General features: G+C 44.1%; 14 protein-coding genes, 3 non-coding genes and 6 pseudogenes across 36 annotated transcripts in view; 11 read left to right on the top strand and 12 right to left on the bottom strand.

Moving 5' to 3' along the window:
- The window catches only part of SLC34A1 (solute carrier family 34 member 1), a 12,284-nt gene extending 6,498 nt beyond the window's left edge, over window positions 1-5,786 (bottom strand). Inside the window, exons 1-9 of one of the 2 annotated variants that reach the window (XM_053567492.1) lie at window positions 5,665-5,708; window positions 5,385-5,510; window positions 4,478-4,601; window positions 4,216-4,365; window positions 4,001-4,129; window positions 3,786-3,929; window positions 2,740-2,851; window positions 2,424-2,619; window positions 2,205-2,324 (exon numbers count right to left, since the gene is read on the bottom strand). In XM_053567492.1, the coding sequence (XP_053423467.1) occupies window positions 2,205-2,324; window positions 2,424-2,619; window positions 2,740-2,851; window positions 3,786-3,929; window positions 4,001-4,129; window positions 4,216-4,365; window positions 4,478-4,601; window positions 5,385-5,462 (1,053 nt within the window). In that variant the 5' untranslated portion in view covers window positions 5,463-5,510; window positions 5,665-5,708. Of the gene's footprint in view, window positions 1-2,204; window positions 2,325-2,423; window positions 2,620-2,739; window positions 2,852-3,785; window positions 3,930-4,000; window positions 4,130-4,215; window positions 4,366-4,477; window positions 4,602-5,384; window positions 5,511-5,664 lie in introns of both variants that reach the window. The other variant, XM_053567493.1, reaches the window with a different exon arrangement.
- A 14,160-nt stretch (window positions 5,787-19,946) lies between these two features.
- RGS14 (regulator of G protein signaling 14) lies at window positions 19,947-34,860 on the bottom strand. Its single transcript, XM_053566751.1, has 15 exons — window positions 34,583-34,860; window positions 27,582-27,603; window positions 27,197-27,375; window positions 26,764-26,856; window positions 26,517-26,660; window positions 25,749-25,892; window positions 25,480-25,591; window positions 25,051-25,163; window positions 24,400-24,603; window positions 22,049-22,125; window positions 21,448-21,574; window positions 21,260-21,341; window positions 21,114-21,157; window positions 20,920-21,034; window positions 19,947-20,658 (listed from the first exon to the last, which is right to left on the bottom strand). Exons 1-15 carry the CDS (start codon window positions 34,625-34,627, stop codon window positions 20,456-20,458), a joined length of 1,704 nt encoding a protein of 567 aa, XP_053422726.1. The 5' UTR covers window positions 34,628-34,860; the 3' UTR covers window positions 19,947-20,455.
- Window positions 34,861-40,628: 5,768 nt separating this feature from the next.
- On the top strand, window positions 40,629-60,132 carry LMAN2 (lectin, mannose binding 2). The gene is made up of 8 exons (XM_053566404.1): window positions 40,629-41,029; window positions 41,191-41,309; window positions 54,492-54,609; window positions 55,852-55,931; window positions 56,108-56,269; window positions 56,375-56,489; window positions 58,825-58,944; window positions 59,837-60,132. Exons 1-8 carry the CDS (start codon window positions 40,834-40,836, stop codon window positions 59,995-59,997), a joined length of 1,071 nt encoding a protein of 356 aa, XP_053422379.1. The 5' UTR covers window positions 40,629-40,833; the 3' UTR covers window positions 59,998-60,132.
- Window positions 60,133-96,197: 36,065 nt separating this feature from the next.
- MXD3 (MAX dimerization protein 3) lies at window positions 96,198-103,364 on the top strand. The gene is made up of 6 exons (XM_053566397.1): window positions 96,198-96,722; window positions 96,985-97,090; window positions 98,450-98,479; window positions 98,608-98,722; window positions 102,015-102,198; window positions 102,272-103,364. Exons 1-6 carry the CDS (start codon window positions 96,653-96,655, stop codon window positions 102,385-102,387), a joined length of 621 nt encoding a protein of 206 aa, XP_053422372.1. The 5' UTR covers window positions 96,198-96,652; the 3' UTR covers window positions 102,388-103,364.
- PRELID1 (PRELI domain containing 1) lies at window positions 103,341-107,304 on the bottom strand. The gene is made up of 5 exons (XM_053566396.1): window positions 107,007-107,304; window positions 106,081-106,306; window positions 103,871-103,984; window positions 103,687-103,765; window positions 103,341-103,579 (listed from the first exon to the last, which is right to left on the bottom strand). The coding sequence occupies exons 1-5, from the start codon at window positions 107,096-107,098 to the stop codon at window positions 103,431-103,433; spliced, it is 660 nt and encodes a 219-aa protein (XP_053422371.1). The 5' UTR covers window positions 107,099-107,304; the 3' UTR covers window positions 103,341-103,430.
- A 423-nt stretch (window positions 107,305-107,727) lies between these two features.
- RAB24 (RAB24, member RAS oncogene family) lies at window positions 107,728-109,523 on the top strand. 2 transcript variants are annotated; one of them, XM_053566398.1, is made up of 8 exons: window positions 107,728-107,867; window positions 107,951-108,019; window positions 108,187-108,265; window positions 108,368-108,435; window positions 108,518-108,617; window positions 108,814-108,864; window positions 108,991-109,053; window positions 109,170-109,523. In XM_053566398.1, the coding sequence occupies exons 1-8, from the start codon at window positions 107,751-107,753 to the stop codon at window positions 109,232-109,234; spliced, it is 612 nt and encodes a 203-aa protein (XP_053422373.1). In that variant the 5' UTR covers window positions 107,728-107,750; the 3' UTR covers window positions 109,235-109,523. The 2 variants fall into 2 exon arrangements, with proteins under 2 accessions (XP_053422373.1, XP_053422374.1); XM_053566399.1 differs by lacking the exon at window positions 109,170-109,523 and having other exon boundaries at window positions 108,518-108,643; window positions 108,991-109,054.
- A 1,423-nt stretch (window positions 109,524-110,946) lies between these two features.
- Window positions 110,947-320,804, bottom strand: NSD1 (nuclear receptor binding SET domain protein 1). 8 transcript variants are annotated; one of them, XM_053566381.1, is made up of 24 exons: window positions 320,668-320,803; window positions 318,609-318,722; window positions 317,779-317,865; window positions 255,784-255,919; window positions 231,866-232,038; window positions 225,211-227,809; window positions 194,124-194,248; window positions 189,718-189,988; window positions 187,654-187,763; window positions 178,153-178,219; window positions 174,863-174,981; window positions 173,753-173,896; window positions 168,433-168,556; window positions 159,616-159,816; window positions 156,095-156,274; window positions 144,698-144,854; window positions 142,597-142,802; window positions 134,948-135,060; window positions 133,242-133,511; window positions 131,501-131,617; window positions 129,381-129,522; window positions 122,606-122,712; window positions 119,880-120,084; window positions 110,947-117,301 (listed from the first exon to the last, which is right to left on the bottom strand). In XM_053566381.1, the coding sequence occupies exons 2-24, from the start codon at window positions 318,636-318,638 to the stop codon at window positions 115,671-115,673; spliced, it is 7,314 nt and encodes a 2,437-aa protein (XP_053422356.1). In that variant the 5' UTR covers window positions 318,639-318,722; window positions 320,668-320,803; the 3' UTR covers window positions 110,947-115,670. The 8 variants fall into 8 exon arrangements, with proteins under 8 accessions (XP_053422356.1, XP_053422354.1, XP_053422355.1 ...); XM_053566379.1 differs by lacking the exon at window positions 320,668-320,803 and adding an exon at window positions 319,846-320,100 and having other exon boundaries at window positions 318,289-318,722; XM_053566380.1 differs by lacking the exon at window positions 320,668-320,803 and adding an exon at window positions 319,846-320,095.
- Window positions 148,048-149,137, top strand: LOC128568647 (deoxyribonuclease TATDN1-like; annotated as a pseudogene). The gene has a single exon (XR_008375187.1). The product of XR_008375187.1 is annotated as a deoxyribonuclease TATDN1-like (transcript).
- LOC128569461 (U4 spliceosomal RNA) lies at window positions 161,450-161,593 on the bottom strand. The gene has a single exon (XR_008375397.1). It is a non-coding gene; the product is annotated as a U4 spliceosomal RNA (small nuclear RNA).
- LOC128568655 (UPF0729 protein C18orf32 homolog) lies at window positions 169,651-170,223 on the top strand. Its single transcript, XM_053566402.1, has one exon. The coding sequence runs from the start codon at window positions 169,718-169,720 to the stop codon at window positions 169,946-169,948; it is 231 nt and encodes a 76-aa protein (XP_053422377.1). The 5' UTR covers window positions 169,651-169,717; the 3' UTR covers window positions 169,949-170,223.
- LOC128568654 (prefoldin subunit 1-like) lies at window positions 181,037-181,497 on the bottom strand (annotated as a pseudogene).
- LOC128569217 (protein S100-A10-like) lies at window positions 204,669-205,065 on the top strand. Its single transcript, XM_053567345.1, has one exon. The coding sequence runs from the start codon at window positions 204,688-204,690 to the stop codon at window positions 205,063-205,065; it is 378 nt and encodes a 125-aa protein (XP_053423320.1). The 5' UTR covers window positions 204,669-204,687.
- On the top strand, window positions 219,085-220,054 carry LOC128568651 (uncharacterized; annotated as a pseudogene).
- Window positions 233,335-234,675, bottom strand: LOC128568652 (acyl-protein thioesterase 1-like; annotated as a pseudogene).
- LOC128568653 (ubiquitin-conjugating enzyme E2 D3) lies at window positions 257,666-259,182 on the top strand. Its single transcript, XM_053566400.1, has one exon. It carries the CDS (start codon window positions 257,893-257,895, stop codon window positions 258,334-258,336), a length of 444 nt encoding a protein of 147 aa, XP_053422375.1. The 5' UTR covers window positions 257,666-257,892; the 3' UTR covers window positions 258,337-259,182.
- LOC128569448 (small nucleolar RNA U13) lies at window positions 291,819-291,922 on the top strand. Its single transcript, XR_008375390.1, has one exon. It is a non-coding gene; the product is annotated as a small nucleolar RNA U13 (small nucleolar RNA).
- Window positions 320,805-327,850: 7,046 nt separating the features above from the next.
- On the bottom strand, window positions 327,851-331,101 carry LOC128568578 (translocon-associated protein subunit delta-like; annotated as a pseudogene).
- An 11,342-nt stretch (window positions 331,102-342,443) lies between these two features.
- Window positions 342,444-342,619, top strand: LOC128568656 (60S ribosomal protein L39-like). The gene has a single exon (XM_053566403.1). It carries the CDS (start codon window positions 342,456-342,458, stop codon window positions 342,609-342,611), a length of 156 nt encoding a protein of 51 aa, XP_053422378.1. The 5' UTR covers window positions 342,444-342,455; the 3' UTR covers window positions 342,612-342,619.
- A 9,193-nt stretch (window positions 342,620-351,812) lies between these two features.
- Window positions 351,813-362,296, bottom strand: FGFR4 (fibroblast growth factor receptor 4). Of its 2 annotated transcripts, XM_053566384.1 has the most exons (18): window positions 361,884-362,293; window positions 359,874-360,017; window positions 358,938-359,201; window positions 358,776-358,844; window positions 358,481-358,647; window positions 357,678-357,801; window positions 357,030-357,220; window positions 356,769-356,907; window positions 356,232-356,425; window positions 356,014-356,159; window positions 355,788-355,909; window positions 354,362-354,472; window positions 354,088-354,278; window positions 353,493-353,615; window positions 353,325-353,395; window positions 352,914-353,051; window positions 352,591-352,696; window positions 351,813-352,491 (listed from the first exon to the last, which is right to left on the bottom strand). In XM_053566384.1, exons 1-18 carry the CDS (start codon window positions 362,071-362,073, stop codon window positions 352,345-352,347), a joined length of 2,637 nt encoding a protein of 878 aa, XP_053422359.1. In that variant the 5' UTR covers window positions 362,074-362,293; the 3' UTR covers window positions 351,813-352,344. The 2 variants fall into 2 exon arrangements, with proteins under 2 accessions (XP_053422359.1, XP_053422358.1); XM_053566383.1 differs by having other exon boundaries at window positions 356,014-356,425; window positions 361,884-362,296.
- Window positions 362,297-388,541: 26,245 nt separating this feature from the next.
- ZNF346 (zinc finger protein 346) lies at window positions 388,542-431,324 on the bottom strand. 6 transcript variants are annotated; one of them, XR_008375186.1, is made up of 8 exons: window positions 431,093-431,315; window positions 415,591-415,694; window positions 414,950-415,042; window positions 412,207-412,351; window positions 405,700-405,933; window positions 397,103-397,238; window positions 394,025-394,118; window positions 390,064-390,103 (listed from the first exon to the last, which is right to left on the bottom strand). XR_008375186.1 is itself a non-coding variant. In XM_053566390.1 (7 exons), the coding sequence occupies exons 1-7, from the start codon at window positions 431,271-431,273 to the stop codon at window positions 390,016-390,018; spliced, it is 939 nt and encodes a 312-aa protein (XP_053422365.1). In that variant the 5' UTR covers window positions 431,274-431,324; the 3' UTR covers window positions 388,542-390,015. The 6 variants fall into 6 exon arrangements, 5 of the variants coding, with proteins under 5 accessions (XP_053422365.1, XP_053422366.1, XP_053422367.1 ...); XM_053566390.1 differs by lacking the exon at window positions 397,103-397,238 and having other exon boundaries at window positions 388,542-390,103; window positions 431,093-431,324; XM_053566391.1 differs by lacking the exon at window positions 397,103-397,238 and having other exon boundaries at window positions 388,542-390,103; window positions 405,700-405,885; window positions 431,093-431,324.
- A 12,242-nt stretch (window positions 431,325-443,566) lies between these two features.
- Window positions 443,567-447,301, bottom strand: LOC128568645 (cell division cycle protein 123 homolog; annotated as a pseudogene).
- A 2,720-nt stretch (window positions 447,302-450,021) lies between these two features.
- On the top strand, window positions 450,022-572,877 carry UIMC1 (ubiquitin interaction motif containing 1). Of its 4 annotated transcripts, XM_053566389.1 has the most exons (15): window positions 450,022-450,182; window positions 457,238-457,392; window positions 477,377-477,461; window positions 497,709-497,833; window positions 499,100-499,205; window positions 499,507-500,240; window positions 510,304-510,368; window positions 512,391-512,467; window positions 519,894-519,997; window positions 525,913-526,066; window positions 566,569-566,647; window positions 568,917-569,088; window positions 570,556-570,619; window positions 571,876-571,912; window positions 572,448-572,877. In XM_053566389.1, exons 2-15 carry the CDS (start codon window positions 457,246-457,248, stop codon window positions 572,656-572,658), a joined length of 2,160 nt encoding a protein of 719 aa, XP_053422364.1. In that variant the 5' UTR covers window positions 450,022-450,182; window positions 457,238-457,245; the 3' UTR covers window positions 572,659-572,877. The 4 variants fall into 4 exon arrangements, with proteins under 4 accessions (XP_053422364.1, XP_053422362.1, XP_053422360.1 ...); XM_053566387.1 differs by lacking the exons at window positions 499,100-499,205; window positions 499,507-500,240 and having other exon boundaries at window positions 450,027-450,182; window positions 519,894-519,970; XM_053566385.1 differs by lacking the exons at window positions 499,100-499,205; window positions 499,507-500,240 and having other exon boundaries at window positions 450,027-450,182.
- LOC128569363 (U6 spliceosomal RNA) lies at window positions 462,166-462,273 on the bottom strand. The gene has a single exon (XR_008375326.1). It is a non-coding gene; the product is annotated as a U6 spliceosomal RNA (small nuclear RNA).
- Window positions 572,878-574,688: the final 1,811 nt, after the last annotated feature.

Raw genomic sequence — 574,688 nt, 5'->3', positions numbered from 1 at the left:
AAATTGCATCCTACCTCAATTACATGGACTCAGGGAATCCACTGCCCCTCTCTGGGGCTCAGTTTCCTTCCTCAGCTATAAAATGGGGATGGGATCAGTCCAGGTTGTAAGTCCTCAAAATATTCTTGTTTAAACCAAGCAGATATGGTTGAAAATCCACAGTGTGACCACATTAGAAGGTAATTCCCAGGACAGTATCAGGCCCCAGGAATGTCAAGAAATGTTTGAACACTTAAACTGCCTCTGGCTTTTCTTTCCCCATCTGGAGAGCCTCAGACTCTCATCCTCTCCTTGGTGGCATAGGTTCCCTGGAAGCTGGTCTGGAGAGGTGAGAAGCTGGAGACAATGAGAACTGGTTGGAAGGAAGCACAGGGAAACACCATGGCCAAAGGACAGACTCAAGTCTTCAGCGCAGGAGGACCCACATGTACTTCTCAAGACACAGTACATCCATTGCTGCATGAGTCATGTTCCCATGAGGGACAGTCCTAGGGAAAGGGTGGGAGCAGGGAGCTCAAATATCACCCCACAGCTACTTTTCAATGCAAAAAAATCCATCTCTGCCACTGCTATTAAAAGGTTTCCTGGTAGAGGGAGGAGAATCTGGTGCTTAGGCAATTGGCAGCTGCAGCCATGGAGAAAGGTGAACTTGGGTGGGTTTCAGTCTTCTGTAAAATGGGGTGCTTGTGTCCGCCTCGCCCACACTGCATGAGGATTATGTTAGGTGAGGAAGTGTATGCTGCAAGCTGAGACTAGCCTGAGGCTGCAGCAGATGGACAGCGGGGACCTCAGAGGAAGGGAATAACGGAGCTCTTATCCCGTGGCTTGTTTTTGTGAAGATCAGGTGTGTAATTTCTCTCTCTTCCATATTTTACTGTGAAGTAGAGAGGTTTATGGTGATTCAGAGAGCTCAGAGTGCCCAGAGAACTCATGAGAAGGTGGCTGATGTATTAGAGAGGTCACAAAGCCAGCATAAAAGCTGCCTGCAGGGGTGTTTTGATGTCAGGCTGCCTTGAACACTCAGAGGGCTGAGTTGGAGCCACTTCAGATGCAAAGGAGCATCATCTCTGGGAAAGTCAGAAAGTTGGTTGAGTGTTTCCTGTCCACACCAGGATCAAGGTCCAGTAGCATCAAGTAGCAAGTGAAGAGGATGGGGGAAGGGCTCCTGCTTGTGATGTGGGCTTTGGATTTCCTTATATCCTGTTCTAAATGGAGTTACACCTCATATGTAATAATTAAAGGGAAGCAAATATGGCAGATTATGGGTTTTGATGAAACATTTTACATTTTATGGCTGAATCAGAAAGTGTGCTAATTGCCCGCTTCTTCACCAGCCTGGCATAAAGGCTGTTCACGAGTGTCCAACCAATCCAAACAGATCTTCCAGGTATCAGAAGTAGCAGAAACAGTGCAGAAAGATGAGGGACTCCACCTGAGGCAGTCTCCAGGAAAAGGGACCCCAATGCCAGCATGGGTGGCTGTTGTGCCCCCGAGGAATTTTCCAATCAGCCCACCTGTCCCTTCCTGTTCATCCTGCCTTCCTGGGTATCCTTATAGTGCTCTTTTCCTGCCCCCTTTGCACATTATGTAGGCCCCAAAACATGCCAGAGCTATGTCACTACCCCCCCCACCCCAAGGGCACTCAGGCCCTGACAAGGAAGACAAGCTCTGGCAAGTTTCTCAGCTCCTCTGGGCCTGTGTCCCTACCTGTGAAACCAGAGGGTTGAGTTAGATCAGTGGTTCTCAAATCTGAGTGTGGAGCACACCTAGAGGCTTGTTGAAGTCTAATGGGTTCCCAGGAGGTACTGCTGCTGCTGGTGCAGACTGCACTTTGAGAACTGCTGGGTGGATCAATTATATGCCAGCTCTAATTGCCTGGTGATATCTGCCCAAAGCCACGTGGTTGGGAGGGACAAAAACGCACAGCAGTAAAAGTGCCACTCTGTATCTGCCCTCTCCTGGCTAAATGATCTTCAAGGTCTAACTCAGTGATTCTCAACCTTCCTAATGCCACGACCCTTTAATACAGTTCCTCATGTTGTGGTGACCCCTAACCATAAAATTATTTTCGTTGCTACTTGTAGCAACAACATGAGGAACTGTATTAAAAGGTCATGGCATTACGAAGATTGAGAACCACTCGTCTAACTGGAGCATTTTGAACAGACAACAAAACCCACAGTCTGAAGAGGGCATCTTCTTACCTGAGGCCAGGCCTGGGACTCAACCTCCATGGGGTCTGGGTGGCACCAGATCCGGATAAGACTGTGGTTCCTCAGGGACTCATCCCCAGTGGCAATGCTGGTGATCACAGACTTGTCCAGCTGTGGGGAAAATGTGGGTGGAGGGAGTGAGGGAGGGTGGAGGGTGGGGCCCTTACTACCCAGCCCCCACCACAGCCCTGCAGCCCCCCCTGCTGCCACCTGAATGATGAGCTTTGTGAAGGGCTCCGTGATGATTTTGAGCAAATCAGGGGCATCACGCCCACCACGGATGTTGAAGGAGGCCACCACGAATCCAGTGACATGGTACAGGTAGCCTGTAGTAGCCTCCAGGGGCAGCAGGACCAGAACAGACAGCCAGTTAAAGCAGTCATGCACGGTAGCTCCCGCGAAGGCCCTAGGCAGGGAAGCCACGTGATGGGGCAGGCCAGAGCCAGGGCGGGCTCACACTGGGGATGCTGGCACCTGGGACTGCCCTCCCTCAAACACCAGTCCCCACCCCCCTCGTCCATCTCACCGCCGGAAGTCAGTCCGATCCCCTGCCTGCATCAGGGCCACAATGGTGTTGGTGACAGAGGTTCCAATGTTGGAGCCCATGATGATGGGGATGGCAGAGCTCACCTCCAGCACTGGTAGAAGAGGGTGCCTCTTAACGAACTGGGTGGACACCACCAAGCTCCTGCCCTACAATAGATCCTTCCAGGCCCACTATCCACGTCCAGCCCCAGGTGGCCATTCCTGCTGTGCTGCTGACATTGCCTAGCCTAGGTGTCTCAGGTTCATGTGGGCATGTGCTGGGCATTTATGTGCTCACATTGTCCATGGTGCCAGTGTGTGAACAGGTGCATGTGTGGGTGCACATTATGAGGGCTCATGGCCTATATGCAAGTACAGATCTGTGCTGTGTGTGCACACATATACCCAGGTGTGAGAATTAGTTTTAGGTGTCAAGTTGGCTCTACTATAGTGATTCATATCTACAGTTGTTTAACTTTAAGGAGATTATCCTTGACAACCTGAGTGGGCCTCAGCCAATAGGATGAATCCTTACAAGCAGAATCGACACTTCTCTCTGTTTTGGTCAAAGGTAAATTAGAAGGAAAAAAAAGAAGAGCTGAGGCTTCCCTGAGGAAGAAGAAATTCTGCCTGTGGATGGCAGTGATGGCTCCTAACAGAGAGCTCCAGCCCGCCCTTCCAGATGGCCCAGCCTGTGGATTCCGGCCCTACCCAGCCAGCCCCACAATTGGGTACATCGGTTCCTCGCCCCTATCTATATCCTACAGGTTTGGCTTCTCTGGCTTGTTTCCCTGACTGATAGCGGTGTGACTGAGTGGCCATGTGGAGGAAAACTTTCCCTGGGCTATGCTGCTCGTTTGCCATCCTTTCCGCACTTGGGGAACCCTTCCTGCTCAGACTCTTGGCCATGCTTTAGGGCAGGGAGTGGAAAGACAGAGGCCTCCCCTTTGCCCTCAGCCCTTCTCTGCACTCCTACCTCTGATGCCACCAGTACTACCCAGCACCACCTGCCCAAGCTCTTTCCCCAGCCCTGGTGGGCCAACTCACAGCCAGACGATACCATGCTGACGATGATGGATGTAGAGGTGCTAGAGCTCTGCACTAGCACTGTCACCAGGATCCCCACCACCAGCCCAGCCACTGGGTTGGACAGAATGGCGTTGTCCTTGAAGATGTCACCAGCCACCTTCCCTGCGGAATATGAGCTAGTGTTGTCTGAGGTCCCTCAGGATCCCCTCCCTGGGGCCTCCATCTGGCCCTACCTCCAGCCAGCTGGAAGGCCGAGCTGAGCACATCCAGGGAGCAGACAAAGAGGTAGAGGAAGGCGAGCATCAGTGGCACCTTGAGCAGCGTGGTGCCAGCGTGGCGCAGCTTTGAGATTAGCCCGGGATCTGGAGGCAGGCCAGCCATAAGCAAAGTGGGCAGGAGCCCAGGGCAGCAATTGCCAGTAGTCCTGCTGTCCCCTGCCCAGGCCCACCTGGCTTCTGCTCCTCCTCCAGGCCTCGCTTGGCAGGCAGTGGGTCATGGAGCTCCAGGACCTCCCCATAGGAACAGCTGTGCTCTGTGAGGGCCACAGGGCCCAGGCTGGAGAAGGTGTAGGCAGAGCTTCCGGGGACCCTGTGCAGGACTTGGAAGGAAGACTATTCAGGAGGCCCAGATGCCGCAGGGACTGGGAGAAGGGTAGGCAGAGGGGATAGAAGTGCCACCCAGGCTGTGGGCAACCGTGGGCAAGCACTCACCCGGCGGACTGGGCACGTAGGCAAAGGCAGCCCCTCGTATCATGTGCCCCCTGTGGACTGGGAGCGGGGAGACAGCTGGACTCCCCAGCCTCTCTCCGTAGGCCATCATCTTGGGCTGTGAGGCCTGCAGGTCAGGGAGTCACGATAACATTGAATTACACCTGCGGCATCCAGTGCTTACACTCACGTGCTCGTGTGCACACCCCCCATGCTGTGTGATCCCACACACACCCAGCAAAGCACACCCTCTAACCTCATCACCGCCACACACACACCCCAAGGCGCACACACAGGTGCCCTGTACAGACTTGAGCATTTGTTCCTTGACTCATATGGCAAGCATTATTGAGCTTCTGCTCAATCCCAGGCTGGGAGCTAGAAGCAGACACAGCTGTTGCCCTTAGGAAGTTCAAGGTCTGATGGGGAGAATGGATAAAAATGAAATAATCCCTGAAATAGATGGAAAGCAGCAATGGAGGGAAGCTTACAATAACAGAGCACCTGGTGGCAGAGCATGGGCTGGCGGGGCAGGGAAGATAATCAGGCTGAGATGAACAGTGAGTAGGAGTTACCTCGGGGTGGGGGGGGAGTGTGCAAGGCCCTGTGGGGGATGGCGGTGGGGCGGGGTGGTGGGGAGGAAACATGTGAAAACAGCAGAGGCAGCAGAGGCTGTCCGTGAAGGGGGAGCTTTGCCTGCCAGAGAGCAGAGAGGGGCCATGGACACCTGCCTGTTCATGGGACAGACTAGGCACACACTGGTGGTGTTGGTGTTGGGGGGTTCTGTGGCCTGAACCCCAAATCCCTGTGAGCTTTCCCCATCTACTCCCTGGAGAGGCAATAAATAAACACTGACAGTCTTTCTACCGTGAAAGAGGCTCAGACCAGGACTGGCCTTGCTTTAACCCACCTGCACCACCACAAGAGTCCTGGACTGATGGAGCAAAGGTGCCCTGGTCTGCCTCAGCACCCTCCCCCCACACATCATCCCAAGGGTCCTTGGGGTGGAGGAGTGTGCAGAGCTGAATTCCAAGCTCTGGAAGAGCACAAGTTTTTCACTGTGGTGAGTGAGCTAGGTGGGGCAGAAAGCAGCGGGGAGCAGATAAGACACAGACTAGGGGGCTGGGGGGATGGGCTGTTTCCCACTCAGAGCTGGGGATAGGGTTGGAATGTGAGGACACTGGGCTCACCTTGGGGTTCTGCGTTTCAGCTCCTGCTCAGTGGCTCGGGGAAGTCTTCAGGGCCCTGAGGAGGAACTGGGACCCTTTTATGCCTTCGGGTCAAGGGCAAAGTCCCTAGAACCCTAGTTGCCCTCCCTCTATTCCCTGATTAACCTCACCCCCCAGATTCCTCCCTGTTAATTGCTAATCGTCAGCTCTGCAGGAGGAGTCTGTGGTCAGACTCCCACACAGACATTCAGCCTCAACTGTGACCTAGCAAGGGCACAGACACATTCCCTGCACCCCCCTCCCCACCGCCCCAGGGACCCTGAGGCTACTCAGACACTTTGTTTCCAGGGTCCTAGAAGAGAATTTGTGCTGTCCCCTTCCCCTCATTCCTGGCTTGACATTTGCCCTGGGGAGTGGCCTAAACAGCCTATGGCACTGCCCTGCATCTGGGTGTCTTGGGGTCTGTGTGGGTGTAGGAGCTCAGGAGAGAGGGAGTATGTGATAGAGAGAACACCAGAGAAAAATTTGGAGGGCTACAGAGTGTTGACTTGTTGGGGGGGGGTCACTAGCTAGCCCGGGAAGGGCCTGTTCTGCATTTTAGAATGGGCTCTGGGAGCAAGGTCAGGATGTGTCAAAGGGAGTGAATATGGAAGCAGAGAGGGCAGTTAAGAGGCAGAGGTAGCTCATACCTGTAATCCCAGCACTCTGGGAGGCTGAGGCACGTGGATTGCTCGAGCTCAGGAGTTTGAGACTAGCCTGAGCAAGAGTGAGACCTTGTCTCTACTAAAAGAATAGAAAAACTAGCCAGGTGTGGTGGGCGCCTGTAGTCCCAGCTACTTGGGAGGCTGAGGCAAGAGAATCACTTGAGATCAGGAGTTTGAGGTTGCTGTGACTACGATGCTATGGCACTCTACCCAGAGTGACAGAGTGTGAGTCTGTCTAAAAAAACAAAAAAAGAGGCAGAGGAAATGGTTTGGGGAGAGAGATGATGAGGTCTGAGCAAAGATGGGAACAGAAGGGATGGAGATGAGGAGATGCATCCCAGAGATACTCAGGCACTAGAACTGGTGATAGGGAGGGAGGAAAGGAGAGAGGGGAAATGTGACTATCACATCCCTAGATTGGGGAATGAATGATGGTATGTCTGTGCAAAATTCCTGAAACCCAGAGAGGGGGTCATAGAGAGCCTTAGAAAAGCTTGTTTTCTTTCATGGGACTATGGATCCTGAGTTGGGGCCCAGATTCACAGAGAGACGAGACGGGAGCTTTTGGAAGGGGTTGAAGATTTGATCAAATACAACGATGGTGGGTTGCATTCAAGATCTAGCTTGAGCAATTGTCTGAGTAATTTGCCCAACACTACCAGTTATCCATCTGGACCATCTATCCATCTGTCCAGTCACCCATCCATCCACCTAGCCATCTAGTCAGCCACATGTCTGCCCATCCATTCCTAAGTACTTTGGTTGAGTTCCTATTCTATGCTGGACCAAGATTGGCAAGGCCAGCTTCTCATCTGATCTAAGCAAAGGTGTAGGCAATCCCTGACTCAGCCTGGGGTTCTGAGGCAAGTCACCTCAGCTCCCAGGGCCCTGGTCTCTTCATAAAATGGCAATTAATTAGCAAGACTTTTTCAGTGAGTGGTAGAATTTAATGAGACAAATGACCTATCTCAGTACCTAGAACGGAGTCCCTCAGCATGTTGTTCTCTTCACACGCTCTACTCGCTCTCTAGGGAATAGCCCCAACCTCTGACCAGCTCTGTCTCTGGTTGACAGCTCCTCTGGGCTTACTAACTGTCCTTTGATTGGTCAGGGTCCCCCAAAGAAAACATCTGCACAGTTCCCTCTTTAATCTGACAAAGGTTAACTAATCAATACTTAGTTCCTAGCTTGAGACCAACAGTGGCCCACTGACTTTCTGTTGAAGTGGCTATGAGCAGAGAACAAGTCCAACCTGAACTGGAATCCCAGCTCCCCAAAACTGGCTATGTCAGTGTAGGCCCAGAACCTCCCACCAAGCCCATGGGGTGAGGAAGCAGAGGTGCTGCTGGATTGATTTTGGGAAGAGTCACAGTTTATTGGGCCATATCCTGGCTTATGACAATTGTCCCACAGTCCCTGTTCACTCTGAAAAGTGTCCTGGTTCAGACAATAAACCATATACAGTCGGCTCTTGAGCAATCCAGGTTTGAACTGCATAGGTCCACACAGAGTCTCACTTTATGGCCCTCGGTAGAGTGCCGTGGCCTCACACAGCTCACAGCAACCTCCAACTCCTGGGCTTAAGCAATTCTCTTGCCTCAGCCTCCAAAGTAGCTGGGACTACAGGCGCCCGCCACAACGCCCGGCTATTTTTTTGTTGCAGTTTGGCCGGGGCAGGGTTTGAACCCGCCACCCTCGGTATATGGGGCAGGTGCCTTACCGACTGAGCTACAGGCGCCGCCCTAAACAAGGACTTTCATTCACCTCTGCCACCTCTGAGATAGCAAAACCAAGCCCACCTCTTCCTCCTCTTCAGCCTACTCAGTGTAAAGACAATGAGGATGAAGACGTTTATGGTGATCCACGTCTACACAATGAATAGTAAATATCTTCCTTCCTTCCTCCTTCTCTCCCTCTTCTCCTTCTCTCTTTCTCTCTCTCCCCCCACCCCCTTCCTTCCTTTCTATGTTGAGATAGAGTCTTACTCTGTCACTCCAGCTAGAGTGCAGTGGCATCATCATAGCTCACTGCAACCTCAAACTTCAGGGGTCAAGCAATCCTCCTGCCTCAGCCTCCCAAATAGCTGGGACTATATGCATGGGCTACCACGCCAGGCTAATTTTTTTTGTTTTTAGTAAAGACAGGGTTTTGGTCTTGCTCAGGCTGGTGTCAAATTCTTCGGCTCAAGGAATCCTCTTGCTTTGGCCTCCCAGGGTGCTAGGATTACAGGCATGAGCCACTGTACCCAGCCCCTTATAATTTTTTCTTTTTTTTAATTAATTAATTAATTTATTTTTATTATTAAATCATAGCTGCGTACATTAATGCAATCATGGGGCACCATACACTGGTTTTATAGACCGTTTGACACATTTTCATCACACTGGTTAACATAGCCTTCCTGGCATTTTCTTTTTTTTTTTTTTTGGTTTTTGGCCAGGGCTGGGTTTGAACCCACCACCTCTGGCATATGGGACCAGCGCCCTACTCCTTGAGCCACAGGCGCCGCCCCTGGCATTTTCTTAGTTATTGTGTTAAGACATTTACATTCTACATTTACTAAGTTTCACATATACCCTTGTAAAATGCACCGCAGGTGTAATCCCACCATTTTTTTTTCTTTTCTTTTCTTTTTTTTTTTTTTAATGTAGAGACAAAGTTTCACTTTATCACCCAGGGTAGAGTGCTGTGACGTCACACAGCTCACAGAGCTCTCTTGCCTCAGCCTCCCGAGTAGCTGGGAGTGCAGGAGCCCGCCACAATGCCTGGCTATTTTTTGTTGCAGGTTGCTGGGGCTGGGTGTGAACCCGCCACCCTCGGTATATGGGGCCAGTGCCCTACCCACTGAGCCATAGGCGCTGCCCCCCTTATGATTTTCTTAATAACAATTTCTTTTCTCCAGCTTACTTTATTATAAGAATACAGTAATTACACATGCAATGTACAAAATATGTGTTAATTGACTGTTTATGTTATTGGCAAGGCTTCCAGTCAACAGTAGACTATTAGGAGAAAAATTTTTGGACAGTCAAAAGTTACACTCAGATTCTTGGCTACACGGAAGGTTGGTACTCCAACCTCGGTGTCGTTCAAGGGTCAATTATATTCAGCCTGTTCATGGGTGATCTGAGGAATTGCACTAGATTAGCCACCTCAGAGCGCTTACTAGAAAAGCCTCCTATTTACAGAATAGCAAAAAGGAAAATGAAAACAATTTTGGCTCTTAGAAACACAGCTGTAACACAGCTGTAATTTTGGAACATTGCTTTTCATCCTTTTGTCTTTGTGTCTTTTTATCCAGTTAGGATTTTATTGTCTATAAAGACTGCCTCTTGCTCTTTCTTCACCTACCATTATATCATAAGCCTTTCCCTGTGTCTTTACACCTGGCACATGTCTTGTTTTTAATGGGTGCATCACATCTGTCATGAACCCTAACTTACTTAGGGAGCCTTCAGGTGTCTGAGAACCTCTTCAACCTGGAGGGAGTGGTTTGTGTAAGGTTGGGGTTCATGCACAGGTGGGAGGAGTATTGCTGAGTCAGGAAAATGCAATTGTTCCTGAGCTCTTATCAGGATCTCTCATTCTTAGCTCAGAGGACCTGTGAAAGTCCCATCAGGGGTGGACTTCCAGGCTGTCTACACCAGAGCACACCCACCTACGAGCACCCTGACCCCCGACTCCAGCAGGCCCGTAGACCCTGGTCCACATGGCCTATTCTTTCCTTGCTTGGGTCAGACCCTAGACAGGAGCAACTGTATCCAATGTGCTCCTGATGAACTTCTCCTTCTTATTAGGGTTATGATTTTTTATTTCTTTTTCTTTTTTTAGAGACTGCATCTTGCTCTGTCATCTAGGCTGGAGTGCAGTGGCATCATTATAGCTTGAAACTCCTGGGCTTGAGTGATTCTCCTGCCTCAGCCTCCTGAGGAGCTGAGACTATAGGCGTGTGCCACCAGGCCTAACAAATTTTTAAACCTTTTATAGAGACAGAGTCTCACTGTGTTTACCAGGCTGTCCTGGGCTTAAGTAGTCCTCTTACCTAGGCCTCTCAAAGTGCTAGAATCACAGGTATGAGCCACTACACATGGCTACTTACTGACTTTTTTTGAGACAGACTCACACTCTGTCTCTCCAGGTAAAGTGCCATGGCATCATAGCTCACAGCACCCTCAAACTCTTGGGCTTAAGCGATTCTCTTGCTTCAGCCTCCCAAGTAGCTGAGACTACAGAAGTCTGCCACAATGCCCAGCTAGTTTTCCTATTTTTAGTAGAGATAGTCTCACTCTTGTTCAGGCTGGTCTTGAACTCCCAAGCTCAAGCAAACTATCTGACTCAGCCTTCCAAAGTACTGGGATTATGGGCATGAGCAACCTCACCTGGCTACTTCTTGACAGTTTTGAAGTCTACCTTCCCTTCTCTCATGGAGCTCCAGGTGAAGGAATTGGTCAGTTTTTGATCAAATCCAGAGCTGATGTCTGGATCCTCAAAAATGGCAGAGAAGCCAGCTCCATTCTGGCCACAAAGTATCTGTCTCATCCTTTCTGCTCATTTCAACCCCTCCCTAATCACTGCTTGCCTTCTCCCTGGTCCATGACAGATGCACCATCCAGTGCATCTGATGGTGACTTGTACCTTGTCTGTGCACCTGAGCTCTGACCATGGCCCTCCTCTGACCTCTAGGCCTGGAGCTTGGCGAGTTGGGGCTGTCTCACCTTGAGAAAAGGTACCGAGGAGGAGGAGCTATTTTGGAGGGAAGATGCCAAGATCCACTTGCACAGGCTGTGTCTGAGGGCCTCTGGCAGGAGCAGTTGGCTCTGTGAGTCTGAAGTACACAAGGTGCTCCTCCCCCCAGACCTGGGTCTCCTCCACCTTCCCCTTTTGGGGAGCAACACCCCATCCATTGGAACCAGATGCCCAGCAGGCATCCTTGCCGCTTCCTTCTCCTCCACCTCCATGTCTCCAACCCATTCTCCAATTTCCGCAGTTTTACTTTTTCAGGAGCTCCCTGATCCTTTCCCAGTCTGACATCTCCACAGCCACCTCCCTGGACTACGCCACTGTCATCTCCCCTGAGTCATTGCCATGGCCTCATCAATGCTCCACAGCCTCACCCAATGCTCCATGCACCATGTCTTTAGTGCCCCCATTCTATGCTCCAAAAAAGCTGCCAGCTGTCTTTTTAAAATGCCAAGCCAGGGCGGCGCCTATGGCTCAAGGAGTAGGCGCCAGTCCCATATGCCAGAAGTGGCAGGTTCAAACCCAGCCCTGGCCAATAACCAAAAAATAAAAATAAAATGCAAAGCCAATCATGTCACCTCTCTCTCTTTAAAAACCTGCCCCTGCTAACCACTTAGCATAAAGACCAGCACTCTACCTTGGCTGGGAAGGGCCAGTGGGACTTGGCTTCTTTCCCACCTTGCTGGCCTTAGCCCATGCCTGGGAAGAGATTGGACAGGGAGGAGAGAAGGGCCCCAGGCCAAGCCCAGAGGAGCACCCACATTTAAGGGAGGGGAGAGAATGAGAGGCCAGCCCAGGGGCCTGAAATGAGGAGGAATAGCAGAAAAGCCCAAGTCCCAGGAACGGGGTCCACTGTGTTTGGAGAGAGACACTCTGAGCAGCTAGGTTGAATCCTGCTGAGACATCAAATAATCTGGGAACAGAGCAGATTTAGCCACAAGGGGCCACCAGTGGCCTGGAAGGGCCATGTAGGGAGAAGGAATCAGCTTGCTGTGGCTGAGAAGGAGCAGGAGGTGAGGAAGTGGAGAGAGCAGGGCCAGCATGAACATGAGAGGCTGACAAATATTGTATTTCAATACCCCAGTGAAATCAGGAGTGGCACCACTGTTGAACGAGGGGACAATGATCCTAGGAACAAGTGTGCGTGTCCAGGAACTGAGCAAGCTGTAGGAGTTGGCACAGCCAGCTGTTTCTGCAATTCTTGTCATCTTGTCAAGAACCATTTGCTTCTTTTTTTTTTTTTTTTGAGATAGTCTCACTATGTTGCCCTCCTTAGAATGCTATAGCGTCACAGCTCACAGCAACCTCCACCTCTTGAGCTTAAGCGATTCTCTTGCCTCAGCCTCCCGAGTAGCTGGGACTACAGGCACCCACCACAATGCCCAGCTATTTTGAGGTTGCAGTTGTCATTGTTGTTTAGCAGGCCTGGGCTTGGGCTCGAACCCTCCAGCCTCAGCATATGTGGCTGGTGCCCTACTCACTGAGCTACGGGCACTGAGCCAAGAACCTTTTGCTTCTTAAATGCACAGTTTGCTGCATGTGGGTTTTCCTCCAAACATAAAGTATAAGGACAATCAGAGGAAGAAAAATCAACATGTAAGACCATTCTCTCTGGGTCCAATATGGCGGTGCTCAGTGGCAGTGTGAACTGTGAGGAGTTCGCCAAGTTCCAGTTGAAATGGTTGCAGTCAGAATTGAATGTTGAAGAAGTTGTAAATGACGGGAGCTGGAAGGTGTTTAATGAACGCTGCCAAATTCACTTCAAGCCACCAAAGAATGAGTAAAAAAAAGGAGAGATAATTTTTATTTAAAGGACCAGGTCATCTCATAAGAGCTAAGCATGACAGATATCAACAGGCAGGCTTCCTAGGATGATTTCTGAGCCAACAGTCCAAGACCTTTTGTTGATTTCAGCCTCGCTTAGCCAAGACCTCAAATATAAATAATTCTGATAATTATGGAGAAATCAACTGCTATTTTATACTGATTCTGTAAAAAAAAAAAACAAAACAGTTTTGTATCTGGCTTGGTGCCTGTAGCTCAAGTGGCTAAGACACCAGCCACATACACCAGAGCTGGCGGGTTTGAATCCAGCCCGGGCCTGCCAAACAACAATGACAACTACCACCAAAAAATAGCTGGGCATTGTGGCAGGCTCCTATAGTCCCAGCTCCTTTTGAGGCTGAGGCAAGAGAATCCTCTAAGCCCAGGAGTTGGATATTGCTGTGAGCTGTGATGCCATGGCACTCTACCCAGGGCAACAGCTTGAGGCTCTGTCTTAAAAAAAAAAAAAAAAAAAATCATTCTATCCATGAACTGGATTTTTTTTTTTTTTTTTTTTTTTTTTGTAGAGACAGAGTCTCACTGTACCGCCCTCGGGTATAGTGCCGTGGCGTCACACAGCTCACAGCAACCTCTTAACTCTTGGGCTTCAGCAATTCTCTTGCCTCAGCCTACAGGCGCCCGCCACAACGCCCGGCTATTTTTTGGTTGCAGTTTGGCCGGGGCTGGGTTTAGAACTCGCCACCCTCGGCATATGGGGCTGGCGCCCTACTCACTGAGCCACAGGCGCCGCCCTTTTTTTTTTTTTTTTTTTTAAGACAGAGTCTCACTCTGCTCTCCTGGCTAGAATGCTGTATCATCCTAGCTCACAGCAACCTCAAATTCCTGGGTTCAAATGATCCTCCTGCCTCTGCCTCCCAAGCAGCTGGGGACTACAGGTGCCTGCTATAACACCCAGCTAGTTTTTCTATTTTTAGTACAGATAGAGTTTTGCTCCTGCTCAGGCTAGTCTCAAACTCCAGGTGGGAAGGCTAAAAGGATCTTCCCACCTTGGCCTTCCAGACTGCTAGGATTACAGGCATGAGCCACCGTGCCCAGCTCATGAACTGGACTGTTGAAGGGCAAATTGGCTAACAACCTGTGTAAATCCTCAACAGGGTTTCTCATCAGCATAGTTTGAGAACTCCTGCCTCTTCTGACACGCATGTTATTTATTTAGTAAACATTGTCAGGCACGATGTCTAATGCATGTAGTCCCACAAGGTGGGCAGATCACTTGAGGCCAGATGTTTGAAACCATAGTGAGATCATGGGCAACATAGTGAGATCTCTATCTCTACAAAAAATAAAAAACTTAGCTGGGCATGGTATTGTGCAGTCCCAACTACTGGAGAGGCTGAAGAAGGAACACTTGAGCCCAAGAGTTTGAGGTTGCAGTGAGCTATGATGTCACCACTACACTCTAGCCAGGTTGACAGAGTGAGATTCTGTCTCAAAAACAAACATGTAAGCTCCACTGTAAATCAGCACGATGCTGTGGCCTAGGATTATGGCAGTGAACATTTCACCTGAGCATTCAGACCACGGTAGCTGCATGTGTGTACAGATGTGAGCATTGTACACACCACAGACACATCCCCTTTGTACCTGTGGTCAAGGAAGCTGTTCTCACCAGTGGGCTTCATGACAATATCAGGGGCCACCAGCCACCTCCCTTTGAGGAACAGAGCTATTTCCCTCATGACCCTCTTGACTTTCTGCTCTGCTGGAGAGGCTGGACTTCAATCTGAGGTGCCCAGACCCAGCATAGAGGGTCTCATCCAAGTTCCATTTTCCAGATTGGGAGCCCAAGGCTAAAGTAGATCCCGTGTGTCCAGGACAGAGGTTGCTGACCTGAGAATGCCTTGCTCCTGTTTGGGGGATAAGTGGCCTGTATAATCATTAATTCTGATGGCTCAGGCACTGGTCATTCATTTACTGATAAATCCAAAGTCTGTGGCCAAAAGAACTAAGGCTGCTTTGGGCTTTTCTCAGAAATCATCTTTTCCCCCTAGCTCCCATCTTCATGTGTCTCCAGCTTATGTAGCCCCCTTCCATCATGCTGGTCTCAAGGACCAGGCCTGAGAGGTCCCATGCTCATATTCTGGGCCTGGAGCTTATCTTCAGGTTCTGGGAGCCACACTTTAGGTCTATCTGCAACTGGGCACTCCAGGCCCTGCACTCTAAACTCAGGTCTAAGCTCTGGGTTCTGGACGCTAGCCTCAGACTTCTAGTCTCGTGGCTCTAGTTAATAGGCTTTGGATGTCAAGCTTGGGGTTCTGGTTCTAAGCACTGGACCCAGGTTTCTGGTTCTGCGCTCCAGTCTCCAATTCTAGATTCCTAACTCCAGATTCTGAGCCCTAGGCTTTTGGCTCCAAGTTCTGGTTTCTGGGCTCCTAACTCCAGTTCCAGGCTTTGGGCTTCAGGCTGCAAACTCCAGTTCCATAATCCAGGCTCCAGGTTATAGTCTGGGTTCCAAGTTCTTTCAGTCTCTTGGCAATGGGACAGGAACATGATGTCCTCCCCAGCTAGTGGAGTAATCCCCACCCATGTATCTTAGCTGTGCAGGACTTCTTCTGACAGCTAGCACCCTAGGCTGGCCTGAAGGTGGGATGCTGGTTCCATGGCAATCCTCACTTTGCTTTCTGTCTCTGATCTAGCCTCAATCCAGATCTCTGGAGATAGGTACAGTTTTCACAGTTAGATAGATGCATTCATGCTCCAAGCTCTTCCTGGGCCCCACTAGAACCATGGAGGGTAGGAATGATGCTCCCTGAAGTTGTGCAGCCTGTAGTCCTGTGCCTAGCCTGAGTCATCAGGCTCAATGTAACCAACTATGTGTGTTCCTCCCTACCTGGGCTTTTGTTTCCCTGTGGAAGCTGAAGTCCAGCCCCTATTCCCCCTCAGAAGCCTGGATCACCTGACTGCCAGGGCAGACCCCCCACAGGGCACGCCTTGTGCTCATCTAGGGGTAGGGGTTGCTTCCCCAGGGTGCACTGACCCACTGCTGCATCAGCACTTCTAGCAGGGGCTGTACGTGAGCAGCCAGCACCTCCACATGCCCCTACCCTGGCCAAGAATGGAGGTCACTGTGTGCTCTGTGCTCACCCAGAGCCCAGCTTGTATAATACCCCTCCCCAACCCCAAAACAGTTGGCAAGGGTGGGGAGCACAAGAGACAGGCAGGAAGATTGTCTCTCAGAGCCTGTGTCCTCTGTGAAATGTGCTGCGAGGACTCAGAGCAATCAACAAATAACTATGTTCTCTCCCTTTGTTCATGCTGTGTGCTGGGCGGACAGGGCCAGCCCGTCCTGGCTTCCCATCTTGTACAGCAGGAGCAGCTCTACCATCTACTGACCACCTAGGCATCAGCTCCAGGCAGTAGCTGTTAAACATAGCCCCATGGGCTGACCAGCTGATGTCCCTTTTCCCTTCCCCAGGTCTGAGGGGGAGGCTGTGAGCCTGAGCCTCTCTCCCTGCAGATGGGGCCTGGCGAGGCTGGGATGATGAGGGCCCAGCTCAGGGCCTTGAAGGATTCTGGGAACAGTAAAAGTGGGAGGAGGGAGCCCGGGGCTGCTTCAGCGGATGTGCTGGGGTGGGAGTTCCAGAGGAGATTAAAGCAGAGAGGCACAGCCAGCTAGCCAAAGGAAGGATTGGGATCTACCAAGGGATGGTGGGTCAGCAGGGACAAAGAAGGGTTCTTGAGGAGTTCTTTATATTATTATAATAATTTTATTTCATTGATTTTGTTTCAAAATATTAAGAGGGTACAAATGTTTTTGTTACATGGATACCTTGTATAATGCTTAAGTGGGGGCTTTTAGAGTGCCCCTCACCAGAATAGTGCTCCTTGTACCCAGTGGGTAAGGTTTTTCCCCTTTACTCCCTTCCTAACCTTCTCCCTTCTTGGTTTCTAATGTCCTATACTTCTTTTTGTGCCCACGTGTGCCCATCATTTAGGTCCCAATTATTAGTGAGTACATATGTGTTTGTATTATTATAATTATTTATTTCACTGTTTGCTTTTTATTATAATTATTTTAAATAGCATCCTTTAAAAAGAAATAAAGCTAAGGTGAAAGCCTCCTTTGACCACTACCCCCTATCCTGGTCCCCTCCTGTCTCCCTGTAAGTTTGGCATGTATCCTTCTAGAACATTCTGTCTCCTTTCTGTATGCTTTTAAATGACTGTGTGTTTGTGGTTTATATAAAGGTATCATGCCATATGTATCACTCTGCTTTATTTCACAGAATGATAACACATCTTAGAGAATTAGGACATGCTGTACTCAATTCTTTATCTGGTGTGTGATATTACAGAGCACGGACACACCACAGCGTGTTTTATTATCCCCATTCCCAGCCACATTTGGTGGATTTGCATTTTGGGGTCCCAGTAACCCTGCAGGGACAGGCCTCCTCTTGCCTGGAAGTAAGTGATTTTCTAGTGGCATTGCTGGTATCGCATGCTGTTTTTAATTTTTAGCAGAAACTCCCAAATTGCCCCTCAAAGTAGCCATTTCAAAGTACTCTCCCTGGAAAGGGCTGCAGCTCCCCATCAGGGGTTTCTACAGTATCCAGGCTCTCCTTACAGTATGTCCTCACATTAGGCAGCCTGAGTGGTGGAAATTCTCTGGCAAAAATTCCTTGCATGGGCTCGGTGCATGTGGCTCAAGCGGCTAAGGCGCCAGCCACATACACCTGAGCTGGCGGGTTCAAATCCAACCCAGGCCTGCCAAACAATGACGGCTGCAACCAAAAAATAGCTGGGCGTTGTGGCAGGTGTCTGTGGTCCCAACTACTTGGGAGTCAGAGGCAGGAGAATTGCTTGAGCCCAGGAGTTGGAGGTTGCTGTGAGCTGTGATGTCACAGCACTCTACCCAGGGCAACAGCTTGAGGCTCTGCCTCAAAAAAAAAAAAAAAAATTCCGGGCGGCGCCTGTGGCTCAAAGGAGTAGGGCAACGGCCCCATATGCTGGAGGTGATGAGTTCAAACCCAGCCCGGCCAAAAACTGCAAAAAAAAAAAAAAAAAAAAATTCCTTGCACGATCCTGGGCTAGTCACTTCCCCTCCTGCAGCTCAAGTTCATCTCTACCAAGTTGTCTTGTTGTGAAGGCAAAAATGACATAAAGGGTGGAGTATGTCTAACTTGGGGACCTCAGAAAATGTGAAGTACTTCCCCTGCAGGAGCTGATCTCCATAGGTGCTTTTCCACGTAACCCATGACCCTTTTCTCAGGGGCAATTCTGCTGTTCCCTAAGAGTAATTGGCATCACTGCTGGGTCTGCAGAGGTGCAGGATTGGGTGAAGTTTGGGCTTGGCCTGCAAGATCTGCCAACTTTGTGAAGATAGGTCATCTCTCATCTGGCACCCCTACCTTTGTATCCTGGGGGACAATGAAGTGGTCTCCTCCCACAAGGGAGAATCCCCAAGTCCCAAGAGGTTTCAAGGAAGTTCTGTGGCTAGTCAGGGAAGGGATATGGGTCTATCTTTCTACTCCCATCCCTGGCCCCACATGTGACATTGATCCTATGTAGTACCCTGTCGGGACCCCAAATGCCCTGCTGTCCCTGTATACTTTGCCGAGGTTGAGATGGTAGCATCATTTGTCAGCTCACTAGGCTAAGGAGCTAGAGCATTAAATAAGATGGACAAGGTTTTTACTCTCAGGGTACGAGTATAAATAAGTAAACAAAGTAATTGCAGAGTGTGGAAAGTGCCAAGAAGGAAGAAAACTGCCTAGAATGACAGAGAACAAAGTTGGGGAGCCCCTCACCAGTCATGTAGGGCGACAAGGGAAGGATCCTTTAAGGTGTTTAATTAAGGTGAGCTCTTCAATGAAGCACCCTATACAGAATTTATTGGATTGTAGGAGAAAGCCTAGGAGTGGTTAATTGCAGGTATGGCTGAATTTTGTCAGGAATCGCCTTCCATCTCTGTCTTGCTCCCATGCGTTGGCTGCATTCAAGTGCAGGTTCTCTTCCTACAGATCCTTTCTACAGATCCACAGCAGACAGTAGAAAATGCCAGGATTGGGATTCTCGTTGGAAGTGGTGTCTGAGGATCATTTCTGAACCTAACTCTGATTGACCAGGAGAATGAAGCTCTCTGATTAACCAGGGAAATGGAGTGCTCTGATTGGCCAAGCCTACCAGGGGCCAGGTTACCCTGATCAGATGAAGTGGAAGTTGCAGGCCGAGGTCCGAATCCCCTATAAGATGCCAGTGTGGGCTTGCAAACCCCAATGGTTTCTCCCACAGATTTCAAGGATGAGAAGCAGCCAGTTAAGTTAGAAGGAGGAGAGCAGGGAAAGTTCCCAGCAGATGGGAAAGCAAGCAAAAGACTGGAATGGGGAAGATAACTTGAACTGCTTGAGGCAGTCAAGAGATCCCCTCACCCCTCAGGTGGCTACTCTTGTACCCCTTGCTTCCTCTGTCAGCTGGGGCTGAGTCTGGCTTCTCTTCCCACAGGCTGAAGCCTCTTTCTGGGAGGTCCTTCTCCTTGTGGGGTCTGGACTTCCCTGGCTGCCTGGGTACAGGGAAGACCACACAGCCAAAGTAGGCAAGAACATGTCCCCACCACAACAATTTCCCCCCTACATAGGCCTTCAGTATACTGAAAGGACCTTCTTCTATCCGGTTATGTTTGCAGAGACAGTCCTGGATAGAAACAGACAACAACAACCAGACAGATGTACTCAGATCCACAGAGAGGGTGGAACAGCCCAATGATAGCAGAGGCACAGCTCCCCAGGGTTCTTCCTGGGGAAGAACTACACACACACACACACACACACACACACACACACACACACACACACACACACCTCTCCCTCCCTCCCTCTCTCTCCTACCTCCTCCCACATTCTGTGCAGTCAGGAAGAGAGGTTTGGAAAACAGGAAGTCAGAAGGCACATCCTGAGGTCCCTAAGAGCTTCCTGGCACTGATCTTGGTGACAGAGGCAGTAGTTTGGCGGGGGGCGGGGGGAGAGGAGGCCACAGGGCAGACTGGAACATGGCAGACAAGGAACACACCTCATGGCAGAATAATAATAATTATTATAATAACAGTATCATACATTCAGGACAAACCCAGCTGCCCCAAGCCAACTGCAAAATCCATATGTACAGTAGAGTCTATGTGGATGGAGGACAGGGCTCCCCACCTGCACCCCCAGGCCTTACTCAATGGCTCCCTAAGGAGGGGCCGGCCCCTCCTCCTGCCCGGAAACTTGGCATAGGCTAGGGAGGCTGGCACTGCCAACGCCACCCCTCCATGTTCGGCAAGCCTGCACCAAGGGTTAGGCTCACCTTCTCCCAGGTGCCTGGCTGTAAGGGATGGGTGGGTGAATCTGTGAGGGACCAGGTGGTGGCAGCTGTAGAGTGTGGCTCCTGAGTCCTGTTTTCACCCCTCCTGGCTCTTCCTGCGGGCCTGCCCATGGCAGGAAGAGCCAGGGACACTCATGGCATAGACAGGGCATGCAGAGTGGACCCATGGCATGCTTGGCCCTCCAGGCGCCATGCAGCCAGCCTGAACTGTAGGGCAGATGTCAGAGGGCTGGGTGGGCAGTGGAATTCGAGGCTCCCCCTGTGGGCTGGGTTGCTGATTCAGTCTGTGGTGGAGTCTCCTGAGAGCTGGGCCCTTGGGCAGGCAGCTGCAGAAATTCTGGAAGTACCAGGTCCTCTTTTCGTAGAAGGCCCCTCTGGTCATGGGCCCCACTGCTCTGCACCCGGTTCAGCAGCTCCACCAAGCCTGGGGGAAACCATAAAATCAGAGGGCCTATCCTGGCAGACCTGCCCATGCTAAGCCACCATAGTTCTGCTGTCTTATTGTGGCCACAGCCTCCTGACCCCAGCACCAATGGCCAGCCCTTGGCCACCTGTCTCAACCCCTCTGGTCCCCCAGCCCTAGGCCTCTGCCTCAGCTCAAGCTTCTCTGATGCCACCCTGAAGGGTCCCCAAGCCCACTGTCCTACTCCTTCTGATCTCCAACCTCCACCATGCCTCAGTGTACCTTCTATGTCACAGGTCTGCCGCTTTCCAGTGGCACTACTGGACACCTTCACCACCGAATTGGAGGGCACTGAAGGAGGATGAGTGGCCTTGTCCTGGGTTCTAGGCAGGCATCCCTGCAAGAATGTGGGGTCAGAGCCACAACCAGGAGGGAAGAAGCATCTAGTGGAAGAGGGTGCCCAGGCTCTCCCTCACCTGGCTGCGGCAGGGGGATATGTCACCAGCTTCGGAATTCGCACCTGCAGCAGAGAGCGAAATCGTTAGTGTTTGCCTCCTGCCTGGACCCCCTTCCTCGTGGGCAGGACCCCCAGAGACCAAGCCACTGGGCCAACATTCCCTACCTTGAAAAGTGTTCAAAACTAGTCTCTGGGCCGCCACCGAGCTCACTAGCTTCTCCAGATCCAGTGGCTGCTTCTCGCCTGGCTGCGGGAGAGGTCAGCAGCCCGCGGGACATGCAGCCGGCTCCCTGCCGCCGGGTCCCCATCCGGCCCCCGACCCCAGCCCCCAGCCCAGCAGCTCGGCAGCTCACCCGGTGCAGCGCCACCTGTTGGGGACTCAGACCGTGCTTCTCCAGGATGGGCTGCAGCGCCTCCTGCAGCCTCTTGGTGGGCTTAGCCGAGATGCGTACCACGCGCTCCAGCGCCGCCAGCTCGAGCCTGCACCGGACCCTCGGGATGTAGAAGGGAGGAGGGCCAACCCTTCTCCCGCTACCCAATGGACCAAGCTCGAGACGGGAAGGAGTTTTTTTTTTTTTTTGTAGAGACAGAGTCTCACTTTATGGTTCTCGGTAAAGTGCCGTGGCATCACAGCTCACAGCAACCTCTAACTCCTGGGCTTAAGCGATTCTCTTGCCTCAGCCTCCCGAGTAACTGGGACTACAGGCGCCCGCCACAACGCCCGGCTATTTTTTGGTTGCAGTTCAGCCGGGGCCGGGTTTGAACCCGCAACCCTCGGTATATGGGGCCGGCGCCTTACCGATTGAGCCACAGGCGCCGCCCGAGAGGGAGGAGTTTGAACTGGGGAATGGAGGCCTGGTTTGGGGCGGGGCTATCACGAGGGGCGTGATAGCCGGAACAGAGCCCGAAGCCTATACTGGCACCCAAGAACCAGCCTTGGGGGGGAACGCTTACTCGAAGGTGATCCTGTTCTCCAGCCGTACTTCCTGATCCGCCAGCACAGTACACTCCTGATCCAGGACCAGGGCCTTCTGCGGATGCCAGGCAGGGTCTAAGCATCCCTCCCCCAAACCTGAGCTATCCCTAGAGGTCTGAGAGAACACCTTCGCTTCCTCCATGGCCGCCACTGGGCCTTGCTAGAGGGAGGGAAGGTGGCTGGGAGAGCTATAGGGGAGCACCAGGGGTAAGGCACCAGGCTGGAGTCAGAGCCTGGTAAAGCCAAAGCCAGCGAGAAAAGCAGCAAGAATGCTGAACATTCTTGGAAAAGGACTGGAGTTATGGGAAATGGTAATGCCATGAAATGGTAATGGTGGCCTATACTTCCCAGTTTAGGACAGACTATGCCTACTGGATGGCTGCTCCCTTGTCCCTCAGGCATGTGAAACCCGGCCAGACAAGCTGTTTGCATTTCCTTCCTCACCACTCACCTTTGGTCAGCCACCCAGGCTTTATCCCATTTTTGACATTTGTCCACTTCTCTCAGTTCCCTCCTACTAAGGACATTTCTTGTCTCCTCACTGCAAAAATGTTCCCCAGCCCCTCCCAAAATTCTGTGAAGCCAGAGGATGTGAAGCATCTGGCACACAGTAGGCACATAAACAGTAAACATGATTACCACCTTCAGAAGCCCCACTGCCTGAGGCCCCAGGAGTGAGGATGGGGGCAGCCTTTCCCAAGCAGTAGGCCTATGCTGTGTGCAGGGACAGGTGGAGTGTGGGAGGTGGAGTTATATTTATCAGGCATGAAAGCCCATCTGGGCTGCTGGCAGCTGCTCCAGTGGCCTGAGAGGGGGAAGAGCACCCCCTACTACTGCCCTTGCACCCAGAGCTCCAAGCCCCTGGTCCCTGAGCATGGCCAGCAGGTACCCCTTCTAGGCCCTCACTTAAAACTCTGCCAGGCAATGGCACCTGTAGCTCAGCAGCTAGGGCGCCAGCCACATAAACTGGAGCTGACGGGTTCAAATACAGCCAGGGCCTGCCAAAAAATGACACTACAACCAAAAAATAGCCAGCTGTTGTGGCAGGCAACTGTGGTCCCAGCTACTTGGGGGGCTGAGGCAGGAGAGTCGCTTGAACCCAAGAGTTTGAGGTTGCTGTGAGCTGTGATACCATGGCACTCTACCAAGGGTGACAAAGTGAGACTCTCTCAAAACAAACAAACAAAAAATAAACTCTGCCAGGCAAACTCCTCCCCCTCCACATCAATTGCTGCTTCTTCCATAAAGTCTTCCAGACACCAGCTAGAAGTGCCTACTGTCCCCCAAGAGATGCTCACTGGAGGTTTCACTCCTCCTCCTTGACCATATCCTGCCTCGATCACCTCTTGCCTGTGGACCTGGATGACAGCCCCAGGTCAGAGGCCTTCCACCCACCCACTTAGCAGGACCTTAAAACTTGTCTGCTAGATGGATGAAATCCTGCTGGTCCCCTGGAATATAGCACTCTTCTTTTAGAACTCCCTTACTGAATGGTTAAGTTTAAAGTCAGTTTTCCTCTAGACTCTTATTTAATGTTTAATGCTAGCTGGGCATGGTGGCTCATGCCTGTAATCCTAGCACTATGGGAGGCTGATGCAGGTGGACTGCTTGAGCTCAGGACTTCTCTTGCATCACATCAGCCTGAGCAAGAGACGCCATCTCTATTAAATAAATAAATAAACAAACAAACAAATAAAAACTAGCTGGGCATTGTGGTGAGTGCCTGTAGTCCCAGCTGCTCAGGAGGCTGAGGCAAGAGGATCACTTGAACCCAAGCGTGCAAAGTTGCTGTGAGCTATGACAGCACAACACTCAAACTAAAACAAGGGCGACAGAATGAGACTCTGTCTCAAAACAAACAAACAAAAAAGTTTAATGCTAGTATGCCCCAAAAGGAAAGCATTTCATTGGTTAGCAGTTGGCTGCCCCTAGCAGCTAAGGAGGTAAGTGCTCCCCATAGATGAGCCTGTAAGGCTGGCAGTCTGAACTCGGGAGTGATGGGGAAATAGCCTAGCTCCAGAAGAGGCTCTCTCCTGTTTTACCTCCCTGAGTCCATCACAGTGGGATGATAGATGAAGCTGGAAACTGAGATGGGTATGAAGTGGGGGATTGGGTGGGTGTCTGAGTTTTGAGTGAGGGATTGATGCTAAAGGTGGCTTGGAGTTGGGTGTGGGGATGGGGAGCTGTTGTTAGGAAGACAGGGTTGGAATTAGGGTCTAGGAGATTAGGAATGGAGTTGGGGTTGGGGTCACGACTGAGCAGAGACAGAAACAAAGTTGAGGTCAGGATGAGGAAGGAAGTTGTAGGTGGGGTCAGGCCAGGTTCGCACCTGTTCGTTGCCCACCAGGTAGACCTTGATGTCAGGTAACGAGAGGCCTCGTTTCTCACAGATCCCTGCCAGCATGTCTCGGATGGTGAAGCCAGGTCGGGCCAGGGCTAAAGAAGCTGTGCCGTCCGGCAAATACACGCAGCAGTACTTCCCTGGCCGGCTTTCGCTGTCACCTTCTGCACTCCCAAGGCTTTTCCGGTGGCTCTGATTCAGGGCAGAAGTGGGGGGAGGTTATGTGTACACATGTAAGGGCATGTGCACAGATACACAGAGATAAGCAAGCTCGCTGGGACTCAAACATGCACTTACGTGCCCAAGGGCACCCCTGTAGGCGGGTAAAGGTACTTCCTCCTATAAGAATACACATATGTACACCAGGCACATGGGCACCTAGAGACAGTCTACCCACAGAACCACACACACACGTGCTGCACATGTCCACACCCCTGCTGACTGAGGATATGCACCCATGACACACATGGCGACCGAGGGGGTGAGGACAGGAAGAAAGGAAGGAGGCTGAAGGGTTGGCTGTGCAAAGCAAGCTGGGAGATAGCAGTGGGGCCTAAGACTGGGAATAATGGCAACTACCTAAAGGGGCCTGAGTAGTAGGCACACAAGGCACCTGGCCTCCTTGGGAAGTCGGCTCACCTCAGATTTGTTGCTGACAAAGGCAAGGAACCCAAGGTCCAGACTGGCAGAGGAGTTGAGGGAGCCCTGAGACTCTCGGCGCAAGGCCGAGTTTGCAGCCCCACCGGCCAGCTCTAGGGAAGAGGAAGCAAATGACAGTGAACAGCCCCTCCTCCTCTCACCCATCCCTCTGCTAAAGCCTCTGCCTCACCTGGCGGACCTTGTTTGGAGCATCCTGCAGGGGCCCAATATGGTTTGTCCCCGGGATCGTCACTACCGTAGGCACTTTCAAAACTTCGGGGGTCTAGCCACCCAAGGAAATGTGGTCACAAGGAACTTCTTTTTGATTTTCACAGACTTACATATTAGACTGACTGAGAAGTAAGTGGGAGTTTCCCAAATTTGCCCAAACTCTCGTACCCCATCTCTGTAGCCCGCTCTTGCCCTCACCCCTGCGGAAGGACTTGCGGAGCTGGCGGCCCCCAGGACCCTCAGCAGGCGGCAGCTGCCCCAACTCCTCTACGCCCAGCGGCAGCGACTTCCCGGGCTTCAGCTTCGGTTTCTGCGGGTACAGGGAAGGCGCTGGCACCTGGCTGGGCCACAGTCCACGTGCAGACCGTGGGCACACACCCGCGGATCTGCACCTGGAGACGTCCCCCTTTGCACATGGTGTGCGGAACCCCTTGCTTCCTACCGCCCACCCCCGCCCCCGTCCGCACCTTCCTGGTGGAGTCGGGGCTGCCTAGGTGTGAAGAGCCAGGTTCCCGCAGGGGGCGCCCCTCAGCCTCGGCGAGGAGGCACTCGCGGTACAGCGGGGACTTGACAAAGCGCGCATAGCTGTCGAACTTCATCAAGTTGAAGATCTGCGGGGCGATCGCGAGGACTATGAACCGGCTGGCGGCTAGGCGGGTGGAGTTCCAAGCCAGATCCTCCGGGTTGGATCAGCTCTCAGCCTAGGGTGGGGGAGTCCCGAGCCCCGGCCCCACCTCCAGAGTGGAGGCCGGGTCCCCACTCTAGGCTCAGGGAGGCTCCGCCCCAACCGATTTTCTTTCTTTCTTTTTTTTTTTTTGAGACTCACTTTGTTGCCCTGGGTAGAGTGCTGTAGCGTCACAGCTCACAGCAACCTCAAACTCTTGGGCTCAAGCGATTCTCTTGCCTCAGCCTCCCAAATAGCCGGGACTTACAGGCGCCCGCCACAACGCTATTTTTTGGTTGTCATTGTTGTTTGGCAGGCCCGGGCAGGGTTGGAATCCGCGAGCTTATGTGACTGGCGCCCTAGCTGCTGATCTACAGGCGCCGAGCCCCTAACCGATTTTTCACTGCAGCCTCTGAACCCTGCCCTGCCCCTGAGTTTGTCCCTGTCCCCACATCCATATTGTTCCCTCCCACCCCCAAGGAGCTCAGGATCTGACCCAGTCTCTGCCCCTTTTCTCTCCCATCCAAGGTCATGCCCTCTTATCACAGGCCGGGCCCCTGGGACCGCTTGCCTGAAGCTGCTGTGCCCGAAACATGTCGGGCCGGGGCTCCGCCAAGACCTCCTCCCCGAGCCAGGCCTGCCGGTCGATGTTCACTGGGCTCAGTGCCTGGCTGGACAGGAACTCCTGGTAGATGTTGCGGGCCTCCTGAGCTAGCTGAGGGAGCAGGGAGGGAGAAGAAGGTCGGGGACATGACCCAGGCCCCCAGGACCCAGGTCCTCACCTCTTCTTCTCTGCTCCAGCTCCCCCTTTCCCTCACCTGCTGGGTGTCACTGGCTGGGATCTGCTGGAAGCGCTCACAGGCCTTCCAGAAAGTCACGTTCTCCGCGCTGAACTCCTTCTTCAGGAACTCCTGGGAGGGGGAGGAAGGCGAATAGTCAGAAATTCAGAGATGAAATCTGGGGATGTGCTCGAAGAAATTGGGACCACAGATAATCTACCTGAGACAGAGCCAAGAGACCAAGCCAGACAGATAGGGCTAGACAGGCAGATGGAGCCAGTTCTGGAGGCACAGAGAAAATAAGCAGAGACAAGGACAGAGAGAAGCAAGAAGAGCTCCCAGCTGGGAGAAGAGGAAGAAGGTGCCAGAGGAAGGGCAGACAGGAGTGACGGAGGATCCCGCTCTGGCCAGCCTGAAGCTTCATCCACGCCCTCTCCTGTGCCTCCACCCCTCACCCTATCCCAGGGCTTACAGTGAAGTAAGCCAGGCCCAAAGGGTCCTGCAGCAGCCGCTCGAAAGACAGGGCCCAGCTGGCTACAGGCTGCTCCTCGGTAGGGAAGGGGCTGCTGGGGCCACTGGGAAGGCTGTGGATGCTGAGGGAGCTGCCTCGGCCCTGGCCCTGGCCTTGGGCCCCTGCGGTGTTGTTCAGCTCTGCAGGTGGATAGACAAGTGGGGGGTGAGCCTTGCTGGCTTTCCCAGCCCCTGGTCCATCCCCACCACCCCCAAGGTGGGCATCTGCTCTGCAAATAAGTTCCCTGGAAAGATAACAAGGGACAGGGATGTCCCAATCCATTTCCACCTCCCTCCTCCCATCCCCTCACAAGGCCTCCTCTTTGTGTAAAAAGCTGTTTACTTACCTCCATCTGAGACAGCCAGAACCTATGAGACCCAAAGTAGAAAGTCAGAGCTGGCCTGGTCCGGTGAGGATTCCCAAGGGACAGTTCTGGGCCCAGCACCTAGGAGCTACAACTGTTTTCCTCCACCTGGAGAGCCATGCTGGGCTCTCAAACTTTAATGTAGAGTAACTGGGAGGACCCCACATCTGGAAATTCAAAGCTCCAGCCAGTCTCTGTTTAGTCAGGGTTTTGCTCCCTTTCTGTCCTGTGCCAACCACTGTGTGTTGGGGCTTATGCCAGGTATGTTCTAGTTGCCCCTGATAGGTGAGCCCTGTGTGTATAGCATGGTAGGTAGGAACAGACTTTAGCCTGTCTCTGTTACTTACTAGCTATGTGACTTTGGGCAAGTTAGTTAACTTGTTTGCCTCTATTTGTAAATAGGAGATGATGCTGATATTAATTGAATCTTCCTTTCTGGGGGCTGTTGTGAGGATCAAATCAGTTTAATATAATTACAGTATCTAGAACAGTGGCCAGCATGTGGTAAGGTTATATCAATGTTTGCTGTTGTTTTTGAAGAAGGAGCAGTGTCCCTGTAGCCAATGAATGCCTTACTGCAACTGTTTCCTCTTGGGATCCAAGGTCTCTGACAGGTCCCACCCCAGCTTAGGCAAGGCACCTGATGCTATTTTGCAGTGTAGAGCAGTGGCTCTCAAACTTTAGCATAGAGTGACTGGGAGGACCCCACCTCTAGAGATTCAGGGTTAGAAGGTCTGGGATAGGGCCCAAGGCTCTCTGTTTCTAAGAAGCAGTAAGTAGCATCGCTGCAGAGGCCAACTCCAACTTCTCTGGGAATCCCAGTCATTAGTGAAACAGAAAAACCTTCCTCTCAGAATGACTCTTGCTGTGGTTTCCCCGGGCTTTCTGCTATCCCAGCAGCTCCTCCAGCTTCCTTATGACCTCCTACCCATGCAGTGTGGCCTCTGCCCCTCCCTAGCTGTCCCAGTCCCTTTGTCCCATCCACAGATCCCTAGCTACGAACACATAGCTAACTTCCTGCTAATATTTACCCCTAAATGTCCCACAAGTCCCTCAAACTCAGCCAGTCTCACCAAAACAGAGTACCCAGCCAGCTTCCCTATATCCCACCTTTCTTCCATCACCAGGGCTCCCCACACCAGGGCTTGAGTCATGCTCATTCCCCTACACCCCTTTTCACTATGCTCTGCCTCTTCCTTCCATCTCCCTTGGATACAGGCCTGCAAACATCTGCTCTGCAAGCAGCCCCTGCCCCTCTGGCTGCAATCTCCTTCTCTGCTTCCCACTGCTACCCTGGGAACACCCAGGTTACGGAGCAGCCATTTGAGGGCCAGAATGGCCTCCAGATATGCAAGATACTATTATCTTGACTCTCAGAACTCTTTTTAAGTTTAAAGAGGTTTCCCACATTTAAAGATCGAGAGATTTTACATAAAACTCCAGCTTTCTGTCTGCTCATTATGACTCTGATGCTCCAGCTTCTTCTTCCCAGTATGGTAAAGTAGGCTGGCACCGAGCAGCCACTGCTTTTCCTAGAAGAGGCTTACACTTTGCTGAGATGCCCTAGGGCCAGTTTGATGCATGTTTGTTACTTGAGGAGGCAGTGGGAGGCCGGTTCAAATTTGGGAGATCAAATTTGTGCTCTGTGACCTTGGGCAAGTCACTTAACTTTCTGTGCCTCAGTTTCTTCCACTAAAAATGGGGCACACAATGGTTCTGACTTCAAAGGAATGCTGAGATTAAGTGAGTTAAATATATGGAGAGAACTCATAACACTATGTGGGGCACAGTACACAGTCTAAGAACCTTGCGATTGTTCCTGGGGTGATTGTATTTGTGCTGGTGCTTGACCTGCTGGGCACTTGCCACCCCTGCTGTGGAGGAAAAAGCATAAATGTTGGGGGTCTATCATGCCTGGATTCAAATCCCACCCCTGCCTTCTTCTAGCTTTATAACCTTGGGTTCCTCCCTGAGTCACCTCCCCTCTGGTGTTCTGGGACACCAAGTTGCTGGGGAGAGAAAATGTGTGCAGAGCACGGCTGGGCGGGGAGCCGCTGGTACCTTGCTCTTTTCGCCTCCTGCTGGGGCTGCCCTCGGCCTCTGCCCTCCCCTCTGGGGGACCTCGTCATAAAAGTCATTTCCCCCAAAGAGAGGTGGTGCTTCCCAAGGCCACCAGAAAATGTTCTGACTCTGGGGTTGGCCGCGGGGTGAGAAGAGGGGCAGCTGAAGCCCTTCCTGGCCCGGTGGTGAGCAAGTCTTCTTTCCAGGCTACACCTGCCCTTCCTGGCCGCTGTTCTGCCAGACTGGGGATGCTGGCACCAGCCTTACCCCGTGCTCTGAGAATCATCAGGACTGGCATGCTCTGGTGTGGCTGCCTGACTCTGTCCTCCATAGGCACCTAGTGAGCCTCTGTCCTGCCCGCCAATCCCAATCAGCCTCTCACGTGCTCAGAGCCTTCCTGGCTCCAGGAGTCCCAAAGGTGGCCCCAGGTGCTATGGCTGGTGCCAGTCCACATTCTGATTTTGTTTGGGCCTCAGAGGTTTTATTTTCTCTATTCGATTTAATTGAATATTGTGTTATTAGGGGGTTGGTCCAGATCCTCCTCTTTGAGCCCCACCCATCATGATGGGCCCTGAGGGGCCCTGCCCCAGGAGGCACGTGGCAGTTGCCAGGTTACAGCTGAAATCTTACTTGGGGCTGACTAATGAACCCCTTCAGCCTCACCCATTTACCTCCCCCTCACCTCCACCCCACACTTGATCAAACTTTTCTATTTTCCTCACACTCCTGCACATTCCTGCTTCCGGCCTTGCCACTGTCTCTCCCTGGGTTTTTGCTCCCACTCCCCCAGAGAATGACTCCCTGGTCTCTACCCATTGACATTAGCCCCAAACCCCATCCCCTGAATCCCCTTCCCACCACATGCATGCCCACCCATGTCCAGACCCCTCTCCTTTGTCAGTCTAATTGTGCCTGGATGGCAGACCTGGTTGGTGAGGGGATGACATCTGAAAACCCTCCTCGACAAGCACCCTCTTTGCCCCAGTGGTCCCCAGCAGCCACGTGGGCCCTGCCCTAATGTCAGGGATGCTCAGCCTCTTAATGCCCCTCGTCTGTCGCCTGCAGTTCCCCATCTCAGCCTCTCTTTCAGGGTGAGAATCTAGAGATGGGAGGAAGTCCAATTTCAGCTCTGCTATTCGAGGACAAATAACTTCTCTGAGCCTCAGTTTCCCCCTGGGTAGCATGGGACTCAGCACTCTCAATCTCCGGAGGCTGCAGTGAAGGTCAAATACCTCCCCCTGGCTCAAAGCACCAGGCACAGAGTGGCAGAGATGCCCACTGCCCTACTGTGCTGACCTCCCCAGGCTGTGAGGCCGGGGGAAGTTATGATGAGCAGGGCAGGCCTTGCCCCACTTTAGCCTGTTTGAGCAGAAGTGGTGAGTGAATGGGGGAAAAGGGGAAGAAAGTGTGAGGAAGGGTGTGGTGGCCAGTGACACCCCCGACCCATGGTTGGACCTTAGCCGGCTATACTTTTTGCTCAGGAAGTAGTCCCTGGAGGAGTGGCTGGTACCTGAGAATACTAAGGTGAGGGTAAAGCCCTAAAGTTCTGTCTGTGTGACAGGTACCCTCTGGGAGCACACATCCAGGTTCTCACTCCATCCTTACATCTTTATCTTGTATGGCAGGTATTATTATCCCCATTTTACAGATGAGGAAACCAAAGCTCAAATCACATAGCTGGGAAGTGGCAGAGCTGAAATTAAAACTCAAGTTTGCTTGGCTCTGGAACTTGAGGTCTCCCTGTCGTCTAACAAAAGTGCCTCCCTTTGTGGGCCAGAGAAGCTTTAAAGAACCAGGCTCTCAGCCCTAGGGGCACAGGTGTACAAGACTAATTGGGTATGAAGAGTCTAGGGGCTCCTCTTGAACTGTGCCCTCTGGAACAGACTATGAAGGAAGGACCAAGTTACTGAGCACCTTCTGTGCTGGGTTCTCTGAACCATCATCTGATTTCACCTTAGCTTGAGGAAACTGAGGCTGAGACTATCTCTGAGGATGTCCACACAGAACCTGGGTGTCTGGTCCCTTCAACTTGGGCCACATGTGGAGCTGACCCCTAACCTTGGCCCCTCTGTAAGGCCACCTTGAACTTGAATGCCTGGCCCCAAGCTGGACACCAGGAACATGAGAGACATACATTGGCTTTGCCTTGCAGGTCTCCTTGCCAGGAGGAGAGGACTAACCAGGTTCCCTGATAGAGGTAGGATGGATAACTGCCCCTTTGCAGCCTCCCCTTGGGCTACTTCCCTGCACACACATCCTGTGTCTTCCCATATCCAGGTCTCCCTCGGCCGTGCTCTTCCCTCCCCCGGATTTGTGCATCCATTGAGGACTGTCTCCTGTGCCATGGTGTGTGGAGTTAGTCAAGAAGTTAATTCTCTCTTGCTGAGTCCCTGCCAAGCTTTCTCCATCTTTGACCTGCGTGGCTGTTACCTGACTCTGAATTTTATTCTGGTCTTTTCGCCTGTGTCCTTTGTGCTTTGCCAGACTGGGGGCTGCTCAAGGGCAGGGGTAAGGCTGATGGGCCTGGGTCTGCAGTGTCTAGGATAGGGGTAGCCCTATGCAGGCCCTAAGGAGGGGTTGTTGAATGAGTGAGTGAATGTGTGAGTGAACAAATGAAGTGGCAGTTGGGACTGTGTGAAGACATCCCTGGGAGGGAGCTGGGAGCTGTCTCTCAGTGACAGGTTTCACTGTAACTGCCTGACAAGCTGAGTGGCAGGAGTGAGGGTGACAACTGAAGCTGCCTTGGCAGGGAACGAGAGGGATGGGGGGCAGAGGCAAACAGGTCTGGGAGGTTCAGAAGCTGACCCCTCTACTCACTGGCTGAACTTGGCACATCATTTGTTCCTCTGAGTCTCTCTCGGCAGGTGACTCATGGAAGGACTGGACAGCTGGGCCCAGGTGCTCTCCATCCACACCCTGCCATGATGCCAGTGCCTGTCTACCCTTTCCACCCTGGCCAAGCATGGCTTCAGAGAGCTGCCTAGTGACCAGCAAGCAGCCAATGTGTGACCCTTGGAATTGCAAGAGTCACAGAGATGGCACAGAGAGTTTAGAATGAGCACAGGAAGGGTAAAAGTAAACCTGCATGTGGAAGGTCCAACAGGAGCTCGGGCATCCGTGGGCTTGATGTAACTGGGGACAGAGCTTGGTGGCACCCTTCCTACTCTGAGTGACTTTTGGTTGGAGAAGTCACGGACTGGCACAGGAGGGGCAGAAGCTGGGTTCCCCAGACCCCCTCAGCTGCCCTGCAGTTTTAGACACAGTTCCAGAAGTATCAGTCCAGCTGCCCTCCAGGGCTGCTCTTCCTCAGCTTCCTGGTCCAGACAGCCAGAGAGGGGCAATCGTAATGCCTCTGGGTGGAAGTGCAAGCCAGAGGGGTTCTTGAACTTTCACAGCTGGGCTAGTGATAGATACAGTCAGGTGGGGGCTGAATGGGCTTTGGAGGATTTGCCTCTCTCCCATCTTGACCCAGGCCATCAAGGAGAGATAGAAGCAGGTCTCGGGAATTAGGAGGCAGGAGTAGGGATGAGGGTTTCTCAGCTTCTTGGTGAGGCAGGAAATCCCTAAAGAGGGGCTGAAAATGTGGGGAGCGTCAGGCTGAAGTTTATGCAGACTCTACAATGGGTCAAGGGCCTCACATTAATTATTCCACTGGATCAGCATTGGCGCCTGTAGCTCAAGCGGCTAAGGCATCAGCCATATACACAAGAGCTGGCAGGTTCAAATCCAGCCCAGGCCTGCCAAACAATGACAACTACAACCGAAAAATAGCCAGGCATCATGGCAGGTGCCTGTAGTCCCACTTGGCAGGCTGAGGCAAAAGAATTGCTTAAGCTCAGGAGTTGGAGGTTGCTGTGAGCTGTGATGCCACAACACTCTACCCAGGGCGACAGCTTGAGGCTGTCTTAAAAAAAAAATTATTCCACTGGATCATCTCAACAAGCCTTTGAGTTCCATTCCAAGCTCCTTAGTTTACAGATGAGGAAACTGAGGGTCAGAAAGGACTTCTCCAGCAAGGGACAAGAGAGCCAGGACTGGAACCCTGGTCTCTCTGGATCCATTTGCTTTGTCCCACAGTACTAGGCTGGGACCTGGTAGGTAGGGGACAGGACACTTTCTGGCCTTTCTGAGGTTGTTAGGAGTGACTTTGCCAAGCCCGGGGGCAGACCCTAGAGAGAGAAGGGTGGCCCAGCATAGCTCACTCTACCTGCTGAATGAATGAGAAGAGCTGGACCCTCCAAGGGCAGCTCTAATTAGGGGTTAAGCAGCAAGGGAGAAGGTGTAGGGGGTGGGGCAGCTGCAGTGGGGGCATCCTGGTGCTCTGCCCTTCCTGGAAGCTCAGGAACTGCCAGGAGCTGCACCAAACTGATCTGACCCTGCTGACCTATCCCAGGCTGTCCAAAGAATGCTGGTTCTGGCAGGAAGCCTCCCAAGCAATTCTGGCTATAGGGCAGTGACCTAGCAAGGGCTGACACTAACCTGACCTTAGGCACCTGGGGCATGGGGCGAGGAGGGAAGGGTTGAGGCCAAGTGAGGTTTGGGAGCTTGGGCTGCTGTGGGGGTAGATGGGGGGAGGGTGAGAAAGGAGCACACCAGGTCTCCCTGCTACCACGGGATGCAGCTCCAGATCAGGCTCAGGCCGGTAGCAGGTGAGATAGCAGTGGGAGCTGGACCAGAAGCCTGGGTCCATTCTGCTCTGGTCTCATCCCCAGAGTTGCACCAGGCTCCCAGCAGGGCCATCTGGAAGTGGCCTGGGTAAGGGCACTAGGTCCTACTGCTTGCTGCCGGCTGTCTGTACCTAACTTCTCCCGCCTGCTGGCAGCCCGTGAGCTACTGCCCAGCCCTGCCAGTTGTGCCTCCTGGGCTCCACCCTGGGTGTGCCCACCCCCTCCTCATGGCCCTGGCCCAGAGCCCACACTCACCATGCGCCCGTTGGGGACGCCCAGGTGCTTGGGCTTCCCTGGCATGCCGCCTCCGATCACAGGTCCCCGTCACAGGGGCTGCCCACCATGGGGACTGTGGGCAGTGCTGGCCAGACCCTGCACAGTGGCAGGCAGGCGGTAGAGAGATCCCGGCTGAGCTTCTGTGGGCCCTCACATCCTGAAACACCAGCTCACTACCTCTTTTCTCTGCCACAGGAAGTGTCTCTATAGAAACCAAACCACAGAAAGAAGCAAGGTCTAAGAGAGCGAACGCCTCTTCCCACACACACACACATTTGTGCACACACACACGCACATTCGCGCTCGCACACACATGCTGCCAACACACCCTTGGCTGCATCCCACACAAGTAGCAACACACAGCAGAGGTCTCCATGTGCCCAGCCAGGAGCCAGCCCATTCTGGCCCAGCCCAGGGAGCTCTAAGGTCATGTCTGGGTACACAGGAGAGCATGTAAACTAAACATACCTAGGAACTTTTGTACACTGTGGCAATGTTCCTGGGAACACACATACACATCACCTGTGTCTCCACACATGGACTTTACTCAGCACATGCTTATACCTACTGTGTGCTGGGCACGTGCATGCTCAGTACCCCTCCTTCCAACAGTTGGGTGTGTGCAGAGTTACCAACCCTAACCGCAGACATCTAACAGGCTGTCTTCCCATGTATGTGCACAGGTGTGCAAACAGATGGACAAGTTGCATGCATGGCCAAGCACACACAAACCACTTGTGTGTGTCATAAACACACAGGCTTGTGGGGCATGGTGGCATGTGCCTGTATCCTAACTACTTGGGAGGCTGAGGAAGGAGGATGGCTTGAGCCCAGGAGTTCAAAGCTGCAGTGAGTTATGATCATACCACTGCACTCCAGCCTGGACAACACAGTGAGACCTTGTCTCCAGAATAAATAAATAGGCTAGGTGTGGTGGCTCAAGCCTGTAATTCTAGCACTCTGGGAGGCCAAGATGCATAGATTTTTTGAGCTCAGAAGTTCAAGACCAGCCTGAGCAGGAGCGAAATCCCATCCCTACTAAAAAATAGAAAAACTAGCTGGGCACTGTGGCTGGCACCTCTAGTCCCAGCTACATGGGAAGCTGAGGCAGGAGGATCACTTGCGCCCAAGAGTTTGAAGTTGCTGTGAGCTCTGATGCCACAGCACTCTACCCAAAGTAACAGAGTGAGACTCTGTCTCAAAAATAAATAAATAAAACCACCTGAGCTCTCCCTCATAAGGAGCACGTTGGTATATAGTTATATGCATGTGCCTGGAGAAGTGTGTGGGACAGGCACACCTGCACATAGACACATCTGTACTCAGACACTCCAGTGGCATGTGCAACCATGCACATGCTTACCTACCTGGGGAGAGAAACAGATCAGGTATGGCTATGCCCAAAGACATACATGCATTCACACTACTCAGAGTTCTGGAGGCTAGAAAGCCCAGATTCAAGGTGCCAGATGAATCTGGTATTTGGTGAAGCCCCTCTTGCTGGTTTGCAGAGGGCCCCCTCTATGCGGTGTCCTCACATGGTAGAGAGAGGGAGAAAGGAAGCCAGCTCTCTCCTGTCTCTTCTTAGAAGGACACCAATCCTATTGAAATGGGTTTCCTTCACGGCCAAAGGCCCCATCTCCAAATACTATCACATTGAGGTTTAATGTTTTAACACAATGAATTTTTTTTTGGAGACAGGGTCTTGCCATGTTACCCAGGCTAGAGTACAGTCATGTGATCATGGCTCACTGCCACCTTTAACTTCTGGGTTCAAGTGCTCATCCAGCCTCATCCTCATGAGTGGCTGAGACTACAGATGCATACCACCACACTCAGCTATTTTTCTTTTTTTTGTTTGAGGCAGAGTCTCACTGTCACCCAGGTAGAGTGCCACGGTGTCACAGCTCACAGCAACCTCTAACTCGTGGGCTTAAGCAATTCTCTTGCCTCAACCTTCCAAGTAGCTGGGACTACAGGTGTTCGCCACAATGTCTGGCTATTTTGTTGTCGTTGCAGTTGTCATTGTTGATTTTAGCTGGCTTGGGCTGGGTTCGAGCCTGCCAGCCTCGGCGTATGTGGCTGGTGCCCTACCCATTGAGCTACGGGCACCGCCAGCTAATTTTTTTTAATGTTTTATAGAGATGAAGAGGTAGGTGTGTGACCTCCACCCTCTCTCTTTCTCTTTCAGCTGGGCAGGTACAGAAGATGAGGAAGACTAGGGGACTGTGGAGCCATAAGAAGGAAGGTGCCAAGGTCTACGCATTAGTGCATGAAGGCAAGCCAGCCATCACCCCGGTCACCAGTTTGAGACAGTCATGTGAGTGAGAAATGAAATTCTTTGAGCCATGAAGCACATTAGGGACAACTACTTATGGAAGCTAGCATTGCCCTGGTTAATACAACTATTCCCAGACACCTTGCTTCAGGCTTCCCAGATGGAGAATTCAGTCAGACTTGGTGTACGTAAGAGGTCAAGTTAGGGGTTGCTTTGGGGCCTGGCCCATTGGCTGTGGTTGTCTTAATAAGGTGTGCAACTGTCAGTGTGCCTATGAAGGGATTGTAGGTGACATGACAAGAGACTGCCTATCCGCCGTGCCACAGATCCACAAAGTGCTTTACAGTTTGAAGGGTCTTCTCCCAACATGACTTAATTTGATTCTCACAACCACTTGTGAAATGTCATTATTCCCATTTTTACATATTTGGGAAACTAAGGCTCAGGGAGAAGTCAGTTGCCCCAGGTTACACAACCCGCTAAAGATCTACTAAGTTGGCTTGGCTCCTGTAGCACAGTGGTTACGGTGCCAGCCACATGCACTGATGGTTTAGGGTTCAAACCCAGCCCGGGCCAACTAAACAACAATGACAACTGCAACAAAAAAATTGCTGGGCATTGTGGTGGCCTGTAGTCCCAACTATTTGGGAGGCTGAGGCAAGACAATCTCTTGGGCCCAAGAGTTTGAGGTTGCTGTGATCTGTAGTGCCACAGCACTCTACTGAGGGTGACATAGTGGAACTCTGTCTCAAAAAAAAAAAAAAAAAAAAAGATCTACTAAGCTGTGAATGTGCCTGCGTCACCATCAGCTCAGGTGCTAGCAGCTCATCCCCTGCTAAAGGCCCAGTCACGGCCTCTGCCTGGGACTCCCTTCTAAGTTCGTCCTCCACTTCTGTCTGCCACGGAAGTTCCTATTCCTATCCCTAGCTCTGATCCCATCTTCACCCTGAGACTTATCTGGTTTTCTGCACTCCATCAGAGTGCTGCTGTGCCTCCAGTCCACACGACACTGTTCTCAACTTCTCTTGCCCTGGCTTCTCACAGGGCATGAGTTACTGATGTCTGGTCTCTGCCTGGTACTTCTTCTTTTTTTTTTTGTAGAGACAGAGTCTCACTGTACCGCCCTCGGGTAGAGTGCCGTGGCGTCACACGGCTCACAGCAACCTCTAAGTCTTGGGCTTACGCGATTCTCTTGCCTCAGCCTCCCGAGCAGCTGGGACTACAGGTGCTCGCCACAACGCCCGGCTATCTGCCTGGTACTTCTGACCCTCCCTCTCTGTGGAGCTCATCTTGGCTTAGGCCTTGCCCTTTCTCCCCTGGTCATAGTGAATTCAGTTTCTGTACCTGCAGCCCCTCTGATCTTGTCTCTTCAACATAGCTAGAGAAATCCACACTAGTCACACCCATGCTTAAAAAGTATGCTGCTTGGGAGGGGAGTGGCATAAGATTTTCCTATGCAGTCCTGGGAAAAGGCCATATTCCTAAGCTAGGAATTGAAGGCCCTTCAAGCTTGGCCTTAGCCACCTGCCAATCTTCTGCCTCTTGGATTTCTCAGCCATTCCAAACTGCTTGTATTCCTTGTGCTTTCAGGCATCCCTCCCTGGTCATGCATCTCTTGTTCTCCCTGCTGAGAATGGCTTTCCCTTTCCCAATAAACTCTTATTCATTCTTCATGACCCAATTCCAGGTTCTAAGATAACATTCATTCTTCCACCAATTACTTAGCAATCATCTCCTATGTGCCCAGCACTGTTCTAGATGCTGGGTATTCAGTAGCGACCATGGATGACAAAAATCCCACCCCTCATGGAGGTCTGGTGGAATTTAATAACTGAAAAAGCTAATTAAAAATATATAACCCTTGCAGGGAGAAGGGAGGGGGAATTGGTGTGCTACCACCCGATGGGCACAATGTAAGGGTATATGGCACAGCTCCTTACAGGCACCTCATCTAACAAATGCAAATATAACCTAATCATTTCTACCCTCATATTAATTTGAAATAAAAGAAAAATGACTCCCCCCCAAAAAATGACCCAGAAAAGATGTCTCAGTACCCAATCCTGAGTAAATTCATTCACTTCAGGGTAGCTTCTCAAAATAAAGGAGCAACCAAGCAACATCACACCCTGTGATCTATAACAGGAGTCATTAATTCCAACGTCAAGAGGGGCCAGGCAAGTATTGTGAATTAGTAGCTACATGGGGACTAACTTGGAAGACGCAGCCCTCTGTAGAGGGACTGTCCCATGCAGCTCCAACCCCTGGTTCTCCCGTGGAATGAGGGCCTAGATCTTCCCTTTTTTGAAAAAAAAAAGGAAGTTAAGATTTCTTTCTTTCTTTTTTTTTGCCTCTGCCTCCCAAGTAGCTGGGACCACAGGCACCCGCCACAACCCCTGCTATTTTTTGGTTGCAGCCATCATTGTTGTTTGGCGGGCCTGGGCTGGATTCGAACTCGCCAGCTCACTGGCGCCTTAGCCACTTGAGCCACAGGCGCCGAGCCAGATTTAGGATTTCTCTTTCTTTTTCGGGGTTGGGGGCCGGGCTTGAGCCCACCACCTCCGGTATATGAGGCCCGCGCAATACTCCTTGAGCCACAGGCGCTGCCCAGTGGCATGAGGTGGGATTCCCACCGTCTTCTTCTTTTTTTTTTTTTTTTGGAGACAGAGTCTCACTTCGTCGCCTTCGGTAGAGTGCCCTGGCGTCACACAGCTCACAGCAACCTCCAACTCCTGGGCTTAGTCCAGGGGTCCTCAAACTATGGCCCGCGGGCCACATGCGGCGGTGTGATTGTATTTGTTCCCGTTTTATTTTTTTACTTCAAAATAAGATATGTGCAGTGTGCATAGGAATTCGTTCATAGGTTTTTTTTTTTTTTTTTAAACTACAGTCCGGCCCTCCAACGGTGTGAGGGACAGTGAACTGGCTGTTTAAAAAGTTTGCGGGCCCCTGCAGCCTCCTGACTAGCTGGGACTACAGGCACCAGCCTCAATGCCCGGTTATTTTTTGTTGCAGTTTGGCCGGGGCCGGGTTCTAACCCACCAAGGGGCCGGCGCCCTACTCACTGAGCCACAGGCACCGCCCCGGAAGTTAGGATTTCTAATGTTAATCTAAGTATCCGATTTTATTTATATAGTATTAGCAGCTACTGTTGAGCTCTATTTAGCTGCAGACAACCAATTTTCAACCTCTAATTTACAGCCAGCTTTCCTGGACCTTTCCTGGACGCTTCTTGCTGCGTTTGCACGGCACTCATTTGATCCCAATGAGGACCCAGGCCAGGATCTGGGTTGCTCCTCTTGCTTCAACCTGAGGATGTGGGGGTAAAGGAGGTTCTCAAATAACTGGGAATTCTGAGCCTCCAGAGGCATGGAGGTGGGGCGGATGAAGCCCGAGACGGCTTCAAGGCTCGCTCGCGTTACTCTGTGAGTCCAAGACCGCGAGGAACTTGGAATCCAGACCTCCGCTTTCAATTTGACCTCCTTTTTCCCCAGACTAGGAACGGTTATTCCAGACACGCAACATGTGGCGAAAGGCCCACATTATTGTAGACTTCGGGCGTCCAGCTCACTTGGGCGGCCCACAAAAACTACAAGTTCCAGCATGCTTCCCTTCGCAACCACCCTCTCGCTGCTCGCTGCCTCAAACCATCTCTCTGCTCCTTATTGGCTCTCAAGCCTAACGTGCTGTTCTATGATTGGTTGTAGCTCTTGTGGCTCGTAAGAACTTGTGGCTGAGGCTAGACGACAGGTGCTTTGGAGCCATCCAGGAGATGGAAAGTTGCTTGACCAAGATGAGGTCAAGCAATAAAGCCGCCACCCTCTCACCTGCTACGCTTTACTTTTTAACTTCTTGGAGAAGCTAAGTTTGGAAGGCTTCCGGCCGGAGACCATTATATGGGACACCCGGAAGGCGGAAGTTGTGGGGCGGAAGTGGCCGAGAGGCGAGGAGAATGGCGGCGGAAGGCTGGTTTTGGCTCTGGGGCTGGGGCCGGCGGTGCCCGGGAAGTCCTGGGCTTCCCGGCCCCGGCCCTGGCCCCACTACACCTCTACTTCTTCTTCTGTTGCTGGGTTCTGTGGCTGCGGATATAACTGACGGCAACAGTGAACATCTCAAGCGGGAGCATTCACTCATCAAGCCCTACCAAGGTGAGGCCTTTGGGGAGGGAATAGGTGAAGAGTGAAGGCGAGGCTGGTCAGGCGTGCCCTTTTTCTAGAGCACAGAAGCTCTGGAGGTTTTCTGTCTGTGGCAGGACCAGTACTGTCAGGGTCTCTTACGCACTTGTCCATGCCCATTTCTCTGCCCACAGGGGTCGGTTCCAGCTCTATGCCTCTCTGGGACTTCCAAGGCAGCACTATGCTCACAAGCCAGTATGTACGTCTGACCCCTGACGAGCGCAGCAAAGAAGGCTCTATCTGGAACCACCAGGTGAGTGTTTCTGAAGAGCATACTGTCCAGTAAGACACTGCTCTTTGCCGCCCCAGTAGCCAGGACCTTGGTTTATAGGCTTGCCCCTTCCTCCTCAATACTCTCCCGATTTTGGTCGCACTAATAATAGCGAGTGAGGGATATTGTGTAGCTACTGTGTCAGGTGCCGTGCCTGGCACCTTACACCCTCACTTAATTTCTCAAAAAGCTGTGCGAGGTAAGTGATGGTATCGCCTCTGTTTTACTAAGCAGCTAAGGTTCAGAGTTCAAAATGCCTTACTCAAAGTCACATAGCCAGGAAGCAGTGGAACTGTGGGCTGAGTTGAAGTGAACCCTCTCGATAGTGGGAAGAATGGAACAAACTAGATCTTTTTGGAGTATTTTGCTGTGTATTAGGTAATGACCTTCCTGTGCCTTATATTGTATTCGATCTCAAACTGGCTGTTTGCTGTGTATTAGGTAATGGCCTTCCTGTGCCTTATATTGTATTCAATCTCAAACTAGCTGTTTTAAGTAGATGGCTTTCATGGTTTTATGTAGAGATAGCCAGCGAATGGCATAACCAGGGTTTAAACTCTGATCTATCTGATCTCCAAGCCCACAATTCACTTGATACACCTGACTCCTTTCTCTTGGACAATAGAGGAACCCCTTAGTGCATGTTTGAGGGTGTTGTCATCAGTGGTTTGAAGGGATTGGACTTGGGGACAGTTTTAATTTCTGTGGCCTTTGCCCCAGAGGGGCATATAGTGCATAAACAGAGGCCAATACCAACTGCTACCCAGATTGCACACTGAGGAAGTCTAGATGAGAAAAGGAGTGAAAGAGGGATGATTTGGGCTGGGTTACAGTTGGAACCTGCTTCTGCACTAGCCTGCCTAATCCCAACCCTTCCCACACTTAAGCTGTTGGCCAGTGCCCTTTAGTTTTCTCCACCATCCTGCTTTCTGGTCCCTTCTGGTTGACTTTCTCACTTAGTTTGGAACCCACGCTGTCCTTGTGTTGCCTCATCTGACTGTCTCCTCAGCTTCTCCTCTCCTTCCTGCCCTGTGCCCCCACACTGCTGTTACTGGCGTCTGAGATTATTTTCTTCAGCTTTCACTTTGAACATCAGAGCCTGGGGTCTCCTGTGAGGGCATAAGCATGCATTATGTCTACACCATCTGGTCCCTGTTTCCTGGTGTCTCCAGTCATTCTGTTAATTTTGTTCCAGCATCTCTGGCTGCCTTTTCACCTCAGGACCTTTGCACATGTTGTTCCTTCTGTCTGGGACACTGCCTCCTGGCTCTTCATGCCTGCCTGGTTCCTTCTTGTCTGTCAAGTCTCAGTTCATCTGCCACCTGCTCAGGGTATTTCATTAACCATCTTGTCTCCCTGAGTTGGAGTCTGTTACATTTTTCTGTCTTAGGACTTTGAGATTTATTTTACAGCCTTATTTTTTTATGGAAGTGAGTTCAGAGTAGTATTAATTTCTTTTTTTTTTTTTTTAAAGCAAGGTACAGATAGTGCTAGGATTCTTAGAAATGGGATTTAGGCACAAATAACAGACACATGTAGTACAGTGGTTTAAATTAAGGTTGTAGGTAGCTGGTGGTTGACATTATAAGTGCTTAGAGATGTCACAAGATTAAGAGGATTCTGTGCTTAACTTCATTGAATTTTCATAGTCAAAATGAAATATAAGCGTTTTGCCTGCCTTCCCCATTCAGCTCCAGGGACCGTCCTTTATGGCCCTGCTGGAGTGGTTCCTATAATTCTGAAAGAGATTACTTAGAGTTCTTAGAATATTGTCTCCAGTGCTTCCCAAGAACAACCTCTTCCGTCACTGAAGTGGAGAGATACTTTCTGAACTTTTCTCCTTTTTGTCTCCTTCACTCACTCTTTTATCGGGAGGAGGCTCGCCCTCAGACAGCTCCTGCTGTCTTCAGAGCAACTATAGTGTGGTTCAGATGAAGGAGAGTAGCTAAGAGGTAATTAGAACTCTAAGTGCCTGATAGCTGCAGCACAGGACATGGGAGGCTGAAGAGGCTGCTGAGACCCATCTTTTCAGACGTCTTATGTGGGAGCTGCAGCATTGGTCTTTTAAGCTATTTTTGCTGGTGTAGCAATCTGAAATTATATATCCTCTTGCATTTTTTAAAAGTTGATACAAAATTTGTCATAAGTTAATTGTCAGGCAATATTTGCTGGAAAAAACCCCAAATTGTTGTAAGTTTAAATATTTATGAACGATGTAGTTTATAGCATATTTTAATATTGATGTTTTAAATTAAAACTGCTCAGTACTCTTAACATTCAGTGAAATCTAGATATCATTGCAATTTGATACCCATTTCTTTTAAAAAATATTTCCCACATAGAATTTTATTTATTTAAGACAGAGTCGCACTTTCTTGCCCCCTGGTAGAGTGCCATGGTATCATAGCTTATAGAAACCTCAAACTCTTGGGCTCAAGCTATTCTCTTGCCTCAGCCTCCCAAGTAGCTGGGACTACAGGCATCCACCACAACACCTGGCTATTTGAGACAGGGTCTTGCTGTTGCTGAAGCTGGTCTCGAACTCGAGAACTCAAGCAGTCCACCCTCCTTGTCCTCCCAGAGTGCTGGGATTACAGTCATGAGCCACTGCACCCAGCCCCCACATAGAATTTTTTTTTTTTAGACAGAGCCTCAAGCTGTCACCCTGGGTAGAGTGCCATAGCATCACAGTTCACAGCAACCTCCAACTCCTGGGCTCAAGCGATTCTCCTGCCTCTGCCTCCTGAGTAGCTGGGACTACAGGCGTCTGTCACAGTGCTTGGCTATTTTTTTTTTTGCAGTCGTCATTGTTGTTTGGCAGGCCCAGGCTGGATTCGAACCCACCAGCTCAGGTGTATGTGGCTAGTGCCTTAGCCACTTGAGCCACAGGTGCCAAGCCAGAATTGTATAATCTTAATGCAGTATTTTTTTTTTTTTTTTTGTAGAGACAGAGTCTCACTGTACCGCCCTCGGGTAGAGTGCGGTGGCGTCACACGGCTCACAGCAACCTCTAACTCTTGGGCTTACGTGATTCTCTTGCCTCAGCCTCCCGAGCAGCTGGGACTACAGGCGCCCGCCACAACGCCCGGCTATTTTTAATGCAGTATTTTTAATGATTGAAAATCTCTTAGCTATTAGCCTGTGATATGTCCTCTATAAGTAAAATAAGTATAAGTTATTTAATAAGTTTTTTAACTTTTGAGATCTTGAAAGTAAGTTTTAAGATTTTCTTTTTTTTTTTTGTAGAGACAGAGTTTCACTTTATCGCCCTTGGTAGAGTGCCGTGGCCTCACACAGCTCACAGCAACCTCCAACTCCTGGGCTTAGGCGATTCTCCTGCCTCAGCCTCCCGCGTAGCTGGGACTACAGGCACCTGCCACAACGCCCAGCTATTTTTTTTTTTTTTTTTTTTGGCTGCAGTTCGGCAGGGGCTGGGCTTGAACCTACCACCCTCGGTATATGGGGCCGGCGCCCTGCTCACTGAGCCACAGGCGCTGCCCATGTTTTAAGATTTTCTTTGGCATTATAAGTATCTATACATAGTTGATCAAAATAAATGCATTATACCATTTTTGAATAATTATTATACAAAAGCAAAGAATTTTTAAAATGCATTTCAGTGGGATGTTAGCTTCATCCCTATCTGGATGGGCACTACTGTTAGAATAAGACCAGCTTCAGTACGAATTCTACTTTGCTTTTATATATGTGATTTCTCAGAAACTGTTTCTTCAAATAGGAGATGGAGTCAGAGGAAGTAGCTTTTAAGTTGCTTTCAACTTGTACCTCTCCTGCTTAAAATCCTTCAGAGGCTTTATATTGCCTGTATCGTAATATTTCTGTCTGTTAATCTGCAGTCTTAATCTGGGCACATGGAGGCTTTCTAAGGCCTGGATCTACTTGGAGGAGTCCGTTCCCAGGTACTCCTCCACTGTTGAGTTTGTGCCTTCCTGGAACTGGTTCCCTGCACACATGCTGAGATGAGGTGTAGGTTTTCGTTTCCTACTTGCTCTCACAGGTGCCCTTCTGCTCACAGTCACTCCTTGCACCAGCCTGCCTCTTTACTTCAGGGTGTTGTCCCCAGGTGCAGAAAAATTCAGGACACCAAAGAGACCATTTGAAATCTGGTTTCTGGGTGGACTTTCATGTATGCGAGATATTTTTTGAAGTTTGCAAATATATATGAAAGCTATTCTAGTTATATGTTTGTGTGTTTTTCTTACTGATATTTAATTGCATCATGGTCAGGGAGCATAATTTGTGATTTTGGTGGTCCTTGAAGGTCTGTGAAAATGTGGGAATGGTTAGGTTTTTTGGGAAATGTTCTGTGTGTGTTTGCGAAGAGTGTGGATTCTTTACTTGTTAACTGTAGAGTGCCATTGAGGTCCTTAGGTCATATTTGCTGATTGACTTCAAATCTGTATCCTGCCTCAAGTTTTTGCTCATTTTTATCAGTTACTAAGGAAGTGCATTAAAATTTTATATGTGGATTTGTCTCTGTCTTTGTAGTTTCATCACTTTCTGTTTTATATATTTTAAGGCCAAATTAGGTACATATAGAAACTTTCATATATATTCTATTGTTTTTAGAGTTTTTTGTTGTTGGTTGTTTGTTTTGAGACACAGTCTCACTCTGTTGCCCTCCGTTGAGTGCTGTGGTGTCATAGCTCACAGCAAACTTAAACTCTTTGGGCTCAAGTGATCCTCTTGCCTCAGCCTCCCTAGGAGTTGGGACTATAGACACCGGCCACCACAATGCCTAGCTAGTTTTTTATTTTTAGTAGAGACAGGGTCTAGCTCTTGCTCAGGCTGGTCTCAAACTCCTAAGCTCAAGCAATCCACCCATCTCGGTCACCCAGAGTGCTAGGATTACAGGCATGAGCCACCTTGTCCAGCCTACAAACTTGTATTTGTTATATCTCTGGGTAAATGGAATCTTTTTAAGAGTCCTCTTAGCTCCGTGCCCGTGGCTCAAGCGGCTAAGGCGCCAGCCACATACACCTGGTCTGGGGGGTTCAAATCCAGCCTGGGCCTGCCAAACAACAATGATGGCTATGACAAAAGATAGCCAGGTGTTGTGGCGGGCGCATGTAGTCCCAGCTACTTGGGAGGCGGAGGCAGGAGAATCGCTTGAGCCCAGGAGTTAGAGGTTGCTGTGAGCTGTGTGATGCCATGGCACATAACATAAAATTTACCACTTTAACCTCTAAATAAATTAATTTAATGTATAGAATATACACATTGGTATTAAAACAGTGGCATTAAGGCTGAGCACGGTGGCTCATGCCTGTAATTCTAGCACTCTGGGAGGCTGAGGTGGGAAGATCCCTTGAGCTCATGAATTCAAGACCAGCCCAAGCAAGAGTGAGATTCCATCTCTACTAAAAATAGAAAAATTAGCTGGGCATGGTGGCAAGTGCCTGTAGTTGTAGCTACTCAGGAGGCTGAGACAGGACAATCGTTTGAACCCAGGAGTTTGAGGTTGTTGAGGGCACCACACTGTAACTCAGGCAACAGAGAGAAGTTTTATCTCAAAAACAAAAAGAGGGAAACCATTGGTATTTAAAGAATGTGATTGCTATCTACAAAAAATCAGTTTTGACTTTTGTATTTACGTATCTGCACAGGCAAAGGAAAATTAAATTTCTCAAACATTTTTTATTGTGGTAAAATGTATATAACAAACGTTGCCATTTTGACCATTTTTTTCCAAACCCAGCTAATGACTGACTGAGCATTTTAGTGTGCGGTTCAGTGGCATTAAGTGCATTCATATTGGTGCAGCCGTGACCACCATCCATCCATCTCCAGAACTTTACCATCCAGCCCAAACCCTACACCCACTAGACAGTAACTCCACATCCCTTCAGTCCCTGGTAACCACCCTTCTACTTTCTGTCTGTAAATTTGACTGTTCTGAGTATCTCATATAAATGGAGCCATACAGTATCTGTTCTCTTGTGTCTGGCTTATTTTTACTTAGTATAGTATCTGCAAGATTCCTCTGTGTTGTGGCATGGGTCAGTATTGCCTGCCTTCTCTCTAGTCTTGACTTCTTTTGGGTTGATTTATTCTTTTTCATGTTGTAGTGTGTGTCACTAGTGCTTCCCTTTTTATGGCTGGATAATACTCCTCTGTGTTTGTGTGTGTGGAGACCACATTTTATTTATCCATACATTGCTTCGTAATTGACACTTGGATTGTTTCTTCCTTTTGGCTATTGTGAATAATGCCACTATGAACACTGGGGTGCAGCTCTTCGTTTGAGTCTCTGCTTTCAGTTCTTTTGGGTGTATACCTAAAATGTAGAATTGCTAGGTCATGCGATAACTCTGTTTTTGATGTTTTGAGAACCACAGAACTACTTTCCACAGTAACTGTAGCATTTTACATTCCTACCACCAATGCACAAGGATTCCAATTTCTTCTTTGCATCCTTGCCAATGCTTGTTATTTTCTGGTTTTGCTTTTTGTTAAATAGCCATCTTCATGGTTGTAAAGTGGTATCTCAATTGTGGTTTTGATTTGCATTACACTAATTATAAATATGTTGAGCATCTTGTCATGTACCCATTGACTGACTGTATGTCTTCTTTGGAGAGATGTCTATCAAATCCTTTGCCTGTTTTTTTTTTTCTTCGCCTGTTTTTGAATTGAATGTTTTTGTTGTTCAGTTTTAGGAGTTTTTTTTTTATATATTGTGGATATTAATTCCTTACCAAATACGTGATTTGTAAATATTTTCTCCCATTCTCTAGGTCTTGTGTTCACTCTCTTCTCTCTTTTTTTTTTTTCACTCTCTTGATAATTTTCTTTGATGCACAGAAGTTTTTAATTTTGGTGGTCTGATTTATCTTTTTGTTTTTTGAGACAGAGTCCCACTATGTCACCTTCAGTAGAGTGCTGTAGTGTCACAGCTTGCAGCAACCTCAAGCTCTTGGATTAAAGCTATTCTCTTGCCTCAGCCTCGGTAACCACATTACAATGTGGTTACCGTAACCATGGTGCTACGTTTCTGAGCCTTTTTCTCTTTTTTTATTGAGACAGAGTCTTACTTTGTGGCCCTTGGTAGAGTGCCATGGCATCATAGCTCACAGCAACCTCCAACTCTTGGACTCAAGCGATTCTCTTGCCTCAGCATCCCCAGTAGCTGGGACTACAAGCACTCGCCACAACACCCGGCTTTTTTTTCTTTGTAGAGACAAGGTCTCACTCTGGCTCAGGGTGGTCTTGAACTCTTGAGCTTAGGCCAGTCCACCAGACTAGGCCTCCCGGAGTGTTAGGATTATAGGTGTGAGCCACTGTGCCTGGCCTATCTTTTTTTTTTTTTTTTTTTTAGACAGAGCCTCAAGCTTTCTCCCTGGGTAGAGTGCTATGGCATCATAGCTCACAGCAACCTCTAACTCCTGGGTTCAAGCAATTTTCCTTGAACTATTTTTTGGTTGCAGCCGTCATTGTTGTTTGGCGGGCCCAGGTTGGATTCGAACCCGCCAGCTCAGGTGTATGTGGCTGGCACCTTAGCCGCTTGAGCCACAGGCACCGAACCTATCTTTTTTTTTTGGTTTGTGCTTTTGGTATTGTATCCAATCATTGTTAAATCCAGTGTCATGAAGGTTTTTCCCTGTTTTCTTTGAGGACTTTTATAGTTTTAGCTCTTAAGTTTAAGTCTTTGATCCTTTAATTACTTTTTAAATGAAGCGTTTTATTTTGAGATAATTGTAGATTCATATAAGTTTTTAGAAATAATATAGAGAGATCCTAGGTGCTGTTAGATATTTTTTATTTAGCATTTAGTTCATTTACATTTATTAAAATTATTAATACATTTGGGTTTAATCTACTGACTTATTATTTTTCTGCATGTATCACCTGCTCTTTATTCGTTTTAAAAAATATTTTCTGTTCTGGCTGGGCGCCTGTAAGCTCAGTGGCTAGGGCGCCAGCCAAATACTCAGGAGCTGATGGGTTCGAACTCAGCTCGGGCCTGTCAAACAACAATGACAACTACAACCAAAAAATAGCTGGGTATTGAGTCGGGCGCCTGTAGTCCCAGCTACTTGGGAGGCTGAGGCAAGAGAATCGTTTAAGCCCAAGAGTTTGAGGTTGCTGTGAGCTGTGATGCTATGGCACTCTACTGAGGACGACATAGACTCTGTCTCAAAAAAAAAATTTTCTGTTCTATCACACTAGGTTAATATTTGATTGTGAATAACATCATAGGTTAGAAATGATTTTTCATCAGGGTTTTTTTTTTTTTTTTTTGAGACGAAGTCTCAAGTCCCCTGGATAGAGGGCCATGGCGTCATCATAGCTCACAGCAACCTCCAACTCTTGGGCTTACATGATCCTCTTGCCTCAATTTTTCTATTTTTTATAGTAGAGAAGGGGTTTTTGCTCTTGCTCAGGCTGGTCTCGAACTCATGAACTCAAGCAGTCCACCTGCCTCGGCCTTCCAGAGTGCTGGGATTACAGGTGTGAGGCACTGTGCCTGGCCTCTCTATTCTTTTTTCTCTCTAGTCTTGACTTCTTCTGGGTTGATTTATTCTTATTATCCTATTTTTTTCTCACTTGTTGGCTTAAAAGTTATATGCTGTTCTCTCAACTTTTAAGTGGTTACCCTAGAATTTAAAATAATGCATGTGTGTTTTACCAAAGTCTAATGATAATGTGTAACTTCTGCCTTCTTTCTGGATAATGTAAGGATCTTAGAACATGTTAACTCCATTTATCCATTGTTGTCATTTATTATAATCCTTTCTGTTTTAAATTACACATTGTTGCTTTATGCAAAGATTTCAGTTTTTACCCTCATATTTAATGTATTCGTTGTTCTTCATTCCTTCCTGAATTTCTGACTTTACATCCGGATCTGGATAATTTTCCTTCTCCATGAAGAATTAAAGACAGTGTAAGTCTGCTGGTAATGAATTCTTTAAAAATTTTTTTATTGGAAAATGTTTTAATTTCATCTTCATTCTTAAAGGATGCATTTGCTAGATGTAAAATCCCATGTTGGCTGTTACCATCTTTCATCTCCAAACGTATCCGTCTGTTGTCTTCCTGCTCACAGTGTTTCTGTTCGGAAGTCAGATATCACATATCCTTTGAAGGTAATGTCTTTTTTCCCTCTGCTTGCCTTTAAGATTCTTTTTCCTACCCACCCACCCCCACCCCGGATAGAATCTTGCTTTCTTGCCCAGGATAGAGTGAAGTGGCATTTAGTTCATTGCAACCTCAAACTCCTGCACTCAAGCCATCCTCTTGCCTTAGCCTCCTGAGTAGCTGGGTCTGTAGGCAGATGCCACCACACCCAGCTAATTTTTATATTTTTTGTAGAGGCAGGGTCTTGCTATTTTGCTCTGGCTGGTCTCAAACTCGTTGCCTCAAGTGATCTTCCTGCCTTGGAAATCCAGAGTGTTAGGATTGCAGACATGAGCCACTATGTCCAATCTGTTTGTTTTTCTTTATTTCCTCCAATCCCTCCTTTCTTATTTTGTGGCTGAGTAGGGTTTCTTTTTATTTGTCTCCTTTGGTTTGCAGGACTTTTAAAATGTGGCATGATGTCTTTGATGCAGTTTTAGTAAATGCTTAGACATCTGTTTAAATATTCCTTTGCCCAATTTTCTCACATCTTCTTTTGGAATTCCTATTACATGTGTCTTAAACTATTTCTTCTGTGTCTAACCCACAATTCTATATCTATCATTCTTTTGTTCTCTCTGCTTCATTCTGGATATTTTTACCTGACTGGCATTGAGTTCACTAATTCTGTCATCAGCTGTTTTTTTTGTTGTTTTTATTTTTTTATAGATATTATATTGCTCTATTGCCCAGGCTGGAATGCAACCTCAATCTACTGGGCTCAAGTGATCCTTCCAGCCTGAGCTTCCTGAGTAACTGGGACTATAGACGTGTTTCACCATACCTAGCTAATTTTTTTATTTTTTGTAGAGATGGGATCTCCCTGTTTGTTCAGGCTGATCTCAAACTCCTAAGTTTAAGCTATCCTCCTGCCTTGACCTACCAGATTACTAGGATTATAGGCATGAGCTACCACACCCAGCCCTGCTTAGCTTTTGAGATCAGATGAGATCTGGAGCATTCAGGGTGACATGGCTGTAGACTGTTCAGTTATTTTTTTAATCTGTTGTTAAACCTGTCCATTACATTGTTAATTTCAGTTATTGTATTTTTTAGTTCTGGAATTTTTAGTACAATTTTAAAAAATTTCCTCTACCCAATTTTTTTTTTTAAGTGGAGACAGAGTCTCACTTTGTCACCCTGGGTAGAGTGCCATGGCATCATAGCTCATGCAACTTCAAACTCTTGGGCTCAAGTGATCCTCTTGCCTCAGCTTCCTGAGTAGCTGGGACTATAGGCACCTGGCTAGTTTTAGAGATGGGGGTCTTGCTCTTGCTCAGATTGGTCTCAAACTTGTAAGCCATCCACCTTGGCCTCCTAGAGCGCTAGGATTACAGATGTGAGCCATTACACCCAGCCTACCCAGATTCTTAATTTGGTCTTTTATCTCCTTGAATATAGTAAACTAGGATTTGAAAGTCTCATATCTAGTTCTTATTGGCTTTTTTTTTTTAATTTTTTGCTCTCATTCTTTCTGTCTCTTTCTAGGTTTTATTAACATTTTGTCTCTTTGTGTACCTGGTTATTTATGATTGTGTGCCAGATATAGCATTTGTATGATTGTTTGTAGAAAAATTTGGGGTCTGAGTGAGTCCCCTTAGTCTACTTTCAGGGATGGTGAAGACCTAAATTTGTACTGCAGTCCCTTGGAGAGTCTATCTAATTTACTCTTTTGGGTTGGCGGCTTTGTAGGCCAAAGCTAGGTTTTCCAGCACCTTCAGCAGGCCTCAGACTCAGATTCGTTTACCTTCTGTCCTTGGGTCCTTATCTCCTCTCAGTTGCCCTCCAGAATCTGCAAACGCTTCCTGCATCACATAGGCGCCACCTCCTGGGCAGAATCAGAGGCTGTGCTACACACTGCTGCGCGGGTGCTTGCTAGCTCTGCACTCTCAGGCCACGCTGGGTCTGTCATCTGGGCTCCTGGTGCCCAGGGCCACAGCAGTGAGTCTGAGGAGTCAGTGAATGCATGAGCCAGATTGCCTATGTTGGGATGTAATGTATTTTATTTTTGATTGAGTTTTTTCTGATTATAAAAGTAATACATACGTCTGTCAAACAGTATTCAAACATAGAAAGTAAATATTCCCTATAGTTTCCCCTCCAGAGTTCCCCATCATTAATTCTGGGTCATTCCTTTGCCAGTGGTTTGTGTTCCCATCTGGGTCATTCTAGGCTAGTGGTTCTCAACCTTCCTAATGCCAGGATGTATTTTCATTGTTACAAAGGGGTTGTGACCCACCGGTTGAGAACTGCTGTTCTAGGCGGTATACTGCATTTTTTTTCTTTTTCCAGAAATGGCAACATAGTACTGATACTGTTTTGAAACTTTTGTTCTCTTAGTAAGTGCTTGTGGGATCTGCCATGTTCTGTTAAAAAACTGCAACAACTTGGGCAGCGCCTGTGGTTCAGTTCGAACCCAGCCCAAGTTGGGCAGCACCTGTAGTTCAGTTTGAACCCAGCCCCGACCAAACTGCAACCAAACATAGCCAGGCGTTGTGGTGGGCTCCTGTAGTCCCAGCTACTTGGGAGGCTGAGGCAGGAGAATCGCCGAAGCTCAGGAGTTGGAGGTTGCTGTGAGCCGTGAATCTACCGAGGGCGAAAGTGCGACTCTTTCTCTTAAAAAAAAAAAAAAAAAAAGCTGCAACAACCCAATAACCCCAAGAAAATGGGACCATTTACAGTCCCATTGCTCATTTGAGAGGGTTTGTTTTTCTCCATCATCAGTAGTTTTGAGTGTTAATGATCTCTTTAATGGTTGACATTCTGATAGGTCAACAGCATCTTCTTGTACTTTGCCTTTCTGAGAGGTCTTTGGTGGCTTGTTTGTGTCCCCATCTGTAGACTTCTCCAAAGGGAATTCTTTTTTTTTTTTTTTTTGGTTTTTGGCCAGGGCTGGGTTTGAACCCGCCACCTCCGGCATATGGGACCGGCGCCCTACTCCTTGAGCCACAGGTGCCGCCCTCCAAAGGGAATTCTTGTCTAAGTCTGTGCTGATGCCTTACTCTTCCGCAGTGGCCTCCCGATGGGCAGGGCTGGCTCTTTCCCCTGGGAGGATGCGCCGAGTTCCACCTCAATTTTTGTAGCCCACTTTCTCCCCATCTGGGTGGTATGACCAGAGCATGACCCAGGTCAGCCCCATGCTTAGGCCAGGGTGGGGAGGGTACTGATAAAGAGTTGGGCTTTGGGGTGGTACCTGTGGCTCAGTGAGTAGGGCGCCGGTCCCATATACCAGAGGTAGTGGGTTCAAACCCAGCCCGGGCCAAAAACTGCAAAAAAAAAAAAAAAAAATCCACGTGGGCGGCGCCTGTGGCTCAAGGAGTAGGGCGCCGGCCCCATATGCCAGAGGTGGCGGGTTCATACCCAGCCCTGGCCAAAAAAAAATCCACGTAAGAGTTGGGCTTTAGAGTCAGCCAGACCTCAGTTTGAGTCTTAGCTGGTACTGACTTATCCTGATTTTCCTTGCTTTGGAAGGTTGGCGAGGAATGAGGGCAGTGGGTGTTGGAGGCCGAAACGGAGTTGGTGCCATTTATGTGCAAGGCCTAGAGGTGTGGGAAGTATGGGGGACAGAGAAGAGGTCTTAGAGTCAGGAAGACCTGGGTAGAAGTTAAAACAATCCAGTTACCTGTCGTGGACAAGTAATTTTGCCTCTGAATTTGTTTTCTGTAAAGCAAGTGACTCAAATAGGAATAATAGCCCCTGCACGAGACTCCATAGAGCAGTGGGAATGAAGGGGAAGCAGAGCTGATGGGTTTGGCTGGTGTGTAGGAGGGTGAGTTGAGTGAGAGCCCCAGCTCAGGAGTGCCTGGGGCCTGGGGGTGGAGTCTAGGCCTCAGGCAGCCTTGGAACACTGTGGGGCCTCCCTGCTTCACCTGGGGTCCATGGTTAGTGATGCCTTTGGTCTTGCCGGCTTTGTGCCAGGAAGTGTCCATCTTAGGCCTGTGGAGCAGGGACTGTGCTAGTGTCACTTCTAGCTTCCTTGAAAGCCCTAGGAGCTCTGAGCAACTCTCTCTACTCCCCTTCCAGCCTTGCTTTCTCAAGGACTGGGAGATGCACGTCCACTTCAAAGTCCATGGCACAGGGAAGAAGAACCTCCATGGAGACGGCATTGCCTTGTGGTATACCCGGGACCGCCTCGTGCCAGGTGGGCAGTTCTTGCTCAGGGCCTGGAGGGTGGGGACCTGGGTGAGATGGGTACGGGTGTGGCTGCTGGCTCACCAAGGAGGAGGGGCAGGCAGACAAGGGGTTGCCCTTGGCTTGTGTGCCCAAGGATCTTCCACTCTGCTCTCCTGGTAAGAAACTGCTGCTTGTCATGGACAAGGCTCTGCCCCTGGGAGGAGCTTGGCCCTGAGAGGGGGTCCTCTGAGGGAGAAGGAACGTCTAGGTTGTGCAGCTCAGCATATATATATAGATAGATAGATATAGATATATAGATAAATTTTTTTTTTTTTAGACAGAGTCTCAAGCTATCATCCTGGGTAGAGTGCTGTGGTGTCATAGCTCACAGCAGTCTCCAACTCAGACTCGAGTGATCCTCTTGCCTCAGTTTTTCTTTCTTTCTTTTTTTTTTTTTTGTAGAGACAGAGTCTCACTTTATGGCCCTCGGTGTGGCATCACACAGCTTATAGCAACCCCCAGTTCCTGGGCTTAGGTGATTCTCTTCCTTCAGCCTCCCAACTAGCTGGGACTACAGGTGCCTGCCACAACGCCCAGCTATATTTTTGTTGCAGTTCAGCCAGGGCCGGGTTTGAACCGTCACCCTCAGTATATGGGGCCAGCGCCCTACTCACTGAGCCACAGCCTGCCTCAGTTTTTCTATTTTTAGTAGAGACTAGGTCTTGCTTTTGCTCAGGTCGGTCTTGAACTTGGGAGCTCAAGCAATTCACCTACCTCTGCCTCCCAGAATGCTAGGATTACAATCCACCATGCCTGGCTAGGGTTATATTTTTTAAAAAGCAAGAACATGAAGACAGTGCAGCAGAGACCACATGCAGCCCACACAGCCCAAGATGTTTCCTCCTGGCCCTTGACAGAAAGTTTGCAGCCCTGGTCTGGAGGATAGAGCCTCCCTGTAGGGGTCCTTCCTGCAGCTCCACCTGATTTTCTTAGACTGGGTACCCCTTTGGCACCTGACACTCAACTCTGCACATGGCTAGGTGGCTGTCCCCTCATGATTTAGTTCTCAAACTTTTGGCCTCTCTGCCATGCCTCTAGACTGCCTTCCACCTTCACTTTCTCCTTCAGAGGCCCCTTCTCTCCTGGGTATGTGACCATTAGTCTGGGGGGCTTTCTTGTCCCCTTCCCACATGGGCATTACTTGCCTTTCAGGTATCTGCAGGACAACTCCCATTTCTCTCATTGTGAGAGCATCTCCTTATAATTCCAGGGCCTGTGTTTGGAAGCAAAGACAACTTCCATGGCTTAGCCATCTTCCTGGACACGTATCCCAACGATGAGACCACTGAGGTAGGTCCCTGCTGTCTCCTGCCAAGCAGGAAAGGAAGCACTGGGCTGTCAGAGGGTGGGGACCGAGACTTCCCCTTGCACCAGTGCAAAAGGAACTTGCTGGCGTTGGGGTGGTGGGCACCTTGCTCCCCTGACAGGCAGGGCTGTTTGTGGAGTAACCCATGTCTTGGTCCCAGCGCGTGTTCCCGTATATCTCGGTGATGGTGAACAATGGCTCCCTGTCCTACGACCATAGCAAGGATGGGCGCTGGACTGAGCTGGCCGGCTGCACGGCTGACTTCCGTAACCGGGATCATGACACCTTCCTGGCTGTGCGCTACTCCCGAGGCCGCCTGACAGTGAGCAGATGGGAGGGGCAGCTGGCAGATCTGTGCTGGGTCCACTGCAGGGGCTGGGAGGCAGGTGCCAGGCCTGTGGGGTGCTTGACGTGCTGGCATCCATAGGTGATGACTGACCTGGAGGACAAGAATGAGTGGAAGAACTGTATTGACATCACAGGAGTGCGGCTGCCCACCGGCTACTACTTTGGAGCCTCAGCCGGCACTGGCGACCTGTCTGGTGAGTTCAGGCTGAGCAGGGATTCCATTTTCAGCCTGCATCTTCCCAGATGTGTAGGGAGCTCACCTTCCTTCATTTAGTTTCCACACTTAGCTGGCTTTCTTCTTATCACCACCTGTACATGTTGGTGTGTCTGGGCCTTGGTCCTTGAGCAGTCTCTTGGCAGCCTTCCTTTTGCATTTACTCTCAGATTTCTCTTTCCAGACCCATGTTAGCTGTAGCCTGTGTGGCATCTCCACTCAGCCGTTCACCTCAGCCCTAGTATGCCACTGCTGAGGACCAAGATGTCAATGGCACCTCTGTTTGCTCAGGCCAGAAAGCCCTGGTATCATTCTGGGCTCTTGTTTTTCTCTCACATGTCACCTTTAAGCCATCAACAGGTGCAGCCGGCTTTCTCTTCACAGTTTGTCCCAGCATATCTTGCCCCTCCTGGAAGGTCCAAGCCACTATTGTCTCCCAGGTGGATGACACAGGAGCTTCCCAGGTGGTCCTCCTTCCATGCCAGCCCCTAACAGCCTCTTCACCACACAGCAACCTAATGATCCTGCTTAGCACACATGAATCCCCTCACTGTGTGGCTGCCACCTCCCAGCAGTGGTCTGCGGGGCTCTGTGTGCTGTCTCTCCTCACTCTGTTCATTCTTCCCCCAGCCCCGTCATCTCTGACTCCTTGCTCACTGCTGCCCCTGCTTTCCGTGGCCTCCAGCTAGCTGTTCCTCAGATGCAGGACACAGCTATGCCTTCCTGCTTAGGCCATTGGACTAGCTGTCTCACTCTTGTCTCCTAGAGTCTTGCCGAAATGTCACCTCAGTCGGGCCTTCCTCGATTCCCTTATTTAAAATTGTACCCCCTCCTCTAACCCTCCGCACATTCCCATTACCTTTCCTGGCTTCATTTCTCTTCATAACATTTACCATTTTTGAAACTATCATATAATTGATTTTATTGTCCCTATCCCCCCGTGGAGCTCTGTGAAGTCAGGGACCTGTCTTACTTGGTCCACAGTGGGTGCTCAGTGAAACTGGGGTCCTCTAGCCCACACAGGTGTTACTAGTCACTAGGCCTGGTGGCACCAAGTGGTGGCCCTTGGCACCAGGTCCAGCTCCTGTTGACCAGAACTGGCACACAGCATGGAGATCCTGACAGAAGGGTAGTTTATCCTCAGGATAAACCTTGTCGGGGCCTATAATCTTCCCAGTGTTTCTTCCCGGTGTTTCTGTCCTCACCACAGAAATGTTGGGGTCCACTTAGACCCCAGAATATCTATTGTTTGGAATTTTGTTTTAAATTTTTTTTTTTTTTTTTAGAGACAGAGTCTCACTTTATCGCCCTCTGCAGAGTGCTGCGGCGTCACAGCTTATAGCAACCTCCAACTCCTGGGCTTAGATGATTTTCTTGCCTCGGCCTCCTGAGTAGCTGGGACTATAGGCACCTGCCAGAGCGCCCGGCTATTTCTTGTTGCAGTTTGGCCAGGGTCGGTTTTGAACCTGCCACCCTTGGTATATGGGGCTGGTGCCCTACCTACTGAACCACAGGTGCCACCCTGTTTTAAAGTTTTTAATGTGGAAATTTCAATTGTGTGTCGCAAAGAGGAAAAGAACAGTTTAATAAGCCTCTGTGTTCTGTCACCCAGCGTCAGGAATTGCCCAGCTCATGCCTGGCCCGTCTGATTTCATCTGCGGATCCGCCATAACCCTTTCTCCCAAGGCTCTCCAGCCTACCTTGCATTTCATCTGACAGTATTTCAGCGTGGTCTTCCCATAGTAACAGAACCCACTCTGTGACAGGGGGAAGCTCTCAAAGGCTATTTGGAGAGCTCAGTGAAGAGTGGTGGAAATGGCTATGTGTGCTGTCTGACCACTCATGGGGGCGGGGGGCGTACTGTCACATGACATATTCTTCCTAGGCAGGTTTCTGTTTTTAAGTACATCCCCTGTCTGGCAAGAGATCTTCTGTTGCGTGTATGTTCTTATTTACCTGCCATGATAACCATGAGAGATAGATCGTCACTGCATTTTATAGATGAGGAAACTGGGCCTCACCAAGGGCAGCAGACCCAAGATTTAAACCCAGATGATTTTGCTTATAAAGCCCCTGCTCTTCTCTCTACTCTGGCTCCTCCCAGGTTTCTTGCTGCTGAGTTCCGGAAGTATTCTAACCCTGGGAATGCTGCCCACTCAGGGGCTGGGGGACTGGGAGGTTGGGTAGGAGCAGCTTTCTTCCTGATCCCAGCCAGTTTCTGTGGCTCCTGCAGCAGCTTCTCTTTCGGAAAGGCATTGGGCCACATGTCCTGAGGCTGGCTTCGGACTGTGACACGTTAATTCCTGGTCCAACAGACAACCACGACATCATCTCCATGAAGCTATTCCAGCTGATGGTCGAGCACACGCCCGATGAGGAGACCATCGACTGGACCAAGATTGAGCCCAGTGTCAACTTCCTCAAGTCTCCCAAAGGTGTGTGTATGACTGGCCTTCCCTGCCTGGGCCCAGCTGACCTGGCGTGTGGCTGGGCAAGGCTGGCCTCTGGGGTCCTTACTTGGTCCAGTTGTGGTTGTGGTCTGCGCTCTTGAGTAAGGTAGGCTCTAGTGAGTTCTCAAGCTAGTGAATGAAGCAGAAAAGATGTCTTCAAAGAGTCTTTCCATGGGGCTACCCCAGTTGCGTGATTTTTCTCGAAGACAGGACAACTAATCAAACATATAAGCACCTGCGGTCTGCTTCCTCCTGTATTGGTGCTGGGGAGAGCGGCCAGTAAAGCCAGGGTGCCAGGCACCCACATCTTCCCCCTGTGAGCCTGGAGGAAGGTCCTGCTGTTGGCCTGAGAATGGATCCCTCAGTTAGAAAGGAGAAGAGGCAGGATTTCAACTCGGATTTCTGCAAAACCCACAGCCTTAATTCTTCCCATGCACTAATTAGCCTCTGCTATATCCTCACAGAGTGGATGTTCTATGGGAGGAAGGTGGCACCTGTGAGTGGAGGCCCTGAACGCCTTGGTCCAGCCTCGGGGCCCCGTGCTAAATGTGGGGCCCAGCTCTTTCTGCCTTTTAGAAGCCAGAATCCAGTGTACTATGTGATGTCTCGCTTCTGTGAGAGTCAGGTTGTTTGTAAACCATCAAAGCGTTTCTGGCTGCTGAGTGCCTCCGAAGATGACTTGGCTGCACCCAGCATTCCCACATAGCTGTGGGCGGGGCACTGGAGACCTGAGCGCCAGACAGGATGTAGTGAGGCAGTCTTCTTGGTGCCAGGGCCGTGTCATCATGCAGTCCCATTAGATTCATGTCTTTGGAGCTCAGCCCAGGGTCGGCCTCGCCTGCTGCACCCTTTCAGCTCCCCCTTTCTCTTCCCTCAGACAATGTGGATGACCCCACGGGGAACTTCCGAAGCGGGCCCCTGACGGGGTGGCGGGTGTTTCTGCTGCTGCTATGCGCGCTCCTTGGCATCATCGTCTGCGCAGTGGTGGGGGCCGTGGTGTTCCAGAAGCGGCAGGAGCGGAACAAGCGCTTTTACTGAGTGGACGTGCCTGGCCAGGAAGGGCCTGACCTAGGGCCCAGGAACTAATGTGAACTTTTTTTACTGGGATTGTAAAAGAACAACAATATGACCTTATTTCTTAACTGTTTCAAAGAAATGATTAAAGTATTTTCATACATTTTGCTTCTTGCCCAACAGGGACAGATGGGCAGCAGGGCCAGGGCTATGGGTCTGGTGTCCCCACAGCTGGAGCAGAGGCTGTCTTGGGGCCAGCATCTCAGGATGGGGGCCCTGTGCCTGGATCTGGGCTGAAGCCCCCACAGGGAGCTGTTGAACACTGGAGGGCCCCTGGACCACATTGGGGTGGGCTCCTGAGAATTTGTTCTGTGGTGTGGGATGTGTGTGGCAGTGGATGGGGCCTGAGCTGGGGGACCTGGGCTTCCTACTCAGCCTGAGCTGCTTCCCAAGGCAAACACTCAAGTGAGGCTGGGGGAACAGTTTGGTGGGGCCCAGGATGTGACCATTTGCTAAATAAAGTGACATAACCAATCGTAGCTGTGTGACTGTCCTGAGGGACTTCCTGTTCTTTTTCTCCACATAACTTGCAGTCGGTGCTTCACAGCTCTCTAGCCTGCAGCAGAGGCCTGGGAGGAGGCCCTGGGCTCGCCCTGTTTCCCAGGTGGGGAAACGTACATCTCCCATGATGTGGCCTTTGGGTGAGAGGATTGGTGGGGGTACCATGCAGTGGGTGCTGTGGAAAGGAGCTCTGGAACGATGTGCAAAGGTTGGGTCAGGAAGATGGCTGGGGTCATGAGTGGCATTCCCTTTGGGGCATCTTGGGGGACAAAGATGGTGACAGGCAGTGGAGGAAAGGAGCAGTTGAAAGTGTGGCACTGCCCCTACATTTTCCATGCCACCTCCCAGGGGCTGTAGCCTGCTGCCGCTGCCCAGACCTCCTACCATGGAGAGCATGTGGCTGTCCAGCCCAGAGCCACATGTGTCTCCAGTCCTGGTCCAGGCCCTCCTTGGACTCCTTGCTGAGTCAAGGAGCTCTCTGTATCGTCCCCTTCCCACCCACACTTTGCTAACACTTAAAAGCAAAAGCAAACCTTACCTTCCTGCTGCAGGTAGGAAATCAAAAATCAAATAGATTTTTATTGCAAAAAATACAGAGAGAAGAGGACATGAAGTGAGAGAATTTACTTCTCCCTTGAGTCCTTAAATCTCACTCTCCAGAGCTCTTCACTGATCCACTAGTAACTGCCTCCATGGCCTTCTTGATGTTTCCTATGTCTGCAGAGAATCCCCTTTCAGCAGGTTAGATGTCAAGAGATTGTGCACAGCTACAGAGAGGGTCGAGCTTGTGTTTTCTTGCGGCTGTGGGAGCCTGTTGGTGAGCAGCCTTAAGAGTAACCATGATCCTTTTTTGAAATATTTTATTGGATACTTTTCCCAAAACAGTTTCTTTTCTTGAGAAAGTAGCAAACATTGAATGTTTACCATACTCTGTTCTTCTGAAAGGTAAATGCATATTACCTCCTTTCATTCCACAGCGCCCACGTGGTTGCTGAAATCTGTTAAGTCAGATGTGGGTATGTGTCCAGTCGACTCTAAGTTGATGTGCAGAGTTGAGCCCTGGAGTCTGAACTCTCCATGGCTGCTATAACCATGTTATCAGCTCACCACATACTTTTAAAAATATTTATATAAATGTATAGGGTACAACTGCAGTTTCAGTACATGTGTAGATTGCATAATGCTCAATACACCATACTTGCCCTTTAATTTTTGGCTTTAACTTGGCCTTCCTGAATTTTTTTTTTTTTTTTGGGACAGAGTCTCATTATGTCACCCTCAATAGAGTGCTGTGACATCACAGCTCACAGCAACCTCAAATTCTTGGGCTTAGGGTGGCGCCTGTGGCTCAACAGAGTAGGGCGCTGGCCCCATATGCTAGAGGTGGCGGGTTCAAACCCAGCCCTGGCCAAAAACTGCAAAAAAAAAAGTTCTTGGGCTTAAGCAATTCTCTTGCCTCAGCCTCCCAAGTAGCTGGGACTACAGGAGCCCGCCATAATGCCCGGTTATTTTGTTTTTGTTGTAGTTGTCGTTGTTTGGCAGGCCCAGGCCAAGTTCGAACCTGCCAGCCCTGGTGTATGTGGCCAGTGCCCTAGCTGCTGAGCTACGTACAGGCACCGAGCAATGAATTCTTGAATTATTAGATGAATAGGTATCCTGGACTGTGTCGTTCCCAGCCTTGACTACACTTTAGAGCAACGGTTCTCAACCTGTGGGTTGTGACCTTTGTAACAATGAAAATACATCCTGCATATCAGTTATTTACATTATGATTCATAACAGTAGCAAAATTACAGTTATGAAGTAGCAATGAAAATGATTTTATGGTGGGGGTCACCACAACATGAGGAACTGTATTAAAGGGTCACGGCATTAGGAAGGTAGAGAACCACTGCTTTAGAGCAGGCGTCCTCAAACTTTTTTTTTTTTTGTAGAGACAGAGTCTTACTATATGGCCCTCGGTACAGTGCCGTGGCATCACACAGCTCACAGCAACCTCCAACTCCTGGGCTTAAGCAATTCTCTTGCCTCAGCCTCCCGAGTAGCTGGGACTACAGGCGCCCGCCACAACGCCCGGCTATTTTTTGGTTGCAGTTTGGCCGGGGCCGGGTTTGAACCCGCCACCCTCGGCATATGGGGCTGGCGCCCTACCCGCTGAGCCACAGGCACCGCCCATCCTCAAACTTTTTAAACAGGGATCCAGTTCACTGTCCCTCACACCCTTGGAGGGCCGGACTATAGTTTAAAAAAAAAAACTATGAACAAATTCCTATGCACACTGCACATATCTTATTTTGAAGTAAAAAAACAAAACGGGAACAAATACAATCACACCGCCTCATGTGCCCACAGGCCGCAGTTTGAGGACTCCTCCGAGTAACCTGGAAGACTAAAAAACACCTGCTGCCTTCTCCATTCTGGTTTAGTGAGTCAGGTAGAGCCAGAGCAAGGGTAGTTTTCAAAGCTCCTGGTGGTTCTAATGGGTGTCCAGGCTCCAGCACCTGAAGGTGTCAAGACTCATGATTTGAGGCTGGGTGTGGTGGCTCACACCTGTAATCCCAAGCCTACACTTAAAATTTGTGCATTTTTTCCTATATGAGCTCCCAAGCAGGCTGTCAGTATAATTAATATTAAAATATGCATTTCAAAAGGCTGGGGGCGGTGGCTCATGCCTGTAATCCTAGCACTCTGGGAGGCTGAGGCAGGTGGATTGCCTGAGCTCAGGAGTTTGAGACCAGTCTGAGCAAGAGTAAGACTTCATCTCTAAAAATAGGCAGGTGTTGGGCAGACACCTGTAGTCCCAGCAACTCAGGAGACTGAGGCAAGAGGATTGCTTGAGCCCCAGAGTTTGAGGTTGCTGTGAGCTATAATGCTACAGCACTCAACTCCACAGTGACTGAGATTCTGTCTTAAAAAAAAAGAAAAAGAAGGGCGGCGCCTGTGGCTCAGTGAGTAGGGCGCCAGCCCCATATGCCGAGGGTGGCGGGTTCAAACCCAGCCCCGGCCAAACTGCAACCAAAAAATAGCCGGGCGTTGTGGCGGGCGCCTGTAGTCCCAGCGGCTCGGGAGGCTGAGGCAAGAGAATCGCGTAAGCCCAAGAGTTGGAGGTTGCTGTGAGCCGTGTGACGCCACAGCACTCTACCCGAGGGCGGTACAGTGAGACTCTGTCTCTACAAAAAAAAAAAAAAAAAAGAAAGAAAGAAAAAACTTCCATTATTCTCTCCCTAGGGAATCAAAACAAATTGTTTTTCCTGACTCTGCGCCCATAGCACAGTGATTATGGCACCAGCCACATATCGAGGCTGGCGGGTTTGAACCTAGCCAGGGCCAGCTAAACAACAAGGACAACCGCAACAAAAAATAGCTGGGCGTTGTGGTGGGCTCCTAGAGTCCCAGCTACTTGGGAGGCTGAGGCAAGGGAATCGCTTAAGCCCAAGAGTTTGAGGTTGCTATGAGCTGAGATGCCACGGTACTCTACTGAGGGCAATAATGGGACTCTGTCTCAAAAAAATTTTTTTTTGTTTTTTCAGCATTGGTGTATGATACTATATAGAGTCTTGCCCATCAGGAAAGCTAATCTGAGCTTCAGTGTTCAGTTTGGGGGTTCCATTCTGTAGGGATAATTAATTGGTTGGTTACCTCCATGGTTGATCCCAGTCTACAAGTTGACTGACAGCCTGTGACCCAAAGTTCCACCCTAAATTATATTGTTGGTCGTTCCAGTGTGGTTAGCCTCTAACCTGAATTGCACAGTTACTACCTAGCTAGCCCAAGGCTCCCAGATAAACAGGTACCTCCCCGTAGCTGGGGCCAAACGCCATGCCTCTTTGGGGACAAGGTGAAATTCTTGATGACACAGGCCACCCCCTGGTATTTGGCCAAGATTCTCTTACAGCATAATAATCATATATCTAGCAATTGGAGAGGCCAGTATGCAGGTAGGAATAGATTTAAAGAAATAGCTAATCCAGGCCAGGCACACCTCTAATGCTAACACTCTGGGAGGCTGAGGTGAGGTGATCCTTTGATCGGCGTGAGCAAGAGTGAGACCCCATCTCTACTAAATATAGAAAAATTAGCTGGGTGTCGTGTCAGGCGCCTGCAGTCCCAGCTACTGGGGAGGCTGAGGCAGAAGGGGCACTTGAATCCAGGAGTTTGAGGTTGCTGTGAGCTAAGCTGACACCACAGCACTCTAGCCAGAGTGACAGAGGGAGACCCTGTCTCAAAAAAAAAAAAAAGAGGGCGGTGCCTGTGGCTCAAAGGAGTAGGGCGCCAGCCTCATATGCTGGAGGTGGCAGGTTCAAATCCAACCCTGGCCAAAAACTGCAAAAAAACAAAAAGAAAGAAAGAAAGAAAGGAAAGGGGAAAGGAGAAAGAAAAGGGGAAAAGAGAAAGGAACAATTAATCCTTTCCATAAAGCCATCATACTTTCTCAATTTGTTACTAATTAAATTATCATTTCCCCACTTGAGCTACTATTTCTACCTTATGATAAACTTGTGCAGAAGGATGAAGCACAGAAATCAGCTGATGGTTAGGTAAATCCAGTTCATCCTCAAGCCAGTCATTTTCATATGTACTACATGTGAATACATACGTATTTTCTTTCTTCATTCTTTCTTTTTCTCTTTTTTGTAGAGACAGAGTCTTACTTTATCACCCTCAGTAGAGTGCGGTGGTGTCACAGCTCACAGCAACCTCCAACTCCTGGGCTTAGGCGATTCTCTTGCCTCAGCCTCCCAGGCAGCTGGAACTATAGGCGCCCGCCACAATCCTCAGCTATTTTTTTGTTGCAGTTTGGCTGGGGCCGGGTTTGAACCCGTCACCCTCGGGATATGGGGCCGGTGCCCTACCCACTGAGCCACAGGCGCCACCCTGAATACATATATATTTTCTTTTTTTTTTTTTTTTTTTGTGACTTTTGGCCGGGGCTGGGTTTGAACCCGCCAACTCCGGCATATGGGACCGGCGCCCTACTCCTTGAGCCACAGGCGCCGCCCATCTTTTTTTTTTTTTTTTTTTTTTGTAGAGACAGAGTCTCACTGTACCGCCCTCAGGTAGAGTGCCGTGGCGTCATACGGCTCACAGCAACCTCTTAACTCTTGGGCTTACGCGATTCTCTTGCCTCAGCCTCCCAAGCAGCTGGGACTACAGGCGCCCGCCACAACGCCCGGCTATTTTTTGGTTGCAGTTTGGCCGGGGCTGGCGCCCTCCCCACTGAGCCAGCATGGGGGGCCAGCGCCCTCCCCACTGAGCCACAGGCGCCACTCCCTATATGTATTTTCGTATGTATGACATCCTGAGGAGTAACTTGATTTCCCAATGTATTTGACCCTCAAAAACAGAATTATAACCTTACAACCCTATCACTCCTTACAGCACTAAAAAATAAGAATTGGGCGGTGCTCATAGCTCAGTCGGCAGGGTGCTGGCCACATACAGTGAGGGTGGTGGGCTCATACCCAGCCCGGGCCAGCTAAAACAATGATAATTGCAACAAAAAAAAATAGTTGGGCGTTGTGGTGGGCCCCTATAGTCCCAGCTACTTGGGAGACTGAGGCAAGAGAATCGCTTAAGCCCAAGAGTTTTAGGTTGATGTGAGCTATGATGCGACTGACCAAGAGTTTGAGGTTACTGTGAGCTGTGACACCATGGCACTCTACCCAGGGCGATAGCTTGAGACTTTGTCTCAAAAAAAAAGAAAAGAAAGAAAAATAAGAGTCAAAAAGTCCTGGCACATCACCAGGGACCCTTCAATCATTAACAATTAGTATAGTCCAACACTAGGTGCCGTGGCTCACACCTATAATCCTAGCCCTCTGGGACACCAAGGTGAGTAGATCACCTGAGCTCAGGAGCTCAAAACCAGCTTGAGCAAGAGTGAGACCTCATCTCTAAAAATAGCCGGGTGTTGGCTTGGTGCCTATAGCTCAGTGAGTAGGGCACCAGCCACATATACCGAGGTTGGTGGGTTCAAGCCCAGCCCGGGCCTGCTAAACAATGACAACTACAACTAAAAACTAGCCGGGCACTGTGATAGGTGCCTGTAGTCCCAGCTACTTGGGAGGCTGAGGCAAAAGAATCACTTAAGCCCAAGAGTTTTAGGTTGCTGTGAGCTGTGACGCGACCCGACACAGAGTTTGAGGTTACTGTGAGCTGTGACGCCACGGCATTCTACCCAGGGCGACAGCTTGAGACTGTCTCAAAAAAAAGAAAAACAGAAAAACTGAGGCAAGAGGATCGCTTGAGTTGGAGATTGCCCTGAGCTTTGACGCCATGGCACTCTACCAAGGCAACAACTTGAGACTCTGTCTCAAAAAAATAATAATAAAAAAGGAACATTAGGTTTGGCCACTGTGCTAGTCTACACTGCCAGCAGCAATCCTAGTCTGGCAAGTACTTCTCTCTAAACCCATTCATTACAGGGTAAGGTCACCGATGTACACAGCCAGTGGGCTGTCTCACCCAGTAGCAGTCCCTGGAGACCTCAATTTTGGCAAATGTGGTGAAGGCAATACCGACCCATCAGACCCTTAGGTCCGACCCTTGCACAGTTACTACCTAGCCAGCCCAAGGCTCCCAGATAAACAGGTACCTCCCCGTAGCTGGGGCCAAACGCCATGCCTCTTTGGGGACAAGGTGAAATTCTTGATGACACAGGCCACCCCCTGGTATTTGGCCTAGATTCTCTTACAGCAAAATGATCATATATCATGATTGGATACAGCAATTGGAGAGGCCAGTATGTAGGTAGGAATAGATTTAAAGAAACAATTAATCCAAGCCGGGCACGCTAACACTCTAAGGAGTCTGAGGTGAGGGGATCCCTTGATCAGCCTGAGCAAGAGCGAGGCCCCCAAATAGAAAAATTAGCTAGGTGTTGCAGTGAGTGCCTGCAATCCCAGCTACTAGGAAGGCTGAGGCAGGAGGAGCACTTGAACCCAGGAGTTTGAGGTTGTGAGCCAAGCTGACACCACAGCACCACAGCACTCTAGCCAGTGTGACAGAGAGAGACCCTGTCTCCAAAAAAAAAGAGAAAGGAAGGGAAGGGATAATTAATCCATTCTAAAAAGCCATTATACTTTCTCAATTTTTTACTAATTAAATTATCATTTCCCCACTTGATGTTCTATTTCTACCTTATGATAAACTTGTGCAGAAGGATGAAGCACAGAAATCAGCTGATGGTTAGGTAAATCCAGTTCATCCTCAAGCCAGCATTTTCATATGTACTACATATGAATACATACGTATTTTCTTTTTTTTTTTGTTTGTTTGTTTTTGTGGTTTTTGGCCGGGGCTAGGTTTGAACCCACCACCTCTGGCATATGAGACCAGCGCCCTACTCCTTGAGCCATAGGCACTGCCCCATATGTATTTTCATATGTATTACATCCTCAAGAAGCTTTGACTTGATTTCCCAATGTATGTGACCTTTAGAACCAGAATTATAACCTTACAGTGTCACCATCACTCCTTATAGCAGAATACCAGTAGATGTATCATAAAAAATAAGAGTCAAAAAGTTCTGGCACGGCTGGGTGCCTGTAGCTCAGTGGTTAGGATACCAGCCACATGCTCTAGGGCTGATGGGTTTGAACCCAGCCTGGGCCTGCTAAACAAACAAACAAAAATAGCTGGGCGTTGTGGCGGGCACCTGTAGTCCCAGCTACTATGGAGGTTGAGGCAAGAGAATTGCTTAAGCCCAAGAGTTTGAGCTTTCTGTGAGCTGTGACACCACAGCACTCTACTGAGGGTGACAAAGTGAGACTCTGTCTCAATAAAGGAAAAAAAAAGTTCTGGTACATTACCAGGGTCCCTTTAGTCATTAACAATTAGTACAATACAAGGCTGGGTGCAATCCCTCAGGCCTGTAATCCTAGCACTCTGGGAGACCGAGGTGGGTGGATTGCCTGAACTCAGGAGTCTGAGACCATCCTGAGCTAGAGCAAGACCTCGTGTCTAAAAATAGCTGGGTGTTGTGGGGAGCACCTAGTAGTTCCTGCTACTAGGGAGACTGAGACAACAGGATCACTTGAGCCCAAGAGTTTGAGGTTACTGTGAGCTATGATGCCATGGCATTCAGCCCTGAGGGTGACTGAGACTCTGTCTCAAAAAAAGAAAACAAAGTATGCCTTTCAAAAGGGCAGCTTTATTGTAAGACTCTCACGATGAGTATTTGGCATTTCTTGATTTTGTCAGCAATATTGAGAATGCGTATGTGCAGTAAGGCATTTCTCATGGTTTTATCATACTTAGATTTTCAATTTTTGTTTCACTGTGGACTAAATTCTAATTAGTTCTACAAATCTTCATTAATTGCCTATGAATTAGGCAGGCACTAAGCAAAGGATACACAGGTACAGTTCCTGGATCTGGCAGAGAAGACACGTTATGATTCAGGATCCAGTCTGGAAAACACGTGCCGTTCTAGTTATTTCAAACAGAGGGATTTAGTGTAGGGAAATGGTTGTACAGTGATGGTACCAGAACTCCAGAGCTTGAAGCAATGCCTTATGGTTGGTGCTCAGATCTTGAAGATGAAGGGGAACATGGCAGGTACTTGGACGTCTAAAGCAGGCATAATCCCAGCAATGCTTAGGTGACCAGGGCTGTGGCCCGGTGGAGAGGGAGCTGTACAGCAAGGGTTCAGCTGTCAAGGAGGCTCCTCTAAGGGACAAGGCAGGGTTTATGCTGCTGTCGGTTCTGAAGAAGCTGGAGCCAACGGGTTGCTGCCGGCCCTGGGAAGAAGGAAGTGAGGCCTTTCTCCCTCCCCTGCCCAGTCTGCATCTAGTACCTCCCGGCGGCAGAGCAAAGGAGCCCGGAGGTGCAGCTTGCAGTTTCAGGTGCATCCTGGAGTACAGGGAAGGGGCCTGAGGCTTCGAGACAATGCGTACGCCACCGGCAGGTAGGCAGGTAGCAAGCTACCCAGGACACAGCCCTCAGGGGTCCTCAAACTGCAGCCGGCGGGCCACATGCGGCGGTGTGATTATATCTGTTCCCGTTTTGTTTTTTTACTTCAAAATAAGATATGTGCAGTGTGCATAGGAATTTGTTCATAGATTTTTTTTTTTTTTGTAGAGACAGAGTCTCACTTTATGGCCCTCAGTAGACTGCCGTGGCCTCACACGGCTCACAGCAACCTCCAACTCCTGGGCTCAAGCGATTCTCTTGCCTCAGCCTCCCGAGTAGCTGGGACTACAGGCGCCTGCCACAGCGCCCGGCTGTTTTTTGGTTGCAGTTTGGCTGGGGCCAGGTTTGAACCCGCCACCCTCGGTATATGGGGCCGGCGCCTCACCCACTGAGCCACAGGCGCCGCCCCATAGATTTTTTTTTTTAAACTATAGTCCAGCCCTCCAACGGTGTGAGGGACAGTGAACTGGCCCCCTGTTTAAAAAGTTTGAGGACGCCTGAGAGGGTGGAGCACCAAGGTCCCCGGCCTATTGCTGTGGATGGCATTCACCTGGGAGGGATATTGACCACTGGTGTGCATTGTTTCAGGTTGGCTTTCACTCAGAGCTGAGCCTCATCCTAATCATACAAGGAGAAAATTGTGATCAGAAAATTGGTTGTGTAGAAGCATTACGTAGTTAAGTAAGTAAATTGAGGTTCGGCACCTGTAGCTCAAGCAGCTAAGGTGCCAGCCACATACGCCAGAGCTGGTGGGTTCGAAACAACAATGACAGCTACAACCAAAAAAATGGCTGGGCATTGTGGCAGGTGCCTGTAGTCCCAGCTACTTGGGAGGTCGAGGCAAGAGAATTGCTTAAGCCCAAGAGTTTGAGGTTGCTGTGAGCTGTGATGGCATGGCACTCTACCAAAGGCAACAGCTTGAGGCTCTGTCTCAAAAAAAAAAAAAGTAAATTGAAGAGAAACATGCCAAGCCAGTCACACTTATGAAGGGCCAGATCTTGTAGAGAGGGAAGGTGTTAGGAGAGAACTAGGCAAACCTGGGATCAACTTGCAGGAAGTCAGGTGGTGAGGATGACTGAATATAATAGATTGGGTGACTCTGGGTCACGTGGCAGGAAGTGGCACCTCCTCGTCGTCACAGCTTATCTCCTTGGCAGTACTGCTTGTCAGAAATCTCCAAAAATCTGGAATCCTGGACCTGGATCATGTATGTAATCCCAGCTACTTGGGAAGCTGGGGCAGGAGGATCACTTGAGGCCAGGAGTTTGAGACCAGCCTAGGTGAGACCCCATCTCTACAAAAACAAAATTGAAAAAAATCCACAACTTACAAAGTTAAAGAGATGACATCATTTCTTTTTTTTTTTTGGACACATTAAAATTTGCTTTAATACTTCTTTGGGGGGAAAAAAAACCACACTTGTAGTGAATGAACAAGAAACATTTTTATGCTATTATTTGTATCTTCCATGCCATGAATTCATAGGGGAAGAGGTTCCAGCAGCTCAGGGAGGTACCTTGCCATTTAATGTGACAAAGTGTTGATTGAGTTTTGAATTCGTGGGAAATAGGTCCCAGCACCTTGTATCACTGTTACATGGGGACTATTGGTTTCCTGTGTGCTATGCTGTACACATATTATGCCATGAGCTCATGGGGAATAAATAGGTTCTTGCGCCTAAAAACAAGGGTCCACTGGTACTCCTGTGTGCTATGTTATATGCTTATTATGCCATGAATTCATAGGGAATGGGTTCCAGGAGCTCAGGCTCCTTTCCGTTAGTTCTCACAAAGTGGGCTTCTCTGGGTGGCGCAGGCTGGCACTTCAGTTGAACCCAGGTCCCTTTCTCTTTGGCTTCCTTCTTTTTCTGATCATTTCCTTCACGTGTTTCAGGAAGCTATCTCAGCTCTTAGAGTGCTTAATATGCTCAATTCGAACATTAATCCTCTTCACGAGGATCTTGCCCTTAACTTGTTTGTTTACAGCAATGCCAATAGCATGCTGGGTAACACTGTAAACTTTTCCAGTTTTGCCATGGTGACATTTGTGTGGCATGCCTTTTTGAACAGTACCCATTCCCTTGATGTCTACAATATCACCTTTCTTGTAGATTCGCATATATGTGGCCAAAGGAACAACTCCATGTTTTCTAAAAGGCCTAGAGAACATGGATCGGGGGCCACTCCTCTTTCCCTTTGTGTTTGTCATTTTGGTGAATTACTGGAAGATGGCGTCTCCGGCCGAAAGGGGCTTCATTTCTTATAAAAGGTTAGAGTCTACAAGTTGGCCATTTTGAGAGTCTGGGAAATGTAGCCTTCAAAGGAAGGAGGGGTAAAACGAATTTAAGCTGAAAGTGTTGGCCAAGTGTATCTATTCAACAGATTACAGGAAGAGTGTGAATGTTCATGAGGGTAAAATGACACACATGTTCACTTTGGAGTGGAGACTTAACATTAAATATATTACAATTAGGCTCTTCCCATTGCTGTTGACAAGTCCTGGACACGTAGGTCACGGACACAAAGGCACTCAATGCCCATCCTCTGTAAACCAGCTAGAACTGGTCCATGATCACCTGGTCTCTTATCAAGAGAAAGTTACTGAAATTAGTGTCTTGTCCAGTCAAAACTGTAGTTGTGGCTGTGGAACACGGAGTCAGTCAATGTCTTACAGCTGGTGAGCTGAAGTTTCAGTATTGCTTATCTTGAGAGTAGTGCTTGTTTAGCTACTAGAAAAGAAGAAAAGCCTGTACAGCAGTTAGAACATAGTGTAGGGGTGTGTGACTTAACCTTTGCCTGGCATGACCTTAGGTTCTATTTATAATTTGGTATCTTATTGTCAGGAAGGATCTATTCTATAGGTCCTTTTTTTTTGAAACAGAATCTCACTCTGTTGCCCTGGGGTTGAATGCCATGGCATCACAGCTCACAGCAACCTCAAACTCTTGGGCTCAAGCCATCCTCTTGCCTCAGCTTCCCAGGTATCTGGGACTACAGGTGCCCACTACAATGTCCAGCTAATTTTCTATTTTTAGTAGTGAAGAGGTCTCACTTTTGCTCGGGCTGGTCTCAAACTCCTGAGCTTAAGTGATCCTCCCAGAGTGCTAGGATTACAGGCATGAGCCACTGCAACTTGCTCTTAGAATCAGTCTTATGATCTTTATTTTAAATTAATGCTGGTTTAGTTGCTGTGTCTAAAGCAAAAAAGGGAGGGGGTATAAGGCATGTCTAACCTCCCATCCCTGACCTCCTCTTATCATGGCCAGGATTGCAGAGTCTCAAGGCACTGCAGGACATCGCATGGTGCGAGCTGAGTTTTTAAGTGTTTTCTGGGGTCCCCTTGTTCAGAGACCTCTGGTTGGGGGATTTAGGATTTTATTTTTAGTTTACAGATAGAACAGGAAATCAACAGAAGTTATTTGGGGTTTTGGTTCCAAATTGCTTTTAATTTTTAAAAAATATACATTTACTTACACACTTTCCTGGCATCTTTACTCTCTAATTCTTGTACCTTATGCTTTCCTTTTGCATTTTTTGGTGTTGTGGTATATGTGATTTAGAAACTGTCTCAGAGGTTGCTGTGTGACTTGAATGTCCCCTCCAAAATTCATGTTGAAACCTTATCCTGCAAGTGGCAGCATTCAGTCTTTTGTATCTCTGCCCTCAGGGATTAATCCATTCACACACTGATGGATTAACGGGGTAATGGATTAATGGGTTGTCATGGGAGGAGGACTGGTAGCTTTGTAAGAAGAGGAAGAGAGGCCTGAGCACACTCGGCCCCCACCGTGGGATGTCCTGCACTGCCTCGGGACTCTGCAGAGTCCCCACCAGCAAGAAGACCCCGGCCAGATTCCACCCCTCGACTTCCCAGCCTCCAAAACTGTAAGAAATAAATCTTTTTTTTTTTTTTTGAGACAGAGTTTCACTTGCTCACTCTCAGTAGAGTGCCATGGCATCTTAGCTCACAGCAACCTCAAACTCTTGGGTTCAAGTGATCCTCTTGCCTCAGCCTCCCAAGTAGCTGGGATTATAGGTGCCTACTACAATGCCTGGCTATTTTTAGAGACGGGGTCTTGCTCTGGCTCAGGCTGGTCTCAAACCTGTGAGCTCAGGCAATCCACCCGCCTCTGCTGGGTGCTGGGATTGTGTAATCCCAAATACTGGGATTACAGGCGTGAGCCACCACACCCGGCCTGGAAATAAATCTTCATAAATTACCTAGTTCCTGGTATTCTGTCATAACCAATAGAAAACAGACTAAGTCAAGGGTAGTAATCATCTTGAACTCCTTTGTGTCTGAAAACATCTTGTACAGTTGACCTTGAACAACATACATTTGAACTGTGCAGGTGGATACATGGATTTTTATTTATTTTTTATATATTTATTTTTGAGGGGAGTGGAGGAGAGGGTCCAGATACATGGATTTTTAAAATAAATATTTTTTTGAGATTTGTGACAATTTGAAAAAACTCATAGATAAACCATGTATACCAGAAATATTGAAAAAAAATTAAGAAAATATTAGGCATGTGACAAATGCACAAATATATACAGATACTAGTTTATATCTGTCTTAACCAACTGCTTATGTTATTGGTAAGGCTTCCAGTCAACAGTAGGCTATTAGTAGTTTAGCTTTTGGGGAATCAAATGTTACACATGGATCTTCAACTGCATCTGGAGTCCAGTGCCCGTGTTCTTCAAGGGTCAAATGTAGTTGTGTTTCGTGTTGCCAACTAGAAGTCTGATACCATCTGATAGTTATTCCTTTGCAGGTGAATTCTTTTTCTTTCTAGAAAGGTTTTCCTGTTTTTTGTTTTTTTTTTTTTTTTGAGACAGAGTCTCACTCTGTCTCCCTTGGCAGAGTGCCGTGGCATCACACAGCTCACAACAACCTCAAACTCTTGGGCTCAAGCAATTCTCTTTTTTTTTTTTGTAGAGACAGAGTCTCACTTTATGGCCCTCAGTAGAGTGCCGTGGCCTCACACAGCTCACAGCAACCTCCAACTCCTGGGCTTAAGCGATTCTCTTGCCTCAGCCTCCCGAGTAGCTGGGACTACAGGCGCCCGCCACAACGCCCGGCTATCAAGCAATTCTCTTGCCTAAGCCTCCCTAGTAGCTGAGACTACAGGTGCCTGCCACAATGCCCAGCTTTTTTTAGAGATGAGGGTCTCGCTCTGGCTCAGGCTGGTCTCAAACCTGTGAGCTTAAGCACTCCACCCACCTTAGCCCCCCAGAGTGCTAGGATTACACGTGTGAGCCACCATGCCCGCCCTCTGTCTAGAAAGTTTTAAGAATTATCTTTGGAGGCTGGGCATGGTGGATCATGCCCATAATCCCAGTACTCTGGGAGGCCGAGATGGGTGGATTGCCTGAGCTCTGGAGTTCCAGACCAGCCTGAGCTAGAGTAAGACCCCGTCTCTACAAAAAGTAGAAAAACTAGCCGGGCATTGTGGTGGGCACCTACAGTCTCACTACTCAGGAGGCTGAGGCAAGAGGATCACTTAAGCCCAAGAATTTGAGGTTGCTGTGAATTATTATGCCATGGCACTCTACTGAGGGTGCCGAAATGAGACTCTGCCTCAAAAAAAAAAAAAAAAATCAAAGCATCTAACAAAGAAAATGAACAGGAACTTTATAGAAAAAAAGTATTTAAAATTTTAAACTTCTTTAAAAATTGAGGTTGGGCTCAGCACTTATAGCACAGTGGTTACGGCACTGGCCACATGCACCATTAAGAGGGTTTGAACCTGGCCCTGGCCAGCTAAATAACAATGACAACTGCAACAACAAAAAAAATCCAGGCGTTGCGGTGGGTGCCTATAGTCCAGCTACTTGGGAGGCTGAGGCAAGAGAATCATGTAAGCCTAAGAGTTAGAGATTGCTGGAACTGTGACGCTACTCTACTCAGAGCGACAGCTTGAGACTATGTCTCCAAAACAAACAAACAAAAACAAATAAAAATTGAGGTTGGAGAGTCCCATAATTAATATGCCTTTACACTGAGTTCAGAATAAATTGTGAGGTGCCACAGATATCAAACAAGTGGAGGTAAAAGTACAATGGCAGCCCCCCAAATTCTGCATCAGAAAGAGAGGGGTATCCCATCTCCAGTTGAATCTTCAGACCTTGATGCCAGTCAGATGCCTGCGGAAGGAGAGAAGGAGAATGAGGACTCAAGATTACCGATAACAGTGCTGTTACGGGAAAGGCCAGATTACAGTGCTACTCTCAGTCAAGAAAATAGGAAGGTGAGAGAGAAAACCCACAGTCTCCATTGCTGTCTCAGAACCAGGAGTGGTTCTCAATCTCCCCTCTGCCAGTGTCCATTCTAACTTCCCCTTGCCTTCAGCTCTCCCACTGCCAGGTCTTGGTGGCTACCTGGTGGTATGACCCAAACCTTCATTCCTGAGAGATCTGAACGCTTGATAATCACACCTTTCTCTGGGTGGGGCTGCCAAACTGTCAATGAATTGGACCACATCCTCGGGGGATTGGAGAGAGCTGGAGTCAGGTGTTCTTTTCCTTTACCCCCCCCCCTTTTTTCCCCCTTTACCTCTTTTCACTAAATATTGAGCCACTAGTCTTCAGAGGTGGAACCTCCTATATCCCACGAGTTCCGGGACAAATCATGACAGTAGTATGTGGACTAACAGCAGGGAAGGTAGAACCTGAGCAACATTTGCAGGGTGCCAGGATTCCTTTAAGATGATGCCTCACACTGACAGCTGAACAGTCTGTGTATGTGAGGAGGCATTCAGGCAGAGCCCTCTCCCACTGCTGCCTGCAACAGGCTGAAAGTTTTGACTCAGCAAAGCTCAGCAGGAAAAGGGGAGGTGGGGTTTTGAGCCCCTTGTCCTGGACCATCAACACCTCAGACACTAGGCACTTTTGTATAAATGACATGGTTGATCCCAGCACTTGCCTGATCAAAGGAATATACTTGTCTCATGGCACTAGACAATATAGTGTCTCATGAGTCAATCCTCGTCACCTTTAAATAAATCTTTTTTGAGGCCAGGTATGGTGGTTCACACCTGTAAACCTAGCACTCTGGGGGGCCGAGGCAGGTGGATTGCTTGAGCTCATGAGTTTAAGACCATCCTGAGCAAGAGTGAGACCCTGTCTCTAAAAAAATAGGTGGGTTGTGATGGGCACCTATAGTCCCAGCTTCTCGGGAGGCTGAGGCAAGAGAATCACCTGAGCCTAGGAGTTTGAAGTTGCTGTGAACTGTGATGCCACAGGAGTCTTATCAGGGGTGACAAAGTGAGACTCTGTTTCCAAAAAAAAAAAAAAATCTTTTTGAGAAACTGATGCAGTCAATTCCCGTGCACCCGCAGCTGCTCTGTCCTGGCCCCTGAGAGCACGACTGATATGGAGAAAGATGTTGAGCATCCCCAGGCCCTGGACGTTTCTAGTCTATGTGGCAGTTTAGGAAGGATTCGGCTTTCGGAGTGCTGCCCTTTAGGTTTGGAATCCATAGCAATACCCGACAACAAATAACACAATGTAGCAGCCATCGAGGGGCAGGCCGGATAACCAGCACTGCCTTCATAGGTAATGGGTCCAGTTACCCCAACCCTAACCATAACATGTCCATCTGTCATCAAACCACCCTGCTCGCTATGCCAGTTGCAAAGTTACAAGGATTTACTGTCATCAGGTATGATAAGACATTGAGACTCAGCAATGACTGTCATGTAGGAAGAAGTTTATAGTCCCAGCTTTCCCTAGAAACAGGAGGCAGCATGCACCAACAAGAGGCCACACAGGAAGCACTGGGTCACTTAGTGGCAGAGGGAAGGAAGATTGGGGCACTGGTGTTTACTTGGGAAGGATCTAGTGAGGCAGAGGGAACTGCCTAGTATGGATAATTTCTGTGGCTGTGAAGGGTAGGGTGTCCCTAGTTGTCTGGTCTCTGGCCCTGGAGAGATTAGGGCAGGAAAGTAGTGTCTCAGATAGTAAGATCCTCAGTAAAGGAGGTAGTTGGGGTACAGGATCTGGATTGGTTGGTTTGACTATGAAAGGCAAGCTTGCAGGTGAATCATTTACTGTCCTGGGAATTGGCCTAGAGGGTGGAGTATGATGGGCCTTTGATCCCTGGAGGGCCATGGTTTGCCATGGTGTGAAACTGCATCAATGCTGTGATCAGTTACTAGAGCAAAAAGTTAACAATGCATTTTAGTAATGATGGATCCAACTCCCAAGTAGTTCACTGGATACCTAAGGAAATGTAAAGTAACAAGAAACAAGCTAAATATACCATTCTAATGGTATCTGTGGTAGCAATGAAAGTACAACGGAGTGTTAGGGCAGATAGGAGCTTGGGCCAAGCTTGGATTATAGGTGCTCTGTCCTAAGCTACTAGTCTCAGGACCATTTCTGAAGGGAAAATGATGCTGAAACAAACAGTGAAGATGGTTAGAATGATTTAAAGAAGAATGGGGAAAAACAAAAGGGAAAGGTACAGAACTCATGCCAGCAATATAAAAATCTTCAAATGGTTATTAAGAAATGGGATGAATAGGGCGGCGCCTGTGGCTCAGTCGGTAGGGTGCTGGCCCCATATACTGAGGGTGGCGGGTTCAAACCCGGCCTCAGCTGAACTGCAACAACAACAACAAAAAAAAAAATAGCCGGGCGTTGTGGCGGGCACCTGTAGTCCCAGCTACTCGGGAGGCTGAGGCAAGAGACTCACTTAAGCCCAGGAGTTGGAGGTTGCTGTGAGCTGTGTGAGGCCACGGCACTCTACCAAGGGCCATAAAGTGAGACTCTGTCTCTACAAAAAAAAAAAAAAAAAGGGATGAATAAAGCAGACATTGATGGGGTCAAAACTAAGGTTATAATCCAACACTTTTGGAAGCTGGGTGGACTGTTGGGAGCCTCTACTGATCCCGCAGTATAGAAGGGTGCTAAACAAGTCTGCTTTATTTATCCTAGTTGGAGGAATTTAAAAATCCAAAAGGCAAAGATGGCAAGGAAAAAGCTGATCTGCAATCACTTGGGGCAGTGGTTCCATTATCTAATCAAGACAATGGCTAGCTCCCACTGGGAACCCAAAGCCATATGGGCATGAGTGGGTGTGAAAGAGGCTTCACTGGGACTCCTTGCTATGGACCCACTATGTAACTCCAAAACTTACTTGTGAAATCCTCATGGGAGAGAGACGATTTTGGTTTTGCTTTTTTTTTTTTTTGAGACAGAGCCTCAAGCTGTTACCCTGGGTAGAGTGCCATGGCGTCACAGCTCACAGCAACCTCTAACTCCTGGGCTCAAGCGATTCCTCTGCCCCTGCCTCCCAAGTAGCTGGGACTACAGGTGCCTGCCACAATACCCGGCTATTTTTTTGGTTGCAGCCATCATTTTTGTTTGGCAGGCCCAGGCTGGATTCGAACTCACCAGCTCAGGTGTATATGGCTGGCACCTTAGCTGCTTGAGCCACAGGTGCTGAGCCAGGTTTTGCTTTTTTGTTTGTTTGTTTTTTGAGACAGAGTCTCACTCTGTGGGAAGAGAGTACAGGGCTATGGCATCATAGGTCACAGCAACCTCAAACTCTTGGGCTCAAACGATCCTGCCTCAGTCTCCTGAGTAGCCAGGACTACAGGCACCTGCTATGATGCCCAGCTAGCTTTTCTATTTTTAGTAGAGACTGGGGTCTCACTCTTGCTAGGCTGGTCTCAAACCCCTGAGCGCAGGAAAGCCACCTATCTCAGCCTCTCAGAGAGCTAGGATTACAGGTGTGAGCCACTGTGCCCAGCTAGGAGGGAGAGTTAGATGGGGAGAATATAGGAATGCAATATTTGACGGGATGGAAATTGGAAGGTTTGAACAGGCTTTATGGAAAGTGGTTGCATCTCCTTTACCTGAATGTATTATGGTGGGTTGATACTGGATCTGAATGGAGAAAGCTTCCCTTACCTAACATGGTAAAACAGAGGCATATAAATCTGCCCAGCCACCAATATTTATTGGATGTGCTGTATGGGAACCAGTAAATTGTCCAAGTCCATGCAAGTTGTTAATTCCTTGTTCAGTGGGCAGCACCTGTGGCTCAATGCGTAGGGCACTGGCCCCATATACCAAGGGTGGCAGGTTCAAACCTGGCCCTGACCAAACTGCAACAAAAAATTAGCCAGGCATTGTGACGGGCGCCTGTAGTCCCAGCTACTCGGGAGGCTGAGGCAAGAGAATCGCTTAAGCCCAGGAGTTGGAGGTTGCTGTGAGCTGTGTGATGCCATGGCACTCTACCGAGGGCCATAAAGTGAGATTCTGTCTCTACCAAAAAAAAAAAACAAACAAAAAAACCCCACATATATATATAATTCCTTGTACAGGGCAGCGCCTGTGGCTCAAAGGGTTAGGGTGCCAGCCCCATATGCCGGAGGTGGCGGGTTCAAACCCAGTCCCGGCCAAAAACTGCAAACAAACAAAAACAACAATAATTCCTTGCACTGTATTCCTGGGAGAAAGCAGGCAAGAGCTTATGGCAAAAGCTTGTGAGTGCCACCTAGTGGCAACCACTGGAATTCGGGGCCAGAAAATTTCCCTTTGAGAGATAGTTACTAACTTGCTATTGGACTTTGAGATTGCCCCTGTGACCTAAGAACACAAAATTACCTTGAAACCCGAAATACCTATAATGTTTCAGGTGTGGAGAAATAGTCTGATGAGGAGAGAAGTGCCCAGAAGAGTCCATAATAAGATAGAATGGTTTATACAGAACATGCTACCATTCAGCTACCTCCTTTCTGCTAGGGCCAGCTTTGGAACCACATGGAGAGCTTTTGAAGCTTGTAGCCATTTGGGCCACTTAGGAAGTACCCTAAGAACAGCTGTTAGGAATGGAAGTTTCAAGGTGACAGGATAGCTTCCTGTTTGGAAGGCTGCCACTCTAGTCGAAGAAGGTAAGTCAAGTCAGCTCAGTGGGGTGAATTGTATGCTGTTTGCCCCTATGTTTGGGTTTTTACTGACACATGGGCAGGGGCTAGTGCAGTGGCCTTCCTGCATGGTCAGGAAGTGGAAAACTGACCTAGTCACCACATGCCTACATAGGGCATGGCCCTATGAATAGCACTGTGGGGACTTGAGGGGTACACACAGTAGACCATGTCGATGAAGAACCCTATTCCAGGATCAGAAGATGTTTAGAACCAGTGAGTGGATATTCTGGTATGTTCGCTTGAGGTAGCCACTTGGGACATGTGGAGCTGCAGCTAGAAGTTGACTCTCTTGCAAAAAGAGTGATGGAGACTGCAGGTGACTACAAGGCAGACTCTCCAGGGAAGGCCCGCACATGTCCAGTAGGACAGACTGATACTTGTAGCCCAGGGAGGCTACAGAGAGGTCCTGGAAAGAATAGACAGTCACCCTGAATTGGACTTAATTTCTCCCTGGTGGATGCAAATGCTCAGAGTTTAGTACAAGGATGGGAACAGAAGACACTGCACCCGTTTGGAAACTGCCAGGTCGCATTTCTTCAGACCAAGGAACACATTTTACAGCGCATAATGCCCAACAATGGGCTAAGAGGTGTCCTTGGAGTGATGGTTTGGTAAGGAATTGGAACAGGCAGTTGGAACGTTTGTTAACTAAAATCGGGAAAGGTAAATGCATGAAGGCTGGCTTACACATCTTCATGAGTGTGTGGTCACACTCAACATGAAGGATCCCAGGGGAGGGCCCTCTTGGTAGGGCCCTCTGGGGGATCTAGGGAAGAAGGGCTGGGAGGATGCTAGTATCATGGTACGTTTTTAAGTTTTCCCCACTTCACCTCAAATTCTTTTGTCCCATCTGATAAGTGGTCACAGGACCAGGGCTGCCATTGCAGTTGTCAGAAGCAGGATGACTCCTAACTAAGAAACTGTAACTACAACTTTGGACCTCTGTCAGAAATCCTAAGGGTCTGATGGGTCAGTATTGCCTTCACCACATTTGCCAAAATTGAGGTCTCCAGGGACTGCTACTAGGTGAGACAGCCCACTGGCTGTGTACATGGGTGACCTTACCCTGTAATGAATGGGTTTAGAGAGAAGTACTTGCCAGACTAGGATTGCTGCTGGCAATGTAGACTAGCACAGTGGCCAAACCTAATGTTCCTTTTTTTTTTATTTTTTTGAGACAGAGTCTCAAGTTGTTGCCTTGGTAGAGTGCCATGGCGTCAAAGCTCAGGGCAATCTCCAACTCAAGCGATCCTCTTGCCTCAGTTTTTCTATTTTTTTTTTTTTTTTTTGAGACAGTCTCAAGCTGTCGCCCTGGGTAGAATGCCGTGGCGTCACAGCTCACAGTAACCTCAAACTCTGGGTCGGGTCGCGTCACAGCTCACAGCAACCTAAAACTCTTGGGCTTAAGTGATTCTTTTGCCTCAGCCTCCCAAGTAGCTGGGACTACAGGCACCTACCACAATGCCCGACTAGTTTTTAGTTGTAGTTGTCATTGTTGTTTAGCAGGCCCGGGCTGGGCTTGAACCCACCAACCTCGGTATATGTGGCTGGTGCCTTACTCACTGAGCTACAGGCACCAAGCCAACACCCGGCTATTTTTAGAGATGAGGTCTCACTCTTGCTCAAGCTGGTTTTGAGCTCCTGAGCTCAGGTGATCTACTCACCTTGGTGTCCCAGAGGGCTAGGATTATAGGTGTGAGCCACGGCACCTGGTGTTGGACTATACTAATTGTTAATGATTGAAGGGTCCCTGGTGATGTGCCAGGACTTTTTGACTCTTATTTTTCTTTCTTTTCTTTTCTTTTCTTTTTTTTTTTTTTTGAAACAAAGTCTCAAGCTATCGCCCTGGGTAGAGTGCCATGGTGTCACAGCTCACAGTAACCTCAAACTCTTGGTCTGTCGCGTCACAGCTCGCAGCAACCTAAAACTCTTGGGCGTAAGTGATTCTCTTGCCTCAGCCTCCCAAGTAGCTGGGACTATAGGGGCCCACCACAACGCCCAACTATTTTTTTTGTTGTAATTATCATTGTTTTAGCTGGTCCGGGCTGGGTATGAGCCCACCACCCTCACTGTATGTGGCCAGCACCCTGCCGACTGAGCTATGGGCGCCACCCAATTCTTATTTTTTAGTGCTGTAAGGAGTGATAGGGTTGTAAGGTTATAATTCTGTTTTTGAGGGTCAAATACATTGGGAAATCAAGTTACTCCTCAGGATGTCATACATATGAAAATACATATGTATTCAGGGTGGCGCCTGTGGCTCAGTGGGTAGGGCACCGGCCCCATATCCCGAGGGTGACGGGTTCAAACCCGGCCCCAGCCAAACTGCAACAAAAAAATAGCTGAGGATTGTGGCGGGCGCCTATAGTTCTAGCTGCCTGGGAGGCTGAGGCAAGAGAATCGCCTAAGCCCAGGAGTTGGAGGTTGCTGTGAGCTGTGACACCACCGCACTCTACTGAGGGTGATAAAGTAAGACTCTGTCTCTACAAAAAAGAGAAAAAGAAAGAATGAAGAAAGAAAATACGTATGTATTCACATGTAGTACATATGAAAATGCTGGCTTGAGGATGAACTGGATTTACCTAACCATCAGCTGATTTCTGTGCTTCATCCTTCTGCACAAGTTTATCATAAGGTAGAAATAGTAGCTCAAGTGGGGAAATGATAATTTAATTAGTAACAAATTGAGAAAGTATGATGGCTTTATGGAAAGGATTAATTGTTCCTTTCTCTTTTCCCCTTTTCTTTCTCCTTTCCCCTTTCCTTTCTTTCTTTCTTTCTTTTTGTTTTTTTGCAGTTTTTGGCCAGGGTTGGATTTGAACCTGCCACCTCCAGCATATGAGGCTGGCGCCCTACTCCTTTGAGCCACAGGCACTGCCCTCTTTTTTTTTTTTTTTTTGAGACAGGGTCTCCCTCTGTCACTCTGGCTAGAGTGCTGTGGTGTCAGCTTAGCTCACAGCAACCTCAAACTCCTGGATTCAAGTGCCCCTTCTGCCTCAGCCTCCCCAGTAGCTGGGACTGCAGGCGCCTGACACGACACCCAGCTAATTTTTCTATATTTAGTAGAGATGGGGTCTCACTCTTGCTCACGCCGATCAAGGGATCACCTCACCTCAGCCTCCCAGAGTGTTAGCATTAGAGGTGTGCCTGGCCTGGATTAGCTATTTCTTTAAATCTATTCCTACCTGCATACTGGCCTCTCCAATTGCTAGATATATGATTATTATGCTGTAAGAGAATCTTGGCCAAATACCAGGGGGTGGCCTGTGTCATCAAGAATTTCACCTTGTCCCCAAAGAGGCATGGCGTTTGGCCCCAGCTATGGGGAGGTACCTGTTTATCTGGGAGCCTTGGGCTAGCTAGGTAGTAACTGTGCAATTCAGGTTAGAGGCTAACCACACTGGAACGACCAACAATATAATTTAGGGTGGAACTTTGGGTCACAGGCTGTCAGTCAACTTGTAGACTGGGATCAACCATGGAGGTAACCAACCAATTAATTATCCCTACAGAATGGAACCCCCAAACTGAACACTGTGGCTCAGACTAGCAAGACTTTGGACAGTATTATACACTGATGCTGAGAAAACAATTTGTTTTCCCTAAGGAGAGAACGATGGAAATTTTTCCCTCCCTCCCTCTCTTCCTTCCTCCCTCTCTTCCTTCCTTTCCCTTTCCTTTTTTTTTTGACACAGTGTCACTATTGCCCTGGGCTTGGGATCATAGCTCATAACAACCTCAAACTCTTGGGCTCAGTCGATTTACTCGCCTCAGCCACCCAGAGTGCTAGGCTTACAGGAGCGAGCCACCGTGCTCAGCCGCAATGGAAGTTCTGTGTTTTGTACTTTCCCAGACTCTCTATACGCTTTTTCCCTTGATTGATTTTTTTTTTTTTTTTTTTTTTGGTAGAGATGGAGTCTTGCTACGTTGCTCAGGCTGATCTCAAATTCCTGGCCTCAACCTCCCAAAGGGGGAGTTCTCATTGGGTTCTATGAGTCTTTCTAGTGAATTATCATCCCTGGGGGTGGTTTTGGGAGGCCCTGAATATGTAGTTGGTGTCAGAAGTGAGAGCCATCTTGTGTGGCCTCTATTCCCTCTAACTATACAGTTGGCTAAACTCTTCAGAGCTCAGCTTGACTCTAAGAGGAATCTTAATGATAAGCTCCTCACCCTAACTGCTGGACAGTTAAAGACTCGTACTCTAAGGAAAATGAACAAAACAAAATATATACTTTACTAAAATTATACTCGATTATATTTTCCTCACTTTTCTAGAATCAACAGAAAACTATTAAGACATGAGAAGAAACAGAAAAATGTGTCTAATAATCAAGAGAAAATGTATTCAATAGAAATCCCATAGTAAAACCTAGTTACTAGAATTAACAATAAAAGACATTAAACAACTATTATAAATATATAAAATAATGGGACGGCACCTGTACTCAGTGGGTAGCGCGCCAGCCCTATATACCGAGGGTGGCAGGTTCAAACCCGGCCCCGGCCAAACTGCGACAAAAAAATAGCCGGGCCTTGTGGCGGGCACCTGTAAAGTTCTAGCAACTTGGGAGGCTGAGGCAAGAGAATCACCTAAGTCCAAGAGCTGGAGGTTGCTGTGAGCTGTGACACCACAGCACTCTACTGAGGGTGACAAAGTAAGACTCTGTCTCAAAAAAAAAAAGAAATATATATATATATATGAAAGAAACAACAATTGGTATTAGGGAGGGAGGGGCATAATAAATTGAATAGTGTTCCTCAAAACTTCATGTTTGTCCAAAAACTCAGAATGTGCCATTATTTAAAATAGGATACTTGCAAATACAATTAGTAAAAATGAGGTCATATCAATTTGGATGGTTTCTAATCCAATGGCTGCAGTCCTTATAAGAAGAGATAAATTTATAGCCGGGCATTGTGGCAGGCGCCTGTAGTTCCAGCTACTCGGGAGGCTGAGGCAAGAGAATCGCCTAAGCCCAGGAGTTGGAGGTTGCTGTGACCCTCTACCGAGGGCCATAAAGTGAGACTCTGTCTCTACAAAAAAAATAAATAAATAAAAGAGATAAATTTGAACACAGAGAAACATGGGGTAGAATGCCATGTGAAGACAGAGGTAGAAACTGGAGTGATGTGTCTATAAGCTAAGGAATGCCAGTAGCAGAAGTAAGGAGAGGAGAGACATGGAATAGATTCTCCCCCAGAAATTCCAAAAGAAACTAGCCCTGCCGACACCAGATTTTAGACTCTTAGCCTCCAGAACTGTGAAAGAATAAATTTCTATTATTTTAAGCCACTTAGTTTATGGTACTTTGTTATGAGAGCCCTAGAAAACTAACATACAGGATAATGGGGGTATTCCAGGATATGGATATAAAACTTTAAAAACTGAACCAAATGGGGTGGCGCCTGTGGCTCAGTGAGTAAGGCGCCAGCCCCATATACCCAGGGTGGCAGGTTCAAACCCAGTCCCGGCCAAACTGCAACAACAAAAAAAAATAGCTGGGCGTTGTGGTGGGCGCCTGTAGTCCCAGCTGCTCGGTAGGCTGAGGCAGGAGAATTGCTGAAGCCCAAGAGCTAGAGGTTGCTGTGAGTCCTGTGACATCATGGCACTCTACTGAAGGCGGTAAAGTGAGACTCTGTCTCTACAAAAAAAAACAAAACTGAACCAAATGGAAATTTGAGATCTGAAAAAGATAATAGCTGGAATAAAAAACTACAACAGATGGGCTAAACACCAAATTAGATACTATGGAAGAAAGAATTAGTGAACTTGAAAACAAGTAAATTGTCCAAAGTGAAAATAGGAAATTACCCAAAGTGAAGCAGAGAGATTTTTGGAAAACAAAAATGGAAAAAAGTAACAGCATTAATTACCCTGAGAAGCAACATATAAGAAATTGGGTTCAGAGTAGGAGAGAAAGGAAAAAAGAGGCCAGGGGAAATAATTGAAGACATAAGAGCTTAAAATGTTTCTAGCCAGCCTTGGTGACTCATTCCTATAATCCTAGCACTTTTAAGAGGTCAAGGTGGGGGGGATTGTTTGAAGCCAGGAGTTTAAGACTAGTCTGAGCAACTTGGTGAGACCTCATCCCTATAAAAAGACAAGAAAAATTGGTTGGGCATGTAACACACACCTGTAGTCCCTGCTATTTGGGAGACTGAGGCAGAAGGATCACTTGAGCCCAGGAATTTGAGGTTGCAGTGAGCTAGGATGACACCACTGCACTCTAGCCCAAGAAAAAGAGTTAAGACCCTGTTTCACAAACCAAAACAAAACAAAACAACAACAACAAAAAATTCCAGGGGCTCAAAAACACTCCAAACGCTCAACAAGCACAAAGAAAACCATCCATACCCAGGTATATCATAGCCAATAGGGGGAAATCAAACAGAGAAAAATAATATATACATATTATTTGGGGATGGGTCTCACTGTGTCACCCAGGCTGACAGAGTGCAGTGGTGCCATCATAGCTCACAGCAATCTTTTTTTTTTTTTTGAGACAGAGCCTCAAGCTGTTGCCCTGGGTAGAGTGCCGTAGCATCACAGCTCACAGCAACCTCCAATTGCTGGGCTCAAGAGATTCTCCTGCCTCCGCCTCCCAAGTAGCTGGGACTACAGGTGCCTGCCACAATGCCCGGCTATTTTATTGTTGCAGTTTTGGGCGGGGCTGGGTTTGAACCCACCATCCTCGGTATATGGGGATGATATGAGCCGGGGCCCTGCTCACTGAGCCACAGGCGCCGCCCCCTCACAGCAATCTTAAACTCCTGGGCTCAAGAGACCCTCCTGCCTCAGCCTCCCAAGTAGCTGGGACTACAGGTGCCCACCATCATGCTCAGCTAATTTTTCTATTTTTAGTCGAGACAGAGTCTTGTTCAAACTCTCTTTTTTTTTTTTTTAGACAGTCTCATTTTATCACTCTCGGTAGAGTTCCATAGTGTCACAGCTCACAGCAACCTGTAACTCCTGGGCTTAGGCGATTCTCTTGCCTTAGCCTCCCAAGTATTTGGGACTACAGGCTCCCACCACAATGCCCAGCTATTTTTTGTTGCAGTTTGGCTGGGGCCAGGTTCGAACCCACTACCCTCAGTATATGGGGCCGGCGCCCTACCCACTGAGCCCCAGGCGCTGCCCTCTTGCTCAAACTCTTAATCTCAACTGATCCTCTGGCCTCAGCCTCCCAGAATACTAGGATTGTAGGCATGAGCCACTGTGCTCTGCCAAGAGACATTAAAAGCAGATAGACTAATGCAACCTAATGCCTGTTCCCCTTAACCGGTATGAGGGACAAGCAGAAGAGTGAATTGGAATGTCGAATGGAGTTGCCATCCCAATTATATGTTCATCTTGTACCTTTTGGGTGGAAAAAAATTGACTAATAAAATTTGACCATTTTTACGTCCAAAATAAAAAAAGCAGAGAGAGAAAAAAAGAGACATCACATACAGTGGGGAAGTGATAAAAATTTCAATGATTTAGACAAAAATATGCAAGTTAGAAGGCAAATGAGGAGAACTAAAGGACTGAAAGGCTGTCAACCTGGAATCTAAATCCAATGTAAATATGCTTCCAAAATGAAGGTGAAATAAATACATTTTTAGATAAGCAAAAGCTAGGAGAATTTGTTGTTGCAGGATCCGTGATCCTCAGATGAAACCCAGATCTACAAATAGAATGAAGAATGCTAGAAATGATACATACGTGGTGAAATAGAAAAGACTATTTATTTGTAATTTTTAAAAAGTCAATTGTTTAGGAGACGCCTGCATCTCAGTGGTTATGGTGCCAGCCACATATACTGGGACTGGCAGGTTCCAGAAAAACAATGACAACTACAATTAAAAAAAAAAAATAGCCAGGTGTTATGGTGGGCACCTGTAGTCTCAGTTACTTGGGAGGCTGGGCAAGAGAATCGCTTAAGCCTAAGAGTGTGAGGTTGCTGTGAGCTATGACATAACAGCACTCTACCGAGGGCATGACATAGTGAGACTCTCTCAAAAACAAACAAACAAAAAAACCCCAAAGCCAAAACAACAACAAAAGAAAGCTGTTTTGATTATATTACTATCAGACAACATAATTTTTTTCTTTTTGGAGACAGAGTGTCACTTCATCACCCTTGGTAGAATGCCGTGGTGTCACAGCTCACAGCAACCTCCAACTCCTGGGCATAGGTGATTCTCTTGCCTCAGCCTCCCGAGTAGCTGGGACTATAGGCACCTGCCACAATGCCTGGCTAGTTTTTTTGCAGTTTGGCAAGGGCTGGGCTCGATCCCACCACCCTTGGTATATGGGGCCAGCACCTAACATACTGAGCCACAGTCATCACCCCATACAACATAATCTTTTTTTTTTTTTTGCAGTGTTTGGCCGGGCCAGGTTTGAACCCACCACCTCTGATATATGGGGCCAGCGCCCTACTCCTTTGAGCCACAGGCACCATCCCATACAACATAATCTTTTTTTTTTTTTTTTTTGCAGGTTTTGGCTGGGGCTGGGTTTGAACCTGCCACCTCCAGCATATGGGGTCAGCGCCCTACCCCTTTGAGCCACAGGCGCTGCCCCAACATAATCTTAAAGAAAAGGAAATTGCCAAAGATACAGAGTGATTTTTTTTTTTTTTTTTTTGTAGAGACAGAGTCTCACTGTACCGCCCTCTGGTAGAGTGCCGTGGCGTCACATGGCTCACAGCAACCTCTAACTCTTGGGCTTACGCGATTCTCTTGCCTCAGCCTCCGGAGCAGCTGGGACTACAGGTGCCCGCCACAACACCCGGCTATTTTTTGGTTGCAGTTTGGCCGGGGCTGGGTTTGAACCCGCCACCCTCGGCATATGGGGCTGGTGCCCTACTCACTGAGCCACAGGCGCCGCCCCAGAGTGATATTTTATAAAATTAAAGAATAAAGCCATCAAGAAGATGCAGTAATCACAAATGTAGAGTCTCCTATAATACATAAAGTAAAATGTGATAGAACTCAAGAGATAAGTTGACAATTTCACAATTATAGTTGGAGACTGTAATACTTGCCTCCTAGTAATCGATACAACCAGTAGACAAAAAAAATCAGTCCGGACATAACTTCTTTTGCTAGAGGATGTATGCTATTTTCACATGTATATGGAACATTTGTCAAGATCGTAAAGGCCTTGATAAATTTCAGATGATCAAAATTATAAGAGCATATCCTCTGATCTCATTAGAATTAAATTACAAACCAATAACGAAAAGATAAATAGATAAGTTCCCAAATATGGGCTCAGCACCCGTAGCTCACTGGTTAGGGTGCCGGCCACATACACCAAGGTAGGTAGGTTCAACCCCGCCCAGGGCTGCTAAACAACAATGACAACTGCAACAAAAAAATAGCTGGGTGTTGTGACTGGCGCCTGTAGTCTTAGCTACTCGGGAGGCTGAGGCAAGAGAATCGCTTAAGTCTAAGAGTTTGAGGTTGCTGTGAGCTGTGATGCTATGGCACCCTACTGAGGGCAACAAAGTGAAACTCTGTCTCAAAAAAAAAAAAAAAAAAGAAAGTTCCCGGGGAGGCGCCTGTGGCTCAGTCGGTAAGGTGCTGGCCCCATATACCGAGGGTGGCGGGTTCAAACCCGGCCCCGGCTGAACTGCAACCAAAAAATAGCTGGGCATTGTGGCGGGCGCCTGTAGTCCCAGCTACTCGGGAGGCTGAGGCAAGAGAATCGCTGAAGCCCAGGAGTTGGAGGTTGCTGTGAGCTGTGTGATGCCACAGCACTCTACTGAGGGCCATAAAGTGAGACTCTGTCTCTACAAAAAAAAAAGTTAAAAAAAGAAAGTTCCCAAATATTTGGATATTAAAAAACAAACGGAGTTACTTATGGGTCATAGGTTAAAGAAAAAATTCTGAGAGGAATTTGAAAGGCTCTCTGAATCAGAACAAAGTCACATCAAGGTTTGTGTAATGCAGTAAAAGCAGTGCAGAGAAAAGAAGGGAATCATTCACATTTCTACCATACAAGGCTAGGAACAAAGGAGAAAATTAAACCCAAAGCTGGTTCTTTGAAAAGATTAATAAGTCTAGTCTGGTAGTCTGCCAGCAAGACTTACCAAGAGGAGAAAGAGAGAAACAGAAACAGAGAGAAGAGAGAATTAAAATGTGGACAGACGTGAGAGTGATCCTACGGAGATCTCTCTGCAATAGTCCCTCCCAGGATAAGTGGGACTGTCAGTTATCATAATCTCAGCCACTTCTGAGACTACATCTAGCCAGGCCTGGCCTCATGGCCTATTCACCTACAATGTCAAGTGAGGGACCAGATGGCCCCCTAACTCTATAATCATTATACTGTACTTCTCTAGCAGCTTGGGGGTGGCATTCCAGTGGTCTCTAAGTTGGGGTCTGCTGACTGCTCGCCTATCAGCATCTGGTGGCCATGGAAGCCCAGGCCCACCAAGGTCCTTTCCCACTCCTATCCCATGACTTGGACAAACCCTTTTTCCAGCACTGGTTTCCTCTGTCACTGAAGTCATAGTCTGATGGAGAAAGGGATACAGGACAACTGCTGTTTGGGGAGGATGCTCTGAAGGGGGAAGGCCTGGGAATTTCCTGGAGAAAGGGACATTTGCCATGAGCTGGCAGGGGCAGAGAGATGGGCAAGAGGATGCATGTCTCTTTCATGGCATGACATGGACATAGCTTATTCTGAATTTTGTCCCAAGGGCCATGGGGAGTTGGGTTAACATCATGACTAAGGAGTGCCACTCTGTGGGAAGATGGGAAATGAATGAAGTGGGAAAGGTTGGGAGCTGGGATCTCGGGGAGGAGGCTGGCAGGAATGCAGGGTCTGAGACAGGCCCCCAGCTTCTCCTTCCCCAGCTACTCTCTCACCTGCAGAGGAGAAGGTGAAAGGGTTCTGAGGATACAGCAGGGCCATCTCCTGCATCCTGTAGGGTGGGAGAAGATGGTGAGCCCAGGGCAGGCTGCCTTCTTCAAGGGGTCCTAATTGTAGCAAGGGAGTGGTAGGGCCCCCCTTCACCCCTGCTACCCCATGCACAAATCAGAGTCTATCTGTTGGAGCCCAGAAGATGCCAGTCCCCAGCAGAACCTGCACTGAAGTGCAGCCACAATGACTTGGATAGGCAAGACCCAAGGGAGGTCACAGGGTTGCACTATGGAGCCCCCAGAGGTAATGCAGGACCCCGGGAGGTCTAGGACAGAGGTTCTAAGACTGATCACTACTGAGGTAGCAGGGGCACTAGTGCTCCTTTTCCAGTCCTGGGTTCAGAGGGCACTAACACCTGCATTTTCTCAGAGGGGCATCTGAGGGCTTGAGGCAGGACCACTGCTTGTCCAAGCCTGAATCCTAGCCTCCTCTCAACAGCCCTGCTGCTCAGGAGGAACTGCCCCTGTCTGCCTCTGGTCAGTGACCCTGATCCATATTCATGGCAGGCCTGGGGTCAGGGTGACACCAGCCTGCTTGCTCTTTCCTAGCTTGAATCCCCTGCATAGCACCTTGGAATGGGTACCTCAGCCCCCATGCAGACCCTGCCTCACTTCCACAACCACCTCAAGTATGCCTGGCTCGCTCTTCCTACTGGGAACTACCTTCCTTCAGACTTCCTGCTTCTATCCTACACAGACTTGAAGGCCAGGCCACCTAGGTCCGACTAGAAGATTCATGTCTGCATTGTGTGGATGCTGACTTTATTTATTTATTTTTTTTGAGACAGTCTCATACGGTCGCCCTGGGTAGAGTGCCATGGCATCACTGCTCACAGCAACCTCAAAGTCTTGGGCTTAAGCGATTCTCTTGCCTCAGCCTCCCAAGTAGCTGGAACTACAGGTGCCTGCCAAAATGCCCGGCTATTTTTTGGTTATAGTTGTCATTGCTGTTTGGCAGGCCAGGGCTGGATTTGAACCCACCAGCTCCCGTGTATGTGGCTGGCACCCTAGCCGCCGAACTACAGGCACTGAGCTGGATGATGACTTGTAAAATAAAATTGGAATTTCATTCACAGGCCATATGACTCCTTTCTTCAGTCATAAACTGACTTTAGATGGGGGTTTGAGGGAGCCATCAACCTGGCTGAGCTCTGCCAGCCCCTCCACTGTCAGCCTACACCAGATTATTTGCTCTCAATGTTAGCCAAACTACATATTGACACATTCTTTTCAGCCTCAGGACCTTTGCACATGCTGTTCCTTTGCCTAGAATTTTCTTTTGTCCCTCTTATACATAAATAACACCTAATTGTCCATTTCCCCAGAAAAACCTTTGATTTGGTCATATGTTCTTTAGAATGTGTGCTCAGCATTGTGTCTTTTTTTTTTTTTTTTGTAGAGACAGAGTCTCACTGTACTGCCCTGGGGTAGAGTGCCATGGCGTCACACGGCTCACAGCAACCTCTAACTCTTGGGCTTACATGATTCTCTTGCCTCAGCCTCCCAAGCAGCTGGGACTACAGGCGCCCGCCACAACGCCCGGCTATTTTTTGTTGTTGTTGTTGTTGCAGTTTGGCTGGGGCTGTTTTTGAACCAGCCACCCTCGGCATATGGGGCCGGCGCCCTACTCACTGAGCCATAGGCACCGCTCTCAGCATTGTGTCTTTTCCTATGATGACCCATCAGAGCTGGAACTTTTTCCGTCACCCTGAATAGAGTGCATGGCATTGTAATTCACAGCAACCTCTGGTGCTCAAACAATTCTCTTGCCTCAGTCTCCTGAGTAGCTGGGCCTACAGGCACCGGCTACAACACCCAGCTAAGTTTTCTATTTTTAGTAGGGGTCTCACTTTTGCTCAGGCTGTTCTCCAACTCCTGAGCTCAGGTGATCCACATACCTTGGCCTCCCAGAGTGCTAGGATTATAGGCATGAGCCACTGTGCCTTGCCAGAGCTGGAACTCTTTGTGTGATTACTATATTGGTCTCTTTCCCTCAAGCCTGAGCTCTGCAAAGGCAGGGACCCTATCTATTTCTGTCCATTGTTGTACAGTGCAGCCTCCAGCACAATGTCTGGAGTCTCATAAGTGACAGGTGAATAGGTAGATGGATTGTCCTAGGCAGCAGTTCTTGCCTGAACATGTCAGTGAATCCACTGGGAGTGTCTCTTAGAGAAACTCCAGGGTTTTGTGCGAGGAACTGAGATCTACCTGACATGAGCCTGTGTTTACCAAAACTCTCTTTGCAAAGATTCTATCTTCTGCCTTCTCTCCCCTCTCTACTTCCTAGTCACTGGCACAGAAGGATAGTAGGGCCCCACCCTGCTTCAGCTGCTTTCACTTTCTTGTCCTGCAGGTGTGGGACATCTGCTGGTGCTGCATCACACCTAAGGAGGGTTTTTGTTTATTTGTTAAATGGGGGTAAAAGGAGCCCAGTGGGTGCGGTAGCTGACGCCAGCAATCCTACCACTCTGGGAGGCGGAGGCGGGTGGATCAGAAGTCAGGAGTTTGAGACCAGCCTGAGCAAGAGCGAAAACCCATCTCTATTAAAAATAGAAAAACTGGGGGACGGCACCTGTGGTTCAAGGAGTAGGGTGCCAGCCCCATATACCAGGGGTGGCGGGTTCAAGCCTGGCCTGGCCCAAACTGCAAAAAAAAAACAAAACTGGGGCGGCGCCTGTGGCTCAGTGGGAAGGGCTTCAGCCCCATACACCAAGGGTGGCGGGTTTGAACCCACCCTGGCCAAACTGCAACAAAAAATAGCCGGGCATGGTGGCAGGCACCTATAGTCCAGCTACTCGGGAGGCCGAGGCAAGAGAATCGCGTAAGCCCAGGAGTTGGAGGTTGCTGTGAGCTACGGAGGGTGACAAAATGAGACTCTATCTCAAAAAAAAAAAAACGAAAGAAAGAAAGAAAAAGAAAAAGGAAAAACTGGGCGTGGTGGCTCACTCCTGTAATCCCAGCACTTGAGAGGCCAATGTGGGTGGATTGCCTAAGCTCACAGGTTCCATACCAGCCTGAGCCAGAGTGAGGGTTCATCTCTAAAAATAGCTGGGCGTTGTGACCAGAGCCGGTAGTTCCAGCTACTTGGGAGGCTGAGGCAAGAGAATCGCTTAAGCCCAGGAATTTGAGGTTGCTATGAGCTATGATATCACAGCACTCTACCAAGAGTGACAAAGTTAGATTCTATGTCAAAAAAAAAAAAAAAAAAGAAAACTAGCCAGGCACCATGGCGGGCACCTGTAGTCCCAGCTACTCTGGAAGTGCTGTGAGCTATGATGATGCCATGGCACTTACCCAGGGCGACAGAGACACTGTCTCAAAAAAAATTTTTTTTTGCAGGCTCAGCGCCTGTGGCTCAAGTGGCTAAGGCGCAAGCCACATGCACCTGAGCTGGCGAGTTCGAATCCAGCCTGGGCCCGCCAAACAACAATGATGGCTGCAACCAAAAAATACCTGGGCGTTGTGGCAGGCGCCTATAGTTCCAGCTACTTGGGAGGAGAATCGCTTGAGCCTAGGAGTTAGAGGTTGCTGTGAACTGTGATGCCACAGCACTCTACCCAGGGCAATAGCTTGAGGCTCTGTCTCAAAAAAAATTTTTTTTTTGTAAAGGGCTGGGCACAGTGGCTCTCCTGTAATGCTAGCACTCTGGGAGGCTGAGGTGGGTGGATTGCCTGAGCTCACAAGTTCGAGACCAGTCTGAGCCAGAGCAACTAGCCCGGTGGTGGGCGCCTGTAGCTATTTGGGAAGCTGAAAGAAGAGGATCGCTTACGCCCAAGAGTTTGAGGTTGCTGTGAGCTGTGACCCCACGCATTCTGAGGGTGGCAAAGTGAAACTCTTGTCTCAAAAGAAAATAAAAACAATTTTTAGGGCGGCGCCTGTGGCTCAAAGGAGTGGGGGGTGGTGGGTTCAAACCCGGCCCCGGCCAAAAACTGAAAAAAAAAAAAAAAAAAAATTTTTTTTAAATAAGTTTCCTGGACTCTGAATAAAAACACCAGAGGATTGTCTGGGAGGCAAAAGCCTGAATCTGGCTACACCTGCCTTGGAGAAGGGCAGCTCTTTCCTGCTGGGCACTACATATTCATTGACTTTGCTCCTCCAACAACGCTTTTGCAGGGCTCCCCAGTTGCAGAGTAATATACAGTTGAGAACCGAACTCCGTTGACTCCAGAGCCTACTAAAAAGCCAGTTCGCCTGCTTCCAGGGGATGGCCTCGCTTGGAAGCTGGTACCCCACTGACGTTTTTTTTTTGTAGAGACAGAGTCTCACTTTATGGCCCTCGGTAGAGTGCCGTGGTCTCACACGGGTCTCAGCAACCTCCAACTCCTGGGCCCAAGCGATTCTCCTGCCTCAGCCTCCCGAGTAGCTGGGACTACAGGCGCCCGCCACAACGCCCGGCTATTTTTTGGTTGCAGTTTGGCCGGGGGCCGGGTTTGAACCCGCCACCCTCGGCACATGGGGCCGGCGTCTCACGGACTGAGCCACAGGCGCCGCCCCCCCCCACTGACGTTTTCAAAGCAACGGTAACTTCCCATTCCACACAATAGGATGCTGAGGCCCAGCGGGGAACCTTCGGGGCTCTGATGGCAGGCCTGGGTAGGGAGAGAATAGCAAGAGCCGGAGCCGAGGCTGTCGCCCCTCCGCCTGCGCCTGCGCATTGCGGCTCTGTTTCTGGTTCGACTCCGCCCCATCGTTCAGGTTTTCAAATTTGAAACCTGCTCCTTTTCCCGCCCGACCGTGTGGACTAGCGGCGGGAGAGGGCGGGGCCCCATGCAGCCAATGGCGCCTCAGGGTCTCCCTGGCCTCTCCCCGATGATGACGACAGTGAGTCCAGGCAAGCCATGGGCAAATGAACGAGCGGCAGCCGGCTGGCCCCGCCCCGTGGCGCCCACGTGCGGCGGCTGAGGCCAGGGCCTCTCAAGGACCACCTGGCTGCCAAAGCGCCACTCTGTGTGCTGGGCGCTTGTCACCAGAGCCGGGCTAGAAACTGAGGCCCGAAGACGCCAAGGAACCGGCGTGGGGTGGAGCGAAGCGGACAAGACGCAGCATCCCTCCAGCCCGGGCGTTCGCCCCACAGCCGGGCCTGGAGCGGGCGCCTGTACCTGTTTAGGAAGATCCTAGGCCACTCGGGGGCGAGGGGTGGGGCTCGCAGAGGGAGGACGGTGGTTCACCAGCGCATTCCGGAGGGGTGGGGCCAAAGGTTGGGCGTTCCCGCGGGCGGGGCGTCCCGGGGGCGGGGCCCGGGCCCTGTGTTTGTTGCACCGTGTCAGTTACATTGTAACAAAAGTGGTGCAGCCGCTGCTCCAGCCGGCATCCCAGACCAGCCTTCCGCCAGCTGTCGCCGATATGGAACCCGTGACCAGTAACATCCAGGTCCTGTTGCAGGCTGCCGAGTTCCTGGAGCGCCGTGAGAGAGGTGAGAAAGAACCCTTGGCTAGATTCCGGGTGGACACCTCGGTGACACGCGCCTGGACTGAACTTGGCTCCCAATTTGAAGGATGCACGTCCCTAGAGCAATAGTCCTGGGGCGCCTCCGCCCTCAACTTGAGAGGAGTCCGTGGGCAGTTGGGCTGGGAGGGATTGGGGAAATGTTCCTGACGCCAAAAGCCTTTCCTTGATGCTCCTGCTGGGATTGGGTCCAGCTGTACTCTGACACCGGCAGGGGCTCTCTCTGGCAGAGGCTGAGCATGGTTATGCGTCCCTGTGCCCACACCGCAGTCCGGGTCCAATCCACAGAAGGAAGAAGCGACCCCTCCAAACTCCTGATGCGCTGGACAGTGGGCGGTGAGGAAGCCCAGGGGCTGTGGGTACTGGAGGGAATGGACTCTGTACCGATTGGACCCTTACTCTGCCCATTACCTCCCTGTTGTTTGCACCTTTTGGGGTAGGTACCAGACATTCAGAGCACTCCCCCCATCTCTGCATTCCCTAAACACACCTTGCTGTTCACTCAAGGAGGACTGTTTTTTTTTTTTTTTTTGGAGACAGAGTCTCACTATGTTCCCCTCAGTAGAGTGCTGGAATGTCACAGTTCACAGCAACCTCAAACTGTTGGGCTTAAGCCATTCTCTTGCCTCAGCCTCCCAAGAAGCTGGGACTACAGGCACCCGGCACAATGCTCAGCAATTTTTTTTTTTTTTTGTAGAGACAGAGTCTCACCTTATCGCCCTCGGTAGAGTGTCGTGGTGTCACACAGCTCACAGCAACCTCCAAATCCTTGGGCTTAGGCGATTCTCTTGACTCAGCCTCCCAAGTAGCTGGGACTACAGGCACCTGCCACAACGCCCGGCTATTTTTTGTTGCAGTTTTGGCCGGGGCTGGGCTTGAACTCGCCACCCTCGGCATATGCGGCCAGCACCCTACCCGCTGAGCCACAGGCGCCGCCTCATGCCCAGCAATTTTTTGTTGTTGTTGCAGTTGTCGTTGTTTAGCTGGCCCGGGGTGGGTTCAAACCCACTAGACTCGGTGCATGTGGCTGGCGCCATAACCACTGTGCTACAGGCGCCGAGCCTTACTCAAGGACTCTTGAGCATCTCTGATGTGAGCAAGACAGTTGTGAGTCCTGCTCCCCCTCCCATTCTCCACACAGCAGACTCCTCACCCACCCACAGCCTTCCCACTCTGCTACCTTGCATACCCTATCCCCTCTACCTCCACCACCTGCTCTGGGAAACTTCTGTTTCTGCACTGAGCTGTCACCTCTGTCCACAAAGCTCTTCCTATTTGGCAGGGGGCTTTGTTTGGACCCCCAAAGCACTTAGGTGGGCCTTTCTTTCTTTCTTTATTTTTTTTTTTGTAGAGACAGAGTCTCACTTTATGGCCCTTGGTAGAGTGCCGTGGCCTCACACAGCTCACAGCAACCTCCAACTCCTGGGCTTAAGCGATTCTCTTGCCTCAGCCTCCCGAGTAGCTGGGACTACAGGCGCCCGCCACAACGCCCAGCTAAGGCGGGCCTTTCTTATCTTTTGGCTAAGCGTGGATCTCTGACTCCCCCCATCCCTGCCTAGGGGTGATGCTAACATGAGGTCCCCACAGTGGAATTTTGTGGGGTAGACAACTGTTGTGGATCCTGAGCCACTGAGGGCCCTGGGATTAGGGGGCTGCAGCTGGCCACCCTCACCCTCCCCTCTTTGGCATTGGCAGGTCTGTGCACAATGAGCTGGAGAAGCGCAGGTGAGTCCCAGCCCTGTCCTGACAGCATCAGACCCCATGGACCACCTCCCTCTGGCCTTCCCTCCCCTAACATCCCTCAGGCCAGCAAGGTGGGGGTAGCACTGCCCTCCAGACCCCTTCCCCTGCAGGAGGGCCCAGCTGAAACGATGCCTGGAGCGGCTGAAGCAGCAGATGCCCCTGGGGACTGACTGTGCCCGATATACCACACTGAGTCTGCTGCGCCGTGCCCGGATGCACATACAGGTATGGAGCCAGCTTGCCAGGATTTGTGGAGAGGTGTAACATGGAGGGGCTGGGTGGAACTGGAGAAAAAGACCTGGGATCATAATCTAACTGTATGACTTGGTACAATTTTCTGTGCTTTTAGTTCCCAAATCTATTAAATGGAAGAAAAACAGACAGTAACTCAGAGGGTTGTTCTGAGGCTTAAATGAGTTCAGCTTATTAATGTAATAATGGCTGTAATATTATTACACCCATTGTTACTTAGATCTCAGCTGTGAGACCTTCATTGAGTCACTCAGCCTGTCTGGACTCCTGTTTCCTCCTCTGTTTGGGGGAGAGGGGATGGCTGTGATAGGCTGTATGTGAGGGAGGGCTAGTCCTTACTCTTCAAGGCCTCCTGTGCAGGGGAGTCTGTCCTGATGCCGCCTTGGGAGCGTCAAAGACCAGGAAGGGAAAGGACCGAGAAGACAGAAGCCTTGGATACGACAGAACTTTTCCGGTCCTGGCCCTTTTGACAGAGGAAAGCTTAGCTGGGCTAAGGGGCAGGTCACACAGCTGATGGGAGACAGATTCAGGACCCAAGCCCAGGTCCCTCCACATGCATTATTTCCTCCAAGTACTTACTGAGTACCTGCTCTGTGGGCCCTATTCTGGAGTCCGTGGCAGAGACAGACCTATTTGCTATCGGCAAATAAGTCACAGTCCTTCAGGTACCTGTTCATACCATCACTGTGAATAACATTCTGGGTGGGTTATGGGCCCCCCTCATGTGGAGCTTGCCTGGCCAGGTTCTTGGGTGGATGCCTGTGCCCTTCATGAGCTGGGTGGCCTGGGGGCAAGACCAGGGGTTTCCATTCTTGAAGCTCCACCACCCCTGTTCTGGACTGATGTCCACCAGCCTCCTCGCTTCTGGTTTTGCCTCCACTAGGCTGTCTTCTAGTTTGCCTTAGAACAGCAATTGTCAACCTGTGGGCCATGACCCCTTTGTAACAATGAAAATGCATCGTGGCATTAGGAAGGTTGAGAATCGGGTGGCGCCTGTGGCTTAGTGAGCAGGGCGCCGGCCCCATATACCGAGGGTGGCGGGTTCAAACCCAGCCCCGGCCAAACTGCAACAAAAAAATAGCCGGGCGTTGTGGCGGGCGGCTGTAGTTCCAGCTACTCGGGAGGCTGAGGCAGGAGAATCGCCTAAGCCCAGGAGTTGGAGGTTGCTGTGAGCTGTGTGACGCCACGGCACTCTACTGAGGGCCATAAAGTGACACTCTGTCTCTACAAAAAAAAAAGGAAGGTTGAGCTGGTTTTTTTTTTTTGGAGAGTCTCACTATGTTGCCCTCAGTAGAGTTCTGTGGTATCACAGATTACAGCAACCTCAAACTTTTGGACTTAAGCGATTCTCTTGCTTCAGCTTCCCAAGTACCAAGTAGCTGGGTCTACAGGTGCCCACCACGATGCCCAACTATTTTTTGTTGTAGTTTCATTGTTCAGCTGACCTGGGCCGTGTTTGACCTCACCAGCCTCAGTTTATGTGGCTGGCGCTGTAACCACTGTGCTATCGGTGCCGAGCCAGAATGATCTTTGTAGTACACAGATCTGCCCAAGCCCACCTCCTGCTAAAAACCCTCTTAAGCAGGGCCACGCCTGTGACTCAAAGGAGTAGGGCGCTGGCCCCATATGCCGGAGGTGGCGAATTCAAACCCAGCCCTGGCCAAAAACTGCAAATGAAAAAACAAACAAACAAACAAAAAAACCTATTCTCCATAGAAGTAGCTGAACTCTCCCTGTTCCTCCCAGCCTCCCCTTGCCTTGCTGGTTTCTCCTCCATCTTTGCCCAGGCAGCTCCTACTCATCCTTCTATGCCCAGTCCAAATGTCCCCTCAGCCCAATTCTCACCCTACTCCCCCTTTTGAGACAGTCTCATTGTTACCCTGGGTAGAGTGCTGTGGCATCATATCTCACAGCAACCTCAAAACTCTTAAGTAATCCTCTTGCCTCAACCTCCCAAGTAGCTGGGACTACAGGTGCCGGCCACCACACCCGGCTAGTTTTTCTATTTTTAAGTAGAGATGGGGGTTTCCATCTTGCTCAGGCTAGTCTTGAACCCCTCAGCTCATGGAATCCACACACTTCAGGCTCCCAGAGTACTAGGATTATAGTCGTGAGCCACTGCACCTGGCCAATTCTCCCCTTCTTGTTGAATGACTGAATGTAGGTATCGGCCCACTGAGGGCTCTGCCTGGAAGAGCCTTGGCTTTCTAGTTCTTGGAGCTTCAGGTTAGCAGAGCTGGGGTAGGATGGTGTGGATGTGGATTAACATAGAAAACTGGTAGACTTTATCTGATCTGTCGTTTTCTAGACATTTAAGTTGGTTGGCGACACTTAGGACATTTGACATTAAAAAAATCTGACTTATAGCTGGGCGCGGTGGCTCACATCTGTAATCCTAGCACTGTGCAAGGCTGAGGTGGGTGGATTGCTTAAGCTCAGGAGTTCGAGACCAGACTACGCAAGAGTGAGGCCCCGTCTTTACTAAAAATAGAAAAATTAGCTGGGTGTTGTGGAGGGTGCCTGTAATCCCAGCTACTTGGGAGGCTGAGGCAGAAGACTTGCCTGAACCCTGGATTGTAAGGTTGTGAGCTAGGACACCATGGCACTCTAGCTTGGGCAACAATGTGAGAGTCTGCCTTACAAAAAAAATCTGACTTTTCAGGTTTTTCTTTTTTTTGTAGAGACAGTCTCACTTTATCGGCCTCAGTAGAGTACGTGGCATCACACAGCTCACAGCAACCTCCAGCTCCTGGGCTTAGGCAATTCTCTTGCTTCAGTCTCACTACAGGTGCCTGCCACAACGCCCGGCTATTTTTTTGCAGTTTGGCCAGGGCCAGGTTTGAACCCGCCAACCACGGCATATGGGGCCGGCACCCTACCCACTGAGCCACAGGTGCCGCCCTTTTCAGGTTTCTCTTAATGAAATGAGGAGACTGGCAGCACTGGGCCTGTTTCCATGTGGCAGCAACTGCAGCCTGAGCCAGAGTGTGTACTCACTGGTGTGCCGGTCTCCCAGTCCCTACTGCTTAATACCAGGGTTCACCATTCCTTCCTAGGCTAGGTCCCCTCCCTGCTCTAGACAGAGCTCTGACAGGCCATGTGTGAGTTAAGGGCAAGAGAGGCTGGCTTCCTGGAGGATGTGGGGACAACCTCTGGGGCCCAGATTAGTCAACACCCCTCCATCCCATCTGGCGCCCAGTGGTGCTAGGTTAAGGCCCAAGCCCACAGAAGTTGACCCAGACCCTTGCTCCTTCCGGATCCGCAGAAGCTAGAGGAGCAGGAGCAGCGGGCCCAGCAGCTCAAGGAGAAGCTGCGCGGCGAGCAGCAGAGCCTGCAGCAGCAGCTAGAGCAGCTCCAGGGGCCGGTGGGGGCGGGCGAGCGCGAGCGGCTGCGCACGGACAGCCTCGACTCCTCAGGCCTCTCCTCTGAGCGCTCCGACTCCGACCAAGGTGAGTAACCTGAGGCGGGGCCGCGTGGCCTTCTGGGCGGGCCACGTCTTCTGACTGGACCCTCCCTGTGCAGAGGAGCTGGAGGTGGACGTGGAGAGCCTGGTGTTTGGGGGTGAGGCCGAGCTGCTGCGGGGCTTCAGCACCGGCCAGGAGCACAGCTACTCGCACAGCACAGGCGCCTGGCTCTGATGTGCCACCCCAGGGCGGGCCTCTGCCATGACCACCCTCTGCTGGTGCCGGGCAGATTCTGCCAGGCAGGAGCCCTCTCCAGGCCTCAAGGGCTGCTCAAGTGTCACCTGTTGAAATGGACTGAAGGACCCTTGCGTGGGAACAGGTGCTTCTTTCATACTGTGCTGCTGCCAGGCAGTCCCTCCAGGGGCACTGGGGGTAAGACAGGCTTACCCCCCACCCCCAGCCCTGCTGGGTGAGCAGCTAGAGCCTAAGCCACCTTTATAGGCATTTTTTTTTTTTTTTTTTTTTTAGCACATGGCTCTTCTGCCCCCGTGGGGAGTGGGAAACCTCTTGATCCCTCTAGTCCCTTCCTGGACAAGATCCCCTGGCCTTTGCCCCACATAGACTTTTAAGTATTTTCATTAAAAGCCTCTTTCATAACTTCCCCGCCCATGGTCTTGCCTGATGAAAATAGGGGAACTTTCAACCACAAACTGAGAAAGAAGAAATAAGCCACTGACACCACTACCAGGCAGACAGTGCACATTCAGTCCCCACTTGGAGGCTGTCTCCACAGAAGGTGGAACCAGGGCTAAGTGATGTTGACTTGTCTGAGGTCCAAAGCCAGTTAACAGTGGAGTCTAGATTCAAACGAAGACCTTCTGACTCCAGAGCTGGGGCTGATTGAATTCAACAAATATTTATTGAGTGCCTATTATGTGCTAGATATTGTTCCAGGTACTTGGGACACATAAGAGAACAAAACAAAGAGCCCTGCTCTCATGGAGCTTACAGTCTAGCATTTATTGCCACTTCACCTGCATGTGGTCTGTGACCAGGGGTAAGTCACCATATCTCTGTCCTCAGCTGCCCAACAGGGGGTTAGTAGGCCTGGCTCAAGACATGGATAACATGCCTGGTGTACTACAGATGCCAAACTGGACACCCACCGCCCGGATAGAGAATAGGGCTGGAAGTTGATTTTTAATAACAGACTAATGGGAAGAGGGCAGAGACAGTTGAGCCCAGTAATCTGGTGTGCTGTGGTGGTTGTAGGCTGGCTACACAAATTGTTGCTGCTGCTGTTGCTTCTTGGTGGCTGCCTTGTTGGCTAGGTCCTTGGCCTTCTCTGTAGCTGCCAGTGCTGTCTCCTTTGCCTTCTCTTTGGCTTCCTTGGCTGTCTCAACAAGTGTTTTGGAAGGGGCCTCACCTGTAGCACAGGGCAGGGGGCTGGCTTTAGATGATGCCTGAAAGATGCACCTAATCACCCTTCCCCATGACATTAAGAGGCTCCCCAAACAGTATCCAAACTCTCACCCTGCAGCTTGGCCAAGATGTATTCGAAACCTTTCATAGTCTTGGTCACATTGCTTTTGAACCGGGCAAGACCAAATTCCTGGCAAAAGATGAAAAAAGGGAAGTATTCTGAGCTACTGACTGACCCCATGCCAGCCTCAGTGCCAAAAACTGTAAGCCCCAGAGCCCCCACAATAATCCTCACCTGGACAGCCCTGGAGACACCAAATAAGCTAGAGGAGACCCAGGCTTCTCGACGGATTTCAGTCCAGCCACTGTTGTCAGAGTTCACATAGTAAACACATCGTTCCTCCACCACCTGTGCAGGGAGTCAGGCCAGCAACAATCACAGTGGAGTCCTTCACTTTGCCTACTTGCAGATAAATTTGACCCCATTTCCTCATGAGGGGAAGTAATACAACATAAATCTGTTCTTTCCCTATTGCCAAAGTGGCATTCACAGATGGAGAGCAGGAATGCCATAAAAAACATCATTTTGCTCTCTGAGACCTCACTTCGGACCCTTAAACTAGAAGGCACATGATCTCTTAAGATCAGTAGAGGGCATTCCAGCCTGTCCTGGCCCTAGATTTTGTTTTGTACTTTTATAACTAGACATGTACAATGTTTTTAGCCTGCCATTTATCTACTGCAGCTCTTCCTGACAGTCCAAATAAAAATGAATGTTTGATAATCATCAGTTTCCATTATCACATGAGAAGATGTGGACTACATTTCCAGGAGAAACACCTAACAGGCACTTCTCACAGCTGATCAGAGGTAATACCATCAGGTTACTATCTGAGATGACTTTAGAAAGCTTGAGGCAGGGCGGCGCCTGTGGCTCAGTGAGCAGGGCGCCGGCCCCATATACCGAGGGTGGTGGGTTCAAACCGGCCCCGGCCAAACTGCAACCAAAAAATAGCCGGGCGTTGTGGCAGGCGCCTGTAGTCCCAGCTACTTGGGAGCCTGAGGCAGGAGAATCGCCTAAGCCCAAGAATTTGGAGGTTGCTGTGAGCTGTGTGACGCCACGGCACTCTACCGAGGGCCATAAAGTGAAACTCTGTCTCTACAAAAAAAAAAAAAAAAAAAAAAGAAAGCTTGAGGCAGAGTGTGATACCCACTCACTCTGACCTTGCAGGACACACCTCTCTCTGAATCCCACTTCCCTTTCTGCATAACAGAGAGGTTTTTTTTTTTTTTTTGTAGAGACAGAGTCTCACTGTACTGCTCTCGGGTAGAGTGCTGTGGCGTCACACAGCTCACAGCAACCTCTAACTCCTGGGCTTATGCAATTCTCTTGCCTCAGCCTCCCAAGCAGCTGGGACTACAGGCGCCTGCCACAACGCCCAGCTATTTTTTTATTGCAGTTGGGCCGGTGTTGGGTTTGAACCCGCCACCCTCGGCATATGGGGCCAGCGCCCTACTCACTGAGCCATAGGCGCCGCCCTAACAGAGAGGTTTTTGTTAAGATAAACAAAAAAAAGAGTTCTCTGAAAGCTTTTAGAGTATTCGCATGCAAGAAGACACTATAGTATGTTCTTTAAGCCACAGGTTTTCAAGCTTTTTTAAAAGTAAGAGATCAAAGTGTGTAGAACTCCCTTTCTTTTTTTTTTTTTTTTTTTGTAGAGACAGAGTCTCATCCTATGGCCCTCGGTAGAGTGCCGCAGGCGATTCTCTTGCCTCAGCCTCCCGAGTAGCTGGGACTACAGACGCCCGCCACACGCCCGGCTATTTTTTGGTTGCAGTTTGGCCGGGGCCGGGTTTGAACCCGCCACCCTCAGTATATGGGGGCTGGCGCCCTACCGACTGAGCCACAGGCGCCGCCCAGAACTCCCTTTCCCAAAATCTCCAGCAGAAATCCATTAGGCAAGACAAAATAAAAGTGCAACTCCTCTAGTCCAAGTGGGGTAAGGGGCCCAAAACCTCTCTCCCTGAGGCACATCCAAGACTCCTGTTTGGAGACCACTGCCCCCTCCCACAGTATCATTCCTGTGGACCTAATCTATATGTGTGCTACACCTGATGTGACTGCTTTGTGTTTAGTACGTGCAACAACTCTGAAGATAGATGCCCTTTCTCCACTGTATTAATGAGTCAAAGACAAGATCCAGAGAGGCTGACCAGTTGAAAAGAAGATAATGTGAGGTTATACTCTATAGCTATCACTCCCCAGTAGCCCAGACCTGCCTCAGACCACAGAAACTCCCTCATGGCTCTCTAGGCATGTGTACCCTGTTTCCCTGAAAATAAGACATCCTCTGAAAATAAGACCTACTTACAGGAAAGATAAGACGTCCCCTGAAAATAAGACCTAGAGCATCTTTGGGAGCACACCTTAAAATAAGACACTGTCTTATTTTCGGGGAAACAGGGTACTTCTGGGGGAACAAAGTGGGGTAGGAGTTGTCTTACCATCAGCCGGGCGTGGTTGATGTTCCAGGTGAAGGTGGTCATGGTCTGATTCTGTGGGTCCACAATAGAGTCCTCCAGGATGTACACTGAGTGAGCAACATTGGCAGGAAACAGTCGCTCAGCCCAGCGGGGCATCCTGTTGGTCTTGGTCAGGAGTCGCCGTGACAGGAGCTTCTGGTCAGGGGTCACCTCCCGATGTACTATGTCTTCCGTCAAGACATGTTTGCTGCAGGTGTCAGAGTGAAGGTGACCCTCAGGAGCTTACCCTTGAGAGACTGCCTGCTGGGGTTCCTGTTTGGACCCTTCCAGCCTAGATAGGCCATGCCTTCCTGCAGTCTTGCAGACAGGTATGTAGCTCAGATCTGAACTAAGAGTCTCTCAAACCTATTCCAGGGCAAATTCCAACTCCCGCCTCCTCGCTGACCTGGATTCCTGGGCCTTTCAGCAGGGCTGGACCTCATGATTTATTATACCATTGGAAAGGCCACTGAAAAAGTAGGCAAGCACCCAGATTTCCAACTTCAAGATGCCTCCCAACAACTGAACTGCCGTCTTCCTGTCTCACTAACATGAAATTTACACTACGGTCTCAAGTAAACCACTGCCCAGGCCCAGCTTCCTTCCAGGATCTTGCAGGCCTGGCCTCGCTGCTTCCTTGTTCAGGTCTTTAGGCCCTAGAGACCGCCACGGTTCCAGCGATACCCTACGACGAACTCGACGTCAAGTGATACCTGCCCCATTACTCGGGGGTCACCCACACTTGGATCTTTAGGGTCTTTGGGCCCTAAAGACCGCCACGGTTCCAGCGATACCCTACGACGAATTCGACGGCAAGTCATACCTGGCCCCATTACTCGGGAGTCACCCACACTTGGATCTCCAAATAGCGAGGTGTGGGAGGGGCTGCTCTTCCAAGAACCACATACCTATAAGGATTCGGGTACCGCTGCCAGAAGGCAGCGAACACTTGGTCCCACGAACTCCGGAGCACGCTCTGGCCCAGGAAATACTTCACCATCGTCCCGGCCGGGCGGGCTCAGCACCCGCGCAGCATTAGGGGTACGGAGCCCGAGATGGGGCTCGCGGTTGCCGGCCCGGGTTCGGCGCACGCCCACTGCCAGGCTAACAGCTCAGTGACCACCACTGGAACGCGCGGAAGCCGCCCCAGCCGCCATGAGTTGTCCGAGCCCGCGCTACTTCCGGCGCAGCTGCACTGCAGCCAGCACTTCCGGCGCCGGAGTCACGTGACCGAGCGGCCCCGCTCCCCCGCCCCTTCCCGCAGGAGTCGCGGCGCGTCAGGTCTGATCCCCGCGGGAGGGGAGTCCGGGTTCGGTTAGGAAGCTCGGCCAGAGTAGAGCCCAAGCCCGGCAGACAAGCGAGTGAGCGGAAGGGCGAGCGAGTGACGGAGCAGAGAGCTGCACGGCGGCGTGGAGCGCTATTAAGGACGCTGTTCTGCGCGCTTCAGGCCGCCTTGGGTCTTGGGGTCATCTAACGATAATCGGTGCCTGGGGCAAAAGACCGCGGCGTAAGGTTTGCTGCCAAAGTACGAGGCCACTGCTCTACCTCGAGCCCGACGCGCTTGCTTGGACGCTGCCGGGGCCGAGCGGAGATCTGGGTTTGCCTCCCGGCCCGGCTCAGGACCCTGACGTGGGTGAGGCGGCCCCGGGAGCATGAGCGGGCAGCGCGTGGACGTCAAGGTGGTGATGCTGGGCAAGGAGTACGTGGGGAAGACAAGCCTAGTGGAGCGATACGTGCACGACCGCTTTTTGGTGGGGCCCTATCAGAACGTGAGTGCACCCGCCGGGGCGAGGCACGGGTGGGAAAGGGCCAACCTACATTCGCGGCCCTGATCCTTTCCCTGTCTTTGCAGACTATAGGGGCTGCCTTCGTGGCCAAGGTAATGTCTGTCGGAGATCGGACAGTGACTTTGGGTATTTGGGTAAGTCCCCTGGGCATCTACTGTTGGGGAAACTTACTGCTTGACCTGTGGCCTCAGAGACGTCATGTCTATTCTCTAGACCCGTTTCCTCAAAAGGCAAACGGGGGTTTGGAGGACTGGGCCTTAGTTTGATTAGCGCCAGGACTGAGCCTCCCCCTGCCCTTTAGGACACAGCAGGCTCTGAGCGCTACGAGGCCATGAGCAGAATATACTATCGGGGTGCTAAGGCTGCCATCGTCTGCTATGGTAAGGGAGGTTTTGGGCTGTTCCTCAAGAAGGGTTGGGTGGCAGGTTGGCTTCAGAGAACAGTCCTGACCCTTGTTTGTCTCCTGCATGGCTCATACTAAGACCTCACAGACAGCAGCAGTTTTGAGCGAGCAAAGTTCTGGGTGAAGGAACTGCAAAGCCTAGAGGAGGTAGGTGGTCAGACCTCACCAAAGACCCAGGGGCTCAGGCTATATTGGTCAGTGGTGACACTAGCCTTGTCTTCTGTCCCAGAGCTGTCAAATCTACCTATGTGGCACCAAGAGTGATCTGCTGGAGGAGGATCGGCGGCGGCGGCGGGTGGATTTCCATGATGTTCAGGACTATGCAGACAGTAGCTGCTTTTTAGCCTGTTGGGGGGTAGGGAAGGGTGGCTGCTTTGGTGGGTTACAGGAGATCAGTTATCATGGCATTATGCCCTAGGAGGGCTTTTTGGCCTCCTTGAACTGTGGGGTCTAGGAGACTCCCTAAACTGCTAGCCTTCCCCTTTGTATTTGTTTACCTGAGGCTTTTGGTCATTCTCTTTACAGACATCAAAGCTCAGCTCTTTGAAACATCCAGCAAGACCGGCCAGAGTGTGGGTGAGTGATGTCTTGGGCTTCACAGCAGGAGCACCAGAACAAGCAGGATAGAGCCTAGAGTGCTGGGTCACTGGGAGATCCCAGAGCTACTGGCATTGGGCCCTCACGGATCATTTTTTCTGCCAGATGAACTCTTCCAGAAAGTGGCAGAGGATTACGTCAGTGTGGCTGCCTTCCAGGTGATGACAGGTGTGTTTCCCCAGCCTTTACAGACTTCCCGTAGGCCCACAGCACCTAGCCCTCTTTACCAGTTACCTGAACCTCCTAACAGAATGGTGCCAAGCTGCCACCTCTCTCTTTGACAGAGGACAAGGGTGTTGATTTGGGCCAGAAGGCAAACCCCTACTTCTACAGCTGTTGTCATCACTGAATCACCACTCACTTGGCCTGGGAGATTTAAAGGAATTCCCCAGAGGCGCTGGACCCAGCTTATCTGGGTTTGGGTGGTCAAATGTCTGAGCTACCCCAGGTCCCCTTGGCAGGAGAAGTGGTACCTGCCTGTGCTGGCCCATGGAACAAAGGCAGCATTGGGCTGACTTGTGGGTATGAGGAGGGATAAGGGCTGATTTGGACCCCAGGCTTCTGCCCTGGAAAGCACTTTTGTCTGCAGACTATTTAAGTGGCTTCTGATCTGTAAATAAAATCAATGCACTGTGAATTACACTCAGCCCCTTTCCCTGCTGTGTGATTGGGTGTTAATACACCTAGTTTTTTCTGGAGCCACTTGGCTGGCCTTATTTCTTGTATTAAGACTCCCTTAGTTTCCGAATAAAACTTTAGCCCAGGACTATAGCTGAGACATTAGAGAAACAAGGTAAGAGGCTATGGATGAGCAGCTCAAAGCTTTTGGGTGCTAAGAATAGCACTTAAGTTATTCTTAAAAGTTGTGTCCAGAAATAAAAGGGTCAAGTCAAACACTCCTACTTCAAGGCAGGTTGATCTGGTTGGCTCTACATCTGTCACGTTTGGACCTATGAGTCAGCCCTGTGATTCAGCTCCTGAGCCTCCTAGTGACATCCTACAATGTGGTTTAATAGTTTTGCAAGTCTGGGGCGGCACCTGTGGCTCAGTCGGTAAGGTGCCGGCCCCATATACCGAGGGTCGCGGGTTCAAACCCGGCCCCAGCCGAACTGCAACAAAAAAATAGCTGGGTGTTGTGGCAGGTGCCTGTAGTCCCAGCTACTTGGGAGGCTGAGGCAAGAGAATCGCTTAAGCCCAGGAGTTGGAGGTTGCTGTGAGCTATGTGATGCCATGGCACTCTACCTAGGGCCATAAAGTGAAACTCTGTCTCTATTAAAAAAAAAAAAAAAAATCTGCAAGTCAGAAAGGTCTTGACCCAAATTTAGGTCAAATTCAGCTACTAATTGGGAAAAGGGGCTTGAGTTTCTCATCTATAAAATGAGCTGACTACTACCCAGCCCAAGGATCGTAAAGATCTTAACTCTAGTACTAAACGGTTTTCCCACTCTTCCCGAAGGCTTTTTGCAGAAAGGGCACAAAGTTCAGGACTAGGTCAGCAGGGGAGGCAAACTCCCAAGGTTTCCCCAAAGTGTTAGGCCTTGAAACATTCCTAAAGGATCAGGTGTTACTGTAAACAGGGTCAGCACATCCCCTTCAGCCAAAAGGGAATGTATGTATTTGCCTCTGCTTTCTTGCTTTCAGCCTTGCTTGGGCTGAACCCTCTTGCATCACCCCTACCACCTGCCTCTGCAGAATTTAAAACTTAGCCAATATGGTCAGACTTTACATGCACAGATATAGAAAGTGCTTTGGTTCCACTTCCTTTTAAAAACCAATACCTCAAAATACACTTCCTTCATGAGTGAAGGTGTCCTGTGGAGGGAGACTGAAAATGATGCCAGCCATTCTCAACACAAGAAAAAGGGTTAGGCAACCAGTAGCTGCTGGCAGGAAACCCCACACCACTCCTATAAAGAGTGCTTAGAGGAAGGACTTAGCTCCATCATGATACCCCCGCCAAACTATCTCTGGGGCTGACTTCTGCTCTCACCCCAAACCAGTCCTCCCTCCATTATGCTAAATCTTCCCACGGACAATAAAAAAAAACACAGGGCAAGGGCCATATGAGTAAAGTTAAACTTTACTTTACAGTATTTTCTATATACAAAGAATTACAGTACATGTTTATGGGGACTCCTAGCACAGGGCTCCCCTTATTTTCACTAGGAGTTTCACTTACAGCTGACAATCTTTGGGGGCAGGGGCAAAAAAACTAATGATGGACCTTGGCTGGCCACCCCTACCACAGTCCTTTCTTAAAAATATAAAGATAAATCTCTATAATCAGCTTGTTTCTTTGCCAAGACCTAGGAAGCTGCTCTTCCACGAGCTCCTGTGTGTTACACTCACCCATCTTCCACACATTCTCACCTACATGCACACATAGGCAGCGCCCACCTCAGACCTGGAGATGGCCTGCCGTGCACTGCCTCTGGAAGTCTAAAGCACCAGAACCATTCGTTTCTGTTCCTACTTCCTGTGTTCATCTCTTTTCCACCAAGCTTTCCTTACCTTCCAGGGCCTTAGACCTGAAGCCTCCCAATAGCCTGATGTTTTGAAAGTCATAGGAAAGCAGCTCTAGAGAAGGGACATGTGCTGTTTTTGCTTATGTAAGAAACACTTCTGAGGTTGTAGATTTCTAATTAAAATAAATTCTTTCCACTTACTTAGAAAATATTACCCTTAATCTTCATAAGAGATGCTTCCATGAGAGTGGAAGAGGTAGAGAGGGGCAGAAGGGAACTGAGGGAGACCCAACGCCCAGAGCTCTCTATCAACCTGTTCCAGGCAGTGTGGATGTAGGCTATGGACAAGGTGACCCTAGCCCAGAGAAACTTAATGGCTACCTTCATCTAGATAGAAGATTTCTCCCACCATTGCACTGGGCTACTCCAGGGCTGGGTGAAGGTTTCACTGAGGTTTTGCCTTCTTCCCAACAATCTCAAAGAAACCTTTCTATGTAAAATCTCTTCCTCCGTAACAGAAACTCGGGTTTCTTAAGTCACCAGTCCCTCAACCCTTGGCAGTGCTTTATTTATACCATGAAATTAGCACCATCATTACATTTTTTGTGTACAAAACAATGATCTATTCTTATTTCAATTTACACTATAGCAACCTCTGGCCCTGCTGCACTGGCCCTAGGAAGCTCAGCTGAGAGCTAACTGGACATAGGCAACAAAAGTCTCATGCAGCAGCTACTTAGCTCTAAATGATCTGGAATGTCTTAACACACCGAAAAGCTCAAGCGTGACTCAGTAGGGAAAGGAGCTGCTTTTAGCTCCTTTCCTGCCATGATCTCAGAGAGATTAGGATACTTGGGCCCCTCTGACCACCTGGTTGACAAACCCCAACAGGATAAAATATAGAATAAAAAAAAAGCCTTAAGAGAAACCTGCCTTCTTGGAGCTAAGGGGAAAACCCATCTAAGTTTCGTATTCTCTTGATTGCTCTTCATGGGTGAAGCTGCCAGGACCACACTTCTTTCCTGCCATTCTATTCTCTGGAGGCAACATTGGAACTGTAACCTGGGAGTCCAGCTCCAGTGAATAGATGGTGCTGAGCTGGATGAAGGATCCTAGAAACCGTAGTATTGAGTGAAGGATGTTAAGAATAAAATATTTTTGCCAATGCTAAAGATGTGAATTTAATTCAGAAAAGGATGAACACAGTGATTTAAATCAACGCAAACTTAGTAACTTTAGGGGATGGCAGACACTTAAAACATGGATGCTCTTGTAGCAGTGACAGTTGTTTTTGTCTTAGACTGGGTTGGTTCCAGCAGGAGATGCAAATGGGGCCCTAAATAAAATTTCAACAGTTAACCATATTTTTTTCCCTGACTTAACAGGGTTAGGAGGGGCATTGGTTTTATACCTACCCACAAGCATTTCAACCTTTTGCTTGCCCCTGGAAAGGCTTCCTGGTGAGCTGGCTCAGAGGCAGACTCTTGAGATCTCAATTTCCAAGCACTTATCCAAATACACAAATATCATCCTACACAATGATCAGAAGTATCTAAAAGATTTTCTTTTAACTGCAATTCACACCCCTTTGGAAAAAAGGCCTCATTACAAGCTTCAAGAGAAGTCTCACAGGGCTGGGAAGATCACTCCCTCCCTACTTTCATACAAGAGTCTCATTTCCCAACAGTTCTGACTCTGCTTCTAATCGGATAGTGATTACTTTTATGATTATAATAATCTAGTACCAGATGCTGCTATCGTAGGCCTAATAACTCACATTGCTAGTTTCCATTGAATTTCTAGTTTCCATGCAATGGCCCTGAACAGAAGAAACTTGGCTGTTCATCCAGATAAAAAAAACTGCTCCCCCAAACCAAAGATGGCTCAGAAGCTACTTTTCTAGGCAGGTATGGAATGAAGCCTCCAGTGAATGGTGGAGAACGGAAAGAGAACCAAATGAAACCACAAAAGCGACCAACTGTGGCCCCTTCTCCCTCACCCTGTCTTGTCCTGTGAGACATATCTAGACCATTGTCAAGTCAATTACCTACCAAAGCCTACTTCAGAGAAGCTACTCCAGGATCAAACTTCTCCACTTAAAATTTTTACATAGCCTGCACAGACCCCACCCCCTAAAAAAATTCACAGTTTATTTCATGAAAACAAAGAGCTACGGTAATTTAACACACAACATAGTGAAAGGAGATTCTGACAGTGCAGTGTAGAAATCTTTTTCTGATCACAACTACAGATGACAGGAGAAAGGGTACAGGACTGGCACCAAGCAAACCCTACTCATACAACCTAAGAGATTAGGGAAAGGGACCTACTAGCTGCAGTTATATACTTATTCTCACACATGATAAATACTTAATATAATGAACTTTAATGTTCTGGGTGAATTTAAAAATATCTTTTTCATGGTTTAAAATTCTTTTAAAAGAAAATAAGATGCTTTACGTTTTCTCTTCCTTTTGAACAAAGAGCTTTTCCTCTTTGATGATGTGGGAAGGGAGGATGAAAGGGGAGAACTAGGCAGGTGGAATTCACAGAGGAGATTCCGAGGTCTCGGTGAAATGCAGGGAGAGGCCCCTAAACTTGGGACAACCCTGCCCAGCCTCGTCCCTCTGCCTGAGTTCATGTGTCTCAACTTCAGAGACAGACTTTGGGAAATAAAAGCAGTTTCTATTTTTAATCTTTATATAAAGCGCAAATGCTTCTATAACAACTGTTGTTCTTTTCTTGGAAGGTGATGGGAGTAACCTCAATAGGAACTTGGGATAGGAAGTCAGGACCAAATACAGAATCCTGTTGAGGGTATAAAAGCCATAATTGAGACAGACTAGCCAGAAGACCTCTGGGTCAAGGGATGGCCTGTTGGCTAAAGCTGCTGGCTAAGTTGGCAAAGCAGAGGTAAATGTTGGTCTAAGGACAAAGGATGGACGGGTGAGTAGGAGGAAACTAGCCAAACAGCACTTCCTGTTGGCAGTGAGCTGGGTGAATGGTAGGGTAGGGTAGCACCAACAGATTTCCCAGCCCTTGGGCCCCAGCTCAGGGCAGCAGTAACAGATAATCAGCAGTTACGAGGAGTCACCTCTTGGCCTAGACATTGTTCTAAACACCACGTCTTGCCCCTTAGAAGATGGGTTCTGGCTTGCCTTTAAGCTAAGTCAGCAGGCAGGTGATCTCAGTAGAGAGCACAGCAAAATTCTAAGGGAGGTAAAGAGGAGGACACCCTCCACTCAGAAGAACAAAAGATCATGGGGCAAGTAATTCCCCATCAGGATCTGGACTATTCCTTAAGCTGGTGTGTTTAGCTTGGAGCTTGCCAGATTCCCTATGTCCACTGCCCGAGACACTGAAATCTGAAAGCACCTGAGTGTTTAGAGGGATGGGGATAGGGTAGGATCATGTAAAAGGAGGAAACTGGTAGAAAAGAAAGATAAGCTTGCCAATTGCTTTCTTCCAATGCTGGAAAACTATATTCTCATAGAGCCCAGCTCCTGCTAACCACCTGCTTCAGACTCTGCATAGCTTAGACAGAACCAACAGTGGCTGGCCCAGCCAGCAGCCCCATTTGGCTTTGATGCAGCACCCTTCTGTCTACAGAGAACATCTCTCTGTATGAGTGTGCATGCATACACATGCACCCATGGACACCCCAACCAGGAGGCATTTACTCAACACAGCCACTTCTGGTGTCACAAAGGACATTTCAAAATGAGTCTGGAGCCCCAGGGCCCTCAGAACTTCCTATTATTTCTTTGTCGAAGGTTGTTAAAAACAGCCTCAGAACCCAGGCAGGCATGTTAGGCTCATGAAAATTAAGCATTATTTATCCCTGTATTTCTCATTAGTGACTGGCACCTGGCCTAGAATACATGAATGCTCAGTAAATCACCACTAATTTGAATGAAGACCAGTAACATCCAAGGTGTCCTCAACAGGGCTTTGTTGAGGTGGGGAAACTATTTTGAGAGCCCCTATACCTTCCAACCTGACCAGTGGAACTGAATTCCATGTTCAACTCCAGAGTGGACTTTTATTTCACATTGACCATGTGTAAAAAAGTTGGGGAAAAGAGACCGAAGTCTGTTTGCCTCCTTGGCTGGGGCCCACTCTTCTTTCATGGTTCACACAACCACAACCCCCTACTGACGGATGTCTTAAGAGTTCTGAGTGTTGGGATATAAGGAAAAGAATAACAGTGGAAAAGTGTGGGATAGATCTGTTTTTTAAGGGGGAAAAAGAAAGAAAAGATTTCCCCTTCCCAAATGGTACCCTGGGGCAGCATGTCTGTTCATGTGATATTTACTGGTATTACTTCTGTTCTGACTCTGCACATTTGTAACTGGAAGGAGCCTGGTTAAGAGCTGGAAGTGTATTTTGCTCTGGTTTGGGGTCTTGCCCTCTTCCAAGAGACCAGCAAGTCTGTGCCAATGTCTGTGTACTCCCAGTGGACCAACAAGACTGTGCCAGTGTCTGTCCAGCCACCATGGGCCAGAGCCCTGCCCCTGGTGAGGTTTTTCCCAGGGCCCAGGGACTCTGCTCTGTGGTTGCCAACTTCTTCTCTTCAGTAGGGAGGGAGGCTGAGGTCTTCCCCAGAGACCTATAGGACTGCCCACTCTTGGCAGCAAGTCCAGATAGTTGCTGGCCTCCAACCATCTGCTTCGCCTGCTTCCCCAGGCCGGAGGATTGAACTGGAGGCCCTGGGGCCTGCTCAGCCCCTAAAGGAACTCTTCCTGAGGCCTGGGATGCTGGCTCATATAAAAAGGCCTTGGCAGGAGGCTGAGAAAGCAGTCTGGCCTGGGTAAGTGATTTAACAGCTTGCCAGGGGTGCTCTGAAGGGGCCAATGCTTTCCCCGGTGGCTGGAGACGAGAATCCAACATGCTGCTTTTCTCAACAGCTCGTGGCATGGGGCCCAGACCTTTATTGGCAGGCCATGAGCTTGACTCCAATACTGGCATCTTCTCATCAGCCTGTGCTATGACCTCATGAGGAGAAGCTGCTCGCTCCTTCTGTCGAGGAGTTAGGTCTATAAGATCCATTACCAAAGCAGCTCTATTTTTGGACTGAGTATTCTGGTCCACAGGTCTCAGTGCTTTTTCTTTTGCTACCAGGGTCTGGACCACAGCTGATAGTACTTTCTCAGGAGGTGGGAGTCTCTGGGACAGAGAGGCATGGGATTTGTCAGAGGGCCTGTCTGAAGTCTGGGGTTTGGGACTGCTGCTAATTAGCAGTCTGTCTGGCGGCGCAAGTCTGAGGCCAGTGGGAACTGGGGTTTTCTCCAGTGCCTGAGGCCTAGGGTTGGCAGCACCTATGGATTTATCCAGCCTTGGGTCGGCCATCCCCAGAGGTCTTTCCAGTGGTTGGGACCTGACTGAGGGTGAGGAGCTTGGGCCAATCACTGGAGAGGGCTTGTCAGATAGCTGGGGTCTTGGTCCTGCCACTGCAGGCGGCCTGTCCAGTGGCCTCTGGCTGGGTATCAAGGATTGGGGTTTGGTCCCTGAGCCAGCAAGGTCTCTGACCCTATCTAAAGGCTGGGTCCTGGAATCAGTTCTCTCAAGAAGTCTTTCAGGTAGCAGTGGCCTCTGACAAGTCCCTGTCAGAGCTTTTTTGGAGAGTGACAGCATCTGGTTAGTGTCAGCAGGTGGCTTATCTGACATCTTGGGCTCCTGAGCAGTCGCTCCTGATGATTGCTCTGCTGAGTGAGTGCTTGGGCCTGTAGGCAGCTGTACGGGGGGAGGCACGTACTCACGGATCTCCCCTGGTTCCAGGGGGTTAGGCCCACAAGGGTCATGCTCAGTACAAGACAGACGCCCATCCAGTTTGGAAATGAAAAGCATGCCTTCTCGATGTTGTTTGCAAAAGGAGCTGGGGCACATCTCACAGAAGGAGGCTGCTTCCTTCCCACAGATGTCACACTGATGCCAAGGACACTCCCATTTCCCTGAAAGCACAATAGTGAAACAAAAGCTTGAGAAAACAAGATGCATGTTAGCAGGGCCATGATTCTGAGAAGGTTCAAAGGTGAGAATATAGGTGTTCCTTCACAATGCCCCTGCTTCAGAGTCCTTACGCCACTCACCTGCCACAAAACTCTAGCTTTCTCTTCTACACAGAATACATAAAATAATAGTAAAGTATCAAATAACAACTAGAATTAGCCTAAATATACAGAGGAGTAAATCCGTATGACTATTTCTAGCAAGAAAAACAAAAACAACACAAAGCTCCTCTTAGATGAAACATTTTGATATTACTTTTAATACTTTTTTGTAAGCTCCATTTGTCCTATATAGTTTCTTGAGGGTGGGAGGGATAGACATAGGGTCTTGCTATGTTGATAAGGCTGGTCTTGAACTCCTGAGCTCAAGTGATCCTTCCTTTGGACTCCTAAAAGTGCTGAGATTATAGGTGTGAGCAACTACACCTGGCCATATATAGCTTTTAAATATTTAATTCAAACAACTATCTAGACTTCTGCTTACTTGGTTAGTAACAGGAATAAGAAAGATATACAATTGTGAAAAATGGAAGAAGACTGGGTGACGCCAGTGAGTAGGGCACCAGCCCTATATACCGAGGGAAGCAGGTTCAAACCCGGCCCTGGCCAAACTGCAACAAAAAAATAGTTGGGCGTTGTGGTGGGCACCTGTAGTCCCAGCTACTCGGGAGGTTGAGGCAAGAGAATCACCTAAGTCCAAGAGCTGGAGGTTGCTGTGAGCTGTGACACCACAGCATTCTACTGAGGGTGATAAAGTGAGACTCTGTCTCTAAAAAATAAATAAATAAAGGGACGCAGATTTACCTTTGCTCAGTTTTTTTGTTTGTTTGTTTGAGACAAGGTTTCATTATGTCACCCTTGGTAGAGTACCATAGTGTCACAGCTCACAGCAACCTCAGCTTAAGCGATTCTCTTACCTCGGCCTCCCAAGTAGCTGGGACTACAGGTGCCTGCCATAATTCCCGGCTATTTTTTGTTGCAGTTGTCACTATTGTTTAGCTGGCTCAGGCTGGGTTTAAACCCACCAGCCTCAGTGTATGTGGCTAGCACCGTAACTACTGTGCTACAGGCACTGAACCAGCACATGCTTTGCTCAGTTTTAAGTCTTGAAACCAGCATAAAATGTTACCCATGTGATCCATAAAGTATCAGTAGAAAAGAAATCAAAATGAGCCTTTTACCTACTTATCCCCATTTCATGAGATCTGAGAGTCTTGATCATAGACAGTGTTTCTGTCCCCAATTAAATTACACTTGACCTTGCTCTTGGCACATAGGGATGGATCAACTGTACAATAGCCATGCCAGTGATGATTCTTAGTAATTTATTCTGAAACAATTCCATTTCCTTGCACTGACAAGTCAAAGTTATGCCCTTGTTCTCATTTTACTTCAGTTTCTTCTTTAGAGACAGAGTCTCACTTTACGGCCCTCGGTAGAGTGCCGTGGCGTCACATGGCTCACAGCAACCTCCAACGCCTGGGCTTAGGTGATTCTCTTGCCTCAGCCTCCCAAGTAGCTGGGACTACAGGCACCTGCCACAACTCCTGGCTATTCTTTGGTTGTAGTTGTCGTTGTTTTGGCAGGCCTGGGCTGGATTCGAACCCGCCACTCTGGGTATATGGGGCTGGCGCCCTACACACTGAGCACAGGCGCTGCCACCTACTTCAGTTCCATTTCTTTAACCTGCATGGCCAAAACACACTGAAGGAAAGCCGATTCAGGGACAAAATTCTTTCACTTCTACCCCAAAGTTTTCTACATTGTATAATTCTGGGAAGTAGACCACTAGTAACGTATAATCTCACCCTGGAATGGATTCCTACTGGTTGCTCTCTTTTGTCTTTTAAAATAGAATGGCATATCTAAATCCCTAAAATCTTCTAACACCAAATCACCATTCACAGGTTAGCAACTTCTCCAACCATAAATTCCTGGGTAGTACATCCACCTGAGCAACGTTCTCATGTGTTAACTGACATATCACATCTCCTTCAGAGAAAAAAAGTCTACTTTGTAAGGGAAGATACCTTACTAGGGGGAAAGGAGCAAGGTAGAAAGTAGCTAATAGGATGGCAATCCAACTCTTACTGACAACAATGACCCAAAGGCTCTACTCAGTCTAAACCTTTCTTGGGAAAAGAAACATGATATAGGGGCCTTGGAGTCAGAAAACCTGGCTTTCAATCCATCTATTTGTGAAAAAGTCATCTCACCAATCTGATTCACCATTTCCTCATACACATGGAAGAAAACTGACCTTTATGGGTTGCTGGGAAGATGAAATAACGCAAACATAAATAAAGCACAAACAGTTGGTTGAGTTCCTGTTCCTTTCTTTATAATCAAGGATTTTAAGCCTGTGTTGTCACTTATTTCCAGAATAAGAACATGGACCACACCCTTCAACACTATGCATGGGCAATTTCTTGCAGACTGAGGCAAATGGCATGAGACTGTGAATATTCTGGCAGAGAAAAAGAGAATGGATTTGTTAATATAGTGGGATTATGCCACTAACCTGCTGGTCGCTTGGTCAGATTGAGACAGTCTGCATGATAAACTTTTGGGCAGCCAGGCTTCTTACAGGACACAAGCTGGCCAGCATCCCCACAGCTGAAACACTCATCCTCTCGTTCCTTGGTGATTTCACCTTGGCTTCTGCGCTTCCCCTGTTGCTTCTTTTTGAATTTCTTTGACTTTTCTTCCGTGGCAATTGGTTGATTCTAGAGGTCAGATATTGAGCAGTCAGCATTCCGTCGACATTTTTTATTTCGTGGAGACAGAGTCTTGCTCTGTCACCTTAGGCTAGATCACAGAGACCTCAAATTCCTGGGCTCAAGTGATTCTTCTGCCTCAGCCTCCCAAGTAGCAGGGACTAAAGATGCATACCACCAATTGTAGCTAATTTTTCTATTTTTAGTAGCGATGGCTCAGCCATTAGTAATAATCTTAACCAGATTAACTATCCTCTATGAGCATCAGTCTTTTCTCTGGGAAAACACAGTTCTCACAGACTGTTACAAACATAAAATGTGGGGATCACACTTGGTCCATCATAGATAACCAATGAATGGTAGCACTCATTACCACTTTCCTATCAACCGCTCCTGCCACCTAAGTAAAATAGAGGACAAAATGTTTTTGTTGACAACAAGACTGATGTTAAATGCTACTACTTTATAAATTTCATTTTTTATGTTTGTCTAATTTCAAAGTTAAACAAGACTACTCTGTGTGTGTGCATATACACTTTTCTGTGTTAGGAAATCACTTCTCAGCCTTTTGGCTAAGATGAAGTCTATCTGTTATAGGAAGATTCAAAACATTAATAAATAGTCCTTGTCATCAAGGACATTAAGTCAAATGAGGTAAATACCCATCACTGCCAAGATACACCTTGGTGCACCCAGCAAACCTCTGTATTCATATAGACTACAATTGATTACCAAGCCTTGCTCCTTCCTTTTTCATTTTTTTTGAGACAGTCTCACTTTGTTGCCTTCGGTAGAGTGCTGTGGCGTCATAGCTCACAGCAACCTCAAACACTTGGGCTCAAGCAATTCTCTTGCCTCAGCCTCCCAAGGAGCTTGGACTACAGGTGCCCACTACAATGCACAGCTATTTTTTTAGAGACAGGATCTTGCTCTAGCTCAGACTGGTCTTGAACTTCTAAGCTCAGGCAATCCACCTCCCTCAGCTTCCGATTACAGGTGTGGTGAGCCACTGCATCTGGCCCAAACATTGTGGCTTTCATTACAATATTCAGTTTAGCTTAGAAACATACAAGACCAATATATAAGGCTTCATAAAGGTACTTCCTACTCTGACAGGCCAATATTTATTAAAAGCCTACAGTGATTTCCCATTTCAAATCTTCTGTCCCAGCATTTCTCTCCCACTGATTCATCTGTGAAATGCTGTCCTACACAGACCTCAAGGATACAGAAATTGACTAGTGCACCTAACATCCTTAACTATGGGTTAAACTCAAAATACTGTTTCAATTTATAGGAAACAAATAACATCTTTTTTTTTTGTTTGTTTGTTTGTTTTTTGTAGAGACAGAGTCTCACTGTACCGCCCTTGGGTAGAGAGTGCCATGGTGTCACACGGCTCACAGCAACCTCTAACTCTTGGGCTTATGCAATTCTCTTGCCTCAGCCTCCCGAGCAGCTGGGACTACAGGCGCCCGCCACAACGCCCAGCTATTTTTTTGTTGCAGTTTGGTCGGGGCTGGGTTTGAACCCGCCACCCTCTGCATATGGGGCCAGCGCCCTACTCACTGAGCCACAGGCGCCGCCCAACAAATAACATCTTAAAGAACAAGACCATTTAACCAACCAACTTAACCCCAAAAGAGAAACCTCATATAGAGATGATATTCCCTATTTAACAAGATAAAACAATATTTAGTGAGTGTTCTTCATTTTCATATTATTGCTCAAATAATTTTTCTTATTGGTTTTGATAACAAATTACATTTTCTCAGTTCCTAGTACAGAGCTTCACAATCAAATGACGCATCACGGGAAATAACCAACTGGAGTCACTGTGTAGTCTACTTTCCATGAAAATTAAACTTCAATTTACAGTGTCCTGTTACTTATGAGAGAGAAATCTTGGAGCATCCAGATGTTCATCCATTCTACCCATCCCTTACATATAAAATTAAACAGTCACTGAAAATATAGTTGAGATAATTATGTAATGGCAAAGAATATTATAGAATTACAATTCAGTTAAAATGCACTCCAAAAATACAAAGACCCAGTGTTTATAAACTTTGTTATAATGTTGAGATTAAGACTCCTACTTTTATCTGTGATGTTACACTACATTTATACTCTGAAATTCAATTACATATTTCTTAAAATCTTTAGAAAAAGAGACAAGTAGGTACAGATACACCAAGAATCTAAGTAGCTTATTAGAAGATATAAGTGACATAAACTGAAACTAATAAGGTGAGAAGTAACCAAGGAAGTTCCTATTTTATAGCTTTCATAGCTAGAAAGTATTATCACTTAAAGTCAGATTCCTTAAAACACTTAACAATTCCCTAAGATCTTCTGTGTAACTGAACTGATTATCAGATTGCCCAATAAACGGCCACTGGCCCTATCAATATCTATTCAATGTCATTGTTCCAGTGAAATATCTTCTTACATGGAAGACTGAGCCCTAACACTCTGAGACAGAAGACTGCACCACTATTCCCAATGCAAAGGGCTGGAACGGCGGTACCTTTGGCCTTACACCCAAGAAGCCACTGCAGTTCGGGGCTCCACATTTGCAAACAGTCTTTCCATTCCCAAGACATTCTAGGTTGTAGTTGAAGGTAAGTTCAGTGCCTGCGTAAAAGACCCGTAAAAATGTTGATCAATATCTATAGTTTTAGTTACATTATTTCTGTATTACAAAGGATACCAAACTCCAAGAAACAGATTAAGTTTTTAAAATACTATTTCATTATTACTTTTTTGAGACAGAGTCTCACTCTGTCACCCTGGGTAGAGCGCCGTGGCATCACAGCTCACAACAACCTCAGACTCTGAGCTCAAGCAATACCCCCACCTCAGCCTCCCAGTAGGTGGGACTGTAGACTCCAGATACAATGCCCAGTTAATTTTTCTACTTTTTTAGTAGAGATGGGGTCTCTTTCTTGCTCAGGTTGGTTTCAAATTCGGGAGCTCAAGTGATCCATCTGCCTCGGCCTTCCACAGTGCTAGGATTGAGGTGTGAGCCACCATGCCTGGACAAGAGATTAATTTTGAGACAGAGCCTCAAACTGTCGCCCTGGCTAGAGTACCATGGCATCACAGCTCACAGCAACCTCCAACTCCTAGGGCTCAAGCGATTCTCCTGCCTCAGCCTTCCAAGTAGCTGGGACTGCAGGCGCCCACCACAAAACGCCCGGCTATTTTTTAGTTGCAGCCATCATTGTTGCTTGGCGGGCCCGGGCTGGATTCGAACCCGCCAGCTCAGATGTATGTGGCTGGCACCTTAGTCACTTGAGCCACAGGTGCGGAGCCGACAACAGATTAATTTTTAAAAGTTAAATCCCTTTTCAAAAAGAATTCTTGAAAGATTATTTAACTAATCCCAGTATATTAACAAACTATAATCCTGTAACATTATTAATTAGCTAAGACAACTTAACGAAACACTTAAATGGCTTAGCAAGTAATATTTAAGATACCTTTTACCACAGGTGTTTATTTTTCTGTTATTTTTTCATTTGTTTTCTAACCATTCAGATTCCAAATAAAAAACTAACTTACTCTACAACAGAATGTCAAGCACTAGATATGCACGTATGAAGAAAACCTGTTAGTCTGTCCCACCCTGGTTAACCCACCTTACCTAGCAGCACTCAAGAGAAAAGCAGAGTAATACTAGAAAGCTCTAGCCCATAAACTAGCTGTATATCACAGTTATAACACAAACTACCTGGGGAAATCTGAACTTTTGAGTAGCTAGCTCTTCTTCCCTCCTCCAAACACACACATAAATTTATGTTTTAGAAAGATTAAGAAATAAGTGTGTAAAATTTTTCCTGGATTGCATGCAAAGAAGTACAAAGAGTGAAACACTATGGGTTGGTCACAATGGTTCACAGTGGAAGCCCAAGACAGGATGACTGGTTGAGATCAGGAGTTCTAGACAAGCCTGGAACAGCCCTTTTTTTTTTTTTTTTTTTTGGAGAGACAGAGTCTCACTTTATGGCCCTTGGTAGAGTGTCGTGGCCTCACACAGCTCACAGCAACCTCCAACTCCTGGGCTCAAGCGATTCTCTTGCCTCAGCCTCCCGAGCAGCTGGGACTACAGGCACCCGCCACAATGCCTGGCTATTTTTTGGTTGCAGTTCAGCCGGGGCCGGGTTTGAACCCGCCACACTCGGTATATGGGGCCGGCGCCCTACTGACTGAGCCACAGGCGCCGCCCAGGAACAGCCCATTTTTTAAATGGAGAAATTAAGAATCTCTCAAGTTTATTGAGCAAACATGTCATATCTCACAAATTGATTAAGAGAATTTCATAGCAATAATTTGTAAATTAAAAAAAGAGGTATACAGGGCGGCGCCTGTGGCCCACCGAGTAGGGCACTGGCCCCATATACCGAGGGTGGCAGGTTCAAACCCGGCCCTGGCTGAACTGCAAAACAAAACAAAAAAACAGCCAGGCGTTGTGGTGGGCCCCTGTAGTCCCAGCTACTCAGGAGGCTGAGGCAAGAGAATAGCCTAAGCCCAAGAGCTGGAGGTTGGTGTGAGCTATGTGACGCCATGCACTCTACCGAGGGCGATAAAGTGAGACTCTGTCTCTACAAAAAAAAAAAAAGAGGTATACAGATTAAGATACAAATTGTCCCCTTTTTGTCAAAGGTTAATTTCATCAAAACTGTATGAGCAAGTAAAACATGCAAATATTCAAATTCAAAGCATATATCTCTAAACCTGATGGGGATATTTTATGTAAGTATAAAAAGAGGTTGCCTCTGGGTAGGAGTAATTGGCTTACAGCTAACGTATGAAATGACAATCATTCATATTCAAAACTGCCATGTCTTGGCCAGGTGTGGAAGCCAAGTGAGTATAGGAACAATTTTGACACCAAGTTACTGAGCTGAGTGTATGTAGAAGAGACAAGTCCATGGAAATGGACTGACAGGTCAGAGTACAAGCATCATTTTTGTAAGGATTAAATGAGATCGTATGTTTAGAATAGTATCTAGTATATTTACCAAATTATTCCTATTACAAAGCAGAAATCTATATAATTTACTCTTGTAGCGGAAACTGAGCCCTGATCTTTAAGCATAAGACTAACTTCCTGCTTGAGAGACCTGGAGGATCACAAAAATGGCATGTGGGTTATGTGCATGCAGGAGATCAGAAAACTGGCCTCCAAGAGAAGATGTATGTGTGAGGTGTGGCAACAATAATTATAGTAGAGATTCTCTAGATTCCAAAGGTCTCTTGATGCTGGAGGCAGAGGTTGTGCTCATGATCTGTGATTTTGCAAACACAAAGATAGAGACATATCTGACCTTCTCCATGTCCTCTCTAATCAGGGCTAATGTTGGACAAGCAGCTTTTGTCTACTTCTTCCTGTTTTATGATAATAAATATGGAACCAAGGTTTACTCAGGAGGGCTCCTCCCAGAGTTCCTCAGGCCCCTAACATAAGACTTTGTGTCAAGCCTCTTCATTCCTCATGGCCAAGACTCTCTCTTAGTGAGCCAAAACCACTTCATACTCTGAAACCATAAATTCAAAAACAGACTAAGTCAGCATTTTAAAAATCAGTAACATGGGCGGCGCCTGTGGCTCAGTCGGTAAGGCGCTGGCCCCATATACCGAGGGTGGCGGGTTCAAACCCGGCCCCGGCCAAACTGCAACCAAAAAATAGCCGGGCGTTGTGGCAGGCGCCTGTAGTCCCAGCTACTTGGGAGGCTGAGGCAAGAGAATCGCTTAAGCCCAGGAGTTGGAGGTTGCTGTGAGCTGTGTGAGGCCACGGCACTCTACCAAGGGCCATAAAGTGAGACTCTGTCTCTACAAAAAAAAAATAAAATAAAAATAAAAGTCAGTAACATTTGGGCAGCGCCTGTGGTTCAGTGGGTAGGGCGCTGACCCATATACTGAGAGTGGCGGGTTTGAGTCCAGCCTCGGCCAAACTGCAACAAAAAAGTGTTGTGGCAGGTGCCTGTAGTCCCAGCTACATGGGAGGCTGAGGCAACAGAATCGCCTAAGCTCAGGAGTTGAAGGTTGCTGTGAGCTGTGTGATGCCACGGTACTCTACCGAGGGTGGTAAAGTGAGATTCTGTCTCTACCAAAAAAAAAAAAAAACCAGTAACATTTAGTCAAGCAGCGGAGCAGTGCACAGTGGTGCTCAAGTATTGTTTAATTATTTAATACTTTAAGTGAAGCAAATACAAAACAGAGAAAGGAACTACTTTTTTTTTTAAATCTAAAAACTGTAAAAACGTTGAAAATTCCAAAAAGTCTAAAAGACTCCTGGGCAGCATATTTAACACTGGGTATGGGAGTGTAGGGAGAAGTCCCACCAGACTACATTTTAAAAACACACAGAAAAACAGAACAAGAGCTAACCACATTGCCTTTTTTTTTTTTGAGATAGAGTCTCATTTTGTCGCCCTCAGTAAGTGCCATGGTATCATAGCTCAAAGCAACCTCAAACTCTTGGGCTTAAGTGATTCTCTTGTATCAGCCTCCCAAGCACCCACCACAACACCCGGCTATTTTTTTTTTTTTTTGAGACAGAGCCTCAAACTGTTGCTCTGGGTAGAGTGCCATGGCATCATAGCTCACAGCAACCTCAAACTCCTGGGCTCAAGCGAGTCTCCTATCTCTGCCTCCCAAGTAGCTGGGACTACAGGTGCCCGCCACAATGCCCGGCTACACCTGGCTATTGTTTAGGGACCAGGTCTCATGCTGGCCTCAGGCTGGTCTCGAATTCCTGAGCTCAGGGAATCCACTTGCAACGGCCTCCCAGAGGGCTAGGATTACAGGTGTGAGCCACTATACCTGGCCTTACCATATTGTTTTTTAATAATTTTATCTTGATAGACTCGGCGCCTGTGGCTCAAGCGGCTAAGGTACCAGCCACATACAACTGGACTGGAGGGTTCAAATCCAGCCCGGGCCCGCCAAACAACAATGATGGCTGCAACAAAAAAAAAGCCGGGCTTTGTGGCAGGTGCCTGTAGTCCCAGCTACTTGGGAGGCAGAGAGCCCAGGAGTTCGAGGCTGCTGTGAGCTATGATGTTACAGCACTCTAGCCAGGGCAACAGCTTGAGGCTCTGTCTCAAAAATAAATAAATAAATAAATAATTTTATCTTGATTAATGTTTCCTGAGGACAACAACACTAGGCAAAAGAGAACTTAGGTGTTATTCCAGAATGCTCACACAGGACTTTCTGCTTCAATGTATCATACATACTACCTAGGCTAGTTCCACCTCAGTTTAAGTATATATTTAAGTATAAGAGAATGCTCTTCAAGTGTTTTGCTCCTGTCTCCAGAAAGCTCATTTCAAAAAACGATATAATTTCTTGGGCATTTCAAAATTTGCAAGTTTTACACAGGCCTTAATATTTTAAAAGTCACACAATACATAAAATAGGTTTTGTTTCTAACCATTAGACCACCAGGGATTACAGTAGTTTTATCCAAACCTTGAAGCTATAGATTAAGATCTTTTAATTTATGCAAAATATACATTGTATAATTTTACTATCAACCCACTCACCATATGATATTTACTTTCGCTTTAAATAAACATCTTATTACTTAATCTGGTTTTAGTCACTTCAGCATCCTTTTTTTTTTTTTTTGTAGAGACAGAGTCTCACTTTATGGCCCTCGGTAGAGTGCCATGGCATCACACAGCTCACAGCAACCTCCAACTCCTGGGCTTAAGCGATTCTCTTGCCTCAGCCTCCTGAGTAGCTGGGACTACAGGCACTTCAGCATTCTAATTCTTAGAGACACATGCACCCAGGTAGGCCATGACAGAACAATGAATTCTCCAGCATCTATTTCTTTGGCACCCTAAAGGTGAAGGATACTTTTTGTTTTGTTTTTTTGTTTTTTGTTTTTAATAGCCTTGGGTCCAAAACCCTTAAGATTTCAGTAAGTAAGAAGTGAACTTTTGGTTCATATGGTGGGAGAAAAGCACTTGTAGAAAACAGATCTGGAGAGTTTCTTTTTTTTTTTTGTAGAGACAGAGTTTCACTTTATCGCCCTCAGTAGAGTGCCGTGGCGTCACACAGCTCACAGCAACTTCCTGGGCCTAGGCGATTCTCCTGCCTCAGCCTCCCGAGTAGCTGGGACTACAGGCGCCTGCCACAACGCCCGGCTATTTTTTTTTGTTGTTGTTGCAGTTTGGCCGGGGCTGAGGTTTGAACCCACCACCCTCGGCATATGGGGCTGGCGCCCTGCTCACTGAGCCACAGGCGCAGCCCAGATCTAGAGAATTTCTAAGCAGACCAATTATTGGTAAGCAATTATTGGAGAGTTCACATAAAAGTTAAAGGTCTGGGAATTTATTCCATTAAAACTTTCCATGAGGCTCGGCACCTGTGGTTGCAGCTAAGGCGCCAGCCACATACACCTGAGCTGGTGGGTTCGAATCCAGCCCGGGCCTGCCAAACAATGACGGCTGCAACCAAAAATAGCCAGACGCTACGGCGGGTGCCTGTGGTCCCAGCTTCTTGGGAGGCGGAAGCAGGAGAATCACTTGAGGCTCTCTCTCAAAAAACAACAAAACTTTCCATGCCCAACCTTGAAGCATTATACTAAGAGGAATGAATCAGTCACAAAAGGACAAATATATCATTTCATTTACATAAGGTACCTAAAGTATTCAAATTCAGAGACAGAAAGTAGAATGGTGGTTGCCAAGGGCTGTGTGGAGAGAGGACTTAGTGTTTAATACATACAGAGTTTCTGCTGGGGAACAGGAAGATTAAATAACGATGTAAATGAACTATAGATAGAGGCCATGGCAACAGCCCAGCCCAAACTGCTGGGCTCAAGCGATCCTCTTGCCTCAGCTTCCTAAGTAGCTGGGGCTATAGGAGCCTACCACAATGCCTGGCTAATTTTTTCTATTTTTAGTAGAGACCAGATCTAGTCCTTGCCCAGTATGGTCGGGAACACCTGAGCTCAAGAGATCCTCCCACCTCAGTATCCCAGAGTCCTAAGATTGTAAATGTATCCTAAGATTATAGGTATGAGCCACTGTGCTAGCCAATAAACTAAATATTAATGCCAGAGAACTGTACACATGGAAATAGTAAAAATCAAAAAGTTTATGTAATATCTGTTTTATTACACCAGGAAAAAAAAAAAAGAAGAAGAATTATGTGCCCTAAAGTCTTTGTGTGTCCTTAGGAGTTTGTAAGCTTCACATATTGGCATATCTAACACAAGGGATTTTTAGATGATAAAATCTGAAATTCACATCTTAGCTCCAGAATCTTTAAATTATTCTTACCTGCTTTAATATCACTTAAGGCAAAAAGGCCAACACGGGTATCTCCATTCACAGACCACTTCTGTGTTTCACAATTGGGCTGACAGCAATGATTCATGAACCGAGCATAGTTTCCTTTGGGACCAGCATCAATAATTCGATCCTAGAATTCCAAGAGAAGCTGCTTATCAGAAGCTCATAGGAACTTGTCATCTCAGCTATTGATTAAATTTGACTATTCTAATAAGCTGAAATTTCAATTTGTGGGGTTTTAATCTCCCAATAGTGTGATCCATGGATCAGAAGAACAATTCCTAACAGCAAGCTCTTAGGAATACAAATTCTTGGGTTATGCTTCAAATACACGAAAACACAAACTCTGTGGTGGAGTGTAGTAATCTGAGTTATATCAAGCCCACCAGATAACTCAGATTTACGTGGAAATTTGAGGATCACTATTAAAGAAGTGGCAACTTGTCCCATCCTATAATTAGGAAGTTTTCAACCAGGATGCACAAAAAAATCACCTAAAAATGTAGAGGCAGAGTCCCTAACCCAGGCTAGATCTGGAGGTAAGGATGTCGTAAGTCATTAAGTGTACAACTTGACAAATGTTTACAAAGGCAAATACCAGGAAATGCTCTGTTGTAAAAGCTAATAGCCGGGCATGGTGGCTCACGCCTGTAATCCCAGCACTGTGAGAGGCTGAGGAGGGAGACTCGCCTGAGCAACAGTGAGACCCCGACTCATGAAAAAAATGAAAAAACCCAGCTGGGAGCCAAGCACCGGTAATCCCAGCAGCTTCCGGAGGCTGAGGCAGTGGGGTGCACGCAGCCCGAGCCGGAGGTTGCAGTGAGCTACCACGCCCACTGCACTCTGCTCTGGGGCCTAGGATGGGACCCTGTCTCAACAACAACAAAAAAGTAAAGAAATAAAAAATAAGCAACGAAAAAAAAAAAGCTAATAGGTGAGAAAAGGGTGGGACCCTAATATTCAGGTACAAGTAGGAATTGCAGATGCACTAGGATTCTGGAAAAAAACACTAGGACACAAGAATTAGGAATGTGTTCCAAATATAATTCGAGGCATCAATGAAATAAAACTCTTCAGAAGATTCCTAAAATTTGGCAGAACCTGTGGTCCAGTGAGTAGGGTGCAGGCCCCATATACAAGGGTGGCAAGTTGGGACCTGGCCCTGGCTAAACTGCAACAAAAAATAGCTGGTTGTTGTGGTGGGCGCTTGTAGTCCCAGCTACTCAGTCTGAGGCAAGAGAATCACCCAAGCCCAAGAGCTGGAGGTTGCTGTGAGCTGTGACGCCACAGCACTCTAACCCAGGGTGACAAAGTGAGACTCTGTCTCTTTTTTTTTTCTTTTTGTAGAGACAGAGTCTCACTTTACGGCCGTGGCCTCACACAGCTCACAGCAACCTCCAACTCCTGGGCTCAAGCTATTCTCTTGCCTCAGCCTCCTGAGTAGCTGGGACTACAGGCGCCCGCCACAACGCCCAGCTATTTTTTGGTTGCAGTTCAGCCAGGGCTGGGTTTGAACCCTCGGTATATGGGGCCGGCGCCTTACCGACTGAGCCACAGGCGCCGCCCGAGACTCTGTCTCTTAAAAAAAAAAAAGGGCGGCGCCTGTGGCTCAAGGAGTAGGGTGCAAGTCCCATATGCTGGAGGTGGCGGGTTCAAACCCAGCCCCGGCCAAAACCCACAAAAAAAAAAAAAAAATTCCTAAAATTAGAAAAATGACTTCCATTCACAAATTGGATTCTACAGTCAATTTTTAAGATTTACTTACCATAGTAACAAAATATTAACAAATGTTTCTCAATCTACAACATAAAAGTATAAAGAATGAATATTGGCTTCTTTTGCTTCAACTTTTATCGTATAGGAAAACATTAAAAGATATAATCTCCAACTTATACTGAATCATTTGAAACAATGCTAAAAACAGTTTTTATTGCCTTTGGTTATTGATTAACCAATCTTATCTACTCCAGAACACTGATCAAGTCATTCCCATGGATAAAGGAAAAGACCCTACTTTGGGCAACACATGAAATGCCTACAAATACCATGTCTGGAACAGCACAAATCTCACATCTTGTAACAGTGAAAATAGACTTTCCATTACTTACTTTGTCTAAGGTGAGCATATAGAAATTAGTGATATCATGTTCCTGGGCATAACGGATTCGAGCTCTGCATTCTTCTTCATCTATGAGCTCACCCACATACTCATTCACGAATTCACCCTAGAACAAGAAATAGCTCCTGACATAATGGGAAAGGCACATTGGTGTTCACATGTACACTTCACTTAAAAAAAATTCATGAGATTATTATTATTTGAGACAGAGTCTCAAGCTGTCACCCTGAGCAGAGTGCCATGGTGTCACAGCTCATAGCAACCTCAAACTCTTGGGCTTAAGCAATTCTCTTGCCTTAGCCTCCCAAGTAGCTGGGACTATAGGCACCCGCCACACTGCCTGGCTAATTTTTTTTGGTTGTAGTTGTCATTGTTGTTTGGCGAGCCCAGTCTGGATTCAAACTCGCTAGCTACGTACAGTGTATGTGGCTGGTGCCCTAGCCACTTGAGCTATAGGCGCCAAGCCAAAAAATTAATGAAACACCAGATTCTCCAAAGCAGATTACAAGCACATAATTACATGTAATTGGCTACTTTATGATGCCTCAACTATTTGATGATGAGAACCACCTCCCCACTCTCACCTCTGCCACCAAAATAAAGATTAAGATAAATCAGACACTAAAGATCCTATAGAATGGAGAACAGTAAGTAAACTAAAGCTTCTTTATAATGCAGATATGGATGGTCAATTCCTCTGCCTGCCCAAGAGCCTGCCATCAGTTTCCCTACAGTGTGTCATTTCCCCTAAGCTGCCCTGCCTACCACCCATTGCATGTTTCATACCACATCCTCCCTCCTCCAATAGTAACACCGACTTTCACACATACAGTGCCATTACCTGCAAAGCTTTAGTGCTCATCTTCCTGAGTCAATAGCAATTAATTGTCTAACTCTCAAAATATCCTCAGAGACAAATTAGTTTCAGGTCCCTTGCCACATACTTCCACAGCCCTTTGTGCTCACAATTAGGTGATGATTTATTCAATAGCTCACCCTCTCTAAATGCTAATGTATGAAGACATGGACCATGCTACTTTATTGATTACTGCACCCTTAGCACAATGCCTGGCACCATAGTAGCTTATATAATAACTAGTTGCCAAATGACCAACCCATTGGAAAGAAATGGGAAAGAAATTTCAATAAAACCCTTCAGAAAGTATAACTTCAGTAAGGCTTTTGTTAAATTAAAATGTCAAATAACATTTATTTTACATAAAAACAATACAATACCATCTATTTATTAGAAACTTTCAGATCTTGCCAAGTCTCAAAATGAAGATGTTACTGCATTTTCACTCAGTAAGGCCTAATCCTCTTCTTCCTTTTCCATGAAACCAGACCTATTTTTGGCCCACTAAGAATATTTTATTAGTAGATAGTCAATGCTTCTGTATAATGTGCTTACTATCCCACCTATCTTAACCACAAACTCAAGGATTTCCACAGAAAAGTTAATAAACCATACATTCTCTATGGATTTTCCTCTTTTTATCCTACCCCCTACATAAAGAACATGATCAAAGACTTTAGAGATAAAAGACACCATGTATTCTCAACCCTTTAGCCTATAAAAAGTTATAGCAAGACATGACACGATAAGCTTAATTGCAAAATTATATTATTTTCCACTGTGGTGAATTTTCTCACATTCATCAAGAAGAATCGATCTATTAATCAACTGAAAAGAAGGAAAAAAAATAGCTCATTAAAGAAGGTTTTCTCACCTTTTTAATATCTGTTTTTGTCCGTAGACCCCAACCCCTCTGTAATGTGCGGAATATTTCCACCTCTGGATACTGACGCTTAGAGAAGCACTGGTTTTGACAACGGCCTCCAGCAGGACACACTGTAGGGTGGCACTCATAGAGCAGCATGCGGTTGATGCACTCAGAGTCTATCCCACAGGGGTTCTCATCAGTAGCTTTACAGTTGCAACGGGGAATTTCGGACAAGTCTGCAGTGAAGATCTGTACCCTGCCAATAGGACGATTTACCTGGAGAACAAGTACACAGTAAAGTACATCATCCAAGTCAACATAAGATAATTCAGGCTCAGTAGAAGGAAAATTACCAGGAGATGCATGTCACATTTCAGATGACTTTGAGCTACTGAGATTCAGGCAGCTGGATATAAAAATAAAGCCTTATTGGCTCAGCGTCCATAGCACAGTTATGGCGCTAGCCACATACACCGAGGCTGGCGGGTTCAAACATAACCCGGGCCACCTAAACAACAATGACAATTGCAACAAAAAATAGCTGGGCGTTGTGGTGGGCACCTGTAGTCCCAGCTACTTGGGAGGCTGAGGCAAGAGAATCGCTTAAGACGATTCTCGAACCTTAAGAGTTCAAGGTTGCTGTGAGTTGTGATGGCACAGCACTCTACTAAGGGGGACATACTGAGACACTGTTTCAAAAGAAAAAAAAAAAAAAAAGAGGGTGGTGCCTGTGGCTCAAAGGAGTAGGGCGCTGGCCCCATATGCCAGAGGTGGCGGTTTCAAACCCAGCCCTGGCCAAAAATTGGGGGAAAAAAAAAAAAAAAGAGGTTTACAAAAAATTTAATAGAAAGTGATTTATAAAAAGGTATTTATAAATACTAAAAGGTCTAATAAATTTGTTCTTCACTGCAAATTATTTTTGCAAATTACTGATATGACATAGAAATATTAAAAAACGGCTCGGCACCTGTAGCTCAGTGGCTAGGGCGCCAGCCACATACACTGGAGCTAGTGGGTTCAAATCCAGCCTGGGCCTGTCAAACAACAATGAAAACTACAACTAAAAAAAAAAAAAAAGTACACGGGCATTGTGGCGGGCGCCTATAATCCCAGCTACTTGGGAGGCTGAGGCAAGAGAATCCCTTAAGCCCAAGAGTTGAAAGTTGCTGTGAGCTGTGACGCCACGACACTCTACCCAGGGCGACAGTTTGAGACTCTGTCTCAAAAAAAAAAAAAAAAAAGAAATATTAAAAAATATAAAGGGTCCACTGGTACACAGATGATAAATGGTGATAACAATTCTGCCAGGTAGACCAAGGTCTGATATACCTCCCATTAAGTCCCTTGGATCTGGTCACCTAAAATATCTTTGGCATTATCCTTTACCAAGAAAACTTACCATATTACTCACACTAATTCAAAGCCATTTATAATTTTTCATCATGGCTCTTTGGTCACTTTCAAAACACAAGATGTTCTGTAAATAGAATCTAATCCCCTCATATGACAGGACTTTATAAAGCAGTAGAAAAAGACTGCAATGTGCTAGGAATGGTGCTGCGATACTTTTATCCTATCTTCTTTTAAGCTCGTACCTCTTCCTAAATAAATGCAGCTGTGCTTGCGCTTCTATTCTTACCATGTAGAAAGTAAGAAGAGGTTAAGCTATATATTGTCTCTCCTAGAGATAGTCTCCAATGATTTTGTCTCACCTTGATATGTTTATAAGGCGGTGGCTTCTTATCATTCTTTCGGTCTTCTTGCAGCTGTCTCAGTTCTTTTTGGGCCTTTAACTCCTCAAACCTTGCTGCAGCTTCCTGGAGAGCTAAGAAAATACACAGTACCAGTCACATAAAAATCTCTGGATGAAGTTATTTTGCTTTTATTACCCTCTCTTCAGTTGGAGAAGGCTCATGTTTTAGACAAAACTCAGCCAACACCATATGAAAAAGAATACATATGACACCTATGGTTCACATAGATTAAGAAATCAAGGGTATTAAAGACATGGCATAAAGACAAAACATAAGTCCAGGCGCAGTGTCTCATGCCTGTAATCCTAGCACTCTGGGAGGCCAAGCCATTTGGATTTCCTGAGCTCAGGAGTTTGAGACCAGCCTGAGTTAGAGCGAGACCCCATCTCTAAAAAATAGCTGCCTATTCTGGCAGGCACCTGTAGTCCCAGAAGGCTGAGGCAAGAGGATTGCTTGAGCCCAGGAATTTTGAGTTTGAGGTTGCTGTGAGTTGTGACGCCACAGCACTCTATCAAAGATGACAAAGTAAGACTGTCTTTTAAACAAAAAAAAAAAAAAATGGGTAGTGCCTATGGCTCAGTGAGTAGGGTGCCAGCCCCATATACCAAGGGTGGTGGGTTTGAACCCGGCCCTGGCCAAACTGCAACAAAAAAATAGCTAGATGTTGTGGTGGGCACCTGTAGTCCCAGCTACTTGGGAGGCTGAGGCAAGAGAATCGCCTAAGCCCAAGAGCTGGAGATTGCTGTGAGCTGTGATGCCATAGCACTCTACTGAAGACAACAAAATGAGACTGTCTCTAAAAAAAAAAAAAAAAATTAAATAAATAAATAAAACATAATCTATAACAAAATGGTTATAGAGCAGTGGTTCTCAACCTGTGTGCTGCAACCCCTTTTAACTGTATTAAAGGGTTGTAGCATTAGGAAGGTTGAGAACCACTGCCTTAGAGGGGGAAAACAAACGAACAAAAACAACAACAAAAAAACCCCAGCTAAATGACTTGAAAAAGCCCGCAGATACCATCTCCTAACAACTCTGTTTGCTCATCAAAATCATTGCCCTTGGCAGGGTGTGGTGGCTCCCACCTGTAATCCTAGCACTTTGGGAGGCCGAGATGGGCAGATTGTTTGAGCACAGGAGTTTGAGACCAGCCTGAACAAGAGCAGAACCCCATCTTTAAAAATAGCTGGGGGGGGGTTGTGGCAGAAGCCTGTAGTCCCAGCTACTTGGGAGGCTGAGATCAGAGAATCACTTAAGCCCAGAAGTTTGAGGTTGCTGTGAGCTATGACGCCACAGCACTTTACCAAGGGCAACATGGTGAGACTATCTCAAAAGAAAAAAAAAAAATCACGGCCCTTAAACTTAAATATTCTTCAACCCCAACCTCCTACTTCCAGGAATATATCAAGGCGCCCCAAGTAATGTGCTTACTCTCCTTTGGCAGAAATATAAAGTTGAAGTTTTGCTCTACTTCTTAAGTCTATTCCCTAGAGCTGTGGTCTCCAAGCCCCAAGCCATAGACCAGTTTGTGGCCTGTTAGGAACTAACCTGCAGAGAATCACTGCCTCCTATACCCTCAACACCCTCCCTACTCCCTACCCCGTGGAAAAGTGTCCTCGATGAAACCAGTCCCTGGTGTCAATCTATCCTAGAGGACATATTGTACTCTCTGCTAAGACTCATTATGGAAATAGCAAGTACTACCTGTAATAATACACAAATCTTTGTATCAAATGTACATTTAACACTTGTACTTTAATATGTTAAACCATTGTAATATTTGAAAAGTCCATCAAAGTCTTAAAATTCTTATACTTCTTCACTTGAAACAAAATTTTTTTTATACGTACATACATATATATATCTTTTTTTCCTTTTCTTTTCTCTTTTTTGCGACAAGAGTCTCAAGCTATCACCCTGGGTAGAGTGCCATAGCATCACAGCTCATAGCAACCTCCAAAGCTTGGGCTTAAGCAATTCTCTTGCCTTGGCCTCCCAAGTAGCTGGGACTATAGGTGCCCCCCACACCACCTGGCTATTTTTTGGTTGTAGTTGTCATTGTTGTTTGGCAGGGCCAGGCTGGATTCGAACCCGCCAGTTCTGGTGTATGTGGCTGGCACCCTAGCCACTGAGCTACAGGAACTGAGCCAATTTTAATATATTATTATTATTTTTATTTTTTGCAGTTATGGCAGGGGCTGGGTTTGAATCTACCACTTCCGGCATATGGGGCTGGTGCCCTACCCCTTTTGAGCCACAGGCACTGCCCTTAATATATTATTCCTTAGCCAGGTTAAAAACCTTGAGAATTCTAATTCTTCTCTTAGTCCTGTCTGTGGTTTTCCCCATTTCCTATCAATTTTTTTTTTTTGTAGAGACAGTTTCATTGTACTGCCCTGGGGTAGAGTGCCATGACGTCACATGGCTCACAGCAACCTCTAACTCTTGGGCTTACGCGATTCTCTTGCCTCAAGCCTCCCAAGCAGCTGGGACTACAGGCACCCGCCACAACACCTGGCTAGTTTTTTGTTGTGGTTTGGCCGGGGCTGGGTTTGAACCCACCACCCTCGGCATATGGGGCCGGCGCCCTACTCACTGAGCCACAGGCGCCGCCTCCTATCAATTTTTTAACCAAAATTTGCCCTCTGATCCCATCCTCTGTTCTCAATTTCTTATTACAACCTAGCAGAGTTTATGTTACATGTAGTCTGCTAAATGGTCCTGAAATTATTTTTGTCCTATTATTCAACATGTCCTACCTAGTATATCTTCTTCTTTTTTTTTTTTTTGTAGAGACAGAGTCTCACTGTACCACCCTTGGGTAGAATGCCGTGGCATCACACGGCTCACAGCAACCTCTAACTCTTGGGCTTACGCGATTCTCTTGCCTCAGCCTCCCGAGCCGCTGGGACTACAGGCGCCTGCCACAACGCCCGGCTATTTTTGTTGTTGTTGTTGTTGCAGTTTGGCCGGGGCTGTGTTTGAACCCGCCACCCTCGGCATATGGGGCCGGCGCCCTACTCACTAAACCACAGGCGCCGCCCTAGTATATCTTCTTATTATCTATCCAGCATACCAGATCCTCTCCAAGTCTATGAACAATTAATTCCTTGTTATTGTCTGGTCGATTCTATCTAAAATTAAACCTATATAACTGATTTTCCTGGTTATACCCTTTCACCTTTTAACGATCACAACATTCAAATCCAGATCACGATTTCTAAATCTCTGCTTTGATCATGTAACTTACCTTTCTTTTCATATTCCCTAACTTCTTTCTTTTTTCTTGAGACAGAGTCTCCCTATGTCCCTCTTGGTAGAATGCTGTTGCCATCACAGCTCACAGCAACCTCAAAACTCCAACACCTGGGCTTAAGCGATTCTCTTGCCTCAGCTTCCGAGTAGCTGGGACTACAGGTGCCCACCACAATGCCCATGTCTACTCAATGAGCTAAGAGCGCCAAGCCAATACTCCCTAACTCTTAAACTACACTAAATATATTTGGAGGTGCTAACTCAACACATTCTTGTCAACACATGCTTTCATACTGTGCAGTTTTTTCTTTTATTGGTTTGTTTGTTTTTTGGAGACAGAGTCTTGCTCTGTCACCTAGGCTGGAGTACAACAGTGTGATGATCATAGCCTCAAAATCCTGGACTCTAGCAACTGTTCTGTCTTGGCCTCTCAAGAGGCTAGGAATATAGGTGCACACAACCATGCCTGGCTAGTTTTTCTTTTCCTTTTGTAGAAATGGGGCCTTGCTGCTGCTCAGGCTAGTCTTTAACTCCCGGCCTCAGGCAATCTTCCCACCTCAGCCTACCAAAGTGCTGGGATTACATTAGGGAGCTAACATGCCTGGCTTACCTTCTTCATGTATTTTATTTATTATATTTAAGTAATTCTTTTTCTTTCTTTCTTTCTTTTTTTTTTTTTGGAGACAGAGTCTCAGTAGCCCTGGGTAAAGTGCTGTGGTGCCATTGCTCACAGCAATCTAAAACTCCTGGGCTTCAGCAATCCTCCTGCCTCAGCCTGATGAATAGCTGGGACTACAGGTGCCCATCATAGCACCAGGCTAGTTTTTCTATTTTTAGTAGAGATGTAGTCTTGCTTTGCTCAGACTGGTCTCGAACTCCTAAGCTCAAGTGATCTGCTAGCCTCAGCCTATCAGAGTGCTAGAATTGTGGGCATGAGTCACCGCACCCAGCCAGTCGTTATTTTTCTTAATTCACCTTGTGTTTCGCAGGCAATCTTGATACATTTTAAAGTACCTTCCTTTATTCATAGTTTGAATTTTAGAGCCCAACTACCAAAGTCAGAAACATTTGTCTATTACCTAGTGGCACTGGGATCCCAGGCAAGTTATTTTAACGTTTATATGCCTCAGTATCCACATCTGCAAAATCAGGATGGTATCTACCTCATAGAGTTGTCATAAAGACTTAAAGGGGAAAACTAACATTGAACAGAGCCTAGTTAAGGTTCCTCTTGCTCTGTTCCCACAGAATAAGAGGCTCTCATTTGTTTATCATACACTGTGTACACTTTTGCCACAACACTCACTAAATGGTATTCTGATTACTGGTATCTATGTCAGATTCCCCACTTAAAAACATGTGCTCTTATCACTTGAGCCCAGGAATTCAAGGTTGCAATAAGCTATGGTTATACCATTGCTCTCCAGTCTGGGCAACAGACCGAGACGCTATCTCTACAAAACAAAAATTTGTCTTCCTGGAAAGCAGAGTTGCTTAGATTTAGATAGGTCCTATGAAGGTAGAATGTCAGAGTTATGGCAGGCTCAGACTCAAGGTGTTCTTCAAACTCCATTTTCTCTCTAAGGATCTGTTATAGCCAGCTCAAAGCAGAAATGCTGGTCACTTGGTCCCCCACCATTTGAGACTATAAGACTCAAGACCCAAGCTCCTATAATATTTGTACTGATAACATATAATATTAGTACTATTTTTCTTTTCTTTTCTTTTTTTTTTTTTTTTTGAGACAGAGCCTCAAGCTGTCCCCCTGGGTAGAGTGCCCTTGCATCACAGGTCACAGCAACCTCTAACTCCTGGGCTCAAGCGATTCTCCTGCCTCTGCCTCCCAAGTAGCGGGGACTACAGGCACCCACCACAATGCCCGGCTATTTTTTGGTTGCAGCCATCATTGTTGTTTGGCAGGCCCAGGCTGGATTCGAACCCACTAGCTCAGGTGTATGTGGCTGGCACCTTAGCTGCTTGAGCCACAGGCACTGAGCCAGTACTATGTATTATTTAATTAGTAGCAGTATTAATAACCTGTATCTTTGCCTAGAAACTAGATAACAAACAAGTGAGTACCTCTAAAAATAACACATGGCAAACAGAACTTTTGTTTTAGGCCAGGCATGGTGGCTCATGCCTGTAATCCTATCACTCTGGGAGGCTGGGCTCAGGTGGACTACCTGAGCTCATGGTTTAGAGACCAGCCTGAGCTAGAGCTAGACCTTATCTCTAAAAATAGCTAGGTGTTGTGGTGGTTGCCTGTAATCCCAGTTACTAGGGAGGCTAAGGCAAGATAATAGCTTAAACCCAGGAGTTTGAGGTTGCTGTGAGCAGAGATAGCACAGCACTCTACCAAGGGCAATACAGTGTGACTATCTCAAAAAAAACCCAGAGTCTCTCCCTATAGCCCTAGGTAGAATGCCAGAGCCTCATCCGAGCTCAAAGCAACATCGAATTCTTGGGCTTGAGCAATCCTCTTGCCTTACTCTCCCAAGTAGGTGGGACTATAGGAACATGCCATTACATTGGCTATTTTTTCTTTTAGTGGAGACAGGGTCTCGCTCTTGCTCAGGCTGGTCTCAAACTCCTGAGCTCAAGTAATCCACCCACCTCGGCCTCCCTGAGTTCTAGGATTACAGGCACAAGCCACTGAGTGTTCCCTATAGAGAACATTTCCCTTCCCTATTCTAAATAAGTGATATTCTTTTTATCTCGCCCTATAGAAAAAATTTTATGCAGATGCTCCGGGACCTTAGCCATAGTAAACTGAAGGGCATAATGAATGTGTATCATTTTCCATCATTGGAAAGTCAAAAGTTGGAGACCGCCGTACTTTAATGCCTAAATCAGTAATTCTCAACCTGTGGGTTGCGACCCCTTTGGACTGTATGAAAAGTCATGGATGGCAACTTGGCACCTGTGGCTCAAGCGGCTAAGGCGCCAGCCACATACACCTGAGCTGGGTTCAAATCCAGCCCGGGCCCACCAAACAACAATGACGGCTGCAACCAAAAAATAGCCGGGCGTTGTGGCAGGCGCCTGTAGTCCCAGCTACTTGGGAGGCGGAGACAGGAGACTCATTTGAGCCCAAGAGTTTTTGAGGTTGCTGTGAGCTATATGATCCACAGAACTCTACCCAGGACAACAGCTTGAGGCTCTGTCTCAAAAAAAAAGAAAAGAGAAAAAAAAAAGTCATAGATAGCATTGGGCGGCGCCTGTGGCTCAGTGAGTAGGGTGTCGTTCCCATATACTGGGCGGGTTCAAACCTGGCCCCAGCCAAACCACAGCAGAAAAATAGCCAGGCGTTGTGGCAGGCGCCTGTAGTCCCAGCTACTCGGGAGGCTGAAAGCAAGAGAATCGCCTAAGCCCAGGAGCTGGAGGTTGCTGTGAGCTATGTGACGCCATGCCACTCTACCTAAGAGTGAGATTCTGTCTCTTAAAAAAAAAAAAATCAATCATGGCATTAGGAAGGTTGAGAACCACTGTCTGAATATATGTAAACAGCAACAGATATGTTGCCTTTCAAGAGCCAGCAAAAGGAAAAGTAATTATCACAGAGGGGATACCAATTATACCCAGGTTCACTTTTATTATCCTACTGAATGTTCAAGAGCAAACTCTAGTCAATAAATTTTAAGAAAACACTGAGGGCTCAAAGCTGATTCAGCCAACTTGTAAATGGTAAAACTAGTCCTGCTGAGACAAGGAATACTCTCTCATATCACCAAATGGCTTCACTGTTAGATCAGCTTACAAAAATTTCTCTTATAGCATTTGTACTATGATCTTCACTACTTTGCTCTGTAATTGCTGAATTTTATTTCTTCCCAATAAACCAAAACAGAAAAAAAAAAAAAAGAAAGAAAGAAAGAAAAAGAAAAAATGAAGAAACCGAAAGTAAATTTCTTGGAGCAAACATGGCTTTGCTAGAGATGTAAGCCTTTGCCTAGCAAACTATATTGTTACTTCTATAAAATAATTCCAGCACTCTATTACGTGATGAGAAAAAAAAACTCAAAAACCTCCCTCAAACAAATTCCAATTAAGGATAGGTTAGATTAAAAAATATTTTTTAGTTGGCAGCACCTATGCCTCAAAGGAGTAGGGCTCCGGCCCCATGTATACTAGAGGTGGCAGGTTCAACCCTGGCCTCTGGCCAAAAACTGGAAGAGAAAAAAAAGTTATGTGTGGGTCAACTTTCCTGCAAAATACAGTACCTACAGCCACATAATGCCCCGAGAGGACAAAATAGAGCTGCTAAATGGAACATATGTCAATTTTCACATAGAGCAGATACTCAGGAAACAGAGGTTGTTGTTGGTCTGAGAAACAAAAAAGGACAAAATTACCTTTTTTGTATGTCCCATCTACTCCTTTGCCCATCTTATCTTTACTGCTCACATCCCCCTCCATGTAAGGGAAGACTCGGGCCTGGTGAGTCCACAGATAGTCATTAGATCCAAAGAAAAGGACAGGGAACTCGCCCACATCGTGTTTCATCTTATCGATGTTGGAAGGAATAGCTCGAGGATGGCAAATCTCAGCTGGCCACCACCTGGAAGAGGTGAAAAAAAGGGAAGAAATCTCCAAAAAGCTTCAAGGCACAATAAAAATAACCTATATAAGGAATAGAAATGTCTGTCCATTCTAAAGTCCATCCTAGGACATTTGTACAACTTATCAGAGAACAATAAGTAATGTGTGCTGGAAGCATGGAAACTCCTGCCCATGCCACTGTACAAGCACACACTCCCTTAGACTCAATTATTCTACTTCAAGGAATGTATTAAAAGCAAATAATCAGAGAAATGAACAAAGATTTATGACTATAATGTTCACTGAAGCATTACGTCTTTTAAGAATAAAAAACTTGAAATCAAGGGAACAACAGCGGTGTCTGTGGTACACAATATAATGAAATACAGTTTTATTTATTTTTGTTTTGAGATGAAGTCTCAAGCTCTTGCCCTGGGTAGAGTGCCATGGCAAGACAGCTCACAACAATCTCCAACTTGGGCTCAAGCAATCTTCTTCCCTAAGTTTTTCTTTCTTTTCTTTTTTTTTTTTTTAAGTAGAGATGGAGTTTTGCTTTTGCTCAGGCTAGTCTTAATCTTGAGAGCTCAAGCAATCCACCCATCTTGGCCTCCCAGAGTGCTAGGATTACAGGTATGAGCCAGCGTGCCTGGCCTGCAATTTGGTTTTTTTTTTTTTTTTGTAGAGACAGAGTTTCACTTTATGGCCCTGGGTAGAGTGCCGTGGCATCACACAGCTCACAGCAATCTCCAACTCCTGGGCTTAAGCAATTCTCTTGCCTCAGCCTCCCAAGCATCTGGGACAACAGGCGCCCGCTACAACGCCCAGCTATTTTTTGGTTGCAGTTCAGCCGGGGCCGGATTTGAACCCGCCACCCTCGGTATATGGGGCTGGTGCCTTACCAACTGAGCCACAGGTGCCGCCCTGCAATTTGGTTTTTAAAAAGGAAACTTTCAATAATTACACTTGCTGAACTACTAGGAGTACTGAAAATTACTAGGAATATTGAAAAATGGTACCAAGAAACAAAGGGAGGCAAGTGGCATTAACTATTAGAGCTGGAAGTCCATACCTATCTTTTTAACTTTAGAGAATGAGAGAATCTTTTTAACCTAGAGAATCCCCTTGTGTGTGTGTGTGTGTGTGTGTGTATATGAAACTAACAAAATGGTCATAGTCCTAACAGGAAAATGGATAAATGAAGCACAAAACATCATGAGACTATATAAAGGAGCATGAGAGAACAGTGAACAATGAATGAACCAGAGTATTGTATTAATTATGATGAATCTCAGTGCATAAAAGTGAATAGAGTGGGGCGGCGCCTGTGGCTCAGTGGGTAGGGCGCCAGCCCCATATACCAAGGGTAGTGGTTCGAACCTGGCCCAGGCCAAACTGCAACAAAAAATAGCCAGGCATTGTGGTGGATGCCTGTAATCCCAGCTACTTGGGAGGCTAAGGCAAGAGTATCACCTAAGCCCAGGAGTTGGAGGTTGCGGTGAGCTGTGACACCATGAAACTCTACCGAGGGTGATAAAGTGAGATTCTGTCTCTACAAAAAAAAAAAAAAAAAATTTTTACAAAGAACTTATGCCAAACTGAGTATAAACTGTAAGGACAATTATTTGGGGGTGGTGGTGGTAATTTGGCCTGTCTACAAATAAATATGCTGAAATATTAAGAATGTATCTTTTTTGTGAGATTAGGGATTTGTTTCTATTTGTGAATTTCATACAGAGAACATTATTCCTATGATTACAAAGAAAATTAGATTTTGAGGCTATTATAAAGAAAAATCAGTAAAGGAAGATGTACCATGCATAATCATGAAGAGTACTAAATAAAAAATAAACACTTTGACAGTTCCCAAGAAACAGGATGGTGAAAGAAATGAGTGCCATTCTCCTTCACACTTACCTATATCGTCCAACTTTTACCCAGACAATCTCCCTGTAGTGCGGCTTTTTGCCTGCCTTACAATCATTGCAATACCAGTTTCCTTCAGGGATATCAATGTTCAGACATTCACGATGAAAAGCAGCAGGGCAAGAATCACAGCAAAGAAGGCTGCCTCCTGTGGAATCAAAACATCTGGCAATCAAACCACAAGGCTACATATATGAACCCAGTAGAAACAGCTTTTAGTCAGCTCCTAACCAATTATTTATCTCCCAGCAAAGGGCTTAATAATTTAGTTATTGAGAAAGACTTTTGGGCAAGACTAAGCCCTCTCCAATATTCCCCAAACCACCCCCAACCCCAAGATTTGTTAGATTCACAATTAATAAATGATTATCTTACTGGCAAAATTAAGTTAATGGGATAAGATCATAAGTAAAACAATAATGAAGTCGGGTATGTGTACATCTATACATCTATATACATATATGCATTTTCCTTTACAACATACTAAACAACAAATTAACGATACCCAATGACCAGAGTACATGTAAAAAGGGCACAAACGTTAACTAGTATCACATGTAGCTTGGAATTCCACTTTTTTTTTTTGTAGAGACAGAGTCTCACTTTATGGCCCTCGGTAGAGTGCCGTGGCCTCACACAGCTCACAGCAACCTCCAACTCCTGGGCTTAAGCGATTCTCTTGCCTCAGCCTCCGGAGTAGCTGGGACTACAGGCGCCCGCCACAACGCCCGGCTGTTTTTTGGTTGCAGTTCAGCCGGGGCCGGGTTTGAACCCGCCAACCTTGGTATATGGGGCCAGCGCCCGACCGACTGAGCCACAGGCGCCGCCCTGGAATGCCACTTCTAACACTGTATGAATTTACTTTCCTTGCTGAGATATAATTTCCTCAATACTGAGCTGTGTTCTACAATGAACAATAATCACATCTGTCCGAGGACCTGCCTACCTAATAAATCACCTAGTAGTGTTATACATAAACACATAGTCTTTTCCATATGTTTAGTTCCTTCTCGCTTATAAATTACTAACTTTTCAGAACTTTCCAATTTTAGCAAGAAAGGTTTACAATTTTATTTTGCTGACAAAAAGAAAAATATTATTATGATAAAGCACTTTTCTATTTATGTAATTCTACACCTGAAGCAAAGTGTTTGACATTAAAGGTCCTATCCCGAATACTATCTATAAATAAATATACTTCATACACATATAAGATAAAAAGCACATCTACTTGGTGCCCCATGATTGCATAAATACACACAGTTATGATTTAATTTAAAAAAAAAAAAAAAAAAAAGCACATCTACTATATGAAAACAAAATTTTTTTTGAGACAGAGTCTTACTTTGCAGCCCCCGGTAGAGTGCCGCCATGGCATCACAGCTCACAGCAACCTCAAACTCTTGGTGTCAAGCAATTGATTCTCTTGCCTCAGCCTCTACGTAGCTGAGACTACAGGCGCCTGTCACAATGCCCGCCTATTTGTTGTTGTTGCAGCTATCCTTGTTGTTTAGCAGACCCTTCAAACCCACCAACCTCGGTGTATGTGGCTAGCGCCCTAATTGCTGAGCTATGAGCACAGAGCCTATTACATGAAAATTTAATGAAATGTCAGAACAAAACAAGAAAAGTACAGTTACATGTTTCCTTGTAAGGCATAAATGAAAAATCTAGTAGTAGTAATTATTACAAATGATATTTCAAGATATCTGTAACAGGGCAGTGCCTGTGGCTCAATGGAGTAGGGCGCTGGCCCCATGTGCCGGGGGTGGCGGGTCAAACCCAGCCCTGGCCAAAAACTGCAAAAAAAAAGATTTCTGTAACAACTGTATTATTTGCAACTTGGCTTTGGTTTGTTACCAAAATTTCACTGTAATCTCCCCTCCCTATACAAACTCTTGAGAGTAAGTTTGAGTTAATTATAGATTACAGCGACAATAAATTTTTACTTCTTAAAAATTCTTTGCACAAAGTGACTCATAATTTATATAGCTGACACCATAATTGTTGTAGATATTAGAAAAAATTTCAGGTAAGATGCATATAAGGAATATAACATACGCCTTATCTTCTGCCAGAAACGAGCATGCTTCAAACATGCTAGAGTCACTGAGCAACAAAACCTTAGCAAAGTATATATCCAAGTTCATCTTATCACTAAACTTCTTTTAGCACTTAAAATTCTATTACAAACATACAGGTGTGACAATTTTCACATACATTTTCCCCCCATATAATTTTTGCCCCTTTACAATAATTCTCTAGAACAGGCTTTTATTTTTTTTCCTTAAGAGACAGAGTGTTACTTTATGGCCCCTGGTAGAGAGCTGTGGCATCACAGCTCATAGCAACTTCCAACTCCTGGGCTTAGGCGATTCTTTTGCCTCAGCCTCCCGAGTAGCTGGGATTACAGGCACTTGCCACAACGCCTGGCTATTTTTTGTTGCAGTTTGGCCAGGGCTGAGTTTGAACTGCCACCTTCCATATATGGGGCCGCTGCCCTATGCACTGAGCCATAGACCCCGTCCTAGAGCAGGCTTTTAAGAGGTAGAGTTTTATTATTTTCTGTGTTTCAGGGTGTGTACTTAAGATATGACTCCTATTTCAATTGGAAAAGCTCACCTTTTATCTGTATTGTATAGTTGAGCTCAGATTGAGTGAGATTTCATTTGGAAAAAATGTCTACCACTAAAAACCAAAGCTGAAGAACACTATACAGTTTGAAACTCTTAACTAGGGGACGGCGCCTGTGGCTCAGTCAGTAAGGCACCGGCCCCATATACCGAGGGTGGCGGGTTCGAACCCAGCCCCGGCTGAACTGCATCCAAAAAATAGCTGGGCATTGTGGCGGGCGCCTGTAGTCCCAGCTCCTCAGGAGTCTGAGGCAAGAGAATCGCTTAAGCCCAGGAGTTGGAGGTTGCTGTGTGATGCCATGGCACTCTACCGAGGGCCATAAAGTGAGACTCTGTCTCTACAAAAAAAAAAAGCAACTCTTAACTATTTCTGTGCACTTTGTGGATGAATCAAATAATCTTATAATGGGACATTAAGAGTGGTACAAAGTCACATAAATTCAACTGACACAGTGGCAGATTAAGTTTGTTCTACAAGATTACTATCTATGCTTAGCTACCTGCTAAAGCACAGCTGGGTTGCTATCAGTCTGTGTACATAGTTTTAGGAGAAAAATCTTACTTCATTAAAATGGCATTTAAAATACATGAGAAGTACTTCATGTATAGAAAAGCATTTGAATAAGGCCTCCAAAGAAGGATGTAACATGAAACTTGGATGGAAAAACACCTAGAGAATAAGGGCCAAATGTCAGAAATTAGGGGATTAACAGTGGCAAGCACTTCAATTTTTCACAGAACACTAAAATGTAACATGAGATAAAGTATGAGGGTTCCGTCGGGGAGGCCCTGCGTCTGCGGTCATGACTCGCTTCAAGTTTAGCGATATTGGTATCAACTTGACAGATCCTATGTTCAGAGGAATTTATAGGGAGGTTCAAAAGCATCCAGGTAAATGTTTCTTTTATTAAGATGACTTACAGGATGTAATAGGGAGAGCTGTCCAGATTGGCGTTAGAAAGTTTATGATTACTGGTGGAAGTCTACAAGACAATAAAGATGCACTGCATTTGGCACAGACAAATGATATGTTTTTCAGTACAGTCGGATGTCATCCTACAAGATGTGGTGAATTTGAAAAGAATAACCTGGATCTTTACTTAATGGAATTGCTAAATCTTGCTGAAAACTACAAAGGGAAAGTTGTGGCAATAGGAGAATGTGGACTTGATTTTGACCGACTACAGTTTTTTCCCAAAGATACTCAGCTCAAATACTTTGAAAAACAGTTTGAACTGTCAGAACAAACAAAATTACCAATGTTTCTTCACTGTCGAAACTCACATGCTGAATTTTTGGACATAATGAAAAGAAACAGAGATAGGTGTGTAGGGGGAGTGGTACATTCATTTGATGGCACCAAGGAAGCAGCAGCAGCTTTGATTGACTTGGATCTTTATATAGGGTTTAACGGATGCTCTTTGAAAACTAAGGCTAATTTGAAAGTTTTGAAGTCAATACCTAGTGAAAAATTAACGATTGAGACAGATGCACCTTGGTGTGGTGTCAAAAGTATACATGCTGGATCAAAATATGTAAAAACTTCGTTTCCTACCAAAAAGAAATGGAAAAATGGGCACTGTTCAAAAGACAGAAATGAGCCCTGCCATATAATTCAAATACTGGAGATAATGTCAGCAGTAAAAGATGAGGATCCACTGGAATTAGCCAATACACTATATAACAACACTATTAAAGTATTTTTTCCTGGTATTTAATTGGCATGTGTCTCCCATTTTCTATCATGTATATAAAATTTCATGGTAAAAGTTGATAGTTTCAATAAAGAAATTCTCTGGAAGTTGTCAAAAAAAAAAAAGTATGAGGGAAAAAAATAAATAGGACTATTCTGGGTAGAAGGACAGAAGGTAGGCAATAGGGTTTGTCTAGTGGCAGTAAGGAGAGATATAGAAGAGAAAGGGAAAGATAGGAAGACAGGACAATAAAGCTACATAAAAAATGAAAACAAACCAAAAGATGGAAGTGACATTTAATAAAAGAGGGAAATCAAGATAAAATAAATTTTATTTATTTATTTAGAGACAGAGTCTCCATTTTGTCGCCCTCAGTAGAGTGCATCACAGCTCACAGCAACCTCCAGCTCCTTGGCTTAGGCAATTCCTTTGCCTCAGCCTTCTCAGTAGCTGGGACTACAGGCACCCACCACAATGCCTGGCTGTTTTTTTGTTGCAGTTCGGCTGGGGCCAGGTTCAAACCCACCACCCTCAGTATATGGGGCCGGCACCCTACTCATGGAGCCACAGGCACCGCCCGAAATAAATTTTAAATATTGCTGAATTCCAGAACTTCATTTCATTCATTTTAGCAATTTAGTATGTTGTTATCGTAATACTTTTTTTTTTTTTGGACACAGACTCACTCTGCTGCCCAGGCTAGAAGGCTGTGGTGTCAGCCTCGCTCACAGCAACCTCAAACTCTTGAGTTCAAGAAATCCTCCTACCTTGGCCTCCCAGAGTGCTAGGATTGTAAGTATGAGCCACCATACCTGGCTTTATCTTAATACTCTTGATAACGTCCTTATCAGTTCTCTTTCTCCCCTACGCAAGCCCCCCCATCCCCCCAAAAGTCCTAAGACTATTCTTTCTCCATCTTCTAAAAGCAGAATAATCTTTCTTTTTTTTTTTTTTGAGACAGTTTCAAGCTGTTGCCCTGGGTAGAATGCCGTGCTGTCAAAGGTGACAGCAACCTCAAACACTTGGGCTTAAGTGATTCTCTTGTCTTAGCCTCCCAAATAGCTGCGTTGCCCGCCACAACGCCCAGCAGTTTTTGTTGTTGTTGTTGTTGTCACTGTTGTTTTAGCTGGGCTGGGCCAGGTTCGAACCCACAGCCTACTGATTGTATGTAGCCAATGCCCTACCTGCTAAGCACAGGAGCTGTCTAATGGAACCAGCAATTCTTGAACTTTTCAGTTTCTGGTTTATACTCTTGCAAATCATAGTGAAATCTGAAGAGCTTTTGTTTATGCAGGATATATTTGCCAAAAGGAAATTTAAAATTTTTTTAAATATGTATTTATTCATTGCCAATAATAAAAATCTATAATGTTAACATAAATTAACAGTTCAATGAACAAATAACTCTAATTCTTCAGGATTAAGAGAAATTTAAAGACTCCATTGTTTTACTTTTCTTTTTTTCTTTATTTGAAAAACATTTTTAGAGATGAGGTCTCATGCATCAGTGAGGCTGGGGTATATGTGGCACGATCATAGCTCACTGCTGACACAAACTCCTGGGCTCAAGTGAATGAAATTCCTGTCTCAGTCATGTAAGTAGCTTACGCTACAGGCATTGTTTTTTTAACATTTTACAAATATTTTAAATTGTACTTATTGCAAATTTATTTGGTTTACATGAATGAAGAAACTGAAGTCTCTCAAAAATAGTCAGAAACGAGTATTTTAACAGTTTAGTTGTAATGGAGAAACCGAATCTGTCATTAACTGTTCCTACTATTCCATTGAAGTTCACTGATCTGTCTTGCACTATGCATGGATCTTTTATAAATACCAAGTTTTAAAAATCATACATTTATCTTATGAAAAATATTGCTTTACTCAGTTGACAGTCTTACTTTGTCAGCTTCAGTAGAGTGCTGTTAAATTCAAAGCTCACAGCAACCTCAAACTCTTGGGCTTAAGTGATTCTATTGCCTCAGCCTCTCAAGTAGCTGGGACCACAGGTGCCTGCCACAATACTCAGCTATTTTTAGAAACAGGGTCTGGCTCTAGTTCAGTTTGTTCTCAAACTCCTGAGCTCAGGCAATCCAACTGCCTCAGCACCCAGAGAGCTAGGATTACAGGCTTGAGCCACCATGCCCAGCCTATTGTTTAATTAAAAATACTCAAAAAGTGGGGTGGTGCCGTGGCTCAGTGGGTAGGCTGCTGGTCCCATACACTGAGGGTGGTGGGTTCAAACCCAGCCCCAGTCAAACTGCTACAAAAAAATAGCCGGGCATTGTGGTGGGCGCCTGTAGTCCCAGCTGCTCAGGAGACTGAGGCAAGAGAATTTAATTGCCTAAGCCCAGGAGTTGGAGACCAAACTGTGAGCTGTGTGACGCCATGGCACTCCACCAAGGGTGATAAAGTGAGACTCTTGTCTCTAAACAAAACAAAACAAAAAGTACTCAAAGAGTACCTAGTCACTCTAAAAGTGGAACCAGAGGCAGGCAGACAAGGCATTCCAACAGTTGTAAAATGCTCTTTTATAAGCTCCTGCTTTAAGTGTTCCTACCAGATAACAATCTGTATGTTACAGAGCTGACTGGAATTGCCCTGGGAGTCTTAACCCAATACCAGGGTTCAGTTTTACAACCTGTAGCCTAGCTTGGTAAAGAAACTGACACAAAGAGGGCGGCACCTGTTGCTCAGTGGGAAGGGTGTCGGCCCCATACACCAAGGGGGATGGGTTCAAACCCGAGCCCGGTCAAACTGGAACAAAAATAGCCAGGCCAACATTGTAGTGGGTGTGTGTTGTCCCAGCTACTCCAGAGGCTAAGACAAGAGAATTGCCTAAGCTCAGGAGTTGGAGGTTGCTGTGAGCTGAAACGCCACAGCACTCTACTGAGTGCAATAAAATGAGACTCTTGTCTCAAAAAAAAAAAAAAAGAAATTGACACCATGGCCAAGGGATGGCCACTCTGTCTATAGGTTTTAGCAGCTGTAGCCCTCTTAACTCCAGAGGCAAATAAGCTAACTTTGGGAAGAGACCTAATTACTTAAACTTCTCATGACCTGACTGGATTTTAAATTCAAAAGGCAAACTTTGGCTGTCAGATGACGTGCTAATCAGATTTGTATCTTCCAGAAATGGTGTCATCAGGCCACAAGCAGTAAAAAGGGTTCCAGTCTAAGACCTGATACTGTTGCGGACCCCCAGCTCTCCCTCCCTCCAGAGAAACCCTAATTGGCCCTTTCTATTGATACAGGGCTCTCCTATTCAAAGGCTGGACCAGGGACCCCAGCTTCTTCCTAGGCCTAGGCAATTTCAGGAAGAAAATATCCTGACATTTTGCCCCAAGCTAGAGGAATCAACGCAGATTTCCATTTACCGTGAACCCTAGATTGCCCTTCTTGGAGGAACCTCTTAACAGTAGGGAGCAATCAGCACTTCTTTCCCCCTAATGGCAGTTAGAGCTTCTATTCAAAGAGGGGGGATTGACACAGGATTCCCCTACTCAGGGTTGGACAGGAATCCCCCCATTCTCTAGGCCCTGGTAAGTTCAGAAATCAGACCCCAGTCTATAGGCACAAACAGGCTGCTTTTCCAAACCACACCCTCTGGGCCCTAGTAAGGTCAAGAACAAAGCAGCTTGAGCATTCACCCTAATCCCTACCCTGAGACAAAAGTGGCTAAAACCCAAAAACCTTGCCCCAGGGGAGGGACTGCATTCATTCATTTGTTAATATCCTCATTAAATTAGTAAAGGTGTGTAAAATGTACCCATAGACTAAGAACCTAGGGAGATTTCCCAGTTGGGTCTTCCCCAGGCCAGAATCTCTATTACTTTTTACTCCTTCTGCATTCCTAATAAAATCCTATTTTACCAATGAGGGGAAAAGAAAAAGGCATGGAAAACTTTTTTTTTGAGACAGTTTTGTCGCTCCCGTGGTGTAATAGCTCACAGAAACCTCAGATCTTGGCCTCAAGCATTTCTCTTGCCTCAGCCTCCTGAGAGGCAGGGACTACCTCACCCAGCTATTTTTTAGAGACAGGGTCACGTTCTAACTCAGGCCATGGAAAACTTTTGAAAAATGCACATTACTATCTACATCCCTGTTTTCATTCAAAGAACTACAAAATGTTGTATTTAAATGCTTTAAACATGTACAAAAGCCCTCTATTTTACTCCAAACAAACAAAAAATGGTAAAATGATAAATGGGCCTAAGGGTTCATCAGAACACAGTTTAATAAGGAATATGTATTAGAAGAACAAAAAAGAATTCATGATTCCATAGAATTTATATAGGACAATCACATAGCTAACATACCTAAAAATAGATACCTAACATACTTGCTCTTTCTGTATTAAAATATCCCTCACCAAAGTTTCACTTCCAATTGACATAACTGCACTGAAAACTCTTATTTTATTTTTTTGTATAATAGCATTATAGGTTGAGAATGTGTAAATGGCTTGGTGTAAACTCCAGTGCATATCTTTTTCTTGTCACGGTGAATAAATCTTAAGAACACAAACACACACGCAGGTTTAAATTGAGTCTTCAAATAGAGAAAGCAGCCATTTTTTCCCTTTGGGTCTAGCACTATTTAATATATCCAAATTTCTAAAAAGGAATATAATGTCTAATTTCTTTAGTTTCTTGACTTCTAAAATTAACTAAACTCCAGTTTCTGGGTACATGAAATGAAATACAGAAGAACATCTCATAAGTAAGGAAAATCTCCTTTTACAGAATCTTCGTAGTGATCTGTATCTCAAGGAAGAGGAAAGAAGTATGGTTTTCTTAGAAGTCATCTTAAGGAAAAGAGTTCATTACTAATGGAAAAAGCTTTTAGAAGAAAATCAAACAGAATAAGACAGGATGTGAAAAGAAGTCCTACATAGAATAAAGAAATTAAAACAAAACAAAATAAAAACAAGACCAACAACCATTAAAACTTATTTTCTGGAAACTGAGACCAATCCCCCCCCCCCACACACACTACAAAATCCTATTGCAGTGGTCCCTGTAATGAAACAAATAATAATTTTAAAAAATTTCAAAACCTTAATTACCACTATGTTAAGGGCTTTAACCCCATTTTTTTTTTTTTTGAAACAGAATCTCAGTTTGTTGCCGTTGGTACAGTGCCATGGCATCATAACTCATAGCAACCTCTAAGTCTTGAGCTCAAGCCCTTCTCTTGCCTAAGCCTCCCAAGTAGCTGGGACTACAGGTGTCCGCCACAACAGCCGGCTTTAGAGAAGAGGTCTCACTCTGGCTCAAGGTGGTCTGGAACCTGTGAGCTCAGGCAATCTACCTGCCTCGGCCTTCCAGAATGCTAGGATTAAAGACGGAGCCACAGCACCTGGCTTAACCACTATTTTTAATTTAATTTATACTATTATAATATGACTGTGTGGTAAAGAATGGAGTTCCTATTTTATAAATGGGCAAATGGAGACATTCAAAACCTTTGCAATGCAATTTGGTCAAAGATACAAACCAAAATTCAAACTAGGTGTGATGAAGTGCCTGTAGTCCCAGCTACTTTGGAGGGTGACAAAGGAGGTGATAATAGCTCAGGAGTTTAAGGTTACAGTGAGCTATGATAACATCACTGCATTCCACCAGGAGACAGAGAGAAAAAGAGAGGAAAAACAAATAAGAAAACAACTGAAATAAGAAATTCAGAACTATAAGCACCAAAGTAAACATACTGATAAAAAGTACTTAATCCTCTACTTAGGATTACTAGCATAAATCAGCCTGTGAAAGACGGAAAGAAAATGTGTGAGAGGGCTAATATTGATCTCTAATCTAAAAGAGAAATATGGTAAAAACTGAAATTTAATAAACGTATAAAATTTACTTTTCCTGCACTTTACAAACTCTTAAGAACTAACTTCCCTTATAATGAAGAAAAATTTAACTGAAGTTCATATTCACTTTCATTGTTTTCTTCTCTCTTTTTTTTTTTTTTGTAGAGACAGAGTCTCACTTTATGACCCTCAGTAGAGTGCCATGGCCTCACACAGTTCACAGCAACCTCCAACTCCTGGGCTTAAGAGATTCTCTTGCCTCAGCCTCCCGAGTAGCTGGGACTACAGGCATCGCCACAACGCCCGGCTATTTTTTGGTTGCAGTTTGGCCGGGGCCGGGTTTGAACCCACCACCCTGGGTATATGGGGCGCCGCCCCATTGTTTTCTTCTCTTAACTAATGCAAAATTAAACACAATCACACACACAAGCAAACGGTGGATACCCTCAAAGCCCTGACTTCACAACTATGCATATAACAAAATTAGACTTGTACCCAATAAAAATATAAATAAAATAATTTTTAAAGACAATTATATGATGACAGTATTTTCTAGCATTGTTTCTATCTAGATAGCCATCCTTTAGAGAAAGAATCCTATCTTGTCTGGTCTAGGGTACAATGCTGTCCCTGTAATTCACTGTAACCTCACACAACTCACGTACCTGAGTCTCCCAGAGCCTCTAGGACTAAAGCTAAAAGCTACCATGGCTAATTTTTCTATTTTTTTCCAGAGATAGGGTCTCCCTATGTTCCTCAGGCTAGCTTTAAACTTGTAGCCTCAAGTGACTCATTTGCCTTAGCCTCCTAAAATAGTAAGATTATAGGCCTGAGCCACTATGATATCTGCCCTTCTACTTGTTGGCACGCATAAATGTTTGGAGTAATATCACTTGATGTTAAGTGTGGAATTTGGGCTAAATTTTTTTTCTCTATATGTATTTTTTACTATTTCAATTGTTTCTTTTAACAAAAATTAAGTCATTATTTGAATATTCAAATATAACAAACATAACAAATATTATTGAATATTCAAATATAACAAATATTCAAAATAACAAAAAATAAAACCTCTCCCTATCAGGCATCAAAGCTAAGTTTTAAAAGTTCTGCTATGTTATCATTAATTTGGGACATCATTTCCTAGTATTTTCTCCAGTAACAACATGAAGAAAAGTATTCTTCTTCCAATTGAAACATTACATCAATCCCTTTTAGACTACTCATAGAACAAGTTATTTCTTACCTTCTGAGCAAACAAAGCACCAGCTAACATTAACGTGTTCGTGATTTCGGCAACCCCGCCTAGGGGTAAAGTGATTAGGACAGATGATACTATTAGATGCAAGGATCTTTGACCCAGCAGCCAGGCAAAAGTCATTGGCATGATATGCCACAGGGCAGCGGACACAGCGCATGAGACGACCTAAATATGTAAGAAGCAGGAAAACCAGGAAAGAGCAAATGAAAAGACATTAAATACAAACATAATTTGAGTTATTCAAGTCTATTTGTTGACATTCAGAAACAGAAGCACTAGGATTGATGGATTTCTTTTTTTTTTTGAGAGTCTCTCCTTGTTGCCTTAGGCTAGATGCCATGGCATCACACTGGCTCAGTGGCTTAGACTACAGGTGACTGCCATATAAAGCCCACTCATTCTCCTATCTTTACTACAGACAGGGTTTCGCTCTTGCTCAGGCTGGTCTCCAGGTTCCTTCCAGCCTCAGCCTCCCAGAGTACTAGGATTACAAGTGTCAAACACCACATCTCACCACCACCCCTTTTAAAAAAAATAAAGAAGAGATGGGGTCTTCTCTGTCACCTAGGCTGGAGTACAGGGGTGTGATCATAGTTTACTATCTGTGACCTCAAATCCCTGCCCTCAAGCTATACTCTCACCTCCGCCTCCTAAGCACTGAGATTACAAGCTTTAGCCATAAGACCCTGCCAGAGATGGATCTTATACACCTAATGCACCACAAAAGATCAGACAGGAGTTACGTAATAAGTCTCCAAAAGGAATCAGATCTCATAATGTTAATGAGCCTGACTTATTAATGAAAGATCAATGTAAACTTACTGCCCTGACTCATGGGGGGGTCTTGAAATCAGGCCCAAACTACATGGGGAAAATTGGCAGGACACTAATATCTGCCTAGTATTAAAGCTTTTCTGATGAACCTCCCCTACCCATTGCAGATGAAATATATTCCTTAACTTACTTCACCAACTCAAAATGATTATCAAACTACTTAAATGCAATCATCAACAGAAATTCTAAAGGATAAGGTAACTGGTAGTTAAACTGAAAATATTTTTTTCTTTTTTAAAGACATGGGGTACTATATTGCCTAGGCTGAACTTGAACTCAAACTCCTAGAATCAAGCCTCCCAAGTAAGTGAGACTACAGGCATGCGCTACCAAACCAGCAAAACTGCATTTGGAGCCAGCAGTTTAAATTACTATATTTAAACTGATGAGACTTATAGGCCCAGGAAATCCTCTTATGTAGGTACTACCGTCTGATTAAAAGAAAAGTCAAAATAAAACAACTAGCCAGGTGTGGTGGCCAAATGCCAACAGTCCCAGCTATCCAGGAAGATGAAACAGGAGTTTAAAGCTATAGCAAGCTATGATGACAGCTCTCCACTCTAGCCCACATAAAAGAGATATTTTTTGGAGCTATTATTGTAAAACAAACCAAAAAAGAAAAAAGAAGCCAACACTGCTAAATTTTGCCCGCTCAATACTGTGGGAAATCTTTCAGCACATAAGCATTTACTACTACAGACATGGTAACTGGCTTTCATTTTTTTTTTAATTTTTATTTAATTTTTTTGGTTGCAGTTGTCATTGCTGTTTAGCAGGCCTGGGCTGGGCTTAAATCTGCCAGTATGTGGCTGGCGCCCTACTCACTGAACTACGGGTGCCGAGATGGAACTGGCTTTTAGAAAAATTAGTAAGACGCCTACTATTACTGAACAGAAAGAAAAGGCTTTCATTTTTAAATTTTAAGGGCGGCGCCTGTGGCTCAGTGAGTAGGGCGCCGGCCCCGTATACCAAGGGTGGTGGGTTCAAACCCAGCCCCGGCCAAACTACAACAAAAAAAATAGCCGGGCGTTGTGGCGGGTGCCTGTAGTCCCAGCTGCTCGGGAGGCTGAGGCAAAAAAATCACATAAGCCCAAGAGCTGGAAGTTGCTGTGAGCCGTGTGATGCCACGGCACTCTACCGAGGGCAGTAAAGTGAGACTCTGTCTCTACACACAAAAAAAAAAAAAAAGAAGAAATTTTAAAACTTGAATTTATCTATACGGAGTTTTGGAAAACTCAGAATCTCAACCTATGAGTAGAAATAAGTTTCTAAAACAGGAGATTCCAAGCCAGGCACAGTGGTTCACACTTGTAATTCCAGCACTTTGGAAGGTTGAGGCAGGAGATCGCTTTAGGCCAGAAATTTGAGACTAACCTGGGGAACACAGTGAGACCCTAACTCTACCAAAAAAAATTCAAATAATGAATTTGGCCTTGTGGAATAGGCATGTAGTCCCAGGTACCCAGAAGGCTAAGGTTGCAGTGAGCTATGATGACAATAGTGTACTACACACCGGGGAAAAGAGCAATACCCTAATTTCCAAAAAACCCAAAACATACAAAAACTCCCCATTTTGCCCTGACATGCATTTCCAAATGATACCATAGAGATATAAGAACCCACAAGGGAAGAATACACTTTGGTCTTCTAAGACCCTTCAAAAGAACCCTTTTTTAAACCAAACCTCCCACAAATTCCTACTATTTAATACTACCCATATAATACCAGACTCCATAGAACATAATGTGGTAGCTTCTAAAACTGTCCATGACTCCCTCTACTCTCCCACATACAATGTTGGTATTCTTTTTTTTTTTTTTTTTTCTTTTTATTGTTGGGGATTCATTGAGGGTACAATAAGCCAGTTACAATGCTGGTATTCTAACTGACAAAAGCTTGAGAGAGGCCACAAAGAGACACGCCAGATTGCATTTAAAAATGTGTGTTGCCTGGCGGCGCCTGTGGCTCAACGGGTAGGGCGCCGGTCCCATATGCCGGAGGTGGCGGGTTCAAGCCCAGCCCCGGCCAAAAAAAAAAAATGTGTGTTGCCAGTGGCACTGGTAGCTCAGTAGGTAGGGTGCCGGTCACATACACCTAGGCTGGCAGGTTCAAATCCAGCCCAGGCCAGTTAAAACAATGACAACTACAACAAAAAAATAGCTAGGCATTGTGGTGGGTGCCTGTAGTCCCAGCTACTTGGGAGGCTGAGGCAAGAGAATAGCTTAAGCTCAAGAGTTGGAGGTTGCTGTGAGCTGTGATGCCACAACACCCTACTCAGGGCAACAACTTGAGACTCTGTCTCAAAAAAACCCCCGAACCTGTTGCTGGGTTGCTGGCCTGGTGCAGTGGCTCACGCCTAGTATCCTAGCACTTGAGAGGCCAAGGAGAGCGGATTGCCTGAGCTCACAGGTTCCAGATAAGCCTGAACCAGAGCAAGACCTCGTCTCTAAAAATATCAGGGCATTGTGGCAGGCAGCTATAGTTCCAGCTACCTGGGAGTCTGAGGCAAGAGAATTGCTTGAGCCCAAGAGCTCAAGCTCTTGGTGAGCTATGACACCATAGCACTCTACCATTGGGTGACAAAGTAAGACTCTGTCTCAAAAAAAAAAAAAGTCTGTTGCCAAAGAAACTAAGGTACTACAATTAGATTGGGCTATATGAGAAATCCATACCTTTAGATGCAGAAACACTGGCTGGATTAGCAGCATGACAAGTTATACAGATGTGGAGGGAGCACCGGAAGCCCTTATTTTGTATGACAGTGGGTGGGTACTTCTGGACACACTCTTCATGGTAAAATTTTCCACACAAGGGCAGAAGGCACCTTTTAACATCTTCCCCGCTTTGCTTACATACAAAACAGGTATGAATTCCTGAGAAACCAAAAGAAAGTAACAAATTAACACTAATTCAAGATCCACACAATGCGATACCATTAAGTAAAAATTTAGTGAGAAACTTCATAACGGACCGATCAGGCTGACAACATCAGAACCCACTGAACTATCTCAACATCACTAAAAATGAATAATCTGACAAAATATGCTTGCTGATGTAAAACAACAGGAACAACACTGTCTTTGAGGCATCTTGCCTAAAGAAGAAAACTGACACTGAATCTAATCTAGTCCATAAATCTAAATATAAGTTTATGGGAAATATGGAAGATAGAGAAACAAGTCAAAGAAAGGGATACCTCAAAGGATGCAACCAGAGAATGTGAAAATTTTATAGGAAAAATGATAATTGCCTCAAGAAAAAAATGGCATTTAAAAATATGGTAAGGGTAGCTGTATTATTACAGATATAGAAAATTAAGAGACTTTTTTTTTTTCCTTTTTTTTTTTTTTTTTTGAGACAGAGCCTCAAGCTGTCGCCCTGGGTAGAGTGCCGTGGTGTCACAGCAACCTCCAACTCCTGGGCTTAAGGGATTCTCTTGCCTCAGCCTCCCAAGTGGCTGGGACTACAGGCGCCCGCCACAACGTCTGGCTATTTTTTAGTTGTAGTTGTCATTGTTGTTTGGCAGGCCTGGGCTGGATTTGAACCCGCCAGCTCAGGTGTATGTGGCTGGCACCTTAGCTGCTTGAGCTACAGGCACTGAGCCAAGGGGCATATTTTTAAAAATAAAATACAGGAATGTTATTTGGATCTTGATCTTTTAAGACAGATGAGAAAATTTTATTTTATTATTATTATTTTTTGTGTGTGTGGTTTTTGGCCAGGGCTGGGTTTGAACCCACCACCTCCAGCATATGGGACCGGTGCCCTACTCCTTGAGCCACAGGCGCCACCAGATGAGAAAATTTTAAATCCATAGGTGGTAGATGACACAAAGAAGTTACGGTATGTTCTTCTTACCTGTTGGATGTATTTTAAAACACTGTATCTGAAAGAAAACCTCTTGAAACACATGGAGAAAATGAGGTACAAAGTTGAAAACCTTTGAAATTAAGTGATGAATACATGGGGATTCTTTTCACATGGTTTATCTTTTCTTTCTTTCTTTTTTTTTTTTTTTTGACAGAGTCTCCCTCTGTTGCCCTAGGTAGACTGCAGTGGCATCATTGTAGTTTACTGAACTACAAACTCCTGAGCTCAAGCAATCTTCATGCCTCAGCCTCCTAGACTACTAGGATTACAGGTGTGAGCCACTGCACTGAACCCACTGTTCTTTGTACAACTGTGTATGGCTAAAGACTTCTATCTTTTTTTTTTTCAGTCTCCATAGAGACCGTCAAAAATTGCCAATGCCGGCTTGGCACCTGTAGGTCAAGTGGCTAGGGCACCAACCACATACACTGGAGCTGGCAGGCTCGAATCCAACCTGGGTCTGCCAAACAACAATGACAACTGCAACCAAAACCATAGCTGGGCATTGTGGTGGGTGACTGTAGTCCCAACTACTTGGGAGACTGAGGCAAGAAAATCGCTTAAGCCCAGGAATTGGAGGTTGCTGTGAGCTGTGACGCCATGGCACTCTACCAAGGGCAACATAGTGAGACTCTGTCTCAAAAAAAAAAAAAAAAAAAAGTTGCCAATGCCAACTATATTTCAAGTTGTCATGGTGGGATATTGGAAAAAGTTTTCAACTAGCAATAATTACATCTCAAATAAACCTCATTGGCTACAATAGTGCCACTGCTCAAAGCTGAGGATTTCTATAGTAACATTTAAAAAGAAAAGGTATTCAACTTCTCTCTGAGAATCAGTACAATGTAAAGGAAAGACCTCAGATTTGAGAGGCAGAGATGAATGGGAATCTTGCCATAGGCACTTGCTGAAAATAGGAGCTCATCCAAATCACCTATCTTATCTACAAACATTGAGATCATCCAGCTAATAACAATTTAGGAAAAAATATTAAAATATGTATTTATAAAGAAACCATTCAGCCTAATGCCAAATAAGCGAAAGCTATTATTAAACTGGAACAATCTAAGTAAGGATAAGGTTACCCTATTGCAGGAAAACAGGGTGAGCCACAAGCAGTGAAAAATGATTACCATTTCTTACTCTCTTTACCTTTACTGAAACTGGAGAAAATTTTTCTACTCTCAAAAAATAATTACTTCTGTATACCTCACATCATATGCAAAACATTAAAAATAGATCACAGATATAAATGTGAAACCTCAAACCATACAATTCTCAGAAGAAAACAGAAGAGGGCCAGGCACGATGGCTCATGCCTGTAATCCCAGCACTCTGGGAGGCCGAGGTGGGTGAATTGCCTGAGCTTATAGGTTCGAGATCAGCCTGAGCAAGTGTGAGACTTTGTCTCTAAAAATAGCTGGGCACTGTGGCAGGTGCCTATAGTCCCAGCTACTTAGGAGGCTGAGGCAAGAGAACCACTTGAGTCCAAGAGTTTTGAGATTGCTGAGAGCTGTGACACCAAGGTACTCTACCGAGGGTGAAAAAGTGACACTTTTCTCCCTCCCCCCCAAAAAAGAATCTTTATGATACTGGGTTAAGCAAGATTTCTTTGATATGACACCAAAGCATAGTCCATTAAATTAATAAGTTGATAAATAGATTTAACTTCTGCTTTTTCAAAAATACCATTAAGAAAATGAAGTCAGGTGTGGTAGCTCACATCTACAATCCTAGCAGTTTGAGAGACTGAGGAAGGAGGATCATTTGAGGCCAGGAATTTGAAACCAGTCTCAGCAACACAGCAAGATCCTCTCTCTAACCCTATCCCCCCAAAACGGGGCAGGTATAGTGATACATGCCTATAGTCTTGGCCACTTGCGAGGCTGACGGAGGATGATCAGCCTGGGCAATGGAGTGAAGACTCTGTTTCAAGAAAGGAAGGAAAAGGAAAGGGAAAGGGGCAGGGGCAGTGGTAGGAGCAGGAGTGGGTGGGAGAGACAGAGACAGAGAGAGTTAGGAAAGAGGAAAGGGGACTGGCAAAGGAAAAGGAAATGAAAGTAGAAAGAAAAGAAAGACAAGATACTATAGATCAACATAAAATTTTTATTTTTTTTTTTGTGGTTTTTGGCCGGGGCTGGGTTTGAACCTGCCACCTCCGGCATATGGGATCAGCACCCTACTCCTTGAGCCACAGGCGCCACCCAAGATAAAATTTTTTTTTTTTGGAGACAGAGCCTCAAGCTGTTGCGCTGGGTAGAGTGCTATGGCATCACAGCTCACAGCAATCTTCAACTCCTGGGCTCAAGCAATTCTCCTGCCTCCACTTCCCAAGTAGCTGGGACTACAGGTGCCTGCCACAACACCCGGCTATTTTTTTGGTTGCGGCCGTCATCATTGTTGTTTGGCAGGCCCAGGCTGGATTCGAACCCACCAGCTCAGCTGTATGTGGCTGACACCTTAGCCACTTGAGCCACAGGCGCCAAGCCCAGGATAATATTTTTTAAAGTATCTGTTTGATAAAGGACTTGTATCCAGAATAAAGAAACTGTAAAACTCAACAATATGAAAATAACCCAGAATCGCGTAAGCCCAAGAGTTAGAGGTTGTTGTGAGCCGTGTGACGCCACGGCACTCTACCCGAGGGTGGTACAGTGAGACTCTGTCTCTACACAAAAAAAAAAAAAAAAAAAAGAAAATAACCCAGTTTAAAAAAAGATTGACAGTTACTTCATCAAAGCACATGAAAAACTGCTCATTAATCATTAGGGAAATGCATATAAAACCCACAATGAGACACCACTACATACCCATCAAATGGCTAAAATAAAAAAAAAATAATAATAACAATGCCAAGCGTTGACAAAGATGCAGAGAATTAGAATTCTCATCTGTTGCTGGTGGGAATGCAAAATAAAAACAATTTGGTAGTTTCATAAAAAGTCAAACATATACCTACCTAAGATTTGGCCATTCTACTCCTTGGCATTTACGCAAATGAAAAGAAAATGTTGGTTCAAACTACATGTTCTCAGCAGCTTTATTTATAAGAGCCTCAACTACAAAGACCTCAAATACGCCCAGACACATGAATGAATCAACAAACTGCAGTAAATGGACACAAGGGAATACTACTCATCTATAAAAGAAAACGAAATATCAATACAAACAATAATATTGTTTGCTCAAAATAATTATTCAGAATAATGATTTCACAGGTTTGTGTGTGTGTGTGTATATGTGTGTGTATCTGTGTGTGCATATATGTCAAAACTTAACAAATTATACCCCTAAAAGATATGCAATTAGGGCTACGCCTGTGGCTCAGTAGGTAGGACGCCGGCCCCATATGGGTTCAAATCTGGCCCTGGCCAAAATGTAACAACAACAACAAAAATAGCTGGGCATTGTGGCGGGCACCTGTAGTCCCAGCTACTCAGGAGGCTGAGGCAAGAGAATCATCTAAACCCAGGAGTTGGAGGTTGCTGTGAGCTGTGATGCCAAGGGTGATAAGGTGAGACTCTTGTCACTAAAAAAAAGATGTGCAAGTAACCTCAATAAAGCTCTTCTTTTTTCTTTTTCTTTTTTTTTTTTTGAGATAGTCTCACTAAATTGCCCTGGGGTTGAGCGCCATGGCATCATAACTCAAGGAACCTCAACTATTAATTAGGCTAAAACAATTTTCTTGCCTCAGCCTCCCAAATAGCAGAGATTTCAGGGTCCCACTAGAATGCCTGTCTATTATCTAAAGACTGGGTCTCACTCTTACTCAGGCTGGTCTCAGACTTCTGAGCTCAGGCAATCCACCTGCCTTGGCCTCCAGGAGTGCTAGAATTATAGGCATGAGCCACTGCGAATACAGCTCCTCTAAGAAAGAGAAACTTCTGGGAGGCTAAGGTGAGTGGATTGCCTGAGCTCAGGAGTTTGAAACTAGCCTCAGCAAGAGCAAGAACCCATCTCTAAAAATAGTCAGGCTTTGTAGCAGTAGCCTGTAGTCCCAGCTACTTGGGAGGCTCAGGCAAGAGGATCACTCGAGCACAAGAGACAGGTTGCTGTTGAGCTATGATGCCACAGCAGTCTACCTAAAGAGACAAAGTAAGATTCTTATCTCAAAAAACAAAAGAAAGAAAGAAAGAGAAATGACTGACATACACACCAAAATAGGTATATTAATATTTTTAGTCATATTAATGTTTCTATTATCCTAATCTTAGAAAAGTCTTCTTGTCATTTTTTTTTTTTTTTTTGAGACAGAGTCTCACTTTGTTGCCCCTGGTAGAGGGCCATGGTGTCATAGCTCATAGCAACCTCAATTTCTTGGGCTCAAGTGATTCTATGGTCTCAGCCTCCCATGTAGCTGGGACTACAGATGCCTGCCACAGCTATTTTTACAGGAAGGGTCTTCTCTAGCTCAGGCTGCTGAGCTCCGGCGATCCGCCCACCTCAGCCTCTCAGAGTGCTGGGATTACAGGCGTGAGCCACCTCACCTGGCACTTCTTATCTTCTGTACTAATAATTCAGTTTGTCTTACTATCTTTATTATGATATGTATAATGCTCCGTGAACAGGCTCATCTAAGGTAAACCAGTTTTCTAAAAAATCAACTGTCACTCTGGGGGGCCAAGGAGGGTGGAATGCTTGAGCTCAGCTAGCAGGAAGGCTAAGGCAAGTGACTTGCTTGTGTCCAAGAGTCTGAGGTTATTTGTCAGCTATGACACTAGGGTAACTCTACCAAAGTGAGACTCTGTTTCAAAAATAAATAAATTAAATTACAAAATAAATAAATCAACTTTATTGCAACATACTATTTTTCCTTTATATGAAACTCTAAAAATGAAAAATATCACTGGTTACCTTAAATTGGAGGTGGGGACTGTCTAGGACTGACCATAAGAGAACTTTGTCCTTTGTTCATTGTGATTATGGTTACTTGGGTGTATACATTACATCAAAATCTAAAAAAGCAGGGCGGCGCCTGTGGCTCAAGGAGTAGGGCGCCAGTCCCGGATGCCGGAGGTGGCGGGTTCAAACCCAGCCCCGGCCAAAAAAAAAAAAAACCCACCAAAAAAAAAAAAAAAAAATCTAAAAAAGCATATGATTAAAATGTGTGCATTTTATAATGAGAAAATTATACATCTGTAAAACTGATTTTTTTTTTTTGAGAGGGGAGACAGGGTCTCAAGGTGTTGCCCTGGATAGAGTGCTGTGGCTTCACAGCTCATAGAAATCTCAAATTCTTGGGCTTAAGTGATTCTCTTGCCTCAGCCTCCCAAATAGCTGCAACTACTGGTGCCCACAACACCCGGACATCTTTTTTTTTTTTTTTGGTTGCAGTTGTCATTGTTGTCTGCCAACTTCAGGCTGGATTCGAACCGGCTAGCTCTGGTGTATGTGGCTGACGCCCTAGCTGCTGAGCTATAGAAGCCAAGCCGATAAAACTGATTTTCTTAAAAATTGCTTCACCTTAGATCAACCTGTTCAGAGAACATCATATCACAGTAAAGATAACAAGACAAACAAAACTAAATTATTAGTACAAAATGCAAGAAGAGCTTTCTAGGATTAGGAGAGAAGAAAGATTAATACACCTACAAAAGTTTTACTAAACCTTATTTACTTGGCCTCATGGCATTATTTCCTATAATAATCAAAAGCCCAACTAAGCAGAAGGTGAAATAATCCTGTAACTATCTTATGTTCCAACTTTTGATCCCAAATTGCTGAAAGTGGCTCCAAGAAATTAAAAGAACTGTCACAACCAATAAGGGCTTCAATTTGACACAGTTATCAATTTACAGACATGAGTTAAGAGTTAAATCCACCTCATTTCCCACTCTAAAGCTATACTCTACCTGTCAGATGAGAAACAACTACCTTTCCCATCGTTCTTACCAAGCCAAGAAAAAACTTCTTCAGCTCCTGTCTTTTGCCTCACTACAGCAAAGTACATTCCCATCTTCTCTTCAAAACTATCCTCTCTCGTTACCATGACTGTACTCTACATTATTCCCCTCTTCTTTTTGCAGAAATTTGTTTCTCCACATTGGTTCTTAACCTCCATCCTATGGTCACTAAATATGATCTTCTTTTTGACCCCATAACATCTTCTCTTCAGATATTACATTCCTTTCTGTTGAGGTCAAACTTTTTAAAGAAGTAATATACATCGCTATACATTCACCCTTCAATATAGTTTGACATCCTCTATAAATAATTAAAGCATTTTCAACTGGGTGCCTTGGTTCACACCTGTAATCTTGGCACTCTGGGAGGCCGAGGAGGGCAGATCATCTATACTCATGAGTTCCTGCCCAGCCTGAGTTAGAAACAGACCCCGTCTCTAAAAATAGCTGGACATTGTGACAGGTGCCTATAGTCCTAGCTACTTGGGGGAGGATGAGGCAAGAGAATCATTTAAACCCAAGAGTTTGAGGTTACTATAAGCTATGATGCCACAGCACTCCACTGGGGGTAAAAAAAGGAGACTCTGTATCCAAAGGAAAAAAAAAAGTAAAGCATTTTCTCATTACCAAACACAGAAGCTTCTTTTTAATACAGAACCTCCTCTTTATTTTTCTCACATCTGCCCCTACTGATAATACCCTACACCCATAGCTTCACAAAATACTGACTAGTTTCTCCTCACCTTCTACTTAATTCCTCGTAAGAGTGTGTCCCTAGGTAGTGTCACTGGCCCACTTCTCACTTCACTGATGCTTTCTTTGTCTTACGGCAACACAATCCACACCCATGGCTTCAATGACTTACCAGCATAAGATCTATACATTCAGCCCTGATTTCTTCATTGCTTAAATGCTGTAACATCTATATATGATGCTTTTAAAAAAGAACACCGTACAGCATATGAGGTGCTTTACAAGCTGATCTGAGCTACAAATTCCGGTTTTATGACCCAATGTTTATGTAACAACTCTTCCAAAGAATCTTCTTTTTTAGTAAACATTTTATTAATGTATGATGCACACACATTAACATAAAGTGCAGACCATCCTCGGCCTATACATAGTAATTCATGGATAATCAAGAAGTAAGCACACTCATTAGTAGCCAAATTAAGAAATACAAAACATGGGCGGCGCCTGTGGCTCAAGGGGTAGGGCGCCCATATGCCGGAGGTGGCGGGTTCAAACCCAGCCCCAGCCAAAAACCAAAAAAAAAAAAAAAAATACAAAACATAACCAGTAACCCAGAAGCCCTTCTAGTCATTACCAATGCCTCTTAACTAAAATATCTTAAACTCTAAATACACTGACCTATAATCTGTTTTCCAAATATTTCATACACTTTCATTATTGAAACTTGTGTCCTTCCCCTTCTCATACAAATTTCTATTTCTCTCTTAAAACCAAACCAGATATCATCATATGTGGCATTAGCTCATCTCTGCTCACACTGCACTTTGAATGTATCTCCCATACAACACATTTTGTACTGTATTGTGGTATCAAGACATTATTCCAATGGCAGCTTTTCTGAAGGCAGAGGTAACACCATTGTAGCAACTATCCCAGTGTTGCTACAAAACAGTGGCTCAAATAAATGAGAAAAACTTATAATTCAAGTGTCTTTGGGAAGAAGACTTTTTTTATCCACTTTACCTGTGCGACATTCATTGCAGATAAATTTTCCTCTTGGCATCTCAGTTAATCCAAGGCACTCCAAGTGGAAAGCCCCACAGCACTGAGCCTCACATAACAGCAGTTCACCCAGTTTCTCACAATTCTATTAAGAGAAAGAACAAAGATTTGTCTATAGAAAAAAGATTTTTAGAAGTCCAATGCCATAGGCTGGGCACAATGGCTCATGCCTGTAATCCTAGCACTCTGGGAGGCCAAGGCACGGGAATTGCTTGAGGTCTGTAGTTTAAAACTAGCCTAGGCCAGAGCAAGACCCCATTTCTAAAAATAACCAGGTGTTGTGGTAGGTGCCTGTAGTCCCAGCTACCTGGGAGGCTGAGGCCAAAGGGTCTCTTCAATCCAAGAGTTTGAGGTTGCTGTGAGCTATGACGCCACAACACTCTACCAAGGGAGACAAAGTGAGACTCTGTCTCAAAAAAAAAAAAAAAGAAAGAAAAAAGAAGAAAGAAAGAAAGAAAACTAACGAGGAGGCTCTCATTAGAAGGAAAGATGAAAAAACTGGGCAGGGAACAGTGGCTCATACCCATAATCCTAGCAATTTGGGAAACTGAGCTGGGAGAATCGTCTGTAGACAGGAGTGCAAGACCAGCCTAAGAAAGAGCAAGACACCATCTCTATGTGCACCTATAGTACCAGCTACTTGAGAGGCTAATGTAGGAGGATCGTTTGAATCCAGAAAGTTTGGGATTGCAGTAAGCTATAATGACTCCACTGTACTCTAGCCAGGGTGACAGAGTGAGACTCTATATCCAACAAAAAATAAAAAGTAGTCTTACTAGAAACAAGAAATCTCACCATTCACTGAAGTAGTAATTTAATGATTACCTCCTCTGCCAGGCACCACAAGGTCCTTGGCTCTGTGTTTTTTAAAGTCTAGCTATAGAAAACACAAGTAAATGATTAAATAAACAGGAAAGGTATCAGATAATGGTAAGTATTAAGTAGAAAATTCAAACAATTACTTAGGATTGGCTGACTAGAGGGATGGCTTCTCAGACTTGGTTCTAAGCTTAGCCCTGACAAGTCAGACACACAAGGATGTGAAGAAAAGGCTTGGAGCCTGTAGCTCAGTGGTTAGGGAGCTGGCCACATACACCTAGGCAAGCGGGTTTGAACTCAGCCAGGGCCTGCTAAACAACAATGACAACTGCAATAAAAAAATAGCCAGGCGGGCCCCTCCCTCTGGAAGTGCGGACATTGACATTTGGGCTCCGTGATCACCGTTTAGGAGCTCAAGCCTGCTACAATGGTGTGCATTCCTTGTATCGTCATTCCAATTCTGCTTTGGGTCTACAAAAAATTCCTGGAGCCCTACATATATCTTCTGATTTCCCCTTTTGTTAGTCATATATGGCCTAGAAAAGCTGTACAAGAATCCAATGATAAAAGTAAAGGCAAAGTAGACTGTAAGGGTGGAGACATAAATGGATTACCAACAAGAGGACCAGCAGAAATCTCTGACAAAAAGAAAGACTAAGTGATTTTCCCAAAGGATTTCGTCATTTTTAAAATGGACCTGACGATATAAAGCACCTTCTTTGTGATTGTCTCTGACCATTTTCACTGAGACCAGAATTCTGGGTAGACAGATTAGGTATTTACCTGATATGAATCAGGGAAATACATGGTATTGATATTTGAAATGTAGTTAGTTATATTTAATGACCTCATTCCCAAGTTCCTTTTTCATTAATGTAGCATTCATTTATTTCTACTATTGCTCTTTTAATAATATGAATAAATAGAAGATCTATGCCAAAAAAAAAAATAGCCAGGAGTTGTGATGGGTGCCTGTAGCTTAAGCCCAAGAGTTTGATGTTGCTGTGAGCTGTGACGCCACAGCATTCTACCAAGGGTGACACAGTGAGACTCTGTCTCAAAAAAAAAAATCTGAAGAAAGGGCCAGGAAGGCAACTCGTATATAAAGTCCATAGATGGAAAAATGGGAAAACATGATTTTCTTTTTTTTTTTTTTTTGGCCGGGGGCTAGGTTTGAACCCGCCACCTCCGGCATATGGGACCGGCGCCCTACTCCTTGAGCCACAGGCGCCACCCCAAAACATGATTTTCTTAAGTATGAGGATCACAAGAAAAGCCAGTGCCACTGGAATAAAGTAAACAATATTTAGAAATGGCAAAAAAATAAGGTGAAAAAGAGGCAAAGATGTACTATTGGTGTACTTTGCCAAAGGAAGGCTAAAATCAGGTGTTCATTTTTACAAAGATCCCACTATCCCTCTAACTGCTACATTAAAAATGAAAAGGCAGATTATAGAGCAAAGAGACAAACCAGGAGGACAATGCACTAGTTCAACAAAGTTCAACAAAGAGATGCTAGCCAGCAGATCTCAGGTCTTAATAGTCCCAAATGAGCCCCCACTGAGGTCTCAACAGCCCTTTGAGACACATCCAGAACCATCTCCAGAAAGATCCTTTCTCAAAGGATCTCATCTAAGATAGGGCATCACTTAAGACAAAGACTTAGGAAATAATGATATGCACCTTTTTTTTTTTTTTTTGAGACAGAGTCTCACTATTTGGCTCTCAGTAGAGTGAGGTAACATCACAGCTCACAGCAATGTCCAACTCTTGGGCTTAAGCAATTCTCTTGCCTTAGCCTTCCAAGTAGCTGGGACTACAGGCGCCCACCACAACGCCCGGCTATTTTTTTGTTGTCCTGGGCTGGGTTTGAACCCGCCACCCTTGGGATATGTGGCTGGCACTGTAACCACTGTGCTATGGGCATGGAGCCCATATGCACCTTTTAAAAAAAATTTTTTTTTCACTCCTTACAGAACTCAGTCTAACTACACGTATATGTCACTATAAAAACATTACAATATTTATGAGAATTCTGCAAATTCGCAACGTGTATTAGTTGTTACCACGCTAACTTGAATTCAGTTGTTATGACCCTCACTTGAATTAGCAGAAAAATACTAAAAATTTTTAAAAGCCTTATACTTACACTGTAAAGCACGAATGGGAAACAACCACTAAATAAGTTTTAACTTCAAGAACTCAAACAGAACAGGTACTGGTCACTTAAAGATACGAAAGCTAAAATTTTAATAAGCTTTAGGAAACAAGGCCAAAGAGGCAAGTCTGATGTATTATCAAATATTGACTCTCCTATTTATCCACTATTCACACATAAAATTGAAAAATGGCACAAATGTTATATTTATCTTTGTATATTCAGAGTACCAATGACTTTTTTTTTTTTTTTTTAAGACAGAGTCTCACTATGTAACCCTTGGTAGAGTACTGTGGCATCATAGCTCACAGCAACCTCAAACTCTTGGGCTTAACCGATTCTCTTGCCTCAGCCTCCCAAGTAGCTGGGACTATAGGCGCCTGCTATAACACCCCGCTACTTTTTTTGTTATTGCAGTTGTTGTCATTGTTTAGCTGGCCCGAGCTGAGTTGAAACCTGCCAGCCTCAGTGTATGTGGCCGGTGCCATAACTACTATGCTATGGCTGCCGAGCCAGAGTACCAATGACGTAAGTGTTCATATACAGTAAACAAATTTATCTTTATCCTCTAAATAGGAAAATTTCAATACAACATAAATTGAAAAATAAGCTTTTGCAATGAACTAAATGTTATGAACACTTTAATTGGGATGACCATATGATTTATCTTTCAAACTGGGACACTTGAGAATGAAAGGAGGTGCTATTAATAAATTATGCCAGGGCAACAGATTTATAGAAAGACTTATTCAAGTAAGCCAGGACCCCAAGGTCAACCAACCTTTATCTTTTTGTAGGAAAAAAATCCCTACAAAATACATTTATACTCTCAAACTTGTCTCATTTAGTACAAAAAACTGGGCATAAACAAAACTGTCTTTGAGGATTAACTATTTTGGAGGTGGTTGAAATATGAACAATAATCTTTATAAAACACAGTGAAAATGAAAAAGCAAACAACTAAAAAGAAATTATATAGGCCACAACAACATCTTCTGGAGTGGGGCTAATTTTTTTTAGTTGTTTCAATTAAAGAATAACAAGAACTAATATCCTCAAGGTTTTATACAAAGAATCTTTAACAATAAAGTGGAGTCACATCTTACAAAAAGACAATAGGACACAACTTGAAACCCAGACTGCAGAGGTGTGAGTCAGGCTTCACAATGTTTCTTCATTTGAAAAATGAGAAAAATAAAAGAACTTTACCATATTACTGTTGTGATGACTTATAAGCATGGAATAATAATTGACACATAGTAAATACTATATAATGGGAATGACCAAGAGTGGTGATTCAGGCCTGTAATTTCAGCACTCTGGGAAGGCGAGGCGGGTGGATCACCTGAGATCAGGAGCTCAAGACCAGATGAAGCAAGACTGAGACCCCATCTCTACTAAAAATGAAAAACTGAGGACAAGAGGATCTCTTCAGCCCAAGAGTTAGAGGTTGCTATAAGGTATGCTGCCATGACCCTCTATCCAGGACAACAAGGTCAGACTCTGTCTCAAAATACATAGATAGATCAATGAAAAAATACAGGTGCAACACGGTGAGACTCTTTAAATAAATAAATAAGAAAATATAGATGATAGATTTTCTAAACTCACCACTTTAAAGCAACCTCCCCAAACAATAACAACAAAAAGTTTTCTACAGGGCGGCGCCTGTGGCTCAGTGAGTAGGGCGCCGGCCCCATATGCCGAGGGTGGCGGGTTCAAACCCAGCCCCGGCCAAACTGCAACAAAAAAAATAGCCGGGCATTGTGGCGGGCGCCTGTAGTCCCAGCTGCTCGGGAGGCTGAGGCAGGAGAATCGCGTAAGCCCAGGAGTTAGAGGTTGCTGTGAGCCATGTAACGCCACGGCACTCTACCCGAGGGTGGTACAGTGAGACTCTGTCTCTACAAAAAAAAAAAAAAGTTTTCTACAAACCAAACAAGCAAAACACCCCCTCAAACTCTTGAAAAATTCCTTTGAAACCCAAAGATTCTTACACCATGAAAAACACAAAATTATATCTGATTAAGTAACCACAGATTCACAGCTCCTATCTCAGACTTACTTCAGGGAATATATTCATTCACGGGCTATGAAAGCAGGTGGTTCACCAATACTAAACTATTTCACTGCCTTGCTTTTTTCCTGGGGAGGAAAAAGGGCTAAATCCTTAAAGGAAGTAATTCCATTGAAATCATCCAAAATGATTTTTATTTTGATCATGGTAAGGTCATCAAGAGATGGAGAGGGCTTCTCCATCTAAGGTAAACATGCAATGCAAATACAAAGTGGGCAAACATCCTCTACCTGGCAAACATTCTCCTTGAGTGCAGCTCCTCCACCACGTTCACCCTGCATTTTTTTAGAGGCAGGCATCCCAGAGTCGTGTTCTACACCCTCATCGACAGTCTCCTTGGGGCTTCCAGTCGTTCTGTGGGTCATTAGTTCTCCCTTGCAGAGAAAAAATAATGTCCCAAATCTGTAATATTGATGTCTCCTCCATCTGACCCCCTCCCTCTGGGCTGCTATTTGTCTAGCCATTTAGCACTTACAGATGTTCAGCCAATCACGCGGGCGGACTGCATGCAATGTTAGTTCTAACCCTGCTGTGATTGGGCGGGTAGTGGGCGCCTCATGCCCTGCCACTAACTGCTCTGAGGCTGTTCCACTGGAACTTTTTGAGCTGTTCCATTTTAAGGTTTCACTAAGGGAGAGAAAACATTCTTAAGTTTATTTGATTACTTATTTGTCCTTCCAAGATCAGTGTTTCCTAAATGCCCCCCTTGGGCATTCTATTCAAATTGTCCTGGAAAGAAACATTCTATACCCTAATGTGTGATGCTGACCTGACTTACACTAATTCTCTTTTAACCTGAATTGGAAAGTCAGAGATAGCATCAATGATTGCACTGATGCTGTGCAAGGAAATTTACCTTTGTTTCCTTAAAGCCAATGTTTACAACCATTATCCTAAAATTAGGCAGCTGATGATCTCAAAAATAGGCAAATGAAAATTATCCCCTAATTGCAGCAGTCTCAACATTTAAAGGGCAATACCCTTTATCCTTCAGACCATACTATTATTTGAAATTGTACTCTCTAGTTTTAGAACAAGTTTACTTAATGATGAAACAGTTATATATTACCTGGCGCCTAGTGATCTCTTTTTTTGTTTTTTAAAGATCATACCCACAGTTGTAGTATGTATTCAGGCTCTCGTTTTTTCAACAAGAATCCTTACCGCTATTAGCCATTTCCTTTTTTTTTTTAGTTTGTTTTATTGTTTTGTTTTTTGCTATTAGCCATTTCAATAGAATACTATTCTCTTAAGTAAACTCCTGGGAGAAAGGGGTGTGGCCTCAACAATGAAAAGTACCTTATTTTTAGAAGGCCAAAAGACCGAGAACTGAGTAGTACCTCTGAACTTGGAGTCTCTTTTGATGAATCGTCACTTTTCACTCTTTTACACTGCACCTTGGTTGTAGCATGTCTCTGACGTTTTCGTTTTCTTGGTTTATCAAATACCTTGGTAGTGCCTGTGACAGGAAAATAGGTGTTATCTACTGGCTAATCACAGACATCCAAGAACTGCTATTCTCAAATAAAGGGCACTCACAGAATTAAGAAATATTAGAGTAAAAAGCATGTTTTGTAGATTAGGAGACAGCAGAAAGAAGAAAGGGAATTTACCCAGGACTACACAACTAGTTGGGGAAACGACTACGTAAGTATAAATACTGCCTTCTATGCCTTAGTAAAGCAATGTCAATTTATATGACTGAATTAACAATCATTCTAGTTCTTCAAAGGAATTAAATATCCTATAAATGTAGAAGAAATGTATTTTCTAGTCAAAATATAATCTCTGGATTCCAAGATTAGAGACAATAAGATGCATCACTGAGAGGCTGAGGCCAGGAGTTCAAGACTAGCCTAGCCTGGGAAACACAGTGAGACTTCATTTCAAAAAAACCATTCTTGCTGAAAAAAATTTAAACCCAGAAGGTTTGATACCTCACTGTATTACAGCTTGAGTGACAGTAAGATCCTGTCTCTTAAAAAAAAAAAAAAAAAAGATGTATTACCTTATGATTTAAGGATTACGGATTAAGATGAAGAGTTGAAAAATACATACAGTCTGGCTTATAGGAGTGGAGGAGAATATCCTTGAAGACATTTAGTGGTTTAAAGGACATTCATGAACTGGGGTCACTGAAGATCTAGTAAATAAAATGAATGTACTACCTCATCTGGTATATTCAGAAGAAAATTCTAGTCCACCACCTCCATTTTCAATTTAACACATTTCAACTCTTTCTTACAGAAACACCAAGAGGAATTTAAAGAGGCATTTCATAAAATATTCTAGGATGTTTATGCTAAGTGTCAATGCAAGGCTACAGTTTGGAAGACTGCCTCAATAATCTCTCTTTTAACTGCCCAATCAAGATGGAGAAGCTCTAATATCAAAGTTACTAAAAGAAGAGGTAATAGGATGGTAGCAGAAAGGTTCAAAATTCTCATGAGCTGGAAAAACTGAGATAAAATTTACAAGAGAAAAATCCTGTGGTAGATTTTACAAAAGAACTGAAATATAAAACATAGGAAAAAGAGATATTATTTTGAAAGTGGTTTATTTCAAAAGCAAGCAAACGGGGGTCGGCGCCTGTGGCTCAAACGGCTAAGGCACCAGCCACATACACCTGAGCTGGTGGGTTTGAATCCAGCCCAGGCCTGCCAAACAACAATGATGGCTGCAATCAAAACATAGCTGGGCGTTGTGGTGGGTGCCTGTGGTCCCAGCTACTTGGGAGGCTGAGGCAAGAGAATCACTTAAGCCCATACCCAGGGCAACAGCTTGAGGCTCTGTCTCAAAAAAAAAAAAAGCAAGCAAACAGGCTCTCCACTCGTAGCACAGCGGTTATTGCGCCAGCCACACACACCAAGGATAGCAGGTTTGAACCCGGCCAGGCCCAGCTAAAGTACAATGACAACTGCAACAAAAAATAGCTGGGCGTTGGGACGGGAGCCTACAGTCCCAGCTATGTGGGAGACTGAGGCAAGAGAATTGCGTAAGCCTAAGAGTCTGAGGTTCCTGTGAGCTGTGACGCCACAGCACTCTACCGAGGACAACATAATGGAACTCCATCTCAAAATAAATAAATAAATAAATAAAAGCAAACAGACTGACCAACCTATAGGACTTTAAATGTCAACATGGTTAACATAAGCTAACACATTGCTAGATTTACTTCTTAAAAAATTTAATAATCATGTGTCACATTAAAAGAAGTATGCTAAGACAAGAAATATCCTTCCCATGATATTCTTTACTAGCAGACCACATCTGATACAGTGTACTGAAATATAAGATAATATTTCAAGAATACCATGAATCAATAAATGGCACCTGCAGATGAACAAAATGATAGACTGGCATGGAGAAAATCTGGGATGTTATCTGGGATAACAAGACAGAAAGGGTGGCAATAAATTTGGCCAAGGCTATATATATATATACACACACACACAGTTCACTGACCCTAGTACCTTGGTCATTTTCATGTTTTTTTCTATAAAACAGGGATAATGTAGAAAACATCTCAACTCTTTGGTGTTTTAGGTGAAATAGTGGTAATAGACAACCAAAAGAATTGATAGAGCAAATGTTTCATCTATGAATGTTGTATCTATTATTGAATTAAGAACTCCCACTTTGGCTTGGTGCCTATAGCTCAGTGGTTAGGGTGCCGGCCCCATACACTGGGGCTGGCGGGTTCGAACCCAGCCCAGGCCTGCTAAACAACGACAACTGCAACAAAAAAGTAGCCGGGCATTGTGGCAGGCACCTGTAGTCCCAGCTATTGGGGAGGCTGAGACAAAGAATCCCATAAGCCCAAGACTTTGAGGTTGCTATGAGCAGGGATTCCACGGGCACTAAGAACAACATACAGACTCTGTCTCAAAACAAACAAACAAACAAAAAACTCCCACTTTTTCTAGGAATAGAACCAAGGTCACCAAGTAGAAATTCCAGGAGACAGATTCTACTGGAGACATATACTCCCAAGCCCTTATAAGACAACAAAAATGGTATTTTTTTTTTTTTTTTTTTTTGTGGTTTTGGCCGGGGCTGGGTTTGAATTCACCACCTCTGGCATATGGGACCGGCTCCCTACTCCTTGAGCCACAGGCGCCACCCACAAAAATGGAACAGGCTCAAATGTAATCTCGATTTTCAAATATATGCCAACTGGCTATAGGTCATAGGTGTGATAAAAGAAACTAAGACTGTCTGTAAAGGACTGGATCAAATGACATAACATTTCTCTTTCAACCCAGTTTCTGATTTTCTGTCCTATAGAAATAAAAATTAAATCAAACCAAGAAATTAATAAAGTCATCTAAACAGACTAGTAAGAAAATTAAAGAATTTATTTTTTTCTCAACTGTTCCAAAACTTCCTTACTCAAATATAATTACAATTTCATTTAATGGATTACAGTGTAAAGCCTAAAAGTAACAATAAAATTCTGTAGTGTTACATCTAGTTTCAGAAAACATACTTTGGAGTAATTACGTCTAAGTACTTATACCGTGCTTGTACTGTTTACACACATAATTGTTCTAGTTAATGGACAAAGTACTTCAAACTTCTTTTGCATTACCTTATTTAAATCTATTTTAAAAAAATCAAAAATATTTACCTCCACCAAACTCTTTTGAACGAGATGCAACAGCAATGCCATTCTCTAAGCGACCAGCTTCATAACACTATGAATAAGTAAAAAAAAAAAAAAAAAAAAAAACACGGTTTGCAGAGAAATACAAAATAAACGCTTTACTTGCCAAAGTTTCTATTTTCTACAGCACAAATAAGGAATCCTGGCTGGTTGTGGCAATTAAAAGAATAGTATATTGTGTTCAAGTCAGCACCACATACACTAAAATTGTAATGACACAGAAAAGAGAAGCATTATAAAATATAATGTATATTTTAAGTATGATAATAGCAAAGGGTTGAAAAGAAACTTAAAGAGGAAAGGCACCAAATAAAAAAAAAAGTTCTCCAAAAGACTCATGGTCAGTTCTATTCCACCACACCCTGAAATTTAAAATCCACTTTCCTAAAACTTATTTATGGCAATTAGATTCAAAAGACTTATTTACTTAATGAATTTTGAATTAAACAACTCTAAAACATGGAATGTCTTTCTAACTGAAGTGGTTTGAACATAAATCTAAATGAAAGCAACATTAAATAACATTCAGACATCAAGAGTCTAATTAAGGTGGCGCCTGTGCTCAGTGAGTAGGGTGCCGGCCCCATATACCGAGGGTGGCAGGTTCAAACCCGGCCCCGGTCAAACTGCAACAAAAGCCAACAACAAAAATAGCCGGGTGTTGTGGCGGCACCTGTAATCCCAACTACTTCGGAGGCTGTGGCAAGAGAATCGCCTAAGCCCAAAAGCTAGAGGTTGCTGTGAGCTGTAATGCCACGTACTATACAGAGGGCAACAAAGTGAGATGCTGCCTCAAAAAAAAAAAAAAAAGAGTCTAATCAGGGGCGGTGCCCGAAACTCGATGTGTAGGGCTCCGGCCACATACACCAAGGCTGGCGGGTTTCGAACCCGGCCCAGGCGACCTAAAATGACAACTGCAACAACAAAAAAAAAAACAGCCAGGCATTGTGGCAAGTGCCTGTAGTCCCAGCTACTTGGGAGGCAGAGGCAGGAGAATTGCTTGAGCCCAAGAGTTTGAAGTTGCCGTGAACTGTGACGCCACTGCACTATACCAAGGGTGCACTCTGTCTCAAAAAAAAAAAAAAAAGGCTTACCCATGGCTAATAAAAGGAAGAAGCAAATGTTAGGGGGCGAGTCAAATGGAAATCCTGGACAAAGTCTCAAGATAGATTTGCACAATTTAAAGATAAACAGCATATATATCCTTTAGATAACCAATTTTATAGTTTACTGGACTAGTTTCGGTGGCTCATAACTATTAATTTCAAAACTTAAGGAGACTGACTGGGGGAGGTGCTAGAGACAAGGATTGTGAAACCAACCTGGGCAATAGAATGAGACCCTGTTACTACCCAGACTCTGCCGCCCCACCCCCACCCCCAATTTAGCCAGGCATGGTGATGCTCACCTGTGTTCTTAGCTACTTGGGAGGCTGAGGCAGGAGGATCACGTGAGCCCAGGAATTCAGGGTTACACTGAGCTATGATAGTGCCACTGCACTCCAGCCTGGGCAATAAAGTAAGACCTTCAATAAAAAATTTTAAACGTTGAAAATTTCTTAGGCTGGGAGTTGGCTCATGCCTGTAGTCCTAGCACTTTGGGAGACTAAGGCAGGAGCATTGCTTCAAGCCAGCCTGAGTAAGCTCTACTAAAAATAGAAAAAAAGAGCCCAACATGGTGGCAAACACCTGTACTCTCAGTTACTTCTGGGACTGAAGCAAAAGGATCACTAAAGCCCAGTAATCTATAATGATGTCATTGCACTCTAGCCTGGGTGACAAAGTGATACTCTATGTCAGGAAGGAAAAAATAAGGTTAATTTAATTAAAAATATATCATTCTTTAACTGTCAAAAGCACTGGAACAAAAGAACTCAAATGTTCTCACAATGACAGCCAGAGAACAATGTAGGAAATATTCTCTCTTCTAATCTCGACAGTTTTATAAAATAAGATAGAAACAATAGGGCGGTGCCTGTGGCTCAGTGAGCAGGGCCCTGGCCCCATATACTGATGGTGGTGGGTTCAAACCCAGCCCCAGCCAAACTGCAACAACAACAACAAAAAAAATAGCCGGGCATTGTGGCAGGCACCCACCTAAACCCAGGAGTTGGAGGTTGCTGTGAGCTGTGATGTCATAGCACTCTACCAAGGGTGGTAAAGTGAGACTCTGTCTCTTAAAAAAACAAACAAACAAACAAACAAAAAAAAAAAACGAAGATAGAAACAATAGCAGATAAGACATCATACTATATGAATAAAAATCTGATCTGCTGGCTCGGCGCCTGTGGCTCAAGTGGCTAAGGCGCCAGCCACATATACCTGAACTGGCAGGTTCAAATCCAGCCGGGGCCAGCCGAACAACAATGCTGGCTGTAACCAAAAAATAGCTTGGTGCTGTGGCAGGTGCCTGTAGTCCAAGCTACTTGGGAGACTGAGGCAGAACTGCTTGAGCCCAGGAGTTGGAGGTTGCTGTGAGCTGTGATGCCATAGCACTCTACCCAGTGCGACAGCTTGAGGCTCTGTCTCAAAAAAAAAAAAAAATCTGTTCTGCTTAGAATGAAAAAGGCCATGACCTTATCTAAATGCCTCGGAAGATGCCAGTAACTTACTTTACATATAGTCTGCTACGGACATGCATTAAACTACCTTACTTTTTGGAGGGGGAGGCAGATGACTTTTATTGGTCTGATCAGTGTATGTAGTGGAAGGCTCAGGGAGAGCTTCCTGGCTCCCATCTTCCCTCTCCTGGGAGTTTGTGACTCACCCCAGGAGGGAAGAACATCTAAGCAGGATGGCGGGCAGAGTGAGGATGACAATTATAGGATTAGGATCTGAAAAGGGCTCAGGATGATGTACAAGAGGTTGCTAGGCCATCCAGGTAAAATGTCCATCTGAGCAGGGGTTGGGAGGAAGAGCTTCCCCTGGAGGCTCTCTACTGGGTCCTTCATGCCATTAACATCTCCAAGATGTAGTTCTCAGTTTTCTCAACTCTCCACTCCAGTTAGGATTTTTTCTGTTCTAGTTCTTTAATTTTCTCTTTTGCTTTCCTCTGTTTCTCTAACAGATGGTTGTGAATACCACCTTGCAGTTGAAGAATAAACATCGTTCCTATACCTTCATACATGTTAGTTTCATCTACTGAAGTCATAATCTATCTGTAAAATGGGCATGCTTTTTCACTGTGTTTAGCTGTTCAATCTGTATGTCTGCGCACTTTACCTTCTGTTACATGTCAATAATTTTGGCTTGAAGCTCTCTGAAGGCCTTTTTCAACTTCAGATCCATGAGGCCACCATTTTGATGCAAGCCCCTGTACCATTAAGGTACTAACTCAACAGTGAATCCCTCCCTTTCTAATTTATTCTTTTTTTTTTTTGTAGAGACAGAGTCTCACTGTACCGCCCTCGGGTAGAGTGCTGAGGCGTCACACGGCTCACAGCAACCTCTAGCTCTTGGACTTACGCGATTCTCTTGCCTTAGCCTCCAGAGCAGCTGGGACTACAGGTGCCCGCCACAACGCCCGGCTATTTTTTTGTTGCAGTTTGGCTGGGGCTGGGTTTGAACCCACCACCCTCGGCATATGGGGCTGGCGCCCTACTCACTGAGCCACAGGCGCCGCCCCAATTTATTCTAATTTATTAATTAATCCAGAGATAGTGGTCTACCTGGTAACCCATGATCTAGTCCCAAGATGGAAGTAAATAAATTACAGCTTCAATTTTATGACAAAATATACCTCAGAGTAAGGAGGACCTCAACAATGACACATATAGGTCAGATGGCATGAGTAATTTCTAAAACAGGTAGGAAGCCACTTTCCAGGACAGTCTGGTGCTAACCATCAACAATGGTTTTTCTCTTGCTTTAGTGATTAATATAAACCAACCTTCCCTCCCAAAACAAAAATTCAGTAGCATCAGAGAGTTATTAAATATTATCTAAAACTTAAAAAGAGGCTCGGCACCTGTAGCTCAAGCGGCTAAGGCACCAGCCACATACACCAGAGCTGGCGGGTTTTGAATCCAGCTGGGGCCTGCCAAACAATGACAACTAGAACCAAAAAATAGCCGGACGTTGTGTGGGGCACCTGTAGTCCCAGCTACTTGGGAGGTTGAGGCAAGAGAATCGCTTAAGCCCAGGAATTGGAGGTTGCTGTAAGCTGTGATGCCACTGCACTCTACCCAGGGCAAAAGCTTGAGGCTCTGTCTCAAAAAAACTTAAAAAAAGGGCGGCACCTGTGGGTCAAAGGGGTAGGGCACTGGCTCCATGTGCCGGAGGTGGCGGGTTCAAACCCAGCCCTGGACAAAACTGCAAAAAAAAAATTAAAAAGAGATAAGGGCTGGCTACAGAGGCTCATGCCTGTAAACCCAGCATTTTGGGAGGGTGAGGCCAGAGGTTATGTAAGCAACAGGAAGACCCTGTTTCTGTAAAAAAATAGAAAACTTAGTCGGGCACAGAGGGGCACGTCTATAGTCCCAGCTACATGGGAAGGTGAGGGAGGAGGATGGCTCACAGCTCAGGTGTTTGAAGTTGCAGTAAGCTTATGGGGGCAAGACATGATTGCAAGAGGGACTTTACCTAACAATTGCAATCAGTGTAGCTGGCTTATTGTACCCTCAATGAATCCCCAACAATAAAAAAAAAAAAAAAAAAGAAGTTGCAGTAAGCTATGATCATACCACTGCAATCTAACCAATGTGACAGGGCAAGACCCTGTGTGTAGTAAAAAAAAAAGGAATATTGAGAGAGGGGAAGAGGAAGAGAAGAGATACATAGTAGAGATTTGTTAGCAAATGATGCTTGAACAATTGGACAGCAACATGGGGGAAATAATTAACTCTAAAATTCTATCTCAAATTTCAAGATGGACCAAAGACCTGTGTGTTATCACCCAGAACCACAAACAAATACACATAAAGCACTCCTTAAAAAAAAAATTAAGTACAAAATAATAAAGCCTATTAAAAAATATATTTCAACTGAATTCACAAAGATATAAGAATAGCCAGTAAGCACATACTACAAGCACATCACTAATCTTTAGAGAAACACAAACTGAAATCAGAATGTGGTACCATTTCACATCCACCAAAAAAGCTAGATTTAAAATGACTGATGAGGCCGGGCTTGGTGGCTCATGCCTGTAAACCTACCTCTTGGGAGGCGGAGGCAGAGACAGGGGAAGCCTGAGCTCACAGGTTACAGACCAGCCTGAGCCAGAGCCAGATCTCGTCTCTAAAAATAGCCAGGCTTTGTGGTAGGCGCCTGTAGTCCCAGCTACTCAGGAAGCTGAGGGAAGAGAATCACTTAAGCCCAAGAGTTTGAGGCTGCTGTGAGCTATGACAGCACAGCATTCCATGAGGGTGACAAAGTGAGACCTTGTCTTAAAAAAATAAACATGCTCTGGGCGTCGCCTGTGGCTCAGTGAGTAGGGCGCCGGCCCCATATGCAGAGGGTGGCGGGTTCAAACCCAGCCCCGGCCAAACTGCAACAACAACAACAACAACAACAACAACAACAAAAAAAAAAAAAAAAAAATAGCCGGGCGTTGTGGCAGGCGCCTGTAGTCCCAGCTACTTGGGAGGCTGAGGCAAGAGAATCGCGTAAGCCCAAGAGTTAGAGGTTGCTGTGAGCCGTGTGACGCCACGGCACTCTACCCGAGGGCGGAACAGTGAGACTCTGTCTCAAAATTAAATAAATAAATAAAATGACTCACAAATCAAATGTTAGTAAAGATGTGGAACAACCAGAATTCTCATAAAGTGCTAGGGGAATATAAAGTAGCAAAACCACTTTGGAGTTAATTTAAAATTTAAACATATACAAAAGTAGCAATTCCATTCCTAAGCTTTTGTACCAATAAAAATAAAAATATGTGTATGCTATGGAGTTCTGTACTCATATAAAGTTTATATGTTAGAAAATCAATCCCCAATCCACCAGTGCAGAGTGGTGGGACATTTAAGAAGTAACGAGGGCTCTGCCCTCAGGAATGGATTCATGTCATTTATGCAAGAGTAAATACATATAAAAAATGATAAGTTTGATCCTCTTCCCTCTCTCAAGAGAGCATGTTTTTTTTTTTTTTTTTTAATTATTTTGGCTAGGGCTAGGTTTGAACCCACCACCTCCGGCATCTGGGACCCGCGCCCTACTCCTTGAGCCACAGGCGCCGCCCATGTTTTTTTTGTTTGTTTGTTTGTTTTTTGGTTTTTGGCCGGGGCTGGGTTTGAACCTGCCACCTCAGACATAAGGAGAGCATGTTGTCTTCCCCTTTCACTTTCTGCTGTGGGATAATAAAGCAAGAAGGATCTCACTAGATGAGGGCCCCTTGCTTGACCTTGGACTTCCAGAGTTTCAGATACGTGAGCAAAAACCTTTTATGTTTACAAATTGCTCAGTCTCTGGTATTGTTACATGAGGATAAAATGCATTAAAACAATGCCCAACCAAGAGACTTGGAAAAATACACCAGCTTTATGAATAAAACTCCTAAAATGAAAAAAGAACCAAAGGTGCATCAAGAGAAGGGAAAAGCAAATTGTGATAGAATCGCAGAAATTAAAACATATGAGTAAACAGCAATGAAAACACAGAAGTAAACAGCAATGAAAAGGAGCAAACATCGCTCTGTGTATGTATCTCAAAAATGTGTTATAGAGAAGAAGCCAGAATAAACAAATCATACCGATGTCTATAATTAATCAAAACTAATCTAAGGTTAAGAGAAGAAAGCATTTCCTTTGTACAAGAGTGGTGAATGGACTGAAAAGAGGTAAAAAGAAAAAACTTTCTCGGGTGATGACTATAGATTATACAGAGTTTGGGTGGTAGTGACATGGTATACTATCTAAAGTCACTGAACAGAACAATTAGGATATATGTACTTTATTGATATGAATGACATATCAATTTAAAAATTCTAGCATATATTTGCATACATAAATTAAAACTATTTTTTCTAAGTAAATATATTAAATGGCAGTTTTTTATCCCCTTCGGAAAAAAAATCAGCCCACAAACATGACAGGTCACACTTTAGATTTAAACTGCATGTGATAAAGGTTACACAAATAAACACAATTTTTAAAGTAATTTAGTTTCAAAACCACGAGAATTGACCTTATTTCATTCACTTTTATTTCATTCCAATTTAACTCATTCACTTGTATACATTCTTTTTTTTTTTTTATTTTTATTTTTTTTGTGGAGACAGAGTCTCACTTTATGGCCCTTGGTAGAGTGCCGTGGCCTCACACACTCAACAGCAACCTCCAACTCCTGGGCTTAAGCGATTCTCTTGCCTCAGCCTCCCGAGTAGCTGGGACTACAGGCGCCCACCGCAACGCCCGGCTATTTTTTGGTTGCAGTTTGGCCGGGGCTGGGTTTGAACCCGCCACCCTCGGCATATGGGGCCGGCGCCCTGCTCTCTGAGCCACAGGTGCTGCCCCACTTGCATACATTCTTGTAATTTGTCACCTCATCTTCAGCAGCAGCCTCCTGTGTGTGACTCACCTTACACAAGACTATTAAGTTCATCATCTCACTCTATCTCATCTACCTCTTCCAACCAGCTTGCTAAATGGCTATGGCGTTTGAATAAGACAAAAACAGAGGGAAAGTGCTACAGAAGAAAGTTACCATAGGCTTATCAAGAACACAGGGTTCAATGAAAGAATGGTTGAGATTAAGACTGTCACTGAAGGTTATGCAAATTGCAAAGAAGTTCAGAGGACAGGAGATGTAGTCTACAATAATTAATAAATCTAAGTCAGACAGCTGCTTTGAGAAAAATAATTAAAAAGTATGCTGTTGTTAGGGCGGCACCTGTGGCTCAGTCGGTAGGGCGCCGGCCCCACATACCGAGGGTGGCGGGTTCAAACCCGGCCCCTGCCAAACTGCAACCAAAAAATAGCCGGGCGTTGTGGCGGGCGCCTGTAATCCCAGCTACTCGGGAGGCTGAGGTAAGAGAATCACTTAAGCTCAGGAGTTGGAGGTTGCTGTGAGCTGGGTGAGGCCACGGCACTCTACCCAGGGCCATAAAGTGAGACTCCGTCTCTACAAAAAAAAAAAAAAAAAATTATGCTGTTGTTAAAAAATAAGGTATAAAACACAAATAAATTTTATAATTTTACTAAACTACATGGGGAGTGTTTAACAAAACCAAAAACTATGGCCCTTAAAATAATACGAGAAGGACAGAAGACTGCTATAATTATGGATGGAAGCCCCAAAACTCAAATTATTCATGATTTAAATATATTTTTTCTTTAAAGGAAAAAAATTTTGAATAGGAATCCTATGCATTCTACAACGGAATTTCTAACATATAACCTGACTTACTCTTTACATATAAGGGGATCAGGATGTTTTCTATGGAATTTGTAGTTAGCCATTATTCATTATATGTAGAATTAAAACGTAATTTCCTATTCCCATACATCGTTTAATGATATTTTCTCAGCCACTAAACATGAATTCCGTAAACTCATAAACTTAAATTCAAACAATTTTGCCTAGATTATAGCAGATCTGGTTCTTTTCTGAGTTAATACAAAGCCAGAATAACAAGATGGGTATAGGCTAGTGGCTGTAAAGACAGAAGTTAAGTAGAAGTCAGGTAAGAGATTTTAAGCCCAGAAAAGAAATTGTGACACAAACTTTATGCAATCTTAAAAGCTTTCTAAAACTTTCACTTACAAACAGAATCTAAGACGATTTCAAACACATGGCCACACCATAGAACAGCCATTTAATAGAGGATATCTCAGATCACATACATTCGCCAACACTAATTTCTCTAAATACATAAATCTATGTTATAAATATTAAATATAAAAAAAAAATTGGGTGGGGGACAGAGTCTCATTATGTCACCCTCGGTAGAGTGCTGTGGCATCACAGCAACCTCAAACGCATGGGTTTAAGGAATTCTCTTGCCTCAGTCTCCCAGGTAGCTGGGACTACAGACAACCACTACAACACCTGGCTATTTTTTTTTTTTATTTTGTTGTTGCTGCAGCTGTCATTGTTTGGCAGGCCCGGGCTGGGTTCGAACACACCAGCCCTGTTGTATGTGGCCAGTGCCCTAACCACTGAGCAAAACGGGTGCTGAGCCAAAAAAGGTTATTTTTAAAAGTCTCTTATTACTGGGTGGTGCCTGTGGCTCAGTGAGTAGGACGTAGGCCCCATATACTGCGGGTGGTGGGTTCAAACCCAGCCTGGCCAAACTGCAACAAAAAAACAGCTGGGCCTTATGGCGGGCGCCTGTAATCCCAGCTACTTAGGAGGCTGAAGCAAGAGAATTGCCTTAGCCCAAGAGCTGGAGGTTGCTGTGAGCTGTGATGTTATAGCACTCTACTGAGGGTGACAAAGTGAGACTCTGTCTCTACCAAAAAAGAAAAAAAAAGTCCCTTATTTCCTGAGTTTAAATGTTATTTTAGAATTGACAAATATAACATACCTTTTTAGAAAGTCCAAGGTCACCCTTCTTGGGCATAAATCCAGGATCTAAATCATTGGATTCAAGAAGTTTCTTAGTTGGTTTTCTTTGACGCTTACTTTCATAATTTCCTGAAATGCATGTATTTTACATTAGATAATTAAGAAACTGGGCACAAGCCAACTTTAAGAAAAAATTCTATAGACCGCATCAAATGAGTCACAAAATATTCTTGATGTTTTCCTTGTCATCTTATGAAGAGAGGCAGAACGGTAATTTATTTATTCTAAAATAAAACAAGTAAATCATTTTTAATGCATACATAAACTAATATGAAAATATTCCTACATCAGTGTGTTTTTTTTTTTGGTGTGTGTGTGTGTCTATTTGTTTATTTGAGACAGGATCCTGGTCTGTCACCCAAGCTGGTGCACAGTTTAAACCTCCTAGATTTAAACAATCCTCAGGAGAGCCTCCCACATCAGCCTCTGGAGTAGCTAAGACTATAGGCATGCTGAACCTGGTGCCAGCTCATTTCTTACAATTTTTTGTAGAGATGGAGAATCTGTGTTCTTCAAACTCTTCTTAAATTCCTGGCTTCAAGCAATCCTCCTGCCTCAGCTCAGTGCTGGGACTGCAAGTGTGAGCCACCACAGCTGGCTATGTCTGTGTGTTTTAAATCACAAAATAACTAAGGGCGAAATTAAAGGAGGGAAATCTATTTTTATTGCAATTGCAACTAATAAGTGGTAAGGACAAAATTCAAAGTAAAGACTGGGTATAAATGAGCCAGGATTATAATTTTTGCTGTGTCCCTATGTAAATAAAAAGTTAAATAAATAGAAGATACTGATTTAGCTGGATGGGGTGGCTCACATCTGTAATCCTTGCACCCTGGAAGGCCGAGGCAGGTCAACTGCCTGAGCTCAGGAGTTCGAGACCAGCCAGAGCATGAACGAGACCCTGTCTCAAAATACAGCTGGGGATAGTGGTGAGCGCCTGTAGTCTCAGCTACTTGGGAGGCTGAGGCAAAAAAATCGCTTGAATCCCAGAGTTTGAGGTTGCTATGAGCTATATGATGCCACAGAACTCTACCCAGGGTGACCAAGTGTAGCATTTAAAAACAATCAAAAAACAAAACAAACAAACTAAAAAAGATACTACTTCCTTTATAAGAATACTCTTAAGTATTATGTGAAAGAGTCTAATAATAGGGTTAGGCACATAACAGGTGTTAAAACAGTAAATAATTTCACTATTCTTTTAAAAATCATTTTCATTCTCCCTTACTAGATTAAACACAATTGGTATCTTTTCTTTTGAATGTTAGGAAGTTATATCCAAAATTTGGGCACAACTACACTAGGGAACTTTCCTAACAAATGCAAACATGGTAACCTAAATGTACCCTTTTAATAATCTGAAAGTTTTTTTTTTAAATGTAAAAAAAAAAAAAAAGAAAAACTCAAAGCAAACTTTTAATTTTCATGCAAAATTTAAAGGGATACAGAAGAGAAGGATTCTTCCCATTCTTTGGCTAATGAAAATATGAAATAGTAAAAAGGTGACTTAGATAGAGATGTTATATTTAGATCCAGCCCTCCCAACATGACCTCTATGTTAAGAATGATGAAGTGGTAATGGCACTTCAAATGGTAATTAACTTCTAGGGAATATTTAGATTAGCTGCTTTAGAGGCTAAACAACTTCCCAAGTAAAACAGGGACTGGTGGAGCCAATACATGAGGCATAGGTTTCAAGTGCTTATTCTTATAGTGAGTAGTGCCCATCCTTAAACCTTGTTATTCTCATTATAGATTTACACCGTAGATGATCAAAAATCATGAAGAATAACAATGTAACAAAGAAAGTAGTTTCAAGATATATGTCTTCTTGACAGTGTGCTAAAAATTAATTTATGGGCAGCAACTTTATCTAATTACCCAGAATTCAAGGGATTTTCAAGCAAAAGTGGGTAATTTAATGTATATACATGCATTGCTGGCTTTGCATCAAAATTAACTAAAACCTCCTGTTTCCTCTAATCACATCTGTTTAAATACTGAGACCCAATCCCCACCTTACCTGGTGTTTTAACTAGTAATTCCTCAGACTCAAGGGCAGGCCGTGGAGAGACTTCCGGAACCACAGGCACAGATAAGGTCAGCTGTGGCAACTCAGCATGTCCACCTCCAAGTTCCGACTGAGCCAAGGGCCCCTCCAAAAACGGAGCCTCCCTCTCAAGAACTGGGGGCTCTTCTTTGGTTGAAATCAAATTATTCTCGTCCACCTGCTTGTTCTGAGCACTAGATCGACATCGGGCTACAAGGCTTTCCTCTTCACAGCGGGAACTTACCTAAAAACAAAATAAAAATAGAACCCACAGACCAAAATTGTTACAATTTGAGTGTCAAAAAGAACAATGCACTTTAAAAGGAATGAAATTCTTAACACATGCTGCAACATGCATAAACTTTAAAGACATTCTCTTAAGGGAAATTAGCCAGACACAAAGAATAAATATTATATCATTCTACATATCTGAGGTTATCTAGAAAAATAAACTTCATAAGACAAAATGAACTATACACTTAAAAAAGTGGTTAAGGCAGGGCACAGTGGCTCATGCCTGTAATCCCAACCCTCTAGCAGGCTGAGGTGGGTGGAATGCTTGAGCTCATGAGTTTGAGACTAGCCTAAGCAAAAGCAAGACCTTGTCTCTACCAAAAATAAAAAAACTGAGGCAAAAGGATCACTTGACACCGAGTTGGAGGTTGCTATAAGCTATGATACCACAGCACTCTACCCAGGGCAGCAGCTTGAGATTCTGTCTCAAGAAAAAGAAAAAGAAAAAGTGGTTAAAACACCCAGTCTGGTATCCTCCATGATGGAAAAAAAAAAACAAAAAACATGCAGTTAATTGAGATACACTGAAGCTATAAAAATTTCTAAGTGCAAAAAAATAACCTACAAATGGAGGGGAAAAAAGCTTTTCTAAAATGTCACCAATTAGAACTACTAATGAACTCCTTACTGTCAAAATTGGTAATTAGGCTAGGTGCAGTGGCTCAAGCCTGTAATGTGAGCACTCTGGGAGGCTGAGACAGGGGGCTCCCTTGAGCCCAGGAGTTCAAGACCAACCTGATAAAACCATAAGACCCTACATGTATTAAAAATAGAAAAGTTAGGGCGGCGCCTGTGGCTCAGTTGGTAAGGTGCCGGCCCCATATACCGAGGGTGGCGGGTTCAAACCCGGCCCCAGCCAAACTGCAACCAAAAAATAGCCGGGCGTTGTGGTGGGCACCTGTAGTCCCAGCTACTCAGTGAGGCTGAGGCAAGAGAATCGCTTAAGCCCAGGAGTTGGAGGTTGCTGTGAGCTGGGTGAGGCCACAGCACTCTACAGAGGGCCATAAAGTGAGACTCTGTCTCTACAAAAATAAAAAATAAAAAATAAAAACAAAATAAAAATAGAAAAGTTAGTCACATGTAGAAGCAGGCACCTGCAGTCCCAGCTACCTAGGAGGCTGAAGAAGGAAGACTAGAAGTTTCAGGTTGCAGGGAGCTAGGCTGTTCCCAGGGCACACTCTAAACTGGGGCAAGAGAGTGAGACCCTATCTCAAAAAACAAACAACAACAACAACAACAAAAACTCAAGTAATTAATGGAAAAGAAATAAGCATTAATTCTTCCTGTCAAGTATTACAGAACAGCGAAGAGTTCAGTTAATGAATGAGATTGTTAGTTAACAAAAATAGAGAAGGCTCGGTGCCTACAGCTCAGCAGTTACGGTGCCCGCCACATACACTGGGGCTGGAGGGTTCGAATCCGGACTGGGGCTGCTAAACAACAATGACAACTACAACAAAAAATAGCTGGGCTTTGTGATGGGCGCCTGTAGTCCCAGCTACTTGGGAGGGTGAGGTAAGAGAATCGCTTAAGCCCAAGAGTTTGAGGTTGCTGTGAGCTGTGACGCTAGATGCTAAGCACTCTACTGAGGGTGACATAGTGAGACTCTGTCTCAAAAAAAAAGAGAAATACAATCTGAAAGTCTTCATTTTATAAAAGCTATTGAAATTATTGTTATAGGCAAGTATTTCAATTGGTATTTTTGAAAAATCATCAGAGAAACTGACATTCTTTTTGAACCAAAGGAATTACGTACATTCTGTTTACTGCTTCTTGATCAAAGAAGGCAAAACATAATTTCAACAGGTTAAGTTCTACCTCACCCCAAACAGAGAACACCTATGAGGAGGGACTCACACAAATCTAGAAAGTAGGCTGGGCACGGTGGCTCACACCTAGAATCCTACCACTCTGCAAGGCCAAGAGTTTGAGGTTGCTACGTGAGCTTACAACCACAGCACTCTACAGAGGGTAACAGAATGAGAATGTTTCAACAAAAAAGCAAATCTAGAAAATAGATTTTCTATGTCAAAAGCGGGCTACCTACTTTACTAATATAGACATGGCAATGAAAATATGGACTGTTCTGGGTTTAAAAAGATTTAAGCACCATAACAATCAGATATAATGTTGTAGTCCTAGACTAGATCTTAGTGTGGATAAACCAAAGGTTAAGAGGTAATCGGGGAAATTTGCATATGGGCTAATGTTTGATAAACTGTATTTTTAGAGGTGTACATTATATAGAGGTAGACTGTCAAAATGTCTCTAATTTACATTGATTCATTTATTCATTGATTTGAGACAAAGTTTTACTCCTGTTACCAGGGTTAGAGTGCAATGGTATCATCATGGCTCACTGCAACCTCAAACTCCTGGGCTCCAGACATCATCCTGCCTCAGTCTCCCAAGTAGCTGGGGCTATAGGTAATTTTTCTATTTTTGTAGAGATGGGAGGGGGGTGTCTACCTATGTAGCTCGGTTTAGTTTTGAACTCCTGAGCTCAAAGGACTCTCCAATCTCAGCCTTCCAAAGTGATAGGATTACAGGCATGAGCTGCCGCCCCTGGACTTTATATTAAAAATACCACAGTTTAAGGAAACCGAGTTTAAAGAGACAAATAACATATATATTTTAAAAATTTGGATCATACCATTATGTACAGTAGCTCCACAGTTGACCATCTCCCTACATTGAATGCCTCAAGTTGACCTAATTTTCATAGACCAGACACGCACCACGTGTACTTATCAGTAGGGTAGGCCTACTTCCTCATGTTGACCACCTCTGTATGTTGACTAGTTTGTAATAGTCCCTTGAGTTGTCAACTTACAGAGGTTCTAGTATGTTTTATTTTTATCCTATTATTTTTAACTTTATATTATATGTTAAAAATATTCCTAAGTTATTAAATATTCTAAGAAAACAAAGAAAAAATGTAGCGGAAATGCTAAAAACACATAAACAAACTTTTTTTTTTTTTTTTCTAGAGACAGAGTCTCACTTTATGGCCCTCGGTAGAGTGCCGTGGCCTCACACAGCTCACAGCAACCTCCAACTCCTGGGCTTAAGCGATTCTCTTGCCTCAGCTTCCCAAGTAGCTGGGACTACAGGCGCCCGCCACAACGCCCGGCTATTTTTTGGTTGCAGTTTGGCCGGGGCCGGGTTTGAACCCGCCACCCTCGGTATATGGGGCCGGCGCCCTACTGACTGAGCCACAGGCGCCGCCCCCATAAACACACTTTTAAAGATGTTATCTATGTATTACTTTTCTTTTCTTTTTTTTTTTTTTGTTGCAGTTTGGCCGGGGCTGGGTTTAAACCCGCCACCCTCGGCATATGGGGCCGGCGCCCTACTCACTGAGCCACAGGCGCCGCCCCTATGTATTATTTTTCAAAGTTGAATTATGGTACCAATGTATAGCATAACATTCGCTCAAAAGATGGCATTAATCAAATGAACGCTAGCATCACATGGCACAGGCAAGACAGCGCAAAAAAAAGACAGACGCCCAGTTGTTGGAGGAGTGCAAGACCATTTTAAAGTAGAATTTGAATTTTGAGAATGTTGCGTAAGCACACAGACAAAGAGGTGTGAATATGCCAACAGAGCCTCCAACGTGCTTATCAACTGCATGGATTCATGCTAAGTTTGAGATGCATTATGCACAAGCCATACAAGTGGACATTCTGGTCAACACTGCTCAAGCAGTAGTTGGCTATAATCAGAAGTATCTGGACCCTGACAGTAACCGCTTTGAGTACTCTTACAGTCACACAAGTCAAATGTATTCATCTTTTGTTAAGGTATATGAGTATTAAAATATTAATATAATTTTTCCTTTCTTAAAATGTGTATATATACACATTTTTTGGCATGCTTTGCATATACAAAAACATATAATAGACACATTTTTAACATTTTCTGAATAACTACTATATTCTAGGTACTGTGTAAGAAGCTAAGGTTAAAAAATTAAAGCAAGGTCCCACATATGGAAATTTATTTCATGAAAATATGGTATTGAAGATCAAATTAGTCTCCTAAAAGGACCAGTGAAGGACTGTTAAAATGTTGAAACACACCTTGTGTACCTGCTCCTGAACCTTCTTTTGTTTTTTCTTGGGAGCAAATATGTGATCATATTCTTCTGTATATTCCAGAAGCCACTTGCTTGGCTTCCTAAGGCGTTTCTTCTCTGACCGCATAGCTAAAAGAAGATAAACAAGTTCAGTTATTAACCAAAAAGCTAGAGGAAAACTCAATGTTTCATGAAACCACCTTCACACTCCCAGAGGTACCCAAACTGGAAACTACCTAGCAAAAAGACTCTAGCTTAAAGATGTAAGGTGGTCAAATGATTTACTGTGCTGTATCACACACAAAAGAAGGGCAAGGGTGGACAGAGGGACTTTTATTACTGTGCATGCATGTGTGCACATGCACACACCCATACACACAGCCCATCCAATCTTAAGTAAAAGGTTAAATTTAAACTACTGCCCATGTTAACTGTCACAAATACAAATAAAGCTAATATATGTCTAGCATAAAAATAGAATATAATTCAGATAAATTGGTAAAATATACCATAAGTCACAGGTTGAGATGCCTTATCCAAAATGCTTGGGATCAGAAATGTCTCAGATTAAAGTGTTTTTCAGATTTTGAAATATTTGCATATACATAAAGAGATCATTGGGAATGGGGCTCAAGTCCAGACATGAAACTTATAATGTGGATCTCACACACATAGCCCAAAAGCATTTTATAAAACATTTTGAATAATTTTATTCAGGAAACAAAGCTTGTGTTTGTACACTGAACCATTAAAAAGCAAACGTGTCCTCTGGGTGTGGCTTATACCTGTAATCCTAGTAATCTGAAAGACTGTGAAGGCAGATTGCTTGAGTTCACAAGTTTGAGACCAGCCTAACCAAGAACGAGACCCTGTCTCTAGTAAAAATAGAAAAAAAGTTGCAGCTGGGCACCAGCTACCCTAGCTACTTGGAAAGCTGCAGCAGGAGAACGATCTGAGCCCAAGAATTTGAGGTTGCTAAGAGCTATGATGACATCACAGCACTGAACCCCAGAGCAACAGAGTAAGACTCTGTCTAAAAAAAAATTAAAATTAAAAAGAAAGCAAAGGTGTCACTATCTCAGCTACCCTGTGGACAGTCTGGGGTTTTTCGCATCATTATCATTCCTAACATTGAATTTAAATACTACTGATAACCATTTTCTTACAATTATTCACATAAAAGAACTTAATAGTAAAAATTGGGGCAGTGCCTGTGGCTCAGTCGGTAAGGCGCCGGCCCCATATACCGAGGGTGGCGGGTTCAAACCCGGCCCCGGCTGAACTGCAACCAAAAAATAGCTGGGCGTTGTGGCGGGCGCCTGTAGTCCCAGCTACTCGGGAGGCTGAGGCAAGAGAATCGCTTAAGCCCAGGAGTTGGAGGTTGCTGTGAACTGTGTGATGCCACGGCACTCTACCAAGGGCCATAAAGTGAGACTCTGTCTCTACAAAAAAAAAAAAAAAAAAATAGTAAACATTGACATACTGCTAAAAAGACTGTCAAAAAGAACATGTTTAGGATAACTAAATACCAGAGCAGAATCACTACAATACATGTAATTAGCTGTTAAACAACAATGATAAGCGCTTAGTATGCTGTGTTTTCATAAGGTTACTGTCTACAGTACATTTCTTAATTTTTATTTTATTTTATTTATTTATTTTTAACGAGACAGAGTCTTACTTATTGTCCTTGGTAGAGTGCCGTAGCATCACAGCTCACAGCAACTTACAACTCCTGGGCTTAGGCAATTCTCTTGCCTCAGCCTCTCAAGTAGCCAAAACTACAGGCGCCCGCCACAATGCCCGGCTATTTTTTTGTTGCAGTTTGGCCAGGGCCAAGTTTGAACTTGCCACTCTCAATATATGGGGCCAGCGCCCTACCCACTCAGCCACAGGAGCCACCCTTAATTTTTATTTTTTAAATTTCAGAATGTTACAGGGGTACAAATGTTTTGGTTACATGCTTGACTTTTTTACAGTTTGAATCAAAGTTATAATTTTGTCTATCAGAGAGTATACACTGTGCCTGTTAGGTGTGAATTTACCTGTCTCCTCCTTCCCCCTTCCACCTGTATTTTAATTTTTTGTTTGTTTGTTTCTTTCTTTGAGACAGAGTCTCACCATGTCACCCTCGGAAGACTGCCATAGTGTCTCCTGCCTCAGGCTCCCAAGCAGCTGGGACCACAAGTGTCTGCCACAACACCCAGCCACTTTTTTGTTGCAGTTGTCATTTTTGTCTAGCTGGCCCAGGCTGGGCTGGAACACGCCACCCTCAGTGTATGTGGCTGGCACCGCAACCACTATGCTACAGGGTGCCAAACCTGTATTTTAATTCTTTAAGTGAGAAGAAAAATCAGAACAGTTGAATGACCAGGAAATAGGGGTCTAGGGATAAGGAAGTGCTGTGCTGGAAAACGTCTATAAATGTTTCCTACAGTGTCATTTGCCTTATTAACAGTTTTTGTCTAAGATGTCTTTCATTTTATAAACTGACATGATTTCTTGTTCTGTTATAAAGGCACACTGATCCAATCCATCAATAAGCCCATCACACATTTTGATGATATCTCTAGGCACTTTGCAGTATTAACACTGCCATCTTCATGATCACTATTTGCACAATCACCTTAATTCAGAACCACTTCAGCTATTTCATGGTCAATGAATGAACAACGGAAGCCTCATTATCAATTCTAAAAACTTCTTCACAATCTACTTCTTCCGGGTTACGGATGGACTCTGAAGGTATATTTTTTGTATATATGACAAGGTCAGATACCATTTTTGGTGTATATAATATTTCAAAGTCACTACCTTGTTTCTTATCATCACTAACCATTGCCGCAGGTCAGAGATGTGCCAGGCACGCACAAATGTGTTCCATGTACTGACAACAGCACATGCATTCTTCAAATTAAACTCCACTGCATGTGCTCGACATCCATAGCACAGTGGCTATGGCGCCAGGCACATACACCGGGGTTGGCGGGTTCGAACCCAGCCCAGGCCTACTAAACAACATTGACAACTGCAACAAAAAATAGCTGGGCATTGTAGCAGGCGCCTATAATCCCAGATACTTGAGAGGCTCAGGCAAGAGAATCGCTTAAGCCCAAGAGTTTGAGGTTGCTGTGAGCTGCAACGCCCTGGAATCCTACCAATGTCGACATAGTGAGACTCTGCCTCAAAAAAAATAAAATAAAATAAAATAACTCCACTGCATGATATTCAAAAAACTGTTATTAAGTTTACACTCCAATGATCTAGAGTAGTCACATGGCTGACTCAATAAAGTAAGACATGGGGGAAAGTACATACCAAAAACATTATTTTTAGTAAAATCAGCTGGAAAATAAACAGAAGAGAGATCAAGGAACAAAAAATCTAGCAGTCATTTAGTACAGCTTTCCTTCAGTGAGCCATGAATTGCTGGTACAAAAAATTTGTGAAACTAGGCTTGGCAGCTGTAGCACAGTAGTTACAGCCCTAGCCACATACACTGAGGCTGGCAGGTTCAAACCCAGCCCAGGCCAGCTAAACAACAATGACAACTGCAACAACATCATCAACAACAAAAAATAGCCGGGCATTGTGGCAGGTGCCTGTAGTCCCAGCAACTGGGAGGCTGAGGCAAAAGAATCGCTTAACCCCAGAAATTAGAGGTTGCTGTGAGCTATGATGTCACAGTACTCTACTGAAGGCCATATAGTGATACTCTGTCTCAAAAAAAAAAAAATTGTGAAACTAATCAGAAAAGCCCTCCCTGGTGATCCATTTTTTCGTTAGCATAATAGTGGACTGGTAAGAAATTAAATCCTTAAAAACAGCCTTGCCTACTGGCAGCAGCCCATATAGCCTATGGCTAGGAGGAGTGAGAGTTATAAGAAATATCTGTTTAGCTCAATAATGGAACACCTTGGTGAAAAGGGCATGGAGAGGGCTTTAGCTCTCCTAACAAACATGAGACCTCAGGAGATGAGAGCACTGGTGAATTGGCAGTCTCTGCACCTATGGTGTTGAATGGCATGAGATCAGCCTTATATTAGGCTGGAGAAGAAGGCAGTCGGGAGCATGCGCGTTCTATTATGGACCCCCACTTACTCTGTCTCCTCTCCTGCCTGCAGAACACCAGCATGGCATCTCTCTGCTGAAGATTACCAAGCTCTACTAAAGACTAAGATCTATCTATTCTGAGACTGCTTTACTCTCTCTAAGACTCTCTGTCTCCAGCTAAGTAGATAGCCCCCAAGGCACCTAAGAGAAATTGTTCCTGAGCAAGGTAGCTTAGCGGTCTGCATCCGGAACCTAGTTAAGCCGGGCCGAGACCAGGCCAGGCCTGGGCCCTGACAAGTGGTGTCAGGAGTGGGATGTGACACTTACCATACCAAGTTTACACTTAGGCATACCTACTGCATTAGCAAATCCCAGCATATAATTCTGTCCCTAGCATCCTTAATTTCTCTAGGGGCTATCTCATCAGCTGTAGTCAGTGTGCTTCTGGGACAATAATGCCAAAACACTGATGTTTCACAAACATTACAGACTTGTCTGGTATCAGATTTTCATGAGTGATGATCCTAGCAAACTCCAGTAATGAATTTCTCTGCTACTTTGTGATCAGTGGGTGCTTCATCACCACAAACCTTTAAAATTTTAAAGCCATGTTTTTTCTTAAATTTCTGTAATCAGTTTCATTAAAATTCATAGAGCCTTCAGTTTTCAGTTCATGACAAATCTCTGCATGTTTCATGATTGGCAAACAGTAAGCTGCAGGTGTTCACTGCAGTGCTAATGGACGGAATGTCAATACATGATTGAGATCTTCATTTTTAGCTTCATGCTGCATTTTTCTATTTTTTCATTGACTTCTGTTCATCACTTTCAACATAGAACTTAAACACACCCATACGTTTCTTTGGGGCATGTATGGTAACCTCATACTCATCTATAAAATATTTCATATATATGCCACTGTCCCCTTTCTCTATAGCTTGACTTTCTACACTAAAGACAATAAAAATTTCATTACCTTTTGTGGGCATACTTGCATGGGGAAATAGGAGCATGCACAGAATATCTATCAAAGGTATGTGAAACTCGAAGATTCTTTTTTCCCTATGGAATGATGAATAAACTGTGTTGTGTGCCTGTGCTTTGACTGTGACCCAACATATGAGGTCACAAGTGGAATTCCCACTTGTTACATCATGACAGTACCAAACTGTTTCAGATTTTAGAACATCGGATGTAAGACATTTAGATTACGGATGCTCAAGGTGTATGTTAAATAACATCTGTCTGGGTTATGCACAACATCAGGCAGACATGTAGGGAGACTACTACTCCATCAGCAATACCATGTGAATTTAAAAAGCAGTTTACAGGACATCTGGTCGACCGACAGGCGCTAAGGTGACTAGATCCCCAGTCTAAAGTCGGAAACGGATGTCTGGTCATCGGCAGGGCACTGTGGAGACCGAAGTTACATAAAACCCACATGTGCTCCACATGGGTGTCATGCATGCCTGCCTGCCTGCCTGCCTATCAGGAGAAGCCGGAGTGCTCATTCTTAGCTAGCTCCCCTGTTTCATATGGAGGTGCAGAGGGGTGGGGGGTGGGTTATGAGGGAAGGAGAGAAAGAAAGGGGAGAGGGAGGAAAGGAGGGAGGGAAGTATGTCACAGCATCTTCTTTAGCAGTTCATAAGCGTCATGATCGTGTGTTTTCCACGTGTGAGATGTGGAAAGAGAGGAACAAGGGAAAAAAGAAGAAAAATGAAACCCCAAACGTGATGCCTTCGGCCAGGCAGTCAGAGCAAGTCAACAACATGGAGAAACAGAGGACCAGCACCCTCCGCAGCCAATTGGAGGCTCACAAGAGGAGAGATAAGTAGCCAAACACTCAGGCGCTGAACTGACCTGACCTTACCTGACCTGACTGGAGCCGAGGTTGAAGGGAAGAACTCCTAGGATCTGTCCCCGCCCTTCCCCGCACCGCCTCCCCACTGGGCTTTGAGAGGACGGATCTGTTCTCCAAGGACCAGCTCCATACACACACAAAGAAGTTACGGGGCCAGGGGCGGTTGATCTCCACTGTAATGCTAGCATTCTGGGAGGCAGAGGCAGTGGAGACCGGAGACGACCACCCGCCTTCCCACCACAGTCCCAGCTGTTCGGGAGTCTGAAGCAAAAGCTTCTGTGGAGCTCAAGAATTCCAGTTTGCTGTGACTTATGATGGCGCCATGCCGCTCCTCCCAGTGAAGGTGGAGTGAGAGTGTATCGCCAAAACATAAATAAATAAATAAATAAATATATAATCCCCCCCCACACACACACACAAAGCAGTTTACAAACAGTTCACTGATTTATATCACATGGTCGTATTTAGTTTCACATTTGAAAAGAATTCTGCCCACTTGCTTTTTAAAAATCTAATCATGTTGGCTAGGTGCCCATAGCATAGTTGTTTACAGCGCTGACCACATGCACTAAGACTGGCGGGCTGGAATCCGGTACAGGGTCAGGTAAACAACAATGACAACTGCAACAACAACAACAAAATAGCGGGGCACTGTAGTCCCAGTTACTTGGGAGGCTGAGGCAAGGGAATTGCTTAAGCTCAAGATTTGAGATTGCTGTGAGCTGTGATGTCACAGTACCCTACTGAGGGCGACACAGTGAGACTTGTCTCAAAAAGAAAAAAAAAAAAGAAAAGAAAAGAAATCTAATCATATTTATGACCAAAATCTCCAAGTATAAAATTTCTCATTAAGGCTTGGAGCCTGTGGCTCAAGCAGCTAAGACGCCAGCCACATACACCTGAGTTGGCAGGTTCGAATCCAGCCCGGGCCACCAAACAATAATGACGGCTGCAACCAAAAAATAGCCATGCATTGTGGCCGGTGCCTGTAGTCCCAACTACTTGGGAGGCGGAGGCAGGAGAATCACTTGAGCCCAAGAGTTGGAGGTTTCTGTGAGCTGTGATGCCACGGCCCTCTACCCAGGGTGACAGCTTCAGGCTCTGTCTCAAAAAAAAAAAAAAAAAAAAAAAATTCTCATTGAATTAACTGTGGGAACAAATATGTATTACAATTTCCTTATGAAACTGTGACCTATTTTTAATGCACTCACTGTGCTATATTCATTTTACTGCACTAAGCTCTTTGAGGAGTAAGACTAACTACCTTTAGGGTACAAGATATAGTCTGCTCAGGTGGCAAGAAGCATTGGATGACATGATGACCTCAAGGAAGCCACCCCTACCTCAGTTGAATGTGACATTAATGACATTCTCACAATAAAAGGAAAGCAGGAAAAGTAAAAGTAGAAACAAAAAAGACAAACGTCACAGGTACTGGGCGGCACCTGTGGCTCAGTGGGTAGGGGGCTGGCCCCATATACCAAGGTTGGCGGGTTGGAATGTGACTCTGGCCAGCTAAAAAACCACAGCAGTAATAACTGCAGCAAGAAATAGCCAGGCATTATGGAGGGTGCCTGTAGTCCTAGCTACTCGGGAGGCTGAGGCAAGAGAATCGGTTAAGCCCAAGAGTTGGAGGTTGCTGTGAGCTGTGATGCCACAGCTCTCTATCAAGGGTGACAAAATAAGACTCTTTGTCTCAAAAAAAAGTCACAGATGCAAGCCTCATAAAGGCTCTCCTTTTTTTTTTTTTTTGTAGAGACAGAGTTTCACTTTATTGCCCTCGGTAGAGTGCCGTGGCGTCACACAGCTCACAGCAACCTCCAACTCCTGGGCTTAGGCGATTCTTCTGCCTCAGCCTCCCGAGTAGCTGGGACTACAGGCGCCTGCCGCAATACCTAGCTATTTTTTGGTTGCAACTGTCATTGTCGTCAGGCGGGACCGGGCTGGATTTGAACTGCCAGCTCAGATTTATGTGGCTGGTGTCAAGCCTGCAGTTGTCATTGTTGTTTAGCTGGCCCCAGCAGGGTTCAAATCCGCCAGCCTCCGTGTTATGTCGGTGGTGCCATAACCACTGTGGTATGGGCGCAGATCCAGAAAAAAAAACTTTTAAACATTAATACTAGAGGTTGAAATAGTTTTCAAATTATACACCTAAAGAGTTCCAAATGTAAGACCTCAAAACCACTGGAATTTTCTTAACTTTTTGGTATTAGACAATAAACTTAGAAATAACCAAAAAATTAGACAGGTTTTCCCAATTATTTAAAAAAAAATTAATACCATAAGCCATGTAATTATATAAAATATCACCCCAAATAATAATGTCTAAAAAATTTGTTTTGGCTTGGCGCCTGTGGCTCAAGCGGCTAAGGTGCCACCCACATACACCTGAGCTGGCGGGTCCCAATCCAGCCTGGGCCTGCCAAACAATGATGACAGCTGCAACCAAAAACAGCCAGGTGTTATGGCAGTCGCCTATAGTCCCAGCTACTTGGGAGGCAGAGGCAGGAGAATCGCTTGAGCCCAGGAGTTGGAGGTTGCTGTAAGCTGTGATGCCACAGCACTCTACCCAGGCCGACAGCTTGAGGCTGTCTCCACCTCCACTACCCAAAAAAAAGAGATAATAAAAAATAAAAAATTTGTCTTGAGGCCAGGCGCAGTGGCTAATGTCTATAATCCTAGCACTCTGGGAGGCCGAGGCAGGTGGATGGCCTGAGCTTTTGGGTTTGGAACCAGCATGAGCAAGAGCGAGACCTCATCTCTAAAACTTGCCAGATGTGGCGGGCACAGGCAGTCCCAGCTTCTCAGTAGGCTTAGGCAAGAGAATCACTTGAGCCCAGGAGTTTGAGGTTGCTGTGAGCTATATGATGCCATGGCTCTCTACCAAGGGCAATAAAGTGAGACTCTGTCTCAAATAAAAAAATAAAAAATAAAAAATACCTCTTGGTAGAAAAGATTGAAACACATATTAGAATAAAAACATACATTTATACCTATGATAGTTAATAGTAATAGCGTTCTGTGAGGACAACACAGTGACGCTCTGTCTAAAAATAAATAAATAAATTCCAATTACGCGTGTCATCTAAGGTTTCCTTACTACCTTCCTATCTTTTCTGAGACTGTGTTTCTTTTAAACTTCATTCAAATTAATATGAGGGTACAATATTTAGGTTACATTGTTCTCACTTCCAGAGCAATGTTCCATTTGTAGAAACCCCTCACCCAGGGGGTATGTTATACACCCTCACAATGTGCACATTACGTGAGATCCTGCCTCATGTCCTCCCTCCCTCTGCCATATGTCATCCCCCCTCCCACTTTCCTCTTCTCCCGAACTGGACTATAATAGTGTTTTTTTGTTCTTAGGAACATGTAATTGTATGTATACATTAGTATGAAATACACTGGATAATCATCTTTCCATTCTTGTGATACTTTACTAAAAAGAACGTATTTTAACTCCATCCAGGTAAATGTAAAAGATATAAAGTCTCCATCTTTTTTAATGGCTGCATAACATTCCACAGTATACATGTACCACAGTTTGTTGATCCATTCATGGGTTGATGGGCAATTAGATTGCTTCCAGGACTTGGCTATTAGGAATTGAGCTCTGAGACTAAATCTTACTCTGTCACCCTGGATACAATGCTGTAATGTCAGAGCTCATAGCAACCCCAAACTCTTAGGGTCAAGCCATCCTCCTGCCTCAGAATAGCTAGGCCAGTATGCACCTACCATAACGCCCAGCTATTCGTAGAGACTGGGTCTTGCTCTTGCTCAGGCTGGTCTCAAGTTTTGAGGCTCAAGTAATCTACCACACCTCAGTATCCCAGAGTGCTAGTATTATAGGTATAAGCCACTTGCCTGGCCTGTCACCTAAGTTTTCAAATACCAATGACATTTCCAACAGAAAAAACACCAAAGAAATAAAAGGAAATAAAGAAAGTTTATGATACATGAGACAATCTGCATTTTGTCTAAATATGTGAAGTAATAATTCTAGTACTTAATTCTAGTACCTAAATCTAGTAATTAATTCTGGTATTAACCACTTTAACCTGTCAAGTAAGTAATAATGTCACCAATCTATTTTCCCAAAAAAAAAAACACACAATAATGCTTCTTGAAATAGGGCTTTGCTGTGCTGTAGAGGCTGGAAGAGTCCTGAGCTCAAGTGATTCTCCTGCCTATAGCATTACCTAGCCTTCTAATTCTGTTTTACTATTCTTCACTGCAGCATTTATAACTTTCTATACCTATTATTACGTGCTAATGTCAGAAAACTTACAAGCAATATGTGTTTTGTTCCTTCCAATAAAAGGGCACAAGAGGCCAGGTAAAATAGCTCATGCTGTAATCCTAGCATTCTGGGAATCTGAGATGGGTGGACTGCTTGAGCTCAGGGATTCGACACCAAAATGAGCAAAAGTCAGACCCTGTCTCTAAAAAAAATAGCCGGGAAGGTGGCACCTGTGGCTCAAAAGAGTAGGGTGCCGGCCCCACATGCTGGAGGTGGCGGGTTCAAACCCAGCCTCAGCCAAAAACTGCAAAAAAAAACAAAACAGTAATAATAATTAAAAAAAATAGCCCACGCCCCAGCCAACTAGCGTCCGCCGCACCTCTCGGCCCAGTAGATCTCACCAAAATGCCATCTCAGATGGAGCACGCCATGGAAACCATGATGTTCACATTTCACAAATTTGCCGGGGATAAAGGCTACTTAACAAAGGAGGACCTCAGAGTGCTCATGGAGAAGGAGTTCCAGGGATTTTTGGAAAATCAAAAAGACCCTCTGGCCTTAGACAAAATAATGAAGGACCTGGACCAGTGCCGAGATGGCAAAGTGGGCTCCCACAGCTTCTTTTCCCTGATTGCGGGCCTCACCATCGCGTGCAATGACTATTTTGTAGTACACATGAAGCAGAAGGGAAAGAAGCAGGCAGCACCGAGCAATTACTATGCCCTGAAAAGTGTTCTCTCAAAGCATTGCTTCAAACATCTGCCCCACAGCTTCTCCCTATAGAATGATTTCATGAGCAGATCAGGATCCTTAGAATATATACAAATAAAATCCAACTCCCATTTGTCAAGCAGAGAAGAAAAAGTTAATTAAATGGCAGATGAGCTTTTGTTTTTTACATTGTTTGCATCCGCTTGCCCTCAATAAACATAATCCTTTTTTTAGTTCCAAATTAAAAAAAAAAAAAAAAAATAGCCGGGCATTGTGGACGGGACCTGTACTCAGGAGGCTTAAAGCAACAGGATTGCTTGAGCCCAAGAGTTTGAGGTTGCTGTAAGCTATGACGCCACAGCATTCTATCAAAGGCAACAAAATGAGACTCTGTCTCAAAAAAATAAAAGTAAAAAATAAAACCAACTTTAATCTAGTCAAATCTTTTTTTTCACTATGTCACCCTTTGTCACCCTCAAATTCTTGGGCTCAAGTGATTTTCTTGCATCAGCCTCCCCAGTAGCTGGGACTACAGGTGCCTGCCACACACCTGGCTATTTTTGTTGTTTTGGTCATTGTTGTTTAGCAGCCCCTGTGCATGTGGCTGGCACTCTAACCACTGACCAACAGGAGCCAAGCCAATCTAGTCAAATCTTTAAATGTGGCTTGGTGCCCGTAACTCAGTGAGTAGGGCACCGGCCACAAACACCGAAGCTGGCGGGTGAGGTAAGAGAATCGTGTAAGCCCAAGAGTTTCAGTTTGCTGTGAGCTGTGACGGAAAAGCACTCTACCCATGGTGACAAAGTGAGACTCATCTCAAAAAACAAAAACAAGGGGCAGCACCTGTGGCTCAGTGGGTAGGGCGCCGGCCCCATATACTGAGGGTGGTGGGTTCAAGCCCAGCCCCAGCCAAACTGCAACAAAAAAATAGCTGGGTGTTGTGGCGGACGCCTGTAGTCCCAGCTATTCGGGAGGCTGAGGCAAGAGAATCGCCTAAGCCCAGGAGTTGGAGGTTGCTGTGAGTTGTGTGAGGCCACGGCACTCTACCCAGGGCGATAAAGTGAGACTCTGTCTCTACAAAACAAAAACCAAAACAAGAACACACTTTAGATGTAAATACCAAACTACACAAAATACAGCAGTCCCCTTTTATACTCAGGGGATATCTTCTAAGACCCCAAGCAGATACCTTAAATTGAGGACTAAACTCCCTATGGATTCCAGATACTTCCTACATGTGTGGGTATCTATAATAAAGCTTAACTTATAAATGAGACAAAATAAGGGATTAACAACAGTAACTAATGATAAAGTAGAACAATTATAATATGTTGTAGTAAAAGTTATGTAAATGCAGTCTCATACTGTCTCTCAATAACCTTACTAAACTATATACTCTGTTAATTTTGGACCTCGGGTGACTATGGGTAACTGAAACTGAGGAGAATGAAACCATGGATAAGAGAGGACTACTGTACAGAAGTCATGAATGCAAACAGTACGATGTACACTATGGGGAAATTTACAGGATGAATTTTCTAACAAATAAATTATACAAAAACTTTCTGCTTTCCGTTCCATGTTTTACGCTAAAACTTTAAATATGAATTCTTAACTCATCAAAATCCAAAAATAACCAATATCATTATCATCCTTCCAAAGAGTAAACTAACATCTAGCTGCCTCCATCCCAACTTGTATTGTACTGTTAAGTATTTTAATTTTATATTTATTGGAATCCATAGGCATTATTTTTATAGTCACTGTTAGATTTAACCAAGTATTTACCTCTTTGCTCTGAATTCCAACTGAAAAAGGATGTGCTACAGACAATTTTTTTAAAGAGACAGAGTCTCACTTTGTCTCCCCCAGTAGAGTTCGGTGACATCATAACTCACAACAACCTCAAGCTCTTGGGCTCAAGCAATTCTCTTGCTTCAGCCAAGTAACTGGGACTACAGGAGCCTGCCTCAACACCTGGCTAATTCTAGAGACAGGGTCTCACTCTTGCTCAGGCTGGTCTCAAACTGGTAAACTGAGGCAATCCACTCAGAGTACTAGGATTATAGGCGTGAGTGACCACGCCGGGCTATTTATTTTTTTTAAACAGAGTCTCATTATGTTTCCCTCGGTAGACTGCCGAGCATCACAGCTCACAGCAACCTCAAAATCCTGTGCTTAAGCGATTCTCTTGCCTCAGCCTCCCAAGTAGCTGGGATTATAGGCACCCACCGCAACAGCTGGCTACTTTTTTGGTTATAGTTGTCATTGTTCTTTTGGCAGGCCCAGGCTGGGTTCAAACCTACCAGCTCCAGTGTATGTGGCTGGTGCCCTAGCTGCTGAGCTACAGGCACTTACAGAGAATTTTAAACCTCCACAAAACCAGTGTAATGAACCCTATATACCCATAATTTGAATTCAACAACTACAAATTCATGGTGAATCTTCTTTCATCAATACTCCCACCCTCTATAAAAATTATTTTGAAATATCTCTTGAACTGTATGCCATAAAGGGCTTTTTAACATACAAAATACCTGTGTCACAGGTAACTATTTATTTAGTAAAAATTACACAGTAAAAATATCTCTATTCATCCCCTACCGTACAGTTATAAATTTTACAGGACTTTTATAAACTAAAAGAATGCATCATACAGTCCAAATAGCCAATGTAAATTTAAGACTTAAGACACAACTTCATTCACGTTAAGAGACTTCCTAGAATCAAAGCTATATTTATAAAGCCCTTACCAAATTATATCCTTTATGACAATTTTCTTTTTAATGATTATATTCTGAGCTGGGATATAGACATAAAATAAAATAATAGTGTGGTTAAGGTAGATGTTTTTGTATCTTTTGAATTTTCTTTTTTATATTTTTAATTTTTTTTTTCTTTTTTTTTTGTAGAGACAGAGTCTCACTGTACCACCCTCGGGTAGAGTGCCGTGGCGTCACACGGCTCACAGCAACCTCTAACTCTTGGGCTTACGCGATTCTGTTGCCTCAGCCTCCCGAGCAGCTGGGACTACAGGCGCCCGCCACAACGCCCGGCTATTTTTTGTTGCAGTTTGGCCGGGGCGGGGTTTGAACCCGCCACCCTCGGCATATGGGGCCGGCGCCCTACTCACTGAGCCACAGGCGCCGCCTATTTTTAATTTTTAATTACATGAAATCAGGCTAAATAAAATGGAGAGTAGTTTAAACCTATAGCCAAAGGAAAAAGAAACTCAAATAGAGAAAAAAAAGCCGTATTTTCTGTAGCCACACAGAAAAAGCCCAAGATACACACAGAAAATCCCCATAGTTATGACAACAAAAAGAGAAAAAAAACTAAGATTTCAACCAAGGATGAAAGCCAATGTCCTAAACCAGTGCTTCTCAAATCACCCAACCAAATTAATAGAAAAACGAAATGTGTATACAATGCACAGGCCTCATTTTTAATTGTTAGACTTACAAGATGTAAAATTATTGTTACATCGCTATATAAGGTTCAAAATACATAACTCTAAACATCTGAACTTACTTTTTCTTATAGTGACTTGTAAAGTCTTGCAAACCACCCTACTTTGAAGAGGACAGACTGATAATTGGCTGCAACCAAAAAATAGCTGGGGGCTATGGCAGGCGCCTGTAGTCCCAACTACTTGGGAGGCACAGGCAGGAGACTCGCTTGAGCCCAGGAATTGGAGGTTGCTGTGAGCTGTGATGCCATAGCACCCTACCCAGGGTGACAGCTTGAGGCTGTCTCGAGGAAAAAAAAAAAAAAAAATAGAAAGGATAAAGAAAAACCAGCTCTATTTACAGATGGCATGCCCATGTATATAGAAACAATGTCATTTATAACAGAATCAAGAAGGAATAGGCCAGGTGCAGTGGCTCATGCCTGTAAACCCCGCACTCTGGGAGGACCAGGTGGGTGGATTGCCTAAGCTCACAAGTTCCAGACCAGCCTGAGCTAGAACAAGATCCTGCCTCTAAAAATAGCCAGGCTCTGTGGTGGGAGCCTGTAGTCCCAGCTACTTGAAAGGCTGAGGCTAGAGAATCACTTGAGCCAAACAGTCTGAGGTTGCTGTATCGGGGATGACAAAGTGAGACTCCGCCTCAAAAAAAAAAAAGAAAGAAAGAAAAAATAAAATAGTTAAGATAAATTTAATAAAAGAAGTGCTCAATGTGTACACTGAGAATTACAAAACATCACTGAAAGATAAGACCTAAATAGATAAAAAAGTCATCCTGTTTGGATTTAAAGACTACTTCTAAAATGGCAACACTACACAAACTAGCTGAAAGATTCAGCACAATTCCTATCAACTTCCCAACTTGTTTTTCAGAAATTCACAAGCTGGGCCAGGTGATTATAGGATTACATCCGTAATCCTGGCACTCTGGGAAGCTGAGGCAGGTCAACTGCCTGAACTCAGGAGTCCAAGATCAGCCTGAGCAAGAATGGGACCCCCATCTCTACCAAAAATAGAAAAACAAGCCAGGTGTTGTGGCAGGCACCTATTGTCCCAGCTACTTGGGAGACGGAGGCAAGAGGATCACTGAAGCCCAAGAGGTTGAAGTTTCTGTAAGCTATGATGCCATGATACTCTACCCAGGGTGACAGACTAAGACTGTCTCAAAAAACAAACAAATAAAAAAAGACATTAAGTGAGATGAGTATCAATAAGATGGCAAAATACGAAGTCCCAAAATCTTCCTCCATCTCACACACACTGAATTAACAAAAATATAAGAATCAGAATACCTTATGAGATCTTCAGAAACCAATTAAGAGGTTGCAATACCCCAGATGAATAAAGATGAGAACAGACATGGCTCAGCACCCATAGCTCAGTGGTTAGGGTGTCAGCCACATACACCAGGGCTGGTGGGCTCTAACCCAGCCGGGGCTTGCTAAATAAGAATGACAACAACAACAACAAAAATAGCCAGGTGTTGTGGTAGGCGCCTGTAGTCCCAGCTACTTTCAAGGCTGAGCCAAGGGCAACATGGTGAGTGAAAAGGGGATGAAGAACCTCTGTCTTTATCTCACATTGCCCTTTTCCGCAAACCTGAACAGCTTGTCTTTCCCTTGTGAAATGGAAGGTTAGGGAGGTGACTTAGAGAGGACGAATACAGCATTTACACAACATTCTGGATAGACAGAATTAGACACTGGTATAATGTCTGCCTTACCTGATTTGGAGTATTAACAAAACTGCATAGTTCAGATATCAGGGTCTGTTGTGGAACTAGAGCCTCATAAATAGCTTCCTCTTAGCCTCCAGCCACATACACTGGAGCCGACAGGTTTGAATCCAGCCCAGACCTGCCAAACAACGATGATAACTACAACCAAAAAACAAATAAACAAAAAGCCAGGCGTTGTGGCAGGCGCCTATAGTCCTACCTACTTGGGAGGCTGAGGCAAGAGAATCGCTTAAGCCCAAGAGTTGGAGGCTGCTGTGAGCTGTGATGCCAGGACTCTACCCAGGGTGACAGCTTGAGTAGATTCAGTCTCAAGAAAAAAAAAAAAAAAAAAGGAAACAAAGGAACTCCACTGGGAATAAGTGGGGCCTTTGGTAAGTAATAAACAAAGAGATTTCAGGAAAACTATGGGTAACTTCTGTTGGGCAAGTCATGAGAATTAGAAACTGGGGAAGAAGGTGATGTTCAAGCACAATTTGAAATTGAGGAGGATAGTAATGTTCAGTTAGAATCTGACCCTAAGGAGAATAGGGAACAAAAAGCTTATGAGAGTTTTTCTGGCTCTTCCTCAGAGGAGGAAGTATGTGATACGAATATGAATAAGCAAGAAAATACCTCAATGATCATTATGGCAGCCCAGATCAAACAGAAGATCGGTTGAATAGTCTCACAGTTAAAAATGCTAACATAGGGCGGCGCCTGTGGCTCAGTGAGTAGGGCGCCAGCCCCATATGCCGAGGGTGGCGGGTTCAAACCCAGCCCCGGCCAAACTGCAACCAAAAAATAGCCGGGCGTTGTGGCGGGTGCCTGTAGTCCCAGCTGCTCGGGAGGCTGAGGCAAGAGAATCGAGTAAGCCCGAGAGTTAAGAGGTTGCTGTGAGCCGTGTGACGCCACGGCACTCTACCCGAGGGCGGTACAGTGAGACTCTGTCTCTACAAAAAAAAAAAAAAAAAAAAAAAAATGCTAACATAGATCACTCAACGTTACCCTCAGTGCCTCCCTATGTGGATAATCCGCCTGAAACGTCTGTTATGAAGGCTTTAATAGAGGGGCGCCAAACCAGTGACTTTACTTTTAAGGATACTGTAGGGCTTTTCCTGGTCACAGTTACTAATATCCCTCCTAGTCCAGAGTACCCTCAAGGGGGCCAATGCTTTGATCACCATATGATTACTTTTGCAATTCTAAAATATTTAAAACCGGCTGTAACAAAGTATGGCATGTAGTCCCCATTTTCTAGAGGTATATTACAGGGACTTGCACAAGAACAGAGACTTATTCCTTATGATTGGGATATGATAGCAAAAACTATTCTCAAATCTGGACAGTATTTGCAGTTTAAAACGTGATGAAAGGAGGAGGCTGACCTGATGAGTCACCAGAACCAGCAGAGAGGAGTTCCTATAACATCAGAACAGCTCACTGGGTCTGGTCAGTGGCTAGGGGTTCTGAGACAAATCCAGTACCATGACACAGCCATAGTGCAGACAAAGCTGTGTTGTCTTCAAGCCTGGGAAAAGGTTCAGGCTCCTGGAGATACCTCAAAATCTTTCATTAAGATAATGCAATTGGGAAATGAACCTTACACTGACATTTTAGCTTGACTGAAAACTTCAGTCAATAAAGCCATTGCCCAGCTGGAGCTTCAGAGACATGCTTTTTTAAACCTTAGCATTTGAAAATACTAACTCTGAGTGTCAAAAAGGCATCCTCTAAGAGCACAAAATGCTCCCTTAAAGGAATACATATGGGCATATGGTGATGTAGGAACTGAATTCTATAAGGCTAATCTTCTTACGACTGCTTTAAAAGAAGGGTTCAAAACAAATCTTGTTAGTGGAAAGCTAGGCCATATGAGAAGAGTGTGTCAGAAAAGAAATAACAATCATAATACCAATAGTAAAAAAATTTTCTCAGCCAATAATCAAAAGATATAAGGAGGCCATAAAACCCCTGGTATATGCCCCAGCCTTAAAAAAAGGGCTTCATTGGGCAAATGAGTGCCGCTCTCAAGTTGGTAAAAATGGAACACTTTTACAGCAGGGAAACTGTCAGTCGGGCCCAGCTGGGGGCCCGCAGGCAAAGAATAAGGATCTGGAGACCTACCCACTCACCAGCAACTTAAGCCCATCCAATCCCTTTTACACACCACCCCAGATATTGCTGCTTTAGATTTACCAGCATGTGATAATGTTCTTTTGCTTTCCAACATGGGAGTAAAAAAATTAAAAACATGGTCCTATTCCCCCAGATACTGTTGGGTTATTATTAGGAAAAGGCAGTTTAACATCTTATGGAGGGTTTGTCCACACAAGTGTTTTGATAGTGACTTCTTAGGGGAAATATAAATCATGATTTCAGTAAACCAACCAACTCAAATTCGAGCCAAAAGATTGCTCAATTGCTATTCCTGCCTCACATTAAATTACAAAGTACTAATAAAAAACGTACTGCTAGTCTCAGCAGTACAAACAGCATTTCTTGGCAAACATCTATTGATAAGAATAGGCCTCAATTAACACTCATGTTGAAGGATAAATCCTTTACTGGCCTGTTAAATACTGGCGCAGATGTCTCAGTCATGGCTTTAAATCTCTGGTCCAAAGAGTGGCCAAAACAGATGGTTGATGTTACTTTTACAGGCATAGGAACTTTAAATTCAGTCTTTCAAAGTTGCTTAGGACCAGATAATCAAAATGCTTAAATTCAGCCATACATAGCTGATATTGCTATTAACTTGTGGGGTCAAGATTTACTTCAACAATGGAAAACTATAATAAACATACCTTCCTCTCAAACTAATTCCTTTCAAATGTCAAATTTAATGTAAAGGCCACTGTCCAAAAATGTGCTCTCAAGCTATCTTGGAAGAGCAATAATCAAGTGTGGGTGGAGCAGTAGCCATAAACTAAAGAAAAACTGGACACCTTACCATTTTTAATTCAGGAATACTTAGAGCAAGGAGACACTAAGCCCTCTTACAGTCCTTGGAATTCTCCTGTTTTTGTTGTAAAAAAGAAATCAGGCAAGTGGAGAATACTCACCAACCTTCCCAAAGTTAATGAAACTATTATTCCCATGGGTCCCCTGCTACCAGGACTTCCTTTACCCTCCATGATCCCTTCCAATTGGTATTTATATGTCATTGACTTAAAAGATAGTTTTTTCAGTATATACTTGCATCCTGAAGACTGACCACATTTTGCCTTTTCTTTATATTCCTGTAATCAACAAAGACCCTACCAGCATTTTCAGTGGAGAGTTCTGCCACAAGTTCTGTTAAACAGTCCTACTTAGGCTCAGCGCCTGTGGCTCAAGTGGCTAAGGTGCCAGCCACATACACTTGAGCTGGTAGGTTCGAATCCAGCCTGGGCCTACTAAATGATGGCTGCAACAAAAAATAGCTGGGCATTGTGGTGGGCACCTGTAGTCCCAGCTACATGGGAGGCAGAGGCAGGAGAATCACTTGAGCTCAGGAGTTGGAGGTTGCTGTGAGCTGTGACACCACAGCATTCTACCCAGGGCAACAGCTTGAGGCTCTGTCTCAAAAAAAAAAAAAAAAAAAGAAAATAGTCCTACTTTGTGTCAGCATTTTATTGATCAGCTGTTACAGCCCATTAGAAAAAAATATCCTGGGCGGTGCCTGTGGCCCAAGGAGTAGGGCGCTGGTCCCATATGCCGGAGGTGGCGGGTTCAAACCCAGCCCTGGCCAAAAACCACAAAAAAAGAAAAGAAAAAAATATCCTACAGCCTACATCATTATATGGATGATATGTTATTTGCACACTACAGTTTAGCTGTTTTGCAAGACATATTTAAACAAGCTGCACTTACCTTAAAACCGTACGGTCTTCAAATTACTCCAGAAAAAATTCAAACTACATCCCCCTATAATTATTTAGGATACAAATTGACTCAAACACAAATTCTCCAGCAACATGTTAATCTTAGGTTAGATTCCTTATCTACTTTAAATGATTTCCAAAAATTGTTAGGTCATATTAATTGGTTACATCCAACTTTAGGGATACCACCTAGGCTTTAATCTTTTTCAAATCCTAGAAGGACCTTTGGACTTAAATAGTCCTTGGTCACTTACTCCTGAGGCAAAGAAGGAACTATAACTAATTGAAAAAGAGTTTGCCTCAAAAGAATTAGATTGGGTTGACATTAGATTACTGATTCGACTAATAATTATAGCCATTTCTCACTCTCCAACTAGTGTTATTTATCAAGAGAACACCCTTTTAAGTGGCTATTCCTTCCTTAAAAAACTTCACAAAAATTACAACAATATTTGGACAAAATCTATGAACTAACTGCTAAAGGCAGAAACAGAATTCGCCAACTTACAGGCTATGATCCTTGCTGTATTATTGTTCCCTCTACAGAAAAACAAATTCAACTCAATTTTCAATTACCTATGTCTTGGCAAATCGCTCTTGCATCTTATGTAGGTTTAATTACCAATGAATATCCTCATGATAAATGATTTCAATTCCTAAAACGTACTTCCTGGATCCTTCCTCAAATTGTCAAAGACTCACCAACTATATACGCTATCACTTTGTACACAGATGCCAACAAGCATGGCAAGGCTGGATACACTGATGGTAATAACTCCAAAGTTGTTCAAAGTCCTTATAATTCTGTTCAAAAGAATGAACTGTATGCTATTCTTATTCTACTCCAAGACTTTCATTGTCCTATGAATGTGGTCATGGACTCTCAATATTCATGTTTTGCTGTTAGTCACCTAGAAACAACAGCTATTACTGCTGCTGATGAAATTTCTTCTCTTTTGCAATCTATCCAGAGACTCCTTAGACACTATATTCATCCTATATACATTACTCATATTAGAGCACAATCATTCTACCTGGTCCTATGACTTCACTAAATTCACAAATAGATCAAGCCCTTGTTGGTACTGTTCAAGAAACATCATCATTTCATTCCTACATACATGCTAATGCAAAGATGCTTCATAAAAAATGTCATCTTACAAAAACTCAGTCACAGCAAATTCTTTCTAATTGTCCTTCTTGCTCAAAAATACATGTTCTCTCCTTTCATGAAGGTACCAACCCTAGAGGAGAAATAGTAAACCAAATATGGCAAATGGATGTGACTATCGTCTTATCCTTTGGTAAATTAAAATATGTTCTATCTAAAATAGATACTTTTTCTCGTTTTTCTTGGGCAACAGCCTTACAAGGAAAAAGGGCTCACCATGTCCTTCAACATTTATTACAATGTTTTAATGTCATGGAACTCCCTAAGTCTATTAAAACTGACAATGCAGCTTCTTATTATTAAAACTGACAATGCAGCTTCTTATTCTGCTCAAAAATTAGGTACCTGTCTTTTTGGAATATTCAACTTTCTCATGATATTCCCCGTAATTCTCAAGGCCAGGCCACTAATGAACGACACCACAAAACATTAAAAGGTATGTTATTTACACAGAAAGGAGAAGATGGTATACTCCCCTCGTACAACAGTCCTAGATATATTCTTACTAGAGCTCTGTTCACTCTTAATTTTTTGAATCTCAACAATGATGGAAACATATCTGCTGAACGTTACTGGACAGCTCTTACCCATTCACCACCTTCTCAAATACAGCAACCTATTTTCTTTCTTTCTTTTTTTTTTTGAGACAGTAGAGTGCTGTTAGATCACAGCTCACAGCAACCTCCAACTCTTGGGCTCAAGTGATTCTCTTGCCTCAGCCTCCCAAGTAGCTGAGACTACAGGCACCTGCCACAATGCCTGGCTATTTTTTTGTTGCAGTTGCCACTGCTGTTTCAGCTGGCCGGGGCCAGGTTCGAACCCGCCATCTTCGGTATATGGGGCTGGCATCCTACCCAATGAGTCACAGGCGCCGCCAACAGCAACCTATTTTCTATAAGAAACCTGATATGTCTGAATGGGAACCTGGTTATGTGTTACATTGGGGTCAAGGCTTTGCTCATATCATTACAGAACAGCAAGAAAAACAGTGCCTAACCACCCACTGGATTAAGCCTCAATATGAGCAAAAGACCTCGCCAGTACTGTGACAAATCCGCCTTCAATGATTTCTTCAATAACATGACCATGAAGCAGATAAACAGACGATGTCCTCTCCCAAGAACTACTAACTCCACTTTTCCTTCTTGGGGTCAAATCAAAAAGCTGTCATCAGCGGCTGAAGATTTAGTGAAACGTCAAGGTAAACCTCTAATGGCAGACTTTTTGTTCCTGCCAATAATTGCACTAGTGTCGACAAAAGTGAGTGCTGCTACAAAGAATTTCACTTATTGAGCCTATATCCCTAATCCTCCCCTTCACAGAACAATACCTTAGATTAACCCTACCATTTTTTTTTTTTTTTTTTTTGAGACAGAGTCTCACTATGTCACCCTCAGTAGAATGCCATGGCATCACATCTCACAGCAACCTCAAACTCTTGGGCTTAAGCGATTCTCTTGCCTCAGCCTCCCAAGTAGCTGGGACTACAGGCGCCTGCCACAATGTCCGGCTATTTTTTGTTGCAGTTGTCAATTGTTATTTTAGCTGGCCTGGGCTGGGTTTGAACCCGCCACCTTAGGTGTATGCGGCTGGCACTGTAACCACTGTGCTGCAGGTAACCCTACTATTTCTATTTAAGTCCTGGCAGTCGTTACCTTCAACCCATTCCCACTGCATGATTTTCTCTTATACGTAATATAGTATTAAAATCAAACAAAAACCATGCTGTTCCTCAAGACTTCAACTTGGAAAGGGTATGACACTACCCCTTCCCCACCTAACATTCCAATCTGCACTATGCCTGTTGCTACTCATTTATAATGGGTGCAATGGACAATGGACAGAAGCAAGAAACCTCGGGCATTAGTTAATACTTCCTATGGAAGAGTCATTGATTGGAGACGCCCCCCCACTCTCATCAGCCCAAGACAAACAGGTGAAATGCATTGGCTTTGTAAGAACAACTACCATAGCCAACCATTCCCATATTATTTGGCATGGAGGAGGCATGTCTCCCCCTTGCCTAGCCTGACTAGAACAACATAACATCATTTTTGGATACATTTACAATAAAATACACCTAAAACCTTTATTAAATAATTGCAATCTGTCACAGGAACTGGTATTAAAAAGCATTTCCAATATTGTTACTAATCTCTCTCCTTTTTCTTCTGTGAAGGCCTTCACTGGCACCAATGGTATAATTCTGTTAATTATTACATGTACCCTCTTGTTCTTTTGCCTAGCAAGAAGAGGAGCTGCTCAACGAGAAGAGCTATTGAAAGGAACAACGGCTATATTTTTCCCTTATCCTACCCAAGAATGACTTAAACAAAAACGGGGTATGTGTAGAGGAACAGACACCATGCTTGGAAGGACAGTTACCGATTCTTATCACATTGAAAGGAAATGCTGAGAACAGGACAGTCTCCTGGCAAGCCTAGAGATGTTATATGACTTAGGGGCAATCCCCCAAGTAACCCAGTGTCCCAGAATAAGGTAAGATGGGTCATTCGTTAGCAAGCAGGTTTTAAACATTGATGCTTGGTGCTCCTTCATAAGGGTTGTGGGGAAAGAACACGTGAGGAAAGAGCATGTGGCAATCCTTAAGCATGCAGCCCTTGTATGTCATTACTTTAACTCTCCACACCTGTTGTGTATAACCTTAAAAAACAGCCACTGCGGAGGGGGCTCAGGGCTCTCCTGAACCTCTGGTTAGCCCACCTCTTGCAAGCTAGCACTTCAATCCGTGTCCTGCCTGGTTCTTTCACAGGGCACCGGGAGGCATAGTGTCCTTAGTGGCGACAAAAGGTGAATACATAAATGAATAAAGGATACTGTAATGGTGGCACATAAAGCATTCTTTTCTTTTTTTTTCTTTCTTTGAGACAAGAGTCTCAAGCTGTTGCCCTGGGTAGAGTGCTATACTGTCATAGCTCACAGCAACCTCCAACTCTTGGGTTTAAGCCATTCTCTTGCCTCAGCCTCCCAAGTAGCTGGAACTACAGGTGCCTGCCACAACATCCAGCTAGTTTTTGGTTGTAGTTGTCATTGTTGTTTGGCAGGTCCAAGCTGGATTCCAACCTGCCAGCTCTGGTGTATGTGGCTGGCAGCCTAGCCACTTGAGCTACAGGGGCCAAGCCATAAAACATTCTTAATTCTGGATTAAATGCAAAATAGATGGCAGCGCCCATGGCTCAGTGGGTAGGGCGCCAGTTACATAAACCAAAGCTGGCAGGTTTAGACCCAGCCCAGGCCTGCTAAAAATCAACAATGACAACTACAACACCAAAAAAATAGCCGGGCGTTGTGGCAGGGGCCTGTAGTCCCATCTACTTGGCTGAGGCAAGAGAACTGCTTAACCCAAACAAGAGTTTGAGGTTGCTGTGAGCTTTGACGCTATGGCACTCTAGCAAGGACAACATAGTGAGACTCTGTCTCAAAAAAAAAAAAAAATAAAATAGAAAATACAATACAAAAATAAATAAAAATTTATAAAACTATGTTAATGGCTGCACAATATTTAAAGATATAATTTGTGCACTTTATAAGGAAGTGGGTATGAGGAAAAGTAATGAAGAAAAAAAATTTTTTTTTTTTTTTTTTTTTTTTTTGAGACAGAATCTCACTTTGTTACCCTCAGTAGAGTACCGTAGCATCACAGCTCACAGAGCCTGTAGTCTCAGCTACTTGGGAGGCTGAGATAAGAGAATCACTTAAGGCTCAGAGCCTGTGGCTCAACTGGCTAAGGCGTCAGCCACATATACCTGAGCTGGCGGGTTTGATTCCAGCCTGGGCCTGCCAAACAACAATGATGGCTGTAACAAAAAATACCCAGGCCTTGTGGTGGGTGCATGTAGTCCCAGCTACTTGGGAGGCAGAGGCAGGAGACTCACTTGAGCCCAGGAGTTGGAGGTTGCTGTGAGCTGCGATGTCATAGCACCTCACCCAGAGCGACAGCTTGAGGCTCTGTCTCAAAAAAAAAAAAGAGAGAGAGAATCAAACAATGGAGGCTACCAGTGGAACTGATGAGCTGGTTTCCAGGGAGCTGATGTCTATGGCACATGCTCTTTCTCTTTCAGCAGAATCGTATGGCAACGATCCGGATATTGAGATGGGTTGGGCCATGAGAGCAATGCAACATGCTGAAGTCTACTACAAGCTAATTTCATCAGTTGACCCACAATTCCTGAAACTCACCAAAGTGGATGACCAGATCTATTCTGAATTCCGGGAAAATTTTGAGAAACTCAGGATAGATATATTGGACCCAGAATAACTCAAATCAGAATCAGCTAAAGAGAAATAGAGGCCATTCTGCTTGAAGTCTGATGGGATCATAGAAGATTTCAACTATGGTACTTTGCTGCAACTAGACTGTTCTCAGGACTACACTGAGAAAAACACCATCTTTGCCCCCAGGATACAATTTTTTGCTATTGAAATTGCTCGGAACCGGGAAGGCTATAACAAAGCAATTTCCATCAGTGTTCAGGACAAAGAAGGGGAGAATGAAGCCAACAATGGAGGAGAGAAAGGAGCTGACAATGGAGGAAAAAAGGAAAGGGTCAACAGAGAAGGAGAAAAAGCTGACAAAGATAGCAACAAAAGTGGTGAAACAGCTATGTAAGGTAGACAGTAAGTAGCACTCTAGAAGCTATGACTCAGCTGAGCCTACGAGTACCATAGTGCTTTTTGCTCAAACTGTTTTGGTTGAATATACAATCGAAGGACACCCAAAATGATGTCTTTCTAGTCTGACAATCAGGAGTTGCTTTGGTAATTTCCTTACTGGCTTAAAAACTATTACTGGGGTCTTAGCTGATTATTTTTTTGGTGTGTTCTTTTTTGGCTCTCACCACTGGTCAAGTCAGAAATTTTGTAAATAAATTTCTTTTGACTCTTATCTATATCTGTGACTGACTTTAAAAGGGTATTTGAAGTTATTTGACCCTTCAAATTATTTTCATGTTTATAATTTCATCAGCATGTCTCATATGAAATGATTTATGCCAGTTTCTTAATGCTTCTCACTGTTCTGTGTAGTAAAGTTCTCTCAACCTGTTAATCTAGTGTTGGTATTAGAAGTCCTTAACATTGGGCGGCGCCTGTGGCTCAAGGAGTAGGGCGCTGGTCCCATATGCCGGAGGTGGCGGGTTCAAACCAAGCCCTGGCCAAAAAACCACACACACACACAAAAAAAGAAGTCCTTAACATAAGAATTGACTCTTACTCTGAGTGAGAATACTTCACTTATTTCATTCACTGAGGGAGAATAGCTCCCTGATTTCATTTGCTATATAGGCAAAAAAATTGATACATACTGATACATACTCTATGGTGATAACAACAGTAGCCTGAAGCTCCCAGACAAGTGAATGCAGCCCAGTTACTATCAGAAGAACAAAAGACTGGACCTGCTTCAGTACTTACTTCTCTTCTGGTAGCCAGATTGTTACCTGAAAGCTAGCAAAAAGAAATTAAATTTAAAACCTAACCGAATGGCTTCCCTTTTATAATGTAGTAGACAGTAGAATATGTTTATATACTAACACAAAATGAACATATACTATGTATTTAATTGATATTTTGTTGAGGTCCAAAAGTAGACAAATTGATTTTATGTGGATGAGGGAGTATATTATTCTGATGGCTTTTAAGAGTGCATCTTCAGTTACCTTCAAATGTATGTAAAGATTTGTATGTCTCTGTAGCGATATTGAACTTGACTGCTGAAACTAGTTAGAGGAAACCACAGTGTTTATAGTATATACAGTAAATAAAAGTCTGACCACAACATTATCATGCAATAAAGGATTTATCATAACAGAAAAAAAAAAAGAGAGAGAGAGAGAGAGAGAATCGCTTAAGCCCAAGAGTTAGAGGTTGCTGTGAGCTGTGATGCTGCAGCACTCTACCAAGGGCAACATAGTGAGACTCTTGTCTCAAAAAAAAAAAAAAAAAAGAAAGCACATGATATAATGATAGTTTAGTCAATTCACCAGGATGATGTAATAGTTATAAACATATAATTCACCTAACATCAAAATACCCAAATACAATGAAGCAAACACTGACAGAATTGAAGGGATAGAAAGACAGATTTTTTTTTTTTTTTTTTTTTTTGGAGACAGAGTCTCACTTTGTTGCCCTTGGTAGAGTGCCATAACATCATAGCTCACAGCAACCTCAAACTCTTGGGCTCAAGTGATTCTCTTGCCTCAGCCTCCCAAGTAGCTGGGACTACAGGTGCCCGTCACAACACCTGCCTATTTTTTGTTGCAGTCATCATAGTTGTTTAGCTGGCCCAGGCCGGGTTCGAACCCTCCAGCCTGGGTGTATGTGGCCGGCGTGGTACCATAACCACTGTGCTATGGGCACCGAGCCAGAAAGACAGATTTTTAATCCTCCATGTTACAGTAGTGGAGAAAAACATGAACATATTCCTCATAAAAGCTCAAAGAACATTTTCTAAGACAGATCACACATTAGGTCACAAAATAAGTCTTAAACTCAAGAAGTCTAAACTCATACTAAGTATTTGTTCAATCGCCATGGAATCAATAGCAATACAGACACGGGAAAATTCACAATTAATGTAGAAATTAAACAATACACTACTGAACCATTAATAGATGAGAGAAGAAATCACAAGGGAAATTAGAAAATATCTTTTTTTTTTTTTTTTTTAAGAGACAGAGTCTCACTTCATCGCCCTCGGTAGAGTGCCATGGTGTCACAGCTACCTCCAACTCCTGGGCTTAGGCGATTCTCTTGCCTCAGCCTCCTGAATAACTTCCTTTCTGCCAAAAATTTCCTCTCATTTTGTTTACCACAATTCTATAGGCATTCTCTAATATTCCAAAATCATTCTGTGAGACCAGTATTACTCTGATAATAAAGCTAAAGGTACTATAAAATAGAAAGCTACACTCTAATATCCCTTATAAATACTGATAGCAAACACCTCAACAAAATACTAGCAAACCAAATTCAACAACATATTAAACAGAATATACAGTGGAACCTCTGAAGCTGAACACTCAAGGGACTGTAACAAACTAGTCAACATATAGAAGTGGTCAACATAAGGAACTAGGCCTACTGTATTGACATATACACGTAGTGCATGCCCACTCTATAAAAATTAGGTCAGCTTAAGCATGTGGTCAGTGAAGAGAGGTGGTCAACTATGGAGGTTCTTTGTACATCACAACCATGTGAAATTTAATCCTGGGATCCAAGGATGCTCCAAAAATAAGAAAAATCAATCAACAGAACAGACCACATTGAAAAGGACAGGGCGACGCCTGTGGCTCAGTGAGTAGGGCGCCGGTACCATATACCAAGGGTGGTGGGTTTAAACCCAGCCCTGGCCAAACTGCAACAAAAAAATAGCCGGGCGTTGTGGCAGGTGCCTGTAGTCCCAGCTACTCAGGAGGCTGAGGCAAGAGAATCACCTAAAACCCAGGAGTTTGAGGTTGCTGTGAGCTGTGATGTCATGGCACCCTACCGAGGGGGATAAAGTGAGACTCTGTCTCTTAAAAAAAAAAAATTAATAAAGGACAAACAAAATACTCATATGATCATCTCAGCTGATGCAGAAAAGGCATCTTGACAAAATTCAACCACTTTTCATATTAAAAACAAAAACTATTCAACGAGGAATAAAATGTAGTTACATAACTATAAAACACTGACTAGGCTCGGCGCCCAGTCACTAGCTCAGTGAGTAGGGCACCAGCCACAAACACTGAGGCTGGTGGGTTCCAGCCCAGCCTGGGCCAATTAAACAACAATGACAACTGCAACCAAAAAAACAGCCGGGCATTGTGGTGGGCACTCGGGAGGCTGTAGTCCCAGCCACCTAGGAGGCTTAGGCAAGAATACCACTTAATACCAAAGAGTTTGAGATTGCTGTGAGCTGTGACACCACAGCACTCTCCCAGGGTGACATAGTGAGATTCTATCTCAAAAAAAAAATCCACTGCTGACTAAAATTAAAGAAGACAGGTAAGCCAAGTGTAGGGTCTCACACCTGTAGTCCCACCTATTCAGGAGGCTGAAGTGAGAGGACCACTTACAGCTAGTAGTTCAAGACCTGGACAACAGAATAAGATACTCTAAATAATAATAATGAGAAGAAGAAGAAGAAATTTAGCAGGGCCCAGTGGCTCACATCTGTAGTTTCAGGTACTTAGGAGGCTGAGATGGGAGGATCCCTTGAGGCGGAGTTCCTGACTAGCCTCTGCAACATGGTGAGACCCTCTCCCTCCAAAAAGGAAAGGCCAAGCTCAGTGATTCACACCTATAATTCTACTACTCTGGGAGACCAAAGCAGGAGGATGCCTCGAGCTCAGGAGTTCGGGACCAGCCTGAGCAAGAGTGAAACCTTGTCTCTACTGAAAATGGAAAAAAGAGCTGGTTGTTGTGGCACACTGGTAGTCCCAGCTACCGGGGAGGCTGAGTCAGGAAGATCACTTGAACCCAGGAGTCTGAGGTTGCTGTGAGGCAGGCTGATGCCACAGCACTAGCCTGGGCGGCAGAGTGCAACTGTCTGAAGAAAGAATTTTTTTTTGTTGTTTATGCATGGGCACATACACACACAAAAAGAACTTGTAGAAGAAACTTAAATGTCTGCAACTAATGAATGCATGTCCACCAACTGGTGAATGCATAAAGCAAAAGTGGTGTGTGTGTGTGTGTGTGTGTGTTGGAATACTACTTAGTCTTAAAAAATAAAGTGATCCTGGGGTGGTGCCTTTTGCTCAGTGGGTAGGGCAACCACCTACACAGAAGCTGGCAGGTTCCAACCCAGCTAGGGCCAGCTAAACAAAAATTGACAACTGCAACAAAAAAAATAGCTGGGTATTATAGCAGGCGCCTGTGGTCTCAGCTACTTGGGAGGATGAGGCAAAAGAATCGCTTAAGCACAGGAGTTTTAGTTTGCTGTAAGCTGTGACACCACAGCACTCTATTCAGGGTGATAGCTTGAGACTCTTAAGTCTCAAAAACGAAAAAGAAAAAGAAAGAAAGAAAGTGATCCTCTCATATGCTATAACAAAATGAACTTTGAGAGTAGTATGCTAAGTGAAACAAACCAAGCATAAAAAAGACAAATACTGCAGGGTTCCATTTACAGGAGGTACCTAAAGTAATTAAACTCATAGAACAAAAAGTACAATGATAGCTGCCAGGAGGCTGCCCAGAGAGACAAGTAAGGAGTTACTGTTCAGCGTGCATTCAGTGTCAGTCATGCAAGATGAATACATTCTAGCTATCTGTTATTGAACAATGTGTGTACAGTTCATCTAAAAATTGTTCATGTGCCTTTAACCCATATTTTTTAAAAAAGATGTGATAAAGCCGGACTTGAAAGGACCACATATTGTAAGCTTCCATTTCTATGAAATACACACATAAATCTATAAATTGGGGAAAACTGAAGAAAGACTGATAATGAGCTCAGAATTTCTTTTGGGGAAAATGTAAATGTTTGCACAACTTTGAATATACTAAAAACTACTACCAAACTGAGAAATCTTATATTTAAGGATACTGTTTTATCCTCAGTAACTATACTGTATAATGTTAATGCCTTGAAACATTTCTGTCTTGTTCTTCTTCTACTCGAGTAGCATAATGCGGCACTTACAGTATTTTTATTTATTCTTCATTACAGAAAGGATCTGAGATACTCAAGACTTTCAAATAAATATTATAAAATACCGTTATTTTTCTTCCAAGACCACATTGTCCCTTTTGTCCACAAACCAGGTGGACCTACCTTATATCTAGACAAAAGAAGACTAACATCTTAAATCCTAGGACCAGAGCTTCTCAATTACTTGCAGTAACACACTGCATCCCAAAAAGTTTACAGATTTTCTGAGGTAGGAAATAGGGAACAGGAGCAAAAACGTTATTGAGACTTGCTAAAAACTAATAGTATTATCAGCACTTTCTTAAATCCCTTCCTATCACAGTCAGAAGTCCTTACCTGGTTCAGGGAGCTCAGCCTGTGGTGTTAAACTGGGAATTCCTGGCTCCTTTTCCACATGCCCAAGGCTGGTGCTAGATTTGTCACGAATATTCAACTGTGACCCAACTGAATCTAAGTGGCCAGCACGATTGGTATCTGTCAGTGCATCCTCTGGTATGTTTGTTGAAGGAGGAGTTCTATGCTCTAGAAATTCATCCCGCTTCTCTTGTATAGGGTCACTAGAAAGCAAAACCCCAAAGGCACACTCAGAATTTTCTTTTTCCCTAAATCTGTTAGTGCGCTTACGAGGTTTAGTGCGCCTTTGGTTTAAACGCTGCCAGCGTTTTTTAGGCACCACTTGATTTACACCATTGGGTTCATCATTCTCACTGTTCATTTCAGAGTCCAGTTCTCGGCCCTTTTGGCCCTTTTTGTTTTCAAAACTAGGGCCTTTTTCTGGAATTTTATCTGGGTCAGGTTGTTTAACCTTGTTATCCAAATGAGTATCAGAAAGATCAGCACCATCTTCACCTGTTAAATGGCCTGTTAATTGAAGAGGTTCCTCTTTCCCCAGATCTTCCATCCCACCTCTCAATGAACCTCCTCTTTCTCTGTCTCCCTGCAGAGCAGCCTCAAGAGTCATAGCTGGAAGCCGATTCAGTTTTCTTTTGCGCTCTGTCTTTAAGGCTTTTCGGTTCACTGTATTCTTTCCCATCTGAGCTGAAAAAGCATCTCGCAATTTGGATGATGGCTTTGATCGCCCACAGTTGCGCCTGGTGACACAGTTTGGACGACTTTTGCCAGAAGCAGGATTATCTCTTCTGTTGGACATAAAACCAGGGAGGGATGCAGACAATTCCCCAGATACTGCAGAGTCCCCCCGACTAGGGATAGGATTAGCTGAGTCTTGAGTGCCATCTCCATTTTTTTCTGAATTGTGGGTGGAGCCTCCTGAAACCAAAACCTTAGAAGCCCCTGCAGGACTACTTGTGGAACAGTCCCCTCGACCAGAACTCCGATAAGAGACCAAGTTGGAAGCCGTCATCAACCGCTGTTCCTTGGTCTTACTATCATGCATATCTTTTAACATCATTAGTAATGTACTGAATTTGTAGTCTGGTTCAATAGGTATGTGATTCTGACTAGAAGCAGAAGAGAAAAGTAATGGTTTTGGTGGTTTTGATGTTCCAGACTCACTGACATCCTCACCTAAAGATCTGTAAGAGAGTTCCTTCAACTCTGACAAAACATGTTTCACCACTGCTGTTTCTATGTCATTTGAATCCCTGGTTTTCTCGTGCATGTTGTTCAGTAGTTTTAGCCCATCCACTTTCCCACTTTTAGAAATGCTGGCCAAAGGAGAGCCTTTCATATCAGAAGAGCAGCATTTCAAACTACAGTCTTCATTTGTAACTGGGGGTTCTACTATAACTGAAGTTTCTTTATGTTTGTACTTTATATTTCGAAACTTGGGCTGTTTGCTTTTTGAATGTAACAGAGGTTGACTTGTTGCTCCACCTTTTATTAGGGAGTTCTCACTAGAAATGCTTGATGTCATGCTGAATTTTGGAGAGAGACCATCATTTCTGAAATCTGATTGGGGTTTGTGGACAGGAGTGGCTACCGTAAGATCAGAGAGATTAACCCGAGATGTCTCAGTTCTAGGCTCTGCTGTCTTAGTACAATCTGTTAAATTGTCTGTATGTGAATTGGTAATGAGAAGTTTCTGCTTTGCTTTTACCCTAGAGTTTGTGCCTGGATACCTAGAATACTTTATCTTTTCATTTTTCTGCATAGATAACATGTTTTCATTTTTCTGCATAGATAACATGTTTTCTGTTCTATCAAAAGCATCTGTAATTTCAAGAACACTATTATCAGACTCTGAGCTGTGCTCTACAGGATCCAGATCACTGCTCCCATCATCAGAAGTGGTACAGATACTAATGGAATCACTTCGTTTTTCCTCATCACCTGCTCCAAAATAGCAGAGCTGCACTTTTGAACTGCACAAGAGACCTCGCTGGGGTTTCTTCTTTTCCCCAGAACGTTTTGAGATCAAGGCACCCTCAGGCAAACCCAATAAAGAGTCACAATTTGCAGTCTCAAATTCTTTCTTTGCAGTGTTTTTTCCACAAGAAGAAAACAGAAAATTTCCAGGGACAGTGCTGGACCCTGTGAGGCTGTTTGCTATCCTAGAAAGTTCATTAGATGCCTGCTTTTCAGATACATCTCCAGAGATAAAGTTTAGGCCAAGGTTTTCTGAAATCTTTCCCCTCCGTTCTTCCTTATGTGCTTCAAATGGCATGAAGCCCTTTTTCACACTAGTCCTTTTTGGATTATCAGAGCTTTTCCTAGCGCGAGACTTAGCACAAGGCTTTTCTTTCTCATCTGCAGAATGTTCAGAATCAAAAGCCAGAGATTTCAAGCAGCCGTTAAGCAAAAGATCATGTTCTGATTCAGGATCATTTGTACAGTCCTCAAATAGCACATCTTCCTCACTGTCCAACTTGATGGAACTGGTTACACATTTTCGATTCTTTGACCCTCTGGGAACATCATACTGTTCAGCAAGACCAACACTGGCTTCCCATTTACTCAAAATTTTCTGAGGAACCTTAAATTTAAAGGAGAAAAAGAACATCACTTATCAGAGAAATGGGAAAGATGATCAATAAACACCTCTCAAATTAGAAGCTTTTCCAAACTTGTTGGACTTCTATAAGGCCCTTTTATGAGGCTAGCCATTTAGGTAGCACCTGAGCTCTCCTAGAGCTTAACCTAATAGAAATTCTCCAACACTGCTGCTTCTACAAGAGCTCTTATTGGAGGAAAGAGACTGATCTCAGAAACACTCTATTCTCCCTACATTTATAAGCACAAAGGAGTCAACTGTAATTTAGACTAAAACCAATAATATTACATTTCTAAATCAAGGAAGACCCAGAACCTTCCTATTTACTACACTGTATTTCAGAATAAGGCTTTATTTTCACCCTGACTTATGAAGGGCAAGCATATGTTCACTTGCCTTAAATAGCAAAAGGTTAAAGAAGATAAACACAGAAAAAAATAGGGCAGGAAAAATGGGTCATTATCTACCCATAGGGGCCCTGAAATCTTAAATTCTAGTTTTCACTACACACCTAGCTAATCGATACTCTTCTGCACATGTTCCATGCAAACTAGATTCTAACAAAACTGTCTCCCAGGCTTAATAATGCAGTCCAAAGATACCTAGACACACAAGAGTAAGGAAATATGTGTGATTTTTCCTTAACTTCTCTCAGGATGAGGATATTGAGGCCCTTGCCTCCATGACAAACACTAGTTGAGGTTCTACCTTCCACTTGGTGTTCCCAAACACTTTTATACTTGTGAAGGGGGTGTTATGGAAAGCATGTAAAATTACTAGAATGGTAGGTAACCTCCTCTCATAAAGGAATAAACTGCTCATCTTTTTTTGTTTGTTTGTTTTGTTTTGTTGCAGTTTTTGGCCGGGGCTGGGTTTGAACCCACTACCTCCGGCATATAGGGCCGGCGCCCTACTTGTTGAGCCACAGGCACCGCCCATAAAGGAATAAACTGATCATCTTTTACATACACGAATTCTCTTAACTGTAACCAGAGAAAAACAATTTTTGAGAGCCAGAAAGCATTAGTAAATTCCTCTGAAAAGAGGATTATAACATATATAGCTAAAAGGCATAACAAAAACCCTGGAATCACCTCACTCCCAATCATCCAAAATATTAGAAAGCATGGACCAGGCTAAGTGGCTACAACTATAATACTAGCACTGGAGGAGGAAGCCAAAGCAGGAAGATCACTTGAGGTCAGGAATTTGATACCAGTCTAACCAAGATCAAAACCTTGTCTCTACCAAAAATAGAAAATATTGGCCAGGAGTAATGGTGTGCGCCTACAGTTCCAGCTACTCAGGAGGCTGAGGCAGGAAGAGGGCTTGAGCCTACGGAGTTTGAGGCTGCAAGCTGTGATGACATCACTGCACTCTGCCCAGGGCAAAAGAGTGAGATTCTATCTCAAAAAAAAAAAAAACCAGAAAGCATGAATTTAACCCCTTTACCCTAAAAGCAACATATTCTGATTATTTTCATTAAAGTGATAACCTTATAAAATATTTAGTATTTTATACTTATTTCTTTTTTTAACACTTATTTCTAATCTTCACAACAGTTCTATAAGGTAGATGTTATCATATTAGTTTTAAAAGTAAAGACACCAAGTCATAGAGGAATCAAGTGGCAGACCATGAATACTAACTAAATTATTCTAATTATTATTCTTTAAAATAATTTTAAAATATTTAAATACAGGGAAGTTTAAAACATCAGTCTCAGAAAAACTATTTCTCCATCTAATTGGGGGAGAAAGAATATTAAACCACAAAAACAGACTGCAGAGTGGAGGTGTCAAAAGCTGGGAAACAAGAAGAGAAAATGGGGGAGTTATTATTTAATGGGTAGAATTTCCATAATTATAGAGATGGATAACAACACATTATGAGTGTATCTAATACCATTTAACTGTATGCTTAAAAATGGTTACGATGAAGCCAGGCTCATGCCTGTGGACCCAGCTACTTAGGAGGCTAAGAAAAGAGAATTGCTTAAGCCCAGGAGTTTGAAGTTGTTGTGATACCACGGTACACTACCAAGGGTGATAAAGTGAGACTGCCTCAAAAAAAAAATAAATAAAAAAGGTTAATTTTAAGGTGATAAGTTTTATGTTATCTGTATATTAGCACAATATTTTTAATGGAGGAAAAAAGAATATCAAAAGAAAAATCAGCAAAAATTTTTTTCCACCAGTTTGAACACAAAACATCAAACAAAAGAAACAAAACTACAGTGTTGATGAGTAAAACATAAACACATTTGAAACTGCAAATGTAAGCACTGGCAAAATTAAAAAACAAAAAACTATTAAAAGCCTTATCTAATGTTCTATCAAAGCATCCATAATCAGGGCACAGTGGCTCATACCTTTAATACCAGCACTCTGGGAGGCCAAGGCAGGTAGATCACCTTAGCTCACAAGTTCGATACCAGCGTGAGCCAACCACCAGACTCCTATTAAAAACAGAAAAACTAGCCAGGCACTACAACAGGCGCCTGTAGTGCCAGCTACTTGGGAAGCTGAGGCAAACCTAAGAGTTTGAGGTTGTCGTGAGTTATGACGCCACAGGACTCTACTCAGGACGACAGAGAAAGACTCTCTCTAAAAAACAAAACAAAAGAAAGCCCAAATTTTCTCATTTTTAAGAGAAAAGAATCAGTCCAGAGAAACAGAATTAGAATACTTCATTTTAATGATCACTTCTGTCTCACATAAGAAATAACAAAACAGGGCGGCGCCTGTGGCTCAGTGAGTTGGGCGCCGGCCCCATATGCCGAGGGTGGCAGGTTCAAACCCAGCCCTGGCCAAACTGCAACAAAAAAATAGCCGGGTGCTGTGGCGGGCACCTATAGTCCCAGCTACTCCGGAGGCTGAGGCAAGAGAATCGCTTAAGCCCAGGAGCTGGAGGTTGCTGTGAGCTGTGTGATGCCACGGCACTCTACCAAGGGCCATAAAGTGAGACTCTGTCTCTACAAAAAAAAAAGAAATAACTGTAACTTCTGAGTGAAGCAGCAGAGATAGCTGAAAATCATTTCTCAAAAAATTGCATGTTATATTCTTCTTAGTAAAGTATCTCAAGAATGGAAGAAAAAGTATCCAATGTACTCAGCCCTACCATGAAACTAATTTATGGCTTTCACATAAAAGCTATAACCCAGTTACAACCTAAGAACAGGGGGAAGGGGGAAAGGGGAAAGCGAGGGAGGGAGGGGGGAGGAGGGCAGAGGGAGGGAGATTGGTGGGATTACACCTGCAGTACATCTTACAAGGGTATATGTGAAACTTAGTAAATGTGGAATGTAAATTCTTAGCACAATAACTAAGAAAATGCCAGGAAGGCTATGTTAACCAGTGTGATGAAAACGTGTCAAACGGTCTATGAAACCAATGTATGGTGCCCCATGATCACATTAATGTACACAGCTTTGATTTAATAAAAAAATATATATATATAGATAGCAAAAATAAAAAATATACAGATAGCAAAAAAAATAAAATTGCATGTTAGTATTTCTAAAGCTAGGCCCACATGACTGCAAAAAAAAAAAAAAAAAAGGAAAAGGAAAGGAAAGAGGAAAAAAAGAAAAATAAAAAAACCAAACCCTGCTTCCTAGCTATTTTCTTTTTTTATTTCTTTGAGACAGAGTCTCACTTTGTCACCCTCCACAGAGTGCCATAGTGTCATAGCTCACAGCAACCTCAAACTCTTAGGCTCAAGTGATTCTCTTGCCTTAGCCTCCTGAGTAGCTGGGACTACAGGCCTGCCTATTTTTAGAGATGGGGTCTTGCTCTGGCTCAGGCTGGTCTCAAACTCCTGGGTTCAGGCAATCCATCCACCTCGGCCTCCCAGAGTGTTAGGATTACAGGTTGAGCCACTGCACCTCGCCTTCTTCGTGGCTGTTTCTTTGGTAACAGATACCCTACTCCCAAAAGAAATAACCTAATTCAAAACTATAATACACTTCTTTCCTGTCTCCCCTCTACCAACCCCAAAGAAGATAATTTCTAAAAGGCCTTTTGTTTTTGTTCCCACCTTATGCCTATATCCTTTTTCTTTCTGTTTCCCTCTTCTTCTAAGGACAGGTAGCTCTTCAAATTGATGTCTGCCTTCAAACATAACGATTGCTTTTCCAGCCACCCAGGCTCTCTCAGAAGGGTCTCCGAAAGCCTCCACGTAGTACTGCCGATAGGGCCTCCGGTTGGAAACTAGATAAAGACAAAAACCAACATCATTACTTCAAAAACATGACTTACTTTTCAAAAAAACACCCATACCACTGTAGTCAAAGAAACCCGTTTATAAACAATTAACATGCTAAAATACCTACTGATCTAGATCAACTGAAGTAGGTCACAGACAAGGAAAATTTTAAGTATTCAAATGATGTGACAAAAAAAGCTCAAGAGCTCAAGAGCTAGCCATATGGTGTGGCGGGCGCCTGTAGTCCCAGGTACTCAGGAGGCTGAGGCAAGAGAATTCCCTAAGGCCCGGATTTGGAGATTGCTGTAAACTGTGTGATGCCATAGCACTCTACCGAGGGCGATAAAGTGAGACTCTGTCTCTACAAAAAAAAAAAAGAAAAGAAAATACTCAAGAGCTTAATGGGGAAAAAAAAAAAATCAATTCTTTAGTCTAGTGAAATAGTGTATATTCAAAACCATTAGAGATTGACTAATTAATCATAGCAAATTAACACAGCACACTTACAGTCTCAGCTATGCAGGAGACTGAGGCAGGAGGATCACTAGAGTTCAAGAGTTCCAGGTTGCAGCCCATTTTAAATTAGGTGTGGATTTCTTAAAACAATCAACACTAAAAAGTAAAGGATATAAACCTCATGGTATACGAGATATTTTAAATTTAATGACTTCAGAGAAGGCAAACTCAGGGCCAAACCTTGGTTTTACAGAGAAATCTGATATTTAAATTAGGGAAATTTAAAAAGTGAAATCCAAAGCTGGGCATGGTGGCTCAAACCTGTGATCCCAGCACTCTAAGGAGTCCAAGGCCAGTGGATTGCTTGAGCTCAAGAGTTCAAAACCAGCCTGAGCCAAGAACAAGACCCTGTCTCTACAAAAAATAGGAAAAAACTAGCCAGACGTGCTAGTATGTTGCCTATAGCCCCAGCTACTTGGGAGGCTGAAGCAAGAGGACTGCTTTAACCCAAGAGTTTCAGGTTGCTGTGAACTATGATGATGCCATGGCACTCATTACACATAGGTGACAGAGTAAGACTCTTTCTCAAAAAAAGGGGGGGGGGGGGAGAAGTTGGGAGAATCCCACAGAATCAAGAAATCAAGTTAACCTACAATTTCTTGGTTTTCCTATGTTGTCTATATACAATTATCAAAAGTTAAAATATAAATCCAGTCTACACATAGAAAACACTACAATCAAATTTATCTAGTACATATGTATCTCTACATGGCATTTTAGCGTCTTTTTTTTTTTAGTAAGAATTAAGTTTTATTTCACATTGATAGAAACCGTGAAAAACACTGCATAGACTTAAGTCACAGCATGCATATATCATTTATATCTTAACTACTCATTTATACCTGAACAAATTTTTTTTTTGTAGAGACAGGGTTTCACTTTATTGCCCTTGGTAGAGTGCCGTGGCATCACACGGCTCACAGCAACCTCCAACTCCTGGGCTTAGGCAATTCTCCTGCCTCAGCCTCCCAAGTAGCTGGGACTACAGGCACCTGCCACAACGCCCAGCTATCTTTTTGTTGCAGTTTGGCCGGGGCTGGGTTTGAACCCGCCACCCTCGGTATATGGGGCCGGCACCCTACTCACTGAGCCACAGGCGCTGCCCTACCTGAACAAATTTTCATTAAGCATCCTAGTAATTTACAAATCATGTAATAAAAAGGCTGGTTGCATTATTTTATTATTTTGGTGAATTACATTTGAGAAAATAGAAGCTAGCTGTTTCACCTATTTTAACACTACTAATTTTCTGAATCAGATTATAAGAATACATGTATAAAAATTTAAAAGATCATAAATTTCCTACGAGGAGACTATGTCACTGGCATGTATTTGCAAAACATTTTAACACTGCACACATTAGAAGTTTGAAGATTGGGCATAGGAAAAAGTTTACATTCTATTACAATGATGCTGGTGTGCTTCTACCAACGCCTCTTAGTGACATCAATCAATTGGATGTAGGAGTTTATCAATGAATTGCTTGACATCCATCATTTCCTGCTGACATGAACTGTGCATCATGTCTTCATAGGCTTTAAAGGTTACACTGGCTGGATTTACTGATGTTTTTAGTTTTTCAGCAGAGAATCAAACCTCTGGAGAACCAAAGGGTTGCAATCTCTATGGCACTGAAGAATAGAAATATCCATGTCAGCGCCACTGATAGGACCCTGAAATAAAGCCTGAAGTGGAAATCAGCAACTGAGTGCTGTGACACCTGCCAGTTTCTGCTGGGTGGTGAGAGCAGTGTATAAAGATAAAGTTCCACCCTGAGAAAATACTCCCAAAATAATTGTTAGAAGGAATGCCATTCTTCACCTGATCCATCAAAGCCTTTATACTTTCTGCTGCATGTTTAATTCCAGGTTCATCTCCCTGTGACTCTGGTGACAGCCCAATAATATCAAACGAAGAAGGCATAGCCATGTTCATATTCAATGTAACAGGCATAACTGGTGGATGTGGGCAGATATATTTGATATGTGAGCTCTGATACTGCCAAAGGCTTCTGCCCATCCATGCCCAATATTCCCCAATCCATGAAGAAAAACCACTGCAGCAGTGGCCTTCCGGGCAGCAGGCACGATGGCAGGTAGCGGAACAGACATGATATTGCCGGACATATGTCAGCTCGGCCGACAGCATTTGTGAAAGGGAGAATTGGCACCTGGCCATGGCCCAAGGGCATGTGAGCAGCAAGTCCTGGCCAACCCCAGAGGGCACTCGCTCAGGTGCTTGCCCATTTTAACAACTTTTATAGCATTAAAAATGGGTTGCAAAATTCTGTGCCACACAGAATTTCTCACTTTCTTTAAAAGGAAACAAAAAACATTTCATATGAAAATTCACTATAATTCGCACAAAATTCCATTTCAAAACAGATGTAGTTTCAAACACATAAAAAAATCGAAACATCTCTTTGAAAATGATGACAAACCTACTTCCCTCAGAATGCAAAAAGAAAATAAAATGAAATTTTACTTCAGATTTATAAACTCAACTGTAGAACAGGTACAAACAACTGTAACAATTTTCAAAACTCCTAGCTAAGAGTAGCCCCCTGGAAGAAAAAAAGTAAATACAAAGGCAGGTTCTCTTATAAATGCTAGTCTCAAAAATGTACAAATGGTATTTATCTATAAAAAGTGGCTTAATAATGAAATCAAAACCTGGTTAAGGGTGGCGCCTGTGGCTCAGTGAGTAGGGCACCAGCCCCATATACCGAGTGGTGGCGGGTTCAAACCCAGCCCCGGCTGAACTGCAACCAAAAAATAGCCGGGCGTTGTGGCGGGCGCCTGTAGTCCCAGCTACTCCGGAGGCTGAGGCAAGAGAATCGCTTAAGCCCAGGAGTTGGAGGTTGCTGTGAGCTGTATGAGGCCACGGCACTCTACCAAGCGCCATAAAGTGAGACTCTGTCTCTACAAAAAAAAAAAGAATAAACTGAACTCCTTATTTCCCATCTATTGAATTAAAACCTTCAATGCAAATTACCTATAAACAGGAATTAAAATTGGTTAAGATACACATAGATATACCTATAAAAAGGTTCCTAAAGTTAATTTAGAAAACAAACCATCCTCCCATAAATAAATAAATCGAATTAATAAATAAAGAACTTCTGATGTGCCAGTACTACGAAGATGAGAAAAGGAATTGATTGCATAATGTGGGAGTGTCCAACTTGCCAATTTTGTGAAGACTTTTTCTACTTATCTGTAGTGTCAGTTATCACCAAAGTATGCCCTGACTGTTTTTTGGAATTTTTTTTGCTAGTCAGCTTTCATTAGTGTTTGTGCATTTACTATATGGCCAAAAACTCTTCAATCCTTCCAGTGTAGGGCAGAGGGAGAAAAAAAGGGTTGGACATCTCTGGCCTAATGGTTAAAATAAATATATAAATAGACTATAGTTCAATAGCAATAACATAAATACTCATTAAAAATAAACAAAAGTGAAAACCATTAACTGGAGGAAAAAAACGGGATACCCGAACAATTTTTTTTTTTTTGAGACACAGTCGGTCTCAAGTTGTCGCCCTGGGTAGAGTGCAGTAACATCATAGATCACAGCAACCTCCAACGGGTCTCAAGTGATCCTCTTGCCTCAGTTTCTCTATTTTTAGTAGATATGAGGGGGTCTCACTTTTGCTCAGGCTGTTCTTGAACTTGTGAGCTCAAGTAAGCCACCCACCTCAGACACCCAGAGTACTAGGATTACAGGCGGAGCCATGGTACCCTGCCTGAACGATTTTTAAAGATGAAGATTGTTAGGGAGATAATTCAAATATGAGGTCCTAGAACGCTCAAAGGCATAAATGAACAAAACAAACTGTACGTAGTTCAGAACGCTAAATCACAAAGTAGAAGGAAGGAAACCTAAGGAAGGTTAGACACTGGCCAGACCTAAAAACAATTTTTCCACAGCACATTAAGAGTTTCACCATTATCCTGCAGGCAATGAAATTTGCCTCATTTAAAACAGTCAAAAAGGGACCTGATCAAACTAAAAAGCTTCTGCACAGCCAAGAACACAGTAAGTAAAGCAAGAAAACAGCCCTCAGAATGGGAGAAAATATTTGCAGGTTACCTCTGACAAAGGTTTAATAACCAGAATCCACAGAGAACTCAAACGTATTAGCAAGAAAAGAACAAGTGATCCCATCTCAGGCTGGGCAAGGGACTTGAAGAGAAACTTCTCTGAAGAAGACAAGTGCACGGCCTACAGACATATGAAAAAATGCTCATCATCTTTAATCATCAGAGAAATGCAAATCAAAACTACCTTGAGATACCATCTAACTCCAGTAAGATTAGCCCATATCACAAAATCCCAAGACCAGAGATTTTGGCGTGGATGTGGAGAAAAGGGAACACTTCTACACTGCTGGTGGGAATGCAAATTAATACATTCCTTTTGGAAAGATGTTTGGAAAACACTTAAAGATCGAAAAATAGATCTGCCATTCAATCCTATAATTCCTCCACTATGTATATACCCAGAAGACCGAAAATCAAATTATAACAAAGATATTTGTAGCAGAATGGTTATTGCTGCCCAATTCACAATTGCTAAGTCATGGAAAAAGCCCAAATGCCCATCGATCCACGAATGGATCAATAAATTGTGGTATATGTACACCATGGAATATTATGCAGCTTTAAAGAAAGATGGAGACCTTACATCTTTCATGTTTACATGGATGGAGCTGGAACATATTCTTCTTAGTAAAGTATCTCAAGAATGGAAGAAAAAGTATCCAATGTACTCAGCCCTACTATGAAACTAATTTATGGCTTTCATAGGAAAGCTATAACCCAGTTATAACCTAAGAATATGGGGAAGAGGGAGTAGAGGGGGGGTTGGGCAGAGGGAGGATGATTGGTGGGATTATACCTGCGGTGCATCTTACAAGGGTACATGTGAAACTTAGTGAATGCAGAATATGATTGTCTTAACACAATAACTTAAAAAATGCCAGGAATGCTATGTTAACCAGTGTGATGAAAATGTGTTGAACTGTTTATAAAACCAGTGTATGGTGCCCCATGATCGCATTACTGTATACAGCTATGATCTAATACTAATAAAAAATAAATAAATAAAATAAAATAAAAAATAAATAAAACAGGCAAAAAAAGGCCAGGTGCAGTGGCTCATGCCTGTAATCCTAGCACTCTGACAGGCCAAGGCTTGTGGATTGCTTGAGCTTTAGAGTTTGAGACCAGACTGTGCAAAAGCGAGTCCCCATCTCTACTAAAAATAGAAAAACATTATTATTTTTTTTTTTTTTGTAGAGACAGAGTCTCACTTTACCTCCTTCAGTAGAGTGCCATGATGTCACAGGACTCACAGCAACCTCTGGCTCTTGAGCTTCCGCGATTCTCCTGCCTGAGCCTCCCAAGCAGCTGGGACTACAGGCACCTGCCACAACGCCCGGCTATTTTTTGGTTGCAGTTCAGCCCGGGCTGGGTTTGAACCCGCCACCCTCGGTATATGGGGCCGGCGCCCTACTCACTGAGCCACAGGCGCCACCTCAGAAAAACTGAGGCAAAAGGCTCACTTGACCCCAAGAGTTGGAGGTTGTTGCAAGCTATGATGCCACAGCACTCTACCCATGGTGACAGCTTGAGACTCAAGTCTCAAAAAATAAAATAAAATAGGCTCAGCACCCATAGCACAGTGGTTACAGCACCAGCCATATTCACTGAGGCTGGTGGGGTTGAAAACAGCCCAGGCCAGCTAAACAATGACAACCGCAACAAAATATAGCCCGGTGTTGTTATGGCAGGCACCTATAGTGCCAGCTACTTGGGAGGCTGAGACAAGAGAATTCCTTAAGCCCAAGAGTTTGAGGTTGCTGTGAACTGTGACGCCATAGCACTCTACCAAGGGTGACACAATGAGACTGTCTCAAAAAATAATAATAATATAGTAAAATAAAACAGGTAAATATAGGCTCAGTTTTGCATCTTAGAAATGTGAATTTTCTTCACTTTCAAATAAAACAATAAGAAACAAGATACTCACTAGACCAGAGATCACCAATGTAGTATAGACATGAGATGATTAGAACCTGAACTAAGGCGGCAAATATGGGAAGAACAAAATGTTGAAGATATTTTTAAAAACAAAATTCATTCCCATAATCCCTGTGATGTGGGAGGCAGAAGCAGGAAGATCACTTGAGGCCAGGAGTTGAAATCCAGCCTCCCCAAAATAGCAACACCCCATTGCTACAAAAAAAAAAGGTTTTAAAAATTACCTAGGCATTCTGTTGTGTGCCTGCAGTCCTAGCTACTTAGCAGGGTGAGGGAGGAGGCTCCCTTGCGCCCAGTATTCCAAGATTACATTGAGCTATTTGACTGTACCACTGCACACCAGCCTGAGAAAGGGAGCAAAGCCCTGTGTCTCTCTCTTTTTTTGAGGGGGAGACAGAGTCTCACTATGTAACCCTCAGTAGAGTGCTGTGCTGAGACAGCTCATAGCAACCTCAAACTCTTGGGGCTTAAGTGATTCTTTTGCCTCAGCCTCCAAGTAGCTGGAACTAAAAAAATTAAAAATAAAAAACTCACACATCACAATCAAGTAGGTTTAATCCCAGGGATGCCAGGCTGGTTTAACATATGCAATCCATAAACATAATTCAACATATCAACAGAAGCAACAACAAAGACCATAGGATCCTCTCAACAGAGGCAGAAAAAGCATACAACATCCCTTTCGAATTATAACACTTAAGAATATAGACATATGTAATGCTAGCACTCTGGGAGACCGAGGTGGGTGGTCTGCTTGAGTTCATGAGACCAGCCTGAGCAAAAGCAAGAGCCCATCTCTATTAAAAGTAGAAAAACTGAGGCAAGAGGATCGCTTGAGCCCAAGAGTAGGAGGTTGCTGTGAGCTATGACAGTGGCACCTAACTAGGGCAACAGAATGAGACCGTCTCAAAAAAAAAAAAAAAAAAAATATATATATATAGGCATAGGTCGCACATTTCTGAATCTGATCGAAGTCATCTACAACAACACAGCTAATATTATACTGAATGGAGTAAAACTGAAAGCTTTTCCACTTAGAACTGGAACCAGACAAGGTTGTCTTCTATCACCACTTCTATTCAACAAGTGCCAGAAGTTCTAGCCAATACAATCATGCAAGAGAAGGAAATTAAGGACATCCAAATGAGGGCAGAGGGAACTTTCACTCTTTGCCAACGATATGATCTTATTCTTAGAGAACCCCAAAGGCTCAACCCCAAGACTCCTGGAAGTGATCAAAAAATACAGCAATGTCTCAGGATACAAAATCAATGTCCACAAATCAGTAGCCTTTGTATATGCCAATAACAGCCAAGATGAGAAGCTAATCAAGGACACAATTCCCTTCACAGTAGCTTCAAGAAAAATGAAATACCTAGGAATATACCTAACAAAAAAGGTGAATGATCTCTACAAGGAAAATTATGAAACCCTAAGAAAAGAAATAGCAGAAGATATAACAAATGGAAGAACATACCATGCTCATGGCTGGGACGAATCCACATTGTGAAAATGCCTATACTACCCAAAGCAATCTGTAAATTCAATGCAATCCCCACTAAAATACCATCATCACACTTTCAAGATTTGGAAAAAATAATTCTTCATTTTCTATGGAACCAGAAGAAACTCCATATAGCCAAGGTGATCCTTAGTAATAAAAACGAAGCCAGAGGTATCACCCTACTACACTTTCAGATATATTACAAGGCCATAGTAATCAAAACAGCATGATATTGGCACAAAAATAGAGACACTGACATTTGGAACCAAATAGAAAACCATGAGATGAGTTTCATGATATGAAATTAACCTTACAGTTACGTGATCTTTGATAAACCAAACAAGAACATACACTGGGGAAAAGAATCCCTATTCAATAAATGGTGCTGGAAGAACCGGATAACCACATGTAAAAGAGTGAAAATGGAACCACACCTCCCACTACTTACAGAAATTCATTCAAGATGGATAAAAGATTTTAATCTAAGGCATGAAACAATAGAAACTTCGAAGAAAATGTGGAGAAAACACTCGAAGATATCAGCCTGGGGAAAGATTTTATGAAGACGTCAATGGAATTGCAACAACAAAAAAAACAAATGAAACTTAGATAAACTGAAAAGCTTCTGTACAGCTAAGGAAACAACAACCAAAGCAAACGGACAACCTTCAGAATGGGAAAAGATATTTACATATTATGAATCGGACAAAAGCTTTTGATAACTAGGATCTACAGAGAACTCAAATTAAGGAACAAAAAAAGACTCAACAATCCATCTATCACTGGGCAAGAGAGATGAATAGAAAAAACCTTCTCTAAAGAAGACAGACAAATGGCTAACAAACATATGAAAAAAATGCTCATTATCCCTAATCATCAGTGAAATGCAATCAAAACTACCCTAAGATATCACCTAATCCCATTAAGAATGACCCATATCACAAAATCTCGAAGCTGCAGATGCTGGTATGGATGTGGAGAGAGGGGAACACTTTCTTTTTCGTTTTTTTTTGGAGACAGAGTCACTATGTCGCCCTTGGTAGAACGCTATGGCGTCAACAGCTCACAGCAACCTCAAACTTGGGCTTAAGCGATTCTCTTGCCTCAGCCTCCCAAGTAGCTGGGACTACAGGTGCCTGCCACAATGCCTGGCTATTTTTTTTTGTTGTAGTTGTCATTGTTGTTTAGCAGGCCCAGGCCAGGTTCAAACCCACCAGCCTCAGTGGATGTGACTTGAGCCCTAACCACTGAAGTACCAGGGCTGAGCCAAGGGGAACACATTTATACTGCTGGAGGGACTGCAAACCAATACAACCTTTTTTGGAAAGAAGTATGGAGAATCCTCAAAGAACTCAAAATAGACCTCCCATTTGATCCTGCAATCCCATTACTAGGTACTTACCTAGTAATGGGATTGCTAAGTAGATGAATAAAAAAAGAATTAAAAAAATTCTTTTACAGTAAGGACAAATGCACTAGACTGTTTATTGCCGCTCAATTTACACTCTCCAAAATGTGGCAACAGCCTAAATGCCCACCAACCAAGGAATCAGTTAATAAGCTATGGTATATTTATGCCATGGAATACTATTTAGCCACTAAAAAAGATGGAGACTTTACATCTTTTGTATTAACCTGGATGGAGGTAGAACACATTCTTCTTAGCAAAACATCACAAGAATGGAGAAGCATGGCTCAGCACCTGCAGCTCAAGCGGCTAAGGCGCCAGCTGCACACACCAGAGCTGGTGGGTTCGAATCCGGCCCGGGCCTGCCAAACAACAATGACAACTACAACCAAAAAATAGCTAAGCGTTGTGGCAGGCACCTGTAGTCCCAGCTACTTGGGAGGCTGTGGCAAAGGAATGGCTTAAGTCCAGGAGGTGGAGGCTGCTGTGAGCTGTGATGCCAAAGCACTCTACCCAGGGCGACAGCTTGAGGCTCTATCTCAAAAAAAAAAAAAAGAAAGAAAAAGAAAAAAGAATGGAGAAGCAACAATCCAATGTACTCTGTTCTAATACGAACGCAGTACATGAGCTAATGGGGGGGGGGGAAGGGGGGAAGGGAATGAGCAAGTAAGGAGAGGGGAAGAGGGCAGAGGATGGAGATCAGAGTGTATGGCACACCTCTTAGGGGTGGGACACAATTATAAGAGAGACTTTATCAAACAAATGCAATCAGTGTAACCTAATTCTTTGCACTCTCAATGAATCCCAAACAATAAAGAATAACAATAAAAAAATAAAGACTTCATATATACTCCAAAAGTCAGATTAAACAGATATGTATACAGTATTTATAGAGATTTACAATGACAAAAGATAAGTGCAAATGTTCCTTGATTAATAAACAAAATATGATCAACAAAGGAATTTTAGCTTTTAGGAAAAAACAAAATTCTGAAACTTGCAACAGTATAGATGAACCTAGAAGACATTATGCTAAGTGAAAATAAGCCAGACACAAAAAGAATTATTAATCCAGAGTTTTAAATTATTTATACTAGGTAACTAGAATAGCCAAATTCACAGAGAGAAAAAGATTAGTGGCTACCGAAGGATAGGGGCTTGCTGTTAACTAGGGATGGAGTTTTTGTTTGGGATGATGGAAAAATTCTGGAGATGGATAGCAGCAATGCTTGTACAAAATATGAATATACTTAATGCCAGTACTTGAAATGGCTAAAGCAATAAATTTGTTACATATATTTTCCCATGCTTTCTTTACTTTTAACAAAGTCAAATAACAAACATTGGTGAGAAAGTGGAGAAATCAGATTCCTCACACACTCCTGGTGGGAATCCAATGGAGCAGTCACTTTGCAAAAACAGTACCTAGCAGTACTTCATGAATTACACAGTTGACATTTGAGCCAGTAATTCCACTGCTAGATATATACCCAAGAGATATAAAAATATATATCCCACATAAAATCTTTTTTTTGTTGTTTGTTTGTAGAGACAGAGTCTCACCATACCGCCCTCGGGTAGAGTGCCATGACGTCACATGGCTCACAGCAACCTCTAACTCTTAACTCTTGGGCTTACACGATTCTCTTGCCTCAGCCTCCCAAGCAGCTGGGACTACAGGCACCCGCCACAACGCCCGGCTATTTTTTGGTTGCAGTTTGGCAGGGGCTGAGTTTGAACCCGCCACCATCAGCATATGGGGCCGGTGCCCTACTCACTGGGCCACAGGCACCGCCCCCACACAAAATCTTATTCATAAATATTCATTAGAAGCATTATTCTCAATAGCCAAAGGTGGAAACTACCCAAAAGTTCATCAAATGATGAATGCATAAATGTTACTTAACCATACAATGAAGCATTATTCACCAGAGGACATACTAATATAGTGAATAATATCACCATAGAAATGAAGTACTCGTATACAAAAATAGACCTTGAAAACACTAAGTAAAAGGAATTAGTCACAAATGACTGCATACATGATCACATTTACAGATAACAATGGTTCAACTTAAAATTTTTTCTTTTTTTTTTAAGACAGAATCTCACTATGTCGCCCTGGGTAGAGTGCTCTGGTGTCACAACTCACAGCAACTTCAAACTCTTGAGCTTAAGCAATTCTCTTGCCTCAGCCTCCCAAGTAGCTGGGACTATAGGCGTCCACCACAACGCCCAGCTAACAACTTAGAATTTTTTAACTTGACAATCGTACAAAAGAAACATGCATTCAGTAGAAACTATGCTTCGAATTTCTGATTCTGATCTTTTCTCAGGGTAGCAATATGCAGTACAATAGTCTTTTTTTTCTTTTTGAGATAGGAGTCTCACTTTGTTGCCCTCAGTAGAGTAATGTAGCGTCATAGCTCACAGCAACCTCAAAATCTTGGGCTCAAGTGATTCTCTTGCCTCAGCATCCTCAGCAGCAGGGACTACAGGAACCTGCCACAACGTCTGACTATTTTTTAGAGATGGGGTCTTGCTCAGGCTGGTCACCAACCTGTGAGCTCAGGCAATCCACCAGCCTCTGCCTCCCAGAGTGCTAGGATTATAGGCATGAGCCACTGGGCCCACCTACATTACTCTTTTGTGGTGCTGGGCAGTGGCCCACAGCTCTCAGTCAGGCATGTGATCATGATGATAAACAAGCAACACTCTAGTATATTATGTTCGCAAATGATTTTGCCTACCGTTAGGCTAGTGTAGCCCATATAAGGTAGGCTGAGTTAAATACAAAACCCATTTCATAATAAAGTGTTCCATACCTCAAATAATTCACTGAATACTACACTAAAAGTAAAAAAGTTTGTATGGGTATTCAAAGTGCAGTTTCTACAAAATGCATATCACTTTTCCAACATTTTAAACTCTGAAAGTTCTAAGCTGAAGGATCATCTACCTATATATGAAATGCCTAGATCTATGCAGATAAGAAATAGATTAGTGGCTGCTTCAAGACAGGACATATGGGGATAGGAAAATGAAGGAGTGGGTAGCTAAAGGGTACCCACTGAGGTTACTTTCTCAGGGTAATGAACACATTTTACAATTTATGTCTTGGTGAAACCTTCAAGTACGGAGTTGGGCATATAGATCTCACGCTTTGGAAAACACTTAGCATTATAGATATAAATTCAGTTTACTGATGGCAATTTAAAACTCTGAGTTAAAAACTCTGTTTTTCCAACAGGAGCAGTGGTCACAACTGTGATGCTAGAACTCTGGGAGGCTGAGGTAGGAGGATCACTTAAGGCCAGAAGTTCGAGACTAGCTAGAGCAAAAGTGAGATTGTCTCTACTAACAATAGAAAAAAGTTAACCAGGTGTGGTGGAATATGCCTGTAGTCCCAGGTATTTTGGAGGCTGGGGCAGGAGGGTCACTTGAGTTCAGGAATTAGAGGTTGCATTGAGCTATAATCATGCCACTGCCACTAGCCAGGGTGGCAGACTGAGACTAAAAAAAAAAAGGCTGTCCTTCAAGAAGGACAGAAGACGACTATTATGGTCCAAATAAATTTCATTATTCTGTGTCTTACAAAATTCATTATGCTGAAGTCCTAAGGTGTTCAGAGGTGGGTCCTTTTGGTTAATTAGGTTTAGATGAGCTCTTAAAGGTGGGTCCCGCCCAATGAGAAGAAAAGGGACCAGAGTGCTCACAGGCAGAAGGTCTCAATCTCTCTCTTCCTGTGAGGATACAGCAAGAAGGTCTAGAAGCCAGGAAAAGAGCACTCACTAGGGAATCAAATCAGCTGGCACCCTAAACTTATACTTCCAGCCTCAGAACTGTGCAAAATAACATTGTTGCTTAAGTCTCTAGCCCATGGAACTTTACTGTGGCAGTATGAGCTAAGACAAAGAAAAAGGGTCAGTTTAAAAATTTTCCTTCCCGTCATTTAAAGGTAAGGTAGAAGAGAATCCAATAAAGGGGAAAAAAACAAAAAAAGGGAGTATCTACCTGTACCAAATATCCAGAAAATTAAAAAGTAGTATACACTGGACTACCAGATCACAAATGACCCTATGCTTAGAGCAATGTTAGGGGAATAAAAGAGAGTGCAAGATTTCACTGAGTTCAAAAACAGTGGTATATAGGAAGTAGAGAAAGTCAGTGACTTGTGCCAACACAGTTATCAAAGGTAGGTTACAGGTGCCACAGGAAATAAAGAATCCTATGTAGGGTAAGCTTTTAGAATAGTTTACTCAAATGTCTGTTTCAGTCCTATAAATAGCTATACTAATTCATTCCTCTAATAAACCAAGTCCAGATGAATCCATTAAAAAACTTATTATTGGGCGGTGCCTGTGGCTCAAAGGAGTAGGGCGCCAGCCACATATGCCACAGGTGGCATGTTCAAATCCAGCCCTGGCCAAAAACTGCAAAAAAAAAAAAAAAAAAACAACTTGTTATTGGCTCGGCGCCTGTGGCTCAAGTGGCTAAGGCGCCAGCCACATACACCTGAGCTGGCGGGTTCAAATCCAGCCTGGGACGGCCAAACAACAATGATGGCTGCAACCAAAAAAATAGGCGGACGTTGTGGTAGGCACCTGTAGTCCCAGCTACTTGGGAGGCTGAGGCAAGAGAATTGCTTGAGCCCAGGAGTTGGAGGTTGCTGGGAGCTGTGATGCCAGAGCACTCTACCAAGGGCGACAGCTTAAGGCTCTGTCTCAAAAAAAAAAAAACAAACTTGTTATTAAGGCTGGGAGCAGTGGCTCATGCCTATAATCCTAGCACTTGGGAGGCTGAGATGAGAGGATTGTCTTAGCTACAGCATTCTACCAAGGGTGACCAGCTGAGACTTTGTCACAAAAAAAAAAAAAAGAACTGTTATTAAACAATGTTAAAGTGGAAATCATAGAAAGTAAAAAAACATATAGACTAAACACTAGCATTCAGTATTGCCCAAACTCATGGAATTAAGCAATCCTCTCCACCCTCAGTCTCATGAATAGCTGGGACTACAGGTGTCCAGTATTGAATCCAGCTCCAAAAGCACTTTTTGAAAGAAACAAGCACAAAGAACAAAGCATAGGAAAATAAATAATAAAAATTTGGAAAGCCTGAAAGACAGATGATTGTAACAATTAAATCCAAGGGTGTGAATGATGACAAACAACCTGACTTACCCTCAGATTGCTTTTCATCAGGTATCCTGGAAGCAGAAGTATAGAAAAGTCTAAAACAAGATTGATTAAAACTCTGTTCAAAATGAAGTTAGAACATTTTCAGGTACAGATGAAAAACCAAATAAATACAACTAAATTCACTTTTTCCTAACTGACACTAAAATTATGGAAAAGAAATTTTAAACACATAAGCCCATATGAAAAAGAGAACAAGAGAGGACAGCTGAAAGCAAATTATGTAGCTGTGGAGATATGCTACCTTTTGAAAGCTGCAAAGCAGATGAAGTATTATGATAACAACTTAATACAGAGTATTAGTAGAAAGCTGTAGAGTAGCTTGGGTATGTAAATTTCCTCCAGCACTCCAAACCACTAGGCATCACAGCCTCTTCCTCCCCCTTTATCAAACATGTGGAAAGAAATAAATATATGTTCAGATAATGCAAGATCTCAGGAAATTGACCTGCCATACCCCCTTTCTCGGGAAATGATTGAAGAATTTGCTCAGACCCTTGAAATAAGTGATTAACCAAAACAAATGAGACAGAGAATCTGGCCTGGTGCAGTGGCTCATGACAGTAATCCTAGCACTCTGGGAGGCTGAGGCGAGTGGATAGTTTGGGTTCATGAGTTGAAGACCAGCCTGAACAAAAGCAATACTCCGTCTCTACTAAAAGTAGGGGGAAAAAAAAACCCAAGGTAAGAGGATCACTTGAGCCCTACTTGTAGATTGCTGTGAGCTATGATGCCACAGCACTCTACCCAGGGCAACTCTGTTAAAAAAAAAAAAAAAGAAGAAGAAGAAGACAGAATCTAACACAAGAACACAAGACAGAAATGAAGGGATTCCTCAAAGATGATAATTGTTCCCTAGGCACAGAAAGTAACCAGTATGGACTAGAGGAGTACATAAAATTCAAGAGTGACATTTCCTAAAGATGATGAAAATGAAAAATCATCAATATATTGAATCAGGTGAAAGATAAAACAAAACTAGTACACTTCTTTTTTTCTTTCTTTTTTTTTTTGGCCGGGGCTGGGTTTGAACCGGCCACCTCTGGCCTATAGGACCGGTGCCCTACTCCTTGAGCCACAGGCGCCGCCCAAAACTAGTACACTTTTAAACACTTTTTTTTTTGTTGTTGCAGTTTGGCCAGGGTGGGGTTTGAACCCTCTACCCTTGGCATATGGGGTTGGCACCCTACTCACTGAGCCACAGGCACCGCCCTTTAAACACTTTTAATTAGTACACAGAATAATAAAAATCTTCCCGTTCTCAAACTCTTTCTCCCACACACACACATACAAACATACTAAGATTACATCTCAAAACCAAAAGGTAGCAAAGGTAAAGTAAGCATTACAGAGCGGTGCCCAGAGTTCAGTGGGTAGGGCACTGGCCACATACACCCAGGCTGGTGGGCTTGAACCTGACCCAGGGTGGCTCAAACCCGGCCCCGGCCAGCTAAACAACAATGACAACTGCAACAAAAAAATAGCTGGGTATTGTGGTGGGAACCTATAGTCCCAGCTACTTGGAAGGCTGAGGCAAGAGAATTGCTTAAGCCCAAGAGTTTGAGGTTGCTGTGAGCTGTGACGCCAGAGCACTCTACCAAGAGGTGACATACTAAAACTCTGTCTAAAAAAAAAAAAAAAATAGTAAGCCTTACAAATGGTCTCCAAGTTATGATTTTTCAACTTTATGATGGGTCCAATAAGGGTATTTTTGACTTAGAATGGGTTTAACAGGACACAGGCCCATCATAGTCAAGTACCATCTGCATGAACATGGCTCAGCTATGTACACTGTTAACATAATAATGTACATAGTGAATTCCTAACCAAAGGTCCAACTATAATAAGAAAGATAGGCTAGGCACAGCACCCAAGGTGGGTGGATTGCCTGAGCTCAGGAGTTCCAGACCAGCCTAAGCAAGAGTGAGACTCTCTCTCTTTTTATTTTTTTTGTAGAGACAGAGTCTCACTTTATGGCCCTCGGTAGAGTGCCGTGGCCTCACACAGCTCACAGCAACCTCCAACTCCTGGGCTTAAGTGATTCTCTTGCCTCAGCCTCCCGAGTAGCTGGGACTACAGGCGCCTGCCACAACGCCCGGCGAGACTCTCTCTCTACTAAAAATAGCTGGGTGTTGTGACAGGCACCTGTAGTCCCAACTACTCAGGAGGCTGAGGCAAGGGGATTGCTTCAGCCCAAGTTTGAGGTTGCTGTGAACTGTGATACCATAGCACTTCTACCCAGGGCAAAAGAGTAAGACATTATCTACCCCCACACCACCCCCCAAAAAAATTTATCCTTGAGGAATCTCCCGTGAATTAAAAGAAGAAAATTATTTTGAGACAGAGTCTCACTTTGTCGCCCTCAAACTCTTGGGCTCAAACAATCCCATTGCCTCAGCCTCCCAAGTAGCTAGAACTATAGGTGCCCCTCATAAGGCCCAGCTATTTTGTTTTTATTATTGTTGTTTGTTTAGCAAGCCCAGGTCAGCTTCAAACCCACCAGCTCTGGTGTACATGGCTGATGACCTAACTGCTGAGCCCAGACACCGAGCCTAAAGAAAATTTTTATAAATTCTATTATCTTCCTGCTGGCAGTAGCATTTAGTCTGTGATGTGATCACATTCTTGACTCAGAGAAACAGGGGAGAGAGGATGTTTTAAGTATCCCACATCAAACCTACTGTCACCCACACCCGCCCCTAATGTTAACACTAGAAGGGTGCTCTTCCTCCCACTGAGGCCAAATCCTGATTGTGTTATGAATCCCATCTAACCCGCTCCTTTATCCCTTAACAGATGATTCCATCCCGATCCTGTCTTCCTCCTATCCGATCCTATATTACTTCTCTCATCAATTTCAGCCTACCTCCAGAAGTCTTCTCATAACTACATACTGCTCCTTTTAAAATATCCTTCTAGACCCTAGATCTACCTCTCTAGCTGCAGCATATTCGCTTCTCTGTCTATCACCATTTCTTCACATCAGTCCAATCAAACTTCTGCCACCATCGAACCACCAAAAAAAGATGTATCTATCAGTGATCTACACACCTCCTTATCTCTGGTGGACACTATTTGATCATTAGGCAACACTCAATCAAACTGACCACACCTTCCTTCTTCCTTTTTTTTTTTTTTTGAGACAGTTTCACTATGTCACCCTCGGTAGAGTGCTGTGGCCTCACAGCTCACAGAAAGCTGAGACTCTTGGACTTAAGCCAGTCTCTTGCCTCAGCCTCCCAACTAGATGGGACTACAGGCACCAGCCACAACGCCTGGCTATTTTTTTATTGTAGTTGTCATTGTTGTTGAGCAGCCCCAGGCCGGGTTCGAACCCGCCAGCCCAGGGTATATGTGGCCAGCACCCTAGCTTCTGTGCTACAGGCGCCGACCCCACAACTTCCTTCTTAAAATAGAGTAGTAGTACCCACCCTCATTCATGGTTTCACTGTCCAGAGTTTCAGTTATATGCAGGACAGTACAATGTGCTATTGAGATAGAGACCACATTCAAATGACTTTTATTACATTATATTACTATAATTCTATTATAAGTTAATTGTTATTAATCTCTTACTATGCCTAGTTTATAAGCCAACCTTTATATTCCTACAGATCATACTGGGCAGAAAATTTAAAAAAAATTTTTTTTAACTTTATCATAGGTATGTATGTATATGAAAAAACATAACATGCATATACATATAGGGTTTGATACCATCCACACTTTCAGACATTCACTGAAGGTCTCGGAATGTACCATGCATGGATACTACTGTGTTCTAGTTACCAGATACCACGTTCTCCTGATTTTCCTCTTCTGTGTACAATTCATCTCTTTTCGCAAGCTCAGTCTCCTCCACATAGACCTCAAATGATGGCTTCCTCAAAACCACCTTCTGTCTTACGGTATGTTTTGTCCCAAAGCCACATCATCCATACCTTTCCCATGGCGCCAATGAATACAAACAAGGAGATGGCACTTCTGAGTTATAGCTATTCCAGGGTTCTTTCAGTAAATGGCAACACTACTAAACCTAGTGATATCAGAAGCTAGTATCATGGAAACCATCCTGTCATACACAAAAGTGGGAGCCAGAAATGGCAGGAATTCATTCATCCTCACTCCCTATTATCCAATCCATTATTAATTCAGATAGACATTATCTCCTAAATCATTCTTTTTTTTTTTTTTTTTGTAGAGACAGAGTCTCACTGTACCGCCCTCGGGTAGAGTGCCGTGGCGTCACACGGCTCACAGCAACCTCTAACTCTTGGGCTTACGGGATTCTCTTGCCTCAGCCTCCCGAGCAGCTGGGACTACAGGCGCCCGCCACAACGCCCGGCTATTTTTTTGTTGTAGTTTGGCCGGGGCTGGGTTTGAACCCGCCACCCTCGGCATATGGGGCCGGCGCCCTGCTCACTGAGCCACAGGCGCCGCCCTCCTAAATCATTCTTTATTTTCTATTCAGAATCTTCCATCACACCATAACTACTGCAATGATTTTTTTAAAAATCTCTTCTTATTTATTGGTCCTCCTCTAATCCACACTGCAGCCAGAGTGAACTTCAAAAAGTACAGATCAAACTCAGTGCCTGTAGCTCAGCTGCTAGGGCTGGCAGGTTCGAACCCAGCACAGGGCCTGTCAAACAACAATGACACTTATAACAAAAAAAATAGCCGGGTGTTGTGGCACAACCCTGTAGTCCCAGCTACTTGGGAGGATGAGGCAAAAGAATCGCTTAAGCCCAAGAGTCTGAGGTTGCTGTGAGTTTTGATGCTACGGCACTCTACCAAGGCCAACATAGTGAGACTGTCTCAAAAAAACAAAAAGAAAGTACAGATCAAATGACAGCACCCCCTACTCCTGACCCTTTAATGATATCCCATTGCCCTTAGCAAAAAATACAAAATTTGTAATGAAATACACAAGGTACTAATGATTTGGTGCATATCTACTTTCTAGCTTCACATTGTGCCACCCTCCATTATGTTGTGGGTTGTAGACCTCTCATGGCAAGAATACATACATTTTCTGTTCTGAGAAATGGTTCCTCTTTTCCCCAGTTAACACCTAATTCATCCTCATAAGTCTCAGGTCAAGGATAACTTTACTAGGGAAACTGCCCTAGAACACTACCATGAAAAAACTCCAAGATAAGTGTCCCTGCTCTATCATTGAATGCACACAAAACTTTTTCTTTGAACACTGTTCCTCGTTAAGTAATTACCTACTTGATTATTTGCTGATACCTTTCTCCTAGACTCTAATTTCCCATGACCACAAGCAGGGCTGATGTTTTTTTGCCCACCACTGGATCCCAGCACCTAGCAGAGTACTCCATCTATACAATATACATAGTATTTGTAAAATAAATAACATCGACTCAATTAGTATGCATAAAAAACACTATCATGAGGAAGGAACCAGCAGTACCCAGGGACAGGGAGGACAGAAAATAATTTTGTATTAGCAGAGTTTAAAAAAACAGGCTGCAAAAGGTAAGGTAATAGTTTTTAAAACAGGAAATTCAGGCTTGGCGCCCATAGCAGAGTGGTTACGGTGCCAGCCACATGCACCAAGGCTGGTGGTTTGAACCCAGCCAGCCTGCTAAACAACAATGACAACTGAAACAAAAAAATAGCTGGGCAATGGGCCAGATACCTGTAGTCCCAGCTACTTGGGAGGCTGAGGCAAGAGAATCACTTAAGCACAAGAGTTTGAGGTTGCTGTGAGCTGTGACGCCACAGCACACTACCGAGGGTAACATAGTGAGACTCTGTCTCAAAAAAAAAAAAAAAAAAAAAAAACAAAACAGGAAATTCATAAAGGTCATAGAGCACCTAGATATACAGTATTCAAAACAGGTGTAGCGAATGCTCACAGCAGCTGCTCAGGCCACAGTGGCTCAGGGACTGAGGCCTTTTGTTTAGAGTAGCAGTGGAGCCCCAAAGTGGCCTTGGCCTGTGGCCTCCTTTAGCTAGCTCACTCCTGGAGCACCCTTCCCTAGGAAGAGAAGTCACTCCTTGGGCCCCCAGGCATTGCCACCATGCCCTAGCACTTCAGGGCAGCCCTACCACCTCCACATCATTCCAGGGGAAGAACAAAAAGTTGAGTGCTTAAAAAGTACTTGGAAATATCTAACATCTAATACAGCATATGGATCCACTGGCATTCAGAATGTACACCTTAAGCTGAATGATTTAATATTTTTTGGCCAAAGAGGGAATATTAGCTATATCAGACTTCCAACCCAGGACCTACAGACTTTCAGCCAAACATTACCAACAGACCAACATTACCAACATTACCTACAGACTTTCAGCCAACATTACCAACATTACCAAAAACATTACCAACAGTGTTATATGCTACAGGAGGTGGTGCTTATTATAAGTTTGAAAAAGATTTTCACACAATTGGAAACATCCACCTGCATAAACTGGATGAATATGACTGCCTTCTAAAGCAGTGGTTCTCAACCTTCCTAATGCCGCGACCTTTAATATGGTTCCTCATGTTGTGGTGACCCCAACCATAAAATTATTTTCGTTGCTACTTCATAACTCTAATTTTGCTACTGTTATGAATCATAATGTAAATATCTGATATGCAGAATGCCTTTTCATTGTTACAAAGGGGACACGACGCACAGGTTGAGAACCGCTGTTCTAAAGGGTTTGTTGTATACAGATTCTCTCAGTTTGGATGGACAAAGTGCTATTACTTTCCTAAGGTCTCAAAACCTGACTGAGGTCAAAAAATACCTTTTAACCTACATGATCCCTCCCTGCTGTTGGTAGTGAAAATACTGACTCAAGAGTAAGCATTTTAGCAGTCCATTCCAAAAACAACTATAAACAAATGAGTGACTGGGACAAGTCTTGGAGGGGGTACCTTTCAGGGTTTATGCAGTTTATTGACTGGCTCTGAGAGCTTTTAAGAGGCTCTTAAAATGGCATCCCAAGCTGAGAAGCTGATCTATGATATTTAGATATTTATGGAGATGATGAAACATGGTCTGCCAGGTTGGGCTGTAGCATCTAGTTTTGAGAATATAATTTATAAGGAGACACAACATCAATAACATTGGTTCTGTGGTACAAATGCATGTTGTTAATGACAAAATAAACAGAGTTATCTTTGTTGAAAAATTTTTATGCATCAATACTCTCAATGAAACTACTGGAGAAAAGGCTTGGCACCTGTGGCTCAAGCAGCTAAGGCACCAGCCACATACACCTGAGCTAGCGGATTCAAATTCAGCATGGGCCCGCCAAACAACAATGACGGCTGAAACCAAAAAATAGGCAGGTGTTGTGGCGAGCGCCTATAGTCCCAGCTACTTGTGAGGCGGAGGTAGGAGAATCACTTGAGCCCAGGAGTTGGAGGTTGCTGTGAGCTGTGATGCTACAGCACTCTACCCAGGGCAACAGCTTGAAGCTCTGTCTCAAAAAAAAAAATCCCTAGACTAACTTACTCCCCATTGTGGCAGTATTTAGAGATATAGCCATTAAAAAAAAAAAGAAAGAAAGCACTGGAGAATATACTGGATTATTCATCAAAAGGTCAACTGAGGGCAGCGCCTGTGGCTCAGTCGGTAGGGTGCCGGCCCCATATACCAAGGGTGGCGGGTTCAAACCCGGCCCCGGCCAAACTGCAACCAAAAAAATAGCCGGGCGTTGTGGCAGGCGCCTGTAGTCCCAGCTACTCCGGAGGCTGAGGCAAGAGAATCGCTTAAGCCCAGGAGTTGGAGGTTGCTGTGAGCTGTGTGAGGCCACGGCACTCTACCGAGGGCCATAAAGTGAGACTCTGTCTCTACAAAAAAAAAAGAAAAATGTGAAAAACATCTCCAAGAAGTAAAAAAGACAAGGTGCAAAATACATATACATATGCTTCTTTTATGATAAAAGGGAAGGGCAGGAGATGAAAATACAGTATATCTTAAGATTTACATAAAGAAACTGAAAAGACACCTTAAAACAATTATTTACCTATTGAAAGGAGTGGTAAAGAATAGGGCAAACAACAGCAAAGGAGAAAGGTTGATTATGATATTTATATATTTATTTTGAATCTCATAAATGTGCTACTCAAAAACTATAATACATTTATTAAAATTATAATAAAATCTCAAACAAATTTTTTTTTTTTTTTTTTTTTTTGAGACAGAGCTTCAAGCTGTTGCCCTGGGTACAGTGCCGTGGATCACAGCTCACAGCAACCTCAAATTCCTGGGCTCAAGCGAGTCTCCTGTCTCCGCCTCCCAAATAGCTGGGACTATAGGCGCCCGCCACAATGCCCGGCTATTTTTTGGTTGCAGCCATCATTGTTGTTTGGCGGCCCGGGCTGGATTCGAACCTGCCAGCTCAGGTGCATGTGGCTGGCGCCTTAGCCGCTTGAGCCACAGGCACCGAGCCATAATCTCAAACAATTTTAACAGTAAAAAAAAGAGCTCAACACCATATTTCAGGCAATTATAGCAATTTTCTTCTTTATAGCAATTTAAAGATAAGATACTGATATTCAAATACAACAACCAAATAAGAAACAAATTATAGTAATTAAAGGAAATACTGAAAATTAAGTTTGTAAAACTCAAAATGACTTATAAGCAATGTTTATAATTGTTTCAACTTTTTTTTTTTTTTGCAGTTTGGCCAGGGCCAGGTTTCAACTCACCGCCCTAGGTATATGGGGCCAACACCCTACTCACTGAGCCACAGATGCTGCCCTATAATTGTTTCAGCTTATAAATTATAAAAAGGATACAAACCTGGTCATTAATGTATAAACATGTAAATATACTAAAAAGTAATCCTGGAAAATATAAACTTCAGGTAAATGACCTGACACTTTCCTGGTGTCTACAGCTAAATCAATTGAGAATTTTTAAATCGCAGAGTAAAACAAACTCAAAAACTCAAAAAACATAAAATATGTTAACAATCCATTCACAAATGCTCATAGCAAAAAGTAGATTATTACTAAAGACAACAAAAACTGGGTTACACTAAAGACAACTGTAAGTTTATAATTCCAAACTTATATTTTATCATGTATAATCTACTAGAGGTATTACCTTTCATTTTTGAATGTGTGTTAATCAACGGATCAGAACAAATCCTGCAGGGCCACCACGGGCGTCTCTTGAATTTTGCCCAGATGAGATCTCCAACTTCATACTTCAGAGGTGTAGACTTTTTCTTGGGTTGACACTTTAGATAGACAAAACATGGGACATCAATAAGAATAAAATCTTTTTGAAAAAAGGCATCACCTTTAGCCTTCTAAGAAAGCAATGGCTAAAAAACTCAGGATGAAAGCATTCCAACATAATAAGAATTACAAAGTAAGTAGAACTAAATTATTTTGGCTTAATTGTTAATAACGGCCTTTTATCTAGTACTAGTTCTCAATTTGTAATGGACTTAGAAACTAGTGTATCCATACTTAGATAATAAAATTAAACTGTTTTATGAACAATTAAAAACTAATAATGAAAGTAACTGCAAAGAAGAATGTTTGCTTTAGCCTGTGGATCACAACATAAGGGGTGGAGGATACACATATATAATTTTTTTTTTTTTTTTTTTTTTTTGAGACAGAGTGTCACTATGTGGCCCTGGGTAGAGTGCCGTGGTGTCACAGCTCACAGCAACCTCCAACTCTCGGGCTCAAGTGATTCTCTTGCTTTAGCCTCCCAAGTAGCTGGGACTACGGGCACCCACCACAACACCCGGCTGTTTTTTGCTTGTAGTTGTCATTGTTGTTTGGCAGGCGAGGCTGGATTCAAACCTGCCAGGTCCAGTGTTATGTGGCTAGAACCCTAACTGCTGAGCTACAGGGGCCACGCCCATAAATATTTTTAACAATGTCAAACGACAACAGAACCTTCTTCACGTATTACAGTACATTCTTCCCAAACCAACATAGACATTTATTTCTATTGGTTAATTAATAATAACGATGATGAAAAAATCCTGAAAGCTGGCTCGGTGCCGGTAGCACAGTGGTCACGGCACCAGCCACAAACACCAAAGTTGGTGGCTTCGAACCCCCCCAGGGCCAGTTAACCAACAATGACAACTGCAACAAAAAAAGAGCAGGGCGCTGTGGCAGGTGCTTGTAGTTCCAGCTACTTGGGAGGCTAAGGCAAGAGAATCGCTTGAGCCCAAGAGTTGGAGGTTGCCGTAAGCTGTGAAGCCCTGGTACTTTACCGAGGGCAACACAGTGAGATTCTGTCTCAAAAAAAAAAACAAAGAAAGAAAGAAAAAGAAAAGAAAAAATCTTGAAAGCTATATATAGGCTAGACTCTATTAGTTGTATTAGTGGAACTGACCTGGATTTTTCTCCTAGATATAACATGGAAAACTGCATCCAGAACAGTGGTGTACTTCCAAGGCACACACCATTCATACAGAGTTCTTTGCAATTGTCCAATGCACAGGATCTGGTTGCATCCTTTCTCCAAAAACAATATGCCTAACTGACCTAGAATTCTGGACACCCAGCAATATCTCATACCTAAATAAGCATCCATGCCTTTAATACCCAAGAAATGGTACAAATCTCCCACCTTGAGAGGAAGACAATTATTTCTGAGTGTCCAAAAGAATTATCTAGGATACTAGAACTAAGAGCAACTTCCTCCACTTACTCCAATGGGAAAAATAAATACTATCATTTTATTTAAATACCATGTGTTCAAAAAGGCTTGGTGAGCTCCTCTGCCAGACTCACTTCTCTCCTTAATGCCTAAAACAGTATCCACTTGGAACAGATTAAGTGTTCAATAAAGAGTACATTGAATAATTATTTCATTGAAATAATTCAATTATGTGATGAATAATGCCCCAGCTCAAAGATATCAAAGATCTGGGCTCAGTTTAATGATTTGTAAGTTACTACTCAACTTTTAAGACTTCAGTTGTAAGTTAAATCTCAATGAAAATTCCACAGAATGGGCTGTGTCGTGCGCGTGAGCCCCGTAGGGCCGGGGAGGCACCAGCTGCCGCGCAGGGAGGAGGCCGAGGCCGCAGCTTGAGGGAGGCCCCGGCCCCTCTGCGCCTGTGTCTGGCAGAGCCGGTGTGAGACAAGACAATCCTTCCCCGTCGCCCGGATAATCAAGAGTTTTGGCCGGACCTTTGAGCACACACCGGGATAGTGAGCCAGACGAAAAGCACAGACTATGGCGCTGAAACGGATTAATAAGGAACTTAGTGATTTGGCCCGTGACCCTCCAGCACAATGTTCTGCAGGTCCAGTTGGGGATGATATGTTTCATTGGCAAGCCACAATTATGGGACCTAATGACAGCCCATATCAAGGTGGTGTATTCTTTTTGACAATTCATTTTCCTACAGACTACCCCTTCAAACCACCTAAGGTTGCATTTACAACAAGAATTTATCATCCAAATATTAACAGTAATGGCAGCATTTGTCTCGATATTCTAAGATCACAATGGTCTCCTGCTTTAACTATTTCTAAAGTTCTTTTATCCATTTGTTCACTGTTATGTGATCCAAACCCAGATGACCCCCTAGTGCCAGAGATTGCACGGATCTATAAAACAGACAGAGATAAGTACAACAGAATATCTCGGGAATGGACTCAGAAGTATGCCATGTGATGCTACCTTAAAGTCAGAATAACCTGCATTATAGCTGGAATAAACTTTAAACTACTGTTCCTTTTTTGATTTTTCTTATCCGGCTGCTCCCCTATCAGACCTCATCTTTTTTAATTTTATTTTTTGTTTACCTCCCTCCATTCATTCACATGCTCATCAGAGAAGACTTAAGTTCTTCCAGCTTTGGACAATAACTGCTTTTAGAAACTGTAAAGTAGTTACAAGAGAACAGTTGCCCAAGACTCAGAATTTTTTTAAAAATGGAGCATGTGTATTATGTGGCCAATGTCTTCACTCTAATTTGGTTATGAGACTAAAACCATTCCTCACTGCTCTAACATGCTGAAGAAATCACCTGAGGGGGAGGGAGATGGATGCTCAGTTGTCACATCAAAGGAAGCAGCATTATTCAGTCAGCATCCATTCTTGTTTAAGCCTTCCACTGTTAGAGATTTGAGGTTACATGATATACTTTATGCTCATAACTGATGTGGCTGGAGAATTGGTATTGAATTTATAGCATCAGCAGAACAGAAAATGTGATGTATTTTATGCATGTCAATAAAGGAATGACCTGTTCTTGTTCTACAGAGAATGGAAATTGGAAGTCAAACACCCTTTGTATTCCAAAATAGGGTCTCAAACATTTTGTAATTTTCATTTAAATTGTTAGGAGGCTTGGAGCTATTAGTTAATCTATCTTCCAATACACTGTTTAATATAGCACTGAATAAATGATGCAAGTTGTCAATGGATGAGTGATCAACTAATAGCTCTGCTAGTAATTGATTTATTTTTCTTCAATAAAGTTGCATAAACCAAAAAAAAAAAAAAAAAAAAAAAGAAAATTCCACAGAATACTTCTAAACCCTCATAAAAGTTAACTCTCATTGAAAATATTATGATTAGTTCTTCATGTATGTAGACCTACTTAATATATTAATGGAAATGATACAGGAACTACATATTATTTTCTTATCGCCTCCCTACGTATATTTATTTGTATTTTATTTTATTTATTTATTTATTTTTGTTGTTGTTGTTGTTGCAGTTTGGCCGGGGCTGGGTTTGAACCCGCCACCCTTGGCATATGGGGCTGGCGCCCTACTCACTGAGCCACAGGCACCGCCCTGTATTTTATTTTATTTTTTACAGTTTTTGGCTGAGGCTGAGTTTGAACCCACCACCTCTGGCATATGGGGCCGGCGCCCTACTCCTTTGAGCCACAGGCGCTTCCCCAAGTATTTTATTTTATTTTTAGAAACAAGGCCTTGCTCTGTCACCCAGGTTGGAGTGCCATGATCATAGCTCACTGCAGCCTTGAACTTCTGGGCTCAAACAATCCTCCTTACCTCAGGCTCCCAAACAGCTAAGACTATAGGCATGCACCATCACACCAGGTAATTTTTTAATTTTTCTGTAGATACATGGTCTTGCTAATTTGCCCAGGCTAGTCTCAAACTCCTGACCTCAAACAATCCTCCTGCCTCAACCTCCCAAAGTGCTGACAGATTGTTTTCTTTTGAAATGCCCTAAGAAGGCATTTTTAACTGTTGTGAGTCTGTGAGCTATCAGAAAGAATACGATTTCAAAGCTAGTTAACTGCGAAACTTTAAAACTAATACAGCTAGATTTGATGGAGAAAACAAATTTTTTATTTGTCTGTATTGAAAACTATAATCTGAGTAGGTTCACATCAATTTGATATAATTTAATTTTTGATTATTTAAATGTACTTGGCAAACTATAGAACATGCTTATTTATTCAAGTACTAAATGACTTTAAATACAAAAACTAACATTTATTTGATGTTTGCTATGTGCTAAGAGGATTCTTGAATATATTCTAGTATATTATTACCCCTGTTTTAATCAGAACCAGGTTTCAAACTTAGGCAGTTGCAGAGCCCAAACTGTTACCCACTACCCTATTAATCAGAAATAATAAAACATCATGATTACTGTATTCCTTATGACAAATTCAACAATAATTGATCTAAGAAAAGTCAGTATTGCTGTCTTCTGCCCTTGTAGCTACAACAAAAGGATTACACTGCATTATCAGAAATACAGCCATAAAACACATACATGCAATAGACAGAAAAGAAAGAACATGATTGTCCCCAGGAAAAGAAAATCATCAAAATCACAACCAGACAAAGTAGTTCTACTCTGTCTCCATTACTAATTGGATCACCTTAAAACAAGTCACTTAATGTACCCCCAGTTTTATGTCATAAAATTAGGAAGTTAACATCTGCTTTACTGTGAACATTCACAACCAATATTTATCGACTCCCACTATTTTAACTCAAAAAAAAAAAATCAAATATGCAAAATAACTCTAGAAAAAGATATTCAAAACAATTATTTATAACAAAAGTTAACATCCACCAAGAAACCTATTTAAAAAGAATGACAGCTCTATAAGATATGCTAAGTGCAGATGAAGTCATGTGATACTGAAAATGCATTACACATACACATAGGATGCATTTAGAAACATGCTGAAGCCGTAATGATTTTAAAAAGAACAAAGCCATTGAGAAACAAATAGTTCCATTAAACTGATGATAGCATGGGTGAAGATATTCACAAAACTAAAATTTTTTTTTCCTACTATCTTGGTAGATTCATCATGATGACAAAATAAAACATATGCAAACCTAGTGGGAAAATGTCTATATAAATACATGTTGTTAATATTATTAATCATGGACAATAATGTCTAAATCTAACTGACTCTTGAACAACAGAGACAGACAGACAGACTAAGTCTTATTATGTTGCCCAGGCTGGTCTCAAAGTCCTGGGCTCAAGGGATGCTCCTGCCTCAGCCTCTCAAGTAACTGGAGGCCTGAGGCACCAAGTCCAGCTTTAATCGGCTTTATTACATAAACTCAAACACTGGCAAGAACTCCAGACTAAAGAAAAGCCTCTAAACATGAAAACAGAGGAAATAAGAAAAGGCTTTAACAGATTCTTTTTTTTCTTTTTTTTTTTGGTTTTTGGCCAGGGCTAGGTTTGAACCCGCCATCTCCGGCATATGGGACTGGCACCCTACTCCTTGAGCCACAGGCGCCGCCCAGCTTTAACAGATTCTTAAGACCAGCTTAAAATTTTTACCTTGCAAAAAAGAGATTACCCAAGAGATCTCTTTTAAACCTCAAATTCAACTGCACAAAAAAATTAATAACTACAGCCAGGCAAGGGGACTCACACCTGTAATCTCAGCACTCTGGGAGGCGGAGGCAGTAGATTGCCTGAGCTCACAGGTTGAGGACCAGACTGAGCAAGAGCAAAACTCCATCTCTAAAACATAGCGGGTGTTGTGGTGTGCATCTGTAGTCCCAGCTACTCTGGAGGATGAGGCAAGAGAATCACTTGAGCCCAAGAGTTTGAGGTTGCTATGAGCTATGACACCACAACACTCTACCAAGGGCAACAAAGTGAGACTTAGTCTCAAAAAAAAAAAAAAAAAGATTTAATAAATACTTCCATACAAAGTTCAAAAAGAAACACAAAAATAAGTAACTCCTGATTCCAAGTATTTGGGGATAAATACCAGAAAATACATGAGTGAAGAAGTAGCAAATGAGCTTAGATTGGCAGGATAAGTTTTCTTTTTATTTTTGTTATTTCCAAGTATTACAGGGGTACAAATGTCTTTGTTACGTGGATACATTTAAGTTGGAGTTTTTAGTGTAGCCATCACCAAAATATAATTCACCATGCTCTACACACAGTTTTTATCCCTCACTCTCTCTAATCTTCTTGGTTTCCAATGTCCTTTGTATCTCTTTGTGCCTTATGTACCCATAATGTACTTCCCAGTTATTACAGAGCATTATTTGGGGTTTGTTTTTCCATTCTGGAGACAGAATAGCTTTTTCCAATACATTATCTTTGTATGTCCTGTTGGAAATAATATACTGTGTTAAGATTTTTATATGCAGTATTGAGTTAAACTGTGTTTGTGTGCCCCACCCCTCAACACACCCAAAAGATATACTCCTTAGTAACTGAATGTAACCTTATCTGAAAATAGGGTTGTTGCAAGTGATAAACCTGTGGTCATTTGGGTGTGCCCTGATCCAATGCAATTGTGTCCTTATAAAAAAAAAAAAAACAAAGGCAAGGATACATAGAGGGAAGAGGATGTGAAGACATGGCCTACGACCCAAGGAATGCCTGAGGTCAGACACTAGAAGTGAGGCATGTGACAGATTCATACTCAGGGGCCTTAGAAGGAACCAAGCCTGCTAAACAACTTGTTCTCAGACTTCTAGGCTCCAGAACTGAGAGACAATAAATTTCTGCTGTTTAATCTATCCAGTCTACAGTAATATGTAACAGCAGCCCCAGAAAACTAATACATATTATTATCGTATTTAATCCTCGAAACATTACAAAATAACATTATCTCTATTTTACTCAAACCAGATCTATATTGCACTTTACTAAGGGGTTAAAGTATGTTCCCAGAAATAGGAAATAAAACTTAAATTGCTTTCTACTGTAATGTTAATTAAATGTTACCACAGAGTTAGATAATCCTTGGATATTAATCTCCTCCCAGGCACATCCAAATATTACAGCTGAACTAAATATTAAAAAAGAAAAAACTTATAATAGTGCAAATATCTCCTTTAAAATAACTTTCTGCCAGGCATGGTAGCTTGCACCTATAATCCCACCACTTTGAAAGTCCAAGGCAAGAAGACGGCTTGAGGCCAAAAGACCAACCTGATCAACACAGAGAGATCCTATCTCCACCAAAAAAAAATCTTTAGCTGTTCCTTCCTCCTTGTAGTGACAAAGCAACAAGGCACCATCTTGGAAGCAACAATGGCCCCTATGGACACCATGCCAGTGCCTTAATCTTTCATACCCCAGATTCCAGAACTCTAATAAACACATTTCTGCTCCTTACAAACTGCTCCGTCTAAGGCATTTTGTTATAGCAGCACAATCGGACTAAGACAGAAATCACGTGGGCAGCAACAAAAAGGGAAAAGATATAGTTTCTGTTTTAATAGCAAACAAACGTAACGGTAAAAATTTTATTAGAGAGGATATTTTATAATGACAAAAGTGTCAATTCAACAAGGTATAACAGGCTCGGTGGCACCCGTAGCTCAGTGGTTAAGGCGCCAGCCACATACACTGGGGCTGCCGGGTTTGAAACTTGTCCAGGCGTGCTAAACAACAATGACAACTAGCCAGGCATTGTGGCAGGCGCCTGTAGTGCCAGATACTTGGGAGCCTGAGGCAAGAGAATCAAGAGTTTGAGGTTGCGGGCGGCACCTGTGGCTCAGTCAGTAAGGCGCCAGCCCCATATACCGAGGGTGGCGGGTTAAAACCCGGCCCCGGCCAAACTGCAACCAAAAAATAGCCGGCGTTGTGGCGGGCGCCTGTAGTCCCAGCTACTCGGGAGGCTGAGGCAAGAGAATCGCTTAAAGCCCAGGAGTTGGAGGTTGCTGTGAGCTGTGTGATGCCATGGCACTCTACCTAGGGGCATAAAGTGAAACTCTGTCTCTACAAAAAAAAAAAAAAGTTTGAGGTTGCTGTGAGCTGTGATGTCACAGTACTCTACACCAAGAGCAACACAGTGAGACTTGTCTTAAAAACAAAAACAAAAAACAAGGTATAATAATTATAAACACATGCATGTTAATGGGTCTAGCTATGAATTTCTCTATATTTTACTAATGAAGCAAAAACTGTTGAAGCGAGAAAGACAATAGAGACATCAAAACATAAACTCAGTAATGGACAAAACTAAATCAATAAAGAAAAAAAAGACTTGAATAGCACTAAAAACTGACTGGACATAATGGAAGTCTACAGAACATTCTACCTAATGGCAGACTACAGGCTTCAAGTGCACACACAACATTTTCAAGGACATACTATGTGCAGTAAAACCTCCATAGCTGACCACCTCACTTCATTGTCCACCTCTTTAATTTGACATAATTTTTTTTTTTTTTTTTTTTGTAGAGACAGAGTCTCACTTTATGGCCCTTGGTAGAGTGCCGTGGCCTCACACAGCTCACAGCAATCTCCAACTCCTGGGCTTAAGCGATTCTCTTGCCTCAGCCTCCCGAGTAGCTGGGACTACAGGCGCCCGCCACAGCACCCGGCTATTTTTTGGTTGCAGTTCAGCCGAGGCCGGGTTTGAACCCGCCACCCTCGGTATATGGGGCCGGTGCCTTACCGACTGAGCCACAGGGGCTGCCCCCTAATTTGACATAATTTTTATAGACTAGCCATGCACCACATGTACATACCAGTACAATAGGCCGAGTTCAGTATGTCAACCACCTCTGTATGTTGACCAGTCTGACACAGTCCCTTGGCCAGTCAAGTCACAGAGGTTTGTCTATATTAGGTGATAAAACGAGTTTTAAGTAAATTTAAAAAGACTGGGCGCAGGGGCTCACGCCTGTAATCCAGCACTCTGGGAGACTCTGTCTCAAAAAATAAAAAAAGCAATGATGATGGCTGCAACCCAAATATAGCTAGGCATTGTAGCGAGTGCCTGTAGTCCCAGCTACTTGGAAGGTGGAGACAGGAGAATTGCTTGAGACCAGGAGTTGGAGGTTGCTGTGAGCTGTAATACCACGGACCACGGCACTCTACCCAGGGTGACAGCTTGAGGCTCTGTCTCAAAAAAAAAAATAAAAACTAGCCAGGGAATGTGGTGGGCATTTGTTGTCCCAGCTACTCAGGAGGCTGAAACAAGAGGATCACTTAAGCCCTTAAGTTTGAGGTTGCTAATAGCTCAACCCTACAGCACCCTACTCAAGGTGACTGAGTGAGATTCTGTCTCAACAATCAATCAATAAAATTTAAAAGGACTTAAATTATACACAGTATGTTCTCTAACCACAATGGAATAAAAGTATTAATCAAAGAGAAAGAAATTCAAAATATTAAAACACACACTTAAATCATCAATATATTAAAGAAGAAATCACAAGGAGAATTAGAAAATACTACAAATAAATAGGAACATAATACATACCAAAACTTTCAGGATGTAGCAAAAGTAGTACTGTAGATATGAACATTTAAGAAAATCTCAAGGCCGGCACCTGTGGCTCAGTCGGTAGGGCGCCGGCCCCATATACCGAGGGTGGCGGGTTCAAACCCAGCCCCGGCCAAAGTGCAACCAAAAAATAGCTGGGCGTTGTGGCAGGCACCTGTAGTTCCAGCCACTCGGGAGGCTGAGGCAAGAGAATCGCTTAAGCCCAGGAGTTGGAGGTTGCTGTGAGCTGTGTGAGGCCACGGCACTCTACCGAGGGCCATAAAGTGAGACTCTGTCTCTACAAAAAAAAAAAGAAAATCTCAGAGGGGGAGGGGGATTGAGGAGCTATCACCTAATGGGCATAATGTAAGGGTATATGGCATACCTCCTGGGTCAAGGACACAAGTACAACAGAGACTTTACCTAACAAATGCAAACATTGTAACCTAATTATACCCTCATATTAGTCTGAAAAATTTTTTTAAGTGACAGGAAAAAAAAAGAAATCACAAAACCTTTTGACCTTTCCTAGTTAAGAAACTAAACAATGGGGGGGCGCCTGTGGCTCAGTCGGTAAGGCGCCGGCCCCATATACCGAGGGTGGCGGGTTCAGGCCCGGCCCGGGTCAAACTGCAACCAAAAAATAGCTGGGCGTTGTGGCGGGCGCCTGTAGTCCCAGCTGCTCGGGAGGCTGAGGCAAGAGAATTGCTTAAGCCCAGGAGTTGGAGGTTGCTGTGAGCTGTGTGAGGCCACAGCACTCTACAGAGGGCCATAAAGTGAGACTCTGTCTCTACAAAAAAAAAAGAAAAAAAAAGAAACTAAACAATGATTAGAAGGGAAATTAAGAGAATAAACAGTAAAAAAAAAAATTTTTTTTAAAAAGTTGAATTTCTGAAAAGATCGATGAAATTAAAAAACTTTAAGAGAAAAGAGAGGCTATGTTAACCACTGTGAGAAAAATGTGTCAAATGGTTTATGAAGTGAGTGTATGATGCCCCATAATCATATCATTGTATACAGTTATGATTTAATAAAAAAATTAAAAAAAAAAAAAGAGAAAAGAGAAAATGCACATTACTAAAATCAACAATGAAAGATCCACCAGGGTGCAGTGATATGCACCTATACTTCCAGCCACAGTAGGAGGAACACTTGAACTCAGGAATTTAGGACCGAGGGAGGCAATTACAGTAAGGCCACTACTTTTTCTTTGAGACAGTCTCACTATGTGCCTTGGTAGAGTGCTGTAATGTCACAGTTCACAGCAACCTCAAACTCTTGGGCTTAAGCAATGCTCTTCCCTCAGCCTCCCAAGCAGCTGGGACTACAGGCACCCACCACAACACCAAGTGTATTTTTTTTTTTTTTTTGGTTGTAGTTGTCATTGTTTGGCAGACCCAGGCTGGGCTTGAATCCGCCAGCTCCAGTGTATGTGGCTGGCACCCTAGCTGCTTGAGCTACAAGCGCTGAGCCATAAGACCACTTCTTAAACAAAACAAAATGAAAGAAACAAAAGAAAAAAGGCAGGTAAGATAAATATTATAGGAATAAAAATGATTAGGGTGGTGCCTGTGGCTCAGTCAGTAAAGCGCCAGCCCCATATACCGAGGGTGGCGGGTTCAAACCCGGCCCCGGCCAAACTGCAACCAAAAAATAGCCGGGCGTTGTGGCGGGCGCCTGTAGTCCCCGCTACTCGGGAGGCTGAGGCAAGAGAATCACTTAAGCCCAGGAGCTGGAGGTTGCTGTGAGCTGTGTGAGGCCACAGCACTCTACCGAGGGCCATAAAGTGAGACTCTGTCTCTACAAGAAAAAAAAAAGAAATAAAAATGATTAAAAGGGATTCCTATCAGCCAAGCATGGTGGTTCACGCCTATAATCCTAGCACTCTGGAAGACAGAGGTAAGAGAATCCCTTAAGCAAAGGAGTGAGACCAGAAGACCAGCCTGAGCAAGAGCGAAACCTGTCTCTACTAAAAAGAGAAAAATTAGCTGGATGTTGTGGTGGGCACCTATAGTCCCAGTTAATGGAGAGACTGAGGTAGGAGGATTGCTTGAGCACAGGAGCCTGAGGTTGCTGTGAGCTAGGCCTGACACCAGGAAACTCACTCTAGCCTGGATAACAGAGTAAGACTCCAACCCAGGAAAAAGGGAGAGGGGAGCAATCCTGTAACAACTGCCTATCAACAAAATGGATAAATAATCTAAATGAAACAGAAAAATTCCAAAATGGAATCAAAATTATCAAAACTGAATCAAAAAGAATCAAAATCTGAATAGACAGTTGAAGCAAAGAGACTATTAAATCAATAATCAAAAATCTTTCTACCAAAGAAAAGGCCAGATTCAGAGTGCTTCACTGGTGAATTGTGCTGTTTAAGAATTGGCTCGGCGCCTGTAGCTCAAACAGCTAAGGCGCCAGCCACATATACCTGAGCTGGCAGGTTCGAATCCAGCCCGGGGCCGCCAAACAACAATGACGGTTGCAACCATAAAATAGCCGGGCGTTGTGGCAGGCGCCTGTTGTCCCAGCTACTTGGGAGGCTGAGGCAGAAGAATCACTTGAGCCCAGGAGTTGGAGGTTGCTGTGAGCTGTGATGCCATGGCACTCTACCTAGGGTGACAGCTTGAGGCTCTGTCTCAAAAAAAAAAAAAAAAAAAAGAATTAATACTAACTCTTAATTTTTTTTTTTTTTTTTTTAAAGAGACAGTCTCAGTTTATCGCCCTCGGTAGAGTGCCACAGCATCACACAGCCCACAGCAACCTCCAACTCCTGGGCAAGAATTAATACTAACTCTTAAGAATACTTTCAAAAACAGAAGAGAGAACACTTCACTTCCAGCTGATTCTATGAGGCCAGTATTGCCTTGATACAAGAACCAAAAATATCACCAAAAAGAAACAGACCAATATCCATTATGAATATAAATGCAATTAATCTCAATGAAATAATAGCAAACAGAACATAGCAACAACATATGAAAAGGATTATATATCAAGATCAAGTAGGAATGATTTATCCCAGTTAGGCAATGTTAGTGTTCATCATCTGAAAGGTAATCAACATAATATACCATTTTAACAGAATGAAAGGGAAAAAAACAAATGATTCATCTCACTAAAGAACAAAAAATGTGAAGCCCAAGTGCCCATCGACCCATGAATGTATTAATAAACTGTGGTATATGTATGCCATGGAATACTATGCAGCAGTAAAAAAATAAATAATAGAGACTTTACCTCTTTTATGTTTACATGGATGGAGCCGGAAAATATTCTTCTTAAGTAAAGTATCTCAGGAATGGGGGGAAAAAGTATCCAATGTACTCAGCACTACTGTGAAACCAATTTATAATAACTCACACTTGCATATGAAAAATGAAACACAATTTTAGCCTAAGATGAAGGAGGGAAGGGGAGGGAGAGGGATGGGGAAGGGGTGGGAGGGATAGTAGGGGGGCCACAACTATGGAGCACAATGCAAGTACAAGTTGGATCTATCATGTGTAGAGCACAAATGTCCTAATGCTATAATTGGGTAAATGAGGTGAAAGCTATATTGATTAGTATGATATAAACACTCCAATTTGTACAAATAATCAACACACTGAAATTGGCATAAATGTATTTATGATCTATGTACAAAAGACTTAATGATTAAAAAATAAAAAACAACAACTACTGAATTGTACACTAAAAAAAAAAAAAGAGGCTCGGCGCCTGTGGCTCAAGCGGCTAAGGCACCAGCCACATACACCTGAGCTGGCAGGTTCAAATCCAGCCCAGGGCCCGCCAAACAACAATGATGGCTGCAACCAAAAAATAGCCGGGCGTTGTGGCAGACGCCTGTAGTCCCAGCTACTTGGGAGGCAGAGGCAGGAGACTCGCTTAAGCCCAGGAGTTGGAGGTTGCTGTGAGCTGTGATGTCACAGCACTCTACCCAGGGTGACAGTTTGAGGCTCTGTCTCAAAAAAAAAAAAAGAAAGAAAAGAGTCTGACAAAGATCAGCAACACTCTTTCATGATTAAAAAAACTCTACAAGGCTGGACATGGTGGCTCACACCAGAAATTCTAGCACTTTGGGAGGGCGAGGCAGGTAGATTGCCTGAGCTTGAGACAAGCCTGAGCCAGAAAGACCGTGACTCTAAAAATAGCCTGGCCATGTGGCAAGTGCCTGTAGTCTCAGCTACTTGGGAGGTTGAAGCAAGAGAATCGCTTAAGCCCAAGAGTTTGAGGTTGCTGTGAGGTGTGACACCACAGCACCCAACCGAAGGCAGCAAAGTAAGACGCTGTCTCAAAACAAAAAAAAAAAAAAAGAAAAGAAAAAAATTGTACAAAGCAGAATAAATGACAAATTCTTCAATCTGATAAAGACCATCTATGAAAAACCCACAGATAACAATTAACTTTAATGGTAAATGACTGAAAGAAAAATCAAGAAAAAAAAACAACCATATCCACTCTTGGCACTCCTATTGAATATTGTACCAGAGGTTCTAGAGCTAGTGAAGGGAGGAAGAAAGAAAGGAGGAAGGTAGTCTAGATTGGGGGGAAACAGTAATACTATCTATATTCTCAAATGACAAGATTTTCTATATACAAAAATCTAGGTAATCTACAATGTATTATAGCTAACACTCTAATTTAGCAAGGTTGTAGGATATAAGATCAACATACAAAAGTCAATTGCATTTCCATATGCCAGCAATAAACAAACTGAAAATGAAAGTTCATTATTTCTTATCAATAAGACCAATCAAGCAGAAAAATGAATTTTAAAATCCCACATAAATAGCAACAAAAGAATGAAATAACCAATAATGTATTTAACCACGGAGCCAAAAGACCTACCACTGAAAACTATTTAAAAAAATTTTTTTTTAAATTTTTTTAAGATCTGCATTTATGGAAAGACCATCCTTATTCATAGATTAGAGAACTTAACATTGTTAAAATGACAACAGTCCTAAATTTTACCTATAAAATTCAATGGAATCGGCTTGGCGCTTATAGCTCAAGTGGCTAAGGTGCCAGCCACATACACCAGAGCTGGTGGGTTGGAATCTAGCCTGGCGCCTGCCAAATAATGACACCTACAACCAAAAAATAGCCGGGCGTTGTGGTGGGCACCTATAGTCCAAGCTACTTGGGAGGTAGAGGCAAGAGAATCGCCAAAGCCCAGGAGGTAGAGGTTGCTGTGAGCTGTGATGCTACAGCACTCTACCCAGGGCGACAGCTTGAGGCTCTGTCTCAAAAAAAAAAAAAAAAAAAAAAAATCAGTGGAATCCCTCAAAATTCCACCTACCTCTTGTGAGGAAATTGACAGGCTGGTCCTAAACTTAATACGGAAATTCAAGGAACCCTAAAAGCACAAACCTTTTTTTTTTTTTAAAGACAGTCTTAGTTTGTTGCCCTCAGTAGAGTGCTGTCCCATCACAGCTCACAGCAACCTCCACAGTTCTTGGGTTTAGGGGATTCTCTTGCCTCAGCCTCTCGAGTAGCTGGGGCTACAGGTGCCTGCCATAATGCCTGGCTAGTTGTTGTTGTTCTTACAGTTTGGCTGGGGCCGGGTTTGAACCCACCACCCTTGGTATATGGGGCCAGCGCCCTACACACTGAGCCACAGGCACCACCCAAAGCACTATCTTGAAAATAAAAACCAAGCTTGAAAGACATATTTCTAAATTGAAAATCTTATTACAAATCTACAAAAGTAGCACTGGAATAAGAATAGACATAAATCAAGGGAATAGACTTAACAGTACAAAAATAAAGCAACACATCTTTTTTGTTGTTGTTGTTCTAGAGAGCTCTCACCATGGGGAGAGCATCATGGTGCCATAGCTCACAGCAACCTCAAACTCTAGGCTCAAGCTAACTTCTTCCCTCAGCCTCCTGAGTAGCTGGGCCAAAACATCTACCTTAGTTTGACTGCTAAAACAAGTAGTTTTTCTATTTTTTTTGGGGGGGGGCAGTTTTTGGCTGGGGCTAGGTTTGAACTCACCACCTCCAGCAAATGGGGCCGGTGCTACTCTGGTGAGCAACAGGTGCCGTCCAGTTTTACTATTTTTAGTAGAGACAGGGTCTCACTCTTGCTTAGGCTGGTCTCAAACTCCTGAGCTGAGGCATTCCATCCACCTCAACCTCCCAGAATGCTAGGATTACAGGTACGAGCCACCATCCCCGTCCCAACACATCTGTTCTATAAGAAGGGATTTCCTAGGAGGATGTCAATATAATTTAATGAAGTCGTCAATGAAGACTTTCCAAGAACAGTTATAGTCTTCAACAAATTGTACTGGAACAATTGGGTATCAACAAAAATGAAGTTGGTACAACAGAGACTTTTCCTAACAAATGCAAACATTGTAACCTAAATCCTCTGTACCCTCGTATTAACCTGAAAACAATAAAGAAAGAAAGAAAGAATGAAGTTGGGCCTTTGCAACATATCATATACAAAAATTAACTCGAAAAGGATCAAAGGGTCGGCTCATAGCACAGTGGTTATAGCGCCAGCCAAGGGTGGCGGTTTAAACCTGATCAGGCTGGGCCAGCTAATCAACAATGACAACTGCAACCAAAAACTGGCCAGGCATTGTGCCGGGCACCTGTAGTCCCAGATACTTAGGAGGCTGAGGCAAGAGAATCACTTAAGCCCAAGCGTTAGAGGTTGCAGTGAGCTGTGACACCAGGGCACTCTACCCAGGGCAACTTAGTGAGACTCTTGTCTCGAAAAGAAAAAGGATCAAAGATCTAAATGTAAGAATTGAAAGTGTAAAACTCTTCGAACACAGAGGCATACATTTTGGGGGATCCCAAAGTAGGTGATAGTTTTTTAGATACGGCACCAAAAGCACAACAACAGAAAAACAAACATAAATAAGACCATCAAAATTTAAACTTTTTTTTTTGAGACAGTCTCACTAGTCACCCTCAGTAGAGTGCCATGGCAAAATAGCTACAGCAACCTTAACATCTCAGGCTCAAGCAATTCTCTTGCTTCAGCCTCCTCAGTAGCTGGAAATACAGGCGCCCGCCACAACACCCAGCTATTTTTTAGAGATAGCATCTCACTCATGCTCTGGCTGGTCCTGAACTTGTGAGCTCAGGCAGTCCACCCTCCTCAGCGTCCCAGTTGCGGGATTACAGGTGTGAGCCGCCACACCCGGCCTTTTTTGGAGACAAAGAGTCTCAAGCTGTTGTGGTATCACAGCCCACAGCAACCTCAAGCTATTAGGCTCAAGCGATTCTCTTGCCTCAGCCTCCCAAATAGCTGGGACCACAAGCGCCTGCCAAAACGCCCAGCTATTTTTTGGTTGTAGTTGTCATTGTTGTTTGGCAGGCTCGGGCTGGATTCAAACCCACTAGCTCCAGTGTATGTGGCTGGCGCTCTAGCCACTGACCTACAGGACCAAGCCAAAGTTTAAAACTTCTGTACTTCAAAGGGCATCATCAAGAAAAAAGAAAAGAATGGGAGATAATATTTCCAAATCACACCTAAGATTTGAAAATCACATACATAGTACAGAACTCAGATTTCTAGGATTACAGGAGTAAACCACACGTCCTGCTCTCTCTTGCTATTTTCCACATCTGTAGTTACTTCCTCCACTGAAGTCTTGAATCCCTCAAAGTCATCCACAAGGATTGAAACCATCTCCTGCCAAACTCCTGTTAAGGCTGGTATTTTGACCTCTTCCCCAAGAATCATGTATGTTCTTAATGCCATTTAGAATAGCAAACCATTTCCAGAGGTTCTTTTTTTAAAATTTCAGATTAATAGGTGGGTAAAAATGATTAAGTTACATTGTTTGCATTTGTTAGGTGGTAAAGACCAAGTTGTAATTGAGTCCTTCCAGGGAGTGTCTCCCTCCCTTCTCCCCACTTCTCATTTTCAGAAAGTTTTCAATATACTCTGCCTCGCTGAAGAGGAATCACTACCTATGGCAGCTATAGTCTTATGAAATGAATTTCTTAAATATTGTAGTAACACTTGAAAGTCAAAGAGTCCTTGATCTGTCAGCTGCAAAATGAATATTGTATTAGCAGGCTAGTAAACAACATTAATGTTCTTGCATACATCTCCACCAGAGCTCTAGGTTGACCTGGTAAATTGTATTATGCACAGTAATAAATATTCTAAAAGAATCTTTTTGTCCAAGGAGGTCTCAACTGTAGGCTTAAAATACTCAGTAAACCATGTTGTAAACAGATGTGCTGTTATTCAGGCTTTGAAATTCCATTTGTAGAGCACAAGCAGAGCAGATTTTGCATAATTTTTAAGGGCTGTAGGATTTTCTAAATGGTTAATGAGCCCTGGCTTTTCAACTTAGACAGTGTTAGTCTATCTTTTGAAGCCAGGCATTGACTTCTCCTAGCTGTTAAAAGTCTATTATCTTCCAGTACAAGGCAGTTTCATCTACAATGGGAATCTATTGTTTAATGTACCACATTCATTAATTATCTTAGCTAGACCTTCTTACCACTTTGCTGCTTCACCTTGTACTCTTCTGTTGTGGAGATGGCTTTGTTCCTTAAATCTCATGCACCCAACATCTGCTACCTTCGAACCTTTCTTCTGCAGCTTACTTACCTTCAGCCTTCATAGAATTGAAGAGAGAAACACAGGGCCTTACTCTGATTAGGCGTTGCCTTAAGAGCACATTGAGGCTGGTTTGATCTTCCCTTTTTTTTTTTTTTTTTTTTTGAGACAGAGTCTCACTATGTCACCCTTGGTAGAGTACCGTAACGTCACAGCTCACAGCAACCTCAAACTCTTGGGCTTAAGCAATTCTCTTGCCTCAGCCTCCCAACGAGCTTGGACTGTAGGCGGCTGCTACAATGCCTGGCTATTTTTTTGCTGCAGTTATCACTGTTGTTTAGCTGGCCTGGGTCGGGTGCACGTGGCCGGTGCCGTAATCACTGTGCTGTGGGTCCTGAGCCTGGTTTGATCTTCTATGGAGACCACTAAAAATTTCTCCATATGGGTGGTGCCTGTGGCTCAAAGGAGTAGGGCACCAGCCCCATATGCTGGAGGTGGCGGGTTCAAACCCAGCCCCGGCCAAAAACTGCACAAAAAAAGATAAAAATTTGCCCATATCAGCAATAAGGCTGTTTCATTTTCTTATCGTTCATGTGTTCTGTGAAGTAGCATGTTTAATTTTCTTCAACAACTTTTCCTTTGCATTCACAACAAGGCTGTTTGGAACAAGAGGTTTTAGCTTTCCACCCACCCTAGTTCTTGACAGGCCTTCTTTATCATTAGTCTTAATCCTTTTTAGCTTTTGATTTAGAGTTAGAGATGTGTGGCTCTTCCTTTCACTTAAACAATGAGAGGCCACCATAGGATTTTTTTTGTTTTGCAGTTTTTGGCAGAGGATGGGTTTGAACCCACCACCTCCAGCATATGGGGCCAGCAGCCTACTCCTTTTGAGCCACAGACGCTGCTCCACTGTAGGATTATTAATTGGCCTAATTTCAATATTGTTTTACTTTGGAGAATAAAGAGCCCTAAGGAGAGGGAAAGAGATGAGAGAATGGCCAATTGGTAAAGCAGTTTGCCACCTTACATGAACACAATTCACAATGCCCCAAAGCAATTACAATAGTAACATCAAAGGTCACTGACCACAGATCACCATAACAGACAATAATGAAAAAGTTGAAAATATTGTCAAGATTAGTAAAATGTGACAGAGGTACAAGATTAACACATACTGTTGGAAAAATGACACCAAGAGGCTTGGTCAGCTCAGTGCCCGTAGCTCAGTGGTTAGGGCGCCGGCCACATATACCAGGGTTGATGGGTTCGAACCCAGCCAGGCAGGGCCTGCTAAACAATAATGACAAATGCAACAAAAAAAGTATCCGGACGTTGTGGTGGGGGCCTGTAGTCCCAAGAGTCTGAGGCTGCTGTGAGCTGTGACATAATAAGACAGACAGTTACATAAAAAGACTGTCTTTTTTTTTTGTGTGTGTGGTTTTTGGCCGGGGCTGGGTTTGTTTGTTTTTTTTTTTTTTTTGATTTTTTTTGGCCAGGGCTGGGTTTGAACCCACCACCTCCGGCATATGGGACCAGTGCCCCACTCCTTGAGCCACAGGCGCCGCCCTCGGGGCTGGGTTTGAACCCACCACCTCCGGCATATGGGACTGGCGCCCTACTCCTTGAGCCACAGGCGCCACCCATAAAAAGACTGTCTTAATAAAAAAAAAAAAAAAAAAAAAAGAGGCTTGGTCAATGCACGGTTGACAAAAATCTTCAATTTGTAAAAAACAGTATTGGCAGCTAAAAAAAAAAAAAAAAGATGGGCAATAAAGTGAAGCATGCCTGTACAGGAATGTTCATAGAAGAATTAGTTATTGGGCGGCGCCAGACCAGGCCACACTGCAACAAAAAAATAGCCAGGCGTTGTGGCGGGCGCCTGTAGTCCCAGCTACTCGGGAGGCTGAGGCAAGAGAATTGCTTAAGCCCGGGAGTTGGAGGTTGCTATGAGCTGTGTGAGGCCATGGCACTCTACTGAGGGCCATAAAGTGAGACTCTGTCTCTACAAAAAAAAAAAAATTAATTATTTATCATATCCACAAAGTAGAAATAATCAAATGCCCATCAGCTGATGAATGGCTAAATAAAATGTAAGAAATCTTTATAACAGAATACTATGCAACAATGAAAAGAAACACTAATAAATACACTGATTAACCTCAAAAATAATGCTAAGTGAAAGAAGCCACGTGTTGTATAATTTCACTTATTTGAAATATCTACAACAGGCAAACATATGGACACAGAAAACAGACCACTGCCATATTTATTCCCAATCATCACAGCAGCATTCCAAGATTAGTATTATTAGCACCATTTTCTAGAAGACAAAACCAAATTTACAACTATGTTGGTAAGATCTTCTCATGACACTCTTGTCATTAAGGAGCTTAAATATAGCCAATTTATGACACAGTCTTCTCACGAAAAAAAAAAAAAAACATTTATGTATTCACTCATTCAAGAAATACTTACTGAGCGAGCCACTTCTATATTCCAGGCATTGTTTACACACTGAGAATTTGCCAGCAAACTAATAAGACCAAAAAAATTCCTGGTGTCTCATGGAGCTTACATTCTTTTTTTTTTTTGCAGTTTTGGCCAGGGCTGGGTTTGAACCTGCCACCTCTGGCATATGGGGCCGGCACCCTACTCCTTTGAGCCACAGGCGCCGCATGGAGCTTACATTCTAATTAGGGATTGAGTTTTTAAAAAGTAAAAATTGGGGGAGGCACCTGTGGCTCAGTGAGTAAGGCACCGGCCCCATATACCAACGAGTGGCTGGTTCAAACCTGGCCCCAGCCAAACTGCAACAACAACAAAAAAAATAGCCAGGCGTTGTGGAGAGTGCCTGTGGTCCCAGTTACTCAGGAGGCTGAGGAAAAAGAATCGCGTAAGCCTAAGAGATGCAGGTTGCTGTGAGCTGTGACGCTACAGAACTCTACCAAGGGCAATAAAGTAACACTCTGTCTCAAAAAAAAAAAAAGTAAAATTGAACAAGAAGGATAGGGAGTACTTAGTGCATATGAGTTTCAGTTGGGGTACCAAAAAAGCATAGCTCTAGATATTGATGGTGGTAGCACTCTCATTTTACTGAAAGACACTGAAATGTGCACTTTAAAATAGTTACAAATGGGCTCACACCTGTAAACCTAACATTCTGGGAAGCTAAGAAAGGTGGATTGCTTGAGCTTAAAAGTTCAAGACCAGCCTGAGCAAGAGCTAAATCCAGTCTCTCTTACATATAGAAAATCTAGCCAGACATAATGGCAAGTGCCTGTTGTAGACACTCAGGAGGTTCAGGCAAGAGAATCCCTTGAGTCCAGGAGTTTGAGGCTTCTGTGAGCTATGTATGACGCCGCAGCACTCTAGGTTGGGTGGCAGAATAAGGTTCTGCCTCAAAAAAAATAAATAAAATAATTGCAATGATAAATTCTATTCATTTACATAATTAAAAAAAAAAAACAGGGAGAGGCACATACAGAACAGTAGAAGAGCAGCTCAAATCACCAGAGGCCAACAAACAAAAAGAAATTCAACAATTAAGAAGGAAAAAGGCCTTACATCTGAAACTTATGGGTAAAAAAATGTACTGGTTTCAAAGACATCTTTTTTTTTTCTGAGACAGAGTCCTACTATGTCGCCCTCAGTAGAGTACCGTAGCATCACAGCTCACGGCAACCTCAAACTCTTGGGCTTAAGCAATTCTCTTGCCTCACCCTCCCAAGTAGCTGGGACTACAGGCACCCACCACAATGCCCACCTATTCAAAACATCATGATCCCCCAAAAGTGAGATATTCAAAGAAAGATACCTGGCAAGGTGGCTCATGCTTATAATCCTAGCACTCTGAGAGGCCAAGAAAAGGGAGCACGGCTTGAGCTTAAGATTTTGAGACTAGGTTCGGTGCCCATAGCACAGTGGTTATGGCGCCAGCCACATACACCGAGGGTGGCAAGTTTGAACCTGGCTCAGGCCACCTACACAATGACAACTGCAACAAAAAATAGTCGGGCACTGTGGTGGGCACCTATAGTCCCAGCTACTTGGGAGGCTCAGGCAAGAGAATCGCTTCAGAGTTTGAGGTTCCTGTGAGCTATGACCACAGCACTCTACCGACGGCGACATAATAAGACTCTATCTCAAAAATAAATAAATAAATAAAGATTTTGAGATTAGTCTGAATAAAAGTGAGAACCCATCTCTACTAAAAATAGAAAAATAAGCCAGGTGTAGTGGCAGGCACCTGGAGACCCAGCTACCTGAGAAGCTTACAAGTGAGCTTGAACCTAAAAGTTCAAGGTTGCTGTAAGCTAGTCTGATACCATGGCACTCTAGCCTGGGGCAACAGTGAGACAGTCTCATAAAAAGCAAAAGATGCTTATGAATTGAAAAATATTTGAACTGGGCACGGCGGCGCATGGCTGTAATCCTAGCACTCTAGAAGGCTGAGGTGGGTGGATTGCCTATGCTCAAGAGTTTGACACCTTAGCTAGGCACCTGTAGCTCAGTGAGTAGGGTCCCAGCCACATACACTGAAGCTGGCAGGTTCAAGCCTGGCCCAGGCCTGCTAAACAACAATGACAACTGCAACCAAAAAACAGCTGGGCATTGTGGCAAGTGCCTGTAGTCCAAGCTACTTGGGAGGCTGAGGCAAGAATTGCTTAAGCCCAGGAGTTTGAGGTTGCTGTGAGCTGTGACGCCACAGCGCCCTACCAAGGGTGACAAAGTGAGGCTCTGTCTCAAAAAAAAAAAGTTTGACACTAACCTGAGCAAGATCTATACCCCATCTCTAAAAATAACCATGCATTGTGGCAGACGCCTGTAGTCCCAGCTACTCAGGACACTGAGGTAGGAGAATCACCTGAACCCAGGAGTTTGAGGTTGCTATGAGTTGTAACACCACAGCACTCTACCGAGGGCCACAAATTAAAGAATCTGTCTCAGGCGGCGCCTGTGGCTCAGTGAGTAGGGCGCCGGCCCCATATGCCGAGGGTGGCGGGTTCAAACCCAGCCCCGGCCAAATTGCAACAAAAAATAGCCGGGCGTTGTGGCAGGCGCCTGTAGTCCCAGCTGCTCGGGAGGCTGAGGCAAGAGAATCATGTAAGCCCAAGAGTTAGAGGTTGCTGTGAGCTGTGTGATGCCACGGCACTCTACCTGAGGGCGGTATGTGAGACTCTGTCTCTACAAAAAAAAAAAAAAAGAATCTGTCTCAAAAAAAGAAAGGAATTTAAATAAATTCAGCAGTAAACTAAAGCAGATTGTGTTACATAACAGCATCAAAGACAGCCACGAAAGGAAGCACTATTCCCAGGTGAGTCATCAAGCAGTTGATGGAGCTTGAGTTAGATAGTAATAGGAAGAACATGGCCTTAACATTCCAGACATTGCAAATGTGAGTAACCTAAAAGTGCAATGAATGTGATTTTGCTCTGAAAAATTGCCAAACACTAAGATGAAAGAATTTGGGGTGAGCGGCGCCTGTGGCTCAAAGGAGTAGGGCACTGGCCCCCCCATATGCCCATAGGTGGCGGGTTCAAACCCAGCCCCGGCCAAAAACTGCAAAAACAAATAAAAAAAAAAAAGAAAGAGAAGAAAAAAAAATGGGGGGCTAATGATGCAATTCCCAAGAAATGCAAGAGGAAAACAATTACAACCATAAACAAAGATTTAGAGGAATCAGAACTAAAAGATCAAGTGACTTGGATGAGGAAATGACTGTAGTGGCCTGTTTTCACTTGAATTTAAGTAATTTCTGGCTGGGCGTGTGGCGAGCGCCTGTAGTCCCTGCTACTTGGGAGGCTGAGACAGGAGAATCTCTTGAGCCCAGGAGTTGGAGGTTGCTGTGAGCTGTGATGCCACAGCACTCTACCCAGGGCGACAGCCTGAGGCTCTGTCTCAAAAAAAAAAAAAAAATGCAAATCCAAAAAATAAATCAATAAAAATTAAAATCTGGGGGCGCTTGTGGCTCAAGGAGTAGGGTGTCAGCCCCATATACCAGAGGTGGCGGGTTCAAACCCGGCCTGGCCAAAAACTACAAAAAAATAAATAAATAAAAAATAAAAATCTAAAAAAAAACAAAATAAAAAAATAAATAATTTCAGAGGTTCAAGTTTCATTCACAGATTATGATTAATTGTTGAAATATAAGCATCTGCTATTTAGCTTATTCTCTTAACATGATAAGCATCAGATCTGCAGTTTCAAAAGTGGTGTTATGATCCATTTAAAATTGAAGAATGCTTTTCATTTACATTTCTAAATTAAGTTGCTAAAATAGATAGAAGTAGGGTGGCTTAATGGGCAGGGCGCCAGCCCCATATACCAATGATAGTGGGTTCAAACCCGGCCCTGGCCAAACTGCAACAAAAAAATAGTGGGGCACTGTGGCAGGCGCCTGTGGTCCCAGCTACTGGGGAGGCTGAGGCAAGGGAATAGCCTAAGCCCAGGAGTGGGAGGTTGCTGTGAGCTGTGTGATGCTGTGGCACTCTACCATGTACGATAAAGTGAAACTCTGTCTCTACAAAAAAAATAATAATAAAATAAAATAGATAGAAGTGATCTGCAAAAGCTATTTAATGTGAATATTGGGGAGGGAACAATGAGTGAAGACAAAATGTCTTAAATTTTTTCCTCATCTATATATATGATTACCTAACCTCACATTTTGAGTGCACAGTAACCTATTTTCTAAAAGGTTATTGTGCATAATTCCTGAGCTGTGATGACAGCAAAATTGTTCTTCACTAATGTCACACTAATACTAATGGGGAAAATGTGATACAGAAATTGTATACACTAACAGAATGTACATTTATTTTCTTGTGAGCCAGGGTAAATGGTAAAAAAAATTAAATTAAAAATAATTAAAAACAGCAACTGCCAAGGCACAGTGACTCACGCCTACAAACCCAGCACTTGCTGTGAGCTATAATGCCAGGGCACTCTATCAGGGATAACAAAGTGAGACTCTGGAGAGGAAAAAAAAAAAAAGATCAACCTAGGAAACATAGTGAGACTCTTTGTTTAAAAAAATTTTTTTTAATCTTTTTTCTTCCTTGTTTTGCAACAGAGTCTCACCATGTTGCTCTTGGTAGAGTGCTGTGGTGGCACAGTAACCTCAAACTCTTGGGCTTAAGCAATTCTTGCCCCAGACTCCCAAGTAGCTGGGACTACAGCTGCCTGCCACAATGCCCAGCTATTTTTTTGCTGCAGTTGTCATTGTTGTTTAGCTGGCCTGGGCTAGGTTTGAAACCGCCAGCCTGGGTGTATGTGGCCAGTCCCCTACCCACTGAGCAATGGACACCACTTTTTTTGTTTGTTTGAGACAGAGTTTCACTTCGTCACCCTTGGTAGTTTCATGACGTCATGCTACGGCGTCATGGCTCACAGCAATCTCAAACTCCTGGGCTCAAGTGATTCACTTGCCTCAGCCTCCCAAATAGCTGGAACTACAGTGGCCCGCCACAATGCCTGGCTATTTTTTCTTACAGAGTCTCACTTTATGGCCCTCGGTAGAGTGCCATGGCCTCACACAGCTCACAGCAACCTCCAACTCCTGGGCTTAAGCGATTCTCTTGCCTCAGCCTCCCGAGCAGCTGGGACTACAGGCGCCCGCCACAACGCCCGGCTATTTTTGGTTGCAGTTTGGCCGGGGCTGGGTTTGAACCCACCACCCTCGGTATATGGGGCCGGCGCCTTACTGACTGAGCCACAGGCGCCGCCCAATGCCTGGCTATTTTTTTTTTTACAAACGGGATCTCGCTCTTGCTCAGGCTGGTCTCGAACTTGTGAGCTTAAGCAATCCACCAGCCATGGCCTCCCTTTCCATCTTCTTTGTAAACCTCGGGTTGAGGCTGCTGCTTATCAACAGGAAACCTTCAACCAAGGACTTGGGAGGTAAGAAGAAATGAGAATACATTAAACTCAAAGCCAATGGACAGGAGAGCAATGAGAGTCCTTTCAAATTGCAAATGATGACACATCTCAAGAAACTCAAAGAATCATACTGTCAACAAAGACAAAGTTCCAATAAATTCACTCAAGTTCTATCTTCAAGGTCAGAGAATTGCTAACAATTATATTCCAAAAGAATAGAAATGGAAGAAGATGATGGAATTAGAATTGAACTTAATCAGGAACAGGGGGGGTATCAAAGTTTAGCTCCTCTTTTAATTTTTTTTCTAATTCTTTTTGTTTTTCAAAAATAGTTCTTTTGTAATGTGGTGTCCAAAAGGAAATTGAAAACTGGGATCTCATCTCTTTAAAGCAGCGGTTCTCAAACTGTGGGTTGTGACCCCTTTGTAACAATGAAAAGATATCCTGCATATCAGATATCTGCATTACAATTCATAACAGTAGCAAAATTCCTGTTATGTAGTAGCAACGAAAATAATTTTATGGTTGGGGGTCACCACAACACGAAGAATTAAATTAGGGCGGCGCCTGTGGCTCAGTCAGTAAGGTGCCAGCCCCACATACCGAGGGTGGCGGGTTCAAACCCGGCCCCGGCTGAACTGCAACCAAAAAATAGCTGGGCGTTGTGGCGGGCGCCTGTAGTCCCAGCTACTCGGGAGGCTGAGGCAAGAGAATCGCTTAAGCCCAGGAGTTGGAGGTTGCTGTGAGCTGTGTGAGGCCACGGCACTCTACCAAGGGCCATAAAGTGAGACTCTGTCTCTACAAAAAAAAAAAGAACTAAATTAAAGGGTCATGGCATTAGGAAGGTTGAGAACCACTGCAAAGCATCTGGTAACTTCTAGTGTTCATTACTCATTATCACTTGTTTTCATTGTGCTAATTTTTTGATCAGAAGCTTAGTTCCCTTCATATTATCCACTCTTTTTAAAAAATTACATGTTTATACAGAAAGGCCACCATTTTCAGGACTGTACATTTCGGGTTTGTGATGATAAATAAGATCAACCAATGCTAAATGTTCACAATAATTTCCTAATTGGCCCTGAAGTAGGAAACGGAAGTTTCTCAGAAAACTTAAAATGTAGCTCGGTGCCTATAGCTCAGCCACTAGGGCACCAAGCACATACACCAGAGCTACAGGGTTCGAATCCAGCCCAGGCCTACCAAACGACGACAACTACAAACCAAAAAAAAAAATAGCCAGGTCTTATGGCAGGCACCTGTAGTCCTAGCTACTTAGAGGAGGCTGAGGCAAGAAAATCACTTAAGCCCAAGAGTTTGAGGTTGCTGTGAGCCATGATGACACATCACCCTACAAAGGATGTCAAAGTGAGACTGTGTCAAAAAAAGAAAAACTTAAATTGTTGAGAAAATGGCCTGCCTTAACCAAAAGCTACTTTGAAAATTTGAGGGTCTCGAACAAAAAAAGAACAGTATCACTTTGGAGTAAAAATGACAAATAAGAGTAATGACAAACTTCACAGATGGCTTCACTGAACAGAAGACATTCTTTTCTTTTTTTTTTTTTTGAGACAGAGTCTCACTTTGTCGCCCTTAGTAGAGTGGTATGGCATCATAGCTCACAGCAACCTCAAACTCTTGGGCTCAAATGATTCTCTTGCCTCACCCTCCAAAAGGCACCAGCCATAACACAACGTCCAGCTATTTTTTTTTTTTTTTTGAGGTGTAACATTTTATTTGGTAAATACAAAGGTAGGCTCATACAGGAGATATTTCTACTGCATTTGAAAAAAAAACTTTTATTATTAAATTGTAAACACATAGCTCATGTATACATTAATGCATTTATGGGGCACAATGTACTGTATTCACATAGAATTAGGAAAGCTTACATCACACTGGTTGCACCCGGCTATTTTTATTGTCTCGCTCTTATTCAGGCTAGTTTCTAACTCCTGAACTCAGGCAATTCACCCACCTCAGCCTCCCAGGAGTAGAAGGTGTTTGTGTGAGATTTTTTTTACTGGGCAGCGCCTGTGGCTCAGTCAGTAAGGCGCCGGCCCCATATACCGAGGGTTGCGGGTTCAAACCTGGCCCCGGCCAAACTGCAACCAAAAAATAGCTGGGCGTTGTGGTGGGCGCCTGTAGTCTCAGCTACTCGGGAGGCTGAGGCAAGAGAATCGCTTAAGCCCAGGAGTTGGAGGTTGCTGTGAGCTGTGTGAGGCCACGGCACTCTACCGAGGGCCATAAAGTGAGACTCTGTCTCTACAAAAAAAAAAAAAAAAAAAGATTTTTTTTTTACTACTTTGTCAGAATATGCCAGAAAAATTCTTTTATCAGCAATTATTTAATAACAAAATTATTCATGTACAAATATATTTGCAACAGAATATTGCTCTTTTTCATTTTATTTGTAATTTTTGGCCTGGGATATGCATATCAAATGGCCATTCTCTGTACCACCTTCATTCAAATAAACAATATTTGTAAAAACTTTAAAAAACAAATTATTGGTGGTACCCGGAGCTCAGTGGGTAGAATGCCAGCCACATACACCAAGTGCTGGTGGGTTCAAACCCAGCCCGGCCCAGCTAAAATAATGACAACTGCAACAACAACAACAAAAAATAGCTGGGCATAGTGACGGGTGCCTTCCAAGTCCCACATACTCGGGAGGCTGAGGCAAGAGAATCACTTGAGCCTAGGAATTCGAGGTTGACGTGAGCTATGATGCCAGAGCCCTCTACCCAGTGTGACAAAATGAGTGTCTTCAAAAAAAAAAAAAAAATTATCTAGGTGTGGTGGTCTATACGTATAATCCTAGTTACTCAGTAGGTTGTGGCACAAGGATTGCTTGAGCCCAGGATTTCAAGGATGCAGTGAGCTATGATTGCATCACTGTACTCTAACCTCTTTTAAAAGACCCAGTCTGTTTAAAACATAATAATGATAACAAACAGTGATTATTCTCATTATGTTTATCTCCTACACTTAATCTGTTATCTTTCGAGAAAGGGGAAAGATAGATGATTTCAGGTTAGCTCCTGTTTTTGCTTTGAGACAGAGTCTTACTTTGTCACCATTGGGAGAGTGCCGTGTCATCACAGCTCACAGCAACCTCAAATTCTTGGGCTTAAGCAATTCTCTTGCCTCAGCCTCCCAAGTAGCTGAAACTACAGGCGCCTGTCACAATGCCCAGCTATTTTTTTGTTGCAGTTGTTGTTGTTGTTTAGCTGGCCAGGGTCAGTTTGAACACATCAGCCTTGGTGCATGTGGCTGGTGCGGTAACCGCAGTACAATCGGCCCAGAACCAGTTCCTTTTTTTTTGAGACAGGGTCTTACTTTGTCGCCCTCCGTAGAGTGCGGTGACATCACAGCTCACAGCAACCTCAAGTTCTTGGGTTCAAGTGATTCTCTTGCCTCAGCCTCCCAAGTAGCTGGGACTACAGGCATCCACCACAATGTCCAGCTAGTGTTCTGAGATGGGGTCCGCTCTTAGTCTGGTTGTGAACCTGTGAGCTCAATTCACTCGCCTCAGCCTCCCAAGTGCTGGGATTACAGGTGTGAACCACCTCACCCAGGAGGTTAGCTCCTTTGCCTATTATATTCTGCTTTCTTCTTCATTTATTTTTTTCTGAGACAGTCTCACTATGTCGACCTTGGAAGAATGCCACAGCATCACAAATCACAGCAACCTCAAACTCTTGCCTCAGCCTCCCAAGTAGCTGGGACTACAGGCACCCGCCACCACACTCGGCTACTTTTTGTTGTAGTTGTCACTGCTGGTTAGTGGGCCCGGGCCGGGTTTGAACCCACCAACCCTGGTATATGTGGCCAGCACCCTAACCACTTAGCAACAGTGCTGAGCCATTCTGCCTTCTGAACAGTGATAGGTTTTACTCATAGAGACAAAACTAAAGATAAGAGGACCGCAAGAAGCCTTCCTCTTTCCTGTCTTAGTTCATGTAATAAACGTTCATTATTCCAAAAAAAAAAAAAAAAAGATAAGAGGACCGTGTTTATTTTTTAACTGTTTTCTAACATAGGCTAAATTTTTTAACTGTTTTCTAACATAGGCTAAATTGACATGAAAGTCAATATTTCAAGCATAAATAGAAGAATTTTGCTCTTCACAGAACTTACTAAATGCAAGCATCAATTAGTCTTCTAAAGGATATAATGCAAACATACTTGAGTATTCTCAAAAAGAGAAAAAAATGAATGCAGTACAAGGTTAACTAGATATCAACTGTTGTTAATAGTTTAAAGCATTGTTAACTTTTTTACTTCTGAAAATTAAAGTTTATAATTCATATTACCAGTAAGAGCATTTCTTAAATTTTGAGCCCTAATAAAAAATAAAGCAAAAGTTGACAGAGTGCGGGCAGCACCTGTGGCTCAGTGAGTAGGGCGCCAGCCCCATATACCAAGGGTGGTGGGTTCAAACCCGGCCCTGGCCAAATTACAACAAAAAATAGCTGGGTGTTGTGGCAAGCACCTGTGGTCCCAGCTACTTGAGGCTGAGGCAAGAGAATCGCCTAAGCCCAGGAGTTAAGAGGTTGCTGTGAGCTGTGACATTACAGAACTCTACCAATAAAGTAAGACTCTATCTCTAAAGAAAAAAAAAAGAAAAGAATATTCCAGGATTGCCTAATCAATTTTAGTACCACCTACTAGGGAACAACACAGCAATGTCTTTTGGGGGCAATATTCATACTTCAAGAATTCCATCCAAAAGGAAAAAGACTAAAGGCTAAAAACACATATTCACTGCATCTTTACTTATAAAAAGGAGAGGAGGCTTCTTGGGATTTCAGGAAGCTAGAAGCCAGGAACTAAAACGGATTTTTCTAAAAGTAACTGCTGCTCTCTTGTGAAGGTTGGGGAGAAGAGGGACCAGCTGCCAGATTCTGGATCATCCTGCTCAGAAAAAGCGCTAGGAAGGCACAGAGTGATAGCATGGGACATTACTAGCAGAAATGCTAAGAAAGGAGGGAGGCCTGCAGGAAAAGTAAGTGCAGAGGATCATAGAAACCTAGAAATAGAGCCTTTAAATGGAGTTGCTGGGGGGCTACCAATGAGAAAGGATGACTATCCTTTCAATGGGGTGGGCCAGTGTCTGTTCGATTCCTGGATAGGCCTTTCCTATAAGGAGAGAACAGAAACAGAAAAACATGTGCAACCTGGGCACAGGCAAGATTGTTAGGTACTCAAATGCTAGCACTACAGCAAAGAACTGGAGGGAATGTGGTCTGGCTTGCAATCTCGTTAGGGACAGAGCTAAAGTTTGTGGCTACATGCTTACATTACGGAATATAGGTGGATCTGGGTGTGGAGAATGGGGAGCAGGTAACTGGGCTGCTTATCAAATATTAGAGGAATGGGGATCTGCTTCCTTGTGACACTGAATTCCCTGAAGACCATGAGTGTCCAGAGTAGTGTGGTTTTTAGGGGATTGGTTATGTAACCAACTTTGGTTCCACTTTCCAGATATGCATAGCCATCTTTGGCCAGAGCCCACAGCTCTGCCAAACAGATTACCAGATTACAGAGGTCCTGCCACCATCACTGGACAGTTTTCTATCTCTATATGCATAATGTGGATCACCAGGGCACATCCCTACCTCAGTGAAAGAGGTCCCACAGTTACCCAGACGTAGGCTGCAGTGCACTTCATCATCCCGCTTAGGCACCTGGCCTGGGATACTGTCCCACCCCCATGCAAGCAGATACTCTCAGAATAGGAAAACCAGTTCCAATCTCCTTGACAACCTGATGAAAGATGTGAAATTCAATTTCCAGCCTCAGAGCTTCACATCCAAGAGCAGCTATGCTTTTCATAATATAGGAGTGCCTCCTAGTATCTTACAAAATTGTTTTTAACCCTCCATAAGAAGAACATAACCCAGGGCAGTGCCTGTAGCTCACTAGGTAGGGTGCTGGCCACATACACTGAAGGTGGGGGATTCGAACCCGGCCTGGGCCAGCTAAGACAACAATGACAACTGCAACAACAACAATAATAATAATAGCCGGGCGTTGTGGCAGGCACCTGTAGTCCCAGCTACTCAGGAGACTGAGGCAAAAGAATCACTTAAGCCCAAGCGTTGAGGTTGCCGGGAGCTGTGACGCCATCGCACTCTACCAGGGGCAACATAGTGAGACTCTGTCTGAATAAAAAAGAAGACCATAACCCAGAGTCAAAGAGAAAGCACACATGAAGTCAGCTCAGCACCTGCAGCTCAGTGGCTAGGGTGGCAGCCAAATGCACTGGGCCTGGCGGCTTTGAACTCGGCCCAGGCCTGCCAACCAACAATGACAACTACAACAACAACAAAAATAGCCAGGTGTTATGGCAGGCACCTATAGTGCCAGCTACTTGGGAGACTGGGGCAAGAGAATTGCTTAAGCCCTAGAGTTTGAGGTTGCTGTGAGCTATGACGCCACAGCACTCTACCAAGGGTAACATAGTGAGGCTCTATCTCAAAAAAAGAAAAAAGAAACCACACATAAGAACAAAAAAAAAATAAATAAATCCCTGCCATGATAAAGTATGAGACAAAGCCTGACACGGTGGCTCATGCCTATAATCCTAACACTTTGGGAGGCTGAGGCAGGTGGATTGTTTGAGGATTCAAGACCATCCTCAGTGAGGCCCCATCTCCACTAAAAATAGAAAAAAGACTAGCCAGGTGTCATGGCAGGCCCTGTAGTCCCAGCCACTTGGGAGACTGACGGAAGAGGATCACTTGAGTCCAACAGTCTGAGGTTGCTATGGGCTATGACTCCACACTCTACCCAGGGAGACAGAGTAAGGCTATCTCAAAATAAATAAATAAATAAATACATAATCAGACCAGATCATCTCCCACAAGGGATAACAATGTAGCTACCTCAGAAGATCCCAACTACAAAAAGATTGTGGAAGTGACAGAAAGGGAATTCAGATTATGGACAGCAAAAATGATGAAGGAAATTGAAAGAAAAATGGAAAACCAGCTGAAGGAAATCCAAAACTTGGCCTAAGAATTTAATGAAAGACAGGGCAAAGTCTCCAAGGATCTAGATACGACCAGAAACAATATAAAGGGCTCAGTGCCTATAGCTCAAGTGGCTAAGGCACCAGCCACATACACCAGACCTGGTGGGTTCGAATTCAGCCCGGGCCTGCCAAACAATGACAACTACAACCAAATAATAGTCAGGCATTGTGGGGGGCTCCTGAAGTAGCTGGGGGCTCCAGCTACTCGGGAGGCTGAGGCAAGAGAATCTCTTAAGCCCAAGAATTGGAGGTTGCTGTGAGCTGTGATGCCATAGCACCCCACCCAGGGCAACAGCATGAGGCTCTGTCTCAAAAAAAAAAAGAAAAAAAAAAAAGAAACAATATAAAGAAGCAAAAAGAAATCAGGAGTCATTCACAGGTTTGTAAAGATAATAGACGGGAGGCTGAGGCAGGTGGATTGCTTGAGCTCAGGAGGTCAAAACCAGCTTGAGCAAGAGGAAGATACCATCTCTCCTAAAAATAGAAAACCTAGCTGTGTGTGGTAGCACATGCCTCTAGTCCTGGCTACTTGGGAGGCTGAAGCAAGAGGATCTCTTGAGCCCAGGGGTTGGAGGTTACTGTCAGTTTCAATGACATCACAGCACTCTACCCAGAGTGACAGAGAGAGACACCATCTTAAAAAAAAAAACAAAAAAAAAAAACAGAGAAAAAGAAAACAAAAAGGTGGCCAGGCGCAGTGGCTCAAGCCTATAATCCCTGCACTCTGGGAGGCTAAGGCAAGTGGACTACCCGAGCTCACCAGTGAGATCAGCCTGAGCAAGAGCAAGACACTGTCTCTAAAAATAGCTGGGTATTGTGGCAAGAGCCTATAGTCCCAGCTACTTGGGAGGCTGAAGCAAGAGAATCGCTTGAGCCCAACTTGAGTCTGAGGTTGCTGTGAGCTATGGGCAAGGGGCGACAAAGTGAGACTCTGTCTCAAAAAAATAAAAAGAAATAGAAAATGCTTGGTGCCCAGTGCTCAGTGGTTGGGGAACCAACCACATGCACCGGACTGGTGGCTTCGAACCTACCCAGGGCCTGCTAAACAACAATGACAACAACAACAACAAAAAATAACTAGGCATTGTGATGGGTGCCTGTAGTCCCAGCGACTTGGGAGGCTGAGGCAAGAGACTCACTTAAGCTCAAGAGTTGGAGGCTGCATGAGCTGTGTGTGACGCCACGGCACTCTACTGAGGGCGATATAATAACACTTTGTCTCAAAAAAAAAAGTAATAGAAAGTTTTAGTAACAGACTAAACTACAGAGAACAAATTTCAGAGCTGGAAGGAAGACAAGGCTCTCAAGCTAACCAAGTCATTTAAAGAGGCAGAAAAGGGCGGCACCTGTGGCTCAGTCGGTAGGGCGCCGGCCCCATACGCCAAGGGTGGCGGGTTCAAACCCGGCCCCGGCCAAACTGCAACCAAAAAATAGCCGGGCATTGTGGCAGGCGCCTGTGGTCCCAGCTACTCGGGAGGCTGAGGCAAGAGAATCGCTTAAGCCCAGGAGTTGGAGGTTGCTGTGAGCTGTGTGAGGCCACGGCACTCTACCGAGGGCCATAAAGTGAGACTCTGTCTCTACAAAAAAAAAAAAAAAGAGGCAGAAAAGAGTAAAAGCAAAGGAATCTTTTACAGAATTATGGGACTACATGAAGCATACCAACATACAAATTATAGGTGTCCTTGAAGAAGAGAGTCCCAATAGCATGGAAAACTCAGTCAAGGATATTATAACTGAAAATTTATATAGTATAACTATAGATTAAAACATTCGCCCACTTAACGGATATCCAACCCCAGGCCAACTCAGTTCAAACAAAGCATTTCCTAGACACAATGTAATTAGACTGGTCAAAGCCAAAATGAAAGAAAATTCTGCAGGCAGCCACCTACAAGGGGAAACCCATCAGAATTCTAGCTGAAACTGTACAAGCCAGTAGAGTAAGCACCCATCTTCAATCTCCTCAAACAAAACTATTGCCAAACCTAGGATTCTGCAAAACTTTCACCTTTGATAGAGAAATTCAGATCTCTTTTTTTGTTGTTTTGTTGTTGACGACATGGTCTCGCCCTGTGCCCTGAACAGAGTGCAATAGTGTCACAATAGCTTTCTGCCACATCAGACTCGGGCAGTGTGCATCCTGCTGCCTCGGCCCTGAGAGCTGCTGGGATTACAAGCACATGTGATGACGCCTAACTGGGTTTTTTACTTTTTGTGGAGTTTGGGTCTCACTCTCTCAGACAACTCTCAAATTCCTGAGCCCAAGCCATTCACTTCCTTCTGCATCAACCTCCTGAGTAGCTGGAACTACCGGTGCACGCCATCACAACCAACTAATTTCTCTATTTTTTGTAGAGATGGGGGGAGGGCCGGAGACATCTTTACTATTTGGGAAGGTCTCAAATTCCTGAGATCAAGTGATACTCCCACTTCAGCCTCCCAAAATGCTAGGATTACAGGCATGAGCCACCGTATCTATAATTTCCTCCATATTATGGATGAGATAATTAAGGCATAAGTTAATTTGTTTGCCCGGGTACCAGTCAGGTACACAAAACTGGTACCAAAACAACAGAGACAGTTCAAACCAGATTCCAGCAAAAATGGTTTTTTACATGGCACCAGACTAACTCCAAAAAGAATACACATCTTTAAATCCGGTAACCCAGAATTTTCCTTAAAGATTCTGACACAGGCTCGGCGCCTGTGGCTCAAGTGGCTAAGGCGCCAGCCACATACACCTGAGCTGGCGGGTTCAAATCCAGCCCGGACCCACCAAACAACAATGATGGCTGCAACCAAAAAATAGCCAGGCGTTGTGGCAGGCACCCGTAATCCCAGCTACTTGGGAGGCGGAGACAGGAGAATCACTTGAGTCCAGGAGTTGGAGGTTGCTGTGAGCTGTGATGCCACAGCACTCTACCCATGGCGACAGCGACAGCTTGAGGCTGTCTCAAAAAAGAAAAAAAAAAAAAATTCTGACACAGATCCTGTTGTTGCTCATAAACATGATGTTTGAGTTTTCATACTGTAGTGTGAGATATGACTGCCTCATGTCTCAGTACATCATCAACACACTACCCATCAGATGCAGAAAAAAAAAATTTAGAGTTCTGGCCAAGTGCGGTGGCTCACGCCTGTAAACCTAGCACTCCGGGAGGCCAAGGTGGGTGGATTGCCTGAGCTCATGGGTCTGAGACCAGCCTGAGCAAAAGCGAGACCCCGTCTCTAATAATAGCTGGGCATTGTGGCAGGCGCCTATAGTCCCAGCTACCTGGGAGGCTGAGGCAAGAGAATCACTGGAGCCCAAGAGTTTGAGGTTGCTGTAAGCTATGACAATACAGCACTCTACCTAGGGTAACAAAATGAGACTGACTCCTGTCTCAAAAATAAATAAATAAATAAAAGGTGATTTCAGAGACAGTCTAGTTAAAGCAGAGAGGAAAATCTGGGTATTGGTTTAAAGAGGTTCTTCTCATCTGTGTCAGTGTGAACACAATGTGATATTGAAATACAAACAAGAAAAAGTGGCTCACACCTGTAATTCTAGCACTTTGGAAGACCAAGGCAGAATGATCACTTGAGGCTAGGAGTTTGATGCTGTAGTAAGCTATGAGGATTCTAGCCCCAAGTGACAGAGTGAACTTACGTCAAAAAAAGAAACAAACAAACTTGAATGCCAGACTCTCAGGTTCTCCAGGATGCTGCCATAAACTCAGTCTTCTCAAATGTTACTAAACATACTTTAGTTTTCCTTGACCTTTGCACAAGGTGGTCCCGCTGCCTAAAATACTCTTTAAATTCCTCTGCCACATTACAGTCCAGTCCTCCTTTTTATACTTAATTTCTTTTTTTTTTGGGACAGAGTCTCAAGCTGTCACCCTGGGTAAAGTGCTATGGCATCACAGCTCACAGCAACCTCAAACTCTTAGGCTTCAGCGATTCTCTTGCCTCAGCCATCCAAGTAACTGGGACTACAAGTGCCTGCCACAACATCTGGCTGGTTTTTGATTGTAGTTGTCATTGTTGTTTGGCATTCCCAGGCTGGATTCGAACCCGCCAGCTTGGTATATGTGGCTGGTGCCCTAGCTGCTAAGCTACAGGCACCGAGCCTATACTCAAGTTAATTCTTACTCAACCTGGGAATCCCAGCTTCCATGACACTTTCTTAGGGAAGTCTCCCTGACCACACTAAATCAGGTCCCCCCAGAAAGTACACTCAAAAAGTTCCCTGCACATCCCTTCCTAGTCATCAGTTTAAATACATTTATATAACCATTGTGAAATGATCTGCTTAACATTTTTCCTTCTTACTTTACTGAAAAGATGCACGAAGGCGGGGCAGGTTTATTCTGCTTATCACAGTACTCTCAGCACTTACAACAGTATATGGCACATTGCAAATGCTCAATATTTGTTCAATGATGAATGAATAAATGAATGAGCAAAAAAGAAACTTAATAAAATATTATAAATGTAAAAAGTTTTATCTTCCTCTTTCGTCCTTGAAACATAGCTAACTTTAAGTTAACGTACGTGAAAAAATAACATACAATGCAAAAGGAAAGCGTGAATGCACAAATTTAAAACGATAGCCAATGGGCATTTTGTCATCAAGTAGCCAGTGGTCTACTAGGAATATTCCAGAAATTTAACTACTTTACCTTGGGGTCATAAAATTTTGATTCCTGGGCGGCACCTGTGGCTCAAGGAGTAGGGCGCCAGTCCCATATGCCGGAGGTGGCGGGTTCAAACCTAGCCCCGGCCAAAAACAAACAAAAAATAAATAAATAAAGTTTAAATTAAAAAAAAAAATTTGATTCCAGTACAAAGGCAGGTATGACACAGATACAAAGAGCACTTAAGAAAGCTACAACTTGTGCTAAGAGGCTCCCAGTACAAATTATGAAGGGACTGGGGAAAAGAGTGTGCTCCACAGTTTATCCACATTTTTTTTTTTTGGTTTTTGGCCGGGGCTAGGTTTAAACCCGCCACCTCTGGCATATGGGACCGGTGCCCTACTCCTTGAGCCACAGGTGCTGCCCCACATTTTTTTTTATTAAGACAGAGTCTTACTTTGTCACCCTTGGTAGGAGTGGTGTGGCGTCACAGCAACCTCAAACTCTTTGGCTGAAGTGATTTTCTTGCCTCAGCCTCCCAAGTAGCTCGGACTACACGCACCTGCCATAACACCCAGCTATTTTTAGAGATGGAGTCTCACTCTTGCTCAGGCTCTTCTCTAACTCTTGAGCTCAAGCAACCTAACCTCCTTGGCCTCCCAGAGTACTAGGATTACAGGCATGAGCCACCTAACCGACTATCCACATTTCTTTTTTTGTTATTGTTGTTGAAGAGACAGAGTCTCACTTTCTCGCTCTTGGTAGAGTGACGTGGCGTGGCATCACAGCTCACAGCAACCTCCAGCTCTTGCCTTAGCCTCCCAAATAGGTGGGGCTATCCACATTTCTTAAATTTCAATGCTAAACCTTTTAGGATTATGGAAATTCTATATCCAAAGTGCTATGGTTTGTATATATTCCCTCTAAAAACTGATACTGAAATAATTTTTTTTTTTTTGTAGAGACAAAGAGTCTCACTGTACCGCCCTCAGTAGAGTGCTGTGGCGTCACACAGCTCACAGCAATCTCTAACTCTTGGGCTTACGCGATTCTCTTGCCTCAGCCTCCCACGCAGCTGGGACTACAGGCACGCGCCACAACACCCAGCTATTTTTCTGTTGCAGTTTGGCCTGGGCTGGGTCCGAACCCACCACCCTTGGCATATGGGGCCAGCGCCCTACTCACTGAGCCACAGCGCCACCCTATACTGAAATAATTTTTAAGATGAGGTTTCACTACATTGTCTAGGATGGTTTTGAACTCCTGGGCTCAAGCAAACAAACATACTGCCTCAGCCTCCCAAGTATGCAGCTCATGTTGAACTTTAACTATCATTTTAAGAGTGTTAAGAGGGGGGACCTTTAAAAGATTACGTCATGAGGGCTATGCCTTCATATTAACGCTGGTATGGTGGGGAGGGGCTCCTAATAAAGAAATGAGTTTGGTCTCCTTTGTCTCATCCTAATGCTTCTGCATCCTGTGATGCCCTTCTGATGTGTTACAACATAGCAAGAAAGCCCTCACCAGGTATGGTCCTCAATCTTGGGAGTTCTCAGCCTCTAGAATCATAAAATAAAATCCTTTTTTCATAAATTACTCAGCCTGGACTAGATTCTGTGGCTCACATCCGTAATCCCAGCACTTTGGGAAGGCTGAAAGAGGAGGACTGTTTGAAGCCAGGAGTTTGAGACTAGCCTGAGCAAGATCCAAGACCCTTTCTCTACTAAAAATAGAAAAACTACCCACATGTGGTGATACACGCCTATAGTCCCAGCTACGAGGGAAGGTAAGGCAGAAGAATCTCTTGGCCTCATTTCTAAAAAAAGTTTTTTGGTTTTTTTTTTTTGAGTTAGAGTCCCACTCTGTTGTCCAGGCTACAGTATCGTGGTGTCAGCCCAGATCACAATAACCTCAAACTCTTGGGTTCAAGCGATCCTCCTGCCTCAGCCTCCCTAGTAGCTGGGACAACAGGGGCCTGCACCATGCCTAGTTAATTTTTCTAAGTAGAGTCGGGGGCTTGCTCTTTCTTGCTCAAGGCTGCTCTCGAATTCTTAAGCTCCAGCAATCCTCCTGCCTTGGGCCTCCCAGAATGATAGGATTACAGGCAAGAGCTACTTGGCCCTCCCCAGGCTTTAAGTTTTAAGCATAGGAGGGGATACAGGACACAAAAATATTTATAACATATTTTGCAAAAATGTTCTATAATAGTATTATTATGGGAGAACAGAACTTAGTACCCTCTTTTTTTTTTTTCTTTTTTTTTGTAGAGACAGAGTCTCACTTTATGGCCCTCGGTAGAGTGCCGTGGCCTCACACAGCTCACAGCAACCTCCAACTCCTGGGCTTAAGCGATTCTCTTGCCTCAGCCTCCCGAGTAGCTGGGACTACAGGCGCCCGCCACAACGCCCGGCTATTTTTTGGTTGCAGTTTGGCCGGGGCCGGGTTTGAACCCGCCACCCTCGGTATATGGGGCCGGCACCCCACCGACTGAACCACAGGCGCCGCCCAGTACCCTCTTTTCTAAAAGCCAAAGTGTTGATTGAAATGGTGATCTGAAAATCAGAATACCAATAAACATCCTTCCCATTACCAGCAAAGTTACAGTGGCAGTTAGTTGAACTGCCAATTACTGCTTCCATTCATTAACACTTAAAATATTAGATGTGCCTATGAAATAATATTTTGGCATACACACGCAAACTTATGTATTGTCCTTAGAAGATCATTCAGGCCAGGTGTGGTGGCTCACGCTTGTAATCCTAGCACTTTGGGAGGCCAAGGTGGATGGATTGCTTGAACTCAGAAGTTCGAGACCAGCCTGAGCAAGAGACCCTGTGGCGGGCCCTGTAGTCCCAGTTACTTGGGAGGCTGAAGCAAGAAAACCACCTGAGGCCAAGAGTTTGAGGTTGCTGTGAGCTGTAAGGCCACACCACTCCTCTACAAGGGCAACAAAGTAAGACTCTGTCACAAAAAAAAAAAAAAAAATCAATAACTCTTGAGATACTATGCACTAAGAGTCTATAAACTATCTTCTAAATTATGAGCCAGACAATAGATATTCTAAAACTCTACAAGACATAACTGGGGTGGCGCCTGTGGCTCAGAGGAGTAGGGTGCCGGCCTCATATACTGAAGGTGGCAGGTTCAGACCCAGCCCCGGCCAAAAAGTGCAAAAATAAATACAACACATAACATTCTTGTTTTGGACTACTCAACTCTCCCATAATAGCACAAAAATAGCTATACACAACTACTGTCATTCTTTTACTTGTTTTATACAACATGTAAAAGAACGACAGTAGCCATTAGAACCAATTAGTACCAGTAAAACTTGTAAGGTTACTGGGCGGCGCCTGTGGCTCAAGGAGTAGGGAGCCGGTCCCATATGCCGGAGGTGGTGGGTTCAAACCCAGCCCCGGCCAAAAACCACCAAAAAAAAAAAAAAAAAACTTATAAGGTTACTGAAACTTTAACTGTATATAATTTTAACATGATGCAAAATATTTCACTTTGATTTTGTCTCTACTATTCACAAATGTAAAAACACATTTCTGACTAATGGATTATACAAAAACAGGTGTTAGCCAAATTTGGACTACAAGCCATAGCAGGCATATACCTGCCATACAGGAACAATAATAAGTGGACTCGGGCAGCGCCTGTGGCTCAAAGGAGTAGGGCACAAGCCCCATATGCTGGAGGTGGTGGGTTCAAACCCAGCCCCGGCCAAAAATTAAATTAAATTAAATTAAAATAATAAGTAGACTCTAGGCTCGGTGCCCATAGCATGGTGGTTATGGTGCCAGCCACATACACCAAGAATGGTGGGTTCAAATGAGACTGTCTCAAAAAAAAAAAAAAAAAAAAGAAGTGGACTCTGTCTAATAAGTGTGTGAGAGAAATCAAGGAAATGGGAGATCAGTGAACTTCAAAGGCTAGTCTCTTCCCAAAAGCAGCAAAGAAACGGGAAAACTGTCACAAGCAATTACAGGAAGTGAAAAAACTATTCAGCAAAACAAATACTGAAGAAAAAATAGGGTGAGTTTCCTCAAAGAGTTAAATACAGAATTACCACGTGACCCAGCAATTCTATCCCTACATACACAACCAAAGGATTAGAACCTAACTGTTCTAACCCCCATGTTCTCAGAAGCATTATTCACATTATCCAAAAGTAAAAACAACCCAAATGTCCATCACAGATGAATGAATAACACAATCCATTATATGTAAGACAGAAGATAATTCACCCATAAAAAAGTTCTCATACATGCCATAACATGGAAAAACCATGATAGCATATGCTAAGTGAAATATGCCAGACACTCAAGGACACATATGATGCCACTTATATGAAGCACCTAGGACAGGCAAATTCAATAAGACTGAAAATAGAATAGAGGTAAGTTACCAGGAAGGAGAAGGGAAGAATGGAGAGTTACTGTTCAATGAGCCGTTTATGTAAAGTAGCACAATCATAACGGCACCCTCAAGTTCCTGGGCTCAAGCATCCTCCTGCCTCGGCCTCCTGAGTAGGTAGGACTATCAGGACTCATCATTTCACCTATTTTTTTTTTGAGACAAAGTCTCACTTTGTCGCTCTCCATAGACTACCATGGCATCATAGCTTATAGCAACCTAGAACTCTTAAGGCTCAAGAGATCTACTTGCCACAGCCTCCCAAGTAGCTGGGACTACAGGCTCCCGCCACAAAGCCTTGGCTATGTTTTAGAGACTGGATCTCACTCTTTTTCAGGCTGGTTTCAAACTGAGCTCAAGTAATCCACCTGCCTCAGCCTCCCAAAGTGCTAAGATTACAAATGTGAGCCACTATGGCCAGCCCTGGCTCATTTTTTCTTTTTTTTTTTTTTTTTTTGTAGAGACAGAGTTTCACTTTATTGCCCTCGGTAGAGTGCCGTGGCGTCACACAGCTCACAGCAACCTCCAACTCCTGGGCTTAGGCGATTCTCCTGCCTCAGGCTCCGGAGTAGCTGGGACTACAGGCGCCCGCCACAACGCCCGGCTATTTTGTTGTCGTTGTTGTTGTTGCAGTTTGGCCGGGGCCGGGTTTGAACCCACCACCCTCGGTATATGGGGCCGGCGCCCTGCTCACTGAGCCACAGGCGCCACCCCCTGGCTCATTTTTTGAGTCAGTCTCACTGTCACCCTGGATGGAGTGCCATGGCATCGTTAACTCGAGCAATGTCAAACTCTTGGACTCGAGCAATCCTCTTGCTTCAGCCTCCCAAGTAGCTGGGACTACAGCTGCCCATGATAACACCTGGCTATTTTTTGAGACGGGGTCTCACTCTTGCTTAGGCTAGTCTCTAACTTCTGAACTGAGCCGCCTCAGACTCACAAAAGTCCTAGGATTACAGGCATGTGCCACCATACCCAGGCTCATTTTTTCATAGAGATAAGGCCTTGATATGTTGTCCCAGCTGGTCTCAGACACCTGGACTTAAGAAATCTTCATGACTCAGCCTTTCAAAGTGCTGAAATTACAGGCACGAGCCACTACACCCAGCCTGAACTATCTACATGTAGATACTTTCAACAAATATATTGTATGGTATATAAAATTTATCACAATAAAGCGACAGAAATTTTTAAAATTTAAAACATGAAATTAGCTGGGTACGGTGGCTCATGCCTATAATCCCAGCACTTGGGAGGCCACGAGGTTGGTAGATTGCCTGAGCTCACAGGTTTGAGAGCAGCCTGAGCCAGAGTGAGACCTCATCTCTAAAAAATAGCCAAGCATTGTGGCAGGCACCTATAGTCTCAGCTACTTGGGACTAAGTACTTGGGACTCAGCTACTTGGGACTAAGTACCTACTAAGGCAAGAGAATCACTTGAACCCAAGAGTTTGAGGTTGCTGTGAGCTAAGATGCCACAGGACTCTACCAAGGATGACCAAAAAATAAATAAAACATGAAACAGGACCCTCCCACTATACATAAAAATTAAATCAAATGTACAAAAGAACTAAATGTAAGAGATAGCAGGGCACAGTGGCTCATATCTATAATCCCAGCACTATGGGAGGGTGAGGAGGGAGAATTGCTTGAACTCAGGAGTTCGAGACTTGCCCAAGCAAGAGACCCCGACTCCTTAAAAAAATGTAAAAACCCAGCCAGGCGCTGCAGTGAGTGCCTATAATCCCAGCAGCTTCCAGAGGCTGAGGCAGCAGGATGCCCACAGTATGAGGTTGTAGTCAGCTATGACACCACTGCACTCTGCCCAGGGGCATCAGGTAGAACTCTGTCTCAAAAAAAAAAAAAGCAAAAAATAAAAATAAAAAATAAGCAAGGAAATAAAAAAATATTAATAATGAAAAATAAATGTAAGACATAAAATTATAAAACTAAGGCCAGGTGTGGTGGCTCAGTTATAATCCCAGCAAACCAGGAGGCCAAGGCAGAAGCATCACTTAAGGTCAGGAGTTCAAGACCACTCTGAGAAAAAAAAGACCACAGCTCTACTACAAATAGAAATTTTTTTTTTTTTTTTTGTAAGACAAGAGTCTCACTTTGTCACCCATGGTAGAGTGCTCTGGCATCATATAGTAACCTCTAACTCTTGTACTCAAGCAAATCCTTGCCTCAGCCTCCCAGGCAGCTGGAACTTCAGGTGTCTGCCACAACTCCTGGCTATTTTTAGAGATGGGTCACGCTCTTACTCAGGTCTTGAACCCATTAGCTCAGGTGATCCACAGCACTCAGCCTTAAAAATAGAAATATTAGGGGCGGCGCCTGTGGCTCAGCGAGTAGGGCGCCGGCCCCATATGCCGAGGGTGGCGGGTTCAAACCCAGCCCCGGTCAAACTGCAACAACAAAAAAAAATAGCCGGGCGTTGTGATGGGGGTGCCTGTAGTCCCAGCTACTCGGGAGGCTGAGGCAAGAGAATCGCGGAAGCCCAGGAGTTAGAGGTTGCTGTGAGCCATGTGACGCCACGGCACTCTACCCGAGGGCGGTACAGTGAGACTCTGTCTCTACAAAAAAAAAAAAAAAAATAGAAATATTAGCTAGGCATCATGAAGTGCACCTATAGTGCCAACTACTTGGAATGCTGAGGCAAGAAGATTGCTTAAGCCCAGGAGTCTGAGGTTCCAGTAAGCTATTGTGATGCCACTGCACTCTACCTAAGGTGACAGAACTGAGACTGTCACAAAGAAGAAAAAGAAAACTGTAACTCAGAAAAAAGTAAAGGAGTAAATCTTCATGAACTTCAATTTGGCAATGGATTCACACAACAAAACCAAAAGCAACAGCAACAAAAAATGAACTGGACTTCGTTAAAATTAAAACTTGTATGCAGAAGACATTACAACAAGAGTGGTATAGATGAATATACTTGCAAATCATGTATCTGATAAGAGTCTAATATTCAATGCCAGAGTTGGCGGGTTCAAACCCAGCCCTGGCCAAAAGTCACAAAAAAAAAAAAAAAAAAAAGTCTTATATTCAGAATATATAAAGAACTTCCATGACTCAACAAAAGACAACTTGATTTAAAATGGGCAGCGGGGAAAAAAAAAATGGGCAGTGGGGTTGGATATCATCTTTCCCACTTATAATCTTTTTTCTTTCTTTTGAAACAGTCTACTTTGTCTCCCTCAGTAGAGTGCAATGGCGTCTTAGCTCACAGCAACCTCTAACTCTTGGATTTAAGCAATTCTCTTGCCTCAGCCTCCCAAGTAGCTGAGACTACAGGCGCCTGCCACAATGCCCAGCTATTTCTTTGTTGTTGTTCTTGTAGTTCTCTTTGTTTAGCAGGCCTGGGCCTGATTCAAACCTGCCAGCCCTGATATATGTGGCTGGTGCCCTAACAACTGAGCAAAGGGCACCAAGCCCACACCTGTAATATGAACACTCTGGGAGGATGAGACTGGAGGATCACTTGTGGTCAAGAGTTCAAGAACAGCCTGATCACATAGCTAGAGCCCATTTCTACTAAAAATCAAAAACAAATTAACTGGGCGGCACCTGTGGCTCAGTCGGTGGGGCGCCAGCCCCATATACCGAGGGTGGCGGGTTCAAGCCCGGCCCCGGCCAGGCGGCAACCAAGAAATAGCCGGGCGTTGTGGCGGGTGCCTGTGGTCCCAGCTACTTGGGAGGCTGAGGCAAGAGAATCACTTGAGCCCAGGAGTTGGAGGTTGCTGTGAGCTGTGTGAGGCCATGGCACTCTACCGAGGGCCATAAAGTGAGACTCTGTCTCTACAAAAAAAAAAAAAAATTAACTGGGCATTGTGGCAGGCACCTGTAGTTCCAGATGCTGAGGGTAAGAATGGGGCAGGAGGATGGTTCGGCGCCTATGCTCAGTGGCTAAGGCGCCGGCCACATATACCAGAGCTGGCGGGATGGAATCCAGCCCGGGCCTGCCAAACAACAATGACAACTGCAACCAAAAAATAGCCGGGCATTGTTACGGGCGCCTGTATTCCCAGCTACTTGGGAGGCCGAGGCAAGAGAATCACTTTAAGCCCAAAGAGTTGGAGATTGCTGTGAGCTGTGATGCCACAGCAGTCTACTGAGGGCGATGTAGTGAGACTCTAAAAAAAAAGTGTGGCAGGCTGGGTACCCATAGCTCAGTTGAGTAGGGCACCAGCCACATACACCAAGGCTGGTGGGTTCGAATCCAACCCAGGCCAGCTAAATAACAATGACAACTGCAACAAAAAAAAGCCAGGCTTTGTAGCGGGCCCTATAGTCCCAGCTACTTGGGAGTCTGAGGCAAGAGAATTGCTTAAGCCCAAGAGTTTGAGGTTGCTGTGAGGTGTGACGCCATGGCACTCTACCGAGGATAACATAGAGAGACTATATCTCAAAAAAAAAAGAAAAGGGGCGGCGCCTGTGGCTCAAGGAGTAGGGCACCGGTCCCATATGCCGGTGGTGGCGGGTTCAAACCCATCCCCAGCCAAAAATCACAAAAAAGAAAAGAAAAAAAAAAGACAAGAAAAAAATGGGGCAGGAGAATGTCTTGCACACAGGAGCCTGAGGTTGCTATGAGCTAGGCTGATGGCTTGGCTCTCTACCCAGGCAAACAGAGTGAGACTCACTCAAAAAATAAAATAAAATACAGCCAGGCGTCTTGGTGGGCACTATAGTCACAGCTACTTGGGAGGTTGAACCAAGAGAATCACTTAAGGCCAATAGTTTGAGGTTGCTACGAGCTGTGATGCCACGGCACTCTACCGAGGGCAACATAGTGAGACTATGTCTCAAAAAATTACTTAATTAATTAAAATATAAACAAACAAAATTCTTACGTTAAATGATATAAGGACATTAGTTTAACTTTTAAAAACTGATTTTCTGATAGCCCCATTTACAACTCTGAATAAAAGTTCTTATTTTAACAAAAAATATATTAGGAATCTATAAAAGATACGGGGAATATAGCAATTACAAAATACCTATATTCAAGGTTATTTAGGGACCAATAAATGATTCTTATGCTTTCCCCCCCTCAGTTTTGAGAAGAATCCCCACTGAGGCCAGAGCATCACTTGAAGCCAGGAAGTTCAAGGCTGCATAAAGGTATGATCGCACCAACTGTACTCCAGCCTTAACCTCCTGAATAGCTTGGAGGAGGGGTGTGCCTCATGCCCAGCCAATTTTCTAAGATTTTGAGAGACAAGGACTTGCTATGTTGCTCTTGCTGGAACAACAGCCTTCTTTTCAAAAACAAATGACTTTGCATGTCAAATTCCAATGACAAGTAGTGTGGAATTAATGTCTATTATTTTTATAGGTTACAAATCTAACTCACAAATCACCTACTTTCACCAGGGAGCCCCCAAGAGCTCTAATTACAGCATCAAGAGAAATTAAAGATGACACAGGGAATATATTCCCATAATTTACAAAGACAGACTGACTACCTTCAGACTCTTCTTGGTAGGTAAGGGGATTATCATATAACAATTAATTATTTTTAATTTAATCTAATGTGTAAATGTAATTATTCATCCTCCAAAATAGATTTTATCCTTTCAGCAATCTTTTAAAAAGTATTATAGTATCAGGTGGCGCCTGTGGCCAAAAGGAATAGAGCGCCAGCCCCATATACTGGAGGTGATGGGTTCAACCTGGTCCGGCCAAAAACTGCAAAAACAAGCAAAAAAAAGTATTATAGTATCGGGTGGTCCCTGTAGCTCAATAGGTAGGGTACAGCCCACACTGACAGGTTCAAACCCAGTACAATGACAACTGCAACAGAAAAACATGCCTGTAGTCCCAGCTACTTGGGAGGCCAAGGCAAGAGAATTGCTTCAGCCCAAGAGTTTGAGGTTGCTATGAGCTCTGATGCCATAGCACTCTACTTAGGGTAACAGCTATCTCCGTCAGCAAGGCGCTGGCCATATACACCAAGGGTGGTGGGTTCAAACTCGGCCCGGGTGAGCTGAAACAGCAATGACAACTGCAACAAAAAATAGCCAAGGGTGCCGGCGGCCCCATATATCAAGGGTGGTGAGTTCCAACCCAGCCCCAGCCAAACTGCAATAAAAAAATAGCCAGACTTTGTGGCGGGTGCCTGTAGTCCCAGCTACTCAGGATGCTGACGCAAGAGAATCGTCTAAGCCCAAGAGCTGGAGGTTGCTGTGCACTGTGCTGTGCTGTGCTGTGCACTCTACTAAGGGCAACAAAGTGAGACTCCGTCTCTAAAAAAAAAAAAAAATAGCTGAGTGCTGTGGTTGTGGTGGGTGCCGGTAATCCCAGCTTGGGAGGGTGAGGCAAGAGAATTGCTTAAGCCTGGGAGTTGGAGGCTGATGTGAGCTGTGTGACGCCATAGCACTCTATCGAGGGCAATAAAATAAGACTATCTCTACAAAAAAAAAAAAAAAAACTAGCCATGCATCATGGTGGGTACCTATAGTCCCAGATACTGTGGAGGCCAAGGCAAGATGATTGTTTAAGCCTGAGAGTTTGAGGTTGCTGTGAGTTATGATGATGCTATAGCAGTTTACCCAGGGTGACAGAGTAAGACTCTATCTCAAAAAGAAAAAGAAAAGGGTTACATTTGAGATCATTTAAGGAAGTTTCAGAAATAACTTCAATTAAAATCAAATCCACCACCAAAAAGAACTTAGACCTTTTTTCACTGGGCTTCCCTGAAAACCAGGGGGTAGAAATGAAACACTTATAGCTATGATAGGCTGGGCATAGTGGCTCATACCTGTAATCCTACCACTTTGGGAGGCCAAGGGGAGGATCACATGAGGCCAGGAGTTGTAGGCCAGCGTCAGTAACATACCAAGACCCCATCTCCACAAAAAATTTAAAAATTAGTTGGAAACACCTGAAGGCAGGAAGATCACTTAAGACCAAGAGTTTGAGGTTTCAGTGAATTATGACACCATTGTAGTCTAGCCCAAGCAACACGAGAGACTATCTCAAAAAAACAAAAAACAAAAATGAGAAACATAAAAAAAAAAAAATTTTTTTGTCTTTTTTTGTTTTTTGAGACAATCTCACTGTGTTACCCTCAGTAGAGTACAGTGGCATCACAACTCACAGCTACCTCAAACTCTTCGGCTTAAGCAATTTTCTTTCTCACCCACCCTCCCGAGTAGCTGGGACTACAGGTATCCACCACAATGCCCAGCTATTTTTTTTTTTTTTTTTTTGAAACAGAGTCTATGTTGAGTAGAGTGCCATGGCATCACAGCTCACCCCAACCTCAAACTCCTGGGCTTAAGCGAATGCTCTTGCCTCAGCCTCCCAAGTAGCTGGGACTATAGTGCACACTACAACACCCAGCTATTTTTTTTTTTTTTTTGTAGAGACAGAGTCTCACCTTATCGCCCTCGGTAGAGTGTCGTGGCGTCACACAGCTCACAGCAACCTCCAAATCCTTGGGCTTAGGCAATTCTCTTGACTCAGCCTCCCAAGTAGCCGGGACTACAGGCGCCCGCCACAACGCCCGGCTATTTTTTTGTTGTTGTTGTTGCAGTTCGGCCGGGGCTGGGTTTGAACCCGCCACCCTCGGCATATGGGGCCGCCGCCCTACCCGCTGAGCCACAGGCGCCGCCCCAGCTATTATTTTTGTTGCACTTGTCATTGTTGTTTTAGCTGGCCCAGGCCAGGTTCGAAACCGCCACCCAAAGTGTATGTGGCTGGCGCCCTGCCGACTGAGCTATGGGCACCATCCCTAGCTTTTGTTGTTGTTATAGTTGCCAGTGTTTAGCAGGCCCAGGCCAAGTTTGAACCTGCCAGCCTTGGTGGTGTATGTGGCTGGTGCCCTAACCACTGAGCAAAGGGTACCAAGCCATAAAAAAAAATAAAAAATAAATAAAAAAACACTGTGACAAAGAATGAGCAACAAAAAGCAACAATGTAATAGTTATACCACTTAATACTTGGGGTAAAACAGCCATTGCTCCTATTGCACAAACTAAATTCTTCTGATTACCAAACAATGCTCGAACAAACCTCGTGTTTATTAAATAAAAATGGAAACTGTCGATAGTTGCTAATGTCTTCAGTTTACCAATTAACCAAGAATAGAGTTTGGGAGAATGACAGTTTGAGATAAAAATAACAATAATTCAATGCTATCTTTCTCACAAAGTTCACAGCTATCTCTTCCAAATACATATTTTGCTCTTGGCATGAAAAAATAGACATAACTTACTGAGAACCTACTAGCACTGTGCTACTTTCCATAAATTATCTTGTTGCATCATCTCAACAACTCTGTGAAGAAGGTACTAGCAGTCCCAATTTATATATGTGGAACTGGACAGAGGAGGGATTAAGGGACTTCTTCAATTAAACAGGTAGTACAGGGCGGTGCCTGTAGCTCAGTGAGTAGGGTGCCAGCCCCATATACTGAGGGTGGCAGGTTCGAACCTGGTCCCAGCCAAACTGCAACAAAAAAATAGCTGGGCGTTATGATGGGCGCCTATAGTCCCAGCTACTGGGAAGGCTGAGGCAAGGGAATCGCCTAAGCTCAGGAGGTGGAGGTTGCTATGAGCTGTGTGATGCTACAGCACTTCACCATGAGTGACAAAGTGCAACTCTGTCTCTCCAAAAAAAAAAAAAAAAAAGGAATGTGAGCATGTGACCCTGTCTCTACTACTAAAATTAAAAAAACTAGCCATGGGGTGGTGCCTGTGCCTCAAGGAGGGCGCTGGCACCATATGCTGGAGGTGGTGGGTTCCAACCCAGCCTCAGCCAAAAACTGGAAAAAAAAAAAAAAAAACTAGCCAGGCATTGTGGCAGGTACCTATAGTCCTAGCTATTCTGGAGGCTGAGGCAAGAGGATTACTCAAGCCCAAGAATTTGAGGTTGCTGTGAGCTATGTATGACACCAGGGAACTGAAGTGGGGCTAGAGTGAGACTATCTAAACAAAACAAAACAAAAAAACACCAGTGAAGTTTTCATTTGGTAAAAGGAAAATGGTTAAGAACACAAGAGTCCACTCATCATCTTTTTTATTTTTTTTTGAAGACAGAGTCTCACTTTATAGCCCTTGGTAGAGTGCCATGTCATCACAGCTCACAGCAACCTCCAACTCCTGGGCTTAGGCGATTTTCTTGCCTCAGCCTCCTGAGTAGGTGGGACTACAAGCACCCGCCACAACGCCTGGCTATTTTTTGTTGTTTGGCTGGGGCCCAGGTTTGAACCCACCACCCTTGGTATATGGGGCCAGTGCCCTACTCACTGAGCCACAGGTACCGCCCTCACTCATCATCTTCCTACCTAAAATTTACTCCCATTATCCCAACTTGAACCTCTATAATAGCACTATCCACTCAATAAAATATGAGTCACTAGAAGGTAGCATGCTGGCTCGGTGCCTGTAGCTCAAGCGGCTAAGGCATCAGCCACATACACCAGAGCTGGCAGTTGGAATCCAGCCCAGGCCTGCCAAACAACAATGAAAACTACAACCAAAAAATAGCCAGGCATTGTGGCGGGCGTCTATAGTCCCAGCTACGTGGGAGGCTGAGGCAAGAGAATCAACCAGGAGTTTGAGGTTGCTGTGAGCTGTGATACGACAGCACTCTACCCAGGGTGACAGCTTGAGGCTCTGTCTCAAAAAAAAAAAAAAAAAAATTGGAAGGCCCCATGCTATAAGCTATTAAAATGTAAAGATGGTCTGGGACTAGTGGCTCCCGCCTGTAATCCCACTCTGGGAGGCTGAGGTGGGCGGACCTTCTGAGCTGACAAATTCAAGACCGCCCCAAGCTAGAGCAAGACCCCATTTCTAAAAATAGCTGGGCATGGTGGTGGGCACCTGTACTCCCAGCTACTTGGGAGGCTAAGGCAAGAGAATAGCTTGAGCCCAAGAGTCTGAGATTGGTGTGAGCTATGACGCCACAGCACTCTACCAACGAGCAACAACAACAACAAAAAAAAATGCAAAGATGAATCAGACTAGGAAAATAAAGGCATGAACTGAGGGAGACCATACAGTAAGGTCTGGCTGAACCCAGAGTGCACAAAGGTATAACGTAAGATTTTAAAAGGTCAGAATAAGATCTTAACCAAGAGCACAATGAATTCGAACTTTGTTAGGAAAAGAGTGAGGCACTGAAGTTACAGTTTTAAGCACAGAGCCAGTATTTTTTATTTAGGAAGTAGGAAGCAATTTTTGGGGGGGGGAGGGGCCAAGTATTTGGCCAGGGCTGGGTTTGAACCCACCACCTCTGGCATATGGGGCCAGCGCCCTACTCCTTTGAGCCACAGGAGCCGCCCACGTAGGAAGCAATTTTATATAGCATAGACTGGAGAAAAAAACTAAAAGACCAGTGATAAAGACCTCTTAGTTGGGGCGGCGCCTGTGGCTCAGTGGGTAGGGCGCCGGTACCATATGCCGGAGGTGGCGGGTTCAAACCCAGCCCCGGCCAAAAAAAAAAAAAAGACCTCTTAGTTGAATGGGAATGAACAAAGGGAAAGACTGACAGGATCTGTGTAATTTAACAGCCTGAAAACTCAACTCTATAGCATGGTATACAAGCCCATCCTTACACTTTATTTTTTTTATTTTATTTATTTTTTTATAGAGACAGAGTTTCACTTTATGGCCCTTGGTAGAGTGCCATGGCATCATACAGCTCATAGCAACCTCCAACTCCTGGGCTTAAGTGATTCTCTTACCTCAGCCTCCCGAGTAGCTGGGACTACAGGCGCCCGCCACAACGCCCGGCTATTTTTTGGTTGCAGTTCAGCTGGGGCCGGGTTTGAACCCGCCACCCTCGGTATATGGGGCCGGCGCCTTTCCGACTGAGCCACAGGCGCCGCCCCCCCATCCTTACACTTTATCTCCTTGACAAGTCCACTCTCTTCCCAGATACCTATCCTAGAATTTCTTGCCACTTGCATATGCTCTTATTGGCATGTCTCGGCTCAAATTATAAATAACCACTCTGTGAAGTCCTTCCTGATTACTCCAGGCATGCCTTCCTCCACACTCCCTGAAGTACTGAATATATAACACCTACCAAACCAGTTTTTTTTTTTTTGATCAACATAATTTAAGTGTGCGGCGGAAGTTTACAGGTTCAAGTGTGCCATGAGATAAAAAAGGCTGAAAAACACTAAAGAGTAGTGGTCTAAATGCTCCAAATATAGCAGGGTAAGTACAAAGGTCTCCTTTGTGAGGTTGGGCGTGGTGGCTCACACCTATAATCCGAGCATATAGGATCCTATTATCCTCCTCCTTCGGGGAGGCCAAAGAAGGTGGAATGCCTGAGCGCACAGGTTGAAGAACAGCCTGAGGCAGAGTGAGACCCTTGTCTCTAAAAATAGCCGACTGCTGTGGCAGGTACCTGAGGTCCCAGCTACTCAGGAGGCTGAAGCAAGAGAATCCCTTGAGCCCAAGAGTTGGAGGTTGCTGTAAGCTATGACACCACAGCACACTACCAAGGATGACAAAGTGTGACTCTGTCTCAAAAAAGAAAAAAGAAAAAAAGAATGAAAGGAGTAGAGAACTGCTAGGATAATAGATAGAAAAGGGAACCCTTGACAAATCATTTTTGTCCCAGGCACAATACTATATAAACCTTAGACTTCTATACCCACGTCTCTCCTTCATTCCTGAAATCCAGGCTCCAATCTTAGCCTCCAGTTTAGACAACCCCAAAAGAGTCCCCAATTTTAACGCTGAAATAGTCTTTTAGACTTATCTCCTTACTCTCTATCATTGATTGTGCTCAAATTTTAGCACTAATTACTACTGCAATAGATTCTTAAATCCTAACCATGCCTTTAATCTTGCCCAGCCAGTAGTCACAGTGGCTCACACCTGTAATCCTAGAACTCTGGGAGGCCAAGGTGGATATACTACTTGAGCTCACGAGTTCAAGATCAGCCTAAGCAAAAACAAGACCCTGTCTCTACTAAAACAGAAAAACTGGCAGCACCCATAGCTCAGTGAGTAGAGTGCCGGCCACATACACCCAGGCTGGCAGGTTCCAGCCCAGCCTGGGCCAGCTAAAACAACAACTGCAACAACAAAAAAAATAGCTGGGCATCAGGAGGGTGAGGCAAGAGAATCACTTAAGCCCAAGAATCTGAGGTTGCTGTGACGCCACGGCACTCTACACAGGGCGACAGCTCGAGACTGTCTCAAAAAAAAAAAAAAAAAAATAAGCGGTACTCATAGCTCAGTGGGTAGGGCGCCGGCCACATACTCCCAGACTGACCAGTTTGAACCCAGCCTGGGCCAGCTAAACAAGGACAACTGCAACAACAACAACAAACAGCCAGGCATTGTGTCGGGCACCTATAGTCCTAGCTACTCAGGAAGCTGAGGCAAGAGAATTGATTAAGCCCAACAGTTTGAGGTTGCTGTGAGCTGTGACGCCACAGCACTCTACTGAGAACATAGTGAGACTGTCTCAAAAAAAAAAATGAAAAGAAAACCTGAGGCAAGAGCATCGCTTTGAGTTGGAGATTGCTGCGAGCTTTGACGCCACAGCACTCTACCAGGGCAACAGCTTGAGACGGTCTCAAATAAAAAAAAAAAAAAAACACCTGTAATCCCAGCAGGTTGGGAGGCCAAGGCAGGCGGATTGCCTGAGCTCACAAGTTCGAAACCAACCTGAGCTAGAGCAAGACCCCGCCTCTAAAAAATAGCCAGGCGTTGTGGTGGGTGCTGTGGCAAGCACCCATAGTCCCAGCTACTCGAGAGGCTGAGACAACAGAATTGCTTCAGCCCAGGGAGTCTGAGGTTGCTGTGACACCAAGCACTCTACCAAGGGCAACAAAGTAAGCCTCTGTCTCAAAAAAAAAAATCTCACCCAGCCAAAAATCTTTCTAACAGATTTCACAATATCAATTTTCAGCTGAAACTCCTCACTGGCTCCCAGTTCCTATCACATCAATACCAAATGGTTCAGTCTAGACATCTAGACTTAGCTACATTCATCGTGCCCAAGCAGTCCCAAACAATTACCCTCTGAAAATATCATGTTCATTTAATTCTCCACATCCAAACTACCCTTCTAAACCTAACAATCCCAATCTAGCAAGGCCAATTCAAATCCCACTTCTTCCTGGAAAGCTACTCTAGGTTTCATACATCTCCCCACTCAAGTCCTTAAACATCCATAGTATTGGCCAGGCACAGTGGCTCACGCCTGTAATCCTAACACACGGAGGCAGAAGCAGGTGGATTGCTTGAGCTCAGGAGGAGTTCAAGACCACCTTGAGCCAAGAATTAACTCCCATCTCTAATAAAAATAGAAAAAAATAACCTGCAATCATAACAGGTGCCTATAGTCCCAGCTACTCCAGAGACTAAGGCAGAAGATCACTTGAGATCCAGCGCGGTGGCTCACGCCTATAATCCCAGCACTTTGGGAGCCAGAGGTAGGCAGATCACCTGAGCTCACAGGTTAAAGACCAGCCTCTTAAGCTAGGGTGAGACCAAATCTTTAACATAAATAGCCAGGCATGTGGCAGGCGCCTGCAGTCCCAGCTACTTGGGAGGGTGAGGCAAGAGAATTGCTTGAGTCTAAGGTTTGGAGGCTGCTATGAGCTATGATGCCAGGGCACTCTACGAGGGGCAACAAAATGAGACTCTGTCTCAAAAAGAAAAAAAAAAGAAAAGGATCACTTGAGCCCAAGAGTTTGAGGTTTCTGTGAGCTACGATGATGCCAGGGGACTCTACCCAGGGGGACAGAGCGAGACTCTGCCTCAAAACAAAATCTATAGGCTCGGCGCCTGTGGCTCAAGTGGCTAAGGGGCCAGCCACATACACCTGAGCTGGCAGGCTCGAATCCAGCCCGGGCCCACCAAACAACAATGACGGCTGCAACCAAAAAAATAGCCAGGCTTTGTGGCAGGCACCTGTAGTCCCAGCTACTTGGGAGGCTGAGGCAGGAGAATCACTTCAGCCCAGGAGTTGGAGGTTGCCGTGAGCTGTGATGCCACAGCATTCTACCCAGGGTGACAGCTTGAGGCTCTGTTTAAAAAAAAAAAAAAAAATCTATAGTATCATATATATGCCAAACCATGCTGGAGCTGGCACATTTTAAAAACTTAAGAGGATCACAAATTCATGAATGTAATTATAGTATAAATTCTTTTTTTTTTTTCCTTCTTTTTTTTTGTGGTTTTTGGCCGGGGCTAGGTTTGAACCCACCACCTCTGGCATATGGGACCGGCGCCCTACTCCTTGAGCCACAGGTGCCGCCCAATATAGTATAAATTTTTTTTTTTTTTTTTTTTTTGGTAGAGACAGAGTTTCACTTTATTGCCCTCGGTAGAGTGCTGTGGCGTCACACAGCTCACAGCAACCTCCAACTCCTGGGCTTAGGCAATTCTCCTGCCTCAGCCTCCCAAGTAGCTGGGACTACAGGCGCCCACCACAACGCCCGGCTATTTTTTTGTTGCAGTTTGGCCAGGGCTGGGTTTGAACCCGCCACCCTCGGCATATGGGGCCGGCGCCCTGCTCACTGAACCACAGGTGCCGCCCGATAAATTCTTAATAAAAATTTCCACCCAAGCAAAAAAACAAAAATCTATGTGGGCGGCGCCTGTGGCTCAGTGAGTAGGACACCAGCCCCATATACCAAGGGTGGCGGGTTCAAACCCAGCCCCGGCCAAACTGCAACAAAAAAAAAATAGCCAGGCGTTGTGGCGGGCGCCTGTAGTCCCAGCTGCTCGGGAGGCTGAGGCAAGAGAATCACATAAGCCCAAGAGCTGGAGGTTGCTGTGAGCTGTGTGACACCACAGCACTCTACCGAGGGCAGTAAAGTGAGACTCTGTCTCTACATAAAAAAAAAAAAAAAAAATCTATGTGAGGAAGAATAGAAAATAAATAACTGCTTTAAATCATCCTAGTAGTAAAAAAAACCAGGAGTTGCCTCAGACATGGGCAAAGGTATGAGAGATCTTTCAGAACTCACTAAAGCAAGCAAAGGTCACTCAGTTAATTCTGTGTTCAAGGGTTTCAGTTGTAATTCTAATAATCTTAAGTGCCATGAAAACTGACTTATTTCTTGTCTTCCATGACATCTTTTTCACTACAAGGCTAGGAAGACCCAATGAGGTAAGACAGACCAAAGCACTTAATAAACTCCAAGTTATTGGGTATTTAAACTTCAATTACTGGGGGGACCAAACTTTCTTCAAGATTTTATAAAATACCCACTATGTATAAAACACAAAGGCCTTGGCTCAGCGCCCATAGCTCAGTGAGTAGGGCGCTGGCCACATACACTGAGGCTGGCAGGTTCAAGCCTGGCTTGGGCCTGCTAAACAAGGACAACTGCAACCAAAAAGGCATTGTGGAGGGCACCTGTAGTACTAGGGAGGCTGAGGCAAGAAAATCGCTTAAGCCCAAGAGTTTGAGGTTGCTATGAGCTGTGATGACAGAGCACTCTACGGAGAGAGACAATAAAGGCCTTGAATACTGAGAGGAATTAGAAACTATCAACTTGCTTAAAAATGAAAGCCCCAGGTCAGGATGATAAACTGTGATGACAATCATTTCACCATCACTGTAATGCAGAGAAAATTAAATAAAGAGCACAAGAGGGTAAACTGAAGAGGCTGCTCATTCAGGACAGGAAGCAAACAGAGCTTGATAAAACAAGAGAAAATATGATCTTAGACCAGTGCAGTGGCTCAGGCCTATAATCCTAGCACTCTGGGAGGCCGAGGCAGGGGGATTGCTTGAGTGCAGGAGTTCAAGACTAGCCTGAACAAGAGCGAGACCCCATTTCTAAAAAGTAGTCAGGAGTTGTGGAAGGCATCTACAGTCCCAGCAACTCAGGAAGCTGAGGCAAAAGAATTCATTTGAGCCCAAGAGTTTGAGGTTGCTGTGAGCTATGACACCATGGTGTTCCACCCAGTGTGACAAAGTGAGACTGTGTCTCAAAAAAAAAAAAAAACTAAGAAAATAGGGCAGCACCTGTGGCTCAAGGAGTAGGGCGTCGGTCCCATATGCTGCAGGTGGTGGGTTCAAACCCAGCCCCAGCCAAAAACCACAAAAAAAAAACTAAGAAAATATGATCTTGAGGTATGTTATCTTTTTGCATCTTTCTCTAATTCTACATGGGGTCTAAAACCATAATAAGTACTCCTACCCATTGCCAAGAGAATCTTATTCTATCCTAATATTATAGAGAAAATAAAAGACAAACAATCTGTGCTAAAGATTTTCTAAAATTTCCAGCCTTGTGCAAAGCATCTATACCCACTCCACAGATGAACTTACATCAACTGTGAAGTCAATACTATATTGCTACATAGAAGAATTACTTTTAGTTACACCTTTCACAAGCTATACTGTTAAGCTAAATTTGCACTGAGATTGACCTTGCTTTTTAAATCCTCCATTAATTAATTAGCACTCCGGAGGCCTAGGCTGGGCATTGTAGCAGTTTCCTATTATCCCAGCTACTTGGGAGGCTGAGGTAAGAGGATCACTTGTTGAGCCCCAAAGTTTGAGGATGCTGTGAGCTATCACTCTACTCAGGGTGACAAAGTGAGACTCTGTCTCCAAAAAACTAACAAACAAAAAAATCTTCAGTTAAAAAATAACAAAGGGGGCTCGGCGCCTGTGGCTCAAGCGGCTAAGGTGCCAGCCACATACACCTGAGGTGGCAGGTTCGAATCCAGCCCCGGGCCTGCCAAACAACGACAGCTGTAACCAAAACAAATAGCCAGGCGTTGTGGCAGGCACCTGTAGTCCCAGCTACTTGGGAGGCTGAGGCAAGAGAATCGCTTAAGCCCAGGAGTTGGAGGTTTCTGTGAGCCAAGATACCATGGCACTCTACCCAGGGTGACAGATTGAGGCTCTATATTAAAAAAAAAACAAAAAACAAAGGGAATAATAAAAGCAATAGATTTCAACCACAACCATGAACCAAAGTCCTACATGAATAAACTAGATGCTTGCTTCTTCAAGCCCATAGTCTTTGAACAATTCAGATTTTTCTCCCAAAAAGTTTTCTACATTTATGCAATTTTGCTAACTCCTATTTTAGAAGGATAAGAAATTAAGGCAGCGGTTCTGAACCTGTGGGTCGCGACCCCTTTGTAACAATGAAAAGATCCTGCATATCAGATATTTGCATTAGGAGTCATAACAGTAGCAAAATTAACAGTTATGAAGTAGCAACGAAAATAATTTTATGGTTGGGGGTCACCACAACATGAGGAACTGTATGAAAGGGTTTACAGCATTAGAAAGGTTGAGAACCACTGGTCTAAGGGCTCCAATATTTTCTTTCTTTCTTTTTTTTGTTTTTGTTGAGACAGTTTCAATTTTTCTCCCTCAGTAGAGTGCTGTGGCATCACACAGCTCTCGCAAACTCTAACTCCTGGGCCCATGCAATTCTCTTGCTTCAGCCTCCCAAGTAGCTGCGACTACAGGCACCTGCCACAACGCCTGGCTACTTTTTTGTTGCAGTTTGGCCGAGGCCAGGTTTGAACCCGCCACTCTTGGTATATGGGGCCAGTACCCTGCCCACTGAGTCACAGGCGCCACCCTTCAATTGTGTTTAATAGAACCAATACTTCACAAACATCTCTTTGATGAGAACCAGAGTATTCCATCTCTGTTACAGATACAGAGAAATATCTCCATTCTCAGATTTAAAGCTGTATGTGAAAACAAAGACAAAAGTACTACTTAAGTGTAAAATAGATTTCAAAGTGAACTCAAGTAAAAGAATTTGTCTAAGCCGTCAAGAGGCTTTCAAAACAGCCTATCCACCCTAATATCTCTAGGATAATAGATTCGAGATAAACACTAAACACAAAATTTTTTTTTTTTTTTTTGAGACAGAGTCTCACTGTCTCCCAGGTAGGGTGACACAGCATCAGCCATTGTAGCTAACAGTAATCTCAAACTCTTGGGCTCAAGTGGTCTTCTCACCTCGGTTTTTTTCTATTTTTAGTAGAGATGGGGGTCTTGCTCTTAGGCTGGTCTTGAACTCCCAAGCTCAAGCAATCAGCCTGCCTCAGCCTCCCAGAGTGCTAGGATTACAGGAATGAGCCACCACAGTTGGCCTGAAACAATTTTTTAAATCTGCAACTGCCAAGCTAAGAAACTAAGGAATACTAATGTATATTTAAGATATGAATCAACAGAAAAAAAGTGACACACCCACACTCTCCTTCTTTAACTTTATTTTTATTTATTTTTTGGAGACAGAGTCTCACTTTGTCGCCCTTGGTAGAGTGCCATGGCATAACGCACAGCACATTCAACTCTTGGGCTCACGTGATTCTCATGCCTCAGCCTCCCAAGTAGCTGGGACTACAGGCAGCACCCGCCATAACACCCAGCTATTTTTAGAGATAAGGTCTCACTCTGGCTCAGGGTAACCTGTGAGCTCAGACAATCCACACCCACCTCAGTCTCCCAGAATGCTAGGATTACAGGTGTGAGCCACGGAACCCGCCCCTCTGTAACTTTAAAAGAGGGTAAAGTGAATGTTTAATGCACTCAAAACAATCACCACATACCATAAGTTTTTTCTTATAAAAACTTTACTTAGGGCCAGGCGCAGCGGCTCAGGCCTGTAATCCTAGCACTCTGGGAGGCAGAAGACAGGTGGATTACCTGAGCTCACAGGTTTGAGACCAGCCTGAGCAAGAGTGAGACTCTATCTCTAAAAAATAGCCAGATGTTGTGGCAGGCACCTGTAGTCCCAGCCACTTGGGAGGCTAAGGCAAGAGAATCGTTTGAACCCAAGAGTTGGATGTTGCTGTGAGCTATGATGCCACTGCACTCAACTGAGGGTGACAAAGTGAGACGGTCTCAAAATAAAAAAAAAAAAACTTTACTTAGTAATTCTCAGGTATTTGATGGCAAAAAAAGAAAAACATTCCTGTTTGGTGACATTACCAGCGACCATATGTTTGCACAGAAACAAAATAGGAATTAAATATTTAAACCTAAAAGAAATCTTATAGCAATCAAGTACTTCTGGAATTGACATGATGAAACTGAAGCTAAGAGAAGTCAACTGATCATTAGGTAGCAAGAGAAGTCAAGAAATTCTGCATAAATTCAAATAAAAACTTATGCTATCATTTACCATTCTCTAATACTACACAGCACTGCTGAAAACAGCAACTCAAATTAGATTTTCTCCATTTCTATATACATGTGTCAATATATACCACACAATATATATACTTCAAAAAAATATTGTAGTCCCAGCTACTTGGGAGGCTTAGGGAGGAAGATTACTTGAAATCAGGAGTTTGATGGCAGCCTGGGTAACACAGTAGACCTCTGACTTAAAAAAAAAAAAATTAAACTAAAGATGGTTCAAGAACCAATGGCAGTTATCAAAATAGATGTTTGCTGTACATTCAGAACGACTGGCCTAATTTAAATTTTGACTGATGTCCAAGAAAGCCACCTCATCTTAGCCACTTTCAATCTGTGCTCAAAATGCATTTCAACCTGCAGCAACAGTCAACTCACCAACCAAAATATAAGCCATCTTTTACACAGAAACAGGACTCCAAGGAATAAACTGGTTCACCTACACTCAAGATAACTGTCAGGCAAAAGACTCTTTTTTGTTTTTTTTCCTAAAGCAAATGAAATGCATATTTGCATTTTGAAAAATTAAGTATGAACTCAATCAAATACCCTTAAAAGTTAAACATTTATCAGGTCCTCAATGGAGATGCTTAGGAAAAGCTGAAAAGAACCAAATTCATACAATGGAGATACATTTTTAAATCACAGTAAAATTTCCCCAGAAGAAGCTTATCTACTGTTAGCATAAGCTGTGAACCGATAAACAACCAAGAACAAATTTGTCATAAGTTTCCCTTTAAGTGGCCTGTATATATACATTTATGTATATATTTAAGTTGTACCAAAAACTGCTTACAAATGGCAATTCCTGTGAAGATGATGATGAAGTTCCAGGTAATTCTAGCATGTTTCCTAATGTACTGGTGCTGGAGTCTGGATCATCCTGAAAAGATAAATTTATTGAATTTAATTGCTCTTCTATGGTAACGTTTGTATCTCCTAGTGAAAAAGGGGTTGGGAGAAGGGCTGCTTTTTCACTGCTGCCGTCCACTTCATTTCTTTGCTTATTTTTCTGTGTTTCAGTTTGAGGAGCTAATGGCAAGAATGGCGATTTGACTGCACCATGTCTACTCTCTGGTGTGCTGTCTTGTTCACTTCCCATGGCCACTTTTACACCATTCTCTGATTTAGGCTCATAATTGCAGGTGGCATTGGTCTGAGTTTTTTCCTCATAGATCTCCTCTATACTCTCATCCTCTGTGACTGGCTGTTCTGGGTCCATTTCAGAATCTACATCTGTATCGTCCACACAAGTAAAATTGTCAAAGTGCAGAAAGCCATTCTTGATAGTCTTTGTTACTTTTACCTGGAGTTCAGGGGAGTTATTACAGGAGGGTTCCTGTTTCATAGCAAGTGCTGTAGGACCACCAGGACTCAAGGAAGTGCAAACAATTGGCGACTGAGCTCTTGATTCACTTTTTTCAGGGTCTTGAAAGGATTCTGATCCATCAGCAGACCCATTTAAATACTCTACATTGATCATGGAGGCCAAATCCTGTAGTCTCCGCAGTGGAATGTAACAAGATGGAGAATCTTGTCCATAAGCATTTTGGGATGTTCCACTGGCAGTCGGTAACTGCATAGCACACCCATTAATTGGCTCAGAAAAATTGGATTGACCATTACCGAAAGGGCTGTCCTTGTCTTCAGGGACATCTAAGTTCACTGGATTGGAAAAGGGCAGCAGACAATTTCTTCTAGGTAGTTCACAGGTCTGATCCATCCTGGGCCAGCATCAACCTAGAATCCAAAAACAGAGCAGTTAATTTGAGTCAACAGGCCATCTGACTCTCCTCTTCAAAATGGCAGCCACTTCTCAAGGCCTAGTGGCCTCTATGCCTTTTTGCTGCACTTCCATGGGCGGAAAAAGTTCCCCTGACTGAAAATGCAAAAATGGCCTCGGTGAGCCTCCGCAAACTCCATATTCCCCAAGCTGAGCAGATCCTGCCACATGGAAACAGCCTGTCCCTTCTTCCTCCACCGCAGATTGGACACTTGGGCTGAACTAAAATTAAAATCCCTTTGCAGTCAAAATTCTCAAATCCCAACCAGAAATCGTCCTTCCTCTCCCCTGCCAGGGGTCCAGTGGCTGGAACTCCGGAAGGGAGGGGGCTGCGGGGTCTGAGGGGACCTCCCCGACGCTACACAAAAAGGTACCCCTCCTCCTTCCTGGCTCGCTCCGGCGCAGCGGTCACAATAGCGCTGCACCCTGTGCCCAGCCAGTGCCAGAGCCTTTGCAGCGGCCGTCGCCAGGCCGCAGGCTAGTCGGCCGAGGCGGGTGCACCCCAGAGCTCGCCTTCTTGACTGCAGACCTGTTCAGTCTGCAGCTACAGGGCCCAGAAGCCGGGACGCAGTAGGGCGATAAACGGGGGTGGCGGACGAAACCGAGTCAGGGCAGCAGCAGCTGCTTCAGCTTGACAAACATGGCTGCTGCCGACGCCGCCGCCGCCTGCCCAGGCCGCGCTCCTTCCCGCAGCCACGGCCGCACCTCCCGGCAGAGCCGATCTCACTCATCAATATTCAGCAGCAAGCAAAGTTTGCTGCGGGAGGGCAGGTGGCTCCGTGCTCCCCGGCCGGCTACCTGGGGTGAGGCGGAGGCCGAGGTGCTCACGGGCTGCCGGCGGAGCACGGGCCGCGCCGGGAGGAAGTTCGCGGCAGCCCGGCCAGCTAGGCCTGAGCCCGGCTGGTAGTGATGGAGGAGAGGGAGGGGACCCACGGCTGCAGCGCCGCGGGCCACCAACCCAGCACCGCGCCTTGCCCTCCCCCGAGCCCCTCACCTCACGGCCACCACCATCTTCCCCGCCCGGCCGCCTCCGCCCTCCTCCTACAGCCTGCCCGCCGCCCACCCCAGCGCACTAGTTACCGTGCCCCGCGCCCCCTCCCGGGCCAGCTGGGGGGAGGGGGTGACCCTCATTACACTGGGGCGCAAGCGGAACGGTGGGGAGAGAGAGGAGCCGCTCGCCGCACCCCCCTCCCCCCGCGTTTTTCTTCAAGGGAGAAGGCAGCGAGCGCGACCTGCCCCGGCCTATTCCTCCTCCTCCTCCGCCGCCGCCGCCGCCGCCGCCGCCGCCTCCTCCTCCTCCTCACACCCCCACCGCGCGCGCCCCCGCGGCGCGTGCAACCCAGCGCCTCGCACCGGCCCGCGTGCAACTGGGGCCCCAAGTGCGCGCACACCCCTTCCCCCACAGCGCGCGCGCGCTCCCTAGCCTCACTCTTCGGGGTTCAGGGCGGGTGAAGTCGGACTCGCGAGCGCGCCGCCCAATCAGCGGAGCTGCCGCAGCCGCCCCCTCACTCCCCTCCCCCTGCGGCCGACTCGCGGCCCGGGCCTACGGGCCGGACTGGCTGCCCGGGCGGGGTCTGAGGCGGGCTCCCCAGGGGCCTCGCGCGCCTCCTAGCAGTGTTGAGGCCTGCGGGCGTCGTGGGTGGCATACCGATCCCCTCACCTACCTCGGGGCACTGTGCGGGCCCCGTGTTGCACACGGCTCCAGCACCCTACCGGTCTCGAACCCCAAGCTAGGCGGTACCTGGCCCAACTGAGGCCTGTCCAACTTCCTCGCCAGCCCCGCGTCAGTCCCGGCCTCCATCTTAGGTTACAGTCCAGGCTCCCCATCTACTGGGCACCTGCCCTCAGCCCGCTTGGCTCGGCCCGAGGCCAAGACAACCCCCCTCCTGCCGCAGGGCTCACCTGGGGGCTTGGGCTGGGGTCTTCGAGGCCTCAGGCCCCGAGAAGGCGCGGCTGCAGGTGAACCCCCTGCCCGGCCGCACCCCAAACCCACACCACCACCACCACAGACCAAGCTGAGCAGGAAACAAAATGGAGGCAGCAGCTCGGGTCTGCCTACCCGAGCCAAGCCTGTGCAGCCCCAGGGCTCCCTCCTGCCGCAGGCTCGACGCCCGCGAGGCAGGGGGCTGGCTCCTCCGGGGCACCACAGGCAGCCGCCCTACTGCAGCGCAGATGGGCCGGGGAGTCGGCCCTGCGCTCCCCACAGCCCCTCGCCCGCCACCCCCTTCCCCTCCCCCTGTTTTTCTTCCTCCCCCCTGCCCGGCAGTGCGGGGTGAGCGGCTCCGGGGAGCCGGGTCGGGTTACCCGCCCGGGCACTGCCCGCTCGATCGTGGCCTCAGCGGGGGGATGAAGCCAGGCGACCCCAGCGCTGAGCCCACCTCCCGCACCCAAGCCGGGCTGCAACTTAACAGCTCGCCCGCACCTTGGCCTGCAGCCGTGCGGCCCCCGCCCAGTGAGGCCGAGTCCCCAGCCCCGGCACCGCTGGGACGAAGCTCCCTCACCACCCCTGAGCCCAAGGGTCCTCGCTGCCTCGGGCGGAGCGAGGGGAGCCCTGGGGGAGGGGTCCACTAATCCCTGCACCGCCTCCAGCGCCTAGTCTGGGTCTGGGCCTGACAAGGGGGCTCGGGCAGCGGGCGCCGGCGGGCGTAGGTAGGTGCGTGCGCGCCGGGTTCGGGGCCGGGACGGGCCGCGCCTCGCACCGCAGACGCTGCAGTTCTCGGCACCCAGGCAGATGGCCCTCTCGTGCCACCACCGCCCAGCGCAGGCCGCCGGCTTCTCAGCCCGGTTCCCCGGGGAGCGCGCGCCTTGCCCCTGCGGACCGGGTTTGGGACCCAACAGAACTACCCCTGGAGAGGGGACAGCCGGTCTGGCTTGGCCAAGCCTTCTGCCCTAACCCCCGGCCAGGGATGCCCCTCTTTTGGGCGGCCGGGACCTCATGGCCTGCGCCCAGCATCCGTACTCTGCAGCACCGACCTAGCGCAGCCGCGGCACGACCAGTATGCAAAAGACAGCGGAAGGGCAGGTTGTGAAACCCGGTCTGGGCCTGATCCCATGACTCCAGCCCCCCAGCTCTTTCCCCTAGCATAGACCCCTTAGATCCCTGGACTTGATCACCAGCAAGGAGCTCACCTCCGGAGCTATTTGGTCCCTAAAAGGCTAAGCGCATCCTGGCTGTTCACAAGAGAAAGTCACAATCGACCGCCATAAAAATTCCGCCTCCTCCAGAAAGCCTTCGGTGATTAGATTTGGAGTTAACTCCATCTCGAAGCCGAGGGCACCGCCCTTGAAAGCCACGTGACTACAATTCCTCCCGAGGCTTAGCAAATGTGCATAGTTATTACCCCAGTGGAGTGTTGACTCACAGTTCTGTGAGACCACCTGGGAGAAAGACACTTCGACGTTTTTGCTGTGCAACGTCAGTGCTAGGCTAGCTAAACTCCATCCTTCCTGCACCCAGCAACCCGCCCAGCAAGTATGGAGCTGGGGATGCCCCTATTCTTTCCTCTCCAAGGCCCACAGTCCAGTGATGGAGACTCCCACATAAACAGACGGTTAGGAGACCCCACAAGTGCTGGATGCAGGCCCTGCCAAGACACCAAGTGGGCTTTATTAGAGGGAAAGCACCTGCTGGAACCAGAGTGATGAGAGGGCTGTGATCCCACAGGCACTTCTACTGTTGAAGAAGAGACTGAAGTACTCTTAAGATTCCCAGATACAAAGTCAGGTTGGCAGTTTTCTATGTGTTAGGGTCAGCCAAAGAAGAGCTGAGTCTACACCCCAGGGTCTTACCTTTTTGTTCTGCTAAGAAGTCATCCCTGCTAACCCCAACAGGAGAAGCTCTGACTGGTTCCTTCTTCACACCTAAGAACTTGACCCAATCATTTCTGACTGTTACTCCTCTGCCAATTGTCCCAATTCATCAAGGTTCCTCCCAGTCCTTTACTATTCCACTAACCATCTTGAGGGAGCTGCCACTGGGTGGCCTTGAACAAGTCACTTAACAGCCCCAAGCCTCAGTTTCCTCACCTGTGGCTTCCAGGGGACTGGGCAGCTGTGAGGATCCTGTGGTAAAGAAATTGTTAGCAGCATACACTTAGATTTAGTTACAGATTGAGCACTTGATGAATGTTGAAATTTAATTCATTGCTTCATTCAGCAACCATTTCCTGCATTCCAGGAGGTGTACGGGATGCTCAGGAAACAAAGGATAAGATGTTGGCCTCAGGAAAAGACAGTTAAAGAAATTTACTGGGGCGGCGCCTGTGGCTCAGTCGGTAAGGCGCCAGCCCCATATACCGAGGGTGGCGGGTTCAAACCCGGCCCCGGCCAAACTGCAACCAAAAAATAGCCGGGCGTTGTGGCGAGCGCCTGTAGTCCCAGCTACTCGGGAGGCTGAGGCAAGAGAATCACTTAAGCCCAGGAGTTGGAGGTTGCTGTGAGCTGTGTGAGGCCACGGCACTCTACCGAGGGCCATAAAGTGAGACTCTGTCTCTACAAAAAAAAAAAAAAAGAAATTTACTGAAGTGTGATAGGTTGGGACTATGGTTCCTCCCAAAACTGACCCCTGTACATCACTCCCTTGCAAAACTCCTCTCTCCAACCTCTAGATCCCCTGGTAAAGGAATGAGGGCCATAGGGGGATTGGCAGTTGGGAATGATCTGGTTGCTAACAGGCCTGGAAGAGAAGAGTTGAACACTGGAGTAAACCTTCCCTGATACGACACCTAAAGGACCTCCCTACTTTAAGCACAGCAGCCACTCTGAAGCCTCCACATCCAGCAGCCCCTGGCTGAGCTTTTGGGTGCCATCACTAAGTTGAGGATATCTACAGGGCCTTATGTTCTCACAAGGACACTGACTCCTGAAGTAGGGGAAGATGGGATAGGGCTGTGTCCCTGTAGGGTTGGGCCCTGGAATGTAGACCTATCTTTTCCCTAGATGAAGTCTCAACTCAAAAGACTTTTTCTGAGCCTATCTCCCATCCTTAAGACTGAGAGAAGAATCAATAAATACTTGCAGAGTTTGTGCTGTATGTTGGACACAATGCTAGGCATTTGACACACAGTTCCTTTAAACTTTCACCAGCCCCATGAAAAATTGAAGTCCAAGTGAGTAAGCCCTTATATAAGGTCTTGGACCCTCAGCTCTTCACCTGGTGTGATTGGCCTCACATTTCTTTTTTTTTGTAGAGACAGAGTCTCATTTTATCGCCCTCGGTAGAGTGCCATGGCATCACACAGCTCACAGCAACCTCCAACTCCTGGGCTTCAGCAATTCTCTTGCCTCAGCCTCCCGAGTAGCTGGGACTATAGGCGCCCACCACAACGCCTGGCTATTTTTTGGTTGCAGTTCAGCCAGGGCCGGGTTTGAACCTGCCACCCTCGGTATATGGGGCTGGCGCCTTACCGACTGAGCCACAGGCGCCGCCCTGGCCTCACATTTCTTACTCTTAGACTCTTAGCTTGTACACCCTATAAATACTGTCTGTGAAAAACCCAGAGTGATGGCTCACACATAGGTGCTCAGGAATTTGAAAGTGGGGCAAAGTGAGATTACCTTAGCCCGAGCTTCTTCATTTGTAAATCATGTTTATTGATAATTCCCACCTTGCTGAGACAGATACCTGTTGGGACATTTGGCCAATGTACAGTGACCTATTTTTTCTTAGAACTGCCCCCTTTTCATTCATTAATAGACATTTTGTGGACTCCTCCCTAACAGCCTGGGGCGAAAGCAGGCAAATAATAAGACTGAAGATGGGCAGCGCCTGTGGCTCAAAGGGGTAGGTCAACCGCCCCATGTGCCAAAGGTGGCGGGTTCAATCCCAACCCCAGCCAGAAACTGCAAAAAATAAATAAATAAATAAGACAGAAGATAGCAGAATGCTGAGAGAGAAGCTAGAAGTCTTGGGGGAGCTGGAAGGTCCCCTGGAGAAGACTCAGGGGCAGTCCTTGAGGAAGTAACACCTACAGGGAATCCTGAAGTATACCCAGGAATAGCCAGAAAGGAAGGGGAAGAAGCAGAGATTCCAGTAGAAGAGCCAGAGCAATCCCAGGTTTGGGAGGAACTGACCACAGTTGAGAGTGGCCAGAAGCTAGTACATGTGCCAGCAGAGGTGATGAGTGCAATAAGAGACTCAGTGAGGATGGGGATGACCACAAGGGCCTGACCATGCAGTACTTTGTTGGTAAAGTTAAAGAATTTAGGCTTTATCTGGAAGTAAGTAGGGAACCATGGAAGATTATTATTTATTTATTTATTTGCAATTTTTTGGCCGGGGCCAGGTTTGAACCTACCACCTCTGGTATATGGGGCCAGCGCCCTACTCCTTGAGCCACGGGCGCCAGCTGGATTCATGGAAAATTAAAGAACAGGATAATGACATGATTTCATATGAACAGTAAAAAACTCACTCTTCCAGCAGTGTCCACAAGAAGCTGGTTCTTCCCTTGGAAACACAAACCAGTAAGGGCCCTTCTTCTGGGGGATGTTTCTTTCTTTTTTTATTTTTTTTTTTGCAGTTTTTGGCCGGGGCTGGGTTTGAACCCGCCACCTCCGGCATATGGGGCCAGCACCCTACTCCTTTGAGCCACAGGCGCCACCCAGAACACTGTTTCATTTAATCGTATGAGATGGGCACTATTGCCATCTCCATCTTCTAGAAAGGAAACATAACATGCCCAAGGCCAAATCCCTACCCCTTAACTCTCAGTTCTAGGTTTCTCCCACCAGACAAGAGCAGCATCTGCCTTCTTACTAATTGCCAGGATTGGGAAGTCACGGAGGTCTTAGATAATTAATCCCAAATGTAGCTTGTCTATACCATGACCATCCCTTCTGAAGGGTTCAGGAGCTGTGTCCTTCCTCTTCCCACCCAGTGGTTTCCCCAGAACTGAATCAGCCTTCAACTTAAGATCAAGAAAATCCTGGCCACATCTGAGACTAGATAGTTCTCTAGAAAAGTTTCCTTCTTGCCCCAAATACCATGGTTCTATTTGCTAACCTTAGCCCCAGCCCCAAGAGCTCAAGCTTTCTTTTTTTTTTTTTTTATTTTTGGCCGGGGCTGGGCTTGAACCTGCACCTCCGGCATATGGGACCGGCGCCCTACCCGTTGAGCCACAGGCGCCACCCGGAGCTCAAGCTTTCATCTTCAAGTTTTCTTCCTCTCAAGCTTCTTTCCAAAGTGGCCATAATTCCTGCCCTTCTGCCTTTATCACTTCCCCATCTGTCCAGTGCCAGGACAGGTCACATTCTATCCACACGTTCATACTAATCTCTAAGTCTTTCTCCTAACTCTGCCAGGCAGACTCTTTTTTTTTTTTTTTTTAAAGACAAAATTTCATTTTATTGACCTTGGTACAGTGCTGTATGGTCACAGCTCACAGCAACCTCCAGCTCTTGGGCTTAGGCGATTCTCTTGCCTCAGTCTCCCAAGTAGCTAGGACTACAGGCGCCCTCCACGATGCCCAGCTATTTTTATTTTGTAACAGTTTTTTAGCTGGCCCAGGCCAGGTTCAAACCCACCACCCTTAGTATATGTGACTGGCGCCCATAACCACTATGCTACGGGCGCCCAGCCCAGGCAGATTCTTAATCATACTTCTCAGGGCCCTTTAGAAGACTCCTCCTCTCAGGCCAGCAAGGTGAGTCATGCCTGTAATCCTAGCATACTGGGCAGCTAAGGCAGGAGGACTGATCTGAGCTCAGGAGTTTAAGATCAGACTGAGCAAGAAGGAGACCATATCTCTACCAAAAATAGAAAAATTAGCTGGGTGGGCACCTAGGGCACCGGCCCCATATACTGAGGGTGGTGGGTTTGAACCCCACCCCAGCCAAACTGCAACAGAAAAATAGCCAGGCTTTGTGGTGGGCGCCTGTAGTCCCACTACTTGGGAGGCTGAGGCCAAGAGAATTGCCTAAGCCCAAGAGCTGGAGGTTGCTGTGAGTTGTGATGCCACAGAACTCTACCCCAGTGCAACAGCTTGAGGCTCTGTCTCAAAAAAGGGAAAAAAAAAAAGGCTTGGCACCCATGGTTACGGTGTTAGCCACATACACTGGAGGCTGGCGGGTTCAAACCCGGCCCAGGCCTACTAAACAACAACAACAAAAAAAATTCTGGAAACTTGTTGTTTGTTTGTTTGTTTGTGATAGAGTCTTACTTTGTTGTCCCAGGCTAGAGGGGCCCTGGAGTCAGCCTAGCTCACAGGAACCTCAGACACTTCAAATGATTCCTTTTGCCTCAGCCTCCCATGTAACTGGGACTACATGTACTCTGCACAATGCCTGGCTAATTTTTTTATTATTTATTTATTTTTAGTAGAGACTAGGTCTCATCCTTGCTCAGGCTGGTCTTGAACTCCTGGGCAATTCCTCCTGCCTTGGCCTCCCAGCCTCTCAGAGTGCTAGAATACAGGTGTGAGCCACCACTGACTTTAGCTGGAACTTGTTCTCTTAGCCTGCTCAGAACATTCTAGAATATCTTCACATTCCCCCAGGGGAAAAACTTAAGCAAAAATCAGAATTACAAAACAAAGCTGCATAGAACAAAGGCAACTACCCCAAGAACGGTTAGTGGAGGAGGGCTTTTTCTAAAAGGCCTATGTAAACCATTTCCCTGTTGGCCTAGGTTTGCTGTTCCCTCTGTTTGGAAGACTCCCCTCCAAACTCTCCTTAGGACTCCCTCTGTCAATCAGCTCAGACAGCCCTCTCCAGCCCCTCCTTCACCTTGAGGAGCCCCTATTTGACCCTAGTCACTCTATCACATCTTTGTGTTGAATTGCCTTGTAGCTATAACTATTACCACTCTCTGAAATTACCTGATTGTTTTCCTATTTCTTTCTTTCTTTTCTTTTCTTTCTTTTTTTTTTTTTTTTTTGGTGTATGTGTGTGTATGCATGCTCTTGCTGGCCAGTGACTGTTTATTTTTAATTTTTTTTTTACGTTTTGCAGTTTTTGGCTGGGGCAGGGTTTGAACCTGCCGCCGGAGGCCTATGGGGCCGACGCCCTACCCCTTTGAGCCACAGGCGCCACCCAGTGACTGTTTATTAAAAGAATCAAGGGAGGGCTGAGTATGTGGCCTTCAGGCCTAGATGTGATTCATTGCATGGTAGATCACTAGGCCAATCACTGCAGCCAGCGCCTCAGTGGAGATCCAGGGTCCATTCCAGGTACTCTGATGGTCCACAACGACTGTGAATAGGGGTGGATGATTGAAATGTTTCTCTGAGCCTTCCTTAAGAGGTTATAGGACTCCTCATTGAAGAATCTGACCTTGTATGTGCCAGCGTGGACATTCTTGTGGTCCAGGCTCCAGGACATAGGGAATTATTTTGCACTAACATCAGCATAAAGAGCCATTGACCCTGTTCTTGCATGTCAGTGAGTTCTGCACAATGAAGACAGTTTCAGTGGAATGACAGTGGTATAGTAAAGAAAGGGTGATGTAGGGCTCCACACAGGACTCTACTGAGAAATAGGAGCGGCTGGACAGCAGGAGCAGTGCCAGGGTGGGGAGAGATGCCATTGCTTCTTCTCTACCAAAGGAAAAACTCTTTAACTCTTTTCATTGAGATATAATTCCTATACCATAAAATTCCCCCTTTTCCCTGGTAGAGTGCTGTGGCATCATAGCTCACAGCAACCTCTAACTCTTGGGCTCACACAATTCTCCTGTCTCAGCCTCCCAAGTAGCTGGGATTACAGGCCCCTGGCTATTTTTAGAGATGGGGTCTTGGGCAGCGCCTGTGGCTCAGTGAGTAGGGCGCTGGCCCCATATACTGAGGGTGGCAGGTTCAAACCCAGCCCCGGCCAAACTGCAACAAAAAAATAGCTGGGCGTTGTGGCGGGCGCCTGTAGTCCCAGCTGCTCGGGAGGCTGAGGCAAGAGAATCGCGTAAGCCCAAGAGTTAGAGGTTGCTGTGAGCCATGTGACGCCACGGCATTCTACCTGAGGGCGGTACAGTGAGACTCTGTCTCTACAAAAAAAAAAAAAAGAGATGGGGTCTTGCTCTAGCTCAGGTGACCAAAGTGCCGGGATTACAGGCGTGAGCCACTGTGCCCGGCCCTATTTTAATTTTTTTTAACTTATCTTTGTTGAGGGGTGTTAATATAAGGGTACATACAATTGGATTACATTGTTTGTATTTATTTGGTAGCATCCAAGTTGTAGTTTGTCCTTGACCTTCACCCAGGCAAGTAGATTTTAGTTATACTCATCATCCTAAAATGAAACCTCATGGCCATTAGCAGTCTTTTTCATTCCTTCCCTTCTTCTAGACCCTGGCTATCACTAATCTACTCTCTTTTCCTATGGATTTGTCTATTCCGGACACTGTATAAATGTAATTTATATAATATATGGCCTTTTAGGGCTGGGCATAGTGTTTGACGCCTCTAATCCTAGCCCTCTGGGACGCTGAGGTGGGTGGATCACTTGAGCTCACAAATTCAGACCACCCTGAGCCAGAGCAAGATGTCCTCTCTAAAAATAGCCAGGCATTGTGGCCAGGGCCTGTAGTCCCAGCTACTTGGGAGGCTGAGGCAAGAGAATCGCTTAAGCCCAAAGTTTGAAGCTGTTGTGAGCTGAGAAGCCACGGCACTCTACCAAGAGGGACATAGTGAAGCTCTGTCTCAAAAAAAAAAAAAAGAAAGGAAAGAAAGGAAGAAAGAAAGACTAATATTTGTTCTGTTTTCTTTTGGGGGGGACAGTCTCACTCCATCCCACACCTTCTGGAATACAGTGGGGGTGGCATCAACCTATACCTCACAACCTTAAACTCCTGGGTTCAAGCGATTCTCTGCCTCCTGAATAGCTGGGAATACAGGCCCTGGCCACAACACCCACCTAATTTTTCCATTTTTAGTGTAGAGACGGGGTCTCCCTTTTGGTCAGGCTGGTCTTGAATTCCTGACCTCACGCAATCCACCAGTCTTGTCCTCCCAGAGTGCTAGGATTATAGGCATGAGCTACCTCGCCTGGTGAAGGCTCTTTAGAATCTTCATAAAGACACTTACGTATTGGGCGGCGCCTGTGGCTCAGTCGGTAGGGCGTCGGCCCCATATGCCGAGGGTGGCAGGTTCAAACCCGGCCCCGGCCAAACTGCAACCAAAAAAATAGCCGGATGTTGTGGCGGACGCCTGTAGTCCCAGCTACTCGGGAGGCTGAGGCAAGAGAATCGCTTAAGCCCAGGAGTTGGAGGTTGCTGTGAGCTGTGTGAGGCCACGGCACTCTACCGAGGGCCATAAGGTGAGACCCTGTCTCTACAAAAAAAAAAAAAAAAAAAAGACACTTAGGTATTAATAGTCCCGTTTTCCAGATGAGAAATCTGAGGTTCAGGGAAGTTAAACAGCGGCCATAGGTCACATGGTGAACAAGTAATTTCATCTTGATTCCGTTTGCCTCCAAGCCTCAGCAAACACTGCTTTGGACCAGCGGAGAGAGGAGAACAAGGGCAGAGCTGGCAAAGCCTGCAAGCCTGCGAGAAGGAAGGGGATTTAGCACAAGGACACCGGGCCCCGGCATCCAGGACAGGAGGGCTCCTCCCTCTCCCCCCGGCCGGGGGAACCAGATCGTGGGAGGCCTAGCCTGAGACTCTCAGTTTCACACTAGCACGACCCAACGGGGCGCGCGTGGCAGGCACAGCCGCTGGGCGCCACGGATCGACGGGTTTCCACTTGGGGCCGCATTCCTGGGAGAGCGCCCCTGATTGGCCAGCTGGATCAGGTGGCTGCCGCAAGCCAACCAGCAGCGTCCGGTGCCTGGGTCGCGCGATCCTCTCTGGGGATTGTGAAGTCTTAGAAAAAGTGATCTTTGTACGCTGGCCACACGGAGAAAGGGCCGCTAGTTTTTACTAATGTCCAGATTATCCGAGATCCGGCTCGCGACCCTACTGGCCCTTTGTGACTGTTTATCTGAATTCACCACCTGCCCTGCCTCAGTGCTCCGTGGGGAGCGAGGACGAGGAGGACTGACCTGGTCCTCCTGGTGGGCTTGGAGTCCCGCCCTAATGCTTCCTTGGGGTTTTGTGCTTCTCTCGTCTCATTCTTTTGGAGAGCCAACCCTATCATGTCTTCTTGCGACTTCTGGGCTGTCTGCAAAGGTGTCTTTCTCAAGATTTAAGAGAAAATCCTCAAGTCCCCGGCAGCGAGGCCCTGCTCTCCTCCACTGCCCTGACCTGTCTTCCTCATCTCTCTCCTCATCCCCTTGCAGTGTAGCTTCAGAGCACCAAGAGAGCCACCCTGGCCAAATCTGGTGATGTTTCGTAATCACTGCTACTTTACTTCCGGCAGCATCTGACTCCTCTTTACCGTTTTGGCAGTGGAGAGGTTTCCAGGGCATGGTACTCTCACCTGGTTCCCTTCTACATCTCACAAGCCCTTCTCTATGTTTCCATGTCAGGGGCATGGCCCCTCTTTTCCCAGCAGATAGAAATGTCCTGGTATCCCATCCCAGGCTACTTTGCTTATTGCTCGTTTTTTTATTTGTTTGTTTTGAGACAGAGTCTCAAGCTGTCCCCTGGGCAGAGCGCTGTGGCATCAGCTCACAGCTACCTCAAACTCTTGGGCTCAAGTGATTTTTTTTTTTTTGTAGAGACAGAGTCTCACTTTATGGCCCTGGGTAGAGTGCCGTGGCCTCACACAGCTCACAGCAACCTCCAACTCCTGGGCTTAAGCGATTCTCTTGCCTCAGCCTCCCGAGTAGCTGGGACTACAGGCGCCCGCCACAACACCCTGCTATTTTTTGGTTGCAGTTTGGCCCGGGCCGGGTTTGAACCCGCCGCCCTCGGTATATGGGGCCGGCGCCTTACCGACTGAGCCACAGGTGCCGCCCTCAAGTGATTTTCTTGTCTCAGCTTCCCAAATAGCTGGGATTACAGGTGCTTGCCACAACGCCCTGTATTTTTGTTTGTTTGTTTGTTTGTTTTAGCAGGTCCAGGCTGGGGAACCCAGCCCTGGTCCATGTGACCGGTGTCCTAACCATTGAGCTACAGCGGCCCAGCCAGTTTTTCTATTTTTATTTTATTTATTTATTTATTTATTTGTTTATTTATTTATTGCAGTTTTTGGCCAGGACTTGGTTTGAAGCTGCCACCTCCAGCATATGGGGCCGGTGCCCTACTCCTTTGAGCCACAGGCACCGCCCAGTTTTTCTATTTTTAGTAGAGACAGGTCTCACTTTTCATCAGGCTGGTCTGGAAGTCATGAGCTCAAGCAATCCACCCGCTTTGGCCGCCTAGAGTGGATTACAGGGATGAGCCACTGTGCCTGTCTACTTTGCTTATTGTTTACCCATTCTCTCTAAGGGAATTCATCTACTCGTCACTTACATTGCCTAAATGCTAGCAATTCTGAATCTCAATCTCTAACCTATATATGTCCCATGGCTGCAAATTCACTACCTAGATGTCTCCTGGATACCTCAGGCTCAACATAGGTCATTCATTCAATAAATGTGTATTAAACTATGTGCTTATTTATTTATTTATTTATTTTTTTTTTTGTAGAGACAGAGTCTCACTTTATGGCCCTCGGTAGAGTGCCGTGGCGTCACACAGCTCACAGCAACCTCCAACTCCTGGGCTTAGGCGATTCTCTTGCCTCAGCCTCCTGAGTAGCTGGGACTACAGGCGCCCGCCACAACGCCCGGCTAGTTTTTGGTTGCAGTTTGGCCGGGGCCGGGTTTGAACCCGCCACCCTCGGTATATGGGGCTGGCGCCTTACCGACTGAGCCACAGGTGCCGCCCTATGTGCTTATTTATAATAAAAATATATTTTTAAGAGATTAAAATATTAAGGTATTTATATATATATACATATTTATTTATTGCTTCACACCAAGAGATTGAAAACAAAAGGTGTTTCATTACTATGTGCTGAATGCATGTAGAAAGTGTTTCTGGCATAGTGCTGGCCTGGAGGAAGCGCTCCATTAAAGTTAGCTCTCTCCCTCTTTTGCAGCAAGGAAGGCCTGGGAATTCAGTCTCAGGAGCCTAGGCTGGTTTGGGGGAGGGAGGGTTAAGACTGGGCAGCGCCTGTGGCTCAGTCGGTAGGGCGCCGGCCCCATATACCGAGGGTGGCAGGTTCAAACCCGGCCCCGGCCAAACTGCAACCAAAAAAATAGCTGGGCGTTGTGGCGGGCGCCTGTAGTCCCAGCTGCTCGGGAGGCTGAGGCAAGAGAATCGCTTAAGCCTAGGAGTTGGAGGTTGCTGTGAGCTGTGTGAGGCCACGGCACTCTACCGAGAGCCATAAAATGAGACTCTGTCTCTACAAAAAAAAAAAAAAAGAACACTAAGACTTCATCCCTCAGACTAGTTCCTCTCTGCCCTAGGGATGAGAATTGTCCTGTCATTTCACCGCCAGTTCAAAAGCTATAAAAATGACTTGAATTTCACAGAAAGAAAGCAAAAGTGAAAATTTTCTTTGTCCTAACATTCCATTCCCATGCACACCAATGATTTTTCAGCTTAGCAAAGAGCAGCACTATCCCTCCAACCCTGGTAATGGGGTCAGAAGGCTGAACTAGGACAGCTGGCCTAGAACAGGCAACTGTTGCAGCCAGACACCGATATACACAGATCAGAATTCAAATTCTGGTTGGGTGATCTTGGGGTAGTAATTGACTTCTCTGAAATTTCATTTCCATCTGTAAGTTGGAATACAATGGATTCTACCTCATGGAAGTGTTGTAGGGTGTCCCTGTATCTTAGGCTGATACTTGGCTTTTGTTCTGGCGAGGAGGGCGTAGCAGTGCTGGCATAGTGCACTGTCGCCACCATATGACTAGCTGAGTAATTACACGGGGGAGGTTCTCAGGCCCAGAAATGGTATCTGAAGACTGAGAAGGGACTCCCTGCTGCCAGTAGCGTCCTCCACTCTCCAGGATCCCTTAGGCTTCCAAGGCCAAAGCTGTCATCTTTGGGGGTGAGAGAAGCCCACCCTGGTCTTAAGGGATTAGCCGCGCCTTCTCTGACTCTAGAACCTTTGGTGGGTTCTCAATGTGGCATTCAAGGCTCCTCATAGCTGCTCTTTACTTAGAATTCAGTGTAACTTAGCCGGGCGTTGTGGCGGGCGCCTGTAGTCCCAGCTACTTGGGTGGCTGAGTCAAGAGAATCGCCTAAGCCCAAGGATTTGGAGGTTGCTGTGAGCTGTGTGAGGCCACAGCACTCTACCGAGGGCAATAAGGTGAAACTCTGTCTCTACAAAAAAAAAAAAAAAGAATTCAGTGTAACTGGGCTCCAGACCTGACCTAAGACACTATTTTCTCCTTCCTTCTCAGCCCTCCTGCAGCTCCCTTTGATCTCTCCCTGATTCAGGAGTATGAAGCACATTTCCCTAATGAGCATGGTAAGTTCCTGAGACAGTATTCATGTAAACAACTATTTATTGAGTGCCTACCGTGTGCCTGGTGCTGTCCTGGTGCCTTTTGGCCATTCATTCCACTTTTTTTTTTTTTTTTTTTTGAGACAGAGTCTCACTATGTCACCCTTGGTGGAGGGCCATGGTGTCACAGCTCACAGCAACCTCAAACTCTTGGGCTCAAGTGATTCTCTTGCCTCAGCCTACAGAGGAGCTGGGACTACAGGCACCCTCCACAGCGCCTGGCTACTTTTAGAGACAGGGTCTGGCTCTTGCTCAGGCTAGTCTTGAACGCAGGAGTTTAGGCAATCCACTTGCCTCTGTTTACAGAGTACTAGGATTACAGGCATGAGCTACGGCTCCTGGCTCATTCCACATATTCTTCTCAAACCCCCATTGCTCCATTTTTGCAGAAGAGAACACCAAGGCAGAGAAAGGTAAAGTGACCTACCCAAAGCACACAGTCATTGAGTGACAGAACCCTACTTGTAACTACTAGGCCACCTAGTATGGTGGGGAGGGCAGACAGACCCGGATTCAAATCCCATCTCTACCCCTCACAACTGGCTTCCCAACTTTGAATCTCAGTTTCCTCTTCTGTAAAATGGGATGGCAGCTCCCACAAGCCACAGGTGCTGGCTCAGAGAGACAGACAATGTTGGGGCACCTAATACCAGGGGGTGAAAGTGTGGGTGGGCAGTCTGTCAGAGAAGGCGGCCAGAGCTAGTGTGGGGCACACTGGGGTACACCAGGATCTTCACGGGGAGGTTAGGCAGAGAGATTAGGCTGGCACACTGCAGGTCTGTCCTCTGTCCAGGGAGACTACAGCCAAGGATGGGGAGCCCTAGCTTAGGACCTGGCCACCATGAAGTAGGGACACAAGGGCCTAACCCCTCATCATTTCTCTCCAGTGCAGCCCCTTCCTGCTCTCCTCAACTCTTCCCTCTTCAGTGCCTTTTCCGCTTGGCAGCCTCATGTAGACCTTTCCAAACATCTGGGCGAGGTGGCTCACACCTGTAATCTTAGCACTCTGGGAGGCTGAGGCAGGTGAATTACCTGAGCTCACAGGTTTGAGACCAGCCTGAGCCAGAGTGAGATCCATCTCTAAAAATAGCTGGGTGAGGCTCAGTGCCCGTAGCATAGTGGTTATGGTGCCCGCCACATGCCCTGAGGCTGGCGGGTTTGAACCCAGCCTGGTCCAACCAAACAACAATGACAACTGCAACAAAAAAAGAGCTGGGTGCTGTGGCAGGCACCTGTAGTACCAGCTACTTGGGAGGCTGAGACAAGAGAATTGCTTCAGTCCAAGAGTTTGAGGTTGCTGTGAGCTATAACACCACAGCACTTTACTGGGGAAGACAAAGTGAAACTCTGTCTCAAAAAAAAAAAAAAAAAAAGCACATTGGCCATGTCCTTTGCTGCTGAACACATTGTCCTTCCACTGTTCTTGAGGGCCTCAACCCTCCACCAGGGCCTGTGGGATCAGTTACCATAGCCTTGCCAGTTCCATTACCCTCTCTGGTCTTTACCCCTCTTCCATCTCCTGGAATACATCTTTGGACTGTGCACACACTGTTCCCACTGCCTGAGAAAATTGTCTCCTCCCTGGTTAATGTGGAGGTGCTGGAAAGTCTCCTCATGGGGCAGGAGTCGGGAATTTGAGACCTGAAAGAGGAGTAGGAATTTGGAAGAACAGTAGAAAGGGGGAGAGTGCTCTAGGAAGAGAGAACAGCCTGTGCAAAGGGTCAGGGACAGCCCAGATGAGGGCCTACAACATGGGGACTGGGAGATGTAGAAATTGAAACTAATGAGAATGAGGCAGTCTGTTATATGCCTGGGTCAGATCTTGAAGGCCTTCTGTGCTGTGTTAAGGGGCTTGGAGATAATTCTTTTTTTTTTTTGCAGTTTTTTTTTTGGCTGGGCCTGGGTTTGAACCAGCCACCTCCCGCATATGGGGCCAGCGCCCTACCCCTTTGAGCCACAGGTGCCGCCCAATAATTCTTTTTCGTCTTTGAGACAGAGTATCACTTTGTCACCCTTGGTAGGGTGCCATGGCCTCATAGCTCACAGGAACCTCAAACTCTTGGGCTCAAGTGATTCTCTTGCCTCAGCCTCCCAAGTAGCTGGGACTACAGGCGACCACCACAATGCCCGGCTCTTTTTTTGTTGCAGTTGTCATTATTGTTTAGCTAGCTCAGGTGGGGCTCGAACAAGCCAGTCTTGGTGCATGTGGCTGGCTCCGTAACCACTGTGCGATAGGCGCCAAGCCTGGGCCCTTCTTTTTGTTTGTTTGTTTAGCAGGCCTGGGTCGGTTTCAAACCCAACACCCTTAGATGGGGTGGTGCTCTAACTATTGAGTTACAGGCGCCCAGCCAGCTTGGAACTAATTCTGAGGGCAGGGAGTAGTTTTTTTTACGTTTGTTTTTTGAGACAGAGTCTCATTTTGTCATCCTTGGTAGAGTACTATGGCGTCACAGCTCACAGCAACCTCAAACTCTAGGGCTCAAGCGACTCTCTTGCCTCAACCTTTCGAGTAGCTGAGAGTACAGGCACCTACCACAACACCCAGCTATTCTTTTTTTAGAGAGAGAGTCTCACCGTATCATCCTTGGTAGAGTGCTGTGGCGTCACAGCTCACAGCAACCCCAAACTCTTGGGCTTAGGCAATTCCTTACCTCAGCCTCCTGAGAAGCTGGGACTACAAGTGCCCGCCACAACGCCTAGCTATTTTTTTGTTGCAGTTTGGTGGGGGCTGAGTTTGAACCTGCCACCCTCGGTATATGGGGCCCGTGCCTTACTCACTGAGCCACAGGCGCCGCCCCAGTTATTATTTTTTTTTAAGAGACAGGGTCTTGCTTTTGCTCAGGCAGGGCCTGATCTTGAACTTCTGAATTCAAGCAATCCATCTGCCTCAGCCTCCCAAAGTGCTAGGTGTGAGCCACTGCCCCCAGCCCCAGGGGAGGATTTTGAACAGGGGCAATTACAGTTTTGCCCATCAGTGATTTCCCTGAGGAAGGTGGAGAATGGCTAATCAGCACCATTCTGAAAATGGTGCCCAGAGCAGGACAGTCTTCTAGGAATGACCTGATCACCACCAGCAGGTGAAGACATTCCTTCACAGGGCCCCCAGCTCAGACTTGCAGCCCACACTAGGCTAAAGGAGAAGGCTGCGCTTCCTGTAGCTGCCAGTAGATGGCACCAACACCCAGCATGTCCCCTCCAACTCTGCCTCTACCTGAGATGAGCCTCCCAGGGCAGCCAGACCAGATGAGAAAAGGAGAGGAAGGTGCCGCGCAATGGCTCACGCCTGTAATCCTAGCACTCTGGGAGGCCGAGGCAGGAGAATTGCTTGAGCTCAGGAGTTTGAGACTAGCCTGAGTAAGAGTGAGACTCGTCTCTAAAAATAGCTGTGTGTATTTCATATGAAAGCTATAACCCAATTATAACCTAAGAATATGGAGAAAGGGGAAAGGGAGGGGAGGAGAGAGGATGGGCAGAGGGAGGGTAATTGGTGGGATCACACCTACAGTGCATCTTACAAGGGTACATGTGAAACTCACTAAATGTAGAATATAAATGTCTTAACACAATAACTAAAATGCCAGGAAGGCTATGTTAACCAGTTTGATGGAAATATTTCAAATTGTATATAAAACCAGTGCATGGTGCCCCATGGTTGCATTAATGTACACAGCTATGATTTAATAAAAAAAAAAAAAAAGTTGTGTGTTGTGGCTGGTGCCTGTAGTCCCAGCTACTTGGGATTGCCTGAGCCCAAGAGTTTGAGGTTGCTGAGAGCTATGATGCCACGGCATTCTTCCTAGGGTGACAAAGTGAGACTCTAGGTCAAAAAAAATAAAAACAAAAAACCTCTCTGATCTTCATTCCCTATTCTTTTTTTTTTTTTTTTTTTTGTAGAGACAGAGTCTCACTTTACGGCCCTCGGTAGGGTGCCGTGGCCTCACACAGCTCACAGCAACCTCCAACTCCTGGGCTTAAGCGATTCTCTTGCCTCAGCCTCCCGAGTAGCTGGGACTACAGGTGCCCGCCACAAAGCCCGGCTATCTTTTTTTTTTTTTTTTGAGACAGAGTCACGCTCTGTCCCTCTGAGTAGAGTGCCATGCCATCATGGATAATAGCAGCCTCAAACTCTTGGGCTCAAGTGACCTTCTTGCCTCAGTTTTTCTAGTTTTTTTTTAATACAGATAGGGTCTCATTTTTGTTCAGGCTGGTTTCCAACTCCTGAGCTCAAGCAATCTAGTGGTCTTGGCCTCCTAGGGTGCTAGGATTACAGGTGTGAGCCACTGTGCTGGGCCTCTCATTCCCTACTTTTTTTTTTTTTTGTAGACACAGAGTCTCACCCTACCGCCCTCAGTAGAGTGCCATGATGTCACAGGACTCACAGCAACCTCCAGCTCCTGGGCTTCTGCGATTCTCCTGCCTCAGCCTCCCTAGCAGCTGGGACTACAGGCGCCCGCCACAACGCCCGGCTATTTTTTGGTTGCAGTTCAGCCGGGGCTGGTTTTGAACCCGCCACCTTCGGTATATGGGGCCGGCGCCCTACTCACTGAGCCACAGGCGCCACCCTCATTCCCTATTCTTATCACACTGTCCCCAGACAGTCGTACTAATAGTTTTGTACATATTCTTGGCTGTTCACAGACCCCATCATAGATCACTGCAGCCTCAAACTCCTTGGTTCAAGCAGTCCTCCTTCTTTAGCCTCCTTAGTAGCTGGGACTTACTTGCCATCACACTGGGCTCATTCTATTTCTCATCCTTTCTACTCAACACCGCGTCTCTGAGGTCCCATCTGTGGCTGTGTGTCCATTGAGTCCTCTACAATTTTGTTGATCTGTTTCCCAGTGACAGACTCCAGATTGCACCCAACCCCTCCTCTGACCTTCTCTTTATGGTCATGTGTGAGGATTTGGGGGGAAGGTGTAATAAATTCACGGCAAAATGGCCAGATCATAGAGCAGGTGTGTATGTATATAATTAGCTGGATGCTCCCAGATGGCTCTGGGATGTCTCCACCTCCAGACCAGGAAAGCCTGTCTTACCTGGGTCATCACAAAAGTTTTGAGATACACAACAATCAAGAAATATCAAATCCTTTCAGAAAGAAATAAATGAAGCCCTCCCAACAACACCGATAAGCCAAACAGGTTGACATTCACAGGAGAATCTTTTTTTTTTTTTTTTTTATTTGGCCGGGGCTGGGTTTGAACCCGCCACCTCCGGCATATGGGATCGGCGCCCTACCCGCTGAGCCACAGGCGCCGCCCCACAGGAGAATCTTAAAGGACGCTGTTAACTGTGTATATTGGAAGTAAAATAATGGACCATAGCACGTTCTGTCTCAGAACTTTCATAGTGACTTATGTATCCCTGACAATACCTGACATTCTTCAGCTTTAGTTTTCTACCTTTTGCCAGTCTGATAGACATAAAATGAGAGTATCCCTCAGATTATTCTCAAGTTTCAGGATCTCCTCAGAAGCTTGTTTGCCCCTGGGCTTCCTCCTCAGTCATTTACCTGGTCAGGCCCTGTCTCTATTTATATTTCGAGGTGCCTGTCTTTTTTCTTCTGGATTTTCAGGAGTTTCTAGATATTGGTCTCTGTATCCTATGGTGTCCTTGACACAGTGTGGAGGAGTTCTGGTTTACAAGCAGACACCCTAACCTGGAGGTCCCTCAAAGGCAATGACAGTCATGAGCCATATCTGGGTAACCAGCCTACATCACGGCTGGGTCTCAAGTCAGAAGATGGAAAGAGGGCTGATGTTCCCTCTATGGGAACTCTGGGGCTTATGATTACAGTCCTCTCAGGAAGCAAAGTCCTGAGACGTTGGGGGCCACCGTCATAGCTCCTAAAAGATTTTTGGGGGCTTTTTTTTTTGAGTCTCACTATGTCATCCTCGGTCAAGTGCATCACAGCTGATAGCAACCTCAAACACTTGGGCTCAAGCAATTCTCTTGCCTCAGCCTCTCAAGTAGCTGGGATTACAGGCGCTCATCACAATGCCTGGCTATTTTTTGTTGCAGTTGTTATTTTTTTATTTTTTTTTTTTTGTAGAGACAGAGTCTCACTTTATGGCCCTCGGTAGAGTGCCATGACATCACAGCTCACAGCAACCTCCAACTCCTGGGCTTAAGCAATTCTCTTGCCTCAGCCTCCCAAGTAGCTGGGACTATAGGCGCCCACCACAACGCCCAGCTATTTTTTGGTTGCAGTTCAGCCGGGGCTGGATTTGAACCCACCACCTTCGGTATATGGGGCCGGCACCTTACCGACTGAGCCACAGGCGCCGCCCTGTTGCAGTTGTTATTGTTGTTTAGATGGCCTGGGCTGGATTCAAACTCACCAGCCTGGGTGTACATGGGTGGCGCTGTAACCACTGTGCTAGGGGCGCCGAGTCTTTTTTTTTAATAAAACCCACCTCACTAAGGAGTGGAGCCTTTGTCGATCAGCTTACACAAGACTGGGATCTAAATTTTGAATCTGGGAAATTAATTAGGATGTATTTACTCCACGAGTATCTATGAAGCACTTATTATATGCCAGACCCCATTGTACATTCTTTTTTTTTTTTTTTTTTTTGCGTTTTTGGCTGGAGCTGGGTTTGAACCGGTCACCTCCAGCATATGGGGCTGGCGCCCTACCTCTTTGAGCCACAGGTGCCGCCCCCCCTCTTTTTTTTTTTTTGAGACAGAGTCTCAAGCGGTTGCCCTGGGTAGGGTGCCCTGGCGTCACAGCTCACAGCAACGTCAAACTCTTGGACTTAAGCAATTCTTTTGCCTCAGCCTCCCAAGTAGCTGGGATTATAAGTGCCCATCACAACACCGAGCTATTTTTGTTGTTGCAATTGACGTTGTTTTTAGCTGGCCCAGGCTGGATTTGAACCTGCCATCCTTGATGTATGTGGCTGGTGCCCTGCCCACTGAGCTACAGGCACCGCCCCCCTTTGAACATTCTTGAGCTACAGTTGTGGACAAGACCAGCCTTGGCCTCTGGAAGCTCACTTTCTTTTTCTTCTTCTTTTTTTTTTTTTTTTTTGGCAGTTTTTTTTGGCTGGGGCAGGGTTTGAACCTGCCACCTCCGGTATATGGGGCCAGCGCCCTGCTCCTTTGAGCCACAGGCACCGTGCTGGAAGCTCACTTTCTACTGTTAAGACTGAACGGGTAAGATAATTACAGAAGAAAATAAACAAGGGGCTAAAGTATAGAATAACAAAGAAGAGACAATTGTTTCTTGGTCTTTGGGCTAAGATCAACTCTAAAGAGAGGACTTTAGCTAGGGTGGTCAGGGAAGGCCACTCTTAGGAAGTGACTTTTGTTCTGAGAGCAAACAAGAAGAACTGGGGGAACAACATTACAGGCAGAGAGATCTGTACATGCAAAGGCCCTGAGGTACAAGTGGGATCATGATGACTTAGAAACAGAAAGGTCACGGGGGCTGGAGACTGGTTGTGGGAGGAGTGAGTGAGGAGTTTGGGGAGTCAGAAATTCAGGCTGCATTGGGTGGGCCTCAAATCAAGAGAAATAAGTGTGGGCTCAGTGCCCATAGCTCAGCGGTTAGGGCACCGGCCACATACACCAGGGCTGGCGGGTTTGAACCTGGCCCAGGCCTGCTAAACAACAATGACAACTATAACAAAAAAATAGCCAGGGATCGGCACTTGTAGCTCAGCAGCTAGGGCCCCAGCCACATACACAGGAGCTGGCAGGTTTGAATCCAGCCCAGGCCTGCCAAACAACAATGACAACTACAACAACAACAACAAACAGCTGCGTGTTGTAGAGGGCACCTATAGTCCCAGCTACTTGGGAGGCTGAGGCAAGAGAATCACTTGTGCCCAAGAGTTTGAGGTTGCTGTGAGCTGTGACACCAGGGCACTCTACCCAAGGTGACAGCTTGAGACTCTGTCTCAAAAAAAAAAAAAAATAGCTGGCGTTTTGTGGCAAGGGTCCATGGTCCCAGCTACTTGGGAGGCTGAGGCAAGAGAATTGCTTAAGCCCGGGAGTTGGAGGTTGCTGTGAGCTGTGACGCCACGACACTCTACCCAGGTGACAGCTTGAGGCTCTGTCTCAAAAAAAAAAAAAGAGAGAGAGAGATAAATGCGCCTTTCTCCCTTTTTCTGCTATTGTGGTATGTGCAATTGATGCTGTTTCTCACCCTGTCTTTTTACAAGACTTTCTGAATCAAGTGATTTTCTGCCAAGAAACAAAAGCAAAATTGTCACACTCCCCAGTGGATTCAAATGAAAACTGGTAATAAAATCAGGTACAGGCTCTTCTCCATTGTGGTGAGTCTGAGTAGTCTCGTTTGTCGCCATGTCCTCTCATAAGACTTTCAGAATTAAGCGGTTTTTGGCCAAGAAACAAAAACAAAATCGTCCCATTCCACAGTGGATTCAAATGAAAACCGGTACTAAAATCAGGTACAACTCGAAGAGGAGACACTGGAGAAGAACCAAGCTGGGTCTATAAGAAATTGCACATGACACGGCATGTACTTATGCTGAATCACGGTCACTGTCATCATCTTACCATATCAAGCTGAAAATGTCATCAGTTGGACATTTGCCACACTTCATTGGGAAAATGAGTTTTCTCTTCATTTATGTGCTATTCCCGAATAAGCTGGTGCAGTAATAAATACGTGAGAACTTGAAAAAAAATCAGGTACAACTAACTCTAAGAGGAACTTTGGAGAAGAACGAAGCTGGGTCTATAATGAGCTGCACATGAGATGGCATACATATTTATGCTCTATCAAGGTCACTAACATCTTACCATATCAAGCTGACAATGTCACTACTATTTGGACTGTCAGACACATTTCGTTGGGAAAATGATTTTTCTCATTGTTTATATGCTCTGCACTAATAAGCTGGTTAATAATAAATACGGGACATCTTTTGTTTGGAAAAAACAAAAAGAAGGAACAAAGGCACGTATAGTGGAAGATCATTTCCTTCCCTTACCCCAGAAATCTAGTTCCTTCCCAGGAAACAACTATTGTGACTGCCTGCCTCCTGTTCTCATCCCTGCAAGGTTAGACATACCTCTCACATAAATGCAAGCATACTACATATCCTGCTCCTACCTCAGATTTTCTACTTAGCAGCATAAGGTGGAGATAATTTCCTGTCAGTACACTTAGAGCAGTCCTAGAGCTATGCCATCCAACACATGGCTCTTTAAATTTATATTTAGGCTGGGTGTGGTGGCTCATGCCCATAATTCTAGCACTTTGGGAGGCCAAGGCAGGAGGATCACTTGAGGTCAGGAATTTGAGACCAGCCTAAGCAATTTAGCAAGATCCCATCTCAACAAAAAATTAGCCAGGTGTGGTGGTGCACATCTGTAGTCCCAGCTACTTAGGAGGATGAGGTAGAAGGATGTCTTGAGCCCAGAAGTTGGAGGCTGCAGTGAGCTATGACTGCACCACTGTACTCCAGCCTGAGCAACAGCGCGATAGCCTGTCTTCAAAGAAAAAATAAAAATAAAAATAAAAGTAAAAATAAATTATATTTCAAAAAAATTTTTTTTTTTGGAGACAGAGTCTCACTTTTGTTATCCCCTGGTAGAGTGCTGTGGCGTCATAGATCACAGCAACCTCAGACTGCTGGGCTCTCGTGATTCTCTTGCTTCAGCCTCCTGACTAGGTGGGATTACAGGCATCAGCCACAATGCCCAGCTATTTTTAGAGGCAGGGTCTTGCTCTAGCTCAGGCTTGTCTGGAACTCATGAGCTCAGGTGATCCGCCCACCTTGGCCTCCCAGAGTGCTGTGATTAAGGCGTGAACCACCATGTCTGACCTATATATTTAAATTAATTAAAATAAGATAATCATTTCTTGGGCAGTGCCTGTGGCTCAGTGGGTAGGGCGCCAGCCCCATATGCCAAGGGCGGCAGGTTCGAACCCAGCCCTGGCCAAACTGCAACAACAACAAAAAATAGCCGGGCATTGTGGCAGGCACCTGTAGTCCCAGCTACTCAGGAGGCTGAATCAAGAGAATCACCTAAGCCCAGGAGTTGGAGGTTGCTGTGAGCAGTGTGATGTCATGGCACTCTACTGAGGGCGATAAAGTGAGACTCTGTCTCTAAAAAAAAAAAAAAAGGTAATCGGGCGGCGCCTGTGGTTCAATCCGTAGGGTGCCGGCCCCATATACTGAGGGTGGTGGGTTCAAACCCGGCCCCGGCCAAACTGCAACCAAAAAAATAGCCGGGTGTTGTGGCGGGCGCCTGTAGTCCCAGCTGCTCGGGAGGCTGAGGCAAGAGAATCGCTTAAGCCCAGGAGTTGGAGGTTGCTGTGAGCTGTGTGACGCCACGGCACTCTACCGAGGGCAATAAAGTGAGACTCTGTTTCTACCAAAAAAAAAAAAGGTAATCATTTCTTTAGTTTCATGAGCCTCACTTCAAGCACCCAAAAGTCATGCGTAGCTAGTGGGTACTATATCAGAAAGCATATGTATAGAACACTTCTGTCATTGATGGAACAGTACTAATCTAGAGAATTCCACAAGGTGGATGTGATGTCCATCATTTATCTCCACCTATCTTAGGCGGCTTGGCAGGAGCTCAGGTCATCCAGTGGGCAGAGGCTCAGCTATGTTGGCAAAGACTTGCTCAGGACTTGCAGGGGGTCCCTCAGCAGTATTACATAACCAAGATGCAAGAACTGCCCCTTTCTGGAAGGCCGTAAAGCTGCGCTGTACAACATAGGTCTCACTGCCCTAGGCTTGCCAACCAAGCCACCTCTCCTGCCTCCCAGGAAAGAGCTACCAGACCTCTGATTTCCTAAGGGCCTCAACTGTTGAAGTAAAGGACTTTTGAAAAGGACCCATGTGGGGCGGCGCCTGTGGCTCAGTGAGTAGGGAGCCGGCCCCATATGCCGAGGGTGGTGGGTTCAAACCCAGCCCCGGCCAAACTGCAACAACAAAAAAAATAGCCGGACGTTGTGGTGGGCACCTGTAGTCCCAGCTGCTCGGGAGGCTGAGGCAAGAGAATCGCGTAAGCCCAAGAGTTAGAGGTTGCTGTGAGCCGTGTGACGCCACGGCACTCTACCCGAGGGCGGTACAGTGAGACTCTGTCTCTACAAAAAAAAAAAAAAAGAAAAGAACCCATGTGGCTTGGCGCTCGTAGCACAGTGGTTACAGTGCTGGCCACATACACCAAAGCTGGTGAGTTTGAACCTGGAGTGGGCCAGCTAAACAACAATGACAACTGCAACAAAAAAAGATCCAGGTCTTGTGGCAGGCACCTATAGTCTCAACTACTTGGGAGGCTGAGGCAAGAGAATCTCTTGAGCCTAAGAGTTTGTGGTTGCTGTGAGTTGGGATGCCACGGCACTTCACTGAGGGTGATGTAGGCTCTGTCTCAAAAAAAAAAAAAAGAAAAGAAAAGAACCCATCATCTCCCTTCTTGGGTTATTTGGTCATTTGACAAGCCTTGGGGCATTCTGTTCTGTACTGGGCCTGAGTCTCAGAGGTGGGAGGTTCCTGCCCTGTATGAGACAGAGACTTCAATGTATCATTCCAGTCATACATATAGACCAGCGGTTCTCAACCTGTGGGTTGCAACTCCTTCATAACAATGAAAATACATCCTACATATCAGATATTTACATTACAATTCATAACAGTAGGAAAATTACAGCTATGAAGTAGCAACGAAAATAATTTTATGGTTGGGAGTCACCACACCATGAGGAACTATATTAAAGGGTCACAGCATCAGGAAGGTTAAGAACCACTGATATAGGGCGGCACCTGTGGCTCAGTGAGTAGAGTGCCGACCCCTTATACCGAGGTGGCAGGTTCAAACCCGGCCCCGGCCAAACTGCAACAAAAAATAGCTGGGCGTTGTGGTAGGCGCCTGTAGTCCCAGCTACTTGGGGAGGCTGAGGCAAGAGAATCGCCTAAACCCAGGAGCTGGAGGTTGCTGTGAGCTGTGATGCCACGACATTCTACCGAGGGCAAAAAAGTGAGACTCTGTCTCTACCAAAAAAAAAGAACCACTGATATAGACAGAATACCTAGGTTGTTCTGTGAAGTCACCAAACCACGATGGGTTCTTTTCAAAAGTCCTTCCAGAACTGCAAGGAGCCTGCAGCCATACCTCTTAAAGTCAAGTGATAAGGTCAGTAGGGCTACATTAGGCTGGGTAAAGAACAAGAGCCTGGCACTTGGGGGCCCAGAAAGGGCTGGTGCTGTGGAATGTGAGCAGTGATCTGGCTGGAGAGGATGTGGAGAAAGCTGGGTGAGTTCAGCTGTTGGCGATTTCACGCTCCCTTCTTAGCCACTTCTTGGGGACAGGCCCCAGGTGCTGACGAAGGTCAGATTTCGGTAGCAGGAGAATAAAAAGAAGATTTCCTCTGGAGGGGAGTCTTTTCCCCTCAGAGAACGCTGCAGCTGCCTCACAAACATACTCCAGGATTAGGCCAAATCCTACAGCAGGTGGAGGGGTGGGGGTAGGGTCTCTTTTAGGGTCCCAGGAGTGTGGGAAGGGATGGGCCATGTGAGGTTGAGCATGCACAGGCATGACCATGCACACACACGAATGGGTCTTCTTCATCCTTTTGTTCAACACTTTACTGCACCCAGTTCTGCCAGGATAATGGTTTAACTGCATCAAGAGCCACACAAGCCTGTGAATGGGAAAATGGGGGCATTTTCCCCTAGGCGGAGAGAGTGCAAGGGTGGGTGTTACTTTTGTTCCATTGGAGTTTTTTTTGTTTTTTTTTTGAGACAGAATTTTACTTTGTCAACCTGGGTAGAGTGCCATGGCAGCATAGCTTACGGCAACCTCAAATTCTTGGGCATAAGTGATACTCTTGCCTCAGCCTCCTGAGTAGCTGGGACCACAGGCGCCCGCCACAATGCCTGGCTATTTTTTTGTTGCAGTTTGGCCGGGGCTGGGTTTGAACCCACCACCCTTGGTATATGGGGCTGGCGCCCTACCCACTGAAACACAGGCGCTGGCCCCCCAGCTCCTTTTTTTTTGAGACAAAGTCTTACTTTGTCACCCTTGGTAGAGTGATGTGGCATCACAGCTCACAGTAAACTCAAACTCTTGGGCTCAAGTGATTCTCTTGCCTCAGTGTCCCAAGAAGCTGGGACTATAGGCACCCACCACAATGCCCGGCTAGTGTTTTGAGATGGGGTCTTGCTCTTGCTCAGGCTGGTCTTGAACCTGTGAGCTCAGGCAATCCACCCGCCTCAGCCTCCCAGAGTGCTAGGATTACAGGCTTGAGCCACCATGCCCAGCCGGTGTATTGACTCTTTTTTTTTTTTTTTGGCCGGGGCTGGGTTTGAACCCGCCACCTCCGGCATATGGGACCGGCGCCCTACCCCTTGAGCCACAGGCGCCGCCCCCGTGTATTGACTCTTAAAACTGTGTTTCCCAAAATGTGATCCCCACTCCCTGCCCAGACCAGCAGCATCTGGTTAGAAATGAAAATTCTCAGCCTTCACTAAATATTTTTTTCACTAATTATAAAATTCTGGGATGGGGCCTAGTAATCCACATCTTCCAAGTCATTTTGATATATGCTACAGTTTCAGAGCTATTGATTTAAAAAACACTATCAAAGCAGTGCTTGCTTCCTGGTGCTTGTGGTTTGGGGGCAGGACAGCATTTAAACCATCGGTTCATTACAGCAGTGACAGCCTCCAAATGGGGGGCCTCAGCTTAGAAACAGGCCTTGAATGAAGGGCCTGAGGAGGGTCTGAGGTTTGAGTCATATATAATGGGTGAGTGGGGCTTGGCCAGCTGGGAGGTGGCAGGAAGAGTGTCTCCAAGTAGGAGGAGCAGGTGTGAGGGCCCTAGGGTAGCCATTGGCTGGAGCCCAAAGCACTGAGCAGGGGCACATCTGTGCCTGGACATCTTGACTGTCCATCAACTTTTGTGTAGACATCCCACTAACAGATGTCCCCTGCTTCATGCATACCCAGAACCTCTCCTGATCCTTGGAACTGAGGAGCTACCTGGGTGTGGGATGTGCTCTGTAGTGGGACAGCACCTGGCTCTGTGTACCAACTCTCTCACTTTCCCCATGTGTCCTTGGGCCAGTCACTTCTTCCTTCTGAGCCTTACTTCTGAGTCAGCTTCCTTCCTTCTGAGTGTCCTCATCTGGGAAATGGGAACAAGAATATCTTCCTGGAAGGGCTGTCAGGAGAAGGGAGTGAGATCATGGCACCTGCACAGTAACTGGGCCTGATGGCTGTTCCCTTCTAACCCCTGTGGGCACTAGCTTTTTTTTTATTGAGCATGTATAGTCACTCTCTGAGGCAGGTGTCGTCACTCCTGTGTTAAAGGTCTGGAAAGGGAGGCTCAGAGAAGGGTAATTTCAGTTACACGGGTTGAGCATCCCTAATCCAAATATCTGAGATCTGAATTGCTCCAAAATCCAAAACTTTTTGAGTGCTGACATGACAGCACAATGGAAAATTCCAACACCTTTGCTACCTGATGCTCCAATGTACACAAGCTTTGTTTCATGCACAAAATTATTAAAGATGTATAAAATTACTTTAGACGATATATATAAGGTGTATATGAAACATAAATGGATTTTGTGTTTAGAATTGGGGCCCCTCTCTAAGATATCTCATTGTATGTATGCAGATATCCCAACATCTGAAAACATCTGACATCTAAGACACTTCCGGCCCCAAACATTTTTTTTTTTTTTTGCAGTTTATGTCCAGGGCTGGGTTTGAACCTGCCACCTCTGGCATAGGGGACCAGAGCACTACTCCTATGAGCCACAGCCGCCCTCAGTAGAGTGCTGCAGTGTCATAGCTCACAGCAACCTCCAGCTGTGGAGATGGGGCTTAGGCGATTCTCTTGCCTCACCCTCCCGAGTAGCTGGGACTACAGGAGCCCACCACTGTGCCCGGCTATTTTTGTTGTGGTTGTTGTTGCAGTTGGGCCGGGGCCAGGTTCAAACCCGCCACCCAGGAGCTAGTGCCCTACTCACTGAGCCACAGGCACTGCCCTGGCCCCAGGCATTTTGAATAAGGGACCTTCAACCTGCAGCACCACCTCTCCCACACTAAGCACAGGCTGACCCTCCTCCCAGGCACTGACTGTCCAGCCAGCAGCCTCCTGTTCCTCGCCTGGGGCTTCCCAAAGCAGAGTGACTCTCTGTTGCTCTCACCAGAGCCTTTTCTAATACATGCAGCCAGCAAGTGGCAGAGTAGGTCCACAGGTAGGCCCAGTGCTTCTGTGGGCTCCCATCAGTGGCTAGAGCCAAGGCCTGGCCCTAGCTGCTGCCATGCTGCCCAGAGCAGGCTGGGGAGGATTGAGGGGATGGAGCAGCAAAGCTTGCACCAGGAAACTAGCAGCATCTGTCTCTTTCTGACATGGGACATCAGGAATGTGGAGTGGCTCCAGCAAGTGAGTGGCTGCCAGGGATGCTGGCAGGGAAGAGGTGTGCAGGGTGGGCAAGCTGAGTCCCTCCTGGCCTCTAGAACTTACCAGGCAGCAGCTGGCCCTGTCACTGTGAATGACCTGGCTCTGGTCTTCAATGTGCACAAGGCCTGCTGGGAACATGGGGGGTCAGCCGGGTTCCTTTCCAGAGCTCTATTCTTTGACCCTGGACCTGTCACAGCCCTCTGTTTCTCCACCATTAAATGGGGAGAACAATCCTTATCTATAGGGCCAAGGTATCTACAGTGGGCTGATGGTGGGAAAGTGGGAAACAGGAGCTCTCATCCGTACCCCCATGTGCTTATACACTATTCTAACCTCTTCACCCTTTCAGCACCCTGGTGAGGGCTGAGGGATTCACCTCTTCTGCAAGTGGCTGGATTAATGAAGGACACAATCCCTGGCTAGTGACTCCTGATGGGAGACTATGTTTGAGAGTCTCAGAGTCAGAAAGTTTGGGGGCTCTGGGGAGCCAGTGGGAGTCCTCAAGTACAGGAAGGAGCATAAGCCCCAAACTGCTTTTAGAAGCTGCCCCTGGAGCCACCTGCAGGGGAATAGAGCAGAAGGGAGGCCAGTGAGCTAGGAAGACAAAAGGCCTAGCACAGTTCCCAGGCAGACACCGCAGCACTATGTGATGTGTATCCGCCCCTCACCTCTCCCTAAACCCGGAGGAGGCATGCAGGGCAGGAGCACCCTGCTCATGGGTGAAGAAAGAACCATCCAGAGGTGAAAGTGCTAGCCTTGGACACCACAGCAGCAGCTGCACCCTGTAATGGCAGGATTTGAGCCTCCTGTCTCCAAGTCCAGTGCTCTTCCTACCCCATTAGGGAATAAATGAAGGAAAGTGTTCAGTGACTCCCTGGTTTCTGCCCTGGAGGAGGTACAGTTCAATCTGTGACTTGTTGAGCCAGAGGGTGTGGTGGGAGGTAGGAGGAGACTCAGAGTAGTGAGAAAAACATGGTCACCCATGATCGCATTAATGTACACAGCTATGATTTAAAAAGAAAGAAAAGAAGGAAAGAAAGAAAGAAAAGAAAGAAGGAAGGAGGGAGGGAGGGAGGGAGGGAGGGAGGGAGGGAGGGAGGGAGGGAGGGAGGAAGGAAGGAAGGAAGGAAGGAAGGAAGGAAGGAAGGAAGGAAGGAAGGAAGGAAGGAAAGAGAAAGAAAGAAAGAAAGAAGGAAAGAAGGAAAGAAAGAAAGAAAAGAAAGAAAGAAAGAAAGAAAGAAAGAAAGAAAGAAAGAAAGAAAGAAAGAAAGAAAGAAAGAAAGAAAGAAAGAAAGAAAGAAAGAAAGAAAGAAAGAAAGAAAGAAAGAAAGAAAGAAAGAAAGAAAGAAAGAAAGAAAGAAAGAAAGAAAGAAAGAGAAAAGACATGGTCACAAGCCATTGCTCAGTCTTCCAGGGCAGCCTCAGTCTCAACTTCTTATATACAATCCCCCCAAGCCTGTATGTATTTTCAGCTACCACTTCCCGGGAGCCCAGACGGCCTCCATAAATGACATCCTGGTTGGGCACTCCTGTTCAGGGCAGAGGCCTGCAGGAATGGGGCAGGAGAACACCAGGCACTGGGTCAGGCCCCATTCTGGGCCTCCCCATGGCCCACCCTGAGGTTGAGGGGCTGGGAAGCAGCAGTAACTGCAGGAATAGTCAGAGAAGTTCCAGCTTTGGGAAGCTGATCCCTCTGACAGCAGTCTGAGAACAAGGCTGTGGCGGCCTCTCCAGTGGAGGACCAGGCAGGCAGGGACAGCTGCAGCCCAGCCAGGCGGCAACCAGCTGCTGCCAGGGAGACCGGCCAGGGTGAATAGAGGCAGACACAACCCCCACAAGTCCCCAGCTCGAACCTCAGAGCGTGGGAGCAGGCAGCAGTGGTTTCGGGTTTTCATGCTATGTTAATGGTCATCTTGATTATGCTAAGCAGATGGGGCAGGGGGGCTGCCAGCTCCTTTGGGGACAGCTGCAGGGCACACATGGACGCATATGCATGTGCCGAGGGTACAGGAGTCCCACCCTGTGGACTGTGCAGTGTGGATCCCTCTGGCCCATTACTTGTTCACACTGTCACATGCATAAGATGGTGCCAAGACAGAGGCACACGCAGGCTCCTGTGGCAGCTGGAGGTGGATGCAAACCCAAGGCTTGGCACAGAGCTTTCAATATATGTCACCCAGGCAGAGTACCCAGCTTGGAGGATCCCTCCACCCCTAGACCCTCTCCATGTTCCTTAGGGAAGACACCAGACACTCAGAAGTTTATTTCAAAAAAATAATTTATAAAAGGCTATTTGCTCCTGTGTTTTGGAAGGCTTCCAGCCTCGCTGGGGCACATTGGCTCCTTCCACCAAGATGCTGGGTGTGATAAGCAGCAGTGTGGGGGGGGAGGCTTGAGGAAATGGGGTTCAGAGATCCAAAACCTCTAGGTTGGTGTTGGGAAACAGGGAGATTCAAGAAAGCAGCTCTGCAGCCAAGCCCAGCCAAACCCCCAAGATGGGGATGAGCACCAGGGCCTAGGAGGCCAAGCAGAACCCTAACATTCAGGCCATTAGGACAATGGCACCATTGAGACCAGGGTTGAACTCTGGTTTGGGAATTCAAGACCAGAGCAAGAAGGCTTAACTAAGAACCCCAGGACCAAGGATGGACCTCCTCAAAGCAGAATTAGAAATCTAGGACAGCATCCTGAGATTAGGGGCCCTGGATTGTCAAAGTCAGTCATTGCTCCATGTGTTGGCTGCGCCAGAAGGCTCAAGGCCTCCAGTCTACCTGCCCACACAACCTCATGCCCTTGCTCATGTCTGAACCCCAGAGAAGGGGAACGAGCTGGGCCCCAGTGGCAGGGGGTCATGGCTGAAGACAGAATCGCTGGAGGAGCAGGTACTGCTGGCATCTCCACCAGAGGGGGAGCAGGGTCCAAAGGTCAGGCGAAGATCCAAGTACTGTAGTAGGGAACAGAGCAGTCAGCCTTGGCAGGCTGCTGAAGGTCCATGCAGTCATGTTGGACAAATCCCAGAGGGGAGTAGGCAGGGGAGCAGTACCTCCTCAGAGACAGCTAGCAGGACCTTGTCCAGTGCCTCCACCAGCTGCTTGAAAGTGGGTCTCTGAGAGGGTGCAGCATGCCAGCACTCACGCATCAGCCCATACCTGGGAGAGGGTATGGGCTCCTATTACCCTCAGCTTGGAAGCAGGGGAGAACTGTGGGGTCCCTGGGGGATTTTATTGGCAGTACAATTGAGTGGGAGCTAGTCCAGGACACTCTGCTTGGTGGAAGAGGAGGAGTTAGTGCTGCCCTTGAGGCCAAGGCCAAGGCAGAGAATGAGGACTGGAAAGTGGGGTGTGGGAAAGCGGGGTGAGGCCTCACAGCTCTGGTGGGCAGTGTGGGGGCCGGTCCATCCGATGTCCTTCCCGTAGCAGTGAGAACAGCTCTTCCACAGGGATGCCAGGATACGGGGAGCCCCCAAGGGTGAAGATCTCCCACAACAGGATCCCAAAAGACCACCTAGAGATATGACTTGGGCTCAGCAGGATGCAATTTCTCTTCCTGTTCCTGGGGACTAGGATGGGGGACCCTGTGGGCACGATCCTCCACTGTGGGAGGTGAGGGGATTGGGCTTCTTTTGGAGTCTGGCCTCACTCAGGTCCCAGGCTTGATCAGAAAGAAAACGTTTGAGTGCACAAATCCTAGGGCCATGTAACTTTGGGCAAGTGCCTTATCCTTATCACAATGATGACTGCTGGTGGACACCATGGATTGCCAGCTTCCAGGACTCACACGTCACTCTGGTGTGTGTACACTCGGTCAAATAAGGCCTCAGGCGCCATCCACTTGACAGGCAGGCGTCCCTGCACAGGAGAGGAGGGCGAGCTGGTGCTGAGTACTGCAGGTCCTGATGCCCCTCCAGGCCAGCCCCGCCATCTAGCTGTGCCCTGCCTCCCTCACATTGCTGGTTTTCTTATAGTAGTCAATGTGGTGGATGCCTCGGGCCAGCCCAAAGTCAGCAATCTTCATCACATTGTCCTCTGTCACCAGCACATTGCGGGCAGCCAGGTCCCGGTGGATGCACTGGAGGGAGGGCAGGGGGCAGAAAAGGGGCTTAGGTTCTCATCCCCATCTTGGGGGTTTGGCTGGGCTTGGCTGCAGAGCTGCTTTCTTGAATCTCTCTGCTTCCCAACACCAACTGAGAGGATTTGGACCTCTGAACCCCATTTATCAGGACATGTGGCTGGAAGCTGTGCTCACCACAGTAAGGCTTGGGACTAAGAATCATCCACCCATTTTGGGTGGAGAAGTCCAGGTCCAGAAAGAGGATATGCCCTCTCTCTTGCATTACCTCTTCCCTTGCCTAGTTGGTGGGTTAGAGAATATGTGAGTTCACAAACAGGGACATGCAGTGTCAGCTGCATAGGACTTGGGGACATTTAGGGTAATGAAAAAGTGGACAGAGAGAGATGCTGGGGACATTGAATGTCATATGCTTGACAGCATAGATATGGAGAAATTAAAAGTGGTCCAGAGCTATGTCTTCTGACCATACCTTCCGTGACTCCAAATACTGCATGCCTCGGGCCACCTGGTAGGCACAAGAGACAAGGGCTGGGAAGGAGAGTGGCCCCTCGCTGCTCCGAGGTCCATCAGGGCTGAGGTCAGGGCCTGGGGGACGCCGGGCCCTCAGGAACTCCCGCAGGTTTCCCTTGGCAGCACACTCCACAATCACGTACAGGGGCCCTGCAAAGTATGGCACAGGGAGGTTGTTGAAGCTATGGCTGTGCACCCTCACTGCCCACGCCACACCTCCGCCCCCGCCCTACCTTCTTGGGTGCAGACACCCAGCAGGTTGATGATATTCTTGTGTCGGCCAATCAGCTTCATCACCTCCATCTCAGAGATGAGGTCCGCCAAGTCCTTGTCGGAGGAATTATCTGCAAAGGCAACAGCTGTTCTGAGAGAGCTGCCCTCTAACTCCCCAGGGAAGGCTTTGGGGTAAGGGACAGAACTAGGAACACTGAACTAGGTCTGGGGCTGAATCTCTACTAGGCTGTGTGACCTTGAAAGTCTTCTAACCTCTTTGAACCTCAGGGTCACCTTATGTGAAACAGCACAGTTTACGTTTTTTTTTTTTTAATTTTTATTTTATTTATTTTTCGTTGTTCTTGTTGCAGTTTTGGCCAGGGCCGGGTTCAAACCTGCCACCCTCAGTATATGGGACCAGTGCCCTACTCCCTGAGCCACAGACGCCACCCCACACACTACCTTTCACAGCAGTTGCAAGAGTGCAACTAGATCAAGGATCTAAAAGAGGTAGGCCTTCCAGTGGGCAGGTCCAGGAAACAGGAGAGAGGGAAAGAGCTCCAAGTAGGAAGGAAGCTGTGTGTGGAGGGGCTGGCAGTAGTCCCTGAACACGGAGTGAGCGCTCCTAGGGGCTGGAAGCAGGCTGGTGCCCTGGGATCTGTCTGACAAGGGCCTGGCATCCATCTGGCCTAGGGACTCAGGGAGCTGACAACGGGGTGCAGCCAGGGCCCCCCAGGGCTGACCTGTGGCCCTGGGCCAATGACAAAACACCCCCCCCCAAATCTCACAATGCACATTTCTCAACCCTTGCCACCCAGAAAGTGCCAGGTGGCCCCAGCTGTGCAGAGAAGTGTGAGGGAATAAAACAGTGGCTGGGCCATTCTTGCAGAGGGGCCTGGGGGACAGCAGCCAGGGACCCTGATGGGCAGGGCCCAGATGTGCCTGCCAAAGCTCCTTGGGGCTATGGCTTGGGGCCTGGCATTGAGTTTAAATAGAAAGGCTGTTCTGTTAGAGTGGTGGGTGTAGGGGCACAGACCTGGCAAGGGTCGCCGGTGGGGTGGGAGGCCTGAAGGCATGTTTGGGGATAACTATGGGGAATGAAGTGGAGGGCCTAGGAAGCTGACAAGGAGATGTGAGGCCAAGACACAGACCAGCCTGACAGAGTATCAATCCTCAGTCACTCAATGGTTAAGATTTATTGAACCCCAACTATGTGTAGGGTACTTTCCACGAACCTTGGACTGGGAGGTAAAGACTATTATTTACCTTATGGGACACAAGAGGAAATTAAGGCTCAGAAATAACTTGCCAAGGTCTCTAGCAAAGCTGGACTGCAGGCCTACGGATGGGATCCCACAGACTCTCCTGGCTATGCACCTAATGGCACCAGGAGCCTCTTCTGTTAGCCTCAACACCAGGGGGCCTCCACTGGGCTGCCACACTCACCCTTGAGCATCTTGACAGCCACAGTGCTGGCTTGGTCAGGTCGGGCAGGGTCCATGCCGAAGGCCTCTGCACACACAACCTGCCCGAAGCAGCCCTCGCCTAGGGGCTTCCCAAGAACCAACCTGGGGATCAAGAAGAGATCAGAAAGCCCACACTTCAGGGAACCACTCCTGCTGAGGGTGGTCCTCACTCAGAGCCTGCCTCCCCACCCTCTGCTCAGTTGTACCTGTCCCGGGGGAACTCCCACAGTGGGTCGAGAGGTAGGTCTAGACTCACAAGGCCAGCCAGCAAGGGAGGACCGCTGGAGGAGAGACGGACGCCTCGCACCAGGGAGGAGCTTGACTTACCCGAGGAGCCTGATTCCAGGGAGAACTGCAAAGTGGGAGACTTGGTTCTGCCTGCTGGAGTCAGGCGAGGACAAGGGGTGGGGGATGGGCATAGTACCTGCCGGGCCAGAGGGAAGCGGGACAACTTCTGCACTGTGGCAGGTTGACGGGGATGCCGGCTGTGGAGTGCCTGCCCTCGATACAGCCCAGCCAGCAGTAGGAGCACAGCCAAAGCCAGGGAGCCTGATGCATACAGGATGATATCCGTGTACCTGGCCTCAGGCGCCACTGCTGTCCATGTAAGGTCCTCCTCTGTCCTCACACAGACACAGATAAACTGGTTAGTCGTCAGACTGGCTAGCCCCATTCCCTCTAACTCAGACTTTCAGGGCTTCCAACACACATAGGGCTTCCAACACACACACACACACACACACACACACACAGAGAAAGTTATACCCCAGTGGCAGACATGCCTAGCCCAGAGTATGTTATGGACAGGCACAGGGGCACCGCCACACATACAATCAAACACAAATCTATACACTACATCCCAAGCCCACAGGCCAAGGGAGACTGTCTACCCAACAGGTCCTAGCCCACTGCTGGACCAAGTAAGATCTCACAGTCCCTCCTGGCCCCCTCAAGAGCTCACCTGGCAGCACTGTGAGCCAAGCTGACTGGTAGGAGAGGCCGATGGAATTGCCTGCCAAGCAGGTGTACTCGCCTGCATCCTCGGCTGACACGTTCCGTAGGTACAGGACTTCTACCTCTGAGCTATTGATGTCTGCAGTCTGGGGACAGGGACACTTGCTCAGGGGCCACAGAGCCTGGGGCTACACTATGGCTGGGGGAAAACAGGGGACACCTCTCTGGGCAGGAGAAGGGTGGGGCTCAGGCACCCCAGGGGCCACACCTTCAGGACTTGCACGTAGGGGAAGCCATCAGCGCCAAAGCTGCTGCCGTTGATGACGATGTGCTTGAGCCACTGGATGTGGGGCTGGGCATCACTGTACACCTTGCACAGCAGCTCCACGTCACTGCCCACCACAGCTGTGGTGTTGGCTGGGAGCCCTGCTTGCAGGATGGGCCGGTGCGGGGACCGCTCTGGGGGCCAGGCCAGGCTGTCAACCCTGATCAGTGGCACCCATAGAAGCATCCTGTTCACTTGCCTCCAGCCTTCCCCCAGTTCAAGGGAGGGAATTTTCCTGACCTACAGCTTGGACTTTGCCTGGCTCCTGCTTATTCTGCTTAAATCTTGCATGACTCCCTGTTACCTTTGAGTCAGGACAACTTCTCAGCCTAGTATCTAAAACTCTCCATGGCCTGGGTCCTGACATTAATACCATACCCCAGGTAGATGCCTTTCTCACTTTTCCTCTGGTCAGATGCCTGTTCACCTAGTCCCATACTAACCCTGTGCTTCTCTCTGATTCCTCTGACTCTTCCGAGCTGCTCGACTAATCTAAGATTGAGTCCATATTGCCAGCCCTATCAGAGGGTATGACTGAGCCCAAGACAGGTCAGGCCTCCCACCTCCATGCCTGCTCTGTCATCTGCTCACCCAGCACATCCAGTAGATAGCTGTAGCGGATGCTGCCCAAAGAGTTCTCCACAAGGCAGGTATATGTGCCACGGTCTGATGGCACAACGCTTTCCATCACCAGACTCCAGTGCCGGTGGCGTAGCTGGGGGCAGAGGAAGTGTCCACGTGGGGGCCTAGCACATGAGATTAGATCCTACCCAGATGGTTCTTCTTCTTCTTTTTTTTTTTTTTTTTTGCAGTTTTTGGCCAGGGCTGGGTTTGAACCCGGCACCTCCAGCATATGGAGCCGGCACCCTACCCACCTGAGGCACAGGCATCGCCCCAGATGGTTCTTCTTAAGCTCTCCAGGCCCTGAGATGGTCAGGCCAAGGCCAGAGACCATGGAACAACAGAGGTCTTCCAAGAGTATCTGAGCCTTGAGTTTAAGTCTTTTTAGCTCTATCTTTCCCTAGCTGTGCCACCCTAAGCCAGGCTTTACCCTCTCTGAGTCTTAGCTTCCTCACTATAGCATGGAATTGACCCTGTACGGTTTCATCATGATTTTAAGATGCTAAAGCTTATTAATACCAACTGGCTAGTGATTTTTTCCCTACTTTATAAATGGAGTTGCTAAGACAGAGAGGTTAAGTCACTTGCCCGAGAGTGGGAGAATGGGCACTTGAACCAGAGCTCCCCAAGTGCACAGTTTGGGGCTCCTTTGGGATGGCCACAGTTGCCTTCCTCATCAGACTTGTTATAGATGTGTTTGATTTATAGATATGAGGGGACCAATGAAGGAATGAAGATGGGGGAGCAGATGGTCTTAGAATCCAGAGACTCACCCGAATGCCTCCAATGCGATTTTCTCCATGAAAGTCCTGTCCATCTTTGAGCCAGTGGATGGTGGGCATGGGATTACCTGCAGCTGGACAGCGGAACTTGACAGTGTTCCCAGCAGGCACTGCATGTAGTTTCTTCTCCATGCGCTGGGGGTGTGTCCAATAGGGTGCTAGAGGGGAAAGGTAGGGAAGAGAGTACTTAGAGCCCCTAGAATGATCACCCGCTGCCACAAAGGTCTCTGCTTCTCAGGGACCAGATGAGCAGTGGGGACAAGAGTTCTTGAGAACTCATACTGACCTTGCTGGGGGTAAATATACCCATTATGGGCTTTGGAGTCCTCATCATCACTGCTGGAGGTCAAGGAGTCTACATCAGGACAGAGGGAGGTGGCGTCTGAGGTCCCAGAAGGAGAGGTCTCTTTCCCCAGGCACCCCATAACCCCCTGTCAGAGTCTCTTACCATTTGTAACCAAGGTAAGATTGTGCAAGACAAACATGGAGCCTCGTGCCAGGCAGAGATAGTGGCCAGCATCCTCAGGTAGGAAGCTGGCAATCTCCAGGCGGCCCCTCCAGCCCCGTACCCGGCCGGCAGGTGCCAAGCGACTGCCCTCCTTGTACCAGTGTCCACCACGCTCAGCCCTCCCACAGCACAGCCGCACAGGCTGCCCAAGGGCCATGGTCAGCTCCTGCTCTTGCTGCTCCAGGCTGGGAGCCAGGCAGGGCTCTGTGGGCAGAAGGGCAGAGGTCAGTGAGCCCTGTGGTGCCATCTTAGGCAGCCTCCTTCACACAGACAGCATGCTGACAAGTAGGGCACAAGCACCTCAAGTCACATGCTAGACAAGCCATTGCTTCTTGATATACATACATCTATATGCTACAGATGCCACACGCAGGGCATGTCACATACACACAGTATTTAGTGTACATGCCACTGCCCAAGACATACACACACACACACACACACATACATATGCTATATATAGGTGCCACAGATAGGGCACATGCCATATCTTTAGGGCATATCACACTCATAGTGCATATACCACACATCACATGCCGCCTGGACCTCCCAAGTCACACACCCAATGAATAGAACATACACACACAGATATACACACAACACTCACACATACACAGCCAAGGGGCTCACCCCAGCTCTGTAGCCCAGCTCATGGCCCTGTGCCCTGCAAGGCCAGTCCTCTTGCAGACAGAGATAGATGGATGCTGCTGGGAGCCAAACACTGAGTTGAGTTGAGTCTCAATGGTTGGCCCCAGCCCTGCTGCCACCTTCTCAAGGTCTGGGTCAGGATCCTTTCTAGCTTTGTTGAGCCAGGAGCCCCCTCTTGGTGCCCACTCTTCCCACCCTTGCCACCCTCTCCCACCTTGGACGCCATACCCAGTTCCACTTCCTCAGAGGCCTCAAGCGACAAAGTTGGAGCCCCAGGTACACCCAGCAGGACCCCCAAGAGTGCCAACAGCAGCCGCATCTCCTTCCTGCGGCTCTCAGGGATCCAGGCTGGACTTCCCAATGACTGGCTTCCTAAAACAGGGAGGGAAAAAAGAGTTCCTGCTACACATGCACCTTTGCCTCTGCTCTTCCCTTACTGTGCAGATGAGGAAACTGAGACAGGGAGTGGGAAGCAGACTTGTCCAAGTCCCCAGCCAGGCCAGTGGCAGGGCAGAGATTGGAACCAGCTCTGCTGTTGCCAGAGTCCAAGGCCTCCCCACAAAAGGTTGTGCAAGGGGCTGGGCTGGGCTTCCTGCTTTCCTTGGGTCCTGCTGAGACCCTGGCAGAAGTTCACAGAAAGAGCAGTTTTGGGATTCTTTCCTTGGAGGGGAGCAGAGAAGGGAGACATATCTTCTGCTCACTCTCAGCACACATAATTTATTTTCTGCTGAATAAATGAATGTATTACTGAAGAGCCAAAAAAAAAAAAATAGTGAAATATAATACAAGGCCAAACATCAGCATCTGGATATTATCTGATCCAACCCCACTCATAGCAATACTGACATTTCCAGGGGTTAGGCACTCACAACCAACAAAACCGTCCTTCCACGGCAAGTAGGAAGCTCTTCCTCATTCTGAATCAGAATTGATCCCCTAGCTACTTCTGCTTCTTGGGTCCCTACATCATCTGTGGCAACACTGGATTTTTTTTTTTTTTTTTTGTAGTTGTCACTGTTGTTCAGCTTGGTTCAAATCTGTTGTCCAGGCCAGGTTGGAACCTGCCAGCCTCGGTGTATGTGGCTGGTGCCATAACCACAGTGCTACGGGCACTGAGCCTCAACACTGGATTTTGTAAAGAATGTAGACTCTAAGTATCAGACGGAGCTAGTTCAAATACTGATTCTTACCAACTTGCAAATCCTTCTCTGGGGTATCCTCATAATACTGCTTTGAGGATAAAAGAGATAATTTCAGTAGGGTAGGGACACAGAATGCTGGAGTGCTCTCCTTCCCCCTTCTGACTGTTCTCTTGTCATCCTGCGTCTACCTTTAGCCAGTCTCTGGTTCAGGTGTTGTTTCTGTCAGGTGTGACATACACACCCCCACTAGCTGGTTACTCTCTTCCAAATGCTACCAAGGATGTTTCTGTTCCTCAGAATGGAATATTTGGAACTAAGCCTCAGCTAGGGCACAGGAACAGGGTGACCAGTATAGTCCCAGGGCCTACTGGCTGTTAGCTGGATTTGGATCTACCCTGCTTGAGAAGCCCATCACACCCACTGCCACCCCACTTCCAGTCCATCCGGCCTCCTTTGCCCCTACCCAGGGAAGGTCATGGCCATCCCTTGCTTGGGCCTTTGCAAACATCTCTCTAGTCTCCTTAACCTCCATCCTCCAGCAGGGCCATGTCACTCCCCAGCTTTCCTTAATGATTGCCTGTGTCCAGCAGAATCCAGTCCTCAAGTAAGTTTTGTTTTTTGTGTTTTTTTTGGCCGGGGCTGGGTTTGAACCCACCACCTCCGGCATATGGGATCAGCGCCCTACCCCTTTGAGCCACAGGTGCCGCCCCAGCCAGCAGGATCCAGTCCACACTGCACACTGTTTCTTCAGCATCCTAGGCCTCCCTCTCTGTCCTTGACATTCTCTTTGATCACATAGCTGCCTCTTTCAGGAGCACCAAAGCCATTGGCTTTCAAAAGTGGGCACATTTGTTCTTTTTGTTGTTGTTGCAGTTGTCATTGTTGTTTTAGCAGGCCTGGGCCGGGTTTGAACCCGCAGCCTCGGGAGTATGTGGCTGGCACCCTACTCACTGAGCTACAGGCTCGAGCCTACACTTTTGCTCTCTTGCCCAAAAATCTGTGCCCCTCAATCCTCTCCTCCACCTGGTCCAGATAGCACACTCTCTGAGCTCACCCCATCTTCCACACTTGGCCCCTTTTCTGTAAACCCCCCTACCTCCTTTGCTCTGCAGGAAGGGTAGCTCTTCCAGGACAACGGGTTGAAGAGAAGCAGGGGTTTTATTCCCTCCCTTAAGCTGTCCTGACCTCACAACCTGAGTCCTTAGTCCGATCACTCGTAGCTGCTGACCGCTAAGCGACCACTCGGCACGGGGTGGGGGGGGGGGCGAAGGGCCTGACACTGGCATCAGACATTCCTGGGTTCTCTTCCTCTGGCCTCCCGGACGCACGTGCTGGAGGACCTCGGGCAAGTGACTGCACCTCTCGGAGGCTCAGCTCCCTCATCTCGAGGCCTGGTGTGCAGACAGCCCTGGGTCTCAGGGACAAGAGCACTCTTCCTCTCCTACCTCTATAGGGCTAGCCAGCGGGGAGGTGCGAGTCAGCTGGTCCCCAAGTTTAGCAGCACAGCCCGCCAGCCCGCCCCCGCCTCGGTGGGCAATGAGTAACCAGCTCCGTGGCCAGGGTGCTCTTTGGACGGAGCTGGACAAAAGGCCCTGTGTACGCTGCGGGTTACTGATTTACCGTCCCCTCCCCCACCACGCTCCCCCCCCCCGGCTCCCCCCACCACCCCAGTCGCTGAGCGGACGCCCAGGTCCCCAGTGCTGCGAGGGGGCAGTCCCCGGAGCCCCGTCGCCGCTCGCCCTCTGGCGGCTGGGAGCGCAGCTTGGGATTCACCTTCAGCTTGAGCAGTTCTGCTCCCAGCAGGGTCCTGGCTTGCCTTGCTTTTCGGCCGCCCGGCACCCAGCTCCAGCCAGCCACAATCCCTGCGCCCAGTGGGGTCCGCAGACACAGCCCAGGATCTTCAGCCCGTGGCGGGAGAGCCAGGAATATACCCGCTACAGCGGCGTGGCCCCAGGCGGCCCACCTCCTGCCCCGCCCACCTTGAGCCCAAGTCGGCTTGGACCAGTCTATCCTGAGAGAGGCGTGGCCAGGGTCCACCCAGAGCCCAGCCCACCTGGAGCCCCGCCTCTGAACCCAGGCAAGCGAAGCCACCGACTAGAGCAGCCCACTCCTGGGATCCGCCCAAGCGACCACACACCCCCTCAGAATCCGCCTGTTTCGCTCCACTCAGTCCCAGGCGAGGCTTCCAAGTGCTAAGGCACTGTCCTGCTATATCCTCTGCTTTTCACCTCTCAGGGACAGAGATCTTGGCACAGCCTGGCTCCTCTGTCTTCTGGACAATTCTCATATAGGTCCCCTTCTTTCATTTGTTCTCTATACGAACTTCACTTAAAATACAAGTCCAACTGTATCAGCTAGACTCCATGGCTCACACCTGTAATCCTAGTATTCTGGGAGGCCACTGCAAGAGGATCCCCTGACCTTGGGAGTTCAACACCAGCCTGAGCAAGACCTTGTCTCTTACTAAAAACAGAAAGACTTGTCAGGCAGATGGCAGGTGCCTGTGGTCCCAGCTACTCTGGAGGCTGAGGCAGGAGGCTCACTTGAATCCAGGGTTTGAAGTTGTAAGCTAGGCAGACACCAACGCACCCTAGTCTGGGCAACAGAGTGAGATCCTGTCTTAAAATAGAATCCGACACCATCCCTTTAAATTTTCCAATAGGTTCCCATAGCTCTTTTTTTTTGTAGAGACAGAGTCTCACTGTACCGCCCTGGGGTAGAGTGCCATGGCGTCACACAGCTCACAGCAACCTCTAACTCATGGGCTTACTCAATTCTCTTGCCTCAGCCTCCCAAGCAGCTGGGACTACAGGCGCCCGCCACAACTCCCGGCTATTTTTTTGTTGCAGTTTGGCCGGGGCTGGGCCTGAACCTGCCACCCTTGGCATATGGGGCTGGTGCCCTACTCACTGAGCCACAGGCGCCGCCGCCATAACTCTTTATAATACAGATTTTTGGCATGACCTGGTCCCTGTCCACATCTCCAGATGAAACCTTCATTCACTTTTTCCTTTCTTCCACTCAATGCCTGGACCTTTGCTTATGCCATTTTTCACTTCCTACAATGCCCTTTCTCCTCTTGGTCTGGTCAATTCCATCTTATTCTTAGGTCTCAGTTCACTTCCTCCAGAAAGCCTTCTGGACCTGCCAGGTTCCCCTTAGAGATGCTTTCTCTCCCATGAGGATGGAGTGAAGTGGTTCAAAGAGCAGGTCATATGGCTAAGTGGCCTGGGCTCAAATCTCAGCACCGTCACACAAGGCCTTGGCAGGTTATCTATCTCTGTCTTCATTTTCTTGTCAGTAACATGGGTAAATGAGTATCATCTCAAAAGGCTGTTTGCAAAAAGTAGACATGTTAATATGTGTAAGGCTGGCAAGCAACAGTTGCTTTATAATATTAGCTATGATTATTTAGGACTTGTTATTTCTTTATAACAGTTGCCATAATTGTAACTGGACAGTTAATTATGTAAATAGTTATTAAATGGCCCGCACAGCATCCTGGGTCTGTAGTTCCAGCTACTCAGAGGCTGAGACAGGAGGATAACCTGAACTCAGGAGTTTGAGACCATCCTGGCAACCTAACAAGCAGGTTAGGTCATTGTTATGCTGGAAAGTCTACCTCTTTCCACTCTCCCTCTCAAAGGGTTGGTGGCATTTCTTTACATAACTAAAAGGTCTATTAAAGCAATTAACAGAATTTTTTTTTCTTTTCCCTCTCAGACAAAAGAATGGCTTTCTCCCAAAGACAAATCAAAAGTAGTCGATTATTTTTTAAAAAGGTTTGTCACTTGGCTGGCAGGGTGGCCTGTAATCTTAGCGCTCTGGGAAGCTGAGGCAGGAGGATCCCTTGAGGTCAGGAGTTTGAGACCAGCCTGAGCAAAACAAGAAAAAAGACCCCTATCCCTACTAAAAATAGAAAAATTAGTAGGACCAGGTGGTGGGCACCTGGAGTCTCAGCTACTTGGGAGGCTGAGGCAGGAGGATCGCCTGAGCCCAGGAGTTTGAGGTTCTTGTGAGTTCGGCTGAGGTCATGGCACTGTAGTCCTGGTGACAGAGTGAGACTCTGTCTCATAAAAAAAAATTAAAAAAAGAATCTGTCCCTTCTCCAAGGTCCTGTCAAGCTGGCGCTCCCAGGAAATATGAAGCTCCTTGCCCAGAAATCTGCCTGCCCAGAGGCACCCTTGCCAGGCCTGCCTGATTCCTGAAGAGGCTCATCTCCCCACTTCTGGCCCTCTGCTGGCTCCCCTTAGTGAATGCGGTTGTTGGGCAGGCAGGGTAAACAGCCAGCAGGAGCTAGATCCCACGTGGTTTTCATTCAACTTCCAGGGCATTTCCTGCCTTTCCCTGAGCCAAAGGCAAACTAAAGGCTTTCATAGCCCAGGTCTTACATCTCTGTCTCCCAGAGATGCCAAAATCCCTCAGACTGGCAATCCTCCAGAACCCCAAGGTATGTTCCCCACATCCTTTGTCTGCTCCCCCTCCCTCCTCTTTCACACTGACCCTCAACACAGGCTGATGCTTTCCCACAAAGTCATTCATTCATTCACTCATTCATTTGACAAGTATTTATTTGTTTGTTTAATTAATTTTTTTTTCATTAAGACAGAGTTCTACAGCTGGGCGTTGTGGCGGGCGCCTTTAGTCCCAGCTACTCGGGAGGCTGAGGCAAGAGAATCGCTTCAGCCCAGGAGTTGGAGGTTGCTATGAGCTGTGTGATGCCATGGCACTCTACCGAGGGCAATAAAGTGAGACTCTGTCTCTACAAAAAAAAAGACAGAGTTCTACCCTATGCCTTGAGCAGAGTGCAATGGCATCATAGCTCACTGCAACCTCAGACTCAGGCTGTGGGCATCCTACTGCCTCAGCCTCCAAAGCCACTGGGATTACAGGCACTTGCCACGGTGCCCCGCTGGGTTTTTCAATTTTTTTCATGAGTCAGGCTCTCACTCTCACTCAGACAAGCCTCAAACTCCTGAGCTCAAGCAGTCCTCTCTCCTCAGCTTCTCACAGTGCTGGAATTACAGGTGTGAGCCACCGCACCTGGTTGACAAGTATTTATTGAAGGTACATTATATGGCATGCACTGTTCTAAATCGCGGGGACAAAGCAGTGAATTGGACCTTACCTCTATCCTTCAAGGAGCTGCTGACATTGTACTGGGGAGAAGGAGACCTGCTGAGAAAGTCAGTGAGGGGCACTCTCAGGGAGAGTTGCCTCTCTTACTGTCTTACTCTCTTGCTAATGTATAATCTTTCTGTGGTCTCTTTCTCAAAGACATTTGAACACACATACAAACACACATACACACTTCCTCTTGCTTAGTAGAGCTGAGAGCCTGTCAATTCAAGATCTTGCCTTTAGCCTACCTCTGCCTCAGTTTCTCCATCCAGAAAATGGGCACATTCCTGCTTTTTTTCTTTCCAGAAGTGTTGGGGGAAATGAATCAGTTAACAGATAGGAATGAGTTTCTTTTTTTCTTTCTTTCTTTTTTTTTTTTTTGCAGTTTTTTTGGCTGGGGCTGGGGCTGAACCCGCCACCTCAGGTGTATGGGGCTGGTGCCCTACTCCTTTGAGCCATAGGTGCCACCCAGATAGGAATGAGTTTCACCTGAACAAGAAGTAGGGAAGAAATCCTCCCCTTGGCTGAGTTCCTACTACGTGCCAAGTCCCATGCTAGGTGCTGTACGTGCATTATATCCTTAGATTCTTCTACCAAGCCAAATGGCATAAGGGGTATTTAGCTCTGGTCTGTAGGTCAGGAAACAAGCTCAGGGAGATGGAATGACTATCCTAAGGTCATCTAGAAAGTGAATGACAGAACTCAAGCCCTTGTCTTTTGGGGCAAAGAGGGAGGGCTCAGGATGACTCTCCACTGAGCTGGATCACTTTTGCTACCATATTAGACACTTTCTGCTTTCATCCTTAATTGTGGCCAGAGAAGGTAGAGATTCACCCAGGGTGAGCATATATAGGAGGGAGGTGTGGGGGCCGGTGCTGGGACCTGCTCTCCCTCCCCTTTTGGCCAGGACTGATGGGTCTGCTTTTGGCCAGTACCGATGGGTCCCCTTTTGGCCAGTACTGATGGGACACCCATGAGGTACCAGGCCTCTGGCAAGGGTTTACAAACTCTGCTCCTAGAGCGCCAGCAGGATCTCCTGAGGCCAGGCCCCACCCCCCACCTGACTTCCAGCAGAGTTGTGAGGGGAGAGGGCAGACTTGCCTGGTGCCAATGATGTTGCTCTTGGATGGCAGCCGGGCCAGGAACACTGGAGCTCTTGTATGGAAGGGCTGCTGCTAAGCCAGCCCAGCCCCTGCCCAGGCCCCACTCTAGCCTGGGCCTGGCTCTACCTCTGGGCCCATTCTCTGACCCATTCTGTTTTTTTTTTTTTTCCTTCTTTCCTTCATTTTTTTTATCTTTTAAACAATTTTATTTTGAGAAAGTTTTAAAATATAGACAAACTACACAGGGTGATACCATACAGCTGCTGCTCAAAATTGACACTTGTTATTAATTTACTATTTTTTTCCAAACTTTTTTCTACCCTGGTTTCTCCCACAGTCTCTAGGGAGGTTTAGCTTAGCTGTTCAAAATGGAGGTGGCACTAACAGCAACTGAGTGGTTAAAGGCTGGGTGTCAGAATCAGGCAGATCTGGGTTTGAATCCTGACAACTAACTGGCTTCATAATGTTAGAAAATCACTTAACCCTCAAGCCTCAGTTTCATCTTCTATGAAGATTCAGTGTGATGATATATGCAAAGCACAACGTCAATGCCTGGTGCACAGCCCATGTCAGTAAAGAGAAACTGATATGAATATTAGCACCTAGGACCCACCCAAAAGCATGAACAATACACTCCTGTGACTGAGAGGAAGGGACTATGAAGGCTACTCCTCCCCTGGCCCTGGCCCTGTTATCTCCTAATTTCCCATCTATCCTTGGTTCTGGGGCACATCTATGTCCAATTTATACTCTGGAGACAACAGAGCCCTGAGTTTCAGGTTGCCTAGGGCATTTTTTGTGGAGTTAGAAAACCTGGGGGTGATGTTGACAGCCTGGGAGGGCTCTAGGCAGGTTCCTTACACCATTATGGACAGAGGAGAATGAGCTAGGAGGGGACAGAGGTGTTATCTGGGCTAATCCTAGTGCTTCTCAGAGTGTTAGCATCACCTTCAGCCCCCTCATTCACTGGTCCCAGATACTATAGACATGTGTTCTGGCTAGCTGGGACGGGAGCTGTCTGCAGGATATCATGGTTTGCCAGACTCTGCTCTCTCTAGTCTTGGGCCTACAAACCTCACACTCATTGTGTTGATGTGCACATTTGTTTGGAGGAGGGCAGGACAGCTGGAAAGTGGCAGGGCTGGGCATAAAGGGTTAGAGGGTTGATGGTCTGAAGGGAAGCAGGAAACAAACCCCAGAGGGGCTTGCATCTGCTCTACTTTACCTGATGCCCACCAGGACCATGAAGGATTTTGTTTGGATGTTAATAATAGAAAACCTAAATGACAAGGGCTTAAGAGGAGTTTATTCACCTCTCACTTAGCCCCACATCTGGAGGTGGGTTAAGATGGGCCTGAAGTCAGGGTTGAGGACTCTAATTCTCTAGACTTTTCTCTCATGGTTACAAGATGGTGGTTTCAGCTCCTGCAATCACATTTGTGCTCAGGCAGAAGGAAGAAATTACAAAGAGTTGCGTTTGTATCTAGCAACTCCTGATTTCATCTCCTTGGTCAGACTGTGACATATGGACTCCCCTAACTGCAAAGGAGGCTGGGAAGTATATTCATTCTGCTGAACACATTGACTCCCCTAACAAAACCAGGCTCTGGAAGAAGGGTTACTGAGTATTAGAGAAGCACCTAACAGTCTCTATATCACCAATTTTCTCATCAGCTCTCTAGTGATTTCTGTAAAATATGGATCTAAGCAAGTCACTCCTCAGCTTCAACTACTCTTTCCCTACTACCCACTGGTACCCCCAGCTCCTCAGTTTGACACAAAAGGGGCTTTAAGAACTGGCCTCTAGGCTTGGCGCCTGTGGCTCAAGCGGCTAAGGTGCCAGCCACATACATCTGAGCTGGCGGGTTTGAATCCAGCCTGGGCCCGCCAAACAACAATGACGGCTGCAACCAAAAAATAGCTGGGTGTTGTGTCGGGCGCCTGTAGTCCCAGCTACTTGGGAGGCGGAGGCAGGAGAATAGCTTGAACCCAGGACTTGGAGGTTGCTGTGAGCTGTGATGCCATAGCACTCTATCCAGGGTGACAGCTTGAGGCTCTGTCTCAAAAAAAAAAAAAAAAGAACTGGCCTCTCTGGGAGGTGGAGGCAGTGGATTGGTTGAGCTCATGAGTTTGACACGAGCCTGAGTAAGAGCAAGACCTTGTCTCTTAAAAAATAGTGGGGCATGGCTTGGCGCCCATAGCTCAGTGAGTAGGGCTCCGGCCACATACACTGAGGCTGGTAGGTTCAAGCCTGGCCCAGGCCTGTTAAACAACGACAACTGCAACAAAAAAATAGCTGGGCATTGAGGTGGGCACCTGTAGTCCCAGCCACTTGGGAGGCTGAGACAAGAGACTTGCTTAAGCTCTGGAATTTGAGGTTGCTGTGAGCTATGATGCTACGGCACTCTACTGAGGGCAACATGGTAAGACTCTGTCTCAAAAAAAAGGAAAAAAAAAAGACTCTTTCTGGCCACCTTGCACTGGACATCTAAATCCATTTCCTCTCTCTGGTAACAAACAGCCCCTCCATTTTTCTTTGATGTCCTGTTCCTCCCCTACTCCTAGTCCATAAGGATTTGGATGAAGCCAACATTCTTCCCTGACATTCTTGGTGGGCTGTGCCTTGGTGGGTCTGGCTGAGAATATTATTTTTATTTATTTTTTTTTTGTAGAGACAGAGTCTCACTGTACCGCCCTCGGGTAGAGTGCTGTGGCGTCACACAGCTCACAGTAACCTCTAACTCTTGGGCTTATGCGATTCTCTTGCCTCAGCCTCCCAAGCAGCTGGGACCACAGGTGTGCGCCACAACGCCCGGCTATTTTTCTTTTGCAGTTTGGCCGGGGCTTGGTCCGAACCAGCCATCCTCGGTATATGGGGCCGGCCCCTTACTCACTGAGCCACAGGCGCCGCCCTAATGAGAATATTCTATTCTCCAGGCTATTGTGATTGAGCATGTGATGAGCATGTGAACCAAGCATGGCCAATGAGAGCCCCTGTAGGTCTTTTATTGAACTAATGGGAAACTAACTCTGAGGAGCCTGGGCTGTGAATATGGAAGCCTAGAGTTGCTAAAGAGAGCCTGCCGGGCGGTGCCTGTGCGGTGCCTGTGGCTCAGTCGGTAGGGCGCCGGCCCCATGTACCGAGGGTGACGGGTTCAAACCCGGCCCCGGCCAAACTGCAACCAAAAAATAGCCGGGCGTTGTGGCGGGCACCTGTAGTCCCAGCTACTCGGGAGGCTGAGGCAAGAGAATCGCTTAAGCCCAGGAGTTGGAGGTTGTTGTGAGCTGTGTGAGGCCATGGCACTCTACCGAGGGCCATAAAGTGAGACTCTGTCTCTACAAAAAAAAAAAAAAAACAGAGAGCCTGCCTGTTAATGAAGCTGGCATATGACATAAGAGGGCCAAGAGAAGGAGCACACCTGGATCCAGCCATGTTGAAGCCAAACACTGAACATTTTGTTTGCAAACCAAATAATTTTTTCTTGGCTGGTGGGGTGGTTCATGCCTGTAATTCCAGCAATTGGGAGGCCAAGGTGGTTGGATTGCCTCAGCTCACAGGTTGGAGACCAGCCTGAGCAAGAGGGAGACCCTGTCTCTAAAACCAGCCAGGTGTTGTGGTGGGTGCCTGTAGTTCCAGCTACTTGGGAGGCTAAGGCAAGAGAATCGCTTAAGCCCAGGAGTTGGAGGTTGCTGTGAGCTATGACACCAGCGCACTCTACTGAGGGTGACAGAGTGAGACTGTCTCAAAAAAAAAAAAAAAAACAAAACTTTTTTCTTAGACTAATATGACTTAAAAAAAAAAAATCTTTATAGGGCGGCGCCTGTGGCTCAGTCGGTAAGGCGCCAGCCCCATATACCGAGGGTGACGGGTTCAAACCCGGCCCCGGCCAAACTGCAACCAAAAAATAGCCGGACGTTGTGGCGGGCGCCTGTAGTCCCAGCTACTCGGGAGGCTGAGGCAAGAGAATCGCTTAAGCCCAGGAGTTGGAGGTTGCTGTGAGCTGTGTGAGGCCACGGCACTCTACCGAGGGCCATAAAGTGAGACCCTGTCTCTACAAAAAAAAAAAAAAAAAAAAAAAAAAAAATCTTTATAAATAAAACGTTCCTAGGGTGGTGCCCGTAGCTTGGTGGGTAGGGAGCTGGCCACACACACCAAGGCTGGTGGGTTTGAACCCTGTCTAGGCCAGCTAAAACAACAATGGCAACAACAAAAAACAGCTGGCAGGTGCCTATAGTCTCAGCTACTTGGGAGGCTGAGGCAAGAGAATCACTTAAACCCAAGAGTTTGAGGTTGCTGTGAGCTATGATGCCACGGCACTCTACTAAGGGCGACATAGTGAGACTCTGTCTCAAAAAAAAAAAATAAATAAAATAAAACGCTCCTAATATTCTTCCTCAGTAGAATATGTTCCTCCTTCTTTTGGGTATCCACTATCATCTGTTGACACCTTGGCTGTAGTACTCATCTGTTTACATGTCAGCAAATCCATCCTGTCTTCATTGGTCTTGTTGAAAACCTTTCGGTGAATTCCTATGGGTTTTAGGATAAAGACTTGTATTAGTTATTTATTGCTGTATAACAAATAGGTCCAAAACTTAATGGTTTTAAATAACAAACATTTGGCTGACTGTCGATATTAAGGAAGAAAATGATTCGATGACACTTGTTAGACACAGTAAAGAAGACTATTTAGCACCACTAACATAAGTACAGGAACCACTGAGTCTCAGGGGAGAGGGTGTGGGCTGAACTAATATAGCACAGGCAAGTGGGCTAGCACTCTGTGTGTGTGTGTGTATATATATATATATATATATCCAAGGAGTGTTGTAGGGATCAGTAGTGGAAAATGACTAAGAGGAAACATCCAGGGTGAAGGGCATTCTGGCTAAAACCACCTAACAGGATTCCTGCTAAAGACAGGCCAGGGTGACCAGGCATCACCTGGGGGGTGATAGAGAATGAAGAATGTGATCAGATATCAAGGATGGGGTGGGGGAGGTTCTTGCTAAACTGACTTAGCAGGTTCCTGGCAAACACTAGATTTTATAAGGAAGTGTACAGACAGGCCTAGGAGAAGGTTCAGGAGCCTGAGTAAAGTTTGGCTACGCAAAGAATCTTTCTCATTGATTAAGAGATCTCCATTTCTCTCTTGAGCATCCCTAGGACATGTAAGCTGTTTTCTCTCAGAGATGTGATCCAAAAGAGAAAATAGAAGGTGTAATATATTTTATCATGTGCTCTCAGAAGTCATGCTTTGGTCATTTCTGCTTTATTCCATTTGTTAAAAGTGAGTCACTAGGGTGGTGCCTGTGGCTCAGGGAGTAGGGCACCAGTCCCATATACTGAGGGTGGCAGGTTCAAACCCGACCCTGGCCAAAACTGCAACACAAAAATTAATTAATTCATAAAAAAAAAAAAAGGTGAGTCACTAATTTCAGCCCAGTAGGGGAAATTTAGACACACTAGAGGAAGGATAATGGAAGTTAAACTTAACCTCTTTTTTTTTTGTAGAGACAGAGTCTCACTTGATGGCCCTCGGTAGAGTGCCGTGGCCTCACACAGCCCACAGCAACCTCCAACTCCTGGACTTAAGCGATTCTCTTGCCTCAGCCTCCCGAGCAGCTGGGACTACAGGCGCCCGGCTATTTTTTTGTTGTTGTTGTTGCAGTTTGGCCGGGGCTGGGCTTGAACCCACCACCCTCGGTATATGGGGCCGGTGCCCTACCGACTGAGCCACAGGCGCCGCCCAACTTAACCTCTTAAAGGGAGAAATATAAAAAAATTCTGTACATATATTTTATGTTTTATTTTTAGAGACAGGCTCTCCCTATTTTGCCCAGGCTGGACCTGAACAACTGGGTCCAAGCAATCCTCCTGTTTCAGCCTCTAAGTAGCAGGAACTGTAAGCACATACCACCATGTCTAGCTTTTGCAGACATATTTTAGAACTGCCATAAAATCAAGTTCCCTAGCCTGTAACATTGTATAGAGGAGATATTTGTCATCTGAACTCAAGTTTTGAGGAATACTTGCGTATGGCGGAGCTCATCTGTCATGGTAGAAACTGAAAATGCTAGCCACTACTCCAGGTTCTCTTTTAGCTAAGGCTTAACTTCTGCCAATTAATAGCATCCACTCCAGAGAGCCAGTAATGACCACCAAAGGGGCTTGGAAAGCTCAGTGCTTGGGGGACAGGACAGTGGTACCAGGGATCTTTATTCAGTGTCTGGGCGAGCTGGACAAGTGGCACGGGCAGCAATGGTGTCCTTCCTGCACCTGTTCTGTGATGTGATACACATAGGATTCTGGTCTTGTAGCCTGAGCCCACTCCTTTAGTGTTCCTGGTAGTTCCATGAACTTAAACTAGCTGGTCTGTTTCTGCTGAAAACCTTGGCTGATGCACCTTGAGGGAGCTGGTGGCACATTCTTTCTCCTTCAAGGTAACAAGCACCATCCTGCCTCAGGGCCTTGGTGCATGCCATTTCCCCCCATTCTCCTACTCACCTGCAGACTAATCCCTCCGTTTAAATATTAATTCCTCAAGGAGGCCTTCCCTGCCCTACACTCTGCCTATTCTTTAACCCTCCTATTATATATTCTGATACATTCTGGCTGTACTAGTATTTTCCTTTGCAGCTCTTTATTATAATTCTCATTAATCATTAGTAACCTAGGGAAGTTTTCTTTTTTTCTTAGAGACAGTATCTTGCTATGTTACCCAGGCTGGTCTTGAACTGCTGGCCTCAAGTGATCCTCCCACCTCAGGCTCCTGAGTACCTGCGACTATCTGGTCTTTAGGGTGATTGTGTCTTTTTTTTTTTTGTAGAGACAGAGTCTCACTGTACCGCCCTCAGGTAGAGTGCCGTGGCGTCGCACGGCTCACAGCAACCTCTACTATTGGGCTTACGCGATTCTCTTGCCTCAGCCTCCCGAGTAGCTGGGACTACAGGCGCCCGCCACAACACCCGGCTATTTTTTTGTTGCAGTTTGGCCGGGGCTGGGTTTGAACCCGCCACCCTCGGCATATGGGGCCGGCGCCCTGCTCACTGAGCCACAGGCACCGCCCAAGGGTGATTGTGTCTTAATCCAGGATCCTAGCATATAGTTGGAGCAGAAGAAGAATAAATTGTCTTTTCCATAGTCTTATTGACCCACTCCTTGTTCCACTACAGCAGCCCTCTTCCCTAGAGCTGCTTAGCGCCTATCAAACTTAATAACCCTCAGGGAATATTTTCATTCAATTGGAAGTAACTGATACCCCAATTCAAATCTGCTTATGTGGCTCAAGACTCCGTAATCCTAGCACTCTATGAGGCCCAGATGGGAAAATCACTTGAGGCCAGCAGTCAAGGCCAGCCTGAGAAAGAAGCTGTCTCTACTAAAAATAGAAAAACTTAGCAGTGCATGGTGGGAGCTGAGGCAGGAGGATCACTTGAGCCCAAGAGTTTGAGGTTGCTGTGAGGTAGGTTGATGGCAGTGTGCTCTAATCTGGGCAACAGAGTGAGACTGTATCGCAAAAATAAATAAATAAATAAATAAATCTGGCTCAGTGCCTGTAGCTCAGTGGTTAGGGCATTGGCCACATACACTGGGGCTGGTGGGTTTGAACCTGGCTGGGGCCTGCTAAGCAACAATGACAACAACAACAACAACAAAATAGCTGGGTGGGCGTTGTGGTGGGCACCTGTAGTCCCAGCTATTTGGGAGGCTGAGGCAAGAGAATCACTTAAGCCCAACAGTTTGAGGTTGTTGTGAGCTGTGACGCAACAGCACTCTACTAAGGGCTACATAGTGAGACTTTGTCTCAAAAAAAATCTGCTTAGACAAAATAGTGAATTCATTAGCTCATACAGTATATAAAATATATATAATATATATATTTTAAAGACAGGGTCTTTCTACCCTGCCCAGACTGAGTTTGGACTCCTGGGCTCAAACAATCCTTCTGTTTCAGTCTCCAGTATTGGACTCCAAGAGGACACCATCATGGCCAGTTGTTTGGTTTTTTCTTTTTTTTAGACAGAGTCTCAGTTCAGGCTAGGAGTGCCGTGGCATCATCATAGCTCACAGCAACCTCAAACTCTTGGACTCAAGTGATCCTCCTGCTTCAGCCTCCTAGCTGGCACCACAGGCACCCACCATGATGCCCAGCTAGTATTTCTATTTTTAGTAAAGATGGGTCTCATTCTTGCTCATGCTGGTCTTGCACTTCTAAGCTCAAGCAATCCACCCACCTTGGGCTCCCAGTGAGCCAGAATTAGAGGAAGAGCCACCACATCTAGCCTGGTTCACGCAGTTTTATTTTGTTTGTTTTTTGAGAAAGAGTTTCAAGCTGTAGCTCTTGGTAGAGTGCTGTGGCGTCACAGCTCATAGCCACCTCAAACTCTTGGGCTTAAGTGATTCTCTTGCCTCAGCCTCCCAAGTAGCTGGGACTACAGGCATCTGCTACAACGCACAGGTATTTTTTTTTTCTTTTTAAGAGATGGGGTCTTGCTCTGGCTCAGGCTGGTCTCCAACTCATGTGCTTAGGTCATCCACCTGCCTTGGCCTCCCAGAGTGCTAGGATTACAGGTGTGAGCCACCACATCTGGCCTGGTTCATGCAGTTTTAAAGGTCTGGTGTGAATCAGGATTCAGAAACAATTGGATCCTGGGGACCCAAAGTGTGGTCAAAACTCAATTTTCTCTTCTGCTTTCTTCCCTGTGGTTCTATTTTCTTTTCTTTTTTTTTTTTTGCGTTTTTGCCCGGGGCTAGCTTTGAACCTGCCATCTCCAGTATATGGGGCCAGGGCCCTACTCCTTGAGCCACAGGTGCTGCCCCTATGGTTCTATTTTCAAGCAGTTGCTCCCTGATAGAGCCAAATATAAGGACCTGCCCAAATCTGATGTCCCACCTAGGAAAGGTGCTAATTCCCACCCTTTGGACATATGTCCCACCCAGGAAAGGGAATGTGACAATCCTCACCCTTCTGACCTTTAAAACTCCATCCACCTGGGTGGCACCTGTAGCTCAAAGGAATAGGCCCCATATGCCGGAGGTGGCGGGTTCAAGCCCGGCCCTGGCCAAAAACTGCAAAAAAAAAAAAAAAAAAAAAAATAGGAGTGGGGGTGGCTCGGCGCCTGTTACACCTAAGCTGGTGGGTTCGAATCCAGCCTGGGCCCACCAAAACAACAATGACGGCTGCAACCCCCAAATAGCCAAGCATTGTGGCAGGCACTTGTAGTCCCAGCTACTTGGGAGGCCGAGGCAGGAGACTTGCTTGAGCCCAGTAGTTAGAGGTTACTGTGAGCTGTGATGTCACTGCACTCTACCCAGGACAACAGCTTCAGGCTCTTTCTCAAACAAACAAACAAACAAAAAAACCCATCCAGCATTAACCAGTGCTGATTTCTTTCTTGTATTCAGCTTGTCCTCACCAGGGTGGAAATAAAGGCGTCTGTTGCCCACACAGAACCTGGATTCCATTTTCCCTTTGTTTTGCTACTCAGAATGGTTTTTATTTCGGTCTTTGACCTCTCATTTTGGCACCATGACTTGGATTGGGGAGAAGCCCTCTTGGGGGGCTGAAATACACTCTGTGGGACCCAACTAGATGGACTCTTGTTCCGATGAGAAGAAAAACAGGGAAACCCCTCTGATCCCCACCCAAAATTCATCCATTTATTGGTGAGGTGAGCATTTGTGCTAGAACCCCTTTCTAAACCTCTGTAACTTCTCTTTCCATTTCCAACTCCTCTTCCCCTCTCCCTCCATCTCTGGAGCTCTTAAGCAGTTGTATATAACCCCTCTCTCAGTTTTATTAAAATTCCGGTGATCTGTGCCTAACCCTGGCTAGCAAGACTTGCCCATCTAGTGCCTCATGTATGGGGATGCTCTCCTGCAGGCCTGGGGCACTTTTTTCCGGCTGGTTCATGGTCACACGCAGGGGCCAGGCCTCTCTGACCCCATCCCTCAGCCACCTCCTTTCTCTTCCTCATCACAGGCTCTCTTTATATTCATACTTCAACCTTGTTTATTTTATTTTTACCTCCAGTTTCCGATATGGGAAATGCTCAGTCATGGATTCCCCCTTCTTCAACGTTAAGCTGACTTTAACTAACTTCAAGCCTCTAAAGCTCTATCCTGACCTTAAACCTAAATGCCTCATCTTTTTCTGTAATACTGCCTGGCCTAGGTACAGACTAGACAATGGTTCTTGATGGCCTGAAAATGACACATTTGAACTCTCAATCCTCACTGATCTCAATAATTACTGTCAGAAATTAGGCAAATGGTCGGAGATTCCCAACATCCTCCTCTGCAACATTCCTCTGTGTTCATCTTGTGAACCCGCTTAGATTTTCCTTGTGCGTGTGGAACTGGCTCCCCCCACCCATCCTTGTGAACCTTCTCAAATTTTCCTTGCGAAGGCCAAAACACCCCTCCCAGCCATCTAAATCTCCATTGTCCTCTTTCTAACCGGCAGACAACCCTACCCTCTCCTTTCTGCCCCTCCACACTCAACCTCATTCCTACCTGCAGAATTCCTATGCACAGAATTCCACCCCATTCCCCCCTCTCTCCACTGCCCCCCACCCGCCTTTCACTGCATGTGGTAGAAAGAGAAAAGATGGCAGAACCTGGAGAAAAAAGAAACATGGCAGACCCCATTTCCCCACTCCATACTAGGTCCCTTCACACCTTCGGCCTTCCATTTCAAGACCACCACAACCTCTATACCCGCTCTGAGAGGTTGCGGGAATGGAAGGCAGCATCAGGGTTCATGTTCCCTTTTCTCTTTCAGATCTGTCCCACATAAGTCAGAAACTAGGTTCGTACTCCACAGAGCCCCAAAACACTCTCAAGTAATTTAGATATTTAACCCAATCATATGATTTGACCTGGCAGGATTCATATAATATCTCACCTTCACCCTATTAATATGTATTTTATCTTTCAGTCTGCACCTGGTATCCAAAAAAACAAAACTCCCCCGAATTCCCCCAGGGCCCTCAGATCATCCACCGAGATCTCATTGACCAAGCCTTCTAGGTGCAGCAGTGCCTCTCAGAGCTCCAGTTATTGGCTTCTGCCATTAGACAAAACCCAGCTACTTCTGGAAACTCCCCTGGGCAGTCCGAAAAAAAGAAAATCTCCCCTAGGGCCGTAAGTTTTAAATTTAGTAGGCTAAAACACTGGGCAAAGCAGTGCCCAAGTCCAAACCCACCCCCCAAACTGTGCCCAGCCTGTGGAAGTCCTCACTGGAAGTCTGACTGCCCAGGTCCTTCCGAGGATCTGGTTCACAGCCACTCCCGGACCTAGCAGAATTTCCTGACCTCCTGGCCTGGCTGCTGAAGAATGACGATCCCTGGAAAATCAGGATGCCCCTGGATGCCATCCTGGAAAACTGAACTGTGGGTATTTTTTGCTAGTGGAAGGTAAGACAATCTCTTTTCTAATTAACACAGAAGCAATCTTTTCTATGCTGCCATCTTATAAAGGTCTTTTAAAACAGAGATCTTGGGGCCGCGCCTGTGGCTCAGTGAGTAGGGCGCCGGCCCCATGTGCAGAGGGTGGCGGGTTCAAACCCAACCTCGGCCAAACTGCAACAAAAAAATAGCCAGACATTGTGGCGGGCGCCTGTAGTCCCAGCTACTCGGGAGGCTGAGGCAAGAGAATCACGTAAGCCCAAGAGCTGGAGGTTGCTGTGAGCCGTGTGACGCCATGGCACTCTACCGAGGGCAGTAAAGTGAGACTCTGTCTCTACCAAAAAAAAAAACAAAAACCAGAGATCTTGGTGGTGGGTATTAACGCTGATTTACTGTGCTCTCAAGCTACTCCAACCTTATGGTGCTCGAATTACGGCCTCCTTCATTGTTGTCTATGATAAGGCCACTAATTACGATCTTTCTCATTCTTGGTTTCAGACCAATAATCCTCCACCTCATCTCCCGATTTATTGACCAGTCACCTGAAAAAGAACTGCTCATATCATTGCCCTACGTGGGTAACAACCAGTTTAGACTGAAGACCCAAAAATGTTCCGGTAAACACCACTCCTCTCCCCCTCTCATTTTCCTTACAGGCAGCCTACCCCACCCATTATCTGCAGGAAGCAGTCAAAGAGACACCATGCCCATCATCCTGCCTCCTTATTATAGACTAATAGACTAAAAAGACCAGGATGATAGAGTCAAATAGAACCAACCTGTCCAAGTAGAATGTCCCACCCAGGAAAGAGTGAATATGCCAATCCCGGTCCTTCCGATCCTTCATATTTCCATCCACCTTCACCCATGTGCCGACTTCCTTCTTGAACTCAGCCTTACCTGCAGCTGGGTAGGAATAAAGGCTGCTGTTGCCTACACAGAACCTGAACTCTGTTTCCTTTTGTTCACATTTGGAACAGTCTTTTATTTTCGGTCTTTGACCTTTCACTCCCGAAAAGGTGACAAAGAAGGCCATCAGCGGCTCTGGGTTCAAGACCTTCCCATTTAGCAACTCCTCAATCGTTTTGGCAAAACCCAGGAGGGAAGAGATCATCCCCACCTAGTCTGCATAAGCTGAGGGTGGGGTTCTTCAAGGAAAGTTTTATTCCAGGAAGAAAAGTAGATAGATACCAGGAGGCTAAAACAACTAGATCATTATACCTGGTGATTCCTTAAACCTTTACTGCATAGTAAACTGCCCCTAAACTTAGTGATTTAAGACAATGTATTATTTCCTAGAATTCTGTGAATTAGGTAGGCTCAGCTTGACAGTTCTGATAGTCTCTCCTGGTGTTGCTAATGCTACCAGTTAGCTGTGCTGGAGTGTCTAGGATGGCTTTTTTCAGACGTATGGAGTGGCTGTTGGCCTCTTTCTCATGAGGTCTCTTGTCTTTACAGTCTAGCCCAGACTTCTTTTTACAGTGGCAGGCTCTTAAATCCTAGGCTCGGAAGTCACACAATGTCATGTTACTGCATTTTCTGATCCAAGAAAGCATAAGGCCAGTCAAGAGAGATTCAAAGGGTTGGGAAACAGACCCCCCCAGCTTGACAGAAGTAGTAGTCACAAAAGAGCACAGACACAGGGAGGCAAAAATTCATGGGAGGCCATTATTGAAACAATCTATTGTACTCCATCATCCACCTCTTCTATTTAATTTATGTATGTATGTATATATGTATTTTTGAGACAGAGTCTCATATGTCACCCTCGGTAGAGTGCTGTGGTGTCACAGCTCATAGACCTCAAAACTCTTGGGCTTCAGAGATTTTCTTGCCTCAGCCTCCCAAGTAGCTGGGATCACAGGCACCTACCACAATGCCCAATATATTTTTTATATTGTTGTTCTTGTCGTTGTTGTTTAGCAGGCCCAGGCAGGGTTCAAACTCATCAGCCCTGGTGCATGTGGTGGTCACCCTAACCACTGAACTATGGGCACCGAGCCTATTTATGTATTTATTTACTGAGACAGAGTGTTACTTGTCATCCTCAGTAGAGTGCCCTGGTGTCACAGTTCACAGCAACCTCAAACTCTTCAGCTCAAGCAATGCTCTTTGCTCAGCCTCAATAGTAGCTGGGACTACAGGCGCCTGCCACAACACTCAGCTATTTTTTTTTTTTTTGAGACAGAGCCTCAAGCTATCGCCCTGGGTAGAGTTCTGTGGCATTACAACTCACAGCAACCTCTAACTCCTGGGCTCAAGTGATTCTCCTGCCTCCGCTTCTCAGGTAGCTGGGAATACAGGCGCCCTCCACAACGTCCGGCTATTTTTTTTTTCTTTTTATGGTTGCAGCTGTCATTGTTGTTTGGCGGGCCGGCTGGATTTGAACCTGCCAGCTCAGGTGTTTATGTGCCTGACACATTAGCCACTTGAGCCACAACACTAGGCTATTTTTTTTTTTTTTTTTGGCCGGGGCTGGGCTTGAACCCGCCACCTCCGGCATATGGGACCGGCGCCCTACCCGTTGAGCCACAGGCGCTGCCCAACACTAGGCTATTTTTAAAGATGGGGCCACTCTGCTTCAGGTGAGGGAGGCTGAAGTGGGTGAACTGTGAGTTCACCAGTGAGGTCAGGCAATCCACCGACCATGGCCTCCCAAGTGCTAGGATTACAGAAGTGAGCCACTGCACCCAGCCTCATCAAGTGGTTATTTATTTATTTTTTAGAGACAGAGTTTCACTTTGTCACCCTGAGTAGAGTGCAGTGGTGTCATAGCTCATAGCAACCTCTAGCTCTTGGGCTTAGGCAATTCTCTTGCCTCAGCCTCCCATGTAGCTGTAGCTGGGTCTACAGGTGCCTGCCACAATGCCTGGCTATTTTTTGTTGCAGTTTGGCCAGGGTTCGAACCTGTCACCCTTGGTATATGGGGCCAGCTCCCTACTCACTAAGCCACAGGTGCTGCCCAAGCAAGTGAGGTGGCTTACACCTGTAATTCTAGTACTTTGTGAGGCTGAAGTGGGTGAACTACTTGAGGCCAGGAGTTCAAGACCAGCCTGAACAAGAATTAGACGACCGGCTTGGAGCCCATAGCTTAGTAGGTATAGCGCTGGCCACGTACACTTGGGCTGGTGGGTTCGAACCTGGCCTACGCCTGCTAAACAACGATGACAACTACTACAACAACAACAAAATAGCTGGGGGTTATGGCAGATGCCTGTAGTCCCAGATACTTGGGAGGCTGAGGCAAGAGAAATGCTTGAGCCCAGGAGTTTGAGGTTGCTGTGATCTATGATGCCACAGCACTCTACCCAGGGTGACAAAGTGAACTCTGTCTCAAAAATAAAACAAAACATGGGCGGCTGCCCGTAGCTCAGTGGATAGGGTGCTGGCCACATACCCTGAGGCTGGTAGGTTTGAACCCAGCCCAGGCCAGCTAAAACAACAATGACAACTGCAACAACAGTAACAACAAACAAAACGAAACAAAACAAAAACATAATCAAGGTCCTAGTCTAGGAACCAGGGACCTTGTATGATGAACAATACATAAGACCCAATTCTTACCCTCAAAAAGTTTTTAGTCTAAAAGAGGAGATAGGAAATTGTATAGAACCTATACAATGTCATGATAACACAGTATATTAGGGTCAATGCTACAGAGGAATACAGGGCATCTAGGAGCACAGAAGGGTAGCCAAGTCAGTTTTGCAGGTCACTGATCTCAGGATAAGTGGAGGTCCCCAGGTTGACAAGGGAAACTATGGCAAGTATTAGGCAGAACTCTTGGTTGTAAGTGATAGAAACCAAACTCATAAGGAAGGAAAAGTCATAACTAAAAAACGTCTTAGGAACATTAGCTTCAGGCATGGCTGGATCCAGGTACTCATCAGAAATCAGTCTCTTCTCTCTCAGTTATTTTTTTTCTGTGTTGGTGTAATTCTCAAGCAGACTGTCCTCACCTGTGGCCATAGATGGCCACTAACAGGTCCAGACTTATGATTTGAATTGCACAGGCTAGGTCACAAGCTCACCCCTGAAGAGAGGTTGAGTAAGATCTATTCAAAGGACCAAAGTAAAAGGATGTAGAACAGTCCAGACATCAGGTGTGCTTTCAGGAAGGTAATTATTGTTTGTTTGTTTGTTTTTGAGACAGAGCCTCATTATGTCGCCCTTGGTAGAGTGCCATGGTGTCACAGCTTATAGCAACCTCGAACTCTTGGGCTAAAGCGATTCTCTTGCCTCAGCCTCCCAAGTAGCTGGGACTACAGGGGCCTGCCACAATGCCTGGCTATTTTTTTGTTGCACTTGTTTAGCTGGCCTGGGCCGGATTTGAACCCACCACCCTTGGTGTATGTTGCTGGCACCGTAACCTCTGTGCTATGGGTGCCGAGCCAAGAAGGTAATTACAGTCCTTGAAGACAGATGTACTCTTGAGAGAAGGGCAAGGTGTAGCCTTAGGAAGTAGACAATAGAAATGCTAAGAAAGAATTGGGAGTGTGGGATGAACTCTCTCAGGATACTTCTTCGTTGTGTAGTCTCTGCAAGACTTTGTCCCTGAGATTCTCTGGTGAAATCGAGCCATTTCTAGTTGTCTTGAGAATTAAAAGAAATATAAAGTACAGGAGCTCATGAAAAATCATCCGATTTTCTTTGACTTGCCATACAGTAAGGGCCTCCTGGTTTACTGTGTCCAGAGAAAAAGGAAGTTCTCCACCAAGTGGCCACTTGGATCATTGCACCGTAGGGCCAACCCATTTATAGAACCTCTTATTTCTTCTGCATTTTGAAGTTCCTAGACAGATGAAGCAGCATAGCGAACTTGAGAATGGCAGGCTGGGATGTGCCTGCCCTGTCTCTGTAATGTGGGCTTGGCATAGGGCACAGCAGAACATGTTGTTAGGTGAACGAATGATAGGAGGAAAAAGTGTTTTTCCTATTATACGTGACACTATTGACTGCCCAGCAGAGGTCTGGTTGGGTTTAGTTCATCTGGCAGGGTCTGAAGGCCTTTCTTCATTTTATTTTATCTTTTAATTTAATTTAATTTTATTATTTTTTTTGAGACAGGGTCTTACTTTGTTGCCCTCGGTAGAGTGCTGCAGCGTCACAGCTCACAGCAACTTCAAACTCTTGGGCTTAAGTGATTCCCAAGTAGCTGGGATTACAGGCGCCTGCCACAATGCCCAGCTATTTTTAGAGATGAGGTCTCGCTCTGGCTCAGGCTGGTCTCCAACCTGTGAGCTCAAGCAATCCACCCACCTCAGCCTCCCGAGTGCTAGATTATAGGCGTGGGCCACCACACCCAGCTCCTCCTCTTGTTCTTTGAAGATACAGATTCAGTGTTTCCAAGGGTGGCCTTGAAATTCTGGGTTCAAGTGATTCTCCTGCTTCAGCCTTCTGAATAGGTGGGACTATTGGTCAGTATGTACCACCATAGTGGCTTCAGGATTTCATCTGTATGTACTTTGGGAGGAACCCCTAATTCCCATCATTACTTCTTTAGGACTCCAGCTGAGAACTGTTAATTTCCTCCAACATCCACTTCACAGTATCAAGGCCTCAGGTCACATGAAGCCAGTGGTGATGCTCAGATCAATACCTAAAGCCCCTGAATCCTAGGCCAGTGTTCCTCACCTAAGTCCTCATGGCTACTATATGGGTATATATCTGGTACATGACTAGATCTGTGTCTGTGTGTGTGTGTGGGTGATTATATCCAAAACACCTGCTTTGCATCTAATCTAGCTCTGGGCTAAGAGCATGATTCCATCTCATCTTGATTCCATTTCATGTATGATTCCATTTCCTCTTACTGGCCACAGAATGTAGGAGGCCTGGGATAAGCTTGGGTTCTCCAGCAGTGGAACATGAACCCTAGGAAAGAGTCATCTCTGGTCAATTCACCTCAGTCAGAATGAATTAGGCTTCTGGCATTTCACTTAAATCTTAAATCACTGAATCTTAATAAAGGAGGCGATGTCAGATGCTATCTGCCTGTGGCCGTATCTCCCCAGGGGGACCAGGGCTAACCTTCAGGCCAAGAACAGAAAGAACAGCAGCTATCATTTATATCGCATTTATCATGTATCAGGCACAACAATTATTTCGGATCTATTCTTTTAATTTTCACAATAACCCTATGAGGTAGCTATGAAAATTTCACCCTGAGGTAGAGGTAACCTAACCAAGGTCACACAGCTCTGCAATGACAATACTGGGATCTGAACTCAGAATCTGTGTTCTTTGCCACTATACTAGACTGTTGGTTCAGGGCTGATGGCTCTGAGACTGCCTTTAGCCACTACAGCCATGGGCTGGAGCCCCCTTTGATGTTTGCCTGCTCTATTGACTTCAGATACCATTCCAGGCTAGAGAAATTCAAACATGGTCTTAAGGGTGCTAAGAGTAAGTGGAGTCCCTGACTTGAAGGTAGGAACTCTGGATTCAAACTGCTACCAGAATGGCCAAAACTAAAAAGACTGATAATGCCAAGTGCTAAGAAGGATATGCGGCAACTGGAACTTTCATATATTATAGTTGGGAATGTAAGTTGATAGAACCACTGTGGAAAACCATTTGACAGTATCTAGAGAAGCTAAACATATACCTACTCTATGATTCCCAGTAGTCCATCAAAGTAGAATGAATAAGGCTGCGTGCAGTGCCTCACACCTGTAATCCCAGCATTCTGGGAGGCCAAGGTGGGTGGATTGCCTAAGCTCATAAGTTTGAGACCAGCATGAGCCAGAGTGAGACCTCCATCTCTAAAAATAGCCAGGCCTTGTGATGGGTGCCTGTAGTCCTAGCTACTCGGGAGGCTATGGCAAGACAATCACTTGAGCCCAAGAATCTGAGGTTGCTGTGAGCTATGACGCCATGGCATTCTACCAAGGGTGACCAAGTGAGACTGTCTCAAAAACAAAAACCCAAAACCAGTAGAATGGATAGGATGGGTGCAGTGGCTCACACCTGTTATCATGGCATACTGGGCGGCAAAGGTAGGAAGATCACTTGAGGTGAGGAGTTTAAGATCAGTCTGAGCAAGACCTTGTCTCTACAAAAAAATAGCAAAATTAGCTGAGTCTGGTATCACTGCCTGTAGTCACAGGTACTTAGGAGGCTGAGGCAAAAGGATTGCATTAGCCCATAACTTTGGGGTTGCAGTAAGCTAGGATGATGCAGTTGCACTCTAGCTCAGGCAACAGAGTAAGATTCTGTCTCAAAAACAAAAAACAAAACCCCCAAAACCCAGTAGAATGACTAAATTGTCATGTGTAAATATACATACTTGTATACAAAAATATATATATATATATATTATTTTTTTTTTTTTTGAGAGAGAGAGAGAGAGTCTCACTCTGGCACCTTGGGTAAAGTGATATAGTGTCATAGCTCACAGCAACCCCAAACTCTTGGGCTCAAGGTATCCTCTTGCCTCAGACATCTGAATGCCTGGGACTAACAGGTGCCTGCCATAAAATCCAGCTGGTTTTTCTATTTTTAGTCTCACTCTTGCTTAGGGCTGGTCTCAAACTCCTGACCTCAAGCAATCTACCCACCTGGGCCTCCCAGAGTGCTAGGATTATAAATGTGAGGCACTGTACCTGGCTAAATTGTAGTATATTAAATAATAGATCACTATGCAGCATGAAAAAAATGAACTCCTGATACATATAATAACATGGAAGGATATCACAGAAATAGTATTGTGCAAAAGAGGATGTATGTTGGCTTGGCACCTATAGCTCAGCGGCTAGGGTGCCAGACACATACACCAGAGCTGGCAGGTTTGAACCCAGCCTGGGCCTGCCAAACAACAATGACAACTACAACCAAAAAATAGCCAGGCACTGTGGTGGGCACCTGTAGTCTCAGCTACTTGGGAAGCCTAGGCAAGAGAATCGCTTAAGCCCAAGAGTTTGAGGTTGCTGTGAGCTGTGACACCACAGCACTCTACTAACGGTGACATAGTCTGTAACAAACAAACAAACAAAAAAGTCTCAAGAAAAATAAATAAATGAAAAAGAGGATGTATGCATGATTCCATTTTTTTTATTTTTTATTTTTGTAGAGACAGTCTCACTTTACCGTCCTCAGGTAGAGTGCCGTGATGTTACAGGACTCACAGCAACCTCTAGCTCTTGGGCTTCCGCGATTCTCCTGCCTTAGCCTTCCGAGCAGCTGGGACTACAGGCGCCCACCACAATGCCTGGCTATTTTTTGGCTGCGGTTCAGCCGGGCCTGGGTTTGAACCTGTCACCCTTGGTATATGGGGCTGGCGCCCTACTCACTGAGCCACAGGCGCCACCCGCATGATTCCATTTTCATAAAATTCAAAAGCAAACAAAACTAATTGATAATAATAAAGGTCAAAACAGTGATACTTCTGGGGGATACTGACTAGGGAGGAGAGTAAGGGAAACTTTTGGGGAACTGGCAATGTTCTATATCTTGATCTGGAGGGTGACTACCCCAATCAATGCTATATATACAAGACGATTCATCCAACTGAACTCTAAAAATTGGTACACATTACTAAAGCTATGCTGTACATGTATTTCAAAAAGTTAGGAAAAAAAGGAAATGGTTAAGTAAAAACAATTTCTGCGTATGGTGGACAACTGTTTTTGTCCCACCACCTCTGCCTTCACTCCTCCTTAATCTGGTAAGGGTCCAATTTTCTTCCTTTGGGGTCATGTCTCTCCCTCTTTCTCAATCAGTATGTTTTGGCGGGAGCTGACTCCCTCCCAGGCATTAGTCACAAAACCCAGTCCCCAAATCAGAGCACTACTTACCTAGACACAGTGATGGTTGAGGGATGGAACAGGACCAAATTGGCTATGAGTCAATCCCAGAACTTTTGTTGAAACTAGTAGAAAAAGATGTTCTTTCCACTGTCGTTGCTAATATCTAAAGATATAAACCTGGAGATCTGAGGATATAAACCTGGAGCTGCGGCCATATGACCACCTCTTGGAGAAAGCTTGCCTGAGGAAGCACACAGAGCTTTCACAGAGGAAAACAGAGCAAGATGAAATTATTCCTGATGACACTTCTTAGATTTAGCTATTGGTGAATAGCTAAGGTGAATCAACAAATTCCCTTTTTTAGCTAACCACTTTGAATTTTTGTTTTAAGGGACAGGATTTTGCTCTGTTGCCCAGGCTGGAATGTAGTGGTGTGATTATAGTTCACTGCAGCCTGAACTCCTGGACTTAAGTAATCCCCCTACTTCAATCTCTTGAGTAGCTGGGACTACAGGTGTGTACCATCCTCTGGCCATAATACTCCTTTCTCAGATCATTTCTGAGCACAGAAAAGGCTCTTCCAATAAGCACCAGGGCTATGATAAACCCCCCTGGAAGAAACCTATTGCTGTGTAAGAGCTCAGCAGGAAAAGGTCATCTCTCTTTATATACCCTTATTCATTCATTCAACAAACATTTCATATCATTCTGGACACTACAGAAGTGGAGATGAATAAAGCTGGGTCCCTGCCCTGAAAGGATTAGTCTGTAGAGAGCCAGAATGGACACAGCCTCCATACTGGCTTCTTTGTCTCATTTTCTGCTCCCCAGCATTTCTTCACACAGCAGCAGAATGATTCTCTTGAACATAAAACAGATCCCCAGTTTAAACCCTCCAAAGACCTTCACGGGGCCCTATGGGATGGGGGAGGTAGATGAGTGGATGAGGCTGTGTTGAGTTTAGGGCAGGCATCCTCAAACTTTTTAAACAGGGGCCAATTCACTGTCCCTCAGACAGTTGGAGGGCCGGACTATGGTTTAAAAAAAAAAAAACTATGAACAAATTCCTATGCACACTGCACATATCTTATTTTGAAGTAAAAAACAAAACAGGAACAAATACAATTCACACCGCTTCATGTGGCCTGCGGGCTATAGTTTGAGGACGCCTGGTTTAGGGTACCTGGGAGACTTTCACAGGGTTGCTTAGCAATCTGAATATCTCTCTGTCTCAACTCCTAAGATTAGTACTGAGGACCCAGGGGTCTGTATGGGGTGGGGCTGAGTAGTTAAGACAAATATACTAGATCCGATGGCAATATGCTGGCAAAGCCCAAGCCCACATCCATTAATTTGCAGACTGGCTCATTGTAGAAATTCTTTATTTGGATCCTTCGGTGACCACAAAACGGAGCATAAGCACACATACACACGCACACACACACGCACATACACACAATATGCAAAGGCATTTCACAGGTGAAGGGATAGGGAGTGGGGAGAGGTGGCCACAAGAGCAGGTAGGGGCTTGACTCAATGAAGAGGAGCCTCTCTGATGGTGACATTCCCTGGAATTCTTGAATAAAAGCTACAAGAAAAAATCTACTCCCAATGAAGTCCTAGGCTGTAAAATGCAGCAGAGTTAGAGAAATCTAGATTTGGGGCCTGGGGAACATCTGGTTCCTTACTGTAGAAACCTGCATCAGCTCTCCATTTCTTTCCCTGGGATACCATCTAGGTCCCCGGCACCCAGAAATCATCTGATGGATGATGGGGGAAGGCTAGCACCAAAGCAACCTGGGCAGGGTGGTTTGCTGCACAAGGAGAAAGAGAGGACTGGTAGGGCTGAGGGGCGGCAATGAACCTTATAGCTGGCTGGCATGAGGCAGTTTGCTTTTAGGCACACAGAAGCCTCCAGGAAACCGGCATGTGGAGGACTTCCCACATGACCTTGGGTCAGAGCACCCCTGGTGGAGAAGTGGAAAGGTTCCAATTCATCTGGAGTTACCTATGATCCTACTAGTCACTGAGGCTCCTCCAGTTCCAGCTTGTTCCTAGGTGCTGCAGATCCTTAGCACCATTCGGGAATTGTGGAAAAGGGGTAGGAAGGACAGCAGTCCTCTGCCAGGACTGTGTCATTGCTCCAGGAGGGGACTTCACAGTCAGCAGAAACCTGCACAATTGGCCAATACCTGGTCCAAGGCTCAGGAAAGTCTGTACTATTTTGGGAGAGGGGTAGTGTCACATCAGCTCCAAATTGCCATGTGGCAACCACTTGCACTTACTGTTTCCTGCCCTGGCCAAAGTCTGGCATGAAGGTTCTGGGTTTCACCAGAGATGCCTACAGCCCGGGGAGTGCTCTGTTCTTTAGCTGCAGCAACTGGTCCAAAACTGGCTCTCAGAGGAAAGACAGGTGCTGGGACCTCAGCACATGCAGCCCAGAGGGACTGAAGAAAGGGAAAAGTCATCCTTTTTTTTTTTTTTTTTTTGCAGTTTTTGGCTGGGACTGGGTTTGAACCTGCCACCTCCGGCATATGGGGCCGGTGCCCTACTCCTTTGAGCCACAGGCGCCACCCATGGGAAAAGTCATCCTTTAAACTACCACCCTGTAATATTCCCAGTCCTCTCAAGAGTCCTTACCTCCCCTGTCATGACCTACAGTGCGTGTACCAAAAGGGAGGAAGTGCATTAGCCTGGACCAATCAGAGGCTGTCTGTGGCCCCATCCTGCCTCAGGCCTATGTATTCTCCTGGTTTAAGAAAGCAGAAAGAGGGAGCCAAGGGCTAACCAGTCACAGGAAGCTGGCTCACGCTGGTCCAACATGAGGTAGTGGGTAGAAACATCTCTAGTCTTCCAAAGTGGTTGAGTCTTTCTGAATAGGTTGCCTTTGCATGGGAATCTGGCCCGGGGATGATGCCATTATTTTTGGTGACCTATAATTTGAGAAAGAACAAAGGCACAGAGTCAGTGTGTGGCACAGTTGTAATGACACCCAAAGTAGCTTATTTTCATGATAGTTTGGCTCTCCTAGGGCCTTGGAGTAATGAAGCAGGGCAGCTTTCCCTTACCAAGGCCCATTGTATGGCAGGCACAAGGCTGGGTGCTGAGCTTCCGTCATTCCATTTCATGTGAATTCTACAAGATGAGAAATAGCACCCTCCCCTTTACATACAAGGAAACCAAAATTCAGAAAGCTTAAGGGGCTAGCTCAAAGTAAATATTTTTTTTTCTTTTTTCTTTTAGAGTCAGGGTCTTGTTCTGTTGTCCAGGCTAGAGTGTGGTGGCAGCATTATAGCTCACTACAACCTCAAATTCCTAGGCTCAAGCAATCCTTCTGCCTCAGCCACCCAAGTAGCTGGGACTTCAGGTATGTACTCAAGTGAGCCTCTTACCTCAGCCTCCTGAGTTGCTGAGAATATAAGTGAACACTACAACACCTGGCTAGCTTTTTTTCTTTTTTTTTGTAGAGACAGAGTCTCACTTTATTGCCCCCTTTTTTTTTGTTGCAGTTTGGCCAGGGCCAGGTTTGAACCTGCCACCCTTGGTATATGGGACTGGTGCCCTACTCACTGAGCCACAGGCGCCACCCAACACCTGGCTAGTTTTATTAGAGATGGGGTCTTGCTCTTCCTCAGGCTGGTCTTGAACTCCTGAGCTCAAGCAATCCACCCACCTCTGCCTTCCAGAGGGCTAGGATTACAGGTATGCCCAAACTAATTTTTCTATTTTTTGTAGAAATGGGTCCCATGATTGTTTAGCCTGGTCTCAAACTCCTGATCTCAAGTGATCCTCCCTCCATGGCTTTCTAACATGGTAGGATTATACAAGCATGAGTCACCATGTTCAGCCCCAAAGTAAAAAAAGAAATTTTTTTTTTTTTTTTTTGAGATAATCTTATACTCTGTCACCCAGCCTAGAGTGCAGTGGTATCACCACAGCTCACTGCAACTTCCAATTCCTGGCTCAAGCTATTCTCCTGCTTCAGCCTCCTAAGTAGCAGGGACTATAGGTGTGCACAACACCCAGAAAATTTTTACTCCAATACTCTGTGTTTTCACCACCTTTAAATCATTCAGCTCAGTAAGCAATGCAAAATCAAAACACCAAAGTTGAAGTAATCGTTTCAGCACTCTCGCCTGCCTGAAACTCAGTTTCCTTCTTTGTAAAGTAAGGATGCTGATATCTATCACAGAAGCTTATATTGTGGCACACTGCTCACACATGTTCCTCTTTGAAGAGGAAGGGACAAAACCATGTGGGCCCTCCTGATTGGGTCCTATCCTTTTCATATCTTTTTTTTTTTTTGAGACAGAGCCTCAAGCTGTTGCCCTGGGTAGAGTGCTGTGGCATCACAGCTCACAGCAACCTCCAACTCCTGGGCTCAAGCGATTCTCCTGCCTCTGCCTCCCAAGTAGCTGGGACTACAGGTGCCCACCACAACGCCTGGCTAATTTTTGGTTGCAGCCGTCATTTTTGTTTGGTGGGCCCAGGCTTTGAACGCACCAGTTCAGGTGTATGTGGCTAGTGCCTTAGCCACTTGAGCCACAGGTGCTGAGCCTCCTTTTCATATCTTGTGCCACTATTGCCTCTACAGCATGATGCCCTGCGTGGAGCATGCTGTGAGTTAGACAGGTTTCCGTCTTAATTATGACCCTGCCTCACAGGATCACTTCGAATGCTAGCTGCCCAAATCTGTAAAATGGGAATAACAACCCCTGCTGTGAGAGAATTTGCTTGGCATACGGCCTGCAACAGAACAGATATTCAACGAATGTTAGCAACTTTTGAGAGTATCACGAACAAGCGACTCTTCAAAACACTTATCACAGTGTGTAATTATCAGTTGCTTACTTGCTTAGTCTCCTCCCACCAGACTGTAAGGTCAGGAGAGCGGGGTCTTGGCCAGCACTCAGAACGTATTTAATGAAATGAAAAAACTTGGTTATTTTGGTAATGGCCTATAGAGGGAACTCTTGCCACATAATTGATGGCAGCAAAGGCTAGGGTCTTCAGGCCAGTGGAGAAAAAAATTCCTCCAGTATATGGGACCAGCACCCTACTCATTGAGCCACAGGCACTGCCCGAGAAAAAAAATTCCTTAGTTAGACTGCTACAGGTCAGAAAACCCATGTATTCTTTTATTTTTTAGAGACAGAGTCTCACTTTATCACCCTGGGTAGAGTGCTGTGGCGTCACAGGTCACAAAAAAAAAAAAAGCAACTTCCAGCTTTTGGGCTTAGGCGATTCTGTTGCTTCAGCCTCTGGAGTAGCTGGGACCACAGGCACCCGCCACAACGCCCGACTACTTTTGGTTGCAGTTTGGCTGCGGCCAGGTTTGAACCTGCCACCCTCGGTATATGGGGTCGGCGCCCTACTTACTGAGCCACAGGTGCCGCCCTTTAGATTATTACTATGTCGCCCTTGGTAGAATGCTGTGGCATCACAACTCACAGCAACCTCAAACTCCTAGGCTTAAGTGATTCTCTTGCCTCAGCCTTCTAGTAGTTGGGACTACAGGAACCTACCACAATGCCCAGCTATTTTTTGTTGTAGTTGTCATTGTTTGGTTTTCCTGGGAGGGGTTTGAACCCACCAGCCTCAGTGTACGTGGCTGGCGCGATAACCACCGTGCTATGGGCACTGAGCCTTTTCTTTTTTTTTTTTGAGATGTCTCACTCTGTCGCCCAGGGTAGAATGTCATGGCATCATAGCTCACAGCAACCTTAAACTCTAAGGCTTGAACAATCCTCTTGCCTCAGCCTGCTGAGTAGCTGGGACTACTTAACTAACTGGTGTAGTGTACTGTACACAACTACATTCAGCTATTTTTGTCTTGTTTTAGTGGAGACCGGGTCTCATTCTTGCTTAGGCTGGTCTTGACCTTTTTATTTATTTATTTTTTTGTAGACACAGAGTCTCACTTTATAGCCCTCGGTAGAGTGCCGTGGCATCACACAGCTCACAGCAACCTCCAACTCCTGGGCTTAAGCGATTCTCCTGCCTCAGCCTCCCAAGTAGCTGGGATTACAAGCGCCCACCACAACGCCCGGCTATTTTTTGGTTGCAGTTTGGCCGGGGCCGGGCTTGAACCCGTCACCCTCGGTATATGGGGCCAGCGCCCTACCAACTGAGCCACAGGCGCCACCCTTGACCTTTTTATTTTGTTTTGAAAAAGAGTCTTACTTTGTTGCTCTCGGTAGAGTGCTGTAGCTTCATAGCTCACAGCAACCTCAGACTCTTGGGTTCAAGCGATTCTCCTATCTTAGCCTCCTAAATAGCTGAGACTACAGGTGCCTGCCACAACGCCTCGTTATTTTATTTTATTTTTGCAGTTTTTGGCTTGGGCTGGTTTGAACCCGCCACCTCTGGCATATGGGGCCAGGGCCCTACTCCTTTGAGCCACAGGTGCTGCCTGACACCCGGTTATTTTTAGAGATGGGGTCTCAAACCTGTGAGCTCAGGAAATCTACTTGCCTCGGCCTCCCAGTGTGCTAGAATTACAGGCTTGAGCCACAGTGCCCAGCTTGGTCTCAAACTTTTGAGCTTAAGAGATCCACCTGCCTTGGCCTCCCAGAGAGCTAGGATTACAGGTGTGAGCCATTGCGCCTGGCCCCAGGTACTTTTACAGGACCACGGAGGAAAAATCTATGCTTCTCTAAAGGTCCAAAGGCTGGGAAGACACTGGTGGGGAAAAACTTACAGAGGCACTTTTTCCTTTTACGTGATTTACCTTCTGTTGACTGAGAAAAGGCTGTCAGGATTCCATGTTAGCAGAAGACTATCTGACTTTGTTCTGACTCAGAAGCCCTGGGCTCCTGCTGCAGACCATTGAATTTCAAAGAAGGGTTACTCACTGGTTCTTGTGTTTGAAGCCGCTGATGTGAGCTTGGTACTGTTCTATGGAGTTCAGCACTATCTTACACGTCTTGCAGGGATAGCCCTTCCCAGCTGAAACAGACATCAAGATCAAGATCTTAGTTATCCAATAAGAAGGGACCTGCTTTTCAAAGAGTATACAAATGCCCTTCTGAGGACTGATGAGTGGGTGGGGTGAGGTGGCCGCCCCTAATGAGAGTCCCAGAGGCCTCCGTGTTCAGGAGCAAAAAAATGTCTTCCTGAGGCTGGGAACCTCCTCATTTCCCTCTTTCCCCAGTCCCAGCAGAGCCTGGCCTAGACCAGATGTCTGCTGAGTAAACAAGTGCATGACATTTTGTGTATATGTCTTTTCCACTTTGTGCCAAGTGGCCTATTAAGAACGTTCTTCACTGAGAGATCTCTGTGAAGATCTTGGGCTTGCAATAACAGTAATTAATGAAAATGCCCGTTAGGAAAATCAATCTATCTCGGGGCTCAGATACCCTGTCTTGCTATCAGGGCTGCTCCAATGACAAAGTGGCATTCCTCCACATGGTCTACTAATAAGGAGCCAAGATACGGGACCAGACTACTAGCTCTGCCTTCATGCAACTTTGGCTAATAAATGGCTTATCCTCTCTGATTCTGAGCTTTTCTCAACTGCAAACCAATTATACCACAACTTATAATCATAAGTTATAATAAAAACAGTTGTAGGCCAAGTGTGGTAGCTCATGCCTATAACCCTAGCACTTTGGGAGGCTCAGGCAAGGAGGATCCCTTAAGCTCAGGAGTTTGAGACCAGCCTGAGCAAGAGTAAAACCCAAAAAAGGAAAAACAAAAAAAGAGTAAGACCCTGTCTCTACTAAAAATAGAAAAACTAGCCAGCCATTGTGGCAGAAGTCTGTAGTCTCAGGTACTTGGGAGGCTGAGGCAGGAGGACTGCTTGAATCCAGGAGTCTGAGGTTGTGATGAGCTATGTGGATGCCACAAAACTCTAGCCTGGGAAACAAAGTGAGACTCTGTTTCACAAAGAAAAAAAGGTTACTATTTACCAAACACATGATGCAGACCATGTACTTCATATACTTTCTTTTTTTTTTTGAGACAGAGTTAAGACTCCAGAGCGTTGCCCTCAGTAGAGTTCCGTGGCGTCTCAGTCTCAGCAACCTCAAACTCTTGGGCTCAAGAGATCTTCTGGCTTTAGCCTCCTGAATAGCTGGTTACAGATACCTGCCTCAATACCCAGATAATTTTTCTATCTTTAGTAGAGATACATCTTGTTCTTGCTCAGGCTGGTCTCGAACTCCTGAGCTCAGGCAGTCTTCCAGAGTGATAGGATTATAAGCGTGAGCCACCACACCCAGCAGTACGGTTATTTTATAGATGAGGAAGATAAGGCCTGTGCACAAGAGCACAGAGCAAATAAACAGCAAATGCAGGCTTGGATAACCACAAAGTCTGTACTTACTTTAGCATATCAGATGCTAGTTGGGCAAGACAAACAGCTGCACACATGACTTGAAGGGCCCTTCTGGCTCTGACACTTTGAACCACCTGCCACCCTCAAGTCTCACAGAGTTGGAATAAACTGACCTAGGTTCAAATCTCAGCTCTACCATTCCTTACCTGTGGGATCACAGGCCAGTTATTTAACCTCTCTGAGACTTGGTTTTCTGTAAAAGTGGGGCTTCTTTGAGACTCGGGTTTCTCACCACTGAGATGGGATTAATATTAGTATCAACCTCTTATTTTTGTAATAATGATTTATTATTATTATTATTTTCTTTTTTGGAGACAGTGTCTCACTTTGTTGCCTTCTGTAGAGTACTGTGGCATCACATCTCACAGCAACTTCAACCTCTTACGCTCAAGTGATTCTCTTGCCTCAACCTCGTGAGTAGCGAAGACTACAGGCGCCTGTACAATCCCCAGCTATTTTTAGAGATGAGGCTGGTCTTGAACTTATGAGCTCAGGCAATCCACCCATCTTGAACTCATAAGCTCAGGCTGGTCTCAAACTCATGGGTTCAGGCAATCCACACACCTCAGCCTCCCAGAGTGCTAGGATTATAGGCGTAAGCCACTGTGCTGGCCTTGTATTATTATTATTGTTGTTGTTATTATTATTTTTTGAGACAGTCTCAAGCTGTCGCTCTGGATAGAATACCATGGCGTTACAGCTCACAGCAACCTCAAACTCGGGCTTAAGCGATTGTCTTGCCTCAGCCTCCCAAGTAGCTGAGCCTACAGGCACCCGCCACAACGCCCGGCTATTTTTCTGTTGCAGTTGTCATTGTTGCTTAGCTGGCCCAGGCTGGGTTCGAACCCACCAGCTTTGGTGTATGTGGCTGGCACCAAAACCACTGTACTATGGGCGCCAAGCCTATTATTATTTTTTTGAGACACAGCCTTATTCTGTCACTTTGTGTAGAATGCCCTGGTATCATAGCTCGTGGCAACCTCAAATTCTTGAGCTCAAGCGATCCTCTTGCCTTAGACTCCCAAGTAGCTGGGACTAAGGGTGCCTGCCACAAAGCCTAGCTAGTTTTTCTTTTTTTTTTTTTTTTGTAGAGACAGAGTCTCACTTTATGGCCCTTGGTAGAGTGCCGTGGCCTCACACAGCTCACAGCAACCTCCAACTCCTGGGCTTAAGCGATTCTCTTGCCTCAGCCTCCCGAGTAGCTGGGACTACAGGCGGCCGCCACAACGCCCGGCTATTTTTTGGTTGCAGTTTGGCCGGGGCTGGGTTTGAACCCGCCACCCTCGGTATATGGGGCCGGCGCCCTACCGATTGAGCCACAGGCGCCGCCCAGTTTTTCTACTCTTAGTAGAGAGGGTCTTGCTCTTGCTTAGGCTGGTCTCGAACTCCCGAGCTCAAGCAATCCACTTACCTCAGCCTCCCAAAGTGCTAGGATTACAGGAATGAGCCACTATGCCTGGCTCTAATGATTTAAATAAAAGCATTTGACATAGAATAGATGCTTGACTAATGTGAACTTTTATCACTATCATTATTTCACTCTTACGAGTTCTGTGAGACATGCTGGCAAAAAGAAAGAGGTGGGGAGTGGTACCTTTTAAACAGCTTTCCACAGCAGCTGCAGCTTATAGCTACATAGTGAGAGCATGAACAATCTCCTCTAGTAAGTTAGCCAATATTCCCAGGTGCGTTTGTTTCCCTTGCATCTTCATGTATTTCTTGACACATCCCTTTTAAGCATTTAAGGAGGAAATTATTGTAATCAGTATTCAAGGTCTTTCCTACAAAAATTATTATTATTATTACTATTATTATTATTTGAGACAGAGCCTCAAGCTGTCACCCTGGGTAGAGTGCTGTGGCATCACAGTTCACAGCGACCTCCAGCTCCTGGGCTCAAGTGATTCTCTTGCCTCCACCTCCCAAGTAGCTGGGACTACAGGCGCCTGCCACAATGCCTGGCTATTTTTTGGTTGTAGCCGTAATTGCTGTTGACAGAACAAGACTCTGTCTCAAAGGAAACAGGCGGGCCTGCGCTGGATTCTAACCCACCAACTTAGATGTATGTGGCTGGTGCCTTAGCTGCTTGAGCCACAGGTGCTGAGCCCAAAAATTATTTTTTAAATTAGAGATAGAGGTCTCACTATGTTGCCCAGGATGCCCTTGAACTCCTGAGTTCAAGCAATCCTACCCCCTCGGCCTCCTGAATAGTTGGGGATACAGATATGCACCACTGTGCCAGGCTTACAGGTCCATTTAATTTAATTTAATTTTTTCGGAGACAAGATCTCATTCTATTACCCAGGCTAGAGCGCAGTGGCATAATTACAGCTCACTGAAACATTAAACTCTTGGGCTCAAGAAGTTTCTCTGCCTCAGCCTCCTAAGTAGCAGGGACTAGACACACATTGCCATACTCAGTTCATTTTTCTGTTTTTAGTAGAGACAGGGTCTCACTATGTTCAGGCTGGTCTCGAATTCCTAGCCTCAAGTGATCCTCCCACCTCAGCATTTCTCAAAGCGTTGGCATTATAGGCATGAACCACCACAACCAGCACCTTATTTTTATTTATTTGATGGTTTTACAATTCCTCTTTCACAGAATCAAGGTCCCTATTTAAGACCAGTGTCATGGTTCAACACTCTCAGGGAAAAGATTATCAGGAATTAGCAGAGCTATCCTCCTCTGAAAGTCAGGAGTGGGACCTGGGGTTGGTATGAGGTTGACAACTACCAATGCTTAAGAGTTTCTTGATTCCCAGATTACAAAGCCCGCCTTTGTTACCTATGAAGCACCAGGTACCATGCCAAAACTTTGTATATTTATGTCCTTGGATTCTTACAACTATCCTGCAAGTGAGGTGGTTATTTCCATTTTTCAAAGCAAGAAACAGGCTCAGAGAGGTTTAGGGGCTTACTTGGGGTCAGAGCTGGGACTTGTCTTCTAACCTGATTGTCCTACACCACAAGTTTATGGACTCTTCCATGTCCCTTATGAGCACACTTGCTTATCTATAAGATGGACTCAAATCACCATTTGGGAGCAATTATAGAATTTATTGCTACTTCTATAAAAAAGATTGTTGGATGGGTGTGGTGGCTCACATCTATAATCCTAGCACTCTGGGAGGCCAATGCACGTGGATTGCCTGAGCTCAGGAGTTCCAGATCAGCCTGAGCAAGAATGGGACCCCATCTCTAAAAATAGCTGGGTGCTGTGGTAGGCACCTGTAGTCTTAACTACTTGGGAGGTTGAGGTAAGAGGAATGCTTGAGTCCAAACTTTTGAAGTTGCTGTGACCTATGACACCATGGGACTCTACTGAGGTTGACAAAGTAAGATTCCGTCTCAAAAAATGAACAAATAAATAAATAATCATCCAGTACACATGCTAATGAATTTCCATCTGCTTAATTTTGCATGTTTGGTATTCTGGTTTACCTGTGTGCTTTTATGAAGTATAAATCACTAGAACTAATTTTTTGGAGATGGGATCTCACCATATTGCCCAGACTGGATTTGAGCTCCTGCTTCAGCTTCCTGAGAAGCTGGGACTACAGATGCATTAAAATACATATGTAGCAGAAGAACGTCACTTGTCTTAAGTTGACTGAAGTCTTTATTCTATCCCACTTCCCCTTCTAGCTATTACCTACCTCTATTCTTTCCTCTCTTTTTTGTTGCCAGGTCTCTTGAAAGAACTGTCTATATTTGCCTCTCCATATTCTTGCCTCTCAATCATTTTGTTACTGATCCTACTACACACGCACACACAAACACACATGTTCTGAGGCCAATGATGGCTTCTATGCATCTAAATTTAATGGACAAATTAATGTTTATCAGGTTCCTTATATTTGGCCCCTCAATGGTACCTGACAGACATCTCATAGAACTGGTGATTCCTTCCAGCCCTTGGCTTTTAGCACACCATCGTCTTTTGAATTCTCCCCTCTGGTTGTTCCTTCTCAGTCTCTTGCCATCTCATTTGATCCCACCATTAAATACTGGCATTCTTGAGGGCTCAATCTTTTCTTATTTTTATTTTATTATTAAGATTTCATTTTTGGGGTGGCGCCTGTGGCTCAGTGAGTAGGGTGCCGGCCCCATATGCCGAGGGTGGCGGGTTCAAACCCAGCCCCGGCCAAAACTGCAACAAAAAAATAGCTGGGCGTTGTGGTGGGCGGCTGTGGTCCCAGCTACTCGGGAGGTTGAGGCAAGAGAATCACGTAAGCCCAAGAGTTAGAGGTTGCTGTGAGCCACGTAACGCCATGGCACTCTATCAAGGGTGGTACAGTGAGACTCTGTCTCTACAAAAAAAAAAGATTTCATTTTTGTTTTCTTTGAGACAGGGTCTTGTTCTGTCACTTGTGCTAGAGTGCAGTGGCGTCATCATAGTTTACTATAACTCAAACTCCTGGGCTTAAGTGATTCTCCTGCCTCAGTATCCCAAGCAACTGGGAAAATAGGCATGCACCCCCATGCCCACCTAATTTTTCCTTTTGGGGGGGAGTGGCACCTGTACTCAGTGGGTAGAACACTGGCCACATACATCAGAGCTGGCGGTTTTGAACCTGGCCCAGGCCAGCTAAAACGACAATGACAACTGCAACAAAAAAATAGCCGGACGTTATGGTGGGTGACTATAAACCCAGCTACTTGGGAGGCTGAGGTGAGAGAATCGCTTAAGCCCAAGAGTTTGAGGTTGTTGTGAACTGTGACACCACGGCATTTTAGCCAGGGTGACAGCTTGAAACTCTGTCTCAAAAAAAAAAAAAAAGAGAAAAAAGAAAAAAAGTTATTTTTTCCTTTTTTGGGGGGGGGGAACAGGGTCTTGTTCTTGCTCAGACTGATCTCCAACTCCTCCCCAAATGCTAGGAATACAGGTGTGAGCCACCACACCTGGCCTAAAGGACTTGATCTTAAACTCTTACTTATTCTTTTTCTAAACTAAAAGGACCTCATTTATTGCTCTGATTTCAATTACCACTTGCTAGGCTAAAACATATGAAATTACCAATAGTTAATAGTTTCTAATCTGTAAAAATGATTTCATATGGTTTAAACTAACATGATGAAAATACAAACTTCTCTTAATCCTGACCTCTCCTTTGAGTTCCAGACCTGTATATACAACTGCCTCTTTGATATCTCTTCTTAGATGTTGCATGGGTATCTTAAACTCAAGCTGATGAAACCTGGTCATCTACCTAATTGCTTAAGACTAAATACAGGTATCATCCTTGACTTCTGTCATCTCCCACCTTTGATGGCCAAGTCCTAACAGTTCTGTGTCCTACAGACCTCTTGAATCCATCTACTCTGTCTACCACTCTACCATTACTTTAGTCCAAGCTCCTATCTTTTTTTTTTTTTTTTTAAGACAGAGTCTTGTTATGTCACAAGCTGTGGCATCACAGCTCACAGCAACCTCAAACTCTTGGGCTTAAGTGATTCTCTTGCCTCAGCCTCCCAAGTAGCTGGGATTACAGGTGCCCACCACAACACCTGGCCATTTATTTTGTTGTTGTAGTTGACATTGTTGTTTAGCAGCCCTGCCTGGGCTGAGTTTGAACCTGCCAGCTCTGGTGTATGTGGCCGGTGCCCTAGCCCCTGAGTTACGGGCACCGAGCCCAACCTCCCATCTTCTCTAGCATGACCTACTCCTATGGTCTCATAGCTGGTCTCTCTCCATTACTCTTTTACCCTGTTCCAAACCATTTACTCATAATGCTTAAACTGGCAATGGTTTCCCAATGCTCTCAGATACAGACCTAATTCCTTAATGTAACTTACAACTGTGACTGGATGTTTTTCCAGTTTTATTTATTTATTTTTGAGACTGTTGCCCTGGGTAAAGTGCCGTGGCATCGCAGATCACAGCAACCTCTAGCTGCTGGGCTTAAGTGATTCTCTTGCCTTGGCTTCCCAAGTAGCTGGGACTACAGGCGCCTACCACAACGCCCGGCTATTTTTTAGTTGTAGTTGTCCTTGTTGCTTGGCAGGCCCGGGTTGGATTCTCTGGTATATGTGGCTAGTGCCTTAGCCGCTTGAGCTTCAGGTACCGAGCCTGTTTTTCTAGTTTTTTTTTTTAATTTTTTTTGGCCAGGGCTGGGTTTGAACCCGCCACCTCTGGCATATGGGACCGGCGCCCTACTCCTTGAGCCACAGGCGCTGCCCTGTTTTTCTAGTTTTAATCAACAAGTTATTTCTGAGGGCAGGGGAGATACTTTGTTGGTTTAAATTAAAAAGAACCCTAGCCAGGCATTGTGGGGGGTGCCTGCAGTTCTAGCTACTTGGGAGGCTGAGGCAAGAGAATCACTTAAGCCCAAGAGTTTGAGGTTGCTGTGAGCTGTGATGCTACAGCACTTTATTGAAGGTGACTCTTTCTCAAAAAAAAAATTAAAAAGAACCGAACAAGGCCAAATGTAAGTTACAGAAACCAAAACAGGACATCTGGAAAAATCTAATATTCTTTACTTAGCAAGACTTTCTTTCTTTCCTTTTTTTTTTTTTTGGTGAGACAGAGTCTCAAGCTCTTGCCCTGGGTAGGGTACAGTGCTGTAGCATCATAGCTCACAGCAATTTCAAACTCCTGGGCTCAACTTCCTGCCTCAGTTTTTCTATTTTTAGTAGAGACGGGGTCTTGTTCTTGCTCAGGCTGGTCTCGAATTCCTGAGCTCAAGCAATCCACCCACCTTGGCCTCCAAGAGTGGTAGGATTACAGTGTGAGCCACTGCATCTGGTCTCAAATTCTCTTAATGCCCAAATTTTCAGGAATAGCTATATAAATGAAGTCTTTGTTTTTGTTTTTGTTTTTTGAGACAGAGTCTCACTATGTCACCCGTGATTGAATGCCCTCACAGCTCACAGTAACCTCAAACTCTTGGGCTTAAGTGATTCTCTTGTCTCATCCTCCAAAGTAGCTGGGACTACAGGTGCCCGGCACAACACTTGGCTACTTTTTTTTGTTGCAGTTGTCATTGTTGTTTAGCTGGCCCAGGCTGGGTTCGAACCCGCCAGCCTGGGTGTATGTGGCTGGTGCCCTACCAACTGAGCTATGGGCAACACATGAAGTCTTAAAAAAAAAGCACAAAATTGGCTAGGCGCCTGTGGCTCAGTGGCTAGGGCACCAGTCACATACACTGGAGCTGGCAGGTTCGAACCCAGCCTGGGCCTGCCAAACAGTGACAAGTACAACCAAAAAATAGCTAGGTGTTGTGGCGGGTTCCTGTGGTCCCAGCTACTTGAGAGGCTGAGGTAAGAGAATTGCTTAAGCCCAAGATTTTGAGTTTGAGGTTGCTGTGAGCTGTGATGCCATGGCACTCTACTGAGGGTGACATAGTGAGACTCTGTCTCAAAAAAATAAAGCACAAAATTATAAATGTTATTCAACTTATTTCAACAAAACTGTTTACTTTTCAGAAAGGTATTTTCACCATAAAGAAGCTAATATATTTCTTATTTTACAGAATGAGTTTTTACCCAGCAAGTAAAAGAAATCAGTTCGTGTCATCTGAAATGATGTTAGGTCTTTCTATTCTGTAGAAATAAATTCTACTTGAAATAATTACAGCAGTCCCCCTCATCTGTAGTTTTGCTTTCCTTGGTTTCAGTTACCTGTAGTCAACTGTCGTCTGAAAATGTTAAATGAAGAATTACAGAAGTATACAATTCATAGTTTTGCATTGTGCACCATTCTGAGTAGTGCTATGAAATCTCATGTTGTACTACACTGTCCTACCATGGATGTGAACCATCCCCCTTCTGTCCAGCATAGGCATCTTGGTTATCATATAGATAAAAACACAGTATATTTTAGGTTTGGTGCTATCTGTAGTTTCAGATATCCACTGGGGGTCTTGGAACATATCACCCACAGATAAGAAGAGACTAGTGTATTCTAAACATGCATTAGCATGTCACAAAGTGTTGTTAAAGTACGTATAACTTTTTGTTTTTTTGAGGCAGGGTCTCACTCAGTTGCCCTAGGCTATGTGCTGTGGCATCAGCCTAGCTCACAGCAGCCTGAACTGATCCTCCTGTCTCAGCCTCCTGAGTATCTAGAACGATAGGTGCCTATCCTAACATCCAGCTAATTTTTTTTTTCAAATTTTCCTTTTTTTTTCTTTTTGCAATTTTTGGCTGGGGCTGAGTTTGAACCCACTACCTCTGGTATATGGGGCTGGTGTCCTACTCCTTTGAGCCATAGGCACCGCTCACACTTAGCTAATTTTTCTCTCTATATATTTTTTATTGAGACGGAGTCTCACTTTGCCACCCTCCGTAGAATGCCATGGCGTCATAGTTCACAGCAATCTTTAACTCTTGGTTTTAAGCGATTCTCTTGCCTCAGCCTCCCAATAAGTTGGGACTATAGGCACCCACCACAACGCCCGACTATTTTTTGGTTGCAGTTGTTTAGCAACCCTGGGCCAGGTTCAAATCCACCAGCCTTGGTGTATATGGCTGGTGCCCTACTCACTGAGGTACGGGTGCTGAGACAATTTTTCTATTTTTAGTAGAAAAGGGGTCTCACTCTTGCTCAGAGTGGTCTTGAACTTCCAAGCTAACTGACTCTCCAGCCTCCGCCTCCCAGACTGCTGGGATCATAGCCATGAACCACCATGCCTGGCCCACAGATGCTCTTTTATTTATACATCTAGATAGACCCATCAGAAATCCAAAATATTATAATTCAAAAATGTGTGACTGATTGGGAGCTAAGGATCACTGATGCTGCCCAGCAATGCAAGAACTATGGTTTCTACTGAATGCCTATTGCTTTTTTTGACTTTCATAAAGTAAAAAAATTATAAAGTTGAACAATCATAAGTTGGGGAGTGTGTGTACGTGTAGTTTTAATAATTTTTCTTGGCAATGAATCCCCAACAATAAAAAAAAATAATATTTTTTCTTGGTACTTTGATATCTCCTTCTTAATATAATCATAACCAGAGGATGGAGGCAAAGCTTTGATGTAGGGGTTTAAATTCTGCTGACATCAAGCAACCTTTTCTTCTTTAGGGAGTCTACCTTTGTGAAGTATTAACTACCTTTGTGAAGTGATAGAGAACTATCAGAACATGAGGTTCTAGCTGGGCACGGTGGCTCACACCTGTAATCCTATCACTTTGGGAGGCTAATGGGGCTGGATTGCTTGAGCTCAGGAGCTCAAGACTAGCCTGAGTAAGAGGGAACTGCTGTGCCTAAAAAAAAAAAAAAGAACATGAGGTTCTAACCTAATCTACTGAGAGTTCTGAATCTGGTTTGCAGACAAGTTTGATTCACATAGGACTTAAAAATGTTTTAATTTAGTAGCACATTTAAAAATCAAAGGAATGGGCTCGGCACTTATAGCTCAGCTGCTAGGGTGCCAGCCACATACAGCTCTGGTGTATGAGTTTTACAATGCTGGTGGGTTCGAACCCAGCCTGGGACTGCCAAACAATGACAATTACAACTAAAAAATAGTTGGTGTTATGGTGGGTGCCTGTAGTCCCAGCTACTTGGGAGGGTGAGGCAAGACAATTGCTTAAGCCTGAGTTTGAAGTTGCTGTTAGCTGTGATGCCAGGGCACTCTACCGAGGGCAACATTGTAAAACTCTATCTTAAAAAAAAAAAAAAAAAGAAAAAAAATCCAAGGAATGTCTATACAAATCTGGTTTTCCAGAGTCATTTGAAAAACTAAAAGATAAGGTAATAACTGTCTAGAGCTGGCTAACAGTGGCTTTCACTTTTCAGTCCTTCCTGGCTCTTATGCATTGAAAAATTTTTTTTGGCTAGGCACAGTGGCTCATGCCTCTAAATCTTAGCACTATGGGAGGCAAACGCAGGAGGGCTGCTTGAGGCCAGGAGTTCAAGACCAGCCTGGGAAACATAGCAAGAACTCTGTATCTACAAATAATAATAAAAATATCACTGAGTTTGGTGGTGTGTGCCTATAGTTCTAGCTACTCAAGGAGGATCTCTTGAGCCCAGATGTTGGAAGCTATAGCAAGCTGTAATTGCACTGTTGCACTGCAACCTGGGTGACAAAGTGAGATCCTGCCTCAAAAAAAAAAATTTCCTGTCTGGCTTCTAAATCCAGCTTGTAAATCCTGCTTTAGAAGACCTAAGGAGGAAAAGCACAGCCTTGATGGGCTGGCGAGCTATAGTGGTCCAGACCTGGTCCAGCTTTGGGCCCCTCACCTGAAAAGTCAGTGACAGCAGGGTCCGCCAGCCGCCCATAACGTGCCATGAGTTTGAGCTTGGTCTCCTGTTTCCTGTGTTTCTTGCCCACATAATGCTGTTGAGCCATGACAGGGTCGTTGAAAGTCGCATGGCAGAGGCTGCAGAACTTGTCTGGGTCTATCATCTCTCTATTCTGGTGCAAGGCTAAGGTGAAGGCCACAAGGAAAGGATTTGTAAGGCGTTTCGACAGAGCTGCGGTGAGAGAGTTCAAACAGAAACAATGAAAAAACCCAGAAGGCACTAGGCTTTCAAGTATGCCAAATAGAAAGAAAGGTTGTGTCACTTGTTAATCACACTTGCAGATGTGGCACTGCCTGTGTGAATTACACAGCGAACACCTTCTCTAATTGGGAAAACTGGGAAGATTTGGGGGAGCACAAAGACTAGCTATCTTGCTCAACAGCTTTTACTACTTTGGGCACGTAAATCTTGATTTTCTTACATTCTGAGGAGACTCTGAACTTCTGCTACCAAATTGCCAAATTACAAGAGCCTAGAGATGCAAACTTGCAGTCTTTTTCATTCCTCAGAATCCCCTGGAAACGCATAACTGAGAAGTTTGGGAGTTTTGTTCCAATCCTCAAAGTATCCCAGTTACAGAGCTGGGAACCAATGCACAGATGTAGAAAGTGAAGTGCTGAGGTTCTGGAACTCATACGTGGTCATTTAGAAAAAGGATGCCCACTTAATGTTGAGGGATGCCTTCTGGAGATAGAAGAGGATGACACTAACATTTACTTATGCATTTTGTATACAGTTTCTCCCTTGGTTCTTAGAACTACCCCAATAGAGAAAAACTGAGCTTCAGACAAGTGAAGTGACTTGCCCAACAATACCCAGCTAGTAAGTGAACCCAGGTCTGTGTGACCCAAAAGCTCATGATCTCTTTGCTATGCCAGGCTGCCAGAGTGTGGCAAGAATACCTGAAAGCTATAGCTTTTGCTTTCACCTACAGAAAACATCCCTGACTCTGGTGAATGAATTCAGTTAATCAGAGGCTGGCATGGGCATTCGTGTGAGCTTCCTGTGCCCTAATGTTGACTGTACATGACAATGCTGCCTCATAAAGTGGATACCAGGACTCACTGACTAGTCCATGTAACCAGAATGACGTCAATCTAGTTTTAAAATGTGGGGCCAGACCCCACTAGTGGTGGGGGAGGAGTAAAGCTTTGTAGTACTCTCAGATAGATAAGGTGGCTCAAATACTTTCATCCCTGTATCACCGTAGATGGGGCAGTTTTGAGAATTTTTAGCAAGCCATAAGAAATTTTCTGGCTCATCAATCAAGTGGACCCATGGTAGTTTTCCAGCACAGGGAATCTTAATTTCTCTGGCCACACATTTTGTTTTGGCAAGGCATTTGAAAAGTAATATACACGTTGTAGAAATATTTTATATGGAAAAATATTGTGGTTGTGGTGATTATTGAAACAAAAATACAGTAATCTGTTTCTTACATCCTCAACAGGGACAAAACACACATAGGTGATTGCATGGAAAAAGGATCAACAACACATAGAGAATAAGAATAAAGAGCACTTATCACTATTTTACAATTTTTCCACAAAGAATGTATATTTTTGATACCAGAAAAGATGTAATAAAGGTCATTCTTTTTTTGTTTTTTTAGACAGAGTCTCACTATGTCACTGTTGGTAGAGTGCCGTAGCATCACAGCTCAGAGCAACCTCAAACTCTTGGGCTTAAGAGAGTCTCTTGCCTCAGTCTCCCTAGTAGCTGGGACTACAGGTGCCTGCCACAATGCCCAGCTATTTTTTTGTTGTAGTTGTCATTGTTGTTTAGCAGGCCTGGGCTGAGTTTGAACCTACTAGTACCGGTGTAGGTGGACGGTGCCCTAATCACTGAGCTACAGGTGCCCAGCCATAAAGTCATTCTTTAAAAGATACTGAAGAAGGGCAGTGCCTGTGGCTCAGTGGGCAGGGTGCCGGCCCCATATACCGAGGGTGGCGGGTTCAAACCCGGCCCCGGCCAATCTGCAACCAAAAAAATAGCTAGGCGTTGTGGTGGGCACCTCTAGTCCCAGCTATTCAGGAGGCTGAGGCAAGGGAATCGTGTAAGCCCAGGAGTTGGAGGTTGCTGTGAGCTGTGTGATGTCATGGCACTTTACCCTGGGCGATAAAGTGAAACTCTGTCTCTACAAAAAAAAAAAAAAAAAAGATACTAAAGAAAAGAATCAGAGGTAAATGGTTAAGTGAAACTTAATGGACAGTTTGTTAATGGAGGAACTGCTTAATGAACAACCAATAAAATGAGAGCTAGAGAATCTTCTCTCAGGAAATAACCTGAAATATGGAAAAAGTATTCTTTGGGGATATGCACTGTATTATTATTTATAACATCAAAAAAAAAAGGAAGGTGGAAAACTTAAATGTTCAACATTAGGGATCTGATTAAATGTGGTTATGATGTAGTCACTAAAAACGTTTATGAAAAAGTTTTTTTTTTTTTTTTTGTAGAGACAGAGTCTCACTTTCTGGCCCTTGGTAGAGCCGTGGCCTCACACAGCTCACAGCAACCTCCAACTCCTGGGCTTAAGCGATTCTCTTGCCTCAGCCTCCTGAGTAGCTGGGACTACAGGCACCCGCCACAATGCCCGGCTATTTTTTGGTTGCAGTTTGGCCGGGGCTGGGTTTGAACCCACCACCCTCAGTATATGGGGCCGGCGCCTTACTGACTGAGCCACAGGCGCCGCCCATGAAAAAGTTTTTAATGACATGGGGAAAAGCCAGGCATTGTGGCTTACTCCTATAATCCTAGCACTTTGGGAGGCCGAAGTGGGTGGATTGCTTGAGCTCAGGAGTTGGAGACCAGCCTGGAAAAAGCAAGACCCTGTCTCTACTAAAAACAGAAAAACTAGCGGGGTATGGTGGTGGGCACCTATAGTTTCAGGTACTTGAGAGGCTGAGTCAAGAGTATGGCTTGTGCCCAAGAATTTGAAGTTGCTGTGAGCTATGTATGACGCCACGGCACTCTACTCAGGGTGACAGAGTGAGACTGTGTCTCAAAAAAAAAAAGGGGGGTAGACTGTAAATGATATAGAAAATGAAAAGAAAGATGCAAAGAATGATACCCAAAAAGATACTGGTATTTTGAAATGTTACCAACATATTAACGGTGCTTTATCTTGGTGGGAGGATTTGGGTACCTTTTGTGTTATTTGAACTGGAATTATTCATAATGAGTAGGCATTGTTTTTATAAAAACAGTAAGGCTGGGCGATGCCTGTGGCTCAAAGGGGTAGGGCGCGGGCCCCATATGCCACAGGTGGTGGGTTCAAACCCAGCCTGGGCCAAAAATTGCAAAAACAAAAAACAAAAAACAAAAACAAACCAGTAAGGCTAAAAAAAAAAAAAAAGAAAAAGGAAAACACCATAAAGCCTTTCTTTTTTTTTTTTTTTTGAGGCAGTCTCACACAGTCGCCCTGGGGTTGAGTGCCATGGTATCATAGCTCATAGCAACCTCAAACTCTTGGGCTCAAGCGATCTTCTTGTCTCAACCTCCCAACTAGTTGGGCATACAGGCATCCACCACAACACCCAGCTAGTTTTTCTATTTTTAATAGAGACAGGGTCTCTCTCTTGCTCAGGCTGGTCTTGAACACCTGAGCTCAAGCCATCCACCCACCTTGGCCTCCCAGAGTGCTAGGATTATAGGCATCAGCCACTGCACTCAGCTCACAGTATGGCTATTTATCCTATTTACATGGATGTATACATATAGTTAATCTAGATTTATATATATATTTATTTCTATATAAATACACAGAGATATACGCACATACACATAACAAAAATATGTAGAAATAATACTATAAAATGTTAATTATAGTTAAACTGGTAAATGGTTAACATGGGTAATTTTTCATATTTTCAACCAGTATGCTTATATTACTTTTACATTAGAAAAATGTTTAATTTCAGAAATATAAACCCATGTAATAACATGGAAATGTGATTAAACTACAAAATTAAATGTAAACTAAACAGGATACAAATGGTACATATATTATGATTACAACTATACCTGCATATGGCAAAGGCCGAAAGCGAATATGGAAAATAATCTCTTGAGTATGGAGTTTTCAGGAACAGGCATGTTAGAGAGAATTTTCACATCATGGAAAAATAAGTCTGTGACCTTATAAAGTTTAGTTTTTCACCTGGTTTCCCTTGGCCTAATACTTAAAACTTTGGGTACTATAATTGGCACCAACACTGACTTTACACAAAAGCAATTAGTACAGGTATAAAATAATGATGAATCAACCATAAACAAGGCCAATGACATGCTACAGATAGTGGATGCCTGACTAACTATTATGTTTTATGGGGGAATTCTTTTTTTTTTTTTTTGGAGACAGAGTCTCACTTAGTTGCCCTGGGGGTGAGCGCCTTGGTGGCATAGCTCACAGAAACCTCAAACTCTTGGGCTCAAGCGATTCTCTTGTCTCAGATTCCTGACTAGTTGGGACTACAGGTGCCCACCACAATGCCTGGCTATTTTTTAGAGATGGGGTTTCGCTCCTGCTCAGGCTGGTCGCGAACCTTGGACTCAAGCAATCCACCCACCTTGGCCGCCCAGAGTGCTAGGATTATAGGCATGTGCCACCGAACCTGGCCCAGGGGAATTCTACTCGTGAGCTATCTTAATGGTGATGATAACAATAATAGCAACTGTCATTTACTGAGCATCTATTATATCCTATTTTTTTTTGTAGAGACAGAATTTCACTTTATGGCCCTAGATAGAGTGCTATGGCATCACATAGCTCACAGCAACCTCCAACTCTTAGGCTTGAGCGATTCTCTTGCCTCAGCCTCCCAAGTAGCTGGGACTACAGGTACCCGCCACAACACCCAGCTATTTTGTTTTTGTTTTTGCAGTTCAGCTGGGGCCGGGTTTGAACCCGCCACCCTCGGTATATGGGGCCAGCACCCTACCGACTGAGCCACAGGTGCCGCCCTATATCCTATTTTTTAATAAGTCATATAGGAGACTTAATGTCTACGTTTTTTTTGGCCAGGGCTAGGTTTGAAACCACCACCTCCAGCACATGGGACCGGCGCCCCACTCCTTGAGCCACAGGCGCCACCCAATGTCTACGTTTTTAATATACATTACTTTATCCTCACAATCTATGAAACAGATAATATTATTAACATTTTATAGATGAGGAAACTTAGACACAGAGAGGTCAAACAAATGGTCTATAGCAGTGCCAAAATTTAAACATGGGCCTCTGGCTTGGCGCCCGTACCTCAGTGAGTCGGGTGCAGCCACATACACTGAGGCTGGCGTGTTTGAGCCCGCCCGGGCCTGCTAAACAATAATGACAGCTGCAACCAAAAAAGTAGCCAGATGTTGTGGCAGGCGCCTACAGTCCCAGCTAGCTACTCGGGAGGCTGAGGCAAGAGAATCTCTTAAGCCCAAGAATTGGAGGTTGCTATGAGCTTTGATGCCATGGCACTCTACCAAGGGCGACATAGTGAGACTCTGTCTCAAATAAACAAATAAATAAACCTGGGCCTCTGTTACTTCAAAGTCCCATATTCTGTTATTTCATATCATGAATAACCACATTTGAGTGTAATAAAAGCGTATAATTGTGAGTGATGTTTCACCCTACTGTCAAAGGTTTCCAAATATCAGTAAAACAAAAAGGACAGTAGTATTATTAATAGTGTAGTCTATTCCTTGGTTCAAAACAGAGAAGCAAAAATTACAAACAAAAAAATGATACAAAGATTAAAGAACTTTTACTCTTTTTAACTAACTGCAGTTAGCTCAGGTTAAACTCCAGAAAGTCAGGAGTTAATGACATGAAAGTGAGGGCTGAGTCCCAGTGGTGACAAGATTAAGGAACTATTTTAGAAGTCAGTGTGTTGGGAATGAATTCATGGCAGCTACAACAAACAGCTTGCTGGGCAGTAGTGGCAGCACTGAAGTATTGAGCTTTGAAAGGCAAGTAGTCCATGTCTTGAGAATAGGCAGCATTTGAGGATTAAAGTGAGCCTCTCATAACCTGAGCAAGCAAAAAAGACAAGGATTTAGCTTTCAACTTGGAACACACAGTAATAAGGGCAGGTGGGTGCAGAGATGGAAAAACCTAAGTAGAGAGGTAGGAGATAGAATCTTCTCATGGGATGCATGATCTGGAGGACTCTGACACTCCTAAGTTACAATTATTACTCAAGACAGAGCTCAGCCTAAGAAAATTCTATGAAGAAAACTGATGTAACCAAAGAAAGGGAGGTTACATGAGTACAACTTTGAGGCTGCATTTCAATGAAGTTGAGACTACTTCAATATTTTAATGGGCTTTTAAAAGCAGCTCAACCTCTCTAAATCTGTGGCCCCAGTGAGCTTTTCTGGGACCACCTGGCAATGGTGCTCTGAGGACAGAAGGGGTCTCAATATGGCACTACTCAAAAAAACCAGTACCTTCCACCTTAGTGGATTGCTGCTTCAGCTTTAAGTTCTTTGCGTGGGTCTTCCCCAGGTAATGTGACTGGGCCACAACAGGAGAGGAAAAGGTCATGTTACAGATGGGGCAGCACTGGTTCTTGTCTTTGCTTCTGCTGCTCTTCTGGTTGGGAGAAAGAACACAGGTCTGATCATGCCACTTTACAGCCAGAAAATCTTCAATGGTTCCCCATTGCCCATAGAATGGGCATTTATGGCCCCTTTTACACATTAACCAAAATCTACTTTCTGTTTTTTTCTTCAGCTACTTTGTTCTAGGTTCTACGCATCATCTCCCACTATTTTGTGTTGCTTCCTTGCTTTGCTTGGACCATTCCTGCCATTTTGAATACTCTTCTTCCTTTCCTGCCTGGCATTATTACAGGCAGTCCCTGGGTTACTAACAAGATAGGTTCTATAGGTTTGTTCTTAAGTTGAATTTGTATGTAAGTTGGAACAGGTATATTTATCTATTACCTGCTACAACTTCCATTTGTAAGTGCAAGTTGTACATAAGTCGGATGTCTGTAACTCGGGAACTGTCCGCATATCTGCTTACTCTTCAAAGCCCAATTTAAATATCACCTCTTCTTCTGGGAGACTTTTACTCAGAAAATCATTCAGCAAACAATAATCAAGCCCCATTGTGTGTGTATTCCAGCAAGAACTGAATCTTGCTTCTCCATTTACTCCTAGAGTACATTAAAAAGACCTCTATCATATCACTTATCACATAAACTGACAAGAGTCGCACCTTAGGAGACTTTGCTGTGAACTCAAGTGCAACATTTGGGCACAGATTATTTGATTCATCTGTTTCCTATCCCTTGCACCCTCCTAGAGTCTGGCACACAGTATATGTTCAGGGTTTGCTGAATAAGCAGGTCATTGAGTTTTATGTGTTGATTATGATTAGGCTAGAAAATGAAGTATTTCTTACATTTTTTTTTTGAGACAAGAGTCTCACTTTGTTGCCCTTGGTAGAGTGCTGTAGCATCACAGATCACAGCAACCTCAAACTCCTGGGCTCAAGCGATTCTCTTGTCTCTGGCTACCAAGTAGCTGGGACTACAGGTGCTGGCTACAATGCCTGGCTATTTTTAGAGATGGGGGTCTTGCTCTTGCTCAGGCTGGTCTCAAACTTGTGAGCTCGGGCGGCGCTTGTGGCTCAGTGAGTAGGGTGCCGGTCCCATATGCCGGAGGTGGCAGGTTCAAACCCGGCCCCGTCCAAAAACCACAAAAAAAAAAAACTAGGTCAAACTTGTGAGCTCAAGCAATCTATATGCCTTGGCCTCCCAAAGTGTTAGGATTATAGGTGTGAGCCACCGCGCCCATCCTAAAACAAGATATTTCAAGTCTACATTAAGGGCCTCTCAACATCTCTCCGAGAAAGCCTGATCTCTGAACAGGCTATTTATTCAGCCTTTGTCAACTTTGGCACCATTGACATTTTGGGCTGGATAATTCTTTGTTGGTAGTGGTAGTGGTGGTGCGAGGGGGTCAAGGATTGGGTAACTGATTTGGGTAGCTCATGTGAACTACTGAGCCAGCCATCCTAAGAGTTGAAGAAATCAAAGTGAAAAGATCTAAAATGACTTGCCCAGAGTCAAATAGTTAGTTGATCTTGTCTTTTTTTTGAGACACAGTCTTACTATGGTGCCCTTGGTAGAGGGCCGTGGCGTCACAGGTCATAGCAACTTCAAACTCTTGGGCTTAAGAGATTCTCTTGCCTCAGCCTCCCAAGTAGTTGGGACTATAGGTGCCCACTACAACGCCCAGCTATTTTTTTTTGGTTGCAGTTGTCATTGTTGTTTAGCAGGTCTGGGCGGGGCTCAAATCCACCAGTTTTGGTGTATGTGGCTGGCGCCCTTCTCACTGAGCTACAGGCTCTGAGCCTGATCTTGTCTTCTTGAATTTGAATGAGTCCAGTGAATTTCAGGAAGGGAGAAGTAAGTCCCTCCTAAACCTCTGGTGACTGTAATAGGAGGCAGTGGTTTGTAGAGTAAGCTCTTATTTATTGAGCCACGTACTAGAAATTGGAATTTTACCTCACAATGCCCTAAGAGATAGGAATCAACTCCATTTTATGAGTGAAGTTCAAAGAGGCTAAGTGACTTAACCAACACTGCTCATCCTATGATGTTTGCATAGCCTCCCACTGGACAAAAATAATGTTACTACTGAGGGAGGAGTTGCTTCAGTATAATTCTGTTATTTCTGAGCCAAAAAGTAAATGCATTTCAATTAGAGTAGGCACTGGAAAAGGGTGCTCCTACTTGTTTATTTAAAACATTCAAACACAGTTCTTTTCCCTGGCTCTCAAGAAGGCAAGCAGCCTGGCTTCATTCTACTTTCTCTTCTTCAGTAGTGAATGGGCAAGGCTTCTTGTCCTGCTCCAATGTACCCCTGGGTGGTAATGCATAACAATGGCTCTCCTACTGAGTTCCTACTATGTGCCAGGCTCTCTACTGGGTGATTTTTATAAACCTTCCCTCATTTTAGTTTAGAAAAATACTGAAAGATAGTTGACATTAGCATCCTCATTTCTATAGAAGAAGAAATCAAGGCTCACAGAAGTAGTTAAGACTTGCCCAAGTCACACAACATGGCTTGGATTTGAAGTCAAGTCAGTCTGACTCAAAGCCCAGGGTCTTTCACTGCAGCAACCTGCCTGTTGCCTTCATCAGGATGTAAGCAGTCTCAACAACGGCAGCTGTATTACCTGATCTGAGTCTAGCCTCTTCATTTCCCCCTTTAATGTCTCCATTCCATGAATTGCTAGGTATCTCTTCACTTTGTTGGCATGTTTTTTGCTCTGCAAAAATCCAGGAAAAAGATCAAAGACAGCCAAATGCCATTTCACATCTAAGGCACTTAAAACACTTACTAGATTTTCATCTGATTCATCTTCACAAAAAATTTGGAGGAGAGGCTTGGGGAAGAAACTTAGTTTACTGAGTTCCTACACTGTGGAAGGAACTTTACAGCTATCAAATTTAATCTTCACAAGAATCTATGAAAAAATTATCATGTCTATCTTACAGATGAAGAAACTGAGGCTGAAAATGAAGAAGTTTCTTGCCCAAGATGAGTAACAGAGTTGTGAAATTTCAAACTCAGGTCTATGTAAAGCCAAAGCTCATACTTTCTACTGCTGCAAGGAAAGATACACAAAGAATGATCCTGACTTAGATAGAATAAATGAAAATCAAAAAAATTAAGTCAATCTTCAAGTCACAAGGCAACATGCATGGAGGTAACATCTGGGTAGCTAAGAAGGAAGTATACTTTACCATGCAAACCAGAGGGAAGTGAGGACTTGGCCCTGGGTCTGAAAAGTACAGCAGAAGTACAATGGCATACCTGGTAATGTGCCAGCTTCTGGGACTCAGAAATGAGCAGGGCGCAGCAAACCTTACACTGGGTGTTGGTGAAGAGACATTGGTTCTTCTGGATCATGTGCTCCACTATAGAAGAGAAAATAAAAAATCTTTGAGTTGTAAAAAATACTACCTCAGGCTGGTCACAGTGGCTCATACCTACAATCCTAGCACTCTGGGAGGCTGAGGTGGGAGGATCACTTGAGCTCAGGAGTTCAAGACCAGTTTGAGCAAGTGGGAGACCCAAACTCTACTAGAAACAGAAAAATTATCTGGGCGTTGTGGTAGCATCTGCAGTCCCAGCTACTCAGGAGGCTGACGCAGGAGGATCACTTAAACCCAGGAGTTTGAAGTTGCTGTAAGTTAGACTGATGCCATGGTACTCTAGCCTGAACAATAGAGTATGACTCCATCTGAAAAAACAAAAACAAAAACAAAACTACCTCAACAGCACTGTCTTTGAACCTTACCTCAAACAGAGGCACTGGGTAATGACTGGCAAACCTGGGCTAGCCTCCCCTACTGCTGCTATGACTCATGCTATGTTCTCATCCACCTATACTATTACTTACCTTACAATTTTATGTATGCCAACTTTCTTCACTTAGTAACTTATTTTAAAGAGGAATATTTAGATCATAAACTTAAGTAGATACCAATAAAAATAAATACAATAAAAATGAAATAATTCTAGCCAGGCTTAGAGCATTCCTTAGGTAGAAGAGAGCAGCAACTGTGCAGAGGGGTATAAAGATAGGGTCATACCCATCTGAGACTTTCTCTCAGATAGAATGAGGAGCACTTGCAATACTTGAAAAGGGAGTAATTTTCTCACTATTCTTGATATTCTTTTTTTTTTTTTTGTAGAGACAGAGTCTCACTTTATAGCCCTCGGTAGAGTGCCGTGGCCTCACACAGCTCACAGCAACCTCCAGCTCTTGGGTTTAAGCGATTCTCTTGCCTCAGCTTCCCGAGTAGCTGGGACTACAGGTGCCCGCCACAACGCCTGGCTATATTCTTGATATTCTTGATCTGAGTTTGAAAGATCTAAAATTACATTTCTTTTTTTGAGACAGATCCTCAAGCTGTCACCCTGGGTAGAGTGCTACGGCATCCCAGCTCACAGCAACCTCTGACTCCTGGGCTCAAGTGATTCTCCTGCCTTGGCCTCCCAAATAGCTGGGACTACAGGCACCCGCCACAATGCCCGGCCATTTTTTGGTTGTAGCCGTCATTGTTGTTTGGCAGGCCCAGGCTGGATTCGAAGCCGCCAGCTCAGGTGTATGTGGCTGGTGCCTTACCGGCTTGAGCCACAGGTGCTGAGCCTAAAATTACATATTGTGAAAGTTTCACATTGTAGGAAATATGGTATTAACCTGTGCTTAATTGTGGGCCTGAAGAACAAAGCCTTACCCCTTTGAGGGGATAAAAATCTCACCTAAAGCATGAGTTCCATCATGGCACCCACGATCTGAGGCAGAGGCGGAGTCCTTGGAAAGGAGGGCAAGCCTACGTTTTTAATATCCTAGTCTCAATCAAAAAGTGGTCAACATGCCCTGGAGAGAGGTTTTTGGTGAGGAACTTTAGAGATGCCTCTCCTTATTCCACAAAATCTATCTATTCTAAAGCTTACCTATGCCAGCCCTTTTGGGCAAAAGAGTTATCTGGTTGTATTTCTATCCCTTCATATTTCTTGTTTATTTCTCCTACAATGTTTGGTAAATTTTTGCCAAAGGCCTTGACTCTTTGCTCTGCTCAGAAAAATCAAGAAAAGTAGTTCTGTGAACACAGTTCGGGCACAGCGTTTTAAAGGAAGGTCAGAGGCTCATCATAATGAGAAGCCTACTAAGGGGAAGATGACACCTATGGGTCGAAGTCCAGCCATCTCATCCTTGCCTGGGGATTGTGGAATTTTTGTTAAAGGATATGGAGTTGCTTTTCAAGGATACTCAGAATCTGACTCCTAAAGACTAAACAGGGTAGGGACTAGTTATTTATAACTTCGTATCCCTATTAATTAGTACAATACGATACCCACAGCAGGGGGTATGGTGGGTACTTGCTAAATGACTAAAAGTTACCCCTCTGCTGGAAACCTCTCTGGCCTCAGAGTACATGCACACAGTCCACATATGTGTGTTCAGAATGCCTTCTGTGTGCCAGTACTGAACTGAGTGCTAACACCATACATCAAGAAATAAGATAGACAGGGTATAAGGTAAATAAATAAAATAATGAGGGCAGCGCCTGTGGCTCAGTGAGCAGGGCGCCAGCCCCATATGCCGAGGGTGGCGGGTTCAAACCCAGCTCCGGCCAAACTGCAACAAAAAAATAGCCGGGTGTTGTGGCGGGTGCCTGTAGTCCCAGCTACTTGGGAGGCTGAGGCAGGAGAATCGCCTAAGCCAAGGAGTTGGAGGTTGCTGTGAGCTGTGTGAGGCCACGGCACTCTGCCGAGGGCAATAAAGTGAAACTCTGTCTCCACAAAAAAAAAAAAAATAAATAAATAAGATAATGATAGGGAATTAAATGTTATGAAAACAAGCAAACAAGCTTAGCATGGTGGCAGGTGCCTATAATCCCAGCTACTTAGGAGGCTGAGGCAAGATGTTCACGTGAGCCCAGGAGTTTGAGGCTACAGTGGGCTGTGTGTAATCTATAAGCAAAGTAAGTGGGACAGAATTATGGGAGCAGGATAGTTGGTGAAGACCATCAGAGGGAGGTATCAGCCACCAGGAGGTCTGCAGGAAAAAAGTATTCTAGCCTGAGATGGTATTAGGTCTTGGATGCAGTAATGAGTGTAGCACATTCGAGGAATGGAGAGAAGGCCAGTGTGGCTGGAGTGAGGTGAATGAGAGAAGAAAGTGGTAGGAAATAAAGTTGGAAAGACAGCACAACACCTACTAGATCATGTTGAATAAATAGAAGGCTTCATAAGCCACAATGGATCTGTGGATTTTATTCTTAATATAAGGAGAAGCGACAAGATATGGTTTGTGCTTTGAAAAGATTACTCTGGGGCTGGGGCTGATGGCTCACATCTGTAATCCTTCCCTTCTCACTAAGACAGGAGGATTGCTTAAGGCCAGGAGTTTGAGATCAGCCTGGGTAACACAGCAAGACTTGTCTCTACAAAAAATTTTAAAGCACTCCAGGAGACTAAGGCTAGTGGATTGCCTGAGCGAGAGTGAGAGCCCATCTCTACTAAAAAATAGAAAAAACAGGTGGTGTTATGGCACTTGTAGTCCTAGCTACTCAGGAGGGTGAAGCAGGAAGATTGCTAAAGCCCAGGAGCTTGAGATTGCTGTGAGTTATGGCATTATACCCAGGGCAACAGGGTGAGACTTAATCTCAAGAAAACAAAAAATCAAAAATATAAAAATTAAAAAAAGGAGATTACTCTGATAGCTGTGTCAACAAAGTACATGATGACAAGAATAAAACCAGAGAGAATAGGGAGGAGGCTGTTGCAGTCTTAAGGCAATAGATGTTGGAACCTTAGACTACGGAGGTTGCTAATGGCAATGGAGAAAAGCAGATTTGGAATTACGTTCTGGAAGTAGATTTAACATACAACCAATTTCTTTTTCTTTTTTTATTTTGAGACAGAATTTCATGTTGCTGCCCTTGGTAGAGTGCTGTGGCATCATAGCTCACAGCAACCTCAAAATTCTGGGCTCAAGTGATTCCCTTGCCTCAGCCTCCAGAGTAGCTGGGACTACAGGGGCCTGCCCCAATGCTCGGCTATTTTTAGAGCCAGGGTCTTGCTCTTGCTCAGGATATACAACCAATTTCTTAGAAAGGGTATGTGGGAAGGGGACTGAAGGAAGAAAAGGAGTTAATGGTAACTATTATCAGGTTTTTTTTTTTTTTTTTTTTTTGAGACAGTCTCACTCTGTTGCCCTGAGTAGAGTGCCATGGCATCATGTAGAGTGACTACAGGCACCTGCCATAACACCCAGCTAGTTTTTCTTTCTTTTTTTTTTTTTGTAGAGACAGAGTCTCACTGTACCGCCCTCGGTAGAGTGCCGTGGCGTCACACGGCTCACAGCAACCTCCAACTCCTGGGCTCAAGCGAGTCTCCTGCCTCAGCCTCCCAAGTAGCTGGGACTACAAGTGCCTGCCACAACACCTGGCTATTTTTTGGTTGCAGCCATCATTGTTGTTTGGAGGGCCTGGGCTGGATTTGAACCCGCCAGCTCAGGTGTATGTGGATGGCACCTTAGCCACTTGAACCACAGGAACCAAGCCAGAAGTCCTATGATTAATAAGCTTAAATTTATACGCATACTATAGCCAATGAGATGAATGGGCCAGAGGCTGACAGATGGAATCTAGACTACTAAGAGAGGAATGATTTTCATGAAGTCTCTCTAGGGACAAAGAGAACTACTGTTGATACCAAGAGAATTCATAAACTTAAAGAAACAAGGTGGCCATGGTGTTGGATGCTTGCAGTCTCACTTACTCAGGAGGCTGAGGTGGGAGGATCACTGGAGCCCAGGCATTGAGAGTAGCATGGGCAACAGAGCAAGACCCTGTTTCTTTTTTTTTTTTTTTGTGGTTTTTTTGCCGGGGCTGGGTTTGAACCCGCCACCTCTGGCATATGGGACCGGCGCCCTACTCCTTGAGCCACAGGCACCGCCCCGACCCTGTTTCTTTAAAAAAAAAAAAAAAAAAAATTTTTTTTTACTACTTTACAGGAAGTGGTATCTGGGAGACAAAATGATCATGATACTTCAAGCCAGGTTATAGTTGTCTCTGGGTGATTTACAGATGCCTTAAATTGCTTTACAATAACTTAGGGCCAAGACCATTAAACTATCTTCTTCATTCCAACTAAAGGTGAATATTTTTTAGTTGTTGTTGCAGCCATCATTGTTGTTTGGCAGGCCTGGGCTGGATTCAAACCCGCCAGCTCAGGTGTATGTGGCTGGCGCCTTAGCCGCTTGAGCCACAGGCGCCTAGCCTAAGGGTGAATACTGCTAATCTACGATTTGCTCTTCCTTGGGCCTAGATGTGGCCTTAGAATCTACAACTCAGAAGTATAGAAATTCATCGATTTGCTGGGAATAGTGGCTCATGCGAATAATCCTAGCACTCTGAGTGGTTGCTGTGAGCTATGACCCCATGGCACTCTACCCAGGGCAACATAGTGAGACCGTGTCAAAGAAAAAAAAATCATCAGTTGACTGGAGGTGGTCCTTAGAAAGAGGCAAAATCTATTTATGATCCCAATCATTATAGCTTTTTTTTTTTGAGACAGAGTCTCACTTTGTCACCCTGGTAGAGTACCATGGCATTGTAGCTAGCTCAAGCAATCTCAAACTCTTGGGCTCAAGCAATACTCTTGCCTCAGCCTCCCAAGTAGCTGGGACTACAAGCACTCAACACAAAGCCTGGCTATTTTTAGAGATGGGGGCCTCACTCTTGCTCAGGCTGGTCTCCTGAGCTCAGGCAATCTACCCACCTCAGCCTCCCAGAGTGCTAGGATTACAGGCATGAGCCAACACATCCATTCTTATTATGGCTTATTAGGAAGCAGATAAAAGTTGTAGTTAGAAAGCAGCAAATAACAAAAGATCCTAGAGAAGGGATGGTAGACATACTCTACCTTGGATAAGAATGGTTAGGCTTGGCGCCCATAGCTCAGTGGTTAGGGTGCCAGCCACATACACAGGGGCTGGTGGGTTCGAACCCGGGCCTGCTAAACAACAATGACAACACGACAACAACAACAACAACAAAAATAGCCGGGTGTTGTGGTGGGCTCCTGTAGTCCCAGCTACTTGGGAAGCTGAAGCAAGAGAATCACTTAAGCTCCAGAGTTTGAGGTTGCTGTGAGCTGAGACGCCACAGCACTTTACCAAGGGTGACATAGTAAGACTCTGTCTCAAAAAATAAAATAAAATAAAAAGTTTCCCATTTAGAATAAGTATAAAACAGAAATAAATGTAAACTCTGGAGTTGAAATTACAATAAATGAAATAAAAAATTCCCTGCAGGACCTCAAGAGTAGATTCAAAAGAATCAGTGAATTTGAAGATATATAAATAGAAATATTTAATCTGAAGAAAAAAGACAAAAATGATAGAAGAATAATGAACAGAGCTTTAGAGATTATGGGAAAACATTAAGCATACCAATACATATGTGTAAGGAGAACCTAAGAGCGACAAAAGAGAGAAAAAGGGACAGTAATAACTATTTGAAGGAATGATTCTAAGAACTCCCCATCCTGTATTTGATGAAAAACATTAATCTGAACATCCTAAAATCTTAAGGAACTCAAAGTAGGATAAATACAAAGAGATCTATACATAGACAATCACAGTCAAACTGTTGAAAAACAAAGACAGAAATCTTTGTTTCATCTGAAACCCTGAAGGTCAGAAGGCAGCAGGATGACATATTCCAAGTGATGAAAAAGAACAAAACTGTCAACCAAGAACTCTGTTATCACTCAAAACTATCCTTCAAACATTATGCTAAGTGAAAGAAGCCAGTCACAAAGGTTACATATTATAGAATTCTATTTACATGAACTATTATCCAAAATAGGCAAATCCATAGAGACAGGAGATAAGTAGTTGCTACAGATGACTCTGGGGCACAGAGTTTTTCTCTGGGGTGATGACAACGTTCTGAAATTAGACAGTGGTAATGGTAGCACAATTCTATGAATATACTAAAAACCACTGAATGGCACATTTTATTTTATTTATTTATTTATATCTTTATTTTTTGGAGGTGACAGAGTCTCACTTTGATCCCCTCAGTAGAGTGCTGTGGTGTCACAGCTCACAGCAACCTCAAACTCTTGGGTTCAAGTGATCTTCTTGCCTCAGCCTCCCAAGTAGCTGGGACTACACGCACCCACCTTGATGGCTGGCTATTTTTAGAGATGGGGTCTCACTTTTGCTCAGGCCAGTCTCAACTCGTGAGCTCAAGCAATCCACTTGTCTCACGCTCCCAGACTATTAGGATTATAGGTGTGAGCCACTGCACCTGGCCTGAATAGCATTTTAAACAAGTGAATTTTGTGGTAAGTGAAATTTATATAAATAAAGCTGTTAGTTAAAAATAAAACACAACTATCCTTCAAGAATGAAGACAAAATGCAGACATTCCCAGAAAAAGACTAAGAGAATACACTGCTAGCTGGTCTGCCTCACAAAAAAATACTGAAAGAAGCCCCCTTCAGGTGGTACCTGTAGCTCAGTGGGTAGGGCGCCAGCCAAATAAACCAAGGCAGATGGGTTTGAACCTGGGCTGGGCCAGCTAAAACAACAATGACAATTGCAACAACAACAAAAATAGCTAGGCGTTGTGGCAGGTGCCTGTAGTTCAGCCACTTGAGAGGCTGAGGCAAGAGAATCATGTAAGCCTAAGAGTTTGAGGTTGTTCTGAGCTGTGACACCACAGCACTCTACCCAAGACAACAGCTTGAGACTCTGTCTCAAAAAAAAAGCTCTTCAGGCTGAAAGTGACACCAGATAGCAACTTGAATCCAGAGAATACCAGAAGGGGTAAATGTGTAGGTTAACATAAAAGACTCTATAAATATATTTTTTTCTCATTTCTTTTTTTTTTTGAGACAGAGCCTCAAGCTGTCGCCCTGGGTAGAGTGCCGTAGCATCATAGCTCACAGCAACCTCAAACTTCTGGGTTCAAGAGATTCTCCTGCCTCTCTGTCTCCCAAGTAGCTGGGACTATAGGCACCCGCCACAACACCCGGTTACTTTTTTGGTTGCAGCTGTCATTGTTGTTTGGCGGGCCCAGGCTGGATTCGAACCCGCCAGCTCAGGTGTATGTGGCTGGTGCCTTAGCCACTTGAGCCACAGGCACCGAGCCTCTCATTTCATTTCTTAACTTTTTAAAAAGACATAATGCTATATAAAGCAATAATTATAACATTGAATCATTAGTTTTATAACGTATGTATATATATATGACAAAAATAGCACAAAGGAGGGTGAAGGAATAGAACTATATTAGAGAAATATTTTTATAGTTTACCAGAATTAAGTTAGTATTGAAGTATTCTGTGATGAGTTAAGTTGTGCATTGTAATCGCCAGAGCACCACTAAGAAACTGAAATAAAAAGAAAAATGTCAAGAGGAAACAATGGTATATTAAAATACTTAACATAAAATGTCAGTAAAGGAAGAAGAGAGGATATAAAGGAAATAAATAGTAAAGTGCAAAATGTAATTTTCATATCACTATCAATAAACAAATGCATGGAGAATCATAAAAAAAAGAAAAAAGAAATTAATTAAATGTGAATAGTCTGAAAAGGCAGAAACTGTCAGACTGGATAAAAAGCAAGGTCTTGAGAGGCCTGAGGCAGAAGGATTGCTTGAGGCCAGGAGTTTGAGACCAGCTTAGGCAATTTAGAGAGATCCCATCTCTTAAAAAACACAAAGAATTTGGCTCAGCCCCTGTAGTTCAAGTGGCTAAGGCGCCACCCACATACACCAGAGCTGGCGTGTTTGAATTCAGCCCAGGCCTACAAACAAGAATGACAACTACAACCAAAAAATAGCCGGGCTTTGTGGTGGGCACCTGTAGTCCCAGCTACTTGGGAAGCTGAGGCAAGAGAATCGTTTAAGCTCAGGAGTTTGAGGTTGCTGTGAGCTGTGACGCCATGGCACTCTACCCAGGGCGACAGCTTGAGGCTCTGTCTCAAAAAACAAAAAGAATTTAAAGAAAAGGATAGACAGACAATAATAGAGATTTCAATCTTCATTTTCAATAATTGATAGAACTAGTTAGAAACTCAGTTAAGTGTCTTGATAACATTTATAACCAACTTGATCCAAATGACATATAGAACACTCTACCAACAACTGCAGAATATACACTGTTTTCTATACACAGAATATAATCCAGGGGATAATATATTATACAGTAGTATAATCCTTACTACTTTAAAAAGGAATGAACTCACTCCAAGTATGTTCTCTGAACACAGTGGAATATAATTAGAAATCAAAAATAGAAATTGAATAAATGGATCAAAGGAGAAATTAGAAATTAGAAATTATTATTAGAAATTATTTTGAACTAATTTAAGTGAAAACACAACATACAAAAATTTATGGGAAGCAGCTAAAGCAGTGTTCTATAGGAAAAAACCTCTCAAGTTTCTCCTACTCTATTCTGACAACACAGAGTGCTTCTGTGACCAACTGTTTCCTCACATACACCAAGGAAGCAATTGATTATGCAGCAGACAACAGTTGAGCATCTTCTAATTTAAATCAGTCTGACACTCTCTACCAAGAGATAGTCAGATCCTGCAGATTGAGGAATCACACCCCACTTCTGATGCCAATCACAAGCTCTGGAGTTTAGGCTGTTTTACCTGTGCTTCTGATAAAGCAGTTCCCATGATGCCCCCACCTTACTGGATTTGATTAACTTATTAGAGCAGCTCACAGAACGCAGGAGAACACTTACTTATATTGACTCATTTATTATAAAGGATTTTCTTTTTGCAGTTTTTGGCCAGGACCAGGTTTGAACTTGCCACCTCTGGCATATGGGGCCAGTGCCTCACTCCTTGAGCCACAGGCGCCGCCCAGGATTTTTTTTTTTTTTTGAGAGTCTCACTTTGTTGCCCTGGGTACAATGTCATAGCTCATACCAACCTCAAACTCTTAGGCTCAAGCTATCCTCTTGCCTCAGCCTTCCAAGCAGCTGGGACTATAGGCGCCCACGACAACCAGCTATTTTTAGAGACGGGGGTCTCACTCTTGCTCAAGCTGGTCTTGAACTCCTGAGCTTAAGCAATCCACCCACCTTGGCCTCCCACAGTGCTAGGATTATAGGTGTGAGCTGCATTGCCTGGCTTTATTATAAAGGGTATTTTAAAAGATACAAATAAACAACCGATGAAAGGACACATAGGGTGAGACAAGGCCTGGAAGGGTCCCAAGTACAGGAATTGGAGTGTGCCACCTTCCAGGCACATGGATGTGTTCTTGTTCACCTTCCTGGAAGCCCCTAAATTCAGTCCTTTTAGGTTTTTATGGAGACTTCATTATATAGGCAGCATAATTCATTAAATCACTGGTTATTTGGTGATCTCTTCAATATCTATCCCCTCTCCCCTCCCTAGAGATGGGGGGCTCTGAGTTCTGACCCTCTAAGCATGTGGTTGGTTCCCCCTAGAACCAGTCCCCCAAATAGTGGTCACCTAGGGACTTTCCAGATCCTCATTAGCTCATTCTCTGGTGTGGTTGAAAGCACTCTACTGAGGGTGACACAGTGAGACTCTGTCTCAAAATAAATAAATAAATAAAATAGAAAAGAATAAAATAGAGAAAAATAAAATAAAAGATTATAAGGGAATATTTAAAAAGTTTTATGCCAACATATCAGATAACTTAGATGAAATGACAAATTTTCAGAAAAGATGCAAATAACCACAAGTGACTTAGGAAGAAACAAAAAAAGATGAATATAAAAAATATGAACATATCTAAAACAAGAAACTCAATTAATAATTAAAAGTCTTCTCACACAGAAAAGCCCAGGCCCAGGAAGCTTCACTGGTGACTTCTATGGAATACAATAAGAAGAAATACTACTAATCTTTCAGAAAGTAGATCAGGAGGGAATATTTCAGAAAGAAACTCTTTCAGAAAGTAGACCAGGAGGGAATATTTTCAAACTCATTCTGATACTAAAGCCAGGCAAAGATATTACCAAAAAAAGAAAACTTCTTTCGTCACAAACTAATGTCTTTTATGAACACAGAAACAGAAGTCTTTACATTCAAAGAGAAGAGGCAGCTAACTTAAAACCCAAACTCCATGATGGTTTTATAAGTAAGGATTTGTAAAGGCAGGGGTACACTTCAGGAGAACAGAAGTGGTAGGAAAAATACAAATTAGTATGTGGAGATTGTACATTGGCCTGGCCCCCAAAAGCTGGACATTCTGAAGAGGGGTAGATAGGGTCATAGGCAAATTCAGAGATTCTTGGATTAAGGGAAAGTAATGTAAAAATGAGTGTGATTCTCTCTAGGTCTCCCTGACCTCCCACCCCTTTCTCCTGAGAAATTTAGTACAAAGAACAGCAATCAGAGTTCAAGTTCTCTGTTCCGCCTCGCTTTTTTTTGACAGACTCATTATGTCACCCTTGGTAGAGTGACATAGCATCACAGCTCTTAGCAACCTTAAACTCTTGGGCTCAAGAGATTCTCTTGCCTCAGCCTCCCAAGTAGGTGGGACTACAGGAGCCCGCCACAACGCCCAACTATTTTTTGTTGTAGTTGTCATTGTTGGTTAGCTGGCCCAGGCTGTGTTCAAACCCGCCAACTTCAGTGTATGTGGCTGATGCCTTAACCACTGCTTCGGGCGCCAAGCCAAAATCTCAGATTTTAAAACTCAATATAGGCGTTGGCTCACGCATGTGATATAAGCACTCTGGGGCTTGACACTGTAGCTCAGTGGTTAGGGCACTGGCCACATACACTGGGGCTGGTGGGTTTGAACCCGATCTGGGCCTGCTAAACAACAATGACAACTACAACAACAACAAAAAATAGCCAGGAGTTGTGACAGATGCCTGTATTCCCAGCTAGTTGGGAGGCTGAGGCAAGAGAATTACTTAAGCCCAAGAGTTTGAGGCTGCTGTGAGCTGTGATGCCACAGTACTCTTTGAGGGAGACATAGAGAGACTATCTCAAAAAAAAAAAAAATACTAGCACTTTGGGAGGCCAAGGTGGGAGCATCCCTTGAGTTCAGGAGATCCAAAGCAACCTGAGCAAGAGTGAAACCTCCGTCTCTACTAAAAACAGAAAATATTAGTCATGTTGTGACGGGTGTCTATAGTCCCAGCTACTGGGGAGGCTGAGGCAGGAGGATTCTTTGCTTGAACTCAAGAGATGTGAGGCTGCTTGCCAAGGCTGAGGCCATGGCACTCTAGCTTGGGCAAGAGAGTGAGACTCTGTCTCAAAAAACAAACAACAATAAAACACTTGTGGGTTGAGCAGAGTGGCTCATGCCTATAATCCTTCCCTCTGGAGGCCAAGACCAACCTGAGCTAAAGCGACACTCATCTCTACTGAAAACAGAAAAATTAGCCAGGTGTGGTGGTAAGTGTCTATAGTCCCAGCTATTTGGGAGGCTGAGGCAAGAGGATAGCTTGAGCCCAGGGGTTAGAGTTTGCTGTGAGCTATGATGCTATGGCACTCTATCCTGAGGCAACAGAGTGAGATTCTGTCTCCCAAAAAAAGAAAAACAAAAAACTAGCTGGGCACATGGCTGGCACCTGTAGTCCCATTTATTTAGGAGGCTGAGGTTAAGAGGATGGCTTGAGCCCAAGAGTTTTGAGGTTGCTGTGAGCTTTGATGAAACCGTGACACTCTACCTAGGGTCACAGAGTGAGACTCTATCTCAAAAAAAAAGAAAAAAAGGTATTGTGTAGGAAATGAAAAGACAAGTAACAATATGAGAGGAATTATTTGTAAATCATCTAATAAAGGACTTGTACCCAGAATATACAAACACAACTCAGTAATACCAAAATAACCTTTTAATTACAGTAGCTGTTATATAAATTCTTTGGGATTTTCTTTTTTTTTTTTTTTTGTAGAGACAGAGTCTCACATTATGGCCCTCAGTAGAGTGCCGTGGCCTCACACAGCTCACAGCAACCTCCAACTCCTGGGCTTAAGCGATTCTCTTGCCTCAGCCTCCCGAGTAGCTGGGACTACAGGCGCCCACCACAACGCCCGGCTATCTTTGGGACTTTCTATGCAATAGCATTATCTACAAAAATAGTTTTATTTCTTCTTGTTAAAACAAAAAAAGACAAACAGCCCAATTTCAAAATGGGCAAAAGATTTTGGATATTTCACCAAAGAAGATACATAAATACACATGAAAAGGTGCTTGATATCACTAATCTTTAGGAAACCAAAATGAGGTAACACCACATACCCACTAGAATGGCTCTAATAAAAATATGTAAGACAATAAGGGATGGCAAGGATATAGAGAAACTGAAACCCTAATACACTGATGGGAGAAATGTAAATGGTGAAGCCATTTTTGAACTGTTCAACACTTCCTCAAAATGTTTATAAGTTACCATAGGACATAGCAATTCTACTTCTGGTGATACACTCAAGAGAAATAAAACATATGTCCACATGGAAACTTGAGCATGAATGTTCATAGCTGCAGTATTCACAAGAGCTCCAAACTGTAAACATTCCAAATGTCTACAAATAATGAACAGATAAACAAAATGTGATGTATTCATACAATGAAATTCTATTTAGCAATAAAAAGGAATGAAGTACTAACATACATTATGACTTGTCTATACATCAAAAACCTGCCAACAGCAGCCAAATTCCAAATCGTATGATTCTATTTATGTGCAATATCTAGGAAAGGTAAGTATATAGAAAGAGAAAACAGATAAGTGGCTGCACTGAAGGTGATAACAGGAAAAAATACAGTGAATAGTATTTAATGTTGCAGGTATACACCTAGAGCTCATATAAATATGAGGGAAATAAACTGGGTCATAAGAATGACACTATACACTCATAAACATTAAGCCAACACTTAACTTTTCAGAGCAGTTGCTTCAGAGCAGCTGTGTTCTCTGTTTCAAGGTCCAGGACATGTTTGACCCTGTCCCCTAAGGCTAAAGGTCACTTCCTTTTTGTATACCCCCAATTCTTGGACATTTCTCTTCACTGTATCCCATACATTATATTGGAACTGTTTTGGTGTCTACTAGGCAAGGAGAGTGTATCTTCCTCATCTTTGAGCTCTGATGCCCAGTCATTCTAGGAACAAAGCAGGCATCTATGAATGTTTTATCAACTTAATGAAAGGAAAATTGAGGCAGGGAAAGGAAATTTTGTACTAAATAAGTTTGAAAGGCGACAGGAGCCCAGAAATAGTATATGTATTAATGTAGGAGTAAGGCTAGACTTGTTTTTTTTTTTTTTTTTTGTAGAGACAGAGTCTCACTGTACCGTACTCGGGTAGAGTGCCGTGGCGTCACACGGCTCACAGCAACCTCTAACTCTTGGGCTTACGCGATTCTCTTGCCTCAGCCTCCCGAGCAGCTGGGACTACAGGCGCCCACCACAACGCCCAGCTATTTTTTTGTTGCAGTTTGGCCGGGGCTGGGTTTGAACCCGCCACCCTTGGCATATGGGGCCGGCGCCCTACTCACTGAGCCACAGGCGCCGCCCTAGACTTGTTTTTAAACTGGAGAAGTATACACCAGGTTATAGGTCTGTGTAAAAACCAAAATTTAAATATAGCTTCCTTGGATATGGTAAAAAATTCAATTTTATCCTGCGCAGTCAATCCACAACTTATTAAACTTCCTAAGATAGTCTGCTCAGCAAGGAGAGCACTAGAGAAATCTTTTATTTATTTATTTTTGCAAATACTTGACAGGATTAGCACAAAAGCCCAGGTATAGTTTTTGTATATATGGGTTAGTGCTGAGTAGCTAGCCCAGCTAGGACTGCAAAGGTCAGGCCAGTTCTTTCCATCCTTCTCTTTTCTATCTCCCATCTTACCCAGTCTCAAGTCAAATGCAGGGCAAGCTGGGCAGCTTCAGCTCAGAAATGAACAGAAGATCCCTGATGTGGCCCGGTGCACACTGTTCTCTACAACTTCAGATAAATGGTGAGATACAAAGACGCCAGAATAATCAAAGCATTACAGGGGTGGGGAACATATGATAACGGTCTTGGGGCCACATGTAGCCCTCTGGATCCTTGAGTGTGGCCTTCTGACTAAACCCAAACTTCACAAAATTTGTTCTGTGAAGTCTGGCTTCTATTCAAGAGTCACACTTGGGGATCTGGAGGGCCACATGTGGCCTTGAGGCCGCAGGTTCCCCACCCCACCAGCCAGTTTCTCAGATTCCTGGCCCCCATCTTAGAACAGGGACCCAGCAAGTAGAGGCCAGACACCTAGAAACAAGGGTAAGGAGAAGGTCTTCTAGAGCCTTGCCAAGTGTAGGGCTTTTGAGAGAAGGGAGGCAAAAGACACCAGGGGAGAAAGTCAGGAAGACGGGACAAGGAGTCAGGAAGAAATGGTGAGGGGTACTTAGCTTGGTAAAGACTGACTCTGTTGCTTTCCCAAAGAGCGTGAATAGGGATTACTGTTTTCGAGTTTAGGAAAAACTGCTCTCTAGGTAGATCAGGAATGAGGGGTAAAAAAAAATGTGGGGTCCAAGCGTGAGTGATCCCTGACCCTTTGAGCGCTAGGGTCTAGATTCTTCGTGTGCCTGGGCCCTGATTCTAAGCAGAGTGGATGCTAAGCAGAGTCCAGGAGTCCCGGGGCGTACTGGGCAAGGAGGCGGGCCAGGCGCCAGGGGGTGTGACCGAAGGCTGGGGACCGGCCCACGAGCTAGGCCGGAGCTTCCGCCACTCCCCGTGAGCCGAGCAGACGGGTGAGGGGCTTCCTGCCTGTGAAGCCCCCGGACTCACCTTCCTCCCTCCCCACCGGCTGGGCACCGGACACGGCTTCCCACAGGCGGCGCGCCCTCTCGCGGTCGAAGCGCACCCCGTCCGGCTCCCGGCCCTCCCGCTCCTCGGAGCTGTTGTATGGCCCGGCCCCTCCGCCGTCCGCCGTCTCCACTGTGGACAGCCTCAACGTGGGACGTTCCATCTTCCCCGCAAGCCCTGACCCGTCGAGAGCGGCTCTTGCGCCTTGGTATCGCGAGATGGGGGGTGGGGGGCAGAGAAGGTGTGGAAGGAAACTTGGCCCGGCTAGGAAATCTCGCGAGGTTTGGGCACTGCCTACTGCGTTCTGGTGCGGACCCTGGCGCTAATTTTTTTTTTTTTTTTTTGGTGCGTGTGTGTGCTATGCCTGCGACTTCGGAGCATGTGTTGTGGGTTCGAAAACCGGAGGCAGAATCGCCAGCAGCCCCATCCCCCCTGAACGGGTTTGAGCAGTGCTTGGCTCAGGATTCTTTGCTCGTGCTCAGCCACACGTCTCTTTTCGTTCTCATTAAGGTTCTGTTACGTGGGAATATTTTACCCATTTCATTGGCAGGGAAACAGGTCCAGGACTTAGAAATAGTTTAAAGAGTTTCTACTAGTGAATAGTAGAGCTGGGTTCCATATTACTGCTAGTAATAGAATTTGTTGAGTTCCAGGTGCCAACTACCATCTCAGACCTTCCTCTTAACTCCACGTATCCAATTGCCTGTTCAATTCTGCTTGGATGTCTAACAGACTTCTTCGAAGTAACTGTACCCCCAGATTTTATCTTCCAATCCTAGTCTTGGAAGCCACCATTTCTTGCCTAGGTTATTGTATTAAATAGCAGCATCCTTCCTGATCCCTTCCCTTGCCCTACAGATATTCCCAGCACAAAATTCCCAGGGATCTCAGTCATGACGTTGTACCCAACGCGAGTGGAATTATAGATAAAACACCAGTACACTGAGTTCAAATTAAGTATGGGGTCCTTTATTGGCTAGCCGACCCAGATGGATTCATCACAGAGAAAGGGTTTTTTTACTACCTTTTTTCAGTTGAGGGGGGAGGGAGGTAAGTGGGATCTTCGCAAGGTTAGATTTACAGGGTTGGGTGGGGGGGGGTTGTTGGTTAGTTACCAGGGGAACCAAGGATAGGAATGAGGTTTTACATGGTCTGCTGTGACTCTTGGCTAATCCCCGTCTCTGCAGGATATGTTTTAACAGCCCATTTCTGCAAGGCCTACCTGCTGAAATGGAGGAGGAAAGAAAGTGCAAATGGGGGTTCATTTGGCCTCTCAATGACACGTCCGTTCTCAAATCTTGCAGCTGCTTCCCATCTCAATCTTAGTAGCAGCCAAAAGTCTTTACTTTGACCAACAAGGCTCTATACCAGTGGTTCTCAACCTTCCTAATGCTATGACCCTTTAATCAATACAGTTTCTCATGTTGTGGACCCCCAACCATAAAATTATTTTCATTGCTACTTCATTTTTTTTTTTTTTTGTAGAGACAGAGTCTCACTTCACTGCCCTGGGTAGAGTGCCGTGGCGTCACACAGCTCACAGCAACCTCCAGCTCTTGGGCTTAAGCGATTCTCTTGCCTCAGCCTCCCGAGTGGCTGGGACTACAGGCGCCCGCCACAACGCCCGGCTATTTTTTTGCTGCAGTTTGGCCGAGGCTGGGCTTGAACCCGCCACCCTCGGCATATGGGGCCAGCGCCCTACTCACTGAGCCACAGGTGCCGCCCTCATTGCTACTTCATAACTGTAATTTTGCTACTGTTATGAATCGTAGTGTAAATATCTGATATGCAGGATGTATTTTCATTGTTACAAAGGGGTGGACACCCACATGCCCTATATGGTGTATCTTACGTCCCTTAACCTCCCTGACATCATCTCCTATCTGTGTTGCTGAGCTCCCAACCCCCTTAATTCCTGTTCCAGTTATACTGGCTTCCTGGAACACATTTCTCCCAGATATCCTCATGGCTCAGTCTCTTATTTCCTTTTCTGGCTACTTGAATATTTTACCCCACCATATATATTTTGCATCCTCTTTTCCCACTTTATTTTGTTCTACTTAACACTTATCAAACATTTTATGTGTGTGTGTATAGGTTTTTTTGTTGTTGTTGTTTGTTTTTTGAGACAGAGTTTCACTCTGTGCCCTGGGTAGAGTGCTGTGGCACCATAGCTCACAGCAACATCAAACTAGACATTGTGTATATTTTACTTTTTATCTTGTTTATTGTTTATCTCCCTACTAGGAGGCAAGCCCCAGGAATGCAGGGATTTTTGTCTATTTTGTTCACAGATGGCTCAGCATGGTGGCTCGCGCCTGTAATCCTAGCACTGTGGGAGGCAGAGGTGGGTGGATCACCTGAGCTCAGGAGTTTGAGACCAGCTGAGCAAGAGTGACACCCATCTTTACTAAAAATAGAAGAACTACCCAGCAACCTCCAACTCCTAGGCTCAAGCGATTCTCCTGCCTCCGCCTCCTAAGTAGCTGGAACTACAGGCACCCACCACAACACCCAGCTATTCTTTGGTTGCAGCAGTCATTGTTGTTTGACGAGTCTGGGCTGGATTCGAACCTGCCAGCACAAGTGTATGCTTGTGTGCCTTGAGGCACAGGCACCGAGCCACCCCTTTATCATTTTTGATTGAGGTTATTAGAGATTTTACTTTTCTGTTTCAAGTTAATCTTGCCAAAGGTTTATTGATTTTGTTTATTTTTCTGAAAAACCAACTTTTTGTTTCATTAATTTTCTGATTCTCCTGTTTTCAATTTCATTAATCTCTGATTTAATTTTGGTTATTTCTTTTCTTCTGCCGGGTTTAGGTTAGATTGTTCTTCTTTTTCCAATTCCATAAGATGGTTCATGAGTTTGTTGATACACGTTTTTCCTGTTTTTTGAGTGTAGGCATCTAATGTGATAAATTTTCCTCTTAAGACTGCTTTTGCTGTATCCCACAGGTTTTGGTAATTTGGGTCTTCATTGTTGTAATATTTGAGAATTTAATGATTTCCTCCTTTATCTCTTCCTGAACCCAACTACCATTCAGCCCGGAGTTGTTTAATTTCCAAGTCTTTCTGTGGGGATGAACGTTGTGGGAGTTGAGTTTCACCTTTATTGCCTTGTGGTCTGAGAAGATACAAGGTATACTTTCTAGTCTTTAAATTTTTCTGAGGTTTGATTTTTATCCTAGGATATGGTCAGTTTTGGAGTGCGTACCATGGGTTGACAAGAAAAATGTATATTCCTTAGCTTTGGGATGGTGTGTTCTGTGTAAGTCTATTAATCCCATTTGTTCTAGGGTCACACTTAAGTCTTTGTCATCTTTGTTTAGTTTCTGTTTAGAGGATCTGTCCAGTTCTGTCATTGAGGTGTTAAAGTCCCCAACTATTATGGTGTTATGGGATATCATATTGCTCAGACCCACCAAGGTCTGTTTCATAAATCTGGGAGCATTTATATTGGGTGAATAAATATTTAAAATTGAAATGTCATCTTGTATTGTTCCTTTGATAGGTATAAAGTGTCTATCTTTGTCTTTCTTAACTTTAGTTTTCTTTAGTTGCTGTAAATCTGCTTGTATCTGAAAATAAGATTGCAACCCTTCCTTTTATTCTGATTTCCATTTGCTTGAAATATTGTTTTCCATCCTTTAACCCTGAGGAAGGATGGGTTTTGTCCTCAAGGCTTGTGTGTCCTCAAGGCTCTGTGTGTCTCCTGGAGACAGCATATGGATGGTTTGTGCTTTTTTATCTGATCAGCCAGTCTGTCCCACTTAAGTGGTGAGTTCAGTCCATTGACATTTATTGAGAGAATTGATAAGTGTAGTGGAGTTCTATTCATCTTATTTAGTTGTGTAGTTTTTATCCTTTGGGCCATTGTGGAAGCTATGTTATGACCTTTAGCTTCTGGGTGTTTACTTTGCTGGTGGTCTATTGTGGTGATCAGTGTTGAGAATAGGTCTAAGTAGTTCTTGTAGAGCTATTGGTCTTGTGGTGAATTTACTCAGTGCTTGTCTATCTGCAAAAGATTTGACTTTTCCATCAATTTTGAAGCTTAATTTAGCAGGATACAGAATTCTGGGCTGAAAATTGTTTTGTTTAAGAATGTTGAAGGTGGATGACCATGCTCTTCTGGCTTGGAAGGTTTCAGTTGAAAAGTTTGTTGTCATCATAATGGCTGTACCTCTGTAGGTCAGTTGGTACTTAACTCTTGGCTGCCTGCAGAAGTTTTCTTTCATCTTGACTTTGGACAGGTTCATTACAATGTGTCTTGGAGAGGCTCTGTTTAAGTTGAGATGACCTGGAGTTTCATATCCATCTGTAGGGAGTGTGTTGAGTTCCTCAGTAGAACTTGGGAAGTTTTCCTTTATGATGGTCTCTAGTAGAGCTGCCATTCCTTTTGGACAATCTTCTTCCCCTCAGGAATCCCTATTATTTGAATATTTCAACACTTCATGGAGTCTCTTGGTTCTCTAAGTGCCTGTTCTGCTTTCTCTCTTCTTTTCTGCCTCTTTAACTACCTGGGGTAACTCAAAAACTTTATCCTGTAGCTCTGAGGTTCTTTCTTCTCCATGATCTAACCTATTTTTGATACTTTCTACTGCATCTTGTTGCGTGATCAGAGATGCGAGAGAGTCAGCAGCTTTGCCACAGATGTGAGCTTGCTCCTGCAGTGTTGAAGGGCCCAGGAGTGATTGACTACACACACAAGAGATGGCGTGTAGGGCGGCGCCTGTGGCTCAGTCGGTAAGGCGCCGACCCCATATACCGAGGGTGATGGGTTCAAACCCGGCCCCGGCCAATCTGCAACCAAAAAATGGCCGGGCGTTGTGGCGGGCGCCTGTAGTCCCAGCTACTCGGGAGGCTGAGGCAAGAGAATCGCTTAAGCCCAGGAGTTGGAGGTTGCTGTGAGCTGTGTGAGGCCACGGCACTCTACCGAGGGCCATAAAGTGAGACTCTGTCTCTACAAAAAAAAAAAAAAAAGAGATGGCGTGTAGCAAAGAAACTTTATTTTGTGCCACCTTATATACTTTGGTGGTCACATAGAAACTTAATCTATAAACTTTATTATTACCTAAATCTTACCTAACTTTATCTAAAATTAACTTGTGGGTAAATATCAAATCTCCACATTAACACAATTTCTTCTGTTTTTTACATTCCTCTCAGACATGCATCAACTCTAACTACAAATCTGATTGAACATAACACAGAAACTGCAGGGGAAATGAGGAAGTGAAACTCCTCATAAGCACATTCAATTTACCCAGTTTAGATTTATGGCTTTGTTTCTCCACAGCACAGAGACCTATAGGCTCTTTGTGACATAATGTTTTGACATATGTCAACCTCTGATCCGTGACTCTAGGAGTGAGGCTGTAACACCTGTGACCCCCCCCACGTCTGATGGAATGCATGACTTCAGAGCCATTGTTCCTGGAATTTTTTGTTTCCATGGTATCAAGCCCTGTGTTTGTTTCAGGGGAGCCCAGCCCTCTGTCCAGCCTTTTTGCTGTTTCAAAAGCTGCTTCTGTGTTAGCAAAAGCCAATTAACCCTTAGCTCACTTCATGTGCTTCATGTGGGGAGCTCTGTCACCCCACACATCTTTTCATTCCCTGATTGTCTCCTTCATTTCCTTAAACTCTGCCATATCCTTTCTGTATTCTACATATCTTTCATACAGTTTGTGGTTCTTGTCTGTTTTCTTGTGGTTCAGTCTGTGTTCTTGTTTGTTTTCTTGTCTGGTCCTTTTATTGTCTTTATCATCCATATTTTAAATTCCCTTTCTGTCAAGTCCATTAATTCCTTATAGGTGGAGTCTTCTGCAGTAGCTACCTCAATGTCCCTTTGGGGAGTTCCTCTGTTTGGTTTTTCACAATGTCTGAATTTTTCTGTTGGTTCCTCTTGATCACCTCCTTGTCCTCATTTTTGCTTCTCACTGCTTCCTTTGTTTTAAATAGAAGTCCTTGCTGATGATGAATATATGTTGTAATGTGTTGCTTGGACATCAGGTGGCACTGTGCTTTATTTTTTAGGAGACCAAGAGCACAGCCAGCAACCCCGCTGGTCATTATTCCAAACTTAGTTGCCTTCAGTGATTGCCTGATTGTTTCCTCAGCATTCAAACCCTGCTAGAGTTGGGATCTTAAAGCTTAAAGCTCACAAGAATCCTTGAGGGGCAGTTCTCACAGTGCCCATTGACTTCAGTTCCCTTGGGGTGTGGGAGTCCTTCAGTCTGTCCCAAGAGTGGCGTTCTGATTCCAGCAGGCAGAATTAAGACAGCTGTATTTTAGGTTCCTGCTAAGATCTTCTCCACCTTCCCACAATAACAGCCCCTGGCCACGGAGACCTTCCCAGTATGGCTGCCTCACCAGCCACCAAATCTATGGCAAGTCCACTTCAACCAGCATTCAAATTTGGTTGTTGTATACTGTTTGAGTCTGTCCACTCTTCCGAGCTTTCCCCTCAGTACACAACTTCTCCCATCTTCTGAAAACTCTAGAAAGGCCTTCCCCATTCCAGGCCTCTGTGGGCAGCAACCTGATCCCAGCCAGTCACAATCCCTTGCCTAATTCATCAGATTTTCACCCCTCCAGTGTATCAAACTCACTATCTCCTCACTGGGATCCCTGAGCTATGACTCTGGTTGCAGTCCTCATGCCAAATATGGCTGGATTCTCTATTTTTCCCCAGTTATTCTAGGAAAGCTCAGCTGAATGATCTTTCTGGTCTGCCATCTTGCTCTGTACCCCTAATTTTTCTGTTTTTGTAGAGACAGGGTTTTGCTCTTGCTCAGATGATTTCTATTTCTATTATTTATTTATTTATTATTTTTATCTATTTATTTATTTTTTGAGACAGACAGAGTCTCACTGTGCCACCCTTGGTAGAGTGCCATGGGGTCATAGTACAGCAACCTCCAACTCTTGGGCTTAAGCGATTCTCTTTCTTCAGCCTCCCAAGTAGCTGGGGCTACAGGCACCCATCATAACACCTGGCTATTATTTTGTTGAAGTTGTTGTTGTTGTTGAACTGGTCCAGGCTGGGTTCGAACCTGCCAGCCTTGGCGTATGTGGCTGGCGCCATAACCACTGTGCTGCAGGCGCTGAGTCTGTTTTTTTATTTCTTTTATTTTTTTTTAAAGCTTTATTTATTTATTTATTTATTATTTATGTAGAGACAGAGTCTCAAGCTGTCATCCTGGGTAGAGTGCCGTGGCGTCACAGCTCATAGCAACCTAAAACTCGTAGGCTTAGCAATTCTCTTGCCTCAGCCTCCCAAGTAGCTGGGACTACAGGTGCCTCCCACAATGCTTGGCTATTTTTTTTTTGTTGTTGCAGTTGTCATTGCTGTTTTAGATGGCCCCAGCTGGTTTGAACCTGGCCAGTGCCCTACCCATTGAACTATGCATGCTGCCTTTAAAGCTTTATTGAGACATAATTTGTGCATCACATTCTTTCTGAAAGGGAGATCTAGAAAAAATCTACATATCATTTATATGTTTAAAATATATATTCGACAATTATTAGTATGTTTTGTACATTCAACAATTATTAGTATGTTTACATATATGTACCAGTATATAACCATCCTGACAATATATCATTAGAACTTTTTCGTCACCCCAATAAAAAACTTTGTGTACTTTTGTAGTATTGTCCATTTCCAGTTCTTAGCAACCACTAATCTGTTTTGTCTTTGTAGATTTGTATTTGCTCCTTTTCACTTAACAGTGTATGGTGAGAGAACTCCACATGTGTCTGTAGAGATTTTCTTTGGTTTTAAAAATATGTAAACCTGTTTTACTCATTTGAGTAAGTTTTTATTGAAGTGTGACATAAAGTTTACCACACCTAAGTGAATGCTGTATGTACCAGAGCCTAGAACATTAGCAGCACAAAAGTAACCTTTCTTGTGCTACCTTCCCATCACTACCCTCACGACCCTAGGGTAATGACTATCCTGATTTCTAACATCATAGATTAATTTAGTAGTTTTTAAATTTTATGCAAATCATACAATATTCTTGCATGTGTCAACTGTTTTCTCTCTCTCAATATAATATTTATGAGAATAATCCATATTATTACATGTAATTGTAGTTTGTTCATTCTTATTACTATTTTTCTTTTTTCTTTTTTTTTTTGTGAGAGAGTCTCACTTTGTCACCCTTGGTAGAGTGCCTTCGCATCATAGCTCACAGCAACCTCAAACTCTTGGGCTCAGTGATCCTCTTGCCTCAGCCTCCCAAGTAGCTGGGACTACAGGTGCCAGGCTATTTTTAGAGATAGGATCTCACTCTTACTCAGGCTGGTCTTGAACTCCTGAGCTCAAGCAATCTACCCGCCTTGGCCTCCCAAAGTGCTAGGATTACAGGCGTGAGCCGCTGTGCCTGGCCTTAGTTATTTTAGTTCATTCTTACTACTATTTTTTTTCTGAGACAGAGTCTCAAGCTGTGGCTCTGGGTAGAGTGCTGTGGAGTCACAGCTCACAGCAACCTGTAACTCTTGGGCTTAAGTTATTCCCTTGCCTCAGCCTCCCAAGTAGCTGGGACTACAGGTGCCCACCACAACACCCAGCTATTTTGTTGTTGTTGTAGTTGTCATTGTTGGCAGGCCCGGGCTGGGTTTGAACCTGCCAGCTCTGGTGTACGTGGCTGGCGCCCTAGCCGCTGAGCTACAGGCACCAAGCCTTTTTTTATTTTTTTGAGACAGAGTCTCACTTTGTCACTCTTAGTACTAAGAGTACTGTGGCATCATAGCTCACACTAACCTCAATCTCTTGGGCTTAAGTAATCCTCTTACCTCAGCCTCCCAAGTAGTTGGGGCTACAGGTGCCGCCACAATGACCTGGCTTTTTTTTTTTTTTTTTCTTAGAGAGGGGATCTCACTTTTTGTCAGGCTGGTCTCCAACTCCTGAGCCTGGCAGTTTACCCACCTCAGCCTTCCAGAATGCTAGGATTACAGGTGTGAGCTACCGCCTTAGGGTACATTGTATGTGTCTTTTGCTGCACTTTTGTACTCTTTTTAGGTTAATTTACAATAATCATAGAAACTGCCAATTCCCAAAAGTAGTTCTACAGATTTACACTCCCTGTATCAGTAGTTGTTCTATAAACATCTTCACCAATACTGGTATTGTTTGTCTTGTTCATTTTAGCTATGCCAGTGGGGTATGTAATGAAATTACCTGTGGTGTAAATTTGCTTTTCCGTAATGACTAATGCAACTGACTACCCTTTCATATAGGTATATTTTTTACTTTGGAATTTTTTGGTCCATTTTTCTATTTGATTATCTGACTTTTCTTTCCTTCCAAGAAAAGGACATGGGATAGAAATCTTTTGTGGATATATATATCTTTCCCAGTTTGCTGCTTGGCTTTTCACTCTGCTAATGATGTATTTTGATGAACAGATGTTCTTTTTTTTGAGACAGAGTCTCAAGCTCTTGCCCTGGGTAGAATGCCGTTGCCTCAGCCTCCCAAGTAGCTGGGACTACAGGCGCCTACCACAACACCCGGCTATTTTGATTATATTTGTCATTGTTTGGCGGGCCTAGGCTGGATTTGAATCTGCCAGCTCCGGTGTATGTGGCTGGCACCTTAGCCGCTTGACATAATTTGTGCATCACATTACACCTACAGGTGCCAAGCCTGAACAGATGTTCTTAATTTTAATATAATCCATTTTCCTTTTTATTTTTTAGTTAATGCTTTTTGTGTCCTGCTTAAGAAATATTTGCCTACTCCAACATTTTAAAGATACTCCCCTATATTTTCTTTTAAAACTTGTTTTACTTTCCTTTTTTTCATGTACAGCTCTTATTAGAGAATATCATAAGACATCATACATCATCAAGACATTAAAATCATACAATATCATGTAAAATCAATTCATTTACTGTTTTTTTCATGGCTTAATTATTCTTTTTGGAAGAAAGAGTCAATTTTGGTCTATTTCTTTTTTCTTTTTTTTTTTTTTTTTGTAGAGACAGAGTTTCACTTTATTGCCCTTGGTAGAGTGCCATAGCGTCACACAGCTCACAGCAACCTCCAACTCCTGGGCTTAGGCAATTCTCCTGCCTCAGCCTCCCAAGTAGCTGGGACTACAGGCACCCGCCACAATGCCCGGCTATTTTTTTTGTTGTTGCAGTTTGGCTGGGGTTGGGTTTGAACCCGCCACCCTCGGTATATGGGGCCAGCGCCCTGCTCACTGAGCCACAGGCGCCGCCCAATCTTAGTCTATTTCTTTTCCTTAAGTGGAGAAAGCACGCTCAATACTGGGAATTTTTCCACAGCAAATGACTTCAACTGTATTATCAGATGCCTGACAGTCTCTTCTTTTGAATTCTCTGCGATTTCTCCATCATCATTACTTATTTCTTCCATTTTATCAGCTGGTTCATGTACTTTTACTGGAACTTCATTGGATTCATGACACAAGACTTCCTGAGAGATCTTGTGTCAGTTTAAATTTCTTGAGCCAACCATGTGATGCTTGGAAATCTGCCATCCCAAATTTCTGTGCTATTTTTTTGTTTGTTTGTTTTGTACTAAAAGTTTTTATCGGCGAGGGAGGGATGCTGCAGAGCAGCACCAAGGAGGAGAGAAAAGAAGAGGGGGGGAAGGGGGGGCGGAGAGGGAGCCTGTGCTATTTTTTTTAGCTTCTGGATCACTGGGGCCGGAGATTTGGGTGTTAACTGACCTAATTTATTTGAACCAGCTTAATGTGGCTTCATTGACTTATCAAGGGGAGTTTTCCTCCTGTCCCACTATAGTGGAAACGTATCTCTCCAAGTACTCATGGTGGTCTTGCTAATACCAAAATGTTGTGCTGTCTTTCTTTGACTGCTGCCAGAAAATGTAGAAGATCAACTTTTTCCTTTAATGTTCGCTCTTTGAGTTCTTTCCTTTGGGCCATCATGTTTCAATTAACTGTACAATTTTTCAGTAATTGTAGGATGTACCTACAATTCAGACCAGTCCTTCACGTTAAAAAAAATCTTCCACAACACGTGATGAATAATAAGATGTCAGGTCTAAGAAGACAATACATGGTAATGATGATAAAATAACTTATACTAAAGAAAAAATAATACAGCTAAGGGCAAAGCGCACACCTTCTACCCCTTGGTGTAGAGTGGACTCAACTGGTCAAGTTACAGAGTGTAAATTAATATTGTGTGTCACTGTTCAAGTGGTCAAGATACAACTAGTCAGTATATAGAGGTCATTCTTCCGTTAATTATGTGTGGTACATGTCCAGTCTATGAAAATGAGGTCAACTTAAGGAGAAAGTCAACTTTGGAGGTTCCACTGTATTATCACTGCTTTGATTGATGTATGCTAGCCATAACCTGAAGAGACCTTATGATAATTTCCCTCTTCTGTACAGATCTGAGAAAAAGACCAGTCCCAAGAAGCAGGGTTTATTGTGGTGACCAGATGCACATCTCCAATATGCCTCACCATCCTTGCGATAGCTCTTGTTTTAGTTTTCATAGATTAAAAGCCATCTGGAATTGAATTGGGGATATTGTATAAGTGGGGGTTGTAGAGGAAAGGACACCATGCTTGCAAGGACAGTGACTGACTTCTATTGCCTTAAAAAGAAACATAGAATAGGACAGTCTCCTGGCAAGTCTAGAGATGTTTTGTGACTTAGGGGTAATCCCCCAAGTAACTCAGTGACCCAGAATGAGATAAGATGGGTCACTAGTTAGTAAGCATGTGTTAAACATTGATGCTTGGTACTTCTTCATGGGGGTTGTGGGGAAAGAACACGTGAGGAAAGAACACATGGCAATCCTTATGCATGCAGCCCTTGTATGTAATTACCTTAACTCTCCACACCTGTTGTGTTTGTCAGTACCTTAACTCTCCACACCTGTTGTGTATAACCTTAATAAATAGCCATTGCGGAGGGGGCTCAGAGCTGCCCTGCACTTAAGGTTAGCCCGCCTCTTGCAAACTTGTACTTCAATCTGTGTCACACCTGTTTCCTCTGTGTCATGACCATGACCAGGGCCATAGGGGTCTCGTCAAGGGGTAAAGATCTACTTTTTTTCCTTGTGGACAGTAATTTGAATTTGCAGCATTTCCTGAAAGACCATCATTTTCTTACTACACTGAAGTATCAACTTTGACATATATCATATATTGAGTATCCATATATATGTGGGTTTGTTTCTGGATTTTTTTTTCCGTGGAGAATAATTTTATCAGAACAGTATGGTTTCCTATGTTTAAAGATCTATTTATTATGTTATTTTTACAAGTAGCAAAATCTCTCCGTTTTTTTTTCCATGTGAACGTACATGAATATGAAAACTGCTTCTGTCCACACTGCTGGTCCCATCCATCCGGTGAGGGGAAACAGGAAGCTTTGACTTATGAACAACATCCTGAAGCAGTGATAGTTTCCTTGTTAGTGGGTCTTAAACTTTAGCACTCTAATCAATCATTTTCTTGTTGATTTCTTTTCAGTCAAAGAAAATCTATTAGTTTGTGAGCATCTTCCCCAGTAGAAAGGCCTATGAAGCCTTGGGGCAGTAGGTAACTTAGGTAGGGGCTGGGCTATATAGTGACCTCACTGTTGGTGCAATGGAAAGCTGTAGAATCCTGCTCCTGAGCATCTCCTTTGCTTAAATCACCTTTTAAGTTTTTCTCAGATACCAGTTCCTGGAAAATGAACAGCAGTGAATCTCTGACTTCACCCAATGGATTAAAGTCAATAAGCCACAAAAAACGTCAATTAGCTACACCTTTCCCCTACTGTCTCTACATCGAATAGAAAGTCTTCATCTAAGAATTCATATTGTGTTTCTTGAAAAATTCTTGTATGCCTCTGCAAATTTCTTCTTATTGTTTAGAAATATGATCATAATATTGTGTGCAGTCCCTTTGAGAAATACTAATAAGCTTGTTTTTCTGACAAAACATCAGAACTCAGCCCCAGGAATTAATTCACAACATTTTTGGAGGACAAGCTTATATTTTGTACAAGGATCTGGAGGATCATCAGTACAATGAATAAATGGTTGAATGAAGTCATGAGTGATGAAATCAGAACTCTTGAAAAGCAGAAAGATGTTGCTGAGGGTTTTACCTTTCAGAGAACTATTTCTAGTATGCATCGAGGGACACTCCAGTTAAGCTTAGGAAAGACTTTGCCCTCCAGAGAATTGAAAGCTTCTTGGACTTTAGTGGTGAACTCTGGAAATTCTCCTGCCTTAATTGTGGCTGTGTTCTCATCATCATCAGACCATTGCATTTTTTTCTAGTTCATCATCACTGTCTGGCTGAGAACACATTGATGGATCATCTCTTCTGTAAACCACCAGAACTCCATCTTGAATCCTTCACATTCTGAGGAAGTGGAAGATTAACACCCTTTTTAAAATTTTTTTAGACTAAATCTCACAATGTAGCCCTGGCTAGAGTGCTGTGGTGTCATAGTAGCTCACAGCAACCTCAAACTCTTGGGGTCAAGCAATCCTCTTGCTTCAGCTCCTGAGTAGCTGGAACTACAGGTACCTGCCACAAAGCTTGGCTAATTTTTTTTTCTATTTTAGTAGAGGTGGGGTCTGGCTCTTGCTCAGGCTGGTCTTGATCTCCTGAGATCAAGCAGTCCACCCCTTTCTGCCTCCCAGAGTGCTAAGATTACAAGTGTGAGCTGCCGGGACCTGCCAAGAATGACACTTGATTGTAAGGCTCCTGAAGAGCAAGTTCTAGATGGAGAACTGACAGTGCAGCACATGCTCCTTCATTCTTCAGTTGCCTTTCCTCGTTACTGGATTTTCTATTATGATTTTCTATTCTGTTTATCTCTCTTTGTGCCCCCCAAAAATCCACTTTTTTTTTTTAAAGATACAGGGTCTTGTTTTCTTGCCTCGGCTGTAATGCAGTGGCTTGATCATAGCTCACTGAAGCCTTAAATTCCTAGACTCAAGTCATCTTCCTGGCTCAGCCCCTAACGTAGCTGGAACTACAGATGCATGCCACCACACCTGACTAATGTTTTTTTATTTTTTAGAGACTAGGTCTCACTCTGTTATCCAGGTTAGAGTGTAGTGGCATGATCATAGCTCTTTCACAATCTTGAATTCCTGGCCTCAAGGGGTCCTTCTGCCTTGGTTTCTTGAGTACATGGGACTATAGGTGCACACCAGTATGCCTAATCTTGAAAAATTACAAAAATCAAAACCTAATTAAAACTTTTTTTTTTTTTTTTTGTAGGAACACTTTTTGCAGATTTATTTTTATTTTTCGTTTCACTGTGTTGCCCAGGCTGGTCTTGAACTTCTGGGCTCAAGCAACCCTCCTGGCTCTTCCTTCTTCTTTTTTTTTTTTTTTTGCAGTTTTTGGCCAGGCCTGGGTTTGAACCCGCCACCTTTGGCATATGGGGCCAGCACCCTACCCCTTCGAGCCACAGGCACTACCCATGGCTCTTCCTTTTAAAGTGCTGGGATTATGGGCATGAGCCACTGCACCTGGCTGATATTTTATTCTTAACCACTTGGCCTAGTGCCTGGCTGGATAAGCTCAAATATTTGTTGAGTATGTGGATGAAGGAACTGGAATGTAACCACTGAAATATAAACACTAGGAAGGTAAGGGAATTTTGACTCTTTTGTTCTTTGATGAACAAGTATTCCTATCATCTAAGCCAATACCTAGCCCACAGTAGGCACTCAGTAAACATTGGTGGGTAAAGATGAATAAGTATTGGACTTTGGCTTTAGGTTTCTACTTATCTTTTAGCTCTCAGCTTAAATGTATTTCCTCAGAGAAACCTTCCCTAATAGCCTCTGACAAAATTTTCTGGTTACATATTGTAGTTTCTTGTACTTTCCCATCATAGCTATTCAATAGACTTGTGTATTTTTTTGTTCCCTACTAGACTGACAGGGTGTAATCTGTCTTATTTTCTGTATCCTTAGTACCTTGTATTAGAGTACTTAGTTGGCCCTCACTTATTGTTGCTGACTGATGGAAGAAGTAACCAGATGTCTTATAATGGAGGTTTAAAGTTTAGAGGAGATGTTGGTTCTAAATAGCTTAAACAAAAAAAGGGTATTTATTGGTTTATATAACTGAACTATAGGAAGGGAAACAATAGTTGGACTAATGGCCCACCAAAGATGTCCACATTCTAATCCCCAGAACTTATGTTTTTGTTTTTATTTTTTTATTTTTTTTATTTTTTTTTTTGAGACAGAGCCTCAAGCTGTCACCCTGGGTAGAGTGCCAAGGCATCACAGCTCACAGCAACCTCCAACTCCTGGGCTTAAGCGATCTCTTGCCTCAGCCTCCCAAGTAGCTGGGATTACAGGTGCCTGCCCACAATGCCTGGCTATTTTGAGAGATGAAGTCTTGCTGTGGCTGGCTGGTCTTGAAACTATGGGCTCAGGCAATCCACCTGCCTCGCCTCCCAGAGTGATAGGATTACAGGCATGAGCCACTGTGCCTGGACCCCAGAATTTGTTACTGTTACCTTTCATAGGAAAAGACATTTTGTAGATGTGATTAAGTTAAGGATTTTGAGATGGGGAGATTATCCTGGATTATCTGTGTGGGCTGGATGTAATTACAAATCTTTATAAAAAAGATGCAAGAGGGGTGGCGCCTGTGGCTCAAAGGAGTAGGGTACTGGCCCTATATGCTGGAGGTGGTGGGTTCAAACCCAGCCCCGGCCAAAAACTGTAAAAAAAAGCAAGAGGAGTCAGTCAGAAAGAGAAGGCAATGTACTGAAGGAAGCAGAAATTGGATCATTGAGATCTGAAGATGGAGGAAGAGGCCACAAGCCAAAGAATGAAGGTAACCACCAGAAGAAGATAAGGAAATGGATTTTTTCCTCCTACATTCCAGAAGCAGCAGCTCTCCCATCACCTTGACTGTAACCCAGTGAAACATTTCAGATTTTTGGTCTCCTGAACTGTAAAATAATAAATCTGTGTTGTTTCAAACCACTAGACTTGAGGAAATTTGTTGCAGCAATCAGAAAACTAAATTGGTGGGACCACACCTATGGTGCATCTTGCAAGGGTACATGTGAAACTTACTAAATGTAGAATATAAATGTCTTAACACAATAACTAAGAAAATGCCAGGAAGGCTATGTTAACCAATGTGATGAAAATATGTCAAATGGTCTATAAAACCATTGGTCTATAAAATCATGGTGCCCCATGATTGCATTAATGTACACAGCCTATGATTTAATAATAATTTAAAAAAAAAGAAAACTAATTGTTGCCTCTCATGGTTTTTGCTTTCTTTCCTTTTCCTTTTCGTTTTTTAGAGACAGCATCTCCTGGGCTCAAATGATTTCCTGCCTTATCTTCCTAAGTAGCTGGGATTATAGGCTCATGCCACCATGCTTGACTTATTTATTTATTTTTTCTGACTGAGTGTGACTCTGTCACTTGGGCTAAAGTGCCATGGCCTCCGCCTAGCTCACAGCAACCTTAAACTCCTGGGCTCAAGCAATCTTCCTGTCTCAGCCTCCTGAGTAGCTGAGACTATAGGTACATGCCACCCCACTACACGTAGCTAATTTTTCTATTTTTCAGTAGAGACAGGGTCTCATTCTTACTCAGGCTGATCTTGAACTCCTGAGGTCAAGTGATTCTTCAGCCCTTGCTTCCCAGAGGTGCTAGGATTACAACTGTGAGCCACCCAGCCTAGCCACGGTGTTTGAGAATTTATTACTGGCCGGGCACGTTGGCTCATGCCTGTAATCCTAGCACTCTGGGAGGCAGAAATGGGCAGATTGCTTGCACTGAGGTGTTTGAGACCAGCCTGAGCAAGAGTGATACCCCATCTTTACTAACAATAGAAAAACTAGTCAGGCATTGTGGCTGGCACTCAGTCCCAGATTTCAGGAAGCTGAGGCAAGAGGATTGCCTGAGCCCAGGAGTTTGAGGTCACTGTGAGCTATGATGCCATGACACTCTACTCAGGGTGACAGAGTGAGACTCTGAAAATAAAAAACAGAAGTTATTCCTGTGGGAGGATCTTGGTATTGGCCCCCTGCAATTTTCTTCATCATCATTGACAAATAGCCATTGGTTACAACTTCATTCGAAGAAACAATTGGAAGAAAATACTTTTTGAAAGATTTGGCGCAATAGCTCTGTGAAGAAAACATAAGAAGGAGGGCCCAAAATGCGCACTGTCTCTACAAAAAAATACACAGTGGCAGCAAATCTTTGTGGACACAAGTGCAAAGACAAGGTGTGGTGACAAGAGATGTGGTTCATACCAAACCAAAAGTAGGAGACAAGCAGTGAAAAGCTTACTAAAAAAGGTAGCTGCTGCTTTAGTCCCTGTGGGAGAGACTGGAAATATATGAAGGGATGCAGTGAATGTAGCAAACACATCAAAAGAGGAAAAGGTAATGAAAAGAACATGTAGAAATTGTGACTAAAATGTATATAAAATACACAGGTTTTCCACGAATTTACAGGTTAGTGACTAACCCTTCCATTGGTGTTCATTGAATTGTCATTGGTATGTGACTTTAAAAATTTAATTTTTTAAAAAATTAAATCTGTCTTAAAAAATTAAGTCTGTCGCCCAGGGTAAAATGCCCTGGCACCATAGCTCACAGCCATCTCAGCGTCTTGGGCTCAAGTAATCCTCTTACCTCAGCCTCCAGAGTAGCTGGAACTACAGGCACTCACCACAAGCCCAGCTACTTTTTCTCTCTTTAGTAGAGATGGCGTCTCACCATGAGCTCAAGGGATCCTCCCTCCTCAGCCTCTCAAAAGTGCTAGGAATACAGGCATGAGCCACTGTGCCTGGTCTAAACAGTACTGTTTTATGTATATTTTATTTATTTATTTATTTATTCTCTTTTGAGATAGTCTCACTCTTTTGCCTCAGGCTACAGTGCAGTGGCGTTAGCCTAGCTCACAGCAACCTTAAACTCCTGGGTTCAAGGGATCCTCCTGCCTGAGCCTCCTGAGTAGCTAGGACTACAGACGCCCTCCACACCAGCTAATTTTTCTATTTTTATTTTATTTATTTATTTATTTTTTGGAGACAGAGTCTCACGATGCCACCCTCGGTTAGAGTGCATGGTGTCACAGCTCACAGCAACCTCAAACTCTTGGGTTTAAGCTGTTCTCTTGCCTCAGCCTCCCGAGTAGCTGGGACTACAGGCGTCTGCCACAATACCCGGCTGTTTTGTTTTTGTTGTTGTAGTTGTTATTGTTTAGCAGGCCTGGGCAGGGTTGAAACCCACCAGCCCCAGTGTATCTGGCCAGCGCCCTAACCACTGAGCCGATTTTTCTATTTTAGTAGAGACGGGGTGTGGTGTTGCTCTTGCTCAGGCTGGTCTCAAACTCCTGAGCTCAGGGATCCCTTGCCTTGGCCTTCCAGGCGTGAGCCGCCACACCCGGTTTGTTTTTATGTATTTTTAAATTTAATTTTACAATGTATATATTTGGCATGTTGTATTTCAATTAACTCATGTTGTTATGAGCTATCGAATGTTTATGCATATGGGATTTCCTTTATTATTTGTTGTAGTATTTCATTGTATTAGAGGAACATTTCACGTTGTATTCTTTCGCGTCTTATTGGACATTTCTCCTGCTCATATTTTTTGCCAGGAAGCAGGCTTTCTTGAATATGTCTTCTTGTGCACACCTGTAGGAGTTTCTTTCTGTATTTTTCTAGAGGTGAAATTGTTAGCTCATAAAATACACATTTTAAATTTTAGCATATCGAATTGCCCTCACAAGTGGCTGTTCTCTACGTCTTGGCTTTCCTGAGACTGCTGGCAAATGATACAACTCGAGTACCTCACACCCCAGAACAGGCGCCTGCTGGGGTGGGGGAGCTCCCCTGCGCACTTGGTACGTCCCAGCGGCCGCTTGCCCGCGCAGGACTGTTGGTTTCGTCCCGGACGCCCGCGCCTGCGCCAGCTGAGCTCTCCGCGGTACCTCCCTCGCGCGCGCCCGGTGGGCCCGGACTCTGGAGGTTCTGCGGCCGCTCCGATCCCCAGCGTCCCGGAGGAGGGGCTCCTCTGGGCGGCAGGGGAGGGGTGCGGCGGCGCCGGCTGGTGAGTACCTGCCGTCTCCGCACACCTCCAGCCCGCCCTCTTCCCGCCTTGTCCTGGCCCTTGGGAGGGCCGCGGCCGACCCCTCACCGAGAGGGGCGCTTCGCGACGCCGAAGTAGGCCTCTCGGGACGCCAGGGTGGGCCCCTTCCGCTGCTGAGGTGGGTTTCCGGGGACGCTGAGATGGGCTTTGGTCTTCGGTCGCCTGGCCCCACCCCTCACACCTTCAGGGCGGCTGGTATTCTCTCCGGGCGTTGTCACCGCCGCTCGCTCGCGTTCCAGGATCTGGGGTCTCATCCGTCTCTCGCTGTGTGCGGAGGTTACCGCTGCTTCCCCGCAGCCCGCGGGGCGCCTCGCCCGGGCCCCTCCGCCCATCAGCTTACTCTTTTGTTGCGAGTGATTTTTCCTTCATTAATTCTCTTGTCTTGGCAGAAAGATTTCTCTTGGAAATCCTTGTCATCATATACCACTTTACCTTCCAACAGAGCTGGCGTATCCCTCTGTGCGACAACAGTGCTTCAGACCTTTTGTACTTCAGCGTTTACTTAATCCTCACGACAACCTTGGGGGATATAGGTACTATTTATTTTCCTATTTATTATGCAGATGAAGTAACTGAGAATGGAGGACACACTACTCATCAGTGGCAGAGCTGGATTTGAATCCTGGCACCCAGACTCCAATATTCTTGCATTTACTCATTATATCATGCTGAGCTGTATAAATACAGCCAGGAAAAAGTAAAGTTTTCCTGTCTGTATTATCTTTGTTTCTCTGTATAGTGAGGCAATGCCTTGTAGTTGAATCAAAGTGTTTTTGTGTAATCCTAGCACTCTGGGAGACTGAAGCCCGTGGGTTGCTGGAGCTCAGGAGTTGGAAACCAGCCTGAGTAAGAGCAAGACCCCATCTCTTAAAAAAAAAAAAAAATAATAAATAGCTGGGCACTGTGGTGGGCACCTGTAGTCCCAGCTACTGGGAAGTCTGAAGCAAGAGAATCACTTGAGCTCAGGCAGTCCACCTGCCTCAGCCTCCCTGAGTGCTAGGATTACAGGCATGAGCCACAGCACCTGGCCACTATCTTTTTCGATACTGAATTTTGCTCTGTCACCCAGACTGGAGGGCAGTGGCATGAACAGAGCTCACTGCAGCCTCCAACTCCTGGCTACTGTGCCTGGCTATTTTTAAAAACTTTTTGTAGAGACTGGATTTCACTAGTTTGCCCAGGCTGGTCTTGAACTTGTAGGCTCAAGAAATCCTCCTGTCTTGGCTTCTCAAAGTGCCACTGCACCTGGCCTTTGACCATGTTTTATTTTTCTTGTGTGTGTGTGTATTTGAGACAGAGTTTCACTGGTCACCTGGGCTAAAGTGCCATATCATCAGCCTAGCTCCCAGCAACCTTAAACTCCTAGGTTCAAGTGATGCTCCTGCCTCAGCCTCCTGAGAATCTGGGACTACAGGCCCCTACCACAATGCCCAGCTAATTTTTTTATTTTAATTTTAATTTTTTAATTTTTTTTTTGAGACAGAGTCTGACTTGGTCACTCTCAGTAGAATACCATGGCGTCTTAGACAGCAACCTCAAACTCTTGGGTTCTAGTCATTCTCTTGCCTCACCTTCCCAAGTAGCTGGACTACAGGCACCTGCCACAATGCCTGGCTGTTTTTTAGCGATGTGGTCTCGCTCTTGCTTAGGCTGTTGTCGAACTTGTGAACTCAAGCAATCCACCCACCTCGGCCTCCCAAGTGCTGGGATAATTTTTTAATTTTTAGTAGAGATAGGGTCTTGTTCTTGGCTCAGGCTGGGGTTGAGCTCCTGAGCTCAAGGGATCCTACTGCCTTAGCTTTCCAGAGTGCTAGGATTACAGGCATGAGCCACCATACCCAGCTACCCTTGCTCATGTTTTAATTGGGTTCTTTGTTGCTGAGTTTAGGAGTTCTTTATGTATTTTGCGTATTAGCCCCTTACCAGATTTTTTTTTCTGTTTTGTGGGTTGCCTTTTCATTCTGTTGGTAGTGTCCTTTCATGTACACAGGTTTTTAATTCTGATGTGGTCCAATGTATCTGTTTTTGTTGTTATTACTTGTGCTTTTGGTATCATATTCAATAAATTATTGTCAAGCTATGATCATGTCATTGCACTCCAGCCTGGGCAATAGGGTAAGACCTTGTCACTTAAAAAACAAAACAGGCTCGGCGCCTGTAGCTCAAGCCGCTGAGGTGCCCGCTCAGGCACCAGTCACCACTAGAACTGGTGGGTTCGAATCCAGCCTGGGCCTGCCAAACAACAATGACAACTACAACCAAAAAATAGCCGGGCCTTGTGACAGGCGCCTGTAGTCCCAGATACTTGGAAGGCTGAGGCAAGAGAATCTCTTAGGCCCGGGAGTTGGAGGTTGCTGTGAGCTATGATGCCATGGCAGTCTACCTAGGGCGACAGCTTGAGGCTCTGTCTCAAAAACAACAACAAAAAAATAAAACAAGGTAGAGGGAGGGGAAATGAGGGAGTGGGGGGGGGAGGGAAGGGACTGGGGAGTTATGGTATATGGCACACCTCTTGGGGGCAGGACACAACTCTAAGAGGGATTTTACCTTATGAATGCAAGCAGTGTAATTCTTTGTACCCTCAATGAATGCCAAACAATAAATAAATAAATAAAAGGGAAAAAAGGTGGAAACTGCCAAACAGTTTTTCAAAAGGATTGTAATACCTTATACAATAGTAGAATCTTTCTAAGTTGACCACCCAAAGAACTATAACAAGGGTCAATACGCAGAGGTGGTCAACATAAGGAACTAGGGCTGCTGTACTGGTACATACATGTGGTGCATGTCTATTCTAGGAAAATTAGGTCAACTTAGGGAGGTAGTCAGTGAAGGGAGGTGGTCCACTATGGACCACCAGCAATATATTTCATCCCAGCAAGGTATCAGAGTTCTAATTGCTCTATATCCTTGTCATTACTTGCTGTTTTTAGACTTTTAAAGTTTTTTTTGAGACAGAGCCTCAAGCCTTTGCCCTGGGTAGAGTGCTGTGGCATCACAGCTCACAGCAACCTCCAACTCCCAGGCTCAAGCGATTCTCTTGCCTCAGCCTTCCAAGTAGCTGGGACTACAGGTGCCTGCCACACGCCCAGCTATTTTTTGGTTTTAGCCGTCATTGTTTGGCAGGCCCAGGCTGGATTCGAACTCACCAGCTCAGGTGTATGTGGCTGGTGCCTTAGCCCCTTGAGCCACAGGCACCGAGCCAACTTCTTAAGTTTTTGACTAGCTAGTAGATATGTAGTGGTATCATTGTGGTTTTTTTTTTTTTTTAGTACTAAAGAAGAGTTTAGTATATTGGCAGATATAAACACAGGACACACTGATGGAATGTAATATGGACACAAGCCATAAAAATGTTTTCAATTTCTTTTCGTGTTCAGATCCAGCATAAGAAACTACTCAATTTCTGGAGTCACTTGAGGCAGTTTACATATAGAATGTTTATTGCAGGATGGCAGATGTGAGTCTGAATAAGCAGAGTCAGTTCTTGTGAATTTTGCCTCCATCTCTGTCCAGGCTATGAGCATTTGGAGGATGTATTAAGAAAAATGATTCAAGGAATGAAGGGATGGTAGTAGGTCTTCTCCACAAAGTTTTTAAAACTTAATAGGCAGCTGATTGATGTAGTGATGTTAGCAGGGGGTATCATTGTGTTTTATCTTTATCAACTTTATTGCTAAATATTTGATAATAAATTGCATCCCTTTGAAGTATGCAGTTGGATGAGTTTTTCCAGTTGCATACACGGTTGAAACTTGCCATGATCATGATATAGGATATTTTCATAACTCCAAAAAGAGTCCTCATGTCCCTTTTCATTCTCTCTCTCCCTCCACTCCTGGTCTTAGGCAACTCCTGATTTACTTTTTGTCACTATAGATTAGTTTGCATTTTATATCAGTGGAATAATAAAATCTGTATCTTTTATGCCTGTCTTCTTTCATCATTGAGCATAATGATTTTGAGATTTACCCATGTTTTGCATGTATCTTTTTTCACCTTTTTTTTTTAAAGATCGAGTCTTACTCTGTTACACAGATTACAGTGTGGTGGCAAAAATAACTTACTGCAGCCTTGAACTCCTGGGCTCAAGCAGTACCCTGCCTCAGCCTCCCAGGTCGCTAGGATTATGACAAATTTTTCCTGCTTTTTGTAGGAAAATTATGTTTTTGTACAAAACTCCTGCCTCAAGTAATCCTCCTTTCTTGACCCCCCAAAGTGGTAGGATTACATGTGTGAACCACTGTGCTCGGCCTATGTGTATATTTATGAATTACATATATACGAATATATTTATTTTGTGTATTAGAAAACATAAAATCGAAATGTAAGAGGGATGAAATACAGTAGAACCTCCATAGTCGACCACTTCCATAATTAAGTTAACCTAATTTTCATAGACTGAATATGCAGCACATGTACATACCAGTACAGTAGACCTTGTTCCTTACCTTGACCACCTTTGTATGTTGACCAGTTTGTTGCATGCTATGAGCGGTCAACTTACAGAGCTTGTACTGTGGTGAGAACACTTGGCTAGTAGACTGTAAACATGCTCATTAAACAAAAATGGGCTTGGCGCCTGTAGCAACAGTGGTTACGGCGCCAGCCACATACAGCAACGCTGGCGGTTTCAAACCCAGCTCGGGCCAGCTAAACAACGATGACAACTGCAACAAAAAATAGCCAGGCGTTGTGGCGGGCACCTGTAGTCCCAGCTACTTTGGAGGCTGAGGCAAGAGGATCACTGAAGCCCAGGAGTTGGAGGTTGATGTGAGCTGTGATGCCATGGCACTCTACCCAGGGCAACATAGTGAGACTGTCTCAAAAAAACAAACAAAATGTACACTAGGAGACTGGTTATACTACTGAACATCTCTAGGTTGATTCTGAAAATGTAGTTTTAACTAGAACCTTGGTAGTTCTAAGCTATTCTTAGAGGTCTTTAGGTGCTTTGGGAATTAGATGAAAACTATAAAAATTTTCCCAAGGAATGTATAGAAGAAAGACAAGTTTGTGGGTTGGCACCTGTGGCTCAGTGAGTAGGGCACTGGCCCCACATACCGAGGGTGGCAAGTTCAAACGCCCCGACCAAACTGAAACAAAAAAATAGCTGGGCGTTGTGGCGGGCGCCTGTAGTCCAGCTACTTGGGAGGCTGAGGCAAGAGAATCGCCTAAGTCCAAGAGCCGGAGGTTGCAGTGAGCTGTGATGCTCCGACTGTCTACCAAGGGTGATAAAGTGAGACTCTGTCTCTAAAAAAATAAAAATAAAAAAGACAAGTTTGCATATGATTTCAAGAGATTGTAAATACCTTGAGGCTGATCCATGGATTCATTTAGGGCTTGTACTTGGAACCTTGTGTCCAGGGTTAAGAACTCTGGCCCAGTAGTTCTCTAAGTATTAATCTAAGATCTATCTTTTTGATTTGTCAGATTTCATATAATTTCTCCTCAGGTGTTTTGGTTTCTCTCTTGGCCCTAAAGAGATATGTTTTCTTTTTCTTAGAGTAGTTTCATTGTGGTAATAGACCCAAATCTAAAAAGGTGATGGGGTTGGGTGTGGTGGCTCATGCCTATAATCCAAGTACTTTGGGAGACCAAGGTGGGAGGATTGTGTGAGCCCAAGAGTTCAAGACCAGCCTGAATAACATAGCGAGACCCTGTCCCCACAAAAAATATTAATGAAATGTTAGCTGGGTGTGGTGGTACATGACTGTAATCCCAGCTACTCAAGAGGTTGAGGTAGGAGGATCACTAGAGTCCCAAGAGTTTGAGGCTGTAGTGAGCTATGACACCAATGCACTTTTAACTCGGGCAACAGGGTAAGACCCTGTCTTCAACAACAACAAAAATATAAAAACGTGGGGTAAAGTGAGTTATTAGAATTGAAGACTTGGGTGGCGCCTGTGGCTCAGTGAGCAGGGCACCGGCCCCATATACCGAGGGTGGCGGGTTCAAACCCAGCCCCGGCCAAACTGCAACAAAAAAATAGCCGGACGTTGTGGCGGGTGCCTGTAGTCCCAGCTACTCAGGAGGCTGAGGCAGGAGAATCACCTAAGCCCAGGAGTTGGAGGTTGCTGTGAGCTGTGTGACGCCACGGCACTCTACTGAGGGCAATAAAGTGAAACTCTGTCTCTACAAAAAAAAAAAAAAAAAAAGAATTGAAGACTTTATTCATTTATATTAGAAGTATGGCACCATTTTTATAAAACTGTGTGTTTTTCATTTCTGCAGTTTTGTGTTTGCAAAATTGCCCCCAATACTTGAGAATTGATATAACAATTTAGAATTGATATAACATTTAGAACAATGTCATTCTATTTGTGTTTTAATGTATATAACGATAACCTGATAGATTAAATACTTCCATATATTTGTATTTCATGTTTTTTTTTTCTTGTGAATTGGCAATGTTTGGATCTGTTTCTGCTTCTCTAACAAAATATCTTTGGGTAATTTATAAACAACAGAAATGTTACTCACAATTCTTTTTTGAGACAGAGTCTCAACTGTATTGCTCTTGGTAGAGTTCTGTGGTGTCAGAGCTCACAGCAACCTCACACTCTTGGGCTTAAACGATTCTCCTGCCTCAGCCTCCCAAGTAGCTTGGACTACAGGTGCCCGCCAGCCACAACATCGGGCTATTTTAACGCCAAGGTCTTGCTCTGGCTCAGGCAATCCACCCGCCTCAGCCTCCCAGAGTGCTAGGATTACAGGCGTGAGACACTGTGTCTGGCTGTTATTCACAGTTCTAAAGTCTGGGTAGTCCAAGATCAAGGTGCTAGCAGATTTGGTCTCTGGTAAGGGCTTGTTCTCTGTTTAAAAGGAGGTACCTTCTTGCTACATCTTCACATGGCAGAAGACCAAACTGGGCAAACTGGCTCCCTCTTTTATAAGGGCATTAATTCCATTTATAAGAGTTCCATCCTCATTACCCACTTTTCCTTTGTATAACCAAATTGAATAGTTTCTAGAAAACTTATACTTTGAGTAAATTATTTGTCCTTGTATTCTAGACACAAAGATGCCACGGAGAAAGAAAAAAGTTAAAGAAGCCTGTGAATCTCAGAACCTGGAGAAGAAGGATGTAGAAACTACCAGTTCTGCCAGTGTGAAGAGGAAGCGTAGACTTGAGGATGCATTTATTGTGATATCTGATAGTGACGGAGAGGTCAGTATTCTGAAAAGTGGAGTTCTAGGTCACAAATTAGGCCTCTGTGTCCACGAATGGTTTGTTTTATGACAGTACCTAATGCCAGCTCGCCAAGACCATGTGATTTTTACTTAGTTTTGTTTTGATTTGTAAATGGATTAAGAATTACTTAAAAGAAAGTAATCATCAGCCCTACAGTGAAATTAATTTATGACTTTCATATGAAAGCTATAACCCAATTATAACCTAAAAATATGGGGAAGGGGGAGAGGGAGGCGAGGGATGGGGGAAGATGGGCAGAGGGAGGGTGATTGGTGGGATTACATCTGCGGTGCATCTTCCAAGGGTTATGTGAAACTTAGTAAATGTAGAATGTGAATGTCTTAACACAATAACTAAGAAAATGCCAGGAAGGCTATGTTAAACACTGTGATGAAAATGTGTCAAATGGTCTATAAAACCAGTGTATGGTGCTCCATGACCACATTAATGTACACAGCTATGATTTAATAATAATAAAAAAAAAATGATCATGCCGTTTGGTTGATGATGGATCATAGGTCTTCAGTTTTGTAACATAGTAACCCAAAGTGATATTTTAGAACTATTTGAATAATTTAAATCAATTGTAAATCTTGATTTTTATCTGTGGAAAGAGAAAGAAAATATGAATGTTATTAGGTCATTAAATATGCTTTAGATATAGTATCACCTAGCCACCAGTAACTATTAATTAGTTAAAATTAATTAAAGTCGGCTAAGGGTGGTAGCTTAAGCCTGTAATCCTAGCACTCTGGGAGGCTAGGTGGGAGGATCCCTTGAGCTCAGGAGTTCAGGAACAACCTGAGCAAAGCAAGACCCTATTTCTGGTAAAAGTAGAAAAAGTAGCTGTATGTTGTGGTGGTTACCAGTAGTTCTAGCTACTTGGGAGGCTGAGGCAGGAGGATTGCTTAAACCCAGGAGTTTGAGGTTGCTGTCAGCTGGGCTGAGGCCATGGCACTCTAGCCTGGGCAGCAGAGCAAGACTCTGTCTCAAAAAAAAAAAGTTAAAAATCAGGAGTTAGGCACAGTAATTTATGCCTGAAATCCCAGAAAATTGGAAGGTTGAGGTGAGAGGATTAAGGGCAGGTAGTTAGGCCAGCTTAGGCAACATAGACTTGTCTCTAAAAAGTTTTAAAAAATTAGCTGGCCATGCTGGCACATGCCTATAGTCCTAGCTACTCCAGAGGCTGAGGCAGGAGGGTCACTTGAACATAGAGGTTTGAGGCTGCAGTGAGCTATGATTGTGCTACTGCACTCTAGGCTGGGTGATAGAGCAAGACCCTATCCCTGACAAAAAAAAAAAAATTAGTTCCTTTGTTGTGCTAGTCATTTTCTTTTTTTTTTTTTTTTTTTTTTTTGGTAGAGACAGAGTCTCACTTTATGGCCCTCGGTAGAGGGCTGTGGCCTCACACAGCTCACAGCAACCTCCAACTCATGGGCTTAAGCGATTCTCTTGCCTCAGCCCCCCCCGAGTAGCTGGGACTACAGGCGCCCGCCACAACGCCCGGCTATTTTTTTTTTTTTTTTTGGTTTTTTTTTTTTTTTTTTTGCAGTTTGGCCGGGGCTGGGTTTGAACCCGCCACCCTCAGTATATGGGGCCGGCGCCTTACCGACTGAGCCACAGGCAAAGCCATGTGAGGCTAATGTCTGTTGTATTATCATAGCTATAGAAAATTTCTATCATTATAAAAAGCTTTATTAGAGCTTTTCTAAATCTTAATCTCTTTGCTTTTTTCCTATTTCCATTTGCTTATTGGAGTTTTCTGTCTGCCTGTAAGTCACATCTAATAGTCAGTGAACAAAGTCATTGTTTTTTCCTCCAGATTGTTTTTTCTTTCTCCCATGTCTTCTATCTTATTCAGTGCTAGAAACACTCATTTTTCACAAGCTATAAAGTTCAGCATTGGACTCTTTCTTCTTACCATCTTTTTATACATCATTTGTCATCAGATGCTTTAATTTTTATCCCCTTTTTTTGCATTCTCAACCCGTGCTGCTTTATTGATTAAAAAAAAAAAAAATACACACACGCACACACATACGCACACAGATGCAGAGTTTCTGACTTTCACAATAGCTCCTTTTTTACTCAAAGAATAAAATTTCTTGGCAGGTGCCGGTAGCTTGTGGTTAGGGTGCCAGCCACATGCCCCGGGGCTGGTGGGTTTGAACCCATTCACACCTTTTTTGGTAGAGACAGAGTTTCACTTTACTGCCCTCGGTAGAGTGCCGGCGTCACATGGCTCATAGCAACCTCCAGCTCTTGGGCTTATGTGATTCTCTTGCCTCAGCCTCCCGAGCAGCTGGGACTACAGGCGCCCACCACAACGCCCAGCTATTTTTTTGTTGCAGTTTGGCCGGGGCTGGGTTTGAACCTGCCACCCTCGGTATATGGGGCTGGCGCCCTACTCACTGAGCCACAGGTGCTGCCCAAGAATAGAATTTCTTCTTTACAATTCCAAAGATGCATAGATTTAAAAGCAACCTTCCTTTTTAGTATTTCAAGCATATTCAATAAAATTCTTTTGTCAGCTGGACACGGTGGCTCACAATTGTAATCTTAGCACTTGGGAGGCTGAAGCAGGTGGATTGCCTGAGCTCACGAGTTCAAGACCAACCTGAGCAAGAGCAAGACTCCATTTCTAAAAAATAGCCAGGTTCTGGATGGACGTGGAAGACATTATTCTTAGTAAAGCATCACAAGAATGGAGAAGCATGAATCCTATGTACTCAATTTTGATATGAGGACAATTAATGACAATTATGGTTATGGGGGGGGAACAGAAAGAGGGAAGGAGGGAGGGGGGTGGGGCCTTGGTGTGTGTCACACTTTATGGGGGCAAGACATGATTGCAAGAGGGACTTTACCTAACAATTGCAATCAGTGTAACCTGGCTTATTGTACCCTCAATGAATCCCCAACAATAAAAAAAAAAAAAAAATAGCCAGGTTCTGTGGCAGGTGCCTGTAGTCCCAGCTACCTGGGAGACTAAGGCAAAATAATGGCTTGGTTGCTGTGAACTAAGATGCCATAGCACTCTACCAAGGATGACCAAGTGAGACTTTGTCTCAAAAAAAAAAAAAAAAGAAAATCCTTTTTTTTTTGAGACAGAGCCTCAAACTGTCACCCTGGTTAGAGTGCCATGGCATCACAGCTCACAGCAACCTCCAACTCCTGGGCTTAAGTGATTCTCTTGCCTCAGCCTCCCAAGTAGCTGGGACTACAGGCACCCACCACAACGCCTGGCTATTCTTTGGTTGTAGTTGTTGTTTTGGCAGGCCCAGGCTAGATTTGAACCCGCCAGCTCTGGTGTATGTGGCTGGCGCCTTAGCCGTTTAAGCTACAGGCACCAAGCCAAGAAAATTCTGGAATGGAAATTCAGCAATGGAAAATATGTGCAACAGCAAGTGAATACAGGGAGCAACTCCTTAAGAACAGTAAACTATAATGTGGACATTATATGGGAAGAAGAGTAATCTTTAATGTACAGGACACACCTAATACTAACCTTTTTAACTACAAGAGATGGGTGGTTTTAAGGTAAGCTCCAAGACTATTACTGTTATTTACAAATTGATAATAATGTTTTGTCAGAACACCTTCCTTTATCTTTGAGAGAAAAATACTCGTTAATTGTTGGCATGACATATCATTTGTCAAGGGAGACAAAACTCTAAAACTATCTATAACCTTGAGATATATTCTTTGTTTAGAAGTATGAGTTCCTGGAGACATCTGTGATGTTTGGTTTTCCAGTATTCCTTAGTGGAATAACCAGAAGAATTTAGAGAGACTCTGTCCTTAAACTTTTATTGGTTGACAGATAATTCTATCAATAAGTGGCAAAGAGAAAATAGGATATGACTGCTCACTTCCTGTATTTGAGTGGAAACCAACATGAAAATGATACGTTTAATTCAAGTACGCACCCCTGGAAAGTTACTATTCCATTTAATCCATCCTCAAAGTATTTGTAGTGAAGTCCCATAGCAAAAAATAGGAAGTTAAAAACTAATTTTGAAAAATAATTTTTTTCTTTCCTTTTTTTTTTTTTTTTTGCAGTTTTTGGTTAGGGTTGGGTTTGAACTCACCACCTCCAGCATATGGGGCCGGCGCCCTATTATGTTGAGCCACAGGTGCCACCCTGAAAAATAATTGTTTTCAATCATGGAATATGAATCCTATAACCTAGTGAAAATCATCTAGTTTAGTCTGGAATTTTCTTATTTAGACATTTTTCAGACATCATGAATCCTGTTTGTACATTATTTGTCATAAATATTTGTACTTAAAAAGGTTATTTCAGGCGCCTGTGTCTTAGTCGGTAAGACGCTGGCCCCATATACCGAGGGTGGTGGGTTCAAACGCAGCCCTGGCTGAACTGCAACCAAAAAATAGCCGGGCGTTGTGGCGGGCACCTGTAGTCCCAGCTACTCTGGAGGCTGAGGCAGGAGAATCGCTTAAGCCCAGGAGTTGGAGGTTGCTGTGAGCTGTGTGATGCCATGGCACTCTACCGAGGGCCATAAAATGAGACTCTGTCTCTACAAAAAAAAAAAAAAAAAAGGTTATTTCAAAGTCAGAAATCTTCTCAAGGAAAATTTTAAGTTATTACAGTAAGTTAACCTGTTTATTCATTAATAAAATAAATGGCACAGATTTTTTTTTTTAAAATTAAATCATAGCTGTATACATTAATGCAATCATGGGGTACAATGTGCTGGTTTTATATGCACCATTTGTATATAAATGAAAAATATGGAACGCTTCATGAATTTGTGTGTCATCCTTGCACAGGGGCCATACTAAATCTTCTGTGTGTCATTCCAATTTTAGTATATGTGCTGCTAAAGAGAGCACAGGTTTTCTATTTTTAAAGTGAAAAAGCTCAGCTGGGCATGGTGGCTCACTCCTGTAATCCTAGCATTCTGGGAGGCTGTGATGGGTGGATTGTCCTGAGCTCACAGGTTCAAGACCAGCCTGAGCAAAAACAAGATACCATCTCTAAAAAAACAGTTGAGTCTTGTGGTGGGCACCTGTAGTCCCAGCTACTCTGGAGGCTGAGGCAAGAGAATACTTGAGTCTAAGAGTTGTAGGTTGCTGTGAGCTATGATGTCACTGTACTTTACCTAGGGCTACAAAGTGAGACTCTGTCTCAAAAAAAAAAAAAAATTATATTTTCCATCTTCCTAAAAGAAGTATTTTTTAAAAAAAACTTATGTTTAATTTCCTCCAGCCTTATTTCCATCTTGTTTAAGAGCTTGTGGGAGAACAGCTTAAGACCACTCAGTGGTTGTTCCTACCCATTGTGTGGCCTGAGCAGAGGGAGCTGCAGACCAGTCTTCGCTGGCAAGCTGGGCACTCCAGTTTTTTTTTTTTTTTTGAGACAGAGTCTCACTATGTTGCCCTCGGTAGAGTACCGTGGCATCACAGCTCACAGCAACCTCAAACTCTTGGGCTTAATCAGTTCTCTTGCCTCAGCCTCCCAAGTAACTGGGACTATAGGTGCCCACCACAACGCTTGGGTATTTTTCTTTTGTTGCACTTGTCATTGTTGATTAGCACCAGCCTTGTTGTATGGGACTGGCACTGTAACCACTGTGCGACAGTGCCAAGCTGGCACTCCAGTCTTTAGTGGGGAATTGCTAAACAGGCACAGAGGGCACTTGCATGCCTCTAACCAGTCTGCAACCTCTGGTTGCGTAGCAGTAATCTCAGGAGCTGGAGCAATCCATTCACCCTGAAATTCTTCCTTGGTCACAGCTTTCTCAGCAGCAGCCTGCTCTTCCTTTTCAATCTCTTTAGGATCTCTGTAGAAGTAGAGATCAGGCATGACCTCCCGTGGAGGTTCATGGGAGATGGTGCCATGCATGCGGAGAACTTCCCAGACCAGCATCTGCCACATCAGACCTACTGAGTGAGCTTACTTGTTGCATGGTATGGCGATCGGTCCACATAACACAGAGGACAATCTGTGTTACACAGAGCAATGGTAGGCAGGTTAAGATAAGACGCCTCTGTGACAGGCTGGTGGTCAGCCCTAGGATCAGTAACCACTGGAAGACGAGGTTCCTGGAAGGCTGCCCGGATCAGGTTAGTGAAGATTAAAGGAGTGAAGTGGCCAGCAATAGGAGTGACTCCAGTGGCAGCAGTGAACTTCAGCACAGCTCGCTGGCCAGTATTCCTGGAGGATATGACACTGACATCAGCAGGGTTTTCAGTGGCAACAATGGCCTGAGCTGCCAACAGAAGTTTTTCCTCAGGTCCTCTTCAGATTTATGATGTAGATGCCATCGCTTTTCCTTTTGTAGATGTACTGTTCCATTTGGAAGTCAAAATTGGTGCCACCTAAGTAGGTTCCTGCTTCAGAGAATTTGAAGATAACTTCCTCCTTCATTTGCAGGACATCAAGGGCTCCGGACATTGTGAAAATTTCCCTTTAAGTTACGGTGGGAATCCAGAACAATGCCATATGGGCCCTCCCTGAACAGTGTGGAAAGGCTAAAAGAAGTATTTCTGGCTAACGGAGAAAACAACATTATAGATTGAATTTCTTAGCAGGGAACAGAATTTTTTTCCTGGCGGAGGAAAATCATTCTGGTAACCTGACACACATGGCAAAGACGAGAATTAAACACCTTTTAGATTCTGTCCTGTAATGATTTTCAGAGAAAAACCATGATAAAGCTTCCAGCTCAGTAGAGAATTGATCAAAGCTTGGTACAAATGGGCTGGTTTGCAGACCTTGTTAGATAGTATTCTTAAGCAGATTCAAAGGAGTGAGTTTAATCACTGACAGCTCTCACTAACTGGTTTTGTACCAGTTTTGTACCTGGTCCACTGATTTCCTACATCTATACTGCCTGCACTCCTTAAACCCTATTTGTGTGAATGAACTAGTCACTCAGACACATTCCATTTATGTATCTTGTGGCATTTTCTGAGTTTGTTCATGAATAGCATTCCACAAAACAGAATCTGCATGTTTTATTTTCATTTTATCCATACCCATAATGACTTTATGTCATCACTTTTGCTGAATAGTTCATAGATTTGTTCTTCAGTTATATAAAGGGAAAGTTTTCCAACGTAAAACAAACAGCTTTTTTTGTTTGTTTTGATTCTTAAGCTCAAACAGCAGAAGATATGATTTATTGTGTATTTGTTACACTCAGCCACAACTGAGAACAAAACTAGTTTAGAATGTCAGATCTAGGGTAAGGGATGAATAGGGACTGTTTTGATATGAGCAAGATAGGTCTCTCAGGGATGGTCTTGGGGATTGGTAGCAGTGAAGTCTGAGATCCATTGAGAGGCAAGTTCTAGATAGTAGTATGCAGTCTAACAACTTGTACCAGTGTCCTCAGCCTCTGGCATTCTATGCTTTCATGGCCATCCTGTGTGCACAAGCAAGCAGTTTACTCAGATCTCTGCCTCATCTTTGGTGCTTCAACCTGTGCATTTGCTTCTTCCTTTACTTGGTTCCCACAGTGTGGAAGTTTTTAGAAAGATGGTACTAAGGCTGAGAGCTAACATATGGCTTTTCCTGAGTTATTTTTCTTATTCTTCATTGCCACCCTGGAGTGCTGATCCTTGTACTGACTTAGGTCTATGTAGGAATTCCTTGTGCAGTGCCTTCAGAGACCACCTAACATAGTACAGAGAAGAAGACGAGGATGCAGCAGTGGCTGATTACAGCAGATTTTTTTTTTTTTTTAATGAAGTCTTGCTATGTTGTCCAGACTGGCCTTAAGCAGTCCTCCCACCTCAGCCTCCCAAGTAGCTGTGACTGCAGGCACAAGCCACCATGCCTGGCAACTGTAGCTTTATAATTATTTTTGAAACCAAGTAGTGTTAGTTTTCTAACTTTGTCCTTTGTCAGAGTTATTCTGTCCATTCTAGGTCCTTTGCATTTCTATATCAATGCTAGAATCAATTTGTCAGTTTCCATAAACCCTCTCTTGGAATTTTGATTGGACTGGTTTTGAATTTTTAGGTCTAGGGAGAAATGGCATCTTAACGATATGGAGTCTGTGTTTTTTTTTTTTGGAGACTGAGTCTCACTCTGTTGCCCAGGCTTGAGTGCCATGGTGTCATCATAGCTCACAGTAACCTCAAACTCTTGTGCTCAAGTGATCCTCTTGCCTCAGCCTCCCTAGTAGCTGGGACTACACGCACCCGCCACAACATCCAGCTAGTTTTTCTATTTTCAGCAGAGACAGGGTCTTGCTCTTATTCAGGCTGGTCTCCATCGAACTCCTGAGCTCAAGAAATCTATTGGCCTCGGCCTCCCAGAGTGCTAGGATTATAGGCATGAGTGACCATGCCTAGTCTAACCCTTAGTCTTTAGATTAAATAAGTCATTTGCTTAATTTCTCTAAGCAATATTTTCTCATTTTCAGTCTACATGTCTTTCACATGTTTTGTCAGATTTAATTCTTAGTATTTCATGTATTTTTGAGCTCTGGTAAATGTTATTTAAAATTTTCTCAGTTTGTTGCTAAAATATACAAATAGCATTGAATTTTGTGTATTCTTGAATTTTGCAGCCTTGCTAAATTTGCTTATTCTCATAGTTTTTTTTTTTTTTTTTTTTTGTAGAGACAGAGTCTCACTGTACCGCCCTCGGGTAGAGTGCCGTGGCGTCACACGGCTCACAGCAACCTCTAACTCTTGGGCTTACGCGATTCTCTTGCCTCAGCCTCCCGAGCAGCTGGGACTACAGGCACACGCCACAACACCCGGCTATTTTTTTGTTGCAGTTTGGCCGGGGCTGGGTTTGAACCCGCCACCCTCGGCATATGGGGCCAGCGCCCTACTCACTGAGCCACAGGCGCCGCCCAGTTTTTTTTTTTTTTTTTTTGTAGATTCCATTAGATTTGCTATATTAGAATAGTCGTGTTGTTTATAAGACTGTTTTACTTCTTCCCTTCCAGTGAAGAAACCTTTTCTTTCTCTCTTTTTTTTTTTATTAACTCATAACTGTGTACGTTGATGCATTTATGGGGCTCAGGGTACAGATTTGATATACAATGTGAAATGTTTACATTGCAATGATTAACACACCCATCACAATTATACTTCTTTTTTTTTTTTTTTTTTTGAGACAGAGTCTCACTATGTTGCCGTAGGTAGAGTGCTGTGGCATCTTAGCTCACAGCAACCTGAAACTCTGGGACTTAAGCGATTCTCTTGTGTCAGCCTCCCAAGTAGCTCGGACTATAGGCGCCTGCCAGAAGGCCTGACTATTGTTGCAATTGTCATTGTTGTTTAGCTGACCTGGACTGGGCTCAAACCCCCCCAGCCTCGGTGCATGTAGCCAGAGCTGTAACCACTGTGCTATGGGTGACGAGCCTATGCTCGTTTCTTAATAGTTTTGAAATGTACCATTGCATCATGAACATTAGGTGAGGTCCCTGCAATACCCTTTTTCCTCCCCTTCCCTTCTACTTTCTAGACTGTAGTTATGTTTTATCATTCATATGAATGTGTAGGTGATTATATATTGATTTCATAGTAGTATTGAGTACATTGGATACTTTTTTTCCCATTCTTGAGATACTTTACTAAGAAGAATATTTTCCAGCTCTATCCAGGTAAACATAGATGATGGGAAGTCTCCCATCTTTTTATGGCTGCATAGTTTTCCATAGTGTACCTATACCACAATTCTTTGATCCATTCATGGGTCGATGGGCACTTGGGCTGTTTCTATGTCTTGGCAATTATGAATTGGGTTGCAGTAAACATTCTGGTGCAAATGTCTTTGTTGTAAAATGATTTTTGATCATCTGGGTATATACCTAGTTGAGGAATAGCATGATCAAATGGTAGGTTTACTTTTAGTTCCCTGAGTATTCTCTAAACTTCTTTCCAAAAAGGTCTTTTTAGCTTGCATTTCCAGCAACAGTGTAGAAGTGTTCCCATCTCTCTACATCCGGGCCAACGTCTGTAGTTTGGGGATTTTGTGATGTGGGCTAATCTTAGATGATTAGATGATATATCAAAGTGATTTTAATTCACATTTCTCTGATCATTAAAGATGATGAGCATTTTCTCATGTGTTTGCAGGCCACACAAACTTCTCTTTCAGAAAAGTTTCTGTTCAAGTCTGTTGCCCACATAGAAATGGGGTTATTTGTTCTTATTGATGAGTTTGAATTCCTGTGGATTCTAGTTATTAGATCTTTGTTGGAAGCATAACCGGCAAAATTCTTCTCCCATTCTGAAGGTTGTCTTTTTGCTTAACTTACTGTACTAGTTTTCTAGTTTGATCAGATCCCATTAATGTATTTTTGGTGTTGCTTCAATTGCCGGTGGGGAGGAGCCTCCTCATAAAATATTCTAAACAAACTAATTTCTTTAAGTGTTTTCCCTGCACTCTCTTCTAGTATCTGTATAGTTTCATGTCTTAAGTTTACATCTTTTATCCAGAGAAAATAAATTTTTTTTTTTTTTTTTTTTGAGATAGAGTCTCACTATGTCACCCTTGGTAGAGTGCCATGGTGTCACAACTCACAGGAACCTCCGACTCTTGGGCTTAAGCGATTCTCTTGTCTCAGCCTCCCAAGTAGCTGGGACTACAGGCATCTGCCATAACTCCCGGCTATTTTTTGGTTGCAGTTATCATTGTTGTTTGGCAGGCCTGGGCTGCATTTGAACTCACCAGCTCCGGTGTATGTGGCTGGAGCCGTAGCCGCTAAGCTACAGGGCCAAGCCAAGAATTTTTGTTAATGGTAGTGTCAAAGGGATGTTAAAATCTTCAACTATTATAGTGCAGGGAGATACCAATATCAAGTTGTTCATATCCTTAGGGTTTTCTTTATAAATTGAGGAGCATTTTGGTAGGGTGCATAAATGTTAATTATTGAAATCTCTTCATGTTGGGTATTTCCTTTGACAAATATGTAGTGACCATCCTTATCTTTCTTTATCTTTGTTGGTTTAAAGCTAATTGTATCTGCAAATAAAATTGCAACGCTTGCTTTTTTCTGATTTTCATTTGCCTATGTTATAGATGTCCATCCCTTTACCTTGAGTCTATTTTTATCCTTAAAAATGAAATGAGATTCTTTTTTTTTTTTTTTTTTTTTAATGAACAGGGCTGCAGTGCAACTCTGGTCTTCTGGTTCATAATCTGGAGCTCTTTTATTTATTTATTTATTTATTTTTGCAGTTTTTGGCCGGGACTGGGTTTGAACCCACAACCTCCAGCATATGGGGCCGGTGCCCTACCCCTTTGAGCCACAGGCACCGCCTGAAATGAGATTCTTATGCAGTAGATATCTAGTCTGAGTTTATGTATCCAGTCAGCCAACCTGTGACTCTTTAGAGGACAATTTAAACCATTCACATTAATTGAGAGAATTGATAAGCCTGGTAGTGTTTTGGGTGTCATGTTTTTCAAATGTCCAGTAGACATTTTTAATCCTTTCACCACTGTGGAAGTTTTTTTTGTTCAGAAATTTCTGAGTGAGTTTACTTTGGTGGTAGAGCATTGTTCTGGTCCTTGTGGAGGGGTCTGAGAATATCCTGGAGAGCTGGTTTAGTTATGACAAATTTCTTCAACATGTCTATGTCATTAAAGTATTTGATTTCTCCATCACAAAGGAAACTCAGTTTAGCTGGATACAGAATCCTAGGCTAAAAGTTGTTTTGTTTTAGGCAATTGAAGGTTGATGACCATCCTCTTCTGGCTTGAAATGTTTCACCTGAGAGATCTGCAGTCATTCTGATATTTCTCCCTTTGTAGGTAATGCTTTTCTTATGTCTGGCTGTTTGCAGAATTTTCTCCTTTGTTTTAACTTTGGCAAAGTTAATCACAATGTGTCTAGGAGATGCTTTATTTGGATTGAGTCTTCCTGGGGTTCTGAAACTGTCTACTATCTGAATTTCTGTATCTCTTGCAATGCTTGGGAAATTCTCCTCCATAATCTCTTGGAGTACAGCGTGGTCTATTCAAGGGCCTGGTCCCCTGAGTTTCATGTCTTAAGTTTAAATCTTTTATCCAGTGAGAATCAGATGTTATCTGTACCATTAGGACCATCCTTTTCTCCTTCAGAAATTCCTGTAAGACAAATATTTGATCTTTTGGAGTGATCCCATAACTCTCTCAGGGAATGATCAGTTTTTGCTCTCCATTTATCTGTCTCTTTGAGCATTTGGGAACGTTCAAAAGCTTTGTCTTCAATTTCAAAGATCCTTTCTTCTGCCTGGTCAACTCTCTTACTGAGGGATTCTACTGTATTTCGGAGCTCCTTGAATAACTTTTTCATTTCTTGGAGCTCTGCTGTCTCTTCTCTCATTATGTCCATATCTTTGGTGACTTTGTCTTTGAATTCATTAATTTCTTGAGACAACTTTAGAACTACTCTTTGGATGTCAATTTCTAACTTTTCTTCTATTCTATTCATCTTATTTGCCATCCATATTCTGAAATCGATGTTTTACATTGCAGCCATTTGTCTATGCATGGCATCTTCACTTGTATCTCCTTTGTCATTCTTGGGGGGGGGGGATTGATCTACTCTGGTTATTCATGTTGCCAGAGTTCTGTGTTTCACACCATGTTTATTTTCCACTGTTTGGTTATTAGAACTGGTAGAGTGAGATTGAATTGGGGTTCCCAGGTAGTAAAGATAATCAGCCCCTTACCCAAGCACTAGGCTTTGTAATTGTGGCTTATCCCCTACAACCTTACACAGGCCCCTTTCAGAGTTTTAGCTGGAGACTCAGAGGACCTACTTAGTGAGGTAGCGCAAGCTGGTTCTGTTTTGAAATCAGCCAACCTCTATACTATCCTAAGAAGCCATGGTTTAAATCTCAGCTGTGGAGAGATATAGACAACTGTGGCGCCCTGCCCCCACCCTTCAGTTCTTTTCTGCTATAGAACTTTGAAGGTCAACCTCAGAATGTCCCTGGGTGGACAGCTCCAGCCATGAGTTCCAATCAAATTGTCTTGGGCAGTACAAACCCTGCTCAACAGAAAGGGATCCAAGGGTCTCCAACAGCACAATTGGATCCAGGAGTCCATGCCCCCGCCCGCCAGACTCAGTCCATACTGGTGTCCGCGTCTCTGCTTGCCAGCCCAGTTGGAGTCAGGGGACCATGCCCCTGCCCACAGTCTCGGTCCACACTGGCAAGCCTCTGTTCACTAGCCCAGTTTGAGTTAGGGAACCATGCCCCTGCCTGCAGGTCTCAGTCCACACCTGGAGTCTTGCCGGCTCTGTTGTAGTCAGGGGACCATGCCATTGCCCTCCAGTTTCAGTTCACACCCAGCAAGCCTCTGCTTGCCTAGTTGGAGCCAGGGACCAGCCCTGCCCCCCAAATTCAGTCCACACTGGGCAATCACTCTCCCACTTGCAGGTGCCATCAGAGTCGGGGGTTCTGCACCCCTTTCCGCCAGCTTGGAAGAGTGGACAGACTCAAACAGTATATACATCAACCAGATTTGAATGCTGGTTGGAGTGGACTTGCCATAGGTTTGGCTTCTCAGCCATACTGAGAAGGTTTGGGCGCCCAAGGGCCTGGCATGGTGGAAAGGTCATGAGAAGGTCTTAGCAGAGGCCTAAACAAGGCTGTCTTAAATCTGCCTGCTGGGATCAGAACTCCACTCTTGGGACAGCCTGAGGGACTCCCACACCCCATGGGAACTAGAGTCTGGGGGTACTCTGAGCCGTGCTCTTGAAGGATTCTTGTGAGCTTTAAAATCCAAAATTCAGTAGGGTCTGAATGCAATCAGGCAATCACTGAAGGCAACTAATTTTGGAATAATGACCAGTGGGGTTGCTGGCTGTGCTCTTGGTCTCCAAAAAATACCACAGCGCCACCTGGTGTCCTGGTGACACATCGCACTATACTGTTAGCAAGAGCAAGGACTTCTGTTTAAAACAAAGGAGGGAATGAGAAATAAAAGGACAAAAAGGTGAACAAGAAGAAAGAACACATGAGGAGGAACCAACAGAAAATTTCAGGCAATGTGAAAAACTAAAACAGAGAAACTCCCCCAAAGGACCATGAGGCAGCTACTGCAGAAGACTCCACCTATAAGGAATCAATGGACTTGACAGAAAGGGAATTTAAAATATGGCTGATAAAGAAAATAAAAGGACTGGACAAGAAAATGGAAAGACAGAACCACAAACTGGATGAAAGATATGTAGAATATAGAAAGGATATGGCAGAGCTTAAGGAAATGAAGGAGACAATCAGGAAATGAAAAGATGCAGTAGGAAGTATCAAAAATAGGTTAGACCATGGAGAAGAAAGAACCTCAGAGCTGGGTGGCGCCTGTGGCTCAAGGATTAGGGCGCTGGTCCCATACGCTGGAGGTGGCAGGTTCAAACCCAGCCCTGGCCAAAAAAACCACACACAAAACAAAACAAACAAAAAAACCCCCTCAGAGCTAGAGGATAAAGTTTTTGAGTTATCCCAGGTAGTTAAAGAGGCAGAAAAGAAGAGAGAAAGCAGAACAGGCACTTAGAGAATCATGAGGCTCCATGAAGTGTTGAAATATTCAAATAATAGGAATTCCTGAAGGGGAAGAAGATTGTCCGAAAGGAATGGCAGCTCTTCTGGAGACCCTCATAAAGGAAAAATTCCCAGGTTCTACTAAGGAACTCAACACACTCCTTTCAGATGGATATGGAACCTCGGGTCATCTCAACTCAAACAGAGCCTCTCCAAGACACGTTGTAATGTCCAAAGTCAAGATGAAAGAAAAATTCTGCAGACAGCCAAGAGTAAGTGCCAACTGACCTACAGAGGCAGAGCCATTTACGATGACAACAAACTTTTCAACTGAAACCTTCTAAGCCAGAAGAACATGGGCATCCACCTTCAACATTCTTAAACAAAACAATTTTCAGCCCAGAATTCTGTATCCTGCTAAACTAAGCTTCAAAATTGATGGAGAAGTCAATCTTTTGCAGAGATACAAGCATTGAGGAAATTAACCACAACAAGACTAGCGCTACAGGAACTACTTAGACCTATTCTCAACACTGATCACAATAGACCACCAGCAAAGTAAACACCCAGAAGCTAAAGGTCACAATGTCAATTTCTTAGATTCTTCGATTCTTTTTTTTTTTTTAATTTCAGCTTGCTTGTTCATTCTTCTTTGTTTGAAGTACTCTTTTGTTTTTGTTCATTTTCTTCTTTCTCTGGCGATGCTCTGTCTCGCCTCCCCAGTAGCTGGGATTACAGACGCCCACCACAACGTCCAGCTGTTTTTTTTGATGTTAGTAGAGATGGGGTCTTACTCTGGCTCACTGCTGCTCATACTGTTCTCGAACCTCTGAGCTCAGGCAATCCACCTGCCTCGGCCTCCCACGGTGCTGGGACTATAGGCATGAGCCACCACGCCTGGCCTGATTCTTTTCTTTTTTTTTGAGACAATGTGTCACTATGTTGCCCTTGGTAGAGTGTCCTGGAATCTCAGCTCACAGCAACCTCCAACGGTTGGGCTTAAGTGATATTCTTGCCTCAGCCTCCCAAGTAGCTGGGACTACAGATGCGTGCCACAACCCCCGGCTATTTTTTTTTCTTTTTTTTTGAGACAGAATCTCATTCTTTTTTGTAGAGACAGAGTCTCACTGTACCGCCCTCGGGTAGAGTGCCAGTGGCGTCATACGGCTCACAGCAACCGTAGTCTACCTCTTGGGCTTACGCGATTCTCTTGCCTCAGCCTCTGGAGCAGCTGGGACTACAGGCGCCCGCCACAACGCCCAGCTATTTTTTGTTGCAGTTTGGCCGGGGCTGGGTTTGAACCCGCCACCCTCGGTATATGGGGCCCGCGCCCTACTCACTGAGCCACAGGCGCCGCCACCCCCAGCTATTTTTTTATTGTTGCAGGTATCGTTTAGCTTGTCTGGGCCGGGTTTGAACTCATCGCTCTTGGTGCATGTGGCTGGTGCCGTAACCACTGTGCTATGGGCGCCGAGCCTCTTTGATTCATTTTGAGTTAGTGCCTTTTTTTTTTTGAGACAGAGTCTCACTATGTTGCCCTTGGTAGAGTGCTGTGGTATCACATCTCAAAGCAACCTCAAACTTTTGGGCTTAAGTGATTCTCTTGCCCCAGCCTCCTAAGTAGCTGGGACTACAGGTACCCACCACAATGTCTGGCTGTTTTCTTGTTGTCGTTGTTTAGCTGACCAGGGCTGGGTCTGAACTGGCCAGCACCTTACCCACTGAGCTACAGGCTCTGCCTTGAGTTAGTTTTTATATCTGGTGTAAGGTAGTGGTCCAACTTTCATGTTTTGTGTGTGGCTATCAGTTTTTCCAGTAACATTTATTGGTATTTTTTAACCTGTCTATTCCTTTATAGACAGTATGTATTTGACTCTTGCAATTTTATACATCTACATTATTAGAACATATAACATTTACATGTTTTTCTGTGTTTTGTTTTTTTTTTTGTTTTTTTTTTTTGAGACAGACTCTCAAGCCACCCTGGGTAGAGTGCTGTGGCATCATAGCTCACAACAGACCTCCAATTCTTGGGCCCAAATGATCCTCTTGCCTCAGATTTTCTATTTTTAGTAGAGATGGGGTCTCACTTTTGCTCAGGCTGGTCTCAAACTCGTGAGCTCAAGCAATCCACCCACCTCGGCCTCCCAGAGTATTAGGATTACAAGCGTGAGCTGCCATGCCCAGTTTACATATTTTTCTTGTATTTCATTTTTACTTTTAGTGTTAGATCTAAAATTAAATATATTAAAATATATAAAAAAATTTATGCTCAGTTCTTTTGCCAAAGTTTATATAATCATTTTTTGGCTGAATGATGCTCATTCTTCATTGGATTTGTCAAGGGCTTTGTGAGGCCGGGTGCAGTAGCTCACCCCTGTAATTCTAGCACTCTGGGAAGCCAGGTGGTTGAATTGCTTGTGCTCAGGAGTTGGAGACTAGCCTGAGTGAGAATAAGATCCCGTCTCTACTAAAAATAGAAAAACTGAGGCAAGAGGTGAGCCATCATGATGCCATGGCTTTCTACCTAGGACCACAGCGTGAGATTAAAAAAAAAAGCCTTTTAGCCTGCAACGCCATCTTCCAGTAATTCACCAAAATGACAAACAGAAAGGGAGAGGAGAGGTACCTGATACATGTTCTCTAGGTCTTTTAGAAAACATCAAGTAGTTTCTTCGGCCACATACATTTGAATCTATAAGAAAGATGATATTGTAGACATTAAGGGAATGGGTACTGTTCAAAAAGGCATGCCAAAAAAAAAACAAAAACAAAAAAAAAGGCATGCCACACAAATGTTACCATGGCAAAACTGAAAGAGTCTACCATGTTACCTAGCATGCTTGTAGGCACTGTTGTAAACAAACAAGATTCTTGCCAAGAGGATTAATGTTAGTATTGAGCATATTAAGCACTCTTAAGAGCTGAGATAGCTTCCTGAAATACGTGAAGGAAATGATCAGAAAAAGAAGGAAGCCAAAGAGAAAGGTACCTGGGTTCAACTGAAGTGCCAGCCTGCTCCACCCAGAGAAGCACACTTTGTGAGGACCAATGGAAAGGGGCCTGAGCTGGAACCCATTCTCTATGAATTCATGGCATAATAGGCATACAGCATAGCATACAGGAGAACCAAGAAAACCAAAGGAACAGTGATAAAACATGCTGGAACCTATTTATTCCCCATAAATTCATGGCATAATAGGTGTACAGCATAGCACACACAGTTACTAAGAGACCCCAAATAACAGTAATATATTTCCCCATGAATTCATGGCATAATAGTCATACAAAGCTTCGTCACATTCAATGGCAAGGCACCTCCTTGTGCTGATGGAACCTTTTCCCTATGAATTCATGGAATAATAGGTATTAAAAATAAAAGGCTAATACTGCAAAAACACACACACACAGAAGGGCTTGTGACTGTAATACTTTCTGATTTCTTGCATGTTTGACACTTTTTCTATAGTGATTGATTCATTGAGACAGGCTCACTCTGTTGTGAGGGGCTAGCATGCAGTGAGTCATCGTGGTTCACTACAACCTCAAACTCCTAGGCTGAAGCAATCTTCCTGCCTCAGCCTCCCAAGTAGCTGGGACTATAGGCCCATACAGCCATGCCTAGATATTTTTCTATTTTTTGTAGAGACAGGTAGTCTCAAGTTATTCTCACATTTCACTTCCCAGAGTGGTAGGATGTAGCCACTGTGCTTGACATTTCTTTTTAAATGTGGGAAGGATCTTCCTGTATTTCCCAGGCTGGTTTCAAACTCCTGACCTCTTTAGTTTCTCTAGGAGTAGAGATTACAAACATGATTCATTGCACACAGCTGCTTTTCCTATTGTCTTTTACATATGAAAAATGGTTTGGCTATATACAAAATCCTTATTAAAATTTTTTCCCTTTGAGTTTATGCTATCTTTTTACATTTTGGTTTTTGTATGCTGCTTTTTTTTTTTTTTTCAAGACAGAGTCTCACTATGTTGCCCTTGGTAGAGTGCGATGGCATCACAGCTCACAGCAACCTCCAACTCTTGGGCTTAAGTGATTCTCTTGCCTCAGCCTCCCAAATAGCTGGAACTATAGGCACCCGCCACAACGCCTGGCTATTTTTTGGTTGTAGTTGTCGTTGTTTGGCAGGCCTGGCTTGGGCTTGCACCTGCCACCTTTGGTGCATGTGCCTGGTGCCCTAGCTGCTGAGCTACAGGCACTTTCTTGAAGTCCATTTAATTTTTCTGATTTTGGTACATGATTAGGTGTTTATGTCAATCTCAGTCTGGGAATTGATTTTTCAGGGTCCGTTTTTCCTGAGATCGGTGGGTGTTTTCAATATATATATTCTGGTCTTTTTTTTTTTTCTCCCATGGAAAGTTATATTACCTTACAGTTTTAGTATTAGTTTGTTCTACTGTTTTGTTTTCTTATACATATATTGGATCATCTATGCCTGTATTTAAGCCACTTTCAGTTCATTTTTATTCCCTTTTGTATTTCATATTGTGTTTTCTTGATGATGATAATGATTTGGTCTTACTTCAAACTCTTGTTAAATTTTGAGGTGTGGTGGGATGGGTATATTTGTTTCTCTTGTTTCAATAGAATTTTTCATTTACCCACTTTAGTTTTTCCTTCACTACCTCGTGGTTAATGGGGTCAATGGGTGGTTTAAAACAGATGAGTAGAGGATCAGTGTGGTGGCTCATATCTACAATCCCAGCAATTTAGGAGCCTGAGGTGGGAGGATCACTTGAGGCCAGGAGTTTGAGACCAGCCTGGGCTATTTATATAGTGACATCCTGACTTTACAAAAATAAAAACTAAAAAAAATTAACATGTTCCGAGTTTAAACATTATTGTTTGGGTTTTGTTTTATTTTGTTTTGTTTTCAGACATATCTTGCTCTGTTGCCCTGGCTAGAGGGCAATGGTGTCATTATAGCTCATTGCGACTTCCAAACTCTGGGCTGAAGCCATTCATCTGCCTCAGCCTCCCGGGTAGCTGGGACTACAGGTGCCACCACACCTGGCTAGTTTTTCTATTTTTAGTAGAGACAGGGTCTTGTTCTTGTTCAGGCTGGTCTTAAACTCCTGTGCTCAGATGATTCTCCTGCCCCAGCCTTCCAGAATGCTAGGGTTATAGATGTGAGCCACCATGCCCGGCCTATTATTGGTTTTTAAACATTGAATCAAGCTTCTCTGGTCTTGGGTGATACTTATTGGTATTTTGCAGATAAGTTTATTTTTTACATGACCGTGTGTGGCAGATAATGTAAGCATAGTATATATTTTAATTTTTATGGTTTTTATTGGTTCCAGATCTTACATGTTTTCCTTTTTGTACTGAAAGATATTTTCTTCTGATGTTTTATGTGCACATTTATAACAATCACTGATTCTTTAGAGGCCTGTATTAGCTACAGAGAAGGTAGACAAGATAAAGAAATTATTACTTCTAGTGGCAGCCAGCATGATCATATTTCTTGTTTTGCAACAGGAACCAAAGGAAGAGAATGGATTGCAGAAAATGAAGACAAAACAGTCGAATAGAGCGAAGTGTTTGGCTAAAAGAAAAATTGCACGTATGTTTTTATTTTTGTTGAAAATGGTTTGGAAATTGTAACTGTCAAGGATTTCTTTATTAGGAGAAGAGGATTCTATAAATAACGATGTTTGTTTTTCTTGTTCATACTAGACTTCATTGAAATTTTTAGGAGTTGCTTATAGAGCTACCTATAGCCTATACAAGAAGCAGAGTATTGAGATTAAAAATGTGACCTTTGGAGTTATGCACACTTGGGTTTGAATCCTTGCTTTACCTCTTCCTGTGTGTGCTTAGGCAAGTCACTGTTTTTAGCTTAACTGTTTGCGCATCAATAAAATGCAGATAATAACACTTAGAAAGTCACTTAGTAGAGGCTCAAAAAAAAAAAAATTTTTTTTTTTTTTTTTTTTTTTTTTTTTTTTTTTGAGACAGAGTCTTACTCTGTTGCTCTGGAGGGCAATGGCATTATAGCTTACAGCAACCTTAAGCTTCTGGGCTTGAGCAATCCTCTTGCCTCAGCCTCCCAAGTAGCTGGGACTATAAGTGCCTGTCCCATGCCTGGCTAGTTTTTCTATTTTTAGTAGAGATGGGGTCTAGCTCTTTGCTCAGGCTGGTCTCCAACTCCTGAGCTCAAGCAATCCACCTGCCGTGGCCTCTCTGCTGGAATTGTAAATGTCAGCCACCTCGCCTGGCCCCTGTGTACACTTTAAATAGGTGAATGGATGGTATGTAAATTATATCACCATGGATTATACCCCAAAGCAGAAATGAATGTTTCTCAAACAAAAGTAGAAAATATATATGGAGATTTTTCTTATGTTGCCCAGGCTGTTTTCAAACTCTAGGCCTCTTGAGTGGCTAGCAATACAGGCATGATCCACTGCAACCAGCTTAATATGTGGTCTTTTGTGGCTGTAATGTTTTCGGGTTAATCCATAGTTTAGTATGCATCAGTACTTCATTTATTCCTTTATTGCCACATACATTTCATTATATCAATATACCACATTTTGTTTATTAATCATTTTATAGATATTTATGTTGTTTCTACCTTTTGTCTATTATGACTAATGGCACTATGTACATTTTTGTGTGAACATGTTTTCTGTAGGGTATATAGCTAGGAGTGAAATTCTTAGCTCATACGGTAAATATATAAATAAATATATTTAATCATTGGAGGAACTGCCAGACTTTCTTCTAAAGTAGCTATACCATTTCCCATTTCTACCAGCAGTGTATGAGGGATCTTATTTCTCCATATCTATGCCAACCCGTCTTTAAATTTTTAAAAAGGATGGCTATCCTAGTGGATGTAAGATGGTATCTTACGATGGTTTTAATTTGCATTTCTTCCCTAATGGCTAATGATGGTGAGTATCCTTTCATGTGTTTATTGGCCATTTGTATATCGTCTTTGATGGAATATCTTTTCAGTGCCTTTGCTCATTAAAAAAAGCTTTTCTGCACACCTCTTAGGTCAGGGACACAACTACAACAGGAACTTTACCTAACAAACACAAACATTATAACCTAATTGTTTGTAAACTTACACTAAAACTGAAATTTAAAGAAAAAAAGTTTTTTGAAAACAACTTTTAAAAACTTGTATAAAATATAGGTTCGGCACTCGTAGCACAGTGGTTAACGGTGCCGGCCACATACTCCGAGGCTGGTGGATTCAAACCCAGCCTGGGCCAGCTAAATAATGACAACTGCAACAAAAGAATAGCCTCTTGGGAGGCTGAGGCAAGAGAATTGCTTAAGCTCAAGAGTTGGAGGTTGCTGTGATACCATGGCACTCTACCAAGGGCAACATAGTGAGACTCTATCTCAAAAAAAAAAAAAAAAAATTGCCTTCTTGTGTCAGCTCTCATATTGTAAGCAAGTGTCCATTTGGTAGTTCATTTAGTGCCACTTTTGTGTGTGTGTGTTTTTGAGACCTGTAGCCCTATGTAGAGTGCTGTAGCATCATAGCTCACAGCAACATTAAACTCTTAGGCCTGAGCAAATCCTCTTGAGTCAGCCTCCTCAGTAGCTGGGAATACAGGTGTCCACTACAACAACGGACTGATTTTTGTATTTTTAGTAGAGATGGGGTCTCATGCTTGCTTAGGCTATTCTCGAACTTCTGAGCTCAAGCAATCCACCCACCTCGGCCTCCCAGAAAGGTAGGATTACAGGTGTGAACCACTGTGCCTGGCTGACTTTTTGTCGTGTTGATTTCACTGTTTAAAATGGCCCCCATGCATAGTGTTGACATTTTTCTTAGTGTTCTTAAGTGCAAAAAGCTGTTGTGTGCTTTATGGAAAAAATACAGCAGGTGTCAAAAGAATGTATACACATTTTAAGAAAGGAAATACTATTAAAATTGTAATGCTTAAGCCACATTTGACTTAATTACAAGAGGTACAAGATATAATCTACAAGATAACAAATGTTATTGGTATATATTGAATATTACAACTTTAATACAATTTTTCCCTTTCTTAAAATGTGTATACATTTTTTGGCATTTTCTCTGAATACGTATGTTAGAGAAGGTTTGTTCAGACGTGAGTTATAGTGTTGTTGGCCATGAGTTCAATGTTAGTAAATAAATAATATATATTGCACCGGGCTCAGTTGCTCATAGCTGTAATCTTAACACTCTGGGAGGCTGAGGTGGTGGATTGCTTGAGGTTACGAGTTCGAGACAGTCAAAGCAAAAGTAAAGTGACACCCCGTCTCTAAAAACTAGCTGGGTGTAATGATGGGACCCTATAGTCCCAGCTACTTCGTAGGCTAAGGTAAGAAGATCACTTGAGCCCAAGAGTTAGAAGTTGCTATGAGCTGTGACACCATGGCACTCTATAAGGGCAACAAAGTGAGACTCTGTCTCCAAAACAAAACAAAACACGAATGAATGTATACTGGAGTACCAAGCAGTGGTTGGAAGAAATGGACTATATAAAATGGCTACCTCCTAAAACTCATTCTGATTAGAAACAAGTGAAATGATCAATAGCATAGCATTTATGTAAATTAAAAATAAATGCAAGCAAATATACAGAATTTTTATAAGGAAGGAATAAATAATATAAAATACGAACACTGAACAAACTATAGGAACCAAAGAACACAGTGTGCTGGGCGGCGCCTGTGGCTCAAGGAGTAGGGTGCCGGTCCCATATGCCGGAGGTGGCGGGTTCAAACCCAGCCCCGGCCAAAAACCACACACACACAAAAAAGAAAACAGTGTGCTGTGAAGTAAAAGTTGTAATTAAATTAATCTTCTGCACCAAGCCCCCTAAAATAAAAATTAGACAGGTAAATTAGACGAATACCTAAGAAATGCCACTGCAGAGATCGGATGGTGTGGAAATGTGTAAGAGGGAACAAGGAAAAGCTTTACTAAGAAAGTGACATCGGAGTTGAGCCTTGAAGGATATATAAGAGTTTGCAGAATGTAGGGAAAGGGAAAGTATAAACTGAGAGCAACTGTGAAAACAAGTTTCTAAGTCCATTAAAAAGATAAGGAAAAGAATGAAGATAATTTCTTACACACAAATTATCTTTTTAAGATACAAATCTGACCCTTTACTGGCTTCCTTTGTCCTCAGGATAACGACCCATATCTTTAATGTGGGTTATCAGGCCCGCATGATCCCTGGTTTCTGTTCACACACGTTTATTTTGTGCCACAGTACCTTTTCCCTTGTCTGCTAGATCTGAAACGGTGTGGCTTTGGTAGTTCCCGGAGTTCCTAAACTGAGCTAGTGAGCCTCCTGTGTCAGGTTTTTCTTCCACTGGAATCTTCAAATACTTCTCTTCCACTGGAATCTTCTTCCCCATTTTTTTGCCTAGATCCTTTTTTTTTTTTTTTTTTTGAGACAGACCCCCAAGCTGTTGCCCTGGGTAGAGTGCTGTGTCATCACAGCTCACAGCAACCTCCAATTCCTGGGCTTAAGCGATTCTGTTGCTTCAGCCTCCCAAGTAGCTGGGACTACAGGCACCTGCCACAATGCCTGGCTGTTCTTTGGTTGTAAGTTGTCATTGTTGTTTTGGCAGGCCCTGGATGGATTCGAGCCCGCCAGCTCTTGGTGTATGTGGCTGGTGCCTTAGCCGCTTGAGCTACAGGCCACAGAACCTTACCTGGCTCATTTCTGTTCTCTTTTCAGAGCTTAGCTGAAATATTGTTTTTAAAGTAGATTTCTTTACCTTTCCAGTTGAGGTTAGTTTCTTACATTATGTATTATGTAGTATACTTTTTAACATAATTATTAACCAGTCATTTATGTAATGTCTATATGCTGGCATAATATAGGGTTCTTGATCAAGCATGTTCGCTACTATACACCCAGCTCCTCATTCAGTGCCTTGCACATAACAGGAGCACGATAAATATATATTGAGTGATTTAAAGAATTAGTGTTTTAGTTACAGTAGGGAGAGGTGATTCTGATATCATATTGCTTCTTGAGTCTGTGAAATACAAATAAGAGTTGAGGTTCAGTTAAGAAGCCACTGTCCCTATGGTTTCTATCAGAAGTCTGTACACTAATATGCTTAGTGGGTCCTTTGTGGGTAATGGGATGAAAATGTTAGAATTTTTCTCTTTTTTTTGAGACAGAGTCTTACTTTGTTGCTCTCGGTAGAGTGCTGTGGCGTCACAGCTCACAGCAACCTCAAAGTCTTGGGCTCAAGCGATCCTCTTGTCTCAGCCTCCTGAATAGCTAGAACTACATGTCCCTTCCCCCAGTCACCAGCTAGGTTTTTAGAGGCAAGGTCTCGCTCTGGCTCAGGCTGGTCTTGAACTCCTAAGCTTAGGTAAGCCACCTGCCTTGGCCTCCCAGAGTGCTAGGATTACAGGTGTGAGCCACCATGCACGGCCTTAGAATTTTTCATTATATATTCTTTTTCAAATGTATTATTTGTACCTTGTGTTCATAGCATTATTTACAGTAGCTAAGAGGTGCTTATTGATAGATGAATGGATAAACAAAATGGTACATATATACACATACACAATGGAATGTTATTCAGCCTTTAAAAGGGGAATTCTAAAATATGATACAACATAGTAAACCATGAAGTAAAATCATTTAGTCTGATAAAGACACATACTGTGTGGGGGGCCAGACACAGTGGCTTACGCCTGTGATACCAGCACTCTGGGAGGCTGAGGTGGGTGGATTGCCTGAGCTCATGGGTTTGAGACCAGCCTGAGCAAGAGCAAGACCCCATCTCTAAAAATAAGGGGGTGTTGTGGAGGGTACCTGTAGTCTCAGCTACTTGGGAGGCTGAGGCAAGATAATCACTTGAACCCAAGAATTTGAGGTTGCTGTGAGCTATGATGCTACAGCACTCTACTAAGGACAAAAGTGAGACTCCATTAAAAAAAAAAAAAGACAAATACTGTATGATTACATTTATATGAGGTATCTAGAGTAGTCAAATTCAGAGACAGAAAGTGGAATATGAATGGTGGTTTCCTACAGCAGGAGAGAGGGAGAATGGGGATTTATTTAATGGGTGCAACGTTTCAGTTTTGCAAGATGCAAGGAGTTCTGGAGATTGGTTGCACAGCAGATGTACTTAATACTATTGAACTGTACACATAGAAAGGTTAAGTTGGTAAATTTTATGTGTGTTTTGCTGCAATTCATTATAGCAAAACCCTATAGTAAAAAAAAAAAATCACAGTGAGATACCATTGGATTGGAAAAATATTTCACAATAACAAAGAGTCGAAGAGCAACTAGAACTCTCATATGTTGCTGGTGGAAGTGCAAAATAATGCAACCGTTTTTGAAAATAGGTTAGCTGTTTTTTTTCTTGAGACAGTCTCAAGCTGTTGTCCTGGGTAGAGTGCTATGGTGTCACAGCTGATAGCAACCTCAAACTTTTGGGCTTAAGTAATTCTCTTACCCAAGCCTCCTAAGTAGCTGGGACTACAGGTGCCTGCCACAATGCCCAGCTATTTTTTGTTGTTGTTATTGGAATTGTCGTTTTTTTAGCTGGCTCGGGCCGGGTTTGAACCCGCCAGCCTTGGTGTATGTGGCTTCCATCCTATCAACTGAGCTATGGGCACCACCCCTAGGTTAGCTACTTCTTATGACCTTAGATGTGCTTTATTATATTACATAGCAATCCCATTTCTCCGCCTATGAGCACCACTCCTAGGTTAGCTATTTCTTATGACCTTAGATGTGCATTATTATGTTACATAGCAATCCCATTTCTAAGTATTTACCCAGGAAAAAAAAAAAGCTTACGATTACACAAAAGCCTATGTGTGAATGTTTATAGCAACTCTATTTATAATCCCCCCACACTGGAAACAGTAACTTGGATACATTCATTTAATGGAATGCTACTTACCAATCAATGTGAATGAACTATTCATGAATGATACACACAATAACATGGTTAGATATTGGGTACATTATGCTATGTGAAAGAGACAGACTCAGAAAGATATATATGTGATGATTCCATTTATGTGACATTCTGGATAAGCAAGAGCTTAGAGATAGAGATCAGTAATTGCAGTGATGTGGGATGTGGGAAATATTTGCAAAGGGACAGCGTGGTGGAATGTTTTAAGTGATAAAATTGTTCCATATTCTGATTGTGGTAATTATGCAACTGTACACAATTGTAAAAACCCATGGAAGTATACAACAAAATAGTGAATTTTACAATATATAAACTAAAACATGTATATTTGAAAAAATAGATATGCCATTTTATTTATTTTTTCCATTGAGGCATTTTATTTTTAAGTATGTATTACATCCCTAGAAAAAGAATCCCAGGATTTTCCCTCCTGTATGTTTCCTTCTTCCTTCTTCATGATCCATGAAGCCAGCTGAAGTTGTCAGTACGATGAAACCAAACTGGCGGGATAGGAGCAGATTATTCTGCCCTTTTTCTAGATCTTTAAGTTGTACATCAAACCAGGGGCTGATAATTCCACACTTGTTTAACCTGCCGGTGAGGTTCACAACAGTTTTCCTAGCTCAGTGATCATTGATGATTTCAAATTCACCAGTGTAACTATGCTTCATCATCACAGTTTGAAACTGGACAATGACTTTGGAGCATAGCCTTAAAAGAACCTGGCATTTGCCTCTCTTTTTGACATTGTTGATGCTCTTAAGAGCATTAGGATATTCATGCTCATCATTATGGCAACACAGGAAGATGGAAGAAAGAGCTCCAACCATTTTATTTTTAAAAAATATATACATTTATGGGGCATAAGCATAATTTTGTTACATGGATATATTGCACAGTGGTGAAGTTAGGGATTTTAGTGTATCCATCACTGGAATAACATACATCGTACCCATTAAATAATTTCTCATTGTTTACTCTCCTCTTACCTCCTATTGCCCTCCATTTAAAGTAATGTTTTGTCATTTAATTCTCAAATTAATCTTGATCAGTATTACTCTTACCATTTTACAAAACAGAACTGAGGCTCAAGGAATTAACCCCCAAATAATAAATCTATTTTTTGAAAAATTTGTTTAAATTAATTAATTTAATTTTGAAAATGGGTTCTCACTGTCTTGCCCAAATACTCCTGAGCTCAAGTGATCCTTGTCTTAAGAAGTTGGGACTACAGGCATGTGCCACTGTACCTGATTGCACACAAATCTTAAACGACAGCGATTTCTAATTCTCAGGTCAGTGTTCCTTATACATTACAGTCATCTCTGTGGTATTCATCTAAAACATGTTACACAGAAGGCCAGGAAAACAATCAGGAGAATGTGGCTTCTAATCTAGGCTTTGCCACTCCTTGACTGATAGGACTTCAGATGAATCATCTTACTTGTCTCAACTTCAGATTTGTTTATGCTTAATATGGAGAAAAAAACCTGTAATAGCCTCATAAATCATAGGTTAGGGAATAATAACCAGTTTGTGTGTATAAAACATATGCATATTTCCAGAAGAACGAATCACTTTGGGTACATAAACTACTTTTTTAAAAACGTGTGCGTTTATTGAGATGATAATATGATTTTTCTCTAATTTGTTAATGTGGCAAATTACCTTAATTGATTTTTCTCAGCATTTTATTTTATTTTATTTATTTATTTTTTATTGTTTGAGATTCATTGAGGGTACAAAGAGTTGGGTTACACTGATTTCATTTGTTAGGTCCCTCTTAAACTACTTTTAAAAAGAAAGAGCCCTTAGATGTATTTCAAGTTCTTGTATGCTCTGTTGTTGAGGAATAGCTTAAGTGGGTATAAAATTTACAGATCACATTTTGTTTTGCTTTGTTTTGTTTTGTTGAGGAGATGAGGACAGTTATACTTTTCCTTAGAATTATATAGACTTTACTCCATGGTCTTCAGGTATTGGTTGTTTATGTGGTAAAGTCTATTTTTAACCTTTGTATTTGATAGGATCCTTTTACTCAAATGCCAGAAGAATTCCTTTCTTATTTTTGAAGTTCAGTAACTATAATCAATATATAGGTATATGTAGACTTTTTAATTTTTTTTGAGACAGAGTCTTGACTATGTTGCCCTTGAAAGAGTGCTGTGGCGTCATAGCTCACAGCAACCTCAAACTCTTGGGCTTAAGTGATTCTCTTGCCTCAGCCTCCTGAGTGGCTGGGACTACAGGTGCCCACCACAATGCCTATTTTTTGGTTGCAGTTGTCATTGTTGTTTAGCAGGCCCGGGCTTGGCTTGAACCCCGCCAGCCTCGGTGTATGTTGCTGGCACCCTAGCCGCTGAGCTACGGGCGCTGAGTCTGTGTTAATTATTTTCATCCATATTTTCCAGAAAGCAAAATACTCTGTGTAGAGTAAGTTCTTAAATTGAACACAAATTGTTCTATGATAACAGAATATTTTTCTGATGTTTATGAACGATAATTTCATTTACTTTTAAGTTTGGCTTTGTATTAAAATGTTTTTATCATATTTTGATATAAAATGTTAAGAAATGTACCATTTTAATGTACCAATTCAATGGTATTGAGAGAGCAGCCCCGGGGCAGCACCTGTGGCTCAAGGAGTAGGGCGCTGGTTCCATATGCCGGAGGTGGTGGGTTCAAACCCAGCCCCAGCCAAAAAAAAAAAAAAAGAAAGAAAAGAGAGAGCAGCCCAACTACATCTCCCTAGTGTGCCATGGTTTTTTCATATAATGTAATAATATACATGCTTTCTCTTTCTCCGTTTTTTTTTTTTTTTTTTTGAGACAGAATCTCTCACTGTCAGAGTGCCATGGCAACTTCCTCTAACTTCTGGGCTCAGGCAGTCTTCCTTCCTCAGCCTCCCAAGTAGCTGGGACTAAGGGACATGCTACAATGACCATCTAATTTTTCTATTTTTAGTAGAGATGGGGGTCTCACTTTGTTCAGGCTGATCTTGAGCTCTTGAGCTCAAACAATCCTCCTGCCTCAGCCTCCCAGAATGATAGGAGGCATGAGTCACGATGCCCATCCCACACTTTATCATTTTTGTGTCTTCACAATGGGCATGTTGATAACATCATTGTATCTTTGTATTGATATGCCATAATTTAACCTTATTTTGTTTTTAGGCTTTAGGAAAATGCTCTTACAGATAATAATGTAGTTGACTATCTTTTTATGTATAGTACTTTTCTTCTTCTTTAGTGATTGCCTAGGGTAAATTCCTAAGAACTGTTATCACTTTAAAATATATACACTTAGGAGCCGTGGTGCCTGTGGCTCAGTGGGTAGGGCGCTGGCCCCATATACCGAGGGCGGCATGTTCGAACCTGGCCCCAGCCAAACTGCAACAAAAAATACCCAGGCATTGTGGCAGGCGCCTGCAGTCCCAGCTACTCAAGAGGCAGAGGCAAGAGAATTGCCTAAGCCCAGGAGTTGGAAGTTGTTGTGAGCTATGATGCCACAGCACTCTACTGAGGGTGACAGAATAAAACTCTGTCTCTTTATGTACCCTCAATGAATCCCCAAAAAAAAAAAAAAAACTCTGTCTCTTTAAAAAAAAAAAAATACACACACAACACACACACTCTTAGAGCTAGACCAAGTGGCTTATGCCTGTAATCCTAGCACTCTGGGGTGCCAAGGCAAGAGGATCCTTAAATCTAAGAGTTCAATACCAGCCTAAGCAAGAGTGAGAACCCTGTCTTTAGTAAAAATAGAAAAATTAGCTGTTCATCATGGCAGGCACCTTATAGTCCTAGTTACTTAGGAGACTGAGGCAGGCTGATCACTTGAGCCCAGGTGTTTGAGGTTGCTGTGAGCTGGGCTGATGCCTAGCACTCTAGCCTGGGCAACAGAGTGAGACTCTGTCTAAAAAAAAAAAAAAACAAACACAAAGGTTTGTGACACATAGTGGCTTAGTGCTTTCAAACACATTTTTTTTTTTTTTTTTTTGTAGAGACAGAGTCTCACTCTATGGCCCTCTGTGGAGTGCTGTGGCCTCACACAGCTCACAGCAACCTCCAACTCCTGGGCGCAAGCGATTCTCTTGCCTCAGCCTCCCGAGCAGCCGGGACCACAGGCGCCCGCCACAACGCCCGGCTATTTTCTGGTTGCAGTTTGGCTGGGGCCGGGCCTGAACCCGCCACCCTCTGTATATGGGGCCGGCACCCCACTGACTGAGCCACAGGCGCCACCCCAAACACATTTTATAAATTTATATCGTAACCAACAATATGTAGATATATTAACTTTTTTTTTTTGTAGAGATAGAGTCTCACTTTGTCACCCTCAGTAGAGTGCTGTGGCATCACAGCTCACAGCAACCTCTAGCTCTTGGGCTTAGGTGATTCTTTTGCCTTAGCCTCTCCAGTAGCTGGGACCACAGGCACCCGCCACAATGCCTGGCTATTTCTTGTTGCAGTTTGGCTGGGCCCGGGTTTGAACCCGCCATCCTCGGTATATGGGGTCAGCACCCTACTCACTGAGCCACAGGTGCCGCTCAGATATATTAACTTTATCATAGCTGCAGAGCTGTATCTGTTTTGCAAAACAAAGTTCTTAAGGAAAGATTTGCGTGTGGCACCTCTCGCTCAGTGAGTAGGGCATTGGCCCCATATACTGAGAGTGGCAGGTTTGAACCCGACCCTGGCTAAAACTGCAACAACAACAACAAAATAGCTGGGTGTTGTGGCGGGCGCCTGTAGTCCCAGCTACTCAGGAGGCTGAGGCAAGAGAATCGCCTAAACCCAAGATCTGGAGGTGGTTGTGAGCTCTGATACCACAGCACTCTATTAAGGGCAACAAAGTGAGACACTGTTTCCAAAAAAAAAAATAAGATTTGGGTAGAAAAATAGTTTATCTGTTTTTTTTAAACTTTATTCAAATTAATATGAGGGTACAATATTTAGGTTACATTGTTCTCACTTCCAGGGTAAAGTTTCATTTGTAGAAGAGCCCCTCACCCAAGAGGGGTGTTATATACCCTCACAATGTGCACATTAGGTGAGATCCTGCCTCCTGCCCTTCCTCCTCCTTCCATATGTCCTCCCCCCGTTCCCCTCCTGCTTCCCTCTGTCCCGCAAACTGGACTGTATTTTATTGTTAAGTGTTTTATTGTTCTTAGGACCATGTAATTATTTATATATTGATTTCATATTAGTATGGAGTACATTGGATATTCATCTTTCCATTCTTGTAATACTTACACTAAGAAGAATATATCTCAACTCCACCCAAATAAATGTAAAAGATATAAAGTCTTCATCTTTTTAATGGCTGCATAATATTTCATGGTATACATATACTACAGTTTGTTGATCCATTCATGGGTTGATGGGCACTTAGGTTGCTTCCACAACTTGGCAATTATGGATTGAGCTGCAGTGAACATTCTAGTGCAAATGTCTTTGTGGTAAAATGATTTATGTTCTTCTGGGTACCTAGTAATAGGGTCAAATGGAAGATCTTTGAGGATTCTCCATACTTCTCTCCACAAGGGCTATATTAGTTTGCAATACCACCAGCAGTGTAGAAGTGTACCTTTCTTTCCTCATCCATGCCAGCATCTGATGTTTTGTGACTTTGTGATGTGGGCTAATCTTGCTGGGGTTAGGTGATATCTTAGAGTGGTTTTGATTTGCATTGCCCTGATGATTAAAGACGAGCATTTTTTCATGTGTTTATTGACCATTTGTCTATCATCCTCAAGGTAGTTTCTGTTCAAATCACTTGCCCACTTACAGAGAGGGTTGTTTGCACTTTTCTTATTGTTTAATTTGAGTTCTCTGTAGATTCCAGTTATGAGGCCTTTGTCAGATTCATAACATGCAAAAATCTTCTCTCATTCTGAGGGCTGTTTGCTTTGTTTGTGGTACTCTTAGCTGTGCAAAAGCTTCTTAGCTCAATCAAGTCCCAGTTATTTATTTTTGGTGTTGCTTCAGTTGCTATTGGGATCTTCCTCATAAAAGTTTTTTCTCAGGCCAATATCTTCAAGTGTTTTCCCCACACTCTTCTAGAATGGAAAATAGTTTGTCTTATTAATTTTGTAAAATTATCTGTGTGGGCATATGTTCTCTTTCAGCTGTTTTAAATACCACAAATTACATATGTTCTCTTGATATGTACTATTTAGTTTTGTATTCTGAATTGTTAACAGCCTGTTTGCACATATCGGTGGGGGGCTAACCAGAATTTTGGGAGATGTTAATCATCATAAATTATAATCAGCATAATCAGCCTAAAAGCTACTCTGCATTTAGCTCTGCAGAATTATTTGTAAGCTTAGTAGAGCCAATTTAGTTGAAGCTTCTAAGATTGATACTTGCTGTTGTTTTCTTCAAAGAAGCATCTTGCAGGTAGGATTCCAGTTTGCTTTTTTTCACTATTCTAATTGCTGAGTTCTTACATTTAGAGAAGTCAGGTAAAATGTGTCTTAGTCAACAGTTTATTGGGCTTTAGTCTCAGATCATGGTTGAAGTGTGAAAGTTAGAGACAGTAACTAGTGAATTAGAGTGTTCTTTTACCTTTTAATTCTGATTTTGGTTAAATAAGTATGTAATTATGTATTTGTCAAGTTTATGCAGTTGTGTGCTGTGAGTATAATATACATGAAATGGCTAAGTTAGAATGGTAATATGCTATTAAAACTTTGAATTTCTTCAAATAATAAATAGTAATAATAATTATAGTAATATTTAATATTTTTGAGCACTTGTTATTTGCTAAGCACTAAAGTGTTCTATATACATTAAATTATTTAATCTTCATAATAACCCTATATATTATACCTCAGTTTTATATATGTGTGAACTAAAACAAGTATTACATATACATGGTATTTACATGAGAATTCCTAAAGTCAGGGGTATATTTACTCTATGTATATGTCCATAGCAGATAAAGGAAGCAAAGTAAAAAGGGGAGGGAGGTTATCAGAGACTAGCACCAGTATCCAGGTACAGAGGATAAGTAACCTGCTCAAGATCATATAACTAGAGTGAGGCAAAATCAGAATTTAAACCCAGTCAGTTGCTCTGGAGCTTCCTCCTTATGCACTAGAAAAAAAAGAAACTGGCTATGTTATTAAATTTAAGTTCTTATTTTAAGGGTGGGGCTAGAGTTCAGCCAGGAGAATACTTCAGTCCGTATAGGAAAGCCTCACCTTTCTAGAATCTTTAGGGAATAAGGTGTCCTGAAAAGCAGAGTATTACAATGAACTCAGATTTACCTCTTTGCATTTCACTTTTTTTTTTGTCATCTTACACTGAATATATAGGATGTGATCAGTCTTTTTTTGGTGATTGAATGACTTTATCAGGAATGTCAATCTTTTTCATTTTAGCTATTCTAGTGGTATTCAGTGGTATCTCATTTTAATTTGCATTTTCCTGTTGATTAATGACCTTTATGTGCTTAGTGGATATTGCTATAGTATTTTCTTTTGTGAAATGTCTGTTAGATCCCTTGCCCATTTTTTTTTTTTTTTTGTTTTGAGACAGGGTCTCTGTTGCCCAGGCTGGAATGCAGTGGCATGATCATAATTCACAGTAACTTCAACTCCTTAGGTTTAAGTGATCCTCCTGCTTCAGCATCTTGAGTTGCTGAGACTACAGGCATGTACCATTATGCCTGGCTGAGTTTTCTTACATTTTTGTGGAGATGGGGTTTCACTCTGTTGCCCTGGTTTGTCTCAAATTGCCCCCAGAGATCCTCCCACATTGGCCCTCCAAAGAACTGAGATTACAGTAATGAGTCAACACCCTGGCCTTGCCCATATTTTTAAGATTAGAGTTCCTATTTCTTTTTTTTTTTTTTTTATAGAGACAGAGTCTCACTTTATAGCCCTCTGTAGAGTGCTGTGGCCTCACACAGCTCACAGCAACCTCCAACTCCTGGGCTTCAGCGATTCTCCTGCCTCAGCCTCCCGAGTAGCTGGGACTACAGGCGCCCGCCACAACGCCCGGCTATTTTTTGGTTGCAGTTAAGCCGGGGCCGGGTTTGAACCCGCCACCCTCGGTATATGGGCTGGCACCTTACCAACTGAGCCACAGGCGCTGCCCAAGAGTTCCTATTTCTTTTTCTTTCTTTCTTTTTTTTTTTTGAGACAGAGTCTCAGTATGTCGCCCTCAGTAGATTTCTGTGGCATCCCAGCTCACGCTCACAGCAACCTCAAACTCTTGGGTTTAAAGGATTCTCTTGCCTCAGCCTCCCAAGTAGCTGGGAATATAAGCACCCACCACAACGCCCAGCTATTTTTTTGTTGTTGTTGTAGTTGTCATTGTTGTTTAGCAGTCCTGGGCTGGGTTTGAACCCGCTAGCCCCAGTGCATATGGCCGACACCCTAGCTGCTGAGCTACAGGTGCTGAGCCTAGAGTTACTATTTATTATTACTTAGTTATAGGAGTTCTTGATGTATTTTAGATGCAAGTCCTTTGTCTGATTATATATGTTGTGAAAATGTTCTCCTATTTGGGGCTTGTCTTCTCATTTTCTTAAACAGTATGTTCCAGAGAATAGAAAATTTAAACTTTGATGAGTTCCTTTTTTTTTTTTTTTCTCTTTTCATTATTTTTTATCTTTTTGTGTCCTGAGAAATCTTTGACTACCCCAGGGTTACAAAAATTTTCATCTGTTTTCTATAATTTTTATAGTTTTAAGCTTTTACATTTAGATCTTTGATATATTTTGAGTTAATGTTTGTATATAATGTGAGGTAATCTTTGTTAAGATTCATTTTTTTCTATATGAATGTTCATTCTTTTACCATTTGTTGAAAAGACTCTTTTCTTGTTGAAAATCGGTTGAAGGAGGCTGGGTGAGGTGGCTCATGCCTGTAGTCCTAGCACTCAGAGAGGCTGATTGGGTGGATTGCCTGAGCTCACAGGTTTGAGACCAGCCTGAACCAGAGGGAACCCTCCCCCCACATCTTTAAAAAGATGTTGTGGCAGGTGCCTGTAGTCCTAGCTACTCTGTGGCTGAAGCAAGGGAATCAGTTGAGCCCAAGAGTTTGAGATTGCTGTGAGCTGTGACGCTATGGCACTCTACTGAGGGCCAGGGTGCGGGCAACGAAGTGAGACTCTGTCTCAAAAAAAAAAAAAAAAAAAAGATCAGTTGAAGGGCCTAGGCACAGTGGCTTGTGCCTGTGATCCTAGCACTCTGGGAGGCCAAGGCAGGTAGATTGCTTGAGCTTGGGAGTTTGAGACCAACCTAAGCAAGAGCAAGACCCTGTCTCTTAAAAAAAAAAAAATGGCATTATGGTGGGCGCCTGTAGTCCCAACTACTTGGGAGGCTGAGGCAAAAGAATCAATCACTTGAGTCCAAGAGTTTGAGGTTGCTGTGAGCTGTGACACCACAGCACTCTACTGAGGGTGACAAAGTAAGATTCTGTCTCAAAAAAATAAAATCAGTTGCAATCAGTGGGGTCTATTTCTGAATTTTCTCTCCGTTCCATTTATTTATGTTTATAGTTATGCCATTTTCATACTTTAATACCACAGATACGTTATATGTCCTGTTTATATACTGATTGTATATCTATATTTTAATATAAAAAGAGAGTAAGTTTTTTTGCCTACAAAGAAACAGTTCTTGTCCCCTTGGGTATGGTATGACCTTTCTTGAGAATGTGTGATCTTAGTTATCAAATTCATTGGTATAAAATCATTTTGGGGCAGTGCCTATCGCTCAGTGGGTAGGGTGCCAGCCCCAGCCTAACTGCAACAAAAAATAGCTGGGTGTTGTGGCGGGCGCCTCTAGTCCCAGCTACTTGAGAGGCCGAGGCAAGAGAATCACTGAAGCCCAGGAGCTGGAGGTTGCTGTGAGCTGTGACGGACTGCACTCTACCGAGGGCAATAAAGTGAGACTCTGTCTCTAAAAAAAGAAAAAAATCATTTGTGGTATTCCCTTTATTATCCTTTTCATGACTGTTGAATTTGTAGTGTTGCTGCATTTATTCTTTATATTTGACTTTCTCCCTTGACCAGTCTAGTTAGAGGTTTATGCATTTTATTGATCTTTTCATAGAACCAAAATATTTTTTTTTTTTTTTTTGTAGAGACAGAGTCTCACTGTACCACCCTCGGGTAGAGTGCCGTGGCGTCACACCGCTCACAGCAACCTCTAACTCTTGGGCTTACGCGATTCTCTTGCCTCAGCCTCCCGAGCAGCTGGGACTACAGGCGCCCACCACAACGCCCGGCTATTTTTTGGTTGCAGTTTGGCCTAGGCTGGGTTTGAACCCGCCACCCTCGGCATATGGGGCCAGTGCCCTACTCACTGAGCCACAGGCGCCACCCTATAGTATGGTTTCTTAAGGTGGAAAGCATGAATTACTGATTTTAAACTTTGATCTTTTCTGATATGATCATGTAAAGCTATAAATTTTCTGGTAAATGTTGCTTTAGTTATGCAAATTTTATGTTTTCACTTTCACTGAGGTCATTTCACATTGATCTTGGGTTATATTTATGTTTGGATTCAATTTTTGAGATCCCTTATGCTTGTTGATTTCATGATTTTTTTTTTTTTTTTAAGACAGAGTCTTACTCTGTTGCCCAGGCTAGAGTGCCAGGGCATTAGCCTAGCTCACAAGCAACCTCAAACTCCTGGGTTTAGGTAATTCTCCTGCCTTAGCCTCTTGAATAGCTGGGACAACAGGCACACACCACAATGCCTGGCTAATTCTTTTTTATTTTTAGTAGAGACGGGAACTGGGATAGGCTGGTCTCGAACTCCTAAGCTGAAGGCATCCTCCCTCCTTGGCTTCCCAGAGTGCTAGGATTATAGGCCTGAGCCACCATGCTTGGCCTGATTTCATGCTACTTTTTAAAAAAAGTTTAACATTGGGCGGCGCCTGTGGCTCAGTGAGCAGGGCGCCGGCCCCATATGCCAAGGGTGGCGGGTTCAAACCCAGCCCCGGCCAAACTGCAACAAAAAAATAGCCGGGTGTTGTGGCAGACGCCTGTAGTCCCAGCTACTTGGGAGGCTGAGGCAAGAGAATCGCTTAAGCCCAGGAGTTGGAGGTTGCTGTGAGCTGTGTGAGGGCACGGCAACTCTACCAAGGGCCATAAAGTGAGACTCTGTCTCTACAAAAAAAAAAAAAAAAAAGTTTAACATTTACATGATCCCATAAGTCAAAGATATATACAGAAAAGTATCATTCCCTACCTTCTTTTCTTTTTTTTTTTTTTTGCAGTTTTTGGCCAGGGCTGAGATACCCTCTGATATATGGGGCTAGTGCCCTACTCCTTGAGCCATAGGCACCACCCCTCTACCTTGTCTCTTCTACCTTTTTCTCAATCACCTGTAGGTAACTATTTATTTTAGTTTCTTGTTTAGCTTTTTTGTGTGACACTGCACAATAAATATGTATATATACTTTTTGTCTTATTTTTCCTTTCATATATAGGAGGTAGCATGCTATACATACACTCCTTTTGTACTTTTCTTTTCTTTTTTGCTTAATAATATAACCTTGAAATTGCTGTATTCCCCATCCATAGAGATATTCCTTACTTTTTGTAAATGGCTATGTGAACATGTACCACAGTTTATAGTCATTGAGTAGATTCCAGTGGGTTTTTTTTTGTTTGTTTTCTTTTCTTTTCATTGAGACAGAGTCTCACTTTGTTAGCCTCAGTAGAGTGCGATGGTATCATAGCTCACAGCAACTTCAGTCTCTTGGGCTTATGCAATCCTCATGCCTCAGCCTCCTGAGTAGCTGATACTATAAACACCTGCCACAATGCCCGGCGATTTTTTTTTTTTTTTTTTAGAGACGGGGTCTCGCTGGTGCTCGGGCTGATCTTGAACTCCTGAGGTCAGGCAATCTACCCGCCTCAGCCTCCCAGAGTGCTAGGATGACAGGCCTGAGGTACTACACCCACCCAGATTCCAGTGTTCTGCAAATTCAGACATTGTTGCAATGAGAAATGTTGTGCATATGTACTTCTTTTAATTGGAAAGGTATCATAAGGGTAAATTGCTAATGTGGGGTTGCTAGGTCAAAGGGTAAATTTATATGCAGTTTGTTAGACATTACCAAATTTCCCTCCATAGGCATTATCTAAAATGGCAATATTTTATCATTTCTTTCACATTTATTGGCTGGAATAATTTTGTAAAGAGAAACTTTTGGCTGAGGCAGGGGAAAGATCATTGAGCCCAGGAGTCTGGGGTTGCAGTGAAGTGTGCTTGCCATTGTATTCCAACCTGGGTGATAGAGTTTCTAAAAACAATAAATAAGTAAGTAAGTAAGTAAGCGTCTCATGTACTTGATTGCTTAGTAGTATAGTTTGTATAGGGAAAGTAGGGCAAAAGTTTCAAACTGTTCTTTTGTTTACCAATTTTCAAAATAATTGATTCACTGCTGGGCCTGGTGGCTCAGGACCCTGGCTAAAAAAAAGTATTCACTAGGATTTTTTTTAACAGTAACTAGTGATCTTTTTTATAAAGTATTCTCAGTATAAACATACAGATCTAAATATGTTTCATGTTTTTTCATCTATTGCATTCATTATTATTCGTGTTCCAGTTCCATTTTTGGCCAGTGAGAAGTTTTTTTTTTGCAGTTTTTGGCTGGGGCTGGGTTTGAACCCTCCACCTCTGGCATATGGGGCCGGGGCCCTACTCCTTTGAGCAAAGGAGCCGCCCGAGAACTTTTTATAGTTGGCTCCTGAGTTCTTTTGTTATGGCCCTAGTAGTGTCTGATCAAATCCTTGCTTATAGCTATGACAAATATATAGCTTATCTTACACATTTCATGCTCCAGACTTCAAATTAGCCATTTCTCCCATGTACCCCAATTGTTTTTAATGGAAAATGGTATTTGATGACCACATTCTGATCACTAGGTGATCTGATTTGATTCTTTTCTACTAGGTAAACTAGAGGATCCTGAAGAGTAAAATTATTCCGGCTAGGATGGCGCCTGTGGCTCAGTGAGTAGGGCGCTGGCCCCATATGCCGAGGGTGGCGGGTTCAAACCCAGCCCCGGCCAAACTGCAACAAAAAAATAGCCGGGTGTTGTGGCGGGCGCCTGTAGTCCCAGCTGCTTGGGAAGCTGAGGCAAGAGAGTCGCTTAAGCCCAAGAGTTAGAGGTTGCTGTGAACCGTGTGACGCCATGGCATTCTACCCGAGGGCGGTACAGTGAGACTCTGTCTCTACAAAAAAAAAAAAAAAATTATTCCGGCTAAATGTTGATTATAAAGCAGCGTAGTATTTAGCAAAAGCACTTGAGTGGGAGTCATTTCCTCTGTTCATTCATCAAATATTGAGTATCTACCATGTGCCAGGAAGTCTTTTAGGTCCTGGAGATATTAACAGTGGACAATATAGGTAAAAACTCTGCCTTCATGAGATCTTACAGTCTAGTAAGCTCAGGATTTTGTTGTAATTGCTGCTAATGATCCTGGCCAATGCCTTCCCTTTTGGAGTTTTCATCATTTATAAAATTGTAAAAGTGGTCTGTAGTATCTTCAATTAAAAAGTTTAATAATCTGAGGCCGGGCATGGTGGTTCACACCTGTAATCCTAGTACTCTGGGAGAATGAGGTGGGCGAATTGCTTGAGCTCACGTGTTGGAGACCAGCCTGAGTAAGAGGGAGACTCTGTCTCTAAAAATAGCTGGCCATTATGGTGGGCACCTGTAGACCCAGCTATTCAGGTGGCTGAGGCAAGAGGATTGCTTGAGCCCAAGAGTTTGAGGTTGCTGTGAGCTATGATGCTACAGCACTCTACCAAGGGCAACAAAGTGAGACTCTGTTTAAAAAAAAAACAAGTTTAATAATCCTGTTTCTTGTCTCTAAGCTTCTTCAGTGTTTGTGATGTCCTTCCCTCTCTTTTCCCTATTCTCTTACAGAGATGACAGAAGAAGAACAGTTTGCTCTGGCTCTCAAAATGAGTGAGCAGGAAGCTAGGGAGGTGAATAGCCAGGAGGAGGAAGAAGAGGAACTCTTGAGGAAAGCCATTGCTGAAAGCCTGAATGTAAATAGGCTGTGTTGAAAAGTTTGTGGAGATGGAAGTGTTTTTGAGGTGTTATAATTGTGTTAGGAAAAGGAAGCCAGTTAAGGTGCTTACCTCAATCCTGTTTTGTGGGGAGAGCAAAGGGAATGAAAACTAGAATGGGTTATAGAAAAAAAAAAAGAAAAAAAAATGGACAGTTTAAAATATAATCACATGGTGTTAAATTGTGATTTGAATATATACAATTGAAATAATTTTATTTATTTTACTCAGTTTTTTTATTAAATTATAACTGTGTACATTCATACATTTATGGGGACAATGTGCTGATTTTATATACAATTTGGAATGCTTACATCAAACTGGTTAACATAGCCTTTACCTCACTTACTTTTGTTAAGACGTTTATACTCTACTCTTAAACCATATCTTTTATTTTTATTTTTATTTTTTTTTATTGTTGGGGATTCATTGAAGGTACAATAAGCCAGGTTACACTGATTGCATTTGTTAGGTAAAGTCCCTCTTGCAATCATGTCTTGCCCCCAGAAGGTGTGGCACACACCAAGGCCCCACCCCACCCCTTCTCTCGCTCTGCTTTTCCTTCCCCCACCCCCGACCTTAATTGTCATTAATTGTTCTCATATCAAAATTGAGTACATAGGATTCATGCTTCTCCATTCTTGTGATGCTTTTTTTTTTTAAGAGACAGAGTTACTTCATCACCCTCTATAGAGGGCTGTAGCGTCACAGCTCACAGCAACCTCCAGCTCCTGGGCTTAGGCGATTTTCTTGCCTCAGCCTCCCGAGTAGCTGGGACTACAGGTGCCCGTCACAACGCCGGGCTATTTTTTGTTGTTGTTGCAGTTTGGCTGGGGTCGGGTTTGAACTCACCATCCTCAGTATATGGGGCTGGTGCCCTACCCATATACTCCAATAGATTTAACATGTACCCTTGCAACATGTATCATAGGTGAGGTCCCACTGATTATCCTTCCTCCACTCAGACAGTTGAAACAATTTTAAATATGGAGGATACTGGCCAAAGGCAGGCCCTGAGTCTTCCTTTGTTTCATTTGCCTCTCTGTTTTAGAAAAGGTTTTAGTATAGTGATCTAGTATATTTTGCACATAGACTTTCAGTACATTGTGTGCACTTATTTGAATTGAACATCTACATTTTGGGCAGGAGAAACTCTTAATGGCTTTCCTTTTTGTCCTTCCTGTGACCCTTTATGTATAAGTATTTTAATAATAAACCTGGTCTGGTGTGGGATGCTTGTTTCAGAGTTGCCAACCTTCTGATGCTTCTGCTACCAGATCTCAGCCTCTGGCGACTAGACCGTCTTCACGGTCTCACCAAGAGAAGATCACAGACTCTCGGACCACTGAAGGCATGTCTCCCTGTTCTGACTCCTCTTACTCACCAAGTATTTCTATATCAGAGGGATCTCATGTTGAAAGTAGATATATAGAAATGCCCTAATTTTTTTGGTGATTTTAAAGAGGTTAAATTAGACAATAGTTGAGATCTCACTAATATCCAGCATACTCCAAGGAAAAACCAACATTTGGTTAAAGCCAAAGAAGAGCCTTTCTTAACCACATTATGTAATTCTTGGTAAGTGATAGCTTATCAAGCCCTTTTAATAAAAAAGTTTGTCCTTAGCCCTACTTTTTCTCAAATACCTACAGGCATATGGCAGCTGGTACCTCCATCACTGTTTAAAGGCCCACATATCAGTCAGGGAAGCGAGGCTGAGGAAAGAGAGGAGCCTTGGGACCACACTGAAAACACTGAAGAGGAGCCAGTCTCTGGCAGCTCAGGAAGCTGGGACCAGTCAAGCCAGCCAGTGTTTGAGAATGAGAACTTTAAATGTTTTGACAGATGTACCGGCCACTTGTCTGAGCACACACAGTGTGGGAAGCCACAGGAAAGTACTGGGAGGGGTTGTGTTTTCAAAGATGCCCAGGGTAGGGGGGACACATTTAGGCACTGTCTGCCTACCCCAGCAGATGCCAAAGGTCTCCAGGACATTGGTGACACTGCACACTACGTCTGGGGTGTTCCATTCTGCCCTGCTGGAGTAGACCCTAACCAGTATACCAAGGTCATTCTCTGCCAGTTGGAGGTTTATCAGAAGAGCCTGAAAATGGCTCAGAGGCAGCTTTTAAAAAAAAAGGAATTTGGGGAACCAGTGTTACCTAGACCTCCTTCTCTGATCCAGAATGAATGTGGCCAAGGAGATCAGGCTAGTGAAAAAAATGAAGGCATCTCAGAAGATATGGGAGATGAAACCAAAGAGGAAAGGCAGGAGTCTAGGGCATCTTTCTGGCACTCAAAAACCAAGGATTTTCAAGAAAGCCCAGTTAAAAGCTTGAAAGAGAAACTTTTGTTGGAGGAAGAACCAACAACCAGTCATGGTCAGGTAAGAGTCAGTGATGTTGTAATTAAGGATGATTTATTTACAGATTTAAAAAGGATTATTTTAGCTATTTGTTCTTTTTGTGGTATTTTTCCCCCCAGAATATTAAAGTAATATATGCTCACTATAGAAAATTAGGGAAGTGCAGGAAAGTATAAAGAAGAAAAAAGTTAAAAAGTTTTGAACAAAATATGTATTCTTTTATATATAAGCTATGTATAAGCTATGTTCCTTTCCTCCACTTCATGGTTTATCCTATATCGTTTCCGGTTTATTCATATACTTGAAAACTTAGTAAGTATATATTCTGTCCTGGATATAACATAACTATTTTTTTATTTATTTTATTTTTATTATTTATTTCATTTCATTTCATTTTTTTTTTTTGTGACAGAGTCTCACTCTGTTGCCCAGGCTAGAGTGCCATAGAGTCAGCCTTGCTCACAGCAATCTCAAACTCCTAGATTCAAGCTATCCTCTTGCTTTAGCCTCCCACGCAGCTCAGATTATAGGTGCCCACTACAGTGCCTGGCTATTTTTTTCTATTTTTATTTTAATTTTTAATTTTTTTACCATCCTACAATGGATGCATTTTTCTATTTTTAGTAAAGATGGGGTCTCGCTTTTGCTCAGGCTGTTTGCAAACTCTTGACCTTAGGGATCCTTCTGCCTTGGCTTCCCAGTGTTAGGATTATAGGTGTGAATCACTGTACCAGGCAAAAATATTTTTTATTATTTCTAAAATTAAGTTTTTGAATAGGTATTAATGTTCATATGGCTCAAAATTCAAAACAATAATAAATTAAAAATCTGGTTTCTGTCCCCATCCCCTAGTCAACCAGTTCCCCTCTCTGGACTCAATACAAGACAGTATTGTATGTAGTACAAGCAACATACATGCTCCTTCATTTATACGAATGATATGCACATTATTCTGTACTTAGCTTTTTTTCATTTAATACTGCAGTAGATCATTCCATAACAATATGTACAGAGTTTCTTCATTTTTTAAAATATGGATTATAGCACATTATGGATGAATCATAGTTTATTTTATCCACTGCCCTATTGGTGACCATAAAATTGTTTCCAATATTTTACCATTAACAAATAGTACTGCAGTGTATTATTTATTTATTTATTTTGATACAGAGTCTCACTTGATCACCCTCGGTAGAGTGCTGTGGCATCACAGCTCATAGCAACCTCCAACTCTAGGGCGATTTTCTTGCCTCAGCCTCCCAAGTGGTGGGGACTACAGGCGCTTGCCACAACACTCAGCTATTTTTTGTTGCAATTTGGCCGGGGCCAGGTTCAAACCTGCCACCCTCAGTATATGGGGCTGGCGCCCTACTCATTGAGCCACAGGTGCTGCCTGGTGTTAATTCTCATACAGAAGACATTTCGTCCACATGGACAATATCTATAGGATAATTTTCTATAGATGTAATTGGTCGATCAAAGGACATATGCCATTACAATTTTGTTTGCTAATGCCAAATTACTTTCCCTAAGGGTTGTGTACATTTACACTCTGACCAGCAATGTGTGAATGCTAATTTCTTCATACTCACATAGTATTGTCAGACTCCTTGATCTTTGCCAGTCTGAAAGATGAAAAATGGTATATTAATATAGTCTTAATTTGCATTACTGTTATTACTTGTGAGGCTGAACTTTCCCCCCAGATATCTAAAACTCATTTGTGAGCGGCGCCTGTGGCTCAGTGAGTAGGGCGCCAGCCCCATATACCGAGGGTGGCGGGTTCAAACCCGGCCCTGGCTGAACTGCAACCAAAAAATAGCTGGGCGTTGTGGCGGGCGCCTGTAGTCCCAGCTACTCTGGAGGCTGAGGCAAGAGAATCGCTTAAGCCCAGGAGTTGGAGGTTGCTGTGAGCTGTGTGATGCCATGGCACTCTACCGAGGGCCATAAAGTAAGACTCTGTCTCTACAAAATAAATAAATAAATAAATAAATAAATAAATAAATAAATAAATAAAACTCATTTGTATTTCCTTTCTGTTTGTTTAGATCTTATGGTTATTTTTCTTTTTCGGTAATTTTTTTTTTTTTTTTTAGTGGTCTGTGGGTACCCTCTATATATTAGGGAAAGCGGTTCTTTGTGATATGAAGTTCAGACAGTTTTCCAGTTTATTTTTTTCTCCAATATAATGATGTATTTTTTATTTTGCTTGTGGTGATTTGTATAATTTACTAAAACCCGTCTCCATTTTGGAACATGTGGATTGCTTCTTTACTCTTTCTCTGACTTAGCTAGATTTATTATGTATGGAAGCTTATATCCTGTTCTCCCAAATACTAAAAATGTGATCATATACTTACAAACTGTCAATAAACTATTATATAACTTTGAAGAGCATTCTGTTTTATGACCTTACTTTTTTGTTGTTATTTCTATTACTGGACTTGAGTTTTTGGTTTTGTTTTATTCTCTTTTGTATCGTGAGAAATGTTCAGGAAATGATAGCTCTGAGGAGCTTCATAGAAAGTATAGAGAACATGGATGTGGAGTTTGAATTTTGGCTTTTGTGTTTTAGTAATTTGTGTCTTTGAGCAAGCCTTTTAACCTCTCTGAATCTCATTTTTACATCTCTGAAATGGCATTCACAGTTCTTACCTTTCAACAGTTTTTTTTTTTTTTGGTGTGTGTTTATTTGTTTGTTTTTGAGACAGAGCCTCACTTTGCTGCCCTTCATAGAGTTCTATGGCATCATAGCTCACAGCAACCTCAAACTCATAGGCTCAAGCGATCCTCTTGGCTCAGTCTCCTAAGTAGCTGAGACTACAGGCTCTTGCCACAATGTCTGGCTAGTTTTTCTATCTTTAGTAGAGAAGGGGGTCTTGCTTTCGCTTAGGCTGGTTTTGAACTCCTGAGCTCAAGCGATCCCACCTGTCTTGGCCTCCCAAAGTGCTAGGACTATAGGTGTGAGCTACTGGGCCCCGCCTCAACAATTGTTTTAGTGATTAAAGTGATTTGTGTAAAACACCTAGTGTAATACTTAGGAGATTATAGGCACTCAACAAATGTAGTTTTCTCTAGAAGGACAAAGGTCATTCATTAGGGGTACCTCTAGGAATCATTTTTCCCTAGTAACCCTCTTCATCTACATTCTGGAAAGATTGTATGGGAAAAGAAGGCTTTTTCTTTCTTTTCTTTTCTTTTTCTTTTTTTTTTTTTTTGGTCAGGCAAAGGAAAGAGAGGTTTATTAATTTGCTGGCAAATGAGGAGGCTAGTAGACTTTGTCTCAAAAATATCAGCATCCTTCTGAACAGAAGCACAGAGTTTCTAAAGGTTCTGATTAATCCTATAATTCCATAGTAGGCTAAGACAATCAAGCCCAGATTCATCCCTTCTTTGGCTAAAATGATCTTGTGACCTCTGTGCAGGTTAATACCATCTTAAGCTAAAATAATCTTGTGACCTCCATCCATATGATTCCCTTGAGCTATCTCCTGTGGCACAAAGAACAAAAGACACTCCCCTCTTGACCACTGACCTGAGGCAGGGATATAGGTTTTAGTTCTCAAAAAAGGGGGGTTGTAAAGGGCTTTTGAAGAAACTACCCTCCTCCCCTTTTTTCCAAGCCATTTTTTTTTAATTGTTAAATCATACCTGTGTACATTAGTGCAATCAAGGGGTACAATGTGCTGGTTTCATATACAATCTGAAAAAGCCATTCTTTTGTTACGTATTCCTACTGTCAGTTTTACCCTTCCATATCTATGGGAGGAGAAGGAGGGACAACATAGTACCTTGGGATGCTTGGGATGTTATAAACTATTTCTTAGGGGCTTAACTTAAGCCTGCTTCTAAAGAGCCACCCTTATCCAGAGGAGGGCAAGCAGCAATACCTTATTTTAGGCGGGTTCCATGTAATTTTCATTCTAGATAATAGGGCTTTGCTTACTTGCTGGGTTACCTCTGCTACAAAGGAGAGTCCTTTATCATTCAGGTTCCTCTTACTGGGGTTGCACTCAAAAGAAATTCGTAGATGACCACAGAACACTGTGTAGCATATCCAAGTGCAGATAGCTAGCAAGGTTCCCCCCAAGGGATATAACCATCAAGTAGTCAAACATGGTGATTCCTTCATTTTTTTTTTTTAAACAGTTATTCTATTGACTGGCTCTTCTTTTCCAAAGGAAAGTTAGGTGATGCTTATGATAACATGTTTGTTAGTTCTATACAGTTAAGAAATGCTGCTTCTGGAAAGGATACCTTAACTCCAAAGAGTGAGGTTTAATGATTTCTTATAATTCAAGTTATGCACTTGAAAGATCCCAGGGACCAGAGTTCTTGTGTCAAGTTCTGTGTTGTGTCAAGTTTGAAAGCAGTGCCTTTGGACTAGCCTGGAAATAAGTCAAAATCTAATGAGACTGAAGTTTTCTGACTTTTAACTTCATAAACAGAACACCAACATACTACAGATAATATTAGTTGATATAACCTGCTATAACAAACCAAATTAAGCTGGCTTAATTTAAAGAAGGACTTTATTAAGGGAAAGCAAAATGTGTCAGAAATTCAGGACTGTAACCAGTCATGATGAAGGTACTAGACATCTATAATTTTTGTGTATCTTGTTGTGTTTCATTTGGTTCATTTTTCTCCCTGCAAACTGGCACCCTTTGTTTGTGTTTCTTATGATGTGAGTGGGAGACACCCATCCTAAAGCTTTTAACTTAAGTATTATAGGTTATAGGAGCTTTATTTTCTCCCAATTCCGATTTCAGATTTCTAGGAAAGGACTTAAGGCCCATTTGAGGTTAGTAACCCTTAAGCCCAGTCACTTGTGGCCATGTGTCAAATTGTACAAATGGCTGTGAGCCCCTGCTAATGGGATGAGAGGGATAAGGGGCAGTCCTCAGTAAAAAGAGACAGGGCAGACCCAGTAAGTATCCAATATAGGCATTAACATTAATTTTAGAAATCACTTACAAATGTTGTAAAATGCCAAAAGTTTAAAGAGCAAAGTTAAAACATCCATAATACCACCATCCAATGATGTATTCCTTCATCTTTTTCTCTTTACCTATCTTTTTTTTTTTTTTGGAAACAGAGTTTCACTTTATCACCCTTGTTAGAGTGCCATGGCGTTATAACTCACAGCAACCTCAAACTCTTGGGCTTGAGCAATCCTGTTGCTCAGCCTCCTGAGTAGCTGGGACTAGAGGCACCCTCCATAACTGTGCCTGGCTAGTTTTTAGAGACAGGTTCTCACTCTTACTTAGGCTGGTCTCAAACTCATGAGCTCAAGCAATCCACCCAACTCGGCCTCCCAGAGTAAGGATTACAGATGCGTCTCTCTTTACCTGTTTTTTTGTATGGTTCAGATCATATTGCTTTTGTATTTTTAACTTAACATTATGTAAACATTTTCTTATGCTATTTTAAGATTATTGTTCTTAAGGAAGGATATGGAGCCAGAAAAATGCTGGGTTAAAGAATTATGAACATAGGGTGGTGCCTGTGGCTCAGTGAGTAGGGCGCCGGCCCCATATACCAAGGGTGGCGGGTTCAAACCCAGCCCAGCTGAACTGCAACCAAAAAATAGCCGGGCATTGTGGCGGGCGCCTGTAGTCCTGGCTGCTCGGGAGGCTGAGGCAGGAGAATCGCTGAAGCCCAAGAGCTAGAGGTTGCTATGAGTCCTGTGACATCATGGCACTCTACTGAAGGCAGTAAAGTGAGACTTTGTCTCTACAAAAAAAAAAAAAAAGAATTATGAACACAAAGATTTGCTGTTTATTCTAAATTGCTCTTCAGAAAGTTTGTTCAAATTTGTACTGCCTCCCTCTGGCAATGTATGAGAATGGCTGGTTCACTGTAACGTTGCCAACATAGACTACTACCTTTAAAAAATCGAAACAAAACAAACAGAAACCAACTTCATAATTTTATAGGCAAATAGTGATAGTCTTATGATTTTAATTTTTGGCTGTCACCATGATCCTTTTTGCTTTCAGAAACTGTGGGTAGAATATGTTTGTTAAACATATTCTGTTGAACATGGCTTTGCTGGAGCTGCCTGTGTTTGAGACTCCTTGGTTGAGGAGAGTCCTAGAAGTAGGGGCTCAGAAAAACATTCACTTTGGGGTACATGGCTTAGTCTATATTAAAGCTATTAGAATCAGCTTTAGAATCAGATGATAACTGGTTTTGTTTGTTTGTTTGTTTTGCTTTGAGATAGAGCCTCAAGCTGTCGCCCTGGGTAGAGTACTGTGGCATCCCCGCTCACAGCAACCTCAAACTCCTGGGCTCAAGCGATTCTGCCTCCCACTTGGGACTACAGCGCCCACCACAATGCCTGGCTAGTTTTTGGTTGCAGCTGTCGTTGTTGCTTGGCGGGCCTGGGCTGGATTCAAACCCGCCAGCTCAGGTGTATGTGGCTGGCGCCTTAGCCGCTTGAGCCACAGGCGCCGAGACATGATAACTGAGACAAGCTAGGGAAGTTGTTAGTAAAGGCTTACAGGTCCTCTGGAGGGTCTTACGGCAGGGAAGTGGAGCAGATAGTATGTTGATGTGGTACTACTTTCAGAGTCTGATCCTTAATTTTTCAGTCTAGATGCTGGAATTTGTTTCCCAGAACCAACCAGATTGTGTGGGGTTATGAGAACTGACTTTGACTTGTCAAACTTCAAGCTGATATATATGCAAAATAATAGTTTATTAATTTATTATGGCATACTCAGTTCACCATTTACCATACCTTTTTCTAGAATGAAGGTATCTGGAAGGCTAAGATAGTAATCAAGAAATGGAAATTGTAAGGGATAATTCAGCTGGTTTGTAGAAAGGCCTCATAAGCTACCACTGCCCCAGAACAGAGGACATTTTTGTGATGACCAGATGATATACCTATTCACTTCTCAAGCTGTGATGTTGAAGATACTCTTTGATTCTGAATTTTGGGATTTATTTATTTATTTATGCAGTTTTTGGCCGGGGCCGGGTTTGAAATGGCCACCTTCGGCATATGGGGCTGGTACTCTACTCTGTTGAGCCACAGGTGCCACCCGATTTTTCTTTTTTAGATTCAGTAATGCAAACTATCTTTTTTCCCTTATTATGTGTATAGTTTTGTTTTTTTGGAGATAGGATAGAGTCTTACTCTGTTGCCCAGGCCAGAGTGCTGTTGTGTCAGCCTAGCTGACAGCAACCTCAAACTCCTGAATTCAAGTGATCCTCTTGCTTGTGCCCAAGTAGCTGGGACTATAGGCACCTGCCACAACACCCAGCTAGTTATTCTGTTTTTTTTTTTTTTTTTTTTGTAGAGACAGAGTCTCACTGTACTGCCCTCGGGTAGAGTGCCGTGGCGTCACACGGCTCACAGCAACCTCTAACTCTTGGGCTTACGCGATTCTCTTGCCTCAGCCTCCCGAGCAGCTGGGACTACAGGCGCCCGCCACAACGCCCGGCTATTTTTTTTTTGTTGTTGTTGCAGTTTGGCCGGGGCTGGGTTTGAACCTGCCACCCTCGGCATATGGGGCCGGCGCCCTACTCACTGAGCCACAGGCGCCGCCCGTTATTCTGTTTTTAGTTGAGAAAGGGGTCTTGCTCTTACTCAAGCTGATCTTGAACTCCTGAGCTAAAGCAGTCCTCCCTCCTTAGCCTCCCAGAGTGCTAGGATTACAGTGTGAGCCACTGAGACCAGCCAGGCTACAGCTTCTTTCAAGTTTCATTCCTATCATGCTTTCCTGCTCTCTTTGATTAGATTTGGGCAGTCGAATTAAATTTTATTTTTTTGTTTACTGTCTTTATGTTCATATTCTGGAAGAACCTCACTTTATCTAGTGTTCAGATTACTGCCATTGAGGTATAAGTTTAGAATGTAAATAGGTTATTGAAATGAAGACATTCTTGGGATTCTAAGTTGAAATGGTTAGAAAGAGGATCATTTGAGTAAACAACAGTAGTAGTTGGAGCATATATTTTGGAGTCAGGTCCTAGCTCCACTTTTTTTTTCCTTTAGGCAATAGGGTCTCACTCTGTTGCCCAGGCTAGAGTGTAGTGGGTCTTTTCAACCTTGAATTTCTGGGGTAAAGTTTTTGGGATTACAGGTGCACACCAGTATGCCTTGCTAATTTTTTTTCTATTTTTTTTTTTTTTTTTTTTTGTAGAGATGGGGTCTCACCATGTTGCTCAGCCTAATCTCGAACCTGGCTTTAAATGATCCTCCCACCTCGGCCTCATAACCTGTCAGGATTACAGACATGAGCTGCTGTACCTGGCCTTCCAGCTCTACTTTTGACGAACTATGATTGGGGCAAATTATTTAACCTCTTGAAATTTTACTTTCCTCATTTCTAAAATAATTTAATAGTTTTTGCCTCACAAAGTTCTTGTGAGAATCAAAGGAGATAATGCATGTAAATTGATTAGCATAGGCCTAGCACTTAATAGGGGGATGATAAATTTTTTAACAATTACACTAGGAAAAGTTTGAGATATGCTTTAGCCTAAGGTAGAAATGGTATCTTATAACTTATTAGTGCCTTGCTTGCTTGTGAAGCCCCAGGCTTAGTCAACTAGTCATTCTAAGAAGGTAAAATTCTACTAAGCGGACACTAGGTGTCAGTATTTATTCCTTTTTTTTTTTTTTTTTTTTTTGAGATTTCAAGAAAAAACAGAGTAAGGTTAAGTATTTATTGCTATTTTAGAACTTTTGATAGTTTAACTCACTTTATAATGACTACATTCCCTGCCATCATACAACTTTTTATTCCTTTTGACTAAAGAGTCAATTCATCTATTTTTATTTTATCATTTACCTGAGTGGTTGAGAGATGCATAATTTATTGTTTTTAGGTCATTTATATCCCATTAGGAAACCCTGAAAAATTCATCCAGTAGCTTTAGTGGAAGAAGTCTTGGCTCGGCACCCATAGCTCAGTGAGTAGGGCACCAGCCATGTACACCGAAGCTGGTGAGTTTGAGCCCAGCCTGGGCCTGCTAAACCACAATGAAAACTGCAACCAAAAAAATAGCCAGGCATTGTAGCAGGCGCCTATAGTCCTAGCTACTTGGGAGGCTAAGGCAAGAGAATCTCTTAAGCCCAAGAGTTTGAGGTTGCTGTGAGCTGTGACACCATGACACTCTACCCAGGGTGACATAGTGAGACTCTGTCTCAAAAAAAAAAAAAAGGAAGTCTCATAGCCCAGGCCCTTTCTCAGGAGTTCACCTAAGGAAACCGTAGTTGCTTTTTCACAACTGCATTTTTGTTGTTGCAGCTATCATTGTTGCTTTAGCTGGCCTGGGCTGGGTTCGAACCCTCCAGCCTCAGTGTATGTGGCTGGCGCCCTACCCACTGAGCTACAGGCACCGCTACATAGCTGCATTTTTAATGCCCTTGTGTACACCTACATTTAATGAGTTGATATTTGTACCAACTCTGTCATTAATCAATGAAAATAATCTTGTCCTTACGGAGTCCCTATTCAGTACATTTCTTAAAAGACATCCTTATAGCCAGATGTAAAAACTATAGTGTCAGATTTGTAGCAAAAAGAAATTTTTTATAATATTCCCTTTGGATGTCCTATGTTATAGCTCTTCTCAAAGAGATTTCTTCCATGGATTGTAGTATTTATCCCAACTCAATGTTTACCATTGGAAACTGACATTTTCTCTGTATTTTCCCCTTCTACAACTCAAGCTTTATAATTGCTTTGATGAAATCATAATTCATTTGACTTACCAGTTAATATTTATATAGGTCTTGTGTTTTACAAAGTGCATTGCATAAATTATCTTTAATTCTCACAGTAACACTCTGTGAGACAATTGGTGATACCCATTTTAAGATGAGGAAAGAGATGTAAATGTGACTTACCAAGCTTACAGTTAGTAGGTGATTTAGTTATAATTACTAGTCTTCTGACTCCACGGAGTATGCTCTTTTTATTGAAACTTACTGACTTACATAAAATGTTTCATTCTTATTGCTAATGGCTAAGTGATAGCCTTGAACAATTAAATTTCTTAAAAGAGGAAGAAAAACCAGTTCATCTATGCCTGTATATTTAGGATATTAAATATTTTTTTGCAGTCTTCCCCAGGGCTATTTGTTGAAGAAACTTCTGAAGAAGGAAATTCTGTACCTGCCTCACAAAGGTGAGATTATGTGTTAACTATGGATCTGAATATTCCTCTGATGGTGCCAGCATAAGGGAGATGAACCCACACCAGAGAATGTTCAGCTCTTTTATAAGTGAAGACTAAGAGAAAACATCATTATCTCCAAGTTCTCAAATATGCATCTCATAGAAGCCTAGACTTTCAGGGCTGGAAGAGAATGTCAAGGTCTTCTTGTCCACTCTGACTATCTTGATATAAGTACCATTGATATTATTCCTGAAAAATGATGATATCCTACTACTCTCTTAAATTACTACACTAGCTTTCTGTGACAATTTGAAGGGTCTAGACCAATTTCTATAAATGGTTCTTATTCTTCCTATCTTATTTTTCCCTTTGTTCTTCCTGCTTATGCTTATTTTAACTGCATATCCAAACTGAATGCATCTTTTAAGTTTACTCTTTAGATTTAAATTCTCCTTGAAGCCTTTATATTATTCAGGCCATACAGAACTGGTGTCACTTTCACTTTTCTCTGTGCCACTTTTAATCTGTTTTTATCTCATTTCCCCAATAAAGAGTTGTATGGGCATTTCCTCTGTTATTCTTGCTGATTGATTATGGGGTTACCTTCTAAGTCTTCTTACTTTAATACTAGGTAGTGGTTGATTGATTATAAACTGCACTGGATCAGGCTTGTAGTCTCTTTCTTCTCTTATCTGATAAGTGAGTTTTGAGAATTTCTCAAGAGCTTAATTTTGTATTGAGTGACTATCATATCCCTTATGGAAATTGAGGCCCAGATATCATTTGCTATAATCTAGGTGGTAGTCTTTCTTCAGCTTTTGGTAATAGCACTAGGTATTTCTTCTTGGGATGAAGAATATGGCTTTGGTATGATTCTCCTGCTGTTAAGACAGTTTGGGAAATGGTTTTAGCTAGAAAAGGCCTTCTGCTCCCTATAGGCCTCTCTGCTTTATTGTGGGGAGCCTTGTGCTGAGCAGATGTAGATTTTAATAAATAATTATATGCTTTGTCACCAGGAGAGAGTTGAAATTGCAGGCAATGTGGTTTGACTTCAAATTGATTAGCCCTTTTTATAAATGTCAGAAAATTGGTGATGGACCCTTTGAATAGAGCCCTAATGTTATATGCAGAGTAAACTGTGGCTGGCTTGGGTTTATAAAAAATGCTATGAGATGTTTTATTTAGAGAGAGAAATCACTTGTGGTTTCCTATCAGGGTTTAGTTATTTATCATGAGTCAGTGGTAGCTAGTCTCTCCTCTCTGTGGTTCTTGATTGTTGTGAGGATTTGTGTTTTTAAGCATCCTCTTGCACACTTGATCAAACTAATTGTAAAGCTTTGTGAAGCATGAGGGGGCCAGCTCAGATGCTCAGATCTCTTAGCCATGTGTTCCTGTTTTAGGAAGAGATTGCACTCCATGAACAGGCAGGGAAAACCAGAAGGTTGGGTGAGGGAAGCTATTCATAATTAACTTTTTCTTGGAAGAGATAATTCAACTTATTTGGGCAGATTTTTGCTGTAGGGCAGTTTAGAATTGTATTTTGTTTTGTTGCTTGGAAAGCATTTTTTGAGATAAAGAGGAAATGTAACTGTAAGGCAATGGAAAAGCTAGTGTATTGTCAGAAGAGATCTCCATATCTTCTATTGTGAGTTCATCAATCTCTAGCCTTCAGAAGACTGAGAAATGGAGGCTATAAAACACCTTTGATATCTTTATATTGGAGTGAAGTTTTTGTCTTCTGTGATATTCACAGAGAGTTCTTACCCTTTAACCTTTCTTTGTGAAATCTCCAAAACGGCATTTCTTTTCATTCAGTGAGTTCACTGGAACTGAAGTTACAAGCATGTTTATTTTTCCTATTTTTGGCCTGGAGTTTTCACTACTGATTCCTTGCTTTCCTGTTGTGCTTTTGTGGTTTTAGACAGCAGGTATCAGATTACCTGTGGCTTTGTGAATGAGTCACTATTGCTTTTGGTCCTGTGTTCTGATTTATTTTACTGGGAATTCAATTGGGGTTTGGTTCTTTTTCAGCATCACTACTTTGACCAGTAAGAGAAGCTCAGTTCTTATGCCAGAGAGTTCTGGAGAAGAAATCACTGTTTGTCCTGGTAAGCACCCTACTGTGATTTTACTGAATATCTGATAATCTAGCTATCTACCTTTTCTTATGCCTATTAATTTTTCTCTGACTATTCAGATCTTCTCTCAGGAGGCTAATGTGTGACTAATAGGTGTACGAGTGTATCTCTATACACAGGTATACATACCTATACATGTGCTTTTTACTTTTTATTTTTTTCTAGAAAAACTGGGGATGAATACACGTATTTATTTTTGAAGGACATTGGTTTTGATTCTCAACCTTTTCTATTTTCAGGGATAATTTGGTTTTGAATTTATCATGACACTTTTATTGTCTTATTTACCAGCATTATCAGAGGCGGTAGCACATCAGGAGTAGCACTTACTTAACTGTATATTCAAAGCCTTTTACTAGTTAGTTTTTATGCTGCCATTCATTGGGATCTTATTGGATAAGGGGTCCAGAAATTGAATTTTTTTCAATTTTTGCACAATTCTGTCATTGAGATATATAATCGTAGAGAAATAACCTAGTTAAGTGCTTTAGTTTGCTTATCATTAATTGTAGAGATTAAAAATATATACCTTGCTTTAGGCAGAAGAGATACTCATTAAGAGTTATACATAGGCTGGGTTTGGCAGCTCATATCTGTAATCCCAGCACTTTGAGGGGCTGAGGCAGGAGGATTGGTTGAGGCCAGGAGTTGGAGCCCAGCCTGGGCAACATAGAACCCCCCCACAAAAGAGTCATACACGGATGGATTTAGATATACAAAATAATTTTAAATGAACTAAGATACCGACTGTCTAAGGGAACTCTTGAGCTGAATTTACATAATGCAAAGCATTGTTTTGTCATATCAACTACTTTCTAAGGAATTGGTTTTATACCTTTTATTTTCTTTTTTGGCTTCTCTAAAGGTAGAACCCATTTTATCATTAACCTCATTCCTGTGAGATTGACAGACTTGAAACTAATGATTAACATATTAACTACCATGTGAGTTGTATTTATGCTAGTTTTGAGCTTGGGCCTTATGAGTGTATATAACTCCCACAATGTGCACATTGACTGCCACACTAGAAAAAAAATTTTTTCGGGGCAGTGCCTGTGGCTCAAAGGAGTAGGGCGCCCGCCCCATATGCTGGAGGTGGCAGGGTCAAACCCTGCCCCGGCTAAAAACTGCAAAAAAAAAAAAAAAATTTTTTTTTCCTTCAGGCCTTGGTGTTTTATAAGGTTAGTAGGTCAGGAGACATGTAAGTTAGATATGCTTCATGAGGCCCTGTCAAAACTATCTAGCGTGAGTTAAATACAACTCACATGCCAGTTAATGAGCTTGACCTAATAAACACTGTGGCCCCAATGGAAAAACATTTTTTCCCATTGTGACAGTCAGTGTGTTAAACACCTCAGACAGAATGGGGTTTATAGATATTACTATAAGTCATATAATTTTTCCATAGGTCTCATATAGCTCGTAAGAGCTAGAGATACTTAGTTTTTAAATTTTGATTTCTTTCAGTTTTTTCCTCCCATAGAGACTCAGACTTAGTGTATATGTACTGTATTTTGCTGTGTGTAATGTGTACTTTCTTGCTCAAATTTTTAAAGGAAAGAAAGGATGTGCAATATACATAGATAGTATGGCATAGGGCCTCCTGGGCCTACTGGGCACACAGGGTTCCAATCCAGGAGGATCTGAGATCTGGTGGGAACTGGCCTAAGCAGCCTCAGTTGAGCACCATAATCAGGGGAGAGGGTGCTGGCAGGTCTGGCAAGGCTGATCACATTCATACAGGGCAAGGGCCAAGGCCCAAGCTCCCGCTCTGTTGCCATTTTGGCTGAGGCCCTCAAGGTAGCAGAGAGAGAAAGGATCCTGGGAGAGGAGGAAGGGGCAGCCTTCGTAGAGTGGGCAGCTGTGATCTGCACATTTAGCAGGGGAGTGTTAGCCCTCCCCAGTAGTGTGTCTCCCAGCTGAAAGCCATATACTCTCTTGAGGGATGCTTTCCTGAAAGTTTTGACCAAAAATGTGACATACAAGAATGTTATACAAGACAAAATACAGTAATCTAGGAAAGTACAGTAAATATTTTTAAGCATTTGACAGCCTATCATAAAAGTCTTTATTTTAAAAATTTAACTATGTTGGTTTTTATTATTTATGTATTTTTGAGACAAGAGTTTCACTATATCACCCTTGGTAGAGTGCCATGGCATCACAGCTCACAGCAACCTCAAACTCTTTGGCTTAAGCGATTCTCTTGCCTTAGCCTCCCAAGTAGCTGGGACTACAGGCACCCGCCACAACGCCCGGCTATTTTTTGTTATTGTTGTTGTTGCAGTTGTCATTGTTGTTTAGTATGCCCAGGCCAGGTTCGCAACTGCCAGCCTGGGTGTATGTGGCTGGCGCCCTACCCACTGAGCTATGGGCGCTGCCCCTATGTTGTTTTCATTAAAGTGGTTCCTTAATTCATTGAAATGTATTTGGATTTCAGTGATACCCACCAAGAGACCCACTACCAAGTGTGCTCTGATGTCGGCAGGAACACTTAAGAATGCTATGCTGTCTTTGTGAAAGGAAAGCTTTACCTCTGATTGAAACTGCTGACTTATGACATCTTTCTGGGAATTCACTCTGTTTAGGATGATGGCATGTGAGGTCACCATAGGATCTTGCAGGAGGCACTTGTAAATACCTTGATCTTGAAAACCCTCATTAATGAGGGAAAAGCAAACTCTTCATGACTGAAGTTAGATAGCTTTTATGATCATGACTTGCTGTCATTAGCTTGCTAATGCAGTCCAACTGTTTGCTGACAGAAACCACTTCTAAATGAGATTGTAAAAGGTTCTCATTATATTAATGTTCTTTTGCTAATAGTAGAAAGTATTCTACTTCTTATAATTTCAAAGTTATATATTTAATTCCAAACTTCTTATAATTTCAAAGTTATATATTTAAGTTGCATGAAAAAATTTATTCTAAATGGGTAAAATACAGATTGAGTGTAGTAGTCTATGTTACCTATTCCCTTTTGTCTCATATTTCTGATAGTTTCAGGGGTTTGATATTCAAAACTGTATCTTTTTAGTTTAGTGTTATTCATTTTATTGAAGAAGGAGGATTATAGCCTTATGTCCACATTATGTATGCTATTAGCAGTGTTTGTTTCTGAGGAACTAATGCCCTAAAGTTCTTGTTATAGTTTCACATTTTAGCAGTTCACAGAAAGCTTAATTGAAGACTTTTTATTATTGCAGTAGTTTAAACAGCGAATGCTTCTTATTTTTGAACAGATTGAATGTCTTTTTGATAATACTTTTCAGGGAAAGTTGATGTTTATGCTCTGGAATCCTTTTCCAACAAGGTAGTGTGAGTGTATGTGTCCACTTTTATTTTTTTTGGACAGAGCCTCAAGCTGTCACCCTGGGTAGAGCACCGTGGCATCACAGCTCACAGCAATCTCAAACTCCTGGGCTCAAGCAATTCTCCTGCCTCTGCCTCCCAAGTGGCTGGGACTATAGGCGCTCGCCACAATGCCTGGCTATTTTTTGGTTGCAGCTGTCATTGTTGTTTGGCGGGCCCAGGCTGTATTTGAACCTGCCAGCTCAGGTGTATGTGACTGGCGCCTTAGCTGCTTGAGCCACAGGCGCCAAGCCGTATGTGTCCAGTTTTTGAAAAATTGTGACATATTAAAATATTGTTAATTCTAGAAATACATTTAATCTTTCTTTGATGATCCAGAAGATATTTTACATGTTGGAGATGCTTTATTTGCTCAACATTGGCCATTCATTGTATTTGTGAAGCACAGAATTTAGATGTATAGTAGGTACAGTGTCAGGCAATAGAGAATTTACTGGATTTGGATTCTGAGATACAATTTCTTGTCTTTATTTTATTTTTATTTTTTTGCAGTTTTTGGCTGGGGCTGGGTCTGAACCCACCACCTCCAGCATATGGGGCCGGCGCCCTACCCCTTTGAGCCACAGGCGTCGCCCTTTATTTTTTTGAGACAGAGTCTCAATCTGTCACCCTGGATAACGTGCTATGGCATCATAGCTCACAACAACCTCAATCTTTTGGGCTTAAGCAAAACTCTTGTCTCAAGTCTCCTCAGTATCTGGGACTCTATATTCCAGCCACAAAGCCCAGCTAATTTTTCTATTTTTAGTAGACTTAGAGTCTCACTCTTGCTCAGGCTGGTCTTGAACTCCTGAGCACAAACAATCCACCTGCCTTGGCCTCCCAGAGTGCTAGAATTACAGGTGTGAGCCACCGCACCCAGCCCACAAAATTTCTTGCCTTAATTTGGACTTCTGTAACAAAATACTATAATGGTTTATAAACAACAGAAATTTTATCTCACAGTTCTGGAGATGGGGAAGTCCAAAATCAAAGATTTGGCAGATTCTGTGTCTGGTGAGAGTCTGCTTCCTAGTTCATAGATGGTACCTTCCTCCTGTGTCCTCACATGACAGAATGAAAGCTAAAGAGCTCTCTGGAGTGGTCCCTTTTGTAAGGGCACTAATCCCATTCTTAAGAGTTCTACTCTCATGATCTAATTCCTGCCCTTTTCCTAGGACAGTCACATTGGGGGATAGGATTTCTACATACAAAGTTTGGGAGGTATACAAATGTTCAGTCTGTAACACTTCTTTTCCAGATTTGTTTTTTGATATATAATTACTCTTCTTTTGTAAGTGATAGATGTCTGAAGTGGAGGCTAATAAAAAATAAGAGACTATATAGTAAATATTTTAAGTTCTTTAAGCCATGTAGTCTGTTGAAGCTACTCAGCTCTTCTTTTTAGTGCAAAAGCAGCCATACACAATATGTGGGAGAATATGTATGGCTGTGTTCCAATAGAACCTTACTTACGGAAACAGGCAACTGAATGGATTTGGCCCTTAAGGTATTTATGGTTTTTTGGCTCCTGCACTAGACTACAAGTGACCCTCCTACCTTATATCTCCATATTACTAAGTAGCTAAAATAATGCCTGGGACTTGCTATTCAATTAGTATTTGTTGAATTGATGTTGAATTAGTAGATGCTGCCTAAAGAATATATTAAAGAAAAACATCTTTGTCTCCAGTACATATTCTGTTTCTGTTCATAATTTCTGGGGTGTTTTTTGTTTTTTTGAGACAGAGTCTCACTCTGCTGCCTAGGCTAAAGTGCCATGGCATCAGCCTAGCTCATAGCAACCTTAAACTCCTGGGTTCAAGTGATCTTCCTGCCTCAGCCTCTTAAGAGCTGGGACTATAGGCATCTACCACAAAGCCCAGCTTATTTTTCTGTTTTTAGTAGAGACAAGGTCTCACTCTTGCTCAAGTGAGGCTCCAACTCCTGAGCTCAAGCCATCCTCCTTCCCATGGGTGTGATCTGTTGAGCCTGGCCAGTTTTTGTTTTCTTTAATCATCTCTTTAACCTCATCACTAACATTGGCAGGCTTTTGTTTTCTGTCAAAATTAATGTACGTTAAAACTTGAACTACTGTGCAAATAAGTCAATAGATCAGCTGTTGAATGTATAAACAAAATTTTATATATATATATATATCTGTAGAATGGAATACTAAGCAGTAAAAATTATGAACTACTGGGCGGCGCCTGTGGCTCAGTGAGTAGGGCGCCGGCCCCATATGCCGAGGGTGGCGGGTTCAAACCCAGCCCCGGCCAAACTGCAACAAAAAATAGCCGGGCATTGTGGCGGGCGCCTGTAGTCCCAGCTGCTTGGGAGGCTGAGGCAAGAGAATCGCGTAAGCCCAAGAGTTAGAGGTTGCTGTGAGCCGTGTGACGCCACGGCACTTTACCCGAGGGCAGTACAGTGAGACTCTGTCTCTACAAAAAAAAAAAAAAAAAAAAAATTATGAACTACTAATATATCTAACAACATGGGTGTATCTCAGATACATTATACTGAGTGAAAGAAGCTGGACACAAAGTAAGTGCTTGCATTTATATGATATCCTTAAAAAAGCAAAAGTATAGAAACAAAGTAAATTGGTCATTGCAAGGAGTCCACTAGACCATTGCAGTGATCAAAGTGGTAGGGGATTGACTACAGAGAAATACTTTTCGCGGTGCTGGAAATGATTTTTTTTTTTTTTTTGAGACCGAGTCTCACTCTGTCACCCTGGGTAGAGCGCTCTGGTATCATAGCTCACAGCAGCCTCAAACTTTTGAGCTCAAGGCATCTTCTTGCCTCAGCTTTCTGAGTAGCTGAGACTATAAGTGCCTAGCACAATGCCCAGCTAGTTTTTATATTTTTATTAGAGAAGTCTTGCTCTTGCTCAGGTTGGGTTTGAACTCTGGAGCTCAAGCAGTTCACTCACCTTGGCCTTTCGGAGTGCTAGGATTACAAGTGTGAGCAATTGCTCTCCGCCTAGAAATGTTTTATATCTTGATTATGGTGGTTACATTGTGAAAATGGTGCAATATATAAATGATATACATTTGTCAAAACTTACCAAACTGTACTAAAAATTGGCGAATTCTGTTAGTGTAAATTATGTTGCCATAAAGCTTTAAGAAGGAATAAACTAGATCTATATTGCTACTCTGCAATATTACCATACCCTACTAGGGGTGTCCAACTTGTGGGCTGTGGGCTGCATGCAGATTATTCGAGGACTATTTTGTTTATCTGCAGTGTAGGATATCATGAAAAGTATGCCCAGACCTTTTTTTATACTCATCAGCTGTTGTGTTTGTGTATTTATTTATTTATTTTTGAGGCAAAGTCTTACTATGTCACCTTCGGTAGAGTGCCGTGGCGTCACAGCTCGTAGCAATCTCCAACTGTTGGGCTTAAGCAATTCTCTTGCCTCAGCCTCCCACGTAGCTGGAACTACAGGTGCCCACCACAATGCCTAGCTATGTTTTGTTGCAGTTGTTGTTGTTTAGCTGGCCCGGGTTGGGTTCAAACTTGCCAGCCTGGGTATGTGTGGCCAGCGCTATAACTACTGTGCTACAGGCACCAAGCCATTGTGTTTGTATATTTAATATGTGATCTAAGACAACAATTTTTCTTCCAATGAGCAGCAGAAAAGAGAAATGGTTGGCGGCTTGGCGCCCATGGCACACTAGTTACTGCGCCTGCCACATACACCAGAGGTGGTGGGTTCAAACTGGGCCTGGGCCAGCTAAACAACAATGGCAGCTGCAATATAAAATAGCCGGGCATTGTGGCGGGTGCCTGTAGTCCCACCACTTGGGAGACTGAGGCAAGAGAATTGCTTCAGCCCAAGAGTTTGAGGTTGCTGTGAGCTATGACGCCATGGCACTCTATCCAAGGCGACATAGTGAAACTCTCTCTCAAAAAAAAAAAAAAAAGAAAAGAAAAAAAGGTTGGACACCCCTACAGGGAAAATAGGTGTGTTTGTTTTTTTAACTATGAAAACACAAATGAAAATTAATGAGATTTTTCTTTTTTATAATTATAGAGACACAGCTAAGTTCCTCTGAAATTCTTGACCTTGAAACAGAAGTCTCTCCAGGTAGCAGAGAAACCTCAGATGAAGTAAGAATAATAATGACAGATAAGGAGGTGAATACTCTCTCCTATAATTTTTCTCAGTAGTTTCTTTCTTCCTTTTGTCCTCTCTCTGATGCAGTATTGACATTGGCTGAAAAGATTTAGGTGGCAGAGGATTTTAGCCTTTGGAACACTTACCTCAGGGAAAAATTAAGATTAGTTCAGCACTGTTTCTAAAAATAACAGTAACAATTTCTTGAGTACTTTTATATGCATTGTCATTTCTATGACAGATGGGGAAACTGAGGTTTGGCATGTTGAAGTAATTTGCTTAACTCATACTGCTAATAATGATGAAACCAGAATTTGAATACAGGTCTGCACCTAAAGTTCTAGGGCATTTTCTGTTATATGCCAATAAGGAACACAGATGAGCAATCCTGAAAAAAAAAAATTACTATATTTTGGTGTGAACATAACATTCAGCCCTGATTTGTAGATGTGATCAAAAATGCAAAGTAAAGATAGCTGCATGATAAAGTAAGCAGATCTCTATGCATCATTACATTTCCTAACTTCACATATCTGGAGATAACCATAAAGCTGACTGATACAAGTTCATACTCTGATTAAGATTCTCAGTGCGGGCTGGGTGCCTGTGGCTCAAGCAGCTAAGGCGCCAGTCACATACACCTGAGCTGGCGGATTCAAATCCAACCCCGGCTCTCCAAACAACAATGACGGCTGCAACCAAAAATAGCCAGATGTTGTGGCAGGCACCTGTAGTCCCAGCTACTTGGGAGATGGAGGCAGAAGAATTGCTTGAGTCCAGGAGTTGGAGGTTGCTGTGAGCCATGATACCACAGCACTCTACCCAGGGTGACAGCTTGAGGCTCTGTCTCAAAAAAAAAAAAAAGAAAGATTCTCAGTGTGGGCCAGGCGCGGTGGTTCACGCCTGTAATCCTAGCACTCTGGGAGGCCGAGGTGGGTGGATAGCTTGAGCTCACAAGTTCGAGACCAGCCTGAGCAAAAGTGAAGACCCCATCTCTACTAAAAATAGAAAAAACTCTACTTGGGAGGCTGAGGCAAGAGAATCGCTTGAGCCCAGGAGTTGGAGGTTGCTGTGAATTGTGTGAGGCCACGGCACTCTACCCAGGGCCATAAAGTGAGACTCTGTCTCTACAAAAAAAAAGAAAAAAAAAAAAAAAAAAAAAAGAAAAAACTGAGGCAAGAGGATTGCTTGAGCCTGAGTGGGAGGTTGCTGTGAGCTATGACTCCACGACACTCTACTCAGGGTGACAGCTTGAGGTTCTGTCTCAAAAAAAATTCGTAGTGTGTATTTTTCATGTTGAGCCTAACAAAACAAACTACCCAGAATTCTTTTAAAGAATTTAAAATCTTTAAATCTGTTGCTGTGAAAAGTAGCCTGAGACTCAATGAATTTTTCTGTTGAAATAAAGATTTTGGTTACGTTTATGTGCACTGTCTTATCCTGTGCACTTTTTAAAAAGCTTAATTCTCTTTTTCTTTTCTTTTTCTTTCTTTCTTTTTTTTATTATTAAATCATAGCGATTATGGGGCATCATACACTGATTTTATAGACCATTTGACATATTTTCATCACACGGGTTAAAATAGCCTTCCTGGCATTTTCTTAGTTATTGTGTTAAGACATTTATATTCTACATTTACCAAGTTTCACATGTACCCTTGTAAGATGCACCATAGGTGTAATCCCACCAATCACCCTCCCTTCGCCCATCCTCCCTCCTCTGTCCCCTCCCTCTTCCTCTTCCCCATATTCTTAGGTTATAACTGGGTTATAGCTTTCATATGAAAGCCATAAATTAGTTTCATAGTAGGGCTGGGTACATTGGATACTTTTTCCTCCATTGTCTTTTTTTTTTTTTTTAAGACAGAGTCTTACTCTTGCTCAGGCTGGTCTTGAACTCTTGAGCTCAAGTGATCATCCCACTTAGGCTTCCCAGAGTGTTAGGATTATAGGCATGAGCCATCATGCCCAGCCAAAGCTTAATTCTCTTATTCCTTTTTATACTCTAGGTTTTTTTGAAAACAGTGTTTGTAGTAGAAGTTAGATTCCCTCCTTAGTCTCAGTACTGCTTGTAACTAGTTAGAAATTCTGTTTTCATGAATCATGCACACTGCCTGATTGTCTGGAACCTGATCTGTCACAACTGACCAAGATTCCTGATGCTGGTGGTGGTAGGAAAGATGACTCCTGCAGCAGAGTGACTAAGGACAGATCCTGGTAGATAATGTCAAAATGGTTTCTGGGTTCTTTTCTTAGGGCAGAAACAGTATTGTTAACATGGTCATCTTAACATACAGAAGAAGCCCTTATAAGCTTTTAGTTAGTTTTTCAAGGCTGATTTCTTACCCATCCATGACTGCAAAGGAGACTTATTTTGGGGGGATTTGTCAAAGAGCATGAACCCTATTTAGAATGTATATTGGACATGTCTGCACTACTGCAAATCAAATAGATGGAATTGTATAGCATTTCTTACAATGAATGTCTTCTTTTTAGTGTTGTTGTTTGCTGATATCTGTGGATGTCCCTAAATGGTCTTAGAAGTTTCCATTAAAAGAAGTTAGTGATGCTGTAGTTTTTAAGTCATTGAGTAATCACTAATTATAAGTCACTTATTAGAAAGACAGAATTGAATATTTTACTTGCATAAAGATAGTATCAAAAAGGGTATGGACTCTTGCCCTTGAAATTTGTGTATAGAGTCATTTATCATAAAATGTCTTATTTATTGAAAGGTGGTTAGTGTAGTGCAAGTAACTTGAGAATTGGAATTAGAGGGCATGGCTTTGAATCCTAACCCCACTACTTCATGATGTTGGGCAGATTGTTTTATTCATTTATGAGGCAGATATTTAGTTTGTATACTTTTGTGCTAGTCATTGTTTTAGACTCTTAGGATGTAAAAATAAATAAGAAAAAGACAGTCCCTGCCCAAAGGGTCCGGGTAAGCAAAAAGACAGACACATAAACAGATAATTATTATTATTATTTTTTTATTGTTGGGGATTCATTGAGGGTACAATAAGCCAGGTTACACTGATTGCAATTGTTAGGTAAAGTCCCTCTTACAATCATGTCTTGCCCCCATAAATAAACAGAAAATTATAATGTGATCTGACGAATGTAATGATAGATTCCTAGGGCAATAGGAAAGTACTAAGGAGGAATTTTTTTTTTTTTTAAATTTTAGTTCTTCAAATGTAAAATGGGGGCAGAAATACCTATTTTACTGGGTTGCTCTGTAGATTAAATTAGATAAAGAATATAAAATATGTGCCAGAGAATTGTCACAAGTAGAAGTGTGCAAGTGGGAAGCAGTTATTATTGTATTGCTTTGTAATGTATTGTGGCTGTTCAGTTATATTAGCTTACTAATTACAGACTTGCTCAACAGTATTTTGAGGTATTTAGAATACCTATGGCAGAATTGTAGTTCCCTCTTGATTTGATTTCCCATATTAGTCAGTTTTCCTTGGATTTTCCAAGTTTTCTGAATATCTTGCCTGAGAATTTTCCTTAGTTGGAGTCTCCGATAGATATTCTGTTCTTAGTAAGAATTAATAGAAGTAATTCAAAATCATAAAGCTAGTTTAGCCTTTAAATTTTTAACAAACTATTAATAGTCCTATGGTAAGAGGGGAAAGATCTAAATAGAGAGCTTTCTAAACTATATATAACTATACATAACTGGATGGGGCAGGGTTTAGTGATTTGTAGGATATGCTTTTATTTTCACTGGGTTTATTTCTCTAAGTGAGGTTTCTTTTGAAGTCTCAAGGCAAGGACCAGCCCTTTAAGAGATCAAGAGTCAGTGTCCAAGTACTTCTTTCGAGAAATAGCTATATAGTATTTAAAAAGAAGTAGAAGTTCTGCAGAGATCAAATCCCCAATTGCATGGTCCTCATAAAAGCTGTTTACCTTATATTTTTCCCCCTTCAGTTTCCTCCATAGTAGTTCATATTTAAATAGACATTTTTAATGGTGTTGGGAAAAAATATTTTAATATAAAAACATTCAGAAACCTTCTGGGTTGCCTATGAACAGTTCTTAGAAGTAGTCTTATATTCACAGTAGGACAATAATAGACTATTCTCTCTTGAATACATTAATAGTTGAAGGTGCATTCTCTGCATTTTATAGAGCTGGTGATAAATACAAGGGAGTATGGTGCTGAGTGAGCGTTGTGTCATATGGTATTTCTGTGTTTAGTGAACTTCAGAATGCCAAGTAACTGCTCATTCACCACTACTTCTAGTAATTCAAGACTTACTTGCAAATTTGGGATGATATTAATTTTCCCCCTTCTACTCAAATAGCTTGCTATTTTTTAAGCTTTATAACTTTTTTGTGTAAGATTTATGAGTAGGGAAAACTGGATTTGTGAGAAGCTCAGTGAACTAAACTTGGAATAAATAAATAGGACCTAGAACTTACAGACTTACCTTACTCTCCCCACCTCTTAGAGATTAATAATGGAACCAGATAATCTCCCAATACCTGGCAGGATCAGCTTCCAGAAACTAAAGAGAGGCTTTTTACTTCTGCCACAACATGGTAGAATGGAATCACTGAAGGTTTTGACGCCAAGCAGGCTTGGGTTTGATTGAGTCTAGGTAGTCCACTTACTTTGTGATCAATAGGTTACTTTCCCTTTCCAAGCCTCAGTTTTCCCTTCTGTAATACTGGAGCTAGAGATACCTCTGTCTAGTTGGGTTGTTGTGAGCAATGGATATGGAAAATACTTGCAGAGCCTGGAGCACTATAAAAATTCAACCTGTTAGTTCCATTTTTACTTTTTTATTTTTTTTCTTTTAGTATATGTGCTTTTAATAAAAGGCAGGTGTGTCGAAAACAGGACATTTGATGACAGTTATTAGTTACATGCTTGACTTTGGCTTGGTATTTAGATGGCCTGTTTTCTTCTCTGCTGGAATCTATGCAAGCAGTAGAATTTAGGGATAGCCTAAACACGCCCCCCCTGACCCCACCCCCAAAAAACCCATAACCCAAATTGACTCAGAAGTCAAATTACCCATTGTGCTTTTGGTCCTGTTTTATTCTTGTATCATAAGAGGTTTCTCCACACCTCTCCTCTGACCCCTTTAAATGGAAACAATAGCTATGCAAGATAATGTAACATTGACTGGATAGAACATGCTGTTCTTTGAATGAAGCCTTAGGCAGTAGTGCTGCAGTGCTCACACATACTGTTGTATTAATCACTGCAGTGTTCTTGGCTCTGACTGACCTGTACAGGTAAAATAAAACTGCCTCTAAGAGACACTGGCAACTGTAGGAGAAAGGTTAACTATGAAACACTGAGAAGAATAAGAGAGATAAGGTTTATGAGTGGCTTCAGCATAATTGATTGTCTTAACCAATGACATCATTGAGCCTTCTTAAATATTTGGGTCTTGGTTTCCTCTTTCAGTCCCAAAAGTCACAAGTAAAACACAATAGATCTTATGCTTTATGTATCTAAGCACAGACTTAAGTTCTTTTTGAGAAAGGGTTCTGTTCTGTTGTTATAGTTGGAGTACAATGGATGATCACAGCTCCCTACAACCTCAAACTTATGGGCTCAAGTGATCCTCTTGCTTCACTGTTTTAGACACTTTTCTCATCTGTTTAACAGGGTATGCTAATACCTTTGGACAACACTTTTCTCATGTGTTAAACACTATGTTATACCTTTGGAAGATTGTGAGGGTTAAATGAGTAACACATGCAGAGCTTAGAACATAGTTGGCAGGCAATAAAGAAGTATTAACTCTATTAATAGCATCCCTCAATCTTTAGTTCTGAATTTGGTAAACTGAATGGTATTGTCTCTTTGAATATAAGTGAAATATGAGATGGAAGCTCTTGTTCTTTGGGGGGAAAGATACTTTATAAACTAAGTCTGTTAACAGTTACTGTTTGTCATGTTCTTCAGGTTGGTAACAAGGAAGATGCCAGGAAGGAAATATCTGTTTCTACCTTCTCAACCAGTACCCAAGTATCCTGCCCACTCTGTGACCAGGGCTTCCCACCCACAAAGATTGAGCGACATGCCATGTACTGCAATGGTTTGATGGAGCAAGATATAGGTAAAGACTCCTTAGGCCAGCCAGATTCTTAACTCTTTTTGGTGTGCTGGTTTTGTAGTCCAGAAGATACAATGCATGGAAAAACAAACAGCTGTTCTTCAGAGTTAAAGTTATTATTGTTATGGGGTTTTGTATCTAATTAATTTTCTAGTATTTTCCTGTTCTGTATTATTTTTGCCAGGTATATTATCTTGTTTGAAATGAAATCTTTTATTTTTTAATATTTCCACTAATTTGTTCTTTGCCATAGGTAGGCTAAAAGTCAGCACTATGCAATAGACTTCACATTTCATCTTGTATAAATATTGAGACTCCTGTGGAACTTGAGGAACTAAATTCTAGAATTGCCCGTTTTACATTCAAAATAAGTCCCTTATGTTTTATTATTATTATTTTTATTTATTGTTGGGGATTCATTGACGGTACAAGAAACCAGGTTACACTGATTGCATTTGTTAGGTAAAGTCCCTCTTACAATCGTGTTTTGCCCCCTAAAGGTGTGGCATACACCAAGGCCCCACGCCCTTCGCTCCTTCCCTCTCCCTGATCTTCCTTTCCCTACCCCTCGTTTTTTGTTTTTGTTTTTTTTTTTTTTTAATAGAAATGCTACCTAAAAACAGCAGCTGAAAAAATACCTATTTTACATTCATATTCTACATGTCTCTGCTGAGTTACCCTGGAGCTACTGGTTTCTCTCTTTAAGAATATCCCAAAAGCCATGATTTTTGTACAGTATGAGATATTGATCAAGAAAATCTTGTTAATCACAGCCCTTGAAATACTTCTGATTTGGCCTGTCTACGATTTTAAACTCTAAATATAATAGTGTCAGCATAATTTAGTGTGGTCCAGTATGCTGAATGTAAACCTTAGGTAATTGAAAATGTTGCAGCATCTTTCTCAGTACTACTTGATTACCCGTAACTTAGATGTATTTAAATCTGAAATTGTATAATTCAGAAGTATTTTGGGGCGGCGCCTGTGGCTCAAAGGAGTAGAGCGCCGGCCCCATATACTGGAGGTGGCGAGTTCAAAATCTGCAAAAAATAAAATAAAATAAAATAAAATAATTATGAAGTATTTTATAAGTTAAGATTGTCAGAGAAGAAAGTCATATGTTATTTAATTTTCCTAAAGTAATACATTTTTTAATTATTAAATAAGGAAGTATCTAAACTTGTAATTTAATAAATATTGATTTTTCTGATTATAAAGTATTACATGTTCATTGCAATAAGAATAGGGCTTACATTTATTGAGTACTTAAAAATTAGGGGCGGCGCCTGTGGCTCAGTGAGTGGGGCGCCGGCCCCATATGCCGAGGGTGGCGGGTTCAAGCCCAGCTCCGGCCAAACTGCAACAAAAAATAGCTGGGCATTGTGGCAGGCGCCTGTAGTCCCAGCTGCTTGGGAGGCTGAGGCAAGAGAATCGCGTAAGCCCAAGAGTTAGAGGTTGCTGTGAGCCGTGTGACGCCACGGCACTCTACCCGAGGGCGGTATAGTGAGACTCTGTCTCTACAAAAAAAAAAAAAAATTAGTCAGGCAATATGTACATAAACAAGACCATGCTAAATATATATATGTGTGTGTATATATTATTCTGCAACTTGCCTTTTTTAAAACAATAAATTTAGATATTTCTAAGTGTACAGATAGTTTTTACATAGCTGAGATTGGACTATATGTAGAACTTTATATTCTGCTTTTTCTATTTATAGAATAAATTTTCCCTCATCTCATAAAAGTTATTTATAAAAATGTTTTTAATGCCTACATAATATTTTGTAACCTGGATTTCTTCCATCTACTTAACTATTGCATATTTGGAATGCTCCAAGTTATTGTGTTATAATTATATGGCACTGAGCCTCTTATGCCTAAAGTTCTCACTGTATTTGGGTGTTATTTCCCAAGAATTTGTTCCCAGCATAAGGTAGTAGTAAGAAATGATAGGCTCCAGAGTCCAGTCAATTTGAGGTTGAGTCTCACTAGTATGTGACCCTATGCTAATTTCCAAGCTTCTTTTTATGCATTTATCAAATAGTAGTAATTACCTTATTCAGTTTTTGTGAGATTAAATAAGATATTTTAAGGAAAGTACTTAGCACATAGTACTTAAGAACTATTAGCTAGGGTGGCGCCTGTGGCTCAGTGAGCAGGGTGGCGGGTTCAAACCCAGCCCCGGCCAAACTGCAATAAAAAAATAGCCGGGCATTGTGACGGGCACCTGTAGTCCCAGCTACTAGGGAGGCTGAGGCAGGAGAATCGCCTAAGCCCGGGAGTTGGAGGTTGCTGTGAGCTGTGTGATGCCATGGCACTCTACCGAGGGCAATAAAGTGAAACTCTGTCTCTACAAAAAAAAGAACTATTAGCTACTATTATCATTCTGAATAGTGAAAATAATAGGTGAAGATTTTTTAAAAGTCTACGCAAAGCATTGTAGTTTTTTTTTTCTTTTTCTTTTTTCTCTTTGAGACAGAGTTTTACTATGTCACCATATGTAGGGTGCTATGGCGTCACAGCTCACAGCACCCTCAATCTCTTGGGCTTAAGCAATTCTCTTGCCTCAGTCCCAAGTAGCTTACTCTAGTCCCAAGTAGCTGGGACTACAGGTGTCCACCACAACGCCCAGCTATTTTTTTTGTCCTAGTTATTGTTGTTTTAGCAGGCCAGGTTTGAATTCGCCGGTCCCGGTGTGTATGGCTGGCACCCTAACCACTGAGCTACTGAGAACCCATGTAGTCTTTCAAATACAATGAAAGTTGAGGCTGTTGGCTCCTACCCATAATTTCAGCACTTAAGGAGAATCACTTGAGAACAGGAGTTCAAGACCACCTGGGCAACATAGTAACACCCCATCTGTGCAAAAAAATGGAAGGAAAACAATTAACCAGTTATGGCGGCATGTGCCTATAGTTCTAGCTATTCAAGAGTCTGAGGAGGGAGGGTTGTTGAGTCCAGGATTCAGGGTTGCAGTGACCTATGATGATGCCACTGCACTCTAACTAGTGTGACAGAATGAGACCCTGTCTCCAAAAAAAAGTTGAGAACCCATATCTGGCCATCAATTTTTTTCGTCAAAGACCACTGAAGGACTGGAATCAGATGACAGTTTTAATTTGACATAACTCTTCAGTATAGATTTTTGGTTAAGAGTTCTAGTGACTGAAGGAATTCTGGAGCTGCCCACTTGGTGACCGGAAAGGGAAGAGACTATCTGGTCTCTCTTACTAAGTATATATACATGGCTGGTATTAGTTATCTAAGTTTATGACTTACTCAGCTTTGAGATCCAGAAATAGATGAGTTTGAGAAACTGAATATCCCTTAGAACTCTAGGAATAGGTGACCTCCGTCAGGTCAGAAATAATAGGTTAGGAGTAAAATAAGGTAGCTTCTACTGACATCTCCCGTACTGAACTCTGCTAGTTTGTGCTTAAACAGGAAGCTTTGACATTCATTTCTGTCAGATGTCTTTCAGCTACATGATACTTGCTTTAAAGCTTGTTCTTCCTTATTGAAATGTGGCAGGGAAAGCCACCAACTCAGAGCCCCAAATACTTGCTATTGAAATTGGATTGGATTTGTTTTTATATTTTCTTAAATCAGATGTAGATTTACTGCACCAGAACCAGGTCATTCAGCATATTATTGTACTGAATACTATAGGCACTTGTACTATAGGCAGTTTTAAGTGTTATGTATCTAAACATATCTAAATACAGAAAAGGTGCAGTAAAAATATGGTAATATGGTGTTACAGTTTTTATGGGACCATCATTGTCCAAAATGTTATTAACGTGGTGCATAATTATACTACATCCCTCTTTTTTATTTTTTGAGACAGAGCCTCAAGCTGTCACCCTAAGTAGAGTGCTATGGCATCACAGCTCACAGCAACCTCCAACTCCTGGGCTCAAGCAATTCTCCTGCCTCCACCTCCCAAGCAGCTGGGACTACAGGCGCCCGCCACAACGCCCAGCTATTTTTTTTTTTTTTTTTTTTTGGTTGCAGCCATCATTGTTTGGAGGGCCCAGGCTGGATTTGAACCTGCCAGCTCAGGTGTATGTGGCTGGTGCCTTAGTCTCTTGAGCCACTGGCGCCACGCCTACATCCTTATTTTTAATGCAAACTTGTCTACCTAGAATGAGAAATTTGATTCCTTTCTACCACCAATTACTTTCTATTTACCTTTAATTCATTACATTTTGTGAAACACTTTTTACATGGTACTAGCCCTTACGAGGCTTACTAAAGAAGTTTAAGACAAGATTTCTGCCATCAGAATCTTACATTCCCCAAAAAAAAAAAAAAAAAAGAATCTTACATTCCCACCAGGGAATAAAACATATACTTAAATTAATAGGCCAGGTGGGATGGCTCACACCTGTAATCCTAGCACTCTGCGAGGCCAAGGTGGGTGCATTGCTTGCAGTCAGGGAGTTCAAGACTGACCTGAGTGAGAACGAGACCCCATCTCTACTAAAAAGTAGAAAATTAGCTGGGTGTTGTGGTGGACAGTTTCAGTTTCTGGGAAGGCTGAGCCAGGAGGATAGCTTAAACCCAGGAGTTTGAGGTTGCTGTGAGCTAGGCTGACACTGTGGCACTAATTTAGCCTGGGGCAATGGAGTGAGACTATCTCCAAAAAAAAAAAAAAAAAAAGGAAAGAAATTAATTGGCTGAGCCTGATTGCTCAGGTCTATAATCCTAGTACTCTTGCTTGGAAAGCCGAGGTCAAGGAGTTCAAGACCAGCCTAAATAAGAGCAAGACCCTGTCTCTGCTAAAGAAAAATAGAAAAAATTAGCCAGGCATTGTGGTAGGCATCTGTAGTCCCAGCTACTTGGAAGGCTGAGGCAAGAGGATCACTTGAGCCCAGGAGTTTGTGGTTGTTGTGAGCTAGGCTGACTCCACGGCAGTGCCTGGTGCAACAGAGTGAGATTCTGTCTTCCCAAAAAAGGAAATTAATTACAAGATGACACACAGTGAATGTGTACATAAGTAAATGTCCCTGACAGTACAATGTGAGAGAGGAGAGTTGCAGTGAATAGGGATGATATCCCAGGGAAGGTAGGCTTAGCCTGGGCTTTGAAGGTTTTGGATAAACTCATAGGAAGATGGGGGGCCTTTTTGTTACTATGTCTTTAGATAATATAGGAAGCAAAGAAAATAGCTATTACACAATAGCTTCCTTTTCATCTTTCTAGTAGTAATTAGTTTTCTAAACTAAATCACCCTCTGTGTTGACACTTTAGGCCCCATGAGAGAGTCTCTACAGGGAGTTCTCGTTGGAACCATACCACTCTCTACTTCTCTACTTTCCTGGGAACAGAATTCAGGGATTATAGATGGATTGGGGAAATAGAGGAATTATGTGAAACACCTTCTAGTGTACTTGTCATATAGTAGGTGCTCAGTAAGTTTGATCTCTACTTGATTTCCCCATCAGCCTGCCTGCCTCTTGTCTTCCTTGACAGAAGTAGAAGTTATTGATTGTTCTGGCTCCTCTTAAGGGTTATGACTGGAGACAGACCTAGGCTCCCAGCCTAAGTTTTTAATCTTCACTAAAAGGAAGCCTTTTCCAGTGAGAAAGAGGAGTTTCTCTTCTTGAAGACATTTAACTGAGACTGGGAAGTCTAGTGCCCCAGGGGTGGAATAAGAAAGGACTTACCTCCCAGAGTTAATACCTAGCTTTCTATTCCTTCCTGTTTTCCCCTGAAGCTGAACCTAGACATGCTTGGTTTGACTGTGTAAAAGAAATATTAATTAGAGTCATTTACATGAAGTGTCTACCATTTATGCCTAGTTACCATGTAGCACGATAATAATTATGCATATCATTAAATATGTGTCTGATTAACTTTACTGTAAGTTTAATTTGATTATAACACCATGCTCTGGTTAAGTTGGTAGATTCTGTTGCTCAAGTACATGGCTATCTATTCAGAACTATGAGAAATTGGAGAGAATATTCATAAGTCCTGTTCTCTTGAAGCTTATGTTCTAGTATGGGAGGCAAACAAAAAAAATGTGTGCAATATGTCAAATGATATTTTGAAGAAAAAATTAAAGAAGGGGCTTGGGAGTACAGAGGTCAGGAGGTTGCAATTTTAAAGTAAGTGGTCAAGGAAGGTCCCATTGAGATTACATTTGAGCAGGGGCCTAAAGGAAGCAAGGGAAACAGCTCCTACACCACATAGCAGAAGGAATAAGCTAAGAAGATTTTGAGGTGGGGAGGAGAGAGTGTTAACAGGTAGAGGGAACAGTTAATGCAAAGACTCTGAGATGTGACCGTGAGAGAGATAGATGTTGAAACAAGAGGAGACAAGGAGGAAGATCACAGGACTCTTAGACTATAATAAGAACTTTGGCTTTTCCTCTGAAAAAGAGAGGAACCATTGGAGAGATTTGACCAAAGCATTAGTATTACCAAAAGGATCACCTTGGTTGCCTTTAGCATAGATTATTGGGGTGAGGAATAGGGGTGAAAGCCGAAAGAACAGAGTCAACCTTTTTTTTTGGCACTACGCTAGAGTGGGAGAAACATAGGTTTTGAAATTAGGCATATCTGAACTTAAATCAGCTGTAATATTTGCTAGTTTGGTAATATTTAACAAGTTACCTCAGCCTCTTTCAGGGTTAGTTCTTACTTATAAAATTAGTCTGACGGGGCAGCGCCCATAGCTCAGTGGGTAGGGGGCTGGCCACGTACTCTGAGGCTGGCGGGTTCTAACCCAGCCCTGGCCTGCTAAACCACAATGGCAACAACAAACAAAATAGCCAGGTGTTGTGGTAGGTGCCTGTAGTCCCAGCTACTTGGGAGGCTGAGGCAAGAGAATTGCTTAAGCCCAAGAGTTTGAGGTTGCTGTGGGCTGTGATGCCACAGCACTCCACCCAGGGCAACAGCTTGAGACTCTACCTTAAAAAAAAAAAAAATTAGTCTGATAGTATCAGGATCAATCAGGAGAATCATGGATACCTATAAGTATGTAACACTGTGCTTGGCATGTAATAAATAGTCAATAAATGGTAGCTGCTATTATGACCGTCCTTTCCTGTATTTCTTTCTGACTCCACGTTTCTCTGTCTAATACACAAAGGATAAGGCATCAGCCAGGTAGAACAAAGGCAAAGATGAAATGCAAGGCATAAGACGTAAGAGTAAAAGGGATAAGAATAAGTTAGTGAGAAACAGATCATAGGAGAATTAGGGAAGCTGAAGGTATTAACTGTATACACTTTGGGTCTTGTATACATTTTAGGTCTTTTGGTCTTGCAGCTTAGAGTCAGAGTACTGCCAGGAGTAGATTTTTTTTCTTCAGGGATATCTCCTGGAAAAATAATGGTTGTTGGGTGGGGGAGGTAGATTCTTTTTATAAATATGCCTGACAGCTAATAGAGAAGGACAGAGACCTAGAATAGGCTTGACTGGCTCAGCGCCTGAAGCTCAAGTGGCTAAGGCACCAGCCACATACACAAAAAAAGCTGGCGGGTTCGAATCCAGCTCAGGCCTGCCAAACAACAATGACAACTACAACCAAAAAATAGCCGGGTGTTGTGGCGGGCGCCTGTAGTCCCAGCTACTTGGGAGGCTGAGGCAAGAGAATCGCTTAAGCCCAGGAGTTGGAGGTTGCTGTGAGCTGTGATGTCACAGCACTCTACCCAGGGCGACAGCTTGAGACTCTATCACAAAAAAAAAAAAAGAAAAGAAAAAAAAGAATGGGCTTGACTTTGGTGACTCAGCAAAAATAATTGAATAAGGGCAGCACCTGTGGCTCAAAGGAGTAGGGTGCCAGCTCCATATGCCGGAGGTGGTGGGTTCAAACCCAGCCCCAGCCAAAAAAAAAAAAAATAATAATGTAAAAAATAATAATAATAATAATTGAATAAAATGATTATCTTAAATTAGACAAAGTTGAACTTTTTCTGTTTTACGTACCTGTATTTGCCTATTTGAATGTAATTTGTACCCCATTCACTCTTCTCACTTGTATTAATGTGGTTTTGTTGTACCCAGGATGATTACTTGCTCTTGGTTCCTAGCTAGTTCAGTATTAACAACTGTGAAATAGCATAGGTTTAATAGAAATAACATGGATTTGGGGGGCAGACTGACCTGTGGAGAGAGATACATAAATCAAACACAGGTCCTAATCTCACTGAGATTACAGTTCATTCCAGTAGATAAGATGTGCACATGGATAACTGCAATGCAAGGTCAAAACTACTAAGGGACATACAAATAAAAATCCTGTGGTGTTTCGGAGAAAATGTGTTTAGAGATTGAGAGCGAAGGGCGTTAACATAAGGAAAACAGTAGGCTAAAACCACACAAATAGAAAAATGTGAAGGTATACAGGAAAGGAGCAAGCAATTCAGTATGGTTGTAGTGTGGGCAGTTGGATAATGACAAATGTAACTCGAATTATGTGCATTAATATGGGGCAAAGTTTTTTCCAACTCTAAAAGAATTGTGTTTTTATTTCACGTAGTATATATAGGACTCTTTTGGATGCAAGGGTTGGAAATATAATTCCAGTAACCTTAAACCTTAAACTTAAAAAAAAGAAGTTAGTTTGCATAATAATTGGGAACTCTGGTTAGGGGTTAGGCTGGACTGAATCTAGGAGCTCAGATGATGTTTCTCTCCATCTTTAATTCCATTTGCCTCTGTTCAACAAATAGGCTCTTTTTAAGAGAAAAGCAAAATAGTTTCCAGTGACCATAGCTTTTAATAGAAAGGAGTTTTTTTCTACTGAGACCATAGGTCAGTCTAGTATCATACTCTGAAAAATTTTACTTGATTCAGGTGAACACCCATGTTCTAGTCACTGTAACCAAGTGTATGGTAAATATCATTACAAGTCAGAACAAATAAAGGAAAACCCTTATAGTAAATATCAGAAAGAATATTGGTGTCTACCAGAAATTCTGTCATTCACAGTAACAGAGAACATTAACAATGGCTTTAACACATAGGACTTCTTTTTCTTCACATAACAACCCTGCAGTGAAGCAGTGGCTCAGTGATATAATTGAGGATGTAGGCTTTTGCCTTTGGCTTCCTGATTCTTGGTTTCAAGATGGCTATTACATCTCTAGACATTACTGTTTCAGGCAGGAAGGAGGCAAAAGGATAAAGGGCATGACTACTGATTCTTACTACCTACATCTAATACTCATTCCTGCATTCTCATGGTATTAGCTTACTTTAAGCTAACTGACTCAAGTCAGTTCTGAATTTATGTGTTCTGACAATTAAGTTTGCAAACTTGCCACTGTGCTTTTATGTTGGCAGTACTTTACAAACAACTCGATAAGGTTTTGTAACCTTGGTACGTCTTTTTGTGTAAAAGATTATACTAACTTTGAATTAATTGCTTTTTACAGTGATTCAACTTGACAAAAATTTTTCATGTCTCACTATTAAAGAAATATTATGCTAGATTCTTCGGGGACAGTAAGGAGGAAGGGTATAAGAGGTGCAATAGGATCTAATAACAGAGCTGAAGGGGACCTCAAATTTGAACTCAAGCAATTTACAGTCCAATCAGGGAAACAGACTTGGGCATTACTAAGTGTAATATAACTCAATGGAAGTGCTAAAATAAAGGCACTAATCATCCATAGAAGGTGGTATTAATTCAGAAAGGTGGGAAAAGAGAATGGTTCTTACTTGTTTCCCTCATATTGGAAATGGGTTTTTAACCTATTTTTTTTTTCCTTTTTTCTTTTCTTTTTTTCTTTTTTTTTTTTTTGTAGAGACAGAGTCTCACTTTATCACCCTTGGTAGAGTGCCGAGTCATCACACAGCTTAAGGCAACCTTCAACTCCTGGGCTTAGGCGATTCTCTTGCCTCAGCCTCCCAAGTAGCTGGGACTACAGGTGCCTGCCACAACGCCCAGCTATATTTTTGTTGCAGTTTGGCCAGGGCTGGGTCTGAAACCGCCACCTTCAGTATATGGGGCTGGCACCCTACCCACTGACCATAGGCGCCGCCCCTACTGTTTTTTTCCTTTTGAAAATGAGCATCTAAAATAGCAGTGAAGGCCAGGTGTAGTAGCTCATGCCTGTAATCTTAGCACTCTGGGAGGCCAAGGCAGGTGGATTGCTTGAGCTCAGGAGTTCAAGACCAGCCTGAGCAAGAGTGAGACACCTATAGTCCCAGCTACTTGGGTGAGACAAGAGGATTATTTGAGCCCAAGAGTTTGAGGTTGCTGAGAACTATGATGCCATGGCACTCTAACAACAGTGTCAAAGTGAGACTGTCTCCAGAAAAAAGAAAAATAGTCAGGTATTGTAGTCGCCTGCAGTCTCAGCTGCTTGGAAGTCTGAGCCAGGAGGATAGCTTGAACCCAAGAGTTTGAGGTTGTTATGAGCTGGGTTGACACTGTGGCACTCTAGCTGGGCAACAGAGTGAGACTCTGTCAGAATAGAATAGAATAGAATAGAAATGAGTAGAGAAGAATAGAATAATAAAATGAGCCTTGTAATGTACAAATTATTTGAATTGATGATTAGTTCTTTTTTTTTTTTTTTTTTTGAGACAGAGTCTCATTATGTCACCCTCGGTAGAGTGCTGTGGCATCCACTGCTCACAGCAACTCAAACTCTTGGGCTTAAACAATTCTCTTGCCTCAGCCTCCCAAGTAGCTGGGACTACAGGCTCCTGCCACAACACCCAGTTATTTTTTTGGTTGTAGTTGTCGTTGTTGTTTGACAGGCTTGGGCTGGGTTCAAACCTGCCAGGTCTGGTGTATGTGGCTGGCGCCCTAGCCACTAAAACTACAGGTGCCGAGCCTGATTAGTTATTTCTTTAAACTGGATTATTAAAAGTAGAATTACTAGATTACATGTATACAGTTCTGGAAAGGACCTTTAATTTCACCAGCAGTTTATGAAAGTGCTCCTCTTGCCACACCATTCAAAATACGGAGGAATATTCTTTTTCAAAGAAACTCATGGCATATTTGATACAGTTATTTCACTGTACTTTATATTTCTTTATTTCTTTCTTTTCTTTCTTTCTTTCTTTCTTCTTTTTTTCATTTTGAGACAGGCTGGAATGTGGCGGCACTATCATAGCTCATTGAAACCTGAAACTACTAGGCTCAGGTGATCTTCCTGCCTTGTCCTCCCAAGTAGCTAGAACTACAGATGCACTCTAACACACTTAGCTAATTTTTCTATTTTTTTGTAGAGACTGGGTCTTACTATGTTGCTCAGCGTGGTATACTTTGATTAGTAGTAAAGTTAAAGTTTTGTTCTTTCTTTAAAAAGCTACTTCATATTTCTTCTTTGAATTGTACTGGAAGTTTGGGATCTTAGTATTTTTATTAGTTTACATAAGTTCTTTATAAATGATTTGTCTTTTGTTTCAAAGGTGCTTTCCAGATTTTTTTCACTCACCCATCAGTTCTCACCAAGTTTCCAGATTTTTGCAGCCTGAGACAGCAACCACTTTCTTGTGTGAACACTGTTAAAGCTTTTATTTCTTGAAGCAGAAACAGTGCTGATCCTGCAGAAAGATCTAATCAGTGTGAACGGAAGTGGCACTGCTATGGGGAAAAGAGTACTGGAATTTATTCAGAATTAAGGGTGGGTGGGCAACAAGTAGAAAAGATAAATAATTTGTCGCCATGGATGATGAGAGGAGGAAGCTAAAGAAGTAAAAGGAAGAGAAGGTGGCCTTGGTCTGTGTCAATAGAAACTGGATGCCCACTCAGTATGTAAAGGAATTGGGAAGTATTTCGAGAGTAGCTAGGAATTAAAAAACATACTTTTATCCCCTGATTATAAAAGTTACAGAAATAAAATCGACTAGTGAAACCATCATACATATTTTAGTATGTTTTTTCTTTTTGGGAAGGTTGCAGGAGCAAGCACTGCTCCCTATCCCCAGTATTTAGGATTCTGATATATGTGTAAAAAATAAATTTTCATCCTGTTTTTATATTGGGCTTTCCCCCTTAATATTCCATCATAAGGATTTATCTAACATGCTATTAAAAAGGAAGTTGTTTATAATTTTTAACTTTTAACATTATATAAAATGTACTTAATTCTTCCCCTCCCCACTGGTGGATTCTTCTTTTTAATAAGTTTTTCCCTTAATTTCATCATTATTATTTTAAATTTAAGATTAATACGAGGGCACAAATATTTAGGTTATCTTATTTTCGTTTCTAACCTAAAGTTCAAGTTGTAGTTGAGCCCTTTGCCCAGGGTGCAGGCTGAACACCTTCACATTGTGTACATTAGGTATACCTAATTCTTTGCCCTCATTGGGGAAATATTTTTGACAAAGGAAACCAAAGTAACAGGAGGAGCTTATAAAGCAATATGCAAAGACTTTGTTTTTTTGGGGACAGAACCTCAAGCTGTTGCCCTGGGTAGAGTGTTGTGGCATCACAGCTCACAGCAACCTCTAACTCCTGGGCTTGAGTGATTCTCTTGCCTCAACCTCCCAAGTAGCTGGGAGTACAGGTGCCCACCACATGTCTGACTATTTTTTGGTTGTAGTTGTCATTATTGTTTGGCAGGCCCTGGCTGGATTCGAACCCACCAGCTCTGGTGTATGTGGCTGGCACCTTAGCTGCTTGAGCTACTGGCGCTGAGCCCAAAGACATTTTTATTTTTATTTTTATTTTTTTTTGTAGGGACAGAGTCTCACTTTATGGCCCTCGATAGAGTGCTGTGGCCTCACACAGCTCACAGCAACCTCCAACTCCTGGGCTTAAGCGATTCTCTTGCCTCAGCCTCCTGAGTAGCTGGGACTACAGGCGCCCGCCACAACGCCCGGCTATTTTTTGGTTGCAGTTTGGCCGGGGCCGGGTTTGAACCCGCCACCCTCGGTATATGGGGCCAGCGCCTTACCGACTGAGCCACAGGCACCGCCCCCAAAGACATTTTTAAAAGGTTGTTTTGTAATAGAGCCTGGGTGCTGGGTCTTATCAGCTATAAAGTAGATTCCTTTTTGATAGAATTTACCCCAGAACTGTTCAGTATTTTCTGGAGAGACTGCCATCTTACTTGAATGCCTATGGTACTGACAGAAATACTGATGAGCCACTAGATAAACTCTTAGATTAGTAACTCCACCCAGACTTGTGTTACACTGCATGTACACTGCATGTAACTCAGAGTAATAATATAGATGCTCCTCTGCCCATCCCAGTGGCCTAAATTGTCTTCTGACAACTTTTGTTCACTCTTTCTGTGGAACATTTTCTCATATCAGCTCCATTATGCTGCATTAATAAAGTTGCTGTGTGATGTGATTTGACTGCAGTCCAGGTCTACTTGAGATCTCAGTGATTTTACTCTTCTGTCTTATTCCTCTTAACATTGACTTTGCTTTTGCTTTAGTTACCCCTATTGATTGTATACTGATGGTGAAGAGCCAGACCTCACAATATTTTTTAACAGTTTTTCTTCCACAGAGGTGCTTATTCTTTCCTTGAAAAATAAAATAGCTCTTTTTAACACCTGAGTTAATACCCAAAGCATTATGTGTTGAAGGAATATTAACAGTGAAAAACCATTTTAGAGAAGTTCTCTCACTTCATGATCTTGTCACACTTTTAAATTCAGAGATCTAGAGCATTTTAAGAAAGAAATTCAAGGAGTTAATACTAGATAAGTGATCTCTATTAGAGCCACAATCAGGACTATTATTATCTGTATGGATAAGTTATTGCTACCTTCATTTTACTGGCGATGAATTCAGTATCGTAGAGATTCAGTACTTGTCCATCATTAGGCAGTTAGTAAGCAACAGAGCCAGGACGCATAGCTAGTATTCTTCATTGCCTTCCATGTGTAGAGATGGGACACACAGCGGGGGGATGTTTGAGAAGATGATAGAAACCTCAGTCAGTTTCATGAAGGCAGAATACTAAAATTTTTTACCTCTAAGTGCACATGTAGAGTCAGATCTCATCAAAATTAACCTTGTCAGCTTTTCTAGTACATGTAAGAAATAGTTTGATGGATTTAAACACTTCCTGATGAACAGAGGCCATGTGATGTAGTGCCCTGTGTAAAAGCATGAGTGCAAAGTTAAAAGATCAGATGAACAATTACTTTTGGTGATGGTTGTGGAGATTGACCGGGCACAGAACTGTTACTAAGGAGTTCTCTGAATGCCTGTTATAAAGGAAATGCTTGATAATAAGATATTACTTTTCCACTGAGTAAAAGGATTTAATTTGCCTAGTCTGTCTAAACCATAGCTAGCATTAACCATCAGCAGCTACCATTTATGAGGACCGCTATATATTAGGAACTGTAGTTTTATATATTCTGTTTTAATTCTTACAAGAATCTTTTGAAGCAGATATTATTTTACTTTTATAAAAGAGGAAACTGAGGCTTCAGAGGGAAATGATTTCCCTAAGATCACATTCAAAAGCTAGTAACTCAGGCAGCGCCTGGGCTCAAAGCAGTAGGGTGCCGGCCCCATATGCTAGAGGCGGCAGGTTCAAACCCAGCCCCGGCCAAAAACTGCAAAAAAAAGCTAGTAACTCTGCTCTAAGGAGTCCTCTATGACTATTCAGGGTTTTTTGTTTTTTTTTCTTAAGCACATTTCAAAATACTAAATTCAATTTATTGAAAGCCTTATTTTGTTTAAGAATTTATGGTAAAACTGTGTGTATTTATATAAGAAGAAAATAAGGGCAATATGACTTTGAGAACAAAGGCTACCTCTTACAGGTGGAGGACGAAGGAGAGGCAAAAGGATGCAATCAGGAAGAGCATAGCTAATTATTTTTGGTAATAGTCTACTTTTTAAGTTGGGTGATGGGTTTACACATATGTTCTTTTGTACATACTACTTTATGAAACATTTTAAAGAATTTGTTTCTATTACACACCACTACTCATCCATTGCATTTTCAGAGGAACCTTGGTAAAGCATTTACTAGTAAAATCCAGAGAAATTCAAGAGTTTTTCCCGCACCTCACTTTCATACCAGTTTCTTTGAAAGATAGCAGCCAGTTTATATTTGATTATTGTCTTTAAAAAGGCTGTTGTGTGTGTTATACTTTTAATCACAGAAAAGTTCAAACATAAAAATTGAGAGAATAATAGTAACTTGAACCCCTATGTTTTACCTAGTCATCCATCGACTCATGGCCACTGTGGTTTCATTTTATACCATCCATGACCTACCCTGCATTATTTTAAATTATTTCCCAGTTATCATGTCATTATTTTATTGTACTTTGCTAAAAGTTAAGATTTTTCTTTTTTTAAAAAAAACTAACCAAAATGTTATTATACCTAAAGAATTAATGATAATTTCTTAATATCACCAAATATCTGGTCTGTTCAAATCTCCTTGAATTTCATACGTTTTTTTATAGTTTATTAAAATCAGAATCTAAACAAGATTCACACATTGCAAGTTTTTGATGCTAATATCTAAGGCTCTCTTAATTTATAGAAGATTCAAATGCCCCCAGATTCTTTAAGACTAAACTATTCATGATTTATACACATAAGGTTAATATTGTTATTAACAGTCCCTCTTCATCATTCAGCATAGTGCAGGTAGGCCCTCAGAAAATAGATTCTTAAAAGGAAAGTATAACAAAATTTTTCTTAAAGGGACAGATACTATATATTTTAGGCTTTGCAGGTCATGTAGTCTCTGTCACAGCTATTTTCATCTTTGTCTCTACTACTCAGCTCTACTGCTATAGTATGAAAACAGCCATAGATAATTTGTAAATGAATGAGGTGGCTGTGTTCCAATAAAAGTTTATTTATAAAAGCAGGCTGTCACAGCCCATAGTTTTTTTTATCCATGTTCTATAGTATTGGTTTTTCATAATGTGTACTATAGATCACTAGGGTTCTGTGAAGGTTTAGGAAGGACAGGATGGGCATGATCAGTACTGAAAACACTCCATCTTTACCATCTACCTCATCTAGTGTTCTATTTTTACATATTTTATATATTGGATTTTATATCAGATTTTATTTGAAAACAATGTTCCCTTATTTTAAAGAAGTTGAAATTCTTGGGTCTATAACATACTACTGGCTTTTATAATAACAGTGACTACTACTAACTACTGCTTTGTGCCTGGAGCTATGCACTTAAGCACTTATGCTTACTATTATCTTACCTAATCTTTGCAGCAACCTTACAAGTTAGATTCTACCATCCCTAGAGAGAAGTAATTTGCTCAAAATCACCAAGCTAGTAATAGGTAGAGTGGGATTTGGGGCTCAGACCTATTTATTTCAAGGCCTATACTTTTGTCTTCTCTAACTTAAAAATTTTTAAATTTCAAAAGTTCAAGAAACAAAAATAATATACTTTCATTGTCTCTTATCCTCTTTCTCTTCTTTTTCTTTCTCTCACGCACATATATAAATAAAAAAAATGAAAAGGCTGTCCAGAAAGTATCCAACCATGTATTTTACATAATATGGTTGTATACTTTTCAGATAGCCCTGGTGTGTCTTCACACATATATATTATTTGAGAGTTAGTTACAGACATCATGGAACCTTTAAATACTTTAATTAACATGTATCTCCAGATCATTCTATGAAATCCTAACATCATTATTATATGTAAGAAATTTAATGTTAAAGCAGTACTACTATTTCATATACATTCCACATTCACATTTCCTGGATTATCCCAATAATGTCCTTTATATCTTTTTTTTGGAGTCTGTTCAAGGATTTAACTAAGGATCATACATTGCACTTAGTCAATCGTATCTCTTCAGTCATCTTCGATCTAAAGCAGTGGTTCTCAACCTTCCTAATGCCGCCACCCTTTTATACAGTTCCTCAAGTTGTGGTGACCCCCAACCATAAAATTATTTTCGTTGCTACTTCATAACTGTAATTTTGCTAACTGTTATGAATCGTAATGTAAATTTCTGATATGTAAGATGTATTTTCATTGTTACCAAGGAGTGGCAACCCACAGGTTGAGAACCACTGAAAAGGTTCCCCGGTCTTGTCTTTTTCCCTTCAATATTTTATGGAAAGAAATTTTGAATATACAACAAAGTTAAAAGAATCTTACCTTAGTACTTAGATTCTACCATTAATATTGTACTGTTTTATCACTTAAGTATTTATCTCTGTAGCTATTCTTTAACGTGTGTTATTTTTTGAAGCTTTGCAAAGTAAATTGCAAATACTAGTTCACTTCCCCTGAAATACTTTAAGTATGCAAATCATGGACTAAGATCCAATATTTGTGTGAAATGCACAAATATTAAGTGTAAATTTGCTGAGTTTGGGCAGATGCCTACAGATGCCCATGTACCTATTGAGATATAGAACATTAAAGCAAATGCATGAACCTATTGAGATAGAGAAAATTAGCATCATCCCCAGAAGGGTCTCTCGTGGCTCTTTCTACTCATTCTCTGCAGTCTCTGTTTATTTCTATATAATTTTACTTTATGGGGCGGCACCTGTGGCTCAGTGAGCAGGGCGCCGGCCCCATATACCGAGGGTGGCCGGTTCAAACCCGGCCCCGGCCAAACTGCAACCAAAAAATAGCCGGGCGTTGTGGTGGGCGCCTGTAGTCCCAGCTACTCGGGAGGCTTAGGCAGGAGAATCGCCTAGGCCCAGGAGTTGGAGGTTGCTGTGAGCTGTATGACGCCACGGCACTCTACCGAGGGCCTTAAAGTGAAACTCTGTCTCTACAAAAAAAAAAAAAAAAATTTTACTTTATGTGTTCTAGAAGTTCATATAAATGGAATCATATATAGCATGTGTAATGCTTCTTTTTCTCAGTGAGATTGATCCATGTAATTGTATGTATTAGTAATTTGTTCTTTTTAATACTGAGAAGTAGTCTAGCATATGAATAAACCAGTTTCTCTATTCATTCTCCTATTGTTGGATATTTCACTGTTACAAAGAAAACTGCTATGAACATTCTTTTTTTTTTTTTATTAAATCATAGCTGTGTACCTTAATGCGATCATGGGGCACCATACACTGGTTTTATAGACCATTTGACATATTTTCATCACACTGGTTAACATAGCCTTCCTGGCATTTTCTTAGTTATTGTGTTAAGACATTTATATTCTACACCTAGTGAGTTTCACATGTACCCTACACCTAGTGAGTTTCACATGTACCCTTGTAAGATGCACCATAGGTGTGATCCCACCAATCACCCTCCCTCCCTCTCCCCCTTCCCCATATTCTTAGGTTATAATTGAGTTATAGCTTTCATATGAAAGCCATAAATTAGTTTCATAGTAGAGCTGAGTACATTGGATACTTTTTCTTCCATTCTTGAGATACTTTACTAAGAAGAATATGTTCAGCTCCATCCATGTAAACATGAAAGAGGTAAAGTCTCCATCTTTCTTTAAGGCTGCATAATATTCCATGGTGTACATATACCACAGTTTATTTACTAATCCATTCATGGATCTGTGGGCTCTTGGGCTTTTTCCATGACTTAGCAATTATGAATTGGGCTGCAATAAGCATTCTGGTACAAATATCTTTGTTATAATGTGATTTTTAGTCTTCTGGGTATATACCTAGTAGAGGAATTATAGGATTGAATGGCAGGTCTATTTTTAGATCTCTAAGTGTTCTCCAAACATCTTTCCAAAAGGAATGTATTAATTTGCATTCCCACCAGCAGTGTAGAAGTGTTCCCTTTTCTCCACATCCAAGCCAACATCTCTGGTCTTGGGATTTTGTGATATGGGCTGATCTTACTGGAGTTATATGCTATCTCAAAGTAGTTTCGATTTGCATTTCTCTGATGATTAAGGATGATGAGCATTTTTTCATATGTCTGTAGGCCATGCACCTGTCTTCTTCAGAGAAGTTTCTCTTCAAGTCCCTTGCCCAGCCTGCGATGGGATCACTTGTTCTTTCCTTGCTTATACATTTGAGTTCTCTGTGGATTCTGGTTATTAAACCTTTGTTGGAGACATAACCTGCAAATATCTTCTCCCATTCTGAGGGCTGTCTGCTTGCTTTACTTACTGTGTGTTATTGGCTGTGCAGAAGCTTTTTAGTTTGATCAGGTCCCAGTAGTGTATTTTTGAAGCTACTTCAGTTGCCCAGGGGGTCCTCCTCATAAAATATTCACCCAGACCAATTTCTTGAAGAGTTTTCCCTGTACTCTCTTCTAGTATTTTTATAGTGTCATGTCTTAAGTTTAAATCTTTAATCCAGTGAGAGTCTATCTTAGTTAATGGTGAAAGGTGTGGGTCCAGTTTTAGTCTTCTGCAGGTTGCCAGCCAGTTCACCCAGCACCATTTGTTAAATAGGGAATCTTTTCCCCACTGAATGTTTTTAATTGGCTTGTCAAAGATCAAATAACGGTAAGTAGCTGGATTCATCTCTTGGTTCTCTATTCTGTTCCATACATCTACCTCTCTGTTTTTGTGCCAGTACCATGCTGTTTTGATCACTATCGATTTATAGTATAGTGTGAGGTCCAGAAGCATGATTCCTCCTGCTTTGTTTTTATTTCTGAGTAATGTCTTGGCTATTTGAGGTTTTTTTTTCTGATTCCATATAAAACGAAGTATTATTTTTCCAAGATCTTTAAAATATGACAGTGGAGCTTTAATAGGGATTGCATTAAAATTGTATATTGCTTTGGGTGGTATGGACATTTTAACAATGTTGATTCTTCCCAGCCATGAGCATGATGTATTTTTCCATTTGTTAACATTTTCAGCTATTTCTTTTCTTAGAGTTTCATAGTTCTCTTTATAGAGATCTTTCACATCCTTTGTTAGGTAAACTCCCAAATATTTCATCTTTTTTGGCGCTACTGTGAATGGAATAGAGTCCTTAACTGTTTTTTCAGGTTGACTCTTGTTAGTATATATAAAGGCTACCAATTTATGGATGTTGATTTTGTAACCTGAGATGCTGCTGTATTCCTTGATCACTTCTAAGAGTTTTGTAGTACAATCCCTGGTGTTTTCCAGATATACAGTCATATCATCTGCGAAGAGTGAAAGTTTGATCTCTTCTGACCCTATATGGATACCCTTGATCGCCTTTTCTTACCTAATTGCGACGGCTAAAACTTCCATTACAATGTTAAAAAGCAGTGGAGACAATGGGCAACCTTGCCTGGTTCCTGATCTAAGTGGAAATGATTTCAATTTAACTCCATTCAATAGGATATTGGCTGTGGGTTTGCTGTAGATGGCCTCTATCAGTTTAAGAAATGTCCCTTCTATACCAATTTTCTTAAGTGTTCTGATCATGAAGGGATGCTGGATATTATCAAAAGCTTTTTCTGCATCAATTGAGAGAATCATATGGTCTTTGTTTTTTGATTTGTTTATGTGCTGAATTATATTTATAGATTTATGTATATTGAACCAGCCTTGAGACCCTAGGATAAAACCACCTTGCTCATGATGTATAATTTGTTTGATGTGTTGCTGGATTCTGTTTGTTAGGATCTTGTTGAATATTTTTCATCTACATTCATTAGTGATATTGGTCTATAATTTTCTTTTCTTGTTGGGTCTTTTCCTGGTTTGGGGATCAGGGTGATGTTTGTTTCATAGAACGTGTTGGATAGTATTCCTTCTTTTTCTGTATTTTGGAACAGGTTGAGTAATATAGGTATTAGTTCCTCTTCAAAGGTTTAGTAGAATTCTGACGTGAACCCATCTGGTCCCGGGCTTTTCTATTTAGGGAGATTTTGTATGGTTGATGCTATTTCAGAAGTTGATAATAGGGCTGTTCAACATATCCACTTGATTCTGGCTAAGTCTTAGAAGGTGACGTGCTTCCAAGTATTGGTCAGTTTCCTTCAGATTTTCATATTTCTGAGAATAAAGTTTCTTATCATATTCATTAAGGATGAGGAGTCTGTTGTTATCTCATCTTTGTCATTTCTGATTGATGAAATTAAAGATTTTACTCTTTTTTTCCTGGTTAGGTTAGCCAAAGGTTTATCTGTTTTATTGACTTTTTCAAACAAACAACTTTCTGATTTATTGATCTGTTGTATAATGCTTTTGTTTTCAATTTCATTTAATTCTGCTCTAATTTTGGTTATTTCTTTTCTTCTACTGGGTTTGGGGTTGAAATGTTCTTCCTTTTCCAGTTGCTTGAGATGTCCCATTAGGTTGTTAACTTCCTCTTTTTCCGTTCTCTTGAGGAAGGCTTGCAGTGCTATAAATTTCCCTCTTAGGACTGCCTTTGCGGTATCCCAGAGGTTCTGATAATTCGTGTCTTCATTGTTGTTTTATTCCGAAAATTTGGTAATTTCCTTCTTAATCTCATCTATGACCCAGCTATCATTCAGCATAAGGTTATTTAACTTCCATGTTTTTGTATGAGTATGCAGATTCCTGTTGTTACTGAGTTCAACTTTTATTCCATGGTGGTCCGAGAAGATGCAAGGAATAATTTCTATTCCTTTAAATTTACTGAGGTTAGACTTGTGACCTAATATGTGATCAATTTTGGAGTATGTTCTGTGGGCTGATGAGAAGTATGTGTATTCAGTTTTGTTGGGATGAAATGTTCTATAGATGTCTGTTAAATACAAATGTTGGATGGTTAGGTTTAAATCTAAAATTTCTTTGCTCAGCTTCTTATTGGAGGATCTATCCAACACTGCCAAAGGAGTGTTAAGAATCTCCAGCTATTAGGGAGCTGGAGGAAATCAAGTTGCTCATGTCTGTTAGAGTTTCTCTTATAAATTGAGGCGCATTTTGGTTGGGTGCATAAATGTTAATAATTGAAATCTCATCATATTGAGTATTACCCTTAACAAATATGAAGTAACCATTCTTACTCTTCCTTACTTTTGTTGGTTTAAAGCCTATTGTATCTGCAAATAGAATTGCAACACCTGCTTTTTTCTGATTTCCATTTGCCTGAAATATGCACGACCATCCTTTCACCTGAGTCTATATTTATCTTTTAAGGTAAGATGAGATTCTTGTATGCAGCAGATACCTGGCTTGAGTTTTTGTATCCAGCCAGCCAATCTGTGCCTCTTTAGAGGACAGTTTAAGCCATTCACATTAATGGAGACTATTGATAAGCCTGGTAAAATTTTGGGTATCGAGTTTTTCGAAAGTCCAGTGGACATTTTTAATCCTTTCGCCACTGTGGAAGTTGGAGTTCAATCAAAAGTTTCTGAGTGAGTTTACTTTTGTGGTAGAGGATTGTGCTGGTCATTATGGAGAATAGGTCTGAGAATATCCTGAAGAGCTGGTTTGGTTATGGCAAATTTCTTCAACATGTGAATGTCATTGAAGTATTTAATTTCTCCATCATAAATGAAACTCAGTTTAGCTGGATACAGGATCCTGGGTAGAAAGTTATTATGTTTTAGGAGATTGAAAGTCGATGACCACCCTCTTCTGGCTTGAAAGGTTTCAGGAGAGAGATCTGCAATCATTCTAATACTCTTCCCTTTGTAGTTAATGGTTTTCTTACATCTGGCTGCTTTCAGAATTTTCTCCTTCATGTTAACTTTAGTGAAGTTAATTATGTTGTGCCTGGGGGATGTCTTATTCAGCTTGAGTCTTGCTGGGGTTCTGAAACTGTCTGCTATCTGAATTTCAGTATCTCTTAGCATGTCTGGAAATTTCTCTTTCATAATTTCATGGAGAAGATCCTCTGTGCCTTGCAAAGCCACTTCATCGCTTTCAGGGATTCCAATGAGGTGAGTATTAGCCTTCTCCAAATTATCCCAGAGCTCTCTGAGCGAAAGATCCATTTTTGCTCTCCATTTCTCTTCCTCTTTGAGAGTTTGGAAGCGTTCAAAAGCTTTGTCTTCAGTGTCAGAAATCCTTTCTTCTGCTTTCTCCACTCTGTTACTGAGGGATTCTACTGTATTTTTCAGATTTTTGAGGGCTGCAAATTCTTGCTTCAATATGTCAAAATCTTTGGTGATCTTGTCTTTAAATTCGTTGAATTCTTGAGAGAACTTTTGAATTTCTCCTCGAATTTCCAATTCCCACTTTTCCTCCATTCTATTAATCTTATTTGCAATCCAAACTCTGAACTCGATTTCTGACATTTCGGCCATCTATTTATGAATGGGATCTTCAGTTACATCTGCCATATCTTTCCTTGGGGGGTGGGGGGAGGGGTTGATCTACTTGGGTTATTCATGTTACCAGAGTTTTTCTGCTGATTTCGCCGCATGATTATTTTGCATCATTTGACTAGATGAGTGAATAAAGAAAAGTTGCATTCGGGTCTCCAGGAGTAGTGATTAACCAGCCTTTTGCCCAAATGCTGGGACTGGTGTCTGTACATCTTCCCCTGGAGCTTTGCCAAGGATCCGTACAGTGCTATGGGCCTGAGAAACTGGGGACCTGCTTGGTGTGGTGGGGCTAAGTGTCTCTGTCTTGTTTTTAGCTGGTCTCTGTCCGAACCTAGTGCATCAGTTACTCTGCGTTGAAGTCTCAGCTGTGGAGAAATACTAGAATTATTCACCCTGCCCCCCAGAGGCAACAATTGGAAAAGGAAAATCAAACCTTCCTACAACTACACACGCAAGGTTCCACTTGGATAGTCCTTGGGCGATTGGCCTAGTTTAAGAGGTCCAAATCAATTGTCTCAGTCAGCACCTGTCTCAGGTGGGAGAGTTTAAAAGGTCTGTGGCAACTAGATCACAAGGGTCTGCTGACAACTCAACTCAAATATGACTTGCTCCAGTGCTCTGTGAGGTCAGGAGGACCCACCCACCAAATAGATTAGTCTGGGAAGGTTGATGCCTCCTTCCCTGCATTGCACCTCTGTCACACTTAGTCACTGATAAACCCCGTAGGGCTGTGGCCCAGTTGCCTCCAATGAGCAGATACTCCAGGGGTTTGCACCTGCCTGAATCACAGGGAATATCTATGTTTCCTCAGCCAGGCCGCTACTCTCTGCCACTATCTGGTGGGGGTGGGAGGGGGTGAGGCCTCAGGCACTTGGAGGCTGGGGCTGTTTACTCAGTTCTAGCCCCGCCCCCGATTGATGTTACTGACAGAACAGAACAACTTTGCGGAATTTGTTTCTGTCCTGGCTAAATTCCCCTGCAGAGGAGAAGCTGTTTTGAGTTCACAGAACCTGTGCCTCAGGCCCTGTTTGCTGCTGCCTGGTAGTTTGTATTCGCAGCAGGGTTAGCTGTCAATTCTAGCCTCCTGCCCTCCTTTGTCTAGGCTGATGATCCCCTGGGGGTGGGGTGCATCTTAGGCTCAGTAAAGTGGTCTTTTGGGTCAGCCCTGCCCTGGGAGTCTGCCGGCTCTGTGCGTGCGTTTTCTAGTCCCTGCATGCCACTCAGGCCGGTATTGCCTCAGGCAAACCCTTTACTCACAGGGCCTGTGTTTCTGTTCCAGATCTTTGCCGGTGGCTGCCACCAGAGAAGATGCCCAGCCTCCTCTGGTTGCCCAGAGAGACCGGGTATGACTCCAGAATATGCAAGGGTGAGCCCTGTTGTTGCCAAAAATGGCTGCTGCTCTGTGCCTTGGGGCACTGCCGCTCTGGCATGGTTCCCTCTCAGCTAACCGTCCCCTCCTCACTTCTGTGCTGCAGAATCAGCACTGGCCAGCAGCAGTCCATGCTCTGTCTGCACCTGTCGAGATAATACCTAAGAATCTAGACTCCTGGGGGACAGGCTTCCAGACCTCAGAGTGAGAGTGGAGGGGAGTGCTAAGAGCTCAGAATTGCAGGTAGAGAATATATACAGTTTTATATAGTTTTATGCCTGGCAGGAGAGTACCATGGCACCCTAGTAGGGGAAGTAGGTCCAGTTTTTAGATCCACTGTACGGATCCTTGGCAAAGCTCCAGGGGAAAAGGTAGGTCCAGTTTTTAGAGGGTCTCTCCTGTGGGATATAATGGAAGGACTTTTGAACTCTGCTCATTTGTTTATGGGGTACTCTGAGCGTTCTCATGGGGGAGGGAACTCCTGTTCGCTTGGCGATGGATTTTGTACCTTTTGTTTGTATCCTTGGGGTTGCAGCTCACCTCAGCAGGGTTGATGTGTGTTCTTCAACCTTCTCTCTTGGCGCAACTCTAATCTGCCAGGTTACTTGCTAAATTTGTGTCCTTTAACTCTCCTTCTGGACAGGAGCCTCTATGGAAAGCTGGCTTCAGTCAGCCATCTTGTCTCCGCCCTCCCCAGAACATTCATACTATATAAATTGTGTGGTAAACAATATTACATGTTTCTTTCTTTTTTTTTTTTTTTTTTGAGACAGAGTCTCACTCTGTTGCCCTGGGTAGAGTGCCGTGGCATCACAGCTAACTCCTGGGCTCAAGCGATCCTCTTGCTCAGCCTCTGGAGTAGCTGGGACTACAGGTGCCCCCTACAATGCCTGGCTAGTTTTTCTATTTTTAGTAGAGACAGAGTCTCACTTTTCTTCAACCTGGTCTCAAACTGCTGAGCTCAAGAGATCGACCCACTTCGGCCTCCCAGACTGCTAGGATTATAGGCGTGAGCTACTATGCTGGCCCAAGATTTTCATGTTTCTTAAATAGTTAGGAATGGAATTGCTAGGTTATAAGTACAAACCTTTTCCCAAGGTAGTTATACCATTTATGTTTCCACTAGCCATTTATGAGAGTTTTAGATGTTTTACATCTATGCCACCATTCGGCATTCTCTGGGTTTTTAACCTCTAAATTTTTGCCATTTTAGTGGGTACGTAATGGTATCTTACTGTGGTTTTGATATCCATTCCTTTGATGATTAATTGTGGTGAGCACATTCTTTATGTGATTATGGGCTATGGAGTATTTGTTCAAATGATTTGTCCATTTTTAAATTGGATTTATTTGACTTTTTATTTTTGAAAAGGGATTTGTTTTTTTTGAGACAGAGTCTCATTAACGTTGCCCTCAGTAGAGTGCTGTGGCATCACAGCTCACAGCAACCTCCAACTCTTGGGCTAAGTGATTCTCTTGCCTCAGCCTCCTAAGTAGCTGGGACTACAGGCACCCTGGGACTACAGGCATAGTGCCTGGCTGTGTTTTTGTTGCAGTTGTCATTGTCGTTTAGCTGGCCCAGACCAGGTGTGAACCTGCCAGCCTTGGTGTATGTGGCTGGTGCCGTGCTATGGGCACCGAGCCTGAAAGAGGGATTCTTCCTATGTTCTGAATACCAGTTATTCACTAAATATATGTCATTAAAATATTTTGTACTAGTCTGTAACTTGCCTATTGTTTTTTTAAGTTTTTGAAACATAGTCTTAGTTTGTCACCCTCAGTATAGTGCCGTGGAGTCATAGCTCACAGAAATCCCAGACTCTTTGGGCTCAAGTTATTCTCTTGCCTCAGCCTCCCAAGTAGCTGGGACTACTGGTGCCCACCACCACACCTGGCTCAAGCTGGTCTCGAACTCGTGAGCTCAGGCAATCACCAACCTTGCCCTCCCAGAGTGCTAGGATTACAGGCGTGAGCCACCACACCTGGCCTCCTATTCATTTTCTTAATGATTATTTTGATGAAAAGAACTTTTAAGATAGTCTAGTTTATCAATTTTTTGTCCTTTATGGCTATTGTTTTCTGTTTACATTTATTGACTTTTATTGATATATATGGTGTGAGGTAGTAGGTGAGGTTTCTTACATGGGGAAATCTAGTTATTCTAGCTCAGCTTATTAAAAGACTTCTTTGTCTCACTGGATTGCTTTGATGCCTTTGAAAATCAACTGACTTTATAAGTAAAGGTTCTTGTCCAGGTTCTCAGTTAAATTTAATTGATCTGTTTATCCTTATGCCTATACCATAAGTGTCTTGGTTATAGTAGCTTCATAGTAAATCTCAGTCAAGTAGTGTTAAGTTCTCCTGTTCTTTTTCAGAATTACAGTGGATATTCTAGTATTTTGCATTTCATATAAATTTCGAGCCAACTTATAAGTAGAGTGTTTAATTTCCAGTTTTATCTCTGGTAATATTCTTTCCCTTGAGGGGGTATGTTACCTGATAGGACAACTAGATATGGTTTCTAGTTTATTCCTACTATTTGCCTGTTACCTCTTTTTTCATTCATTAACTTTGGACTGATCTGTTTTGGTTTTGTTTGTTTTTTTATTTGTTTGTTTCTTTTTTTTTTATTGTTGGGGATTCATTGAGGGTACAATAATCCAGTTTACACTGATTGCATTTGTTAAGTAAAGTCCCTCTTACAATCATGTCTTGCTCCCAGAAGGTGTGGCACACACCAAGGCCCCATCCCTGTCCCTCCTTCCCTCTCTCTGCTTTTCCTCCCCTCTCTCTGCTTTTCCTCCCCCCTCTCTGCTTTTCCTCCCCCCATGACCTTAATTGTCATTAATTGTCCTCATATCAAAATTGAGTACATAGGATTCATGCTTCTCCATTCTTGTGATGCTTTACTAAGAATAATTTCTTCCACGTCCATCCAGGTTAATACGAAGGATGTAAAGTCTCCATTTTTTTTAATAGCTGAATAGTATTCCATGGTATATATATACCACAGCTTGTTAATCCATTCCTGGGTTGGTGGGCATTTAGGCTGTTTCCACGTTTTGGCGATTGTAAATTGAGCTGCAATAAACAGTCTAGTACAAGTGTCTTTATGATAAAAGGATTTTTTTCCTTCTGGGTAGATGCCCAGTAATGGGATTGCAGGATCAAATGGGAGGTCCAGCTTGAGTGCTTTGAGGTTTCTCCATACTTCCTTCCAGAAAGGTTGTACTAGTTTGCAGTCCCACCAGCAGTGTAAAAGTGTTCCCTTCTCTCCACATCCACACCAGCATCTGCAGTTTTGAGATTTTGTGATGTGGGCCATTCTCGCTGGGGTTAGATGGTATCTCAGGGTGGTTTTGATTTGCATTTCTCTAATAGATAGGGATGATGAACATTTTTTCATATGTTTGCTAGCCATATTCGTCTGTCTTCTTTGGAGAAGGTTCTATTCATGTCTCTTGCCCATTGATATATGGGATTGTTGGCTTTTTTCATGTGGATTAATTTGAGTTCTCTATAGATCCTAGTTATCAAGCTTTTGTCTGATTCAAAATATGCAAATATCCTTTCCCATTGTGTAGGTTGTCTCTTTGCTTTGGTTGTTGTCTCCTTAGCTGTACAGAAGCTTTTCAGTTTAATGAAGTCCCATTTGTTTATTTTTGTTGTTGTTGGAATTGCCATGGCAGTCTTCTTCATGAAGTCTTTCCCCAGGCCAATTCCAGTGTTTTTCCTATGCTTTCTTTGAGGATTTTTATTGTTTCATGCCTTAAAATTAAGTCCTTTATCCATCTTGAATCAATTTTTGTGAGTGGGGAAAGGTGTGGGTCCAGTTTCAGTCTTTTACATGTGGATATCCGGTTCTCCCAAAACCATTTATTGAATAGGGGGTCTTTCAAGACCCCAAGGTATGTTCTTGTTTGGTTTATCGAAGATTAGGTGGTTATAAGATGTTAGTTTCATTTCTTGGTTTTCTATTCGATTCCAAGTGTCTATGTCTCTATTTTTGTGCCAGTACCATGCTGTCTTGACCACTATGGCTTTGTAGTACAGACTAAAATCTGGCATGCTGATGCCTCCAGCTTTATTTTTATTACTAAGAACTGCCTTAGCTATACGGGGTTTTTTCTGGTTCCATACAAAACACAGAATCATTTTTTTCCAAATCTTGGATATTTGTTTGTTTTTGTTTTTTTTCTTTTTAAATTTTCTTTTCTCAAACTCTACTTGAAATATGATATAAAATTTTTTTCCCTGTAACAAAATACAGAGCATTCCGTGTTACAAACACACTGTCAATATTGGATTTAGAAGCTTCTCCTGACTCTCACATGTGCATTGTGGAAAGGGTGAGGTGTTCATGCTAAGTGTTTCCCCAGTGAGTGGGAAGGGGCCTGATGAGATGGAAACCAGGAAAACAAACCAGATGCCCTGAATGAACATCAATTATTCATGAACCGCTATCAGCATAGGGGTGGGGGGTTTTGCTGAGACCGTTGTAAGTGGCGATGAGTTGGCATGTTAGTTTGCTGGGGCTGCCATAACAAAATACCACAGTCCAGGAGGCTTAAATAACATAAATTTACTTCTCATAGTTCTGGAGGCTGGAAGTGTGAGATCAAGGTGTTGGTAAGTCTGGTTTCTTCTGAGGCCCCTCTCCTTGGCTTGCAGCCTGCTATCTTCTAGGCTTTGCCCTCACATGTCTTTCCTCCGTGCACACACATCTTGGTGTTACTCTGTATGTGCAAATTTCCACTTTTTTTTTTAATTGTTGGGGAATCACTGGGGGTACAAGAACTGCTTGCATTTGTTAGGTAAAGTCTCTCTTATAATTGTGTCCCATTCCCAAGAGGTGTATCACACCCCGTGATTCCCCACCCCCCTGTTTCTTGTTTTTTGAGATTGAGTCTCACTCTGCTGCCCTGGGTAGAGTGCTGTGGCATCATCATAGCTCATAGCAACCTCAAACTCTTAGACTCAAGTGATCCTCCTGCTTCAGCCTCCCGAGTAGCTGGGGACTATAGGCCCTGCCACAGCACCTCGCTAGTTTTTCTATTTTTAGTGGAGATTGGCCTCTCAGAGTGCTAGGATTACAGGTGTAAGTCATCATGCCCAGCCTGTGTTTTTATTTTTAATATTTATTTATTTACTTATTTTGAGACAGAGTCTCCCTCTGTGCCATGGCATCACAGCTCACGGCAGCGTCCAACTCTTGGGTTCACACGATCCTCTTGCCTCCGCCTCCATAGTAGCTACGACTACAGGCGCCCATCACAACACCCAGCTTTTTTTTTTTTTTTGCAGTTTTTGGCCGGGGCTGGGTTTGAACCCACCACCTCTGGCATATAGGGCCGGCACCCCACTCCTTTGAGCCACAGGCGCCGCCCCACCCAGCTTTTTTTTTTTTTAGAAGCAGGGTCTCCCTTGCTCAGGCTAGTCTCGAACTCCTGAATTCAGGCAGTCCATCCACCTTGACCTCCCAGAGTGCTAGGATTAATTAACATATGGGCATGAACCACTGTGCCTGTCCTGTGTTTTTAATTTTATCTCCTGTAGACAACATACCACTGGGTCATGCTTTTTATGCCTTCTGATAATTTCTCATTTTTAATTGGAAAACTTAACATTTAATGTAAGCATCAATGTAGTTGGATTTAGGTTGACCATCTTACTGAGTTTTTTGTTTGTTTGTTTGTTTGTTTTTGTTTTGCTTTTTTGAGATAGAGCCTCAAGCTGTTGCCCTTGGGTAGAGTGCTGTGATATTACAGCTCACAGCAACCTTCAACTCTTGGACTCAAATGATTTTCCTGCCTCCACTCCCCAAGTAACTGGGACTACAGGCGCCTGCCACAACGCCTGGCTATTTTTTGGTTGCAGCCGTCATTGTTGCTTGGTGGACCTGGGCTGGATTCGAACCCACCAGCTCAGGTGTATGTGGCTGGCGCCTTAGCCACTTGAGCCACAGGTGCTGAGCCATCTTACTGAGTTTTTGTCCTTTTGGTTTGTCCTGTTTTTCTTTGTTATCTCCTTTGATTATTTGAACGCATTGGGAATTACATTTTAATTTATTTTTTTAAAGCTATACTTTGTGTTTTTAGTGGTTGCTTTGGGAAAGTAGATTTTTTTATAGTCTGCTTAGAATTAATACCATTTTACAAAAAGCATAGCGGCCTAGTTATTATGTATTTGACTCCCCTCTCCTTTCTTTTATGCTATAGCTGTAGTATGTACATGTATATCTACATACATTATAAGTACTAGAAAGCAGTAAGCTTAGGCAATCTGCCCATCTCGGCCTGCCAGAGCACCAGGATTATAGGCATGAGCCACCATGCCCAGCCCTAGATACTCTTGTGCAAGCTGAGGATACATGTACTCGCCTGAAGCTTATGTTCTTATAAGGGAAACAGATAGTAAATAAAATTTAAGAAAAATGAGGCAAGAACAGGGGATGGAGAGTGACTACAACAGAGGAAAAAGGAGAGGGTTTATTAAGTAGAAAAATCAAGGGAGACCTCATGAGGTGATATTTGAAGAGTCATCCCAGGTAATGGAAACAAATGTAAAGACCCTAAATCACTAGTGTGTTTGGCAGGAAAGCCTCAACAACTGAATTAGAGTAAGCAACAGGGAGAAAAGAAGAGATAAACAATGATCAGATCATGTGGAGGTTTTGCACTTTGTTCTAAATATGATGAAAAGCCATGGAGGAGTTAAGAATAAAGGAGTGATATAATCTAACTCTGGCTACTATGTGAGAAATAGTCTATAGAGAGGAGCAAAAATGGAATCAAGGAGACTAACCAGGGGACTGTTGGGTTATTCCAGGTAAGATTTAATGTTTGTTTGGATTGTAGTGGTAGCTGTAGGTAAAGTAGTTGTCAGATTTGGGGATATTCTGAAGGTTGAACCCACAAGATTTGTTGGAGTGTGAGAGGAAGACAAAGACTAAGGCAAAATCAAAGTTTTGCCTCAAGCGAACGGGTTAATAAGATGTTCGTTTTTTTCAGAGCAGGAACACTGGGCCAGGAGCAGGTTTAGAGAAGGAAATTAGGAGTTTGGTTTTGCCTGTAACTTGTGGATGTCTAGTGAATAACCAAATAAAGATGTTGCATAGTAACTCTGATATACAAGTGTAGAAATAATCAAGTGAGAAATATTATAGTATACATATTTCTATACTGAGTGGAATGATCTTTTAAGAAAGGGAAAATCTGATGTTTCAGAGGAGATGATAACAGGAAGGGAATCCTCAAATTAGGCAAGAGGCATCAGGATTCAGGGTCAAATTGAAAAGTTGACCTTACATAGCCCTGTGGACAGTTTATCCAGTGTAATTGGAAGTGAAAGCAGAGTTTATGAGTACAGGTATAGATTGATTTAATAGTTTTGGTGATAGAATATGGGAATTCTCTGTCAAAAGTACTTTTTTTTTTTTTTTTTGAGACGAGTCTTACTTTCTCCTCCTCGGTAGAGTGTCATGATGTCACAGCTCACAGCAATCTCAAACTCTTGGGCTTAAGCAATTCTCTTGCCTCCGCCTCCCAAGTAGCTGGGACTACAGATGCCCACCACAATGCCCGGCTGTTTTTTTGTTGTAGTTGTCATTGTTGTTTGGCAGGCCCAGGCTGGGTTTGAACCCGCCAGCTCTGATGCATGTGGCTGGCAACCTTGCCACTGAGCTATAGGCGCCAAGCTAAAAGTAGTTCTTTAAAGGTTGGTTTCATTTTAGAAAATTAGTTAATATACTGTGTTTATAGGACAAAGACCACATGATCGTCTAAATTGACACAGAAAAATCATTTGACAAAATTTGACACTCCTTCATGATAAATACACAACAAACTAGGAATAAACAAGAACTTCCTCAACCTGATAGAAGATATCTTTGAAAAACGCACAGCTAACATCATATCTAATGGTGAAAGACTGAAAGCTTTCCTTAAGATCAGAAACAAGACAAGGATGACTGCTCTTACTACTTCTAGTCAACATAGTACTGGTGGTTCTAGCCAGGACAATTGGTAAAGAAGTGAAGTGAAAGACATTCAAATTGAAAGGGAAGAAGTAAATTACTCTATTAAACTATTTTATCAGATGAAATTTTATATAGAGACAGTCCTGAAGAATCACTAAAATAAAACAAACCTCTAGAACTAATAAATGAGTTTAGCAAGTTTTCAGGATACAAGGTCAATATATAAAATTAACTATTTTTATACACTAGCAATGAACAATCTGAAAATGAATTTAAGAAAACAGTTTTATTTAAAATAGTATAAAAAAGAATACTCAAGAATACATTTGACAAAAGAAATATAAAATTTTACACTCTGAACTATAAAATAATATCAAAAGAAATTAAACAAGATCTAAATAAATGGAAAGACATTTTATGTGTATGGTTCAGAATACATTGTCAAGGTGACAGTGTTCAGCAAATTGATCTACAGATTTAAAATCCCCTCTCAAAACTTCAGCAAACTTTTGCATAAATTGACAAGCTGATTCTAAAATTCATAGGAAAGAACAAGGGATCGAGAATAGTCTTGAAAAAGAGCAAAGTTGAGTGTTCACACTTTCCAATTTTACAACTTACTAATCGAGACAATGTGGTTCTGGCATAAGGATAGAAATCTAGGTCAGTGGAATACAAGTGAGGGTCTGAAAACAAAACCATTTATGGGCATTTTTGACAAGGACATGAAGACAATTCCATTGAGGAAGAACAGTCTTTTCAACTGAATATCTACATTCAAAAGAATGAAGTTGGACCTTACTCTATATATAAAAATTGATCAAAGACCTAAGTGTAAGTGCTAAAACTTTGATAGTTGGCCACAATGTCTCATACCTGAGTTTCCAGCTACTCAGGAAGCTGAGATGGAAGAAGCATATGATCCCAAGAATATGAGTCCAGCCTAGGAAACATAGGGGGACTTTTTCTCTGAAAATAAAAAAAAAATTTAATTAAAACATTTTAAAAACTCTTGACAAAACTTCAAGAGTAAAACTCTTGAAGAGTAAAACTTCAAGGGTAAAACTTCATGACAATACATTTGACAGTAGATTCTTAGATATAATGCCACACAAGCAACAACAACAACAAAAACAGGCGTATTGGACTTTATCAAAATTAAAAACTTCTGTGCATCAAAAAGACATCAAGAAAGTGAAAAGATAACCTACAGAATGGGAGAAAATATTTGAGAAGGATTTAGTATGCAGAATGTATAAAAAACTTAAACCACTCAGCAACAAAAAGACAAATAGCCTAATTACAAATAGCTAAAGGACTTGCATAGACATTCTCCAAAGAAGATAATTCAAATGGCCAGTAAGGTCATGAAAAGATGCTCAACATCATTAGTCATAAGGGAAATATAAATCAAAACCACAGTAAGGGATGGGCACTGTGGTTTATGCCTGTAATCTTAGCACTCTGTGAGGCCAAGGCAGGTGGATTGCTTGAGCTCAGGAATTTGAGACCATCCTGAGCCAGAACCAAGACCCTGTCTCTAAAATTAGCCAGGTGTTGGTGGCAGGTTTCTGTAGTCCCAGCTACTTGGGAGGCTAAGGGAAGAGGATTGCTTGAGTCCAAGAGTTTGAGGTTGCTGTGAGCTATGATGCCACAGCATTTTACCCAGGGTGACAAAAGTTGAGACTCAGTCTCAGAAAAAGAAAAAAAAAACACAGTAAGATACCACTTCACACCAGGATGACTATTTAAATAAATAAATAGATAAATGGAAAATACTCAGTGGCGAGGACATGTACTAATATAGTACATTGTTGGTGGGCACGTAAAATAGTAGGTATAGCCTACTGGAAGAAAGAAATGAAATACTGTTAATTAATGTGCTACAAAATGGGTACACTTTGAAAACATATATTAAGTGAAAGAAGTCAGACACAAAAGCCTATATATTGTATGATTCCATTTATATGACATACCCAGAATGGCCAAATCCATAGAGACACAAAGCAGATTAGTGGTTGCTAATTTGAGGAAAAATGGAGAATGACTGCTAATGAAGAGGGAAGAGGCTACATAGCTTGGGTACCATTCTAGATGCAGAGGACAAAAGTTGATTCATATTATACAGTGGATACCTTAGAGCATTAGGCTTACTAATCCCTCAGAACCTGTCTTGAGAAAGGCTGAGATGGTATGATCCATGCAAGTAGATAACCGAGGTCAACAAACTGAGGGCCCAGAGTATTGTATGGATCATATCTTGGGATGAACCTACACAAACTGGATCTTCATATAGTTCAGTCTAATACAGGCATCCTCACACTTTTTAAACAGGGGGCCAGTTCACTGTCCCTCAGACCGTTGGAGGGCCGGACTATAGTTTAAAAAAAAATTGTGAACAAATTCCTATGCACACTGCACATAACTTATTTTGAAGTAAAAAAACAAAACAGGGACAAATACAATCACACCGCCTCATGTGGCCCACGGGCCGCAGTTTGAGGACCCCTGGATTGAAGTCACCAAGAATGATGGCAAGAGTAGTGAGGAAAAAGACAATAAGTTGTATATTAAAATTTTTAGCAAATGGTCAGGAAGTGGTAGGACAGGGAGTAATAAGGAGGACAATAGACTATTACATCAGGGTAAAGCGTATGTGTGTGGGGGGAGTTACACAATGGTTTGCGCTTCAGACTAGTTTTTCCAGTAGGTTGGAAGCAGCCATGTGAGGAGGATTCTTATTCCACTCTCTGAGGTATTATCCCACGGTGAGACCTTATTCCAGGTCTCATAGCACTGTGGTGTATGGAAGAAGAAATGTCCAATACTTGAGAAGGTACAGGAAGAAGCCCAAGACAACCTTCTTTTAGTTAGAGCAAAGAGATGGAGAAAACTTTCACAGAGGAGGCTGAGAATGTTCGGGATTTTGCTGATCACAGATGTGATTTCAGAGGGCAGAGTTATTTTAAGGGTAGAAGTGGGAGATTGAGGGAGTGCCTGTGGCTCAGTGAGTAGGGTGCTGGCCCCATATACCGAGGATGGAGGGTTCAAACCCAGCCCTGGCCAAACTGCAACAAAAAAATAGCCGGGCGTTGTTGTGGCGGGTCCCTGTAGTCCCAGCTACTCATGAGGCTGAGGCAGGAGAATCGCCTAAGCCCAAGACCTGGAGATTGCTGTGAGCTGTGATGCCACAGCACTCTACCAAGGGCAACAAAATGAGACTTTGTCTCTAAAAAAAAAAAAGAAGCAAGAGATTGCGTTGGATTAGAAAAGATGTGGAAATGATAATTCAGGTGATGAGGGATGTCACAGGAGGCTTGGATTTCTTGTAGTGCGCAAGGTAAAATTAAGATGTGATAGGATTAGTCCTGGTTATCTCTTAAAGGAATAGCACTATCCTATGGTACTTCCTTATTATTATTATTATTTATACCTTTACCCATAGGATATCATTTCTGCAATGATAGAAATGTTCTATATTTATGTTGTCGCATACGGTGGTCGCATGTGGCTACTGAGCATCTGAAATGTGGCTCATGGGACTGAGGAGTTCAATTTTAAATTACTGATATATTTAACTCTAAGATTTAAATTTAAGTAGCCTAATGTCTCAAAGAGTGGTAGATAATTAATTCTAATGAAAACCTTTGTATTGAGACTAGTCTTTCAGGCCATTTATTAAAGGGAGGCAGATGTGCAGGTTGAGCACCCGTTCTTCCCCTTATATTCCACTGAGGGAGTACTAGGCTGGAGGAGGGGTGGTGTTAGCTGGAATGCATGCAACTCTTGCTTTCTGTTATTTTCTGCTGAGGTGGTTTCAAGATTAACAGAGACAAACTGAGAAGACTTTTAAGTACTGTCATTCTGTCAAACCTTCCTTTTGTATATATAGTTTCCACTTTCCTCAAGGAGCTGTTGTCATCACTATTTACAGTACTAGGCCATATGTTTTTATTTTTGGTTACTTGTTATCTTTGAATTTTGGAAACAAATGTGCTGATGTTTATATAGTATTGATAATTGTTCTGTAATGCTTAGGCTACTTGTCCATTTTGTTTGTAAAAATTAGTATGGAAACCGCTTAAGACTACACAAACTAAATTATAGGCTGTTTGATGGGTGCTGTTTCTAAGGATAGGGTTAATTAAGTCTCTGGATAAGGATAGGAAGTAAATCTGGAAGAATATTAATGAGAATTATATAAACGAGCTGAAGGTTTAAAAAGAAGAAAAAAGTTGGTGGTGCCTGTGGCTCAGTGAGTAGGGCACCGGCCCCATATACCGAGGGTGGCAGGTTCAAACCCAGCCTCCGCTGAACTGCAACCAAAAAATAGCCGTTATGGCGGGCGCCTGTAGTCCCAGCTCTCGGGAGGCTGAGGCAGAAGAATCACAGAAGCCCAAGAGCTAGAGGTTGCTGTGAATCCTGTGACATCATGGCACTCTACCGAAGGTGGTAAAGTGAGACTCTGTCTCTATAAAAAAATTTTAAAAAAGTTTAAGAAAAGGAAAAAATATAAAAAATAAAAATAATTAGGCTCGGTGCCCATAGTTCAGTGGTTAGGGCGCCAGCCACATACACTGAGGGTGGCAGGTTTGAACCTGGCCTGGGCCTGGTAGACAATAATGACAACTGCAACAAGGAAATAGCTGGGTGCTGTGGCAGGTCCCTGTAGTCCCAGCTACTTGGGAGGCTGAGGCAAGAGAATCGCTTGAGCCCAAGAGTTTGAGGTTACTGTGAGCTGTGACACCACAGCACTCTACTGAGGGCGACATAGTGAGACTTTGTCTCAAAAAAAAGAATTATATAAATGAGTAATAACAACTAATGTTTGCTGAGTGCTTTCTGTGATTTGAATGCTCTTACAGCTTTGGGCTATCTGAAAAGATTGTCAAAATCTATCAGGATTAGATATTATCATCTCATTTAACAGCTAAGGAAACTGATACTCCGAGAGGTTACAGAATTTGCCTAAGACCACACACAGCTAGTAGAAGCCCATCTTGGACACATTCTGCCCAGCTCTAAAGCCAGTGCCCTTTACCACTTGATAGTATCACTTCTTTGTATTTTAACAGTGCCAAACCGTAGTGCTAACTGTACATCCTTAAGGTATTCCCCATCGATAGAATATAAGCAGCTGAACAAAGACTCTGCCTCATAAGGTACATTGAAGATTTTCAATAAATGATTATTTGAAGGAAAGTTGAGCAGGAAATAGACAGGCTTCTTTGGTAACATGTCACAGTTTTCTGTTCCTGGTCATGTCCTTTACAACTGTATTCCCGTGACTTGGATAAAGATGTAGAAAGCATACTGTCATATTAAGCAGATGACACAAAGCTGGAAAAGAGGTAATAACAGATGACAGAGTTAAGACTACAGACAATCTTAACAGATTGGACTGTTCAGCTGGAAAAGAACAGGGACAAATATGAAGTCCTGTGTTAAAAGAAAAGTACGCAACAACTTAGTTGCCCATGTACAGAATTAAGAGTCCAGTCTTGACAACATTGTATTTTAAGATGATTTGGGAGAATAGAGATTGGATCTTAATTGTCTTTAAGATATTTAAGCTAGTAGTATACCAGGATTGTCGATAAATCAAACATACCCTTGCCTGAATTACTAGACTAAGCGTTCACAAGAGATAGCTCATAGTTCTTCTCGCCACTTTACTGGTTAGACTGCTTGTTAAGTGTTGGGTTCAGTTTGGGGTGCCACACGTATTAAGGAAAACCGACAAATTGGATTTTGTCTAGAGGAGGTTAATTAGGAAGGTAAACTTGAATATAGGATCTAGGTTCTATCCTGGGTTTTACTGCTTATAAGTTGTGATAGCTTGGTGGAAATCAATCCTCCTCAGTTTGTTTCCACCCTGTTAAAATGGGAGGAAAGTAATAATACCAATGTGGAGGATCATCATAAGGATTAGAGTTAATCTAGGCACTTCAAAGGTTCTGCAGTCTGAGTCTCAATTGGATTGGTTTAGTAACTATGTATGGTTCCTCCTCTGAAGAAAGTTACATTTTATTTTGTAAGGCAGACAGGTGAGTAAATCCAAGATTTTAATGTAGCTTGTTAAGTGTTCAAAGAGCTGATTTGTGGAAAGTTGGATAAATTTATTCATATGGTCCTAAGTAAATGCAGGTTGAACCATATTACTGTGTAGCAATAGAATGGGGTTTCCCTGCAAAGACTTGAATTTCCTCTAGTGAAAGGGTATAGTCAGGTTGAAATATGATTACTTGTCAGAGATGTTTATAGAAGGCATTTTTGTATGAATAGAAGGTTGGACTGGAAAAGTAGGCAAACTGTGGCCTGCCATGGGCCAAGTCTAGCCAGATACCTGTTATTGTAAATAAAGTTTTACTGGAACATCACACCCATTTATGTATTATCTGTGGCTGCCCTCCTATTACAATGGAGTTAAGTAGTTTTGACAGAGACCATATGGCCTGCTGAGCCTAAAATATTTACCATCTGGCCCCACAGAAAATGTTTGTTGACTCCTAAACTAGATAAATATTTTCCAACCTAGGTTGTTTTGTGAACCAGTAACCTTTCTAAATTTTCTGGTGTTGGAGATTTCAGGTGTTAAGAAGAAGGAAGGAAGGGTTTGAGTGAAATAGTTACAGTTTTTCTTCTTTTTTTTTTTTTTTGAGACAGTCTCACTATGTCGCTCTTGGTAGAGTGCTGTGGCATTACAGCTCACAGCAACCTCAAACTCTTGGGTTCAAGCAAGTCTCTTGCCTCAGCCTCCCAAGTAGCTGGGACTACAGGTACCCACCACAATGCTCAGCTATAGTTTTTCTTATTGCGAAGAATAAAGACCAGAAAACACTTGATTAAATAACCTCCAAGATTTAAAAGATGTCTGTGGTTTTATAAGTAGGTATCTTTTGATGTGAGAGTTTTTGGACGTAAGCTAAAGTTACCTCCACTAGAATTGGAGGTGGTCCTAGTACTGTGGAAAAAACTGGCTGTATAAACTGTTTTGAGCTGCAGTTTCTTTTATTTTTTTATTTTTATTTTTTAATTAAATCATAGCTGTGTACATTAATGCAATCATGGGGTACAACGTGCTGGTTTTATGTACAATTTGAAATATTTTCATCAAACTGGTTAAAATTGCCTTCGCAGCATTTTCTCAGTTATTGTGTCAAGACATTTATATTCTACATTTAGTAAATTTCCCATGTACCCTTGTAAGATGCACCATAGGTGTGGTCCCACCGATTACCCTCCCTGCACCCATCCTTCCCCCTTGCAGTTTCATTTCGTTTTTTTGCTGGGGCCGGGTTTGAACCCGCCACCTCCCATATATGGGGCCGACACCCTACTCCTTTGAGCCGTGGGCACTGCCCTGCAGTTTCTTTTCTTGTAAATGGATTATTTTGTTGAGTTTTGTAAAGATTAGAGCTTATGTACTCAAATGTAACTATTGTTACCATGTTTCAGAGTAATTTATTGGCATGTATGTCATACCAGACAGAATATTGGTTGAGAAAGTATAAATCTCTCCTTTGAGTACTGCCAGTTGGGGTAATACACAGAAATCTTTCTTAGAATGGACTAGATTTTTAGATTTCATGGCTTAGCAAACAGGGGGATATCTTGTAGCTGAAAGTTTTGGTACAAATGTTACAGTTATTCTCAATACCAAAAAGGCTGAGACTTGTTACAATGGACTCCTCCAAGTAGGACTTTTTTTTTTTTTTTTTGAGACAGAGTCTCACTTTGTCCCCCTCTGTAGAGTGCTGTAGCATCATAGCTCACAGCAACCTCAAACTCTGGGCTCAAGCAATCCTTTTCCCTCAGCCTCCCAAATAGCTGGGACTACAGGTGCCCGCCATAACTCCTGGCTATTTTTAGAGTTGGGGTCTTGCTCTGGCTCAGGCTGGTCTCGAACCCATGAGCTCAAGTGATCTGCCTACCTTGGCCTCCCAGAGTGCTAGATTACAGGCGTGAGTCACCATGCCTGGCCTGGAGTAGTATTTTAAACTACTTTTTCCTATATGTTCTGCTGTTTATATTCAGAGTCTGTCTACTGCTAGGTAACAATATATGTCTATGTATTTTTTGTTGTTTTTGGAAGTATTGACTCGGAGACAAAAAGAGGCCAAGATCAAGAGCAACAGTGGGACAGCTGCTCAGACTTCCTTAGACACTGACAAGTAAGTAGGTCTGCTGTGTTCACAGAATGCTGTGTAACATACTACCATTGCTTAGATCAAATAAAGAGACCGGTTTTTATCTTGCCCTGTACTTCTTTTTTTTTTTTTTGGCCGGGGCTGGGTTTGAACCCACCACCTCCGGCATATGGAACCAGCGCCCTACTCCTTGAGCCACAGGCGCCACCCGCCCTGTACTTCTTTGGCCTGCCAAATTTCTTACTCTCAGTTTCTGTTATTTAGTAGACTTTGTATCCCTTTTCAAGACATTGAAAACAATCCTGCCACCTATTCCATTTCCATATTGTCCTTAGGTTTTTAAAATTTGCATGTTGGTTTTGGTGCTTTGGGGAAGCAGTGAACATTTTGCTGTGTAATAGTACAGAAGTTGAATTACAAAACGTTAGGCAATGTAGAAAGCTTTCTTGAGGGTTGTGGGTTGCAACTTGACTAAGAAAGCTTATTCTGGGCGGTGCCTGTGGCTTAAGGAGTAGGGCACCAGCCCCATACACCGGAGGTGGTGGGTTCAAACCCGGCCCTGGCTAAAAACTGGAAAAAAAAAAAAGCTTATTCTAATGAAGCAGTCAGGTGTAGGAACTGCCTCCTAAAAGTAAAGAAATTACCAAAAGTATGTTAGAGCAGTTAGTCACTAGGCAGAAACTTTTATCTGTGGAACACAAATCTTAGATCCTAAATTTCAGGTCTGTCTTTCCCTAATCCAGTTGAGCAGAGCTGATGACTTCTTCTCTTGGAATTCTGCTGTAGTGTAGATACTCGTCTAAGACTGTATTCTTCATATCGTATTGCAGTAATTTTTTTTTAACATTTCTGTGTCCCTGTCTAAGCCATGAGTTATTTAAGGCTAATATTTGCTTTCATTCATGTTTGTATTCCTAACCTCAAATAAAATGTGTCTGTGACAGCATAACAATAATACCTATTTGTTTAGCACCAGCTACATGCCAATTACTATGCTAGGTGCTTTATTTACTTTATAACTCTCAAAATCGTTGATAAGGCAGTTATTCTTTTTTTTTGCCACTGTAAAAGGAAGAAGAAATTCTTTTTTTAAATAAAGAAATGAAAAGAAGTTATATGTAATTGGTTAAGATCATGTGGCAGGAAGTGGCTTAGTCTACCTGACTCTAAAGTGCCTACATCTTCCACAATGCTGCTGTCTCTCATGTAGTAGGGAATTAATAAATACTTTTAATTAATAAACTTTAACAGGAATACTAGTTTAGTTTTTTTCATTAGACAGGGTTTGGCTTGTATTCTTTCAGGTAATTAAATACTTGAGAGGCTTATTTCTTCTATTTTTAAATATCTCTAGAGAAATTCTTCCTTAGAACTAATCCAAGTGTCTCTTGCTGTAGTTACTGAATAATGCCAGAAAGAGAAATCCAAGATAGCATGCTTTGGAAAGTTTTCTTTTGCTTCTTAAAACTAAGATGATCTTATGAACCAGGCAGATCTGAGTTCTGGCAGTTATTCGCTATAGGACCTTGGAGAGCATAGTTCCTTCCTGATGGGTCTGAAAAATTGAGTAGTTTTGTTTAAAGGGCCTTGCATAGGTTTTCACCACAGAGAAAAAAATTTTTTAATAAATATTCATTTTCTTTCTTTTCATCCAACAATTCCATTTTCACTGAGACCCAATAAGCCTGACCTCAAGGACATAACACTTTTTCCTTAACTCTGCTGTAAATAAAAAGATAAAAATAACTGTATATAGATATAGATAGATATAGTTATGTAAAAGCCTCTGGCAGAACCACATGGTTTTGGTAACTTCCTAGTTGATGTTACAGGTTGTAGAATTGAGGAAGTCAGCATATAGACAGACAAGTTCATCACCTGATAAAAATGTCATCTTGATTTATGCTCTTGGTATTCCCTTTCTGTTGAAGTTTTAGCTTCTCATTGAGAAAACTATTACATTTAATTTCAGAAGAGTTTGACAGAACATTTTATGTCTGAAGAGCAAGCAGCATTGTTTGAGATAGTTAGAAGAGCTAATTTCATTACCATCCCACTGCTGCAACAGCAGGGTACAGAGAAACAGCCAGGGAAAACGGCTAATCACTCAATCCTTTTGATTGGCATCAGATTAGTTTTATTGGTGATCCCACTGAGTGAATCTGCATTGGTTGACATGTCTCCTTTCCAGAATAACTTTGAGATGTAATAACAGAATTTCAAACAAATCCAGGAGCCCAGAGGCAAAAGCACATCTTAAAACTGTGTTTCTCCCTTTCTTCTGATTGGCTAGGAATGAGAAGTGTTATCTTTGTAAATCCCTGGTCCCATTGAGAGAATATCAGTGTCATGTAGACTCCTGTCTCGAGCTTGCAAGGGGTGACCAAGGAGATGGGTCTACAGGGAGAGGTAGAGCATGCTCAGCTGTGGAGGAGAAGTGGCAGCAGAGGCTGAGGACCCCAAAGGTATGTGTGGAGTGTTTTGTGAAAGGTCATGTAACCCTCCTGATTCTCAGTTATAAGAGGCCACAGTTCTGTTCTAGGCTGTTTCCTCTCTTCTCTCTTCCCTCTTTCCTCCTATTTACCTTAAATAATATTTAATTTTTAATTATTTTTTCTTTTAATTTGAAAAGTAGTATTAATACATTGTTCATTGTAGAAAATATGGAAAATTCAAAAAAATTAGAAGAAATCATCACCCATAATTTAACTACTCAAAGATAACTTTTTTTTTTTTTTTTTAATTCTAGTTCCAACACTGGGAAAGATAACTTTTAATGTTTTGGGCTATTTTCTTCCCATCTTTTTTTTTTTTCTATGCATTTTTAATATAATTGACACCTCCCACATATATGTACATACACAGACAATACATACTTTTTATAGTACTACATTATATTCTGTATTATGCATAGTACTATACTATACTTATAGTTTTCTTTCTCAGATTTATAAAAACTCAAGGTGGGCCAGACACAATGTCTTACACCTGTAATCCTAGCACTTTGGGAGGCCAAAGTGGGAGGATCACTTGAGGTCAGGAGTTCGAGACCTGCCTGGACAATAGTGTGAAACCCCATCTCTTCAGAACAAAACAAAACAAAAAAACTTAACAGTGTAGTTAGTATTAAACCATTCTCATGTTTTTCGACATTTAGGTTCTTTCTGATTCTTTTGTAGTATATGACTGTTTTTAAAACATTAATCAGTCTTTGTACCATTGATTATTTCTTTAAAATAGATTTCTTGAAGTGGAGATATTAAGATTATATAGTTAATCTTTAAACATTTTAAAGTTTCTTGAAACATACCACCAGATTGATTTCCTAAAAGGATATCCAATTCATACCCTAGTGCCAGGAAAAAGCAACTCTGTTGACTTCCTTGTATGCCTAGCTTTAAAAAGCTATGGAACCTGGTCACTGGGAAGATGGATGTGCTTCCTGGGCTTTTTGATTAGAGATCTGGAAGAGCATGTCTTGGCTTTAAGATCAAAGGTGTAAAGCAGCAGCTCCATATTCCAGGATTACTAAGAAAGCAGTCATTCGACACTAAGATAGAGAAGTCATTGTCATGCCAGAAGACGGAGAACTATGAATGAGGGGATTTCAAGGAGGTGATTTGGCATTCTGCTTTATAGGTAAATTCTTAGTTATATCATACAGCTGGTTTATTCTTCTGGCATCACTTCTGTAGAAGCTATCTTGAAACTTACTATTTTAAATCCATAGTATTCTTGGCACAGAGATGCATTCTCTTTATACAGGTTGCTTTTATACTTGTGTATCTTCCTTTATTGAGAAGCAAGACTTTCCTAGTGCTATACCCCCATACTTTTTCTCTTCTATAAACAGATGTGATCTGGGCTAAGGAAGTTATAGTTTAGATTCTGTGCCATGAAGTAACCCCTTCGTAAATTTTTCTCTGTCATAGGAAAGAGGCCATAGTGAAGGACGACTCCTTGGTCTCTTGGAACATTCTGAGCACAAGACTATAGGTGAGGAGCCCAAGACCAGTTTTCTGAGCTTTTCCCTAAGGCCTTGTGAAGATAACCACTGCCAACCCCCTATTTGTTGAGGTTATATGGGTGCACATTTGACCCAATCAGCCAGCCTTTGAGACTCAATCTAGGTCATCTCTCTCTAAGAACAATGAGAGGTACCTTATCTTATTCATCATGTGTTTCTTTTTAGGCTTTATAGAACCTAGGATCAGAATTGCCTATTGAACTGGGAAAAAAAAAACATTTTCAAACCACAAGGGAATGACACAAGCTCCAAGTATAACGTCTAGAGCAGCAGTTCTCAATCTGTGGGTCGCAATCTCTTTGTAATAATGAAAATACATCCTGCATATCACATAATTTACATTACGATTCATAACAGTAGCAAAATTACAGTTATGAAATAGCAATGAAAATAATTTTATGATGGGGGTCACCACAACATGAGAACTCTATTAAAGGGTTGCAGCATTAAGAAGGTTGAGAACCACTGTCCTAGAGGAACAGGTATGGAAGACTAGACATGGAGACATTATTGCCACCTCCTAATGATTTATGCATCATTCTTATGTTACCTACCATTAGCTTAGCATCCCAACCCATGCTTCTAATGAATTGTACATGGTAATTCTGCCTCTTTATGCCTAGTACTTAGGGGGCAGTAGATACCAATTTCATAGGTTGTAAGGATTATATCTAATAAAGTTCCAGACATACTTCCTGGCATAAGTAGGCTCTTGATAAATGTTAGCTGCTAATATTACTGTTGTTTTAGTTGCTATTGTTAAAATTCACCACCTGCAGTTGGAAGAGGAACTTCTCCTTAAGTCTGGTGAGAGCTACTTACCTAGTTCTAATAGTTCACTCCCACCAAGAAAATCTGTTATGCCTTCTGATGATTGTAAAAAGGCAGTCTCTCCAAGCCTTATATCCTGCTGCCTCCAGGTCGCCAGGTTGTGAATCTCTGCAGGTGGCAGATTTCCTTTGGCAGCTTCTTGTTCCTCAAGTCCAGATTTGAAATAAATTTATTCAGATGTTGTTCATTCAGAAGTGTTCATCTTGGTACCTCTGCAGCTGAGCCTGTTGGATGCCAATACTGACTTCATTGGTCTGAGAGATTAGGGATCTGAGCTACTTGGATAAGCTCGATGAGAAGCAGTATCTACTGCATAGGAAGCATAAGATCAGTGAGAAGTGGTGTGATTACTAACAACACTACTAATATTATTACTTTTTCTTTCCTATCACAGATGCAGAGACCAAGTCTTCAGAAATAGGAGCCTTCAGGTGAATTGGGATATATGCCGAAGTATGACTTTTCAGAACTGCTGAGTTCTGAAAAGTACGGGCCTGGTTCTGTGTTCTGTGTGTAGTCTGACATTAAAACTGTTGCCACAGAAATCACTGTGGAACTGTTATGACCTCTCTCTATATATACAACTCTGATTCTCATTTATCTAGGCTAAGAACTAGATAGATAGCTCAACTCACTCATTGTATTAAAACAAACAGCAAAAGCTATGTTTTATTCCCCTACCTCTATTCCTATCCAGTCCTGGTTTTCTGACCTGGATTTCAAGCAACTTGGGAATTTGAGTTTGAATCCTCATTCTCTCAATGCCTATCTTGTGTGACTTTAACTATATGATTTACCCAGTAACACCATCTTTGAAAAGGGAATGATGGTACTTATCTGGCTAGATAGACTTTTACAAAGATTATCGGTACTAATAATATGTATAAAGGCTCCTGGTACAGTGCATAGCATGTCCTTGATGCTTAGTAGGTGTATATTGAATCTAAATTTTTCTCTTCTTATTAGGGTACCCTCACCAAAGGAAGAAGAGGCAGGCTGCAGCAGAGAGATGCAGAGTTCCTCCCCACATCTCAACTTAAATGAGTCTCCTATCAAGTCTTTTGCTTCCATTTCAGAAGCCACAGATTGCTTAGTGGACTTTAAAAAGCAACTTATTGTCCGGCCGGGTAGCCGGACACAGACCAAAGCTGGCAGAGGAAGAAGGAGAAAATCCTAAATTTTTAGGGTCCAAAGGTTGACAAAATCATTAGCAATAGGATAGGTTCAGTAAGCCATAGTGGGTTCCCGTTTATAGTTGAGCAAGTTTTGACCCTGCAGTTTTTACCACCAGCACCTGCTCAACATCCTGGTTTTTGTTTTTATGATCTATACAGACAGCTGTGTATTATAATAGTCTATTTGAATTTACTTATAGTTAAAAGAAATTTTAAATATATTTATGTTTGTATGAAATCTTATTTCAGTAGCTGGAGATTTTTGTCTTTTTTCTGCAGTGTTACAGGGTTTGGGATGGAAATATTTAAATTGTAGAAGTAGCTTATCAGACTTATAAATTACATGTGTTTCTGAATGACATATCACCTATGTGTTCACTTAATGTGTAGTGCACCCTTGACTGTTTCTGACATTCTGGAAGATGCCAGGGGCATTGAATCCTGCTACGTATTCTGCTATCCCTACTATTCAGTGACCTGCCGTCGTGTACTTACCCAGTTAAGAATTCTCAGAGTGGGCTCGGCGCCTGTTGCTCAGCAGCTAGGGCGCCAGCTACATGCATCCGGGTTCAAGCCCAGCCTGGGCCTGCCAAACAACAATGACAACTACAACAACAACAAGAATAGCCTGGCATTGTAGTGGGCACCTGTAGTCCCAGCTACTTGGGAGGCTGAGGCAAGAGAATCACTTAAGCCCAAGAGTTTGAGGTTGCTGTGAGCTGTAACACCACAGCACTCTACCAAGGGCGACACGGTGAAACTCTGTCTCAAAAAAAAAAAAAAAAAACAGTTCAGAGTATAGGACTTTAGAGGGATATGTCCTGACATTCTTCCCAGAAATTTGTAAATGAATACTCTGTTATTAGTTCTTATACAATAATTCTTTCTAAATAGATTAGTAGGGATGCTAGGCATCTTCATCTACTCAAACCAAGATTGGTTCTCTTGCTGCCAGAGGTCATAACCACAAGAAGAAATAGCTTCTATTTTGGTAACATTACTAGAGTGGTACTCATACTTTACCACATTGTCTAGAGATATGGTCTGCTCTGTGCTCAGTGCATAGGCAAACTCCAATGATGAGAGAATATGAGCAGAAGCAGCTACCTGAGGGAAATGACCCTTGAGGTGGTTGAGAAAGCTTGCTTTGGCCCAAGCTGATCTGAATATGTAATGACACCCTGTGGGATGTAGTTGTTGATCATGAAAGGACCTTGGGACAGGATAAACAGGCATACCACTCATACTCTCCTAATTTCTGATTTATCATGTCCAAAGTTACCTTTTCATTTATTTTAAAATGAAAGTGAGATGTGTGTTAATACTGGGGAGTTCACAGATAGCTAGGATGGAAGACACAGAATAGGCATTGAGGTACTATGCCCGCCTAGGTCCTTTGGCACACAACCTCTTTGAGTTAGAAGACAAAAATGGCAGCTCACTGTATCTTCCTTTTATAGATAATGTCTTACTGTTGGTTAGCAGTGACATTGTGGCTAGGATCACATAATAGCTATTATACTTTCCAGCTTCCTTTCAGCGCTTTCGGGATCCAGACTGGGACTAGTATAAGGAGCTCTCATTCTTGGGTTTATATAAGTAAAAAAAGTGCAAGGTTGGCAGGTGCATGAACTCGAGAGAGTATCCTTAGGTTATGTACCCTAAGCATCTCACTTGCTATTATTTTTTGAGCAGCTACTATGGTCCAGGCAATGTATATGCCTTCATTTAATTTTCATAGCAGCCCTACGAGAGTAGTATTTTTATCTCCAATTTTCAGGTAAGGAAACAAAGGCTTAGAGAGGAACAAAAAAAGTTACTCTTTGCCCATAGTAGTGAGACCAGTGTCCTTACCCTTCAGTCCTAAAGATAATGCTGTATTATGACTTCGGTATTGATTATTTTCCTGTTTTCCTTCTAATGAAAAGTATTTTATCAGTTATGTCCCATCAGCTTAACTCTCACTAGTCTTCTGTCTCATTAAATAGAAATTTATTGGAGGATAAAGCCCTATAAACAGGGGATGGTGTGT

This window comes from Nycticebus coucang, chromosome 17 (assembly GCF_027406575.1).
Source record: "Nycticebus coucang isolate mNycCou1 chromosome 17, mNycCou1.pri, whole genome shotgun sequence".
Classification (NCBI taxonomy): domain Eukaryota; kingdom Metazoa; phylum Chordata; class Mammalia; order Primates; family Lorisidae; genus Nycticebus; species Nycticebus coucang.
Note: the sequence above shows the minus strand (reverse complement) of the source record. Positions and strands in the feature narration are given on the sequence as shown.

Excerpts from the sequence above, each read along its gene's own strand:
- RGS14 (XM_053566751.1), bottom strand. The coding sequence starts at position 34,627 with ATGCCAGGGAAGCCCAAGCACCTGGGCGTCCCCAACGGGCGCATG. Across the intron at positions 25,164-25,479 it reads CCGCAAGTCCTTCCGCAGGG|AGCTGGCCGGTGGGGCTGCA; the intron begins GTGAGGGCAAGA and ends CCTCTTCCCTAG. Across the intron at positions 21,342-21,447 it reads AACAGGTGGCGCTGCACCGG|CCAGGCGAGAAGCAGCCACT; the intron begins GTGAGCTGCCGA and ends CCTCTCCCGCAG.
- LMAN2 (XM_053566404.1), top strand. The coding sequence starts at position 40,834 with ATGGCGGCGGAAGGCTGGTTTTGGCTCTGGGGCTGGGGCCGGCGGTGC. Across the intron at positions 56,270-56,374 it reads ACTCCCGAGGCCGCCTGACA|GTGATGACTGACCTGGAGGA; the intron begins GTGAGCAGATGG and ends TGGCATCCATAG. Across the intron at positions 58,945-59,836 it reads CTTCCTCAAGTCTCCCAAAG|ACAATGTGGATGACCCCACG; the intron begins GTGTGTGTATGA and ends CTCTTCCCTCAG.
- MXD3 (XM_053566397.1), top strand. The coding sequence starts at position 96,653 with ATGGAACCCGTGACCAGTAACATCCAGGTCCTGTTGCAGGCTGCCGAG. Across the intron at positions 98,480-98,607 it reads AATGAGCTGGAGAAGCGCAG|GAGGGCCCAGCTGAAACGAT; the intron begins GTGAGTCCCAGC and ends CTTCCCCTGCAG. Across the intron at positions 102,199-102,271 it reads GCGCTCCGACTCCGACCAAG|AGGAGCTGGAGGTGGACGTG; the intron begins GTGAGTAACCTG and ends CTCCCTGTGCAG.
- PRELID1 (XM_053566396.1), bottom strand. The coding sequence starts at position 107,098 with ATGGTGAAGTATTTCCTGGGCCAGAGCGTGCTCCGGAGTTCGTGGGAC. Across the intron at positions 106,307-107,006 it reads CGGTACCCGAATCCTTATAG|CAAACATGTCTTGACGGAAG; the intron begins GTATGTGGTTCT and ends TGACACCTGCAG. Across the intron at positions 103,985-106,080 it reads TCAACCACGCCCGGCTGATG|GTGGTGGAGGAACGATGTGT; the intron begins GTAAGACAACTC and ends CTCCCTGCACAG.
- RAB24 (XM_053566398.1), top strand. The coding sequence starts at position 107,751 with ATGAGCGGGCAGCGCGTGGACGTCAAGGTGGTGATGCTGGGCAAGGAG. Across the intron at positions 108,020-108,186 it reads CAGTGACTTTGGGTATTTGG|GACACAGCAGGCTCTGAGCG; the intron begins GTAAGTCCCCTG and ends CCTGCCCTTTAG. Across the intron at positions 108,266-108,367 it reads GGCTGCCATCGTCTGCTATG|ACCTCACAGACAGCAGCAGT; the intron begins GTAAGGGAGGTT and ends GCTCATACTAAG.
- LOC128568655 (XM_053566402.1), top strand. The coding sequence starts at position 169,718 with ATGGTGTGCATTCCTTGTATCGTCATTCCAATTCTGCTTTGGGTCTAC.
- LOC128569217 (XM_053567345.1), top strand. The coding sequence starts at position 204,688 with ATGCCATCTCAGATGGAGCACGCCATGGAAACCATGATGTTCACATTT.
- LOC128568653 (XM_053566400.1), top strand. The coding sequence starts at position 257,893 with ATGGCGCTGAAACGGATTAATAAGGAACTTAGTGATTTGGCCCGTGAC.
- NSD1 (XM_053566376.1), bottom strand. The coding sequence starts at position 318,705 with ATGGATCAGACCTGTGAACTACCTAGAAGAAATTGTCTGCTGCCCTTT. Across the intron at positions 159,817-168,432 it reads CTGCAATGAATGTCGCACAG|GAATTCATACCTGTTTTGTA; the intron begins GTAAAGTGGATA and ends TTGGTTTCTCAG. Across the intron at positions 156,275-159,615 it reads CAGTGTTTCTGCATCTAAAG|GTCGTCTCATGCGCTGTGTC; the intron begins GTATGGATTTCT and ends TTACATATTTAG.
- LOC128568656 (XM_053566403.1), top strand. The coding sequence starts at position 342,456 with ATGTCCTCTCATAAGACTTTCAGAATTAAGCGGTTTTTGGCCAAGAAA.
- FGFR4 (XM_053566383.1), bottom strand. The coding sequence starts at position 362,073 with ATGCCAGTGTCAGGCCCTTCGCCCCCCCCCCCACCCCGTGCCGAGTGG. Across the intron at positions 358,648-358,775 it reads GTATATTTACCCCCAGCAAG|CACCCTATTGGACACACCCC; the intron begins GTCAGTATGAGT and ends TTTCCCCTCTAG. Across the intron at positions 353,396-353,492 it reads ACTATAAGAAAACCAGCAAT|GGACGCCTGCCTGTCAAGTG; the intron begins GTGAGGGAGGCA and ends TCTCCTGTGCAG.
- ZNF346 (XM_053566390.1), bottom strand. The coding sequence starts at position 431,273 with ATGGAACGTCCCACGTTGAGGCTGTCCACAGTGGAGACGGCGGACGGC. Across the intron at positions 415,695-431,092 it reads GCCGGTGGGGAGGGAGGAAG|TGGAGCACATGATCCAGAAG; the intron begins GTGAGTCCGGGG and ends TCTCTTCTATAG. Across the intron at positions 394,119-405,699 it reads TGCTGTCACTGACTTTTCAG|CTGGGAAGGGCTATCCCTGC; the intron begins GTGAGGGGCCCA and ends TGTCTGTTTCAG.
- UIMC1 (XM_053566389.1), top strand. The coding sequence starts at position 457,246 with ATGCCACGGAGAAAGAAAAAAGTTAAAGAAGCCTGTGAATCTCAGAAC. Across the intron at positions 477,462-497,708 it reads GGCTAAAAGAAAAATTGCAC|AGATGACAGAAGAAGAACAG; the intron begins GTATGTTTTTAT and ends ATTCTCTTACAG. Across the intron at positions 500,241-510,303 it reads CAACAACCAGTCATGGTCAG|TCTTCCCCAGGGCTATTTGT; the intron begins GTAAGAGTCAGT and ends ATTTTTTTGCAG.